Below are 576,716 nucleotides of genomic sequence, written 5' to 3' on the forward strand. Positions count from 1 at the left end.
TGTGAGGGATCGTTTCAAGAAGGAGTTCAATAAAGAGATGCGGGCCCCGAGTGGATCTGGAGGACGCAGGAGCAAGTACAAGTACGCAGAAGCCCTGTCGTTCCTCCGGGAAACAATGGTCACCAGAAGGTAAATATTACACACCACATGTGAAAAAAAATGTTATATGTAAAAATTTTTTTCAGCCAGGGCCATACCATGTCAGTATTTTAATTGTTTTTTTTTCTCTTCATTCCACAGCACGGTGAGCAGCACTCGGGAGCCGGCACGATTGGACCCTTCTGAGGCGATCCCTGAGGAGACCGGCACCGAGGGACACTTCGACCGCCCCGGTACATCTGCACCTTCCCAGCCTTCCCACACATTCGACCCATCTGTCCCATCCACCAGCACAGGAGCATCGTGGCCGCCTACATTACATGAAGCTGCTGGTGAGGAGATCGCTTTCCCTTTACCCCACCCTTCTGCCCCTGCCACCTCTAGTACACCTGCGGGTACTGGGCGGCAGCGGCAGAGGGGTCAGGAAAAGACTTATGCGCCAGAGTTCTTGCATCTGAATGCATCTTTCCAGAACTGTCTAAAAGTCTTGTCAGAGCAAATATCCGCAGGCTTTCAGCAGATCAACTCCAGCATTCTGGAGGTGAAGACACTTCTGCAAACCATGCATTCAGAAGCAAGATCTTCGCCAAACCACACCTTTTTCAGGTCTGTTGTGGAGCGCATGGAAACGCTCTCTCCTGCCCAGCAGATGCATGTAATGCATTCATGCCACGCTGCTCTCCAGCAAGTTACCTCCCAACCTCCTCCTCCTCCCACCACAGTAGTTCCTCCACCTGCACCCCCTCCAGCCACTTTCCATCCTCCCCCTCCTATTACATCTACACCCCCTCCAGCCACTTTCCATCCTCCCCCTCCTATTACATACCATCCACCTCCAGCCACTTTCCATCCTCCCCCTCCTATTACATACCATCCACCTCCCCAGCACCATCCACCTCCCCAGCACCATCCACCTCCCCAGCACCATCCACCTCCCCAGCACCAGCAACCTCCCCAGCACCAGCAACCTCACCAGTACCAGCAACCTCCACAGTACCTGCAAACTCCCCAGTACCAGCAACCTCCCCAGTACCAGACATCTCCCCACTTCCAGCAACCTGCCCCGTACCAGACATCTCCCCACTTCCAGCAACCTGCCCCGTACCAGACATCTCCCCACTTCCAGCAACCTGCCCCGTACCAAACTCCTTCCCCATACAACTTGCCATCAACATCATCTGCTCCTACAGTCCCTGCCCAACCCTCCACTCCACCACCCACCACCTCTTCTGCTTCCCACATGTCCACCCATTCTGTAGTTTTTTCCACACCTTCACCTCTAACTGTTCCTTCCCCACCACGATCCCAGTCCTCTCTCCACACTCCCAGTGTCGAAGTGTCCCGCAGCCCCTACAGCAGTATTTCCACCACACACTACACAGAATTATAATGTGTGTATTTAAATAAAAATGACCAGTTTTATGGTTTCAGTTTTATAGTTTCAAAGTTTTATTAAACAAGTTTATTAAAATTTTAAAAAAGTTTACTAAAAAAAACATTTTTCAATAAAAGTTAAATTATTTTACACTGGTTGTCTGTCATTTCTTTCTGCGGCGAAAAAGGTTAAATACAGGGTATTTAAAAGGTGAAATGGTATTCAAAACTAGGTATATAACTGTGGGTAAATTTTAGCTTTTTGCCACAGTTGTGTTCCTGGTTGTGTTTGAAGCAAAGTATTTCACCTAAAAAGTTGTGTTTATTGTTGGTGATTTCCTAACAATGTACACAACTTTTGTTAAAAGGTGAAATACTTTGCATAAAACACAACCAGGTACACACCTGTGGCCTAAAGCTAAAAATAGAGACCATGACAAGATAGCCAACTTTGGTTGGCAAAGGTATATACTGTTGGTACAGAAGGTACACAAGTTTGGTTAGGGCACAAATCTTTCACACTCTGTCATCCTGCCAGTGTACTCTGCCTTGAGGTGACATAAAGTATAGTGCAAAATTGTCCCTCATTACTGAAACCGTCACAGAACTTCTAGTGGTAATGTCATGGTAATCTTGCAAGGTGGTTTCTTCAGAGGTGTCCTCAATGGAAATGGGTTCCTTGCAGATAACAAAATTGTGGAGTACCACGCACGCTTTGATCACCTCGTCCACAGTTTCTGTCTTGAGGTTGATCGCAGTCAATAGGACCCGCCATTTGGCTGTCAGAATACCAAAGGTACATTCAACCATTCTTCTTGCTCTTGTGAGGCGGTAATTAAAAATGCGTTTTGGTCTTGTCAATCCTCTGCTAGAGTACGGTTTCAAAAGGTGTTCTGACAGCTGGAAGGCTTCATCCCCTACACAGACAAATGGCATAGGTGGACCAGATGTTTGCGGCAGCGGTCTAGGTGGTGGGAACTGGAAGGTGTTTCCATACAGTTTACGCCCCATGGCAGACAGTTTGAAAACTTGAGAGTCATTGGAGCGGCCATAGGCCCCAATATCAACCGCAATAAATTTGTATTCCGCGTCAGTGATGGCCATGAGGACAATTGAAAAATATTTCTTGTAATTGAAATATTCCGATCCCGATCCAGCTGGCTTTACAATGCGGATATGTTTCCCGTCCACAGCGCCCAAGCAGTTGGGAAACTGACATATCTGTTGAAACTTGTCAGCAATTTCAATCCACCTCTCTGTTGTGGGCTCTGGTAAAAACTCTTCAGCTAAGGAGTCCCACAGTGCACGGCATGTGTACTTCACAATTCCAGATATGGTGGAAATCCCGAGTCTGTACTGGAAATGCAGTGACGAAAGGGATTCTCCAGTTGCAAGAAATCTGTGGGGAATTAAAAAACAATAAATTAGTTTTAAATCACAGCATTACATACCAAAACTGACCTATAACACTTGGAGATACAAATTACCACCAACAAGACTGCAGTGAAAGTGTGCTCTGATGCGATCATATCCAATAAATGTGGCTTACCTTAAAGTCACCATCAGACGCTCTGCGGGTGAAACAGAGAAGCGGCAATAGGTGTCCGCTTTTCTTATGAGGTGTGCAATGCACTCCACCAAGTAATCAAAATTCTCCATTTTCATCCTAACATATCCAAAAAATTTATCCGGGTTTCGTCGAAGGTCCATGCATAGTGTAGAATAGACCCCACGCGTCATTCTCTTGGCTGTGATGGGGTGGATCCACAAACGTTGTCTACGATGCCTGATGCGCTGCTGTCTCGCTCTCTCCTTCTCCAGAACAATCACCATCAAACGATTCGCCTCCGCTGTAAAATCCGCCAAATTCTTCAAAATATTTCCAATCACAACATCCATCTTCGCCAGTAACTTGCTCTTCTCTCCAACCTGCACTTTCTCCTCTACAACCTGTCAAAGAAGGGCTGTAGGAACACGCTATATATAGTTTTCCAGTAGCCAATCCCGTTCGGAAGGCCACAAGGGTCAATTTTAAAAACCGGATCCGGCGTAATCCGTCGAAAAAACGGATAGAAAAACGGATGAACCGGATGAGACGGATCCGGTTTTGTCTGTCCAGAAAAAGACGGATCCGGCAGAAACATTTGCCGGATTCGGCGTTCCGGCACGACGCCGGATCGCGCCTGACGCAGAAAACCTGATGTGTGAAAGTAGCCTTGGGGTTCGGTAACGTCAGCTGATCCCCTGCTGTGTGTACGGCAAACTCTCCTGCTGCCTACAACTTCTGACTACCTCTGATTTAATATGTTCTCTGATTTGCCCTCTGTCTCCACTCTGTTTTGAGTATTTCCTCCGGCCTACAACACCGCCTCTTTCTGCACTCAAGTGCCGTCTGCACAATCCACACTTGTTCCTGTGGTACCTGGGTCCTGTAACATCTGCTCATCTCCAGAGTTGAGCACGGCAATGTCTCCTGCTTTGTCTACATTCCCACTACTTGTAGTGGAAATGTGGACAGAGCAGGAGACATTGCCTGACTCACCTCTAGGGAGAAGCTGCTGTTACAGAACCCCAGTAACACAGGAACAAGTGTGGGTTGTGCAGACGGCATTTCAGAGCAGCAACTGGCGTGGTTGGAAGCCAGCGGAAATACTCGAAACAGAGTGAAGACAGAGGCCTAATTGGAGTACGTTGACAGTTAGTAGTAGTCTAGAAACAATCGCAAACTGCCACCAAGTAGGCCTCGGCCTACTACCTGATTTTCCTTGGGCTCCGACACCGCCAGTTGGTGCTCAGAAGTGCTGTCCGCACAGACAAAACACTCGCTCATGTGTAAGTGGGGTTCGGTAACGTCAGCTGATCCCCTGCTGTGTGTATGGCAAAGTGTCCTGCTCCCTCCACAGTCAAACAACCTCAGATTTACACCTGGCTCCAAGTAGGCCTCGGCCTACTACCTCATTTTCCCTGGGCTCCGACAACGCCAGTTGGTGCTCGGAAGTGCTGTCCACACAGAAAAACACACTCGTTCATGTGAAAGTGGGGTTCGGTAACGTCAGCTGATCCCCTGCTGTGTGGCGGGCAAACTGCTGCTGCCTCCAAATTTTAGCTACTTCAGATTTAAACATTCTCTGATTTGGCCTCTGTCTCCACTCTGTCTCTAGCATTTCCCCTGACCTCCAACACCGCCAGTTCCTGCTCACAGTTGCCGTCCACGCATTCCACAAGTGTTCCTGTGTTACTGGGGTTCTGTTACGTCAGCATATCCCCCAATGTGTGTCTGCCACTGTCTCCTGCGCTGTCCACCTTCCCACTGCAAGCAGTGGGAATGTGGACAGAGCAGGAGACAGTGGCAGACACACATCAGGGGATCTGCTGACATTACAGAATCCCAGTAACACAGGAGCACGTGTGGATTGGGCAGACGGCTACTGTACGCATAAACTGGCGGTGTTGGTGGTCACGTGAAATCCTGGAAACAGAGTGGAGACAGATGCCTAATTGGAGCACGTTGACAGCCTGTTGTAGCCTACAAACAATCTAAAACTGCCACCAAGTAGGCCTCGGCCTGCACCCTGGTTCTCCCTGGGCTCCAACAACGCTAGTTGGTGCTCGGAAGTGCTGTCCACCAAAGGCGGATCTTAATAGGGGCGGATGGGGCGGTCGCCCCGGGCCCAAGGTTTTTTGGGGGCCCAGGGGCAGGGGCGGACTGGGCCGGGTGGCAGAGCGGCAAATGCCCCCCGGACCGCTCCCCCAGCACCTGTACAGGGCCGGCCGTGCCCTGTGCTGTGACGCCGCCGGCAGCAGACAGCCGCCCGCGTCACATTCTATGAGGGGCTGGGAGCTGTGCACGGCCGTCACCTTGACGGCTGCTCAGCTCCGGCTCCCTCCGGCTGTACTTCCGGGTCAGATGTCGGGCGTGCGCGATGACGTCATCGTGCACGCGCCGACATGTCCCGGAGGATGCTGAAAGCAGAGGCGCTGCTGGGGAGCGAGCCGGCTGTGAGGTAAGTATGGGGAACTTTTTTTATTTAGAAAATGAATTAAATGGGGGAGGGGGTGAGTGGGGGCTGTACACAATGAAGGGGGGGTGACTGGGGCCTGTATATGATGAATGGGGGTGACTGGGGCCTGTATATGATGAAGGGGGGGTGACTGGGGCCTGTTTATGATGAAGGGGGTGACTGGGGGCTGTATATGATGAAGGGGGGGTGACTGGGGCCTGTATATGATGAAGGGGGGTGACTGGGGCCTGTATATGATGAAGGGGGGGTGACTGGGGCCTGTATATGATGAAGGGGGGGTGACTGGGGGCTGTATATGATGACGGGGGGTGACTGGGGGCTGTATAGGATGAAGGGGGGTGACTGGGGGCTGTATATGATGAAGGAGGGTGACTGGGGGCTGTATATGATGAAGGGGGGGTGACTGGGGCCTGTATATGATGAAGGGGGGTGACTGGGGGCTGTATATGATGACGGGGGGTGACTGGGGGCTGTAAGGGGGGTGACTGGGGGCTGTATATGATGAAGGGGGGTGACTGGGGGCTGTATATGATGAAGGGGGGGTGACTGGGGGCTGTATATGATGAAGGGGGGGTGACTGGGGGCTGTATATGAACGGGGGGTGACTGGGGCCTGTATATGATGACGGGGGGTGACTGGGGGCTGTAAGGGGGGTGACTGGGGGCTGTATATGATGAAGGGGGGTGACTGGGGGCTGTATATGATGAAGGGGGGGTGACTGGGGGCTGTATATGATGAAGGGGGGTGACTGGGGGCTGTATATGATGAAGGGGGGTGACTGGGGTTGTACAGGATGAAGGGGGTGAGTGGGGGCTTCACAGGATGAAGAGGGGATAAGTGGGGGCTTCACATGATGAAGGGGGGTGAGTGGGGCTGCACATGATGAAGGGGGGGTGAGTGGGGCTGCATATGATGAAGGGGGGTGAGTGGGGCTGCACATGATGAAGTGGGGCTGCACATGATGAAGTGGGGGATAAGGGGGACTGCACATGATGAATTAAGGGGTAAGTGGGACTGCACATGATGAATTAAGGGGTAAGTGGGACTGCACATGATGAATTGGGGGTAAGAGGGACTGAACATGATGAATTGGGGGTAAGAGGGACTGAACATGATGAATTAAGGGGTAAGTGGGACTGCACATGATGAATTAAGGGGTAAGTGGGACTGCACATGATGAATTAAGGGGTAAGTGGGACTGCACATGATGAATTGGGGGTAAGGGGAACTGCACATGATGAATTAAGGGGTAAGTGGGACTGAACATGATGAATTGGGGGTATGAGGGACTGCACATGATGAATTGGGGGTAAGAGGGACTGCACATGATGAATTGGGGGTAAGGGGGACTGCACATGATGAATTGGGGGTAAGGGGGACTGCACATGATGAATTGGGGGTAAGGGGCACTGCACATGAAGTGGGGGTAAGGGGGACTGCACATGATGTGGGGGTAAAATTAACTGCACATGATGATGGGGAGTGGGGCTGCACATGAAGTTGGGGGGGAAGGGGACTGCACATGATGAAATGGAAGGGGGGATAAGGGGCTGCAAATGATGAAGCGGCACTGCAGATGAAGTTAGTGGGTGATAGGGGACTGCAATGGATGAAGTAAGGGGACTTCAAATTAAAGTGGGGACATTAAAGTGGATCCCCTATGGCCAGGATCACGTTGGGCGATTTTGTGCGTATTGGCCGTAGGACTACAGCTTATGTGCAACGTCTTTTTAGGCCATGTCCACACGTGGTGGAATGGTGGCGAGTTTTCCGTATGGACCCGCAGCAAACCAAGTGCTGCGGTCCGTACGGCTGTCAATTCCCGCACGGGGACCGCAGCGCTCAGGTGGGAAGGGGGGTACAGGGGCCCAGGTTTTATGAACAGCCCCGGGCCCATAGTCCACTTAATCCGCCTCTGCTGTCCACACAGAAAAAGACACTTGTTCATGTGAAAGTGGGGGTCAGTAATGTCAGCTGATCCCCTGCTGTGTGGAGGGCAAACTGCTGCCGCCTCCAAATTCAAACAACGTCTTATCTTAAACTGCCTCCAAGTAGGCCTCAGCCTACAAAATGACTATCCCTGGGCTCCAACATCGTCAGTTGTTGCTCGGAAGTGCCGTCCACACAGAAAAACACACTCGTTCATGTGAAAGTGGGGTTCGGTAACGTCGGCTGATCCCCTGCTGTGTGGAGGGCAAAGTGTCCTGCTCCCTCCAAAGTCAAAATACCTCAGCTTTACACCTGGCTCCTAGTAGGCCTCGGCCTGCACCATGATTGTCCCTGGGCTCCAACACCGCCAGTTGGTGCTCGGAAGTGCTGTCCACACAGAAAAACACACTCGTTCATGTGAAAGTGGGGTTCAGTAACGTCAGCTGATCCCCTGCTGTGTGGAGGGCAAACTGCTGCTGCCTCCAAATTGTAACTACTTCAGATTTAAACATTCTCTGATTTGGCCTCTGTCTCCACTCTGTCTCTAGTATTTCCCCTGACCTCCAACACCGCCAGTTCCTGCTCACAGTTGCCGTCCACGCATTCCACACTTGTTCCTGTGTTCCTGGTGTTCTGTAACGTGAGCTGATCCCCCAATGTGTGTCCGGCACTGTCTCCTGCGCTGTCCACCTTCCCACTGCAAGTGGTGGGAATCTGGACAGAGCAGGAGACATTGGCAGACAAACATCAGGGGATCTGCTGACATTACAGAACACCAGTAACACAGGAACACGTGTGGATTGGGCAGACGGCTACTGTACGCATAAACTGGCGGTGTTGGTAGTCACGTGAAATCCTGGAAACAGAGTGGAGACAGATGCCTAATTGGAGCACGTTGACAGTCTGTTGTAGCCTACAAACAATCTAAAACTACCACCAAGTAGGCCTCGGCCTGCACCCTGGTTCTCCCTGGGCTCCAACAACGCTAGTTGGTGCTCAGAAGTGCTGTCCACACAGAAAAACACACTCGTTCATGTGAAAGTGGGGGTCAGTAACGTCAGCTGATCCCCTGCTGTGTGGAGGGCAAAGTGTCCTGCTCCCTCCAAAGTCAAAATACCTCAGCTTTACACCTGGCTCCTAGTAGGCCTCGGCCTGCACCATGATTGTCCCTGGGTTCCAACAACGCTACTTGGTGCTCGGAAGTGCTGTCCACACAGAAAAACACACTCGTTCATGTGAAAGTGGGGGTCAGTAACGTCAGCTGATCCCCTGCTGTGTGGAGGGCAAACTGCTGCTGCCTCCAAATTGTAACTACTTCAGATTTAAACATTCTCTGATTTGGCCTCTGTCTCCACTCTGTCTCTAGTATTTCCCCAGACCTCCAACACCGCCAGTTCCTGCTCACAGTTGCCGTCCACGCATTCCACACTTGTTCCTGTGTTCCTGGTGTTCTGTAACGTGAGCTGATCCCCCAATGTGTGTCCGGCACTGTCTCCTGCGCTGTCCACCTTCCCACTGCAAGTGGTGGGAATCTGGACAGAGCAGGAGACATTGGCAGACAAACATCAGGGGATCTGCTGACATTACAGAACACCAGTAACACAGGAACACGTGTGGATTGGGCAGACGGCTACTGTACGCATAAACTGGCGGTGTTGGTAGTCACGTGAAATCCTGGAAACAGAGTGGAGACAGATGCCTAATTGGAGCACGTTGACAGTCTGTTGTAGCCTACAAACAATCTAAAACTACCACCAAGTAGGCCTCGGCCTGCACCCTGGTTCTCCCTGGGCTCCAACAACGCTAGTTGGTGCTCAGAAGTGCTGTCCACACAGAAAAACACACTCGTTCATGTGAAAGTGGGGGTCAGTAACGTCAGCTGATCCCCTGCTGTGTGGAGGGCAAAGTGTCCTGCTCCCTCCAAAGTCAAAATACCTCAGCTTTACACCTGGCTCCTAGTAGGCCTCGGCCTGCACCATGATTGTCCCTGGGTTCCAACAACGCTACTTGGTGCTCGGAAGTGCTGTCCACACAGAAAAACACACTCGTTCATGTGAAAGTGGGGGTCAGTAACGTCAGCTGATCCCCTGCTGTGTGGAGGGCAAAATGTCCTGCTCCCTCCAAAGTCAAAATACCTCAGCTTTACACCTGGCTCCTAGTAGGCCTCGGCCTGCACCATGATTGTCCCTGGGTTCCAACATCGCTAGTTGGTGCTCGGAAGTGCTGTCCACACAGAAAAACACACTCGTTCATGTGAAAGTGGGGTTCGGTAACGTCAGCTGATCCCCTGCTGTGTGGAGGGCAAACTGCTGCTGCCTCCAAATTGTAACTACTTCAGATTTAAACATTCTCTGATTTGGCCTCTGTCTCCACTCTGTCTCTAGTATTTCCCCTGACCTCCAACACCACCAGTTCCTGCTTACAGTTGCCGTCCACGCATTCCACACTTGTTCCTGTGTTCCTGGTGTTCTGTAACGTGAGCTGATCCCCCAATGTGTGTCCGACACTGTCTCCTGCGCTGTCCACCTTCCCACTGCAAGTGGTGGGAATGTGGACAGAGCAGGAGACATTGGCAGACAAACATCAGGGGATCTGCTGACATTACAGAACACCAGTAACACAGGAACATGTGTGGATTGGGCAGACGGCTACTGTACGCATAAACTGGCAGTGTTGGTAGTCACGTGAAATCCTGGAAACAGAGTGGAGACAGATGCCTAATTGGAGCACGTTGACAGTCTGTTGTAGCCTACAAACAATCTAAAACTACCACCAAGTAGGCCTCGGCCTGCACCCTGGCTCTCCCTGGGATCCAACAACGCTAGTTGGTGCTCAGAAGTGCTGTCCACACAGAAAAACACACTCGTCCATGTGAAAGTGGGGGTCAGTAACGTCAGCTGATCCCCTGCTGTGTGGAGGGCAAAGTGTCCTGCTCCCTCCAAAGTCAAAATACCTCAGCTTTACACCTGGCTCCTAGTAGGCCTCGGCCTGCACCATGATTGTCCCTGGGTTCCAACAACGCTACTTGGTGCTCGGAAGTGCTGTCCACACAGAAAAACACACTCGTCCATGTGAAAGTGGGGTTCAGTAACGTCAGCTGATCCCCTGCTGTGTGGAGGGCAAACTGCTGCTGCCTCCAAATTGTAACTACTTCAGATTTAAACATTCTCTGATTTGGCCTCTGTCTCCACTCTGTCTCTAGTATTTCCCCTGACCTCCAACACCACCAGTTCCTGCTTACAGTTGCCGTCCACGCATTCCACACTTGTTCCTGTGTTCCTGGTGTTCTGTAACGTGAGCTGATCCCCCAATGTGTGTCCGACACTGTCTCCTGCGCTGTCCACCTTCCCACTGCAAGTGGTGGGAATGTGGACAGAGCAGGAGACATTGGCAGACAAACATCAGGGGATCTGCTGACATTACAGAACACCAGTAACACAGGAACATGTGTGGATTGGGCAGACGGCTACTGTACGCATAAACTGGCAGTGTTGGTAGTCACGTGAAATCCTGGAAACAGAGTGGAGACAGATGCCTAATTGGAGCACGTTGACAGTCTGTTGTAGCCTACAAACAATCTAAAACTACCACCAAGTAGGCCTCGGCCTGCACCCTGGCTCTCCCTGGGCTCCAACAACGCTAGTTGGTGCTCAGAAGTGCTGTCCACACAGAAAAACACACTCGTCCATGTGAAAGTGGGGGTCAGTAACGTCAGCTGATCCCCTGCTGTGTGGAGGGCAAAGTGTCCTGCTCCCTCCAAAGTCAAAATACCTCAGCTTTACACCTGGCTCCTAGTAGGCCTCGGCCTGCACCATGATTGTCCCTGGGCTCCAACACCGCCAGTTGGTGCTCGGAAGTGCTGTCCACACAGAAAAACACACTCGTTCATGTGAAAGTGGGGTTCAGTAACGTCAGCTGATCCCCTGCTGTGTGGAGGGCAAACTGCTGCTGCCTCCAAATTGTAACTACTTCAGATTTAAGCATTCTCTGATTTGGCCTCTGTCTCCACTCTGTCTCTAGTATTTCCCCAGACCTCCAACACCGCCAGTTCCTGCTCACAGTTGCCGTCCACGCATTCCACACTTGTTCCTGTGTTCCTGGTGTTCTGTAACGTGAGCTGATCCCCCAATGTGTGTCCGACACTGTCTCCTGCGCTGTCCACCTTCCCACTGCAAGTGGTGGGAAAGTGGACAGAGCAGGAGACATTGGCAGACAAACATCAGGGGATCTGCTGACATTACAGAACACCAGTAACACAGGAACACGTGTGGATTGGGCAGACGGCTACTGTACGCATAAACTGGCGGTGTTGGTAGTCACGTGAAATCCTGGAAACAGAGTGGAGACAGATGCCTAATTGGAGCACGTTGACAGTCTGTTGTAGCCTACAAACAATCTAAAACTACCACCAAGTAGGCCTCGGCCTGCACCCTGGTTCTCCCTGGGCTCCAACAACGCTAGTTGGTGCTCAGAAGTGCTGTCCACACAGAAAAACACACTCGTTCATGTGAAAGTGGGGGTCAGTAACGTCAGCTGATCCCCTGCTGTGTGGAGGGCAAAGTGTCCTGCTCCCTCCAAAGTCAAAATACCTCAGCTTTACACCTGGCTCCTAGTAGGCCTCGGCCTGCACCATGATTGTCCCTGGGTTCCAACAACGCTACTTGGTGCTCGGAAGTGCTGTCCACACAGAAAAACACACTCGTTCATGTGAAAGTGGGGGTCAGTAACGTCAGCTGATCCCCTGCTGTGTGGAGGGCAAAATGTCCTGCTCCCTCCAAAGTCAAAATACCTCAGCTTTACACCTGGCTCCTAGTAGGCCTCGGCCTGCACCATGATTGTCCCTGGGTTCCAACATCGCTAGTTGGTGCTCGGAAGTGCTGTCCACACAGAAAAACACACTCGTTCATGTGAAAGTGGGGTTCGGTAACGTCAGCTGATCCCCTGCTGTGTGGAGGGCAAACTGCTGCTGCCTCCAAATTGTAACTACTTCAGATTTAAACATTCTCTGATTTGGCCTCTGTCTCCACTCTGTCTCTAGTATTTCCCCTGACCTCCAACACCACCAGTTCCTGCTTACAGTTGCCGTCCACGCATTCCACACTTGTTCCTGTGTTCCTGGTGTTCTGTAACGTGAGCTGATCCCCCAATGTGTGTCCGACACTGTCTCCTGCGCTGTCCACCTTCCCACTGCAAGTGGTGGGAATGTGGACAGAGCAGGAGACATTGGCAGACAAACATCAGGGGATCTGCTGACATTACAGAACACCAGTAACACAGGAACATGTGTGGATTGGGCAGACGGCTACTGTACGCATAAACTGGCAGTGTTGGTAGTCACGTGAAATCCTGGAAACAGAGTGGAGACAGATGCCTAATTGGAGCACGTTGACAGTCTGTTGTAGCCTACAAACAATCTAAAACTACCACCAAGTAGGCCTCGGCCTGCACCCTGGCTCTCCCTGGGCTCCAACAACGCTAGTTGGTGCTCAGAAGTGCTGTCCACACAGAAAAACACACTCGTCCATGTGAAAGTGGGGGTCAGTAACGTCAGCTGATCCCCTGCTGTGTGGAGGGCAAAGTGTCCTGCTCCCTCCAAAGTCAAAATACCTCAGCTTTACACCTGGCTCCTAGTAGGCCTCGGCCTGCACCATGATTGTCCCTGGGTTCCAACAACGCTACTTGGTGCTCGGAAGTGCTGTCCACACAGAAAAACACACTCGTCCATGTGAAAGTGGGGTTCAGTAACGTCAGCTGATCCCCTGCTGTGTGGAGGGCAAACTGCTGCTGCCTCCAAATTGTAACTACTTCAGATTTAAACATTCTCTGATTTGGCCTCTGTCTCCACTCTGTCTCTAGTATTTCCCCTGACCTCCAACACCACCAGTTCCTGCTTACAGTTGCCGTCCACGCATTCCACACTTGTTCCTGTGTTCCTGGTGTTCTGTAACGTGAGCTGATCCCCCAATGTGTGTCCGACACTGTCTCCTGCGCTGTCCACCTTCCCACTGCAAGTGGTGGGAATGTGGACAGAGCAGGAGACATTGGCAGACAAACATCAGGGGATCTGCTGACATTACAGAACACCAGTAACACAGGAACATGTGTGGATTGGGCAGACGGCTACTGTACGCATAAACTGGCAGTGTTGGTAGTCACGTGAAATCCTGGAAACAGAGTGGAGACAGATGCCTAATTGGAGCACGTTGACAGTCTGTTGTAGCCTACAAACAATCTAAAACTACCACCAAGTAGGCCTCGGCCTGCACCCTGGCTCTCCCTGGGCTCCAACAACGCTGGTTGGTGCTCAGAAGTGCTGTCCACACAGAAAAACACACTCGTCCATGTGAAAGTGGGGGTCAGTAACGTCAGCTGATCCCCTGCTGTGTGGAGGGCAAAGTGTCCTGCTCCCTCCAAAGTCAAAATACCTCAGCTTTACACCTGGCTCCTAGTAGGCCTCGGCCTGCACCATGATTGTCCCTGGGCTCCAACACCGCCAGTTGGTGCTCGGAAGTGCTGTCCACACAGAAAAACACACTCGTTCATGTGAAAGTGGGGTTCAGTAACGTCAGCTGATCCCCTGCTGTGTGGAGGGCAAACTGCTGCTGCCTCCAAATTGTAACTACTTCAGATTTAAGCATTCTCTGATTTGGCCTCTGTCTCCACTCTGTCTCTAGTATTTCCCCAGACCTCCAACACCGCCAGTTCCTGCTCACAGTTGCCGTCCACGCATTCCACACTTGTTCCTGTGTTCCTGGTGTTCTGTAACGTGAGCTGATCCCCCAATGTGTGTCCGACACTGTCTCCTGCGCTGTCCACCTTCCCACTGCAAGTGGTGGGAAAGTGGACAGAGCAGGAGACATTGGCAGACAAACATCAGGGGATCTGCTGACATTACAGAACACCAGTAACACAGGAACACGTGTGGATTGGGCAGACGGCTACTGTACGCATAAACTGGCGGTGTTGGTAGTCACGTGAAATCCTGGAAACAGAGTGGAGACAGATGCCTAATTGGAGCACGTTGACAGTCTGTTGTAGCCTACAAACAATCTAAAACTACCACCAAGTAGGCCTCAGCCTACACCATGATTGTCCCTGGGCTCCAACAACGCCAGTTGGTGCTCGGCAGTGTCTTTGGCACGGGGACTCCCTGTTGCCCAGCCTGGTTCCAGCACGCCTGCTGTTTCCGGGTAGTGTCAAGGTCACTATGCCACCAATCCGTTGTCCTGTCGTCTTGCGGCTGGGTTAGCCGACTCTACGGTGCCTGCAGTTTAGGTGACTCCTATGTGGGCTGCGGGAACTGGCACTGAAGGCTGGATCCGTAGTGCCAATGGGACATGGACCCCCTGTAGGACTGTGGGTTTCGGTAACTGCGGCCGGCTTGCGGCCTGGCTACTTTGCTTTCAATGGGTACCTTCTGCTACCCACCCGGGTTCCAGCACCGTCAGCTGGTTCTCGGCAGTGTCTTTGGCACAGGGACTCCCTGTTGCCCAGCCTGGTTCCAGCACGCCTGCTGTTTCCGGGTAGTGTCAAGGTCATTATGCCACCAATCCGTTGTCCTGTCGTCTTGCGGCCGGGTTAGCCAACTCTACGGTGCCTGCAGTTTAGGTGACTCCTATGTGGGCTGCGGGAACTGGCACTGAAGGCTGGATCCGTAGTGCCAATGGGACATGGACCCCTTGTAGGACTGTGGGTTTCGGTAACTGCGGCCGGCTTGCGGCCTGGCTACTTTGCTTTGAATGGGTACCTTCTGCTACCCACCCGGGTTCCAGCACTGTCTGCTGGTTCTCGCCAGAGCCTTTGGCCTAGGTGCCTCCATCTCGGTATCCGAGGTCCAGCACCGTCAGCTGGTCCTTGGTAGTGCTTTTTAGCACAGGTACCTTCTGCTTAGTAACCGTGGTCCAGCACCGTCAGTTGGTCCTCGGTAGTGCCATTGGCTCTTGTTCCTTCTGCTACCCATCCGGGTGCCAGCACTGTCTGCTGGTTCTCGCCACAGCCTTTGGCCTAGGTGCCTCCATCTCGGTATCCGAGGTCCAGCACCGTCAGCTGGTCCTTGGTAGTGCTTTTTAGCACAGGTACCTTCTGCTTAGTAACCGTGGTCCAGCACCGTCAGTTGGTCCTCGGTAGTGCCATTGGCTCTTGTTCCTTCTGCTACCCATCCGGGTGCCAGCACTGTCTGCTGGTTCTCGCCACAGCCTTTGGCCTAGGTGCCTCCATCTCGGTATCCGAGGTCCAGCACCGTCAGCTGGTCCTTGGTAGTGCTTTTTAGCACAGGTACCTTCTGCTTAGTAACCGTGGTCCAGCACCGTCAGTTGGTCCTCGGTAGTGCCATTGGCTCTTGTTCCTTCTGCTACCCATCCGGGTGCCAGCACTGTCTGCTGGTTCTCGCCACAGCCTTTAGCCTAGGTGCCTCCATCTCGGTATCCGAGGTCCAGCACCGTCAGCTGGTCCTTGGTAGTGCTTTTTAGCACAGGTACCTTCTGCTTAGTAACCGTGGTCCAGCACCGTCAGTTGGTCCTCGGCAGTGCCATTGGCTCTTGTTCCTTCTGCTACCCATCCGGGTGCCAGCACTGTCTGCTGGTTCTCGCCAGTTTCTCAGCCTTCTTGTACCTTCTGCTACATTTCCAAGATCAAGCTTTTTGAAATTGTCTTTGGTAATCCTTATTGATCTCCATGACGATGACCCTGATGATGACGACCCTGAAGACCACACCAAAGAAGACCAGAAATATGACCCTAAATAATAAGACCAAGAGGACAAAGAACATGAAGACAACCACCAAGATACAGAACAAAAGACAGAAGAACAAGAAGCAGAAGAAGCAAAAGCAGAAGAACAGAAAGCAGAAGAACATTAAGCATAAGACAAAAAATCAGCATAGAAGAAATCAAAATTATAAGCAGAAGAAGACTAAGCAGTAAATGGGGGTGAGTCCATTCCTCCTCGTGGTGCCCCTGGAAAATGCCTGCTGCTGCAGGCCAAACTGAACGCGGACAAATCCTGTTGTAAATCTTTAGTGACAGGCAGAACGTAAGGTGTAATCTTCTAACTTTTATAGATAAGTAATACAGGCATGCCTGTCACCATAAGAAAATGAAGAAAAAGAAGAATAGGAAGAAGATGAAGAAATAGCATATGAAAATTAATAATAGCTGAATAAGAAGAATATGAAGAATGGAAGAAAAAAAATTAATGGGAAGAAGATGAAGAAGAAGAAGATGAATAAGGTGAAGAAAAAGTTGATGAAAAAAATGCTACTGCTGCGGATCATGAAGGAGGAAGTGTGGGAGAAGTACAAAAGAAGGTGAAGAGCATGGAAGTTGTGAAACATACATATCTGACTAAATATAAAAAAGGTTAACATAGTCAATATCTTTTTAACTCCGAACGTCTTGAAAAAAAAAATTGGAATTAATGCTATGCCATGTGATTTGAATAAACCACTATGCTTTTAATGTCTCCTCCACCTCCCACAATACATTCTACATGATTCTTATTTGTTTTCAATTATGTAGAATTAGCCAACAAGGAAATAAAGGGCTTTTTTTAATTCCGATACCGGAAGTCCCATTGACTTGAATGGGACTTCCGGTATCGGAATCGGCGATACCCGATATTTTTTTCTTATCGGGCGATACCATCCGATACGATATTTTTGGGTATCGAACGGTATCGCTCAACACTAGTAATGAATCAACAATGATATGGAATAACTGCCACAAAAAGCAACAATATATAAACATATATGAAAAGATGCATCATATAGTAGGCATGATCTAAACATCAGAAACAATCACAAAAATAACTCTCAGAAGGTATAATGTCATAGAGTAGGTTTAAGATAAAGATATAATCTTTTGTAAATTCATACATGAACTCTATCCCTTTTCTTTGTTATCCTCTCCCTTTCCTCTTTTCCTCCTTCACAAAAAAAAAAATAATAATAATATACCTAATATTGTATATTATAGTCCATCTGGAACTCTAGTCTCTAATAAAAAGATCCACCTACTTTCTCTAGATAAGATTTTACTTTTAAAGTCACCACCCCTATGTGGTTTTGTAACCACCTCTATTCCCCTAAAGGAAAAACTTTTTAAATCTCCTTTATGCACATTGGCAAAGTGTTTAGAAACCGCAGAGGCTCCTGCCTCTGAAGGAGTAAAAGAGGAAAGGGAGAGGAAAAGAAAAGGGATAGAGTTCATGTATGAATTTACAAAAGATTATATCTTTATCTTAAACCTACTCTATGACATTATACCTTCTGAGAGTTATTTTTGTGATTGTTTCTGATGTTTAGATCATGCCTACTATATGATGCATCTTTTCATATATGTTTATATATTGTTGCTTTTTGTGGCAGTTATTCCATATTATTGTTGATTCATTACTAAATGTTTATATCATTTGTCTATGTATAAAACATGTTCAATATAGGTATTTTTCTGGCAACATTTTTGAACTGAGTTTCAACCATCTACTCAGATGTTTTTAATTGGTTTGTTTCACTGTCTTTAATTAAGGGTCATTTGAATATGTTCCACAAAGGAGGATATATTGCTAGTGTTGGAGCTCAGTTCAAATAGGACCGTGAGGAAGGCACATAGTGCTGAAACATGTAGTCCCTTGCTGGAATGCTACTAATTGATTGGAGTTCCTCTTACTTTTTATGACATAATGGATTAATAAAGAAGAAGTTTTTACAAATCTGGTGAACTTTCATCCTTTTGCTAGATTTTGCATATTTCTATTTGTTGGGGCATACTCCCTGCCTGGATCCTTGCAAAGCACAGGGTGAACACCGATTACTGCATCAAGAGGAACTCCTTTATGGTGAGCTGGCTATATGTTTTTCAGATTGTTTGAATATATATATATATATATATATATATTCATATACAGGAGATGCTATATGACTATAGAGCTAATGACAATATATTTACAGTGGGGAAAAAAAGTATTTAGTCAGCCACCAATTGTGCAAGTTTCTCCCACTTATAAAGATGAAAGAGGCCTGTAATTGACATCATAGGTAGACCACAACCAGGGCCGGCTCCAGGATTTTGAGGGCCCGGGTGAAAGTGTCTCAGTGGGCCCCCCTTTAACACATACCACGATTCATGTGGTGTGGTGCCGGCCAATAAAGGACTTGTCTCCCTGTGGATCACACAGACACGCATGTGATCCACACGGACATACGCTCTGTGGCAAAACACGTTCATGTGAAGGAGGCTATTGATTAGCACTGTACGTATGAAAGAAAGATAAGAAAGAATAGAGAGAGAAGGAAAGAACAGAGAGAGAAAGGAAGGAAGATTAGAGTGAAAGAAAGAACAGAGAGGGAGAGAGAGAAAGAAAGAAGGGGAAGAAATAATGAAAGAACAGAGAGAGAAAGAAAGAGAGGACAGAAAAAAAGAACAGAGAGAGACCTCGTACACACACGGCTCCGCGCCGTACACCTCGTACACACGCGGCTCCGCTCCGTACACCTCGTACACACGGCTCCGCTCCGTACACCTCGTACACACGCGGCTCAGCTCCGTACACCTCGTACACATGCGGCTCAGCTCCGTACACCTCGTACACACGCGGCTCAGCTCCGTACACCTCGTACACACGCGGCTCTGCTACATCCACCCTTGAAACGCCTCCTGACCCACACAGAAATTTCCCTCATCCAGCACCATGGCAACCACCAGCACAGCAGAGTCCTGCAGACATGGAGGCTTCTGATCATGTGACCCCTGACTCCTCCCCTCCTGTGACCTCATCACAGGTCCTGTGCCAGAAGAGAACATCCCAGTGATGACTCATTGCTGGCTGCGGTGGGTCTCTGGGAGGGCATGGATGGGGTCGGTGCATGGGGGGGCGTGGCGGCGGGTTACCCCAGACAGCGTGAGTGGGCCCCCCCATCTCGCCAGGGCTCCGGCATTTGCCCAGGTGCGCCGGGTGCTGACGCCAGCCCTGACCACAACTATGAGAGACAAAAAATGAGAAAACAAATCCAGAAAATCACCTTGTCTGATTTGGCAAGATTTATTTTGCAAATTATGGTATTTGGTCTCCTAAAAACATGCAAGATTTCTGGCTCTCACAGACCTGTATCTTCTTCTGTAAAGGCCCCGTCTCACATAGCGAGATCACTAAAGCGTGACAGATTTTGTGACGCCACAGCGACCTCGCCAGCGATCTCGCTACAACATGTGACACATAGCGGCGACCGGCCCCCCGCTGGATATCGCTGATCGTGTTCGCATGTCTTGGGCCATTTTTTGATCGCTGGCGTCCCGCTGGCCGGCATGCATCGCTGTGTGTGACCCATCGAGTGACCTCGTTGGTGACGCAGAACTCAGGGACGCAGGCTCCTCTGTCCTCCACTCATTACCTGTAACTGCCTTAGTGGTGAGTCGCTCTGGTCGTAGCCCGGGATCACGGATCACTTCCGGCTTTGTGTGTGAGTCTCGCTCTCGGTAATATGTGAGGATGTAAAACTTATTACTGCCTATTTCTGCAGAGAACTGGTGGGAAACATAAAGCGGCAGCGTCCATAAAACAAGGAAATTAACTCTGCTGTTTCTCTGCGCAAAGATGAAGGAATGAAGTACGGTAAATCAGATACATAGCGGAAAATGTGACTTCAAAGACCTTCACGTCGCCCCCCAGCGGCTCCCACCCTCCGCGTCCATCAGTACAGAGGAGAAAGGATGTGCGCACGGCAGCATCATGTCAGCAGCGCTCCTTCCTGGCCGGAGTCACCTAATTGCCAATTTGCTGTATTTTCGATACATTTATGTTTTCCCTTAGAAGCTTCAGTTGTGTAGAAAGTTTATAACTCTTTGCAGGATGACGTATTGTTGGGGGTGCAGATCCGAGGCCCAGGAGTCTGTGGTCATAAATCAGCTCTGAAAAAGACAGATAAAAGACTTACAACCTCTCCTGTCAATAAACTCATTGAGTAGCGAGCAATGAGCCGGGAAACAACGAGACAGTAAAAGACAAATCATGCAAAATCACGCCCAAAAAATTACAAAAATTATTTACAGCCCAAAATATATGCATTTCATTAAAAAAACAACAAAAAAACAACAAAGAGTTCCCCCGAGGCGTCCATTCTGGCCTCACAGCTTAAATGCAGCATTAGAAGCATCGTGTCCACCAGTGAGCGCTCCGCTACTTCTTTATTCATCTTTTTTATGAGTTATTGATTTACGTTGTTGCATAATCCTGATTGATAGCGATGTGACAGCTGGCACCCGCTCCGATCCGTCATCGTACACAGAAGTGTAGTAAGTGAAAAAAATATACTTCCCACATTTAGCAGCAGGAGCCGACCACGCTTCTTATTTTTATAGCTGAGATTATTCGCTTGCGCTGCCCTCGTACTCCACCATAAAGCAGCGGTCACCTACCATATCAGATGGGCAAAAATTGCATTAATTGTTCCCTGACATGGATGAATCTGATTGATGTGAGTGAAATGCACTTCTTCATATCATCACTATTAACCTGTATCTGTCATTTCAGGTGACTGTAAAGAATCCAACTGTCATATTCGGGACGAGCGAACCCAAACTGTAAAGTTCTGTACCGAACTCCGAACATGGACTTTTTTCCGGAAGTCTGTTTTACTGTTTGGGTTTGGTGCCAAATAAAGTTTGCTGATAGGCTGCATCGCGTCCAGAGATTCTCTCCTGAATCCTATGGATCATCGTTCCGAGAACGAGGCTCCATAGGTCACTCCCAGTCATGTCTCATGGGCGATTACCTTACTGACATCATCATTCATGAGACATGACCGCGAGTGACCTCTGAAGCCTCGTTCTCAGAATGACCCTCCATAGGTTGCAGGAGAGAATCGCTGGTCCTCGTGTGAACCACAATGGATTATGTCAGACCTGCTGGGATTATTTTTTAATAGTAAATGGGTAAACTATTACCCTGATTGCCACCACACCACTGCAATCGAGAAGAACTAAGGCTAAGCGCCAGATTTGAGTCATCTAATGGATGCGCCATTTCTGGGGTGGCTGAGGGTTGGGCTTATTAGGCTGGGAAGCTAGTTATTAAAAATAGGAGTGCCCCCACATAAGTTTTTTAGGGTTCCCCCCATTTTTAATTAACCAGTAAAGGCAAAGCAGACAGCTGAGGGCTGATATTAATGGGCAAGGAACGTCCATGGATATTGGTTCCTTCCGAGCCTAATAAGACCAGCTCACAGCTGTCTGCTTTACCTTGGCTGGTTATCAAAAATAGGGGTGACCCAACTTTTCTTTTTATTTATTAGCAAATACAATAAACTACACACTGCTCCACTCCTTCACTCGGACCTCCGCCTCCTTGTTCAAGATTATTATTATTACTTTTTTATTCCATGTTATTTTACGTAATTTTCCTATACTGTACACATTAGTTTGCAGGGCAACTGTCCTGCTCTTATCCCTATTATGCTTCCTTTTGAGCCCCCTAGCCCTTACTACAACCTTATTACAGCCATTTTCCAGCACCAAAGTTTGATTCCCAATTGGCTTCTATGGGGTTCGGAGTCAAATTCGGATACTCGAGCTGAATTTGGACTAAAGTTCAGCCAAACCCAAGGAACCCGAACTTCCACGGATCTGCACATCCCTAGTCATATGTGTACATGAGGAATAACACTATATTTGCACACTATGCGATTCGTATGCAGCCTTTATCTCTAATTTTCAGTTGTCTCTGAGCTGGTGGGGGAGACGAGCTGCTAGGATTTCTCCCATACACAGCGCACACATACATGAGGGATTCCTGCTCCCTTGTCTATACATAGCACATGTTCAGAAACAGCATCATGGAGAACATTAAACAACAGTATAGAGCAGTGTATATGTGAATACAGCTCTGTGTGAGATAAAACACTTTCTAGAAACAAGCCTCAACATGGATGATATTATACAGATGTATCGAGCAGTGTAGCCGTGAATCCAGCACGGCAGTGAGATAAACATTTACAGTTATCTACCTAAGAATGTGTTAAAGGTAGCTCCAGATCAGGCTTTCTGAGCGCGGGTCCCTGCAAATCTGCCCCCTTTGCCCTCCCGGTAGCTACTACTTGTACTCTTGATTTACGCACAGTTTGTGGACACGGAGGCAGTGACCTTTTAAATCTACAATGCAAAAATATAGGCTATTGTACCAAATATTATGATACCCCTGCACACTGCTGCTCCCCTACAAGCATGTAAAAGTCTCGCTCTAGGAATACATATTACTCCATTATCTCGCTCCATATTTAAAAGCAGAATAAATCACTCCGCTGACTTTTCTGTTTGACATCAGAGACCAGAGGTCATTTTAATATTTCCATAAGATGGCACTTTGATTTTCTGGGGTCATTGCGGGATCACGATTACTATGTTCCCTACGGAGAGATGTAGGCTGTAAGTCGTGATCGCGGGAATCTTATATTGTCTCCAAAAATGAAGTCGAGGGAGTTCACTAACAGGGTGTAAATGATCTGGAGGGCGGCTTATGGAGGAGATGGAGACTTGTCTGTTAGACTGGATTCACACATAGGTTTTTTTTTCTGAAAAATGTCATAATAAACTCACAAAAAAGGAAAGAAGGTCTCATCCTGTGTCACCAGGAATGAAAAGGTGACCGCTTTCTCTACTTGCTTGTCTGAGAGTTCTGAAAATTGCTGACCGCAAGAGATGGACGGATCAAGCAATATTCGGATTTGCCTGTTCGCGTGGATTTACCTGGGAAATTCGATGTGCAGATAAGTTATTCTGCAGAAAGTTAAAGGGTCTTATAATGGTCTGATATCTCTCAAGACCTTAGAGCATAATAAATGTAAAAAAATCCTTATGCTCACCTTACTGCTCACCTCTTCGACCCCACCGCTCCTCACCATCAGCCGTCTGGGCTTCGACACATCCTCTTATCAGTGCCATTGAGCAATTAAATTGCGCTTGCACAGAATAGGGTCCTGCATAAGAGCACAACAGCTAGAGATGAGCGAACGTGCTCGGCGATACTCGGATATACCTCCAGTATCAGGGTGCTCAAATGTACTCAGGACTTGGCGAGCTCAAATTTGAAGCTCGAATCCCCGCCCCGCATATTTGGCACCTGTAACGCAGCCAATAAGCATGGGAGCGCCTGCCAATCACTGTAATGCCGTAGAGATCTTGGTAGTGGCACTACTGTGATTGGCTGGCCTCGTAACCTCATCAGAGGTTATAAAAGAACAGATGTGGCCAGTCTCGGCACACTTACGCCATTACACAGCTCAAGGACAGTCGTTATTGTAGGGAGAGAGTATTTGTCTAGGCCTTTGTGTGCACAGTGTAATGAATCAGAGTCCTGTAGAGTTGATACTGGTGCTGATGTTGAACCATCATGCTAACAGTCTGTTCTTTGCTGTTTGTATCAGATGCATTCTGCATTTAGCCTAGGGACAGTTGCAGGAGCAGGGAGAGTGGCTGAATATAGTCTCTAGGCAGGGCTTAGGGCTTTGCAGTCCGTTGCTAAATATATATCTGCTGCACGTGACCACATTTTTTTGGGGTGTGTGAAAAAAATCGACTATGTTGTCATCTATAGAGTATTACGTGCTTTGTGGTACATTTCTGTGACATATAATGTAGTGGCTTTGCCCGCGCCCCTCCATCGTGTCCCCTTCTCCCTCCATGCCCCTTCACTGCCCCGGCCCTCGATGCAGTCCCTCAGTGTGGTCCTGACTCCTGTCAATTCCTGATGTGCACATCGCACTGTGGCTTGGCAGCATGCCTAGTGCATGTGTGCGCACGCTCCCCTGTTCTTATAGGGGCAGTGTGCGCACATAGTAAATGTCCCTAGCTTACAGCTGGGAGGAATTTAGTTAAAGTCTTCACCTTCATGGTGTCTTCCAGCCAATAGCTCAGAGACATCTTGTATAAAAGGCACCCTCTCCAATAGGGAGGTGCCTGAGCAACCCCTATAGTTTTGATAGGAGGTTAGTATGTGCAACTACAGTATATGTTGTCAGGTCCCCATCCCTAATCTGTTAAAGCTATTCCCTATTCCTGTGTCCCGTTAGTCCAGTATAGTCTGTCCGTGTTACTGTGACTACTGTGTTACTTAGGCAGTGTTTCTATCCTGAAACCGCATTTGCGGTACCTGTCTGCTAGCCTGGAGGCTGAATGCCCATGCCTGAACCCTAATCCTGAAACCACGTACATGGTACCTGTATGCCGTGGCTGCTTCAGCAGTACTTGAACTGTTTCCTGAAAGCAGTGAGTTTGAACCTGTCCCTGTGGCCATCCTGTCGGCATAATCCATACCTGTCCCTGTGGCTATCCAGAGACTGCACAGTGTGAACATTTCCCAAGTTCTCTTTCTGCCAGCACAGTCTGAAAAATTCCCAAGTGGCCATCGTCTCAGCACAGTCTGAACCTGTCCCAAGTGACTTCCTGTTGGCACAATGTGAACCTGTTCCAATGGCTGTCCTGCCTTGTCTAGGAATCTGTATTAACTGCTTAGACCTTTGGGGTCCAAAAAAGCGTTCAAATGTTTTTTCTGGAATGAATTTGTCATCCATAGAGTATTACGTTATACTAAACTAAAAAATGCTTTGATTGCTGCAGGTGACCAATTTTTTATTTTTTTTTAATTAAAAATAAACTTGGTTTCATGAGACCTAGCATTTAGAAAATGCGCAAGGTGTGCAGTAAGGGACAGGGAAGTGGAAGTGCTAATGATAGCGCATGCAGACGCCAAGGACATGGGGCAGGTGCGACTACGTCTGTTGCTGGAGCACAAGAAACATGCCCATCCATGACACAGAGATTACTGACCCACTTTGTAGTCAGGCACAGTACAGCACTTCTGAAGCCAGAGCAGTGCAAACATGTGGTAGGTCCGATAGTAGTTTATGCTTCCAGCATGATTGCCAGCACCACCCAGTCTTCCATACAGTCCAGTCTCACCAGCCAACAGTCTGGATCACTTAATCCTCACCATGATCCTCCTTTTTCCTCCAACCATGTTGAGTCCCAGGAGACTAATGATCCCACACTAAGACACCCTGAGAAGCTCTTTACAACATCACTTTATAATTGTGGCCTCTCACCATGCATGCTCCAAGAAGGGCATCATGACATTCTGTTTAATGACGCACAAAACTTAGAGCAGCCACAGCCACAAGAAGATGATGGTGGAGAATGGCAAATTTTGGCTAAGGAGGAAGATGATGATGAGACACATTTGCCTCTAAGTCTTGTTGTTATAAGTCACAAAGTCAGGAAGACAAAGGTGTGGGGGTGGAAGACGAGGTCGTGGATGACAAAGTCACTGATCTGACCTGGAAAGCTGGCATGCAGAGCAAGGTAAGCAACACTGAGGGAGAGAGATCGACAGCACTAAAACAGACAGGAAGAGGCAGTGTGGTGACCAGAGGGAGAAGGCGGGCAACTGTTCCGCAGCGCACTGACACTCCTGAATTTCTCTGTCAAAGATTTAGGTGTTCCCCAGTCTGGGACTTTTATAAAGAGAGTTCTGAAACAAAAACAAAATGGTCATTTGCAATCTGTGCCATGTCAAGATCAGCAGACGCCTGATCACTAAGAACCTAACCACTACCAGCATGATCAGGCACATGTCATTTAAGCACACAACTCGGTAGGCCAAACGCCTGGGTCCACGATTGGTGCTTTCGGGTGACACAACTGCATCTTCCCTTGTGCTAGGTGCTTCCCAATTCCCTGTCCATGACAGTGGCACAGATGCCTCTTGCCCTGCACCTGTTCTTGCATATTCTGAGACACCACCATCAGGCACTTCCCTATCCTTAGCAAAAAAATCCAACAGTGCTTATGGAGCTGGCACTTTAATCAATCATACAACCACAAATCTGAGGACATTAATCACCAGACTAAAAAGTGTTCCAGATGATATCAAATACAACTTTTATTTATATGAATAAAAAGATCATACTACAATATTAAAAGAATGTTTCACCATGAGAGGCACCAACCAATTTATAATAAATATAAAGTGCACCACTGCAAATCACAAATACACCTCCAGAGTATATACAAATCTTGACAACAATCTGCAGCAGCATATAAGATTCTAACACCTCCCCATATATAGAGTAAGTTCAATAAGATTTCAAATGAAGGGAGGGAAAAAAAATATTGGATCAAGCTATAACGCAAATAATATAATGTTGTATTACCTGAAGGCAACTGTGGCATCTCCCCACCCCAACGCGCGTTTTGCTGCTGGCTTCTTCCGGGGGCGTGGAACAAAGAAGAAAGTTCCCAGCTAGAGTTGAGCGAAACGGGTCGAAAAATTTCAAAAGTCGCCGACTTTTGGCAAAGTCGGGTTTCATGAAACAAAACCTGACCCTAGGATGGGGTCGGCCACGAGGTCGGCGACTTACGCGCCAAAGTCGAGTTTCAAAAGTTTGTTTTGCGCTCTTTTTCAGCCAATCAGGATCCACGGACACTGTGGGCAACGTGATGACATAGGCAGGGGTCACCACCATCTTTCAGAAGGGCATGCAAGTGATTGGCTTGCTTTGGTGGGCGTCACAGGGGTTATAAAAGGGCGTGCACGCCGACCGCCATCTTACTTCTGCCGATCTTAGCATAGGGAGAGGTTGCTGCTGCTGATTCTGTAGGGAGAGCGTTAGGCAGGGAAGAAGACAAAAAAACTGCTTCTGCTGCTAGCGATTTTGCCTGTGCAACACACCAGTCACTGTGTGTGCAGTGCAAGGGGAGGCTATATTGTGGTGGATCAGCGGTGTTGGTTGTTAGGCTGCCTTCTAAGGCTTCCTGACAGCTGCATTGCTGTTTACCCACTGCTCTGCAAACTGCTTTTTTAAAAGCAATCCCAATTTTTTTTTTTGTCCTGTTGAGGTAGTGAGCGTGCATTTTTTCACACCATACAGCGGTGTACGCTCCTCACACAGTACCGTGTAACGGCTGTTATCACAGCCACAGTGAAGCTATCTGTGTGTCACTCTGTGAGAATAAGTCGAGGACATGTTCCGTTCTTACAGACCTGCACCTACTAGTTTTGTCTAGCTTTCAAACAGTTAAATATATTTGCTGTTTGATCACATTCAAAACTATAGAGAGACAGCGTGTGTCAGTCCGTATACTTAAAAAACACGGAGCTTGACAATTTTACGTACACCGGACAGCCGTGTACGTGCACGCCCTCTCTCAGTACTGTGTAACGGCTGTTATCACGGCCACAGTGAAGCTATCTGTGTGTCACTGTGGAAGGATAAGTGGAGGACATGTTCCGTTCTTACAGACCTACACTCTAGGGAGATTCCTATTCTGCCCAATTCTACATACACCTTGTAGTTTGTGATACACTAGCCAATTTCTGCCTGTGACATAGCGCTGTGATATTCAGTGGGCCTCACACAATCCAAAAGTGTCCAGTGTCCACTAGTGTCTGTAGAAATTCAAAATCTCTGTGATCCTGTAGTCACTTTTTTCACACCTGTGCCATCGAGCCTGTGACATAGCGCTCTGATATTCAGTGGGCCTCACACAATCCATAAGTGTCCAGCGTCCACCAGTGTGTGCAGAAATTCAAAATCTCTGTGATCCTGTAGTCACTTTTTTCACACCTGTGCCATCGAGCCTGTGACATAGCGCTCTGATATTCAGTGGGCCTCACACAATCCAAAAGTGTCCAGTGTCCACTAGTGTGTGCAGAAATTCAAAATCTCCCTTATCCTGTAGTCACTTTTTTCACACCTGTGCCATCGAGCCTGTGACATAGCGCTCTGATATTCAGTGGGCCTCACACAATCCATAAGTGTCCAGTGTCCACAAGTGTGTGCAGAAATTCAAAATCTCCCCTGTCCTATAGACACCTTGTACCTTGTTTTACATTACTATATAGTTTGTTGGATTTTGTCTACATTTCTACAAAAAATGAGGAAGGCTGGTGGAAGAGGCCATGGAATTGGGCGGGGGTTGGCAGCTGGTAATGATGGTGTTGGTGGTGGATCTGATGGTAGTGGCAAGAGCAAAATAGGACCGAATGCAGGAGGTGCTGAGTCTGCGTCGTCTGGCTCCATAAGGCTTTGAAGGCTTAGTTTTCTAGGAGTTGGCAAACCGCTTTTAAAGCCAGAGCATCAGGAAAAAGTTTTGCCTTACATTGCTGACTCAGCCTCCAGCTCTATCGCCTCCTCTTCTGAAGTTGTAAAAAGTAAAAGCACTGAGTCGTCATTGGAGGCTCATGTTCATGAACCACACCTTTCCTTGTGTCCTTCACCCCAACCAAGATTGAAGGATGACGCAGGCCATACTACTGATTACTCCATGGAGCTGTTTTCACATACCATGCCTGGATTATCAAGTGAAATGGTGAATTACCCAGGCCAAGATGAATCTGACATGGAGTGCACTGATGCACAGCCACTGATAGATGATTCTGCTGGTACATTCACTCAGAGCACTACATTGTCCTCGCAGTGTACAGTGCCAGATTCTGACCCTGATGAGACTCAGGTGCCCCTTCCCGCACACTATACCACCATACACGGTGACACAGAGGAAAGTGCACATGACATTGAAGAGGAGGTGATGGATGACCCAGTTGTTGACCCAGATTGGCATCCATTGGGGGAAGAGGGTGCTGCTTCCAAAAGCTCAGATGAGGAGCATCCACAGCAGACATCGACATCGCAACAGCTGTTATCTGGCAGGCCCGAAGCACTCCAAAGACAGGTTCCAAAAATCAAAAGAGTTGCTGGACAGCTTGTTCAGAGGGTCAAAAGATCACAGCGTGCTAGGCCGCAAAATGTCTGCCAAAGTAGGAAGAGTGCAGTGTGGCACTTTTTTGAACAAAATCCTCATGATCAGGCCAAGGTTATCTGTAAGAAGTGCGCAGACCTTTAGCCGAGGGAAAAATCTGAAAAATTTGAATACCAGTTGCATGCTTAGACATTTAACCAGCATGCACTTGCAAGCGTGGACACAACACCAAACCTCAAGTGCCACATATTCAACTGATCACAAAGAAGGTAGTCAGCAATGCTACATTGTTTCCCCCACTGTAAGCCCACCGGTTAGCACAGCAGCAAATGTTGAGGTGTCGTTGCAAGGCCACAGCAGTCAGGGAATCCCACTGTTATATCAACGAAATACTGAATCTAGGCCATCAGAAAGAACACCAACTCCATCACCATCATCAACCCTCTCTCAGTCCGCCCTGCCCACCGCTACTTCCACCATATGCAGCTCTCAAGTCCAGCTCACCCTCCCAGACACTATGAGTAGGTCAAGAAAGTACTCAGTCTCTCATCCGCGTACACTGGGTTTGAACGCCCACATTGCCAAACTAATCTCGTTTGAGATGATGCCCTATCGGTTGGTGGAAAGCGCAGCTTTCCGCGAACTCATGGCCTATGCAGTACCACGCTATGACCTACTCAGTCGCCACTTCTTCTCTCGCAAAGCCATCCCAGCCCTCCACCATCATGTAAAAGACCGCATTGTCCATGCACTCAAGCAGTCAGTGAGCGGAAAGGTGCACCTCACAACTGATGCATGGTCCAGTCGGCATGGCCAGGGCCGTTACGTGTCCATCACTGCGCACTGGGTTAATGTGGTGGATGCAGGGTCCACAGGGGACAGCGGTGGTGGGACAGTGCTGCCTAGCCCACGGTATAGGAAACAGATGGCTGTAGGCGTTCGACCCTCCTCCTCCTCCTCCTCCTCCAGAAGCGAATGCTCGTCCACAGAGCGCAGTCGTACGAGCACTCCATCTGCAGCTGCCACTGTTGCACACGAGGTGCCCCCCTATCGAGCAGCTAGTGGAAAGCGTCAGCAGGCTGTGTTGCAGATGATGTGTTTGGGCGACAGACACACCGCCGAGGTGCTGGCCGAGTACTTGAAGCGACAAAATGAGTCATGGCTGGGCAGTGTACATCTTGAGGCAGGCAAGGTAGTTAGTGATAACGGCCGTAATTTTGTGGCAGCCATAGCCCTTTCAAAACTCAGCCACATACCTTGCTTGGCTCACACCTTGAACCTGGTGGTGCAGTGCTTCCTCAAAAATTATCCGGAGTTAACAGCCCTGCTCCAGAAGGTGCGAAGACTGTGCGCGCACATCCGCCTGTCGCCTGTACACTCCGTTCGTATGCAGAAGCTGCAGCAATTGCTCCACCTTCCCAACCACCGCCTCATTATCGACATTGCAACAAGGTGGAACTCCACCCTGCACATGGTGGAGCGGCTGTGCGAGCAGAGGCAGGCCATAATGCATTTGTGGGAGGATACACGGCCAGGCACTTTGAGATCAGACATGGAGTTGACAGGTGTGCAGTGGTCGAAGCTGAAAGACCTCTGTAAAGTCCTTCAGTGTTTTGAGGAATGCACACGGCTGGTAAGCGCAGACGACGCCATCCTAAGCATGAGCATCCCACTTATGCGTCTGCTCATGCAAACTTTGACGCACCTTAAGGAGCAGGCGTCTGCAGCCAATGTTGACGAGGAGGGAATCCTTGATGACATTCAGCCATTGTCTGCTCAGGGACCTCTCCTGGACGAGGTGGAGAAAGAAGAGGAGGAGGAGGATGATGATGGGGATGATTACTTAGGGGAGGAGGATGCATCTCGTGGGGCAAGTGAAAATGTTGGCGTGGCAAGGTCTGGTACAGGGTTTGTGCGTGACTGGAGGGATGTGGATTTGCCAGAAAGTGCTCCTCCACCCAGCACTCGCAGTGCATCATTGACACCGGGAACATTGGCCCACATGTCAGATTATGCCTTGCAGATCCTAAAAAGGGACCCCTGCATTGCCAAAATGATGAGCGATGACGACTACTGGTTGGCCAGCATCCTGGATCCACGCTATAAAGGCAAATTACAAAGCATCATGCCACAGGAGAACCTAATATTGGCTAATAAACAAGCAACTCTAGTAAATCGGTTACTTGAGGCATTCCCAGCACACAGCAGCGGTGATGGTTCTCACACGAGCCGTACGGGCCGGGGGCAGCTTGGCAGAGGTGTTCGTGGTGCACACAGCAGAAGTGGCGTTGGAGACAGGGGTTTCATGACAATGTTGTGGACTGATTTTTCAAGTACCGCTCACACAACTGGTAATACTGCATCGATGGAAAGTGACAGGAGACAGCAGTTGTCAACTATGGTTACAAACTACTTTTCCTGCCATATCGATGTTCTCCCACACAGGTCATTCCCCTTTGACTATTGGGCCACTAAACTGGACACCTGGCCTGAATTGGCCCAATATGCCTTACAGGAGCTCGCTTGCCCAGCTGCAAGTGTGCTATCGGAAAGAGTCTTCAGTGCAGCTGGATCAATCCTGACAGAAAAAAGGACCCGTCTGTCAACCCAAAATGTGGATGATCTAACCTTCATTAAAATGAACCATGCATGGGTTTCCAAGGATTTTGTCCCACCTTCCCCTGATGACACATAGGGTGACAGAAAAATGGCTTGCTTTGGTCCACCTCTTCCTGGGACTTGACCTATTTCGCCTTTTGCATCAGCTGAATGTCCAACATCAACATATGCCACTTTCTAAAACTCCCTAACTGTACTGCCTCCCCCCCAATGGCCGGGGTCACCACCTAGCGCACGACACCGTGCAAGTGCCGTTGCCCTGGACAGGTGGGTAGGCCGACTCTTGGGCGAGGGCACTGGCACAGGGTCCCTCATAGTGCAATCAAGTGTCTCTGACGGTGGTGGTGCACACCCGCCGTCAGACACACGGCCGTACTATGAGGGGCCCAGTGCCAGTACCGATGCCCACGAGTGGGCCCCCCTTGCTTGGGCAGGGCCCCAGCATTTGCAATCTTTACCTCTCCCTGCTCCTCCGCTGTGTAGTCTGGGCCGTCAAATCCATACTGTGCCTGACACCGTCTGAGCCTGCCTCCTGATGTATAGACATATATTTTGAATGTGTACGCTATCCATACATGTTATCCGGGGATACGGTACCCTTTCTCACCTTTGTGTAATCACGTGTAATCCATACTGGGCCTGAGAACGGCTGGCGAGCTGTTAAGCAAGCTACAGCACCTGTGGTTTGCACACGTAAGTTTTTCATTTTTTCAGGAATGACGGTTAGGCCTAATTCCGGAACTGCGGTTGACCTGCACTTACTGGGAAATCATCGTTCGCGGGTAATAATTGTAATCAGTGATCCCCATCACTAACGTTGTTCAGCGGGTTATCTGCACCTGTAAGCGACAAACGCTGGCCTTTTCAGTGTAGCGCACATGCAGCCACGGACATGTAAGGGCATGACATACCAGTTATTGGCCAATCTCATGTGCCAGAGCCTCACGTGTCCCTCTAGTAAGCCGGACTCGGACCGCGGAGCATGACGGAGTCTCGTTCATTAACGGAATTAAGCTTGCAATGTGTGCATCTGTTCTGTAGCTGGCATGGTTGAGGTTTCCCAGGTGGAGTCGAATTTAACCGTAGGCTCCACTCCTGGTGGTGCCCTTCTGGACATTCCTTTAAGGTTCAGCTTTGCAACCATACTGCCCACGTAAAACAAACACTTTGCCTTCATGAACGCTGTTTGGAGGGTCATGACTCGTGGGAATAACGCCGCCCAATCAGTTAACCTGCTAGAGAGATCCTTCGTTGCTCCCAAGCATGACATCACACTCCCTAGGAGGAAGGTAATGCCACTGTGGCGACCGTACTCCTGGGGGCGACACAAGTGCACTGATGCCCAGCCACTGCTCGATGAATCTGCTGGTACATTGACCCAGACCACTACATTCCCCTCGCACGCTACACGGCCTGAATCTGACCCTGATGAAACTCAGGTTACCCTTCCCATATACAGTTCCATCTTACACGGTGACAAAGAGGAAGCTGCAGATGAAAGTGCAGGTTCGGCCCACCCGCCATCAGACACACCACCGTACTATCAGGGGCCCTGTGCCAGTGCCGTCGCCAACGAGTGGGCCCCCCCTGCTTGCTCAGGATCACAGCACTTGCAAGGTTGAAATACTATGCAGTGAAATGGAAGATGGGGACGACGAGGAGTCCAGACTAGTACAGGGATTCCCTAGCGAGGAGACTTATTTGATTGTTTTCAATGTTGGGACAGCAATTTTTGGGGAGCACTATACTCTGGAGAATGATAGATGGGGCCCACCATACACTGGAACATTCCAAAGGTGGACATCAGACACTGGAGCAGCATTTACAGGGCCCATTATACACTAGAGCATTAGAAATGGGGCCCATTATGTTTGGAGCATTATTTGGGCCCATAAGACAGTGGAGCTTCATCCATGGGGACCAACATATAATGTAGCATTATGTGGAGCTCATCATATACTGTTTCAAACATTATATGGGACCAATGATTCTGTATGGAGAAATAGATGGGCCTCGTCATGAGATGTAAAAAGTGAAGTATTTTTCATTGTACTATACCGCTATTTCTCTGCCGTATCGGAGCATGATGAGTTGTGGTATGTGTTAAAGGGGCGCTCTTTCGCCCAGGGCACATGAAAACCTGGAGCCAGCCCTCCCCCCCCACAGTCTGTAGCCAAATAACCCCCATTTTTCAGTGCGTAACTTGTATTATGAAGTTAATTAAGGTTGACAAGCTTAAGTAAGAAGAATTGATGCTTTTGGCATTCAAATGGGCACTGTAGGTGTGTTTCCTGTCCTCCTCTCACTGCCGACTTTTATTCCCCATTGACTTACATTGGGTTTCGTGTTTCGGGACGACCCCGACTTTTCCCTATAATCGGACGATCTTGCTCGACCCGACTTTTGGAAAAGTCGGGTTTCACGAAACGAAACTCGACCATAAAAAACCAAAAGTCGCTCAACGCTATTCCCAGCCACTTACCCACAGGCCCAAATGCTAAATGGACACATTTCCAGGCTGATTGCTGTGGAAATGTTGCTGTTTAGGCTCATTGACATGGAAGGTTTCTGCCGACTCATTGCGGCTGCCATCCGTTGGTGCTCAGACCATCACCTGTGCCCTCACCAACGCGGTTACTGGGATTGGACACTTAATGACTGACACGTGGACAAGCGCTTGTGGACATGGACGCTACATTTCCTGCCCCCAGGGGAAAAATGCTTGAGTTACTCATTGACTTTCATTTTGCTCATTACCCGAGACGAGCACCCGAAGGCTTGTAAGGAGTAACACGTGCCCAAGCATTGTAGTGTTCGCCCATCACTAGTCCTCACATGACTGTACCGGGGGATGTTTGTGCTGCTGCTCTTTTCTAATATTTTTGTTGCCATGAATTGGCAAATTTGCCTTTTAATTGAACACAATAAGTTACAATGTACAGACAGCTGATACATTAGTGACCTTCTGTACTTTGCTCACCACGTTCCTGCCGTTTGTTTAGCGTTAGCGCTGCCATGGAAACAATCCAATATGCTAATTATCAGTGCTGTATATCTCATTTGTTCAAACCCAAACATTTAATTCACCAGGTAATTAAAACTATAATTTATCCATACTCCTTAATAATAATCTTTATTTTTATATAGCGCTAACATATTCCGCAGCGCTTTACAGTTTTTGCACACATTTTCATCACTGTCCCCGATGGGGCTCACAATCTAAATTCCCTATCAGTATGTCTTTAGAATGTGGGAGGAAACCGGAGTGCCCGGAGGAAACCCACGCAAACACGGGGAGAACATACAAACTCCTTGCAGATGTTGTCCTTGGTGGGATTCGAACCCAGGACTCCAGCGCTGCAAGGCTGCAGCGCTAACCACTGAGCCACCGTGCTGCCCATAGTCCTTCCATAGATGTGAGCAAAATGCTTGTGCTTCTGTCTTCTGGCCCCTATACACATGCATGCTCAGCATGGCCGAGCGTACCTGTGCTCTAATAAGAGAAAGGAGTTATATTACCAGACTTCTCTGTCCTACTCCAGATTTCTCTGCCCCGCCAGGTACCTCTGCTCCCTCCATACACCTCTTTTTCCTTCTGACCCCTCTGCCCTCCTCCAGAAACCTTTGTTCACTCTTGACAGCTCTGGTTTCTCCGGATTCTTTTGTTCTCTCCAGACTTTTCTGTTACCTATAGACTCCTCTGTACCTTCTGACATCTCTGTCTCATCAAGTTTTCTCTGTTCTCTATACACTTTCCTGTCCCCTCTAGACTCCTTTGTCCCCTCCAGACTCCACTGTCTCTTCCGACACCTCTGTCTCATCCAGATTCCTCTGTCCTCTATACACTCCCCTGTCCCCTCTAGACTCCTCTGTCCCCTCCAGATTCCTCTGTCCTCTATACACTACCCTGTCCCCTCTAGACTCCTCTGTCTCTTCTGACACCGCTGTGTCATTCAGAATCCTCTGTCCTCTATAGACTCCTCTGTCCCTTCCATACTCCTCGGTACCTTCCGACCTATGTCTCATCCAGATTCTTCTGTCCTCTATAGACACCTCTGTCCCTTTCAGACAACTATGTACCTTCTGACACCTGTCTCATCCAGATTCCTCTGTCCTCTATAGATTCCTCTGTCCCCTCTAGACTCCTCTTTACCTTATGACACCTCTGTCTCATCCAGATTCCTCTGTCCTCTATACACTCCTCTGTCCCCTCTAGACTCCTCTGTCCCCTTCAGACGCCTCTGTCTCTTTCGAAACCTCTGTCTCATCCAGATTCCTATGTCCTCTATAGACTCCTCTGTCCACTTCAGATTCCTAAGTCTCTTCCGACACTTCTATCTCATCCAGATACCTCTGTCCTCTATAGACTCCTCTGTCCCCTTCAGACTCCTCGGTACCTTCCGACAACTTTGTCTCATCCAGATTCCTCTGTCCTCTATAGACTCATCTTTTACCTTCAGACTCCTCTGTCTTTCTTGTGTGCAACATGCAGACAAGGTGGAAGTAGCCAACTAAACTATTTATTCCCTTAACACAGAAATTAAAGAGTTAATTTTGCAAACGTATAAGTTATTCAGATACAGGATATCAAGTAATACAATATTAACAATGATAACAAAAAAAACAGTTTCAGTACTGGATTCTCTTTCCTATGTACCTATCTTCCAGTGAGGATGACGCTCTAATGTCCCTGTTGTGATAACTCTCAAGGGCAGTACTCTCAATAGAGCCACCACTAGAATGTTTCTTGAGCATTTTTTAATTAAGTTATGGACACTAATGGGGGTCAATGGTATTTCCCGCTAGGCCACAAGTCCTCCTTACAAAGTCAAGTAATGCTCTAGGGGCCCTCCTCACATTGGTGGGTCCCTATCCTGTCTGCTGCACAACCCGAACCCTGTACCGTATGTCAGCATTGAAAGTGATTTCCCTGTTCCCTCCACCCCCTGATCACCACAGCAGACGTCCAGTCCCGAAAGAAGTTCCATACTTGGTTTTCGGTGCTTGAACTGTGGTGTTTGCCTCTCAGGCCTTGAGTTATGAGGGCTGGGTCTCGGAGCTTGACTGGCATAGTCTGGATCCGAGGCCTTGACTGGCGTTGTCTGGACCTCACTGGGTGGCTCACAATGTCCCGTCTTTCCTGCTTCCCACAAGCGTTCCACTGACTCGGTCTCGGCATGCCTCCACTCACACATCCCCATGGTTTCACTTGTTGGCACCAACTGACTTCTGGCCTTGTAACTCTGCCTACTTATATCGGATAACTGCGCCACAGTTATCACTTGACTCTGTGCTCCTGCTAGACTAATCCTTCCGGAAACCCTTCTACCATCCTTCGGTTCCGCTTGATTCAGTTTGAACAATAGGTGACAACCTCCGGTCACACAAATGCGACACTGGGAAACCACATCTTCCACTGTGTACCCCCTTACATTCTCAATAGCCAAAAGGACATCAGCAAAGACAGCAAAGGACATTGTGGAAGTGTTGACAGTACAAATACCACCTATGATGAATGATATTATTGAAAAGCGATCCAACAAACCACTCTTAAAGACGGCTCAACTGGAGACGAAGTGTGGAAAGACGTTGGGCCCGATTCATCATTTGCATTTTTTTTAAAGTCTTTGTTCTTTCTTGTCTTGTAATTGTTGATATTTTAGCACCAAATTATTCCAAATGGTGGAGATGGTTCATAAATTTTTTTAAAATCATTTTAATCATTTTTTTGAGCCGGTTTAGAGCAAAAAGTTGCACGTGCCATTAAAAAACTTCAGGCATACAAAAATGAATTTCCATTGAATTTAGAGAAGAATGTAGATCTATGAAGGTTCTGATAAGAGTCTAATGTGAGAGGATGAAAGGTTCCTTCTGAAATTGGCCGATTGGATAAATGCAGATTATTGGTGGCGATTCTCAGCAGGTAGTGAAATCAGATAGGTTGACTTTTCTGGGGCCAAGATCCACATTTGATGACCAAGGCCAGGAATTAATTATTCTAATGAAATGCTGGAAACGTGAAGGATAAATAACCCGTTTGGAAGAGAATTTACATTTCTCTTTAGCGTGCATGGATCGGGAGCTAGATTGGATTACAAATTATCTTCGGAAGGGTTGTTAATGAGAGTAATGGATGCTAAGATCAATGAGATTTCAGTCTCAGAGCGTGCTGCAATTCCTATGGATGGTGACATAGGGAGGACCAATGACCATTATCATGTTTGGAGATTTCCCAAGAGACTGAAACATGATCATGTTTTTTGTTGGGCTCACCAGGTCAGCTTGGACATAAGGACCCTAGGCGTTGGCACAGCTCGCTGTCAGGCGCGTGGTTCGATGACGACTTGGATGACTGGCAATGTGGGACACGTTGGAACCCAAGGAGGCAACAGGTCCGAAGAGGACACAGATGTAGGTAATGTGAACAGGCTCCAATAACAGTTCAGGATGTTAACAGCAGGTAGTGGGATAAAAGGCAGCAGGTGCAGACTTCAATCATAGTTCAGGTAGCTTACATCAAGGGATGATTTAACCTGTTGGAAGGAAGAAGACTTCACAGAAGTCTGACGAACAACAGGAACCAAGGACTTGGGTAAAGTCACAGTTCCATCACAAGTCTGAAGGACACTTCTGGTTTAATGCTCAGAACCTGGTATGGGTCAAAATGAGTCTTAAAAGGTCGAGAGAGATGATGTCGGCGATTTGCAAAACCTGATGTGGAGAGCAACACTGGGCAGCAGACCCAGGGGAAGGAAGCGGAGCCCAGGATACCATGAAAAGGGACCTAACTTATTTCATCTTACATTTTAGTTTTCTCTTCTTCTCTTCTCCCAAGAGTCATAACTTTTTTATCTTTCCATCTAGCGGACTTGTTATTTCAGGACACGTTGTAGTTTTGAATAACATTTATCTTTCCATATCATAAAATGAAAAATATGAAAAGAAAAACTTTTTCACATGACCGTGGGACACCAACCCGGAGTCTGCAGGAGACCCAAATGGTTGTCATTGCCAGATTGCCGACCACCAGGCGGCGCTCATAGCAGATGAGTATTTTAGCTACAAATTGCAGAGCTTCTGCCCTGCTCTGTGTAGCAGAGGCGAACAGATGATCACAGCTTCGAGTCTCCCAGTTAGTCTATTAAAGCAAGTGAAAACTGATAAAGAATGTTTTTAAAAACATTTAAAAAATTTAAAAATTTAAAAGTTCAAATCACCCCCCCATTCGCCTCTTTCAAAATAAAGTGCACATATTTGGTATTGCCGTGTACATAAAACAGAACCTAGACATGTTTGGTGTCTGTGAACTCGTAATGACCTGGAGAATCATAATGGCAGGTCAGTTTTAGCATTTAACGAGCATAGTAAAAAAAAAACAAAAAAAAACCTTATGAAACAATAGTGGAATTGCAGTTCTCGTCCCGCAAAAAACAAGCCCTCACATGGCCATATTGATGGAAAAATAAAATGTTATGGCTGTGGGAAGAAGGGGAGCGAAAAACAAAGACGCAAAAATGGAAAATCCTAAGGTGGTGACGGGTTTTATACAAGAACCTTTCAGCCACACACTATCATGGAATCAAGATATTTGTCTGCAACGCACGGACAGTAATGAAAAGAACAATGTTCACGGGGACGTATCCTCTACATATAACATCCGCCCCGTAGAGAATGTCACACAGACCATGTACTGATCGCAGACCCCTATTTTACCACTGTTCCCATCTAGTCTAAATGAATTCTACCTACATTTTCCAAAAATCCGCATTTGTAATTTGATTAGGCAAAATGGCACCAAGAGAATCCTTAGGCTATGTTCACACTTTGCGGTTTTTTTTTATGCTAATTAAAAGCTGCGTTTTACGGCATCAGCAAAAACTGCGAGATATCAGAAATCTCATGCACACACGTTGGATTTATTTTCCTGACTGATTTGGAAAACGACTGCGTTTTTGCAAATTGCAACATGCCATTTCTTCCGGCGTTTTAGCAGCGTTTTTTTTTTCACCCATAGAAAGAGTAAGTAAAAAAAAAAACAGCAAAAAATGCAGGAATCAAGTTTTTGGTGCAGAAAACTCAAGAACAATAGGCACTAAACTGTATGAACCTGAAAAATGCAGCAAAGATGAAGCCAAAAATGCAGGAAAACCTGTTTTTTTTAAGCAGCATCTTTACTGCCAAGAGAGCAGGTTTTGCATGATGAAAAAAACGCAGCAAAAACGCAACATGTGAACACAGCCTTATACTCACCTGACCACTCGCCTTTTCAGTCCCACCGCTCATCGCTGTCACCATCCAGTCTTCGTGGGGTCTTCTGATGGCTGAGGTCCTCAGGCCTTTCACACTGAGCTAGGACTTCTGATGAGGTCGGGATTGATTCTGCGCATGCGCGCGCAGATCACAGCACATCTTGCGTCATGAAGTCCTGAGTCCTTCAAGGGCGTGAAGGCAGAAACTGTGCTGTAAACACAAGTGTTCATAAGTGTAACCAGAAAAATAGTTCCTGCTTCCTGGTCGTCAATAATAATTGCCTTTTCTTTTGTACATGTGACCATTTTCCTATGAATCAGTATTTTAGTTGTCAGTTGTCTCTGCCATCTGCATATAATTTTATATGTGGTGTGGTGTAGTAACCACTATGTCCGCTAGGAGGCGCTGTGTGGATGTCCCAAGAGAACGGATGAGTGGCAGAATCCTGAAGGATAGTTATGTATCTCAAAGTGGGTGGCTTTGAGATGGAGACTTGTGTATGTGTGATCAGCAATATCATTGCTGAGGTGTTGTTTCAAAGTGTAAGGGAGAAGTCTTCAGGTAACTAGAGAGATGGGTGGGTTCTGGTTACCTACAAACCCACCCAGGGGTGTGTCTGAAAATGCCTGTATTAAAAGGCTATGTGAGTGTTTGAAGGACTTGTGATGAGGTCATAGTCACGTGACCCGCTGGGCATGGCTATAGACCATATAATGTGGCCAGGGTAGGTCACATGTGGTGAATACTGGGACCTGGTTGGTCCAATGTGGAAGGTCCTGCTGTGATGGAGCTTCCTGCCTGACATCACAGTGTGAAGTGGCTGTGAGCAATGGCGATGTGTGCCTGAGAGTTCCCTGGTGGGAATGAACGTCTGCAGCATGGTGAAGCAGCCATGAGGAAACCCGGACATGGGTGAGATAATTAGGAGGGCTGAAGTGCCTGTGTATGCTGGACATTGCTAACAGAGGGAAACTCTGTAATGGACGCTATGCTGGTAATGCTGTTAAGTGAACTTTCTGTTGCTGCTGTGGTTTATGAGGCGTGAATAAACCACAAGGACTGTTTTGATTTGATGAAAATCCTGTGTGCCGGATGTGATTTTTGTGGCTGCAAGCGAGTATCCCCTACTAGATGACAGCGCTACCTCATGGTGAGTAGAACCGTTCGACCATTACATCCGTCACAGCAGCTTCATGAACCGTACAGAGCAGCCTCTAGCGCTGCCGGAAATGATCGACTCCGTCTGAGGAAAAAAAAAAAATCACTATTCTCTCCTCTGACAGAATAAAGCGAAACTCCCAGCTGTCACTCGACAGCGTCTGTTCTCTACCCGTCCAGTTGTCTTCATTAGAGGAGCTTTCAATGTGCGGTCTCTTCATGGGTGGAGCCTCTGTGTCCTGTTCTCTTCATGGGTGGAGCCTCTGTGGCCTGTTCTCTTCATGGGTGGAGCCTCTGTGACCTGTTCTCTTCATGGGTGGAGTCTACCTGCCTTGTTTTCTTTATTGCGGGAGCCTCCATGACCCGTTATATTTTTGGTTGGAACCTCATACATTTATCTCTTCATGGGTGGAACCTTGATGTCATGTCCTCTCTAAATATGGAGCCTCCATTCCCTATTCTCTTCATGGATGGAGTCTACCTGTTGTGTTGTCTTTATTAGTGGGTGGAGTCTTTATGGGTGGAGTTTCCATGCGTTGTTCTCTTCATGGGTGGGGCTTCTACGCCCTTTCTCTTCATAGACAAAATTCGGTCCGAATGTAATCTGCTCCAAAAGATGTTAATTATGCTCTGATGTCTCTACAGACTCCAAAGCTTAATAAACATATATCCTGTAAGGGTTTAACCCCTTCACTACCAAGGGTGGTTTGCACGTTAACTCCCGGGCCAATTTTTACAATTCTGACCACTGTACCTTTATGAGGTCATAACTCTGGAACGCTTCCATGGATCCTGGTGATTCTGACATTGTTTTCTCGTGACATATTGTACTTCATGTTAGTGGTAAAATTGCATTCAAATAACTTGCGTTTATTTGTGAAAAAAATGGAAATTTGGCGAAAATTTTGAAAATTTCACAATTTTCCAACTTTGAATTTTTATGCCCTTAAATCACAGCGATACGGCACACAAAAAAACTTAATACATAACATTTCCCACATGTTTACTTTACATCAGCACAATTTTGGAACCAAAATTTTTTTTTGTCAGGAAGTTATAAGGGTTAAAAATTGACCAGCGATTTCTCATTTTTGCAACACCATTTTATTTTTAGGGACCACTTCACATTTGAAGCCACTTTGAGGGGTCTATATGATAGAAAATACCCAAAAGTGACACCATTCTAAAAACTGTACCCCTTAAGGTGCTTAAAACCACATTCAAGAAGTTTATTAACCCTTTAGGTGCGTCACAGGAATTTTTTGAATATTAAAAAAAAAATGAACATTTAACTTTTTTTCACAAAAAAAATACTTCAGGTTCAATTTTCTTTATTTTACCAAGGGTAACAGGAGAAATTGGACTGCAAAAGTTATTGTGCAATTTGTCCTGAGTACGCTGATACCTGATATGTGGGGGGGAACCACTGTTTCGGCGCATGGCAGACCTCATTAGGGAAGGAGCGCCGTTTGACTTTTTCAATGCAAAATTGGCTGGAATTCAGATCAGACGCCATGTCGCGTTTGGAGAGCCCCTGATGTACCTAAACAGTGGAAACCCCCCCAAGTGACCCCATTTTGGAAACTAGACCCCCCAAGGAACTTATCTAGATATGTGGTGAGAACTTTGAACCCACAAGGGCTTCACAGAAGTTTATAACGTACAGCGGTACAATTAAAAAATCATATTTTTTCCACAAAAATGATCTTTTCACCCCCAATTTTTATTTTTCCAAGGGTAACAGGACCCTAAAAGTTATTGTGCAATTTGTCCTGAGTACGCTGATAACCCATATGTGGGTGTAAATGACTATTTGGGCGCATAGCAGAGCTCGGAAGGGAAGCAGCGCCATTTGACGTTTTTGGCTAGAATTGAGATCGGACACCATGTCGCGATTGGAAAACCCCTGATGTACCAAAACAGTGGAAACCCCCCACAAATGACACCATTTTGGAATCTAGACCCCCAAGGGAACTTATCTAGATGTGTGGTGAGAACTTTGAACCCCCCAGTGCTTCACTGAAGTTTATAACGTCCGGGCGTGAAAATAAAAAAATCGTATTTTTTCCACAAACATCATCTTTTAGTCCCCATTTTTTTATTTTCCCAAGGGTAACAGGAGAAAATGAACCACAAAAGTTGTAGTCCAATTTGTCCTGAGTACGCTGACACCCCATATGTGGGAGAAAACTACTGTATGGGCACACGTCGGGGCTCGGAAGGGAAGTAGTGACGTTTTGGAATGCAGACTTTGATGGATTGGTCTGCGGGTGTCATGTGCGTTTGGAGAGCCCCTGATGTACCTAAACAGTGGAAACCCCCCACAAATGACACCATTTTGGAAACTAGACCCCCTAATGAACTTATCTAGATGTGTGGTGAGCACTTTGAACCCCCCAGTGCTTCACAGAAGTTTATAACGACCGGGCGTGAAAATAAAAATATCGTATTTTTTCAACAAACATCATCTTTTAGTCCCCATTTTTTTTATTTTCCCAAGGGTAACAGGAGAAATTGGACCCCAAAAGTTGTTGTCCAATTTGTCCTGAGTACGGTGATACCTCATATGTGGGAGAAAACTGCTGTATGGGCACACATCGGGGCTCGGAAGGGAAGTAGTGACATTTTGGAATGCAGACTTTGATGGATTGGTCTGCGGGTGTCATGTGCGATTGGAGAGCCCCTGATGTACCTAAACTATTGAAACTCCCCACAAGTGACCCCATTTTGGAAACTAGACCCCCCACGGAACTTATCTAGATGTGTGGAGAGCACTTTGAACCCCCAAGTGCTTCACAGAAGTTTATAATGCCTGGGCGTGAAAATAAAAAAAACATTTTTTTCCGCAAAATTATATTTTTTCCCCCAATTTTTTATTTTCCTAAGGGTAACAGGAGAAATTGGACCCCAAAAGTTGTTTTGTAATTTGTCCTGAGTAGGTTGATACCCTACATGTGGGGGTAAAACACTGTTTGGGCGCATGGCAGAGCTTGGAAGGGAAGGAGCACCATTTGACTTTTTCAACGCAGAATTGGCTGGAATTGAGATCAGACGCCATGTTGCCTTTGGAGAGCACCTGATGTGCCCAAACAGTGGAAACCCCCAATTCTAACTCCAACCCTAACCTCAACACACCCCTAACCCTAATCTGAGCCCTAGCCCTAACCCTAGCCCTAACCCTAGCCCTAACCCTAGCCCTAACCCTAGCCCTAACCCTAGCGGGAAAATGGAAATAAATACATTTTCTTTTAGTTTTATTATTTTTCCCTAACTAAGGGGGTGATAACGGGGGGGTTGATTTACTATTTATGGCGGTTTTTATTTTTGGCAGCTGTCGCACGCTAAAAGACGCTTTTTATTGTAAAAATAGTTTTTGCATCACCACATATTGTGAGCTATAATTTTTCCGTATTTTGACCCACTGAGTCATGAGGGGTCTTATTTTTTGCGGGACGAGTTGACGTTTTTATTGGTACCATTTTCGGGCACGTGACATTTTTTGATCGCTTTTTATTCCGATTTTTGGGACGCAGAATGAACAAAACCAGCGTTTCATGAATTTCTTTTGGGGGATGCGTTTACACTGTTCCGCGTGCGGTAAAATTGATAAAGCGGTTTTATTCTTCGGGTCAGTACGGTTACAGCGATACCTCATTTAGGTCGTTTTTTTATGTTTTGTCGGTTTTTTGCAATGAAAACTATTTTATATAAAAAATAATTATTTTGTATCGCTTTATTCTGCGAGCTATAACTTTTTTATTTTTTTGCGGATGATGCTGTATGGTGGCTCGTTTTTTGCGGGACAAGATGACGTTTTCAGCGGTACCATGGATATTTATATGCATCTTTTTGATCGCGCGTTATTGCACTTTTTGTTCGGTGGTATGATAATAAATCATTATTTTTTGCTTCGTTTTTTATTTTTATTTTTTAAGGGGTTCGCTAAAGGGGTTAATTAATGGGACAGTTTTATAGGGCAGGTCATTACGGACGCGGCAATACCAAATATGTGTACTTTTATTGTTTTTGTTTTTTTTTATTTTGAAAAAATGGATTTATTGGGGAATATTTTTTTTTTTTTTACTAATTTATTTAGCGATTTTTTTTTTTTTAATTATTTTTAACACTTTTTTTTTTTTTTACTTTATTACCTTGTCCCAGGTGGGACATCACTGTCCTGTGACAGATCGCTGATCTGTCACATCACAGATCACTGTGACAGATCAGCGATCTGTCACAGGTAGTGTTGAGCATTCCGATACCGCAAGTATCGGGTATCGGCCGATACTTGCTGTATCGGAATTCCGATACCGACTTCCGATATTTTTTCAATATCGGAATTCGGCATCGGAATCGGAAGTTCAAAGTTGATTGACAGACTGACGTCATCATGATGCGCGGTGTGTGCGCATCATGATGCGCCGTCATTTCGGGCCTTCCGGGGGTCTCTGCCGGCCTGCCGGGGGTCTCTGCCGGCCTGCCGGGGGGCTGTGCCGGCCTGCCGGGGGGCTGTGTGGACTGCCCGGGGTCTGTACCGGCCTGCCGGGGGGCTGTGCCGGCCTGCCGGTGGTCTGTGCACCCTGTGGGGGTCTGTACCGGCCTGCCGGGGGGCTGTGCCGGCCTGCCGGTGGTCTGTGCACCCTGTGGGGGTCTGTACCGGCCTGCCGGGGGGCTGTGCCGGCCTGCCGGTGGTCTGTGCACCCTGTGGGGGTCTGTACCGGCCTGCCGGGGGGCTGTGCCGGCCTGCCGGGGGGCTGTGCTGATGTCCGGGGGTCTGTGCAAGCATCGTCCGATGGGACTACAAGTCCCATCGGGCGATGCCTGCTACCATGACAGTGATTGACACATTAGCCAATGATGGGACAGTAGTAGTCCCATCATCCGGCTAATGTGTTAAATGTTAAAAAAAAAAAAAAAAAAAAATACTACATACATACTACATGCATGCTACATACATACTACATGCATGCTACATACATACTACATATATACTACATACATACTACATACATGCTACATACATACTACATGCATGCTACATGCATGCTACATACATACTACATACATACTACATGCTACATACATACTACATGCATGCTACATACATACTACATATATACTACATACATACTACATACATGCTACATACATACTACATGCATGCTACATGCATGCTACATGCATGCTACATACATACTACATGCTACATACATACTACATGCATGCTACATACATACTACATGCTACATACATACTACATATATACTACATACATACTACATATATACTACATACATACTACATACATGCTACATACATACTGCATGCTACATACATACTACATACGTGCTACATACATACTACATGCATGCTACATACTACATGCATGCTACATACATACTACATGCATGCTACATGCATGCTACATACATACTACATGCTACATACATACCACATACATACTACATACATACTACATACTACATATATACTACATGCATGCTACATACATACTACATGCTACATACATACCACATACATACTACATACATGCTACATACTACATACATACTACATGCATGCTACATACATACTACATGCATGCTACATACATACTACATGCATGCTACATACATACTACATGCATGCTACATACATACTACATGCCACATACATACCACATACATACTACATACATACTACATGCTACATACATACTACATATATACTACATGCATGCTACATACATACTACATGCTACATACATACCACATACATACTACATACATACAATACATTCATACAATAAATACATAGACATACAGTACATATAACATAGAGTAACATACTTACCAATACTTGTCACATTGTTCCCCGAAGCCATTGTCTTTTCCGGAATAAATATTAACATAACAAACCACAAAAATACTCACCCACGATCCAAAGCAGTCCACGAGTGTGTCCCACGACGATCTTGGGTAGAGAACGGCAGCATCAGATGATGCTGCCGTTCTCTACGGGCTGCAGGAATCCAATGACGGAAGGTAGGTATCCTTCCGCACTGTATTCCTCCGCCACTTAAAAAAAAAAAGTCCCTAGTCTCACTTTATGCCATTGCTGCGTGGGAAATTCCCACACAGCAATGGCATAAAGTGAGACTAGGGACTTTTTTTTTTTTTAAGTGGCGGAGGAATACAGTGCGGAAGGATACCTACCTTCCGTCATTGGATTCCTGCAGCCCGTAGAGAACGGCAGCAACAGCTGATGCTGCAGTTCTCTACCCAAGATCGTCGTGGGACACACTCGTGGACTGCTTCGGATCGTGGGTGAGTATTTTTGTGGTTTGTTATGTTAATATTTATTCCGGAAAAGACAATGGCTTCGGGGAACAATGTGACAAGTATTGGTAAGTATGTTACTCTATGTTATATGTACTGTATGTCTATGTATGTATTGTATGAATGTATTGTATGTATGTAGTATATATGTGGTATGTATGTAGCATGTAGTATGTATGTAGTATGTATGTAGCATGCATGTAGCATGTAGTATATATGTAGTATGTATGTGGTATGTATGTAGCATGTAGTATGTATGTAGCATGCATGTAGTATATATGTAGTATGTATGTAGCATGTAGTATGTAGCATGCATGTAGTATATATGTAGTATGTATGTAGCATGTAGTATGTATGTAGCATGCATGTAGTATGTATGTAGCATGCATGTAGCATGTAGTATGTATGTAGCATGCATGTAGTATGTATGTAGCATGCATGTAGTATGTATATGGTATGTATGTAGCATGTAGTATGTATGTAGCATGCATGTAGTATATATGTGTTATGTATGTGGTATGTATGTAGCATGCATGTAGCATGCATGTAGTATGTATGTAGTATGTATGTAGTATATATGTAGTATGTATGTAGCATGTAGTATGTATGTAGCATGCATGTAGTATATATGTAGTATGTATGTAGCATGTAGTATGTATGTAGCATGCATGTAGTATATATGTAGTATGTAGCATGTAGTATGTATGTAGCATGCATGTAGTATATATGTAGTATGTAGCATGTAGTATGTATGTAGCATGCATGTAGTATATATGTAGTATGTAGCATGTAGTATGTATGTAGCATGCATGTAGTATATATGTAGTATGTAGCATGTAGTATGTATGTTGCATGCATGTAGTATATATGTGTTATGTATGTAGCATGTAGCATGCATGTAGTATATATGTGTTATGTATGTAGCATGTAGCATGCATGTAGCATGCATGTAGTATGTATGTAGTATATATGTGGTATGTATGTAGCATGCAGTATGTATGTAGCATGTATGTAGCATGCATGTAGTATATATGTAGTATGTATGTTGCATGTAGTATTTATGTAGTATGAATGTAGCATGTATGTAGTATGTAGTATGAATGTAGCATGTATGTAGTATGCATGTTGTATGTATGTAGCATGTAATTTTTTTATTTTTTTTTACATTTAACACATTAGCCGGATGATGGGACTACTACTGTCCCATCATTGGCTAATGTGTCAATCACTGTCATGGTAGCAGGCATCGCCCGATGGGACTTGTTGTCCCATCGGACGATGCCTGCACAGACCCCCGGAGCCTGCACAGACCACCGGCAGGCCGGCACAGACCACCGGCAGGCCGGCACAGACCACCGGCAGGCCGGCACAGCCCCCCGGAGCCTGCACAGCCCCCCGGCAGGCCGGCACAGCCCCCCGGCAGGCCTGCACAGCCCCCCGGAGCCTGCACAGCCCCCCGGCAGGCCGGCACAGCCCCCCGGCAGGCCGGCACAGCCCCCCGGAGCCGGCACAGCCCCCCGGCAGGCCGGCACAGACCACCGGAGCCTGCACAGACCCCCTGGCAGGCCGGCACAGCCCCCCGAAAGGCCCGTACAGACCCCAGAGAGGCTGTACAAGGGCAGGAAAGGGTTTTTCTTATTCCGATACCGGAAGTCCCATAGACTTGAATGGGACTTCCGGTATCGGAATCGGCGATACCGATACTTTTTTTAAAGATCGGCCGATACCATCCGATACGATACTTTGAAGTATCGGACGGTATCGCTCAACTCTAGTCACAGGCACTGCTGCAGACTTCCTCATGCCTGCGCTTTGCAGGCAGTGAGGAAGTCAGCTCCCTGCAGGCCCCCGTCGCCATCTTGGATCCGGGGGCCTGTAGGGAAAGAGCCCCCCGCAGCGCTGCACATTGCACTGCCGTGGGGGGCTCAGGGAAGCACGGAGGGAGCCCCCTCCCTGCCGATGCTTCCCTTTAACCCCCGGTACACCGCAATCGCGTTTGATCGCGGTGTGCAAGGGGTTAACGTGTCGGGGGCGGTCCGTGACCGCCCCTGACACATTGTGTGGGGGTCAGCTATGATAATTAGCTGACATTCGGCCGCGATCAGCGGCGCTCACCACGTAGGCGCCGCTGATCGCGATGACGTAATATTCCGTCCATGGTAATTAGGTCCATGGTCACATGGACGGAATATTACGTCATTTGTAGGTAAGGGGTTAAATATTTTTGTAAAGATTCTACTCACCTGACCCTGCCCTGTCCTCTGCATGCTTCGAATCAATCATTTCCTTGAATCTTTCAGTGCATCAATGAAAATGTCGTCCCACGAGATCATTGGTGACCTGAAGCGTCTCTGATGTCAGATACATTATACTCCACGTTACCAGGTAAAGCCAAGTCAGAGATGGAAGGTCTGACCCAACGACCAGAGGGAAGATAAATCCGAATTGAATGGGGACCTGTGGTGGCAGGATTAGTGTGCGTTGGACCTAGGACAGGTAAGATTAATATTTTTTAAATCCTTCCTGGCTCTCAAAGTGGTAGAGCAAAATTAAATGTTCCTATATTTGTGCAAATAAAATCCCTAAAAATTGTCAATTTTTGCTAATCTAATTTTTCAGAAAATTTGCCACAAATTTGTTTTGGTTATGATTCACTCGATTTTACTCATCTCTAGCACAAAGCTGATTGAGAAAATCATAAAAAAGATTTGGAGATTTCCAGGAGATGTGGATCACCCCAACACGCCGACATATTCTCGTAACAATAATGGAGAAGCCTCTACTGGACATAAACATAAAGTGGTGGAAATAATTATTTGATCCCTTGCTGATTTTGTAAGTTTTCCCACTGACAAAGACATGAACTGTCTATAATTTATAAAAAGTGATTTTCTGGATTTTATTTTTGATATTCAATCTCTCCATGATAAAATTAACCTACCCTTAAAATGATAGACTGTTCATGTCTTTGTCAGTGGGCAACATTACAAAATCAGCAAGGGATCCAATACTTATTTCCTTCACTGTAATGTGCCCTCGAAGAGAAGTCCGTCAGTATGAGGAAGACCGATGGATATAAGCACGGAAATCATAACTGACGGACATTTCGGAGAAACAATATTTCTATGAATGTGAGTCGTCAGCACTTTCCAACCATCTATTGAAAGTTTCTTGTGGAGCTTTTCCTCAGGACAAACTGTTAAATTACTGCACTCCTTATTGAAAACGTAAGCGTCTTGCTATAGTTTATAACTTATTTCTGCCTGACTGTGTAGGGTCAAGCAGGTCCTCAGGATAAAACCAAAAACAAAACACAAAACAAATATCCTGGAATAAAAAAGTAAAAAAAATATATTGCAAAAATTGCATGAAGGTAGTAATAATAGTAATAATAAGGGTATTTAGTTAACATAAATTTGATCAAAATAATGTAGAAGCCATCCCGCCACGTCACGGCAACCCTTGTGGGACAGTCCTAACTCTTGTATTTAAAACCTTTCCACTTGTCAAGTGACGTAAATGTGAACAAGGACAGAGGGACTGAACCACCAGTAATAGTGTGGGCCAGACAGGATGGATTTTCCAACTCAGAAACAGGGCGGTCACACCCTTATATGCACAGAATGCACAATGAAACAAATGAGAAACTGGGTCTGAGCAGAAAAAGTAAATTAATGTGCATGCAAAATGTAATTGCATATGAACACATGACCTTTACACAGAGAAAACCAAAAACAAAACACAAAACAAATATCCTGGAATAAAAAAGTAAAAAAAATATATTGCAAAAATTGCATGAAGGTAGTAATAATAGTAATAATAAGGGTATTTAGTTAACATAAATTTGATCAAAATAATGTAGAAGCCATAATGGTTCAGTCCCTCTGTCCTTGTTCACATTTACGTCACTTGACAAGTGGAAAGGTTTTAAATACAAGAGTTAGGACTGTCCCACAAGGGTTGCCGTGACGTGGCGGGATGGCTTCTACATTATTTTGATCAAAATTATGTTAACTAAATACCCTTATTATTACTATTATTACTACCTTCATGCAATTTTTGCAATATATTTTTTTTACTTTTTTATTCCAGGATATTTGTTTTGTGTTTTGTTTTTGGTTTTCTCTGTGTAAAGGTCATGTGTTCATATGCAATTACATTTTGCATGCACATTAATTTACTTTTTCTGCTCAGACCCAGTTTCTAATAGGTCCTCAGGATGCAGCGACGAGACAGGGTATGACTTGTGTAATAAACTTTTATAAATTAGAGCCACTAGGGCTATGCTGAACAGGCAAAAAGTGGAACACAAATCTGTCCTCGCAGGGACTCAAACCAATAAACAATACTTTTCTAGTAACTGAGAGTAACCCCGGCTAGTCCGGGTGTCGAAGGCCGGAATACGGCCAAACTATGGTACTTATTGCTATGGTACAACTTATACTTCCTTGCGCCACTCGGGATCGCAGAGGCGGCCGCTTTGAGATCATTGATGCGGCTGCCTTGACGCCTCGATATTCCGGGAAGATTTGGGCTCAACAGGCCCTGAAGAAACGGTGCCGGTGGGGCGCACCAGGCCCTGAAGAAATGGTGCCGGTGGGGCGTAACAGGCCCTGAAGAAACGGTGCCGGTGTGGCGCAACAGGCCCTGAAGAAACGATGCTGGTGGGTGCAACAGGCCCTGAAGAAACGATGTCGGTGGGGCACAACAGGCGCTGAAGAAACGGTGCCGGTGGGGCGCAACAGGCCCTGAAGAAACGATGCCGGTGGGGCGCAACAGGCCCTAAAGAAACGATGCGGCTGGGGCGCAACAGGCCCTGAAGAAACGGTGCCGGTTGGGCGCAACAGGCCCTGAAGAAACGATGCGGCTGGGGCGCAACAGGCCCTGAAGAAATGATGCCGGTGGGGCGTAACAGACCCTGAAGAAACAATGCCGGTGGGGCGCAACAGGCCCTGAAGAAACGATGCCGGTGGGGCGTAACAGACCCTGAAGAAACAATGCCGGTGGGGCGCAACAGGCCCTGAAGAAACGATGCTGGTGGGTGCAACAGGCCCTGAAGAAACTATGTCGGTGGGGCGCAACAGGCTCTGAAGAAACGATGCTGGTGAGGCGCAATAGGCCCTGAAGAAATGGTGCCGGTGGGGCACAACAGACCCTGAAGAAACAATGCCGGTGGGGCGCAACAGGCCCTGAAGAAACGATGCTGGTGGGCGCAACAGGCCATGAAGAAACGATGTCGGTGGGGCGCAACAGGCCCTGAAGAAACGATGCTGGTGAGGCGCAATAGGCCCTGAAGAAATGGTGCCGGTGGGGCACAACAGGCCCTGAAGAAACGATGTCAGTGAGGTGCGGTCGTGACGCAGTTTCCTCAAAATCACCAGTGGCCGTCCTCCGCTAAGGGTCCCTCTGTAACCGGGACGTGGGCCTCTAACGTCGCCTATGGCGAGGTGGCGTCCCCTGAGGCCGGTGATGACGGGGTCGCCGCGGTGGGAGAAGGCCGGGGGGCAGTGTCCAGGCCTCTGTGGCCGTTTTATTTGTAGTCGCAGCCGCGACCTGCGGTAAAGGATCAGTCTCACAAGGGCGGGGGATGGCGGGCGTGGCTCTCTGAGACCGGGGGCGGGGAGCAGCCTCCGGTAAAAGTCTCATGTCTCACTCGTCGGTGAGTGCGCAGTATCCTACTCACAGGGCCCTGACGGTGTCCCCTCAAGTCACCCGGCATCCTGCCTCCTGTCACACTCTCTCCCAACTGCCACTTGAGCGCGCCCCCTCCTCCCTTGTTGTTCACCCCGCCCCCTGTTGCCCTGAAACTCCAGTCACGTCTCTCCCTTTACTGTCCTCCCAGTATTGTTCTCTCAGGAACTCTGATGGCGGTCACTGTCTGGGAGTCCTCCTCCCCACAACTGCTCTGTCTATTACTATAAATGGAGCCCTTGGAAAGGTTTGCATTTCTAGCAGCCAGTGGTGACTGTGCAGATGGAAGAGCCATGTGCACGGCGGAGCGCGGCCACACTACTGACTCCACGTGCCACCTCGCTAGTTTTCCCACTTTCCGCTTCTCCAGCTTGTCCATTTTCACTCTGCTGCCTACATTTCTCATGACTATTATCAATACCAGCACTAGGAATGATCTCTCTCTTTCTTTCTTTCTTTGTTTCTTTCTTTCCGGCCAGCGGATCCGTCAAAATAAGGATCCTGTGCCATCCGTTCACATCAGTTAGGAACGGATCCGCCTTTTTGGCGGATTTTAACTGAAACAAAAAACTGAAGTGTGAAAGAGGCCTAATCTGAGAAGAACATGATGTAGAGGCAGAGACCCTGATTCCAGTGATGTGTCACTTTCTCTGCTACAGATCTAGCAGTTCTCTGGATTCTGAGCTATGTATAACCCCGCCCACATTACTGATTGGCAGCTTTCTGCACTATGGACAGTGTACACAGAAAGCAGCCAATCAGTGGTGAGGGTGGGGTTGGACTACCTGGAGACATGTTTACTAGTCCTCTAGTGCAGTGGTCCCCAACCTTTTTTGCACCAGGGACCGGCTTGAACCAAGACCATTCTTCCATGGCCCGGCAGGGCGGGGATGGAGGTGTGACAGGGGCGGGGCTTTGGTTATAAGGGGGCGGGGCTATGGACGCGGTTGTAGTTTAGCAGTGCATATTTATCATTTAATTATAACATTTTTAATGTGACTCAACTCACCATAGGTTTTGAATGAGTGGGAGCACCTGGCTTGTTTCTCTGTTTCAGTGGGAGCACCGGCTACTTCTACTGATGACCGTCACTGCTAATGATGATTGGAACCTACAAGGAAATGGAGCATTGAGCACTTAAGAACAATTGTACTGGAGTACTGTACATGCTGATTATTTTCTAATCATCAGAAAATGTATGTGTGGTCCCCCCCGTCCAGCTCTGTTGTATGCATGGCTCCCCTGTCCCATCCTGTATACATGCTCTGCTCCCACTCTCCCATCCTGTATACATGGCTCCGCTCCCATCCTCCCATCCTGTATGCATGGCTCTGCTCCCTCTTCTATCCTGTATACATGGCTCCCCTGTGCCATCCTGTATGCATGGCTCCGCTCCCACTCTCCCTCCCTTGTATACATGGCTCCGCTCCCACTCTCCCTCCCTTGTATACATGGCTCCGCTCCCACTCTCCCTCCCTTGTATATATGGCTCTGCTCCCACTCTCCCTCCCTTGTATATATGGCTCTACTCCCACTCTCCCTCCCTTGTATATATGGCTCTGCTCCCACTCTCCCTCCCTTGTATATATGGCTCTGCTTCCACTCTCCCTCCCTTGTATATATGGCTCCGCTCCCACTCTCCCTCCCCTGTATATATGGCTCTGCTCCCACTCTCCCTCCCTTGTATATATGGCTCTGCTCCCACTCTCCCTCCCTTGTATATATGGCTCTACTCCCACTCTCCCTCCCTTGTATATATGGCTCCGCTCCCATTCTCCCTCCCTTGTATATATGGCTCCGCTCCCATTCTCCCTCCTGTGTATATGACTCTGGTCCCACCCTCCCTCCTGTGTATATGACTCTGCTCCCATTCTCCCTCCCTTGTATATATGGCTCTGCTTCCACTCTCCCGGCCTCCCTTGTATATATGGCTCTGCTCCCAGTCTCCCTCCCCTGTATATATGGCTCCGCTCCCACTCTCCCTCCCTTGTATACATGGCTCCGCTCCCACTCTCCCTCCCTTGTATATATGGCTCTGCTTCCACTCTCCCTCCCTTGTATATATGGCTCCGCTCCCACTCTCCCTCCCTTGTATATATGGCTCTGCTCCCAGTCTCCCTCCCCTGTATATATGGCTCTGCTCCCACTCTCCCTCCCTTGTATATATGGCTCTGCTTCCACTCTCCCGGCCTCCCTTGTATATATGGCTCTGCTCCCAGTCTCCCTCCCCTGTATATATGGCTCTGCTCCCACTCTCCCTCCCTTGTATATATGGCTCCGCTCCCACTCTCCCTCCCTTGTATATATGGCTCTGCTCCCACTCTCCCTCCCTTGTATATATGGCTCTGCTCCCACTCTCCCTCCCTTGTATATATGGCTCTGCTCCCACTCTCCCTCCCTTGTATATATGGCTCCGCTCCCATTCTCCCTCCCTTGTATATATGGCTCCGCTCCCATTCTCCCTCCTGTGTATATGACTCTGGTCCCACCCTCCCTCCTGTGTATATGACTCTGCTCCCATTCTCCCTCCCTTGTATATATGGCTCTGCTCCCAGTCTCCCTCCCCTGTATATATGGCTCTGCTCCCACTCTCCCTCCCTTGTATATATGGCTCCGCTCCCACTCTCCCTCCCTTGTATATATGGCTCTGCTCCCACTCTCCCTCCCTTGTATATATGGCTCCGCTCCCACTCTCCCTCCCTTGTATATATGGCTCTGCTCCCACTCTCCCTCCCCTGTATATATGGCTCTGCTCCCACTCTCCCTCCCTTGTATATATGGCTCTGCTCCCACTCTCCCTCCCTTGTATATATGGCTCCGCTCCCATTCTCCCTCCCTTGTATATATGGCTCCGCTCCCACTCTCCCTCCTGTGTATATGACTCTGCTCCCATTCTCCCTCCTGTGTATATGGCTCCGCTCCCATTCTCCCTCCCTTGTATATATGGCTCCGCTACCATTCTCCCTCCTGTGTATATGGCTCCGCTCCCATTCTCCCTCCTGTGTATATGGCTCTGCTCCCACTCTCTCTCCCTTGTATATATGGCTCCGCTCCCATTCTCCCTCCTGTGTATATGGCTCCGCTCCCACTCTCCCTCCTGTATATATGGCTCCGCTCCCATTCTCCCTCCCTTGTATATATGGCTCCGCTCCCACTCTCCCTCCTGTGTATATGACTCCGCTCCCACTCTCCCTCCCTTGTATATATGGCTCCGCTCCCACTCTCCCTCCTGTGTATATGACTCCGCTCCCATTCTCCCTCCCTTGTATATATGGCTCTGCTCCCATTCTCCCTCCTGTGTATATGACTCTGGTCCCACCCTCCCTCCTGTGTATATGACTCTGCTCCCATTCTCCCTCCCTTGTATATATGGCTCTGCTCCCAGTCTCCCTCCCCTGTATATATGGCTCTGCTCCCACTCTCCCTCCCTTGTATATATGGCTCCGCTCCCACTCTCCCTCCCTTGTATATATGGCTCTGCTCCCACTCTCCCTCCCTTGTATATATGGCTCCGCTCCCACTCTCCCTCCCTTGTATATATGGCTCTGCTCCCACTCTCCCTCCCCTGTATATATGGCTCTGCTCCCACTCTCCCTCCCTTGTATATATGGCTCTGCTCCCACTCTCCCTCCCTTGTATATATGGCTCCGCTCCCATTCTCCCTCCCTTGTATATATGGCTCCGCTCCCACTCTCCCTCCTGTGTATATGACTCTGCTCCCATTCTCCCTCCTGTGTATATGGCTCCGCTCCCATTCTCCCTCCCTTGTATATATGGCTCCGCTCCCATTCTCCCTCCTGTGTATATGGCTCCGCTCCCATTCTCCCTCCTGTGTATATGGCTCTGCTCCCACTCTCTCTCCCTTGTATATATGGCTCCGCTCCCATTCTCCCTCCTGTGTATATGGCTCCGCTCCCACTCTCCCTCCTGTATATATGGCTCCGCTCCCATTCTCCCTCCCTTGTATATATGGCTCCGCTCCCACTCTCCCTCCTGTGTATATGACTCCGCTCCCACTCTCCCTCCCTTGTATATATGGCTCCGCTCCCACTCTCCCTCCTGTGTATATGACTCCGCTCCCATTCTCCCTCCCTTGTATATATGGCTCCGCTCCCATTCTCCCTCCTGTGTATATGACTCCGCTCCCATTCTCCCTCCTGTGTATATGGCTCCGCTCCCACTCTCCCTCCCCTGTATATATGGCTCCGCTCCCACTCTCTCTCCCTTGTATATATGGCTCCGCTCCCATTCTCCCTCCTGTGTATATGGCTCCGCTCCCACTCTCCCTCCCCTGTGTATATGGCTCCGCTCCCACTCTCTCTCCCTTATATTTATGGCTCCCCCATCCTCCCCATCATACTTACCCTCACGTCGCTGAACTTCCTTCCCGTCGCTGCACGTCCCTGCATCTCGCGGCGCTTCAGCTTCTTCCTGTGCGGAGCGGTCACGTGATACCGCTCATTAAGGTCCATGAATATGGACGCCACGCCTATGGGGGATGAGTGGCGTCCATATTCATGACCTTAAATGAGTGGTAGCACGTGACCGCTCAGCGCTGGATGAAGCCGCCGCGGGATGAAGCCGCCGCGGGATGCAGGGTGAGTATCAGCTGCTGCACCGCCCCCCGGCTCCCCTTGTGTCCGCGGACCGGCAAGGGCACTGCAACGGCCCGGTGCTGGGCCGCGGACCGGCGGTTGGGGACCCCTGCTCTAGTGATAATCTCCTTTCTGCCTATGCACAGTATACTCAGAAAGCAGCCAATTAGTGATGTGGGCGTAGTTTTACACAGCGCAGCATTCAGAGAACTGCTAGACCTGCTATTTTTATACGTTTGTTATACTGTGTTTTAGTCTTTTGGTGGTGTGAACACTGTCCTACAGACTTGTTCATTGTGTGCATGGCCCATGTGTTTATATTCATGATGTGTGTTTCTGTGCTGCATATATAGTTCTGTAAATCTAGTGTCGCCATAATAGGGATCAGCAGTTTATGTCTGATGCCTGTGCCTTACATTAGGGCCTGTTCACACTGTCTTTCTTTACTGCTCCCGGTGTGTTCTGCCTGAATCCCCTATAGAGCCATACAGTCATGGCCAAAAGTTTTGAGAGTGACACAAATATTATATTTTCACATTATCTGCTGCCCTCTGGTTTTTATGTGTGTTTGTCAGATGTTTTTATCACATACAGAAATATAATTGCAATCATATTATGAGTAACAAAAGGTTATATTGACAGTTAGAATGAGTTAATGCAGCAAGTCAATATTTGCAGTGTTGACCCTTCTTCTTCAGGACCTCAGCAATTCTCCCTGGCATGCTCTCAATCAACTTCTGGATCAAATCCTGACTGATAGCAGTCCATTCTTGCAAAATCAATGCTTTTATTTTGTCTGAATTTGAAGGTTTTTGTTTGTCCACCCGTCTCTTGATGATTGACCACAAGTTCTCAATGGGATTAAGATCTGGGGAGTTTCCAGGCCATGGTCCCAAAATCTCTATGTTTTGTTCCCTGAGCCATTTAGTTATCACCTTTGCTTTATGGCAAGGTGCTCCATCATGTTGAAAAAGGCATTGTTGATCGCCAAACTGCTCTTGGACGGTTGGGAGAAGTTGCTCTCGGAGGACATTCTGGTACCATTCTTTATTCATGGCTGTGTTTTTAGGCAAGACTGAGAGAGAGCCCATTCCCTTGGCTGAGAAGCAACCCCACACATGAATGGTTTCAGGATGCTTGACAGTTGGCATGAGACAAGACTGGTGGTAGCGCTCACCTGGTCTTCTCCGAATAAGCCGTTTTCCAGATGTTCCAAACAATCGAAAAGGGGATTCATCAGAGAAAATGACTTTACCCCAGTCCTCAGCAGTCCACTCCCTGTACCTCTTGCAGAATATCAGTCTGTCCATGATGTTTTTACTGGAGAGAAGTGGCTTCTTTGCTGCCCTCCTTGAGACCAGGCCTTGCTCCAAGAGTCTCTGCCTCACAGTGCGTGCAGATGCACTCACACCTGCCTGCTGCCATTCCTGAGCAAGCTCTGCACTGCTGGTAGCCCGATCCCGCAGCTGAAACACTTTTAAGAAACGGTCCTGGCGCTTGCTGGTCTTTCTTGGGCGCCCTGGAGCCTTTTTGGCAACAAGGGAACCTCTCTCCTTGAAGTTCTTGATGATGCGATAGATTGTTAACTGAGGTGCAATCTTTCTAGCTGCAATACTCTTCACTGTTAGGCCATTTTTGTGCAGTGCAATGATGACTGCACGTGTTTCTTTAGAGATAACCATGGTTAACAGAAGAGAAACAATGATGCCAAGCACCAGCCTCCTTTTAAAGTGTCCAGTGGTGTCATTCTTACTTAATCATGACAGATTGATCTCCAGCCCTGTCCTCATCAACACCCACACCTGTGTTAATGGAGCAATCACTGAAACGATGTTAGCTGGTCCTTTTAAGGCAGGGCTGCAATGATGTTGAAATGTGTTTTGGGGGATAAAGTTCATTTTCTAGGCAAATATTGACTTTGCAAGTAATTGCTGTTAAGCTGATCACCCTTTATAACATTCTGGAGTATATGCAAATTGCCATTAGAAAAAATGAAGCAGTAGACTTTGTAAAAATTAATATTTGTGTCATTCTCAAAACTTTTGGCCATGACTGTAGATTGCAATGACAGAAATGGAGCTCACATCAATTCCACAGGTGATGTTTTTCTTTTCTGAACGTGTCCGTCTGTTCCAACAGTCACAGAAAAGTGGACACTTTTAGACGAAAAAACAGAAACAGACTCCGAGGGTCGGTGCACACGGTCAGTAATCGCTGCGGGTTGGATGCTGTGTACTTGTGCAGCGTCCAGATGTTACAGCATAGTGGATGGAATCTCAAGAAATCCCATGCCCACTATGCATCCACAGACACCCGCATCTCACCCGCAGAGACGGACATGCGGCGCGTCTTTCCAGAACGCAACATGTCTATTTATCTTGCGGAGACGTGATATAAATCTCACCGTCTATTGAACGCAGTGAATCCGCACCGTTCAGTGATCACGGAGGAGTCAACTTTGTTCAATATCCGGCAGCGGACATGTGCTGTGTCCAGCGCGCTGTCAATTCCTGATCGTGTGCACCCGGCCTAAGAAAATAAATCAGTCAATTTCAGAAAAAAATTAAATTCCTTTGACCTCTGCTGGTGTCAGTGCCGTCTGAGGCCCCGTGAGGGATTTCCATGAATCCTATTTTAGGGGGATTCAGGCAGAGCCCCCGGACGCACTGCGCAGTGTGAACAGGGCTTAATATCCTATTGTGTGGAATAGTGCCGTCTACTATACTATTCCGCACTGTCCCAGTGCAGCAGCCAGACAAGGACAGCGGCCAGAAGACACATTTTAAAAATAAATCTGTTGCTGCAGAAATGCTGAAAGTGACGGCATTTTTTTCCCTATTCAAATGAATGGGACACAAAAATGCAAGTGAAAAGGCTGCAAAAATGCAGAATATTTCCTGCCAATGTAGGGGGTGGACTGACCTATGGACCTGTCTGAGATGGAAAGAACATGTAAGGGTGTGTGCACACGCTGCGGATTCTGCTGCGGATTGATCCGCGCGGATTTAGCAAAATCCACAGGTCAAAAGACTTGCTGATTGCGGTTTATCACCTCTGCAATGGATGAGATGGTAAACCGCAACGGAATCCGCAGAAAGAATTGACATGTCCGCAGCAAATCTGCACCATCTGCAATGCGGTTTCCATTTCCCATAGGATATTCTGGTACTGTACACCACAGCAGAAACTGCTGTGGATCCGCAGGACCAAAACCGCTGCGGATCCGCAGCAGAATCCGCAGCGTGTGCGCAGACCCTAAAGGATGATGTGCACTATGCTTTATTGTATGTGTATGGTTAACAGCTGGGAATTAGTGCAGGATGACATAGTACTGGGTTTTGGCCACAAGATGGAGACAGAGAGCAGTGAGAAAAGGACTTAACAGCAGGCCTTAGGTTGGGAAACTGCATAGTCATGGTGGGCGGGGCTACGGGACTGAGTAGGGGATTTTCAGAAAGAGGAGATATAAGGAAGGAGAGTTCCAGGGGCAGGGCAGAGAGACACCCACAGGGAAGAAAGAAGTGAGAAGAGCACAGGAGAGGACAGAGAGAGAAGGAGCTCAGGAAGGACAGAGGAGAGCCAGAGACGGTTACTCGGAGAGGGGGATGGCCCTGAGGAGGCAGTCGCAGGAAGGGACGGCGGCGACTGATGGAAGGTTTGGGTACCGGACGGCTGGGACACCGAAGCGTGAGTAGGTGTATAGCGGGCAGCCACGGTGAAAGAACCCAGAGGGTCTTCGCCAATTGAAGCAGAAGGAAGGTGACAGGTACCCAGGAAAGGGAGCAGAAGCTGGTGTGTCTGCGTGTGTACAGTGTCTACAATGGTTTTCTGAGAATGTAAAAATAATTAGCATCAACTGCTAAATACCCCGCGGCTCCAGCACTGAAGCTCCGGCGGTCTCCGTCAGTCTTAGCACTGGGCTGCAGTGGTCTTGTGGCTCCGGGGGTCTCCGTCAGTGTCAGCACTGGGCTACAGGGTCTTGTGGCTCTGGGGGTCTCAGTCAGTCTTAGCACTGGGCTGCAGTGGTTTTGTGGCTCTGGGGCTCTCAGTCAGTCTTAGCACTGGGCTGCAGTGGTATTGTGGCTCGGGGGTCTCAGTCAGTCTTAGCACTGGGCTGCAGTGGTTTTGTGGCTCTGGGGCTCTCAGTCAGTCTTAGCACTGGGCTGCAGTGGTTTTGTGGCTCGGGGGTCTCAGTCAGTCTTAGCACTGGGCTGCAGTGGTTTTGTGGCTCTGGGGGTCTCAGTCAGTCTTTGCACTGGGCTGCAGTGGTATTGTGGCTCTGGGGTTCTCAGTCAGTCTTAGCACTGGGCTGCAGTGGTCTTGTGGCTCCGGGGGTCTCAGTCAGTCTTAGCACTGGGCTGCAGTGGTCTTGTGGCTCTGGGGGTCTCAGTCAGTCTTAGCACTGGGCTGCAGTGATATTGTGGCTCGAGGGTCGCAGTCAGTCTTAGCACTGGGCTGCAGTGGTCTTGTGGTTCTGGGGTTCTCAGTCAGTCTTAGCACTGGGCTGCAGTGGTTTTGTGGCTCGGGGTCTCAGTCAGTCTTAGCACTGGGCTGCAGTGGTTTTGTGGCTCTGGGGGTCTCAGTCAGTCTTAGCACTGGGCTGCAGTGGTTTTGTGGCTCTGGGGGTCTCAGTCAGTCTTTGCACTGGGCTGCAGTGGTATTGTGGCTCTGGGGTTCTCAGTCAGTCTTAGCACTGGGCTGCAGTGGTCTTGTGGCTCCGGGGTTCTCAGTCAGTCTTAGCACTGGGCTGCAGTGGTCTTGTGGCTCTGGGGGTCTCAGTCAGTCTTAGCACTGGGCTGCAGTGATATTGTGGCTCGAGGGTCGCAGTCAGTCTTAGCACTGGGCTGCAGTGGTTTTGTGGCTCGGGGTCTCAGTCAGTCTTAGCACTGGGCTGCAGTGGTTTTGTGGCTCTGGGGGTCTCAGTCAGTCTTAGCACTGGGCTGCAGTGGTTTTGTGGCTCGGGGGTCTCAGTCTTTGCACTGGGCTGCAGTGGTCTTGTGGCTCTGGGGCTCTCAGTCAGTCTTAGCACTGGGCTGCAGTGGTCTTGTGGCTCTGGGGTTCTCTGTCAGTCTTAGCACTGGGCTGCAGTGGTCTTGTGGCTCCGGGGGTCTCAGTCAGTCTTAGCACTGGGCTGCAGTGGTCTTGTGGCTCTGGGGCTCTCAGTCAGTCTTAGCACTGGGCTGCAGTGGTCTTGTGGCTCTGGGGCTCTCAGTCAGTCTTAGCACTGGGCTGCAGTGATATTGTGGCTCGGGGGTCGCAGTCAGTCTTAGCACTGGGCTGCAGTGGTCTTGTGGTTCTGGGGTTCTCAGTCAGTCTTAGCACTGGGCTGCAGTGGTCTTGTGGCTCTGGGGGTCTCAGTCAGTCTTGGCACTGGGCTGCAGTGGTCTTGTGGCTCTGGGATTCTCAGTCAGTCAGCACTGGGCTGCAGTGGTCTTGTGGCTACGGGGGTCTCAGTCAGTCTTAGCACTGGGCTGCAGTGGTCTTGTGGCTACGGGGGTCTCAGTCAGTCTTAGCACTGGGCTACAGGGGTCTTGTGGCTCTGGGGGTCTGTCAGTCTGAGCACTGGGCTGCAGTGGTCTTGTGGCTCTGGGGGTCTCAGTCAGTCTTAGCACTGGGCTGCAGTGGTTTTGTGGCTCCGGGGTTCTCAGTCAGTCTTAGCACTGGGCTGCAGTGGTCTTGTGGCTCTGGGGGTCTCAGTCAGTCTTAGCACTGGGCTGCAGTGGTCTTGTGGCTCCGGGGGTCTCAGTCAGTCTTAGCACTGGGCTGCAGTGGTCTTGTGGCTCTGGGGGTCTCAGTCAGTCTTAGCACTGGGCTGCAGTGGTCTTGTGGCTCCGGGGGTCTCAGTCAGTCTTAGCACTGGGCTGCAGTGGTCTTGTGGCTCCGGGGGTCTCAGTCAGTCTTAGCACTGGGCTGCAGTGGTATTGTGGCTCCGGGGGTCTCAGTCAGTCTTAGCACTGGGCTGCAGTGGTCTTGTGGCTCTGGGGGTCTCAGTCAGTCTTAGCACTGGGCTGCAGTGGTATTGTGGCTCGGGGGTCTCAGTCAGTCTTAACACTGGGCTGCAGTGGTCTTGTGGCTCCGGGGGTCTCAGTCAGTCTTAGCACTGGGCTGCAGTGGTATTGTGGCTCGGGGGTCTCAGTCAGTCTTAGCACTGGGCTGCAGTGGTCTTGTGGCTCCGGGGGTCTCAGTCAGTCTTAGCACTGGGCTGCAGTGGTATTGTGGCTCCGGGGGTCTCAGTCAGTCTTAGCACTGGGCTGCAGTGGTATTGTGGCTCGGGGGTCTCAGTCAGTCTTAGCACTGGGCTGCAGTGGTCTTGTGGCTCCGGGGGTCTCAGTCAGTCTTAGCACTGGGCTGCAGTGGTATTGTGGCTCGGGGGTCTCAGTCAGTCTTAGCACTGGGCTGCAGTGATATTGTGGCTCGGGGGTCTCAGTCAGTCTTAGCACTGGGCTGCAGTGGTCTTGTGGCTCCGGGGGTCTCAGTCAGTCTTAGCACTGGGCTGCAGTGGTATTGTGGCTCCGGGGGTCTCAGTCAGTCTTAGCACTGGGCTGCAGTGGTATTGTGGCTCGGGGGTCTCAGTCAGTCTTAGCACTGGGCTGCAGTGGTATTGTGGCTCCGGGGGTCTCAGTCAGTCTTAGCACTGGGCTGCAGTGGTATTGTGGCTCGGGGGTCTCAGTCAGTCTTAGCACTGGGCTGCAGTGGTCTTGTGGCTCCGGGGGTCTCAGTCAGTCTTAGCACTGGGCTGCAGTGGTATTGTGGCTCCGGGGGTCTCAGTCAGTCTTAGCACTGGGCTGCAGTGGTATTGTGGCTCGGGGGTCTCAGTCAGTCTTAGCACTGGGCTGCAGTGGTATTGTGGCTCCGGGGGTCTCAGTCAGTCTTAGCACTGGGCTGCAGTGGTATTGTGGCTCGGGGGTCTCAGTCAGTCTTAGCACTGGGCTGCAGTGGTATTGTGGCTCTGGGGGTCTCAGTCAGTCTTAGCACTGGGCTGCAGTGGTATTGTGGCTCGGGGGTCTCAGTCAGTCTTAGCACTGGGCTGCAGTGGTCTTGTGGCTCCGGGGGTCTCAGTCAGTCTTAGCACTGGGCTGCAGTGGTATTGTGGCTCCGGGGGTCTCAGTCAGTCTTAGCACTGGGCTGCAGTGGTATTGTGGCTCGGGGGTCTCAGTCAGTCTTAGCACTGGGCTGCAGTGGTATTGTGGCTCGGGGGTCTCAGTCAGTCTTAGCACTGGGCTGCAGTGGTATTGTGGCTCTGGGGGTCTCAGTCAGTCTTAGCACTGGGCTGCAGTGGTTTTGTGGCTCCGGGGTTCTCAGTCAGTCTTAGCACTGGGCTGCAGTGGTCTTGTGGCTCTGGGGGTCTCAGTCAGTCTTAGCACTGGGCTGCAGTGGTCTTGTGGCTCCGGGGGTCTCAGTCAGTCTTAGCACTGGGCTGCAGTGGTCTTGTGGCTCCGGGGGTCTCAGTCAGTCTTAGCACTGGGCTGCAGTGGTATTGTGGCTCCGGGGGTCTCAGTCAGTCTTAGCACTGGGCTGCAGTGGTATTGTGGCTCGGGGGTCTCAGTCAGTCTTAGCACTGGGCTGCAGTGGTATTGTGGCTCGGGGGTCTCAGTCAGTCTTAGCACTGGGCTGCAGTGGTATTGTGGCTCGGGGGTCTCAGTCAGTCTTAGCACTGGGCTGCAGTGGTATTGTGGCTCGGGGGTCTCAGTCAGTCTTAGCACTGGGCTACAGGGGTCTTGTGGCTTCACATTATATTATACGAGCAAAGTGACTAATAACCATCAGGGACCCTGAACCATCGCTCACGGAGCCAGAGGGGATTTAGCAGAGTAGTTTGTGAGACATATAGGACTTTTTTTATCGCTTTTTATTCTGCTGTTTGTGAGGTAGGATGTAGAAAAAGACGGCAATTCTGCTAATGATTTCTATTGTGTGACTGTACGGCCCCTTCACACGACCTGTCATATTTTTCACGGATGCCATGTGTCCCCTATTTAACCTACGGTGCTGCTCTCATGTCTGTGTTTTCCCAGCAGCACAGATGACAAAGGGCCAATACAAGTCTATGGGTCCGTGTTACCGTGCCGTCCGTGTGCCATACATGTGCCATACATGTGCCATACGTGTGCCGTACATGTGCCGTCCGTGTGCCATACGTGTGCCGTACATGTGCCGTCCATGTTTAACATTGAAATTATAAGAGAAGCTTTGTATTTTCATTTCTAGTATCCATACCAGAAAAACCCGGATGGCACATGGACGACACACTGAAAACACTGGTGGCATCGATATCGGTGTAACATGTACGTGGTTTATATGGACATGTGAAGGCGGCCTAACAGTGTTGTTGGTGGAATATTTCAGGATTGGGGGCCCCACTTTGAATTTTGTCTAGGGCCCCATTTTGACTAAACCGGCCCTGGCTACAGAGTAGAGTAACCGGTATGTACAGCGCGGGGTTTTACCAATTAATCAGTGACCTAATAAAATCTGATCAAAGTCAATCCACCCAAAATTAGTTTTGGGAGATTCGCTCATCTCTGAGATCCAAGTGCTATGTATATATCTATATCCACATTTACAGAAAGGAGTATAAATGCAAGACCTGACTACACAGGGTTTATTTGTTGTCTGTTACCATGGAGATACTATAGAATCGTAGAGTTGGAAGGGACCTCCTGGGCCATCTGGTCCAACCCCCTGCTCAAAGCAGGATTCGCTAACTCATAGGGCTTCATATCAAGTTGTACACAAAAAGCGTTAGGACAATAACAAAAGATGGTGGCAAAACTGAAAAAAAGAAAAATAAAATTCAATTGGGGCACAATATGTTCCCGTGGCCCACAGACAGTCATTTTAAGGGCAGCACAAGAGTGTACAGTCCATTCCTTATCATTTGTTTTGCAAAAAAAAATACAAATAACACGAGGTAACGATCTGTGAAAGTGCAGCAATATACGCCGGCAGCAACTGAAGAATATGAAGTGACCGAACGAAGCTCATCTCGGGGAATTAGGGATTCAGCCGTGTAATCCTTCGTCTGGACTCGGACATGGTAACGCCGCATCTAAATGTCATTTCCAATCTTTATTAAATGTCATGCAGCCGACTAAAGTTAGTTGGAATATGATGTATACTGTATCCCATCACTAAAATCTCCAATATCCAATATTTTATCATTATCGCCACATCCGCAAAAAGCCACAATTCAATGTGGCAAATGGGCGCATAATCGGTGCTCCATGGAATTTTTTTTTTTTTTCAGGGCTTGTGCATTTTGCTATTGATGATCTGCAGGCAAATCTATAACATTAAGGGTTTGTTTCAGATTTGGACAAAAGTCTAAAATAAATCCCAAAATATACAATTCCACTAAGAAGCTGAAGGGATCCGCCCAGTGGACTCTTCTTTTCAGGGTCCATGGTCTCATCACCTACCTTGTTCTGAAACTCTACAGGACATCAGAATTAGGGATATAGGTTTGAAGATTATCGAATCATTAAGGTATGGCTAATCAGAACATAACTATGGAACATCACGGGTGGGCTAGCATTACGTTTTGGTGCCAAACATTGGTATACATGTGCTACCGCAATGAAGTGGCGCAATGAAGAGTCGTAGAGTCAAGTCTATTATGGGAACTCTATTATGTGGCAAACGCCACTCAGGCTTTTGAGAAAGAAGAGGTGTTACCTATGTGACCCTGATTTGTCGCCTACCGGCTGCCCATGTGTGCTTTGCCGGAGCCTTTTCTTGTTGACTACTATAAGTTCACAGAGGAAGTGTGGGAGGAAACCAGAGTGTATGGAGGAAACCCACACAAACATGGGGAGAACATACAAACTTCTTGCAGATGTTGTCCTTGGTGGGATTGAGTGTAGGACCTCCATACTGAAGGGCTACAGTGCTAACAACCGAGCCACCGTGCTGCCCCATTATCTCTTGCAGGTTATCTTTATGCTAAAGATTGTTCTTAATGACCTTGACTGCATGTTTGGGGCCTTTGTCCGGCTGTAGAATAAATTTGGAGCCAATGAGACGCCTCTTGATGGGATTACATGATGGTTAAGTGACTGCTTGGATTACTCGCCATTGAGGACACCAGGAAACAGACAATGCTGAGGATCAGTGAGACCCAGCTACAATGGCCTGAGGTCATTCTTCACGAAAGAATTGTGGACAGAAGTGGTTCTTCACAAAAAAATTGCAGCCAAATTCCATAGCTTCTACATGGAAACAAAAGTTTGTGCAGAATAATGTCAGCTCGTGCTCTGGACTAAGGGGTCACAATGTGAAATATTTGGCTGTAACAGAAGGTAGTTAAGACCGCATACACATAAGTCTAATGTTGACTGAACCCACTGAAATGTGCAGAATCGGAGATGCATGTGGCATGTGCCGGTGTTTTGTATGACAGAAATGCTACACCAGTCACTGACTGGAGTTGCATTTCTGCCAATTTGTCTGGAGGCGCACCACGGCACTCAAGAAATGCACCAAATTCATTAAAGCGAATCCGTCAGTAAGCTTTGCTACGCAATCTGTGAACAGCATGAGGTAGAAACTGAGACACTGAATTCACTGATGTGTCACTTATCAGTCTGGGTGCTGTTGCTTACTTGTAATGAAGAGATAATCACTGCTGGACTACAGCAGCACGTGAGCCCTGGTCCAACCTCCTGTGATAAGCATCTCACTGTCAATCAACAATGTACACAGAGAGCCTGGTGTGGGCGGGGTTAGCTGTGGTGTGGATAGGGATAGCTGTGGTGTGGGCGCGGTTAGCTGTGGTGTGGGTGGGATTAGCTTTCTGAACTCTGCTTCATGCTGCATCTAAAAACTCTGATTGTATCACAACTACCGCACCCAATAAATTAAGTGATACATCTCTGGAATCAGAGTCACTTGCCCTATATTATTTTGCTCTCAGATGAGGTAGCAGAAACTTGTTGAGAGATTCTCTTTAAGTGGCGTGCACCTCTTAATTAATTCAGCCACTTGTACTGCAGTGTGAACGTGCTCTAAGCCAGGTTTGATGATTCGGCCGCACAGTCTTTCTCTTCAAGTCCTTGCAGAATTTAAACAGCTTTTTCTATGAAATACTGAATCATAGAATATATTCTTCGTCTCAGCATCTCGCTATTTGCAGTCGCTTTAACCCCGTCCCACAAAGAGAATCCATGAATTGCTAGAATCTATGAGAAGAGACTGGTCAGGCATGAAATAGTATTGTCACACCAGACAAGGGTCATCCGTCAGGATTACTCTATAATTCATGGGTGAGGACCGGCAGTCCGTCACCTTCCGGCGCGCTCCTATATACTAGCATGGCGCAGGGAAACACTTGAAAATGCATTGGTCCCATTTTGCCATAAATGCTCAGAATGATCCAAAATAACAATGGCTGGAAACATGATGGAACTTTGTAGTGATAGCGCCCCCTACTGCAGCTTTACCTTCCATTCTGTCAGTTCTCAACATAATTACCAACTTTGCTCACACAGTCCAACATAATGCATCATCCCCCATCCCAGTGGCCAAGGTCTATAGGGGTGCAAAATGCTACTCCATCCATTGGCACTGCCAAATGAACCTACTGGTGAACGCCGCTCAGGAAGTGCCCACTGCCTATGCAGAGCGCAGTAGTTGAGATCAGTTTGCCTTTCGGCTGCTGCTCTCTGCTCAGGTAGTGACCAGAATGATAAATCTATCAGTAAAATGAGTTAACTTTATGATCTCAGTTTTTGCCTATGCAGAGTGCAGCAACCAGTGACAAACTCATCCCAACCACGTCAGTCTTTTCATAAAATACAATACACGGTCATGGACAAAAGTGTTGTCACCCTTGAAATTTAAATATTTCTCCCAGAAAATTATTGCAATTAGCAATTACACACGTTTTGCATTGGAACAAAACAAGAAAAAAAGGCAAATTGGATATAATTTCACACAAAAAGCAAGTAACAGGTGTTCACATTATGAAAATCACACCTGAAACCAGAAAAAAAAGGAAAGAAGTTGACGCAATCTTTGCTTTATGTGTCTGTGTCTCACACTAAGCATGGAGAACAAAAAGAGGAGAAGAGATCGGTCTGAGGACTTGAGAAAATTTTTTTTTTGAACAATCTCAACAATCTTAAGGTTACAAGTCCATTTCTACAGATCTGTTATTCCTTTGCCCACGGTGAGCGACATAATCAAGAAGTTTACAACCCATGGCACTTTAGCGAATCTCCCTGGATGTGGACGGCAGAGAGAAATTGATGAAAGGTTGTAACACTGGACAGTCTGGGTGGTGGATAAGCCCCAAACAAGGTAAAAAAATATTCAAACTGTCCTGCAGGCTCAGGGTGCATCAGTGTCAAGTGTCAGCGTGAACTATCAGTTCACATATGAATGAGATTAAACGCTATCGCAGTAGACCCAGGAGGTCCACACTGCTGACACACAAACATAAGGGTGGGAGTTCATAATTAAGTGTTTATAAGGGGCAGCTGGTTGGGGCTCAACTCCTTTTGGAAGTGCATTGAGCAGCAGGGTGGTGTGCTGGTAAAGAAAAAAAAATCTTTTAAATCTTCTGCCTGAGTGAGTGTGAATGAGCTGAGTGTGACCTGAGCGTAAGTGCGAACTGTGGTGTGTGACTTGAGATTCAGTGACTTTGGATTCAGGGAGTTTCCAAGGGAGGTGTTACTGAATTGATGTTTTATTTTATTAATACTTTTTATTTATTTTTGCTTATGTTATTGTCTGGGGCAATCCCCATTAGGATGTGCTCCACTATTGCCAATGCCATCCAGTGCACGTCTTGCCGCATGTATGAAATTCTTGAACAGCCGGTCGAGGGTGCATACTGCTGTGCGAGATGTGAGCACGTTGTGCATTCGGAAGCCCAGATACTGGATCTAAATGTGCAGCTGGCAACACTGAGATCCATAGACAATATGGAAAGGAGTCTTCTGCTCACTTAGCAGACGCTCAATGGGATAGATGAGGGGGGGGATGCTAGGTTGGAGCTGCAGGACAATGAAGCAGCTAGCTGGGTGACAGTTAGAAGGCGGGGTAGAGGGAAGAGCACCAGGGAGGCTAGTCCTGATCTGGCACACCCCAATAAGTTTGCTAAGTTGGCAGATGAGGGGAGTGTTAGTGCAGGAGTAGCACTGCTGCAGCAAGGCATGTCCTCTGAAAGCCGGAGAAGTGTCTGCTCCAGTAAGGGGGAAATAGGAGAGCAGGGCAGGCCAGAAAGGTGCTGGTAGTGGGAGACTCAATTATTAGGGGAACAGATAGGGCAATCAGTCACAAAGACAGGGATCGTCGAACGGTGTGCTGCCTACCTGGCGCTTGAGTCCGACACATCGCTGATCGGGTTGACAGATTACTGGGAGGGACTGGAGAGGATCCAGCGGTCATGGTGCACATTGGCACAAATGACAAAGTTAGAGGTAGGTGGAAGGTCCTTAAAGATGATTTCAGGGAATTAGGCTGTAAACTTAAAGCAAGGACCTCCAAGGTGGTATTTTTGGAAATACTTCCTGTACCACGTGCCACGCCAGAGAGGCAACGGGAGATTAGGGAGGTTAATAAGTGGCTCAGGAATTGGTGTAGGAAGGAGGGGTTTGGGTTCCTGCAGAACTGGGCCGACTTCTCAGTTGGCTACAGGTTCTACGCTAGGGACGGGCTGCACCTCAATGGGGAGGGTGCAGCTGTGCTGGGGGAGAAAATGGCTAGAAGGTTGGAGGAGTGTTTAAACTAGGGACGGGGGGAGGGTATTCCTTTTATGGGAGGGTAAGACAGTGCATAGATAGAGACCTGGGCACAAATAATGACATTGGGGGTGGCATGGGGGTGGGGTTAGAACAGATAATTTAAGAAAGAATAGAGGTACAGAGAGATACATAAAGTGCATGTATACTAATGCCAGAAGTCTCGCCAACAAAATGGAGGAATTGGAGTTAATGTTGTTGGAACATAATTATGACATGGTGGGGATATCTGAGACATGGCCGGACGAGAGCCGTGACTGGGCAGTTAATTTACAGGGCTATAGTCTGTTCAGAAATTACCGTACAAATAAACGAGGGGGAGGCGTGTGTTTATATGTAAAATCATCCTTAAAACCCATCCTGCGTGTTAATATATATGAATCTAATAAGAATGTAGAGTCCCTGTGGGTAGAGATAAGGGGAGGGAGGAAAAATAATAAATTACTGATAGGGGTTTGTTATAAGTCTCCAAAAATAATGGAAGCAACAGAGAATATCCTCATCAAGGAAATAGATGAAGCAGCGACTCAAGGAGAAGTCATTATTATGGGGGACTTCAACTACCCTGAAATACATTGGGGAACCGAAACCTGCAGTTCAGCAAAGATGATAGGTGTCTGACAACTATGAGAGACAATTACCTTTCACCACTGGATCAGGACCCAACAAGAGGGTGGGCACTGCTAGACCTAATATTAACCAACAGGCCAGACTGCAGATCAGATGTAAGGGTTGAGGGTCACTTGGGTAATAGTGATCACAAAATAATAAGTTTTCATGTATCCTTTAATAAGATGTGTAGTAGAGGGCTTACAAGGACACTAAACTTCAGGAAAGCAAATTTCCAAGGATGAGAGATGATCTTGGTGCAATTAACTGGGACCATATCCTGAGACATAAAAATACACAAAGAAAATGGGAGACGTTTATTATCCTCCTGAATAGGACCTGTGCACAATATATACCATATGGGAATAAACATGCTAGAAATAGGAGGAAACCACTATGACTAAATAGAGCTGTAAGGGGCGCAATAAGAGATAAAAAATAAAGCATTTAGAGAATTAAAGCAAGTAGGTAGTGATGAGGCATTAACTAAATACAGAAGATTAAATAAATTCTGTAAAAAGCAAATCAAGACAGCAAAGACTGAGACAGAGAGACTCATTGCCAGAGAAAGTAAAAATAATCCCAAAATATTCTTTAACTACATAAATTGTAAGAAACTAAAAAATGATAGTGTTGTTCCCCTTAAAAATAGTCTGGGTGAAACTGTGGGTAAAATCCTGGAGGGTTTTCTAAGAGATACTATACTGGAGTATCTGGAGAAGAATAACCTCATGACCCAATATCAACATGGGTTTACAAGGGACTGTTCCTGTCAGACTAATCTGATAAGCTTTTATGAAGAGGTAAGTTCCAGACTGGACCAAGGGAATGCAGTGAACGTGGTGTACATGGACTTTTCAAAAGCTTTTAATACGGTGCCACACAAAAGTTGGATACATAAAATGAGAACAATGGGGATAGGGGAAAATATGTGTAGGTGGGTTAAGAGCTGGCTCAGGGATAGGAAACAAAGGGTGGTTATTAATGGAGCACACTCGGACTGGGTCACGGTTAGCAGTGGGGTACCACAGGGGTCAGTTTTGGGCCCGCTTCTTTTTAACATATTAATGACCTTGTAGGGGGCATAGAGAGTAGAATTTCAATATTTGCAGATGACACTAAACTCTGCAGGGTAATCAATACAGAGGAGGACAATTTTATATTACAGGAGGATTTATGTAAACTAGAAGCTTGGGCTGATAAATGGCAAATGAGCCTTATTGGGGATAAGTGTAAGGTCATGCACTTGGGTAGAACGAACAAGATGTATAATTATGTGCTTAATTGTAAAACACTGGGCAAAACAGTCACTGAAAAAGACCTGGGTGTATGGGTGGACGACAAACTCACATTTAGCGGCCAGTGTCAGGCAGCTGCTGCAAAGGCAAATAAAATAATGGGATACATTAAAAGAGGCCTAGATGCTCATGAGGAGAACATGATTTTACCTCTATATAAGTCACTAGTGCGACCACACTTAGAATACTGTGTACAGTTCTGGTCTCCAGTGTATAAGAAAGACATAGCTGAACTGGAGCGGGTGCAGAGAAGAGCGACCAAGGTTATTAGGGAACTGGGGGGTCTGCAATACCAAGACAGGATATTACACTTGGGGTTATTTAGTTTGGAGAATCGAAGGCTTAGGGGTGATCTTATTACAATGTATAAATATATGAGGGGACAATACAAAGACCTTTCTGATGATCTTTTTACTCTTAGACCTGTGATGGGGACAAGGGGGCATCCTCTACGTCTGGAGGAAAGAAGGTTTAAGCATACTCACAGACGCGGATTCTTTACTGTAAGAGCAGTGAGACTATGGAACTCTCTGCCATATGATGTTGTAATGAGTGATTCCCTACTAAAATTTAAGAAGGGACTGGATGCCTTTCTTGAAAAGTATAATATCATAGGGTATATACACTAGTTTCCTTGATATTGCCTTGATACAGGGAGCTAGTCTGATTGCTGTATGTGGAGTCAGAAAGGAATTTTTTTCCCCAATGTGAAGCTTACTGTTTGCCACATGGGTTTTTTTTTGCCTTCCTCTGGATCAACATGTTAGGATAGGATATGGGTTGAACTAGATGGACTTAAAGTCTTCCTTCAACCTTAATAACTATGTTACTATAAAAAAAAGCTAGACTGCAGTTTGCCAGAATGCCCATGAGTAAGCCAAAATCATTCTGGGAAAGCATCTTGATGAGACCAAGATAGAGCTTTTTGGTAAAGCACATCATTTTACTGCTTACTGAAAACAGAAGAGGCCTACAAAGAAAAGAACACAGTACCTACAGTCAAATATGATGGAGGGTCAAAAATGTTTTGGGGTTCTTTTGCTGCCTTTGGCACTGGGTGACTTGACTGTGTGCAGGGCATCATGAAATCTGAAGATTACCTATGTATTTTTGTGGCAGAATACTGTCCAGTGTCATAAAGCTGGGTTTGTGTTCTAGGTCATGGGTCTTCCAGCAGGACAATGACCCCAAACATACTTCAAGAAGCCCCCCAGAAATGGATGGAAACAAAGTGCTGGAGAGTTCTGAAGTGACCAATGAGTCCGGATCTAAATCCCATTGATCACCTGTGAGAGATCTTACTATTGCTGTCAGGAGAAGGTGCCTTCATATAGGAGAGACCTGGAACAGTTTACAAAAGAAGAGTAGTGCGAAATTCTAGGTGAGAGGAGTAAGAAGCTTGTGGATGGTTATAGGGAGCGAATGATTGCAGTTATTTATTCCAAAGGGCGTGCAACCAAATATTAAGTTGAGGGTGCCAACAATCTTGTCATGCCCGTTTTTGGAGTTTTGTGACAAATTATGTCCAATTTGACTTTTTTTTCTCTGTTTATTTTGTGTTGTTCCAATACACACACAGGAAATAAACCTGTGTAGAACAAAACAAGTAACTGCAATAATTCTCTGGGAGAAATACTTCATTTTCAGAAGCAATTTCAAGGGTGTCAATACTTTTGGCCATGACTGTATGTGCTGTAAGGTTCCATACAGGACTAGTGGAAGCATCTATGGGTTAGAAAGTGCAAAATAATTGCCTTACCCCGGGCAATGACAATCCGTCGTACGTCACAACATTGACATCAGTTACGTTTTTAGCATATCAGTATAACAGAAGCTGCTACAAGCATATAATACCTTAAAGGGGTTATCCAGGTTGGCACGAAATTCTGCAGCCACTCTATGTGACTACAGACGTGAATCTTCACAGCATGCATGTACTCCCCAACCAGCACCGGGAGTGGGCGGTCATGTGAATGCAAGTAAGCGATATGCATACGTCCTCACTTGTATTGTGTGTCGACTTGCACATCTAGTCAAAATATGGCCAGGAGTATGAATATTGCATAATTGTGGTCCCTTGACCGCGCACTCCCGACGTCAGCACTGGAGAATCCTGACAGTGTGCACCGTGCATAGAGTGACTGCAGACTTTTGTGTCAATACTGGACAAACTCTTTAAGCAGAGCACAGTAGGAAAGCGAGCTCGACCCACACGAGAATTGCTTCGTTTTGGGTTACAGGAAAGTTTGGAACAATTTTTTTTACAAACTTATTTAGCTGAGTCAGACTTTACATTTCGACACTTGTTTCGGTAAGCGAAAGTTTTATTTCTCTCTTCTGAAATGTTTCACCCCATCATTACCTTTTCAAGCAGAAGATAACACGGATGGTGGGAGAAACACAAAGCAACAGACAAACGGCGACTTTACAGTATAATGGGAAAACGAAAATGTGCGCTTTATTGAGCCGGCAAGTAATAATGCAGAGGCTGGAGGTAGAGTTATGAATTTTACAACATTTGCGGCAAAGCACAGGATTTCTTTTACTATTTTGTTTATTTCAATCTTCAACAATCAGAAAAATCTAAACTGTTCCGCGAATATTTCCTAGTATTTAATATTTCACGGTCAGACTAAATAGTGGAGCGCTGACATGTTTGTGCATTCAAGTGCAGCGAGAAATATAATTGTATATACAGCAGTAAGTGACCACAACAAAGGTGGAAACGTTATTAATGGGGTATGTGATACCATAAAACTGAAGACCTGTCCAATTAGATCAGCATTTCTTGGTGCTATCACTGAAAGCCACGGATCAGGTCATTTTTTTGTTTTTGTGCTTTTGTTTTTTCCTCCCTTTCTTCCAGGAGCCATAACTATTTTATGTTTTTTTGTCCATATAACTGTAAGTAGATTATTTTCCAAGGTCTGAAATGTTTTAGATCAACTATCATTTTTATTGATACCATTCCGAGGACCCATAGCATATTCTTATTGCTTTTTTTTCCCCAATGTTTGGGAGAGGTGATTTGACCCAAAAAATATAATATTGGCATTTTAAATTATTTTTCTTTATGCCGTTTACCACATGGGTGATAGATGCGATGATATCAAATTGGTTTATAATTTTATTTTTTAATGTGTTTATTTTTGGATGGGAAAAGGGAAGAGGGGGGGCAATTCAAATTTTTAGGTTTTTACATATATATATATATATACATATATATATATATATATATATATATATATATATATACACTGCTCAAAAAAAGAGAACACTAAAATAAAACATCCTAGATATCTCTGGATGAAATATTCCAGTTGCAAATTTTTATCCGTTGCATAGTGGAATGTGTTCAGAACAAAAAATCATAACAATTATCAATATAAATCAAAATGAATATCCCATGGAGGTCTGGATTTGGAATGATACTCAAAATCAAAGTGGGAAATCAAATTACAGGCTGATCCAACTTCAGTGGAAATGCCTCAAGACAAGGAAAAGATGCTCAATATTGTGTGTGGCCTCCACATGCCTGTATGACCTCCCTACCGTACAACGCCTGGTCATGCTCCTGATGAGGCGGCGGATGGTCTCCTGAGAGATCTCCTCCAAGACCAGGAGTAAAGCATACGCCAACTCCTGGACAGTCTGTGGTGCAACATGACGGTGGACGGAGCGAGACAAGATGTCCCAGATGTGCTCAATCGGATTCAGGTCTGGGGAATGGGCAGGCCAGTCAATAGCTTCAATGCCTTCATCTTGCAGGAACTGCTGACACACTTCAGCCGCATGAGGTCTGGCATTGTCCTGCATTAGGAGGAACCCAGGGCCAACCGCACCAGCATATGGTCTCACAAGGGGTCTGAGGATCTCATCTCGGTACCTAATGGCAGTCAGGCTACCTCTGGTGAGCACATGGAGGGCTGTGCGGCCCTCCAAAAAATGCCACCCCACACCATTACTGACCCACTGCCAAACTGGTCATGCTGAAGGATGTTGCAGGGAGCAGATCGCTCTCCACGGCATCTCCAGACTCTGTCACGTCTGTCTCATGTGCTCAGTGTGAACCTGCTTTCATCTGTGAAGAGCACAGGGCGCCAGTGGTGAATTTGCCAATCCTGGTGTTCTGTGGCAAATGCCAAGCGTCCTGCATGGTGTTGGGCTGTGAGCACAATCCCCATCTGTTGACGTTGGGCCCTCAGACCATCCTCATGGAGTCGGTTTCTAAACGTTTGTGCAGACACATGCACATTTGTGGCCTGCAGGAGGTCATTTTGCAGGGCTCTGGCAGTGCTCCTCTTGTTCCTCCTTGCACAAAGGCAGTGTTAGAGGTCCTGCTGCTGGGTTGTTGCCCTCCTACAGCCCCCTCCACGTCTCCTGGTGTACTAGCCTGTCTCCTGGTAGCGCCTCCAGCCTCTGGACACGAAACTGACAGACACAACACCTTGCCACAGCTCGCATTGATGTGCCATCCTGGATGAGCTGCACTACCTATGCCACTTTTGTGGGTTGTAGAGTCCGTCTCATGCTACCACAAGTGTGAAAGCACAACCAACATTCAAAAGTGACCAAAACATCAGCCAGAAAGCATTGGTACTGAGATGTGGTCTGTGGTCCCCACCTGCAGAACCACTCCTTTATTGAGGGTGTCTTGATAATTGCCAATAATTTCCATCTCTTGTCTGTTCCATTTGCACAACAACATGTGAAATTGATTGTCAATCAGTGTTGCTTCCTAAGTGGACAGTGTGATGTCACAGAAGTTTGATTTACTTGGAGTTATATTCTGCTGTTTAAGTGTTCCCTTTATTTTTTTGAGCAGTGTGTGTGTATATATATATATATATATATATATATATATACAGTGGGGCAAAAAAGTATTTAGTCAGTCAGCAATAGTGCAAGTTCCACCACTTAAAAAGATGAGAGGCGTCTGTAATTTATATCATAGGTAGACCTCAACTATGGGAGACAAACTGAGAAAAAAAAATCCAGAAAATCACATTGTCTGGTTTTTTTTCATTTTATTTGCATATTATGGTGGAAAATAAGTATTTGGTCAGAAACAAGCAATCAAGATTTCTGGCTCTCACAGACCTGTAACTTCTTCTTTAAGTGTCTCCTCTTTCCTCCACTCATTACCTGTAGTAATGGCACCTGTTTAAACTTGTTATCAGTATAAAAAGACACCTGTGCACACCCTCAAACAGTCTGACTCCAAACTCCACTATGGTGAAGACCAAAGAGCTGTCAAAGGACACCAGAAACAAAATTGTAGCCCTGCACCAGGCTGGGAAGACTGAATCTGCAATAGCCAACCAGCTTGGAGTGAAGAAATCAACTGTGGGAGCAATAATTAGAAAATGGAAGACATACAAGACCACTGATAATCTCCCTCGATCTGGTGCTCCACGCAAAATCCCACCCCGTGGGGTCAGAATGATCACAAGAACGGTGAGCAAAAATCCCAGAACCACGCGGGGGGACCTAGTGAATGAACTGCAGAGAGCTGGGACCAATGTAACAAGGCCTACCATAAGTAACACACTACGCCACCATGGACTCAGATCCTGCAGTGCCAGACGTGTCCCACTGCTTAAGCCTGTACATGTCCGGGCCCGTCTGAAGTGTGCTAGAGAGCATTTGGATGATCCAGAGGAGTTTTGGGAGAATGTCCTATGGTCTGATGAAACCAAACTGGAACTGTTTGGTAGAAACACAACTTGTCGTGTTTGGAGGAAAAAGAATACTGAGTTGCATCCATCAAACACCATACCTACTGTAAAGCATGGTGGTGAAAACATCATGCTTTGGGGCTGTTTCTCTGCAAAGGGGCCAGGACGACTGATCCGGGTACATGAAAGAATGAATGGGGCCATGTATCGTGAGATTTTGAGTGCAAACCTCCTTCCATCAGCAAGGGCATTGAAGATGAAACGTGGCTGGGTCTTTCAACATGACAATGATCCAAAGCACACCGCCAGGGCAACGAAGGAGTGGCTTCGTAAGAAGCATTTCAAGGTCCTGGAGTGGCCTAGCCAGTCTCCAGATCTCAACCCTATAGAAAACCTTTGGAGGGAGTTGAAAGTCCGTGTTGCCAAGCGAAAAGCCAAAAACATCACTGCTCTAGAGGAGATCTGCATGGAGGAATGGGCCAACATACCAACAACAGTGTGTGGCAACCTTGTGAAGACTTACAGAAAACGTTTGACCTCTGTCATTGCCAACAAAGGATATATCACAAAGTATTGAGATGAAATTTTGTTTCTGACCAAATACTTATTTTCCACCATAATATGCAAATAAAATGAAAAAAAAACAGACAATGTGATTTTCTGGATTTTTTTTTCTCAGTTTGTCTCCCATAGTTGAGGTCTACCTATGATGTAAATTACAGACGCCTCTCATCTTTTTAAGTGGTGGAACTTGCACTATTGCTGACTGACTAAATACTTTTTTGCCCCACTGTAAATATATATATATATATATATATATATATTATTTGCATACTTGAATCCTCAATTATTTGATCACCTTGTCCTATGTATTGCAATACTTCAGTAAAAGGGTTATATGATACTCATAGCTGCTTAGCAGCCATTTATATTTCGCTGTCAGGGTTGGACCCCAGATGAAGCTGTTGCGAAACACATGTCAAACATTGGAGCCGAGGATGAGCATTTCTTGTCATGTATTGGTTCTTAAGAAGGATCCGGGACACATTGGAATGGGAGTTGCAGGGGCTCAAAAAGTATCGTTTTTTTTTTAAATAAACCGGTCTAAAGTTCTGTTGTTCCATGAAAACTCTTTATGGCTCAAATTAACATAAGACTGCTCCACATATTCTCTTACGATAACCGCTGATACAATGTGACTAGTCACAGATGTGATGACCGTGACCTCATAAAATGGAAAAAGTAACGCTTTAATACAAACCGCGCTGTAAATATTATCCGAGTCACCTTATTGGGTCAGTTGTTTTATTGTCAGGGATTCCTGAGGTTTTGTTTTTTGCACTTCTACGCTGATCAAAAGATGTTGGCTGATTAGCTGTGGACTCTGAGGCAGTTCTGAGTCATCGCTCGTATTGGTGCGAGAGCTTCTCTTATTTCCTAAAGGCCAGAAACTAAAGCAATTGATGTTAGAAGAAGAGCGCCGGTGCCACGACGGCTTCACGAAAAGGAGAACAAAAACATATTACGGGTGCTTCGCACTTCACTGCTAAAAAACATCTTTTAGGGTTGGCGGTTAGAGGAGCGTTCCAGGAAAAACAAAGAGCACAACGTAAAGGAGGGCAACATGCAAGCTTTACCACTACCGTCAATTTATTTTACTTTTCTTATATTAAGCTATTCTCAGAGTAAAACATAAAATCTTCAAATTGCTCTTAGATCTTCATGTACTTACGGGACCTCTGCCGAGTCTTATCATTGCCATCTTCGACATGTTCCATGGGTCTTACCTGGTAAGGTGGATCCCCAATGTCCTTCTTCAGGTTTGGTGGAAATTGCACAGCACAGAGTAGAGATGTTGATGCGGCACGAAGAAGAGATGTTGATGTAGCGGGGTTGCCTATTTGGAGCAATGGAGTCAACGGAGACTGGTGTGGATGAGTAGAGTAGTGGTCCACTAGGAAGACAGAGACTCAGCACAGGGAGACTGATGAAGCAGATCAGCGGTAATGCCACAACAGAGTAGGCTTGACGATAATGTAGACGATGATGTAGAGAAGAGCATTTCATGGAGTGCCATGCAGAACAGGTCAACAATGTAGAAGAGACCAGCAATGTAGAAGAGCTGGGCATGCTCGGTCGGAACAACTGGAGGAGAAACGTAGTAGTTCAGTTGAAAGTCAGAAACACAATAGTGAGATTAATGAAACAGAGTCAAAATAATGGCAGAGTAGAGTGACAGTGATGAGGTAGAGCGGAGAATATCATGGAGCCTGAAGATGAATGGGGAAGAAACCAAGCAGAGCCCAGCAATGTAGCAAAGCTGGGCATGAAAAGAGGCTCAATGTAAAGTTAGAAAGAAGAGTTTAGCAATGTATAAAAAACAAAATGATGTAGCAGAGTAAAGCATATAGCAGAGCTGAATGGTGCAACAGAGACCAGCAATGTAGCAGTGCTTTGTGTGTCAGGTGGCAAGAAGATAAGCAGTAATAAAGTTATAAATAATGGTGCGAATGCCAATTACTTAAAAACTCAGGAGGCACGTAAGGACTTAGTGTGTGACCTCAGAGTTGTATGTTGGGTTACCATTAAAACTTGATGTTTTTAGGAACAGAGGAAGCCAGCTGAGGAAGAAGGCGAGCACAGAGTGGTCTTGTGTTTATATGTCCATCAGCAGCAGGAGGCTGAAGCGAGGAAGGGCGCTTTTTTTTGCTCAACTTTACTACATTTCATTGCTGAAAACCCCACAAAATTTTGCAAAAATAGCCCTATCCCCTTCTGTTGTCAGAGGCTGGAACCCTGTGTGGACGGCACTATGAAAGGGAGTCAACTATGATATGATCAGTCCACCACTGCTGCTGAGGAGTGAACCTCATATTGCTCTCAGTCATTTTTCTCGTATGCAATATCATCCGCGCCTTTGATCAGAGTTTCATCACTTTTTCCAGCTTCTCCTATCAAAACAGTCTGTGAAAAATGGATGGCACATGGATGGCATCTGAGCGCTAAAGAATTTGTCCATGGATTCCTAGACTTGGGTTGGCATGTTTGATCAGACACTTGGGTCGATATAATATGAATCTTCTAGCTTTTGTGTGGACGATCCTCGGTCCGAGGAAAAAACTGGACATGTGAACCGCCCCATAAATTATCATAAAACATGAATGCTATCCGTGAAAAATCCTCCATCATAGCACTCGTGAGAAAAGCTGAAGTGTGAAGGAGCCTTACTCAGGCTGAGCCTCTCTTCTTCCTAAGTTTTTATCCGTCTCACATTCACTCAAATTCTGTAATACCAAATTTGTGTAATTTTGGGGTAATAAAAAAGGGACTTTTCTTTATTTTTTGTCAGCAATGTTATTGACTATGAGATAGTTTCATTACTGTATTATGCCTCTAGGAGTCAAAGATGGCAGATCATCCAATTACCATACCAATCCATCAGTGCCCAGCGATTGTGTTGTGGGGGTGCTATATTGGTGACAGATGAAGCCCCTTCCTCTCATTCCTTAAATATCAGGGTCATGACTTGATTACTAGGATTTTGTGACTGTTTTAAGACAATCATGGAAATTTCAGGAACCTGAAACAAGGCATGAAAATTCTCGTGAGGACATCTTGGAGACTCCAAGAAAAAGATGAGACATCTTGCACTCTCAAAAGACATAGAAAGAGAAACCCCAAAGACCCCCCAAAACCTCCCAAATGGCAGTGCTTGATGTTAAGATGCCTCGATAACCCATTGCCCAAGCAGTAAATGGGGCACGGGTGGAAAGCAGAAGGGTGTATAGAATTTGGCACGGCTTTTCACCTCCCAAAAAGCCATCGATCAGCATTGGCACATACAGTATGTGGCATCACTTCAGCCATAATATTTTATCTGAAAGTAAAATAGTTTAGACAGGAGACTTGATCTGTCACACACAATTCTGGATGATTTCCATGAGATTGTGGCTTTGGTTCTACTTTGAATTTTCAGACATGAGGGTCACACAGGGATGTACACAAAAATCCCACTCATGGTGTCTGCGGAACGATGTGACAATGTAGAGCTCAGTGTGGATGTCCACAAGTATCCCCCCGTGGTATGAGTGGAACGCTGAGACACTGCAGAGCTCACTGTGGATGTCCACAAGAATCCCCCCCATGGTATCTGCCGAACGCTGTGACAATGCAGAGCTCAGTGTGGATGTCCACAAGAATCCCCCCGTGGTATGAGTGGAACGATGTGACAATGTAGAGCTCAGTGTGGATGACCACAAGAATCCCCCCGTGGTATGAGTGGAACGCTGAGACACTGCAGAGCTCACTGTGAATGTCCATAAGAATCCCCCCCTGTGGTATGAGTGGAACGCTGAGACACTGCAGAGCTCACTGTGGATGTCCACAAGAATCCCCCCGTGGTATGAGTGGAACGCTGAGACACTGCAGAGCTCACTGTGGATGTCCACAAGAATCCCCCCGTGGTATGAGTGGAACGCTGAGACACTGCAGAGCTCACTGTGGATGTCCACAAGAATCCACCCCGTGGTATGAGTGGAACGCTGAGACACTGCAGAGCTCACTGTGAATGTCCATAAGAATCCCCCCCATGGTATCTGCGGAACGCTGTGACAATGCAGAGCTCAGTGTGGATGTCCACAAGAATCCCCCCGTGGTATGAGTGGAACGCTGAGACACTGCAGAGCTCACTGTGGATGTCCACAAGAATCCCCCCGTGGTATGAGTGGAACGCTGAGACACTGCAGAGCTCACTGTGGATGTCCACAAGAATCCCCCCCATGGTATCTGCGGAACGCTGTGACAATGCAGAGCTCAGTGTGGATGTCCACAAGAATCCCCCCGTGGTATGAGTGGAACGCTGAGACACTGCAGAGCTCACTGTGGATGTCCACAAGAATCCCCCCGTGGTATGAGTGGAACGCTGAGACACTGCAGAGCTCACTGTGGATGTCCACAAGAATCCCCCCGTGGTATGAGTGGAACGCTGAGACACTGCAGAGCTCACTGTGGATGTCCACAAGAATCCACCCCGTGGTATGAGTGGAACGCTGAGACACTGCAGAGCTCACTGTGAATGTCCATAAGAATCCCCCCCATGGTATCTGCAGAACGCTGTGACAATGCAGAGCTCAGTGTGGATGTCCACAAGAATCCCCCCGTGGTATGAGTGGAACGCTGAGACACTGAAGAGCTCACTGTGGATGTCCACAAGAATCCCCCCGTGGTATGAGTGGAACGCTGAGACACTGCAGAGCTCACTGTGGATGTCCACAAGAATCCCCCCCGTGGTATGAGTGGAACGCTGAGACACTGCAGAGCTCACTGTGGATGTCCACAAGAATCCCCCCCATGGTATCTGCGGAACGCTGTGACAATGCAGAGCTCAGTGTGGATGTCCACAAGAATCCCCCCGTGGTATGAGTGGAACGATCTGACAAAGTAGAGCTCAGTGTGGATGTCCACAAGAATCCCCCCGTGGTATGAGTGGAACGCTGAGACACTGTAGAACTCACTGTGGATGTCCATAAGAATCCCCCCCATGGTATCTGCGGAACGCTGTGACAATGCAGAGCTCAGTGTGGATGTCCACAAGAATCCCCCCGTGGTATGAGTGGAACGATCTGACAAAGTAGAGCTCAGTGTGGATGTCCACAAGAATCCCCCCGTGGTATGAGTGGAACGCTGAGACACTGCAGAGCTCACTGTGGATGTCCACAAGAATCCCCCACATGGTATCTGCGGAACGCTGTGACAATGCAGAGCTCAGTGTGGATGTCCACAAGAATCCCCCCGTGGTATGAGTGGAACGCTGAGACACTGCAGAGCTCACTGTGAATGTCCACAAGAATCCCCCCCGTGGTATGAGTGGAACGCTGAGACACTGCAGAGCTCACTGTGGATGTCCACAAGAATCCCCCCGTGGTATGAGTGGAACGCTGAGACACTGCAGAGCTCACTGTGGATGTCCACAAGAATCCACCCCGTGGTATGAGTGGAACGCTGAGACACTGCAGAGCTCACTGTGAATGTCCATAAGAATCCCCCCCATGGTATCTGCGGAACGCTGTGACAATGCAGAGCTCAGTGTGGATGTCCACAAGAATCCCCCCGTGGTATGAGTGGAACGCTGAGACACTGCAGAGCTCACTGTGGATGTCCACAAGAATCCCCCCGTGGTATGAGTGGAACGCTGAGACACTGCAGAGCTCACTGTGGATGTCCACAAGAATCCCCCCCATGGTATCTGCGGAACGCTGTGACAATGCAGAGCTCAGTGTGGATGTCCACAAGAATCCCCCCGTGGTATGAGTGGAACGATCTGACAAAGTAGAGCTCAGTGTGGATGTCCACAAGAATCCCCCCGTGGTATGAGTGGAACGCTGAGACACTGTAGAACTCACTGTGGATGTCCATAAGAATCCCCCCCATGGTATCTGCGGAACGCTGTGACAATGCAGAGCTCAGTGTGGATGTCCACAAGAATCCCCCCGTGGTATGAGTGGAACGATCTGACAAAGTAGAGCTCAGTGTGGATGTCCACAAGAATCCCCCCATGGTATGAGTGGAACGCTGAGACACTGTAGAACTCACTGTGGATGTCCATAAGAATCCCACCCATGGTATGAGTGGAACGCTGTGACAATGCAGAGCTCAGTGTGGATGTCCACAAGAATCCCCCCCCCCGTGGTATGAGTGGAACGCTGAGACACTGCAGAGCACATTGTCTGACAGTCTGCCATAGCCATATAATTGCTTTGTAAGTTTGATATGTGCGTGTTCTGGGGTTCGCGCACATGACTAGAAAATGACAGGAAATGCTTAAGACAAACAAATAAAGGTAACGCAATGACATCGGCAGTTGCATTGTCTTCGGTTTTTCTGTAGCTTGTGGACACCTCAAGGACATTAAATGTCGGGGAGTTCAGCCTATAAATCTTAAGCTCCATCTATGTTTAGGCCAGACAGCGGCTATATGTCATTATATAACGCGATCCTCGGCATCTTAGCGATCAGGTCATCTTTAAAGAGAAAATATCATCAGAAAATGTCTCTGCAACAAAATCTGGGTTTTATTGAACAGATTTTTGATTAACATTTTTTTTTATTACTATTTACACCAAAAAAGAATATTGAGATATTCCAGGGGTCACTGTTCTGTCCTCACTGAATAAGGCAGACTTTATTTGCAGTTATACAGATCAGCTAAACCGCTATACCGGGGTCCAATAAGGAGACTGTAGGTTGAGTCTGTGATTTTATTGAACTTGATATATTGGCGCGGTGAAACTACAATACAAACATATATGCATTCAGTCAATACAGGGTACATCAGGGATTCATATAGACATAATACATTATAAATCAACATCTGCACTAATAGGTATCCAGGAGAGAACTAACTAACAGGGTATGAGACAGGAATTGGATACAGGAAACATAAATACATATCAGCGATGCTATCACAAGGGGAGAAGAAAAATGAGATGCTTCCTGAATGCAGGCTGAAGGAAAATGGTGGATGGGAGGGAAATGGAGGCTTAACTAACCATAATCCTTTGCAAAAGGATACCAGGATGCATTGCAACCTTACCAGAATGCACTGCAACGGAGGGAAAATAAGCAAAGTGAAAGTAAACTACACAATAGAATGTGGTTATGACACTGGTCACTAGATGGAGCCAAAAAACACTGTAAACATTAACAAGCAGACAGTCAAATATCATGAATTAAATGTCGGAGACAGAACAGTCACATTTATGCTAGAGAGGACATGCTGATATTGATTCCAGGTTCCTGCAGCTCACTTGTCAGCTTCGCTGTGTAGATTGGGCCAGTAAGTGCAGAGGCATCATCATTAGAGGGGAGGGTTATTACAGCACCATTATGCCACTGAGGGCTGGAGAGTTGTACTAAAAGGATTCCTACTTACCATGTCTTGGCTACGGCTCCTGAGCCTACTCTCTTCCTTTTCTTGGTGTCCCCTTTTTTGTAATTTCCAGTGTGTCAGTTGCACAGATTGTAGCTGTACAGTACGACACACCGGAGCGCCTTCTTGAGATCAGCATTATTTCTCTCTAGCGGTTGTGAGAGCAAACAGCAGGAACGTGGGATGCAGTGACAAGCAGGAGGCAGATCAAGGGTTAATGGGTATTTATTACAGGTGTTACTCCTCGCAGGGAGATAAAAAGGGGAAAGAGGGAGTTTGGCATTCAACACAGGAGTAAATATTCAACAAAAAGGTAAACTTAACAGTCTGATGTTTTCGGAGGGTGGAGGTTTGAAGATCCCACGGTGGCGCCGCAGACGACCCGTGAAGTCTCTTGCCCGGTCCTGGAGGAATGTGAGGCACTGTCTCCTGACAGCCGCGATGTGTCCTGACTCTCCGATACGTAGCTTAGCAGTCCCGGAACAAGGTGTCGGCAGAGTAGGAGCTTGCGGGGCCTCTTTGGATGCACAAAGTTCAGCGATGGAAGTCGGGAGTATCCTGTCCGACCCCGCATGGTCCCCCTGGTCAGGCCTGCAGCCCGCTCAGTATACAGTCGGCGGTGTGGTACAGGACTTCACTTTAGTCTGGGAGGTGAGCAAGCCCACAATCTTAGGCTGCTCGTGGTCCATCAGCGTCTGGGATGGCAGTAAGCAAAACAGCCCGGCCTTCTGATATCGTGCTGTGGAGAGTGAGCAAACCTTTCACTGCTGTGCACACTGCCTTCCCGCCAAAGACCCTGTTTTCCCGCACTTAGGGACCTTTATATCTGTCTCGCCCCCTGCAGTCAGGTGTCCAGTTCTGTCCTGGTCAGAAAGTCTCCCTCCTGGCAACAAGGGTGACAGCCCCAATAGTTCCGGCCCTGAAATGAGAGAAGCACTGCCAGATGTATTACTAGGGATGTTACTGACCCGGTCCATCTCCCTACAGTTGCCACACAGTATTACCTTTTAATTTATCTGACATCAAATAATTAAGTAGGATTTCTTATACAAGCCTTGCTCTAATTCCGGGGCTTATGATCCTGACCTAGGCTTTGCTTGACTTTTCCTTTGGTTATGATCCTGACCTAGGCTTTGTTTGACTTTTCCTTTGGTTATGATCCTGACCTAGGCTTTGCTTGACTTTTCGTTTGGTTATGATCCTGACCTAGGCTTTGTTTGACTTTTCCTTTGGTTATGATCCTGACCTAGGCTTTGCTTAACTTTTCGTTTGGTTATGATCCTGACCTAGGCTTTGTTTGACTTTTCCTTTGGTTATGATCCTGACCTAGGCTTTGTTTGACTTTTCCTTTGGTTATGATCCTGACCTAGGCTTTGTTTGACTTTTCCTTTGGTTATGATCCTGACCTAGGCTTTGCTTGACTTTTCCTTTGGTTATGATCCTGACCTAGGCTTTGCTTGACTTTTCCTTTGGTTATGATCCTGACCTAGGCTTTGCTTGACTTTTCCTTTGGTTATGATCCTGACCTAGGCTTTGCTTGACTTTTCCTTTGGTTATGATCCTGACCTAGGCTTTGCTTGACTTTTCCTTTGGTTATGATCCTGACCTAGGCTTTGCTTGACTTTTCCTTTGGTTATGATCCTGACCTAGGCTTTGTTTGACTTTTCCTTTTGTTATGATCCTGACCTAGGCTTTGCTTGACTTTTCCTTTAGATGTTGATTTGCCACTGTCTCTACATTTAATACATTATTCGTAGAAGATTGTAATTATGACTGCAGAACAGAATAAAACATTTTTTTTGGACTTAATAAAAGTTAATATCTCCGCAATGTAAAGGCAAAAATGAAAAAAAAAAAAAAAAAAAAATCGTTTTTTATGACGTCATGTGTCCATGATTTGGTGAAAGGTTCTCTTGGAATAAAACACGTAAACCAATAAAAAAGAATAAAGCAAAAGAGTAGTATAACAATTAAAATGTCAAAAAAATTACAATAATTAACTAGCATAAAAAACATTTTCTGGCGCAAATATCACATAAAACGAAAAAAAAAAAAAAGGATATATTTACTAATAAACAAATTAAAAAAATTTTCTCCAGTGGAAAAAATAAAATTGAAAATTATGCAGCAAATTATATGTGATCCCTAAAAACATGCCAAAAATAGTAGAAAACAAAAAAATTAAAAAATCCTTTAATTTCTCCCTCAGAGAGAGAAAATAAAAAATTGCGTCTGCCTAAAAATCGAGTTTAACCTCTTTCTGCCATCTGATGTACTATCCCGTCCATGGCACTCGGGCCCCTAAAAATCGCTAAATAAATTTTAAAAAAAATATATTCCTTAATAAATTCATTTTTTGGAAATAAAAAAAAACAATAAAAGTACACATATTTAGTACGCCGCGTCCATAACGACCCGCCCTATAAAACTGTCCCATTAGTTAACCCCTTTAGCGAACCCCTTAAAAAATAAAAATAAAAAACAAAGCAAAAAATAATGATTTATTATCATACCGCCGAACAAAAAGTGCAATAACGCGCGATCAAAAAGACGCATATAAATATCCATGGTACCACTGAAAATTGTTTTCATTGCATGAATGCGCCAAAACATAAAAAAAGACATAAATGAGGTATCGCTGTAACTGTACTGACCCGAAGAATAAAACCGCTTTATCAATTTTATCACACGCGGAACGGTGTAAGCGCACCGCCCAAAAGAAATTCATGAAACGCTGGTCTTTGTTCATTCTGTGTCGCAAAAATCATGCCAAACATAAAAACAGCCATAAATAGTAAATCAAACCCCCCGTTATCACCCCCTTAGTAAGGGAAAAATAATAAAATAAAAAAAATGTATTTATTTCCATTTTCCCATTAGGGTTATGGTTAGGGCTGAGATTAGGGTTAGGGGTGTGTTGGGGTTCGGGTTGGAGTTAGAATTGGGGGTTTCCACTGTTTGGGCACATCAGGGGCTCTCCAAATGCAACATGGCGTCTGATCTCAATTCCAGCCAATTCTGAGTTGAAAAAGTCAAATGGTGCTCCTTCCCTTCCGAGCTCTGCCATGCACCCAAACAGTGTTTTACCCCCACATATGAGGTATCAGCGTACTCAGGACAATTTGCAAAACAACTTTTGGGGACTAATTTCGCCTGTTACCCTTAGGAAAATAAAAAATTAGGGGCAAAAATATAATATTTGTGAAAAAAAATATGATTTTTTTTATTTTCACGCCCGGGCGTTATAAACTTCTGTGAGTCACTTGGGGGTTCAAAGTGCTCACCAGTTTAGGCACATCAGAGGCTCTCCAAATGCGACATGACACCCGCAGACCATTCCATCAAAGTCTGCATTACAAAACGTCACTACTTCCCTTCCGAGCCCCGACGTGTGCCCATACAGTAGTTTTCTCCCACATATGAGGTATCAGCATACTCAGGACAAATTGCACAACAACTTTTGGGGTATAATTTCTCCTGTTACCCTTGGGAAAATAAAAAATTGGGGACTAAAAGATCATGTTTGTGGAAAAAATATGATTTTTTTATTTTCACGCCCTGGCATTATAAACTTCTGTGAAGCCCTTGTGGGTTCAAAGTTCTCACCACACATCTAGATAAGTTTCTTGGGGTGGTCTAGTTTTCAAAATGGGGTCATTTGTGGGGGGTTTCCACTGTTTAGGTACATCAGGGGCTCTCCAAACGTGACATGGCATCTGATCTAAATTCCAGCCAATTTTGCATTGAAAAAGTCAAACGGCGCTCCTTCCCTTCTGAGCCCTGCCATGTTCCGAAACAGTGGTTCCCCCCCACATATCAGGTATCAGCATACTAAGGACAAATTGCAATTGTAAAGCACCTGAAGGGTTAATACACTTCTTGAATCTGGTTTTGAGCACCTTGAGGAGTGCAGTTTTTAGAATGGTGTCACTTTTGGGGATTTTCTATCATATAGACCCCTCAAAGTGGCTTCAAATGTGATGTGGTCCCTAAAAATAAAATGGTGTTGCAAAAATGAGAAATCTCTGGTCAACTTTTAACCCTTATAACTTCCTAAGAAAAAAAAATTTTGGTTCCCAAATTGTGCTGATGTAAAGTAAACATATGTGAAATGTTACTTATTAAGTTTTTTTGTGTGCCGTATCTCTGTGATTTAACCCCTTCCTGACATCCGACGTACTATCCCGTCCATGGGCCCCTGGCCCCTATGCCCATGGACGGGATAGTACGTCTACCGCGATCAGCAGCGCCCACGTGGTGAGCGCCGCTAATCGCCGCCGGGTGTCAGCTGATTATCACAGCTGACACCGGCACAATGTGTCAGGGGTGGTCACGGACCGCCCCCGACACGTTAACCCCTTGCACACCGCGATCAAACAATGTTCGCGGTGTACCGGGGGTTAAAGGGAAGCATCGGCAGGGAGGGGGCTCCCTCCGTGCTTCCCTGAGCCCCCCCACGGCAGCGCAATGTGCAGCGCTGCTGCGGGGGGCTCCTTTCCTGAAAAGCGCAGGCACGAGGAAGCCTTCTGCACTGCCTGTGACAGATTGCTGATCTGTCACAGTGATCTGTGATGTGACAGATCAGCGATCTGTCACAGGACAGTGATGTCCCACCTGGGACTATTTAATAAAGTTAAAAAAAAAATTAAAAAAAGTGTTAAAATAATTTTAAAAAAAAAATCGCCAAATAAATTAGAAAAAAAAAAAATTATTCCCCCAAATAAATCCATTTTTTGGGAATAAAAAAAAAAATAAAAGTACACATATTAGGTATCGCCACGTCCGTAACGACCCGCCCTATAAAACTGTCCCATTATTTAACCCCTTTAGCGAACCCCTTAAAAAATAAAAATAAAAAACGAAGCAAAAAATAATGATTTATTATCATACTGCCAAACAAAAAGTGTAATAACGTGCGATCAAAAAGACGCATATAAATATCCATGGTACCGCTGAAAACGTCATCTTGTCCCGCAAAAAATGAGCCACCACACAGCATCATCAGCGAAAAAATAAAAAAGTTATAGCTCGCAGAATAAAGCGATGCAAAAATAATTATTTTTTTTTATAAAATAGTTTTCATTGCATAAAACCGCCAAAACATAAAAAACGACCTAAATGAGGTATCGCTGTAACCGTACTGACCCGAAGAATAAAACCGCTTTATCAATTTTACCGCATGCGGAATGGTGTAAACGCACCCCCCCAAAAGAAATTCATGAAACGCTGGTTTTTGTTTATTCTGCCTCCCAAAAATCGGAATAAAAAGCAATCAAAAAACATCACGTGCCCGAAAATGGTACCAATAAAAACGTCAACTCGTCCCGCAAAAAATAAGACCTCATATCACTCGGTGGGTCAAAATACGGAAAAATTATAGCTCTCAATATGTGGTGATGCAAAAACTATTTTTACAATAAAAAGCGTCTTTTAGCGTGCGACAGCTGCCAAACATAAAAACCGCCATAAATAGTAAATCAAACCCCCCGATATCACCCCCTTAGTTAGGGAAAAATAATAAAATTAAAAAAATGTATTTATTTCCATTTTTCCATTACGGTTAGGGTTAGGGCTAGGGTTAGGGTTAGGGCTGAGATTAGGGTTAGGAGTGTGTTGGGGTTCGGGTTGGAGTTAGAATTGGGGGGTTTCCACTGTTTGGGCACATCAGGGGCTCTCCAAATGCAACATGGCGTCTGATCTCAATTCCAGCCAATTCTGAGTTGAAAAAGTCAAATGGTGCTCCTTCCCTTCCGAGCTCTGCCATGCGCCCAAACAGTGTTTTACCCCCACATGTAGGGTATCAGCCTACTCAGGACAAATTGCAAAACAATTTTTGGGGTCCAATTTCTCCTGTTACCCTTATGAAAATAAAAAATTGGGGGCAAAAATATCATTTTTGTGGAAAAAAATGATTTTTTTATTTTCACGTCCGAGCGTTATAAACTTCTGTGAAGCACTTGGGGGTTCAAAGTGCTCACCACACATCTAGATAAGTTCCGTGGGGGGTCTAATGTACAAAATGGGGTCACTTGTGGGGAGTTTCAATAGTTTAGGTACATCAGGGGCTCTCCAAATGCACATGACACCCTCAGACCATTCCATCAAAGTCTGCATTCCAAAACGTCACTACTTCCCTTCCGAGCCCCGACGTGTGTCCATACAGTAGTTTTCTCCCACATATGGGGTATCAGCGTACTCAGGACAAATTGGACAACAACTTTTGGGGTTCAATTTCTCCTGTTACCCTTGGGAAAATAAAAAAAATGGGGACTAATTGATCATGTTTGTGGAAAAAATACGATTTTTTTATTTTCATGCCCTGGCATTATAAATTTCTGTGAAGCCCTTGGGGGTTCAAAGTGCTCACCTCACATCTAGATAAGTTCCTTAGGGGGTCTAGTTTTCAAAATGGGGTCATTTGTGGGGGGTTTCCACTGTTTAGGTACATCAGGGGTTTTCCAATCGCGACATGGTGTCCGATCTCAATTCCAGCCAAAAACGTCAAATGGCGCTGCTTCCCTTCTGAGCTCTGCCATGCGCCCAAATAGTGGTTTACCCCCACATGTGGGGTATCAGCGTACTCAGGACAAATTGCACAATAACTTTTAGGGTCCTGTTACCCTTGGAAAAATAAGAATTGAGGGTGAAAAGATCATTTTTGTGGAAAAAATATGATTTTTTAATTGTACGGCTTTATGTTATAAACTTCTGTGAAGCCCTTGGGGGTTCAAAGTTCTCACCACACATCTAGATAAGTTCCTTAGGGGGTCTAGTTTCCAAAATGGTGTCATTTGTAGGGGGTTTCCACTGTTTAGGTACATCAGGGACTCTTCAAACGTGACATGGCGTCCGATCTGAATTCCAGCCAATTTTGCAGTGAAAAAGTCAAACGGCGCTCCTTCCATTCTGATCTCTGCCATGCGCCGAAACAGTCGTTCCCCCCCACATATCAGGTATCAGCGTACTCAGGACAAATTGCACAATAACTTTTGCAGTCCAATTTCTCCTGTTACCCTTGGTAGAATAAAAAAAATTGAACCTGAAATATTTTTTTTGTGAAAAAAAGTTAGATGTTCATTTTTTTTTAAATATTCAAAAAAATTCCTGTGACGCACCTAAAGGGTTAATAAACTTCTTGAATGTGGTTTTGAGCACCTTAAGGGGTGCAGTTTTTAGAATGGTGTCACTTTTGGGTATTTTCTATCATATAGACCCCTCAAAGTGGCTTCAAATGTGATGTGGTCCTAAAAATAAAATGGTGTTGTAAAAATGAGAAATCGCTGGTCAATTTTAACCCTTATGTGACGAATGGCCCACCGCCGTTCGTCCAAATACGGAGGCGACTAACGGGGGTCCCGCTGCCACCAAAACGCGACGGACAGCGGACCCTGTGTCACCACTATGTCACAGTCCCACCACTGACACGGGTGTATCAGCGGACGGAGGGACGAGACACACTGCCGGCACACGGCTATCACAGGCACAGTTGGGGCTTATCTTAGTTATCCCACCACTGGCACCATGTGACAAAAATATCCAGCAAGCTACTCTCGCTCTACAATTTGCCGCAGGGGGAGTTTAATTTGGATGCCCCGCCACTGCTATCAATCTTCCAAGTACTGCGGGGATTTATGTATATCCCACTTTCTCAGTTCCACTTTGGAACTCGCAGCTCTCCGGCGCCCCCCCTTACCCTCAGGTCAGTCAGGGAACTGCACCTAGGATAATTAGTCGCCGGACGGGCTGCCTGTTGTGAACCGGCAATTAGGCTTCTGCAGTAAGGGAATTATCAGCTGTGGCCACAGCCCCTCATTCAGCCATACAAGACCCTTCTAGACTGCCAGCAAGCCGCAATAGCCGTACACAACGTGCTGCCACCAGTCACGGTTACTTAATTCACAGTGTTAAATTAAGAGGGTCCGTGGCAAACCCCTTGAATTAGTAGCGATTATCTATCAAAGGCGTATAGTTCGATTCTTAGAGCATGGAGACAGGCTAAATATTAAATCATTTATTTTCCGAAAGAGGACAGTGATTACAGATAAAAGTTGCTATAAAATTGAGACATAAAATATGTACATTAGACAAGTATAAAACAAAGTGGATGAAAGGAGAAGGTACACTCACATTTAGTCAGTTGTTGTTAGGCATCCCATGTGGCTTTAAGGGGGGTGGAGGCGGAGCTGCACGTCTCCACTCATCTGGGTTCTGCTCAGCACAAGGATTGGAGCTCTTCTGTGCTGGTTTGCCCAGGGAATGCCTTATAGACTTTCCTATGTGACATCACGGAGAGGTGCATTCTGGGTTGATCCCACCTCTCTCATCCAAGTTATGTTTTGGCTACAAAACTTAGATTAGCTATAACTTTATGGGAGAAGCTGGTATGGACTCATCAGTGGTATCATGTTTCCCAGCGTAATGAGCCCATCAAGAAAACATCAAACATCTATGCGATATGACCGTCCATTTGGGGACAAATCATATCTCATGTTCTGGACAGGGTAGAACTTCGAAAGATACGCGGCATCGAAGCTGGGACCGCTCAGGTTACAAAAATATGATTTTCATATCTCTACTTGGTACGGTTTTTGCAGGGCAGGCTCTTAAAGGTTTACTTCTAACTCCTGATTTCAAACAAAGAGTTTATCTCCTGCACTTTTTCTCTTTCAGCTGAGAGAAGCCAAATGTTGTGACAGGAAGTTGGTTTATGGCACTTGGGGGAAGGGAAGCTGCTGCAGTGTGCAATGTAACTGAGACACTGGCAGACAGCTTCTCACAAAATGGAGGATTTGTAGCACATTCCAACAGAAAACATATCTTGCAGACATGGTACATCACACCTTATAACTTCCTAACAAAAAACAATTTTGGTTCCAAAATTGTGCTGATGTAAAGTAAACATGTGGGAAATGTTAGTTATCAAGTTTTTTGTGTGCCGTATCTCTGTGATTTAAGGGCATAAAAATTCAAAGTTGGAAAATTGCGAAATTTTCAAAATTTTCGCCAAATTTCCGTTTTACTCACAAATAAACACAAGTTATTTGAATGAAATTTTACCACTAGCATGAAGTACAATATGTCACGAGAAAACAATGTCAGAATCACCGGGATCCATGGAAGCGTTTCAGAGTTATGACCTCATAAAGGGACAGTGTTCAGAATTGTAAAAATTGGCCCGGTCATGAACGTGCAAACCACCCTTGGGGGTGAAGGGGTTAAAGAAGCCTAAAAGGCCGTGAGATTAAGAAGCGAATATTGGGATTGATCGATAGTTTTATTATCTGCGGTTTCCTTCCGATTTCTTCTTTTCCGTCTTTCTGGAAGACACGGACTAGTGATAGATGCAGTATGACTGGCGGCAGCGTGCGGCAGACGCTCCGGTGGGACGCGGTGAGATGTGTTTACAAGATTCGAGGCCTCGCCGCTTCGATGTTGGAGCTGAGGCTCTTGTTTTTCTCCATGTAACATGTGCGTCTTTCAGAGCGGCCACCGTGTTCTCCCAGAGACGACGCACTCCCCGGTGACTCGGTGTGTGCCACGTTACACGTCCCTGAGACGACCTCTGGGGGGCGCCACTAGTGATATTCCTGCACGCTCTGACTCTTCCTGGTAGCGTTTATCCTATCGTTCACCAGTCGTGCAATAATAAAGGCAGGAGGGAATCCACAAGCCCCACTATAGTAATTATTATACATACTGATCCAGTAAACGCCACCAGCAGAGGGACCTCCCGGCATTATAAGGGCGGTCCGAGATGGAATCCGGGATATTAGTTACAGTGCATTACACAGACGCGAGCATTAGCGAATTACTGATTGCCTAAATCCAGGGTGTTGCACTACATGTATTTTTATTTTACATTTTTTGATGTGTTTTTGCTTCATATTATCATCTTTATTAAAAAAGAAAAAAAATAGTAATCCTGCATTTTTAAACTCCTTTCAGGGAGAGTTTTCAGCAGTTTCCTTCATCAGAGGCAGGATTACAATGACTGGTGTCTAGTGTTGAGCATTCCGATACCGCAAGTATCGGGTATCGGCCGATACTTGCTGTATCGGAATTCCGATACCGACTTCCGATATTTTTTCAATATCGGAAGTCGGCATCGGAATCGGAAGTTCAAAGTTGATTGACAGCCTGACGTCATCATGATGCGCGGTGTGTGCGCATCATGATGCGCCGTCATTTCGGGCCTTCCGGGGGTCTCTGCCGGCCTGCCGGGGGGCTGTGCCGGCCTGCCGGGGGGCTGTGTGGACTGCCCGGGGTCTGTACCGGCCTGCCGGGGGGCTGTGCCGGCCTGCCGGTGGTCTGTGCACCCTGTGGGGGTCTGTACCGGCCTGCCGGGGGGCTGTGCCGGCCTGCCGGTGGTCTGTGCACCCTGTGGGGGTCTGTGCCGGCCTGCCGGGGGGCTGTGCCGGCCTGCCGGGGGGCTGTGCTGATGTCCGGGGGTCTGTGCAAGCATCGTCCGATGGGACTACAAGTCCCATCTGGCGATGCCTGCTACCATGACAGTGATTGACACATTAGCCAATGATGGGACAGTAGTAGTCCCATCATCCGGCTAATGTGTTAAATGTTAAAAAAAAAAAAAAAAATACTACATACATACTACATACATACTACATGTATGCTACATACATACTACATACATACCACATACATACCACATATATACCACATACATACTACATACATACTACATACATACTACATACATAACACATATATACTACATACATACTACATGCTACATACATACTACATACATACTACATGCTACATACATACTACATATATACTACATGCATGCTACATACATACATGCTACATACATACTACATATATACTACATACATACTACATGCATGCTACATACATACTACATGCTACATACATACCACATATATACTACATACATACTACATACAATACATTCATACAATACATACATAGACATACAGTACATATAACATAGAGTAACATACTTACCAATACTTGTCACATTGTTCCCCGAAGCCATTGTCTTTTACGGAATAAATATTAACATAACAAACCACAAAAATACTCACCCACGATCCGAAGCAGTCCACGAGTGTGTCCCACGACGATCTTGGGTAGAGAACTGCAGCATCAGCTGTTGCTGCCGTTCTCTACGGGCTGCAGGAATCCAATGACGGAAGGTAGGTATCCTTCCGCACTGTATTCCTCCGCCACTTAAAAAAAAAAAAAGTCCCTAGTCTCACTTTATGCCATTGCTGCGTGGGAATTTCCCACACAGCAATGGCATAAAGTGAGACTAGGGACTTTTTTTTTTTTAAGTGGCGGAGGAATACAGTGCGGAAGGATACCTACCTTCCGTCATTGGATTCCTGCAGCCCGTAGAGAACGGCAGCAACAGCTGATGCTGCAGTTCTCTACCCAAGATCGTCGTGGGACACACTCGTGGACTGCTTCGGATCGTGGGTGAGTATTTTTGTGGTTTGTTATGTTAATATTTATTCCGTAAAAGACAATGGCTTCGGGGAACAATGTGACAAGTATTGGTAAGTATGTTACTCTATGTTATATGTACTGTATGTCTATGTATGTATTGTATGAATGTATTGTATGTAGTATGTATGTAGTATATATGTGGTATGTATGTAGCATGTAGTATGTATGTAGTATGTATGTAGCATGCATGTAGTCTGTAGTATGAATGTAGCATGTATGTAGTATGCATGTTGTATGTATGTAGCATGTAATTTTTTTTTTTTTTTTTTACATTCAACACATTAGCCGGATGATGGGACTACTACTGTCCCATCATTGGCTAATGTGTCAATCACTGTCATGGTAGCAGGCATCGCCCGATGGGACTTGTAGTCCCATCGGACGATGCCTGCACAGACCCCCGAAGCCTGCACAGCCCCCCGGCAGGCCGGCACAGCCCCCCGGCAGGCCGGCACAGCCCACCGGAGCCTGCACAGACCCCCTGGCAGGCCGGCACAGCCCCCCAAAAGGCCCGTACAGACCCCAGAGAGGCTGTACAAGGGAAAAACAGGATTTTTCTTATTCCGATACCGGAAGTCCCATAGACTTGAATGGGACTTCCGGTATCGGAATCGGCGATACCGATACTTTTTTTTAAGATCGGCCGATCCATTCCGATCCGATACTTTGAAGTATCGGACGGTATCGCTCAACTCTACTGGTGTCTCCTTTATATACAGCAGATGACACAGGATCCACCAGTCACAATACGTGATGAATATAGAACACCAGAATATAGTTAACCACAATAGTCACAAATAAATTGACTCAAAAATGCCTTATACCAAAGAAAAGGAGAACCTGAGTCACCATAGATTAAAGATGGGCCAATTTTATTGATCCAAAATATATCTAATAAATATCAATGGCAAAAATATTTAAAAATTCTAAACATGTACGAAGAATAATGTGATCCACAAGAATGACCGAAAATAAGCAGCCAGACAAGCATATATCGGAAAATAGATAACAACCACTATCAATTATCTTATTATATAGCCTCATGGAGAAGTAATGAGATGGATCAAACCATTGACCCACATGAATTGTGAGGGATTGAGTGAATTCACCCAGGCTAAACCATGTATCTGTCACAGAATTGTATTTATCACGAATGTAGCTGTCATTGAACGATATGCGGTAGCAAGAAGTGTAAAAGATAAAGCGGTAATTACCCATAAGAACAGTCACGATCCCCAACGCGCGTTTCGCGAGCATAATGGTCGCTTCCTCAAGAGGGCGTGGGGCTATTCTTTTCTTTGGTACAGTCACAATACGTGATTTCACAGCTCACCTCCTCCTCAGGGGGATACCTTGAGAAAGCAATGGTCTAATAAGCGAAACGCGCGATAGGGTTCTTTGGATCCAGCCAAAGTGCTGTTCTTAGCCCCAAAATTTTTTTAGACTATTATGTCACATGCATCTTATTATCTACCTCATTGAACAAGTGCTTCTGTCTCCCTTTGGTGGGTGTTTGGCACCGGTGGTCCCATATTACCAACCTTGTGCACTTTTTAACATATACATTTTTTTGTACCTATCCTCTATAATGTATATTTAATAAAAATACCTTTCTTTAAACCGCAATACTCCTTTTTCTCCTTATTATGTAGTATATATGGAATTGGTTATTTCCCTGGTTTGGGGCATGTGTTGCACAATCTAGTGCAAACTCTATGAAACTACAATGTTACCTGGTGTTGTTCTCACACTTCTATATACAGTTGTGGCCAAAAGTATTGACACCCCTGCAATTCTGTCAGATAATACTCAGTTTCTTCCTGAAAATGATTGCAAACACAAATTCTTTGGTATTATTATCTTCATTTAATTTGTCTTAAATGAGAAAACACAAAAGAGAATGAAGCAAAAAGCAAAACATTGATCATTTCACACAAAACTCCAAAAATGGGCCAGACAAAAGTATTGGCACCCTCAGCCTAATACTTGCTTGCACAACCTTTAGCCAAACTAACTGCGACCAACCACCTCCGTAACCATCAATGAGTTTCTTACAATGCTCTGCTGGAATTTTAGACCATTCTTCTTTGGCAAACTGCTCCAGGTCCCTGATATTTGAAGGGTGCCTTCTCCAAACTGCCATTTTTAGATCTCTCCACAGGTGTTCTATGGGATTCAGGTCTGGACTCATTGCTGGCCACCTTAGAAGTCTCCAGTGCTTTCTCTCAAACCATTTTCTAGTGCTTTTTGAAGTGTGTTTTGGGTCATTGTCCTGCTGGAAGACCCATGACCTCTGAGGGAGACCCAGCTTTCTCACACTGGGCCCTACATTATGCTGCAAAATTTGTTGGTAATCTTCAGACTTCATAATGCCATGCACACGGTCAAGCAGTCCAGTGCCAGAGGCAGCAAAACAACCCCAAAACATCAGGGAACTTCCGCCATGTTTGACTGTAGGGACCGTGTTCTTTTCTTTGAATGCCTTTTTTTTTCTCCTGTAAACTCTATGTTGATGCCTTTGCCTAAAAAGCTCTACTTTTGTCTCATCTGACAGGAGAACATTCTTCCAAAACGTTTTAGGCTTTTTCAGGTAAGTTTTGGCAAACTCCAGCCTGGCTTTTTTATGTTTCGGGGTAAGAAGTGGGGTCTTCCTGGGTCTCCTACCATACAGTCCCTTTTCATTCAGACGCCGACGGATAGTACGGGTTGACACTGTTGTACCCTCGGACTGCAGGCAGCTTGAACTTGTTTGGATGTTAGTCGAGGTTCTTTATCCAACATCCGCACAATCTTGCGTTGAAATCTCTTGTCAATTTTTCTTTTCCGTCCACATCTAGGGAGGTTAGCCACAGTGCCATGGGCTTTAAACTTCTTGATGACACTGCGCACGGTAGACACAGGAACATTCAGGTCTTTGGAGATGGACTTGTAGCCTTGAGATTGCTCATGCTTCCTCACAATTTGGTTTCTCAAGTCCTCAGTCAGTTCTTTGGTCTTCTTTCTTTTCTCCATGCTCGATGTGGTACACACAAGGACACAGGACAGAGGTTGAGTCAACTTTAATCCATGTCAACTGGCTGCAAGTGTGATTTAGTTATTGCCAACACCTGTTAGGTGCCACAGGTAAGTTACAGGTGCTGTCAATTACACAAATTAGAGAAGCATCACATGATTTTTCGAACAGTGCCAATACTTTTGTCCATCCTCTTTTTTATGTTTTGTGTGGAATTATATCCAATTTGGCTTTAGGACAATTCTTTTTGTGTTTTTTCATTTAAGACAAATTAAATGAAGATAATAATACCAAAGAATTTGTGTTTGCAATCATTTTCAGGAAGAAACTGAGTATTATCTAACAGAATTGCAGGGGTGTCAATACTTTTGGCCACAACTGTACAGTAGATAACACAGGATCCACCATTCACAATAAATGTCACAGCTCACCTCCTCCCCCTACTGTCTAATGACTGATAACATCTATACATACAGTATATAACACAGATATGTTAAATCGATAAAAGATAAATCGGACATGTGATTGACCTCATAGTGTACCCTGGGTACGTGAAACGGATGTGTGATTGAGACCTAACAAGTAGGAAGTGACTGAAGCAGAGGAAATGGAAACTTTCAGAACACTGACCAGACTTACAGAGGAGCGCTACCGGCTGTGATTTACAAGCTGTGTTATATGACCTCTATCTGACCTCCATCTCATCTCCCAGCTTTTGTCTTACATATTTTAAGGCAGAAGCACTGCTGCTGCATCTCCCTCCTCACAATCATCAATTTAATTAATTTCACTCGTTACAAATTAGTGATTGTTTTTACATTTATCTCATTTTAATAAGAAAAGACGAATGTAACAGATGACATTGCTGGTCACAATTAGCGTGGCGTTCTAAGCGATCATTGATCTTCGCCAACTTCAGACCTCAAAGATGAATATTTTCTGATTTTACCTTTTCTTTTTCCGTCGTCTTATTCCGCAGTCTGGAACGTCGAGCTACTTTGGATTCCACAGAAGCCGCGGCGTTATCATCAGTAAGTCCGATAGTGGTGGTATTTCTTGTAAGTCGTAATTGAATCTGGTATGTTATACTCTCCAGGAATCGACATGTTACATTATTTGTTCTAGAAAACACATGGAAAATAATAGAAATCTGTGAATAACAAGGCGCCTACAAGACTGCACAAGATGAAGTTTCATGCCAGGTGATAGATGAACCCCATTTGCTTTAATATCTTGGCTTGCCTGACCTTTGAAGTGAGCATTTTGCGCACCAAGGTTAATGTGATGAGATCTGGAAAAAGAAGATGGAAAAAACTGCAGATGAAACTGCTGAAATGTAACTTCTCTACGTAGCACCCACTGACCCTGTGCACGGCATTCTCCACCACTCCTGGAGGACATCAGTGTACAAAGGATCGGACCATGACGCTGCTCCCCAGATCTTTAAAAAGTTTTGAACTTCTTCCAATAAGTGATAAATAAGTTTATGACCCTGGAACGAGGGTCCTGCGGCTCTGTCCATCTCCAATTGGCTTCATTTCGAAGAAGTCATACTGAAGAACAATGGATGAGTTCCTCAGCTCTTTTATTGCCTTGTGGGGTCACATCCATATGTTATATTTCCATAAGAGGTTGTTTGCATTAGTGGTAGACTCAAAATTGGGGAAGAGTCCAAATGTTATGTGGCACGGTGCTCCGATGTGTAAATAACCAAAAGCTCACATTTGTCTTAAAGGGTCAGCCAGACCCTTTAAAGTGCAATGTGATCCATTTAATAATCTTTTAGGACATGCAATTTGTAACTTCATTCATTTGTAGTCTGCACACTTCAACTTAAAACTCCAGCAGTCCTTAACTTCCTCCCTGCTGATCTTGCAACTACTACAGTCCTTTACTTCCTCCCTGCTGATCTTGCAACTACTGCAGTCCTTTACTTCCTCCCTGCTGATCTTGCAACTACTGCAGTCCTTTACTTCCTCCCTGCTGATCTTGCAACTACTGCCGTCCTTTACTTCATCCCTGCTGATCTTGCAACTACTGCAGTCCTTTACTTCCTCCCTACTGATCTTGCAACTACTACAGTCCTTTTCTTCCTCCCTGCTGATCTTGCAACTACTACAGTCCTTTACTTCCACCCTGATTGTCAGGAACACCGCACTGCACTTGCTCACTGAGCCAGTGCGGGTGTCCTGAGTACAAAGACAGTACTCAAAGATACCTGTGGAGCAGGGCAGCAGCAGTGACGATGCGTGCTTCAGAGTATCAGGACCTGAAGCACATGCCTGCTGGGGGCGTGGCCTAAGCTCCACAGATCTAGGAGCTGCAGGGAAACTCCTAGAAAGGTAACTACAGGACAATGTTACCAAGGGGCATAGACAGAGACAGAAACCAGACGAAGCCAGGGTCAAAGCACCAGATAGCAATACAGTACCACGGGGTTTAGACAGAAAGGATAGTCAGGACGTAGCAATAGGTCAGAAAACCAGAACGTGCAATAGATGATGCAACTACTGCAGTCCTTTACTTCCTCCCTGCTGATCTTACAACTACTGCAGTCCTTTACTTCATCCCTGCTGATCTTACAACTACTGCAGTCCTATACTTCTTCCCTGATGATTTTGCAATTGTAAGAGGGGATAAATAGAGATAATTGGACACATAAAAGAAATATTGTTAAATACCTTGAATATTTCATCTAAACAGAAAGTGACAAGGATTCTGTCTATAAACAGAACTTCCTAGTTAATAAGCTTTATCATTATCACTGATTTTTTAAATCAATATCTTTGCAATTTACTGCAATTTTAGATTTGGCCATAATAGTGAAATAATGGAAGGGAGAAGTGGTGCTATTTATTTGAGCTGAAGGATTTGACATGAGGATCAGGATCGGTGCACAGTTCAGCTACATCCGTAACATGGGAAATAATGATAACTGATTATTAGTAAATTAGAAAACAGGAGAGATCGAAATTGCAAATGGCCCCATTAGGAACAGAGCGGCTTTACTGAAATCTTTTACATTAGAATGTAAACACTTAATTCATTTAATTAGGAATAGGGAGAAACTTGAATTATTACAGTCCTTTACTTCCTCCTTGCTGCTTTATCAGCTGCAAAACCGAAAAGATGGAAATAAACACACTGAAAAAAAATTCCTAAGTTGTCACGCTGTGACGGTTTTCGGTAAGGAAGGGGAGCCTCAAACTATCCTTGGGACTGGGACCCTAACTATCACTGTCCTGGGGGTCCTCTTAAAGGTAGAGAGGCCTGAGTCTGCTACCCTACTACGCTCCTGATAATGTCCTAAGCTGTCGCCTCCCCCAGGAGGCCTGAGACAGATATGTTAGTGTATATACGCATAAGATAAACAGGGATAACAAAAAGCAACTTACATACAAAAACATTCACCATGGGTAGAGAGGAAGAAAGGGAAGGATAGGAAGGTACAAACCAAATGGCAATATGATAATGAAGAAAGCATACACCCAAAAACAGCAAACAACAATCTCCAGCAGCAACTCCGAACTCCAACTTCAGCACACCAACTCCAGCAAGCCAGGAAGTAAAACTTTCACAGGCAAGGAAGAGCAGATCTGGCCAGGTTTTATAGAGAGAGGAAAATACAAAGGTCTGCAGCAGCTGTGAGATGGAGCTGCATGTCTCTAACCAGCATACAAAGAGTCACTAACCTCTCAGCGCCAAAGGAAATGAAGTCCATTTAATATGAGGAACAAAACATTCAGGCTAAGGCCGGAGTCACACTACCGTAGGATACAGATGAGTGCTATGAGAAAAAACTTTGAATTGCACTCGGAACAGTGTTAATCTATGGGGCAGCTCACATCACCGTATTTTTTCTAAGGCATATTCGACATGCATGTAAAATCGCAGCATGCAGCGATTGTGCCCGTATATTGTCCGAGACTCGCTAATGTAAGCCTGTGGGTGCAAGAAAAACTTGGACGCCACACGGACCACCCGTGCAGCTTGCAACAAATAGGCACACATTTTCCTCATTTCAACCCATTGAGCCATTTAAATCAATGGGGAAAATCAGTGACAAATGTGAAAACATACACGTCATACAAATGTCATACAGATATATACTGTAAGTGCGAGAAAATCGCATCATCGCATTGCAAACGCATTACACACGGATGTCATACGGAGAACACTTATGTGACTCTCGGCAGGGAGACTCGGACTGATTTTCCATATGTTTAGTGTGATGCCGGGCTAAATGGAAGATCTACGATACACCGTACGTAAAGAACGTTTAACTCCAGATCTCCCAAGAGGACATGACACACTCTTGACATAAATAACCTGAATATATTACTTAAATCGGAATGTTTACAGAGAAAAATTACTAATTAATAAAGTGCTGTGATTACAGCAGCATCAGCAGTAATTTGAGAGAGCCACAGTATCTTTTTCAATGCAATAGTTCCATAGTTAATACGGGTAAAAAAAGAAAAAAATTTCCATCCATGTAAGAGTTTGGACACAGCAACATTCTAAAAGATGGTAGTAGTAGTTATAACAATGTGAAGTAGCTTAGGGTCATGATTCTGGGGTCTCTGGAATATACAGGTGTGTCTCACAAAATTAGAATATCATCAAAAAGTGAATTTATTTCAGTTCTTCAATACAAAAAGTGACTCTCCTATATTCTATAGAGTCATTACACTCAGAGTGATCTATTTCACGGGTTTATTTCTGTTAATGTTGATTATTATGGCTTACAGCCAATGAAAACCCAGAAGTCATTATCTCAGTAAATTAGAATAATTAACAATAAACCCCTGTAAAGGCTCCTAGGCATTTATAAAGGTCCCTTAGTCTGTTTCAATAGCTCCACAATCATGGGGAAGACAGCTGACCTGACAGATGTCCAGAAGGCAGTCACTGACACTCTCCACAATCATGGGGAAGACTGCTGACCTGACAGATGTCCAGAAGGCAGTCACTGACACACTCCACAATCATGGGGAAGACTGCTGACCTTACAGATGTCCAGAAGGCAGTCACTGACACACTCCACAAGGAGGGGAAGCCACAAAAGGTCATTGCTAAAGAAGCCGGTTGTTCACAGAGTGCTGTGTCCAAGAATATTAATGGAAAGTGGAGTGGAAGGAGAAAGTGTGGTAGAAAAAGGTGCACAAGCAACCGGGATAACCGCAGCCTGGAAAGGATTGTTAAGAAAAGGCCATTCAAAAATTTGGGGGAGATTCACACGGAGTGGACTGCTGCTGGAGTCATTGCTTCACACCACACACAGACGTATCCAGGACATGGGCTACAAGTGTCACATTCCTTGTGTCACCCACTCATCACCAATAGACAACGCCAGAAGCGTCTTACCTGGGCCAAGGAGAAAAAGAACCGGACTGTGGTCAGTGGTCCAAGGTGTTGTTTTCAGATGAAAGTAAATTTTGCATTTCATTTGGAAATCGCGGTCCCAGAGTCTGGAGGAAGAGTGGAGGGGCCACAATCCAAGCTGCTGGAGGTCTAGTGTGAAGTCTCCACAATCAGTGATGGTTTGGGGAGCCATGTCATCTGCTGGTGTAGGTCCACTGTGTTTTATCAAGACCAAAGTCAGCGCAGCCGTCTACCAGGACATTTTAGAGCACTTCATGTTTCCCTCTGCCGACAAGCTTTATGGAGATGAAAATGTCATTCTCCAGCAGGACTTAGCCCCTGTCCACACTGCCAAAAGTACCAATACCTGGTATACACACAACAGTATCACTGTGCTTGATTGGCAGCAAACTCTCCTGACCTTAACCCCAGAGAATCTATGGAGTATTGTCAGGAGGAAGATGAGAGACACCAGACCCAACAATGCAGACGAGCTGAAGGCAGCTATCAAAGCAACCTGGGCTTCCATAACCCCTCAGCAGTGCCACAGGCTGATCGCCTCCATGCCACGCCGCATTCCGGCAGTAATTGATGCAATAGGAGCCCTGACCATGTATTGAGTGCATTTACTGATCATACATTTCGGTAGGACAACATTCTGGATATTACAATCATTTTTCAAGCTGGTGTTATAAAGTATTCTAATTTCCTGAGATAATGACTTTTGGGTTTTCATTGGCTGTAAGCCATAATCATCAACATTAACAGAAATAAACACGTGAAATAGATCACTCTGTGTGTAATGACTCTATAGAATATAGGAGAGTCACTGTTTATATTGAAGAACTGAAATAAATTCACTTTTTCTTGATATTCTAATTTTGTGAGAAGCACCTGTAGCCTTATTATGCATTCCTTAAAGGTGCATAGTGGTAGAAAAACATGGCTGCTTTTTATCAGAAACTGCGCCGCACCTGGTCCACAGGATGTGTGTGATATTGCAGTTTATGTGGAAGCAATTGGGGTGGAGCCGCAATAACACACACGACCTGTGTACACACGTGGCGCTATGTTTGTGATAAATCAGCCGTGTTTTTCTAATCCCGTACGATCCCCTAATAGATGGCTGTTTGGTAAGTCTGTGCTTGAGTCACTTCTAGTTTTGTGTTATGAGCTCTTTTACGGTAAATGACGAGACCCTCGGAGAGCTCGCCGAGAGTCCCTTCAATAGCGGTAATTGTTTCTGACGGAGAATATAAAAAAAAAGAAAATGTGAAAACATTGATGACTCCATGGCTATAATGGGAAATGAGTTCCACCGTTACAGCTTCTCTGAAGAATAAAAAAAGGACATTGCCCAAAATAAAACAAAAAGCACAAATAGTAATTTGGATTTACATCACCTGGAGGGAGAGAAAGATGATTGAGGCCGGTATTCATGGCACTTGAAAGAAATTGCTTTTTAGCATATTCAGTGTTTTTGATAAGGGATAATTGCAAATGTTGCAGGTAACAGAGATTTAAATGTAAAGCGTAGAATTTCAAGCCTTTTCTGTTTATGCACTTTTCTTTCTCAAGCGCCAATATTAATCTTAACGACACCCTTAGTCCAATGTTTTCTTTTCTTCCATAAGTTGAAATGCTAGAAACTTTTTTAAGGAAAAAAAAAAAATATTGGCCCCCGTGGTTAGAACTAGCGCCCTACAGTGATGACTTCTTGGGTTTGAATCCCACCAAGGGCAAGAAATTCCGAGAGTTTTAAATGTGTTCTGGTTGCTTAAAATTAAGTGGTTTTGTATAAAAATTGCTCATACTGTGATTGCGTCTGTCATGAAGGAAATTAGATTGTGGATCGGAGACTATAAAAGCTGTTAGCGCGGGTGGTCAGGAGCGGAAACTCCGAGAGTGGACCCTCTGGACCGTGGCACCGAGGGACCCAGTGCGAGCTGCCAGGTGGAACCGACCCCTATACAGGGACCGTTAGGAGCAGGCCCAGGGGTTCGAGTACCACGGTAGCCGGTACCGAGAGGGGCGGCTCTGGATGGACCGGAGTAAGACTGAGACTGGAGTAGGACGGCAGGAGCACTGAAGACAGGACTGGAGTAGGTAACCAGGAACACGGGTAGCAGGACTGAGAAGCTGCTGCGAGGAGCAGCCGAGACAGGAACTGCAGGAGCAGAGTGTGCACGATGGAGCGAGGCCAGAGTGTCAGGAAACACAACGATCAGGCGCCTCCCTCAGGGGGAAGCGGCCTGATATGGCCCCGTCTGGTCAGCCATTGGTCCAAAGGTGCTTCCGGGTCAGGGCACAGCCGGAGCATAAGAAGCAGGTAGGAGGCGCGGCCGCGGCCTATGGCGCATGCGCATAGCATGCAGGGAAGGCATCGGTCGCGGGCCTGTCTCAGGTGACCGCCGCGGCCGTCGGGTGGAGAGAGGCTGCGGCATGGGAGCGGAGGGCGAATGCGGCGTGGGAGCGAGGCCGGGTGAGTATGGCGGAGCGGTGTAACAGTACCCCCTCCCCTAAGCCGCCCCCCCGGAGGTTAACAAGAAACCTCTTGAGGATACGGGGAGCATTAATATTCTCCCGAGGCTCCCAGGATCTCTCCTCAGGACCAAAGCCCCTCCAATCAACGAGAAAGTCCTACCTCTAACCCTTTTCACAGCGAGGATGTCCTGCACTTCAAAAATGTTGTCGGCACCCACCGGCTGAGGACCAAGATCAAGCGAGGAATGGAAACGTTTCAGCACCACAGGCTTCAGGAGAGAGACGTGAAAGGTGTTCGGGATCCGGAGCGAAGCAGGCAACCTCAATTTGTAGGCAACTTCGTTAATACGTCCCAGAATTTCAAACGGACCAATGTAGCGTGGACCCAACTTGTAGGAGGGCAGTTTTAGTCGGACGAATTTGGAGGAGAGCCAGACTTTGTCGCCAACACGATAGTTCTTCATCTGATCAGCGGATCTCTTGAGTGATGTGTTGGTCTCAGCCCAAATCTTAGAAAATTCCGAGGACAAGGCATTGGCCGCGGGTACCTCAGAGGCAGGGGTTATCGGAAGAGGAACACCAGGATGTCTGCCAAAAACAATGAAAAACGGAGACTTGGCCGAAGACTCACCAGCATGGTTGTTATAAGCGAACTCTGCCCAGGGGAGTAAGTTGACCCAATCATTCTGGTGGGCGTTAGAGAAGTGGCGTAAGTATCCCGTAAGCGTTTGGTTGGTATGCTCTACTTGTCCGTTGGACTGTGGATGGTAGGCCAAGGAGAAGTCGAGGGAAACATTCATGAGCTTACAAAGCGAACGCCAGAACTTGGAGGTAAACTGAACCCCTCGGTCAGACACAATGCATCGAGGTAGTCCATGAAGCCTGAAGACTTGATGAATGAAGATTTCGGCCAGCTCTGGCGCTGAGGGAAGACCGGGCAGAGGGATGAAGTGAGCCATCTTGGAAAAACGATCCACCACCACCAGGATGACTGTGCAGCCCACAGAGCAGGGTAGGTCGGTGATGAAATCCATGGCGATGTTCTCCCAAGGAACCGTAGGGACAGGCAACGGAAGCAACAGGCCGGACGGAGATCTCCGTGGCACCTTGTTTTTTGCACAGGATGGACAGGAAGCCACAAAGTCGAGTACATCTTGGCGAAGTGAGGGCCACCAGTAGTGACGTTTGATAAGGTCAAGGGTCTTCTTAGTTCCGGCATGGCCGGCCAGTTTGGAGGAGTGCCCCCATAGAAGAACCTTTTGCTTGAGATTCTCTGGCACAAGCGTCTTGCCAGGCGGAGGAGTAAGCCAGTTCACTGGAGCCACGGTGATGATCCTAGTGGGATCAATGATATGTGACGGTTCCTCCGTGGATTCGTGTGGTTGGAAGACCCTGGACAGGGCGTCGGCTTTGGAATTCTTGTTGCCGGGACGGAATCGGAGCTCGAAATCAAATCGGGCAAAAAATAAAGACCATCTGGCCTGGCGAGGGTTTAGTCTCTGGGCAGACTGGAGATAGGCCAGATTCTTGTGGTCCGAGAAGATGACAAAAGGATGGACAGCTCCTTCCAGGAGGTGGCGCCATTCCTCCAAGGCCAACTTGATGGCCAAAAGTTCCTGGTCACCGATCGAGTAGTTACACTCGGATGGAGAAAAGGCCTTCGAGAAGAAGCCACAAGGGTGCAGGCGACCGGAGGCGGTTCTCTGGGACAGCACCGCCCCGGCACCAGTCGAGGAAGCGTCCACCTCGAGTACAAAAGGTCGATCGCTCTCAGGGCGATGCAGGACCGGAGCCGTGGAGAAAGCCCGTTTTAGGGTCAGAAAGGCCTCCTCTGCCTCAGGAGACCAATCCTTGGAAGTAGACCCTTTACGGGTGAGCACAGAAATGGGTCTTGTGATCGCGCAGAAGTGGGAGACAAATTGCCGGTAATAGTTGGCGAACCCGAGGAATCGTTGTATCGCCTTCAATCCGACGGGGCGTGGCCATTTGAGGATGGCAGACAACTTCTCGGGATCCATCCTTAGACCAGCGTCGGAGATAATGTATCCCAGAAATGGCAGAGAGGTCTGTTCGAAGAGACATTTCTCGATCTTTGCATACAGACGGTTCTCCCGAAGACGCTGAAGCACCAGGCGGACACTCTTTCTGTGGGACGAGAGGTCCGGCGAGAAGACGAGGATGTCGTCTAAGTACACGACCACACAGGAGTACAAGAGATCCCGGAAGATCTCATTGACGAACTCTTGAAAGACTGCAGGAGCATTGCAAAGACCGAAGGGCATGACCAGGTACTCGTAATGGCCATCTCGAGTGTTGAAAGCGGTCTTCCACTCGTCACCTGCACGGATACGGACCAGATTGTAGGCTCCTCTGAGGTCCAGCTTGGTAAAGACCCGAGCCCCTCTGAGACGGTCAAACAGTTCTGGAATGAGTGGAAGAGGGTACCTGTTCTTGATGGTAATCTCATTCAAGCCCCTATAGTCAATGCATGGCCGTAGAGTCCCGTCCTTCTTTTTGACGAAGAAGAATCCGGCTCCCGCGGGCGAAGAGGATTTCCGTATAAAGCCTTTGGCGAGGTTCTCTCGGACGTACTCAGACATGGCGGTGGTCTCCGCGGGAGACAGAGGGTAGATTCTGCCCCTTGGGGGGGTTGAACCAGAAACAAGTTCAATTGGGCAGTCAAACGGCCGGTGTGGAGGGAGGACCTCCGCCTCCTTATCAAAAACATTGGCGTAGGAGCTGTAAGCTGGAGGAAGACCCGGGAGGTCTGGAGGTGACCGTGGCGCGGCCACCAGGCGGACTGGAGTCAGACAGCGAGCTTGGCACGGGTGCCCCCAGCGGAGTATCTCCCCAGAAGACCAGTCGAGAACAGGCTGATGAGTCCTTAACCATGGAAGACCGAGTAGAATGGCGTGAGAGAGCTTAGGTAAAACGTGAAAGGCTATCTTCTCTCGATGTAAGGCTCCGATTTGCAATTCCACCTCTTCAGTGACCAAGGTGACGGTCACCTGTAGCGGTTTGCCATCCACGGTGGCAATCTGAATTGGGTTAGATAGAGTGACTACAGGAATTTGGTATTTGTCTACCTCTTCCGGCCGAATGAAGTTACCCGCTGAGCCCGAATCCACGTAGGCCACCTCGGAACCACGCCTCCCTCCTGAAACCAAAAGCACAGAAATCGTAAGGGGTTGAGAGGAATCATCATCATCACCTAGGAAGGCCTCTCTTACCTGACCTAGGTGGAGTCGTTTCCCTGTCTCTTAGGACAGGTGCGGATATAGTGTGACGAATGACCGCAATAGAGGCACAGGCCTTGTGCCCGTCTCTCTCTCTGACGTAACTCGGCCAACCTGAGATGATCTATTTGCATGGGCTCACCCGAAGAGAGGGAAGAAGATCCGACTGAACGAGAGCTGGCCGACTGAGTGAAAGGAGAAATTGACCTGGAGGAGCGCCTGTCTCTCACTGACTCCCGAGCGCGCTCCAGGAAGCGCAGGTCAATGCGGGTAGCCAGCGAGATAAGGTCCTCTAAGGTGGACGGGGTATCTCGACCTGCGAGTTCATCCTTTATTTTACTAGAAAGACCGCGCCAGAATGCCCCCACCAAAGCTGCGTTATTCCAGCCGAGCTCGGAGGAAATAGTGCGAAAGCGAATAGCGTACTGTCCGACCGTGAGAGAGCCCTGGTGTAAGTTAAAGAGTGACTCAGTGAGAGAGGCTAACCGGCCCGGCTCATCGAAAACCTTACGAAACGTATCCAGGAAAACCGGGAGACTCGAAACGACCGGGTCGTCACATTCCCAGAGCGGGTTTACCCAAGAAAGAGCCTCTCCCTCCAGATGGGACATGATGAAGGCCACTTTGGCCCGGTCCGAGGGATATTGCTGCGGCAGCCATTCAAAGTGGAGACTACACTGATTTAAGAACCCCCTACAGAGCTTGGGATCCCCGGTGAAACGAGGCGGCTTGGCGAGGCGGGGCGTCAGAGAAGCAGTAGACGCAGGGGGAGGAGTCGGCACGGCAGCGGCAGCCTGGAGGGCCAACAAGCGACTATCAAAGGAGGCCATGTAGGACAAAATGTGGGTTTGAGTATCTTGCTGCTGACCCAGCTCCTGTTGGAGACTGGCCAGCTGAGTGGCATTTCCAGGATCGGCCACCTGTAAGGCCGACAAACGGGTGTCCATCGACTTCATGATTGACATAATGCGCCCCTGATTCTCCCGTAGGAATACCAACTCTTTCTGGGTAGCAGCCGTAGTACCGGCGGAGTCCATGGCCTGATCGTACTGTTAGCGCGGGTGGTCAGGAGCGGAAACTCCGAGAGTGGACCCTCTGGACCGTGGCACCGAGGGACCCCGGGCGAGCTGCCAGGTGGAACCGACCCCTATACAGGGACCGTTAGGAGCAGGCCCAGGGGTTCGAGTACCACGGTAGCCGGTACCGAGAGGGGCGGCTCTGGATGGACCGGAGTAAGACTGAGACTGGAGTAGGACGGCAGGAGCACTGAAGACAGGACTGGAGTAGGACGACAGGAACACTGAAGGCAGGACGGCAGGAACACAAGGCAGGACTGGAGTAGGACGGCAGGAACACTGAAGGCAGGACTGGAGTAGGACGGCAGGAACACAAGGCAGGACTGGAGTAGGTAACCAGGAACACGGGTAGCAGGACTGAGAAGCTGCTGCGAGGAGCAGCCGAGACAGGAACTGCAGGAGCAGAGTGTGCACGATGAAGCGAGGCCAGAGTGTCAGGAAACAACGATCAGGCGCCTCCCTCAGGGGGAAGCGGCCTGATATGGCCCCGTCTGGTCAGCCATTGGTCCAAAGGTGCTTCCGGGTCAGGGCACAGCCGGAGCATAAGAAGCAGGTAGGAGGCGCGGCCGCGGCCTATGGCGCATGCGCATAGCATGCAGGGAAGGCATCGGTCGCGGGCCTGTCTCAGGTGACCGCTGTGGCCGTCGGGTGGAGAGAGGCTGCGGCATGGGAGCGGAGGGCGACTGCGGCGTGGGAGCGGAGGCCGGGTGAGTATGGAGGAGCGGTGTAACAAAAGCAAAGGAAAGGAAGACCAGTCACCAGATGTTCACCTTCAGTTGCTTTATAGGTGGCAGCCACAAAAGCCTTACCTTGAAGAATTGTCAGTCCTCTTTATCTGAAGACACTCTAATTTATAGGTTTAATCTCAGTTTATCAACTTCTTTCTTAAGGATCAATTAGTCTTATAATCCTACAAAAAAAATATCCAGTTCTGACATTTCCTGTACCTGAAGCTTTCATTTAGGCTTTAATGAACAGACTGGGACAGAGTAAGCAGAGCCTTCTCATTACAATAGATGGAGCGACCACTAGAGGCTTCTCATTAGCGACAACTAATGATGACAACTCTAGTCTGATCAATTGGGGCGCGCACTAGTACAAAAGCTCGTTTCCATTCATACTCTTGAAATCACCCAACAAAATGAGAAAAAGGCTCATTAGTCAGGGGAGGGGGATAATTTTTGAAACCGCCTAAAAATAATTGCTCTTGTCAGCATATTGAGGTGATGTGCTGCAGATAATATTATGCTTTATGCGCTCAGGACAGTCGTACTAAGAATCGACCTGGGCGAATATAAGTGACGTCAGCGTGTTAAGTAGACCATTAATCGACCACGGTTTGGTCTACATGTAGACCTTTACAGCTCGTCTGAATGGACCCTTAAGATTGATCCTAGCCCCCTACGTTCAGTGACTCTCTTCTGGTCCATTTAGATAAACTATCAACAATTATGTGTTATCACTCTGCCCGATTGGAAGAAAAACTAGGAGAGTCGATTGCTGAGGAGGATCTGGGTGGTCTGGTACATCACACCCTAAATAGCCGCTCAGTGCCAGTCAGCTGCATCACAAGCCGGCAGAATATTTTCATATATTAATAAAAGCATGGAATCACTGAACAGAAAGACACTATTATTGCCGTCTCATTTTTGGGCAATAACATCTACGTTAAACAGTAAAGTCAGCAACCACACCTACAAAGGAAAGTGATTTGCCAAGAAAGGGGAATTAATAAACTTGACACTGACCGATGACCTCCTAGTCATGGCATAGCTGCCGGCTTCTTTTTGTTGCAGCTGTTGTACCATTGTGTGTTGCATCTTTTACCTGGAAATGAAGGAATCTTTTGAAACCCAAATTATTCAGCTTTCTTGAATTTTTTTAGTTGTTTTTCATCGCTAATCAGAAGTACTGCAAAGCCTCCAAGCTAAGAAAACATGTGTATAACAAATCCTAGGACTGTGATCAACACTTTTAAGAATCTTCTTTTCAAACACGACAACATAAATATGGGCATACGGATGGTGGCCGCGTGTCGCTGCACTGTGTCACACACTGTCTGCATTGCTTATTCAGTTTCTTAAAGTTTTCTTTTCTTATCTCTATTCCCGAGCTGTAGTGTCCTCTAACTATCTAGATTCACCAGTAAATGACTGCTACATTCCTTGCGTCGGCTTTTATACAGGCTACAGTTTCTCTTGATTGGTGTGCTATACCATGTGACAGCTGCAGGACTTTATGGAAAGTTTAGGAGGCATTCTGGCTAATGGAATTTTCTGCTTTGTGTAAAATGGCAGTGGACATTTTATTAGTGAATTGTTCGAATTCACCTGGTCCAATGAGTTTCCCAAAAATTTTACATAAATTTGATGAGCATCGATTTGCTCAACTTAACTGGAAACAAAACTTCTAAAATACAGGAAAACATGGTTTTGTGCACCTTGATCCCCCCACGAAAATTAAGGAGACAACTCCTTTAAGTAGTCTAATATCTTTTTCTTTAAAGGGACCCTGTCACATTGACATTGCAGTCTGATCCACAGGCAGTATGATATAGAGCAGTTTTATACTGGCGAGCGCCTTTCATAATGTGTATCGCGAGAAAACAGCTAATTTTTCCACCGGAACCCTTGTCTGGCCAAGAGATTGTCCTGCATTAGACATGTTGTACTGCATGGTGGTCCTCCATGTGTAAAGAGGGGGCCCAGGGTGGAGGATCACTCTTAAAGGCAATGTAGCTGGTTGTCACATTGTATCTGCCGGTATGGATGAGGCCACCACTGTTCCGATGGGTGAGCTCCTCCACCATTTCGGCTTTTCTAGCACATCCTTTGCTTCCGCTGTTCTTCGCGTTCTCCTTGTCGGGCTTCACAATTGTCTTGAGTTTTCTCTGACTTCTCCATCCTGTTCGGAGACCTGGCATGGGTAGCATTCATCCATGGCTGCCTCATTTACAGGCTTCTTTCTCCCTCCTCCGTAGACTTCGTTGATGCATGGAGTGATGCCACTTGTACGGCTCGGGATAAGTAATGGATGAGCGGATTAGTAATACGCGGAGCAGCCGGCTAGAAAATACATATATTGAATTCTTATCGTCATAATGCCTTTTATAAATGGAATTATTTATGAATCGTTTACTTTTGCAATTAAAGCCATTGCCGTAAAACGTCTTCGGGGTCCCGCGGCCTTCAGGCACGAAATGTCAGTTCTTCTTTATGAGAGTGGCATCAATCAAGGTTTACATTAAAGGGAATATGACATTAATATAAAGGGGTTGTCAAGGACTTTGATATTGATGGTCTATCCTTAGGACAGGTCATCAATATTAGATGGTGGGGGTTCAGCTCTCGACACCCCCGTGATTGCGACACACCAGCAAAAATGCACAGTGTACGGAGCAGGAAAGCGCTACAGCGCTATATATGGTGAAGTGGTCGTTCTTGGGTATTGCATTCAAGCAAATGTCTGAGCTGCAATACCCAATAACAACCACTAGTCGTTGTACAGAGCTGAGATATCCTGGTACCATATATTGTGCATATCTGGTCATAGCAGCAGATGTAAAGAGATGATCGGTGGGGTGCAAGGTGTTGGTCCCCCACTGATCTGGTAGAATAGCATCAAATTCCAAGTCATGAAAAAATCCTTTTAGTTTTTTTTTATTTTTCATATTACAAAAAAAGCAACTAAAATGCTCCAGCTTTTACATTAGCCTGACATTTCCTGTACCTTACTTTTAGGCTTTACAGAACAGACTGGGACAGAGTACTCAGAGTCATGTCATTACCAGTAAATGGAGCAACCAGTAGAGACTTCTCATTAAAGTTAAAACACTGGAGACGACACATGATGACGACACTATACACATAGTCAGGTGAGGTCCGGACGCTGCAACTTTTCATAGTGTGGTAGTTTAAGAAACTGCTAGTGATTTCTTCATCGCTGGATGGAGGAAAAAAAAAATGACCGGAAAGCAACAGTTAAAAAGACCACCCAATAATAGTGGAAGTACAATACACTCAAAAAAAAACAAGATGTTGAATAAGTGACCAGAAAGACACAAAGAAAGGCGCTTCAGGAAAAAAAAAAGTTGACATGATGTAGAACATGATGGACCTAGTCCGGCAGAGCCTGATCCGCTGCTCCGCGCTCTTCTGAAGGCCAATCGCGATTATGAGACTCGTGCTATTTCCATAATGAAATAATTTCTGGAGAGGAGACAATAGTCAGACTTGTGTGTCACCCATCGCTGATATCTCATCCTTATGTTACTGGTGGTATTTTTCTATGATAACGTCCCCTCCAAAAAAATGTAAAATCACGTACATATTCCTATTCCTCTATTCTCCGGAGTTTTCTTGTGGACTGAGTGCTCCGTTTCCTCAATAATTCAGTATTTACAAGTGTAGGATGTGTCAGGTTCAATATCCAAAATTTTCCTTAACAGTGACTTTAATGTACAGAGACTTTCTGTGTCTAATGTGTTCCATAAAACATGAGTTCCCGCTTCACGGAGGATGAGCCTGGCCTACGCTGACCATTAGCTCCAAGACCTCAGATAACTCCGCCGTGCTGAAAAATAACAAAACAAGATCAAACATCCATATATTTAAGATGCCTCAATGGTGGAGGTCCTCCAACACCGACACAGCCATCAGCTCTGATGGGCATAAGAACAAAGAGGCATCCACCTGATCGGCCTAAGTGTCCTTAGTGGTGGAGGTATGCTGGGCTATATTACATCACCATTGCTGAGTTTGAGCCTTTAGGTTGTCCATTCTCACCAGCCGCGGTCACAATACAACCCATGGTGGAGGTGGTGGACAGCGCAAGGACAATGTTGTCCATTTGGAGGGGTTAGAAATTGATGAACATTTGAGTTAATGGTGGAAGGTCCTCTGTTCAGGATCCTCATTTCTTGGCCACAGCGAAGAACGACCACAAGGAACATCTCACGCTCCGGAGAACCTTTCCTGTCCTGCAATACGCAGAAAACCCACTGATGAGAAGGGATACCATGAAATACTTAATTTCTTCTTTTTCTTTTCTGTTCACTCTTCTGCTGTCATTTCAGATATATGGAGGATAGGGATGAGTGAACCCGAATGGGAATGTTCAGGGTCCGAGCCAGACACCGAGTGTCCGTCACCGAACACCAACTTTAATATACATCTGGTTTCCTGTTCAGGTTTGCCAGTCTAATAATGCTTGTTGAAAGGCTGTAGAGCAGCCAATCAACATGCTATTAAACTGTGGGCACTTACTGAGCCATCACAGCCATCAGCCATGCCAAGTATTGGCATTGCTGTGATTGGCTGGCACAGCACGTGTCCTGGCCTGTATAAAACCTGGATCAGGAGTTCTGCAGCCATTATGCTCTCATTAGCATAGGGACAGGATGCAGCTGGAGTCAGGGACAGATTATGACTGTGCACTCTGCAAAAAAAAATGCTGAGTATACTCTGCAACTCCTATACGTGATATTTCTGTGCTAAAATCTGATGTGTGTACTCAGCATCCCTCACCTGTGGGAGTACTGTTCTTTAAGCTGCTGTGTGTATTCTGCACCCCTGCCTGTGGGAGTACTGTCCTTTAAGCTGCTGTGTGTATTCTGCACCCCTGCCTGTGGGAGTACTGTCCTTTAAGCAGCTGTGTGTACTCTGCCCCACCACCTGTTGGAGTACTGTCCTTTAAGCAGCTGTGCGTACTTTGCACCCCCCATCTGTAGGAGTACTGTCCTTTAAGCCACTGTGTGTACTCTGCCTCAACACCTGTGAAAGTACTGTGCTTTAAGCCGCTGTGTGTACTCTGCCCCACTACCTGTGGGAGTACAGTCCTTTAAGCCATTGTGGGTACTCTGCCCCACCACCTGTGCGAGTACAGTCCTTTAAGCCACTGTGTGTACTCTGCATGCCCACCTGTGGGAGTAATATCCTTTAAGTTGCTGTGTGTACTCTGCACCCCATGCCTGTGGGAGTACTATCCTTTAAGCAGCTGTTTATACTCTGCACCCCCCTCCTATGGGAGTACCATCCAATAAGCCACTGTGTGTACTCTGCACTCCCCACCTGTGGAAGTAACATCCTTTAAGTCGCTGTGTACTCTGCACCCCCTGCCTATGGGAGTACCATCCTATAAGCCACCATGTGCACTCGGCACCCCCCCGCCTGTGAGAATCATTGAGTGTCTCCACATCGTCCAATGGAAGTGTTCAGCTTTCCATACCCCAAATTCTTGATAGAAAGAGAAAATGAAATTACTCCCCCCAGCCACCCATGAGCCCTGGTCCTGAATGACAGCATATCCAAATTACTGGCCTATGAAATGCTGCCATTCCGGCTGGTGGAGATGTTCAGTTTTAGGCTGCTTTCACAAGTCGCAGTGTTTTCGCAGCGGTGGATTTTGCCGCAAAAATGCAAGAAAGCAGCATCCGTGGCGGAATCACATCGCGGAAAAATACGCAGCATGCTCATTATTTTGCGGAATCGCGGCAATTCCGCCCACATAGGAATGCATTGTTCTGCTTACTTTCCGCATGTGGCTGTGCCCACCATGCGAAAAGTAAGCAGAACGTTTGCGGATGGTACCCACGGTCCGGAGCAGAGGAGACTGTCCTCCAGGCTGTGGGTACCATATCCCTGTAAAAAATAGAATTAAAATAAAAAAATCGGGTTATATTCACCTTCCTTTATCCCGCGCAGCGTCCCCAGGCTTCAGCGATACACGCGGCAGGTCCCGTTCCCAATGATGCATTGTGATAATGAGCTTTTCTGACGTCGCGGTCTCGCGATACTGTAGCGGTCACCCGAGACCGCGACGTCATCAAAGGTCATTGCCGCAATGCATCACTGGGAACTGGACCTGCCGGAGCATCGCGGTGGCCTGGGTACACTGCGCGGGACATCGGAAGGTGAATATATCCCGATTTTTTATTTTTTTTTATTATTTTTAACATTATATCTTTTTACTGCTGATGCCGGATAGGCAGCCTCAATAGTAAAAAGTTGATCACACTAGTCAAGCACTATGCTTGACGAGTGTGACCAACCAGTCAATCAGTTCTCCAAGCGATGCCACAGATCGCTTGGAAAACGCTAGCATTCTGCAAGCTAAATACTCTTGCAAATCTCTAGTTTTTCCGCAGGAAAATCGCGGGAATTTAAAATGCAATTTTCCCGCGGAATGGAATTCCGGAATTCCCGCAGTAACTTCCGTGGGAGTTCTGCAGCGTGTGAACTTAGCCTTAAAGGATAGATGTTGGTGACTGTCCTGCAGTAGGTTATTCCCAGCCGTCACTACTTTTCCAGCCGTGCCATCCTTGCCCTGCACAAACATGTTGCCGACCATATCAATTGTGCACTGCGCAACGCCATCGGTGGCAAGGTCCAGATCACCGCCGATAGTTGGATCAGTGACGTTACATCTCCCTAACTGCCGACTGGATAAATGTAGTGGGACAGAAGCGGAAGGTGTTCTATCTCATGTCCTTCCGCTATTGACGATTGCTGATCATTTCTCTGTCCAGGTTGCCTCCTCCTCCGCTTCCTCCACCACCTCCTCATTTAGACAAAGGAAGACCTGCACCGTCACCTTGAGTACTGCCGGGAGGGAAATGACAGCAGGCTGTTCTTAAGCTCCTCTGTTTGGGGGGACAAATCCCACACCGTGCAGCACCTGTGGAGTGGATGAAACAGCAGACAGGTGAGTGGTTGGTGCAGGTGAACCTCAAGCCCGGCCTGGTGGTGTGTGATAACGGGGAAATCTGGTAACAGCTCTGGGCCTTGCTGGTTTGTCACACATCCCAACTCTGGTGCACCTGCTTAATATGGTGGTCCAGAGCTTCCTTAAAAATGACACAGATATATCTGATTTGCTGGTGAAAGCGCGGGCAGTGTGAGCGTTTTCAGCGTTCTCATCCTGCTGCTGCTCGCCTGTCTGCGTTGCAGCGTCACTTCTGCCTTCCTGCTTACCAGCTGACAGACGATGTATCAAGAAGGTGGGAATCCACCCTGCATATGCTGGAGACACTGTGCGGGCAATAGTGGAGTTTCAGCTGCAGCACCAATGGGTGAGTTGCTCTGTTGAACAACACCACATCACCACCAATGAGGGAAGGTCCATGCGGGACGTGTGTTTCGTGTTGCACTGTTTACATTACTCCAATATGGCCAGTGTTGTTGACGCGTTAGGGCTCATTCCCACTTGTGATGAAATCGGACAAATGCAATCATTGTGTGTTCATTTGCGTTTTTTTTCCAACTCGGATCGGATCAAGATCGCGCTGGAAAAAATTTGCAGCATGCTGCCATTGTAATCGGAAATCAGATCGCATCCCGCAATAGGTCAATGGTGTGAGAAAAAAAAATCACACAGCACTCAGACCATGCAAGTGCTGTCCGATTTTTACACTCTGGTCTCTTTGGAAAAGCCGGCAATTCATGTGCCGCTTACAGTAAAATCACACTGACAGGTTAGAATAGAACAGATATATACACATAGAATACATAGTTGTCAGTGACACACACACACAGTATATATATTGTTACAGGTCTCCACTATCTGTGGACGGGGAGCACGCACTTGGCTGGTTTTCAAGGAATATGCTGGGACACTCAGGGTTAAAAAACAAGTCCATTCATTTTATTAAAATACAGCATAAACCGAATCTCAGGTACTTGGTAATATGCAGAACCTCGTGCACCATCCTGCAACCGTTCGGTTTCATACAACCCACAGTCCGCACTGAGCCCGTTGTGCCTAACAGGGATTAGTGTCCATTAACTGTCTGTGATGACCGCACAGGTCCCCAGATACCTCTTATCTTCAGGGGCGTCCTCTCGGGAGGTATATCACAGGCCTTCTCACTCTGGCTCAGACTAGCCAGCACTGCCGCCCGTGCACAAACACACAGGCTTCATCTTGTGTGTTCAGACACACCCTTAGGTGGGGTATGTAGGTGACTGGACCCACCCATCTCTCCAAGTCATCTGGAAGCTTCCCAATGTATAGTAAAACCCTGAACAGTATATCTGCTGAGCAAAACAAGCTCAGGCTTCCATCACAGGGCCACCCATCTCTGTGATACATACAGCCCATTAACCGCATAACCAGTCGTCATATGAATATATATATATATATATATATATATATATATATACTAGATGGTGGCCCACATTGGGTATTCTAGAATATGTATGTAGTTTATTTATGAAGTTTTAATGATAAGGCAATAATGCACCCCCCAATCCTGATATGCATGGTACCCCTTCCTCCCTATCCTGGTATGCATGGTCCCCTCACCCCCCAATCCTGGTAAGCATGGTCCCCTCACCCCCCAATCCTGGTAAGCATGGTCCCCTCACCCTCCAATCCTGGAATACATGGTGCTCTCACCCCTCAATCCTGGTATGCATGGTCCTCTCACCCCTCTTTCCTGGTATGCATGGTCCCCTCACCCTCCTTCCCTGGTATGCATGGTCCCCTCATACCCCTTTGCTGGTATGCATGGTCCCCGTCACCCCCCTTTGCTGGTATGCATGGTCCCCCTCACCCCCCCTTTCATGGTATGCATGGTCCCCCTCACCCCCTTTGCTGGTATGTATGGTCCCCCTCACCCCCTTTCCTGGTATGTATGGTACCTCTTAACCCCCTTTCCTGGTATGCATGGTCCCCCTCCCCCCTTTCCTGGTATGCATGGTCCCCTCACCCCCCTTTCCTGGTATGCATGGTCCCCCTCACTCCCCTTTCCTGGTATGCATGGTCCCCTCACCCCCCTTTCCTGGTATGCATGGTCTCCGTTAAAATAAAAAAATTATATACTCATAGAACTGGTTGGGGTTCCAGACTAGTCTAGTCCTGGGAGGAGCTCAGGAAAGGAAGACTCAAGACAGAAGACCAGAAACAGTGGAAGAGCTCGATCAGGGGACTGACAGAGAAGAGACAGTCAGGGGGGGTGGCCCTGACTCGACGGACCGCAGGACAGACGAGGCCCCGGGGGTACCGATTGGACGACGACCTCGGGCAGGTGAAGCGCTGGCGGTAGATTGGTCTAGGACAGCCCCAGTGCAAGATCCGCGAGAGACGTTACTTCAACTGGAGCAAAGGTGCAGGTACCCGGGCCTGGAGATAGAGTGCTGTAAAGAAGCTGCGGTGCGTGGTTGTGGTCGTCAGGAGGACGACGAATAAAATCCGGAACTGCTACAAGTGGAATCTGTCTCCGTCTCGTCTTTGCCTCGTCTGGTAATGACTGACGTCGTGCTCTCGTGAGAGTGACGTCATCTCCGGTCTAAGGCGCAAAGCATTACTGGGACCGTGAGGCCATGCGCGTGGAAAGGAGATCGGAGGCCGTCGGAAGGTAAGTATAACCTTTTTTTATTTTACTTCTCTTTTTACAGATTAAGCCCTGCGCCTGATTGAGTGCTGCGCCCGACTGCGCCTGTCTCTGATTGGTCGCGTCGCAGGCGCAGCTTACCATTAAAAACAGCTGCGCCTGTCGCCTGGCGGCCGCGACCAGTCGGCGACGTGGGATTTCGGTTACAGATAGACAGACAGACAGACATGATAAGACAATTATATATATATATAGATATATATATACTGCTCAAAAAATATAGGGAACAGTTAAACATAGGATCCTATGTTTAACTGTTCTCTTTATTTTTTTGAGCTATATATATTGTGGCAGGGCTAAGGGTCGTGTAATTGATGGGAGATATGTGTCTCATAAATGGCTTATCTCCATAATGTAAGGCAGAAGTAAAGCATAACAGATATTGTTATTGTTTTTGTTTGAAGGACCTGTGGTGAGGTCACAGTCAGGTGACCAGTCAGCTGCTGGGAACGTGGGTGTGGCTACAGCCTTATAATGTGACCTGCTCCTGAACCAGGGAGCTGTATGTGGGGAGGACTACACCTCCCAGCATGTGCTGAGACTCGCGGTCTGAGTCTGCAACCACGAAGGTTTATGTTTTGTTTGCCTAAGCTAGAGGCTATTTTTGGTGATACGCTGTTTTATGGTTTATGACAGAAATAAACCTCATGAACTTTGGAAGAACCGGTCTCCTGATTGTCTCCCGCTGCACCTGAGCGAGTCACATCCCCACAATTGGTGGTACACGTGCGGGCAGCGGTCCCAGCAGAGACTTGAGACAGTTGCTGCATGTCCTGGGTGAAGTTTGCAGCGGGGCAACAAGCATTGCCTGGAATCATGGAGGACCTCATGAAACACCTGGTCCAGTCCCAGGCACTGCAGCAGGAAACCAACAAGCTGTTGTTACAGCAGATCCAGCAGAGCCAGCAGGAACAACGGCAGCAGATGCAGCTTCTGGCAACCGCCATCCAGGAGGGCAGGACGAGCGCCCCAACCCCAGGTCGGGCTGATGCCACCGACGTCGAGAAGGCGGTAAGACGCGCATTACAAAAAATGACCCCTGAGGATGATGTGGAGGCCTTCCTGGCGGTACAAGATGCCAGAGAGTATCCCAAATTAAAAGCGGAAATTCTCGCACGCTTGGGGGTAACAATGACTACCAGGGCACAGCGAGTTCATCGCTGGGCCTATCACCGGGACAAACCCCCGCGCTCCCAAATGTTTGACCTGTTGCACCTGGTCCAGAAATGGCTGCAGCCAGAGTCGGCTTCCCCTGCACAGATGGTAGAGCGAGTTGTGATGGATCGGTTTGTGCATTCTCTGCCGAGACCTCTACAGACTTGGGTTGCCCAGGGTGATCCCCAAAATGCTGATGAACTGGTTGGGCTGGTCGAGAGATACCAGGGGATGGAAGGTTCCTTGGGGAAGCAGCCCATTCCATATTGGGGGTCCCAGCAGGGGGTGGAGTCACAAAAAGGGGTGGTGCGTCCAAGGTCAAAAGGGGCGGGGGAGGCGGTGCCCAAGGTCCCCTCGGGTGTTATTTGCTGGAAGTGTCATGGGCCAGGAGATATAGCGGCCCGTTGTCCCCAGACCACCGAGCAGATGGACTGCAGCATGGGACGCCGTAGTTCATACTACGCATATCCAGCTTGCAGTGTGAACTCGCTACCTAACAAGGGGCCACAAGCGTGTCCAGTGAAGGTGAACGGTCGAGCAGTAATGGCGCTTCTAGACTCCGGGAGCTTGGTGACCCTTGTGAGGGCCAGTTTTCCTCTAAACATACTCCCGGGTAAAAAGATTGGTGTTCGGTGCATACATGGCGATGCAAAGGACTACCCTATGGCTAGGGTGAAGATTGAAACGGCGCATGGCACCGAGTCGCATGAAGTTGGTGTTGTTCGAGACTTGTTGCATCCCATAATTATTGGCCGGGATTTCTGTCTGCTTTGGGATCTGTGGGGGAGGGGTTCTGAGTGTGCTAGCAAGAGCAGGGAACCAATCCAACCCACTGAGGTATCGCCACCACCAGAGGCAGACGACTTTCCTTTATGTGTCCTTGTTGGGGATGAAGAGGAAGGGTCCCCTGTACCTGACATCCCGGAGTTAGGGGTGGCCAGGGAGAATTTTGGGACTGCCCAACATAGGGACCCCACACTAAGGGAAGCCTTTAACAATGTCACCGTCATTAATGGGGTTGCACAAGAGCCGGGAGCAGACACAAAGTTTCCCCATTTTATGTTGAGTGGGGAATTGTTGTACCGGGTCACGAAAATAAGGGAGGAGGTGGCAGAGCAGTTAATAGTACCAGGCCCCTATAGACGAAAAGTGTTGGACATGGCCCATTCACACTTCTTGGGGGGACACCTGGGGGTGGAAAAAACCCAGGAACGGATTGTACAGAGGTTCTATTGGCCTGGGTGTCACCGGGAAATAGTAAACTATTGCAGGTCCTGCCCGACATGTCAGTTAACTGCCCCCACATCTTATTTTCGGAACCCTCTTGTGCCACTGCCCATTATTGAGGTGCCATTTGAGAGAATTGCCATGGACTTGGTCGGTCCCTTAGTTAAATCAGCTCGGGGCCATCAGTATATATTAGTCATCCTGGACTATGCCACACGCTATCCTGAGGCCATTCCCCTGAGAAACTCCTCCGCGAAGAGTATAGCCCGTGAGCTGGTCCATGTGTTTTCCCGGACGGGTTTGCCGAAGGAGATCCTGACCGACCAGGGGACACCTTTTATGAGCAAGGTGATGAGAGAATTGTGCAGAGTCTTGCAAATTTCCCAGCTGAGGACTTCAGTGTACCATCCACAGTCAGATGGCCTTGTTGAGAGGTTTAACAAGACCCTGAAGAGCATGCTGAGAAAAGTCATAGAGGAAGATGGTAGAGACTGGGATTGTCTCTTACCGTATTTACTGTTTTCTATCCGTGAGGTTCCCCAGGCCTCCACGGGGTTCTCCCCCTTCGAGCTTCTGTACGGCCGGCATCCGCGAGGTCTCCTAGATATAGCCAAGGAAACCTGGGAAGCCGAAGTCACGCCCCACAGAAGCGTCATTGAGCATGTGGCACTGATGCAGCAGAGGGTTGCGAAGGTGATGCCCATTGTTAAAGAACATCTCCGCCAGGCACAAGAGGCTCAGGCCAGGGTCTACAACCGGTCAGCCAGAGTGAGGCAGTTCAATCCGGGAGACCGAGTTCTCGTGCTAATCCCGACGGTGGAAAGTAAGTTCTTGGCCAAGTGGCAAGGGCCATATGAGGTGGTGGAGAAACTGGGAGACGTAAACTACAAGATCCACCAACCCGGAAGACGGAAGCCATACCAGGTTTACCATGTTAACCTTATCAAGCCGTGGCAAGATAGAGAGCCAGCGGTAACTCCGTGCTTGCTGGGCAACCTAGAAGGGGAGGTTGGAGCCGTTACCATAGCGGAGACTCTATCGAAGGCCCAGAAGCAGCAGTGCCGGGAGTTACTCCAGAAAAACCGCGACCTGTTCTCAGAGTTGCCGGGGTGCACGAAGGTGGTGGAGCACGAAATTCTGACCGAGCCACATGTGCGGGTGAACGTGAAACCATATCGTATTCCTGAGGCCCGGCGAGAGGTAATCTCCAAGGAGGTGCAGCGTATGTTGAAGCTCGGGGTCATTGAGGAATCCAAGAGCGGCTGGTCGAGCCCGATTGTCCTGGTCCCAAAACCTGATGGTGAATGGAGGTTCTGCAACGATTACCGGAAGCTGAATGAGGTCTCCAAGTTCGACGCTTATCCCATGCCACGCGTTGATGAGCTCATCGAGAGACTTGGACCTGCCAGGTACATAACCACTTTGGATCTGACCAAGGGATATTGGCAGATCCCCATGGCACAGGAAGCCAAGGAGAAGACGGCATTCTCCACACCAGACGGGTGCTTCCAGTATGTCCGGATGCCGTTTGGCCTACAGGGAGCTCCAGCAACCTTCCAGAGGGCGATGGATAGAATCCTTGCACCTCATAAGCTATACGCTGCCGCATACCTGGATGATATCGTCATCTTTACCCCGAACTGGGAGACTCACCTGGAAAAGGTCCAAGCAGTGTTTGACGCTCTAAGAGAGGCGGGGTTTACAATAAACCCGAAGAAGTGTGCCTTGGGGAGAGAAGAAGCCAAGTACCTCGGATATGTAGTGGGGCGTGGCGAGATCAAACCCCAAATCAATAAAGTGGAGGCAATTCAAACATGGCCGAGACCTCTGTCAAAGAAGCAAGTTAAAGCCTTCCTGGGGATTGTGGGATATTACAGGAGGTTTATCCCAAACTTCGCCACAATGGCTGCACCTCTAACTGATCTGCTTAAAGGGACAAAGTCAGTGATGGTCAGCTGGTCCGAAGAAGCAGAGTCAGCCTTCCAAGAAATGAAGGGAGCTCTTTGTAAGCAGCCAGTTTTGGTGGCCCCAGACTTTAAACGTGAATTTGTCCTCCAGACGGATGCCTCAGATGTCGGGGTAGGAGCTGTCCTTTCCCAAGAGATACGTGGGGAGGAGCATCCTGTTCTCTACTTGAGTAGGAAGTTGACTTCTTGTGAGAGAAATTACTCAGTTGTAGAGAAGGAGTGTTTGGCCATAAAATGGGCAGTGGACACATTACGGTACTACCTGGTGGGACGGAAGTTTAGGTTACTATCCGACCATGCCCCACTCAGGTGGATGAGGGAAACCAAGGGCAAGAATGCTAGGGTCACCCGCTGGTTCTTAGCCCTACAAGACTTCAGTTTCCATGTAGAGCATAGGGCCGGGAAGCTACATGGGAATGCCGATGCCCTCTCCAGAATCCCTTGCCTGGTAGGTGAAAGTGCCAAGCCCCACGGCTTTAGGCAGAGGGGGGAGGTATGTGGCAGGGCTAAGGGTCGTGTAATTGATGGGAGATATGTGTCTCATAAATGGCTTATCTCCATAATGTAAGGCAGAAGTAAAGCATACCAGATATTGTTATTGTTTTTGTTTGAAGGACCTGTGGTGAGGTCACAGTCATGTGACCAGTCAGCTGCTGGGAACGTGGGTGTGGCTACAGCCTTATAATGTGACCTGCTCCTGAACCAGGTAGCTGTATGTGGGGAGGACTACACCTCCCAGCATGTGCTGAGACTCGCGGTCTGAGTCTGCAACCACGAAGGTTTATGTTTTGTTTGCCTAAGCTAGAGGCTATTTTTGGTGATACGCTGTTTTATGGTTTATGACAGAAATAAACCTCATGAACTTTGGAAGAACCGGTCTCCTGATTGTCTCCCGCTGCACCTGAGCGAGTCACATCCCCACAATATATATATATATATATATATATACACACACACAGTGGGTACGGAAAGTATTCAGACCCCTTTACATTTTTCACTCTTTGCTTCATTGCAGCCATTTGGTAAATTCAAAAAAGTTCATTTTTTTCTCAATAATGTGCACTCTGCACCCCATCTTGACTGAACCCCCCCCCCCCCCCAGAAATGCTGAAATTTTTGCAAGTTTATTAAAAAAGAAAAACTGAAGTCATGGTCATAAGTATTCAGACCCTTTGCTCAGTATTGAGTAGAAGAACCTTTTGAGCTAGTACAGCCATGAGTCTTCTTGAGAATGATGCAACAAGTTTTTCACCCCTGGATTTGGGGATCCTCTGCCATTCTTCCTTGCAGATCCTCTCCAGTTCCATCAGGTTGGATGGTGAACATTCGGGGACAGCCATTTCCAGGTCTCTCCAGAGATGTTCAGTTGGGTTTAGGTCAGGGCTCTGGCTGGGCCAGTCACGAATGGTCACAGAGTTGTTCTGAAGCCACTCCTTTGTTATTTTAGCTGTGTGCGTAGGGACATTGTCTTGTTGGAAGGAGAACCTTCAGCCAAGTCTGAGGTCCAGAGCACTCTGGAAGAGGTTTTCATCCAGGATATCTCTGTTCTTGGCAGCATTCATGGTTCCTTCAATTGCAACCAGTCGTCCTGTCCCTGCAGCTGAAAAGCACCCCGATAGCATGATGCTGCCACCACCATGTTTCACTGATGGGATTGTATTGGGCAGGTGATGAGCAGTGCCACTCTGCCATAAAGGCCCGACTGGTGGAGGGCTGCAGTGACAGTTGACTTTGTGGAACTTTCTCCCATCTCCCTACTGCACTTATGGAGCTCAGCCACAGTGATCTTGGGGTTCTTCTTTACCTCTCTCACCAAGGTTCTTCTCCCACGTTTGCTCAGTTTGGCTGGAAGGTCAGGTCTATGAAGACTTCTGGTGGTCCCAAACTTCTTCCATTTAAGGATTATGGAGGCCACTGTGCTCTTAGGAACCTTGAGTACTGCAGAAATTCTTTTGTAATCTTGGCCAGATCTGTGCCTTGCCACAATTCTGTCTCTGAGCTCCTTGGCCAGTTCATTTGACCTCATGATTCTCATTTGCTCTGACATGACTGTGAGCTGTGAGGTCCTATATAGACAGGTGTGCGCCATTACCAATCAAGTCCTATCAGTTTAATTACACACAGCTGGACTCCAATGAAGAAGTAGAACCATCTCAAGGAGGATCACAAGGAAATGGACAGCATGTGACGTAAATATGAGTGTCTGAGCAAAGGGTCTGAATACTTATGACCATGTGATATTTCAGTTTATCTTTTTTAATAAATTTGCAAACATTTCTACATTTCGTTTTTTTCAGTCAAGATGGGGTGCAGAGTGTACATTAATGAGAAAAAAATGAACTTTTTTGAATTTACCAAATGGCTGCAATGAAACAAAGAGTGAAAAATTTAATGGGGTATGAATACTCTCTGTACCCACTGTATATTACATAGATAGTTAAGTCAATAAGAAGCCCCCATTACTAACCCCATAGTCACATTGTGAGAAAACACAGACACCCAGAATAAATTGCTTTAATTGAAAGAATGACACAGACTCCTTTAATAATCTTAATTAAAACCATACTTACGACCTCGCCTAATTCCCCCGATGCCCTCGTCATCTGCAAAAAAGGTAAAAAATAAAAAACAACAATATTCCTCACCTTTCTGCAGAGATGATGATAATCCATTTGTACCATGATGGGGGTCTAACTCTGCTACATCTAGATGGCAGGCTCCTGCTGTGATTTTACACTACGCGCTTGCTGAATTGCCGGCTTTTCTTCTCTCTAGCTATGTATGTATTATATATACATATATATGTGTCACTGACATCTATATATTCTATGTGATTCTATAGATCTATATGTTTTGAAGAATCTTTCCGCTGAAAATGATATGTAAATGACATAGAGAATTGCTCATGTTAAAAATGGCACTGCAGTTGGATGTAAATCGGGTGCTAGGTGTGAAAAATCGGATTGTACTTGCATGACACTCGCATTACACTTGTCTGACTTTGCAGGAACAAAATCGGACCAACTTTAAAATCGCTAGTGTGACTCCAGCATTACTATACCACTTATACGCCTGCTGGAAAAATCGCTTCAGGTGATGATGGATGAGGTGGTGACATAGGAAGAAGAGCAGCAGAACCAATTCACACCATTATCAGGCCTGTCATCCACACATGGCTCGGAGAGTGGATTCCTGTACCAACAGTAGCCAGGTAGACAACTGTACAGGCAGGGACAGTTTGGGAGGATGATGATGATGAAGAGGAGGAGGTGTCGGGGAGAAGGAACAACCGTGTTCACAGCAAGGTGGCACTTAGATCAGCTCAGCTCACGGACATTACTGGATTATACCTCCCTTGACTCCTCCACCTATACCGCCACGTCCACCTCTTCCTCCGCTAGCACCTACGCCTCCTTGGTATAGATTGCTAGTTTTAATTTTGTAAATTCTAGGTTGTTTTAAGTCAGTTCCACACAACAACAACAAAAAATACAAAAAAGACAAACAACAGCGTTGGACTACTCCGCTTTTGAATCTTCATTTATTTTACTCACTTATAGAGCAGCATTAATTCCACAGCACTTTACAGACATTATCATCACTGTCTCCATTGGGGCTCACAATCTACATTCCCTATCAGTCTTTGGAATGTTGGAGGAAACCGGAAAACCTGGAGGAAACCCACGCAAACACAGGGAGAACATAAAAACTCCTTGCATATGTTGTCCTTGGTGGGATTTGAATCCAACATTGCAAAGCAGCAGTGCTAACCACGGAGCAAATTTTTTTTGCTCTGCCTCCTCATCCTATACCATCATGTCCTCCTCCTTCTCCACTGGGACCTGTTCCTTCTGGTTCAAGATTCTTAATTTGTATTCTGGCTCTGATTAGCGTAGGGACAAGACACAGCTGTAGTGAGGGACAGTATTAGGTTTTTCGTGTGCACAGTTTTCCAAAAACACTCTCTATGTGTACTCTACACCCGTGTCTGTGACAGTACGGTGCGTAACCAAAATTTTTTAAAATCTTGAGCTGAGTCGGTGCAAATGATTTGCGTCTAAACATATCATTCCTGTCTTATGCAGCCTTGTTTGTGATAGTACTGTGCCAAAAGTCACTGTGTGTACTCTGCAACTCTGCCTGTGATAGTACTGTGCCAAAAGATGCTGTGTGTACTCTGTAACCCTGCCTGTGATAGTACTGTGCCAAAAGACTATGTGTGTACTCTGCAGCCCTGCCTGTGATAGTACTGTGCCAAAAGACACTGTGTGTACTGTGCAACCCTGCCTGTGATTGTACTGTGCCAAAGACGCTGTGTGTACTCTGCAACCCTGCCTGTGATAGTACTGTGCCAAAAGATGCTGTGTGTACTCTGCAACCCTTCCTGTGATAGTACTGTGCCAAATGACGCTGTGTGTAGTCTGCAACCCTGTCTGATAGTAGTGTGCCAAAAGACGCTGTGTGTACTCTGCAACCCTGTCTGTGATAATACTGTGCCAAACGACACTGTGTGTAGTCTGCAACCCTGCCTGTGATAGTATTGTGCCAAAAGACACTGCCTGTGATAGTACTGTGCCAAAAGACGCTGTGTGTACTCTAAAACCCTGCCTGTGGGGGTACTGTGCCACATTGTCTGGGAGTGCAATTTTTAATGAGCTTATCTGGAAAATGTGAAACATTCTCTGTAGCTGAAATTTGTTATCAGCTTCCGTGAGTGAAATTTGTAAGCTGCTAATGTAGGGGTACTGTGGCCCAGGCACTGTGGGTAAATCTTTTAACTGGACTCTCAGTAGCCAACCTCAGTCTCTGTTACAGCACTGTTAACATTTCTCTAGTCACCTTCCACGACAGCCACCTTGGAGGTTGTCTCCCCACCCTAATAGGGGACAGGAAACACAAAGAGGTTAAATAACCCTCCCCTTCCTGCTACCTCAGTGTTTTTCCTGTCCCCTATCGGGGCATGAAGAGGTCACAAGGGGCTGCCGTGGCCAGCGAGCGGAGCCCTAGATACTTACCAGAAGCTGGGCAGCTGAGGTTGGGGAATTCTCCTCTCCTCCTCCATGTGCTGCTCCCGTCTCCACCACCGGTGTGACTCGGGACATGACCGCCCCTCCCGCGCCCTCCAGAGTAAAGCGGGGCGGTATGGTGCCTGCCGGGGTCCTGCACAGCTCCCCGGCATCCTTCCTCCTTCCAGCGCTGCATGGGGAAGCCGGCGCGCGCGCCAGAGGGGGCGGGCAGTAGACCGGAAATAGCGATGACACGCACTTCCGGTTTGCTGCCTCCGGCGTCCTGCAATGGGGAAACGCGTGCCGGCGCCCGGGGGACCCGGGAAATGGCTCCAACAGCGACGAGGGTCGATCAACGTCCTCCCCAGGGACAGAAAATGAGGGACGGCACCAGAGAACAAACGCCAGCAACACCCTTAAAAAGGGTGCAGCAGCTCCAGGTAAGCGCAGTGTGTCTGTGCTGTGTACGGACAAGGATGGTGAGAAGACCTAGCCAGACACCGCTGGGTCAAGCGATTCATGGTAGCAGCAGGCAGGATTCGCCCTTCACTCCCTAATCGGGTTCCCCCCTGGGATCTTAATTTAGTACTCAACAGCCTGACACAGGCCCCGTTTGAGCCCCTGTCAGAAATCTCATTAAAGAGTCTTACACTCAAAACAGTGTTTCTGGTGGCAATCAGATTGGCTAGACGGGTGGGGGAGCTACAGGCCCTATCAGTACAGGAACCTTACCTCCTACTCAATCCAGACAGTATAATACTATGTCTAGACCCCTCCTTTTTGCCCAAGGTGGGGTCAGACTTTCATAGAAGCCAGGATATCGTGTTGCCCTCATTTTGCCCAAATCCTTCTAATCCGAAGGAGGGAAGGTTTCATACCCTGGACGTTCGCAGGGTAGTTATCCACTACCTCGAGGCAAACAAGGTTTGGAGAATCGATCAGAACCTGTTCCTCCAGTATTCGGGAAGAAACAAAGGGAAGAAAGCGGCAAAGAACACGATAGCGGGCTGGATCAAGCAGTCCATCTCTCTGGCATATTCTGCAAGACATCTCTCTCCTCCTGAGTCGTTAACAGCTCACTCCACTCGATCAGTCGCTACGTCCTGGGCAGCGAGGGGAAATACGTATTCGGAGCAGATATGCAGAGCTGCCACCTGGTCCTATGTGCACACCTTTACTAGGCACTATAGACTGGATTTCAATAGGGATCTGACGTTCGGCAGACGCGTCTTACAAGCCGTAGTCCCTCCCTAGAAAAATTAACGTTGGCATGACTCCAAGGTGGCTGTCGTGGAAGGTGACTAGAGAAAGTAGAATTAGACTTACCGGTAATTCGGTTTCTAGGAACCTTCCACGACGGCACTAATTTCCCTCCCTATATAATATGTTTGCCTGATGATTCCTGCTCTACTGGTGGTAACTATTCATGCTAGTATGTTCAGAAAAAACACTGAGATAGCAGGAAGGGGAGGGTTATTTAACCTCTTTGTGTTTCCTGTCCCCTATTAGGGTGGGGAGACAACCTCCAAGGTGGCTGTCGTGGAAGGTTCCTAGAAACCGAATTACCGGTAAGTCTAATTCTACTTTTTACAGTCATGGCCAAAAGTATTGACACCCCATGCAATTCTGTCAGATAATATTCAGTTTCTTCCTGAAAATGATTGCAAACACAAATTTTTTGGTATTATTATCTTCATTTAATTTGTCTTAAATGAAAAAACACAAAAGAGAATGAAGCAAAAAGCAAAACATTGATCATTTCACACAAAACTCCAAAAATTGGCCGGACAAAAGTATTGGCACCCTCAGCCTAATACTTGGTTGCACAACCATTAGCCAAAATAACTGCGACCAACTGCTTCCGGTAACCATCAATGAGTTTCTTACAATGCTCTGCTGGAATTTTAGACCATTCTTCTTTGGCAAACTACTCCAGGTCCCTGATATTTGAAAGGTGCCTTCTCCAAACTGCCATTTTTAGATCTCTCCACAGGTGTTCTATGGGATTCAGGTCTGGACTCATTGCTGACCACCTGACAAGTCTCCAGTGCTTTCTCTCAAACCATTTTCTAGTGCTTTTTGAAGTGTGTTTTGGGTTATTGTCCTGCTGGAAGACCCATGACCTCTGAGGTAGACCCAGCTTTCTCACACTGGGCCCTATATTATGCTGCAAAATTTGTTGGTAGCCTTCTGACTTCATAATGCCAAGCACACAGTCAAGCAGTCCAGTGCCAGAGGCAGCAAAGCAACCCCAAAACATCAGGGAACCTCCACCATGTTTGACTGTAGGGACCGTGTACTTTTCGTTGAATGCCTCTCTTTTCTCCTGTAAACTCTATGTTGATGCTTTTGCCCTAAAAGCTCTACTTTTGTCTCATCTGACCAGAGAACATTTTTCCAAAATGTTTTAGGCTTTTTCAGGTAAGTTTTGGCAAACTCCAGCCTGGCTTTTTTATGTCTCGGGGTAAGAAGTGGGGTCTTCCTGGGTCTCCTACCATACAGTCCCTTTTCATTCAGATGCCGACGGATAGTACGGGTTGACACTGTTGTACCCTCGGACTGCAGGGCAGCTTGAACTTGTTTGGATGTTAGTGGAGGTTCTTTATCCAACATCCGCACAATCTTGCATTGAAATCTCTTGTCAATTTTTCTTTTCTGTCCACATCTAGGGAGGTTAGCCACAGTGCCATGGGCTTTAAACTTCTTGATGACACTGCGCACGGTAGACACAGGAACATTCAGGTCTTTGGAGATGGACTTGTAGCCTTGAGATTGCTCATGCTTCCTCACAATTTGGTTTCTCAAGTCCTCAGACAGTTCTTTGGTCTTCTTTCTTTTCTCCATGCTCAATGTGGTACACACAAGGACACAGGACAGAGGTTGAGTCAACTTTAATCCATGTCAACTGGCTGCAAGTGTGATTTAGTTATTGCCAACACCTGTTAGGTGCCACAGGTAAGTTACAGGTGCTGTTAATTACACAAATTAGAGAAGCATCACATGACTTTTCGAACAGTGCCAATACTTTTGTCCATCCTCTTTTTTATGTTTGGTGTGGAATTATATCCAATTTGGCTTTAGGACAATTCTTTTTGTGTTTTTTCATTTAAGACAAATTAAATGAAGATAATAATACCAAAGAATTTGTGTTTGCATTCATTTTCAGGAAGAAACTGAGTATTATCTGACAGAATTGCAGGGGTGTCAATACTTTTGGCCATGACTGTATGTTATTCATTTACTTCCTATTTTACCATGATGACAGAACCCTTTAAGTCCACCCTAACCCGGTGAACCCGAACATCCATGGGTTCTCTCATCACTAATGGAGAAGAAGAGAAGGGGAGGACACTCTAGATGATAAAAAAGGACCTGCATTTCCAGTATTGTTAGTCTCTCGTAACATGTCCCAGTTCCAGGGCCAGCCTCAACTATTTCCTTCCATGATGGCTGGTTCCCTCTGCTCCAATGCCTGTCATGTTTTCATGATTAGTATTCAGGTAATTCAGTGTCATCTTCACTACCATTCCACTTCACTCCATTTTTTAATCAGTGTTTTGTGTGTGCCACCTAACAAACCCAGCTCAGTCATTCTGCTGCACTTTACAACATCCAGTGCCAAATGTGTCCAAACATGCAGTAGTACCCAGCTCTGTTGTCCCACTGGGCTCTGCTGCATATTTCCTAAACGGAGTCCTCAAACAGACTTTACTGTTCAACTCGGCTCCGCTGTTCCATGGTGCCTTTCTGCATATCCAGCTCTGACATCCTACAAGCAAGGGGCCATCCAGCACACTCAGCTCTGCTGTTCCACGACTCTGGAGCCATACAGCCTTTTCATCTCTTCTGTTTCATGTCTCTAGAGCCATCCAGCCTTTTCTCCTCTGTTGTTCCACACCTCAGTCTCTTCAGCTCTGCTGTTCCATGCCTCTAGTCATCCAGCCTTTTCATCTCTGCTGTCCCACGGCTCTGGAGCTATGCAGCCTCTTCTGCTCTGCTTTTCATGCCTCTGTAGCCTCCAGCCTTTTCACCTCTGTTGTTCCATGCCCCAGGTGCCATCCAGCATCTTCACCTCTAGATCTATCAAGCCTCAATTTTCTCTGCTTGTCTATACCCCTAGAGCCATCGAGCTTCTTCATCTCTGCTGTTCCATGCCTCTGGAGCCATCCAGCCTCTTCACCTCTGCTGTTCCTCGTTCCCACTCCCGTCCATCCTATCCGACTCTCCAATTCCATGTTGCTTCAGGTGCCGTCCAGCATAACCAGCTCAGCTGTTCTACACTGCATCAATGTCTCCCATCCTTGCTGCTCCTCCAGACCTGCGGTTAGATAATCCTCCTCCACCAGGTGAGCCATCTCAGCTCTGTACACATGGTGTCGTGGTTCTGCATTACAGGATCTATCCAATATGAATGGGATCATAATGGATCCCGTTGACCTTCATTAGGACATGATACATAAAATACGTTTGGCACGGAATAGTGGTAAGAATTAATTAGTAGAAAATTAAAACATCCGCTCCCATGGTGGCCACCACCCCAGAGACTCTATCTTTGTTTTGCAGCCTTAGTATCAGACTCTCGAGTTTTTCCTTTGAAGGCAGCTTCCATAATAGCTGAATAGAATTAGGAAAAATGAACGCCTAATTACCACTCGAGGATCTGTTGGGGGCGAGCGCTAAAGGGCACTCGGCAATTGGGCTTGTTTTATAGTCTAGATTAAGCGGCGCTTGTCCTTTTTCATGCTGCGTCCTTGACGGAATTGTCTGCCGAGCGCAGAACTGAATATCACTCCCTGATTGAGTGTGCTGGGCCCACGGTCCGTCCAGAAGAGATTGCGGTAAAAAGACGCACTGCAAAAAGATTCATTAAAAGTAGATCTCCAGAATTTAATTTCCGTAATTGCTCTGGAATAATTAATGTCCCGGGTGCAGCGTATGCACTGTATTCATTGCTGCTTAGGCACAATATTTTACAGCTAATTAATTACATAATTTATGGTTTATCGTTGTTTATCAGCAGATTTTATGACTTTCCCTTACATAGACAGTGTAGGAATTTCAGGTTTTCAGTTTTATATAAAAACTTATTTACATGATGAGATGAGTTACATCCTGTATTATACCGCAGAGTTGCACTCACTATTCTGCTGGTGCAGTCACTGTGTACATACATTACATTACTGATCCTGAGTTACATCCTGTATTATACTCCAGAGCTGCACTCACTATTCTGCTGGTACAGTCACTGTGTACATACATTACATTACTGATCCTGAGTTACCTCCTGTATTATACCCCAGAGCTGCACTCACTATTCTGCTGGTGCAGTCACTGTGTACATACATTACATTACTGATCCTGAGTTACATCCTGTATTATACCCCAGAGCTGCACTCACTATTCTGCTGGTGCAGTCACTGTGTACATACATTACATTACTGATCCTGAGTTACATCCTGTATTATACTCCAGAGCTGCACTCACTATTCTGCTGGTGCAGTCACTGTGTACATACATTACATTACTGATCCTGAGTTACATCCTGTATTATACCCCAGAGCTGCACTCACTATTCTGCTGGTGCAGTCACTGTGTACATACATTACATTACTGATCCTGAGTTACATCCTGTATTATACTCCAGAGCTGCACTCACTATTCTGCTGGTGCAGTCACTGTGCACATACATTACATTACTGATCCTGAGTTACATCCTGTATTATACCCCAGAGCTGCACTCACTATTCTGCTGGTGCAGTCACTGTGTACATACATTACATTACTGATCCTGAGTTACCTCCTGTATTATACTCCAGAGCTGCACTCACTATTCTGCTGGTGCAGTCACTGTGTACATACATTACATTACTGATCCTGAGTTACATCCTGTATTATACCCCAGAGCTGCACTCACTATTCTGCTGGTGCAGTCACTGTGTACATACATTACATTACTGATCCTGAGTTACATCCTATATTATACTCCAGAGCTGCACTCACTATTCTGCTGGTGCAGTCACTGTGTAAATACATTACATTACTGATCCTGAGTTACATCCTGTATTATACCCCAGAGCTGCACTCACTATTCTGCTGGTGCAGTCACTGTGTACATACATTACATTACTGATCCTGAGTTACATCCTGTATTATACTCCAGAGCTGCACTCACTATTCTGCTGGTGCAGTCACTGTGCACATACATTACATTACTGATCCTGAGTTACAGCCTGTATTATACCCCAGAGCTGCACTCACTATTCTGCTGGTGCAGTCACTGTGTACATACATTACATTACTGATCCTGAGTTACCTCCTGTATTATACTCCAGAGCTGCACTCACTATTCTGCTGGTGCAGTCACTGTGTACATACATTACATTACTGATCCTGAGTTACATCCTGTATTATACCCCAGAGCTGCACTCACTATTCTGCTGGTGCAGTCACTGTGTACATACATTACATTACTGATCCTGAGTTACCTCCTGTATTATACTCCAGAGCTGCACTCACTATTCTGCTGGTGCAGTCACTGTGTACATACATTACATTACTGATCCTGAGTTACATCCTGTATTATACCCCAGAGCTGCACTCACTATTCTGCTGGTGCAGTCACTGTGTACATACATTACTGATCCTGAGTTACATCCTGTATTATACTCCAGAGCTGCACTCACTATTCTGCTGGTGCAGTCACTGTGCACATACATTACATTACTGATCCTGAGTTACAGCCTGTATTATACCCCAGAGCTGCACTCACTATTCTGCTGGTGCAGTCACTGTCTACATACATTACATTACTGATCCTGAGTTACATCCTGTATTACACCCCAGAGCTGCACTCACTATTCTGCTGGTGCAGTACTGTGTACATACATTACTGATCCTGAGTTACATCCTGTAGATCTTTTATTATAAAAATGAAAAACATAACAATAATAATAACAGAAACATAATAAGAATATCAGCCAGAAAATAATCCGCATACTGAACACTGGTCCGGCCGCTCATTCTCTCCTCTCAAACATATTATACATATATACAGAATAATAACTAATAATAACTTACACCTTCTGGTCCGGTCACCAAACAAACTAATAACAAACAATAAAATAAACAAAGGCCGACATAAATATATACATAAACGTTTTTGTTATAATTATATATATGAAATAACCAAACTATACAAATATATACAAGACTAAACTAATCACCCCACACTCAAGCCCACCATTCCCGACCCCCGCACTGACCTGAGAGCTGGTCCTGCGTCTCATGCCTCAGTCCATGTCCAACGTCCATAGGCCAGATCAGGCAGTGCCAGTGTTTCCCCAAACACCCCAGTGTCCCATAGTCCCACAAGATAAACCCACCTCCCCCCTTTTCCCACCAACCAGCTTAACAACTACACCCAAATCTATATCCCTATATACAATACATACAGAAACAAACACTACAACACCCACAAAGCACAAAGCCCAAGTTCGGCGCCTGCAGCCCTACATCACTATATACCAATCACAAAACAAAAATCTACAGTGTCAGCAGCAGCCCACCACCAGGAAAGGAGATGACCAGACTAGGGCACACTACAGGAGAATACCCACGGAGTAGCCCTCTCTTTCCAGAGGTTTGCAATATTGATCTTAATGAAGGTATCCACAAGGAATACCACAGGGTTGACCATACCCAACCCTCCTAGTCTCCTCGTACGGTAAGTAACCTCCCTCTTGACCAGGTTCAGTCTATTCCCCCATAACAGTTGGAAGAACAAACTGTAGACCCGAGTCCAGAGAGACTCCGGCAAGATGCACACTCTGCCCACATAAATCAGTAAAGGGAGCAGGTAAGTTTTGATCAGGTTTACCATTTCCCTGAGGGTCAAAGACCAACCCTTCCATTGGTTCACCTTCTGAGTAGTGATCTCCAGCCTGCTGTCCCAATTTTGTTTGGGGTAATCCCCCTGGCCAAATTCGATGCCAAGGACTTTTGCAGAGACTTTGGGTCCTGGAAGGGTGTCCAGGAGATCAAAACCAGGATCTCCTCCTCCCAGCCAGAGACTCTCACACTTATCCTGGTTGATCTTGGACCCGGATGCCTCCGAGTAGCGATCTACCTCTGACATCAGCCACCCTGCCTCCTCGTGAGAGGAAACAAAAACAGTGACATCATCGGCATATGCCAACCACCCTCAGAGTGGCTTCTGGTGCTGCCCGGTCCATTCTGATCCCGGCCAACGGTCCACGCTCCACCCTCCTAAGAATTGGGTCAATCGCGAACACGTACAGCAGCAGGCCCAAGGGATAACCCTTGCGAACACCAGATCCAACCTCAAAAGAGCTGCCAATCCAACCATTCACAAGCGGGAAACTCTGTGCCCCACCGTACAAGGTTTTAAGCCAATCAACAAACCCCCCGGCAGGCCATATCTCAGAAGGACAGACCAGAGGTACTCGTGATTAACCCGATCAAACGCTTTTGCCTGGTCCAGTGACAGCATGTACCCCTTCCAGTGACCAGCCCTACTTTGCTCCACCGCCTCCCGGACACCGAGCACAGCACTAAATGTGCTGCGACCTGGAACAGAGCAATTCTGGGCCTCCGAAAGGAGTCGGGGTGCAAATTTCACCAGCCGATTAAACAACACCTTTGCCAGAACCTTCCTGTTTGCATTGAGAAGCGATATGGGACGCCAATTCTCAATGCACGATGGGTCCTTACCCTTTGACAAGATGATCAGGGCAGACCTCCTCATTGACTCTGGCAGAGTGCCCGAGGAAAGGCACTCATTGAATACCTCAGTTAAGAGGGGAACCAAAGAGTCCTTAAAGGTCTTAAGAACTCAGATGTTTAGCCATCTGGACCGGGCGATTTTTTTTGGGCAAGCCCTTCAATAGCCAACTTAACTTCCTCTTCCCTGATCATCTCTGTCAAAACGTCAAGAGAAGGGTCTACCCCTGGTTCGGGAACGGCTTCAGCCAGAAAAGCCGACATCTCATCCGAATCAAGATCCCTCTTCCCCAAGTGGTGCGAGTAGAAGGATCTGACAACCTCCAGGATCCCTGATCTGGATCGCCTCAGAGACCCTGTAGTGTTGACCAGTCCTGTAAGCACTTTACTATTCACTGACATTTTGCAGTTTCTGTAAGGGTCGGGCGAGCGGTACTTCCCGTAATCCCTCTCAAAAACCAAAGATGCGTGTCTATCGTACTGACACCTCATGAGCAAAAATTTCACTCTGGAGATCTCCTCGCGGCTACCTCCAGTTGAGACAAGATGCTTGAGTTTCCTCCTCAGACCCTGATACAGGCGGTACCTGCTCAGACTCCTGAGGCTGGAGAGTTGGCGGAAGAATCTCGCAACCCTTTTTTTGAACATCTCCCACCACTCTGACTTACTACTACAAAGATTCAGTAAGGGTACCTGGCTCTGAAGAAAATCCTCAAAGGACTGTCTTGTCTGCTTCTTCCAAGAGAGACAAATTGAGCCTCCAAAAGCCTCTTCCCATCCGGAGAGTCTCTGCAACATTCAGAGAAAACAAAATGAAACAGTGGTCGGAGAACTCCACCTCAACAGCAGACACTGCTGAAGAGACAGCTTCCTCCTTCAAATAAAACCTATCTATTCTGGACCTACAGTTACCTCTATGATAGGTGAATCCCTCATGGCCTGGGGTGTGCCGAATGGGGTCATCCACCAAGCGAGCCTCACTAGCTATACTATTAAGGGTGCGCTATCATAAGTCAGCTTGTCTCTGGAACCTCCTCTATCTCGGCATCTCGTAACAGTATTGAAGTCCCCTCCAAAGACAACCTGCAAGGTAGGGCTTGATCCTCATAAAGAGACACTTTCGGTCCCACTTAGATTGGGGACCATAGAGGTTAATGAGCCTGAGCTCTTGTCCCTTCATAAGGACATCTAAGATCAGGCACCTTCCCATTTCTGACTCAATAATACATCGGCATTCCACCGGTGCGGTAAAAAGGACCGCCACTCCGCTATACGGCTCAGCCGCAAGAGACCAATAGAAGGGCCCGAGTCTCCACTCCCTCTTAGCTTTAAACACGTCTGCCATATTTGGCAGTCTGGTCTCTTGCAAAAAGAAAATTTCAGCTTCAGCCTGGCTGAGAAAATCAAAGGCCGCAAATCTGGCTGTATTTGACTTTATGCTGGTGACATTAATGGACACCAGCGTCAACGGAGAGGGTACCGCCATCATTGGTGATTGAGTTAGATGGCTTTCTTCTTCCCACTCCCCTTATCCTCTGGCTAAGAGGAGGAATCCTTCCCCCTCTTTAATGGCACAGAGGTGTCCATTCCCACGTGTTTTTCCTTTTTGTCGTCCTCGTCTCCAGACTGTGGGCCAGTCCCTCCCTCCAAGGACGTTACATTCCCAGAAGAAGGAGACTCGGCACCCCCTGTAAGCCCCCCGAAGCCAGAACCTCACCCTCAGCTTACTCCTCAGAGGAAGAGATGCTCTCAAGAGCTTGGAACCTGTTGGAAAGGCCAACCAGGGAAATCAGTTTTTCCTTCCTTAGGTACATTGGTCAGAGCAGGAGAAGATGTTTTATCTTCCTTCTTTCTGTTCTTTTTGGTGCCGAGCTTACGCTTGTTCTCTAGTCACTGCCTATTATCCTAATCCATACTTTCATAATGGGAGTATTCGGAGGCAGTGGCAGTTTCCTCCTTGTGGATCCTCCTGGCCTCCTCATCCAACTTATCATCCCTCGGGGCCTCAGCAGCAAGACTGCCATCCAGGACAGAGGCCAACTCAGTAGCCCGGGGCTCGGCCATCTCACTTTCCTGTCTACGTTTGTCTAGATGCCTCATCTGGGCAGGCGTCTTTTTATTGCTTTTCCTCCTTGGCCCCTCAGCTCCCTCACCCTTGCTAGTCCCTTCCCCAGCAGAATCAGCCTCATGGCTTTCTCCCACCGGGGTCACGACTGCATTAGTGAAGGAGCGAGGACAATGGCTGCATGGGTGACCTAAGTCACTACACAGGTGGCACCTAATCTCCACACAAGATGCAGCAAGATGGCCGATATCCCCACACAATGCACATTTCTGCACAGTGCAGTTTGCACTGAAGTGTGTGAGGTCGCTTCACCTGTGACAGAGCTTTGCTGGTCTTCATCATTGTCATCATCATCATCCACCTGGCTCTCAGGCTGCAGCCCCATCTGCCTTTGCTCTCGGCTATTAGCAATTTCTCTAAATCTGTGTTCATTGAGCAGTTTTTCTCTAAATGGTCCACTTTTTTCTCTAATAAAAGCTTTTCTCACCTCTAGCTCATTAATTTCATGTTTAAGTTAGGGATTTTGCATTAATAGGGGTCACTGAAATAGAATCTCTTTTATTAGACAAAATGTATCTGCTATGATTGTGTGACTCCCGGTGTGGTGGGCGCAGCCAGACTGTGTGATTCTCGGTGGTCACGCTTACTTTTGGGGCAGCGATCATTCTATCATTGGCAGCATTGAATTCTGCACTTCTTCCAGGGGCGTAGAGAAGATTCTCCAGGATCGGCGTCATCCGATGTCATCGTGTGATCTGCACAAGACGCAGCAATTATTCACATGGCAGGAAATTAAATTTCACACAGGAATAAATGTTTTGCTTAGTGGGATTGATCCATATGAAGCTTATCAATTATAGAAGCTCTGATCGTGCAAAATACATGAGATACGGCTGAGGGATCAACCAAGGTCAAAGGACGCACAAGAAAATGTATCTCAAAATCAAAATTGATTTCCTTTTCTTCTTTCTACCTTTGTGGCTATGTGTTTCTTTATGTAATTTTATTGTGAAACATTTTTTGTAAGGTAATAAATATATATTGATTTTTTTGAATGAAATAAAAATAATACAAACAATAAAAAAATAGTTATGAAAATGTGACCATTGATTATTGTCACATGAAGTCTCATGAATGTACATGTCTGTGATTATGTGAGAGACCAGAAGCTGTGACTCAGATATCATTTATTGAACCACTAGGAGGGGAATAAACCACCATCATAAGGTAGAATCCGAATTTTAATATATCACTTACAATAGATGATAAACGACTGCTGGACACCAACAAGCAAGGGCGAAAGGTGACCAGCAAAATGCAAAGTGACTGTGAATATTCAATAAACAGGTTAGTTAATACATTCACATGCAACAGGCTACGAGTAAATTAGCAGCAGATAACAAAAACTGTGGTGTGCAAATACAAAAAATGAATTAAAACAGGACAGGTGTCTGACCGAAATATAATCATAGAGCAAATTTATAACAAAAAATGAAAGGATGCAAAGGATGAATGAAAGGATGCAGAGAGCAGCTAGATGCAGTAAATAAATTAATCAATGTGTCAGTGACAGGGCAGAGACCACATAGTATTAGCAGCAAGGTAAGAAAGTGCAATGTGCTAGCAAGGTAAGACTGAATAAGGAGAGACAAAGACCCGCACCCACTTCCTGTAGAGAGACAATGACCCTCCACCACTTCCTATAGAGACAATGACCCTCTACCACTTCCTATAGAGACAATGACCCTCCATCACTTCCTATAGAGACAATGACCCTCCACCACTTCCTGTAGAGAGACAATGACCCTCCACCACTTCCTATAGAGACAATGACCCTCCAGCAATTCCTGTAGAGAGACAGTGACCCATCACCACTTCCTATATAGACAATGACCCTCCACCACTTCCTGTAGAGAGACAATGACTCGTCACCACTTTCTATAGAGACAATGACCCTCAACCACTTCCTATAGAGACAATAACCCTCCACCACTTCCTGTAGAGAGACGATGACCCTCCACCACTTCCTATAGAGACAATGACCCTCCACCACTTCCTATAGAAACAATGACCCTCCACCAGTTCCTATAGAGACAATGATCCTCCACCACTTCCTATAGAAACAATGACCCACCACCTCTTCCTATAGAGACAATGACCCTCCACCACTTCCTATAGAGACAATGACTGCCACCTCTTTCTGTAGAGAGACAATGAGCCTCCACCACTTCCTATAGACAATGACCCTCCATCACTTCCTGTAGAGAGACAATGACCCTCCACCACTTCCTGTAGAGAGACAATAACCCACCACCACTCTCTGTAGAGAGACAATGACCCGCCACTACTTCCTGTAGAGAGAGAGTGACCCTCCACCACTTCATGGAGAGTGACAATGACCCTCCACCACTTCCTGGAGAGAGACAATGACCCTCCACCACTTCCTGTAGAGAGACAATGATACTCCACCACTTCCTGTAGAGAGACAATGACCCGTCACCACCCTCCCTATATAGACAATGACCCTCCACCACTTCCTGTAGAGAGACGATGACCCTCCACCACTTCATGTAGAGAGACAATGACCCGTCACCACTTCCTATAGATACAATGACCCTCCACCACTTCTTATAGAGACAATGACCCTCCACCACTTCCTATAGAGACAATGACCCTCCATCACTTCCTGTGGAGAGACAATGACCCTCCACCACTTCCTGTAGAGAGACAATGACCCGTCACCACTTCCTATAGAGACAATGACCCTCCACCACTTCCTATAGAGACAATGAACCTCCACCTCTTCCTATAGAGAGACAATGACCCTCCACCACTTCCTATAGAGACAATGACTGCCACCTCTTCCTGTAGAGAGACAATGACCCTCCACCACTTCTTATAGAGAGACAATGACCCGCCACCACTTCCTGTAGAGACAATGACCCGCCACCACTTCCTGTAGAGAAACAGTGACCCTCCACCACTTCCTGTAGAGAGACAATGACCCTCCACCACTTCCTGGAGAGAGACAATGACCCTCCACCACTTCCTGTAGAGAGACGATGACCCTCCACCCCTTCCTGTAGAGAGACGATGACCCTCCACCACTTCCTATAGAGACAATGACCCTCCACCACTTCCTATAGAGACAATGACCCTCCACCACTTCCTATAGAGACAATGAACCTCCATCACTTCCTATAGAGACAATGAACCTCCACCACTTCCTATAGAGACAATGAACCTCCATCACTTCCTATAGAGACAATGACCCTCCACCACTTCCTATAGAGACAATGACCCTCCACCACTTCCTATAGAAACAATGACCCACCACCTCTTCCTATAGAGAGACAATGACCCTCCACCACTTCCTATAGAGAGAATGACTGCCACCTCTTCCTGTAGAGAGACAATGACCCTCCACCACTTATAGAGAGACAATGACCCACCACCACTTTCTGTAGAGAGACAATGACCCGCCACCACTTCCTGTAGAGAGACAGTGACCCTCCACCACTTCCTGTAGAGAGACAATGACCCTCCACAACTTCCTGGAGAGAGACAATGACCCTCCATCACTTCCTGTAGAGAGACAATGATACTCCACCACTTCCTGTAGAGAGACAGTGGCCCATCACCACTTCCTATATAGACAATGACCCTCCACCACTTCCTGTAGAGGGACGATGACACTCCACCACTTCCTGTAGAGAGACAATGACCCGTTACAAATTCCTATAGAGACAATGACCCTCAACCACTTCCTATAGAGACAATGACCCTCCACCACTTCCTATAGAGACAATGACCCTCCATCACTTCCTGTAGAGAGACAATGACCCTCCACCACTTGCTGTAGAGACAATGACCCTCCACCACTTGCTGTAGAGACAATGAACCTCCACCACTTCCAGTAGAGACAATGACCCTCCACCACTTCCTATAGAAACATTGACCCACCACCTCTTCCTATAGAGAGACAATGACCCTCCACCACTTCCTATAGAGAGAAAATGACCCTCCACCACTTCCTGTAGAGAGACAATGACCCTCCACCACTTCCTGTAGAGAGACAATGACCCGCCACCACTTTCTGTAGAGAGACAGTGACCTGCCACCACTTCCTATAGAGACAATGAACCTCCATCACTTCCTATAGAGACAATGACCCTCCACCAGTTCCTATAGAGACAATGACCCTCCACCACTTCCTATAGAAACAATGACCCACCACCTCTTCCTATAGAGAGACAATGACCCTCCACCACTTCCTATAGAGACAATGACCCTCCACCACTTCCTATAGAGACAATGACCCTCAACCACTTCCTATAAAGACAATAACCCTCCACCACTTCCTGTAGAGAAATGATGACCCTCCACCACTTCCTATAGAGACAATGACCCTCCACCACTTCCTATAGCGACAATGAACCTCCATCACTTCCTACAGAGACAATGACCCTCCACCAGTTCCTATAGAGAGACAATGACCCTCCACCACTTCCTATAGAGACAATGACTGCCACCTCTTCCTGTAGAGAGACAATGAGTCTCCACCACTTCCTATAGACAATGACCCTCCATCACTTCCTGTAGAGAGACAATGACCCTCCACCACTTCCTGTAGAGAGACAATAACCCACCACCACTCTCTGTAGAGAGACAATGACCCGCCACTACTTCCTGTAGAGAGAGAGTGACCCTCCACCACTTCATGGAGAGTGACAATGACCCTCCACCACTTCCTGGAGAGAGACAATGACCCTCCACCACTTCCTGTAGGGAGACAATGATACTCCACCACTTCCTGTAGAGAGACAATGACCCGTCACCACCCTCCCTATATAGACAATGACCCTCCACCACTTCATGTAGAGAGACAATGACCCGTCACCACTTTCTATAGATACAATGACCCTCCACCACTTCTTATAGAGACAATGACCCTCCACCACTTCCTATAGAGACAATGACCCTCCATCACTTCCTGTGGAGAGACAATGACCCTCCACCACTTCCTGTAGAGAGACAATGACCCGTCACCACTTCCTATAGAAACAATGACCCTCCACCACTTCCTATAGACAATGAACCTCCACCTCTTCCTATAGAGAGACAATGACCCTCCACCACTTCCTATAGAGACAATCACTGCCACCTCTTCCTGTAGAGAGACAATGACCCTCCACCACTTCTTATAGAGAGACAATGACCCACCACCACTTTCTGTAGAGAGACAATGACCCGCCACCACTTCCTGTAGAGAAGCAGTGACCCTCCACCACTTCCTGTAGAGAGACAATGACCCTCCACCACTTCCTGGAGAGAGACAATGACCCTCCACCACTTCCTGTAGAGAGACGATGACCCTCCACCCCTTCCTGTAGAGAGACGATGACCCTCCACCACTTCCTATAGAGACAATGACCCTCCACCACTTCCTATAGAGACAATGAACCTCCATCACTTCCTATAGAGACTATGACCCTCCACCACTTCCTATAGAGACAATGAACCTCCATCACTTCCTATAGAGACAATGACCCTCCACCACTTCCTATAGAGACAATGACCCTCCACCACTTCCTATAGAAACAATGACCCACCACCTCTTCCTATAGAGAGACAATGACCCTCCACCACTTCCTATAGAGAGAATGATTGCCACCTCTTCCTGTAGAGAGACAATGACCCTCCACCACTTCTTATAGAGAGACAATGACCCACCACCACTTTCTATAGAGAGACAATGACCCGCCACCACTTCCTGTAGAGAGACAGTGACCCTCCACCAATTCCTGTAGAGAGACAATGACCCTCCACTACTTCCTGGAGAGAGACAATGACCCTCCACCACTTCCTGTAGAGAGACAATGATACTCCACCACTTCCTGTAGAGAGACAGTGGCCCGTCACCACTTCCTATATAGACAATGACCCTCCACCACTTCCTGTAGAGGGACGATGACACTCCACCACTTCCTGTAGAGAGACAATGACCCGTTACAAATTCCTATAGAGACAATGACCCTCCACCACTTCCTATAGAGACAATGACCCTCCAACACTTCCTATAGAGACAATGACCCTCCATCACTTCCTGTAGAGAGACAATGACCCTCCACCACTTGCTGTAGAGAGACAATGACCCATCACCACTTCCTGGAGAGAGACAATGACCCTCCACTACTTCCTATAGAGACAATGAACCTCCACCACTTCCTGTAGAGACAATGACCCTCCACCACTTCCTATAGAAACATTGACCCACCACCTCTTCCTATAGAGAGACAATGACCCTCCACCACTTCCTATAGAGAGACAATGACCCTCCACCACTTCCTGTAGAGAGACAATGACCCTCCACCACTTCCTGTAGAGAGACAATGACCCGCCACCACTTTCTGTAGAGAGACAGTGACCTGCCACCACTTCCTGTAGAGAGACAGTGACCCTCCACCACTTCCTGTAGAGAGACAATGACCCGCCACCACTTCCTGTAGAGAGACAATGACCCTCCACCACTTCCTGTAGAGAGACAAGACCCTCCACCACTTCCTGTAGAGAGGCAATGACCCGTCACCACTTCCTATAGAGACAGTGACCCTCCACCACTTCCTGTAGAGAGACAAGGCCCTCCACCACTTCCTGTAGAGAGACAATGACCCGTCACCACTTTCTATAGAGACAATGACCCTCCACCACTTCCTGTAGAGAGACTATGATCCTCCACCACTTCCTGTAGAGAGACAATGACCCGTCACCACTTCCTAAAGAGACAATGACTCTTCACCACTTCCTATAGAGACAATGACCCTCCACCACTTCCTATAGAGACAATGACCCTCTATCACTTCCTGTAGAGAGACAATGACCCTCCACCACTTCCTGTAGAGAGACAATGACCCGTCACCACTTCCTATAGAGACAATGACCCTCCACCACTTCCTATAGAGACAATGGCCCTCCACCACTTCTTATAGAGACAATGACCCTTCACCACTTCCTGTAGAGAGACAATGACCCTCTACCACTTCCTGGAGAGAGACAATGACCCTCCACCACTTCCTGCAGAGAGACAATGACCTTCCACCTCTTCCTGTAGAGAAGCAATGACGCTCCATCACTTCCTGTAGAGAGACAATGACCCTCCACCACTTCCTGGAGAGAGACAATGACCCTCCCCCACTTCCTGTAGAGAGACAATGACCCTCCATCACTTCCTGTAGAGACAAAATGACCCTCCATCACTTCCTGTAGAGACACAATGACCCTCCATCACTTCCTGCAGAGAGACAATGACCTTCCACCTCTTCCTGTAGAGAAGCAATGGCGCTCCATCACTTCCTGTAGAGAGACAATGACCCTCCACCACTTCCTGGAGAGAGACAATGACCCTCCACCACTTCCTGTAGAGACACAATGACCCTCCATCACTTCCTGCAGAGAGACAATGGCCCTCCATCACTTCCTGCAGAGAGACAATGGCCCTCCATCACTTCCTGTAGAGAGACAATGACCCTCTACCACGTCCTGTCGAGAGACAATGACCCTCCATCACTTCCTGTAGAGACACAATCACCCTCCACCACTTCCTGTAGAGAGACAATGACCCTCCATCACTTCCTGTAGAGACACAATCACCCTCCACCACTTCCTGTAGAGACAGTGACCCGCCACCACTTCCTATAGAAACAATGACGCTGCATCACTTCCTGTAGAGAGACAATAACCCTCCACCTCTTGCTGGAGAGAGACAATGACCCTCCACCACTTCATGTAGAGAGACAATGACCCGTCACCACTTTCTATAGATACAATGACCCTCCACCACTTCTTATAGAGACAATGACCCTCCACCACTTCCTATAGAGACAATGACCCTCCATCACTTCCTGTGGAGAGACAATGACCCTCCACCACTTCCTGTAGAGAGACAATGACCCGTCACCACTTCCTATAGAGACAATGACCCTCCACCACTTCCTATAGACAATGAACCTCCACCTCTTCCTATAGAGAGACAATGACCCTCCACCACTTCCTATAGAGACAATCACTGCCACCTCTTCCTGTAGAGAGACAATGACCCTCCACCACTTCTTATAGAGAGACAATGACCCACCACCACTTTCTGTAGAGAGACAATGACCCGCCACCACTTCCTGTAGAGAAGCAGTGACCCTCCACCACTTCCTGTAGAGAGACAATGACCCTCCACCACTTCCTGGAGAGAGACAATGACCCTCCACCACTTCCTGTAGAGAGACGATGACCCTCCACCCCTTCCTGTAGAGAGACGATGACCCTCCACCACTTCCTATAGAGACAATGACCCTCCACCACTTCCTATAGAGACAATGAACCTCCATCACTTCCTATAGAGACTATGACCCTCCACCACTTCCTATAGAGACAATGAACCTCCATCACTTCCTATAGAGACAATGACCCTCCACCACTTCCTATAGAGACAATGACCCTCCACCACTTCCTATAGAAACAATGACCCACCAACTCTTCCTATAGAGAGACAATGACCCTCCACCACTTCCTATAGAGAGAATGACTGCCACCTCTTCCTGTAGAGAGACAATGACCCTCCACCACTTCTTATAGAGAGACAATGACCCACCACCACTTTCTATAGAGAGACAATGACCCGCCACCACTTCCTGTAGAGAGACAGTGACCCTCCACCAATTCCTGTAGAGAGACAATGACCCTCCACTACTTCCTGGAGAGAGACAATGACCCTCCACCACTTCCTGTAGAGAGACAATGATACTCCACCACTTCCTGTAGAGAGACAGTGGCCCGTCACCACTTCCTATATAGACAATGACCCTCCACCACTTCCTGTAGAGGGACGATGACACTCCACCACTTCCTGTAGAGAGACAATGACCCGTTACAAATTCCTATAGAGACAATGACCCTCCACCACTTCCTATAGAGACAATGACCCTCCAACACTTCCTATAGAGACAATGACCCTCCATCACTTCCTGTAGAGAGACAATGACCCTCCACCACTTGCTGTAGAGAGACAATGACCCATCACCACTTCCTGGAGAGAGACAATGACCCTCCACTACTTCCTATAGAGACAATGAACCTCCACCACTTCCTGTAGAGACAATGACCCTCCACCACTTCCTATAGAAACATTGACCCACCACCTCTTCCTATAGAGAGACAATGACCCTCCACCACTTCCTATAGAGAGACAATGACCCTCCACCACTTCCTGTAGAGAGACAATGACCCTCCACCACTTCCTGTAGAGAGACAATGACCCGCCACCACTTTCTGTAGAGAGACAGTAACCTGCCACCACTTCCTGTATAGAATCATAGAATCATAGAATCGTAGAGTTGGAAGGGACCTCCTGGGCCATCTGGTCCAACCCCCTGCTCAAAGCAGGATTCGCTAAATCATCCCAGTCAGATGTCTGTCCAGCCTCTGTTTGAAGACTTCCATTGAAGGAGAACTCACCACTTCTCGTGGCAGCCTGTTCCACTCATTGATCACTCTAACTGTCAAAAAGTTTTTTCTAATATCTAATCTGTGTCTCCTCCCATTCAGTTTCATCCCATTGCTTCTAGTCTTTCCTTGTGCAAATGAGAATAAAGTTGATCCTTCTACAATGTGACAGCCCTTTAGATATTTGTAGACAGCAATTAAGTCTCCTCTCAGTCTTCTCTTTTGCAAACTAAACATTCCCAAATCCTGCAACCTTTCCTCATAAGACAGGGTTTGCAGACCGGTCACCATTCTGGTCGCTCTTTTCTGAACTTGCTCCAGTTTGTTGATGTCTTTTTTAAAATGTGGTGCCCAAAACTGGACACAATATTCCAGATGAGGTCTGACCAAAGAGGAGTAGAGGGAAATAATGACTTCACGTGATCTAGACTGTATGCTTCTGTTAATACATCCTAGAACTGCATTTGCCTTTTTTGCTGCTGCATCACACTGTTGACTCATATTCAGTCTGTGATCTATTAGTATACCCAAGTCTTTTTCACATGTGCTGTCACTTAGCCCTATTCCTCCCATTCTATATATGCTTTTTTCATTTTTATTGCCCAGATGTAGTACTTTGCATTTCTCCCTGTTAAAAACCATTCTGTTAGTTACTGCCCACTTCTCCAGTTTATTTAAATCTTTTTGAATCCTCTCTCTCTCTTCTCTAGTATTAGCTATCCCTCCTAGCTTTGTGTCATCAGCAAATTTAATCAGTTTACCCTCAATTCCTTCATCTAAATCGTTGATAAAGATGTTGAACAATACAGGGCCCAGGACAGAGCCCTGTGGTACCCCACTTGAGACATTCTTCCAACTGGATGTGCAGCCATTTACGACCACTCTTTGGGTCCGATCACTAAGCCAGCTATGAATCCACCTAACAGTTGCCTTGTCCATTCCATACTTAGTCATTTTTTCAATAAGGATTGTATGAGAGACTTTGTCAAATGCTTTGCTGAAGTCAAGATATACTATATCTACAGCATTTCCTTGATCCACCCAATCAGTGATACCGTCATAGAAGGAAATTAAGTTAGTCTGACATGACTTATTAGTTACAAACCCATGCTGACTCTGTTTGATCACTTCATTCTTATCCAGGTATTGACTTACATGTTGTTTAATAATTTGTTCAAAGATCTTTCCTGGTATAGAAGTCAGACTCACCGGCCTATAGTTGCCTGGGTCCACCTTCTTCCCCTTTTTGAAGATAGGAACAACATTTGCTCTTCTCCAGTCTTCTGGCACTTCTCCTGTTCTCCAAGAATTTTCAAAGATTATGGAGAGTGGTTCAGAAATTTCTTCTGCTATCTCCTTCAGTACTCTGGGGTGTAATTCATCTGGACCTGGAGACTTGAATTCATTTAGGTTAGCTAAGTGTTTCCTCACTATCTTTCTGTTTATAGATATCCTGGATTCTTCTATTCCCTTAATAGGACAGTGAATAACAGTTGGTGTTACATTTCCTTTCTGAGAGAAAACAGATGCAAAATAGGAATTTAAAAGTTCAGCCTTCTCAACATCCTGTCTTACCATTTCATCATTTTCATCCTGTAAAAATCCTATAGCATCTTTGACTTTTCTTTTACTTTTGACATATCCCCAAAATCCTTTATTATTGCTTTTGACATCTCTTGCAAGGCTCAATTCATTTTCAGCTTTAGATAATCTGATTTGTGCCCTGCAGATTCTGAGAGACAGTGACCCTCCACCACTTCCTGTAGAGAGACAATGACCCGCCACCACTTCCTGTAGAGAGACAATGACCCTCCACCACTTCCTGTAGAGAGACAAGACCCTCCACCACTTCCTGTAGAGAGGCAATGACCCGTCACCACTTCCTATAGAGACTGACCCTCCACCACTTCCTGTAGAGAGACAAGGCCCTCCACCACTTCCTGTAGAGAGACAATGACCCGTCACCACTTTCTATAGAGACAATGACCCTCCACCACTTCCTGTAGAGAGACTATGATCCTCCACCACTTCCTGTAGAGAGACAATGACCCGTCACCACTTCCTAAAGAGACAATGACTCTTCACCACTTCCTATAGAGACAATGACCCTCCACCACTTCCTATAGAGACAATGACCCTCTATCACTTCCTGTAGAGAGACAATGACCCTCCACCACTTCCTGTAGAGAGACAATGACCCGTCACCACTTCCTATAGAGACAATGACCCTCCACCACTTCCTATAGAGACAATGGCCCTCCACCACTTCTTATAGAGACAATGACCCTTCACCACTTCCTGTAGAGAGACAATGACCCTCTACCACTTCCTGGAGAGAGACAATGACCCTCCACCACTTCCTGCAGAGAGACAATGACCTTCCACCTCTTCCTGTAGAGAAGCAATGACGCTCCATCACTTCCTGTAGAGAGACAATGACCCTCCACCACTTCCTGGAGAGAGACAATGACCCTCCCCCACTTCCTGTAGAGAGACAATGACCCTCCATCACTTCCTGTAGAGACAAAATGACCCTCCATCACTTCCTGTAGAGACACAATGACCCTCCATCACTTCCTGCAGAGAGACAATGACCTTCCACCTCTTCCTGTAGAGAAGCAATGACGCTCCATCACTTCCTGTAGAGAGACAATGACCCTCCACCACTTCCTGGAGAGAGACAATGACCCTCCACCACTTCCTGTAGAGACACAATGACCCTCCATCACTTCCTGCAGAGAGACAATGGCCCTCCATCACTTCCTGCAGAGAGACAATGGCCCTCCATCACTTCCTGTAGAGAGACAATGACCCTCTACCACGTCCTGTCGAGAGACAATGACCCTCCATCACTTCCTGTAGAGACACAATCACCCTCCACCACTTCCTGTAGAGAGACAATGACCCTCCATCACTTCCTGTAGAGACACAATCACCCTCCACCACTTCCTGTAGAGACAGTGACCCGCCACCACTTCCTATAGAAACAATGACGCTGCATCACTTCCTGTAGAGAGACAATAACCCTCCACCTCTTCCTGGAGAGAGACAATGACCCTCCACCACTTCCTGTAGAGAGACAATGACCCACCACCACTTCCTGTAGAGAGACAGTGACCCTCCACCACTTCCTGTAGAGAGACAATGACCCTCCACCACTTCCTGGAGAGAGACAATGACCCTCCACCACTTCCTGTAGAGAGACGATGACCCTCCACCCCTTCCTGTAGAGAGACGATGACCCTCCACCACTTCCTATAGAGACAATGACCCTCCACCACTTCCTATAGAGACAATGAACCTCCATCACTTCCTATAGAGACAATGACCCTCCACCACTTCCTGTAGAGAGACAATGACCCTCCATCACTTCCTTTAGAGACACAATCACCCTCCACCACTTCCTGTAGAGAGACAATGACCCTCCATCACTTCCTGCAGAGAGACAATGGTACTCCATCACTTCCTGTAGAGAGACAATGACCCTCCACCACTTCCTGTAGAGAGACAATGACCCTCCATCACTTCCTGTAGAGACACAATCACCCTCCACCACTTCCTGTAGAGAGACAATGACCCTCTATCACTTCCTGTAGAGACACAATCACCCTCCACCACTTCCTGTAGAGACAGTGACCCGCCACCACTTCCTATAGAAGCAATGACGCTCCATCACTTCCTGTAGAGAGACAATGACCCTCCACCTCTTCCTGGAGAGAGACAATGACCCTCCACCACTTCCTGTAGAGAGACAATGACCCTCCACCACTTCTTATAGAGAGACAATGACCCTCCACCACTTCCTGTAGAGAGACAATGACCCTCCACCACTTCCTGGAGAGAGACAATGACCCTCCACCACTTCCTGTAGAGAGACGATGACCCTCCACCCCTTCCTGTAGAGAGACGATGACCCTCCACCACTTCCTATAGAGACAATGACCCTCCACCACTTCCTATAGAGACAATGAACCTCCATCACTTCCTATAGAGACAATGACCCTCCACCACTTCCTATAGAGACAATGAACCTCCATCACTTCCTATAGAGACAATGACCCTCCACCACTTCCTATAGAGACAATGACCCTCCACCACTTCCTATAGAAACAATGACCCACCACCTCTTCCTATAGAGAGACAATGACCTTCCACCACTTCCTATAGAGAGAATGACTGCCACCTCTTCCTGTAGAGAGACAATGACCCTCCACCACTTCTTATAAAGAGACAATGACTCACCACCACTTTCTGTATAGAGACAGTGACCCTCCACCACTTCCTGTAGAGAGACAGTGATACTCCACCACTTCCTGTAGAGAGACAGTGGCCCATCACCACTTCCTATATAGACAATGACCCTCCACCACTTCCTGTAGAGGGACGATGACACTCCACCACTTCCTGTAGAGAGACAATGACCCGTTACAAATTCCTATAGAGACAATGACCCTCCACCACTTCCTATAGAGACAATGACCCTTCACCACTTCCTATAGAGACAATGACCCTCCATCACTTCCTGTAGAGAGACAATGACCCTCCACCACTTGCTGTCTAGAGACAATGACCCATCACCACTTCCTGGAGAGAGACAATGACCCTCCACTACTTCCTATAGAGACAATGAACCTCCACCACTTCCTGTAGAGACAATGACCCTCCACCACTTCCTATAGAAACATTGATCCACCACCTCTTCCTATAGAGAGACAATGACCCTCCACCACTTCCTATAGAGAGACAATAACCCTCCATCACTTCCTGTAGAGAGACAATGACCCTCCACCACTTCCTGTAGAGAGACAATGACCCTCCACCACTTCCTGTAGAGACAATGACCCTCCACCACTTCCTGTAGAGAGACAATGACCCGCCACCACTTTCTGTAGAGAGACAGTGACCTGCCACCACTTCCTGTAGAGAGACAGTGACCCTCCACCACTTCCTGTAGAGAGACAATGACCCGCCACAACTTCCTGTAGAGAGACAATGACCCTCCACCACTTCCTGTAGAGAGACAAGACCCTCCACCACTTCCTGTAGAGAGACAAGACCCTCCACCACTTCCTGTAGAGACAATGACCCGTCACCACTTCCTATAGAGACAGTGACCCTCCACCACTTCCTGTAGAGAGACAAGACCCTCCACCACTTCCTGTAGAGAGACAATGACCCGTCACCACTTTCTATAGAGACAATGACCCTCCACCACTTCCTGTAGAGAGACTATGATCCTCCACCACTTCCTGTAGAGAAACAATGACCCGTCACCACTTCCTAAAGAGACAATGACCCTTCACCACTTCCTATAGAGACAATGACCCTCCACCACTTCCTATAGAGACAATGACCCTCTATCACTTCCTGTAGAGAGACAATGACCCGTCACCACTTTCTATAGATACAATGACCCGTCACCACTTCCTATAGAGACAATGACCCTCCACCACTTCCTATAGAGACAATGACCCTCCACCACTTCTTATAGAGACAATGACCCTCCACCACTTCCTGTAGAGAGACAATGACCCTCTACAACTTCTTGGAGAGAGACAATGACCCTCCACCACTTCCTGCAGAGAGACAATGACCCTCCATCACTTCCTGTAGAGACACAATGACCCTCCATCACTTCCTGCAGAGAGACAATGACCTTCCACCTCTTCCTGTGGAGAAGCAATGACGCGCCATCACTTCCTGTAGAGAGACAATGACCCTCCACCACTTCCTGGAGAGAGACAATGACCCTCCACCACTTCCTGTAGAGAGACAATGACCCTCCATCACTTCCTGTAGAGACACAATGACCCTCCATCACTTCCTGCAGAGAGACAATGACCTTCCACCTCTTCCTGTAGAGAAGCAATGACGCTCCATCACTTCCTGTAGAGAGACAATGACCCTCCACCACTTCCTGTAGAGACACAATGACCCTCCATCACTTCCTGCAGAGAGACAATGGCCCTCCATCACTTCCTGCAGAGAGACAATGGCCCTCCATCACTTCCTGTAGAGACACAATGACGCTCCATCACTTCCTGTAGAGAGACAATGACCCTCCATCACTTCCTGTAGAGACACAATCACCCTCCACCACTTCCTGTAGAGAGACAATGACCCTCCACCACTTCCTGTAGAGAGACAATGACCCGCCACCACTTCCTATAGAAACAATGACCCTCCACCACTTCCTGTAGAGAGATAGAGACCAGCAATCACATCCTGTGGTAAATCAGCGACCCACCACCACTTCCTGGAAAGATATTTATTACTTTATGTAATACTATTTGTGATGGCAGCAGACAACAACAAGTAGGACACCCAAGTAGTCAGCACTTTGGAATGATTTTTGGGATTAATAAAACAATTTTAAAAAAGTGATCTGCAGGTTATGAAATTAAAGAAGACAATCTCCATCAGCTGTATGATCTCTATCCCACCTGTGCAGACAGCCACGATTATATTGCTATTCGATAGCACAAGTGGTATGGAGGAGCTGTGACAACGTGGAGAGGAGCAGCGGTTCTCACAATATGTAGAGAACGGGTCTCGATACAGGATGGATCTATTGTGGAGAAAGTAACAAGGTTGCACCGATAAACCAAGAGTGCACAAATGATGGGATTTGGTGTCAATCAATTAGAGGCAAATTAAACAGCAATATTGCAAAGAGAAAACATTTTGGAGGAGTTTAGTGCTACCGCGTCCTTCGCCCTGATCAGTCCTGGAATGTTCGGACATATTCCGCACGGCATGGAGAAAGAACATTGTTTTTCAATCTGTTCTAAATCTTTTACATTTCTGGGACTATACAATATATGACAACGCAGATCGCTCTGCACGGTTCACGGCGTGCCCTCCATAAAGCTTTCTAATCAATCCCATCTGATGCAACATCAATGCATCACTGGAGGACTTCCACCTAATGTGCATAGAATTATAGTCCCCTCCTCATGTTCCTTTTGTGGAGAAGTCAGTCGCTTTCTGAGCCTCACAATTCAGGAAGCTCATTTATTTTAGCAGCATGACTAGAAGCCGGTTCCTTGTCAATAATTCCCTCCGTGCTAATGAAGGCCCAGGTGTAGAGATGGAAGTGTCAACGTTGGGCGGTATATGACCCGCGGCTATGACCATGTTTTATCATAAGATTAATGACTGCTATTATCCTGCCTGCTTACCATACTCAAATGAAATACAACTGACAAGATTGTTAACAACCAGCAATAAAACTTATCCTGAAGGCAAATTATATTTTCGGTATGTTTAATGCACAATAAAATACCAGTGACCTTCTCACCTTCTATGGATATGAAAATAGCTGCAGTAATGCTGCCTGCATTGTAGAAGAAAATAAATACTTTACTTACCCTGGCCTTCACCCCTTAACCGCTGCATAGGTATCCGGACTTACACAGTGGCCCCTAGGTTGGACGCGGCCACAAAGTAGGCTGCTGGCCGGTAGTGTAGGCTGGCAGGAGTGGTCAGGTCAACAGGGCAGAACCAGGGGGACAGACAAGGTACAAAATCAGAAAAGAAAGAGTAGTCAGTAAATGAACAGAGGTTGGAACAAGAAACCTACAGATAAAACGAGAGCTGAGAAGCAGCAGCAGCAAACTAGAAGATCAAACTATACCTAGCAGCTATCAGTAGTATATAATATAGCTACTATAATACTGCCCCTATGTACAAGATTATAACTACTATAATACTGCCCCCTATGTACAAGAATATAACTACTATAATACTGCCTCCTATGTACAAGAATATAACTACTATAATACTGCTCTTATGTACAAGAATATAACTACTATAATACTGCCCCTATGTACAAGAATATAACTACTATAATACTGCTCCTATGTACAAGAATATAACTACTATAATACTGCCCCCTATGTACAAGAATATAACTACTATAATACTGCCCCTATGTACAAGAATATAACTACTATAATACTGCCCCTATGTACAAGAATATAACTACGATAATACTGCCCCTATGTACAAGAATATAACTACTATAATACTGCCCCCATGTACAAGAATATAACTACTATAATACTATCCCCTATGTACAAGAATATAACTACTATAATACTGCCCCTATGTACAAGAATATAACTACTATAATACTGCCCCCATGTACAAGAATATAAATACTATAATACTATCCTCTATGTACAAGAATATAACTACCATAATACTGCCCCTATGTACAAGAATATAACTACTATAATACTGCCCCTATGTACAAGTATATAACTACTATTATATTACCGCTATGTGCAATAATTAGGGATGAGCAAGCATGAAAATGCATGGAAAGCTCGTTACTTGAACCAAGCAATTTCTAATGCTCGGGTGCTCGCTTCAAGTAATGAGTGTAATTGGAGTCAAAGGGAAATCTAAGTATTTTTCCAGCAGACCCTACAAGAAGGTGTGAGGGCAGTGAAAATGTTGAAATGGATGGAAAAATTGCTGATTGGAAGGAGAACAGCATGTTGAAAAACCCTGAAAGCATCTCTGACTCCAAGATTGCTGCTGTGAACAAAATTTAATTTTATTTATTAACTTTTATTAAATTTGCATTTTTTTATTAAAAATTGTAAACGTCAGTGTAATTTATGAAGTGCGAAAACAACTATCAAAAATTAGGTTTGAAGACGGACTCAGATACACCCTGTATTAGACATAAAGGAGGGCCTCATATGCATTATGTTCAAATTGCCTTGTAGTGCTACTCTTAGACTCATAAAGGCTATGCTCTAAGTGCAAATCCTGACCAAGATTACAAGCAGGGTCATTCATACACCCTTGAAGGCAGAAACTGGAGTGCCTCATTAAAATTTTGTGAACAGAAAGTAGTTGTGGTACTGCTACACTTATAAAAGCTCTGCACACAGTTCAAAGCCAGAAAAAGATAAAAGGAAGGTAAACCAGTCATCTATAGACTTTTGAAGGCAACAACTGGCGGGCCTCATTCAAATATTTAATAAGTGCAGTTGATGGACTCCTACACTCATAAAGCCTTCGTACAAAGTGTAAAGCCAGGAAAACATTATAAGGAGGGTCATTAAGTCATCCATAGATCGTTGAAGGCACCATATGGAGTGGTCCATAAAAAAAATTAAAAAGTGTAGTCGTGGCACTTCTACAGTCATAAAGGCTTTGCACAAAGAACAAAGCTAGGAAACATTATAAGGGTAATCCAGTTATCCATAAAACCTTGAAGGCAACAACTGGTAGGCCTCATTCAAATATTTTCAAAGTTTAGTTGATATACTCCCACACTCATAAAGGCTTTGCACAAAGTGCAAAACTAGGAGAAAATTATGAGAAGGGTCATCCATACACCCTTGAAGGCAACATTTGGTGGGCCTCATTCAAATATTGAAGTTTAAAAACACGTTATGTGCTGCTGTCATCTGGTGGTGTGGAAAAGTCGTGCTAATCCAGGACTTGTTCGTTTTTGTCAGAGTGAGCTTGTTAACATTTTCTGTTCGCAGGAAAAAGCACCTGTCTTTTATGACCTCCACAGTGGCACTAAAAGCATGTTCAGACAAGATGGTAGAGACAGGGCAGCACACCTCCAAAGCATAGAGGGACAGCTGAAGGTCGCAGAGGAATTAAGGAGTATGCTGGCTTTGTCAGCCAGATATTGCTTCACCATCTTTATAGGCTTTTCACTCAGATCATCTGGGCCTGGACGCAGGGAAGGTGTCATGAAATTGGCCCAGACTTTAAACAGCGTAGCCCTGACTCTCATGTACCTGGTGTGTCTGATTCGCCTCTCCTCCTTTGTTAGGCTAGAAAGCTTGCCCCCTGCCCCTAGCGTTGTCTGATGGGAATTTTTTCAACATATTTTTTGCAAAGGACTTCTGGTATAGCACCATTTTAGTAGACCTCATTGTCTCAGGAAGTAGAGATGTAAGGTTCTCTTTGTAGTGTGAACAACCAGATTTTTTGGCCAAGATGAATTTAACACAATGGTCACAGGAAAGGCAGCAGTAGGTAAAGTCGGCCATATGTGCTAAGCTCCCTACAGCCAACACTTCCCTGTTTCCACCATGATGACTACTCTCTATCTCCTACTTGATCTCTTCCTCCTCATTCCACACCTCAGCCCATCCATGTATTAGAGCTGGGACGAAGTTTTTATTGGTACTACTCTCTGTTGCGCTAGTAAGCAGCTCTTGTTCCTCCTCAGCCTCAACCTCCTCATTGCTACCCAATCTGCACTGAGCAGATGAGATGAAACTGGGCTCAGTAGTATCTCCCTGTATCAGGTCTTCCTATATCTCCATCTGGACCGCATGCAAAGCTTCAGCTTTAATATGTGATCGATGACTATGTAAGTAGGCACAGAAGTGGGATTGTTGTGCTGATGATGGTGTGGCGCCCTGCGTCTTTATCACCGCAAAAGGGTTAAATATGTACGGTTCTGTATGTGTTTTGTGAGCAATGGGAGTTATGCTTTCTCTGCTAGACAACACACACACAATTTGCCTCACTCCCTCACTTGTCTGAAGCTTAGAGCTTTGCAGACATGCCCTAACTGGGAGGGGGAGGAGCAGAGTTGTTGTTCAGTGAACAAGAAGGAGGAAGGACACTCTTGGAAGACATGTGCTTGATGCAGGAGTACAGCTAAAGAAGCAGCAGGGAACCAGCCCCTAGACCATCCATGCTTTCAGAGCAGGGTGGTAAGCTGAGAGACTGCGTGGGATTAAACAACCAGCAGAAAAGTGTTTTCCCTCAGAAATACTACAACAACCTAGGATCAGTGAAGGATAGTGCAAGTGGGAACTTGAGCTGCGTCACAAAGGATTCAAGCTGCAAGTTGCTGAAGAAGAAATACAAAGTGAGTAGAGGCAATACTGGGAAGTTCCAAACTCTGGGAAGCCTTGGTCCCAGAAGGATTAGAATTGCAGGAAGCTTACACTGAGTCACAGCAGAGAGGGAAAGATAACTCCCATTCTCCTGAGCAGACTGTAACCTGGTGAGAGTTGTAATATTTCCTCTGAACTGCACCTGAACTACAGTAAATGATAAAGTGACTTTCCTTGTCTCCTGCCTTATTACTCCATGCCTTATACTTGCATCAAAATCTCTGGGGGACTGCCCTGGTTGGAGAGGGTTTAACATCTGCACTGCCATCACCATCTACTCCCCCAGGGATCATCTGCAGTGCCGGCTATACTACAGTCGAGCACTCCAACTGGCGTCACGAATCACTACATTAACTTTATCCCCATCCAATTCTACCCCCTTTTACATGACAGCCTGGGGCCACGGACTGGTTCACCGCCACTGTGATGTTTCCCATTGAAGATAACGGGCTCAGTACCGAGTATCTCACGGCCCCTGGGGCGTGTCAATGGCATCATTGCTGCTCACTATCTTTGTGGAGTTCTCAAAGTCTTGGAGAATCACACAAATGTCAGACATCCATGCCCACTCTTCAGTTGTTATGTGCGGAGGTTGACCAGAAAACCGTGTTGGAGTTAGTATTCCACATATGGCCTCTGCTGCTAGTAAAGCCTTGCCAGCATTTGTAGCTTAAGGGTGTGGACTTCCCGGTCCCTGCCCCTGAAGACAGTGTACTGATGCTGCTGTGTAAATATTGTAAAGGTAATGCCTATTGTGAGTAACATGCAGTCAGCTCAGGTGTAGGAAAAGTATGAGACAGTGTTTAGGACATAGAGAAGACTAGGGAGTGATAGGCATTTTAAGTGCAATATGCTTAGTGCATGCTGGCAGAAGATAGTGGCTGGAGTTAAGTAGGTAAAAGGTTAAATCAAAGATGGCTGGCGGTATCACGTTGCACTTCATAGGGTACCAAATTGAAGTGGCAGAGGAGGTAATGTGCCATTATACTATTTGGAGGGCTTTTGGGGACATGATACTATTTGAAGGGCAATGTGTGGGTTATTATACTATTTGTAGGGCAAGGTGGGAGACATGTTGCTGTTTGAAGGGCTATGTGGGGGCAATTGTACTATTTGGAGGGCTTTGGGGGACATGATACTGTTTGAAGGTCAATGTGTGGGCCATTATACTATTGTAGGGCTATGTGGGGGACATGATACTGTTTGAAGGGTTATGTGGGGGCAATTATACTATTTGGAGGGCTTTGGGGGACATGATACTGTTTGAAGGTCAATGTGTGGGCCATTATACTATTGTAGGGCTATGTGGGGGACATGATACTGTTTGAAGGTATTGACCTTCAATGTGTGGGCCATTAAACTATTGTAGGGCTATGTGGGGGACATGATACTGTTTGAAGGGCTATGTGGGGGCAATTGTACTATTTGGAGGGCTTTGGGGGACATGATACTGTTTGAAGGTATTGACCTTCAATGTGTGGGCCATTAAACTATTATAGGGCTATGTGGGGGACATGATACTGTTTGAAGGGCTATGTGGGGGCAATTGTACTATTTGGAGGGCTTTGGGGGACATGATACTGTTTGAAGGTTAATGAATGCGTGGGCCATTATACTATTGTAGGGCTATGTGGGGGACATGATACTGTTTGAAGGGCTATGTGGGGGCAATTATACTATTTGGAGGGCTTTGTGGGGGACATGATAATGTTTGAAGGGCTATGTGAGGGCCATTATACTGTTTGTAGGGCTATGTGTGGGCCAGTCTACTGTATACTGTTTGGGCCATTATATTGTTTGGACAGTCACCGTATTTTTCAGTCTATAAGACGCAATGGCTCATAAGACGCACCCCAAATTTTAGGAAGAAAAATAGGAAAAAAAGATGTTTTATACGATGGGGGTCCGTCTCATAGTAAGGATTTAAGGTATCTTACCTGGGGGTCAGCGGCGGTGGAGTGGGGTCACAGAAGGTATTGTCCCTTCCTCAGGAAGCCGGCGACAGCAGAAGTGGAGCAATGCTGTGGGTCCCGGGCGGGAGAAGTGAGTGTCCCCGCAGTGTCGGCAGTGAGGCAAAGCGGAGTGTGCTTCAGGAATCATAGAATCATAGAATCGTAGAGTTGGAAGGGACCTCCTGGGCCATCTGGTCCAACCCCCTGCTCAAAGCAGGATTCGCTAAATCATCCCAGTCAGATGTCTGTCCAGCCTCTGTTTGAAGACTTCCATTGAAGGAGAACTCACCACTTCTCGTGGCAGCCTGTTCCACTCATTGATCACTCTAACTGTCAAAAAGTTTTTTCTAATATCTAATCTGTGTCTCTTCCCATTCAGTTTCATCCCATTGCTTCTAGTCTTTCCTTGTGCAAATGAGAATAAAGTTGATCCTTCTACAATGTGACAGCCCTTTAGATATTTGTAGACAGCTATTAAGTCTCCTCTCAGTCTTCTCTTTTGCAAACTAAACATTCCCAAATCCTGCAACCTTTCCTCATAAGACAGGGTTTGCAGACCGGTCACCATTCTGGTCGCTCTTTTCTGAACTTGCTCCAGTTTGTTGATGTCTTTTTTAAAATGTGGTGCCCAAAACTGGACACAATATTCCAGATGAGGTCTGACCAAAGAGGAGTAGAGGGAAATAATGACTTCACGTGATCTAGACTGTATGCTTCTGTTAATACATCCTAGAATTGCATTTGCCTTTTTTGCTGCTGCATCACACTGTTGACTCATATTCAGTCTGTGATCTATTAGTATACCCAAGTCTTTTTCACATGTGCTGTCACTTAGCCCTATTCCTCCCATTCTATATATGCTTTTTTCATTTTTATTGCCCAGATGTAGTACTTTGCATTTCTCCCTGTTAAAAACCATTCTGTTAGTTGCTGCCCACTTCTCCAGTTTATTTAAATCTTTTTGAATCCTCTCTCTCTCTTCTCTAGTATTAGCTATCCCTACTAGCTTTGTGTCATCAGCAAATGTAATCAGTTTACCCTCAATTCCTTCATCTAAATCGTTGATAAAGATGTTGAACAATACAGGGCCCAGGACAGAGCCCTGTGGTACCCCACTTGAGACATTCTTCCAACTGGATGTGCAGCCATTTACGACCACTCTTTGGGTCCAATCACTAAGCCAGTTATGAATCCACCTACAGTTGCCTTGTCCATTCCATACTTAGTCATTTTTTCAATAAGGATTGTATGAGAGACTTTGTCAAATGCTTTGCTGAAGTCAAGATATACTATATCTACAGCATTTCCTTGATCCACCCAATCAGTGATACCGTCATAGAAGGAAATTAAGTTAGTCTGACATGACTTATTAGTTAGAAACCCATGCTGACTCTGTTTAATCACTTCATTCTTATCCAGGTATTGACATACATGTTGTTTAATAATTTGTTCAAAGATCTTTCCTGGTATAGAAGTCAGACTCACCGGCCTATAGTTGCCTGGGTCCACCTTCTTCCCCTTTTTGAAGATAGGAACAACATTTGCTCTTCTCCAGTCTTCTGACACTTCTCCTGTTCTCCAAGAATTTTCAAAGATTATGGAGAGGGGTTCAAAAATTTCTTCTGCTATCTCCTTCAGTACTCTGGGGTGTAATTCATCTGGACCTGGAGACTTGAATTCATTTAGGTTAGCTAAGTGTTTCCTCACTATCTTTCTGTTTATAGATATCCTGGATTCTTCTATTCCCTTAATAGGACAGTGAATAACAGTTGATGTTGCATTTCCTTTCTGAGAGAAAACAGATGCAAAATAGGAATTTAAAAGTTCAGCCTTCTCAACATCCTGTCTTACCATTTCATCATTTTCATCCTGTAAAAATCCTATAGCATCTTTGACTTTTCTTTTACTTTTGACATATCCCCAAAATCCTTTATTATTGCTTTTGACATCTCTTGCAAGCCTCAGTTCATTTTCAGCTTTAGCTAATCTGATTTGTGCCCTGCAGGTTCTGCAGACAGCATTATATTCTTCTTTAGATATGCCTCCATCTTTCCATTTTATAAACATTTTTTTCTTCCTTTTTAGCATGTGCTTAAGTTCTGTGTTCATCCATCCTGGTTTCCTTAAATGCTTCCTATTCTTCCCTCTTTTCGGAATTGTTAACAACTGTGCTTTGAGAATTTCATTTTTCAAGATTTCCCATCCTTCCTGGACATTTTTGTCTTTAAGGATATCCAGCCATTGGATCCCTCCAATTCTCTTTCTGAATCCCTTAAAATCTGCCTTTCTGAAATCTAACCTTGACGTCTGAGTCTTCACAGGTCTTCCACCTCTAGTTATCCAAAATTCTAAAATAGCATGGTCGCTACCTCCTAGGGTCCCAGCCACTTTTACCTCCTCAACCATTTCCTCCCTGTTTATAAGGATTAGATCCAAGGTAGCAGTTCCCCTTGTTTTCTCCCCTACCTTTTGGAAGATAAAGTTGTCAGCAAGAGAGGATAAGAATTTCCTTGACCTGTTAGTTTTGCCTGAGAGAGATTCCCAACAAATGTCTGGATAGTTGAAATCTCCCATGACAACTATGTCATATTTTTTGGAGAACTTGGCCATCTGATGCATAAAGAGTTCATCTATATCTTCGGCTTGCACAGGCGGCCTGTAGTAAATGCCTACAATGGTGTCCTTTCCATTGTTCTGTCCTTGTATTCTTACCCAAACAGTTTCCACAGAACTCCCAGTCTCTGAAGCTTCAATCTCTGTGCAGATATACGCGTTTCGAACATACAATGCGACACCCCCTCCTCGTTTATCAAGTCTGTTTCTTGCAAATAAGTTGTATCCTTCTAGTCTTGTATTCCAATCATGTGTATTGTCCCACCAAGTTTCAGTGATTCCAATTACATCATATTTCTTTTCCTGTGTTAGTAGTTCCAATTCTCCTTGTTTGTTGCCCATGCTTTGTGCATTAGTATAGAAACATTTTAGTTTGTGATTGGTTTCTCTTTCTCCAATATTTTTATTAATTAGATTCTTTCGTCTTTGTTCTTCCTTTCCACTTCTAATAGCAGAGTTCTCAATAGCATTTGTCAGGTGTATGGCTTTTTCTGGTCTTTTGCTTCCCTTCCCATGTTGTTCTAGTTTAAAGCTCTCCTTACAAGTGTAGCAAGGCGACTTCCAAATACATGCCAGATGGTCGCCAGATGCAGCGCTTGTGTAGATTGAGATCTCGGCCAGGCAAAGATCCCAGTCTTTCCCACGGCCTCAGGAAAAATAGCTGCCGGGAAAGCAATGCACTTCGCTCTGCCTCACTGCCAACACCACTTCTGCCAACACCACTTCTGCCACCACCAGCCTCCTATGGAAGGGACCCTGCCTGCTGTGATCCCGCTCCACCACCACCGCAAATACCCCCGAAAGATACATTCGGACAATAGTCTGAAAAATTCGGTATATAGGAGACATTATACTGTTTAGATGGATAGTGGGGATCATTTTTACTGTGTGAGGGCAATTATAACATGTGTAGGGTTGTCTAGGGGCCATCATACTGTGTGGATAATGTAAGGGCTGTTACACTGTATGGAGGGCCGTTATACTGTATAGAGAGCCATTATACTGTATGGAGGGCTGTGTTGGCGCCATCATGCTATGTTGGGAGTCAATTGTGGGGGTATCATAGTTTGTGGGAAGGGGAATAATGAAGAGTCAATCAAGGCTGCGGTTATCTCAGCTGCTTGTGCACCTTTTTCTACCACACTTTTTCCTTCCACTCCACTTTCCATTAATATTCTTGGATCCAGCACTCTGTGAGCAGCCGGCTTCTTTAGCAATGACCTGTTGTGGCTTCCCCTCCTTGTGGAGAGTGTTAGTGACTGCCTTCTGGACATCTGTCAGGTCAGCAGTCTTCCCCATGATTGTGGAGCTACTGAAACAGACTAAGGGACCTTTATAAACGGTTAGGAGCCTTTACTGGTGCTTACTGTTAATTATTCTAATTTACTGAGATAATGACTTTTGGGTTTTCATTGGCTGTAAGCCATAATCATCAACATTACCAGAAATAAACACGTGAAATAGATCACTCTGTGTGTAATGACTCTATAGAAGATAGGAGAGTCACTGTTTGTATTGAAGAACTAAAAGAAATTCACTTTTTGATGATATTCTAATTTTGTGAGAAGCACCTGAATTCTTTCTGGGGGTGTCATACTGTGTTTAGAGGAACGTTTGTTGGCATTATACTTTATCTTAATGCTTGGGAACACTAAGGGGCTTCAGTAGGAAGAAAATTATTTTGTAAAGGCTGTAAAGTTGTGAGATCTGTGACCCCGCTGAAGTTTTTTTTCGTGTGTGGGATATGTTGGGGGAGGGAGCAGCAAATTAGGACTTCCACTATGGGGCCCTGTTATTTCTGCATACACTCCTGGTGGGGACATAGTAGGGGCCATCATTCAGTGTAAGGGGAATACTGGGGGCCATCATACAGATTGTGGACACTGGGGGCTATCATACAGTGTGGAGTGTGGCGGAGGTTACTGGGGGCCGTCATTCAGTGTTGGGGGCCTACTGGGAGCTATTATTCAGTGTGAGGGAGGTTACTGGGGGGCAAACATACAGTGTGTGAGGCCACTGAGGGCTGTCAATAGTGTGAGGTGCTACTGGGGGCCTTCAAACATTGTGGGGGCCACTGAGGGCTGTCATACAGTGGTAAGGATGTACTATGGGGTCCGTCATGCTGTGCATAGGGAGTGGTAGGTCCCAACATGTGGGAGCGGTGGGAGGAGTCATGCTGTGTGTTGGGATCTTTGGGCCCAACACATATGGAGGGATTCAGGGGACATTACTAAATGTTATGCGGGCACTTAATGAACATAATTGCTATAGGGGCACTCGGTATTGTGATTGTCAAATGGGCACACTGGGGGCATTATTACTTTCTAGGAGGCAAAGTATGGACACTGTTTTTTAGGGCATTTGCACAGGGCATTCATATTTTCTAAGGTGTAATTTTACCATGTAGAGGTTACGAAGGAGGCATTATTACTGTATAAGAGGCACAGGGGTGGCATTATTATGTGGGGGACTAAGAAGTTCAGTAATAGGGACATATACGGCAGCAGCGGCTCAGTATTGGGGTATCAGAAGGATGAGGAGTTTATGCAGGTTGAGGATAGATGGTGATGGGCTGGAAATATGAGAAGTCTGATGTGTCTGTGTTGTAATCTCTGCAGATGAGTCCTGGCTGGAGAAGTCGTAATGTCGGTCTGGGCAAGACGGAAAAGTGAGCAAAAATAACGTCCTCTATAAGTCAGCATCTATAAATGTACTGTAATCTCCTACATGCTCTGCAGCACTGGTATCCAGGCTCAGACTGGTCCATAGGGCAACAGAGGAATCCCCCGGTGGGCCCCTGTGCAGATCTGGGCGCCCAAGCTTACTGTATGGGAAGTACTTGGCATAATTCACTTGATTGACTCTGTACAGAAAAAGCAGCATCTCATCATTCATTAACCAAACTACCCAGTTTATTATTATGTAGAGATAGAGGTAAATTTGTGAATGAGGGTAGTGTAATATTTGTATACAGGTGAAAAGTGGGCCCCTCGAGGTCAATGTTACTGGTGGGCCCTTGGCTCCCCAGTCTGACACTGCTGGTATCCACCACTGTATGGTCACTATATGGCGGTAATATCAGTGTTGGTCTTTGTACAGAAAGTTGTGTTCCGTAACAGTGCTGTCATCTGCTGAGGTTCCCCTGTACCTATGATTAGGCAGCGCCGCCACTCAGGAACCGAAAATGTTCATACAGAAATTTTCACTTTGCTAAATCTTTATCTTCTAGACATATTAAGTGACAGACGTATTTTATATCATCAAAAGATAACAGCCTATTAGCCATCGATAATTTACAAGTGCCCGTGTCTGCATCTGGAAATATTGTTCATTTCTGACCCCTATGGAGATGCCACTAGGTGAACGTTCAGCGAGCGCACACACGCAGGCCGGGAAGTTTTGTGGACACTCCGTCTTCTCCAGCCATGCACTGTTGGTGGCACAGGAGCAGTAATCATATCTTGTTCCAATTAGACAGAGCACTATTGAATTTACCGCGACATATCCATCACTCATATATACAGATTAAAATAGTTACCATATAAAAAAAGAACTAGACACATATTTTATGATAAAAGTTATACAGTGCAATTAACTACACATTTACCTGTATATAAAAAACATGTGTCATTCTAAAAAGCTAAAGCAGACCTGTGCAAATGTGTCTGCATGGGGCCCTTTGGCCGTCCCTGTGTGGCCCCTGGACAGGGACAACCAGAGGGGTGGAAACAGTGGCATTCAACGCCATACGGCCGTCTAACTGCATGACATCTCAACTTCACTGGTATCTCCATCCTCAGGACACAATACTGGTGAAAGCAATGATGGAGCGAACAGGCAGATACCAGCTCCCTCTTCCACCATTGATCCTGTAAGTGTAATTCTCGCTATGGGGGGCTAACCTGGGGGTCGTTAAGTGTAAGGGGGTGGCATTTCTATGGACAGTAGAGACAAACTGCCACTTTAAGAGACAGAACCCCCTTGGCTAGAGCAATTGGACATTCCGATCTCCCCTGCAATAAGACTGTTTAGGTTTCATCTGTCTGACTACAGAGGAGAGGGGCTGCTCTTCTGTGGGGAGAAGAGGAGATTTCTGGAGGAAGCAGACGGGCCTGCCGGAGCTGTGAGGAAAAGAGCGTTAAGCCTGAGACTGTGACTTTGTAAACTATTCTGGGGATTAAAAGGTGGCTTTCCTGCCTTGCTGCCAGAAGACAAGAAAGGAGCAGGCTTGGAATCTTCACACAAGGACAAGACCACGTTGCACAGAGCTTCCAGGGAGGACGTCGCATCATCTTGCAGAGAACTGCAGGGGGCCTGTGGCGCCCCCAGGAGTATGGTCGCCACACTGGCATTGCCTTCCTCCAGGGAGGGTGATGTCAGGCTTGGAAGCAATGAAGGGTCTCTCTAGCAGTTAACCATAACATGCAACACAGTTCCCACTACAGGCCAGCAGAGGGAGCTCTGAACCAGAATTGGGGGAGGAGTGCTCTCTGAGGGCCAGGAAGGGGAAATGAGTCAGTTCTGTGAGGAGGCCGAAGTGTGTAGACGTGGAGAGAGAAGCTGGGGGACTGAGCGGAGTTGAGAGCTCGTTCCCAGCTGGAGCGCATGATCTGGAGCCTGGTCTCCACGGTTGTATGGATACTAATGGTCCTGCAACAGAAACCAGAGGAATTGGAAGCTGTAAATGCTCTATTCCCACCTAAGACTTGGAGGCACAACAGCAACAGGTGAGTCAAGAAGAGATAGAAGGCTACAGCTGTCTGCCATACGAGGAAGATCTGAGAGGGAACAAGAAGGAGGAACTTCAGTGTAACACAGTACTGGATGTACCTCAAGTAAGCGCTAGGAAGGAGACTACACAACCTAGCTGCCTAGAGAGATTCCTGAGTTGCTTCTAGGCTAATCAGCTCCTGTGCCATCTGTAATCTGGACCCTGGACTGCACCTACTAAGTAAAGGTAAAGAAACTGCATTCCGCCGTGTCCTTGCCTTCTTTCTGTAACTTTTCCGGCACTGCTACATCTCTGTGCCAGACACTGCACCCTCTTCCACAACACTGATCTACTCTGCCCTGGGACTACAGCCCTGCCTGTGGAGGGCTACACCATCATTGCTGCACCACACCATCTGTCCCAGAGGATCTGTCTGCAGCGTCGGCTTAACATCTTCATTGCCGAATACCACAGGTGGCGTCACGAATCACTCATAAACTTTATTCCCATCTCTCAACTCCCTTTTACATGGGCGCCCAGGGCCACGGACCGGGTCACCGCTGCTGTGACACCTCCCCCTGAGAGACCGGCCAGGTACCGAGTACCCCACTGCCCTGGGAGGGCGACCCAGGCCCCCAGGAAGGAACTTAAACACCAACTTTACTGTGAGTGTTAACCCCGTGTGCACACATGTTTAGGGCTTATGATAGGCTGCAATAGACAGCGCATGGTAGCCGTGCGGCTGGAGTAGCCAGTCAGGCTATAGTTAGAGTAGCAGCATACTGTGCTTTATTTGCCTTTTGCAAAATACACTGATCTGTAATAGTTGGTGCTCCGTGTCATTTGTACGGCCCAGCTAAAGAATATCACTTTTGTAAATTGTTTTATGTCATTGCATACCCATTTATTCTTTCCTAACACTGCATTCCTTGCCTGTAAATAAATTAAGCCTTTGTTGCTTGCACCTCATCTTGTGTACCGTAGTCTCCCTGCATTGTGGTGGCCCCCGGCCACCGCTTCAAGTGGCGCTACGAGCAGGGTGACTATCACCAAGATGCAGGCAGAAGGTGGCAAGAATGCTAGTGTTAGTGGGGATGCTGTGGGCATTGGTGGAACCCCTGCAAGGACACTCCCTATGGGCACCATATTTAGTGTGCTTCCAAAATTTGATGGCAATAATATGCCCCTGTCTGATTGGGTGTCCCGGCTGCAAAGCACCCTGAAGATTTATAACTTCAGCACAGACCTTGAAGTGGGCATTGCTTTCATTGCCTTGGAGGGAGAGGCCTGTAAAAACGTCTTGTCTACAGCTGGAACTCACCCGTAGTACCCTGAAGGAGCTAGTGAAATTCATGGAAGAGATCTACGGCGAGACTGCTAGCACGGGACGCCTCCGCGCCAAATTTTTCACTAGACTGCAGCAGGAAGAAGAAGGGATCTCTCAGTATTCGACAGCACTGCAAGAAGTGTTGGCAGAAGTGCAAAGGAAAGAGATGGATGGGCTTGGTGGCATGGGCTCCACAGACCGGATACTCCGGGAACAATTCATTCTGGGACTGCATAGCACATCCTTGAGGAGAGCGCTGTCAGAATGGGTCTGTGTAGATCCGACTCATTCTGTCAAATCCTGGCAGAAGCAGTAGCCCGAAGCAAGGAAGACAGTTACGCGTCTGGTGTGATGCGTGTCCAGGGTTCAAATACGAGGAGACCCAAATTATCAGGAGGCACTGGTCCAGGTAGTGCTTGACTTGAAGCGGTCTCTTGTCAGTATGCAAGATAAATTAACCCGGATGGAGCAAAGAATGGGAGAACAACAGTCTGATTCGATGCACTCATATAACCATCCTTCGGCCCGACCTTTAAGGGGGCAGTGGATGCAAGCTCCCCCACGCCATGCATCAGAGGCATGAAGACAGGCTCTGGGTGCCCCTCGGCGAAGAAGAGGCATCCAATGCTGGGAGTGTGGAGGACAAGGGCACCTTGCCAGGGACTGACGGAATTATGCTCAAAGCCAGCAACAGCCGCCGTTAAATTATCAACCCCCGCAGTAACACGGCACTCTGTGGGGGACACAAGAAGAGAGGCAGCTCCTTATCATTAATGAACACTTGATTGCTGGGAGTCCCATCCTGTGTGCTGAATTTGAGGGCGTTCCAGTGGATTGCTTGATAGATACCGGTTCACAAGTGACAATAAAGCCAGAATCATATTTCAAACAGCATTTTCAGGCCCTGGCTAAGAGAAGGAGACATTGATCCTGTTGTTTGCTGCCAACCAACAGCCGATCCCGGTCACAGGGGTTGTGTGGATGAATAGTTGAATCTGCGGGCAAGAAGTAGGAAAGAAAGGGATCCTGCTAGTCCCTGAGCCCATCAAAGAAGATGTGCCTGTAGTACTGGGAATGAATATCCTACGAGAACTCGATCAGATAATGTTCACCAAACGGGGACCCAGTAACTGGAAGAAGGCTGCCACACACAAGCCTACTTCATAAGCCCTTCAGCGATTGATTCGCGTCTTTGGGACGCAGAAGAGTGTGACGTCTTATCAGGTGGTAGGGGTCATCAGGGCCCCTGGGAAGGAGTCTGTAATCCTGCCTCCTGAGCGAGAAAGTATATTACACCTTCCAGTGGGGACTCATCGCAACCTTGACGGGCTGGAGGTGATATAGTTCAGTCTGTGGTAGGTGGAGGAGCAGACCAAGAAGTCATGATAGCTCGTACGATAGCTGTGGTCCAGCGAGGACACGTCTCCATAAGAGCTTTGAACGTGGGCCCCGGGGAAGTCACCTTGCCACGGGGGGCAGATCTGTCCCGGGTGTACCTACACAAGGGCAAAGTGGTGAGTCAGAAAGAGATGTCTTTATTGCTGATCGAAGGTGCGGGGTGGACCCTGGCAGTCGCTGCGGGGCCCAAAGAGAAGCCATCCCCAGAGTGGAATGGGCGAATCATCCTTGACCAAATGGAAGTGGATGTGAAGGCTCTTGGCCCTGAGCGTGTGCGGGCGGTAGAAGCTATGCTGTGGGAAAATCAGGCCGCATTTGCCTGCGCAGAAGATTTTGGCTGCACTGAAGCGATCACACATGAGATACAGACTGGGGACGCTCGTCCAATTCGAGAGTGGCAAATCCCACCCAAGATGTACCAAGAAGTGAAGACAATACTGAGGCAGATACTGGATGCAGGAGTAGTACAGAGTAGTCAGAGCCCTTGGGCGGCACCGGTGGTGCTCGTCAAGAAGAAGGATGTGACCATCCGGTTCTGTGTAGATTACAGGAAACTCAATGCCTGCACTGTGCGAGACTCATATCCATTACCCCGCATCAAGGAATCCTTGACAGCATTAGGGAAAGCCAAGTACTTCTCCACCTTGGACATAGCGAGCGGATACTGGCAAGTGGCCGTGGCCGAGAAAGACAAGGCAAAAATTACCTTCATCCTCCCTATTGGATTGTATGAGTTTAACTGGATGCCTTTCGGCCTCTCCAATGCTCCAGGCACGTTTCAACAGCTGATGGAAAAGTGTTTGGGAGACTTAAACTTTGAGGCTCCCCTGATCTACCTGGATGACATCATTATGTTCTCTGCCTCGTCCGAAGACCATCTTGCCCGGCTTGGACAGGTACTCGGAAGATTGTGGGCTCATAACCTGAAGGTGAAGCCAAAGAAGTGCCACCTCTTCAAGAGAGAGATCGAGTACCTGGGCCACATAGTGTCACAAGACGGAGTTCTGCCTTCACCAGAAAAAGTGGCTGCTATCCAGAAGCGGCCAGTCCCTCGCACCGTGCGGGAACTCCAGGCCTTCCTTGGACTCGCTGGGTACTACCGACAGTTTGTCAAAGATTTTGCAAAGGTGGCAGGTCCTCTGAATGAACTGCTGAGAGGGACCGCTGGAGTGCCGAAGACCCAGTGCATCCCCTAGGACCAGAGGCGAGATGAGGTCTTCCAGGCTATAAAAAATGCTCTTACTTCTGCCCCGATTTTGGCCTACTCAGATTTCGATCAACCGTTCCTGTTGTACACAGACGGTAGCCTTCATGGACTTGGTGGAGTACTTTCCCAAATACAGGATGGACATGAGAGAGTCATTGGGTATGCCAGTAGGTCCCTGCGAGACAGTGAAAGAAACCCCCATAATTACAGCTCTTTACGGTTAGAGCTCCTGGCCCTCATGTGGACAATGACAGAGAAGTTTGCGGGCTTCCTGGCAGGGACCAAGATTCAAGTTCGAATGGACAATAATCCCCTGGCCCACCTTGAGAATGCCAAATTGGGGGCCTTAGAACAACGGTGGGTGGCTCACCTGGCCAAGTTTGACTTTACCATCCGTTATCGCTCTGCTACTGAAAATGCAAATGACGATGGCCTGTCACGAGTGACGGTGGAAACTCCAGTGGGGGATCTCGATGAACAACTCGAAGAGGAAGAAACCCCAGACTTCCGTAAGTTCAAGACCCCAGTGGTTGCAGTCCAGTCGAGTAGGGGGGCCTGCGCACTGCCCCGATCTCTGGGGAGAATCAATGAAGAGTGGGGAAATGTTCAAGATGAAGACAGAGGGCTGAGGCAGATGAAATGCTGGGTAGCGCAGAAGCAGAAGCCAGGCAAACAAGAGAGAGATAGTCTGGACGCTGAGATGAAGAGTGTCTTACACCAGTGGGATAGGCTGGAGGTGTGATAATCGGTGCTATATCACAAGAAGCAACAGCCGAAAGATACTGAAGGTGGCAGGTGGTCATCCCAGGAGGAATGGCCCAAGAAGTGGCTAAAGATGCCCACGAATTCAGAGCCCACTTCGGGTCCACAAAGACCTACCAGTGGTTACAGTAGCACGTGTACTGTGTACTGCCCCCGGTTGGAGTCCATGGTAGAAGAGGTTTGCCGGCAATGTCGGGTATGCGACCTCATTAAGAGTACTGAACAAAGGGCACCCATCCAGACCATACATACTAAGGAACCACTAGAAGTCTTTATGATTGACTATCTCCTCATGGGACACTCAGCCCGGGGGCCACAGTACTGTTTGGTGATGACCGACTATTTCTCAAAGTTCGCGGTAGTCTCCCCGACTAGAGATCGTACTGCCGTGTCGGCGGCACGGGCCATCTGTCAAAACTTCATCCGAGTGTATGGGTGCCCAAAGCGCATCCACTCTGACCAAGGTGCATGTTTCCAAGGCAAGGTGATGGAAGAACTGTATCATTTGTATGGCATTGAGCGGTCCTGGACCACCCCTTACCATCCTCAAGGCAACGGAGCATGTGAATGCTTCAACCGGACCTTACTTCAAATGCTGAGGATGTTGGAAGAGGATAAGAAAGCATGCTGGCTGGATTTCCTGCCAAAGTTGGTCTTGACCTACAACAATCGGTTCCATTCCACCACGGGTTACACCCCCTATCTGCTGCTGTTTGGAAGAGCTGGACGAGAGATCATTGAATTGAAGATGGAACAGCCAGAGGAGCTGATGGAGTGAAACGTCACTTCATGGGTGAAAGAGCATCGGAAACGACTGCAAACAATACGGTGGTTGGTGGGTCAGCAGCTACAGGAGAAAGAGCTTACGGGCCGTAAACCGATTCAAGAGATACCGCTCCAGCCCGGGGACCGAGTATTAGTCAGAGAGAAACGCCCCAAGGGTAAACTAAGCGAGAGATGGGAAGTATAGCCTTACAAAATCATCGGGCGAGTATATGCTGATGGTCCGGTCTACAAGGTGGAGGTTGAGAATGGGGCATTTGCCCCTAGAGTGCTCCACAGGAATATGCTACGGCCATGCCGGTACGAGGCCCATCCTGTACCAGTGCCGCTTGAGGGTGATGCTCCACCTCCTGAACCTGTCTTGCCTGCTGGTGAAATCAATGATGAATGGTGGATCGGCCCTGACACCGTGGGGGGCCCTCAGTCGGATAGAGATGGTAATCTCCTGGAGGTACCACTGCGGCCACGTGACGATGAGTCCAGACAAGAGCCTACTACAACTCCTGCAGCAAGTATTCCTCTGGAGGATAGCCAAGACATCCGGAGATCCCAGAGGTCTACTGCAGGGTTTCCACCAGCCCAATACATAGAACAGTGTTCTCTGTCTGTTTTTCTGCCTGTTTTGCCTCCACTATAGGTGCTATTCTGCATTGCAAGTTTCTTCCCATTGCAACCATGATGCTGTGATGGTCGAGGATGACCATCTTTAAGTAGGGAGGCATGTAAGGGGGTGGCATTTCTATGGACAGTAGAGACATACTGCCACTTTAAGAGACAGAACCCCCTTGGCTAGAGCAATTGGACATTCCGATCTCCCCTGCAATAAGGCTGTTTTGGTTTTATCTGCCTGACTACAGAGGGGAGGGGCTGCTCTTCTGTGTGGAGAAGAGATTTCTGCAGGAAGCCGACGGGCCTGCCTGAGCTGTGAGGAAAAAGAACATTTAGCCTGAGACTGTGACTTTGTAAACTATTCTGGTGATTAAATGGTGGCTTTCCTGCTTTGCTGCCAGAAGCCACGAAGAAAAGACAAGAAAGGAACAGGCTTGGAATCTTCACACCAGGACAAGACCTCGTTGCACAGAGCTTCCAGGGAGGACGTCGCATCATCTTGCAGAGAACTGCAGGGGGCCCACATGAAGGAACTTAGATACCAACTTTACCGTGAGTGTTAACCCCGTGTGTGCACATGTTTAGGGCTTAGGATAGGCTGCAATAGACAGAGCACGGTAGCCGTGCGGCTGGAGTAGCCAGTCAGGCTATAGTTAGAGTAGCAGCATACTGTGCTTTATTGCATTGTTTTGCCTTTTGCAAAATACACAGATCTGTAATAGTTGGTGCTCCGAGCCATTTGTATGGCCCAGCTAGAGAATATCACTTTTGTAAATTGTTTTATGTCATTGCATACCCCTGTTTACACTTTCCTAACACTGCATTCCTTGCCTGTAAATAAATTAACTCTTGGTTACTTGCACCTCATCTTGTGTACCATAGTCTCCCTGCATTGTGGTGGTCTCCTGGCCATCGCTTCATAAGTCAGAGCTCAGCAGGCGCGATCACATCACTACATTGCACCAGCTGTGTCTCAGTAGGTGGCGCATACCGGGGCAACAGGTAAATGGGGGTTAGGGCGCCATCACACATAGCGACTCACCAGCGATCCCGAGAGCGATATCAACTTGTCAGGATCGCTGGTGAGTCACTACATGATTGCTGGTGAGCTGTCAAACAGACAGCTTCACCAGCGATCAGCACCAGCGACGCCGAGCTGGTAACTAAGGTACACATCGGGTTTCTAAGCTGATCGCTGGTCTCCCGCCTGTCACACGCAGCAATGCGTGCTGGCCAGCGGGAGACCAGCGATCAAAAAAATGTCTATTCCAGGATGATCAGCGATACCGGCAGGGGGGCCGGTCGCTGGTCAGTGTCACACATAGCGATCTCGCTGGTGAGATCACTGTTGCGTCACAAAACTTGTCACTCAGCAGCGATCTCGCTAGTGAGATCGCTATGTGTGACGGGGGCTTTAGGTGCGGAATTTTATCTTTAATTTTTTTAGTACTGTCAGTACTTGTGGGAAAATGTGGGGACATCAAACTATGTGGGGGGCTGTGTGGGCATATTATACTGCATGGAGGGCTTGTGGTGTCATAATACTGGGTGAGAGGGCTGTGTTGGGGCATCATACTTCATGGGAGACTGTGTTGGGATATCATTCTGTGTGGGGACATCATAATGCATGGGGATCTGTGTGGGAACATCATTCTGTTTGGGGACATCATACTGCATGGAGACCATTATGGGGACATCATACCATGTTTGGATCTGTGTATATACATCACACTGTGTCGGAATATCATTGTCATGATTCTGGGTGGGATTTTTTCTCCCGTCCTGGTTTCATTGGGGTTAACTTTGTATGGCCTCTCTTTGGTTTGAGGAGGGCTATTTAGACCTGCTTCTTGCAAGGCTCTGAGTCAGTGATACTTCGTTACTCGGCTTGAGCAGGTGTTTCTCTGTTTGATATCGTTGTTCCTCTGTGTGTGTTTACCGGTGTATTACTCGGCTAGTCCCTGGTTCCGCTTCTGCCTTCTGATTCGGTATTACTCTGAACTCTCTGGTCCTGATCCTTGGCTTTGTCTCTGACCTCCCCCTGTCTTACCCTCTGGGTCCCGCATTCCTGTCTGGCTTCTGACCTCTGCTCGTCACCCACCATTCTTCTGTTTCGTCCTCCGGTTCTTACATGTCTCTCCGGTTTCTGACCTCGGCTCTCCTGACTACGTCACCGGCAGATCTTTAACAACCCTCTACAATCCGCTCGCGTGGGTTCGCTCCGCCCCCCGGCTGCTTCCTCGGCAGTCACGTTTCCCGCCAGGTCCTGCTCCAGTGTACATTGCACTTTGCGGTGTCCGTGCGCCTCCTGGCTGGACTACGTTCCTCATGCAGCACCCCCTTGGCCTTCCCTCTGGAGACACAGCTAGTGTGTCTTTACATTCATACTGCGAGGGGGACTGTGTGGGGACATCATACTCTGTTGAGGACTGGGGACATCATATTATGTGAGGGGCTGTGTGGACAAATCATAATGTGTGTGTGAAGTTAGTCACTACTCACAGACTAGCCATGAGGCAGAGTGGTTAAGAGGTCCAAGGTCAAAAGCCAGGAAGTGGCGTCAAAGGCATAAGACAAACGGGTAGTCGGGGCCAAGTCCAGGGTCTGGTAAATAAGTTAAGAGTGTGTCAAAGGCAGGAGGGGTTATTCAAATAGGTAGTCAAAATGCAAATCAAAGGTCTATCAACAAAATATCATAATATCTGAATACAGAGCACAAAGTAAACACCCCACAGAGCTGAAGCTACAATTGGCAATGACCTAACATTGCCAGCCAGTTAAATAGCTTGGCAATTATCCAGAAAGGAAAACACCTTGAGGAAACTCAAACACTACACTGACATCCCATAATGCCCCTGCTATTCATAGAGCAGCTGAGCTGTCACTCACAGCATTCCTAGGACAGAGCGAGTGGTAGAATCGTGACAGTAATTCCTCTTCTGGGGGGCCACAGGAACCCCAGGTTTTCCAGGAAACCGAAGATGGAAATCCATGACCAGACGATCAGCCTTCGCAGATCAAGCAGGAACCCAGGTTCTCTGCTTTGGTCCATATCTACTCCAATGATCAAGACATTGGAGGGAATTTTGGACCCTTCGAGAATCAACAATCATCTACACCTCATACTCTAACCCTCCACCAACTGAAACTGGAGGAGGCGGAGACGAGGGAGACAATACAGAATGGATACATTCTTCCAACAGGAACTTAAGGAAAAAATTTGGAATACGAAGTAAGGGAGAAAGTTTTAATCTAAAGGCAACAGGGTTACTTCCAGAATTTCATATGGGCCAATAAAATTAGGACCCAACTTCACCAATGGTACCTTCGACTTAATATTTTTTGATGATACCAAAACCTTGTCACCTACCCTGAAGATGGGTCCCTTCAAACATTTCCTATCGGCGTTTTGTTTTTGGCGAAGCTGAGCCACATCCATATTCTTTTGGACGTTCCTGCAGACATCCCCAAGTTTCTGTATGGCAATCTCTATTCCAAGACACCCAGAACTCATCCTACAAAATTCACCAAAATGAGGATAAAAACCATAATTACAAAAAAGAGGTGAGGTTCCAGTGGACTGATTGATTCGACTGTTAAAGACGGATTCGGCAAGAGATAAATATGAGGACCAGTTCTCCTGCTGAGCCGCAACGAAAAACCATAAAATTTGTTCCAATGATTGATTTATCCTTTCTGTTTGACCGTTGGTTTCAGGGTGATAGGCAGAGGAAAATGACAAATCAATCCCCAATATTCTACAAAATGCTATCCAGAATTTGGAGACAAATTGCACCCCCATATCAAATACAATGTTCAGAGGGATTCCATGCAGTCTCACCACTTGATTGATAAACAACCTGTGAAGTGTTTTAGCATTTGGTTGCCCTAATAAAGAAGAAAAATGGACCTGTTTACTCAATCGATCAACTACCACTCGAATAACAGTTTTCTTAGACAAAGGCATGAAGTGATGAAATCCATGGACAAATGAGTCCACGGTCTTTCTTGAATTGGTAATTGAGCCAATTCCCCATCCGGCCGGCTATGACAGACTTTAACGCATGCACAAACCTCACAGGTGGAAAGAAAATCTCCAATATCATTATATATTGATGGCCACCAAAAAAGCCTTACAATTACTTTTTGCATAGCTTTGACCACAGGGTGATTATACCTGACAGTAATATGAAACTCCTGCAAGAGACGCAATCTTAGGTACACCGGTACAAATAATTTGGTCCTAGGAGTAGTGGAAGGAGCCAGTGAATCTCCACTTCCTACGCCGTGGATAACATGGAAACCACAATGCTCTAAGAAAGAATGGAGGATGGAGGTTCAAGAGGAGAAACTGAGTCAAGGCTATGTGATAACGCACATGCCTGACATTCTTGGAACCTGGCCTGAACATGATAGAAAAATTTAATTTAGTGAAAAATAAGGCCCATTTGACCTGTCTTGGCAGCAACCATTCAGCTGATTCAATTTAAGCTAAATTTTTATGATCTATCACCACAGTGACTTGATGAACTGCCCCTCCAAAACATATCTCCATTCTTCAAACGCTAACTTGACAGCAAGATGCTTGTGATTCCCAATATCATAATTTCTCTCAGGAGACAAAAATTTCCTAGCAAAAAATGAAAATTGCTGCAAGTTGGTCAAAGGTTTGGAACCTTGACATAATACAGGTTGTGATGGTGTGATATGCTATGTGGATATCATTTTGTGTATATTTCTATTTCACTGATTTTCAAAGTGTTTTTCTTGTTGCCTTGTATGTCTGCAGCCTGACTTTTATCTATGTCTCTTGATGACCCCCTGTAGTGTCATAATCCTCCAGGCACCTTTGTCAGGCATGGGAGGCCTGAGAACCGCCCCAACCCGTCTGGCTACTCCTGGACATGGGGAGGGGGCTGGAAGGGACAGGAGGGGGGAAGTCAGTTCCTGTGTGGAGAGCATCGTGTGAACACAGCACGTCAGAGAGAAAGGGAAGCGGATGGACCCATTTTATCCTCTGGCTGGTGGATTTTTGGACTCTCATCTCTCTGGACATTTTATCCTGTTATTGAACTGCATACGTGTTCTGGACTATTGTATCCTCAGTGTGGTGGATTGTTTATGGACCTTCTAATTTTGCCTATAATAAAAGTCTTGGGATTGTTCACACTTCCCTCGCTCTGTTGATTGTGTGATACCGGAGAAGGACCCCGTGACGCAAACTCTACCATTTTATTTTATCCTTATGGCCAGTTAGTTCTTTGGTTTCCTGGAGGTCTAACCTCACCGCCGTTCTTAGGGATTCGGGAGGACTATCCAATAGGGAAACCCGTTAAAACTTATAGGGATATAGTTAGTATACTCTGGGTAAGAGACAGTTTGGGAATATCCCACATACTGGGAGGAGTTATAGTAAGCAAAAAGCAGAAGCACTTCCTGAGATGCAGTTGAGTCAGAGTCAGTGTTAATGCAAGGTTCAAGTTTACATACAAGCTGCGATAGGACCTTGCAGTATCAAGTTTCCAAACAACCGGAGGGCGCATCGAGAGTCTAGCATAGTTTCCTGGACTGTCCGGGGCCTATGGTCCAGAAACTGCATTGGATTCCATATATCATTGTCTTCTAAGAGGAAGAGGCTAGTCGGGAAATAGCAAGAGGAAACATAGGCGTGTCTCAAGAAAGGTGAGTTGCCGGACAGGGAGTTCCCAGTGCCAACAGAAGCTGTTGAGGAGGGGACAGCATCGGCCTTGAGCCTCCCTTTACATCTTCACAATGAATGGTCTCTGGAGATCAGATTGGATTAAAACAGGAGCAGACATGAAATACTCTTTCAATTTAAATTCCCAATTGCATCTGGTGACCAAAATTTAAGATCCGCCCTTTCGTGTGAGATCAGTAAGAGATTTAACGATCTGGGGAAAACCCCTTATAAATTTCCTATAGTAATTGGCGAATCCTAAAAAATGTTGATATGCTTTAAGGTCACGAAGTTGAACCCAATCAGTTATGGTCTGCACCTTCCCAGGATCCATCTTAAACCCTTCAGTTGGTAAAATGAATCTCAGAAATGATATTTCTTGAACAGAAAAAGTACATTTCTCCAATTTAGCAAATAAAGAATTCTCTCTCTAAGTTTTCGTAAAATGAAATGGACATGTTCATAGCGCGAATCCAGATCAGGCGAGAAAATGACAATATAATCAAGACATACCACAACAAACATTCCAACACAATCAGAAAAGATGGAATTTATAAAGTTTTGAAAAGCCACTGGCGCATTGGTTAACTCATAAGGACTGACGAGATTTTCAAATAGACCCTCAGATGTTAAAATCGCGGTTTTCCACTCATCATCCGTCCGGATACATATCAAATTATAAGCCCCTCTAAGGTCAATTTAGAAAACCATAAGCCATATATGTCAGGGATGAGTGGAAGTGGGTAGGTAGAACAGACAGCAGACAAAAACAGTCAGAGGAAAAGCCAGTTCAGATACCAGAAAGTCCATCAAGAGAGAAGTCAGACAAAATAGGGAGTCAGGAGGGAACAGAACCAATATGGATCTGGACAGAATAAAGTGTACCTGTCATTTCAGGGGACTGTTCAGAATTAGCTGTCTTGTGTGTACAACAGAAACATTATTATTATTATTATTATTTATGGCCATTATATGACTTTTATCCCACATATTTCATCTCTGCTGGCAATACATCAAATTTTCAGTTGTCTCTGAGCTAGTGGATGGAGACTAATTACCATGATGGCTCCGCACATACAAACATGAGGGATTCCTCCTCTCTTTTCTCTATGTACCGTAGCATGAAGGACACATTATATAGCAGTACTGTGCAGTGTAATTGTGAATCCTGCTCAGACATGAGAAAAAAAACACTTACTAGACAGCAGAACTGGTCCGTGTATATCAGTGCCTTTCTCTCTCTCTCTCATTGCCTTCAACAGGCAGCTGTAACCTGATTCCTCAGTGAGCAGGAGTCCATCTTGTCTGATTTTGTAGGGAACGTCAGTTGCCAATTTACCTATATCTCATTCATTAACTTTTCCACTTTTCTTGTCAGGTGATAAGAATAAAATTAGAAAATGAGAGAGGTAGAATTACCGAAGTCAGGCCAATGGAAATATTGCAATTCCTTTCTCCATGAATATCTCCTTGTTTGCGCTTTCTCTCTGCTCCCTCCAAGCTTCATATTTTTAGCACTATAATTGGATAAATGCTGATTACATGCTTAATTACTGCTCTTTTCTCCGCCTCTCATATGAAAATGTCAGCACCAATTATCCGAGGAGATTCAATTTTTCCACTGAATGTTCTTCTCCACATAAAAATCTCTTTGTTTCTAAACTAAATCCATTACTTAACCCAAAACGTCGCTTTGCATTTTGTCAATCATCCTGTCATTATTCCAATTTGTCTAAACAAAATCAAGCAACAAAAAAAATTTTGTTCAGAAAATCTCCTACTATTTTGTGCATACAGCTTCTGTGCAGATCTATGCGTCACCATGGTTACAGACTACACAAACTCTGTGTAGTCTGATCCTGGAATCATGCTGCCTTTGCTCTGGGGTCTTACAGGGTTTGTTCACAACTATCATTTATTGTAAAAAATAGGCCCAGCATGGTGGTGAAAAATATTGCCTACTGATTAGGGATGAGCCGACCTGTGGAAGTTCAGTTGAACTTTTGTCCCAAGTTTGGTTCGGGTACCAGAATTTGACCCCGGACCCGAACCCCATATAAGTCAATGGGGACCCAATCTTTGGTGCTTCAAAATTTTCATAGTAAGGGCTAGCGGGCTGAAAAAAGAAGCAAAATGTGGCTAGGAACAGAACAATTGACCTGCAAACAAATGTGGCTAGGAAAATTACTTAACATAAAATATAATAAAAAAAATTAAAAATATTCTTGAATCAGGAGGCAGAGGACCAAGTGGAGGAGTGAAGCAGTTCCTTGCGTGTGTACTTTACTACATCTGTTAATAAATAAAAAAATAAATGAAAAAAACAACATGTGGTCCCCTTACTTTTTTCCAGCCAAGGGAAAGCAGACAGCTGTGATCTGATTTTATTATGCTGAGAAGGGGCCAATATTCATTGACCTTCTCAGCATATTAATATCAGCCCCCAGCTGTCTGCTTTATCTTAGCTAGTTATAAAAATAGGGGGGGGCCTGATATTAATATTCTGGGAAGAGGCGTGGCTATTGGTCCCTTCCCAGCCTAATAAGACCAGCCCTCAGCTGCCCCAGAAATGATGAGTCCATCAGATGTGCCAAATCTGTCTCTTAGCCTGGTCTGTGATCATTTGCCCTGGCGCAATGTCAATCGGAGTAATGAGATTGTGGGGTTGATGTCAGCTGTGTAATGTTCGCTGACATCAAGCCCACGGGTTATTAATGGAGAGATGTCTATCAGACACCCCCATTATTAACCCAGTAAGTAAAAAGAGAAAAAAACACAGAAAAAATATCTGCTATGATGTCGCCCATGCACAACACATGCAGCCATGAGGGATTCCTTCTCTCCAGTAAGTATGCAGTCAATTGTGTGAAAGGTACAAACTCTTGGCCACTGTGGACATTTTCTGTAAGTTTTCCCTCTGCAGATACTATCTCTAATTTTCAGTTGTTTCTGAGCTGTTGGGAAAAGACTAGCTGCTATGATCTTTCCCATTCAGAGCAAACACAGACATGAGACATTCCTGCTCTTTTGTCTGTGTGTAGTCAATTGTGGGTTATGGGAAAGGGACAAATTGGTGACCACTATGGACATTTCCTGAAAGTTTTCTCTCTGCAAGCTCAATCTCCAATTTTAATTTTTCTTTCAGCTAGTGGGTTGAGAGACGAGGTGCTGTGACGTCTCCCATAGACAACCCATATAATAATGGGAAATTCCTGCTCTCCTGCCTTTATGCAGTCAAACATGACTTTCTTACAAATGACATACAGTGAAGAAAGAAGTATTTAGTCAGCCAACAAATGTGCAAGTTCTCCCACTTAAAAAGATGAGAGCGGCCTGTAATTGACATCATAGGTAGACCACAACTATGAGAGTCACAATGAGAAAACAAATCCAGAAAATCACCTTGTCTGATTTGGAAAGTTTTATTTTGCAAATTATGGTGGAAAATAAGTATTTGGTCATTAACAAAAGTTCATCTCAATATTTTGTTATATATCCTTAGTTGGCAGTGACACAGGTCAAATGTTTTCTGTAAGTCTTCACAAGGTTGGCACACACTGTTGGTGGTATGTTGGCCCATTCCTCCATGCAGATCTCCTCTAGAGCAGTGATGTTTTGGGCCTGTCGTTGGGCAACACGGACTTTCAAATCCCTTGTAAGCTTTTCTATAGGTTGAGATCTGGAGACTGGCTAGGCCACTCCAGGACCTTTATATGCTTCTTACGAAGCCACTCCTTCGTTGCTCTGGCGGTGTGCTAGGGATCATTATCATGCTGAAAGACCCATCCATGCTTCATCTTCAATGCCCTTGCTGATGGAAGGAGGTTTGCAATCAAAATTTTACGATACATGGCCCCATTCATTCTCTCATGTACACGGATCAGACATCCTGGTCCCTTTGTAGATAAATGTCCCAAAGCATGATGTTGCCAGTTTCCACCCCCATGCTTCACAGTAGGTATGGTGTTCTTTGGATGCAACTCAGCATTCTGTCTCCTCCAAACACGACAAGTTTTATTGCTCCAACAGTTGATTTCATCACACCAAGCTGCTTGCCTATTGCAGATTCAGTCTTCCCAGCCTGGTGCAGGGCTATAATTTTGCTTCTGGTGTCCTTCGACAGCTCTTTGGTCTTCTCCGTAGTGGAGATTGGAGTGTGACTGTTTGAGGTTTTGGACAGGTGTCTTTTATACTGATAACAAGTTCAAACTGGTGCCATTACTACAGGTAATGTGTGGAGGACAGAGGAGCCTCTTAAAGAATTTACAGGTCTGTGAGAGCCAGAAATCGTACATATTTTTAGGTGACCAAATACTTATTTTCCACCATAATTTGCAAAATAAAACTTTCCAAATCAGACAAGGTGATTTTCTGACACTATCATAGCCTGTATAAAAGCTGAGGCAGACAAGGCAGCAGCCGTTGTAAGGGGATTTAAGGGATGTTTCAAGTAAAGAGCTTGAAAGGGGTTTGATACATTCCTAGGAGACCTCAGAGTGTTAAACATCTTTTCAAGGCAATTGGAAACTTTGCACTATTTCAACTCATGGCGTATTGATTCACTGAGGATCAAATTTTGTGGAAAAATTTGTCAAAGCTGGAGTATAGAGAATTAAAATTTCAGAAAACTTTAATATCTATAATCACAACCATCAAATATCAAATCCCATATCTTGTATTACCGCCATCCCATATCTTGTATTACTGCCATCATATATCTTGTATTACCGCCGTCACATATCCTGTATTACTGCCATCACATATCTTGTATTACCGCCGCCCCATATCCTGTATTACCGCCATCACATATCTTGTATTACCTCCATCCCATATCCTGAATTACCGCCGTCCCATATATTGTATTACCTCCATCACATATCTTGTATTACCTCCATCCCATATCCTGTATTACTGCCATCACATATCTTGTATTACCTCCATCCCATATCCTGTATTACCGCCATCACATATCTTGTATTACCTCCATCCCATATCCTGAATTACCGCCGTCCCATATATTGTATTACCTCCATCACATATCCTGTATTACCTCCATCCCATATCCTGTATTACCGCCATCCCGTATCTTGTATTACCTCCATCACATATCTTGTATTACCGCCATCCCATATAATGTATTACCTCCATTACATATCTTGTATTACCGCCATCCCGTATCTTGTATTACCTCCATCACATATCTTGTATTACCGCCATCCCATATCTTGCACTACCTCCATCACATATCTTGTATTACCGCCATCCCATATCTTGCATTACCGCCATCTCATATCCTGTATTACCACCATCATATATCTTGTATTACCTCCATTACATATCTTGCATTACCGCCATCCCATATCCTGTATTACCGCCATCCCATATATTGTATTACCGCCATCCCGTATCTTGTATTACCTCCATCACATATCTTGTATTACCTCCATCCCATATCCTGTATTACCGCCATCACATATCTTGTATTACCTCCATCCCATATCCTGAATTACCGCCGTCCCATATATTGTATTACCTCCATCACATATCCTGTATTACCTCCATCCCATATCCTGTATTACCGCCATCCCGTATCTTGTATTACCTCCATCACATATCTTGTATTACCGCCATCCCATATAATGTATTACCTCCATCACATATCTTGTATTACCGCCATCCCGTATCTTGTATTACCTCCATCACATATCTTGTATTACCGCCATCCCATATCTTGCATTACCGCCATCTCATATCCTGTATTACCACCATCATATATCTTGTATTACCTCCATTACATATCTTGCATTACCGCCATCCCATATCCTGTATTACCGCCATCCCATATATTGTATTACTTCCATCCCATATCCTGTATTACCGCCATCCCAACATGTTTTATAACCTCCATCCATGCGTGTTAGCAGCCTTGATGCCACTGTTGATGACACTGTTGCTCAGCTTGGCGGCTATGGTCAGCACTGACACATCCCCGTTATCACTGATCTATCAGTTTGTGCTATTTCACGTTGACTCCAGATAGAACTTTTCATGCTTCGGCTTTGGATCAATCACATGGACACAGTTTGGTTTGCCTTTGAGCTGTGTACATAAAACTGTCGGATTTACCTTTTTTTTTTCAGAGGGCATTCTGCCCTCTGGATTTATCATTTTTAATCATTGCATCTAGACACCGGTATCTCCGATTATTATCATCTCATTATTATAATAGTCGTGAATATTCACCGCTGGCTGCACAATTAGACCTCTGCTTGCTGCAGATTCGGTGAAAGGTGAAGCAGAAATTTCATGAAGGCTGCAATTTCTTTTTTTTTTTTCCTCCATTTTTACCATTTCTGGACTTTGGCATTTACATGTCATTCAATGCTCTGCTGGACTCGCTGCAATCCAAGAGATTGCAGTAATCATTCACAGGTAGGTGAGTGCTGACCAACATAACCCATGACCTTTCCATCCTCTAAGTGATTAATACTATGTGCCTGGACAGCAAAACCGGCCAGCGGTGGGGGGGAATCAAACATCAGCATTTATTCCTGAGCACGGATCAGCGCCTCGCCACGCTGCTATATACAGTCATATGTAAAAGTTTGGGCACCCCTATTAATGTTAACCTTTTTTCTTTATAACAATTTTGGTTTTTGCAACAGTTATTTCAGTTTCATATATCTAATAACTGATGGACTCAGTTATATTTCTGGATTCAAATGAGGTTTATTGTACTAACAGAAAATGTGCAATCTGCATTTAAACAAAATTTGACCGGTGCAAAAGTATGGGCACCCTTATCATTTTCTTGATTTGAACACTCCTAACTACTTTTTACTGACTTCCTGAAGCACTAAATTGGTTTTGTAACCTCATTGAGCTTTGAACTTCATAGCCAGGTGTATCAAATCATGAGAAAAGGTATTTAAAGTGGCCACTTGCAAGTAGTTCTCCTATTTGATTCTCCTATAAAGAGTGGCATCATGGGCTCCTCAAAACAACTCTCAAATGATCTGAAAACAAAGATTATTCAACATAGCTTTTCAGGGGAAGGATACAAAAAGTTGTCTCAGTGATTTAACCTGTCAGTTTCCACTGTGAGGAACATAGTAAGGAAATGGAAGAACACAGGTACAGTTCTTGTTAAGCCCAGAAGTGGCAGGCCAAGAAAAATATCAGAAAGGCAGAGAAGAAGAATGGTGAGAACAGTCAAGGACAATCCACAGACCACCTCCAAAGACCTGCAGCATCATCTTGCTGCAGATGGTGTCACTGTGCATCGGTCAACAATACAGCGCATGCATAACGCCTTTTTGTATGACCAAACAACTCAATCTTTGTTTCATCAGTCCACAGGACCTTCTTCCAAAATGTAACTGACTTGTCCAAATGTGCTTTTGCATACCTCAGGCGACTCTGTTTGTGGCGTGCTTGCAGAAGCGGCTTCTTTCGCATCACTCTCCCATACAGCTTCTCCTTGTGCAAAGTGCGCTGTATTGTTGACCGATGCACAGTGACACCATCTGCAGCAAGATGATGCTGCCGGTCTTTGGAGGTGGTCTGTGGATTGTCCTTGACTGTTCTCACCATTCTTCTTCTCTGCCTTTCTGATATTTTTCTTGGCCTGCCACTTCTGGGCTTAACAAGAACTGTACCTGTGTTCTTCCATTTCCTAACTATGTTCCTCACAGTGGAAACTGACAGGTTAAATCTCTGAGACAACTTTTTGGATCCTTCCCCTGAAAAGCTATGTTGAATAATCTTTGTTTTCAGATCATTTGAGAGTTGTTTGAGGAGCCCATGATGCCACTCTTCATAGGAGAATCAAATAGGAGAACTACTTGCAAGTGGCCACTTTAAATACCTTTTCTCATGATTTGATACACCTGGCTATGAAGTTCAAAGCTTAATGAGGATACAAAACCAATTTAGTGCTTCAGGAAGTCAGTAAAAAGTAGTTAGGAGTGTTCAAATCAAGAAAATGATAAGGGTGCCCATACTTTTGCACCAGTCAAATTTTGTTTAAATGCAGATTGCACATTTTCTGTTAGTACAATAAACCTCATTTGAATCCAGAAATATAACTGAGTCCATCAGTTATTAGATATATGAAACTGAAATAGCTGTTGCAAAAACCAAAATTGTTATAAAGAAAAAAGGTTAACATTAATAGGGGTGCCCAAACTTTTACATATGACTGTACATCACATTCCATTGTGGATACAATCATGGCGCCTAACACTGATGATTGTCATTGTGCAGATGTCCGTAGTTAATTCTATACTGGTGGGGACCACAGTTATGGCTGCTCACAGGTTCGGCTGCACAGGGGGGTCATGACGGTGGGGGGCAGCAATTCTGATCTGAGCCAATGCTTACGCCGGTTTATGCAGACTCCTATCAATCACAGTACTCATCCTGTGCAGCTACTATGCTCATCATTTCTCCCTGGTACGGTCTCTCCTCATATCGAAAATTCATCATCAGATATTTAATTTTCTGTAGCAAGTCTTTACTCAGAAAGTGAACCCAAGACTGAAGGTAGAAACTCCAGCAGGGAACCACAGGTCGCATTTTTGTGTAAGGGAATTTTCCCTGCCTAGAGATCTAAACAGTGTTCGTTTTCTTCTTTACCCCCATGATGCATACGTACATACAGCTGTATCTCTAGGTCCCAGCACCTTAGGGGTCAGAGGTTAAAAAGAGCTGAGATTAAAAGCCAGAGATTCTTTTTTTTCCTATAAAGTTACTAAAAAAATGACAGTGGGAAAATCAATTACATGAATCTCATGTAAGAGGGACCTTCATGTTCTCTCTCTGTGGAGGACCCCACATTTCCATGCATTATACTATAAGTTCATTTAATACAATGGGAATCATGTAATGCTTCACATTGCCTTTAGGGGTGCAATGAAACACTTTCTTCGGATTACTCTTGCAGATTACTGATTATGATTGGACAGCACCTTTCAAAGAAAAAAGGATTAAAAAGGCAGAGAAACCCTTTACATGTGATCTCTTTTTTGCCACAAATATGTCCTTTTTTTACTTGGTGTAAATGCCACTTTTCTCCTGAATCCGGCGTTGTTTTTCTTTTGTTTCTGTGCCTCTCCGTTCCTGAGATATGGCCTCCTATTCCTTGTATATAAATCCAGTCTTCTTCAATTCTTTTCTGTAGGCGTCCTTTTTTGAGAACAGCGCCCACTTGGCCAACAAGACTAGAGTTATATACAAGGAAGAAGAGGCCATATCTCAGGAGTGGAGAGGCGCAGGAACATAAGAAAAACATCGCCGGATTCAGGAGAAGAGCGGCGTTTACACCAGGTAACAAAATTACATATTTATGGCAAGTTACAGATCCTTTTTAATACGAAACACTATATAGCAATATTAATAGAGTTGTGATGTATTTCTGGCTGGAAGAGTTTGTGGTAAATGCAGACCCGATGATCTATACTAATGGGATTTTCAGCTCCTTTTCTGTGAATTTTAACAGGAATGATCTCATTTTTCTCTTTTATTAGGCTGGCGGTTGTGTTTTACACCTAAAAGTTTCCGCCTGTATAATTAAGTTTTTGATTATTGTTCCTGCATCTGCATTGTTTCTTTTTTATGTCCAAAGACCGGTGGTTGGTATTACCATAACTTCCAAGTATCCCTGCAACATCGTAATCCCCGAATATCCCGGCGACACCGAGGTCAAAAGCTTCTCTCGATAATGCAGCTTATATTCTGCGGAGCATGGCCAATAAATCCGAGCGGCCACATTGTAGCTGTACTGTGGGCGAGTGTATCAGCTCCAAGGTTAATGGTCTTAGGTCACGTCTGTAAATCACAGGGAGCAGTGGGATTGGCTCTTGATAAAATAAAAACAAGTATTTTCAAAACCTGGATTATGCCGATTCCTCTTCAGCATTTGGAAGTTGCAATCTTAAAAGTCAATATTGACCCTTTAACGAGCCATGCAACATGAAGTAGGATATGAAGCCAAATCAGAAATTCCACTTGCAAACACGTGTCTCAGAGTGCTGCTCCTCATCAGTGCAAAGCAAGAGATCTGATTTGGCTGTATGAGAAGCCTCTGACTGTGATCTAAGGGGGGATTGTTTCTCCTAGCAGACAGTGCCAAACCAGAGTAAGGATTGAACATGGAAGTTGCTGTGGTTGGCGCGGCAAGTGATCGGATTGGCTTTACTAATTCTTTTGAAGCTGGAGGAAATTTACGACTGCAGAATCTGAAAGGGCGAAAATTCCCTTTCTCTTATTATCAGTGCCCTACAATTGCTGAAAATATCTTCCTCACAGGCAAAAATGGCTCGGAATACTACCAAAGTAATACGGATGTAATCTAAGGGTTACACATTTTAGTCATCAACCAAAGGGAAAAAAGCAAATCAAGTTCAATAACAGTCAATAACCCCCCGACCCCAAAAAATAAAAAAAATATAAACAATATTTTTTCTTAATTAGAAATTATTTTACTTCTTATTAAATAGTAAATGCAACATAAAATAAAATCTACAGCAAAACCAACCGAGCGCGATCCACACTCGTGCTTGGTCGGTTAAGCGCGAATGTGGATAGTGGACCAGACTTACCCCAGAGGGGCATGACTAAGGGACTATGTTAGTGTTCACTGGAGCCTCTAGTGGTGAGGTCAGGCTGGTGTGGCTGGCAGCTGCCAGGTACCACTCCAGGGAGGAGTCCGGCAGTAGCAGCTGACCCCCAAGGGGATAGGAAGCTGTAATGACAGATGCTGGCAGGAATGCTGGCAGTCACGGCAGGTGCAGGCGGGCAGTTGGGCATGGCTTATACACTGGCAGGCAGGCAGACTGGCACAGCTGATAGGCAGGCAGGCTGGCACGGATTATACATTGGCAGGCAGGCGGGCATGGCTGACACAGAGGCACAGGTAGGACCAAGTTCAGATTGGACGAACAGGAACAGCTTCAGGAAGGACTGGGTCACTGGCAGGTACGGCTGGAAAATAGGAATAGGTAGGACCCAGTTCAGACTGGACAGACAGTAAACCGCAGATGTGGACAATCATGGAGCGCAGGTTCCCACAGGAGAGACAGGACACGGTTCAAATGGAACAGATAGCGTTAGGTTAGCACAGAACAATTACAAAGATAAACACACACAGGATAGAACAGGACCAAGATCACACAGGTACCTACAATGAAGAAGCAAGTGTACACACTAATCACTAATGTTACACAGTGACAACAGGTTAAAACTGATTCAGACTCCACTGGATTAGGAAAGGTGCAAGTTCTAACATGAGGTTTAAAGAAAGGTCACAGAAGGTTTACGGAGATACTTAGAAACAAACAGGTTCAGTGATAAGTGCTAATACAGAAAAAGAACGAACACAGGTACATGTTCGGGGTACAGGTCTAGGCACACAGACCCAAGGACAGGCAAGATCAGATACTGGTACAGTCCTGGGCATACAGACCCAGGGAACAGGTTCAAGCAAGAGGAGAAAAAGTACAGTACATGGCAACTCAGTAGCGTCACACACTGAAGGAGAATGTTGCTCAGGCACCTCCCAACAGGTGGAGGTGCCTTAAGTACCAAGTGTCTCCCAGCAATAGGCAGGGGACACATTAGGAATGTGCACACTGTTTCTCTAAGAATCAAGAAGTGCACGTGCGGGTGCTTTAAGCATGCAGCCATTAAACATGTACAGCAAGCATGGGACCGGGAGGTCACTGCACACAGCAAGCAGAGGACAAGGAGCTCACTGCACAGCCAGGGGTGGCGAGTACTTTGGTGTCCCTGCATGGTGGGGGATGGTAAGCTATGCAGGCAATATATCTAATCTGCCCAAAGTTTGGAAACTTTTATACCTGTGAGATATTGAGCTTTATTATCAGGTCTACATCACTGATTCAATTTTTTTTCAATAAAGAAGAAAAAGAACCTGGCAAATAGTTTTGATTAAAAATCTTTGTCCGTTTAATGTATACAGCTCCTCTGCAGACATATGTGTCACTGTTGTTTCTGACAACAAACCATCTAGAAAAGGGGTGGGCAATTAATTTTCCCAAGGGGCCACATGACAGACCATGACTGTTATAGAGCGTTGATCCAATAGGCTGAACTGAATTCTGCTCAATATTAATATTGCTATATTAAAGGGTATATCAGGACTTTTCAAACAACAAAAAATGTATCTAAGCACGGTCAGGCAGGTAATTGCAGCTTACCTGCCTGTTGTGCATGGCTCCGTTCTTCCCCTACACAGAACAGTCACAGACGCTCCTGCCAGAGATTCAGAAGCCTCTGCTGACATCACATCTACAGAGCGGAGGCTTCTTTTCCGGTCGGCTTTGTAGACAGGACGGGACTTCCGAGGTCGTTCTGATTGGCAACCGGCTTCCAGCTGCCTAACTGGGGGACCTGACTGTCAATCAAACTGACCTCAGAAGTCCCAGCCCATCGGGACAGCAGAGGGAACTGAGTCCCCTGCAGCAGCGATCTGTGACTGCTCTGTGGACTGAGGGGAGAACTGCGCCGTCACAACAGGAAGGTAAGTTGCTATTACCTAACTGTTACTGGTTAGATACATTTTTTGTTGTTTTGAAAAGTTCTGGATACCCCCTTTAAGTATAATTATTTTATATTATTATTATTAATTGTGTCACTTAATGTTGAGCAGACTTAAGTATGCAGACATCCCCCTTTATTCAAAGTATGAGCCCGCACACAGCCCCCACATATATTATGTGAGCCCACCCACAGTCCTCTATATAACTTTAGAACTCACACATAGCCCCTGTATATACAATATGAGCCCTCACATATCCCCCTATATACAGTATGAGCACCACATAGCCTCCTATATACAGTATCAGCATCCTTATAGCCTCCTATATACAGTATGAGACCTACATTGCCTCCTTATATAAAGAATGAGCCCCACATAGCCTGCCATAGTTAATGTGATATCTACATAGCCTCCCATATACATCATGAGCCCCCAAATTGCCTCTCATATACAGCATAAACCCCACATAGCCTCCTATACACAGTATGATCCCGATATAGCAGCCTATATACAGTATGGACCCTCACATAGCTTCCTATATACAGTATGAATCCTGATAGACCCCATATACAACATTTTCCCCTCATAGCACCTATATACAATATAAGCCCCATATAGCCTCCCATGTATAGCATGAGTCCCCCCATAGCATCCTATATACAGTATGAACCCAACATTGTCCCCTATATACAGTATGAGCCCCACACAGCCTTCCATATACAGCATGAGGCCTACATAGCCTCCTATATACAGCATAAGTAACCACACTGCCTCAATCATACAGTATGAGTCCTACATAAGTAAATTGATCCGAATTTACTTCATAAGAAAATGGTAGCTCTTGGAGTCCCTCTCAACTTATGCTTGTGGATTTCCTGACAGCCAGGATACAGAGTGTAAAAGTTGGATCATTCACTTTGGACACCTTGGTCACAAACATCGGGGCACCTCAGGGGTGTGTTTTGTCCCCGTTACTGTTTTCTCTCTATACGAATGATTGCATCTCTTCAGCAGACTCAGTAAAAATCTTGAAATTTGCCGATGATATGACACTGATTGGTCTCATCAGGGGAAATGAAGACTTGTATCGGAGTGAGGTGAAAAGAATATGTGACTGGTGTAAAGCCAATAATCTTGTACTCAACACTAAAAAAACTGCTGAGATGGTTGTGGATTTTAGGAAAGATGAACATGAGATACTTCCAATCTACATCCATGACGAAGTGGTTCTTAGGGTCACAGAGACCAAATTCCTTGGTGTTATCATCTCTCATGATCTTTAGGCTAAGTGCACACGTACCGGAACTCTCGCGGAAATTACCGCGAGAATTCCGGAATTACAGTCCGCGGGAAAATCGCATTTTAAATTCCCGCAATTTTCCCGCGGAAAAACTAGCATTTTGCAAGCGTATTTAGCTTGCAGAATGCTAGCGTTTTCCAAGCGATTTGTAGCATCGCTGGGAGAACTGATTGACAGGTTGGTCACACTAGTCAAACACAGTGTTTGATGAGTGTGACCAACTTTTTACTACTGAGGCCGCCTATGCAGCATCAGTAGTAAAAGATAAAATGTAAAAAAAAATAAAAAATGGTGTTATTCTCACCCTCCGACGTCCCGCGCAGCTGTTCCCAGTAATCCTTTGCGAAAATGCCCGCGATGACGTCCGTTCTCGCGGAATCGCGATGTCTCGCGGTAATTCGCGAAGACGTCGCGCGAATGACCGCGAGACTTCACGATCCTTCGAGAACGGACACCATCGCGGGCATTTTCGCAAAGGACTACTGGGAACGAGAGCGTGGAGAGAAGCGGGAAGGCTGTGCGGGACGCCGGAGGGTGAGAATAACAATATTTTTTATTTTTAAATTCTATTTTTTACAGGGATATGGTACCCAAAGCCCGGAGGACAGTCTCCTCTCCTCCGGACTGTGGGTACCATCCGCCATTGTTCTGCTTACTTTCCGCATGGTGTGCACAGCCACATGCGGGAAGTAAGCAGAACAATGCATTCCTATGGGTGCGGGATCGCCGCAATTCCGCAAATTAATGAGCATGCTGCGGTTTTTACCACGAAGCGATTCCGCCGCGGTAAAAACCACAGCATTAGCACAGCATTGCGGAATCCCATAGGAATGCATGGGATGCTTATTTTTCGCGAAATCGCGCGGTTAAAACCGTCGCGGAAACGCGAAAAAAACGCCACGTGTGAACTCAGCCTAAATGGGGGAAAAACGTGGATGCTGTTATAAGAAAAGCACAACAGAGGATGTTCTTCCTGCGTCAGCTGAAAAGATATGGTTTGTCTAAGAATCTGCTGATCTTATTCTTTAATGCTGTCATCAGATCTGTGATTTGTTCCTCTCTGATAGTCTGGTATGGGGGAGCCACTGCGCATGACAAACTCCGCTTACAAAGGACTTTCAGAACAGCAGAGAGAATTATAGGTTCCCCCCTGCCTAAAATCCAGGATCTTTATGATAAGAGTATTCGATCCCACGCATTGAAAATTTCATCCGATCCCTCTCACCCGGGACACTCCTCATTCCAACTACTCCCTTCAGGACGTCGCTTCAGAGTCCCCAAATGCAGCACCAACCGCCATATGAACAGCTTCTATCCACTCTCTGTTCAACAATTAAATCGTCATGTGTAGACTATATACTGTATCTGTCTTGTTAGATGTTACTTGTTGTATCTGTTGTTATATATTTTGTTGCCTCTTTGCCGCAAAGAATTCCTTGTATATATGTAATATGTACTTGGCGATAATAAGATTGATTGTTTGATTGATTGACATAGCCTCCCATAGAGAACATGAGCTCCCACATAGCCCTCTATATGCTAGACTCCTATGCTTCACATAGCCTCCCATATACAGTATCAGCCCCCATATCTTCCTATATGCATTATGCACATAGCCTTCCATATACAGCGTGAGCCACACATAGCCTCCCAGAAACAGTATAAGCCCCCATAGTTTCCTATATGCAGTATGAGCCCCACATAGCATCCCATATACAACATGAGCAGCTCATAGGCCCTATATAGAGTAGGAGCTACCAATAGCCACCTATATACAGCATAAACCCCGTATTGTCCCCTATTTACAGTATGATCCTCACATAGTTTCCCATGTATAGCATGAGCACCACATAGCCACCCATGTGTATATAGCCTGAGCCCCTCAGCCTCTATATTCAATATGATCCCCACATAGCCTTGCATTTATAACATGAGCCCCACCTAGCTTTCCATATACAGCAAAAGCCCCACATAGCCTCCTATATACAGCATTAGCATCCACACAGCCTCAATCATATAGTATGATCACCACATAGCCTCCAATAGTGAACATGGGCTCCCTCATACCCTCCTATATAAATTATGAGCCTCACATAGCCTCCTACGTAAAGCATGATTCCCACACAGCCTCCTATATACAGCATGAGCCCCACATAGTCTCCTCTCCCATATACAGTATAAGCCCCCATAGCCTCCTAAATGCAGTATGAGCACCACATAGCCTCATATATACAGTACGAGCCCCACTCAGCCTCCCATATACAGCATGAGCCCCTCATAGCCTCCTATGTACAGTACTCATTGCCCTATATACAGTATGAGCCCCACATAGCCTCCTATATACAGCATTAGCATCCACACAGCCTCAATCATATAGTATGATCACCACATAGCCTCCCATAGTGAACATGAGCTCCCTCATAGCCTCCTATATAAATTATGAGCTTCACATAGCCTCCTACGTAAAGCATGATTCCCACACAGCCTCCTTTATACAGCATGAGCCCCACATAGTCTCCTCTCCCATATACAGTATAAGCCCCCATAGTCTCCTAAATGCAGTATGAGCACCACATAGCCTCATATATACAGTACGAGCCCCACTCAGCCTCCCATATACAGCATGAGCCCCTCATAGCCTCCTATATACAGTACTCATTGCCCTATATACAGTATGAGCCCCACATTGCCTACCATATACATTATAAGCCCAACATAGCCTCTCATATACATCATGAGTTCCACATAACCTCCTATATACAGCATGAGGCCCACATAGCCTCCTATAAGCAGCATAAGCAACCACACAGATTCAATCATACAGTATGAGCCCCACACAGCCTCCTATATACAGTATGAGCCCATAGAGCCTCCTATAGACAGCATGAGCCGCCACATAACCTCACTATATATAGTGTGAAACCTACATAGCCTCCTACCAACAGCATGAGGTCCATATAGTCTCCCATGTACATAAAAACATTGTATACACATGAAATAAAACCACCTTGCTGGGGCCCGTTTTAGACAAAGTGGGGAGCTGGGCAGTTTAATGTGGGGTCCCAAATGTTAACGTATTGCACCATTACATGGAAACATTTAGGTTGCATTTACATGCGCTGAGTTCTGGACGCTAAACGAGTGTGATCGACAATATTGAAGTCGTTCGATGCTTGTTCTCAAAACTCTTTACACCGGCTGAGAAACAATGATGAGGACAAAACAATCACTAGTAGATCAATCTGTCCACACAAAGTACCATGTTTTCAGCAGCACATCCGCAGTTTTCACAGGGCGATGTGCTGCTGAGAACTCAGAACAATAATATTTGTTCCAATATAAATAATTCACTCTATGTATAGGCAGCATTTTGCTTGTTTAATATAATATGCCTCATATTCCCCCACATAGTATAATGCACCCCATAGTCCTCCATATAGTATAATGTGCCCTATAATCCTCCATGTACTATAATGTACACCATAGTTTGCCGTATAATGTGCCCCATAGTTCTCCATATAGTATAATACACTCCTCATTGTCCTTCATATAGTATAATGTGAACCATAATTCTCCATATAGTATAATGTACACCATAGTCCGCCATATAGCATAATGTGCCCCATAGTCCTCCACATAGTATAATACACTCCTCATAGTCCTCTATATAGTATAATACACTCCCCAGTTCTCCATATAGTATAATTCACTCGCCATAGTCCTCCATATTCCGGTAGTATAATACCGTCCCTATAGTCCTCCATATAGTATAATACATTCCTCAGTCTTATATTTTGTATTAATACTCACATGTAAAGTGCCACGGAATAAATTGCACTATAATAATAAATAATAACAATAATACACTCCTCATAGACCTCCATACTACATAATGCACCCCCATCATCCTCAATGTAGTACAATACACTGCCCATAATATAATACATTCCATGGTTCTTCATATAGTATAATGCATTCCCCATAGTCCTTGATACAGTATAATGCAGGTCCCATATTGTACATATAGTATAAGTACGTTCTAGTATAATGCAGCCCCCATATAGTATAATGCACCTCAAAGTCCTTGATAGAGTATAATGCAATCCCCCTCAGAGTATAATGCAGCCCCCCTGAGTATAATGCAGCCAACCCATAAAGTATAATTGAGCCACTTCATATAGTGTAATGCAGCCCCCCCATAGTGCAAAATGCAGTCCCACAGAATTATGGCAACCACGTACTCACCGATATATATATATATATATATATATATATAATACTCACCTCTCCTCCTCGTTCGCCTGCTGCTCTGGTCTCTGCAGAGCATCTCAACAGCTCCACTGCTGACACAGCATTGTGCGCAATGAAGTAATGTCATCGTGCACCCGCACAGGGGAATGATGGGGGAGGGAGCATCATCTGACACTCTTTCCTCTATCCTTGCTTTCAACTGTATCGGCATCTAAGATGCCAATACAGTTGAATGCGGAGGGGGGCGAAGCTGATGCCGGGCCCCCTGCCTCACGGGCCCCATAGTATCATGCCACTGACTTGGGGCCCCTGATGAAGCGGGGGGGCCCTAGGCAGATGCCTAGTCTGCCTGCCCCTAATGCCAGCCCTGCACCTTGCTCCTGTTCCTCCAGTGCTCTGCCTCTGCTCTCTCAGATGCACTGACTCTCAGCAGCCGCACACTCCGGTCCCGAGTGCCGGTGGCAATGCTGGGTATTGAGACGAAAGACTCGCACAAGTTTCTCTATATATATTGTTGTATAAGCTCCTTCAGCCTCAAAAAAATAACAGACTACTTACATTTTACAGACAGGAAAAAAATGCCCTAGTTCTGGAATTTCTGGACGTTGGAAATCCTGCATACAGTATTGATTATTATTTCATATGCTGTACAACTTTCTTAAAAAGAGCTGTCCATAGAGCTGACGGGTTGTTGGTAAATGGGTTACACATTAAACTCTCAGCCACAATGTAAAATCCTCAATGAACCTTCATCAAAGAGGAGCGCGGAGATGTTTCCCCCTGAGATGCGCGTGTATTGATCCAATTAGCCGCATTCTTTGTTCACCTTTCTTTCCGAGTATTAACACGAAAATAAATTTCAATTATCAGAGAAGTGGAGCGATCCCTGGGAATATCAGTGATCCATGGAGGGAAGGCAGAGCCGTGTAATCCGTGGAACCCCAATTACAAAGCGCCCATGGGGATCTCATGTTGGGGACCCCATATGTCCTGAATCGGAGGGTGAGGAATGGAGGTGAGCATATACTCATACACACATATTTAGAGCCAATTTTAGCATCCAGCATCGCGCAGTGACTATATTGTAGGACGCATGATGCGCTCATACTACAAAACGGAGCTATAATAGGACTTCCATAATGGTTCATGAAGCTTTTATTCTAGCTCTTTGTATCCTATTTGATATAGAGACATACCTACAAATCCAGTCTGCAAACAGTAGATAAATACCCAAAAAACAAAAGGTATGAACTGGGATATAAACTGGTGTGCATGCGTGTAAGCGCACGTTCACACTGGCCACTGAACTGAAAACCATACTCACATCATTGCTCATTCCATTGAAGCCATCGTCTCCTGTAATATAACAAATGTAAAAAACAACCATATCCCTCCCCTCTCTGTTGTTCTGCCCCATGCGTAATCCATGTCTGGGACGGTGCCAAGATGACAATGGCTTCAATGGACTGGGCGATGACGTGAGTATGGTTTAGTTAGCACTGCAGCCTTGCAGCGCTGGGGTCCTGGGTTCAAATCCCACCAAGGACAACATCTGCAAGGAGTTTGTAGGTTCTCCCCGTGTTTGCGTGGGTTTCCTCTGGGTACTCCGGTTTCCTCCCACATTCCAAAGACATAATGATAGGAAATTTAGATTGTGAGGCAAAATGGGGATAATGATGTCTGTAAAGCGCTTCAGAATTAATATCGCTATATGAGCATAGTGTAATAAAATAAATCAGCTGTTTTATATCTCTGGTACCACAGCATTACCGTCTCATCTGTCCTGCTATACCAGTGCCCCCAGTCTGCTTTTTATGACCTGCTCATCTGGACCAGTGACTTTGTGAACACTTTTCTTCATCCTAATAAATTAATGTTGACGATTAGTCATGTAAGCTTATTAGCCAACCATTAATTGATCATCTAGCGAGCATGGGGGGCTCCAAATTCTACCCCGACAGTGTCAAGCGAGTGAAGGATCTAGGGCACTGAACTACAATGCCAGAGCCTTTTCTTTACTGACCTAGGTCCAAAGATGTCTGGGGTGACCATACTTTCCTCTCCCCATTGAGACGACTTGCAATCACGTGTATGAGTGACAGCTATCCAATGTATATAGTTAACTTTAATCTGTGACCATTCTACTTTTCCAATCAGTAGACAAGTCACTGTCCGCTCACAAGATCAACACACTCCTGACCTGCTGCTGTCATCATTCTCGATATCTGATTGGTTGTAGCATTTATTATCCCCGCCCACTTCAAAGCAGTATAAATGGAGACGATCAAAGGATCTCAGGACGAATTGTCCTTACGATGGATTATTACACTCCAGGCTGCAGTAATTGCGGTATAAAAATGTGTTGCTCCACAGACTCTCAATTAAATTACCTCCTAATATTCCTTGGATTTGATTCATGCTTTATATTAGAGGATCTCCTGTTTGCGCTGAGACGTCTCATGCTTTTACATCAAGGTAAAGCGGTTTTGCGTGAGAGCCAAGTTCATTTCCCCTAGAGAGATACATTATTTTTATTGGTGCCCACGATCGGCGGCGCTGTAATGCATCCGCGGGATTCTGTTTACAAGCAATCAGAAAGCTTTTACTGACATCCCGGAACGAGAGCCGCGCTCACAGAGAGACGCAGAATCTGCTGAAATCGGTCATCTGGGATATTTAGGCTCCAAGCCTTGCTGATTTCCGGAAATAAAACACAAGCGATATTTGATTAGCGTAAATTACAGAGAAGGAACCATGATCCTCGTATCCATTAATTACAGCTGATCAAATATCTATTATTTCATACGTTATGGGAATTCTCTTCATATAGGACGTAGGCAGAGAACAGAAGGAGCATGAGAGGCCCTCAAGGATATCACATCGCACGACAATGAGTGATATATGATATGTATTAATTGTAATGCCGCCATGAAGTTTGATTGATTTCACAGGTCTGGTTCACACAACATGTTTTTCAGGTAGGATGTGAACGCTCTGAAAACCACCGGAAAAAATTTTTGGTCATTTGTCCACAAGCACGTAATCTGAATACATCCTGCCACATTCCAACTAGACTTGTCCAACTTCTTTCAATTCACTTATATTGAGCGAGGTCATGCACGTCTGGTTGGCATGTGACCGCATGTGTGCAAATCGCAGCGACTGACTGCATACTTTAATACCAAGCCCTTTAAGGTTCACCTAGGGACGTGGGTTCTAAAAGCCGTAGATCAGGATGAGCACAATGGACAGGAGTTATTCCTGCAATGCAGAAGAGCTGAGCTGGAAATGAATTGTTTGATGGCATCTGGAGCCACGTTACATAGGAAAGTTGGATAGGCAAGAAACAGCAGAGATGAGTGCATGGATAACACTTTGGACATGGAACTATAGAGATTGTAGTGCCACGATGTTCACAATGTGCTGTAATGAGGCAGTGACCCAGGAAAAGTTCACACCAAACCTATTTAATGTCCAAACAACTCACAAAATGAACAGCAGACGGTATCCTCCAGATCGCAGCCGGGGCGTCACAACAGTCCAAATCCGATACCAGTTACTGGGAGCAACTGCCCCACTGTATTCACGCTACGGGGTGCCAGGCGTTTGCTGCTCTTGGCTCTGCGTTACCTCACACAAGCTGGATATTGCAGAGCCACCTGCTCTGCTACTTGCAAACACTGACACACCCAACCCTTTGCTGCAAGGTTTTTAAAATGGAATCTGGCCATGGGCCACTTGTAAGATCCAGCCTGGAGGGAGAGAACTGTCCCACTACCATCCTGTAGTTTGCTCCAAAAATAAAAGCCCGTGCCTGGTTTTCTTAAATCTGACTTGGGCAAATAGTTTGCCCAAGACCAAATTTACTTGTATTTTGCACTACAACCACAGCTATGTTGTGACTGCAATGCACTCCAGCAGTCTTAATACATGTCTATGTGCATCCTGGGGGACACATAGCGACCCATATAACACCTGTCACTGCCTCACAAAATGGATAGGTTGGACGGCTCCCAAGATGTGGAATGGCCCAACTGAGTGCTATATGACACCTTGGTCAAGAAGCAACAGAGCTGTAAATGCAGAACGGCACCTTGGAACACCGGCAGTAGCGTGTCATGAGCTCCTGCGATATCTTGATTTTCTTCGGTGTCCTGAGCTCCTGCAATATCCTGAGCTTCTTTGGTATCCTCAGCTTCTGCGATATCCTGAGCTTCTTCGGTGTCCTGAGCTACTGCAATATCCTGAGCTTCTTTGGTGTCCTGAGCTCCGGCGATATCTTGAGCTTCTTCGGTGTCCTGAGCTCCAGCGATATCCCGAGCGTCTTCAGTGTTCTGAGCTCCTGCGATATCCTGAGCTTCTTTGGTGTCCTGAGCTCCTGCGATATACTGAGCTTCTTTGGTGTCCTGAGCTCCTGCGATATCCTAAGCTTCTTTGGTGTCCTGAGCTCCTGCGATATCCTGAGCTCCTTCGGTGTCCTGAGCTCCTGCGATATCTTGAGCTTCTTTGGAGTCCTAAGCTCCTGCGATAACTTGAGCTTCTTCGGTGTCCTGATCTCTGGCAATATCTTGAACTTCTTTGGTGTCCTGAGCTCCGGAGATATCTTGATTTTCTTCTTCGGTGTCCTCAGCTCCTGCGATATCCTGAGCTTCTTTGGTGTCCTGAGCTCCTGCGATATCCTGAGCTCCTTCGGTGTCCTGAGCTCCGGCGATATCTTGAGCTTCTTCGGTGTCCTGAGCTCCTGCAATATCCTGAGCTTCTTTGGTGTTCTGAGAGCCTGCGATATCCTGAGCTTCTTTGGTGTTCTGAGAGCCTGCGATATCTTGAGCTTCTTCGGTGTCCTGAGCTCCTGCGATATCCTGAGCTTCTTCGGTGTCCTGATCTCCGGCGATATCTTGAGCTTCTTTGGTGTCCTAAGCTCCTGCGATAACCTGAGCTTCTTCGGTGTCCTGATCTCTGGCGATATCTTGAGCTTCTTTGGTGTCCTGAGCTCCAGCGATATCTTGATTTTCTTCTTCGGTGTCCTCAGCTCCTGCGATATCCTGAGCTTCTTTGGTATCCTGAGCTACTGAAATATCCTAAGCTTCTTTGGTGTCTTGAGCTTCTTCGGTGTCCTGAGCTCCTGCGATATCCTGAGCTTCTTCGGTGTCCTGAGCTCCTTTGGTGTCCTGAGCTCCAGGGATATCTTGATTTTCTTCTTCGGTGTCCTCAGCTCCTGCGATATCCTGAGCTTCTTGGTGTCCTAACTCCTGAATTCCTGTCTGTCTCTAAGTTTTTACCAGACAAAGATGTAAATATATATATTTATGTGCACAAATATAAAAATATACAAATAAAAACTCCTCAACAGTGAAATTGCAGCACAAAGAAGTAAAAGTTGTGGAGTTCTGGAAATCACAGGACAGAGATATTACTGATCTGCAAATGATGAAAAAATGAAACCCAAATGTTCGAAATGTCTGGATTTCTTCAGTCTGGAGTCTGAGCCACGTGTTCTTGCCCCTGAAGACAACAACCACGCCATGTGTACAAGGTCATGCGGTTTTACATGTAATAGTTATGTGTGTCCTATGTAATGTATTATGGTGATGTAAAGCATATAAGTTATGTAAAGTGCTAATGTGTAATTGGAACACACCCAGGGCAGGTGTGGGGGGATCACTCGGTATTGGTACTGTGTCTTAAAGGGGAAGTGTCGCGGTGGCAGTGACCTGGTCCATGGCCCTGGGTGTCCACGAAAAATAGGTGGAATGAAGCTGAAAAAAGTTTATACGTAGGTAGTTTGTGATGCCAGCTGAGGTATCTGGTCAGAAGGGGACCAGCGCTGCAGTGCAGATCCTCTGGGACAGATGGTGTGGTGCAGCAAAGATGTAATACCTCTCCACAGGTAGAGCTGTAGTCCCAGGGCAGTTATAGTAGGTGTTGAGGTAGATGGTGTAGTGTTAGGCACAGAGATGTAGCAGTGCTGAGTAGGTTGGCGCAGGAAGAAGGCAATAACACAGCTGAATGCAGTTCCATTACTTTACTCAGGTTTCTGGCACAGACAGGTGCCCGCTTCCGTGCCGTGCTCTCCAGGTCAGGGGCTCAGCCAACTCCCAGGCAGATGGAATACACCCTTCCAGCACTCCTTTTCGTGTGCCTTTTCTGAACGTCTCCTTTCTAGCGCTAATCTGAAGTACTTGTAGTTCTGAATTACACTCAAGTTCCTCCTTCTTGATGTTACTTATAGCTCCACTCGTATGACGGGCAGCTGTAGCCTACTTCAGGGACTACTTACAATCATGTCCCGGCTCACACACATTGCTGCTGTGTTTTCAAGTCTTAGGTGGGAATAAAGTGGTCACAACTTCTATTCCTCCGGTTTCTGCTGTAGGATCATTAGTATCACACACAGCCTCGGATACCAGCGCCCGGCTTTGGAGCATTAAACTTAGGAAAGGGCTCTGCTCTTGCCCCAATCCCCCGTCTCTCTCCTCCTCACGTTCTGTTCTTATCTGTCTTCCTTCTGAACAACTGATCCTTCTTTCTTCATCTTTCCTTGCCAGCAGTTCCAGCTGACAGGAGGCTGCTGCCTCTACGTCCTTTCCCTCCTTCCCCCAGTGGGGAAACTGTCTTCCTCCCCCTCTATGGGGATTCTGACAGCAGAGAGGTCCTCTCTGCTTTCCCCTGTGGGGAACTGACTCAACTCCCTGTCAGCTTTCCCCTCTGGTGAAATCTAAGCTCCACCCACCACCCAGCACCCTTCATGAACCAAAGCAGCTGCCATAAATGGTGCTCTGCTGTTCTAAGGTGTCTGTGCTGGATGTAGGTGCTGGAGTCTGGTCAGGTGTTACCATCTTACCCGGGGAGTGGGATACTATACCTCAGGAGGAGGTGCAGTACCTCTGTGGCGACTGAACCCTCAGGGGTGCCACATAATGTGACTAGTGTACAGTGCAGAGTAAACACAGGATTAGCTGTGAGGTACCATGAGTACTGTTTATATAGGAAGTGGCTTAGCAACAATATAGGACATAGGATAAGAACAATAAATTTAGTCTGTAGGATAGGAAATAGTTAATGATAGAACTAGTCCAGTAGGTGGGAACTAGTGCTGATAAAATGGCAACACTTCCAGATAGTGTGTGGTTAGAGAAGTGCAGTGTCAAGGTCAAGTTCAGGAGCAGTGGGCTGCTAGGGACAGCATGGGACAATCGCTCAAGGCAGTGGGAGGCCATTCTGAGATCCACGATGGACCTTCTTGTAACGTCTGAAGTCTAGGTCTTGGGCTAAGTACCATGGAGTGGGCCTGGTCATCTCAAGGTCGGTGGACATGGAATTACGGGGGGAGGCAGGTGGCTGGTCTCGGGTGCTCTGCTGAAGTGGATCGAGAATCCCTAAGACTGAAGGAGGCAGCAGGCTTGGGGCTAGTCCAGGACGAACGAGTGAAAGGACTGAAAACATACTGTACCAAGGAAAGAAGAAACAGGAATTGCTGTGCCCTATCCCACTTGTCACCACCTGATGAACTTGAACCGACTAGTAAAGGTTTGCCTGTTGTAAAGAACTTGGTGTCCCCTGAATTGTGTGTGTTGGCTCTTGAGAACGGAGTCTTGGAGTTAGCGGAGGCCTGGTGCTTACAAGTGACTGATGCACCTCACACCCTACAGCACACTGGGACTGAAATACCATTTGTAAAGTGCCAGAGCATAACTAGACAGCAGCTCGGTCATGACTACTGCACTGCAGCACTTTACATCAGGGCAGAAATCCCGGCACCTCCAACCTCAGCTGCTATGGCAGAGGTTATTAAGTCATATGAGAACGGTTCTGCAGCTGAGTGCACTTGGGCAAATCATCAAGATCCTCTGCTGGCAATCACCGATCAATGACATCCCAGATTTGCTCGATGGAGACAAGTCCAGAGATGATGCAGCCATGGGAGCACATTTAGGCCATACCGGCTGCTCATAAGAGCACCAGCAACATGCAACCTGGAGTTCTCATTGTGATGCTTTGGAGAGATGGCCTCACCTCTGCTTCCACCACCAATCAATGGAATGCTGAGCTGTTACTGCACCCGGGATGAAAACTGAGGGTCCAGCTAATGTACATTATGCCATCCCCACACCATAATTAAAGGAGTAGGACTGGGTTGACGTTCCCTCGTGAAGACCTCTTTATGTCATTGCCCACGTGGCCTCATCAGATTAGAAGAATGGTGGGTAGTGTTCCATTTTGTACTGCAAGTGAAATAGATGTTATATGCTGAAACTAAGTCATCACACAGCTTCTACACCAGAGCGTCACTGCAAAACACTAGGCTACGAGCTGGACATCTGGTTATAGGTGTCAACTGACCTCACGCCAACACTCTCCAAGGCTGTCATGGAGCAATGGCGGCAATGGAGACTGTAATGGAGCAATACAGACTGGCCTGGAGGTTTATTCTCTTCCTCAATGAGTCTCGGATACAATGATAGCTGAAGATTTGACTGGAGACCACACCATGAGGAGGTCTGCACAACAGACCATAAAAGTGTTCCAGAAGCTGTTTTTCGACACATCTCCATGCCGCATGTTCCTCATGCTACTGTGAGCAGCCTGCCTGGCTTGAATGTGCAGCTGTGACTGCTGCATCTACAGACTTGTACACATCTTGGATGTCATTGGTTGGTGATGACAAAGGAGCTGCCAGCAGCGGATCTTGATGATTTGCACAAGTGCACTCAGGGGCAGAACCTTCCTCAGATGACCATTAATAACCTCAGTGATGACAGCAGGATTTCTACACGTGGCTCAGACTCCAGACTGAAGAAATCCAGATGTTTTCAAAGTTTTGTTTCCACCACTGTATACATATATACTGTAGGTAGATATAAATAATGGACAGATTGCTTCCATATCTTACACTCACCTCACCTGCAGATACTATCCCAGCACCTCATGATGGCGACATGCATGGTCAGCAGATCAAATGTGAGTTACAATCACGGTTGGACCGCCATCGATCAGTAAGATATCACCTATTGTATGGAGATGGGATAATTTATTATTTTGGTAAAAACCCTTTAACATATTCAAATATAATATTTCCAAAAGCGCAGAATTCAGTTTTGTAGACATGTGATATTGGAGGAACGTGGTCCAATATTAAACCGACCTCATCTATAACCTGACATCTGAAGAGCCCATTGTTCATCCACTTGCGATAGCAATAACTGCCGAGACCGTGAGCTGCAAATGCTCAAACCCCATATTTATATCTCCCAGATACTAAAATGAGCAGGCATACTGTCTACTCCAACTAAAAACCGCGCTGTAAATATGCTCCATCCTGGCAGCTCCCAGATGGGACACGGCTGAGCGGAGCAATAAAGTATAAATGTCAGCACTGCACGAGCCAAAGGCGGAGAGAGGATGATATAATGTCCAACATCTCAATCTAACATAACTGTACAGAACCAAAGCATGAAAATATTACACCTCTATAGGGGTAGCATTATACTTGCTATATTCCTTGTACATAGGAGCAGTATTATATGAGTTATATTCTTGTACATAGGGGCAGTATTATAGTAGTTATATTCTTGTACATAGGAGCAGTATTATAGTAGTTATATTCTTGTATATAGGGGCAGTACTATAGTAGTTATATTCTTGTATATAGGGGCAGTACTATAGTAGTTATATTCTTGTACATAGGAGCAGTATTATAGTAGTTATATTCTTGTACATAGGGGGCAGTATTATAGTAGTTATATTCTTGTACATAGGAGCAGTATTATAGTAGTTATATTCTTGTACATAGGAGCAGTATTATAGTAGTTACATTCTTGTACATAGGAGCAGTATTATAGTAGTTATATTCTTGTACATAGGAGCAGTATTATAGTAGTTATATTCTTGTATATAGGGGGCAGTATTATAGTAGTTATATTCTTGTACATAGGGGACAGTATTATAGTAGTTATATTCTTGTACATAGGGGCAGTATTATAGTAGTTATATTCATGTACATAGGGGGCAGTATTATAGTAGTTATATTCTTGTACATGGGGGCAGTATTATAGTAGTTATATTCATGTACATAGGGGGCAGTATTATAGTAGTTATATTCTTGTACATAGGGGGCAGTATTATTGTAATTATATTCTTGTACATAGGGGCAGTATTATAGTAGTTATATTTTTGTACATTGGGGCAGTATTATAGTAGTTATATTCTTGTACATAGGGGGCAGTATTATAGTAGTTATATTCTTGTACATAGGGGCAGTATTATAGTAGTTATATTCTTGTACATAGGGGCAGTATTATAGTAGTTATATTCTTGTACATAGGAGCAGTATTATAGTGGTTATATTCTTGTACATAGGGGCAGTATTATAGTAGTTATATTCTTGTACATAGGAGCAGTATTATAGTAGTTATAATCTTGTACATAGGGGGCAGTATTATAGTAGCTATATTCTTGTACATAGGGGCAGTATTATAGTAGTTATATTCTTGTACAGTGGAGCAATATTATAGTAGTTATATTCTTGTGTATAGGGAGCAGTATTATAGTAGTTATATTCTTGTACATAGGTGCAGTAGTATAGTAGTTAAATTCTTGTTTATAGGGAGCAGTATTATAGTAGTTATATTCTTGCACATAGGGGCAGTATTATATTAGTTATATTCTTGTACATAGGGGACAGTATTATAGTAGTTATATTATTGTACATAGGGGAAGTATTATAGTAGTTATATTCTTGTACATAGGGGACAGTATTATAGTAGTTTTATTCTTGTACATAGGAGCAGTATTATAGTAGTTATATTCTTGTACATAGGGGACAGTATTATAGTAGTTTTATTCTTGTATATAGGAGCAGTATTATAGTAGTTTTATTCTTGTACATAGGAGCAATATTATAGTAGTTACATTCTTGTACATAGGGGCAGTATTATAGTAGTTATATTCTTGTGTATGGGGAAGGGTATTATAGTAGTTATATTCTTGTACATAGGTGCAGTATTAGTTATATTCTTGTACATAGGGGGCAGTATTATAGTAGTTATATTCTTGTACATAGGAGAAGTATTATAGTAGTTATATTCTTGTACATTGGAGCAGTATTATAGTAGCTATATTCTTGTACATAGGAGCAGTATTATAGTAGTTATATTCTTGTACATTGGAGCAGTATTACAGCAGTTATATTCTTGTGTATAGGGAGCAGTATTATAGTAAGTATATTCTTGTACATCGGGGCAGTATTATAGTAGTTATATCTTGTGCATAGGGGGCAGTAATATAGTAGTTATATTCTTGTGTATAGGGAGCGGTATTATAGTAGTTATATTCTTGTACATAGGTGCAGTATTATAGCAGTTATATTCTTGTGTATAGGGAGCTGTATTATAGTAGTTATATTCTTGTACATAGGGGGCAGTAATACAGTAGTTATATTCTTGTACATAGGAGCAGTATTATAGTGGTTATATTCTTGTACATAGGGGCAGTATTATAGTAGTTATATTCTTGTACATAGGAGCAGTATTATAGTAGTTATATTTGTTACGTGTTACGGAACCATTCAGCACCCAGAATATGTTGTGCAGTTATATGTATGTATAATAGGTTCCATGGGAGATGCATGTCCCTAATGCATCAGCCCACAGGCTGCGCCCAGCCACGCCCCCCCCACCTTTGTAATTCCCACAGTAAATATCGGCAGGCTCCAGCCACCGGCGGCTATTGTAATGTATGTCTGGCCTGCCGCTTTTCTATTGGCCTGCCCTCTGTATCTGTGTGATATATTCTGTGTCCTGTGAGTAATGTGTTGTCAGACTGAAAATACGTGGAGAAGCAGTGATCTTTTATATGCGCCCATGTAACCAAGGAATTCCAGCCAGCGTCCTTCATTCAGACTCCAGCCAAAGCAGAGTGGACCTCCGGAAACATGGGGTGGTACTGAAAGAGGTACCCGAGATAGGAAGACCCCGTTACACTGGTGGCAGCAGTGCAATATGATACCCCTTCTACAGGAGGAAAGGAATGAATGGAAAACAACTACCAGAAGTTAAAGAGGACTACATTAAAAAATATGGTGGAAGACCGAGGGTTGATCACCAGCAACAAAACAAAAGCGGATTTGATAGCAGCCATCATGGAACACGACAGTGCAGCGCCCCCCAATGTGAACGTGGAGGAGACTGAATTCCAGAGGGTGGTAAAGAACAGACTGGCGTTCTATGGCCTGAACCCTGCAGTAGAGATCATTCGAGAGGTGATGGCTGATGTGCGTACTGATCTGAAGGAAAAGATGGTCGAGAGGACCAGGATAGAGCTAGCCAAGATGGAGATGGCAGAGTGGACCAAAGTGGAGCTGCCAAGATGGCGATGGCAGAGCGGAGAGAGGTGAGTCAGCGAGCAGGGGGAGCTCTGGCCTTTGACCAGGTACCTTCAACAGTAAGCCACAAAAAGATCCAGTATAATGCCTTCCGACAGTTGGGGGAGGCAGAGGAAGACATTGATGGCTTTCTGCAGGACTTTGAGCGGCAGTGTGCCCTTCAGCAAGTAAAGCCAGAGGAATGGGTTCAGATTCTGGCCAGCAAGCTGACAGGCCGGGCAGCGTACGTCTATCGCATGGTACCTGATGAGGACTGTATGGACTATGAGCGGATCAAAGAAGTGATCTTGGCCCGGTATGCGCTGACACCAGAGGCATACCGCCAAAAGTTCCGTGGACTTATAAAACGCGTAACCGAGACCCACGCTGAATGGGCCTGTAAATTACGGCGGTCACTGCTACAGTGGGTACAAGGGAGCCAAGCAACCACTAAGGAGGACGTCCTCCAGCTCTTCTTGTTAAAACGATTCTTTAATGGACTAACCCCCGAGACACAGGAATGGCTTCGGGACAGGCGGCCAACGACTCTGGAGGAAGCCGCTCGTCTGGCCGATGAACATCATGATGCCAGGAGGCCTCAGTTGTCCGGATCAAAGATGGTTACTAGGGGCCCGCCAATGGACCTGGAGGGCCCCAAACCACCAAAGATTGTAGGGGGACCAGCTAGAAACCCGGCCTACCACAATCCTCCTGGGGAGCGATGCCACACCTGCCGTCAGCTGGGCCACCTGCAAAGATAATGTCCCAACCGGACTCAGCATACCCAGTGGCCAAAGGCGGGAACAGCTACCTTCAGCCGGGCTGCTGTACACTGCTACCAAGGCGAAGCTGACCCGGCATTGGGGGCTACGACTAACCAAGGGGTGGAAGAGATGGAGGAAGTGCTGCATGAAGTAGACCCCGTGCAGGCAGCCCGGGCAGATAATCGACAACAGCATTGACAGGTCGTGTTGGTTAATGGGAAACGTATGCAGGAACTAAGAGATTCTGGGGCAACTTTGACCCTTGTGAAGCCTCATCTCGTCCGGGACCAAGAGAAGATGGACCGGAGAAGTGGCAGTCCGTGTAGCAGGGGGAGCTATACATCGACTGCCCACTGCCAGGATTCACCTGAACTGGGGAGTCGGGGATGGCCTTGTTGAGGTCGGCTTGATGGAGGATTTGCCTGCAGACGTGTTGCTGGGAAATGACTTGGGGCCCATGTTGCCTGCATTCTCGGTTGCCCCTCTGGCTGAGACATATCCTGTGACCACCCGGAGACAAGCTCGAGCTGCGGAGGTGGAATCACACTCAGAGGAGGCCCAGGTAAGACATCCCAGCCCTACACATATTCCCATAGCCAGACACATTTCTTGGGCCACCCTAGATGAATTTAAGAGGGAGTTACTTGAGGATCCTTCATTGGAGGGATATCGTGGGAAGGCACAGGAGCGGAGAGGGGTACTGGAAGGGGAACAGTTTGTATGGAAGCAGGGACTCCTCTACCGGATCACAGAGCGGCACCACACAGGGACGAGCTCCACTATAAAACGACAGCTGGTAGTTTCCAAGAAGTATAGGGAGGAGTTACTGCGAATCTCTCATGACATACCCTTGGCCGGGCACTTCGGCGTCAGTCGCACCAGGCATCGTCTGACACAAAACTTCTTTTGGCCGGGGGTAACCTATGATGTTCGTCAGTACTGCCAGACATGTGACAGTTGCCAGCGCATTGGCAAGAGGGGGGATCGATGCAAGGCCAAATTACGCCCCCTCCTCATTGTGGAGGAACCATTTAGCCGAGTAGCGGTCGATCTGATAGGGCCGTTAGCCAAACCCAGTCCGTCAGGGAAAAGGTATATATTGACAGTGGTAGATTATGCCACACGGTATCCAGAGGCGGTTGCGTTACCTAACATACTGGCAGAGACGGTGGCGGCCGCCCTGCTCCAGGTTTTCTCATGGGTTGGATTTCCCCAGGAGATTATCTCGGACCAGGGTACCCAGTTTACAGCAGAGGCGACCAACCAACTGTGGAAGCTGTGCGGCGTAAAGTCCAATAGAAGCGCCCCGCACCACCCGCAAACCAATGGGTTGTGTGAACGCTTTAACGGGATATTAAAACAGCTCATTGGGACTTTTACAAGGACCTACAGGGACTGGGAGAAATTCTTGCCACACCTCCTGTTTGCCTATTGGGAGGTGCCCCAAGAATCCACGGGGTTCTCCCCGTTCGAGCTGGTATATGGGAGATGGGTAAGGGGACCCCTAGACTTAGTGCTAGAACACTGGGAAGGGGAGGGCCTCATAGAAGGGGTACCTATTGTACCCTATGTGCTGGAATTCCGGGACCGCCTACAGGAGCTGACTCAGGCTGTACGTGAGAACATGCAGGCGACCCAGCGGCGCCAGCGCATATGGTACAATCGGAGGGCCAGAGAGCGCACCTTGGAAATAGGACAGAAGGTCCTGGTGTTAGAGCCCACTAAGCAGAATAAGTTTCAAGCTGCATGGCAGGGGCCCTACCAGGTAGTGGGGAAAATAGCCGACACAACCTATAATGTCGCCGAATGTGACGACCCCAGGGTTATCCGCATTTTCTACGTGAATATGCTGAAGCCCTACCGGGAGCGCGCTGAAGAGGTAGTGGCCATCTGTGCACCTGAAGCAGAGGATTTAGCCGGACATCCCTTGCCGGATGTCTTAGGGGAAAGGACTCAGTCTAAAACATGGGACCAGGTACACTTGGGTGAAGACCTAGGCCCCCGGGAGAGACAGCAGGCGGAGGAGTTGTTGAGGCAGCGACAGAGGATGTTTTCGGGGAGACCAGGGTACACTCGCCTGGCACAACACAACGTTGAAACCCAGGATCAGACCCCCCTGCGACAAAACCACTTCCGCGTCCCTGAGTCTGTACGAGAGGGGATGCGAGAAGAAATACAAGAAATGTTGCGTTTAGGGGTCATTGAAGAGTCAGATAGTCCCTGGGCATCCCCCGTAGTGTTAGTGCCCAAGAAGGATGGGACTACACGGTTTTGTGTAGACTATCGTAAGCTCAATGAGAAAACAGTGATGGATGCATATCCTATGCCGCGTGTGGATGAGTTGTTAGACCGGCTGGCGGGGGGCAAAGTATTTGACCACCATCGATCTATGCAAAGGCTACTGGCAGATTCCCCTTAGTCCTGACGCTATTCCCAAGTCGGCATTTGTCACCCCGTTCGGCTTATTCCAGTTTCGAGTTATGCCATTCGGGATGAAAAATGCCCCGGCGACCTTCCAAAGGCTGGCTGACCGGCTTCTGGATGGTCTCCAGGACTATGCTTGTGCCTACCTGGACGACATCGCCATCTACAGTGCGACATGGGAAGAGCATCTAAATCACCTAGAGACAGTATTGGACAGGATCCACCAGGCCGGAATCACCCTGAACCCAAACAAGTGTCACGTGGGCAAAGCAGAGGTTCAGTATTTAGGGCATTAGGTGGGAAGTGGGAAACAGCGACCAGAACCAGCCAAGATTGAGGCCATAGCCAAATGGCCCACCCCACGCACTAAAACCCAGGTCATGGGGTTTCTAGGGACAGCGGGGTATTACAGGAAATTTGTTCCCAATTACAGCAGCGTAGCCAAGCCCCTCACTGATCTGACCCGTAAGAACCAACCCCGCCAGGTAATCTGGACCCCAGAGTGTGAGGAAGCCTTCCGCCAACTAAAGGACGCCCTCACCAATACCTCTGTATTGGCCGCACCCGATCCAACTAAACGTTTCCTGGTTCACACAGACGCTTCTATGTTTGGATTGGAGGCAGTGCTGAGCCAAGTTGGGCCAGACGGCAAAGAACACCCGGTAGCTTACCTGAGTCGGAAACTACTGCCCCATGAAGTAAGCTATGAGGCCATCGAGAAGGAGTGCCTGGCGGTAGTATGGGCACTCAAAAAGTTGCAGCCATATTTGTATGGATGACAGTTTTCCCTCCTAACGGACCATAATCCCCTAGTCTGGCTTAATCGGGTCTCCGGAGACAACGCCAGATTGCTGCAGTGGAGTTTAGCCCTACAACCTCAGGACTTCACCATCCACTACAGACCCGGCAAACAAAACGGTAACGCCGATGGACTAAGTCGACAAACCGAACTTGTACCAACCCCATAAACTTCGGTCATCCCCAAACCGATCCGTGAAGGATCAGACTGTGTATGCCGATCGCGTCGCTGAAAAGGGGGAGCCGTGTTACATGGTACGGAATCAATCAGCACCCAGAATATGTTGTGCAGTTATATGTATGTATAATAGGTTCCATGGGAGATGCATGTCCCTAATGCATCAGCCCACAGGCTGCGCCCAGCCGCCCTCCCCCACCTTTGTAATTCCCCAGTAAATATCGGCAGGCTCCGGCCACCTGCAGCTATTGTAATGTATGTCTGGCCTGCGGCTTTCCTATTGGCCTGCCCTCTGTATCTGTGTGATATATTCTGTGTCCTGTGAGTAAAGTGTTGTCAGACTGGAAATATGTGTAGAAGTAGTCATTTTTTTTATGCGTCCATGTAACCAAGGAATTCCAGCCAATGTCATTCATTCAGACTCCAGCCAAAGCAGATTGGACCTCTGGAAACACGGGGTGGTACTGAAAGAGGTACCCGAGATAGGAAGACCCCGTTACAATATTCTTGTACATAGGGGGCAGTATTATAGTAGCTATATTCTTGTACATAGGGGCAGTATTATAGTAGTTATATTCTTGTACATTGGAGCAGTATTATAGCAGTTATATTCTTGTGTATAGGGAGCAGTATTATAGAAGTTATATTCTTGTACATAGAAGTATTATAGTAGTTATATTATTGTACATAGGAGCAGTATTAAAGTAGTTATATTCTTGTACATGGGGGCAGTATTATAGTAGTTATATTCTTCTACATAGGAGCAGTATTATAGTAGTTATATTCTTGTACATAGGAGCAGTATTAAAGTAGTTATATTCTTCTACATAGGGGCAGTATTATAGCAGTTATATTCTTGTACATAGGGGCAGTATTATAGTAGATATATTCTTGCACATAGGAGCAGTATTATAGTAGTTATATTCTTGTACATAGGGAGCAGTATTATAGTAGTTATATTCTTGTACATAGGAGCAGTATTATAGTAGTTATATTCTTGTACATAGGGAGCAGTATTAAAGTAGTTATATTCTTGTACATGGGGGCAGTATTATAGTAGTTATATTCTTGTACATAGGGGCAGTATTATAGTAGTTATATTCTTGTACATAGGGGGCAGTATTATAGTAGTTATATTCTTGTGCATAGGAGCAGTATTATAGTAGTTATATTCTTGTACATAGGGGCAGTATTATAGTAGTTATATTCTTGTACATAGGGGGCAGTATTATAGTAGTTATATTCTTGTACATAGGGGCAATTTTTATTGTAAAAACCAAACAAATGCAAATAAATTTAACAACATTCCTTCAATAATACAAAACTAAATTCACTTGGATTGTACATACATTCATTACATATCCCGGTTATATATATCAAATTAACTTAGAGTCCATACTCCTAGTTTGAGGGAAAAAAAAACACTTTACAAACAGAGCTCATCATATTCCTACCCAGTGACTCATCCTTCTCTATCTTAACATTTCCTAATTTCTCCTAATGATTTTCCCTATCTGAGTTCAGACATTATCTGGTTCACAGCGTCACAGATCTGAGTTATTCTGCCCACCACCGGTCTCCATCTCAGACTCTACCCGAGTGCCCTCAGGTAAGGGCTTCCGCTTTGGCGGAGGACAATCCTCTACGTCCCTATCACACTCTGCGTCAATTCTTTTAAGGTCATCTTCAAAGTCACCGTCAGACTCAGACAGAACATCAAACCTGTTAGATACGACCATTACACCTGCAGAACTCTGGAATTTCTTCCCGGCTCCTTGGCCAGTGTCATACTCCTCAGGTTTACGGGAGGCCTTGTCCTTTTTCTTCCTTTTCTGATTATTGCTATACTCTTCAGACACAGATGGTAGCACTGAAGTAATGCCTTCCTGTGACCGCTGCCCCTGAGGTACAACCTCCATACTCCCCTGTTCTCTCTCTGAACCCTGCTGCTCTGGTGTTAGCTGAGTAGACCCCTGGTGGACCTCTGGTCTGGTCAGTATTTCCCCTGACAGTAAAGCTGCCTCCTCCAGAATCTCTGCCCCTGCCACCAAGTCCTCGTCAGGAAAGTCCTTACAGATATTGTGCCAGGCGTCTGGACAGTCCCTGTTAGGGTGACCGACCTCCCCACACAGGCTGCACTTCACCACAGTACAGGTATTTGCCAGGTGACCTGCCTTGCCACATTTAAAGCACTTACGAGGCTGCCCAGGATGGAAACACACACCCCTCTCCCTCCCAATAAAGAAGGAGTTGGGTAAATGGGCAGTGATGTTATTGCATTGGCGCAGTTTCACCAAAACCGGCCACCCTCCCGTCCAGATACCATCACTGTCTCTGCTTTTGGTGAGGTCAGAGACCAGGTCACAATGCCTCCGGAGCCACACCACAATGTCCTGCGCGGGAACAGACTCATTCCAGAAGATGACATTTACGGTGACAGTATCTGGCTTAGCGATAGGAATAAATCTGAACTTACTCCAGCCCTCTGTGTCCCTAAACTTGGGGAAACTAGACCGGATTCTGTCCAGGTCAGACATGAGCTTAAAGCTGACATCATAGCCCTGCCTGTCTAGAAGATTAATCACTGCCAGGATGCTGACTAGCGCCAAACCCCAACTGGTGGCACAAGAGCTCCCTGACAACAAACCTCCTGTCTGGCAGATCCTCCTTGGCACTTCTGTGCCGGAAACGCACGACGTTTCTCCGTTTAAATGCCTGGCCTGTATAATTGGTACCAGAGGTAAAGGACGGAGCACCACGACTCCAGGCATTACTGGGAGGAACGTGCGGGGTCACACTGGGTTGACTGATGGGGTGAGGGTCTGCATCAGGGGGGCTGCCACACCTTGTGTGCTCGGAATTAAAGGGGGGAAATCACAGACATTATCATGCACATTGTTATCATCAACATCAATGTCATTATCAGACTGTGCAGCGTCCACCAAAGATACGGTGCTCCCCCAAACCCCCGACCCCTCAGATACAGCGCGGTTATCCCCAGCATCAGAGCCCTGCTGGGCACCATCAGTAATGACCAGCACATGTACACTGCCCAACTGCTGTGCTTGGCATTCTGAGACTTGTAGTCCCTCTGCTGGAAAGTGCAGTCAATGCTGCTGCTTGGAATCTGCTGCAGGCTGCTGTGCTTGGCATTCTGAGACTTGTGGTACACCTGCTGGAATCTGCACAACATGCTGCTGCTTGGGGTCTGCAGCCTGCGGCTGCAGTATTTGACCCTTTTGGAAGCAGAAACTTGCAAGCTGCAGGACTGGCCGCACCGGCTTCTGGGGCCCACCTGGGACAATGTCTGAGCTGGAACCTGCAAAGTTCCTGGTTCCTATAAGTCTCTGCCAGGGGCCCCATCTTCTCTAAGACACAGTCCATATCCCTCACCACTTTTGCCAGCTGTATACCTAGTATGTTCAGAGTCTGATCACAAAAGGTGTGATCCCCACCAGGATTAGCAGCCTTTACCTTATAGCCCATGTCTATTTGTTTCTGCAGCAAGTCTTTGTGCTGCTGTAACTCACCGAGCCTCTTGACCAGTCCTGGAATCTCCTCTGAGACCTGAAGCTCAGGTGCAAATGGCGTCTCCTCCTGGGATCCTGCTTTCAGCAATGTCCCCGGATGCTTGAAACCAGACGTCTCCTTAATTTTCACCACCGCTGGTTTTGGGTCACCTGCCAGAGCCATGGGGTACTCGGAGCCGGGCCCCGTGGATTTCAATGGGCATTGTCACAGCGGCGGGGACCCGGTCCGTGGCCCTGGGCGTCCATGTAAAAGAAATAGTGTGGCTGATGATTAAAGTTTATAAGTGGATGATTCGTGACGCCACCTGTGGTGTTCGGCAATGAAGATGTTAAGCCGACGCTACAGACAGATCCTCTGGGACAGATGGTATGGCGCAGCAATGATGTTGTGGCCCTCCACAGGTAGGGCTGTAGTCCCAGGGCAGTGTAGATGAAGAGGTGGTGAGGAGAGGAGAACGGTGTAGTATTAAGCACAGAGATGTAGCAGTGCTGAGTGGGTTGGCACAGGAATAAGCGGAGGACACCAGGACATGTAGTTCCAAAGCTTTACTCACAGTCTGTTGAGCATACAGTTGCCTGCATCTGTGCTGTGTCCTCCAGGTCAGGGGCTCAGCCAACCTCCAGGCAAGATGAAGTACTCCGTTCCAACACTCCACCAACATATGCCTTCTCTGAACGTCTCCTTTCTAGCGCTTGTAATGAATTACTTGTGGTTGTGTGTTAAACCCAAGTTCCTCCTTTAAGATGTTCCTTTGAACTCTACTTATACGGCAGACAGCTGTAGCCTGCTTCGGGGACTCCTTACTACCTAGTCCCGGCTCATTTACGTTGCTGTTGTGCCCCCAAGTCTTGTGTGGGAATAAAGTGGTGACAACTTCTATTCCTCCGGTGTCTGCTGCAGGACCATTAATATCCATACAACCTCGGGGACCGGACCCCGGCCATGCGCTTAGAACTTGAGGAAGGGTTCCACTCTGACCCTAGTCCTTAGTTCTCTTCTTCTCCTCACGTTCTGTACAAATCTTTCTTGTTTATGGAGAATCAGGCTTTCTATATCTCTTTCCCGTGCCAGCAGCCTCAGGTCACTGAAGACTGCTGCAGCACCTCCCTCCATCCATCCCACTCAGGGGATCTCCTCTCACAGACAGACCTAGTCCTAATCATCTCCCGCTCTCTTGTGCAACTAAGCTCCACCCACCTCCCAGCACTCTTCGTGTTCCAAGCAGGGAGCCACCAAAGGTGCTTTGCTACACTACTATGTTGTGTGGGATGCAGGTGTTGGAGTGTGGTCAGGCGTCTCCACCTTACCTGGATGGTGGGGCACCACACCTCAGGATGAGGTGCAGCACCTTTGGAGCGACTGAACCCTCTGGGGTGCCACAAACCCCCCCGTTAAACACAGCAAATCCACAGGCTGCAAGTGAAACAAAGATGTTACAAATAAGGAACATACAACATTTTTTAAATGCTTAACAAACAGTTCTTAAAGTAAACTTCCCAATATGGGAGGCATTGACTCTTGAACGTTGCAGAACAATTTAACAGACTATCTATAACTTAGCATGTTACCTAATTTTAAGTGCTATTGAAAGTAACAGTTACTAAGAAGTTTACTGCCAATTCAAGTACCATCAACACATTTTTCCTTCTTTTTGTCTTTCACATTTTCCACATTTTACCGTCTCTGCTAGACCACGGGTGACAACCGCTGACTCCTGGTTCGTCACCGGAATTCAAACCTTTATTCAAAATTTTTATTCAGAGTTTCACATCTTTATCAGAACATCACTCTGAGGCTAAATTCTTTAGAAAACATTCATTCCTAATCAGATACCTAAACATTGCTACCAGCTAAATTCTGTAGAAAATCTGTTTTATTGCAATCAATATTTTTTTTTTTATTAAAGACTATCACTATAGCCTATTCTTATAAAAGAAATGCTTTCACTATAAAATACTAAACATTATTTATCAAGACATTAAGTGCAATCATTATTGAGTGGTATAAATGCTGGTCCAGCCAGGGTTTCTTGCAGTGTCTTTTTTGATTGGAGCAGTGCTCCAGGGTTGAGGTAGTTCTTATCTAAAGAAGACTTATGTAAAACCAAGAGAGGGCACCTTAAAAGGCACAACTATTTACAACAAAGTTTTTGGATCAGTCATTGTCCATGATCTCTCAGTTCAATAAAAACTGGTGCCAACTGGGAAAAACACAAACAAATGAGGGCACAACGGTGCCTATACACTCCTGGGTAACAGTTTAAATGACTCAGTTTGTTGCAGTCATTTTTGGATGCTTCCTTATTGGTGGTCTCCTCCTGGGGTAGTGGAAGCTGGTTTCTTTTGCTGCTTCCAGGGGAGATTGTTTGCTTTTCCACCTCCTGGTGGGTTAATGAATTGTTGGTATTCCTTCTCCCAAGGAGTTAGGTTGGTGGCTGCCTGTGTAGATGAGGTGGCAGCTGGTGGAACTGCTGCCTGTGGTACAGCAGGGGTGGCAACTTGTACCAGGGGATGTTGTACCTCAGCTTCAGGTGGTATCTCTGCTGCCTTGGCTTTTGGTCGGACCGCGGGTGAAACTTTTGCCTGTGGCCTCTTGTAGGGTGAAACGCGGGGATCATGAATCTCTGGAAGGGGGAACCCATGATGCATAGTAACACCCATCAGCTGCTCAGACTCCTCTGCTGAGATCAGAAGATGTCGAATGGGACGCGCCTGCTCCAGCCTTGCTCTTTTTAGCAGAGCCTTCTTCCACTTCCCCATCGCAGTCAGCTTAGTGCCTTGGAATTGAAAACACAGCTCTTCCATTTGTCCCATGCGGGGTACCGGCCCATTGCACGCGGTATATGGGAACTCAGGGGGCAACCCGGTTGCAGGGGCGGCAGTAATACCTGATGCTTCCCGGTGGTGTCTTGGCTCCGGTGCCGGTACTGGACAGCAGCCGGTGGCAGCGGTGGTTGCTGGAGCTGCCGGTCAGAGGCTGGAGGCGGTGGTGGAGCGGATGGCGTCTCCGGGTCCGCAGGGGCCTCCAGCGGGACCTGCGCGGCCGCGCTAGGTCCAGACAGGAGCACAGCTTCTTCCTCCTCAGCTCCCAGGCCCTCAAGTAACTCCTCCTGGCAGGCAGCGCTCAGCGATGGTTGCAGCGTGGAGGTGGTACTAGGCGCTGCCAATGGCATCGCAGCAGCCGCGGGTTCTGCAGCTGCTGCCTGAGGGAGAACCGGTGCAGCTGCGGTGGGTACCGGTGGTGAAGGTACTGTTGGTGTAGGCCCCTCCTGGGCGCGCTGCAAGTTCAGAGTCCACAAAGCCTCCTGCTTCAGCTGCAGATGGTGGATCAGCTGGGCAATTTCGTCCTCCAGCTGCTGGCGGTCCATTGTGGAAGCGGGGTCGTAGCTTTCAATAAGTGCGCCGAAGAAGATCAGCTCAGCCTCCTCGCGCTCTTCAGGCCTCCGTGCTTCTCCCAATATGGCGTCCTGGCATTCTCTCTCCTTCCTGGGCTCCTTTCCCGCCACAGGGCCACGCTCCTCCTTCTGGGGGCGGCGTCTTCTTCCTCTGCCTCCATACCAGGCCAGTATACGAACCCCTCTGGGGGTGGGCCATGTCGCTGTTGCATACTGTAGAAGTTCAGGCAGGGGAGGCCAAGGACAGTTTGTGATCTTTCCTTAGGGCCACCCATGTTGTCACGCCCTTCTTCACCACGCCGGCGGCCATTTTGAGAGTCCATTTTACAGTCTATCAACTTGGTTATTCTCAGCAATTTTAAGTCCAATAAATCTTCGGCACACAGGACCCGGTGGTACCGGGCTTCGTCATCCTGTTCATGACGCCAAAATGGGTCGCCTGCCAGGGCCGTGGGGTACTCGGAGCCGGGCCCGGGGGATTTCAGTGGGCGTTGTCACGGTGGCGGGGACCCGGTCCGTGGCCCTGGGCGTCCATGTAAAAGAAATAATGGGGCTGATGATTAAAGTTTATAAGTGGATGATTCGTGACGCCACCTGTGGTGTTCGGCAATGAAGATGTTAAGCCGACGCTGCAGACAGATCCTCTGGGACAGATGGTGTGGTGCAGCAATGACGTTGTGGCCCTCCACAGGCAGGGCTGTAGTCCCAGGGCAGTGTAGATGGAGAGGTGGTGAGGAGAGGAGAATGTTGTAGTGTTAAGCACAGAGATGTAGCAATGGTGAGTGGGTTGGCGCAGGAATAAGCAGAGGACACCAGGGCATGTAGTTCCAAAGCTTTACTCACAGTCTGTTGCGCATACAGGTGCCCGCATCCGTGCCGTGTCCTCCAGGTCAGGGGCTCAGTCCACCACCAGGCAAGATGGAGTACTCCGTTCCAACACTCCGCCAACATGTGCCTTCTCTGAACGTCTCCTTTCTAGCGCTTGTAATGAAGTACTTGTGGTTGTGTGTTAAACCCAAGTTCCTCCTTTAAGATGTTCCTTTGAACTCTACTTGTACGGCAGACAGCTGTAGCCTGCTTCGGGGACTCCTTGCTACCAAGTCCCGCCTCACTTACGTTGCTGTTGTGCCCCCAAGTCTTGTGTGGGAATAAAGTGGTGACAACTTCTATTCCTCCGGTGTCTGCTGCAGGACCATTAGTATCCATACAACCTCGGGGACCGGACCCCGGCCATGCGCTTAGAACTTGAGGAAGGGTTCCACTCCGACCGTAGTCCTTAGTTCTCTTCTTCTCCTGACGTTCCGGACAAATATTTCTTCCTTATGGACAATCAGGCTTTCTATATCTCTTTCCTGTGCCAGCAGCCTCAGGTCACTGAAGACTGCTGTAGCACCTCCCTCTATCCATCCCACTCAGGGGATCTCCTCTCACAGACTGACCTAGTCCTAATGCTCTCTTGTGCAACTAAGCTCCACCCACCTCCCAGCACTCTTCGTGTTCCAAGCAGGGAGCCACCAAAGGTGCTTTGCTACACTACTATGTTGTGTGGGTTGCAGGTGTTGGAGTGTGGTCAGGCGTCTCCACCTTACCTGAATGATGGGGTACCACACCTCAGGAGGAGGTGCAGTACCTCTGTGGTGACTGAACCCTCAGGGGCGCCACAGTTTCGTGGCTCCAGGCTCCACAGCACTTTTACTGCTGCCACCTGACTGCGACCTTGTGCACCCAGACATCAGGAGAGCTACAAACACACAACCGCACAGCTAGGAGGCAGTATTACAGTAGTTATATTCTTGTACATAGGGGCAGTATTATAGTAGTTATATTCTTGTACATAGGAGCAGTATTATAGTAGTTATATTCTTGTACATGGGGCAGTATTATAGTAGTTATATTCTTGTACATAGGAGCAATATTATAGTAGTTATATTCTTGTACATAGGGGCAGTATTATAGTAGTTATATTCTTGTATATAGGAGCAGTATTATAGTAGTTATATTCTTGTACATAGGGGCAGTATTATAGAAGTTATATTCTTGTACATAGGGGGGGAAGTATTATAGTAGTTATATTCTTGTACATAGGAGCAATATTATAGTAGTTATATTCTTGTACATAGGAGCAGTATTATAGTAGTTATATTCTTGTACATAGGAGTAGTATTATAGTAGTTATATTCTTGTACATAGGGAGCAGTATTATAGTAGTTATATTCTTGTACCTAGGAGTAAAATTATAGCAGTTATATTCTTGTACATAGGAGCAGTATTATAGTAGTTATATTCTTGTACATGGGGGCAGTATTATAGTAGCTATATTCTTGTACATAGAGGCAGCATTTTAGTAGTTATATTCTTGTACATAGGGAGCAGTATTATATTAGTTATATTCTTGTACATAGGAACAGTATTATTGTAGTAATATTCTTGTACATAGGGGGCAGTATTACAGTAGTTATATTCTTGTACATAGGAGCAGTATTATAGTAGTTATATTCTTGTACATAGGGAGCAGTATTATAGTAGTTGTATTCTTGTACATAGGAGTAGTATTATAGTAGTTATATTTTTGTACATAGGGAGCAGTATTATAGTAGTTATATTCTTGTACATAGGAGCAGTATTATAGTAGTCATATTCTTGGACATAGGGGCAGTATTATAGTATTTATACTCTTGTACATAGGGGGCAGTATTATAGTAGTTATATTCTTGTACATAGGGAGCAGTATTATAGTAGTTATATTCGTGTACATAGGGGCAATTTTTATTATAAAACCCAAACATAAATACAATTATAATAAAACAAAAATCATCCAGTATTACAAAACACAAACCACTTAGGTAATATATACACAGCACTAATAATCAGATCATATTCATCAATAAATTAAAGTGTCCACACCTGGGGATGGAAAAAGAAAGTTAGAGGGAAAAAAAAACAAAAACAAAAAAAAACAAAAAAACATTATCATATTTTCTAACTGAATTTTACGTTTCTCCATAATGTTGTGTTTCTTAGACTCCTTCCAACTTCTAGTGATTTTATCCACCGGAGTTCTGACATAACCTGATTGGCTGCAGCGGTGTGATCGAACGGCTCATTGTGCAGTGACACCCGGGTTCTCATGTGCCAGTGATAGTATTTGATGACACTGATTATAATGTACATTGTCTCTCTGTTGATGTTACTAACAGTGGAGGGGACACCATAGATTATGTCGGGATACTTTAGGGTCCGCAGTCTGGGGATTTTTAGATTATCTGACACTTCCTCCCAGATCTTCCTCCCTCCCCAGCAATCACATATAAAGTGCTCCATAGTTTCCTCCTGCTGACAACCAAGGGGACAATTCAGATCAGAGACACACAGATGTTTCAGGTTCCCTCTGACAAAGAGCCGACTATGCAGTGAAAGCCAAGTGACATCAAACAGTTTAGGAGGAAGCCGTTTCCCGTTTAGGAACCTAAGGCTTTCCTGCAGGGTGGTGGTGACACAATCTCTCAGGGCCAGTGGAGAGCAGAAGAAAGTCCTACATACACGAGCATACAGGTCTCTTCTCGTACTGCTCTCAATGTAAGACCTCTCCAGTCCCCACCTCCTAACACACTTCAGACCATAGTCCAGATACTGGGGGAGGTGGTCACCTGTCCATCTCCTCCTCTTGAGACTGCCGCCTCGCACCCAAGATTCTGCAAAAGGCAATATCCAGTACCTGATACTATTTACCCACAGGGAGCTACTGTTTGAGTCCATGTTCCCAAAATTCACCTTTAGAAACAAGGAGTCAAAGAAAACCCTTGGATTCAACATATCCAGCCCACCCTCTCTCCGCCGTAGGTATGTTATTCCCCTCTTTATCAGGTTCATCCTATTCCCCCACAAGAGCTGGAAGAACAGGCTGAAGAGCCTCGCTGAGAAAGATTCTGGTAAAGGGAAAATGACAGAGACATACAAGAAAACGGGGACCAGGTAAGTCTTCAACATTGTGACCCTTTCTCTATAGGTCAGCCTCCAGTTCTTCCATCGCTGAACCTTTGCATTTCCGGTTTCCAATTTCTCCTCCCAATTTAGCGTGGCATTATCATCCCTCCCAAATTTAACCCCTAGGATCTTAATATGGGTGGAGGCTTTGGAAAACTGCGGCAGATCAAAGCTGGGCTCAGTATCTAATGTCCACAGAGCTTGACTCTTTTCAAGGTTGACCAGAGACCCGGAGGCCTCTGAGTAGCTTCTGATGGACGCAGATAACATCTGCACCTCACGAGGATTGGAGATCACCAGCGTCACATCGTCCGCATAGGCAACAACATTCAGAGGCGGGCAGTGGGGGACCAGCACCCCCTGAAAATCGCACTCCTGCAGTGACCTCAGAAACGGGTCTAGGGCAAAAACATACAGGAGCGGACTCATTGGGCAACCCTGTCTCACCCCCGCCCCAACTCCAAAAGTGTCACCCTGCCAACCATTAATCAGAGGAAAGCTCACCGCCTCTCTGTACAACGTCTTCAACCAATCCACAAATTTTCCCGGAATACCGTACTTTGACAAAGTGGCCCACAGATAGTCATGATCAACCCTGTCAAAGGCTTTAGCCTGGTCCAGACTAACAACATATCTCCCACACAGCAGAGCTTTACATCTCTCAAACATCTCTCGTATCGAGATGACTGCTCCAGAGATGTTCCGCCCTTTTACTGTGCCAAACAGAGCCTGCCAACAGTGCCGGGGACAAACAGACTAATCTAGAAAATAGGATCTTTGCTAGAATCTTCCTGTCCACATTCAAGAGGGCAATCGGCCTCCAGTTCTTGATGTCGCTCGGCTCCTTACCTTTAGACAGCAGAATTAACGAGGACACTCTCATGGATGGAGGCATCAGGTGATTTTCTAGACAATTTCTATACACATCCACGAGAATTGGAGCCAGGAGGTCTCTGAATTTCTTTTAAAATTCTGCTGTTATACCATCTGGACCTGGTGCCTTCTTCAGATATAACTTATCAATAGCCTCCTTAACTTCTTCCACCGTTAATTCTGCTGTCAAAGGAGAAAAGTCCAGATCATTAGTATCAGGCGCTGGAGTTGCCTCCAAGAATTGAGCCATCTTATCTTTATCCAAAACTTTCCTCTGAAACAAGTCAGCATAGTAAGATCTCACCACCTCCAGGATACCCTCCCGTGAATCCTGCAATACACCCTGGGAGTCAATGAGACCCGTGACTATTTTTTTGGCCACCCTCTCCCTGCAATTCTCAAAGGGATCAGGGGCCCCTAAGGACCCATAATCCCGTTCAAGAACCAGGGAGGTATACCTGCTATACTGATACTGCTTTATCTCAGATTTCAGCCGGTCGATCTTCACTTTGTCATCCCCGCCCGCCGAATACAGTGACTCCAATTCTTTGCGCAGCTTTAGGTACTGGCTGTACTTATTCCTCCCTTTATTAACTGACAGTCTCTTTAAGAGGGATCTGATATCCTCCTTGACGTCCTCCCACCAGTCGGTCATGTTGTCATAGAAGTCAACCCTGTCTAGATGAAGCTGGATAAGGGAGTGAACACGGCTCTGGACATAGGCATCATCCAGGAGACTGGAATTAAGCTTCCACAACCCTCTACCAATGTCCGGACGGTTAGAGGAACCCAAAGAGAAGCACAAGGCGAGGTGATCAGAGTAAGGGACGACCTTCTCACTCAGGGCGCCGACAGCCTCAGTAGGACTGACAAAAGCAAAATCTATCCCACTGCTCCTGTTGGAACATGAATACGTGAATTTTGGCTGTCGCCCACCCTGTGTGAAAACGTCGGTCAGTCCTGCCTGCATTATAACGTTATGTAGGACCTTACCGTCCCTGGTCACTGCCCTGCCCGAGGAGCTGTCACCTGATGTCATTATGGCATTAAAGTCCCCCGCCATCACCACTGGAAGAGAAGTGAAGAGGTAAGGCTTGATGTCATTAAACAGCTGGATCCTGTCCGTCACTGTCTGTGGCCCATAGATGTTAATAAGCCGGAGTCGCCTCCCATGGACATTGACTTCCAGGACCAGACATCTTCCCATGACCACCTCCGTCATCCTATGCACAGTCACATCATTGGTGTTAAACAGGACAGCGACCCCGGCGTAAGGCTCCACAGCCAGTGACCAGAAAGAAGGACCGGACCGCCATTCCCTCTCAGCCTCTCTCATAAGCCCCAGAGACGTCAGTCGTGTCTCCTGCAGGAAGATGACATCTGTGTCCAGATATTTGAGATGTTCATACACCGTGTGTCTAGTTCTCCTCAGCTTAATGCTATTCACATTGCTCGAGGTCACTGTCAATGAGAACCCCGCCATCACAACACAATATAGAAAGAGCAGAGTAATAGCCATCATCATGAGTCAGAGATGTTCTGTCCACCACTGGTGTCCATGTCAGACTCTACCTGAGGGTCTACAGATAAGGGCTTCCGCTTTGGCGGGGGATGGTCCTCTATGTCCCTGTCACACTCAGCATCAACTTTCCTCAACTCTTCCTCATAATCGTCACCATTGGACTCAGATAAAACTCCATACTTGTTGGACACGACCATCACTCCTGCAGAATTCTGAACCTTCTTACTAGCACTCTGACCAGTGTCATATTCTGCCTCAGGTTTACGGGAGGATGTGTTCTTTTTCTTCCTTTTATTATTATTAATGCTCCAGTCATCAGATACAGACAGCGATGCTGAAGGGGGGGCTATCTGAGGCTGCTGGACCTGATGGACGACCTCCATGTTCCCCTCTGCACCCTGCTTCTCTGGTGCTGCCTGAGTGGACTCCTGGTGGGCATCTGAGCTGGTCAGCATCTCTCCGGACATTAAACACTCCTCCTCATGTGTCCCTGCCACCACATCCTCATCCTCCTGAGCCTCTGCCCCTGCCATCACTAACTCATCAGGGAAGACTCTGCAGATGTTGTGCCAGGCGTCTGGACAGTCCCTGTGAGGGTGGCCCATCCTACCACAGAGGTTGCACCTGACGTCCCGGCAGTCCACAGCGACATGGCCGATTGCCCCACACAGACTGCACTTCACCACAGTACAGGCGTTAGCCAGATGACCTTTCCCACCACATTTGAAGCACTTTCTGGGTTGCCCGGGATAATAACACCTTCCCTTCTCCCTCCCAATGAAGAAGGAGTTGGGTAAGTGGTCAGTGATGTTATCACATTGCCGCAATTTTACCAAGACCCGCCACCCCATTGTCCAGATACCATCCTCATCTCTGACCTTGGTGAGCCCAGAGACGAGGTCACAGTGTCTCCGGAACCACACCTCGATGTCCTGTGGAGGAACGGCCTCATTCCAGAAGGTGATGTTTACTGTGACAGTGTCTGGTCTGGAGATAGGAACCAACACAAACTTATTCCAGCCCTCAGCATCTCTGAACTTGGGGTAATTGGCCCAGAATCTATCCAGGTCAGACATGAGCTTGAAGCTGACCTCGTAGCCCTGCCTGTCCTGAAGATTAGACACTGCCAGTATCTCATTTGCCACAAACCCCATCTGGCCGCAGAGCAGCTCTCTCACCACATACCTGCGTTGTGGCAGATCCTCCTTGGCACCTATGTATTTAAACCGCACCACATTAATGAGCTTGAATGTCTGGCCGGTATACCTGGCGCTGGAAGTGAAGGATGGGGCGCCGCGGCTCCAGGCATTCCTGGGGGGCACCTGCTGGGTCACACTGGGCTGACTGACAGGGAGAGGGCCTGCAGCAGGGGGGGCTGTCACACCTTGTGGACTAGATGGCAAAGGGGGATAGTCACACATATCATGCACATTATCATAAGCAGCATCATTATCAGACAGTGCGACGTCCATTACAGAATGTGAAACCCCTCCAACCCCCGACCCCATGGGCACAGCATCCCCAGCCACAGTCTGTGCTTCAGCCTCAGCCTCAGCCTCATCAGCACAAACAGTCTCACATACACTGTCCTGCTCCTGTGTGGGGCATTCTGGGACCTGTGGTGCCTCTGCTGGAGTCTGCAGTGTGTGCTCCTGTTCACACTCGGCTGCCTCAGCAACACAAACAGTCTCACATACACTGTCCTGCTCCTGTGTTGGGCACTCTGGGACCTGTGGTGCCTCTGCTGCAGTCTGAAGTGTATGCTCCTGTTCACACTGAGCTGCCTGCTGCTGCAGTTGTTTACCCTCCTGGAAGCAGAAGTGGGCAGCCTGTAACACTGGCCGTGTCCGCTGCTGGGGGGTCCCGTCCTGAACATCAGGGGTCCTGGCCTCTACAGCACAGTCCTGCTTGTAGGAGGCGAACCGCTCCCGGTTCCTGTAGGTCTCTGCCAGGGGCCCCATAGGGGCAGTATTATAGTAGTTATATTCTTGTACATAGGAGGCAGTATTATTGTAGTTATATTCTTGTACATAGGGGGCAGTATTATAGTAGTTATATTCTTGTACATGGGAGCAGTATTATAGTATTTATATTCTTGTACATAGGAGCAGTATTATAGTAGTTATATTCTTGTACATAGGGGGCAGTATTATAGTAGTTATATTCTTGTACATGGGAGCAGTATTATAGTAGTTATATTCTTGTATATAGGAGCAGTATTATAGTAGTTATATTCTTGTACATAGGGGCAGTATTATAGTAGTTATATTCTTGTACATAGGGGCAGTATTATAGTAGTTATATTCTTGTACATAGGAGCAGTATTATAGCAGTTATATTCTTGTACATGGGAGCAGTATTATAGTAGTTATATTCTTGTATATAGGAGCAGTATTATAGTAGTTATATTCTTGTACATAGGGGCAGTATTATAGTAGTTATATTCTTGTACATAGGGGCAGTATTATAGTAGTTATATTCTTGTACATAGGGGGCAGTATTATAGTAGTTATATTCTTGTACATGGGAGCAGTATTATAGTATTTATATTCTTGTACATAGGAGCAGTATTATAGTAGTTATATTCTTGTACATAGGGGGCAGTATTATCGTAGTTATATTCTTGTACATAGGAGGCAGTATTATTGTAGTTATATTCTTGTACATAGGGGGCAGTATTATAGTAGTTATATTCTTGTACATAGGGGCAGTATTATAGTAGTTATATTCTTGGCCATAGGGGGCAGTATTATAGTAGTTATATTCTTGTACATAGGGGCAGTATTATAGTATTTATATTCTTGTACATAGGAGCAGTATTATAGTAGTTATATTCTTGTACATAGGGGGCAGTATTATAGTAGTTATATTCTTGTACATAGGGGTAGTATTATAGTAGTTATATTCTTGTACATAGGGGCAGTATTATAGTAGTTATATTCTTGTACATAGGGGCAGTATTATAGTAGTTATATTCTTGTACATAGGGGCAGTATTTTGGTAGTTATATTCTTGTGCATAGGGAGCAGTGTTATAGTAATTATATTCTTGTACATAGGGGGCAGTATTATAGTAGTTATATTCTTGTACATAGGGGCAGTATTATAGTAGTTATATTCTTGTACATAGGAGCAGTATTATAGTAGTTATATTCTTGTACATAGGGGCAGTATTATAGTAGTTATATTCTTGTACATAGGGGCAGTATTATAGTAGTTATATTCTTGTACATAGGGAGCAGTATTATAGTAGTTATATTCTTTTACATAGGAGCAGTATTATAGTAGTTATATTCTTGTACATAGGGAGCAGTATTATAGTAGTTATATTCTTGTATATAGGGAGCAGTATTATAGTAGTTATATTCTTGTACATAGGAGCAGTATTATAGCAGTTATATTCTTGTACATAGGGAGCAGTATTATAGTAGTTATATTCTTGTACATAGGGGGCAGTATTATAGTAGTTATATTCTTGTACATAGGGGGCAGTATTATAGTAGTTATATTCTTGTACATAGGGAGCAGTAGAATAGTAGTTATATTCTTGTATATAGGGGGCAGTATTATAGTAGTTATATCTTGTACATAGGGAGCAGTATTATAGTAGTTATATTCTTGTACATAGGGAGCAGTATTATAGTAGTTATATTCTTGTACATAGGGGCAGTATTATAGTAGTTATATATATAATTATTTCCTTTCAGTTGTGTACATTAGTTGCAGTCATACTTTGCTGCCAGCAGCTCCATAACAAACCACTGAGATTTATATTTTTGATTGATTCTTCTCTCTGCTGAATTTTATACAATTTGGAGTTTATCTATAGAAGCTGAATTTTGTCCCGGAGGAAACAATGGCCAGAGACGGACATTAGGGAAGGTTTTGGAGACTTGCCTGAAATGTTTTGTCTCAGGCACATTTCACAATAAGGATCCGGTGACAATGATATATTGTGGTGGGGTTATTGGATAAATTGTTTGTGCTTTATTTGCATTTATACATTTTGGTGAGATGTCTCTGCTTACAAAAATGCTTTTAACAGTTCTTTGCTCTACGGTAAAGCCAGACATATCAACAGATCCCGGCCCTATGGAGGCCGAAGGGTCAACTTTTTTATGTTTGATGTGTGATTTCTGAATTGTAGACATGGATGATACTGGGGATACTGGTAATATGCATTATAAATCCAGTGTGAACAGAGCCTTACATTGAATCTTACAGGATATTGGTCAGACGTACAGGTGGTCTTCTTTACATAATCACCAGGAAAGATCATCGCAAGTCGGTGATTGACAACAACTGGCTTATCTGAGTTTTCTCTGCACATATTGTTTTTTTCCAGCAAGCCAGCAGTGTCAGTCCCAGTGGGGTAGGCGGCCATGCAAAATGCAAAACCAGTGGGCAAAACATGGCACTAAACACCCAGCGCTATGTCTCTTTCCTCATGTGCACGCATTGCAGGACCTTAGGTATCTATGGTTATGACCAGGGTCGGACTGGGGTGTCTGGGGCCCACCAGGGGAATGGACTCTAGGGGCCCACCCTACAGCGATATGCAAATATCTGTCAGTCGTTATCCCCATTATAGTGGAGCTTCGGCTGTAAAACACAGGCGGCTCCTGCACATCTACTGTGCACTCCCATAACTGGGATGTATAATTACGATAGTTTACGTTAATGGGGTTCTTTAGTTAAAACAAGTTATCACCGATCCATAGGCTCCACAGGATAGGTGATCACTTAGGTCCGACCATTAGAAACTGCACCGATCAGAAGAATGAGGAGGTTTTATCATTGATAGGACACTTATCCCCATTTTAAAATGGAGCGGCAGGTGGGATGTCTGACCGCAGCTCCATTCATTCTCTTTGGGGCTTTCAGGAAAAAACAAGTGCAGTCACGGAGGGAATGAATGGATCAGTGATCAAGTTGTACATGCCGCTCCAGTCTAATGGGGATAAAAAGTTCCACATTTTGCTGAATGGGTGCAAGTAGTCAGACCCCCACCAATCAATACGTTATCACTTATCCTGTGGAGAGGTGATTACTTTTTTCACAGGAAAATGCTTGTAAGTGCATCTCTACCGCTGTGTGCCAAGTATTTAATTATTAGAGAGAACAAATGACCACCATACACAACACAATCCACTATACCAAGACCAATAATACCACATACAGGGAATAAATTCCACCACACCATGACCAGACCACATAGTGACCAAATATTACCAGCATAGAGAGCGACCAAATAATATCACATAAAAGGAGAAATACCACCACACCATAACTAGACTACATATACCACCACATGGTGACCGAATAATACCACATACAGAAAAGAAATACTGTCACACCATGACCAGACCACTTAGTGACCGAATAATACGACATACAAGGGACAAATACCGCCACACCATGATCAGACCATATAGTGACTCAATAATGTGTCATATTACCAGCATACAACGACCAAATAATACCACATACAAGGAGAAATACTGCTATGCGGACATCAGACCACAAATAGCCACCACATAATGACCAAATACTGCAATACTGATCATGAATACAACCCACAATACTAACACTGTTATTACCAGCAGTGACATTATACAAAGGTGCTCTGTATATAGTGTATAGTGTACAGGTAATACAGTGATCACCAGTGACATTATACACATGACCTCTGTATAGAGTGTATAGTGTACAGGTAATACAGTGATCACCAGTGACATTATATACAGGAGCTCTGTATATAGTGTATAGTGTATAGGTAATACAGTGATCACCAGTGACATTATACACAGGTGCTCTGTATATAGTGTCAGTGTACAGGTAATACAGTGATCACTTGTTAGGAGTCAGGTTCCTGCGACTGCTCTGCAGTAATCCAGACCCTTACATTCTGCGCTCTTGCTCTTTATCTACCGCAGAGGAGATTGCCTTGGAGCAAATCTCTCCAGGGGCTAAGTCCCTCTGTCCTCCTACTGAGCATGCTCATGAGACGGTTTCCCATTGGAGATCGGGATTCATGTGCTCAGGTCCTGCTCCAGATCTCATTGGTCCATCTCGGAGATCTGGAAGCTTCCGGAAGGTCCCGGCTGCTATAAAAAGCGCCCATGGCCGTTCCGCCATGCGCTAGTATAGACTATACTGCTATGTGTGAATGGTGACAGATGTATGATTCTGGTGACTGACTTATTATGAAACCCCTTCCCTCTGATATTACGCATGTGGTTAGGGAATTAGTTGAGTAGTCTGCGCCAGTCTGTGGCAAGCCTTAGGCCACTGTGCACACTGCACCTCTGCGCTAGTGTTCGACATAGCGCCTGCTTTGTAGCTGTGTCGTCCAGCAGCAGTGTCCTGCACCGCGCTGCAGTTGCAGCGCTTCTTGGTGTTCGCAGTAGCGACGACGCACACATGACGCACACATCATAGGTCTAAACGGACGCAGCCCCTCTGTCTTTAGTTCCTGCTTCTGTGACCTTATACCATGTGTGCATTTACCTGTAACTCTAACAGGCTCAGCCTTTTGTATGTTTTTGTTGCGGCACCTCTGTGTGTGAACAGAGCCCGCTCTGCACACTTCGGGTGAAGTTGAACCCGTGCACATTATATCGCCATATTGCTCATCTGCCATTACTCAGCAGCGGTTGTAACACCTACTGCACGGTGGACCCCGAGCGGTGAACGCACTTTATTATTTTTGTTTTGTGCGTTCCGCCGTTCCTAACATCACCAATGACATTATACACAGAACCTCTGCATATAGTGTATAGTGTACAGGTAATACAGTGATCACCAGTGACATTATACACAGGAGCTCTGTATATAGTATATAGTGTACAGGTAATACAGTGATCACCAATGACATTATACACAGAACCTCTGTATATAGTGTATAGATAATACAGGGATCACCAGTGACATTATACACAGGAGCTCTGAATAGTGTCAGTGTACAGGTAATACAGTGATCACCAGTGACATTATACACAGGACCTCTGTATATAGTGTCAGTGTACAGGCAATATAGTGATCACCAGTGACATTATACACAGGAGCTCTGTATAGTGTCAGTGTACAGGTAATACAGTGATTACCAGTGACATTTTTACAGGAGCTCTGTATATAGTTTCAGTATACAGCTAATACAGTGATCAACAGTGACATCATACACAGGAGGTCTGTATATAGTGTACAGGTAATACAGCGATCACCAGTGATATTATACAGAGGAGCTCTGTATATAGTGTCAGTGTAGAGATAATACAGTGATCAACAGTGACATCATACACAGGAGCTCTGTATATAGTGAACAGGTAATACAGCGATCACCAGTGATATTATACAGAGGACCTCTCTACACAGTATATAGTGTAAGTGTACAAGTAACACACTGACTCACCGGTGACGTCTGTTTTTCCCGAACTAGTACAAGGTCCTCAACTTGGAGATCTGTCCGCCGAAGAGGAGTTATTTCTGCATGTTGTAATTCCTGAAATCTGGTCTGCACCAGGTGATGCAAAGTCTGTAAATGATGACGATGATCTCGGACCCAAGTGGACACCCCAGTCCGTGGGTAGTCCTCCTCTGGATTCTTCTCCAGCTCGGTGATCTCTTTTCCTGAAAGACCAAATAGCAAGGTATACGGAGTATAACTGGTGGTTTGATGTATTCAGTTAGTGTACACCCACACTATCTCAGCTACGAACTTGGGTCATCGGGCCTTCCGGTCTTCTTCCAGTGTTCTCAGCATCTGAATTAGGGTGCTGTTGAACCATTCACAGCCCCCATTTCCCTGAGGATGATTCAGCGTTGTGCGAGACTTCTCGATCTGGTACAGTGTAACTCTATCATCACTTTACCTAGAAAACAGGCCCTCTATTCAGTGAATTCGCATTGGGCAGCTGTACACTTGAATGAAATTCTTACAAATGGCATGCGTGGCAAATTCAGCAGTCTGATCACATGTTGGGTTCACGATGGCGAACTTTGTAAATTGGTCCATCATCACCAGACAATGCTCGTATCCTTGATGAGCCAGCTCAATAGTCAGATAGTCTGTCATCAGCACCTCCAGAGGAGCAGAAATCACGATGATTTGTCTGTGACTGTGAGATCTCTGCTCTGGTGGTTTCGCCAATTCTCAACTTCTGCACAGCCTACAGGTCTCGTCCACTACGGCCTTCAGCTGAGGATGATAAACTAATCTTTATAACCACTGAAAGGTCTTCTCTTGGCTGAAGTTTGCTCCCCTTTCTTGCGCCTCTATGGCCACCTTGGATAACAGCGTCTCCTGAATTACCACTTGTCAGGTGACACCCAGTTCCCGTTGAAGTTGGACCTTCCGATACAGCAGTCCCTTTCTCATTTTGAGTCTTTCCCACTGTTGAAGAATCCGCAGAGTGTCCGGAGACAGGGCATCTCTCTCTCTCTGACTGGGAAGTTGCTTAGACATTACCCACTGTCTCAGTTGAGCAAGTTCCCCATCTTCCTGCTGTAACCGAACCCACTCATCACGGGATCATCCCAAGACACCCTCTCGGGCCCACATTTGCACCTGCTCCTGCGTAACTGCCACCATCCTGGCAGAATCTCGGAACTTGGGAATCTCCTCATCTTCTATTTCCTCATCTCGATTGTGCCCAGGTTTTCCATGTGTCACTCTGGATAAGTCCTCAACATGAGTATTCTCAGCTCCTCTCTAGTAGGCGATATTATATCGAAACTTTGCCATCCTAGCCACGCATTGTTGCTCCAGAGCTCCTAATTTTGCATTTTCCAGATGGGCCAAAGGGTTATTATCGGTGCGCACCAGTACTTCAGACCCAGATAAGTATTTCATGAACTTCTCCATCATAGACCATACTAACGCCAACAGCTCTAGCTTGAAAGAACTGTAATTGTCGGAATTTCGTATGGAATCATGAAGGGACCGACTCGCATAAGCGATCACCCTCTCTCTCCCCTACTGCATCTGCGACAACACAGCCCCAAGTCCATGCAAGCTTCTGTCGGTGTGGAGAATGAATAGTTGAGAGAAGTCCGCATAAGCCAACAAGGGTGCTTCAGTCAACGCCTTCTTCAGAGCTTGAAACGCCTTTTCCTGACGGTCTCCCCATTGGATAGTCCGGTTCTTGGCGCCCGATGGCACTCCCTTTAAAAGTTCTAACAGCGGATTCACTATGCGGGTAAAATTCTTCACGAAACGCCGATAATATCCGGTCAGCCCCAAGAACGCTCTGGCGTCTTTCACAGTCGTCGGGGTAGGCCAATCCTGCACCGCAGCAATTTTCTCTCGGGACGGTTTCACTCCTTCAGCAGAGACAACATGACCCAGATACTCAATTTGAGTGCGAAACAGATGACATTTCTGAGGCTTCACTTTTTAACCATGTCTTTGAAGGCGGCTCAACACCTGTTCCAGTCTTTGTAGATGGTCCTCAAATGAAGCGGCATATACGATGATGTCGTCTAAATAGATGAGCGTTGCTTCGTAGTTCAAGTCAACTAAACACCTCTCCATCAACAGTTGAAAAGTTCCAAGGGCATTGGCCAAACCGAATAGCATCCAGTTGAATTCATAGTCCCATGGGGAGTATGAAGGCTGTCTTTGCCCGATCCTGCTCAGCCATTGAAAAGATGAAAAGAATTTGGCGTTTCTTAGTGCAGACAAAGATTCTTCAATCCTGGGTGACGGATAGGAATCTTGCACGGTGCAGGCATTGAGTTAGCGATAGTGTACACAAAAACGTAGTGTACCAACCTACTTTCACACTAGCACAATAGAAGCGGCCCACGGACTTTGACTCTCCCTTATGACGCCTTTCTGCAGCATCTGAGTTAGCATACCTTTCATCTCTTGATATAGTTGCGTTGGAATTTGTCGGTATCACTCTCTTATGGGTGTGGTATTTCCAGTCGGAATCTCATGTTTGATTGCTGGAGTGCAGCCGAAATCATCCTCATGATGTGCGAACACATCCTGATATCGCCCCAGTAGAGCTTCTGCCTGCTGGATCTGTAGCGGAGTAAGATCTGCCAGCTCTGCCCGTATCTGTTCTAATATACGGAGCCCCTCTTGTATATGCTGGGGTTCCGGTGTCAGAGACGTATCTACTGCCATGGCACAAGGGTCTCTCTGTTTCACTGTCAATTAAACGGCCTCTTGTGATATCAGTTCTTCTGGCATGCCCAGAATCCGCGCCACTTGACTTCAGGGAGATAGCTTGATGTTACCTTCTCCCAAATTGACACAGCTTACTGGGACCGTCCCGTCGTGTAGAATGGCTAGCGTTCGCTTTCACAAGGAGCCCTGGGGGTAGTTGTTCCATAGTATGTGGCTCGATCTGTATCTCAACTCCTTCCAGAGGGGTACCAGCCCGTACGGGTAGGGTTAGCACGGTCTGTCCTGGTGGCAAAACAAGTCTAGCAGAGGTTGGTACAATTACCTTTACCAACAGCCCTGCGACACTGAAGGACTCCTGAGCTTGAGTCACGCGGATTAACTGTTGGAGTACTCTCCTTTGGGGAGTGTGCGGGCTCCACTGCTTCAGGGCAACATCTGAGGGCTTATTGATGAGGAGACTCCCGAATTCCTTCAGCACGTTCATCCCCAGGGTGACGGCATGTCCAATACCTGCTTCCCCAATGGTTAACACCACTCCCTTCTGACCCAGGTCTTTGCCACACATGGTTACTGCATCCAGACCACCCCTGCAACCAGGATGGGCAAGTGATTGGCAGCTGTCAATTTTATCACTGGGCCCAACTCAGGCTGCACTCCCTCTGGAAAGTGTCACTGGAAGTAGGTTTCAGGCATCATAGTCACTTGTGAACCAGTATCCACCAGACAACATACTGCTCGACCATCCATTTCGGCCCAGACAAGAGGTCAAGTTGAGACTAAATTTGTGGGACTTCCGATACTCCTTCGTGACTGTTCAGGCTCCGAGAGGTGTCCCCCAGGCTTGGAGCCCTCTAGTTTAATGGACGGCGTTGAAAGGGCCTTCTTCATTGTGTGCACTCCCAATCCAAATGTCCAGTTTCTCCACAATTATAACAGGTGAGGGGTCTCTCTCGACGGAACATCCATGTTTCACAGCGAGGTTCAGGGCCATCTCTGCCCCCTGACAAATTTGAGGTACCTACTGACTTCTTCTTTGTATCAGCCAACTCTCCTCGAATATCATGGATTTCCTTCTGCAATTCCTCCACCCATTGTGGTTCGGTGACCATATTCACAGATACCTCTCCGCTACGGACCTTCCCTACCGGGACTGTCACCCCTTGCTCTTGCTTGCATGTGCGTGCTTCGCTTCCTATCTCAGAAAGGTCATGCAGGGATTTACCCACAAGTGCTCCCGCAAAGCCTGTTTCATCAGCAAGTCTTGCAAGCCTGTTACTAATTGATCCTGCAACAATACATCAGTAGGCCTTACGCCTATGCCGTCTTTTCTAATGATAGCTGTATGGATCTCCTGAATTGCGTTCATTTACTGAGTCACTGTCTCCCCCTCCCTTTGCATACAGCTAAATAGACGCATCCGTAACTCCCCTACGTCCGTGGGGTCCCCATGGGTCTCCTCCAAGATTTGTAGCACCTTGTTAAAGGTGTCTCACTCTCTGCAGGGCCGAAGCATAACTGAATCTCTGGCATCTCCATCTAGAGCCATCATGGCCACCTCGGCTTTTAATGCAGGGGTCATAGGGTGCATCCTCATCATCCCCCTCATGCGCTCAGTCCAGCTCCATAGCATGGCATTACTCCCCGTAAACTTAGAGAGGTTGCTCAACATTGCCCTCAGGGAGATACTGGATCTAGGGCTGCCCCCAACTGCTTGATCTGCCACCTCCGTGCTGATAGACTGCATCCTGCAGCCTACGCCAAGTGTGAGATAGCAGGTACGTGGGATGCAGTGACAAGCAGGAGGCAGAGCAAGAGTTAATGGGTTTATTATAGGGGATACTCCATGCAGGGAGAGAATGGGTTACTAGGGAGTAAAATTGAGTAATATATCGGGGTAAGAACAATTGTTCATGAAACGGCTAAACTTATCAGTCTGCTGGTGTAATGCCGCTGTGTTTGTACTCTGTTTATTCTGCATTACTCTGCATCTCTGCTTTAACCCTTCGCTCTTTTCCCTCTAATGAGATGGAATGCTGTTGTCAGTTATCTGTGTGGATGCTGCTCAGTGCCCGGCTCCGCTGCGCAGCCGTACATGCGTGTGTGGTTCCTCTGCGCTGCATGACCACCCGTTTGTGCGGTCCCTGGCTGCCGCTGTGGAAAGCTATCCACGGGTTATAAGGTCCTCTGCACTCTGCATGACTTACCACGTGTGTTCAGGCTTGCAGCTCTGCCAGGTGTCCTTTGCACTGCTGATTTGTGTCTGGCTGTGCTTAGGGTGCGCGCGGCCACACCTCCCCTGCTTTTATGAGGAATGGGTGTGTGCTAGAATTGCTGCTCCAGCCAATCCCTGTGAGGCAGCCCCTATTATAAAGTTTCCCTGCCCTGTGGGGAGTCGCCAGAGCATCGCATTAAGTTCCTGAACCTAGTCATGTGAGTTTGTGTGTTCAGCTCCTGCTCTGATTGTGATCAGTTCTGTGAGAGCTGATGCTCTTTGTCCCTGTCTGAACTGTGTCTTGTTTCTACACCTGCTCTGGGGGCAGAATACCAAGATTGCCTTTCCTGGAGGCTGCATATCCAGTCCCGTTCCTGTTGTGTCTTGTTTCCTGAATCCTTAATCCTGGATCTGTTCCTATACCTGACCCTGTCTGAACTGTGTCCTCTGTGTTATGATCCTGAGGTCCTTTTGTGTCTTGAACCCTGTGTCCAGTGACTGTGACTCTTTGCTAACTGACTTACCGTGATCTAACCTTGGTTCATCTTGGAAGTAGGAGTTCGGTGGGTCCACTGATTTTCTGCTACTGTGTGCTCAGCTTGTTATTCGGTGCAATCCCTGGCCGGTTCCAGTCCAACCCGGCGGGGCTTGCACCAGACCACATGGGTTCCTTTTTAGGTCGCTGCCAGATATCCGGAGCCCGATGACCGTGGCCTCTCGTCCGGAGCCTGATGACCGCGGTCCGATGTCCGGTGTCTGATGACCACTTCCAAATGTGCTGTGCCTGATGTCCTCCGCCAGATGTCTGGATCCTATGCATCCCTGCCCGGTGTCCAGAGCCTGACGATCGCTGCCAGATATCCGGAGCCTGATCACTGTGGCCTCAAGTCCAGAGTCTGAAGTCTGCAGCCTGATGTCCGGATCCTGTTGATCGCTGCCAGGTGTCTGGAGTCTGATGCCAGTGTTCTGATGTTTTATCTGAGATCCGAGTCCTGATATCATGCCTGAGACCTGATGTCCAGATGTCCTGTCTGAGACCTGATGTCCAGATGTCCGCCTGGTGCCTTGATGACCTGCGTTCCGATGTTCTGCCTGTGTCCTGATGTCCAGCCCATGTTCCTGATGTCCAGCCCGTGTTAATGTCCAGTCCGTGTTCCTGATGTCCAGTCCGTGTTCCTGATATCCAGTCCGTGTTCCTGATGTCCAGTCCGTGTTCCTGATGTCCAGTCCGTGTTCCTGATGTCTAGTCTGTGTTCCTGATGTCCAGTCCGTGTTCCTGTTGTCCAGTCCGTGTTCCTGATGTATCCAGATGTCTGGTCCCTGGTCCTGGTGGTCCAGCCTGTGTTCCAGAGTCGCGGTGATGGCTCTGCCTGTATCTAACCAGCCAATGACCTGTGATGCCATGCCGGAGTTCCTGTCACGGTCCTACATGTGTCCCGAAGTTCCGCCAGTTCCCTGAGGTCCACCCTGTGATGATGTCTGTCCTGGGTCAGAGTCTGATGTTCTTCTGCTGAGCCTGTGCTATGCCTGAGGCCTGAGAGAGAGGCCATCCCGTTATGCCTGTGCCAAATGACCCTGGACTGCATCAACCCGTGTTGACCCCTGCCATCGTCTGACGTCTATCAGAGGTCGGTGTCTGATGTACTCCTGCTGAGCCTGTGCTACGCCTGAGGCCTGAGAGGCCGTCCTAGTATGCCCGTGCCAGATGACCCTGGACTACATCTACCCGTGATATCCTCATCCCTTTGTCTATCTTTCTGAGAGGTATACCTGTCCCTGTTGTGCGGAATCAGGAGCCTGGCATATTTATGTTTCGTTCTTGTACTGAGTCATTGTTTAAGTAAACTTTGTTTTCACACCTGAAGTTGTGCGGTGTCATATAGTTCTGCACATCACCATCTCTACCACATGCTCAGCTGCCACAAACCCTGATCGATACCCTTCCCTAGTCTGGGTAGGTCCAAGGTTACTCTATGTGGTCCAGTGGGTCCACATTCCGTCCCCTTCTGGGACGCTCCCCCCACGTCGTTGTTGTTGGTCGACGTGGAGGCGTCGGCTGGGCTACGTCCGTGGTCGCAGCCATAACAGCTGGTTTCCTGGCTGTGAAGGCTTGAAATCCCACAGTGGCGCCCACGCAAGTAATGCGTGACGTCTCTGGCATGGTCCTGAAGAAAGTTGAGAAACTGGCTCCTGACGAAGGCGGCGTGTCCTGGCTCTCCTAAGCGAGGTCCTGCATTCCCGGGTGATGTGGCACAGTCTGTGCAACTGCCAGAGCATGACTCAGTTCAGTGGTGGAGGCAGGGGTGAACCTATCCGGCTCTATATGATTCACCAGGTGAGTCTTAGGCCACACGCCTGCAGCAATCAGCGGAAGGGTGCAAGGCACCTTCATGGTGACAGGGGTGAGCGGGCACACAGCTACTTGTTGCTCACAGTCAATGTGCGCATAGGCCGGGGAACTACAGCGCGGGCCTGAGCTATCGCGTTGCTCCAAGGAGAGTGAACCAACCTTCTCCTACTGCGCATTCTGTCTTCTCGCCAAGTCTCCCGGGCACCATCCCTTTTATCCCTAGCACGCCCCCTACTGTCGAGTGCAAAGGTCTGTCCAGGTCAGAAAGCTTTCCCCCGGCAACAATGATGACAGCCCCAACAGTTCCGGAACTGGTGCAAGAAAGGTACCACCAGCCCGGTCCATCTTCCTATATCTGTGTACATACATACAGTAATTTCCAGATTTTAATGAATGCATGGTTCGTTCCCCAGACTAGCTGTGTGGTGATGTGATCTATGGCCGGCAGTGTGACTGTGGGATTCTGTGGGAGGGCCTGGCTGGTCACTTTTTGCCCACTATCAGTGATACGACCGTTACGTTTCCGGTCCTTCGCCCCGGTTGTACCCGGGTCCCTGTGAATGTAGATAAATGACACTTGCCGTTTTAACATAAGCGGCCTCCATAATTACCAGTGTAAGCAGGTTGCTCCCGCCGCAGCCTCTTGTCAGTAATGTGATTATCCGCATCCTCCGGAGATTTCTGAATAATGAGACTGAAGTTTTCCAACTTTGTGATTATTTATCATCACACTAATCCCGATGGCTGCAGCGACGCTCCGGTCTGAGCTCTCCATTGTATAGGAGATGTGTATTAGCGCCATCACTCTCTACCTCGCTGCCGCCCGTGCTGGTCTCCATTTGGGTCACTCTCCACTGTATCTTGTCTGTAAGAGACATCCTGATGTCTGCAGTCACCCAATATCCTGACTGGGAGACTAGTGTGAACTGTATATTCTCAACTTTACACTTTCTGCTTGTTTTCTTTTATCTGCTGTACAGTAGACTGTCTCTTTATGATGCAGAGTGAGGTTTTATCTCTTGTACGGTAATTGGCCTTTTAGGTTTTCATTATCTTATGTCACCAGAATAGTTTCTTTTGCCCTAGTATAGATTGTCTGCACAGGTCAGCTTTACCTGCAGTACAGTAGACTGCTTTTCACCGCTGCACATTCGTGTTTTATTTGCTATTCAGTAGATTGTTTCTAAAGGCGACAAGCTGTACAACAGACTACTTCCTTAGGCTCCATTGACTTGATTTTCTGCTGTATTGTAGACTGCCTCTCAGTGCTACTCAGTTGTGTTTTATCTGCTGCATAGTAGACTGCCTCTCCATGTTACTCAGCCTTGATCTTTCTGCTTTATATTGCTGTATTTCTTAGTCTTTCTCTGCTTCTTTGTTACACAAAGAACCGGCTTATTCTCCATGTTGTAAAGCCTTGTTTTAGCTGCTGTATAACAGACTTAGGCTGCGTCACATGTTGTGGTTTTTTCACGTTTTCGCGGCGGTTTTTAACGTGCGATTTTGCAGCAAAAACGCAAAAAAACCAGCATCCCATGCAATTCCGCAATGCTGTGCTAATGCTGCGGATTTTCCCGCAATGGAATCGCATCACGGAAAAATACGCAGCATGCTCATTAATTTTGCGGAATCGCGGCGAATCCGCCCACATAGGAATGCATTGTTCTGCTTACTTCCCGCATATGGCTGTGCCCACCTTGCGAAAAGTAAGCAGAACATTTGCGGATGGTACCCAGGGGGTGGAGGAGAGGAGACTGTCCCCCGGGCTGTGGGTACCATATCCCTGTAAAAAATAGAATAAAAAATAAAAAATCGGGTTATATTCACCTTTCGACGTCCCGCGCAGCGTTCCCGATCATCGCGATGCTCCCGTTCCCAGTAATGCCTTGCAGCAAGGACCTGTGATGACGTAGCGGTCGAGACTACTACTTCATCAAAGGTATCGCAAGGCATCGCTGGGAACGGGAATGATGTGCGGGATGTCGGAAGGTGAGAAAAACCCAATTTTATTTATATTATTATTTTTAACATTCTATCTTTTACTATTGATGCCGCATAGGCGGCCTCAATAGTAAAAAGTTGGTCACACTCGTCAAACACTGTATTTGACTAGTGTGACCAACCTGTCAATCAGTTCTCCAAGCGATGCTCCAGATTGCTTGGAAAGTGCTAGGATTCTGCAAGTTAATTATGCTTGTAAATCGCTAGTTTTTCCACGGGAAAATCGTGGGAATTTAATATGCGGTTTTCCCGTGGAATGGAATTCCCACGGTAACTTCCGCGGGAATTCCGTAACGTGTGCACATAGCCTTACTCTCTGTGTTACATAGTCTTGCTTTATCTGCCATACAACAGACGGTCTTTCTATGTTACACAGCCTTTTATCTGCTATATGACTGACTGCCTCTCAATGTTACACAGTTTTGTTTTATGTACTATACAACACACTTTTTTTCTCAATAATATTCATCCTTGTTTTATCTGCTGTATAACAGGCTGCCTCTCTGTTACAAAGCCTTGTTTTACCTGTTGTTTACAGTCTTTTAATATCTTCTGAACAACAAAGTTCTTCTCTGTGTTACACAGCCTTATTTTACCTGCTGTACGAGAGACTACCTTTCTGTTACACGCCTTGCTATAGCTACTCTATAACAGACTCTCTTTATTACACAGCCTTGTTTTAGCTACTGTATATAAGACTGCCTCTCTTTGTTACACAGCTGTTTTTTAGATACTGTATATCAGACTGCCTCTCTTTGTTACACAGCTGTTTTTTAGCTACTGTATATCAGACTGCCTCTCTTTGTTATACAGTAGCTAGAAAACAGCTGTGTAACAAAGAGAGGCAGTCTGATGTACAGTAGCTAGAAAACAGCTGTGTAACAAAGAGAGGCAGTCTGATATACAGTAGCTAGAAAACAGCTGTGTAACAAAGAGAGGCAGTCTGATATACAGTAGCTAGAAAACAGCTGTGTATCAGACTGCCTCTCTTTGTTACACAGCTGTTTTCTAGCTACTGTATATCAGACTGCCTCTCTTTGTTACACAGCTGTTTTCTAGCTACTGTATATCAGACTGCCTCTCTTTGTTACACAGCTGTTTTCTAGCTACTGTATATCAGACTGCCTCTCTTTGTTACACAGCTGTTTTTTTAGCTACTGTATATCAGACTGCCTCTCTGTTACACAGCTTTGCTTTACATGCTGTACAGCAGACTGCCTCTCTATCTTAAAAGTCAGTAGGAATATAGCACTCTGCATAGGTCGGGGCTCGGATAGCATCCTAAACCAAAATACAGAAAATAGAATGGTGTCTCTTTCTTACACAGCCTTGTCTTATCTGCTAGACAAGCACCTACCCATGTCACACAGTCTTGTCCTATTTATTTCACAATGTACTGTCCCTTCGTGTTTCAGAACACTGTATTGTAAAATGCATTTCATTTGCCCCAATATACTGTACAGTGTTTGATCAGAATTACAAGAGACTCCTTCTTAACCATATACAGGCTAGTAATGTCTGCTATACAGCAGACTGTCTCTAAATGTTTCTTATTCTTGTTTTATCAGCTGCATGCAAAAGAGCTCCTCCATGTTACATTACTTTTTTATTCTGTTCAAGACACTCATTTAATCAGCTGTACATTAGACTGCCTTCCTCTGCTGCACAGTTTTGCTTGAGCCCCAGCACAGTAAGCATTGGAAGATAACAAATAATGAGACGAAGGGGATAGTAGCAGAAATAAATCTACTACTGTATATGAAAATGCCATTTATATATTATGTCCTGTCTCAGAGACAGACACTGGGCATATAGGCTCAGATGTACCTAAAGGACATGATTGTCTCATACAAAATGGAAAAGGAGTGGGGGTATGTAAGTAGGCTGCCACGGAAGCCAACGTCAGGCAGCTGCTGCCAAGGCAAATAAAATCAGAGGATGCTGTTAAAAAATAAATGAATTTCATTTGCCCCAATATACTGCACAGTGTTTGATCAGCTTTACAAGAAACTCCTTCTTAACAATATACAGGCTTGTAATGTCTGCTATACAACAGACTGTCTCTAAATGTTTCTTATTCTTGTTTTATCAGCTGCATGCAAAAGAACTCCTCCATGTTACGTTACTGTTTTTTTTTTTCTTCTGTTCAAGACACTCATTTCATCAGCTGTACATTAGACTGCCTCTCTCTGCAGCACAGTTTTGATTGAGCCCCAGCACAGGAAGCATTGGAAGATAACAAATAATGAGACAAAGGGGAAAGTAGCAGAAATAAAACTACTACTTTATATGAAAAATCCATATACATATTATGTCCTGTCTCAGACACAGACACTGGGCATATAGGTTCAGATGTACCTAAAGCACATGATTGTCTCATACAAAATGGAAAAGGAGGGGGGTATGTAAGTAGGCTGTAACGGAAGCTGATCAGTCAGCTGATACTGAAGCAAATAAGATCAGAGGATGCTGTTAAAAATAAAATATCTATACAAATCAATAATCAGACTGTAGCATGGTTATTAGCATTGGTAAAGACATGCAGCTCTTTAGAGCCACAGTGGCAAACGTCTGCTATGCAAAAAATATATAATGAGCAGTATCTGTTTTTTTTTTTTTTTTGCAAAATGCCACTTCATGGTCAATGTTGTTTTTCTTTGCTATTAAAAAAAGGAAATCCTTGATTGCCATCTCAGGTTAATAGCAGCGGCCGGGCAGTAACGGCGCTGATCCGGAGTTTATATATCGTGAATGTACAATGTGACAACGGGCTGAATCCCGCACGGAGCATTAGATCATTCCCGTCACATCTTCTCTGACTCATTACATCCCATTAAGGAATTATTTTATATTTGCACACTAAGATTGTGCGGCTCCATTAATATCAAGCCTGTAACTAAAAAACGCTGCTCCAAGCAGATCCCTGACGTCTCCTGAATATGTACCCATGGCTAATGAGTCCTGGACGCGGCTCGGAAAGAAGAAATATGGCATTAGTGTAATAATGAATAGATGAGAGAGTAATAAAAGGTCAGGCAGATATAAAGAGGATTGTAATGTTATACTGATGACCCTCCACATTGCACCGGGGGGGCGGAAAGGCTGGAAAACATATCCAACTACTATGTAGTGTGTATTTTACTTTTTCACCATAGGGATGGTAGGACGTTACCGTGCTGCAATAGTGAACACTAGGAGCACAGAGCTTCAGACCCAGGGGGGACACGATATAACAGGGTCCCTCTGATGCATCTGCTGTATTACCTAAAAGGCTTAAAGGAATATTAAGTGTTAAATCAAATTAATGTTGTTTTGTATAATTAAAAGTTATGGAACTTCCTAACACTTATTATATCAATTTCTTCAAGTTTCAAGATCTTTGCTTGCTGTCATCCAATGACACACCCTAAGTAACTGTGTGAATGTGGCCATAAAGAAGCCTTATTTGTGTACGTTGACCCCATTCATGTTTGATAGATGTGATAGAATTGGATCCTCACCAGTATTTTGCACTGGTGCGAACTCTCTCGGTGTTCTCCCGCTATATGATGCTAATCTAATACCACCATAAGGTGCTGGGATAATGGTAACATATAATGCACATATCATATAATATATTGCCCAAATAATATCACTAAACAATGCATACATAATACCACCATATAGTGCTCAAATAATACCATCATATTGTGCCCAAATAATATCACTAAACAATGCATACATAATACCACCATATTGTGCTCAAATAATACCATCATATTGTGCCCAAATAATATCACTAAACAATGCATACATAATACCACCATATAGTGCTCAAATAATACCATCATATTGTGCCCAAATAATATCACTAAACAATGCATACATAATACCACCATATAGTGCTCAAATAATACCATCATATAGTGCCCAAATAATATCACTAAACAATGCATACATAATACCACCATATTGTGCTCAAATAATACCATCATATAGTGCCCAAATAATATCACTAAACAATGCATACATAATACCACCATATAGTGCTCAAATAATACCATCATATTGTGCCCAAATAATATCACTAAAAACAATGCATACATAATACCACCATATTGTGCTCAAATAATACCATCATATTGTGCCCAAATAATATCACTAAACAATGCATACATAATACCACCATATAGTGCTCAAATAATACCATCATATTGTGCCCAAATAATATCACTAAAAACAATGCATACATAATACCACCATATTGTGCTCAAATAATACCATCATATAGTGCCCAAATAATATCACTAAACAATGCATACATAATACCACCATATAGTGCTCAAATAATACCATCATATTGTGCCCAAATAATATCACTAAAAACAATGCATACATAATACCACCATATTGTGCTCAAATAATACCATCATATTGTGCCCAAATAATATCACTAAACAATGCATACATAATACCACCATATAGTGCTCAAATAATACCATCATATTGTGCCCAAATAATATCACTAAAAACAATGCATACATAATACCACCATATTGTGCTCAAATAATACCATCATATTGTGCCCAAATAATATCACTAAACAATGCATACATAATACCACCATATAGTGCTCAAATAATACCATCATATAGTGCCCAAATAATATCACTAAACAATGCATACATAATACCACCATATAGTGCTCAAATAATACCACCATATAGTGCTCAAATAATACCATCATATAGTGCCCAAATAATATCACTAAACAAGGCATAAATAATGCCACCTACAGTTTTCATATATTAACTCCATAGTAGATAAATAATACTACTAGAGAATGCATAATGCTAAAACAATACCATCTTGTAGGGTTAATATGATACCACCATATAGTGCTTGTATAATACCATCATAGATCTCTCAAAAATAACATTCTAAAAGGTTTGTGTAATATTCCCATACAGGGTATACATGATAGCTCCATCCAGTACTGACATAATACCACAACAATATTTTATTTAAATAATGCCACAAAAGAGTTCTCAAACAAAACCATGATATAGTATTCACACAATTAAAACATACTGTATTCACATAATACCTTCACACAGTGCTTAAATAATACCACCATATAGTGCTCAAATAATAGCACCATATAGTGCTCAAATACCACCATATATTGCTCAAATAACACCACCATGTAGTGCTCAAATAATAGCACCATGCAGTGCCCAAATAATACCACCATATAGTGCTCAAATAATACCACCATGTAGTGCCCAAATAATACCACCATATAGTGCCCAAATAATACCACCATATAGTGCCCAAATAATACCACCATATAGTGCCTGAAAAACCACCATATAGTGCTCAAATAATAGCACCATATATTGCTCAAATAATACCACCATATAGTGCCCAAATAATACCAGCATATAGTGCCCAAATAATACCACCATATAGTGCACAAATAATACTACCAATTAGTGCCCAAATAGTAGCACCATATATTGCTCAAATAATACCACCATGTAGTGCTCAAATAATACCACCATATATTGCTCAAATAATACCACCATGCAGTGCCCCAATAATACCACCATATAGTGCCCAAATAATACCACCATATAGTGCTCAAATAATACCACCATGTAGTGCTCAAATAATAGCACCATATAGTGCTCAAATACCACCATATATTGCTCAAATAATACCACCATGTAGTGCTCAAATAATAGCACCATGCAGTGCCCAAATAATACTACCATGTATTTCTCAAATAATACCACCATGTAGTGCTCGAATAATAGCACCATATGGCGCCCAAATAATACCACCATATGGTGCTCAAATAATACCACCATGTAGTGCTCAATTAATACCACCATATAGTGCTCAAATAATAGCACCATGTAGTGCCCAAATAATACCACCATATAGTGCCCAAATAATATCACCATATATTGCTCAAATAATAGCACCATATAGTGCTCAAATAATACCACCATATAGTGCTCAAATAATAGCACCATGTAGTGCCCAATAATACCACCATATAGTGCCCAAATAATACCACCATATAGTGCCTGAAAAACCACCATATATTGCTCAAATAATACCATCATACAGTGCCCAAATAATACCACCATATAGTGCCCAGATAATCTCACCATATATTACTCAAATAATACCACCATATAGTGCCCAAATAATACCAGCACACATTGTTATTTAATAAGTCTGCTATACAATTATTAGGACCTTGTTGGTCTCGAGCCCCTGGTACCAGGCTGTCTGAGTTGCTCCGTTTAGCTGATATTGCATTATATGGCCACGCGCTGCTCGCTCCATGGTACATAAGCAACAAGGGTTAAACCAATAATTGAGAAATATTCTTGACCCTGATTATAGGAGATGATACGTAGTCCGCACTGACGGCTCGCTGATGCTGCAGAGGTCGCGCCATTGTTTCTGGGTGAGGACATTGTTATTTTATGTATCATTAGAATATAACAGATGAATAGGAATAATTAATCACCAGGACAAAAATAAAACCGCAGGCGGCGACCTTCCTCAGCTCGTCATTCCTTCTGCTTCCCAGTGAATGTAGCGGAGTTCATAATGCAAAAAGAAGTATAATGAACCCTCCGATAATTATGTGCGCTCAGCGATGGGAGAATGTATATGGCGGTATTCATAAGAGACAATGCTGTGCGGAATATTACTGCACGTGATCCCGTCCTATCACTGTGACATGTAGCATTGTTATGGCCTATTTATACCGTACTGAGGGTAAAATTACGACCTTATGTCCCCGTCAAACAGCAAGAAAAACCAAGCTGGAACATCCACTTTTGGACAAAGTTTACTCACCCTGACTCCATTTTACAGGAGTTTTTGATAAATCAGATCAGTCTCAGCAACTTGGGACTGTTAGCAATAATGCTAGTTTGTGTGGATAGTGCCGCCGCGCAGCCTTATTCCTGCCTCCAATCAGTAACTAAACTATCGTGAGATGACTCTGCTCATCATGCCCCAGTCTAAACATTAAAGCTGACAAGTGAGCTGCAGAAAATAGGAAGTGGCAACCTATTGTGACCGCTTTTGCTGCAATTGTGATACCTGCAATATTCATGATTTATGAGTACCTCTCATTTCTGGTGTCTTCAGAATAATGTGTCCTGTGTGTATATGAGGAGTAACATGACTCCTGGCCAATTAATTACTTGTGTTATGCATTTTTTTCACCAGCTTTGCCCTCTGCATACTCTATGTCTGCTTTGCTGTGGTCTCTGACCTGGTTGTCTTGAGGATTTCATGTCCCAATGGAAGACCTGCAGGTAGATGGTCACATCAAGTAATGAATCGTAGGTCTTCTTTAGAGATGGTGTGATTTGTGCCCCATATTAAATGGATTTGGCTTCTTCTGGTGCTGAAGAGGTTAACGACCCATTGTGTGATGGTCAGAAACATGCAACTCCATTTCAGCTGCTTCTGATCTGGGCATTACCTCTTCTTATATAAACTGGTCAGACCTTCTTGTCCCTGTCAGTGAAAGATTTGTCTTCCTGTGCTGTGTGATTAAGCTAAGTGGTTGGAGTAGAGTTGTAGAAGTGTTCTGTGGTTTGCTGTAGTACGTGTGTGTTTATCTCCTGGTCCCTGTTCCCGTTTAGTATATTCCTCCCTGTCCCTATCCTCCACCCTATTGTTGGTTAGTGCTTTTTTATGTTTGTTGCTTTCTGTTATCCCTTTTTTCTTTGTGTCTTGTTTACCTTACATTTCTGTCTCATGCCTCATGGGGTGGGGGATGGGACAGATCAGGGTTTATTAAGAGCATAGTAAGGTCGGAGACTCGAGCCTCCTTACCTTCAAGAGTACTCCCGGGACAGGCATAGTTAGGGTCCCCCAGTTCTAGGGAGAGTTTTAGGCCCCCCTTCCTTACCAAAGACCATCACAGCATGACACTAGTAGGCTACGATTAGATTATATGATGTCTCCCATACACAGCACACACATATTTGAAAGATTTCTGCTCTCCTGTCTCCATATAGCACATTTTCAGAAGAAGCAACATTGCGGAGATTATACAATAATGAGCAGTGCAGCTGTGAATCAATATCTGGGGCTCAGATGAAACACCTGCTGGAAAGCAGTGGGGTGGATCAATGACATTATTTATTAGAACTAAGCAGTGTAACTGTAAAATCAGATCAAGAGTTATATAAACCACTGATTCAAAAGCAACAGCAAGAAGGATAATATTCACCATAACTCGGTAGTGTAACAATCATCTCTGAGGTGATAATAGCTTTGCTAGAAAGCATGCAGAACAATGACATTACACAGTAATACTGAGCAGTGTAGTTGTGAATCTAGCGCGGTGATCAGGTGAAGCAGAAGAAAGCAGCAGCAGGTAGGAATTTATTGAGCAGTACTGAGCACTGTAAATGTGAATTCACCTCTGGGGTGATATAATCACTTCGTAAAAGCAGCAGCATTACCGAGCAGTGTAGATGTGAATCCACATGTGAGATAACAAAAAAACAAACACTTGAAAGATGCAGCCTCGGTCTGTGTTTCTCTCTGTCTCATTCTCGTTCTACTCTTCCTTCCCTCTCCATTCTCCATAGATTTCAATAGGCAGCTGCTATCTGATCCCTCAGGAAACTATTTGTCCATCCTGATCAGATTTTTCAGAGCTGCTTGAATGTTGACTACAGGAGGCAGGGAAGGAGAAGAAGCGTCTCGGAAGTGGAGAAACAAGTGTATTCCCTTAGTAAGATATATTACTTTCATTTGTACTATTGCTTTAGGCAGGTTTTGTTGACAGAGCAGTAAACATTGGTTATACTTCTTGCACTTATTTAGTAGCCACATTACATGGGCTCAGGGTGGAACGATCCCTCAGGTCACTTGTAATTGCAGAATTTTGGGTTAATAAAATACCAGAACATCCTTCTACGTTGACAAATAATTTGCAAAGCTAAATGCTCTTTGGAACCATCTTGTATCTTCAGATTCCCCAGGACTCAGCAGTGTAAAATATTGGATCCCGGTTATCTAATGTATAGAAGCAGATTTCTGTCTTTACACAAAGTTTAATTCATAAACGTGATCAGTGTCTTCCTTATATGATCAGACTGTAAGTCTACAAACGATCACCAACGAAAACAGAATTGTGATTGATGCTTTGGAGAAACAAACAGATTGTAATTAAAGGGGTATTCCCATGTTCTAGATCCTATTCCAATATGTAGTAGGTGTAATAACAATAATATTAGTAAATACCTCCAAGTAGATATGTAGTATAGTTTTTCTGATTAGCTGTGTCTCTTTCCTCATGTGCAGGCATTGCAGGACCTTAGGTATCCATAGTTACGACCACTAGCAACTAGCTAACTGTCACTATATTGGTGGTCATAACCATGGATACCAGAGACAACATTGTAGACCTGCATAAGGCTGGGACCGGCTACAAGACAATAAGCAAGCAGCTTGGTGAGAAGGCAACAACTGTTGGCACAATTATTAGAAAATGGAAGAAACACAAGAGGACTGTCAATCTTCCTCGGTCTGGGACTCCAGGCAAGATCTCGCCTTGTAGGGTAAGGATGATTCTGGGAAAGGTCAGGAATCAGCCCAGAACTACACAGGACCAGATGAATGACCTGAAGAGAGCTGGGACCACAGTCTCCAACATTACCATTAGTAACACACTACATTGTCATGGATTAAAAGCCAGCAGGGCACGCAAGGTTCCCCTGCTCATGCCAGCACATGTCCAGGTCCATTTGAAGTTCACCAATGACAATCTATGTGATCCAGAGGTGGCATAGGAGAAGGTCATGTGGTCAGGTGAGCCCAAAATACAACTGTTTGGTATCAACTCCTCTTGCCATGTTTGGAGGAAGAAGAAGGATGAGTACAACCCTAAGAACACCATCCCAATCATGAAGCATAGTGGGGGAAACATCATACTTTGGGGGTGCTTTTCTGCAAAGGGGACAAGCCCAGTGCACCGTATTGAAGGGAGGATGGATGGGGTCATGTATTGCGAGATTTTGGCCAACAGCCTCCTTCCCTCAGTAAGAGCATTAAAGATGACCTGAAATACACAGCCAGGGCTACTAAGGAGAAGCTCCATAAGAAGCATTTCAAGGTCCACTCCTGGAGTGGCCTAGCCAGTCTCCAGACCCAACCCCAATAGAAAGTCTTTGGAAGGAGCCAGAACTGAATGTTGCCCTTCGACAGGTCCTAAACCTGTAAGATCTGGAGAAGATCAGTATGGAGGAGTGGGCCTTAATACCTGCAGCAGTGTGTTCAAACTTGGTCAAAGTACTACAGGAAACGTCTGACCTCTGTAATTGCAAACAAAGGTTTCTGGACCAAATATTAAGTTCTGATTTTATATTGTATCAAATACTTATTTCATGCAATAAAATGCAAATTAATTCTGTAAAAATCCTACAATGGGATTTTCTATTTTTTATTTTTAGATTCTGTCTCTCACAGGTGACGAGTACCTATGATAAAAATTGCAGATCTCTCCACTCTTTGTAGGTGGGAAAATTTGCAAAATTGGCTGTGTATCAAAACTTTTTTGTATATTCTTGTGCATGTCATGCTTCTGGATTCAAACCTTTGATTCTGTGGTCGGCGTCTCTTTCCGCTGAGACACAACTGTTTGTGTTGGTTGCAGTTGTTTTGTGTATAATTCATTTCCTCCTTAGGGAACTGCTACTCTAGCAATCCTAAGAGTTGCTAAGGACATTCTAGGTAATCTTCCGTCAACAGGGGGCGACACTGCGTTACCTTAGGGTTCCAACCCCTGCACTCAGGAAGGAACAGACTGTCAGAGAAGGTCTTTACCTAGTCTGAACAGGGACCTGTCAGGTTCAGGTATTTGTTTTCGTGGTTTGAACGTTACCCGTGTGAATGTGCTTTGGCATTCATAACATTATCACTAGTCATCATGAAAACTCTGACCACACAATTGCGGACTTTGTCTTTGGAAGTGGTAGACATCAAGCAGCAACAATGACATTTTCCACCACTCGGCAGGTTCTATTCCACCCTAATGAGTCATGTGAGCCTAAGATAAAATTACCGGACTGTTTCTATGGGCACCGAAGTAAGTTTTCCATCTTATTTGCTTCATGTAAACTGTATTTTCATCTCCGTCCTACCTCGTCTGGAGGAAGAGAGTCAATGCATGGGGATTGTTTTGATGTTTGTTCACAGAAACCCTCAGGCTTGAGCATTTTCTCTGCCTGAAGATTGTCCAGTGTTTCCTCTGATGCTCTGGGGCTCATTTATGACAACACAGATAAAATTACAGTTCCTAAATCAATGATCAATAGGTTGGTTCAGACAAATCTTAAAATGGAGGACTACCGCTCTTAGTTCAGATTCTGGGCAGTAGCAACCTCTTGGAATGACCCAGCTCTCTGCAGTCAATTCTGCCAGGGTCTCTCGTAAAATATGAGATATGATGGTTTGTAGTCCTTCTCCGTTGTCCCTGGTTGAAGCCATGTCCCTGGATTTGACATCTTAGGGATACGGGCACATTTGAGACTTTTTCCTGTGCTTACCCCCTCTATTCCTATTGAGGCAGGTGAACCCATGAAAATTGGGACCTGCAGAGAGTCCAAAGAGGGTATTGTACGTCAAACACTTTGTCACGAAATATAACAACCCAACGGGGATTCAGGTCAGCAGATGGCACAACAAATACTCAACGGGATGAAAATGGGGAGAGGAAGGCCCTACCTATAAGGAATGAGGGATGTGCACCCCTTGCTCCAATCTGAGCCTGTCCCTGCACTCCCCTAACGCCCTAAGCAGGTCCTTCCCCCTGCCGCCATCACAAACCTTGTCCCTCTCTGTCAGGGGGACAGTGACAAACACGAGAAGGACAAGGTAAAAACACCACACTTAGCTTCCTGACTCTGCTGCCAAGTTCCACAACGCGGATGACACAGAAACAGGACTCCAAACTCCAAAAGTAGCTGACACCCGAGAGCTGCAACTGCACGGCTGGTCTGCATAGAATAACTCTACTGTCAGCTGATGAATCAGGTGACCATTTAAAGGATGGTGGGAGTAGTCACCACCCACATCAGCTGACCTAGCAACTCTGCAGGTGCAGCATGCTGCCAGCAAGGAAAACTGACATTAACCCCCACTATTCCTGAAAGGAAAAAAATCTGCATTAAAAACTTAGTGGAACCAGAGCTGCCACGAATCCAAAAATGGATCGTGACACACCTTCTTTCTTCTGTTCATACTGCGGTCGAGCGAGTCGTGTAATGATTCAGTGTTTCGAACACAACAAATTTCTTAAAACTAAACAGGATATAAAAAAAATCATTAAGATATAAGGACACTGACTCTAATATTTTGAAGTTCTCTGTCTTATCTCTCATGCAGACTGCTGGTTGTTTTTATACAAATATCTTTGGTCACCATATCTGGAGTTACAGTTACCTTTTGCATTTGTTGACTCAGGTCCCATCTTAGATCTCTGACAGTGATTTTTCTGTGCGTGTGGGAACAGTGTCGACTCCTAGTCATCCTATTCAAGTATCAGCAATTGATCATTCTTCCCTCACCCAAAGTCATGTTGCTTCTAAGGTTGACAATATGTGCATAATAATGGGAGTGTTACACACAGAATCTACAGTATGTCTCTCATAGTCTTTACATCATTATTAGCTAAATTTGTGTTGGGTATGTCCTGGTTGGTGAAACACAATCCTTCCATCAATTGTAGTGATGGGCAGTCCGGCTCTTTTTTGGTGATCCAGCTCTTACGGCTCCGATCACCAAAAAGAGCTGGCTCTTTATGGATCCTAAATGGATCCCTATCGCATACTTGCTCAGGCGTCTGAAACTCCGCCCACCTACGGCATAAACCCCACCCAATTTGTAGGAACCAATTAAATTGTGGAGTGGGTGGAGTTTTGCTCGGGTGGGCAGAGTTACGTCCGGGATTTTTCGCCCAGTGAGAGCCATTCAGGGATTTTAGTGGCTCTCACTGGGGTGCCGGCTCTCATTGGTCACAGCAGGGAGCCGGCTCTTTGTGTCGGATCGTTTGCGAACGACACACCACTAATTAATTGGGATAGTCGCGAGGTTAAGTCTCGTGGGAATTTTTCTTTTTTCCAATTGTTTGTCTACTCCTAGATTTTATTCAGGATTTTGAGGATGTTTTTTTTTCTGAGACTGAATGTAAAGTTCTTCCCCTGCATAGGTCATATGATTGTGCTATCGAATTTATCCCAGGGACCAACTTACCTAAATCTTGTCTGTTTAATCTCTCTATTCCTGAGAGAGGTGGCTTGAATGAGTACATTCAAAAGAGTCTCTCCAAGGGACACATAACGCCTTCCACCTCACCAGTCATCATGGGATTTTTTTTAAGAAAAAATAGAAGTTTTGGATCCTTGTTTGGATTTTAGAAAGAATAATAAGATTACTGTACGTAACCCATACCTGTTACCTCTTATTTCTGATCTGTTTAATCAATTTGTGGTGGCCGAGTGGTTTTCTAAACTGGATCAGTGAGGGGCATATATCCTTATACATGTTCGCCAAGATGATGAATAGAAGACTGCCTTCAATAATCCTGAGGGTCACTTTGAGAATTTGGTGATGCTATTCGGTTTGACCTACTGTATTTCAGAACTTCTCAAATTATATTTTTTCCTCTTTGGTAGGGAGATTTGTGGTGATATACTTGGAATATATTTTGAGCTACTCAGGTTCTCGTGAGGAGCATGAGGATCATGTTCGACCGGTGCTTCAGGGTCTTCGTAACAATCAAGTGTTTGCCAAACTTGAGAAGTGTTAGTTTGAGGTGCAGCAGATTCAGTTTTTTGGGTTATCTGGTTTCGCCTGAAGGTTTTCAATGGATCCCGTTAAAGTACAGAACGTTCTTGATTGGGTGCAACGTGCTAATCTTAAAGCTTTACAGAGGTTATAGGGTTTTGCTAATTATTCTCGTAAGTTCATTAAAAACTCAGTCATAGTCAAAACTCTTATTGATATGACTAAGAAATGTGTTGACATTACCTCTTAGTCTTAAGAGGCTGTTGATGCTTTTGTTGTTCTTAAGTTTGCCTCTTCAAAAGATCTGGATCTCAGTCAACCCCATGTTGATTTGCCTTTTGTGGTTGAGGTAGATGCCTCTTCTGTAGGGATGAGTGCCGTTCTTTCACAGAAAAGAACAGTTATATACAGTCTTGTGCTTTTTTTCTCCTGGAAATTCTCACAAGCAGAGTCCAACTATGATATGGGCGATTGGGAACTCTTGGCTGTTGAGAGCTTTCGAGTAATGGATACATTGTGTGGAGGTGGCTAGACATAGAGTAACTGTCTTTTCTGAACACAAAAAAATGTACTGTATGCTGACTCTGCTAAGTGCTTGTATACTCAAGTTTTTTGTGACTTCCTCGCTCCACACTGATCTTGTTAACTAAGTGCATGACTCGGTGTTAGCTGGCCATCTGGAGACCTGTTTCCAGGTTATTTTGGTGGCAGAGTGCTAAAAAAGACATTGATGAATATGTCTGTAAGTGAAGGATTTGCTCCAGGTCTAAAGCCTCTCGCCAGGTCCTGGCAGGGTTTCTTTTGGTTTATGAGGTTCCATTTCAACCTTTCACCCTCTGTCTTTGGATTTTGTCACTGATTTGCCTTTTTCTGGTTGTAATACTGAGGTGTGGGTGGTGGTTGACCGTTTTACCAAGATGGTTCACTTAATTCCCTACAGCTAAACGTTCAGTTACCCATATATACTCGTGTATAAGCCGATCAGAGTATAAGCAGACCCCCCTAATTTTGCCACAAAAAAGTGGGAAAACTTATTGACTCGTGTATAAGCCTAGGGTGGAAAATGCAGCAGCTACTGGTAAATTTCAAAAATAAAAATAGATATCAATAAAAGTAAAATTAATTGAGACATCAGAAGGTTAAATGTTTTTGAATATCCATATTCTTGTACATAGGAGCAGTATTATAGTAGTTATATTCTTGTACATAGAAGCAGTATTATAGTAGTTATATTCTTGTACATAGGGGGCAGTATTATAGTAGTTATATTCTTGTACATAGGGGGCAGTATTATAGCAGTAATATTTTGTACATAGGGGCAGTATTATAGTAGTTATATTCTTGTACATAGGAGCAGTATTATAGTAATTATATTCTTGTACATAGAAGCAGTATTATAGTAGTTATATTCTTGTACATAGGGGCAGTATTATAGTAGTTATATTCTTGTACATAGGGGGCAGTATTATAGTAGTTATATTCTTGTACATAGGGGCAGTATTATAGTAGTTATATTCTTGTACATAGGGGGCAGTATTATAGTAGTTATATTCTTGTACATAGGAGCAGTATTATAGTAGTTATATTCTTGTACATAGAAGCAGTATTATAGTAGTTATATTCTTGTACATAGGGGCAGTATTATAGTAGTTATATTCTTGTACATAGGGGCAGTATTATAGTAGTTATATTCTTGTACATAGGAGCAGTATTATAGTAGTTATATTCTTGTACATAGAAGCAGTATTATAGTAGTTATATTCTTGTACATAGGGGCAGTATTATAGTAGTTATATTCATGTACATAGGGGCAGTATTATAGTAGTTATATTCTTGTACATAGGAGCAGTATTATAGTAGTTATATTCTTGTACATAGGAGCAGTATTATAGTAGTTATATTCTTGTACATAGGAGCAGTATTATAGTAGTTATATTCATGTACATAGGAGCAGTATTATAGTAGTTATATTCTTGTACATAGGGGGCAGTATTATAGTAGTTATATTCTTGTACATAGGAGCAGTATAATAGTAGTTATATTCTTGTACATAGGGAGCAGTATTATAGTAGTTATATTCTTGTACACAGGGTCAGTATTATAGTAGTTATATTCTTGTGCATAGAGGCAGTATTATAGTAGTTATATTCTTGTGCATAGAGGCAGTATTATAGTAGTTATATTCTTGGACATAGGGGCAGTATTATAGTAGTTATATTCTTGTAAATCGGGGGCAGTATTACAGTAGTTATATTCTTGTACATAGGAGCAGTATTATAGTAGTTATATTCTTGTACATAGGAGCAGTATTATAGTAGTTATATTCTTGTACATAGGGGGTAGTATTATAGTAGTTATATTCTTGTACATAGGGGCAGTATTATAGTAGTTATATTCTTGTACACAGAGGCAGTATTAAGGTAGTTATATTCTTGCACACAGAGGCAGTATTATGGTAGTTATATTCTTGTACATAGGGGCAGTATTATAATAGTTATATTCTTGTACATAGGGGCAGTATTATAATAGTTATATTCTTGTACATAGGGGGCAGAATTATAGTAGTTATAGTCTTGTACATAGGGGCAGTATTATAGTAATTATATTCTTGTACTTAGGGGGCAGTATTGTAGTAGTTATATTCTTGTATATAGGGGCAGTATTATAGTAGTTATACTCTTGTACATAGGAGCAGTATTATAGTAGTTATATTCTTGTACATAGGGGGCAGTATTATAGTAGTTATATTCCTGTACATAGGGGCAGTATTATAGTAGTTATATTCTTGTATATAGGGGCAGTATTATAGTAGTTATACTCTTGTACATAGGGAGCAGTATTATAGTAGCTATATTCTTGTACATAGGGGCAGTATTATAATAGTTATATTCTTGTACATGGGGGCAGTATTATAGTAGCTATATTTTTGTACATTGGGGCAGTATTATAGTAGTTATATTCTTGTACATAGGAGCCAGTATTATAGTCGTTATATTTTTGTACATAGGGACAGTATTATAGTAGTTATATTCTTGTATATAGGGGCAGTATTATAGTAGTTATACTATTGTACATAGGGAGCAGTATTATAGTTGTTATATTCTAGTACATAGGAGCAGTATTATAGTAGTTATATTCTTGTACATAGGGGCAGTATTATAGTAGTTATATTCTTGTACATAGGGGGCAGTATTATAGTAGTTATATTTTTGTACATAGGGGCAGTATTATAGTAGTTATATTCTTGTATATAGGGGCAGTATTATAGTAGTTATACTCTTGTACATAGGGAGCAGTATTATAGTAGTTATATTCTTGTACATAGGGGCAGTATTATAGTAGTTATATTCTTGTACATAGGGGGCAGTATTATAGTAGCTATATTTTTGTACATGGGGGCAGTATTATAGTAGTTATATTCTTGTACATGGGGGCAGTATTATAGTAGTTATATTCTTGTACATAGGGGCAGTATTATAGTAGTTATATTCTTGTACATAGGGGCAGTATTATAGTAGTTATATTCTTGTACATGGGGGCAGTATTATAGTAGTTATATTTTTGTACATAGGGGCAGTATTATAGTAGTTATATTCTTGTATATAGGGGCAGTATTATAGTATTTATATTCTTGTACATAGGAGCAGTATTATAATAGCTATATTCTTGTACATAGGGAGCAGTGTTATAGTTGTTATATTCTTATACATAGGGGGCAGTATTAGAGTAGTTATTTTCTTGTATGTAGGAACATTATTATAGTAGCTATATACTTGTACTTAATACAGCAGTATAGATTTATTTCTGTTATGTGGATCGATCGATTGGTAAACAACATAACATGACATTTTTGCTCTTTTCATAAGGTAATGTTTGATTTTCTCTAGTATTTACATATAAACAATTTTTGCACCCTATCTATTATCATCTATTTATCTATGTTTTACGACTCTGCTGTCGAGTCTATCGGGACCAGGGGCTCCTTTTCTGTCCCTAACGCTAAGGATGCCCTAGTTTGCCATGTTCCCCGGATTACTTCTGATGGTGAAGAGGCCGGGGCCACATACCTTTCCTTAGCTCCTGAACCTGCCCTCAGTCTGTACCCTTTCCCCACCCTGGGGAGATAGGAGTATTAGTGTACCATAATACACCAACCAGACTAACAAGGTAATACAAACTGGGTTAACGAAAAATACCAAACATACAAATATACTCACTCACACATAAAAGTGGAATGCATTGGGGAGTGGAGGATGGGGTTTAACCAAAATAGGAGAATAAAGCAAATTATCACACACTCAAAACCTAGTAAGTCACAGATAAATACAACAAATGCCTTTAACAATAATAACCACCACAGCCTCTAGCCATGTAGCATAAGCTATCTGACAATGAGTGCTAGCCAGGGCCCAGATTATGAGATGGGAGTAGCTAACAGGGAACAGCTGAGAGTCTTAATGCAAGAAAGCTTCCAGGAACTCTCAACTGAGCAGATTATTTCCTGAAGCTTTCTTTCTCCTCTCTGTCACTGTAAACCAGTGACACTTTCTATTATCTATCCATCTATCTATTTATTATAGTGGGTGTTCTGCTGGATATATGTCAGTATTAGCTATGGCACGTTGTGACTTTTGTGTTGCTTTTCTCCATTTTCTGCTCCTGTTTCCGGGCCTCTGTGATTCACATTGTGTCATACAATTCAATATAAGGGTCTTACAGGGGAATTTATGCTTCCATGTTTGTAGATTGATTTTATATCATCCATCTTGCTTTGCTCGGCTGTACAGTTCCAAGTAATTGGTGTCTCTAAGTTTGCAGGATTTCTAGACACCAATATAGAAGATGCTGAGTATGGAGAATCTTGGGCAGAAGTAATATCTCCCGGAGAAAACATGGAGCTTGGCTATATTTTTTCTGAAATTGCCGTGTTTCTTTTTTCTCCAATAAAGATTACTTTTGCCTGACCGGAGCTTCCACCAGCAATAACTGCGGATCGTCAGAAGCCTCACTCTCTGGTCAGGGCTGAATTGTGCCCGGCTCCTTCCGTCACGCGCAAAGGTCGTCTACGACTGTGCGTCGCTGCAAAACATCTGTATGAGTGATGACGGCACAATACACTGGTGGAAATGTGGGGCGAGGTGGTGCAGCGTTCTCACCATCTGGTGTCGAGGGCTGGACTCTACAAAACCACAAAAGCAACGTCCATGATGCCCTTTGATATTTTTGGAGAAGGTGTATGGAGTAAAAGTGAGACGCCAAATGATCTCATACTACATTATTATTTTTATCTATTACTGTACCACCAGGAAATTCAGAAACAAATAATCATTGCTCACATCAGTCCGAGTCCCCATTGGGACTCACAATATACTGTCCAAATTAACCCATCAATATTTTTTGGAGTACAGTAACATAAGGTCTGGTTAAAGCTCACATTCTTAAGGCCCTGGAGTCCCATGGGCACTAGGCTGGCCCAGCAGCACGGACCCTTTAAGGGCTTCCAGTCAATGATAATGTTGGCAGCGGTTTCCAAGTCAGTGTACGAGGTCCCGGACCTGAGAATGCTGCTCCTCGTGCTCTATATATTCAACTGCTCTTGAGGTAGGCACAGGAGGAGGTTTTCATGGAATAGTCCAGACAAGTTTATTTAACCTCATAAACCGCTCAGGATTGCAAAATAAAACACAGTCTTTTCTGGGACAAAGTGAAAACAAAGTGAAAAGAAATAGTCCATATGGTATTGCGGGTCTGCCCACTCAGGTCAGTGCCTTTAGCAACACACACTGAAGGTAAAAATGAACTGCAGGTAAATAGTCCATATAGCTCTGCGGGTCCACCCGCACACGTTAGTGTCTTTAACAACACAAACTGGAGGTCTCCACACCACCAGCCACAGACACTGAATGAGAGATTCGGCCTCTATTTTATCTGCCAAACCACACCCCTGGGGTTGGGATATGTGAGCGGTCATTCCCATCCATCTCTTATGACAACTCGTAAAACCTAGCCCTGGAATGGCCCGAAATAACTCTCCCAACACTATAGGAACTGGAGCATATTTCCGAGCTCACATCACGGCTGCTAACAGTCACGATGACACATATCTCCCCTCAAGGACTTGTCCAGTGGCCATCTTACATACCCTCCCCCTCTGCCCAAAGCCAGGGGCTTGGCACTTTCTGCCAATAATCAGTGGACTTTTGACAAAGCGTCAGCATTGCCATGCAGTTTCTCTGACCTATGCTCCACATGGAAGTTATAATCCTGAAGTGCTAGGAACTACCTGGTCACTCGGGCATTGTTCCCTTTTTTCATCCGCATCCACTTCAGTTCGGCATGGTCTGACACCAGTCTGAATTTCCTGCTCAAGAAGTAGTACCTCAGAGAAACCAACGCCCACTTGATGGCTAAACATTCCTTCTCCACTATGGAATAGTTTTTCTCGCAGGATAACAACTTACGGCTGAGATACATGACGGGGTGCTCTTCCCTGTTCACCTCTTGAGATAAGAGAGTGCCCAGCCCGACATCCAACACGTCCGTCTGGACCACAGTCTCCTTGGAAAAATCGGGTGCTACCAGCACCGGCTGCTTGCACAGGGTCAGCTTCAGTTGCTGGAAGGCTGTCCCAGCTTTTGAAGACCACTTAGCCATAGCTAATTTTGCCCCATTAAGGAGGTCTGTCAGAGCAACAGCTACCATGGCAAAGTTTGGGTTAAACCGTCGGTAATAGCCTACATTGCCCAGGAACGCTGTGACCTACTTCTTTCAGAGGGTTTGTGGCCAGCCCTGGATTGCCTCAATTTTATTCATCTGGACCTTTATTTCGCCCCTACCTAGAACATTGCCCAAGTATCTTGCTTCCTCCATTCCCAAGGCACACTTCTTCGGATTTATAAAAGACCCACCTTCCGAATAGCATCAAGTACCACCTGGACTTTGTTCAGATGGCTCCCACAGTCCTGGCTGAAGATTACAATGTCGTCCAGGTAGGCTGCCACCTACCTTTTATGGGGAATCAAGATCTTGTCCTTGGCTCTCTGGAATATAGCTGGAGTGCTTTGCAACCCAAATGGCATCCTTATGTAATGGAAGCACCCATCTGGCAGTCTTCTCCTTTGCATCTTGGGACATCGGGATTTCCCAAAACCTTTTTGTGAGGTCAAGGGTAGTAATGTACTGAGCCGACCCTAGGCTCTCAAGTAGTTCATCGACCCGGGGCATTGGGTAAGCATCGCACTTAGAGACTTCATTAAGCTTCCTACAGTCATTGCAATAACGCCATTCCCCATCTGGTTTCGGCACTAAAGCTATTGCACTGAACCAGCCACGCTTGGACTTCTAGATGACTCTCAGGCTTAGCATTCACTTTACCTCCTTCGAGATTACCTGTCGACGAGCCTCAGGAATCCAATATGGCTTCACGTTGACCTGGACATGATGCTCCATCAGGACCTCTGTTTCACAACCTTCAAACACCCCAGAAGTTCTGAGAACGGGTCTCTGTTCCACTGCAGCAACTCCAGGCACTGCTGCTTCTTTGAGCGGGAAAGGGTGTCTGCCAACTTGACATCCTCTGCACTGACATTGGACTTAGCCAGCAGACAAGGGGATTTCTCTGATTCCCTGTCCTGCCACAGTTTGATTAAGTTCACGTGGTACACCAGGTAGGGCTTCCACTTCCCCGGTTTTTGGATTTTGTAGTTGACCTCCCCAACCTTCTCCACTACCCCATAGGGACCCTGCCACCTGGCTAGGAATTTGGTCTCCACCGTAGGTACCAGCACCAGTACTCAATAGCCAGGGTTGAAGTGTCTCACCCTTGTTGACCTATTGTAGACCCTTGACTGTACCTCTTGTGCTTTGAGGTGTTCTCTCACGAGGGGCATCACCTTGGCAATCCTCTCTTGCATCTGGGCCACACGCTCGATCACACTCCGATAGGGTGTAGACTCCGCCTCCCATGTCTCTTTTGCTACGTCGAAGAGTCCACGGGGGTGTCGGCCATACAAGAGTTCAAAAGGGGGAACACAGTAAAGCGGGACTTCTCTGATGGAGAATAGAAGGTACGGTAGTAGATAGTCCCAGTCCCGGCTGTCCATCTCCACAACCTTCTTGCACATAGCCTTCAAGGTTTTATTGAACCTCTCTACCAAGCCAGCCATCTGTCTGTGGATGATAGACTGAGGTCCAGAGTTGTGTGATTTGCAGGGTTTTGTACAACTCCTTCATCACCTTTGACATAAACGGGGTCCCTTGGTCCAACAGGATTTCTTTAGGCAACTCCATTCTAGAGAAGACCTGGACAAACTCTCGGGAGATACACTTGGTGTAGGAGTTACGTAGTGGAATGGCCTCCAGGTATATCCAGGTATGGATGCCTGGTAGCATAGTCCAGTATCACCAGGATATACTGTTGCCCTCTGGCAGACTTGACCAGGGGTCCCACTAGATCCATGGCTATCCGATCAAACAGTACCTCAATAATGGGCAACGGCACCAAGGAGCAATGATAATGGGCCACTGGGGAAGTTAGCTGGCAGGTGGGACAGGACCTACAGAACTTCACAATATCATGGTGACAACCAGGCCAGAATAATCTTTGGTGGATCCGTTCCTGGGTTGTCTCTACGCCCAGTTGACCACCTAACACATGTGTATGGTTGGAACATGGCTAACACTCTGCATCTGTATGGCCCTGGCATCAGTATTTGCTCAATTATCTCCCCTCAGCTTGGTGATACGATATATCACCTCCCCATTTATAGCAAAATGTATCCAGTGTCAGCCCCCGGCTCTTGAGCTACTCCATTTAGTACCATTACATTATTAAATACCTTTTTAGAGTTAACTCCCTAAGTTGACCGGTTCCAAAGTTACCCCCGGACACCTCCAGCTCAGGGATACTGACCTCAGTGGATGCAGCCTCATCCTCATCGCCAACAAGCACACAAAATGGAAACCTGTCATCCGCAGCCTGAGACAAGGTTTCTTCAAGAGCAACCTGGCTGTTGTCCATGCAACTAGACGCCCTCCCTTTCAAACACCGCCAGGAACGCCTCGACATCATTACCTGGGGTCATCTTTCGCAATGCTCTTTTTATGTTCAAATATTCCTATTCCATCCCATCCTCCCAAAAAGAATAGATAAAATAAATGTAATAATAAGTGCATTGGTTTCAATGCATCATACAGACCTGCAGAATCAAGTTTCCCGGTCATTTTTACCCCACATTGAATGCCAAAACCAAGAGTAACAATAGCAGAATAAGCATTTTACCCCACTTAAAATATTTAGTTCTTTCCTTTTTCTACTTCATTTCATGGTAAAATGAATGGTGGTGTCATTAAAAACAAAACTCGTCCCTTTAAAAATGAGCCCACACACAGCTATGGGGGTCAAAAAATGTAACAAAGGGTAAAAAAAAAAAAAAAAAGTGAAAAAAAAATAAATTGGCCTTGACGAGAAGGGGTTAAATCTCCGCAGGTCATTTTGCCATCTTTGCAAATCCTTTGTCTAAAAGGGTTTTCCTTCCCTTCACATTCTATATAACCGGATAACCCTAAATGCCTAAGGGGGGATCCCATTATTTGGGTGCGAAGGACCTCCATGACTGATGCATGACCAGCGGTCACATCCAGAGACTGTAGGGAGAGGTGCGAACTACAGAAATGGCCAAACTGGGATCCCATTGATTGGACACCCGCCTATCAGACATTTATGGCATAGTCTTACCGTAAATGTCTACGGGTTGAGATCTTTTATAACTTATAGATATCTTGTTCTTGCTTTTTACTCCATTCTCAGTCATTACCTATGTGGCGCCCCTGAGGCTTCATTCGCCACAGAGGTACTACACCTTCTCCTAAGGTGTAGTGCCCCACCATCCAGGCAGGCTGGTAACTCCTTTCCGCATTCCAACACCTGCACCCCACACACAGGATAGTTCAGCAGAGACCCATCCATGCTTTATGCTGGAAAGGTCATAGGGTGCCTTTTCTGGTCCCTGGCTTCGTAACACAAGAGGTGCTGAGGAGGCGGGTGGAGTTAGATACAAAAGAGAGGGAAGGTGTAGGATTTCAAGTCAGTCTGACAGAAGGTCAGTCTGGGGTGAGTCCCAGAGAAGGAGGTCAGTCAGAAGAGGGTCTAAGAGAGAAGAGAGAAGATGGGTGTCTGAGGGACGTGCTGCAGCAGGTCCCAGTGATCTGGGCTGCTGGCACGAGAAAGACCAGAGAAAGAGACTGATGAGATTGATAACCTAACCTTCCATAAGAGAGAGAGAACAGATCGGAACGAAGGAGAATAGAAGGACGGTGGGAAGCTGGTTGAAGTAAGATAGAGAACCCTTCCAGTACAGAGAGCGCAAAGGCCAGGGCCCCGTCCCCGAGGTTGATTGGATCTTTATGTCCGGCAACAGACACCGGAGGAGTGGTGAGCCGCTAACGCCTTGCTCCCATCATAGACTTGGGACACAACAGCAACTGAATAGAGAGCCGGGACGCAGTGAGGAGTCCCCGAAGCAGGCTACAGCTGTCTGTCATACAAGTAAAGACTAGGAACACCTAGAGAGAGGCATTCCAGGGTAACTAAGTACTGGAGTGCTTCGCACCTAAAGGCGCATTGGAGGAGTCGTTCAGTAAGGTACATGTTGGCGGAGTGTGGAGGGGAGAATCCTATCCTGCCTGGAGGTTGGCTGGAGCCCTGACCTGGAGAACATGGTATGGAGGCAGGCAGTTGAGTGAACTGCAAACAATGAGTAAAGCTTTGGAACCGCATACTCTGGTGTCCAACAGTTATTCCCGCACCACACCTGGGTACCAGCATCAATACCATTCTGTGCCTCTCCTCATCCATTGCACCTACACTGCCCTGGGACTACAGCTCCACCTGTGGGGAGCTATACCATCTCTGCTGCACCACACCATCAGTCCCAGCGGATCTGCATGTAGCGTTGGCTCAACATCTTACTTGCCAAACACCACGGGTGGTGTCACAAACTACCTAATAAACTGTAACACCATTAACATCACCGCCATTGATATTGGGCACCCAGGGCCACGGACCGGGTCACCGCTGCTGTGACATTTTCCCGCCTCGACACCGGCCCGGTACCGAGTACCCCGCTGCCCTGGGTGTGCGAGGGCGACCCAATTTTGGCGTCACGAACAGGATGACGAGACCCGATGCCATCGGGTTCTGTGTGCCTTGGATTTACAACTTTTGAAAATGTGCAGAAGACCAAATTTAATAGACTGTAAAATGGACATCAGAAATGGCCGCTGGCGTGGAGAAGAAGGGCGTGAAGAGATGGGAGGTCCTAAGAAAAGACCGCGAAGAGTCTTGGGCCGTCTCTGCCTGAATTACTATGTGACCGATGCATGGCCCATCCCCCGAGGGGTTCGTATACTGGCTTGGTATGGAGGCGCTGGAAGAAGACGCCGCCCCCGGAAGGAGGGGCAGAGGAAGCCAGTGGCGAGCAGAAGGGCGGAGCAAGAGGAAGAACGCCAGAACGCCATGATGAAAGCAGATGAGAAGACAGAAGAACAAGGGGGGGAGAAGCCACTCACCTCTAGGCCGCCCCTGCGGAGGCTGCGACCGCTGATTCATCCTCAGCTGCGTCCGCCACCGCCTCACAACCGATACTGTCATTGGGTGAGCCCCGTTCGGAGGAGATACATGAGGGCTCTGGAACAGAATGGAGGACCAGGACCGCGTCTCCGCCTGGACCGGGCACGGAGGCACCGGCCTCCGCCGTCAACCCCAGCTGAGATCGGCTTGGTCCCGGCACGGATCCAACTGCAGCCTACTCCACCAGTCACTCCGGGAGTTGCGGCTGCTGCCATCTAGCACCAGGAACCGGCGCCGGAACCGCGGCTGGAAACACCAGGTATGATCGCTACCCCTGGTCTGACCCTGGTTTTGGGAGCAGAACCCACAGATAGGAACGGGCCCACTGACCTTCGCCGACGATCCCCGGCTGCAGTGCCTATGGGGGGGATGATCAAGTTGTTCCTGGCTGGCGGCCTCGGACTGCGGCACCATCTCCTGAACTTCCTATGGAACTGGAGGGACCCATATCCCCGCAGACTGTAGAAATCTCCATGGCCCTTTCCCTGGGCCCCACCAGTCCCTATCCCTCTCTATGGGAGAATGAGTATATGTGGCTAGCAAGTAGTCAACGGGACGAAGATATCACCTCTGAGAACAGTTCCAGTTCAGCTTCCAGAACCCCAGGAGGGGATCTCCAGTAGAAGAATTATAAATTTCCAAATCTCGTTACCCAGGAGGGTTTGTTGCACCAGTTGTGCCTTTGTCTTTTTGTTCATCATGTTGCCCAGTTTTTGATTGGCAGCGTTGTTTTTGAAATGGAACTGTGGAGATCATAGATGCTGATTGATCCAAAAATTTTTATTGTAAATAGTTGCACCTCTTTAGGTGCCCTTTCTTGGTTTTACACATAAAGACACTTTGCGAAGATAATGTTTTTGCATGGACACTTTTCGAAGAATGATGTCTACCTCAAGGGACACTGCAAGAAATCCTGGCTGGGAGCAGTGTTCAGCACTTTGCAAGAATCTTTGAATATTTTATGATAACGTATTTGATAATGTTGTGTCTTGTGAAAAGTAAATGTCTTTTATAGAATATTTGATACAGAGAATTAGAAAAGTTTTGAGATAGAATGTGAGAATTGAATAAAGACTGAAGAATTGAAAGTGACAGGTGACAGGCCAAGAAGGTCAGTCTGGGGTGAGTCCCAGAGAAGGTCAGTCAGAAGAGGGTCTGAGAGAGAAGAGAGAAGATGGGTGTCTGAGGGACGTGCTGCAGCAGGTCCCAGTGATCTGGGCTGCTGGCACGAGAAAGACCAGAGAAAGAGACTGATAAGATTGATAACCTAACCTTCCATAAGAGAGACAGAACAGATCGGAACGAAGGAGAATAGAAGGACGGTGGGAAGCTGGTTGAAGAAAGATAGAGAACCCTTCCAGTCCAGAGAGTGCAAAGGCCGGGGCCCGGTCCCCGAGGTTGATTGGATCTTTATGTCCAGCAACAGACACCGGAGTAGTGAGCCGCTAACGCCTTGCTCCCATCATAGACTTGGGACACAACAGCAACTGAATAGAGAGCCGGGACGCAGTGAGGAGTCCCCGAAGCAGGCTACAGCTGTCTGTCATACTAGTAAAGACTAGGAACACCTAGAGAGAGGCATTCCAGGGTAACTAAGTACTGGAGTGCTTCGCACCTAAAGGCGCATTGAAGGAGTCGTTCAGTAAGGTACATGTTGGCGGAGTGTGGAGGGGTGAATCCTATCCTGCCTGGAGGTTGGCTGGAGCCCTGACCTGGAGAACACGGTACGGAGGCAGGCAGTTGAGTGAACTGCAAACAGTGAGTAAAGCTTTGGAACCGTATACTCTGGTGTCCTACAGTTATTCCCGCACCACTACACCTGGGTACCAGCATCCATACCATTCTGCGCCTCTCCTCATCCATTGCACCTACACTGCCCTGGGACTACAGCTCCACCTGTGGGGAGCTATACCATCTCTGCTGCACCACACCATCAGTCCCAGTGGATCTGCATACAGCGTTGGCTCAACATCTTACTTGCCAAACACCACGGGTGGCGTCATGAACTACCTAATAAACTTTAACACCATTAACATCACCGCCATTGATATTGGGCGCCCAGGGCCACGGACCGGGTCTCCGCTGCTGTGACACTTTCCCGCCTCGACACCGGCCCGGTACCGAGTACCCCGCTGCCCTGGGTGTGCGAGGGCGACCCACCTACACTCTTCCTTCTGCTGCTTTCCTGTTAGCTCTCAGGATTTAGCTTCTCTCGTCTCCGCATTGTAAGAGCACAGAAGCACGGTCACAAAGGCCGACCGACGGAGACGGTCACCTCCGGGTGGTGTTTGGCTTCCTGAGCACGGCATTCCTTCTCCATTTACTTAGCAAATCTTTACACTGCTAAATTGAAAAGATATCAACAAGATTAAGCTGATTGAAAGGACGCCGCCATCCCGTCTGCCGGCAGCTCCGACTATTTTTCAATTTACAAATTGTATTATATCGGCTTATCCAGACGTAAGCTCCGAGCTGGTGTTCTCTTCTCCAAGCGTAAAAGTAAAATCGTTCGGTTGAATGTAGATCCGGATGCGTTGCGCTGGATACGATCGCGGTTTAGCTGTGTACAGAGACTTGTCAGGAAGGATTCAGAGTGATTGGCACACTGGGAAGATTGCAGCAATGAAGTAAAGTATTCTGCTACGGATGGGCGTTAGCATTCTCTGTTACACGGTTTTTCCTTAGACCAAAAAGTGGATGCAAAGTATCCCGAGCACACCACTCACAAAGAGAGAAATATCATAAATAAAAAATAAATTTTATTATGTAAATTCATATCATAGATAAATAGACAAATGGTAAAGTGCAAAAATATATCAGCATATAAGCATATATCCACCTAGACCCATAGTGGTCTGTAATGTGCAAAGTGCCATATAGAGGAAAAAATCCCCATTCTGGTAATCACATATAACATGAACACATACCCATTTTCTTGGACTCCAGGAATTCTGTGAACAGGCGATTAGATGGGTATGTGCTCATGTTATGTGTGATTACCAGCATGGGGATTTTTTCCTCTATATGGCACTTTGCACTTTACAGACCACTATGGGTCTAGGTGGATATATACTTATATGCTGATATATTTTTGCACTTTACCATTACCTGTATCCATTCCTTTATGCCTGTATTTGTGTGTATTTCACTTGGGTATACATTCCTTCCTCTTACTTGTATTTTGTTTGTCTATTTATCTATGATATGAATTTACTTAATAAAATTTATTTTTTATTTATGATATATCTCTTTGTGAGTGGTGTGCTCAGGATACTTTGTATCCACTTTTTGGTCTATGTATTTCACACGCCCTTGTACTTTGTGCATGCTGGGAAGTCCTTTATGGTGAAGGTTCCCCTACCGCATTAGTATGTTTTTGGACATTTTTGTGGTTGTAATGGTTTTTCCTTGTAGCACAAAAGTTACCATCTTTGATTAACTTAATAATTACAAGATCCTATGGCATTGGTCAGTCTCATAGTATCACTGCTCTTACCGTAAAGAACCCTTCTCAAATGTACCAGCTCTTCCTCGAGCCTTGTACCTGTCCCTTTTGACCCAATTCGTAATCTTTGGCTTTTCAGCAGCTGCCTGACACTGGCTGCTACAGTTCAGTTTAGTTTACGGCCCACTGATATCCTCAAGTTGTCTACCACTTCCATTTTCTCCCTGTGATTTTCCATCTTATAAGTAGCACTCCATGGTGTAAATAAAATGCTGTGGTCCTCAGAGCAAACTTTGGTCTTATCTCTGACTGTTTCTCTTATTCATTCTCGTCTCGACTATTGTAACTCTCTTCTAATCGGTCTCCCTCTTACCAAACTCTCCCCTCTCCAATCTGTCTTGAATGCTGCAGCCAGGATCATATTCCTCACCAATCGTTACACCGATGCCTCTACCTTGTGCCAGTCATTACACTGGCTACCCATCCACTCCAGAATTCAGTATAAACTTATTGCCCTCACCCACAAAGCCCTCCATGGCTCAGCACCACCCTACATCTCCTCCCTTGTTTCAGTATACCACCCTACCCGCGCCCTCCGTTCTGCTGATGACCTGAGGTTAGCATCCTCAATAATCAGAACCTCCCACTCCCGTCTCCAAGACTATACACGTGCTGCGCCAATTCTTTGGAATGCACTTCCCAGGTCAATACGATTAGTCCCCAATCCCCACAATTTTAAGTGTGCTCTGAAAACACATTTGTTCAGACTGGCCTACCGCCTCAACACATTAACCTAATCTATCCCTGTGTGGCACAGCCAAAAGTTTTTACCATAACCAGGTTCCCCGCATCATGTTCCCACATGCTTTATGCATCCATTAGCCCTCTGTGTCTGTACTGTTACACACTTAACATTATGGCTGGTTCATACAATCAGGGCAACTGTTACCACCCACCTTTCGTGTCTCCCCTTTCCTCATAGACTGTAAGCTTGCGAGCAGGGCCCTCATTCCTCTTGGTATTTGTTATAATCTATGTGATTATTGTTATGCTGTAATGTCTATTGTCTGTACAAGTCCCCTCTGAAATGTAAAGTGCTGCGGAATATGTCGGCGCTATAGAAATAAAATGTATTATTATCTCATGCTCGGATGGAAAGTCGCTAGGTTGTACAGTATATGCAATTTGGGCACTTTAGGACACGGGTTTACCAGAAAATGAGTGCTGGGTCGTGCCCCCATTATATCAACCGCTACAAATATTCTTGCGTCAGTCATAGTGCTCTGTAAGAGTTGCAGACACAGGTGCCCCCCATTATAACCACAGATGCCCCCACACTACTCATTTACCATCCTATGAAGCTCCAACTCCATGCGAACCATAAAACTTTCCATGATGGCCACAATCACCCTATATAGAGTTAGGATGCAATCTCAAGGCCACTCCTTGATCCTTGTTTTAATACTGAGTGTTTTGTCCTAATCCTTCTTCCACCATGTCAGTCTGATCCTCTGCAAGGCCAGTAGCCTCATCTACCCAAAATGCCTCTGTGATGTCACTTTCTGGCGTAAAATAGTCTGACTCATATGCCAGAATGCCACCTGAGTATTCAGGTAGTTGTCATCTTCGTTGCTACTCAGTTCTGCTATAACGTTGGGGTCACTCTGCTACTTTTGCTGGTCCACTTCTGCCTTGGATATTCCTATGTGTAATGTAAAATGTCTATAAAGTATGATGCTTCTAGAACCTTCGAGAAATCTCCCACTTCACTCTGGTGAGAAAATCCCTCTGTCATGTAGCTGCAACCTCCCTCTTCCCCCACAACACACACCAGTGTCTTCCTGCATGCAGCTCTGTGAAACCTGAAGCCTCAGTGTAGAATTCTTCTCCTCCCCCCTCCCTGCACAGCTAAAGTAAGTCCTTTGTTTTATGGGAAATGTGTCTGAAATAAACTATGGGTGATATTAAAGAGACTGTACCGCAAAAACCATACATCGTCGAGATATAATAATCATATCACTGTGTAGGCAATGAAGCCAGCTTTCTAAACCCCTAAGTTTCACGATTCTCGGACTTCCAGAAACTGAGATATGGATTGCTCCCAAATGGAGGGTCTTAATTATGGCATGCTTGGTGTCTTCGGATTCCATTCGGTAAATCACAAACAATGATGCCCTATTTGTGTTGGTACGGGCTTTTCTCGTTTAGATATAGTTATTCTAAGTTTTGTAGCCAAATCATAACTTGGAGAGAGGGAGGTTGGACCTCTCCAGACCGCCCATTTCGTGAGGTCACAGACCCTAGGCTATAGGTATTCCCTACCAAATTCCAGTCAGTTCAGCTGGAGTCCTCCTGCCAGAGAGACGTGCCGATGAGTGGGGACGTTTGGTTAAGCGCCCTTCCCCCAGCCACATGGTCTGTCTAATACCAACTACGCACATGTGAGTGTTACTTTCTGTTCTTTCATCCACTTTGTTTTATATTTGTATTTGTACATATGTAATGTCTCAATTTATTACAACTTTTGTATGTGTAATCACTGCCCGACTTTGGGGAATAATTCGTAAAATTATCAGTTTGACTCCATGCTCTAAGAAACAAACTATGCGCCTTTTTTAGATAATCGCTACTAATTTCAGGGGTTTGCCGCGGACCCTCTTAATTAACTCTTGATTAAGTAAAGCGTGGCTGGTGGCAGCGTGGTGTGCATGGCTGGCTAGGCTAGATGGCAGTACATGCGGGTCTTACATGCTGAATGAGGGGCTGCGGCCACAGTATTGATAATTTCCTTACTGCAGTAGTCTAGTGGCCTATGCACAACAAGCTGCCCGTCCGGCGACTAATTATCCTAGGTGCAGTTCCCTGACTGACCTGAGGGTAAGGGAGGCGCTGGAGAGCTGCGAGTTCCAAAGTGAAACTGAGAAAGTGGGATATACATAAATCCCCGCAGTTCTTGGAAGGTTGTTAGTGGTGGGGCATTCAAAATACCCCCCTGCGGTAAATTGTTAGAGCAAGATTAGCTTGCTGTATTTTTGTCACGTGGTGCAGTGGTGGGATAACTAAGATAAGCCCCCACTGTGCCTGTGACAGCCGTGTGCCGGCAGTGCGTCGCGTCCCTCCGTCCACTGATAAACCCATGTCGGTGGTGGGATCGTGACCTATTGGTGGCACAGGGTCCGCTGTCCGTCGCAATTTGGTGGCAGCGGTCCGCCCGTTCGTCACATATTGGTGGCAGCGGTGGGCTGTTCTTCACACTATGCAATTTAGTTCTGCTGCTCCTGTTCCTCATTGTGGAGTTATTGTAAATCCTCTCTGGAGGAATTCTGCTTTTGAACCTCCTGTGCTCCTCTAGTTCCCCATCACTGAGTCGAGTCTATTCAGCTCCTTTAAGTATTACAACTCTGCTATCACTGCTTCAACTTTGCTTCATCGTCTCTCATGGTTCCACTTCTGATACTTTGGCTGCCGTACTGTCTTATCGGCCTCCGTTAATCCAACTGGATCACTCTGCTGCATAAGGACTGATCATCCAGACCAGGTGCTTCCATGATCCACCTCTACAGGTGAGACATAATGGTCACAGATGCTATCACGAGGAAGCTAAAAGAGATTGTCCTTGGACACTTCCCTTTTTACAAATCTATCAGGTTTCAAGGATGGTGACGGTGCTGATTATGCCCCTGGTGTCAGGAGTGAACCACCATGGATCGAAAAGTGTTACTGGGTCGCCCTCACACCCAGGGCTGCGGGGTACTCGGTACTGGGCCGGTATCTCACAGAGAAGTGTCACAGCAGCGGTGACCCGGTCGGTGGCCAGGGGGGCCCATTGTAAATGTTCAGGGTGAATGTGTAAGTTGTGACGCCACCTGTGGTGTTCGGCAATGTAGATGTTAAGCCGACGCTGCAGAGAGTTCCTCTGGGACAGATGGTGTTGTGCAGCAGTCATGGTATGGCCCTCCACAGGCAGGGCTGTAGTCCCAGGGCAGAGTGGATGTAGCGACACTTAGATGGTGTAGTGTCGGGCGCAAGGGAGGTAGTAGTGCTGGGCAGGTTGACGCAGGAATAAGTGGAGGACACCAGGGCATGTAGTTCCAAAGCTTTACTCACAGTCTGTGGTAGCTCAAGAGCCCGCATCGGTGCCATGTCTTCCAGGTCAGGAGCCCAGCCAACCTCCAGGCAAGATGAAGCACACCTTTCCAACACTCCTCCAACTTATGTGCCTTTTCTGAACGTCTCTCTCTTAGAGCCTTTAAATGAAGTACTCTTAGTACTGAGTTACACTGGAGTTCCTCCTGTCCGATGTTCCTATGAACTCTACTTGTACGGCAGACAGCTGTAGCCTGCTTCGGGGACTCTCTGCTTCTAAGTCCCGGCTCACTCTCGTTGCTGTTGTGCCCCCAAGTCTTGTATGGGAATAAAGTGATGACAAACTTCTATTCCTCCGGTGTCTGTTGCGGGACCATAAGTATCCAAACAACCTTGGGGACCGTACCCCGGCCTTGCGCCTAGAACTTGAGAAGGGTTCTCCTCTAACCCTCAATCCTCTGTTCTCTTCCTCTCCTCACGTTCCGTACTAATCCTTTCCTTCTTATGGAGAGTCAGGCTTTCTTTCAGTGTTCCTTTCCTGTGCCAGCGGACCCAGGTCACTGAGGTTGGCCGCATCACTTTCCCTCCTTCATCCCTCTCAGGGGATCTCCTTACACAGGTCCGACCTCGTCAGACTCCTGTGACTAACTCCCTGTATCCTATCCTCTTTCCGCTCTTTAGTGCAAACTAAACTCCACCCACCTCCCAGCACGCTTCGTGTTCCAAGCAGGGAGCCACCAAAGGGTGCTTTGCTACACTACTGTGGGATGTAGGTGCTGGAGAGTGGTCAGGGGTCTCCACCTTACCTGAATGGTGGGGTACCACACTTCAGGAGGAGGTGCAGTACCTCTGTAGCGACTGAATCCTCAGGGGCGCCACATTACACACCTGGCCCAGATCCTGGCTGTGCTCCCCTCACTCCAGTCTGCTGAACTCTGTTATGCTCCTCATCGAGCTTTGCAAATCCCATGTGATCATCTGCCTGGGTTTATGTAAGGCCTGACAAGACACACACATGTTGTCTTGGCATGATGACTTTCTAGTTGCTCTGGAGTTCTGTATCCTACCTGTTACAGCTCTTCCAGTACCTCTGCTATGTGTTCCCTCTCTTCCAGGACCTCTGCTACCAGTTGCCGCTCTTCGAGGACCTCTGCTACCTGTCTGCGTCCTCCAGGACCTCTGCTATCTGTTTGCATCTTCCATAACCACTGCTACATTTTCCCGCTCTTCCACGACCTCTGTTACCTGTCTGCGTCCTCCAGGACATCTGCTATCTGTCTGCGGTCTCCTGTTCCTCTGCCACCTGTTTCCCTTGTGCCTCAGCTGCCTGCTTCACGAATGCCCATGGCCTGTGCCCCCACCAACACCTACCTTGGACTTTGAGGATCCATCACACCTAGTGAGTCTAACAGCGTGGATACATAATTTGCCTTTCCTCTGACAAAACTTCCGACTTCTCTATCCCTCTGTAGTGATGACTGTCAATGATACAAGAAAACAAACATTAGCAGCTGTATGGAACCAATATGTACCTCAGGAGGAATGGTCTTATTTTACCTTTCATAAGGCAGAGCCCCACTCCTGAGGACTCCGAGCTTCTGATATAGCGACAGTCACAACATCTAACCACACTTCCTGACATTACACAATATTTTACACTCTCGAATCGAGAGTCAAGATATTTATCACAGAAGCCGCTATCATTAAAAAGCCATTTTGGTGAAAGATAGAGCCAGTCTGGGGAATCCCTGCAGATACGGGCCAGTAGCTTCCAGACTGTTATACATTATCCCGCTCATCATACGCACCATGAATCTGTAACTCGGGCTCCTTGAAGTGTTACGAGACATCTGCTTCGTCAACAGCCTCATGCTACTTGATAAAATACCTGGAGGAGAAGGACTTGTTCTCTTACCATCACCAGACCATCCCCACACCACAGTCAGAAGAACCCGAACCGATCATTAGAAGGACCTAAGGGCAAAAAATGGTAAGTGCCAACAGAAAACAGGTATTAAAGGGGCTTTTCCAGAAGAAGACTTCTATAAGACTGAAGGGTGGTCTTCCAACTGCAGGAACCTCCATGAATCCTGAGAAAAGGTGTCTCAATCAAAGCAGAGAAACTTCAAATGCCTTTCCAAATGCTCTTTCTTGGAGGTTTTTCGAATAGATGTGTCCTACCTTTCATATTGGCTCGACATATCGCTAGATGACCATCGGGAGATGTTTATGATGTACGTGCCCATAGGTGACCACTCAGTGGTTGTGCTGTGGATTGCTACCTGTTGAGGCTTTTGCTATCATGTAGTGACAATGTTTTAAACATTTGTATTTTGGGGTCCCTGAATTTTGCAGAAAAGTATTTTGGACAGAACTGTAGATCCGAATAACTTCAAGGCAGGGTTCTCCCATACTACGCCAGTCTTTCCTCCTTGTGGCAACTATGTTGGAGTCTTGGCAATTATGGCAAGCAATGTGTTTGAAGACGTTGTCACCTTTATTCCTGACTACATTCAAAGCAGCGCTGAACCACAAGCAAAATCTGTACTAAGCTCCTGACCGACTGGGAGCCATTCATTACACTGGTGTCTTCTTATCGGACAGGATAGCCTTCAGGCCCCTCAGGGCCCAAGTGTAACTGCTATTTAGGGACTGTTATAACTTTAAAATTGAGTAAGAGGGGGACGTTGTTTTAGACAACTAAATCTGACCTCTGACTTTGGTTGTTTTGGTCACTTGACCTCTAGTTTTCTCTATAAGTTTTAGAAAAAGTTAAAAGTTTTTCCAGCATCTCTACGTGTATTGTATGTTAGAGATGTGCAATGAAAAATTATTCCTTGCATTGTGTACTGGTCCCAGAGATGTTCCTTGTATCACAGATGTTCCTTGTATTGTATACTGGTCCCAGAGATGTTTCTTGTATTGTATACTGGTCCCAGATATGTTCCTTGTATTGTATACTGGTCCCACAGATGCCTCTTGTATTGTATACTGGTCCCAGAGATGTTCCTTGTATTGTTTACTGGTCCCAGAGATGTTTCTTGTATTGTATACTGGTCCCACAGATGTTCCTTGTATTGTTTACTGGTCCCAGAGATGTTCCTTGTATTGCATACTGGCCCCAGAGATGTTTCTTGTATTGTTTACTGGTCCCACAGATGTTCCTTGTATTGTTTACTGGTCCCACAGATGTTCCTTGTATTGTATACTGGTCCCAGAGATGTTCCTTGTATTGCATACTGGCCCCAGAGATGTTTCTTGTATTGTTTACTGGTCCCACAGATGTTCCTTGTATTGTATACTGGTCCCAGAGATGTTCCTTGTATTGTTTACTGGTCCCACAGATGTTCCTTGTATTGTATACTGGTCCCAGAGATGTTACTTGTATTGTATACTGGTCCCAGAGATGTTCCTTGTATTGTATACTGGTCCCAGAGATGTTACTTGTATTGTATACTGGTCCCACAGATGTTCCTTGTATTGTATACTGGTCCCACAGATGTTCTTTGTATTGTTTACTGGTCCCAGAGATGTTACTTGTATTGTATACTCGTCTCAGAGATGTTCCTTGTATTGTATACTGGTCCCAGAGATGTTCCTTGTATTGTATACTGGTCCCAGACATGTTTCTTGTATTATATTCTGGTCCCAGAGATGTTTCTTGTATTGGCAATTTCTAGCATTGCATAGCCTTCATTTCTAAGAACAAGAATAGACTGTCGAGTTTCACATGAACGTTCTTTTTTTCTGGCCATTTTGAGAGTTTAATGGAACCAACAAATGTAATGCTCCAGATTCTCAACTAGCTCAAAGAAAGTCAGGTTTATAGATTTTCTAGTCAGCCAAACTGTTTTCAGCTGTGCTAACGTACTTGCACAAGGGTTTTCAAGGGTATTCTAACCATCCATTAGCCTTCTTACACAGCAAACACAAAGTACCATAAGAACACTGGAGTGATGGTTGCTGGAAATGGGCCTCTATACATCTATGAAGATATTGCATTACAAAGCAGATGTTTGCAGCTAGAAGTCATTTACTACATTAGCAATGTATAGAGTGTATTTCTGAATCATTTAATGTTAGCTTCATTGGAAAAAACTGTGCTTTTCTTTAAAAAATAAGGAAATTTCTAAGTAACCCTAAACTTTTGAACGGTAGTGTATATCTTCCCTTGGCAATGGCGGGTGTTTCATTATCTTATACTTACAGTACATTGTATACTGGCCCCAGAGATGTTCCTTGTATTGTATACTGGTCTCAGATGTTCCTTGTATTGTATACTGGTCCCAGAGATGTTTCTTGTATTGTATACTGGTCCAGAGATGTTTCTTGCATTGTATTGTATACTGGTCCCAGAGATGGCACTTGCATTATATACTGGTGACTGAGATGTTCCTTGCATTGTATACTGGTGACTGAGATGTTCCTTCTGGACTGTATACTGGTTCCAGAGATGTACCTTTCATGGTATACTGGTCCTAGAGATGTACTTTTCATGGTATACTGGTCCTAGAGATGTACCTTTCATGGTATACTGGTCCTAGAGATGTTCCTTTCATTGTATACTGGTCCTAGAGATGTTCCTTTCATTGTATACTGGTGTAACGGGGTCCTTCTCTGGTATCACACAATCAACAGAGCTAGCGAAGAGTGAACAATTCCAAGACCTTTATTCAGGCAAAAATACGAAAAGGTCCATATTCAGTCCACCACACAAAGGATAAGATAGTCCAGAATAAGAATGCAGTCCAGTAACAGGATAAAATGTCCAGGGAAACGAGATTCCAAAACTCTAGCAACAGAGGATAAAATGGGTCCTTCTATCTGAAATGCAGTCTTTACACGATCCTGTCCACACCGGAACTGACTTGTCCAGCTCCTGTTCTCTCTCCACCCCCTTCCTTGTCCAGGGAAAGTCAAACAAGTTGGGGCGGTTTCCAGGCCCCCCAGAGGAGAACAAAGGGCCTTAGGGATTAATGCACTACAGGGGGGTCATCAAGAGACAGATACAGTGAGGCTGTAGACTTACAATGTAATAAGAAAAACACTATGAAAATAACTGGAATTGTTAAAAATAGGAATATACAAAAAATGATATCCACATAACATATCACACCATCACAACCTCTCCCCCCCCCATAATAAGTGAGCACACCATGAGGTCTACACAGACCTCTGGCCTGCTCACTTTAGTCCACATTGCTCAGTTATTTATAGTTCCTTGTACAGTGGCAGGGGTAGGTCGGTCTGGGGAGCCTATGGTTCTTCTTGTCGAGACAGACCATCGGCGTTCTGGTGTTGGCTTCCCCGCTTGTATTGGATGGAGAAGCTGTAGGGTTGTAAGGACAAGCTCCACCGCAGCAATCTTCCATTGTCCCCTGATACGCGATTCAGCCATGTGAGGGGGTTGTGGTCTGTAACAATTGTAAAGTCTCTGCCATACAAGTAGGGCTGCAATTTTTTTAGCACCATATGATGGCAAGGCACTCCTTTTCAATAGGAAATGTCTAAGTAACCCTAAACTTTTGAACGGTAGTGTATATCTTCCCCTGGCAATGGGGGGTGTTTCACTATCTTATACTTACAGTACATTGTATACTGGCCCCAGAGATGTTCCTTGTATTGTGTACAGGTCCCAGAGATGTTCCTTGTATTGTATACTGGCCCCAGAGATGTTCCTTGTATTGTATACTGGCCCCAGAGATGTTCCTTGTATTGCACACTGGTCTCAGATGTTCCTTGTATTGTATACTGGTCCCAGAGATGTTTCTTGCATTGTATTGTATGCTGGTCCCAGAGATGGCACTTGCATTATATACTGGTGACTGAGATGTTCTTGCATTGTATACTGGTGACTGAGATGTTCCTTCTGGATTTTATACTGGTTCCAGAGATGTACCTTTCATGTTATACTGGTCCCAGAGATGTTCCTTTCATTGTATACTGGTCCTAGAGATGTTCCTTTCATTGTATACTGGTCCTAGAGATGTACCTTTCATTGTATACTGGTCCTAGAGATGTTCCTTTCATTGTATACTGGTCCTAGAGATGTTCCTTTCATTGTATACTGGTCCTAGAGATGTTCCTTTCATTGTATACTGGTCCTAGAGATGTTCCTTTCATTGTATACTGGTCCTAGAGATGTTCCTTTCATTGTATACTGGTCCTAGAGATGTTCCTTTCATTGTATACTGGTCCTAGAGATGTTCCTTTCATTGTATACTGGTCCTACAGATGTTCCTTTCATTGTATACTGGTCCCAGAGATGGCATTTGCATGATATACTGGTCTTAGAGATGTTCCTTTCATTGCATACTGGTCCTAGAGATGGCATTTGCATGATATAATGGTGACTGAGATGTTCCTTTCATTGTATACTGGTCCTAGAGATGTTCCTTTCATTGTATACTGGTCCTAGAGATGTTCCTTTCATTGTATACTGGTCCTAGAGATGTTCCTATCATTGTATACTGGTCCTAGAGATGTTCCTTTCATTGTATACTGGTCCTAGAGATGTTCCTTTCATTGTATACTGGTCCTAGAGATGTTCCTTTCATGGTATACTGGTCTTAGAGATGTTCCTATCATTGTATACTGGTCCTAGAGATGTTCCTTTCATTGTATACTGGTCCTAGAGATGTTCCTTTCATTGTATACTGGTCCTAGAGATGTTCCTTTCATTGTATACTGGTCCTAGAGATGTTCCTTTCATTGTATACTGGTCCTAGAGATGTTCCTTTCATTGTATACTGGTCCTAGAGATGTTCCTTTCATTGTATACTGGTCCTAGAGATGTTCCTTTCATGGTATACTGGTCTTAGAGATGTTCCTATCATTGTATACTGGTCCTAGAGATGTTCCTTTCATTGTATACTGGTCCTAGAGATGTTCCTTTCATGGTATACTGGTCCTAGAGATGTTCCTTTCATTGTATACTGGTCCTAGAGATGTTCCTTTCATTGTATACTGGTCCTAGAGATGTTCCTATCATTGTATACTGGTCCTAGAGATGTTCCTTTCATTGTATATTGGTCCTAGAGATGTTCCTTTCATTGTATACTGGTCCTAGAGATGTTCCTTTCATTGTATACTGGTCCCAGAGATGGCACTTGCATTCTATACTGGTGACTGAGATGTTTCCTGGATTGTATATTAAAGAGAATGAACATTTTTTTAATTCTTTGATTTATCGCTCTACTATATACCGTAAAACAAATGGAAAGTTACCATGCAGTCTTAAGTTAAAAAAGTGCCGTTTTGTGTGTACAGCTCCTATGGAGATCTATGCGTTTCCTTGATAACAGACGACAATCAATCTCTGTGTAGTCTCATCATGGATTGTGGAAAAGAGCTCCAGGAGGAGGAAGGTTGGCTCTCCAGTGTTGCCTGCTGCAGATGGCTTCTTTCACTCTTCCTGGCCAAGAGCTAACCTCTATGGATTTATAGACCGTGTACCGGGGTGGGCGCCCCAGGTTACTGACTGTGAACTAGGCCTTTGTAAGAGGGCCCTCCAGATGCATCACTGATACCGGCTCCATGGGCTTTACGCCCCACTGCTTACTGTAAACGTCTCCAAAACAACCTTCTCCCTTGCTGAAGTAACTGAATCAGGACTGTGTCCTCTGTTACTGGAGTGGTTTCCATCTCACCAGGTCACACGGCTGCCCAGGATGGCGCTGGATGAAGATCAACAAATCCTCTCTAACAGCTCTCACTCTCCTCTCCCAAGATGGCGGCGCACCCACTTCCTGTCAGGCACTTCCTCCTAAGTGAGCCCCATCTGGTGCTGTCAAAATGCCACTCAAACCAGCAGAACAGAGTTCATTTAACACGGCACCCGTCCCTGCCAACAGAGAAGCTGTTTTTACGTCTCCTAACTGAACTGGGTATCTACTGTATATATGTATATATGTCCGGTACACAAGTTCCAGCAAGAGTCATAGAGGCATTATGGGGGAAACAGTGGCCTCTTGTGGCCGGTGGTTAGTATTGCAGGAAACAATGTTCTCAATGTCCAAGCTGTACACTGTCTTATACATTGGTATGGAGACATAACAGATTGGTAATGGAAATGACGCGCCATATTTCCCATCATCTTACACATTTTTTCTGCAGGAGATTTTAAGTCTCCCTAAGCCAGACGTCTCTAGTGTATCCTAAGTCCTTCAGTCCTGTGTTACTCCACTCGTTCTGCTTGATGTTATGTCTCACCTGATGCAGAGGAACCTGGAAGCCCTTGGTCTGGATGAGCAGTTGGAATGCAGCATGGAGCATGCCCTGTGCACACCTCCCGAACAACTGGTCATTTGTAGAAACATCTATTAACTTAAAGGGGTTGAATACTTTTGCACTGCAGTGTATTCATCACCTTCGTCTATTAATGACGTCATTGGTCTTGAGGTCTGTGGCGCAGCATATAATGGACACCCCTGCTCTATGTATCACAATTGATGGCTGCAGCAATCGGACGCTCGGCTCTTCTCCGGGACGGACCCTGGTATAAGATCAGATTAATTTACGAGCCCGGATGTGTTCGCCGTCATACTCCGGGTTTATGACTGGAATGAACTAGTGAATTATTTCTCCTGTGGAAAGGTCGGACGTCGCCCCCATCACTTATTTCGAACGGCAGATATATATATATCCTCAATCAGTCATTGATTTTACCATAGGCAGTGATTGGCAGAGTAATTCTGCATCGCTCATTAATCTTCACACCCGTCATGGTAACATTGCATCTGGTGCTTTAATACGACCGACCGCGGCCTCTTAATGGAATTACAGTGTGGATCGGCTCTTAAAGGGGAATCACCCCACAAATTTAAAGAATTCATTCGAGTGAAAAAAAAAGTTTGTCGAGTGCATTCCTTTTTTATTCCGTGCATATGAGAAAAAAGCATGTCACGTCTTTAGCACATTTCTGTGTGTAGATCACGACAAAACCTTCAGTTTTTTGGCAGTTTTATAAGAATTTTTTGGGGTGAGGATTTTGCTCTAGAACAAATCCCCTATTGCTACATCCCATACTATAATTAAAGGAAGCATTAAAAAAATTAAAGAAAACCCCACTATTGCTATCCACGTTAAAAGGGTGAGTTCACACTGAGACTTTTTGCTGAGTTTTTGGAGCAGAATCTAAGCAGAAAGTCAAAATATTTGAGGAGTTCTGAACTTTTGCTTAGGAATTTGGAGAGTTTCTGCCCACTCAGTGTTTTTTTTGGAACAGATATAGAGCAAAAAGTCTCCAAATCTTCAAAGTTGTAAAATTCCTCAAAAACTCAGTTTGTACTCATCTTTAGGGCATGTTCACACTGAGTCATTTTTCAGTGGATTCTGCCCCACTTTTTAGGTCACCCTCAACTGGATAGATTTTGTGTTACCTAAAAAAAATACCATCCCATAGAGCTGGCTATCTGGTGCTGCGTTGGCGAGGTTTTTGTTGGTTCTGCAGTGATGTGTTTTTTGTGCAAAGAGATAGTAAGAAAAAGCTTTGATATATTTTACATGCAGTACCAGCCCTGACCACATGGTGAAGTATTGAGCGGAAACATCACAGAGCAGAATGACATTCTGCACAGTGCCACCGAGTGGTGGGAAGTTTAATTGCAATCATTTTTTTTTTTCTTTTCTGCAAATATGAAAAATAAATTGTTTCGTCTGATTCTAGGTTCTGGGTCGGGCAGGATACAAGTTCCAGAACTGGGCTCAGACCTACGGGTCCACCCCGGAGCTGTACTTCCAGCCTAGCAGCGTGGAGGAGGTGAAGGAGGTGAGTGAGGGGGCAATGGGGGTGACTTTATCCGGGGTTCTTGTAGGGTGACTAGAAATCCCAACATTCTGTGTCTGATAAAGGTCTGGATCATTATTGCCTTTGCACCTTTTTGCTTTGTTTTTGGAGATTTTCACCTGTTTTTCATTGGCACCGTACTATTCTTTTTTTCTTTATTTTCTCTCTTTAATTTTTCCTTTTTAAAGGGAACCTGTCACCGGAAGTTGGCGGCCTATGTAAATGGCCTTTGTCCGGTCCAATGGGCGGTGTTTCTTCTTCTTTCTCCACCCCATCTGTGGCCTCCATCCGCGATCTTTGCCTGTATTAGAGAAGTTCAACTCCATAGTTTGCGCATGCGCAAAGCAATCTTGCTTCGCGCATACGCAGTATGCTTTACCCAACTGCGGGCAAAGCCGAAAATCATTACTGCGCATGCGCCGGTACACTATGTCCCAGAAGTATTTTGCTGTGTTTCGGGACATAGTGTACTGGCGCATGCGCAGTAATGATTTTCGGCTTTGCCCGTAGTTGGGCAAAGTGTACTGCACGTGCGCGGCGCAAGATTGCTTTGTGAATGTGCAAACTATGGAGTTGAACTTCTCTAATACCGGCAAAGATCGCGTACGGGGGCCACAGATGGGGTGATAAAAAAAAAACACCTCCAAAAAGTAGTTAAAGAGAAATATTAAGAACATTTTTGCTTTTGTGCAAAACCACTTGGAAGAATTTGGAGCGAAATGACATCAACGAATACAAGTAGAGAATCTCTCCGAATCCGGCTTCAAAATCTCAAAACACTTTGATTTTCCGATCCGATTCTGCTCCAAAAACTCAGCAAAAAGATTCGGTGTGAACAAAGCCTTATGATGGCGACTAATCTGGGTTTCGTAAAGTTGTAGCTGGTCAAAAAAAGAAAAAAAAACGGATGACTTTGATTTTCTCCTTGTTTTGTCCCCACGACAACACTTCTTGTTTCATGAAAGTATACAGTAAGGAGAACTGAGGAATTAGTGATTTCCTTTTCTTTCTCCCCAGATCCTGGACCTGGCACGACAGAGGAGTAAGAGGGTGAAGGTGGTGGGCGGGGGGCACTCTCCCTCCGACATCGCCTGCACCGACGATTTCATGGTCCGAATGGATAAAATGAACAAAGTATTAAAGGTATAAACCCCCCTGTGTGCGGAAAGTCCCTGCACGAGCCGCGCTACGTAACAAACTCAGCTCTGCTACATCTGTAACAGCCCCGTGATCGACTGACAGCTCCAAAGAATGATGGCTGCCGGAGAGCTGCCGTACACCCCAGACACGACGTGTGCTACTAATGGGGAGAGAGGAGAAAGCCAGAAACAGAAAGATCAGATGGTTCACCAGTCACACCGATACTGGGGGAGCAGTGTAACTGATTACAGGGATCTATGGATGATGCAATGTTATGGGGGATATGTGGATGACGCACTGTTATGGGGATCTGTGGATGACGCACTGTTATGGGAGATCTGTGGATGACGCGCTGTTATGGGGGATCTGTGGATGACGCGCTGTTATGGGGGATCTGTGGATGACGCGCTGTTATGGGGGATCTGTGGATGATGCACTGTTAAGGGGATCTGTGGATGATGCACTGTTATGGGGGATATGTGGATGACGCACTGTTATGGGGGATCTGTGGATGACGCACTGTTAAGGGGATCTGTGGATGATGCACTGTTATGGGGGATATGTGGATGACGCACTGTTATGGGGGATATGTGGATGATGCGCTGTTATGGGGGATATGTGGATGACGCACTGTTATGGGGGATCTGTGGATGATGCACTGTTAAGGGGATCTGTGGATGATGCACTGTTATGGGGGATATGTGGATGACGCACTGTTATGGGGGATATGTGGATGACGCACTGTTAAGGGGATCTGTGGATGATGCACTGTTATGGGGGATATGTGGATGACGCACTGTTATGGGGGATATGTGGATGACGCACTGTTATGGGGGATCTGTGGATGACGCACTGTTATGGGGGATCTGTGGATGACGCACTGTTATGGGGGATGTGTAGATGATGCACTGTTATGGGGGATCTGCAGATGGCGCACTGCTATTGGATGTCTATGTCCATGTTATGGGGATCTGTGGCTGTCACTGTTGTCATGTGAGCAGTGTTCTGCAGCACTTCCTGCACTCCACCACTTTTTCCCACATTGGCACAAGAGATCTGTCACTTTTCTATAAATGCACACACAGCAGAGCACTGGATCACTTTTTCAGGGTGAGTGACGAATGACGGCTATAGTCGCCGCTGATCACCATCTGCTGATTATTCCCCATGTTTCAACCTTTATCTGCAAGTCAAAAACAAACAGAATAAAAATCGATTGATTGCTGTGATCGATGGCTGATGGAGCAGTCAATTTTTAATCCCAACAAGTGGAGGCGTCAAGAAATGTCTCTTTAAATGCGAACTTATATTTGCATCCTAACAACGTGCCTAACAAATATACAAACGGCACAATACTTTATTAACACAACCATGAATCCCGTTTTCTGGCAAATTACGGATTGCTACATGTGTACAGGATTAGGACAAATAACAGCACAGGTATACATCTCCAGAAGCTTCATCAGTACAGGTCAGGATACCAGAACCACCAACAGTACAGAAATACATTACCATATCCCTCATCAGTACATGAATGCAGAATCAAAATCAGTAGCAGCACAGGTATACATCACCAGAACCACCATCAGCACAGGAATACATCACCAGAACCACCATCAGTACAGGAATACATCACCAGAACCACCGTCAGTACAGGAATACATCACCAGAACCACCATCAGTACAGGAATACGTCACCAGAACCACCATCAGTACAGGAATACATCACCAGAACCACCATCAGTACAGGAATACATCACCAGAACCACCATCAGTACAGGAATACATCACCAGAACCACCATCAGTACAGGAATACATCACCAGAACCACCATCAGTACAGGAATACATCACCAGAACCACCATCAGTACAGGAATACATCACCAGAACCACCATCACTACATGAATACATCACCAGAACCACCATCAGTACAGGAATACATCACCAGAACCACCATCAGTACAGGAAGAGATCACCAGAACCAACAACAGTCCAGAAATACAACACACAAAAAACAACAGTACAGGAATACAGAACCAGAACCACCATCAGTATATGAATACATTGCCAGAACCTTCATCACTACAAAAATACATTACCACAACCACCATTTGGACAGGAATACATAATAATATAAATAATAATAATCTTTATTTATATAGCGCCAACATATTCCGCAGCGCTTTACAGTTTAACAGTTTCAAAACACAAGTCATAAGTAACAACGCTAACAATACAATAATTAAAGCAAAATAAGACGAAATAAGACAATAATACATAATCATAACTAACATCAATACTGAAATGCATCACCAGAACCCCCATCACTACATGAATGCAGCATCATACAACCACCATCAGCACATGAATACAGCACCAGAACTATTATCAGTACAGAACTACAGCAATCAATTGTAATGTCTGGTCAGCTCCATATACAATTGGATCACATGAACCTACAATTCTCTGTATGTCCTTAATAATAGTTAGGAGAAACTGAAAGTTATTGTTAACATAACTTATCGAGCTGCGGACCATACAGGAACCACAGAACCGATGAGATGAAAGCACTGTCACAAAGCAATGATTTCCCTCCAGTACCTTATAGATAACATTTTTTCCATCTGATCCTGACGACGTGATGACTTTTCATATCCACAGCTCATTTTTGCAGACTCAGATTTTCTCGGGTCTTCTGCAGCACATCCTGACACTGCGCCTTTAAAAAGAACTGTCATTTTAATGCTGCCGAATAAAAATATATCTGCCCTACACTGATCCCCTGAATAATTGTCCTTCACTGTGCTCCCTGCACAAAATATGACTCGCACACCGTCCCTCATATGGTGCCTGCCCTTCACACTGTCCTCGCCTTTACACATTGGTCCCTCTCTTCATGATGTCTCCTCACACTGTGTCCCTCGTTTACTGCCCAGACTATACTGTGTGTCCTCCTCACATCCACATCTACATACTATCCTCTCACACTGTCCCTTATGCTGCTCCCTCTCTACACTACCCCACCATACTACCCCATCTCTACATTGTGCCGTTTCTCCACGTTACCTCCACTCATTCTATCTCCTAACACATTTCTCTACCTATACTGACCGCTCACTCATTCCCCCATATTAACGTCTTAAATATTTCTCCCCTGCCCATATCGTCTCCCCACACGTCTACCTCTATTCATACTGTTTCCTCACACACTCCCTCTCTTCATATTGCCTTTTTACACATTTCCCCCATACTGTGTCCTCACACATTAGCTCCCTAGTCCATGCAGTCTCCTCACACATTTACTCTTCATATACTGTATCCTCACAATTTTCCTCCTCGGATTGTCTCTTCACACAGTCCCTCGCTCCCCATACTGTTTCTTTATCCCCCTTGCCATACTGTATGCTCATTCCCACCATTCCCACACTGTCTCCTCACACATACCTCCATTCGGCCCATATTGCCTTCTCACACAGTTCCCACCTCCCTGTACTGTATGCTCACACATTCCTCACAGTCCAACTGTCACCTTAAGCATTCCCCCTCCTCAAACTGTATCATTTCACATTTCACTTTCCCAATACTGTCTCCTCACACATTCTCCCTTCATTTACTGTATTCTCACACATTTTTTTCCCCTCCCCATTTAACTCTTCACACATTCCCTTACTCTCCATACTGTTTCCTTATCCTCCTTGGCATGCTATACACTCATACATTTCCCCCTCCCCACACTATCTCCTCACACATTCCATTCCCTGACCATATCTCTCTTCACATCTTCCCCCTTTCCATACTGTCTCCTCACACATCCCCTGAATAATTGTTGTTCACTGTGCTCCTGGCACAAAATATGAATCACACACTATCCCTCATATAGTGCATGCCCTCTACACTGTCCTCGCCTTTCCACATTGGTCCCTCTCCTCACACATTCCCACCCTTTCTATACTGTCTCTTCACACATTCCCATGCTCACCATACTGTCTCCTCATATATTCACCTCCCCCGCCTATACTGTACCTTGTCATACGTTGTGCTCACCCGCATGTGCCAGGCAGATGATCTGTCTGTGCCTCCTAACTATGCCACAAAGAGGGTGGGCAAGGAAAGACTAATTGTAAAGTGAGAGGCATAACTCTATATGTAGTAAGCTCATCATATAAAATGGAAAAAGATGCAATATCACTGCTGACCACAAGGGGCAACCCAGAGACATCACCAGCCCCATATAATTTGTGGGCTGGAGACTATATACCGGAGGAGTGCAATATGAAGACCACTATCTATAAAACTCAGAGGTCCCCATACCATATGTGCGTTGTCCTGTAGGTAACGGGGCCACTGTCATGGTAAAAGCAGCTTCTAAGTGTCCATTCGCCTAATGATGTCACTCTTACTGGTGGACTGAGGGGAAGCTCTATGTTGAGATATTGAAGAGCACAGGGTCCGTGTACAACATCTTCGGGGGGCCTTCTCCAGTCCACGACCCTCTTTTATCAGACACAGTTCTCTCTGGAGGACTCATTATGTTCACATATTACACAGCAGGCACATTGATTTAATTGAGAACTGTGTAATACTTCTAGTCTCCTCTGGGGGTGCTGTAGGGTAACAGAACACTTGTTGATGGACTTTTCCACAGATTACAGCTGATCGCTGGGGATCCCGGCGGTAGGAATTTCATAGATGGGAATTTTCATCGGTCAACCATTGGAATAAAAAGTGATTTCCTAAGCAGGGAACCATTTTAATTAGGCCTTCCTGCTTTATATTAGCTTTTAAGTTTAAACAGCTGGCTACAACTGTTTGAATAATAGCGCCACTGCCCAATACCACATAAGAAGGTACCGGATGCAGTATTTATATGGGGGGGGTTATGCCATACATGTGATGACTATACCCCTTTATTAGCACAAAAGAGATGCTGATGCTACAGCGCCACCTAGTGGCAGAGTAGTGAAGTGCAGGCCCCTTCTGCTCATTAGTAGAGTCCATGCGCGGTGTGGCGGGTGCGCTGCTCCTGTTCTTCGCAGCGACTGTCTGCAGTAATAGATTGTACGCAACGACCGTGAAGCGCGGTTGTCAGTGACGGAGCTTAGTGTCATTTCGTGTCTATCTGCTGATTATGTCCCGGGCGAGGAGGCGCAACTCGTCCTAACTACCTCCACTTGTTATAAGATACTCGCCGTTCCTCGTCTCTCCGATCTACCGCGCAGGGATTAATAAATCCGGCGGCTGGTTCCCCCGCCTCCTGATATGATTCACGAACAGAATTTCATTTTCACTTTTTTCTTCTATTATTTTTCCTTCTGTTTAAATAAATCATTTCTGGGGATAAGTCCGGCTCAGGAGACAAAGCCGCGCCGGCACAAAGGATCTCAGTGGCTGCATAGGAAATTCATTTCTGGCCGTCACAGCCCTAATTCCCTGTGATAGGGTCACACTTACAGCGCTATACATATATGCACACGATATATACATGGCGGAAAGTATGTGAACCCAGAGTCGACTGTTTCGAGAAAGGCAACAAATTCAGTTATAATTGGGGTCCTGGGAGACAGGAGACCCATTTCAGGTTAGTTTTGCCCCCATATGAACCTCTTAATACCAATCACTGGGAAGGAGAGAGGAACAGAGCAAGAGTGAGCCACAAACACCTGTACTGCTGCTTTCTACTACATTTTATTTCACCTCAGAGCTGGATTCACAGCCACATCTCATAGTACTGCTGTATAATTTCCTATATAGTAATGCTTTATAGTCACTGTCCACAGGGTTAGATTCACAGCTGCATTGCTCAGTACTGCTGTATAATATCCTCCAAGGTAATGCTCTCTAGTCACTGTCTCTAGTGCTAGATTCACAACTGCATTACTCAGTACTGCTGTATAATATCCGCCAAGGTAATGCTCTCTAGTCACTGTCCCCGGTGTTAGATTCACAGCTGCATTGCTCAGTACGGCTGTATAATATCCTCCAAGGTAATGCTCTCTAGTCACTATCCCTAGTGTTAGATTCACAGCTACATTACTCAGTACTGCTGTATAATATCCTCCAAGGTAATGCTTTTTAGTCACTGTCCCCGGTGTTAGTTTCACAGCTACATTGCTCAGTACGGCTGTATAATATCCTCCAAGGTAATGCTTTCTAGTCACTGTCCCCGGTGTTAGATTCACAGCTACATTGCTCAGTACTGCTGTATAATATCCTCCAAGGTAATGCTCTCTAGTCACTGTCCCCGATGTTAGATTCACAGCTACATTGCTCAGTACTGCTGTATAATATCCTCCAAGGTAATGCTTTTTAGTCACTGTCCCCGATGTTAGATTCAGAGCTACAGTGCTCAGTACTGCTGTATAATATGCTCCAAGGTAATGCTTTCTAGTCACTGTCCCCACTGTTAGATTCACAGCTGCATTGCTCAGTACTGCTGTATAATATCCTCCAAGGTAATGCTCTCTAGTCACTATCCCTAGTGTTAGATTCACAGCTACATTGCTCAGTACTGCTGTATAATATCCTCCAAGGTAATGCTTTCTAGTCACTGTTCCCAGTGTTAGATTCACAGCTGCATTGCTCAGTACAGCTGTATAATATCCTCCAAGGTAATGCTTTATAGTCACTGTCCCGACTCCCCAGTGTTAGATTCACGGCTAGGCACTGCTCAGTACTGCTTTATAATATCCTCCTTACTTATTGTTTTCCATCACTGTCACCAGTGTTAGAGTCACAGCTACACTGCATTGTACTGCTATATAATTTCCTCCTCCCTAAAGCTTTCAAGTCACCGTTCCTAGTGATAGATTCACATCTGCACTACTCAGTACTGCTGTATGATGTCTTCCATGCTGATGCTTACTAATGTTTTATATCATCCCCAGTACAATTCACAGCTACTTCTCAGTACTGCTGTATGATGTCCTCCATGCTGATGCTTTCTAGTTAGTGTTTTATTTCATGCCAGTACTGGATTCACAGCTACACATCTGCAGTATAATATCCTTCTTATATATACTTTCTGGGAAGTGTTTTTTCCTACCCCAGTACTTGATTTAAATCTATACTGTTCAGTACTGCTATATAATGTTCTCCAGTCTGATACTTTCGACTAAGTGTTTTATATCACCCCCAGTACTTAATTCACAGCTACACTGCTCCGTAATATTGTATAATTTCCTTTATTTGGTTGCTTTCTAGTAAATGTTTTATATCACCCAATTGTTGAACTTACAGCTACACTTCTCGATACTGCTGTATTTTGTCAGACATGATGCTGCTTTCTATTATGCGTTGTGTCTCACCCTAGAGCTAGATTCACATCTACATATCTCAGTACTGTGGTATAATGTCTTCCATGCTGCTGTTTTCTAGTAAATTCATTCCAGAGCTGGATTCATAGCTGCACTGCTCCGTACTGCCATATACCATATAATGTCCTCTATGCTGTTGTTCCTTCTGAACATCGCTGTGTGCTTTGCATGGGAGACATCATTGCTGTTAGTTTCCTCTCACTAGCTCAGAGACAACAGAAACTTAAAGCTAGAGCTTAGAGAAGGGAAATTCAATTCTATGATATTGACAACTGGGTCACAGCCAAATCTGGGGCCCATATATTATTTCTACCTGAAGCTACTACTCAGAAAAACTGTATAAATCCACGTACAGGGATCTTCTAGTGATGGCTCCAAGTATAAACAATAACATCAATAGCAACAAAAGAACTCTAAGCGGATTCTTGGCGGTGCACGGCAGAGCAGATCTCCTGCCCTGCAGCTCTGCAGGCCACATGCTGGCACACAGATTGCCTCCTGCTTCAGTGACACCGCTGGTTCCAGTGAATGGACGGACTGAGGCTGAATTCTCAAAAATATCCAACCCTTAAAGGGCCAGCGACGTCTTAATGCTATAAACACATGTGCCTCTATTAAAGGGGAAATACCATAGAAATTAAACAATAGTCCTATAGATTCCATAAATAATTACTTTTATTAATAGAGCTGACAATCGATGGTGCTGCCAGATGGAGGACGGATAGTGAAAACGTGTCAGAAGTGCTGCAGGGTAAAGGTGGCCGTGAGCGTTGGACATGACGAATTGGGGGAGTGTGTGTGATTGACAATGGCCCCCTGAGTTTGCACTTTTTGGGTAACTTTTGCATAACACTAAGAACTTTCCACAATGTTTGTAACTGGGGGCACTTAGGACCCAGAAAACGCCGTTTAGGAGTTGAGGCTATCATGTGACCCACTCAGGCTGTCATGTGACCCACTCAGGCTATCATGTGACCCACTCAGGCTATCATGTGACCCACTTATCTGTGACCACTGCAGGATTCTGATAGGGAGAACCTAGAAATGTCTTCAATTTGGTGTTCAAATTACAAGGAGAAGGAAGCGTTTTAGTTAATGTGAGTAAATTAGAAAGTTTCTTGTTGAGACCAGAAATTAACAAATTTACCCATTTTTTTTTATTAAGCAAACAATCCCTTTAAGCATTTTGTCTATCAGGCTCCCAGAGAGAGACAAGTGTTGTGAACACTTTTGACCTGACTTCTGAGTTTGGGCTCCCTCTGGTGGTTGCTGCAGGTAATGGAGCTGATTGGGTTGACAGAAGTCAATCACCTGAAGCGGATGATCGAAGGTCAGGTGTTACAGACTGGGAAGATTTAAGTGAGCAACCTTCCCTCAGTTGTTTCTGGTGATTTGGTTTTCTTCCTGTGCATTTTGAAGTCCGCTTGCCCCCTGCTTGGTCCTTCATCGTTCAGATAAGTTATTTGTTTGCTAGAATCTTTTTGCATTTGATCCAGTTTTTGCCTTTTTCTGCTTTCTGCTTTGCTGTGTGGGTTCAGCATTGTTCCCTGCTGGGACCTGTGCTGGACCCCGTTCCATATGCCACAGCATGTGTCAGTCTTTTCAGTATTTCTAATCCCCTGTTATATCAGTATCTTTTGTTTTGCTTCCAGTTCACACCAGAATTCTGATCTAGTGGGGGAGAGGTCGTGTGGCCTCAGACGTGTTGGATTTTTCTTAGGGTTTTTTGTGTGATTGCAGACAGTATCTTTCCTTTCCTGTCCTGTCTAGTCAGTTTGGGCCCCATCGTTTGCTCAGTCTATTTTCTGCCTGTGTTTGTTCCTCATCTTGTCTCACCAGCAATATATGTTCGGGGGCTATCTATTCCTTTGGGGTTCTACTCCGGGGCAGTTTAGCTTTCCCCTTTCTTGCTTTAGGCTTAGTTAATTCTTTGGCTGAGCCGAGGTGTCTACTGTAGGGCATCGTAGGTACGTCCCACGGCTACTGCTAGTTGTGTTGTTAGGTTTAGGGGTCTGTAATCCGTTAAGTTACCAACCTCTCTGGGTATCTGGTTGCTTCGCTTATTCCTCGGCTATCCTCCTCGGTGACCTAATCACAACAGACAAGCGCTCGGGGTATTCAGAGAGCTGGCTGACAACTAGTTTGAGAATTGAAATGGCAGCCACTACTGGTTGTCAGATCTGTTAGAAGGGACCACTCGCTGGGGAAATTCAGTCTTTTAGTTTTTAGATCAACTTTGTTACTTTAGATATTCTGCTTTATTGAACCCATGGGTAACATTGGCGCGGGTTCTTCGCTGCGGTGGGAGCAGCAGGGGGGCGGCGCAGTTTTTCTGCTCGCTGCCATTGTGTTTTATTAGTTGCCTTCCTGGCACTTTGGATGCAGGTGCAGCCTATTACTGCTCTCTGGAAGCCTTCGCTATTATCTTGGCACGCAAGCTATAAAACTTCAGCGGCCGCAGCGAGCGGAACATCAGGGGCTCGTGATTGGGCAGATGTCGCACTAGACAGGGGAATACGCTTCAGACGCCTTTAAAAAGAAGAATCACGTAAAGCCTGAACGAGCGGCCATCAAATCCAATGTGATACGCGATAGAGGGGGGGCTACAGAGAAAGGAGATTTTGCCCAGCAGCACAGAGTATTTCAGGAGAGGAGTGTGATGACCTTAGAGAAGGTCACTAACTGTTTGGTGATGTGCAGTCCACAGAAATTTGGTGATTTTATTTTTTTGTGATGATCTCGAATTAAGATGTCAGTCATCCCCTCATTCTCACCGTGACACCATCCCCTCTTCTTATTTCTCTCCTGTGTCTCTTTCTCCAGATTGACAAGGATAAGAAGCAAGTGACAGTGGAGGCTGGGATCCTCCTGAGCCAGGTGAATGAGGTGCTGAACAGGACCGGGATGGCCTTGTCTAAGTAAGTGCAGCAGGGGGCGCTATGGCTCCTACACTGCATATTGGGTATATTGTGCTAAGAGTCCTCATGGTCCTACAGATAAAGACTCCTGGCCCCCACACCTAGCCCTCCATATAGTATAATGGCCCCCACACATAGCCCTCCATATAGTAAGATGGCCCCCACACCTAGCCCTCCATATAGTATGATGGCCCCCACACATATCCCTTCTTATAGTATGATGGCCCCCACACATAGCCCTCCATATAGTATCATGGCCCCCACTCCTAGCCCTCCATATAGTATAATGGCCCCCACACCTAGCCCTCCATATAGTATCATGGCCCCCACACCTAGCCCTCCATATAGTATGATGGCCCCCACACTTAACCCTCCATATAGTATGATGGCCCACACTTAACCCTCCATATAGTATCATGGCCCCCACACCTAGCCCTCCATATAGTATAATGGCCCCCACACCTAGCCCTCCATATAGTAAGATGGCCCCCACACTTAACCCTCCATATAGTATGATGGCCCCACACATAGCCCTCCATATAGTATGATGGCCCCCACACATAGCCCTCCATATAGTAAGATGGCCCCCACACTTAACCCTCCATAGAGTATGATGGCCCCCACACCTAGCCCTCCATATAGTATGATGGCCCCCACACATAGCCCTCCATATAGTATCATGGCCCCCACACCTAGCCCTCCATATAGTATGATGGCCCACACTTAACCCTCCATATAGTATGATGGCCCCACACTTAACCCACCATACAGTATGATGGCCCCACATTTAACCCTCCATATAGTATGATGGCCCCCACACTTAACCCTCCATATAGTATGATGGCTCCCACATATAGCCCTCCATATAGTATCATGGCCCCCACACATAGCCCTCCATATAGTATGATGGCCCCCATACTTAACCCTCCATATAGTATGATGGCCCACACTTAGCCCTCCATATAGTATCATGGCCCCCACACCTAGCCCTCCATATAGTATGATGGCCCCCACACTTAACCCTCCATATAGTATGATGGCCCACACTTAACCCTCCATATAGTATCATGGCCCCCACACCTAGCCCTCCATATAGCATAATGGCCCCCACATCTAGCCCTCCATATAGTAAGATGGCCCCCACACTTAACCCTCCATATAGTATGATGGCCCTACAAATAGCCCTCCATATAGTATGATGGCCCCACACATAACCCTCCATATAGTATGATGGCCCCCACACATAGCCCTCCATATAGTATGATGGCCCCCACACATAGCCCTCCATATAGTATGATGGCCCCCACACATAGCCCTCCATATAGTATGATGGCCCCCACACATAGCGCTCCATATAGTATGATGGCCCCCACACATAGCCCTCCATATAGTATGATGGCCCCCACACCTAGCCCTCCATATAGTATGATGGCCCCCACACTTAACCCTCCATATAGTATGATGGCCCCCACACATAGCGCTCCATATAGTATGATGGCCCCCGCACATAGCCCTCCATATAGTATGATGGCCCCCGCACATAGCCCTCCATATAGTATGATGGCCCCCACACCTAGCCCTCCATATAGTATGATGGCCCCCACACTTAACCCTCCATATAGTATGATGGCCCCCACAAATAGCCCTCCATATAGTATGATGGCCCCCACACATAGCCCTCCATATAGTATGATGGCCCCACAAATAGCCCTCGATGTAGTATGATGACCCCACAAATAGCCCTCTATATAGTATGATGGCCCCACAAATAGCCCTCCATATAGTATGATGGCCCCACAAACAGCCCTCCATATAGTATGATGGTCCCCACACATAGCCCTCCATATAGTATGATGGCCCCACAAATAGCCCTCGATGTAGTATGATGACCCCACAAATAGCCCTCCATATAGTATGATGGCCCCACAAATAGCCCTCCATATAGTATGATGGCCCCCACACATAGCCCTCCATGTAGTATGATGACCCCACAAATAGCCCTCGATGTAATATGATGACCCCTCAAATAGCCCTCCATATAGTATGATGGCCCCCCAAATAGCCCTCCATATACTATGATGGCCCCACACAAAGCCCTCCATATAGTATGATGGCCCCACAAATAGCTCTCCATATAGTATGATGGCCCCCACACATAGCCCTCCATATAGTATGATGGCCCCACAAATAGCCCTCGATGTTGTATGAGGGCCCCCACACATAGCCCTCCATATAGTATGATGCCCCCACACATAGCCCTCAATGTAGTATGATGGCCCCCACACATAGCCCTCCATATAATATGATGGCCTCACATATAGTCCGCTGTGTTATCTGAGGTGTTACATAGGACTGTAGGTGACATCCAGTTCATTATTTGTACCCATAGTGTTACCACTGTGGTGTTACATAGGACTGCCAGTGACATCCCCTTATTACGTGTCACCGGCAACGGTGGCAGCTGCAGATGGTGCTGATATGCAGCGTGGAGGTGTCGGTATCTCGCTCTGTTTCCCGCTTTCTCAGGGATCTGTCTCTAGAACGTGTCACTGTCTCGTCGGCAGCTGTCACTCAGCGCTCGCTGTCACTTTCCCCGCGTTTTTGGCTCGGCTGTGATTGTCTCGTCTTTGCCTTCTTCCCAGTGATCGTCTGTCACTTCTTAGGAGCCGTTATTATATGATCTGTGTCACCGCTCACCTCTCCGCCGTTACACTACGTGGCGACATAATAGGGAAAGATCAAAGGAAATGATTAGCGGGAGACGGACGGCGGCGTGATTACAGCCGGACCTGGGACCATGTGCTGCATACACACCACTAGGAGGACACGGAAATGTCTGCACAGTGTGAACAGAACCATGCATGCCTCAATAGTGATAGCAGAGTACAGGTAGTATCCTCATTTACAGAACATGACCATACAGTGGACTGTCTCTCCATGCTGCACAGACAGCACAGGAATAATAATGCAGGGGAAAATGTGTGCACCAATGACAAAAAGAGGAGGAAAAGGAGCGAAATGGGCCACCAGGGATAGTAGATGTTGACTTCTCTTCCACACTAGACCACCAGGGATGGTAGATGCTAAGTCTTCATCTACCCTTGACCACCATGAGTAGTAGACGCTAACCTCACATCAACCTTTCACCACCAGGGAAAGTTGATGCACACTGGACCACCAGGGATGGTGGATGCTAGTTACTCATCCTCACTGGACCACTAGGGATGGTAGATGCTAGTTTCTCATCCACACTGGACCACTAGGGATGGTAGATGCTAGTTTCTCATCCACACTGGACCACCAGGGATGGTAGATGCTAGTTTCTCATCCACACTGGACCACCAGGGATGGTAGATGCTAGTTTATCTTCCACCTTTTAGCACCAGGAGTAGTATATGCTAACTTCTTATCCACCCTGGACCACCAGAGATAGTAGATGCTAAGTCTTCATCTATCCTTGACCACCAGGAGTAGTAGATGCTAACCTCACATCCAACTTTGACCACCAGGGAAAGTTCATGCTTTATTCTTTCTAAATGTCTTTCCAACCTGAGTCACCTGCTTCAGCGGATGTTAATGTCTCATTCACATTGTACCACCAGATATAATAGATGCTACATTCACCACCTGGGATAGCAGACGGTAACTTCTCATCCAGTCTAGACCAGCAGATATAAAATATGATAATCAGCACTGACCACCTGTGATAGGAGGACCTAACTCCTTACCCATCACCTGGGATTGTAGACGCCAACCTGTTATCCACCCTGAACACGAGTGATAGTGCAGGGTAACTTCTTATTTGCTGTGAACCACAAGTAACCAACGAGCACAGTAAATCCTGACTTCTTATTTACCCTGGACCACCAGGGATAGAAGATGACTTTTTATCCACCAGTGAGAGCATATGTTAGGCATTCTTCCGCACATACCGGCGCCTGGGAAGAAGCGCTACTGTTCACGCTGATCCCAGGCGCCAGATGCTGACGGCAGCTCTCATCATTGTCTCCTGCTCACACTGATCTCCGTTCTACCAGGAGACAATGATGGGAGTTGTAATAAATAATTAAATAAAAAAAACGTGTGTTCTCCCACGTAATTTTCATAACCAGCAGATGGAAAGCCCACAGCTGGGGGCTGATGTTAATAATCTGAGACAAAAGACAATCTCCTAAAAGGAGCCCAGGCTATTAATAACAGCTCACAGCTGTTTCCTTAGCCCTTACTGGTGACTTTACAGGGGGATCCCAGAAAATAAGATGTAGGGTTCCCCTATGAATTCAAACCAGCAAAGGCTAAACAGACAGCTGTGGGCTGATATTAATACCTGGGAAGGGGTTAGAGATATTGGCCTCCTCCCAAGCTAATATCATCAGCCCTGAGCCACAATAGATTAGCCAAATCTGGTGCTTAACCTCTGCTCTTCCCACATGCTCAGGTGCGGTGGCAAGTGGGGTCATAGTGTGGGGGGTTGATGTCAGCTTTGTATTGTCAACTGACATCAAGCCCAGGGGTTAGTAATGGAGTGGTGTCTATAAGACACCCCAATACTAACCCCATAGTCATATTGCATAAAAACACACACCCAGAATAAGGTCCTTTAATTGAACCAAAAATCCACACCATTTCAAAAAATTACTTGAAAATACAGGTATTCTCACCTTACGCCTACTCCATTGAAGCCCTTATCTCCTGTAAAAAAACAATGCAAGGTTGACACCAACCCCAACTCTACTACCCCACTTTCCACCACGCATGTGATATCTGTGTGCCATCCTTGTGTCCATGTGTCAGTGTATCCAAGTGTCTGTGTGTTACATCCATGTGACACGTACTGGCGCCTGGGAAGAAGCGGTACAGTTTACATTGATCTCAGGCGCCAGCTGCTGAAGGCAGCTCTCATCATTGTCGCCTGAGATCAGCGCATACCAGGAAACAATAATGAGAGCTGCCTTTAGCAGCCCGCGACTGAGATCATAGCGAGCTGTACCGGTTTCCCAGATGCCAGGATCTGGGATGTCCTTCCATGTGCCGCCTCTAACAACATAATGTTCCAGTAACCTGACTGCTGCAATCATGGGTCTTACTGCCCAGGACTACCAGTAATGTCAGATGTTAATTCTTTAACCCCCCAACACCACCAGGGATCGTATATTCTAAATTCTTAAAGGGTTTGTCCAAAAAAATATATAAATCCAGAAGCAAGGAATACAGGCTGCTCATGGGGTCTCTGGCAGAACAGAAAGTGATCTCCCATGGTTTAAGCTGAGGCCTGTGATAGGTTGCAATAATTGGATGACTGGAACTGGGATGTCCTTGACTGTGCCCTTGACAGCGCTCCGTTTCAGTCACCTGACTGCTGCAGACAATCATAGGCTTCAGCGCTCAGTTGACTGATGAAAAAACATTGTTTTACTATTTTTCTTAACCATCTCTTGCTTCTGTAAATTCTCTTCAACATCTTTTAACTACCCTAGACTACCAGGAACATATTCTGTAATTTTGCTATGGACCCTTTAATCACCATAAACAGTACATGCTAACTTCTCATCCACACTGGACCACTAGGGAAAGTTTAGTCTAACTCCCAATCCACCATGGACCACCAGGAATAGTAGATGCTAACTTCTTATCCACCCTGGACCACCAGGGACAGTAGATGCTAACTTACCAACCACCGTGGACCACCAGGTATTGTAAACTATAACATTTTATCCATTTAAGACCACCAGAGATGGTAGATGCTAACTTTTTATACATCGTGGATCACCAGGGATAGTAGATGGTAACTTCCTATTCATCCTTGACCACCAGAGATAGTGGATGCTATCTTTTTATCCATCCTGGACCACAGGGGTTAGCATATGCTAACTTCCCATCCCACCCTGGACCACCAGAGATAGTGGATGCTATCTTTTTATCTACCCTGGACCACAAGGGATAGTAGATGCTAACTTTCCATCCACCCTCGACTACCAGGGATAGTAAATGCTAACCTCCCTTCCACCGTGGACCACCAGGGATAGTAGATGCTAACTTTTAATCCATCCTGGTCCACAAAGGATAGTTGATGCTAACTTCCCATCCACCCTGGACCACCAGAGATAGTGGATGCTAACTTTTAACCCACCCTTGACCACAACGGATAGTAAATGCTAACATCCCCTTCACCCTGGACCACCAGGTATTGTAGATGCTAACTTCCCATCCCACCCTGGACCACCAGAGATAGTGGATGTTAACTTCCCATCCCACCCTGGACCACCAGGGATAGTGGATGTAACTCCCCATCCCACCCTGGACCACCAGGGATAGTGCTGAATGTTAAGCCTTAGGCCTCTTTCACACATCAGGTTTTCGCCGTCAGGCGCGATCCGGCGCTTTTGACAGAAACCGGATCCGGCGAAATGCAATGCCGGATCCGGTTTCCCCCCCATTGACTTGCATTTGCGCCGGATCGCGCCGGATGGCCATGCGTTTCATCCGGTTTTCGCCGGATCCGGCAATGTGTCGCGATCCGGCGTCTGGAAAAAACGGCTACTGTAACGTTTTTTGTCTCCGGCGAAAAAGCCGGACACGCCGGATCCGGCGCGTCCGGCTTTTTCACACAATGAAAGCTTATGAGCGCCGCAATGCGCCTGATCCGGCGAAAGCCGGATCCGGTGGCCGGATCCGGTTTTTTTGGTCTGAGCATGCTCAGTAGCTCTGCCCACTACAACCTGTCAAAGAAGGGCTGTAGGAACATGCTATATATAGTTTTCCAGTAGCCAATCCCGTTCGGAAGGCCACAAGGGTCAATTTTAAAAACCAGATCCGGCGTAATCAGTCGAAAAACGGATAGAAAAACGGATGAACCGGATGAGACGGATCCGGTTTTGTCTGTCAAGAACAAGACGGATCCGGCAGAAAACCGGATCCGGCACATCAGGTTTTACAAAACATTTGCCGGATCCGGCATTCCGGCACGACGCCGGATCGCGCCTGACGCCGAAAACCTGATGTGTGAAAGTAGCCTTAACCACTATGGTTTGCTTGGATATTTTGTGAATGTAAAGATTTATTAACCCCTTCATCACATCAATCCATCTTATATATAATATACAGTGGGGAAAAAAAGTATTTAGTCAGTCAGCAATAGTGCAAGTTCCACCACTTAAAAAGATGAGAGGCGTCTGTAATTTACATCATAGGTAGACCTCAACTATGGGAGACAAACTGAGAAAAAAAAAACAGAAAATCACATTGTCTGTTTTTTTTTCATTTTATTTGCATATTATGGTGGAAAATAAGTATTTGTTCAGAAACAAGCAATCAAGATTTCTGGCTCTCACAGACCTGTAACTTCTTCTTTATGAGTCTCCTCTTTCCTCCACTCATTACCTGTAGTAATGGCACCTGTTTAAACTTGTTATCAGTATAAAAAGACACCTGTGCACACCCTCAAACAGTCTGACTCCAAACTCCACTATGGTGAAGACCAAAGAGCTGTCAAAGGCCACCAGAAACAAAATTGTAGCCCTGCACCAGGCTGGGAAGACTGAATCTGCAATAGCCAACCAGCTTGGAGTGAAGAAATCAACTGTGGGAGCAATAATTAGAAAATGGAAGACATACAAGACCACTGATAATCTCCCTCGATCTGGTGCTCCACGCAAAATCCCACCCCGTGGGGTCAGAATGATCACAAGAACGGTGAGCAAAAATCCCAGAACCACGCGGGGGGACCAAGTGAATGAACTGCAGAGAGCTGGGACCAATGTAACAAGGCCTACCATAAGTAACACACTACGCCACCATGGACTCAGATCCTGCAGTGCCAGACGTGTCCCACTGCTTAAGCCTGTACATGTCCGGGCCGGTCTGAAGTTTGCTAGAGAGCATTTGGATGATCCAGAGGAGTTTTGGGAGAATGTCCTATGGTCTGATGAAACCAAACTGGAACTGTTTGGTAGAAACACAACTTGTCGTGTTTGGAGGAAAAAGAATACTGAGTTGCATCCATCAAACACCATACCTACTGTAAAGCATGGTGGTGGAAACATCATGCTTTGGGTCTGTTTCTCTGCAAAGGGGCCAGGACGACTGATCCGGGTACATGAAAGAATGAATGGGGCCATGTATCGTGAGATTTTGAGTGCAAACCTCCTTCCATCAGCAAGGGCATTGAAGATGAAACGTGGCTGGGTCTTTCAACATGACAATGATCCAAAGCACACCGCCAGGGCAACGAAGGAGTGGCTTCGTAAGAAGCATTTCAAGGTCCTGGAGTGGCCTAGCCAGTCTCCAGATCTCAACCCTATAGAAAACCTTTGGAGGGAGTTGAAAGTCCGTGTTGCCAAGCGAAAAGCCAAAAACATCACTGCTCTAGAGGAGATCTGCATGGAGGAATGGGCCAACATACCAACAACAGTGTGTGGCAACCTTGTGAAGACTTACAGAAAACGTTTGACCTCTGTCATTGCCAACAAAGGATATATCACAAAGTATTGAGATGAAATTTTGTTTCTGACCAAATACTTATTTTCCACCATAATATGCAAATAAAATGAAAAAAAAAAACAGACAATGTGATTTTCTGGATTTTTTTTTCTCAGTTTGTCTCCCATAGTTGAGGTCTACCTATGATGTAAATTACAGACGCCTCTCATCTTTTTAAGTGGTGGAACTTGCAATATTGCTGACTGACTAAATACTTTTTTTCCCCACTGTATATTCTCCCTCTCACATCCTCATTGGTAGGAATTTTATTCTTAACTCTTAAACGACCATAAATAACATATATTAACCATTTCCTCCCAGGCTGCTAATAATGGGATTTGTGTCCATGAACCCCCAGATATAATGTGCAGTTTGCCCTCTTACTCAGGCGTCCCATACAGTGGGGAAAAAAAGTATTTAGTCAGTCAGCAATAGTGCAAGTTCCACCACTTAAAAAGATGAGAGGCGTCTGTAATTTACATCATAGGTAGACCTCAACTATGGGAGACAAACTGAGAAAAAAAAATCCAGAAAATCACATTGTCTGTTTTTTTTTTCATTTTATTTGCATATTATGGTGGAAAATAAGTATTTGGTCAGAAACAAAATTTCATCTCAATACTTTGTGATATATCCTTTGTTGGCAATGACAGAGGTCAAACGTTTTCTGTAAGTCTTCACAAGGTTGCCACACACTGTTGTTGGTATGTTGGCCCATTCCTCCATGCAGATCTCCTCTAGAGCAGTGATGTTTTTGGCTTTTCGCTTGGCAACACGGACTTTCAACTCCCTCCAAAGGTTTTCTATAGGGTTGAGATATGGAGACTGGCAAGGCCACTCCAGGACCTTGAAATGCTTCTTACGAAGCCACTCCTTCGTTGCCCTGGCGGTGTGCTTTGGATCATTGTCATGTTGAAAGACCCAGCCACGTTTCATCTTCAATGCCCTTGCTGATGGAAGGAGGTTTGCACTCAAAATCTCACGATACATGGCCCCATTCATTCTTTCATGTACCCGGATCAGTCGTCCTGGCCCCTTTGCAGAGAAACAGCCCCAAAGCATGATGTTTCCACCACCATGCTTTACAGTAGGTATGGTGTTTGATGGATGCAACTCAGTATTCTTTTTCCTCCAAACACGACAAGTTGTGTTTCTACCAAACAGTTCCAGTTTGGTTTCATCAGACCATAGGACATTCACCCAAAACTCCTCTGGATCATCCAAATGCTCTCTAGCAAACTTCAGACGGGCCCGGACATGTACAGGCTTAAGCAGTGGGACACGTCTGGCACTGCAGGATCTGAGTCCATGGTGGCGTAGTGTGTTACTTATGGTAGGCCTTGTTACATTGGTCCCAGCTCTCTGCAGTTCATTCACTAGGTCCCCCCACGTGGTTCTGGGATTTTTGCTCACCGTTCTTGTGATCATTCTGACCCCACGGGGTGGGATTTTGCGTGGAGCACCAGATCAAGGGAGATTATCAGTGGTCTTGTATGTCTTCCATTTTCTAATTATTGCTCCCACAGTTGATTTCTTCACTCTAAGCTGGTTGGCTATTGCAGATTCAGTCTTCCCAGCCTGGTGCAGGGCTACAATTTTGTTTCTGGTGTCCTTTGACAGCTCTTTGGTCTTCACCATAGTGGAGTTTGGAGTCAGACTGTTTGAGGGTGTGCACAGGTGTCTTTTTATACTGATAACAAGTTTAAACAGGTGCCATTACTACAGGTAATGAGTGGAGGAAAGAGGAGACTCTTAAAGAAGAAGTTACAGGTCTGTGAGAGCCAGAAATCTTGATTGTTTGTTTCTGACCAAATACTTATTTTCCACCATAATATGCAAATAAAATGAAAAAAAACAAACAATGTGATTTTCTGGATTTTTTTATCTCAGTTTGTCTCCCATAGTTGAGGTCTACCTATGATGTAAATTACAGACGCCTCTCATCTTTTTAAGTGGTGGAACTTGCACTATTGCTGACTGACTAAATACTTTTTTTCCCCACTGTATGTGTTAGCTGTAGGTGGCCGAGCTGACCTTTCTGGTATAGATTTAACGTAAAAGCCGGACAGAATCTTTGTGACCATTTTCGGAGCACCGCTGACTGACGTGAGGGGGTGACGTAGTTTTGTCTCTTTTCGCTTTCTCGTCTCACGTATTCACCTATTTCCATGTCCCGCTGATTGTCTTCGCTTTCCTCTTTGCTTTTTCTTGTTTTATTACATTTTCTCTTTATTTTTCCTTTTCTGAAACATGAAAAGTTTCTGAAAGTTTCCGGCTGATAATGTCGATTCTTATTGAATGACAGAACTTTTCTGCTTCTCTCTTGTTACGGGAGATGAAAAGCTGGTGATGGCTGCCAAAAATATGTCACCGAGGCTGCGAGGGCCGGGAGCCAGAGCCGATCCTTCACCAAATCCATTGTGTTCCATACTGATATTAGATGTGATAGGTTTAGCAAACCATGACGTCTCTCTGCCAGAAACAGCGCCACACCCGTCCTCAGGACGTGCCTGGGATTGCAGCTCAGCTCCATTAAGGTAAAAGAAGCTGACCTGTAATACCACATGTAACCTGAGCACAGGTGTGGCGCTGTTTCTGGAGAAAAGCAGACAGTTTTTGTTATGCTGGACATTCCCCTCGAATTTTCATTTCGGCAATTTCTTTGAAATGGACAAAAGCAAAAGAACTAATGTGAAGTCAGATCTTGGGGGGAATCACGGCAGCAGGGGAGGAGTGCGCTGATACAGGAAAAGAAATATGATGTAATTGGAATCACTGAAACTTGGTGGGACAATACACATGATTGGAATACAAGACTAGAAGGATACAACTTATTTGCAAGAAACAGACTTGATAAACGAGGAGGGGGTGTCGCATTGTATGTTAGAAACGCGTATATCTGCACAGAGATTGAAGCTTCAGAGACTGGGAGTTCTGTGGAAACTGTTTGGGTAAGAATACAAGGACAGAACAATGGAAAGGACACCATTGTAGGCATTTACTACAGGCCGCCTGTGCAAGCTGAAGCTATGGATGAACTCTTTATGCATCAAATGGCCAAGTTCTCCAAAAAATATGACATAGTTGTCATGGGAGATTTCAACTATCCAGACATTTGTTGGGAATCTCTCTCAGGCAAAACTAACAGGTCAAGGAAATTCTTATCCTCTCTTGCTGACAACTTTATCTTCCAAAAGGTAGGGGAGAAAACAAGGGGAACTGCTACCTTGGATCTAATCCTTATAAACAGGGAGGAAATGGTTGAGGAGGTAAAAGTGGCTGGGACCCTAGGAGGTAGCGACCATGCTATTTTAGAATTTTGGATAACTAGAGGTGGAAGACCTGTGAAGACTCAGACGTCAAGGTTAGATTTCAGAAAGGCAGATTTTAAGGGATTCAGAAAGAGAATTGGAGGGATCCAATGGCTGGATATCCTTAAAGACAAAAATGTCCAGGAAGGATGGGAAATCTTGAAAAATGAAATTCTCAAAGCACAGTTGTTAACAATTCCGAAAAGAGGGAAGAATAGGAAGCATTTAAGGAAACCAGGATGGATGAACACAGAACTTAAGCACATGCTAAAAAGGAAGAAAAAAATGTTTATAAAATGGAAAGAGGGAGGCATATCTAAAGAAGAATATAATGCTGTCTGCAGAACCTGCAGGGCACAAATCAGATTAGCTAAAGCTGAAAATGAACTGAGGCTTGCAAGAGATGTCAAAAGCAATAATAAAGGATTTTGGGGATATGTCAAAAGTAAAAGAAAAGTCAAAGATGCTATAGGATTTTTACAGGATGAAAATGATGAAATGGTAAGACAGGATGTTGAGAAGGCTGAACTTTTAAATTCCTATTTTGCATCTGTTTTCTCTCAGAAAGGAAATGCAACATCAACTGCTATTCACTGTCCTATTAAGGGAATAGAAGAATCCAGGATATCTATAAACAGAAAGATAGTGAGGAAACACTTAGCTAACCTAAATGAATTCAAGTCTCCAGGTCCAGATGAATTACACCCCAGAGTACTGAAGGAGATAGCAGAAGAAATTTTTGAACCCCTCTCCATAATCTTTGAAAATTCTTGGAGAACAGGAGAAGTGCCAGAAGACTGGAGAAGAGCAAATGTTGTTCCTATCTTCAAAAAGGGGAAGAAGGTGGACCCAGGCAACTATAGGCCGGTGAGTCTGACTTCTATACCAGGAAAGATATTTGAACAAATTATTAAACAACATGTATGTCAATACCTGGATAAGAATGAAGTGATTAAACAGAGTCAGCATGGGTTTCTAACTAATAAGTCATGTCAGACTAACTTAATTTCCTTCTATGACGGTATCACTGATTGGGTGGATCAAGGAAATGCTGTAGATATAGTATATCTTGACTTCAGCAAAGCATTTGACAAAGTCTCTCATACAATCCTTATTGAAAAAATGACTAAGTATGGAATGGACAAGGCAACTGTTAGGTGGATTCATAACTGGCTTAGTGATCGGACCCAAAGAGTGGTCGTAAATGGCTGCACATCCAGTTGGAAGAATGTCTCAAGTGGGGTACCACAGGGCTCTGTTCTGGGCCCTGTATTGTTCAACATCTTTATCAACGATTTAGATGAAGGAATTGAGGGTAAACTGATTAAATTTGCTGATGACACAAAGCTAGGAGGGATAGCTAATACTACAGAAGAGAGAGAGAGGATTCAAAAAGATTTAAATAAACTGGAGAAGTGGGCAGCAACTAACAGAATGGTTTTTAACAGGGAGAAATGCAAAGTACTACATCTGGGCAATAAAAATGAAAAAAGCATATATAGAATGGGAGGAATAGGGCTAAGTGACAGCACATGTGATAAAGACTTGGGTATACTAATAGATCACAGACTGAATATGAGTCAACAGTGTGATGCAGCAGCAAAAAAGGCAAATGCAATTCTAGGATGTATTAACAGAAGCATACAGTCTAGATCACGTGAAGTCATTATTTCCCTCTACTCCTCTTTGGTCAGACCTCATCTGGAATATTGTGTCCAGTTTTGGGCACCACATTTTAAAAAAGACATCAACAAACTGGAGCAAGTTCAGAAAAGAGCGACCAGAATGGTGACCGGTCTGCAAACCCTGTCTTATGAGGAAAGGTTGCAGGATTTGGGAATGTTTAGTTTGCAAAAGAGAAGACTGAGAGGAGACTTAATAGCTGTCTACAAATATCTAAAGGGCTGTCACATTGTAGAAGGATCAACTTTATTCTCATTTGCACAAGGAAAGACTAGAAGCAATGGGATGAAACTGAATGGGAAGAGACACAGATTAGATATTAGAAAAAACTTTTTGACAGTAAGAGTGATCAATGAGTGGAACAGGCTGCCACGAGAAGTGGTGAGTTCTCCTTCAATGGAAGTCTTCAAACAGAGGCTGGACAGACATCTGACTGGGAAGATTTTATCGAATCCTGCTTTGAGCAGGGGGTTGGACCAGATGGCCCAGGAGGTCCCTTCCAACTCTACGATTCTATGATTCTATGATTCTATGATTCTATGATTTTGTGGAGGAATGTGAAAAGAACAGCAAGTGACCAGATGGAAATGGGGGCAAATTACAGATGTACAATTTTGCATGATGAAAGGAGCAGGATCCTCCAGCAGCACAAAGGATTTCAGATCTTGTGGGAAGAGTAGTGACTAGTAATACAAAGTAAAAAGAGCAATGTCCTACATCAGCACAGAGTATTTCAGGAGAGGAGTGCGCTGTTCATGTGGGGGGTCACAGACTAGATACATACAGAAGCAGCGTCCCCAGCAGCACAGAGTATTTCAGGAGAGGAGTGCGCTGATCATGTGGGGGGTCACAGACTAGTTACATACAGAAGCAGCATCTCCAGCAGCACAGAGTATTTCAGGAGAGGAGTGCGCTGATCATGTGGGGGGTAACAGACTAGTTACATACAGAAGCAGCATCCCCAGCAGCACAGAATATTTCAGGAGAGGAGTGCGCTGATCATGTGGGGGGTCACAGACTAGTTACATACAGAAGCAGCGTCCCCAGCAGCACAGAGTATTTCAGGAGAGGAGTGCGCTGATCATGTGGGAGGTCACAGACTAGTTACATACAGAAGCAGCGTCTCCAGCAGCACAGAGTATTTCAGGAGAGGAGTGTGCTGATCATGTGGGGAGTCACAGACTAGTTACATACAGAAGCAGCGTCCCCAGCAGCACAGAGTATTTCAGGAGAGGAGTGCGCTGATCATGTGGGGGGTCACAGACTAGTTACATACAGAAGCAGCGTCCCCAGCAGCACAGAGTATTTCAGGAGAGGAGTGCGCTGATCATGTGGGGGGTAAAAGACTAGTTACATACAGAAGCAGCATCCCCAGCAGCACAGAATATTTCAGGAGAGGAGTGCGCTGATCATGTGGGGGGTCACAGACTAGTTACATACAGAAGCAGCGTCCCCAGCAGCACAGAGTATTTCAGGAGAGGAGTGTGCTGATCATGTGGGAGGTCACAGACTAGTTACATACAGAAGCAGCGTCTCCAGCAGCACAGAGTATTTCAGGAGAGGAGTGCGCTGATCATGTGGGAGGTCACAGACTAGTTACATACAGAAGCAGCGTCTCCAGCAGCACAGAGTATTTCAGGAGAGGAGTGTGCTGATCATGTGGGAGGTCACAGACTAGTTACATACAGAAGCAGCGTCTCCAGCAGCACAGAGTATTTCAGGAGAGGAGTGCGCTGATCATGTGGGAGGTCACAGACTAGTTACATACAGAAGCAGCGTCCCCAGCAGCACAGAGTATTTCAGGAGAGGAGTGCGCTGATCATGTGGGGGGTCACAGACTAGTTACATACAGAAGCAGCATCCCCAGCAGCACAGAGTATTTCAGGAGAGGAGTGTGCTGATCATGTGGGGGGTCACAGACTAGTTACATACAGAAGCAGCGTCCCCAGCAGCACAGAGTATTTCAGGAGAGGAGTGCGCTGATCATGTGGGAGGTCACAGACTAGTTACATACAGAAGCAGCGTCTCCAGCAGCACAGAGTATTTCAGGAGAGGAGTGTGCTGATCATGTGGGGGGTCACAGACTAGTTACATACAGAAGCAGCGTCTCCAGCAGCACAGAATATTTCAGGAGAGGAGTGCGCTGATCATGTGGGGGGTAACAGACTAGTTACATACAGAAGCAGCATCCCCAGCAGCACAGAATATTTCAGGAGAGGACTGCGCTGATCATGTGGGGGGTCACAGACTAGTTACATACAGAAGCAGCGTCTCCAGCAGCACAGAGTATTTCAGGAGAGGAGTGTGCTGATCATGTGGGGGGTCACAGACTAGTTACATACAGAAGCAGCGTCTCCAGCAGCACAGAGTATTTCAGGAGAGGAGTGTGCTGATCATGTGGGAGGTCACAGACTAGTTACATACAGAAGCAGCGTCCACAGCAGCACAGAGTATTTCAGGAGAGGAGTGCGCTGATCATGTGGGAGGTCACAGACTAGTTACATACAGAAGCAGCGTCTCCAGCAGCACAGAGTATTTCAGGAGAGGAGTGCGCTGATCATGTGGGGGGTCACAGACTAGTTACATACAGAAGCAGCGTCTCCAGCAGCACAGAGTATTTCAGGAGAGGAGTGTGCTGATCATGTGGGAGGTCACAGACTAGTTACATACAGAAGCAGCGTCCACAGCAGCACAGAGTATTTCAGGAGAGGAGTGCGCTGATCATGTGGGGGGTCACAGACTAGTTACATACAGAAGCAGCGTCCCCAGCAGCACAGAGTATTTCAGGAGAGGAGTGTGCTGATCATGTGGGGGGTCACAGACTAGTTACATACAGAAGCAGCATCCCCAGCAGCACAGAGTATTTCAGGAGAGGAGTGTGCTGATCATGTAGGGGGTCACAGACTAGTTACATACAGAAGCAGCGTCTCCAGCAGCACAGAGTATTTCAGGAGAGGAGTGCGCTGATCATGTGGGAGGTCACAGACTAGTTACATACAGAAGTAGCGTCCCCAGCAGCACAGAGTATTTCAGGAGAGGAGTGTGCTGATCATGTGGGGGGTCACAGACTAGTTACATACAGAAGTAGCGTCCCCAGCAGCACAGAGTATTTCAGGAGAGGAGTGTGCTGATCATGTGGGAGGTCACAGACTAGTTACATACAGAAGTAGCGTCCCCAGCAGCACAGAGTATTTCAGGAGAGGAGTGTGCTGATCATGTGGGGGGTCACAGACTAGTTACATACAGAAGCAGCGTCCCCAGCAGCACAGAATATTTCAGGAGAGGAGTGCGCTGATCATGTGGGGGGTCACAGACTAGTTACATACAGAAGTAGCGTCCCCAGCAGCACAGAGTATTTCAGGAGAGGAGTGTGCTGATCATGTGGGGGGTCACAGACTAGTTACATACAGAAGCAGCGTCCCCAGCAGCACAGAGTATTTCAGGAGAGGAGTGTGCTGATCATGTGGGGGGTCACAGACTAGTTACATACAGAAGTAGCGTCCCCAGCAGCACAGAGTATTTCAGGAGAGGAGTGTGCTGATCATGTGGGGGGTCACAGACTAGTTACATACAGAAGCAGCGTCCCCAGCAGCACAGAATATTTCAGGAGAGGAGTGCGCTGATCATGTGGGGGGTCACAGACTAGTTACATACAGAAGCAGCATCCCCAGCAGCACAGAGTATTTCAGGAGAGGAGTGCGCTGATCATGTGGGAGGTCACAGACTAGTTACATACAGAAGCAGCGTCCCCAGCAGCACAGAATATTTCAGGAGAGGAGTGCGCTGATCATGTGGGGGGTCACAGACTAGTTACATACAGAAGCAGCGTCCCCAGCAGCACAGAGTATTTCAGGAGAGGAGTGCGCTGATCATGTGGGAGGTCACAGACTAGTTACATACAGAAGCAGCGTCTCCAGCAGCACAGAGTATTTCAGGAGAGGAGTGTGCTGATCATGTGGGGGGTCACAGACTAGTTACATACAGAAGCAGCGTCTCCAGCAGCACAGAGTATTTCAGGAGAGGAGTGTGCTGATCATGTGGGAGGTCACAGACTAGTTACATACAGAAGCAGCGTCCACAGCAGCACAGAGTATTTCAGGAGAGGAGTGCGCTGATCATGTGGGGGGTCACAGACTAGTTACATACAGAAGCAGCGTCCCCAGCAGCACAGAGTATTTCAGGAGAGGAGTGTGCTGATCATGTGGGGGGTCACAGACTAGTTACATACAGAAGCAGCATCCCCAGCAGCACAGAGTATTTCAGGAGAGGAGTGTGCTGATCATGTAGGGGGTCACAGACTAGTTACATACAGAAGCAGCGTCTCCAGCAGCACAGAGTATTTCAGGAGAGGAGTGCGCTGATCATGTGGGAGGTCACAGACTAGTTACATACAGAAGTAGCGTCCCCAGCAGCACAGAGTATTTCAGGAGAGGAGTGTGCTGATCATGTGGGGGGTCACAGACTAGTTACATACAGAAGTAGCGTCCCCAGCAGCACAGAGTATTTCAGGAGAGGAGTGTGCTGATCATGTGGGAGGTCACAGACTAGTTACATACAGAAGTAGCGTCCCCAGCAGCACAGAGTATTTCAGGAGAGGAGTGTGCTGATCATGTGGGGGGTCACAGACTAGTTACATACAGAAGCAGCGTCCCCAGCAGCACAGAATATTTCAGGAGAGGAGTGCGCTGATCATGTGGGGGGTCACAGACTAGTTACATACAGAAGTAGCGTCCCCAGCAGCACAGAGTATTTCAGGAGAGGAGTGTGCTGATCATGTGGGGGGTCACAGACTAGTTACATACAGAAGCAGCGTCCCCAGCAGCACAGAGTATTTCAGGAGAGGAGTGTGCTGATCATGTGGGGGGTCACAGACTAGTTACATACAGAAGTAGCGTCCCCAGCAGCACAGAGTATTTCAGGAGAGGAGTGTGCTGATCATGTGGGGGGTCACAGACTAGTTACATACAGAAGCAGCGTCCCCAGCAGCACAGAATATTTCAGGAGAGGAGTGCGCTGATCATGTGGGGGGTCACAGACTAGTTACATACAGAAGCAGCATCCCCAGCAGCACAGAGTATTTCAGGAGAGGAGTGCGCTGATCATGTGGGGGGTCACAGACTAGTTACATACAGAAGCAGCGTCCCCAGCAGCACAGAGTATTTCAGGAGAGGAGTGTGCTGATCATGTGGGGGGTCACAGACTAGTTACATACAGAAGCAGCGTCCCCAGCAGCACAGAGTATTTCAGGAGAGGAGTGCGCTGATCATGTGGGGGGGTCACAGACTAGTTACATACAGAAGCAGCGTCCCCAGCAGCACAGAGTATTTCAGGAGAGGAGTGAGCTGATCATGTGGGAGGTCACAGACTAGTTACATACAGAAGCAGCGTCCCCAGCAGCACAGAGTATTTCAGGAGAGGAGTGTGCTGATCATGTGGGGGGTCACAGACTAGTTACATACAGAAGCAGCGTCCCCAGCAGCACAGAGTATTTCAGGAGAGGAGTGAGCTGATCATGTGGGAGGTCACAGACTAGTTACATACAGAAGCAGCGTCCCCAGCAGCACAGAGTATTTCAGGAGAGGAGTGCGCTGATCATGTGGGGGGGTCACAGACTAGTTACATACAGAAGCAGCGTCCCCAGCAGCACAGAGTATTTCAGGAGAGGAGTGCGCTGATCATGTGGGGGGGTCACCCACTTGTTACATACAGAAGCAGCGTCACCAGCAGCACAGAGTATTTCAGGAGAGAAGTGCGCTGATCATGTGGGGGGGTCACAGACTAGTTACATAAAGAAGCAGCGTCTCCAATAGCACAGAGTATTTCAGGAGAGGAGTGCGCTGATCATGTGGGGGGGTCACCCACTAGTTACATACAGAAGCAGCGTCCCCAGCAGCACAGAGTATTTCAGGAGAGGAGTGTGCTGATCATGTGGGGGTGTCACAGACTAGTTACATACAGAAGCAGCGTCCCCAGCAGCACAGAGTATTTCAGGAGAGGAGTGTGCTGATCATGTGGGGGGGTCACCCACTAGTTACATACAGAAGCAGCGTCCCCAGCAGCACAGAGTATTTCAGGAGAGGAGTGTGCTGATCATGTGGGGGTGTCACAGACTAGTTACATACAGAAGCAGCGTCCCCAGCAGTACAGAGTATTTCAGGAGAGGAGTGCGCTGATCATGTGGGGGGGTCACCCACTAGTTACATACAGAAGCAGCGTCCCCAGCAGCACAGAGTATTTCAGGAGAGGAGTGTGCTGATCATGTGGGGGTGTCACAGACTAGTTACATACAGAAGCAGCGTCCCCAGCAGCACAGAGTATTTCAGGAGAGGAGTGCGCTGATCATGTGGGGGGGTCACAGACTAGTTACATAAAGAAGCAGCGTCCCCAGCAGCACAGAGTATTTCAGGAGAGGAGTGCGCTGATCATGTGGGGGGGTCACAGACTAGTTACATACAGAAGCAGCGTCTCCAATAGCACAGAGTATTTCAGGAGATGAGTGCGCTGATCATGTGGGGGGGTCACCCACTAGTTACATACAGAAGCAGCGTCCCCAGCAGCACAGAGTATTTCAGGAGAGGAGTGTGCTGATCATGTGGGGGTGTCACAGACTAGTTACATACAGAAGCAGCGTCCCCAGCAGCACAGAGTATTTCAGGAGAGGAGTGCGCTGATCATGTGGGGGGGTCACAGACTAGTTACATACAGAAGCAGCGTCTCCAATAGCACAGAGTATTTCAGGAGAGGAGTGCGCTGATCATGTGGGGGGGTCACCCACTAGTTACATACAGAAGCAGCGTCCCCAGCAGCACAGAGTATTTCAGGAGAGGAGTGCGCTGATCATGTGGGGGGGTCACAGACTAGTTACATACAGAAGCAGCGTCTCCAATAGCACAGAGTATTTCAGGAGAGGAGTGCGCTGATCATGTGGGGGGGTCACAGACTAGTTACATACAGAAGCAGCGTCTCCAATAGCACAGAGTATTTCAGGAGAGGAGTGCGCTGATCATGTGGGGGGGTCACCCACTAGTTACATACAGAAGCAGCGTCCCCAGCAGCACAGAGTATTTCAGGAGAGGAGTGAGCTGATCATGTGGGAGGTCACAGACTAGTTACATACAGAAGCAGCGTCCCCAGCAGCACAGAGTATTTCAGGAGAGGAGTGAGCTGATCATGTGGGGGGTCACAGACTAGTTACATACAGAAGCAGCGTCCCCAGCAGCACAGAGTATTTCAGGAGAGGAGTGCGCTGATCATGTGGGGGGTCACAGACTAGTTACATACAGAAGCAGCGTCTCCAGCAGCACAGAGTATTTCAGGAGAGGAGTGTGCTGATCATGTGGGGGTCACAGACTAGTTACATACAGAAGCAGCGTCCCCAGCAGCACAGAGTATTTCAGGAGAGGAGTGCGCTGATCATGTGGGGGGGTCACAGACTAGTTACATAAAGAAGCAGCGTCTCCAATAGCACAGAGTATTTCAGGAGAGGAGTGCGCTGATCATGTGGGGGGGTCACAGACTAGTTACATAAAGAAGCAGCGTCTCCAATAGCACAGAGTATTTCAGGAGAGGAGTGCGCTGATCATGTGGGGGGGTCACCCACTAGTTACATACAGAAGCAGCGTCACCAGCAGCACAGAGTATTTCAGGAGAGAAGTGCGCTGATCATGTGGGGGGGTCACAGACTAGTTACATAAAGAAGCAGCGTCTCCAATAGCACAGAGTATTTCAGGAGAGGAGTGCGCTGATCATGTGGGGGGGTCACCCACTAGTTACATACAGAAGCAGCGTCCCCAGCAGCACAGAGTATTTCAGGAGAGGAGTGCGCTGATCATGTGGGGGTGTCACAGACTAGTTACATACAGAAGCAGCGTCCCCAGCAGCACAGAGTATTTCAGGAGAGGAGTGCGCTGATCATGTGGGGGGGTCACAGACTAGTTACATACAGAAGCAGCGTCTCCAATAGCACAGAGTATTTCAGGAGAGGAGTGCGCTGATCATGTGGGGGGGTCACAGACTAGTTACATACAGAAGCAGCGTCTCCAATAGCACAGAGTATTTCAGGAGAGGAGTGCGCTGATCATGTGGGGGGGTCACCCACTAGTTACATACAGAAGCAGCGTCCCCAGCAGCACAGAGTATTTCAGGAGAGGAGTGAGCTGATCATGTGGGAGGTCACAGACTAGTTACATACAGAAGCAGCGTCCCCAGCAGCACAGAGTATTTCAGGAGAGGAGTGAGCTGATCATGTGGGGGGTCACAGACTAGTTACATACAGAAGCAGCGTCCCCAGCAGCACAGAGTATTTCAGGAGAGGAGTGCGCTGATCATGTGGGGGGGTCACAGACTAGTTACATACAGAAGCAGCGTCCCCAGCAGCACAGAGTATTTCAGGAGAGGAGTGCGCTGATCATGTGGGGGGGTCACCCACTTGTTACATACAGAAGCAGCGTCACCAGCAGCACAGAGTATTTCAGGAGAGAAGTGCGCTGATCATGTGGGGGGGTCACAGACTAGTTACATAAAGAAGCAGCGTCTCCAATAGCACAGAGTATTTCAGGAGAGGAGTGCGCTGATCATGTGGGGGGGTCACCCACTAGTTACATACAGAAGCAGCGTCCCCAGCAGCACAGAGTATTTCAGGAGAGGAGTGTGCTGATCATGTGGGGGTGTCACAGACTAGTTATATACAGAAGCAGCGTCCCCAGCAGCACAGAGTATTTCAGGAGAGGAGTGCGCTGATCATGTGGGGGGGTCACAGACTAGTTACATAAAGAAGCAGCGTCCCCAGCAGCACAGAGTATTTCAGGAGAGGAGTGCGCTGATCATGTGGGGGGGTCACAGACTAGTTACATACAGAAGCAGCGTCTCCAATAGCACAGAGTATTTCAGGAGAGGAGTGCGCTGATCATGTGGGGGGGTCACCCACTAGTTACATACAGAAGCAGCGTCCCCAGCAGCACAGAGTATTTCAGGAGAGGAGTGTGCTGATCATGTGGGGGTGTCACAGACTAGTTACATACAGAAGCAGCGTCCCCAGCAGCACAGAGTATTTCAGGAGAGAAGTGTGCTGATCATGTGGGGGGGTCACAGACTAGTTACATACAGAAGCAGCGTCTCCAGCAGCACAGAGTATTTCAGGAGAGGAGTGCGCTGATCATGTGGGGGGATCACAGACTAGTTACATACAGAAGCAGCGTCCCCAGCAGCACAGAGTATTTCAGGAGAGGAGTGTGCTGATCATGTGGGGGTCACAGACTAGTTACATACAGAAGCAGCGTCCCCAGCAGCACAGAGTATTTCAGGAGAGGAGTGTGCTGATCATGTGGGGGTCACAGACTAGTTACATACAGAAGCAGCGTCTCCAGCAGCAAAGAGTATTTCAGGAGAGGAGTGCGCTGATCATGTGGGGGTCACAGACTAGTTACATACAGAAGCAGCGTCTCCAGCAGCACAGAGTATTTCAGGAGAGGAGTGTGCTGATCATGTGGGGGTCACAGACTAGTTACATACAGAAGCAGCGTCTCCAGCAGCACAGAGTATTTCAGGAGAGGAGTGCGCTGATCATGTGGGGGTCACAGACTAGTTACATACAGAAGCAGCGTCTCCAGCAGCACAGAGTATTTCAGGAGAGGAGTGCGCTGATCATGTGGGGGTCACAGACTAGTTACATACATAAGCAGCATCTCCAGCAGCACAGAGTATTTCAGGAGAGGAGTGTGCAGATCATGTGGGAGGTCACAGACTAGTTACATACAGAAGCAGCATCTCCAGCAGCACAGAGTATTTCAGGAGAGGAGTGCGCTGATCATGTGGGGGGTCACAGACTAGTTAGATACAGAAGCAGCGTCTCCAGCAGCACAGAGTATTTCAGGAGAGGAGTGCGCTGATCATGTGGGGGGTCACAGACTAGTTACATACAGAAGCAGCATCTCCAGCAGCACAGAGTATTTCAGGAGAGGAGTGCGCTGATCATGTGGGGGGTCACAGACTAGTTAGATACAGAAGCAGCGTCTCCAGCAGCACAGAGTATTTCAGGAGAGGAGTGCGCTGATCATGTGGGGGGTCACAGACTAGTTACATACAGAAGCAGCATCTCCAGCAGCACAGAGTATTTCAGGAGAGGAGTGCGCTGATCATGTGGGAGGTCACAGACTAGTTACATACAGAAGCAGCGTCTCCAGCAGCACAGAGTATTTCAGGAGAGGAGTGTGCTGATCATGTGGGGGGTCACAGACTAGTTACATACAGAAGCAGCGTCCCCAGCAGCACAGAGTATTTCAGGAGAGGAGTGAGCTGATCATGTGGGGGGTCACAGACTAGTTACATACAGAAGCAGCGTCCCCAGCAGTACAGAGTATTTCAGGAGAGGAGTGAGCTGATCATGTGGGGGGTCACAGACTAGTTACATACAGAAGCAGCGTCCCCAGCAGCACAGAGTATTTCAGGAGAGGAGTGCGCTGATCATGTGGGAGGTCACAGACTAGTTACATACAGAAGCAGCGTCCCCAGCAGCACAGAGTATTTCAGGAGAGGAGTGCGCTGATCATGTGGGGGGTCACAGACTAGTTACATACAGAAGCAGCGTCTCCAGCAGTACAGAGTATTTCAGGAGAGGAGTGAGCTGATCATGTGGGGGGTCACAGACTAGTTATATACAGAAGCAGCGTCCCCAGCAGCACAGAGTATTTCAGGAGAGGAGTGCGCTGATCATGTGGGGGGTCACAGACTAGTTACATACAGAAGCAGCGTCTCCAGCAGCACAGAGTATTTCAGGAGAGGAGTGCGCTGATCATGTGGGGGGTCACAGACTATTTACATACAGAAGGAGCGTCTCCAGCAGCACAGAGTATTTCAGGAGAGGAGTGTGCTGACATTTGGGGGGTCACAGACTAGTTACATACAGAAGCAGCGCCCCCAGCAGCACAGAGTATTTCAGGAGAGGAGTGCGCTGATCATGTGGGAGGTCACAGACTAGTTACATACAGAAGCAGCGTCTCCAGCAGCACAGAGTATTTCAGGAGAGGAGTGCGCTGATCATGTGGGGGGGTCACAGACTAGTTACATACAGAAGCAGCATCTCCAGCAGCACAGAGTATTTCAGGAGAGGAGTGCGCTGATCATGTGGGGGGTCACAGACTAGTTACATACAGAAGCAGCATCTCCAGCAGCACAGAGTATTTCAGGAGAGGAGTGCGCTGATCATGTGGGGGGTCACAGACTAGTTACATACAGAATCAGCGTCCCCAGCAGCACAGAGTATTTCAGGAGAGGAGTGCGCTGATCATGTGGGAGGTCACAGACTAGTTACATACAGAAGCAGCATCTCCAGCAGCACAGAGTATTTCAGGAGAGGAGAGTGCTGACATTTGGGGGGTCACAGACTAGTTACATACAGAAGTAGCGTCCCCAGCAGCACAGAGTATTTCAGGAGAGGAGTGCGCTGATCATGTGGGGGGTCACAGACTAGTTACATACAGAAGGAGCGTCTCCAGCAGCACAGAGTATTTCAGGAGAGGAATGTGCTGATCATGTCGGAGGTCACAGACTAGTTACATACAGAAGGAGCGTCTCCAGCAGCACAGAGTATTTCAGGAGAGGAGTGCACTGATCATGTAGGGGGGTCACAGACTAGTTACATACAGAAGCAGCGTCCCCAGCAGCACAGAGTATTTCAGGAGAGGAGTGAGCTGATCATGTGGGGGGTCACAGACTAGTTACATACAGAAGGAGCGTCTCCAGCAGCACAGAGTATTTCAGGAGAGGAGTGTGCTGATCATGTGGGGGGTCACAGACTAGTTACATACAGAAGCAGCGTCCCCAGCAGCACAGAGTATTTCAGGAGAGGAGTGCGCTGATCATGTGGGGGGTCACAGACTAGTTACATACAGAAGGAGCGTCTCCAGCAGCACAGAGTATTTCAGGAGAGGAGTGCGCTGATCATGTGGGGGGGTCACAGACTAGTTACATACAGAAGCAGCGTCCCCAGCAGCACAGAGTATTTCAGGAGAGGAGTGCGCTGATCATGTGGGGGGTCACAGACTAGTTACACACAGAAGCAGCATCCCCAGCAGCACAGAGTATTTCAGGAGAGGAGTGCGCTGATCATGTGGGGGGTCACAGACTAGTTACACACAGAAGCAGTGTCCCCAGCAGCACAGAGTATTTCAGGAGAGGAGTGCGCTGATCATGTGGGAGGTCACATACTAGTTACATACAGAAGCATCGTCTCCAGCAGCACAGAGTATTTCAGGAGAGGAGTGCGCTGATCATGTCGGAGGTCACAGACTAGTTACATACAGAAGCAGCGTCTCCAGCAGCACAGAGTATTTCAGGAGAGGAGTGCGCTGATCATGTGGGGGGTCACAGACTAGTAACATACAGAAGGAGCGTCTCCAGCAGCACAGAGTATTTCAGGAGAGGAGTGCGCTGATCATGTGGGGGGTCACAGACTAGTAACATACAGAAGGAGCGTCTCCAGCAGCACAGAGTATTTCAGGAGAGGAGTGCGCTGATCATGTGGGGGGTCACAGACTAGTTACATCCAGAAGGAGCGTCTCCAGCAGCACAGAGTATTTCAGGAGAGGAGTGTGCTGATCATGTGAGGGGTCACAGACTAGTTACATACAGAACCAGCATCCCCAGCAGCACAGAGTATTTCAGGAGAGGAGTGCGCTGATCATGTAGGAGGTCACAGACTAGTTACATACAGAAGCAGCTTCCCCAGCAGCACAGAGTATTTCTGGAGAGGAGTGTGCTGATAATGTGGGAGGTCACAGACTAGTTACATACAGAAGCAGTGTACCCAGCAGCACAGAGTATTTCAGGAGAGGAGTGTGCTGATAATGTGGGAGGTCACAGACTAGTTACATACAGAACCAGCGTCCCCAGCAGCACAGAGTATTTCAGGAGAGGAGTGCGCTGATCATGTGGGAGGTCACAGACTAGTTACATACAGAAGCAGTGTACCCAGCAGCACAGAGTATTTCAAAAGAGGAGTGTGCTGATAATGTGGGAGGTCACAGACTAGTTACATACAGAACCAGCGTCCCCAGCAGCACAGAGTATTTCAGGAGAGGAGTGCGCTGATCATGTGGGGGGTCACCCACTAGTTACATACAGAAGCATCGTCACCAGCAGCACATAGTATTTCAGGAGAGGAGTGCGCTGATCATGTGGGGGGTCACCCACTAGTTACATACAGAAGCAGCGATCCCAGCAGCACAGAGTATTTCAGGAGAGGAGTGTGCTGATCATGAGGGGGGTCACAGACTAGTTGCATACAGAAGCAGCGTCCCCAGCAGTACAGAGTATTTCAGGAGAGGAGTGTGCTGATCGTGTGGGGGGTCACAGACTAGTTACATACAGAAGCAGCGTCTCCAGCAGCACAGAGTATTTCAGGAGAGGAGTGCGCTGATCATGTGGGAGGTCACAGACTAGTTACATACAGAAGCAGCGTCCCCAGCAGTACAGAGTATTTCAGGAGAGGAGTGCGCTGATCATGTGGGGGGTCACAGACTAGTTACATACAGAAGGAGCGTCTCCAGCAGCACAGAGTATTTCAGGAGAGGAATGTGCTGATCATGTCGGAGGTCACAGACTAGTTACATACAGAAGGAGCGTCTCCAGCAGCACAGAGTATTTCAGGAGAGGAGTGCACTGATCATGTGGGGGGGTCACAGACTAGTTACATACAGAAGCAGCGTCCCCAGCAGCACAGAGTATTTCAGGAGAGGAGTGAGCTGATCATGTGGGGGGTCACAGACTAGTTACATACAGAAGGAGCGTCTCCAGCAGCACAGAGTATTTCAGGAGAGGAGTGTGCTGATCATGTGGGGGGGTCACAGACTAGTTACATACAGAAGCAGCGTCCCCAGCAGCACAGAGTATTTCAGGAGAGGAGTGCGCTGATCATGTGGGGGGTCACAGACTAGTTACATACAGAAGGAGCGTCTCCAGCAGCACAGAGTATTTCAGGAGAGGAGTGCGCTGATCATGTGGGGGGGTCACAGACTAGTTACATACAGAAGCAGCGTCCCCAGCAGCACAGAGTATTTCAGGAGAGGAGTGCGCTGATCATGTGGGGGGTCACAGACTAGTTACACACAGAAGCAGCATCCCCAGCAGCACAGAGTATTTCAGGAGAGGAGTGCGCTGATCATGTGGGGGGTCACAGACTAGTTACACACAGAAGCAGTGTCCCCAGCAGCACAGAGTATTTCAGGAGAGGAGTGCGCTGATCATGTGGGAGGTCACATACTAGTTACATACAGAAGCATCGTCTCCAGCAGCACAGAGTATTTCAGGAGAGGAGTGCGCTGATCATGTCGGAGGTCACAGACTAGTTACATACAGAAGCAGCGTCTCCAGCAGCACAGAGTATTTCAGGAGAGGAGTGTGCTGATCATGTGGGGGTCACAGACTAGTAACATACAGAAGGAGCGTCTCCAGCAGCACAGAGTATTTCAGGAGAGGAGTGCGCTGATCATGTGGGGGGTCACAGACTAGTAACATACAGAAGGAGCGTCTCCAGCAGCACAGAGTATTTCAGGAGAGGAGTGCGCTGATCATGTGGGGGGTCACAGACTAGTTACATCCAGAAGGAGCGTCTCCAGCAGCACAGAGTATTTCAGGAGAGGAGTGTGCTGATCATGTGAGGGGTCACAGACTAGTTACATACAGAACCAGCATCCCCAGCAGCACAGAGTATTTCAGGAGAGGAGTGCGCTGATCATGTAGGAGGTCACAGACTAGTTACATACAGAAGCAGCGTCCCCAGCAGCACAGAGTATTTCTGGAGAGGAGTGTGCTGATAATGTGGGAGGTCACAGACTAGTTACATACAGAAGCAGTGTACCCAGCAGCACAGAGTATTTCAGGAGAGGAGTGTGCTGATAATGTGGGAGGTCACAGACTAGTTACATACAGAACCAGCGTCCCCAGCAGCACAGAGTATTTCAGGAGAGGAGTGCGCTGATCATGTGGGAGGTCACAGACTAGTTACATACAGAAGCAGTGTACCCAGCAGCACAGAGTATTTCAGGAGAGGAGTGCGCTGATCATGTGGGGGGTCACAGACTAGTTACATCCAGAAGGAGCGTCTCCAGCAGCACAGAGTATTTCAGGAGAGGAGTGTGCTGATCATGTGAGGGGTCACAGACTAGTTACATACAGAACCAGCATCCCCAGCAGCACAGAGTATTTCAGGAGAGGAGTGCGCTGATCATGTAGGAGGTCACAGACTAGTTACATACAGAAGCAGCGTCCCCAGCAGCACAGAGTATTTCTGGAGAGGAGTGTGCTGATAATGTGGGAGGTCACAGACTAGTTACATACAGAAGCAGTGTACCCAGCAGCACAGAGTATTTCAGGAGAGGAGTGTGCTGATAATGTGGGAGGTCACAGACTAGTTACATACAGAACCAGCGTCCCCAGCAGCACAGAGTATTTCAGGAGAGGAGTGCGCTGATCATGTGGGAGGTCACAGACTAGTTACATACAGAAGCAGTGTACCCAGCAGCACAGAGTATTTCAGGAGAGGAGTGTGCTGATAATGTGGGAGGTCACAGACTAGTTACATACAGAACCAGCGTCCCCAGCAGCACAGAGTATTTCAGGAGAGGAGTGCGCTGATCATGTGGGGGGTCACCCACTAGTTACATACAGAAGCAGCGTCACCAGCAGCACATAGTATTTCAGGAGAGGAGTGCGCTGATCATGTGGGGGGTCACCCACTAGTTACATACAGAAGCAGCGATCCCAGCAGCACAGAGTATTTCAGGAGAGGAGTGTGCTGATCATGAGGGGGGTCACAGACTAGTTGCATACAGAAGCAGCGTCCCCAGCAATACAGAGTATTTCAGGAGAGGAGTGTGCTGATCATGTGGGGGGTCACAGACTAGTTACATACAGAAGCAGCGTCTCCAGCAGCACAGAGTATTTCAGGAGAGGAGTGCGCTGATCATGTGGGAGGTCACAGACTAGTTACATACAGAAGCAGCGTCCCCAGCAGTACAGAGTATTTCAGGAGAGGAGTGCGCTGATCATGTGGGGGGTCACAGACTAGTTACATACAGAAGCAGCGTCTCCAGCAGCACAGAGTATTTCAGGAGAGGAGTGCGCTGATCATGTGGGGGGTCACAGACTAGTAACATACAGAAGGAGCGTCTCCAGCAGCACAGAGTATTTCAGGAGAGGAGTGCGCTGATCATGTGGGGGGTCACAGACTAGTTACATCCAGAAGGAGCGTCTCCAGCAGCACAGAGTATTTCAGGAGAGGAGTGTGCTGATCATGTGAGGGGTCACAGACTAGTTACATACAGAACCAGCATCCCCAGCAGCACAGAGTATTTCAGGAGAGGAGTGCGCTGATCATGTAGGAGGTCACAGACTAGTTACATACAGAAGCAGCGTCCCCAGCAGCACAGAGTATTTCTGGAGAGGAGTGTGCTGATAATGTGGGAGGTCACAGACTAGTTACATACAGAAGCAGTGTACCCAGCAGCACAGAGTATTTCAGGAGAGGAGTGTGCTGATAATGTGGGAGGTCACAGACTAGTTACATACAGAACCAGCGTCCCCAGCAGCACAGAGTATTTCAGGAGAGGAGTGTGCTGATCATGTGGGGGGTCACCCACTAGTTACATACAGAAGCAGCGTCACCAGCAGCACATAGTATTTCAGGAGAGGAGTGTGCTGATCATGTGGGGGGTCACCCACTAGTTACATACAGAAGCAGTGATCCCAGCAGCACAGAGTATTTCAGGAGAGGAGTGTGCTGATCAAGAGGGGGGTCACATACTAGTTGCATACAGAAGCAGCGTCCCCAGCAGTACAGAGTATTTCAGGAGAGGAGTGTGCTGATCATGTGGGGGGTCACAGACTAGTTACATACAGAAGCAGCGTCCCCAGCAGTACAGAGTATTTCAGGAGAGGAATGTGCTGATCATGTGGGGGGTCACAGACTAGTTACATACAGAAGCAGCGTCTCCAGCAGTACAGAGTATTTCAGGAGAGGAGTGCGCTGATCATGTGGGGGGTCACAGACTAGTTACATACAGAAGCAGCGTCCCCAGCAGCACAGAGTATTTCAGGAGAGGAGTGTGCTGATCATGTGGGGGGTCACAGACTAGTTACATACAGAAGCAGCGTCCCCAGCAGCACAGAGTATTTCAGGAGAGGAGTGCACTGATCATGAGGGGGGATCACAGACTAGTTACATACAGAAGCAGTGTCCCCAGCAGCACAGAGTATTTCAGGAGAGGAGTGCGCTGATCATGTGTGGGGTCACAGACTAGTTACATACAGAAGCAGCGTCCCCAGCAGCACAGAGTATTTCAGGAGAGGAGTGTGCTGATCATGAGGGGGGATCACAGACTAGTTACATACAGAAGCAGCGTCTCCAGCAGCACAGAGTATTTCAGGAGAGGAGTGTGCTGATCATGTGGGGGGTCACAGACTAGTTACATACAGAAGCAGTGTCCCCAGCAGCACAGAGTATTTCAGGAGAGGAGTGCGCTGATCATGTGTGGGGTCACAGACTAGTTACATACAGAAGCAGCGTCCCCAGCATCACAGAGTATTTCAGGAGAGGAGTGTGCTGACATTTGGGGGGTCACAGACTAGTTACATACAGAAGCAGCGTCCCCAGCAGCACAGAGTATTTCAGGAGAGGAGTGTGCTGATCATGTGGGGGGTCACAGACTAGTTACATACAGAAGCAGTGTCCCCAGCAGCACAGAGTATTTCAGGAGAGGAGTGTGCTAATCATGTGGGGGGTCACAGACTAGTTACATACAGAAGCAGCGTCCCCAGCAGCACAGAGTATTTCAGGAGAGGCGTGTGCTGACATTTGGGGGGTCACAGACTAGTTACATACAGAAGCAGCGTCCCCAGCAGCACAGAGTATTTCAGGAGAGGAGTGTGCTGATCATGTGGGGGATCACAGACTAGTTACATACAGAAGCAGTGTCCCCAGCAGCACAGAGTATTTCAGGAGAGGAGTGCGCTGATCATGTGTGGGGTCACAGACTAGTTACATACAGAAGCAGCGTCCCCAGCAGCACAGAGTATTTCAGGAGAGGAGTGTGCTGACATTTGGGGGGTCACAGACTAGTTACATACAGAAGCAGTGTCCCCAGCAGCACAGAGTATTTCAGGAGAGGAGTGTGCTAATCATGTGTGGGGTCACAGACTAGTTACATACAGAAGCACCGTCCCCAGCAGCACAGAGTATTTCAGGAGAGGAGTGCGCTGATCATGTGGGGGGTCACAGACTAGTTACATACAGAAGCAGCGTCTCCAGCAGCACAGAGTATTTCAGGAGAGGAGTGTGCTGATCATGTGGGGGGTCACAGACTAGTTACATACAGAAGCAGCGTCTCCAGCAGCACAGAGTATTTCAGGAGAGGAGTGCGCTGATCATGTGGGGGGTCACAGACTAGTTACATACAGAAGCAGCGTCTCCAGCAGCACAGAGTATTTCAGGAGAGGAGAGCGCTGATCATGTGGGAGGTCACAGACTAGTTACATACAGAAGCAGCGTCTCCAGCAGTACAGAGTATTTCAGGAGAGGAGTGTGCTGATCATGTGGGGGGTCACAGACTAGTTACATACAGAAGCAGCGTCCCCAGCAGCACAGAGTATTTCAGGAGAGGAGTGTGCTGATCATGTGGGGGGTCACAGACTAGTTACATACAGAAGCAGCGTCTCCAGCAGCACAGAGTATTTCAGGAGAGGAGTGTGCTGATCATGTGGGGGGGGGGGGTCACAGACTAGTTACATACAGAAGCAGCGTCCCCAGCAGCACAGAGTATTTCAGGAGAGGAGTGTGCTGATCATGTGGGAGGTCACAGACTAGTTACATACAGAAGCAGCGTCCCCAGCAGCACAGAGTATTTCAGGAGAGGAGTGTGCTGATCATGTGGGGGGTCACAGACTAGTTACATACAGAAGCAGCGTCTCCAGCAGCACAGAGTATTTCAGGAGAGGAGTGTGCTGATCATGTGGGGGGGGGTCACAGACTAGTTACATACAGAAGCAGCGTCCTCAGCAGCACAGAGTATTTCAGGAGAGGAGTGTGCTGATCATGTGGGAGGTCACAGACTAGTTACATACAGAAGCAGCGTCTCCAGCAGCACAGAGGATTTCAGGAGAGGAGTGCGCTGATCATGAGGGAGGTCACAGACTAGTTACATACAGAAGCAGTGTCCCCAGCAGCACAGAGTATTTCAGGAGAGGAGTGCGCTGATCATGTGGGGGGGATCACAGACTAGTTACATACAGAAGCAGTGTCCCCAGCAGCACAGAGTATTTCAGGAGAGGAGTGCGCTGATCATGTGGGGGGTCACAGACTAGTTACATACAGAAGCAGCGTCCCCAGCAGCACAGAGTATTTCAGGAGAGGAGTGTGCTGATCATGAGGGGGGATCACAGACTAGTTACATACAGAAGCAGTGTCCCCAGCAGCACAGAGTATTTCAGGAGAGGAGTGCGCTAATCATGTGGGGGGTCACAGACTAGTTACATACAGAAGCAGCGTCCCCAGCAGCACAGAGTATTTCAGGAGAGGAGTGCGCTGATCATGTGGGGGGTCACAGACTAGTTACATACAGAAGCAGCGTCTCCAGCAGCACAGAGTATTTCAGGAGAGGAGTGTGCTGATCATGTGGGGGGGGTCACAGACTAGTTACATACAGAAGCAGCGTCCCCAGCAGCACAGAGTATTTCAGGAGAGGAGTGTGCTGATCATGTGGGAGGTCACAGACTAGTTACATACAGAAGCAGCGTCTCCAGCAGCACAGAGGATTTCAGGAGAGGAGTGTGCTGATCATGTGGGGGGTCACAGACTAGTTACATGCAGAAGCAGCGTCCTCAGCAGCACAGAGTATTTCAGGAGAGGAGTGTGCTGATCATGTGGGAGGTCACAGACTAGTTACATACAGAAGCAGCGTCCCCAGCAGTACAGAGTATTTCAGGAGAGGAGTGTGCTGATCATGTGGGAGGTCACAGACTAGTTACATAGAGAAGCAGCGTCTCCAGCAGCACAGAGTATTTCAGGAGAGGAGTGCGCTGATCATGTGGGGGGTCACAGACTAGTTACATGCAGAATCAGCGTCCTCAGCAGCACAGAGTATTTCAGGAGAGGAGTGTGCTGATCATGTGGGAGGTCACAGACTAGTTACATACAGAAGCAGCGTCCCCAGCAGCACAGAGTATTTCAGGAGAGGAGTGTGCTGATCATGTGGGAGGTCACAGACTAGTTACATAGAGAAGCAGCGTCCCCAGCAGCACAGAGTATTTCAGGAGAGGAGTGTGCTGATCATGTGGGAGGTCACAGACTAGTTACATACAGAAGCAGCGTCCCCAGCAGCACAGAGTATTTCAGGAGAGGAGTGTGCTGATCATGTGGGAGGTCACAGACTAGTTACATAGAGAAGCAGCGTCTCCAGCAGCACAGAGTATTTCAGGAGAGGAGTGCGCTGATCATGTGGGGGGTCACAGACTAGTTACATACAGAAGCAGCATCCCCAGCAGCACAGAGTATTTCAGGAGAGGAGTGTGCTGATCATGTGGGAGGTCACAGACTAGTTACATAGAGAAGCAGCGTCTCCAGCAGCACAGAGTATTTCAGGAGAGGAGTGCGCTGATCATGTGGGAGGTCACAGACTAGTTACATACAGAAGCAACGTCCCCAGCAGCACAGAGTATTTCAGGAGACGAGTGTGCTGATCATGTGGGGGGTCACAGACTAGTTACATACAGAAGCAGCGTCTCCAGCAGTACAGAGTATTTCAGGAGAGGAGTGCACTGATCATGTGGGAGGTCACAGACTAGTTACATACAGAAGCAGCGTCTCCAGCAGCACAGAGTATTTCAGGAGAGGAGTGTGCTGATCATGTGGGGGGTCACAGACTAGTTACATACAGAAGCAGCGTCCTCAGCAGCACAGAGTATTTCAGGAGAGGAGTGTGCTGATCATGTGGGAGGTCACATGCTAGTTACATAGAGAAGCAGCGTCTCCAGCAGCACAGAGTATTTCAGGAGAGGAGTGCGCTGATCATGTGGGGGTCACAGACTAGTTACATACAGAAGCAGCGTCCCCAGCAGCACAGAGTATTTCAGGAGAGGAGTGTGCTGACTTTGCAGGGAGTATTTTGTTTTCTCCCCGGTCTATCGTTACCGTCATCCTTACCGGTGGAGAACGTCTCCATAGCTGGCGACATTACATGAGGACGTGATGTGCGGACACGGAACTGTGCGCCAATTACTGTCCGGTCCCAAGAGACGCGGCGCAGCTGCTTATACTCACGAGACATTAATTGGTGGCGCCGTGAAGGTCACTTCCAGCACCTGAGGATGAGATGTGACTTCTCGTGGGATTGGAGGTCACGCGGCGTGGCCGTCTGCAGGTGGATGAATATGGATGCGCTTTATGGTTTTCCGAGCCTCGGCTTTGCCATATGTCACTATTTGCATATCACTAATAAGTTTTGGGCCGGAACTGCAAAAACCACTTTGTAAAAATGTTATAAACTTTAGCTTCATCTTAGAATATCATTTATAACTTGAGATCACTCCTCCGGTGCTTTAGCTGTTGGAAGACTACAAGTCCCAGCATGCCCACACCGAAAGATGGGATCTGTCTTCTTCCAAATGCTAACGGGAATCCAGCATCAAATAAATACAGATATTAGACCGAGAGGCCACAAGGGTCGTGGAGTGATCGGGGTGATTGTGGGTTGTACATGTTTCATATTCCTTCTGTATATTCTTATGCAAAAACTTAAGGGAGAAATCCAGCTGACTATTGAGAAGAGTATTGAGAATTCTGCTGCTTTGTATGAAGTGTTTTATCTCACTTCAGACCTGGATTCATAGCCACACTGCTCAGTTCTTCTATATAGTGTTAGTCATGAGGATGATGCTTTCTAGTAAGTGTTTTATCTCAGAACACTCAGAACTGCTGTAGAATGTCCTACGTGCTGCAGCTTGCTAGTAAATCTTTATTTCATCATAGATCTGGATTCAGAGTTACAGTGTTCAGTACTTCTGTGTAATACCTCTATGTTGTAGAGTTGGATTGACTTCTGTGTGCTGTTCTAGAATATCTACTCTGCTGTAGATGATCATGATGCTTTCTAATAAGTGTTCTATCTCACTCCAATAGCTGGATTCAAGACAACACTGCTTAGAAGTGCTGTAGAATTTCTTACACGCTGCATCTTTCTAGTAAATCTTTATTTTAACTCAGGGATCAATGCACATCTACAGAGCTCAGTAATTTTGTACAATGTCCTTGATGCTGCTACTTTTAAGTAAATGTTGACAAGTTGGATTCACCACTCTATACTATTTTAGAATTTTCACTATCCTGTAATTTTCTTACCCCAAAGCTGGATTCAGAGTTACACTGTCCAGTACTGATAAATAATGTTGTCCTTGTTGATAATACTTTCTGGTAAGCCTCTTATCTCACACCAGTACTGGATTCATGGTAACACTGCTCAGAACTGCTGTAGAATGTCGTATATGCTTTAGCGTTCTAGTAAATCTTTATTTCAGACCAGGGCTGGATTCACAGTAACTGTGCATAATACTTCTGTATATTGTCCTCCATTCTGCTGCTTTTTAGTAATTGTTGTCTCACACCCAGAGTTGGATTCCCTGCTCTATACTGTCGTAGAATATCTACCATCCTCAATTTTCTCACCCCAGAGCTGGATTCACAGCTACACTCTTCACCGCTGATGTATGATGTTGCTGCTTCTGAACATGTACTACATAGAGACCGGGGAGCAGAAATCCCCAATGTCTGTGTGTGATGTGTGTGGGAAACATCCTAACATCTCCAGCCTCATTTATCCTCACTTTATTCCGCAGCATCGGGGCTGTATCTGAAGTTGCAGCAGGTGGAGTTATCGGAACGGGGACCCACAATACCGGCATCACTCACGGCATCCTGGCTACACAGGTAGGAGAAGAATAACTGCAGACAGGAGACTGCATTAGTAGATTTTGTGGCTGATTGCTCTGTGGAGTCACCGTGGATTTCATCCTTTGAAAATGACACTCCGCACCGAACATCTCCACCAAATCCGCCACTTCTTAACATTGGCCGAGGGGTTCTCCGAAGAAATACAGTATCCTGCTGCAGTCACTAGTGATAGAACCCAGCAGCATGTGTTTAATTTCCCTGCAGTGCCCCCGCAGGAAAAATGAAGCATTACACCGTTGTCATTTAAATCCATGGACGATCCATGTATTGTATGGATGTGTCGGGTCCTCCAGAGCTGGAGGATTGCTCTCTACCTGCTTTTCACTCCAGTAATGATGATAGCTCATTTTAAGATCTCTGCTTGCTGTCAGTTCTTTACACAGTAGAGGTGGAGATGTTCAGAGTCCTCCATGGCAGCGGGCAATAATAATTCAGAGTTTTGAATGGTGGTCTCTACTAACGTGGAATGGGTTTTGCATGCTGGATTCTGCGTTGTTCCTATAGCCGGCTGTTTCATGACCCTTCATTATATGCAGGTTGTGGCGCTGACCTTGATGACGTCTACGGGCGAGATCTTCGAATGCTCAGACTCAGCGAATGTCGAACTTTTCCAAGCAGCCAGACTTCACCTGGGGTCTCTGGGGGTCCTTCTCACCGTCACTCTGCAATGCAAGTCTGCCTTCCACCTGCAGGAGATCCAGCAATCCTCCACCCTGCAAGAGGTAACGATAATATCTTCCGGAAAGGAGGAATCCAGGGGTCAGTGAGCTGTGAGTGAGACCTCAGTGTCTGAGGGGTCCGAGGGGTCGCACAACACTGGCAACATGCAGATATGGCCATTGTATCTAATCCTGTGATATCATACTGTCTGCTGAGCCGTGTATCTAATCCTGTGATATCATACTGGCTGCTGGGCTGTGTATCTAATCTTATCATGTGTGATACAGTTTTATGAATGTATCTTTATTACTGAGTTAATCTCATTTATTCACTTGTACGGATTTGCTGTGAATTTAACAGACAGACCACTCTCCATTATTTGGCCCCTCGCCGTTATCCAGCCCCTCACCATTATCTGGCCCCTCTCCGTTATCCGGCCACTCTCCATTATTCCTCTGCTCTCCATTATCCGGTCACCTGCCATTATCCGGTCCCTCGCCATTTTCCAGCCACTCTCCATTATTCCTCCACTCTCCATTATTCGGCCCCTCGCCGCTATCCGGCCCCTCGCCATTATCCAGCCACCCGCCATTATCTGGCTGCCCGCCATTATCCATCCTCTCTCCATTATCCGGCACCTCGCCATTATTTAGACGCTCTCCATTATCCGGCCGCCCGTCACTATCGGGCCCCCCACCATTATCCGGCCGCTCTCCATTATCCGGCTGCTCACCATTGTCTGTCCGCTCGCCATTATTCATCCACTCTCCATTATTCGGCCCCTCACCGTTATCCAGCCGCCCACCATTATGTGTCCGCTCGCCATTATCCGGCCCCTCGCCATTATCCAGCCACCCGCCATTATCCATCCTCTCTCCATTATCCGGCACCTCGCCGTTATCCGATCGCTCTCCATTATACAGCCGCTCGCCATATTTCGGATGCTCTCCATTATCAGGCCCTCCGCCATTATCTGGCCCCTCTCCATTATCCGGCCGCTCTCCATTATCCGGCCACTCACCGCTATCCGGCCCCTCGCCATTGTCTGTCCGCTCGCCATTATTCATCCACTCTCCATTATTCGGCCCCTCACCGTTATCCAGCCGCCCGCCATTATGTGTCTGCTCGCCATTATTTGGCTGCTCGACATTGTTCTCTCTGTGTCATCCCATTGGCTGCGCACTAACCAGGAATATGAGAGCAGACATTTATTTTTTTCTCTTGTGAATTGATCAATATTTACTTTAAATAATTCATAAACAATATCCTGATCAATCATTTCTACTGAAGACTTCAAAGAAATTTCTGCAGATGCTCCTGATATGTCTGTAATGAAGCCCGCGGCCTGAATGATATTACAGAACGCTCATCGCTTATTTTTCCAGCTCTGATCAGATCATGATCGGACTGGAAATAAGTTGCAGCTTGTTGCAATTGTAATAGGAAATCAGACCACATCTCGCAATAAAAGTCAATGTGTGTGAAAGGCCATGTGAGTGCTGTCTGATTTTTACACACCGATATCCTTTGAAAGGCCGAGTACAGTAAAATCACAGCGGGACCCGACAGAATAGATAGAAGAATACATGTATACAATATGTACGATACATATAATGCAAAACATACAATACACACATATAAATATGTCAGTCACATATATAATTAGTGCTACTGTAGCTTACTGTACATGTAATTTATTACTAAATAAGCTATTTTATGTAAAAAATAGCATGGGCTCCCGCGTAATTTTCAATACCAGCAGAGGGAAAGTGGACAGCTGGAGACAGATGTTAATAGCCTAGGAAGGGGGTAATACCCATGGAGCTTCCCAGGCTATTAATATAAGCTAACAACTGTATACTTAGCTTTTCCTGGTTATTAAAATGGGGGAAAACCCCCAAAAAATGATGTATGGTCCCCCTATAATTATTAACCAGCAAAGGCTAGGCAGACAGTTGCAGGCTGATATTAATAGCCTAGAAAGTGGCCATGCATATTGGCCCCTCTAAGCTAAAAACATCAACTCTCAGCTGCTCCAGAAAAGGCACATCCATAAGATGTACCAATTCTGGCACTTAGCCTTGCTCTTCCCTCTTACCTTGATACGGTGGCAAGTGGGGTGATAGTTGGGGGTGTTGATGTCACCTTTGCATTGTCAGGTGATATCAAAACTTAGACATTAGTAATGGAGAGGCGTCTTTATGTCACCCCCATTACTATCCCCATTGTCATATTGTACAAAACCACCCAAAATAAAGTTATTTCATTGAAATAAAGGTACTGACACAATCTTAATTAAACCATACTCACATCATCTCCCATTCTAATTATGCCATTGTCCCCTGCAAAAGAATTAAAATAATTAACAACCATTGACAAAACAGAGGTCATTACCAACAGCTCCAGTCAACAGCAACAGTCTCAGATAAATTCACCAACTGCCTTCTCCTCTAAGGGTGTGTGCACACGCTGCGGATTCTGCTGCAGATTTGCAGCGGATTTGGCCTTGCGGATCAGCAGCAGTTTCTGCTGTGTTGTACAGTACCTTTATATTCAATGGAAAATGAAAAACGCAGTGCACATGCTGCAGATTTTTCTGCACAGATTAGCTGCAGTTTTAAATCCGCAGCATGTCACTTCTTTGTGCAGAGTCCGCAGCGGTTTGACACCTGCTCTGTTGTGAGTTCATTTTCCCCTTCACCATTGAGGTCTGATGAACTCCCTCTTCTGGTGAAGGAAGGTAGTGAGGCTGATTACCAAGCACCTGAGCTGGATGATGATGACTGGGTGACTGGAATTGCTGACTGGATATAAGGCAGACGACGCCCTTCTGCCTTGCTGGTGATTTCCCTGAGGGATTCTAGGAGACCAGTCTGATTCCTGCTCCTCAAAAGCTAAGTTTTCTGCTCTGCTTTTTGCATTTGTGTTTTGGTTTTGTTTTGCCTTGTTTTTCTGGATTTCTGCCATTCCCTGCTGGGGTGAGCTGAATTCCTTTTTTGCTCTGTCTTCAGAAAATACCTGAGCACTGATATAGTCTTTTTGAAGCCTAGCGTCTTCAGGGCTTTTTTCCCTATCAGTCTGTTGGCTCTTGTTTTGATAGGGTTTTGGCGGATTGCAGACAGCAGCTTTTCTATCCTGTCCTATTTAGTTAGCTTTGGCCCCATCATTTGCTCAGCCTATCTTTCTATCTGTGTGAGTGTTTTTTCATCTTGCTTCATCATTATATGTTGGGGGCTGCCTATTGCTTTGGGGTCTGCTCTGGGGCAGTTTAGATTTCCCTTTCTGTCTTTAGGTTATTTAGTTCTCCGGCTGTGATCGAGGGGTCTAGGGCACCGTAGGAACCCCCCACGGCTACTGCTAGTTGTTGTTGATAGGTTCAGGGGTCTGCAATCCGATAGCTGCCAACTTCTCTGGTTTTCTGGACTTAGCTAGTATTTCTGTTTTTGCCTCCTACGGTGACTCATTCATAACACTGCTCCATCACCATGTGTCAAAACGCAGGGGAAAACCGCAGGCTAATCCGCACTAAATCCGCAGGTCAAACGCATTTGACCTGAGGATTTAGCCAAATCTGCGTGGAAAAATCCGCAGCAAAATCCGCAACGTGTGCACACACCCTAATAACCAACAACAACCTCCAGCCATGCAGCATAAGCTATCTCTGACAATGAGGTCTAGCCAGGGCCCAGATTATATAGGAGATGGGAGTGGCTGACAGTGCACAGCTGAGAGACTTAACACACAGGAAAGCTTCCAGGAGCTCTCACCTGAGCCGATTAACCCATGCACTGCTAAAAGAAACCTGCACCGTTTAATGAAGGTGAAGTATTCTAATCAGTGCAGTAGTAGGAGAAATAAGGAGCTGCGGTATTCTGACTGCTCTGTGTTGCCGTAAACCCTTGACAAGTATATAGTAAGTACTGTAGAAACGGAAGGGGGTAAAGTGGAGTGTATGTGTCTCCCAGGTGCCTAGCCTCTGTGATGTGAAAACCCGGAGAGAAGGCAGTAGTACTCATGGTGCTGAGAGAGATTTATTTTTAAATGAGCCCGGACTTTGGGTCTGGGTTCTAGGAACAGCTAGGATAGCTGGGTGGGACTGGCTGTTACCATATTTCCAATCTAGGGCTTTGCAGCTGATAAAAAAGGTAGCTGAGCTTCTCCAAAATGTTCTGTGTGTGGGAGTGAGAAGTAGAAAGACCTGATGATGTGGTTCAGACTGTATTGTTTTATGAATTATTTTGGTTTCTTATACCTTTTGTGCCTGGGAAAGGCTATTTTGCTTTTTGAGCTGTAAACTGTTTATGGACATTTAGTGATCCGGTCACTGTTTGATACAAGACCCTTTTGCCTTTGTGAATGCTACCAGCTGCCAAAGAGAGAGCGGATCCCTGCAATACTACAATACTGCCCTCTATGTACAGAATAATATCAACTAAGAAAACGTCTCGCACAAACCATGAAGTCAAAATATTAATTTACTGGGAATTCACTAATGAGATAATTGCCTGAGGCTCCTCATGCTCATACGACCTAAGAAAGATTAATATAAGCTTTGTCATGGGATGTAATATGCCGCACTAATGTATGGATTCCACAGAATATTGCATTAGCTTCACTCCACTACATCTTCAGCACATCCTGATACTTCTCAGCTATGGCAGAAAAGGGCCGGTTATAGAACATTTAGGGTATGTGCAGACGCAGGTGACTCCATATGTACAGCTGGTATATCCTGGGTATCTCCTGCATATAATTATATATGCACAGCTGGTATAACCTGGGCATCTCATGTATATAATTATATATGTACAGATGGTATAACCTGGGCATCTCATGTATATAATTATATATGTACAGATGGTATAACCTGGGTATCTCCTGCATATAATTATATATGCACAGCTGGTATAACCTGGGCATCTCCTGTATATAATTATATATGTACAGATGGTATAACCTGGGTATCTCCTGCATATAATTATATATGCACAGCTGGTATAACCTGGGCATCTCCTGTATATAATTATATATGTACAGATGGTATAACCTGGGTATCTCCTGCATATAATTATATATGCACAGCTGGTATAACCTGGGCATCTCCTGTATATAATTATATATATTATATAAATATATATATTATATTAGCGTTCGAATCCCACCAAGGACAACATCTGCAAGGAGTTTGTATGTTCTCCCCGTGTTTTCGTGGGTTTCCTCCGGGCACTCCGGTTTCCTCCCACATTCTAAAGACATACTGATAGGGAATTTAGATTGTGAGCCCCATCGGGGACAGTGATGATAATATGTGCAAATTGTAAAGCGCTGCGGAATATGTTAGCGCTATATAAAGATTATTATTATTATTATTATTATTATTATTATTATATATGCACAGCTGGTATAACCTGGGTATCTCCTGTATATAATTATATATGCACAGCTGGTATAACCTGGGCATCTCCTGTATGTAATTATATATGTACAGCTGGTTTAACCTGGGTATCTCCTGTATATAATTATATATGTACAGCTGGTATAACCTGGGCATCTCCTGTATATAATTATATATGTACAGCTGGTATAACCTGGGCATCTCCTGTATATAATTATATATGTACAGCTGGTATAACCTGGGCATCTCCTGTATATAATTATATATTTACAGCTGGTATAACCTGGGCATCTCCTGTATATAATTATATATGTACAGCTGGAATAACCTTGGCATCTCCTGTATATAATTATATATGTACCGCTGGTATAACCTGGGCATCTCCTTTATATAATTATATATGTACAGCTGGTATAAGCTGGGTATCTCCTGTATATAATTATATGTGTACAGCTGGTATAAGCTGGGTATCTCCTGTATATAATTATATGTGTACAGCCGGTATAACCTGTGTATCTCCTGTATATAATTATATATGTACAGCCGGTATAACCTGTGTATCTCCTGTATATAATTATATATGTACAGCCGGTATAACCTGGGCATCTCCTGTATATAATTCTATATGTACAGCTGGTATAACCTGGGCATCTCCTGTATATAATTCTATATGTACAGCTGGTATAACCTGGGCATCTCCTGTATATAATTATATATGTACAGCTGGTATAACCTGGGCATCTCCTGTATATAATTATATATGTACAGCTGGTATAACCTGGGCATCTCCTGTATATAATTATATATGTACAGCTGGTATAACCTGGGCATCTCCTGTATATAATTATATATGTACAGCTGGTATAAGCTGGGTATCTCCTGTATATAATTATATGTGTACAGCCGGTAGAACCTGGGCATCTCCTGTATATAATTATATATGTACAGCCGGTATAACCTGTACATCTCCTGTATATAATTATATATGTACAGCTGGTATAACCTGGGCATCTCCTGTATATAATTATATATGTACAGCTGGTATAACCTGGGCATCTCCTGTATATAATTATATATGTACAGCTGGTGTAACCTGGGCATCTCCTGTATATAATTATATATGAACAGCCGGTATAACCTGGGAATCTATTTGCGCAATCATTTTTCAACTTAGCATTTTCCCATAGTTCCCTTGTATCGCCCCAGTGCCGCTCCTATACCACCCCTGTACTGCCCCTGTGATGCTCCTATACCGCCCTTCTATCACCCCTGTAGTACCCCTGTGCCGCCTCTGTACTGTCCTTTACCGCCTCTGTACTGCCCCTTTAGCGCCCGTGTAGCGCCCCTGTATCGCCTGTGTAGCGCCCCTGTACAGCCTTTATACCGCCCCTTTAGCGCCCATGTAGCGCCCCTGTATCGCCTCTGTACAGCTCCAGCTCCTCCCAATTTGTCAGGACTATGTTAGGCTGGCGGAACGCACCAAATAATAAAGTATTAATGAGGTGCATTCGCAGCCTGGGGTCCACCGTGCAGAGATGGTATACTGCTGCTAGGTAATGGCGGAGTTCTATCTGAACACCAGCGGAATAACCGCTGACCCGGTGTGTATAGGAGCGAACTCTGTTACTTCACAGAGCCGCTGTAAGTAAAGCCAGAGCCTATTAACCTCACTCGACTGGGGGAGCGCTGCTATACGGTCACAAGACCCTGCCCCAGAGACAAGGGAAAAGGTCCCTCTAGACCAGCAGAGCTCGGCGCCGCAATTGCGGTGAGAGCGAGACGCGTAAGTGTGCACGGCGCCTCACTGGCATGCGCCACTGATCGCCCAAGGTTGGCTAAACAGCGCACAACTTGCGCATGGCGCTGCACTGGCGGGTGCTGTCTTGGTGCGATACGGCAGTGCCTTGTACATGATGACACCACCGGATGCTAGTGTGTGACAGTGCTATGAGCACAGTGGCGGAGAGATAGCCACCCGTTGGCGCTGACTCAGATACCCTAACACATGCGTATCAAAGGAGGGGGGTAATGTAATGAGTCATTCACCAGATTCGTGCATCCATCCTCACACATGCCAATAACATAATGAGTCTATACTAGCGCATGGCCGAGCAGCCATGTAACTCTTTTATAGCGGCGTCCTTCCGGGACCTTCCTGATGGTCCAATCAGAGCTGGAGAAGGACCTGAGCATGTGACCTCCAATCTCCAATGAGAGATCGTCCCACGGGCATGCTCAGTGGATCGAGAGGAGGACTTAGTCCCTGGAGTAGCTCGCTGCGTTGCTATAGCTGGACCAGAGGTGGCAGCAGCAACTAAACCTACAGAGCTGGTCTGAGCAGAGCGCCGGGATCGATGAGTCTGCGGCCGGAGAGGAATGGGAGACCGCTGAAGGCAAGGCTCGGGATTCCTGCTGTGCAGTGACCGGAACTCTATGTCTAACAGACTAGACTCAAATGCTGTAAAATGCCAAAAGTTGCCAATCCTTATCCTAACCTCGTGTTACGCCAAACTTTTGTGAATTTTCAAACTTCTTACTCAGAATTCTGGTGTAAAGACTTTGATGACTTGCAGCCAATGTGTTTATTTTGCTTCCTGACATTTAATTATTTATCAGCATGAAATATGTTTCTACAATTAGCAGATTCCAGCCTCGCATAAAGGGGCAGCGCGCGCTTGTGGTATTTAAGATAAAACAATTTCAGGAAGATTATACCAAGAAGAGATCGGTGTAACAAAAAAAAAAGCTCCGAGCCGTTCCCAACGTCAGACGCCGCACATCCCTAATTAATCCCTGTAGGACGCCGCCGAACCTCCTCTCTGCATTAATACAACTGTTTGTACAGCTGGATCTTCCCACTCGTCTCCCCACTGCTCCCTTCTTCTCACTTTTAGGACAGTGAGGTGTCCTACATCCCATTTGAGTCTAAAACGCTCCATTAGTAATCCAGTCCGCCGTGTATGATTTAAAGGGGATTTAGCATTTATAATGATAATTGCTGGATGGAAACTAGAATAGAATTTGGAATGCAGCTTTGGATGTGACTGGAGCGTAAGAAGTAAAATTCAGTGTCTGTAAAGCAAATGTCTGAACTAAGTCAAAAGAGAAAAATCTCCTGTTTTTGGATCAGGTTTGGCTGTGAGCTCACCTCGGTGATTGGCAGGACCATATACTGCAGGGGCGCCCAGCCTGCCATGATGATAAAAGGCTTCCATGTATCCAGATAATTCCGGGCGTCTGAAGCCAAGAGCAGGTTAATCCCCGCTCTTCTCTCTGGATTTCCTTGCACATTATCTCTCACACTCTTTGTACTACTTTAAGTTTCAGAAGTTCCATCACCAGGGAAAATTACAGCCTGAGATGAAAAAATATATCCAGAGAGATGAACCCCGGGATCAAGGAGGATTCAGGTCTTACAGGGTTAAAAAAAAAGTGTTCTCAAGGTGTCGAGATTACATCACAGCCTTAAAGGGATGTTAGCACCGTAGGGTTTGGTGATGCATCGATAGGACTCATCAGGACCACTGACCCAGAGAGAGTAGATGTCAGCCGCTGCCGGAGAGGGGCCACGTATTGTCGGTCAGTGGCCAAGAACCCTATGGGATCATGGATCGTCCCAGATGCCAATGTTTCCCTACTATTTCTTTGGATGAAACACATTTTATTTTCCAATAATTGAAATTAGATACATTCTTACACAGACACATATAGCCTAAAGGATGCCCCCGGCCGAGTATCTGGAGGTTTTTCTTTTTCTAAGCTGGACATCTTGGGGATGAGGAAACGTAAAGAAGAATATGTTTGTAATACTTCATGCTTTGGTACTGGGGGTTCCTGGTGTTATTCAAGAACGTATTCTCTGGTCTTCAGAAGCGTATGGAGATGGGGCAAGTGTGGTCAATCTACCAAGGGGAAAGTATGATCGATGCACCAAGCACAAAAGAGCACAAAGTATGGTCAATGTACCAAGTACAAAAAGAGCACAAAGTATGGTCAATGTACCAAGCACAAAAAGTCCACAAAGTATGGTCAATGTACCAGGCACAAAAAGAGCACAAAGTATGGTCAATGTAACAAGCACAAAAAGTCCACAAAGTATGGTCAATGTACCAGGCACAAAAAGTCCACAAAGTATGGTCAATGTACCAGGCTCAAAAAGATCACAAAGTATGGTCAATGTACCAAGCACAAAAAGTCCACAAAGTATGGTCAATGTACCAAGCACAAAAAGATCACAAAGTATGGTCAATGTACCAACCACAAAAAGTCCACAAAGTATGGTCAATGTACCAAGCACAAAAAGAGCACAAAGTAAGGTCAATGTACCAGGCACAAAAAGTCCACAAAGTATGGTCAATGGTACCAGGCACAAAAAGTCCACAAAGTATGGTCAATGTACCAAGCACAAAAAGAGCACAAAGTATGGTCAATGTACCAGGCACAAAAAGTCCACAAAGTATGGTCAATGTACCAGGCACAAAAAGAGCACAAAGTATGGTCAATGTACCAGGCACAAAAAGTCCTCAAAATATGGTCAATGTACCAAGCACAAAAAGTCCACAAAGTATGGTTAATGAAGCAGGCACAAAATGTCCACAAAGTATGGTCAATGTACCAAGCACAAAAAGAGCACAAAGTAAGGTCAATGTACCAGGCACAAAATGTCCACAAAGTATGGTCAATGTACCAGGCACAAAAAGTCCACAAAGTATGGTCAATGGTACCAGGCACAAAAAGTCCACAAAGTATGGTCAATGTACCAAGCACAAAAAGAGCACAAAGTATGGTCAATGTACCAGGCACAAAAAGTCCACAAAGTATGGTCAATGTACCAGGCACAAAAAGAGCACAAAGTATGGTCAATGTACCAGGCACAAAAAGTCCTCAAAATATGGTCAATGTACCAAGCACAAAAAGTCCACAAAGTATGGTTAATGAAGCAGGCACAAAATGTCCACAAAGTATGGTCAATGTACCAAGCACAAAAAGAGCACAAAGTAAGGTCAATGTACCAGGCACAAAATGTCCACAAAGTATGGTCAATGTACCAGGCACAAAAAGAGCACAAAGTAAGGTCAATGTACCAGGCACAAAATGTCCACAAAGTATGGTCAATGTACCAGGCACAAAAAGAGCACAAAGTATGGTCAATGTACCAGGCACAAAAAGTCCACAAAGTATGGTCAATGTACCAGGCACAAAAAGAGCGCAAAGTATGGTCAATGTGCCAGGCACAAAAAGTCCACAAAGTATGATCATTATACTAGATGCAAAAAGTCCACAAACTATAGTCAATGTACCAAGCACAAAAAGTCCACAATATATGGTCAATGTACCAGGCACAAAAAGTCCTCAAAATATGGTCAATGTACCAAGCACAAAAAGTCCACAAAGTATGGTTAATGTACCAAGCACAAAAAGTCCACAAAGTATGGTCAATGTAACAAGCACAAAAAGTCCACAAAGTATGGTCAATGTAACAGGCACAAAAAGTCCTCAAAATATGGTCAATGTACCAAGCACTAAAAGTCCACAAAGTATGGTTAATGAAGCAGGCACAAAATGTCCACAAAGTATGGTCAATGTACCAGGCACAAAAAGAGCACAAAGTAAGGTCAATGTACCAGGCACAAAATGTCCACAAAGTATGGTCAATGTACCAAGCACAAAAAGTCCACAAAGTATGGTTAATGAACCGGGCACAAAATGTCCACAAAGTATTGTCATTGTACCAGGCACAAAAAGAGCACAAAGTAAGGTCAATGTACCAGGCACAAAATGTCCACACAGTATGGTCAATGTACCAGGCACAAAATGTCCACAAAGTATGGTCAATGTAACAAGCACGAAAAGTCCACAAAAGTATGGTCAATGTACCAGGCACAAAAAAATAAAAAGTGTTCCAGTTTCTGGTAAAATTTTCAGAGTAATCTTTATTCCATCAAAAAGCAATTAAAAATTTGATGGACAGGAACAGGAGCAAGAGAACCAACCCCATAAGTTCACAAAGTATGGTCAATGCACCAAACACAAAAATTCCACAAAGTATGGTCAATGTACCAGGCACAATAAATTGTATAAAATATATGGACAATGCACCAAACACAAAAATTCCACAAAGTATGGTCAATGTACCAAACACAAAAATTCCACAAAGTATGGTCAATGCACCAAACACAAAAAGTCTACAAAGTATGGTCAATGCACCAAACACAAAAATTCCACAAAGTATGGTCAATGTACCAAACACAAACATTCCACAAAGTATGGTTAATGAACCAGGCACAAAATGTCCACAAAGTATTGTCAATGTACCAGGCACAAAAAGAGCACAAAGTAAGGTCAATGTACCAGGCACAAAATGTCCACAAAGTATGGTCAATGTAACAAGCACAAAAAGTCCACAAAAGTATGGTCAATGTACCAGGCACAAAAAAATAAAAAATGTTCCAGCTTCTGGTAAAATTTTCGGAGTAATCTTTATTCCATCAAAAAGCAATTAAAAATATGATGGACAGGAACAGGAGCAAGCGAACCAACCCCATAAGTCCACAACGTATGGTCAATGCACCAAACACAAAAAGTCTACAAAGTATGGTCAATGCACCAAACACAAAAATTCCACAAAGTATGGTCAATGAACCAAACACAAAAAGTCTACAAAAGTCAAAAGTTCAAAGAATTGTCTAACGAGAGATATCACTGGTTTCCATTTAATCCGACATCCATTTTTCAGAGCATAAATCTTTCAGCCAACTGCAATGTATCAGAGTCAGTTGAAAAATATCAACCTCCTGGAAGTGACAGAGTTGAGTCCTTCTCCCAGAAAGTGATATCGGAGCTGCATACAGAGCCTTGTCTGTGTGTATCATGTTATCATACTGCCACAGAGCTGTCATTCACTATACCAAGCTGTAATGATCACGAGATGGCTCCGCTTATCACATTCATTTCTATACAGCAAAGCTGATGAGAGACAACACACAAGTGTCGCTCTATAGGTTTTGCTCTTGTGACCAGTGTGAAAATTTCCATTTTTCCAAGTTTGGTAGCCAAAAAAACATTCAAAATGTTCCGTTCTGCCCCATCCGCCTCTGTCAGCTCTGAGCCGCCATTCCCATGAATGATGAGCTTGTGTTGTACTGGTTTTTATACCTACAATGACTACTTAATAATCTGTGCCCAGTCACCTTCTAAAACTGTACTCCTGGATCAGTGCAGTTGTCATGCTCCTGGATTCAATCCCTTCAGCCTGTGCTTTGTGGTTGGCTTCTCTGTCTGCCAAGCCACAGCACATGCACCTTTTCTTCGGGTGTTTAGTTTCTGTTATCCTTGCTTCAGTTTTTATAAGGTAACAGGTGTTTTCATTTACTCATTTGACTGCCCTATCACCTTTCGGGTGCTGCTTTATATACTTCCCCCTGCTGGTATTTCCTGATGGTGATAGTCTCATTTGGATGTCCAGCCATAATGCTGTAGTTTATGGCGAGTCAGTGAAAGCCCTGCTAGGGTTTATCTCTCTTCTGTTTATGTTCTTTACCCTGCACGTACCTTCTGTTTCATTTTGGAAGTAGGTGGCATATTCTCTAACAGTACTTTTCTTAATCATTTATTTTGTATTTCATGGTTTGTTTTGCTCACTCTGGGATCTCTTTCTATTTCAGCACAATTTCCCTTCTGCAGGTAATTTTCAATCTGCCTGCCCTCCCCTCTTTAGCAGGAATGCGATGTGCTTGACGGCCTTTCAGGCTGCATAGGTTTAAGTTGCCACCATCTAGTCTGTGGTTAGCGCTACCTCATATCATGCAGGAACCTCTAGAGACTGTGGGGTCAGGATCTCTAATATGTTCAGGAACCGGTAGGATCAGTTGCACTTTTTAGTGTGTTACCTGTTTCCCCGACTGAGTAGTTACACTAAAAAATTTATCTTCAACCAACCAAAAAATATAACTTTTATTTCCACTACCTTTAATATTAATTCATTTCTGCGTGAGAATATTAAAAACTACAGCTTGCTCCACCCACATCAATAGAAACAAAATTATATTAGTATTACACACAGTTACATCCATAAATATTTGGAAACTGACACAAGTTTTGGCATTTTAATTCTTTACAAAAACATATTCCGAATCAAGTTCTATAACCAATCTGTGTTTAAAGTGCCAACTTGTCAGTTTTAATCTGAGGCTAGTCACATACTGATTGAAGATAGGTTTAAGGAATTACAGCTCTTTTATATGGAACTGCCTCTGTTAAAGGAAACAGAAGTAATTGGACAATTATCGCAAAAGCTTAATTAATCCATCATCAATTAAGCAGGTAAAAGGTCTGGAGCTGATTCCATGTATGGCATTTGCATTTGGAAGTTGTGACTGTGAACCCAAAACATGCGGTGAAAGGAGCTGTCAATGGAAGATAAACAGACAATCATTAGGTTGAAAAAAAAAGAGAAATCCATCAGAAATGTTAGGAGCGGCCAAATTGGTACATTCTGCAAAAAAAAGAGGACATTGGTGAGCTTTAGGACATTGGGAACTCAAAAAGGCTTGGATGTCCATAGAAGCAAACAGTGCTGAATCCTTTCCATGGTGAAGAAAGACCGCTCCATAACATCCACCAAAGTGAAGAGGAAGTCAATGTCTCAGTATCTAAATCAGTCTCAAAAATAGAAAGACCAGATTAGACTTTGCCAAAAATAAACATCTAAAAAAGTTGTCCAGTTCTCAAAAAGTAAAACTAATATCAACCTGTACCAGAATGATGGGAAGAAGAAAGTCTGGAGAAGGCGTGAAGCGGCTCCTGATCCTCGGCCCAGGACATCCTCTGTAACACATAGTGAAGGCGGTGTGATGGCGCGGGCATGCTTGGCTTCCAATGGCACCGAGGCACTAGTGGTTACTAATGATGTGACTGAAGACAAAAGAAGCCGGGTTAATTCTGTGTATACGGGGCAATACAGATTCAAACAAATGTTGATTTGTCCACCATAATTTGAGAAATAAATCTTACCAAAACAAGGTGATTTTCTGGATTTGTTTTCTCATTGTGACTCTCATAGTCGTGGTCTACCTATGATGTCAGTTACAGACCTCTTCCATCTTTTTAAGTGGTAGAACTTGAACAATTGGTGGCTGACTAAATACTTCCCCCCCCCCCCACTATATGTCTGCGGTAAAGCTGAGCCAATATTGATGAGAAAGCTGCAAGTAAAATATAATTAGCAAAGCTTGCCCCTCCCTATTGACACGTTTCACCGTTGCTGCAGGTTTATCAAGGGCTCTGACTCCTGATAAAGCCACAGCTGTTTCCTCTCATTATTTAAAATAAAAAATTTTAAAAAAATTAAAATTGAACATCCGGAATTGCTGTCATGGGGTCCTTCTCTGGTATCACACAATCAACAGAGCAAGCGAAGAGTGAACAATTCCAAGACCTTTATTCAGGCAAAAATACAAAAAGGTCCATATTCAGTCCACCACACAAAGGATAAGATAGTCCAGAATAAGAATGCAGTCCAGTATCAGGATAAAATGTCCAGGGAAACGAGATTTCAAAACTCTAGCACCAGAGGATAAAAATGGGTCCTTCTCTCTGAAATGCAGCCTTTTCACCATCTTGTCTCTACCGGAACTGACTTGTCCAGCTGCCGTTCTTCCCCCCACCCCCGTTCTTGTCCAGGGGTAGTCAAACAAGTTGCCTCCCAGAAGAGAACAAAGGGCCTTAGGGATTAATGCACTACAGGGGGTCATCAAGAGACAGATACAGTGAGGCTGTAGACTTACAATGTAATAAGAAAAACACTATGAAAATAACTGGAATTGTTAAAAATAGGAATATACAAAAAATGACATCCACATAACATATCACACCATCACAACCTCTCCCCCCCATAATAAGTGAGCACGCCATGAGGTCTACACAGACCTCTGGCCTGCTCACTTTAGTCCACATTGCTCAGTTATTTATAATTCCTTGTACAGTGGCAGGGGTAGGTCGGCCTGGGGAGCCTATGGTTCTTCTTGTCGAGACAGTCCATCGGCGTTCTGGTGTTGGCTTCCTCGCTTGTATTGGATGGAGAAGCTGTAGGGTTGTAAGGACAAGCTCCACTGCAGCAATCTTCCATTGTCCCCTGATACGCGATTCAGCCATGTGAGGGGGTTGTGGTCTGTAACAATTGTAAAGTCTCTGCCATACAAGTAGGGCTGCAATTTTTTTAGCGCCCATACGATGGCAAGGCACTCCTTTTCAATAGTAGCATAGGCAACTTCCCGATTCAGTAGTTTCCGACTGGCAAAAGCAACAGGATGTTCTTCTCCGGCGGCGTTCACTTGGCTAAGTACAGCCCCAATCCCAAAGGTGGATGCATCTGTCTGCACGAGGAACCTGCGTTTATAATCCGGAGCAGCCAAGACAGGAGCAGTGACGAGGGCAGTCTTTAACGCTGAAAAGACATCCTCGCATGCCGTCGTCCACGTCACAATCCTAGGCATGTTCTTGCGGGTCAGGTCAGTTAGGGGCTTGGCCAAGGTGCTGAAATTAGAAACAAATTTGCGATAGTAACCAGCAGTTCCTAAAAACGCAAGTACCTGCTTTTTAGTCTGGGGTCTACACCAGTTGCTAATGGCTTCCACCTTGGCAGGCTCAGGCCTTAGTGTCCCACCCCCTACTCTATGCCCGAGGTACTGCACCTCAGCCATCCCTATTTGGCACTTATCAGGGCGAATGGTCAGTCCTGCAGTAAGGATACAGTCCAGCACTATGCCCAAGTGTTTAAGATGTTCCTCCCAGGTTGTGCTAAAAATGGCGATGTCGTCTAAGTAGGCACAGGCAAAGTCCTGACATTGTTGTAACAGTCGATCCACCAGTCTCTGGAAAGTAGCTGGGGCAGTTTTCATCCCAAAGGGCATTCCCAGGAACTCATAAAGCCCAAATGGAGTAATGAAGGCTGAGCGCTCCCGAGCATCCTCCGTTAGGGGTATCTGCCAGTACCTCTTGCTCAAGTCTAACGTGGTCACAAATTGGGCACTGGCCAGACGATCCAATAGCTCATCAATCCTGGGCATAGGATAAGCATCACTCTTGGTGGCATCATTTAGTCATCTGTAATCAACGCAGAATTGTGTTGTACCATCCTTCTTGGGGACCAGGACGACAGGAGAGGCCCAAGAACTGTGAGATGGCTGAATAACTGCCAGTTGTTTCATCTCCTCCAGTTCGTTCTTTATCATACCTTGAACAGCCTCTGGAACCCGGTAGGCAGCCTGCTGGATGGGGCGTTGTCCGGGGGTTTCCACATGGTGACTGGTGAGAGTAGTCTTCCCCGGCTTTGAGGAGAAAGCAGCAGCCCTCGGCCTTAGTACGGCGACAATATCGTCCTTTCGTATATCCGATAAATGGGAGCCCAAGGGCACTTGTTCCAGTGATCTTCCCGCTTGGGCAACCTGGAGGAGATCTGGGAGATTCTCGTCGTCGGCGGTATCACTAGGGGGGTGGCAGACAGCTAGAATAGGCAGAGATCGGTCGTGGTAGTCTTTCAGCATGTTAATGTGGACGGTTTTCTGTCGTCGACCACTAGAGTCCAGGGCAATAACATAGTTAGTGTCATTAATTTTCTTGACAACCTGATAAGGCCCTTCCCACACTGCTTGAAGCTTGTTGGCAGGGGAAGCAGTAATCATGAGCACTTGCTGTCCTTCCATAAATTCCCGGTTCCTGGCATTACGGTCATACCAGGTTTTTTGTCTGGACTGGGCCATTCGCTGATGTTCTTTAGCGAAGGTAGCTAGCTGAGCGAGACGGTCTCTGAGCTCTAGAACATAGGGAACGATGGACATTCCGGTATCTGAGATGTCTCCCTCCAAATGTTTTCAGAAGAGTGAGAGGCCCACGGACCTTCCGGCTAAACAGTAGTTCAAAGGGAGAGAACCCTGTGGACTCTTGGGGAACCTCCCGATAGGCGAAGAGGAGATGTGGCAGGTACTTTTCCCAGTCTTGTTCAACGTCAACAAAAGCCCTCAGCATATTTTTTAGGGTTCCATTAAAGCGTTCACATAGTCCGTTGGTCTGCGGGTGGTATGGGGTGGTGCGAATGGCTCGAACACCACAGGTATGCCATAGGGACTGGACCAGATCTGACATGAACTGAGTGCCTTGATCTGACAATATTTCACTAGGAAACCCTACCCGGGTAAAGATGGTAACAAGGGCCTCGGCTACCTTTACTGCTGTAATACTGGACAGGGCCACAGCTTCAGGATACCTAGTGGCATAGTCCACCACGGTCAGGATATATTTTTTCCCCGACCTGCTGGGGTGGGCCAGAGGACCTATGATGTCGACGGCTACACGTTGAAATGGTTCCTCAATTATGGGCAGGGATTGCAGGGGTACCTTATGTCGAGCTCCTGGATGCCGCATTCGCTGGCACACATCACAGGTGCGGCAATAATGGGCTACCGACTGCGAGACTCCCGGCCAGTAAAAACTTTGGGGGAGTTTCTTTTCTGTCCTTTTTCTCCCTTGATGCCCAGCCAAGGGGATATCATGGGCCAGTTGAAGTAGCTGTGCCCTGTACTTCTGAGGGACAATGAGTTGCCTAGTCGTTGCGTCAGGGTTGCCCTGGTCACTGCCCTTTGTTACACGATAATACAGTCCGTTTTCTCAAGTGAAGCCATCCCCATTATCTCCCATGTGCCCAGTTTCTGCCTTTCGCCTAAGGGCTGCTAAGGTAGTGTCACCCTCTATTTCCTAAACTCCTCTCTGTCCCAAGACTCTCCCAATGTAGTAGCAGCGAAAGTATTGCTTACCGACTCTGATGCGGTTCGTGGTGGTTGCTCCCCGGTGGGGTCCGGATGACGTAGTGCTTGAAGGGCCTGTAGTCGGGTGACTGCTCCCACAAATTGGCACTGTAACTCCCCAATGTCGTTCCCAAGGAGGATATCTGCAGGAAGTCCTCCCATAACTCCAATCCAGCACAGTTTTTCTCCACAACCATAATCCAAACGCACAGAAGCTCGCTGTATATATTTGCGGGCACCGCCCGCCAGGACAATGGGAATTCCCGGACCCTGGTAAATTGCCTCGGACCACACGGGGGTCAGCGATAGTCAAGAATGTCCCCGTGTCTCTAAATCCTGACACTTTGTATCCATCAATAAAGACATCCTGCCGGTGGCGTTGCCGTTGCTCTGAGTAGGTAAAGGACAGAGGCCGGAGTCTGTACACTCCAGGAGGGGTATCTATGGTGCTGTGGTCAGTGGTCCACTCTGGTGGGGGTGGTGGTAGCTCTTCCTCAGGTGTGGTGGAATGTACAAGATGCACTGGACGAGGTGGGGCTGCGTGGGGCTCCCTCCGAATCTTGGAGGGACAGCCAGACTGCAAATGTCCAGGTTGCCCACACCCATAACACCTCCTCTCTGTGATACCCCCAGGTCGTGGTCGGAACTGTTAGGGCCTAGGATTGTGAGGCGTGATTGTCATCGGCTTGCGACTAGGTGGAAGGGCAGATATAATTGGAGGGGGACGGGGCGCGGGAGCAGGCCGTGGTTCATTGTCCAGAAGCCTCCTCCATTGCAGCCGGATAGTAAGGGCTTCATCGGCCAGGGCTGCAGCTCTAACCACAGTACACGGCGTTCGCTCCCGGACCCATTCCCGTACCTCTGCAGGGCACTTGGCAAGAAATTGTTCTATAAGGAACGCCTGTATAACATCTTCCACAGTAAAGGCGTTTTCTGCTTCCAGCCATCTCCGACATGCCTCGGACATCTTATGTGCATACATCCTAAACGATCCCCCCGTGGTGCATGGGAGGTTTCGGAACTTGGCCCTATATGAGTCTGGGGTGATAGCATGGTAATCCAGGATAGTCCGCCTTACAATGTTATAATCCCGATTCCGCAGTGCATCAATGGTTCGGTAAGTCTCCGCCATGCTTCCGTTCAGGAGCCCCACTAACAAACGCATCCAGCTAGAGTGGGGCACCTCCATCACAGCACACTGCTGCTCAAAGTCTTTGAAGAACCCCTCCACATCTCCAGAAGCCTCATCAAATGGCTTAAACTCTGTCCGGATGATCTGTACAGGCTCCCGGAATGTTGGGGTTACACTCCACATTGCGTTACTCCCTTTTCCAAGCTCCATTGCTTCTTGTCTCCGCTGTGCCCGGCGGGCAGCCTCCTCCTTGTACTCCTGAGAGATGCCGGGGCCCAGAACCGCCATCTCTTCTTCATACCACACCAACCACTGGCTTTTCTGGATGGGGATCCCTGTCTCCAGTGATCGTCCTTCAGACATCTGGGAGGAGGTGGCCGGGCTAGCGCCCACCAGTAGATCGATTAAGGCCTCTTTAGGCTGTGTGCACACGCTGCGGATTTTGCTGCGGTTCCGCAGCGGTTTTGGCCGCTGCGGACCCGCAGCAGTTTTTGCTGCGGTGTACAGTACAATGATTCCCTATGGGAATCAAAAACCGCAGTGCAGACGGTGCGGAATTTTCCGCGCGGATTATCTGCGGTTTTCAATCCGCAGAAAGAATTGACATGTCAATTCTTTCTGCGGATTCTCCTGCGGTTTGCCATCTCCTCCATTGAGGAGATGAAAAACCGCAGGGCAAAACCGCAGAGCAATCCGCAGGTAAAACCGCAGGTCTTTTGACCTGCGGTTTCACCTGCGGATTGTACAAAATCCGCGCGGATGAATCCGCACCTTTTCCGCAGCGTGTGCACACAGCCTAAGTCAGTCCCTGGTAGTTCAGGCCCAGGACTCTGACTCTCTCCTGTAAACTGCATACAGTCCAATTTCTGTACTCACTCTGTGGGTGGTTCTCCATTGGGTGACGCTCTGTTGATCCCACTGCTGCCACCAGTTGTCACGGGGTCCTTCTCTGGTATCACACAATCGACAGAGCAAGCGAAGAGTGAACAATTCCAAGCCCTTTATTCAGGCAAAAATACGAAAAGGTCCATATTCAGTCCACCACACAAAGGATAAGATAGTCCAGAATAAGAATGCAGTCCAGTATCAGGATAAAATGTCCAGGGAAACGAGATTCCAAAACTCTAGCATTCAGAGGATAAAAATGGGTCCTTCTCTCTGAAATGCAGCCTTTTCACCATCTTGTCTCTACCGGAACTGACTTGTCCAGCTGCCGTTCTTCCTCCCACCCCCGTTCTTGTCCAGGGGTAGTCAAACAAGTTGCCTCCCAGAAGAGAACAAAGGGCCTTAGGGATTAATGCACTACAGGGGGTCATCAAGAGACAGATACAGTGAGGCTGTAGACTTACAATGTAATAAGAAAAACACTATAAAAATAACTGGAATTGTTAAAAATAGGAATATACAAAAAATGACATCCACATAACATATCACACCATCACAATTGCGATCTATGAAAGTATAGAATCATTGAGCCCATTAGGTAAATATCATAAAGAAGAAAAAACTGCTGCCCCTCTGCCAAAAAAATGCAATAAAAAGCAATCAAAATGTCATTTTTTTTCCCGCAAGATAACACCATTAAAAATGTCAGCTTACCACAAAAAGAATTAAAAAAAAAAACAACTGGCTTTATTGATAGAAACATAAAGAAGTTTTGGGTGGCAGTAAATGCCGAGAGAAGGTAAAATTTTATTTCCCAATTATTTGAAGTCACAAAACAAATAATAAAAGAATGAGACAAGTTTGGTATCGACAGAATCACACTGATCTGCAGAATCGTGACATCAGGTCCATTTCACAGCAAAATGAAATTGGCAGCGACAGAAAAAGTAAACAGTTAAGAAAAGAAAAAAAAGGAAATACAAATATTGTGATTCAAACAACTCCGGAATGTTTGTTTTGTTCTTTTCCACTCGAAGGTTAAAAACAAACAAATAGATCAATATAATTGGCTTTCTGTGCCCGGCAATCATAGAAGTGGTAACAAATCTGATTTTTCTGCATCTAAACAATAAGCAATAAGGCAACAAGGAAGCAATATATAAAATGGCTGAGACATTTGTCAGAATCCTTGTAGATCATCGGGACATTATAAATCTCCGTGTATTACATCGCATTATATCGTCAGTCTCCATAGTGATGCGCTGCCCGCTGGGAACACAGATGCCGAGCAAATGTACAGTAACCTAAAGAAGAGACGTACAGATGCTCTATTCCTTAGCAGTATGGCTGAACATATAGGAAGCATTTACTGGCCGCCTGCAGCCTCTCCATACATTACCCATCCCCCATTACTGACATCCTGCATTATCAGAATTAAAGCTGATGGATACTGAATTATTAGCATAGATGTAATATCCACATTATATATTGTACATGACAGTATACGCCATTAAGATTTCTAATTAAAAAGCTTCAGTTACATAAGAGGAGCCGGCATGTAACGCAAGTATTCTAGTATTACAATATTCCATGTTTCTCATGTATTTTATATTGGCAAGAATATAACTGCTATAATACTGCCCCTATGTACAAGTATATAACTACTATAATACTGCTCCTATGTACAAGAATCTAACTACTATAATACAGCCCCCTATGTACATGAATATAACAACTATAATACTGCTCCTATGTACATGAATATAACAACTATAATACTGCCCCTATGTGCAAGAATATAACTACTATAATACTGCCCCTATGTACAAGTATATAACTACTATAATACTGCTCCTATGTACAAGAATCTAACTACTATAATACAGCCCCCTATGTACATGAATATAACAACTATAATACTGCCCCTATGTGCAAGAATATAACTACTATAATACTGCCCCTATGTGCAAGAATATAACTACTATAATACTACTCCTATGTACAAGAATATAACTACTATAATACTACCCCTTATGTACAAGGATCTAACTACTATAATACTGCTCCTATGTACAAGAATATAACTACTATAATACTACCCCTATGTACAAGAATATAACTACTATAATACTGCCCCCTGTGTACAAGAATATAACTACTATAATACTGCTCCTATGTACAAGAATATAACTACTATAATACTGCCCCTATGTACAACAATATAACTACAATAATACTGCCCCTATATACAAGAATATAACTGCTATATAATACTGCCACCTATGTACAAGAATATAACTACTATAATACTGCCCCTATGTACAAGAATATAACTACTATAATACTGCTCCTATGTACAGTAATATAACTACTATAATACTGCCTCTATGTACAAGAATATAACTACTATAATACTACTCCTATGTACAAGAATATAACTACTATAATACTACTATGTACAAGAATATAACTACTATAATAGTGCCCCCTATGTACAGGAATATAACTACTATAATACTGCCCCTATGTACAAGAATATAACTGCTATATAATACTGCCCCCTATGTACAAGATTATAACTACTATAATACTGCCTCTATGTACAAGAATATAACTACTATAATACTGTCCCCTATGTACAAGAATATAACTACTATAATACTGCCCTCTATGTACAAGAATATAACTACTATAATACTGCCCCTATGTACAACAATATAACTGCAATAATACTGCCCCTATATACAAGAATATAACTGCTATATAATACTGCCCCCTATGTACAAGAATATAACTACTATAATACTGCTCCTATGTACAGGAATATAACTACTATAATACTGCCCCTATGTACAAGAATATAACTATTATAATATTGCCCCTATGTACAAGAATATAACTACTATAATACTGCCCCCTATGTACAGGAATATAACTACTATAATACTGCCCCCTATGTACAAGAATATAACTACTATAATACTGCCCCCTATGTACAAGAATATAACTACTGTAATACTGTCCCCTATGTACAAGAATATAACTACTATAATACTGCCCCTATGTGCAAGAATATAGCTACTATAATACTGCCCCTATGTACAAGAATATAACTACTATAATACTGCTCCAATGTACAAGAATATAACTACTATAATACTGCTCCTATGTACAAGAATAAAACTACTATAATACTGCCCTCTATGTACAGGAATATAACTACTATAATACTGCCCCTATGTACAAGAATATAACTACTATAGTACTGCTCCTATGTACAGGAATATAACTACTATAATACTGCCCCTATGTACAAGAATATAACTATTATAATACTGCCCCTATGTACAAGAATATAACTACTATAACACTGCCCCCTATGTACAAGAATATAACTACTATAATACTGTCCCCTATGTACAAGAATATAACTACTATAATACTGTCCCCTATGTACAAGAATATAACTACTATAATACTACTCCTATGTACAAGAATATAACTACTATAATACTGCCCCCTATGTACAGGAATATAACTACTATAATACTGCCCCTATGTACAAGAATATAACTACTATAATACTGCCCCTATGTACAAGAATATAACTACTATAATACTGCACCTATGTACAGGAATATAACTATTATAATACTGCTCCTATGTACAGGAATATAACTACTGTAATACTGCCCCTATGTACAAGAATATAACTACTATAATACTGCCCCCTATGTACAAGAATATAACTACTATAATACTGCTCCTATGTACAGGAATATAACTACTATAATACTGCTCCTATGTACAAGAATATAACTACTATAATACTGCATCTATGTACAAGAATATAACTACTATAAAACTACTCCTATGTACAAGAATATAACTACTATACAACTACTCCTACGTAAAAGAATATAACTTCTATAATACTGCCCCTTATGGACAGGAATATAACTACTATAATACTGCCCCTATGTACAAGAATATAACTACTATAATACTGCCCCTATGTAAAAGAATATAACTACTATAATACTGATCCTATATACAAGAATATATCTACTATAATACTGCCCCCTATGTACAAGAATATAACTACTATAATACTACCCCCTATGGACAAGAATATAACTACTATAATAATGCTCCTATGTACAAGAATATAACTACTATAATACTGCTCCTATGTACAAGAATATAACTACTATAATACTGCCCCCTATGTACAAGAATATAACTACTATAATACTGCCCCCTATGTACAAGAATATATCTACTATAATACTGCCCCCTATGTACAAGAATATAACTACTATAATACTACCCCCTATGGACAAGAATATAACTACTATAATAATGCTCCTATGTACAAGAATATAACTACTATAATACTGCTCCTATGTACAAGAATATAACTACTATAATACTGCTCCTATGTACAAGAATATAACTACTATAATACAGCCCCCTATGTACACGAATATAACTACTATAATACTGCCCCCTATGTACAAGAATATAACTACTATAATACTGCCTCCGATGTACAAGAATATAACTACTATAATACTGCTCCTATGTACAAGACTATAACTACTATGATACTGCCCCCTATGTACAAGAATATAACTACTATAATACTGCCCCCTGTGTACAAGAATATAACTACTATAATACTGCTCCTATGTACAACAATATAACTACTATAATACTGCCCCCTATGTACAGGACTATAACTAAATAATAATAAATAATATTTATTTTTATATAGCGCTAACATATTCCGCAGCGCTTTACATTTTGCACACATCATCATCACTGTCCCCGATGGGGCTCACAATCTAAATTCCCTATTAGTATGTCTTTAGAATGTCGGGGGAAACCCACGCAAACACGGGGGAGAACATACAAACTCCTTGCAGATGTTGTCCTTGGTGGGATTCGAACAAGAATATATCTACTATAATACTGCCCCCTATGTACAAGAATATAACTACTATAATACTGCCCCCTACAGTTGTGGCCAAAAGTATTGACACCCCTGCAATTCTGTCAGATAATACTGTTTCTTCCTGAAAATGATTGCAAACACAAATTCTTTGGTATTATTATCTTCATTTAATTTGTCTTAAATGAAAAAACACAAAAGAGAATGAAGCAAAAAGCAAAACATTGATCATTTCGCACAAAACTCCAAAAATGGGCCAGACAAAAGTATTGGCACCCTCAGCCTAATACTTGGTTGCACAACCTTTAGCCAAAATAACTGCGACCACCCGCTTCCGGTAACCATCAATGAGTTTCTTACAATGCTCTACTGGAATTTTAGACCATTCTTCTTTGGCAAACTGCTCCAGGTCCCTGATATTTGAAGGGTGCCTTCTCCAAACTGCCATTTTTAGATCTCTCCACAGGTGTTCTATGGGATTCGGGTCTGGACTCATTGCTGGCCACCTTAGAAGTCTCCAGTGCTTTCTCTCAAACCATTTTCTAGCGCTTTTCGAAGTGTGTTTTGGGTCATTGTCCTGCTGGAAGACCCATGACCTCTGAGGGAGACCCAGCTTTCTCACACTGGGCCCTACATTATGTTGCAAAATTTGTTGGTAGTCTTCTGACTTCATAATGCCATGCACACGGTCAAGCAGTCCAGTGCCAGAGGCAGCAAAGCAACCCCAAAACATCAGGGAACCTCCGCCATGTTTGACTGTAGGGACCGTGTTCTTTTCTTTGAATGCCTCTTTTTTCCTCCTGTAATCTCTATGTTGATGCCTTTGCCCAAAAAGCTCTACTTTTGTCTCATCTGACCAGAGAACATTCTTCCAAAACGTTTTAGGCTTTTTCAGGTAAGTTTTGGCAAACTCCAGCCTGGCTTTTTTATGTCTCGGGGTAAGAAGTGGAGTCTTCCTGGGTCTCCTACCATACAGTCCCTTTTCATTCAGACGCCGACGGATAGTACGGGTTGACACTGTTGTACCCTCGGACTGCAGGCAGCTTGAACTTGTTTGGATGTTAGTCGAGGTTCTTTATCCAACATCCGCACAATCTTGCGTTGAAATCTCTTGTCAATTTTTCTTTTCCGTCCACATCTAGGGAGGTTAGCCACAGTGCCATGGGCTTTACACTTCTTGATGACACTGCGCACGGTAGACACAGGAACATTCAGGTCTTTGGAGATAGACTTGTAGCCTTGAGATTGCTCATGCTTCCTCACAATTTGGTTTCTCAAGTCCTCAGACAGTTCTTTGGTCTTCTTTCTTTTCTCCATGCTCAATGTGGTACACACAAGGACACAGGACAGAGGTTGAGTCAACTTTAATCCATGTCAACTGGCTGCAAGTGGGATTTAGTTATTGCCAACACCTGTTAGATGCCACAGGTAAGTTACAGGTGCTGTTAATTACACAAATTAGAGAAGCATCACATGATTTTTCAAACAGTGCCAATACTTTTGTCCACCCTCTTTTTTATGTTTGGTGTGGAATTATATCCAATTTGGCTTTCAGACAATTCTTTTTGTGTTTTTTCATTTAAGACAAATTAAATGAAGATAATAATAACAAAGAATTTGTGTTTGCAATCATTTTCAGGAAGAAACTATTATCTGACAGAATTGCAGGGGTGTCAATACTTTTGGCCACAACTGTATGTACAAGAATACTGTATAACTACTATAATACTGCTCCTATGTACAAGAATATAACTACTATAATACTGCTCCTATGTACAAGAATATAACTACTATAATACTGCTCCTATGTACAAGAACATAACTACTATAATACTGCTCCTATGTACAAGAATATAACTACTATAATACTGCCTCCTATGTACAAAAATATAACTACTATAATACTGCTCCTTTGTACAAGAATATAACTACTATAATACTGCCCCCTATGTACAAGAATATAACTACTATAATACTGCTCCTATGTACAACAATATAACTACTATAATACTGCCCGTATGTACAGGACTATAACTATTATAATACTGCCATATATACAAGAATATAACTACTATAATGCTGCTCCTATGTACAAGAATATAACTATTATAATACTGCCCCTATGTGCAAGAATATAACTACTATAATACTACCCCCTATGTACAAGAATATAACTACTATACTACTGCTCCTATGTACAAGAATATAACTACTATAATACTGCCCCTAGGTAAAAGAATATAACTACTATAATACTGCTCCTATGTATAAGAATATATCTACTATAATACTGCCCCCTATGTACAAGAATATAACTACTATAATACTACCCCCTATGGACAAGAATATAACTACTATAATAATGCTCCTATGTACAAGAATATAACTACTATAATACTGCTCCTATGTACAAGAATATAACTACTATAATACTGCTCCAATGTACAAGAATATAACTACTATAATACTGCCCCTATATACAAGAATATAACTACTATAATACTGCCCCTATGTACAAGAATATAACTACTATAATACTGCACCCTATGTACAAGAATATAACTACTATAATACTGCCCCCTATGTACACGAATATAACTACTATAATAAAGCTCCTATGTACAAGAATATAACTACTATAATACTGCTCCAATGTACAAGAATATAACTACTATAATACTGCTCCTATGTACAAGAATATAACTACTATAATACTGCCCCCTATGTACAAGAATATAACTACTATAATACTGCCCCCTATGTACACGAATATAACTACTATAATACTGCACCCTATGTACAAGAATATAGCTACTATAATACTGTCTCCTATGTACAAGAATATAACTACTATAATACTGTCTCCTATGTACAAGAATATAACTACTATAATACTGCTCCTATGTACAAGAATATAACTACTATGATACTGCCCCCTATGTACAAGAATATAACTACTATAATACTGCCCCCTATGTACAAGAATATAACTACTATAATACTGCACCCTATGTACAAGAATATAACTACTATAATACTGTCTCCTATGTACAAGAATATAACTACTATGATACTGCCCCCTATGTACAAGAATATAACTACTATAATACTGCCCCCTATGTACAAGAATATAACTACTATAATACTGCACCCTATGTACAAGAATATAACTACTATAATACTGTCTCCTATGTACAAGAATATAACTACTATAATACTGTCTCCTATGTACAAGAATATAACTACTATAATACTGCACCCTATGTACAAGAATATAACTACTATAATACTGTCTCCTATGTACAAGAATATAACTACTATAATACTGTCTCCTTTGTACAAGAATATAACTACTATAATACTGCTCCTATGTACAAGAATATAACTACTATGATACTGCCCCCTATGTACAAGAATATAACTACTATAATACTGCCCCCTATGTACAAGAATATAACTACTATAATACTGCCCCTATGTACAAGAATATAACTACTATAATACTGCCCCTAAGTACAAGAATATAACTACTATAATACTGCCCCTATATACAAGAATATAACTACTATAATACTGCCCCTATGTACAAGAATATAACTACTATAATACTGCCCCCTATGTACAAGAATATAACTACTATAATACTGCCCCCTATGTACAAGAATATAACTACTATAATACTGCCCCTATGTACAAGAATATAACTACTATAATACTGCCCCTAAGTACAAGAATATAACTAGTATAATACTGCTCCTATGTACAAGAATATAACTACTATAATACTGCCCCTATGTACAAGAATATAACTACTATAATACTGTACCTATGTACAAGAATATAACTACTATAATACTGCCCCCTATGTACAAGAATATAACTACTATAATACTGCCCCCTATGTACAAGAATATAACTACTATAGTACTGCCCCCTGTGTACAGGAATGTAACCAATGTATCTCTTCTGGCTGTAGACTTTGGACAATCTTGACAAACACTTAAACTCTTCGGAATATTTCCGCTTCTTCTGGTTTCCACACACGGAGAGCGTCAGCCTCTTTTATCAGGACCCTACAGACAAGGTATCAGTGTCCGTGTTGTGTATTCGCGCTGCTCTCTGATTCCCTGTCCTCCTCCTTCGCTGCTGTCCCTGTTCTCCTCTATCTGTGGATGTCGCTCAGTGATCACCATCTTCCGGGGGGTTATAATGCTGCGCTCTCTTTTCTGCTACATACCTTACAGGCTATACTCACTTCTCTTGTCCTATATCATCCTGTCCTGATTCTTATCATTTACTCAGTGTCTGTAATTCATCATTTCCTGCTGTGATGCATTTTGCACAATGTAGTGTTTCTATCTGAGTGCAGCTTTGGTTGTAACTAGAGCATAAGTCAAGTACAAAAACTGAAAATCATTAAAAGACAAGAAAAAGTATATGGAAGAGTTCTGTAATGATGCAGCACGGAGATATAATGTATTGTTGCCCAGTCTAATAATTTGTGATGTTGTTTCTCTGCAGCCTCCGTCCTCCAAGGCCAACTGGTTTTGGGATTGTTTTATGGGATATTACGTGTTGGAGTTCCTGCTCTGGATGAGGTAGGGCACAGCATGCGCTCGTGTGGCTATAGCGTGTTGTTCCGTTATCATGATTTTATGGATACTGGCAGTCGTCCTTATGTTCTGCCTATTATCAATATGTATATATACACTCCTTCTTGTCATAGAGAAAACTTAAAATCCAAGACTTATCTCCGAAGAGGGGACATATCAACCTCACATTGAACATATGGGATTAATTGTGGCTGGGGAAAGATAAATTAATTACAGGGGAAGCAGAGATAGAGCTAACACGTGAACCTCCGTTGATAGAGGGACCTTCTGCAGTGATCAGGTAATTACAGCACAGAAAGAAGACATCAAGCAAGTCTAAGATTTTTTCAATCAGAGGCCAGGAAATACACTTATTATACAAAGGCTTCCTCTGAGCAGAGAATATTTCTGAGATGTTTTAGAGCCAGTAGTCAGTGATGAATATTATCATAGAATCATAGAATCGTAGAGTTGGAAGGGACCTCCTGGGCCATCTGGTCCAACCCCCTGCTCAAAGCAGGATTCGCTAAATCATCCCAGTCAGATGTCTGTCCAGCCTCTGTTTGAAGACTTCCATTGAAGGAGAACTCACCACTTCTCGTGGCAGCCTGTTCCACTCTTTGATCACTCTAACTGTCAAAAAGTTTTTTCTAATATCTAATCTGTGTCTCCTCCCATTCAGTTTCATCCCATTGCTTCTAGTCTTTCCTTGTGCAAATGAGAATAAAGTTGATCCTTCTACAATGTGACAGCCCTTTAGATATTTGTAGACAGCAATTAAGTTAAAGTTTTAAAGTTTAAAGTTTTGCTTCAATCTGATTTTTATGGGAGATATATTTTAGGCATCATTTCGAAGGGATGAAAATAATGCATTCATTCACATCACCATAAGGCACGCTGAAACCCTCCAACTTAATAACGGTCTGATTGATGATGCTATCCAGGTCATATTTCTTATCTATGTAAAGATAATATTGTGATAAGAAATATGACGACTATACCGCCTGGAACTTCCAAGGGCAAAGATATCCTGTAATTTGGGGATCTCATGGAATTCTGGAAGAACTAGCACATCCTACAACCAGCCCCCACATGAGCACATGAAGGGGAGGTATGGGAGTGTAGCATTGAGCTAATAAAAATGAAAGTTTGTGTTTCTTACGTTGCTCATTCTGGAAGACATAGTTTGTTGTGAGAGTGTTCCATTTTCCCAATCTGGGTGCTTCCCTCCGCTAAGCTCTGAGCTATTTCCTTGACCAGGTTTATTACTCTTTCTTTCAATATACTTCTTTTTTTTTTTGTATAGTTGTATATATCGTGTTGTTTTGTTCCCATTTTATATTATCTTTGTATTTTTTTTTTTATTAACACTGCCTTTCTTTCTGGAATCAATATATAAGATGCAATACTCTTCCCTTTGCTCTGTAAACCGCACCCTAGAAGCCATTCTCTACTGTAACAGGTGTCCAATTGACCTGTATAAATGATTGGTGGTGGCAGATAATATGTGGCTCTTTTTTTGTGTTATTGCGGAGCTGGCAAGTGACCATACGGGAGTATATATATATATATATATTCCATGCGTTAGAATCGGAGCTGTGTATACCATATGCTCCCTGTAAGTTCCCCAATAACTGGCCTAGTAGTGGAAGCAGCCGCGGCCTCGTCCATCACACGTCAGTCAATTGCGTAATTGCCCTGACGATTGGAGGCAGTAGAGTTGCGTCACATGACAAATTGGTGGCTGCGGTTAGATCTGTGTGACCACTCTGGAGTCATTCTGCACAACTGGTGGCGGTGGGATGTGAGTGATCTCCCCAGTGTTATCCTTGACACTGACTCCTCAACAGTGAAATTGTAACACCAAGAAGAAAAAGTGGTGATAATGACAGGATGGACGTTACTGATCTGCAAATACAAATATTACAACACCTCTGAGTGTATTCATTCTGGAGTATGAGTCATGTGTAAAAATCTTGGCACTTCTAGCCACGACTGTTATCCATGACATTCCCAGTGTCCCCCATGCATATATCATTCATAGTGCTTCATTAACATGACATCCATAGTGCCCACTTACATATACCAGCCAGAGTACCCCAATAAAATGACATCCACAGTGCCCACTTACATATACCAGCCAGAGTACCCCAATAAAATGACATCCACAGTGCCCACTTACATATACCAGCCAGAGTACCCCAATAAAATGACATCCACAGTGCCCACCACATATACCAGCCAGAGTACCCCAATAAAATGACATCCACAGTGCCCACTTACATATACCAGCCAGAGTACCCCAATAAAATGACATCCACAGTGCCCACCACATATACCAGCCAGAGTACCCCAATAAAATGACATCCACAGTGCCCACCACGTATACCAGCCAGAGTACCCCAATAAAATGACATCCACAGTGCCCACCACATATACCAGCCAGAGTACCCCAATAAAATGACATCCACAGTGCCCACCACATATACCAGCCAGAGTACCCCAATAAAATGATATCCACAGTGCCCACCACATATACCAGCCAGAGTACCCCAATAAAATGACATCCACAGTGCCCACCACATATACCAGCCAGAGTATCCCAATAAAATGATATCCACAGTGCCCACTTACATATACCAGCCAGAGTACCCCAATAAAATGATATCCACAGTGCCCACCACATATACCAGCCAGAGTACCCCAATAAAATGACATCCACAGTGCCCACCACATATGCCAGCCAGAGTACCCCAATAAAATGATATCCACAGTGCCCACCACATATACGAGCCAGAGTACCCCAATAACTATGACATCCACAGTGCCCACTTACATATACCAGTCAGAGTACCCCAATAAAATGACATCCACAGTGCCCACCACATATGCCAGCCAGAGTACCCCAATAAAATGATATCCACAGTGCCCACTTACATATACCAGCCAGAGTACCCCAATAAAATGATATCCACAGTGCCCACCACATATACCAGCCAGAGTACCCCAATAAAATGACATCCACAGTGCCCACCACATATACCAGAGTACCCCAATAAAATGATATCCACAGTGCCCACCACATATACGAGCCAGAGTACCCCAATAACTATGACATCCACAGTGCCCACTTACATTTACCAGCCAGAGTACCCCAATAACTATGACATCCACAGTGCCCACTTACATATACCAGCCAGAGTACCCCAATAACTATGACATCCACAGTGCCCACCACATATACCAGCCAGAGTACCCCAATAACTATTACATCCACAGTGCCCACCACATATACCAGCCAGAGTACCCCAATAACTATGACATCCACTGTGCCCACCACATATGCCAGCCAGAGTACCCCAATAACTATGACATCCACAGTGCCCACCACATATACCAGCCAGAGTACCCCAATAAAATGATATCCACAGTGCTCCCATAATATACTGGCACAGTGCCCCAATAACTATGACATCCACAGTGATCCCTGGCTCTTCCAGCCTTTGCTGCTATCTGTGACATCCCCAGTCCTCCCCATCCATATTCCATTCACAGTACCATGTATAGCATGAAATCCACAGTGCTCCCTATACATACCAGCCACAGTGCCCCCTTTACATAGGCCAGCCATGGTACCCCAATAATCATGACAGCCCCAGTACCCGGATAAGTCGTCTTGCCCATAACACTTCCATTCTCGGTAGATCTGTACTACAGATTCTGCCGCCCCCCCGTGTTGACAAGCCAGTTGCAATTAACCTCTTCCTGGCTGCAGAGCCTATCTGTTTTTAACTCCTGAGGTGTAATGGAAGCGCAGGGAATATGGGACAGGCACTGTGAATACAGAAGACATTACTAACACCGAATATACCGCACCTTACCAGAAAGCATCATGGTCGTGCATTGGATTGTGCGACCATAGAGGGACATCGAGGGACCGGTATATCGGTGAGGGGCATTAACCCTTTACACAGAGCAGGTAGGTGAGGTGTCCTGACCATATATGAGCCCCGATAGACCGCCGCTCCCCCACATGAATCCTCTAATGACATGTCTGCGGGATCTCTGTGGTTATTACGGGATATAACGATCCCGCTGAATATTCAGATTTCGCCTTTTGATGATTTTTGAGCAGAAACATGAAATAACTTTCACCTTTTATCTCATCTTTGAACATAAAGTTTCCCCAGTGATCAGCGGATAATGGAGTCACTGTGATATGCCGTCTGTAATGATATGACGGTCCACCAAACCAGTGTCAGACTGAAGAACATTGGGCCCACCAGAGAATTTGATTCTGAGGGCCCACCTTTCTCCCCCACTGAAGAGCCCTATAGCATCTGCAAGGTTTGCACTATGAACTCTCCTGAAGTAGAAGCCAGGGCCCACCGGAGGATTCTCCAGGTCTCTGGTGGGCCAGTCCAACCCTGCACCAAACCCCCCCACCGAGACCCTGCTCCGGGTTACTGCGTTCACGTGGTTCAGCCATCAGGAGCATACAATCCCGCACACAGCCGTGCGAGCTCCGTAGTCGTCCAACATAGGATTGAGATACATATATGAAAGGCAGATGTGAGTTACATTGATAGATGTGAGATGGACGATGGCCGGTGGAGAGGGGCGGCTGATAAATCTCAGAGCTTCATCTGTGCGGTGGGTGACTTGATGGGCAGTGGATGGCGGATCAATCAAGACTTCACTCCACGGCTCCAGGACATATTTTTCTATGGTGACAAGGTCTGTGGATTCACACTGGACATGTGGTCTCATAGAATCCAAGAATCATAGAATCATAGAATGTGGGATTCTATGAGACCACGTGTGCAGCGTGACGCCACAGACCTCTTGTCACCATAGAAAAATATGTCCTGGAGCCGTGGAGTGAAGTCTTGATTGATCCGCCATCCAATGCCCATCAAGTCACATGCCGCACAGATGAAGCTCTGAGATTTATCTGCCGCCTGGCTCCACCATGGTCTCAGGAGATGTTGGATTCACTGCAGAATATTCCACATGACTCATCACCACCGGGAAGCTAGAAGACACAAGAACCTGCCACAAAGTGTCTCAAAGAAGGAAGCCATCAACAGAAGGACTGAAAGGGACATGCCATCTGGTCACATGTACGGATGAGTCATCAAATATAACGTTAAGATTCTTTACGCTGGAGGTCCAACCCTGATGGGAGCATGGACCTGACCAAGTGAGAACGCTCTCCTGCGCTCCATCACATGGATCCGATACTCTTCATACTTGTTTAATGACACCGGGCGTAGGATGAATGGTTCTAGAAAAAATTTTTAGGAAAAAATGGTGATATGACCGAGTTTTTGCTGGATTGTTACATTGGGGCTAAAATGATCGTAGCTCAATTTGATGACAAAGAGAAAGAGAGAAAAAGAGAAAAGGAGAGAAAGAAGGTAAGCGAGAGGAGTGAAGTAGAGAAGGAGAATGAAGAAGAGAGGAGGAGAGAGAAGGAGAATGAAGGAGACAGGAGGAGAATGAAGAAGAGAGGAGGAGAGAGAAGGAGTGAGGCGGAGAATGAAGAAGAGAGGAGGAGAGAGAAGGAGTGAGGAGGAGAATGAAGAAGAGAGGAGGAGAGAGAAGGAGAATGAAGGAGACAGGAGGAGAATGAAGAAGGGAGGAGGAGAGAGAGAAGGAGAATGAAGGAGACAGGAGGAGAATGAAGAAATGAAGAGGAGAATGAAGAAGAGAGGAGAGAAGGGCAATGAAGGACAGTGAAGCAGAGAAGGTGAAAGAAGTTAGGAGAGAAGGAAAGAGAGAGAAGGAGAATGAAGGAGACAAGAGGAGAATGAAGAAAAGAAGAAGAGGAGAATGAAGGAGAGAAGGAGAATGAAGGAGAGGCGAATGAAGGAGACTGAAGCAGAGAAGGAGAGAAGAAGAATAAAGGAGAAAGAAGTTAGGAGAGAAGGAAAGAGAGAGAAGGAGAATGAAGGAGACAAGAGGAGAATGAAGAAAAGAAGAAGAGGAGAATGAAGGAGAGAAGGAGAATGAAGGAGAGGCGAATGAAGGAGACTGAAGCAGAGAAGGAGAGAAGAAGAATAAAGGAGAAAGAAGTTAGGAGAGAATGAAGGAGAGAAGGAGAATGAAGAAAAAAGGAGAGAAGAGGAGAATTGTTAGGAGTCAGATTTCTGCCCTGTCTACGCAGAGATCTAGACCCTTACATCCTGCAGTCTCCTGCGCTCCGTACACTGCAGGAGAGATTGCAGAGGACATTGCTTTTCAGCAACTCTCTCCGGAGGTTGTCCTTCATCCCATCCTCTGAGCATGCTCGTGGGACAATCTCTCATTGGAGCTCAGGAGTCTGGTGCTCAGGTCCTGCTCCTGATTCCATTGGTCCAGCTCAGGGTTATGGAGACTTCCGGAAGGTCCCGTCTGCTATAAAAAGTGTGCATGGCCGTTCCGCCATGCGCTGGTATTTCATACTGCTGCTGTATGTATGGTGATGGATGCTTGGACTGGTGACTGACTTATTAAGAAACCCCTTCCCTCTGATAATACGTCTGTGTGAGTGTTTGGGTATCAGCCACTAGCAGCGCTAGCGCCAGCGCGCTTATGCTCCATCTACTTCAGCAGCTAGCGTCCTGCATCGCGCTTGCGACATAGCGGTGCTTTCTCTGCGGCTCAGTTCACGTCGCGGTGCGGTAGCAGTCCTGTCGGGCGTTCGCAGTGGCGACGCCACGCACCTTATTTCACGGTAGGTCTAGACGGAGTAGTCCTGTTGTTTAAGGCTACTCCTGTGACCCGGAATACCGTGTCTGTATCGCTGGCTGTCTGTGACCTTGAACAGACTCAGCGTTTTGTATGCTTTCTGCCCGCAGCTCTGTGAAATATAACAGAGCTTGCTACAGTGCACTAGGTGCAGTTAACCCTGTGCTCACTGCCGCCATAGTGCTCTGCCTCTTCTAGCAGCGGTTTTTCCATCCACCGCATGGTGGACACCGAGTGGTGAAGGCACTTTATTTATGTTTTTACTTGGTGCCTTCCGCCACTCCTAACAAGAATGATGTAGAGGAGGAGAATAAAGGAGAAGAGAATGAAGGAAGAGAAGAAAGGAGGAAGAGAGTAAGGGAAATAAGGAGGGCAAAAAGGAAGTAAACGAAGTAGAAGAAGGAGAGAAAAAAGAAAGATGGGAAGGAAGGATATGATATAATTTAGCAGATAGACGTGGGATACATTGTTGCGTTTCTTTTATGTAATTTTCATACACAAATGAAACATTCTCTAATCGATTCTTGCTGCTGAATTTCGTTCACAGTTTTACGTCCTTTCCTATAAATCCTTTTACCTTCCAATCCTCTGTTTCGGGACCATATTTCTTTCTAGAAGGTCTGTGCCTTGTGTTGGTTGTTACTCAGCGTCTCCAGTCATCCACCTCGTATTGTACAGTAAATGATGGCTCCATCCATAACCTCGGATCATTACTGTCACTCCTGCTCCCAGCGATGATGTAGGATACGGAGGAGCTCGTCGTATCTCCTACTTATAATGTCACCGTGATTCAGGGGCAGCGTTTTCTATTGTGCTGGATCAGTCATCACCAGAAGAATTATATCCACCGAGACTGATGGCGACAAAGTGCCGTGTCTGTGCTTAATGTGCTGAAATTAGTATCTGACTCCTCAAGTGATATTTATAGGGGCCTGACTGTAAGGTGTATTTATTCTGCCACCTGATTGCTTAGAAATTCAAGATTCCAGGCTGAAAATAATCTATCATCTATCCATTATCTATCATCTATCTATCTCTTATCTATCTATTATTTATCTATATATCTATGATCTATCTATCTATCATCTATTATCTATCTATTATCTATCTATTATCTAACTATTAGCTACTATCTATCTATCTATTATCCATCATCTATCTATTATCTATCTATCTATCATCTATCTGTCTATCTATTATATATATATACCGTATCTATTATCTATCTATTATATATTATCTTTTATCTATCTATTATCGATTGATCTATTTTCTATTTATCTATTATCTATTATCTTTTATCTATCTATTATCGATTGATCTATTATCTATTATATATCTATTATCTATCATCTATCTTTCTATTATCTGTCTATATATCCATATCTAGCTACCATAATTTGAGTATTGTGTCATGAGATGTCATGACTCAAGATGGACCCTTCTGCGATAGCGGAAAATATTGTAACAAGTAAAGAGGTTCCTTAAGAACACCTCCAAGTAGAACATTTTGATTTTCCCTGACTGGATGGAAGGAGGACAGGTCAGGATCCAGGACAGGTAAATTGACAATTTAAGGGAAGCAGCCTTGGTAAAGCAATCAGACCAAAGATGGAAAGTTGGTCAGACCACCGGATAGAACCATGACTTATTCTTGATGGACCAGAGACCATGGTGATGGAGCCTTAAGGAAGTTTCGAGACCAGAGTGTCATGAACGTGGTGTGGAACCACTGTGCCTCGGCCCACGAAGAGCCTGGAGTGGCGTGACTAAGCGTGCACCAGACTGTTCACTAGGGCCTCTGATGGTGAGGTTAGGCTTGGCTCTCAATGCACACCAGGTGCCACTGCAGGACAGACCAATGGACGCTCGGCAGCTGGACCCAGAAGGACAGACTGGATGGAGCAGTAGGCGGAGTTCATATCAGAGTGCAGCAGGCAAGATTTGCACCTAGAGTGCAGCAGGCAGGATTTGCACCTAGAGTGTAGCATGCAGGATTTGCATCAGAGTGCAGCGGGCAGGATTTGCACCAGAGTGCAGCAGGGACTAGTATGCAAGCTTACACAACATAGACTGCAAAGCAGGAAGGTTGCTCAGGCACCTCCCCAATGGGAAGGAAGCAATATATACATACTGCTCCACAGCCATTGGCTGGGGAGGAAATAGCAAGTGCACCCACTGGCCCTTTAAGGGAGAGCGCGTGCATGCTCTAAGGACATGGCTAGGGCCCCAGCTGGAAGCTAGGCTGGGAGCATGCGGAGCACGAGAAAGGGGAGAACCGACTGCAGTGCGGGTGAGTGATGTGACACGCTGGAGACCCTACCTGTCAGAGCAGGGATCCGGCATGGTGCTAACACAGCGATGGGAAGTTTCTCAAAAATGGAAAGTTAATCAAGCAACCAAAGAAAAGAGAGAACTGTGTCTAAGTCCTGATGGGGCAAACAGAGCTGAGACCGAGACCAGACATATGATGGAACTTTGAAGAACGTTTACTGGACAAAAATATAAAGTTGATGAAGCAACCTGATGTGTGATTGTGTGAGCAGGCTGCGGGATGCAGTGACGGACAGGAGACTGAGCAAGGGTTAACAATTTTAATTAACAATGGAATACTCCACGCAGGGAGGTAAACGGTTAACAGGGGAGTAAACAGTTCAAAATGTGAATATTGTGCAGGGTTAAATAACAGTAGAAAGGGTATTAGCAGTTCTTGTAGGGTAAACTTACCCTGTCAGTCGTTTCTCAGGACGTGGTGGATCACAGAGCAGATGATAGTGTAAAGGGGTTAAGTAAGATGTTCAATGTTGTAATTATTATCCATTGCTAAATGGTACTGCTACATGTTGTCACGTCTCCGTCAGATTTGGGGCCTGCTGTTCCGGTCGCAGCCACTAGGAGGCGCCGGGCCGCCACTTCGCCGTCAGACTCGGGGACGGCTGTTCCTGCCTCGGCCACTGGGAGGCGCCGTGGTTCTATTACATCGCCGTCAGACTCAGGGCCTATGGTCCCAGCTTTAGCCACTAGGAGGCGCCGGTCTGTCACATCACCGTTGGATTCGAGGCCTGCTGTTCCGGTCACGGCCACTAGGAGGCGCCAGACCGCCACTTCACTGTCAGACTCGGGGACGGCTGTTCCTGCCTCGGCCACTGGGAGGCGTCGTGGTCCGCCCGTGAGTTATGGTGGTGACAGAGAAGTGGCTCCTGCGCAGGCATCTGGTGGGCGCAGGCTCCGCCCCTCTGTCAGTCATCAGGGGGTTACTGCAACTCCATCTGGCCTGGTCCTGGGGGCGGCCCTAATGACATCACCAGTCCAGGAACCTGTGAGGGATGACCTGATCCCTCAAATACCTTGGGACTGGTCTTGCAAGCCGCCGGATATATTCTTGGTTCCCCTGTGTGTTACTTAGTGATTGATTTCTGTTTGACTCTGACCTCAGCCTGGATTTCTGACCCCTCTTTTGCCTGACGATTCTGTACTTCTGCTACTCTCCTGGTTTGTGACCTTGGCCTGGATATTCTGACTCTGCTACTTCCTAACGATTCTGTACCTCTGCCGCCCTCCTGGTTTTTGACTCTGACCTTGGCCTGAAATTGACTCTGCTATTGCCTGCCGTTTTTTACTTCACTTTGATGACCGTCCTGCTCTGGCCGCTGCTCCTATTCAGACAGTACCTCCTGGGCTCTGTTGTAAATCCAGATCCCTGTATAGGGGTAAAGGGTATCAGTGTTTCTCGGGGTGCTGTCTTACTGCAGCCCAGAACCGCAGACGGACGTTACATTATATCCGGCCATAAAATTAACTGCTTCTTGTGTATATACCCAACATATACAAAAGCAGTCTCCCTGAAATTTTTTTTTTCTTCTTCTGACTGAGCTGATTTTTAGCCTGAACACCTGTTGCAGTGCACAGCCTGGAAGATCTCTCTCATTTTCTTGGACAACTATGCGGCAGTCTGGAGTCTTCAGGGAGAGAGCTGCACCTCAGAGATCCATGCTCCTGGCACGTCGACCTCTGGGCAACTACTCTGGCTATGGTTGCCCAGGAGCTCAGGTATTGCCCGCAGATACGGCTAAAGTTTTATTACCCATTTCAGTTTCATGTGGTCAGAAATCGCTGTGTTTAAACGCGTATGTGGATAGTGGCTCTGAAGGAAATTTTATGGATTCCTTGACTGCTAGGAATCTGGGTGTAACTCTACTAAAACTTAATGCCCCTATTAAAACCACGGCTATTAATGGCACGTCCATTATTCAGGAGGGGGTTAAGTTTGTTACTGCCAAGGCTGCTATGTCTGTGGGAGCCTTACACACTGAGCTGGTGTCATTTTTTGTGATGGACAATTTATCCTCTGCAGTTATTCTGGGTATGCCATGGCTACGCCAGCACAATCCTGTCATCGACTGGCACTTGGGTGACGTTGTACGCTGGAGCCCACAGTGTCAGAAAAATTGCATATCCTTGGCAGTAAACCAAGTTAAGGTTAAAACCCCCCGCATACCGTTTGCTTTCAGAGATTTTGAGGATGTCTTTTCTATTGTAGAATCTGAAAAGCTACCCCCTCACAGAGAGTATGATTGCCCTATTGATCTGATTCCGGATGCCCGTCTCCCTAAGGGAAGAATATTTAATCTCTCTGGCCCAGAGCGTCAGGCCATGAATGACTATATTGCAGACAGCCTAAGAAAAGGGTTTATCAGACCGTCCATTTCTCCAGTTGTGGCCGGGTTCTTCTTTGTGGAGAAGAAAGATGGTGGTCTCAGACCCTGCATTGATTATCGGGAGTTGAATGCAATCACTATAAAAAACCAGTATCCGCTTCCACTCATCCCTGATCTTTTTAATCAGCTAACAGGAGCCCGTTGGTTTACTAAACTTGACCTCCGGGGGGCATATAATCTGGTCCGCATAAGAAAGGGAGATGAGTGGAAAACGGCCTTCAATACACCCCTTGGCCATTTTGAGTACCTGGTTATGCCGTTTGGACTCAGCAACGCACCTGCCGTATTTCAGCACTTTGTTAACGATATTTTTAGAGACATTTGTGGGGTGTATGTCGTGGTGTATTTAGATGACATTCTGATTTACTCTGCTGACCCTGTGACACACTCTCAACACGTCTGTTCTGTGCTACAAAGACTACGTGAACACTCCTTGTTTGCTAAACTGGAGAAATGTGTCTTTTTTGCTGAGGAGGTACAGTTTTTAGGATACATGGTTTCAGGTAAAGGCTTCCGCATGGATCCTGCCAAGGTCCAGCCTATTAAGGCTTGGGTGCAACCAAAATCGCTGAAAGCGCTGCAGCGATTTTTGGGGTTCGCTAATTATTACCGCAAGTTTATTAGAGGTTTCTCAGAGATTGCCAAGCCACTCACGGATCTGACCCGGAAAGGGGCGGACGTGGCCAACTGGAATCCTGAGGCAATTCAGGCGTTTTCTACGTTAAAAGAGAGTTTTGTGGCCAACCCAGTTTTGGTTCAGCCGGATCTGGACCGTCCATTTATTGTGGAGGTGGATGCCTCTGAAGTCGGAGTGGGAGCAGTGCTATCACAAGGCACTACATCCCTCACTCAGCTTCGTCCATGTGCGTTTTTTTCCCGCAAATTCTCTCCCACGGAGAAAAACTATGATATTGGGAATCGAGAACTATTGGCAATTAAATGGGCCTTCGAGGAATGGCGTCACTTCCTCGAGGGCGCCAAACACAAGATCACGGTAATTACCGATCATAAGAACCTGACATACCTAGAATCAGCAAAAAGGTTAAATCCTAGACAAGCAAGGTGGGCATTGTTTTTCTCTAGGTTTAATTTTATAATCACCTTCCGCCCTGGTACAAAAAATGTGAGGGCCGATGCCCTCTCTCGCAGTTTCTGCCCCTCACAAGCCGAGGACTGTGAACCAGTTCCGATATTGGCCACTGGGATTATTGTGTCCGCAGTGTCATTGGACCTTCTGGAGGAGATCCGTAAATCCCCAGAACAAGCCCCTGACACTATGCCACCCAACAAATTGTTCGTTCCGCCTGCATTTCGCCTACAAGTGCTTAGAGAATCACATGACTCTGTTTTGGCAGGCCATCCTGGTCTTAATAATACTGCCAGATTGATAACTAGGAATTTTTGGTGGCCGACGGTGGTTAAGGACTGCAAAGAATATGTCTTAGCATGTGAGGTCTGTGCCCGCGCCAAGTCCTCCCATACTCGCCCTGCCGGCTGGCTCCAGTCCTTGCCCACCCCCGAGAGTCCATGGACCCACATCTCCATGGACTTCATTACGGACCTTCCGTCCTCAGATGGAAAGACGTGTATTTGGGTGGTGGTGGACAGGTTCAGTAAACAATGTCATTTTGTCCCCCTGTCGGGGTTACCTAACTCGGAAACGTTGAGTAAACTGTTTATTGTACATGTGGTACGTTTACACGGTGCCCCGGTCAATATTGTGTCTGACAGGGGTACCCAATTCGTGTCAAAGTTCTGGAGGGCGTTCTGTAAACGCATTGGTATTGAGCTATCTTTTTCCTCGGCTTACCACTCTGAAACCAATGGGCAAACCGAACGTGTCAACCAGGCTCTGGAGCAATACCTTCGTTGCTACATCTCAGAACACCAGTCCGATTGGGCAGAACATCTGCCACTAGCCGAGTTTGCCCTAAACAATCAGTATCAGGACTCCATTAAGTCTACCCCCTTTTTCTGCAACCACGGGCTGCATCCGCGCTTTGGCTCATTCTCGGCCAGAATGTCGGAGCTTCCTGGGGTAGAGAAAAATATTCATCGTTTAAAAACCATTTGGTCTGAGGTAAACTCTAACTTGAAAGGGGCCCGGGTTAGACAGACCTCGGCAGCGAACAAACGGCGATCCAAAGGACCGCACCTGGAAGTTGGAGACAAGGTTTGGCTCTCCACCAAAAACATCAAGCTTAAAGTACCGTCTGCCAAACTGGGTCCCAGATTTATTGGTCCATACGAGATTATAGAGGTGATTAACCCGGTGGCCTTCCGTTTAAAACTCCCTCAGTCTTTCAAATTACCCAATGTCTTCCACAAGTCTCTCCTCAAGTTGTATCGCTCCCCAATTCACCCTGTCCCGTCCCCTCCTCTTCCCGTTTCGGTCGGAGGGTCCTTGGAGTATGAAGTCCAGGGTGTCCTTGACTCCCGCCTTGTAAGAGGGTCCGTACAGTATCTGGTACACTGGAGGGGCTATGGCCCGGAGGAGAGGTCCTGGGTCCCTGCGCGGGACATCCATGCAAAAGCACTAATTAGAAGGTTTCACCTCCTTCACCCTGACAAACCAGGTTTTGAGGGTCCGGAGGCCCCTCTTGGAAGGGGGGGTACTGTCACGTCTCCGTCAGATTTGGGGCCTGCTGTTCCGGTCGCAGCCACTAGGAGGCGCCGGGCCGCCACTTCGCCGTCAGACTCGGGGACGGCTGTTCCTGCCTCGGCCACTGGGAGGCGCCGTGGTTCTATTACATCGCCGTCAGACTCAGGGCCTATGGTCCAAGCTTTAGCCACTAGGAGGCGCCGGTCTGTCACATCACCGTTGGATTCGAGGCCTGCTGTTCTGGTCACGGCCACTAGGAGGCGCCAGACCGCCACTTCACTGTCAGACTCGGGGACGGCTGTTCCTGCCTCGGCCACTGGGAGGCGCCGTGGTCCGCCCGTGAGTTATGGTGGTGACAGAGAAGTGGCTCCTGCGCAGGCATCTGGTGGGCGCAGGCTCCGCCCCTCTGTCAGTCATCAGGGGGTTACTGCAACTCCATCTGGCCTGGTCCTGGGGGCGGCCCTAATGACATCACCAGTCCAGGAACCTGTGAGGGATGACCTGATCCCTCAAATACCTTGGGACTGGTCTTGCAAGCCGCCGGATATATTCTTGGTTCCCCTGTGTGTTACTTAGTGATTGATTTCTGTTTGACTCTGACCTCAGCCTGGATTTCTGACCCCTCTTTTGCCTGACGATTCTGTACTTCTGCTACTCTCCTGGTTTGTGACCTTGGCCTGGATATTCTGACTCTGCTACTTCCTAACGATTCTGTACCTCTGCTGCCCTCCTGGTTTCTGACTCTGACCTTGGCCTGAAATTGACTCTGCTATTGCCTGCCGTTTTTGTACTTCACTTTGACGACCGTCCTGCTCTGGCCGCTGCTCCTATTCAGACAGTACCTCCTGGGCTCTGTTGTAAATCCAGATCCCTGTATAGGGGTAAAGGGTATCAGTGTTTCTCGGGGTGTTGCCTGGCTGCAGCCCAGAACCGCAGACGGACGTTACACATGTTCACATGTATTACCACACATATGGAATGGTACAGCTACTCCTTTTTGGGTATTATCATTGTTTGTCTTTATGTTTTATTATTTTTGCTTTTATTGGCACATAGTTGTGATAATGTTTACTGCATCTCAAGGTTTGCCTTTTACAGAATAGGGAAAGTGTAGGGCTCCCTTTGGACATTAGAAGGGGCACTCTAGTATATAGAACTCTTAGTAGGATAGGGTTAAGTGTAGGAGGGGCTGCCGGGAGTTAAGGTTAGATGAGAAGGAAGTTAGTTGAGACGGGGCCAGGGTGCCCGAAGTGTCCACATGGGCTATAGGGCCAGGATGGCTCGGGAGCCATGCAACGTTAAGCAGCGACAGCCCATTGGACTTCAGTTTAATGGACCAAAGCAGTAGAGAAGATGTGGCAACTCGTATCCTGGCCAGGGTGGACGCTCTTTGGGTGGGAGTCGGGCAGAGTGAGAAACAGAAGAATGCTGTAGCTTCACAGGGAGCGGCACAGACGAGTCGGATGCTTTTCCAGAGGCAACGAAACCAGGTGGCGGATGATTTCAAGTCTGGGGTGAAACAGGCTGAAGGAAATGTCATCATGGTGAGGTTAGGCCAGGAAGAAGCTGGGAAGCAGTCTAAGATGATCCAGTGCCGTATAGAAGCATCAGCAAAGTAGGGAGAGCTGAGGAAGCAAGTAAAGAGGAATATGTTATCTACGATGTGCCAACTGTGGATATATTGTGTGAAGTTATCAGTAAAGAAGCTGTTCAAGTTACCATGGACTGTGTCTCAGTTACTGGGAGTCGCCTCGGAGAGGGGCCATCGCCGCTTGGGAAGTGCCCAGGGGAACCCGAACCTGGAGACGCAGGTACGCCAAACAGTGGATTGCAATTTTTTTTGTGAGGGAAGACCGGGACACTGATGCTTTAGTGTCTATAGCCACGACTATAGTCCTGGCCGACGCTTACAATGACGCCAACAATGGCTGGCACGGTGCTTGTTCGATGCGGTCATGAAGGCAACAAAGATCCGTCTTCTGGCGGCAGCGGTTGGTCTCCGGTACCTTCCGCTGAGCCCCTAGTCAATATACTGATGTGGCTGGGGTAGTGTGAGCCACCACACTGTCTGAACCCACTGTGGACCGGCAGATATACACTGGGGAATCGAGGCGCAGATGGCGGTCCTGCGCCCGGTCTCTCTTAGGCGGCACGCGTACAGTACTCACGGGCCCGGAACATTTGGCACCTCGCTTCATGGTGACCAACGGGAACACTGCACGCCTCTCCTCACAGTCTCTGTCAGCGGCGGCGGCGATGCTCAGGTGCAGGCCTGCTGTACCGATGCTTGAGGGCCAGAGCACTCACTTCTTCCTGCTGCACGCTGTCTGTTCCCGCCAAGTCTGCCTGTTTCCGCGCGCTCTGAGGCTGTAAAGGCTTAGCCACACCACCTGCTTCCGCATGCAAGGCTTGGTCCTGTCCCTTAAGCTTTCTCCCGGACAACCGTGCAGACAGCCCCGACAGTTCCGGAACCAGCATAGAACAGGTACCCATGGCACGGTCCTTCTTCTTACACTTGGCTTTGAGAAAATTTTGCAACCAAAAGATGATGGTATTGGGTCGCCCTCCCAGGGCTGTGGGGTACTCGGTACTGGGCCCGATGAGCTTCAATGGGAGATTTCACGGCAGCTGGGACCCGGCCCGTGGCCGTGGGTGCCCATTGTAAAAAGGGGGAAAGTTTATAAGTGATTCGTGACGCCACCTGTGGTGTTCGGCAATGAAGATGTAAGCCGACGCTGCAGACAGATCCTCTGGGACAGATGGTGTGGTGAAGCAATGATGTTATAACCCTCCACAGGCAGGGCTGTAGTCCCAGGGCAGAGTAGGTGAAGTGACACTTAGATGGTGTAGTGTCGGGCGCAAGGGATGTAGCCGTGCTGGCGTGTTGGCGCAGGAATAAGTGGAGGACACCAGGGCATGTAGTTCCAAAGCTTTACTCACAGTCTGTTGCAGGTACAGGTGCCCGCCTCGGTGCTGTGTCCTTCAGGTCAGGAGCTCAGCCAACTTCCAGGCAAGATGAAGTACTCCTTTCCAACACTCCGCCAACATATGTGCCTTTTCTGAACGTCTCCTCTTATAGCGCCTTTGAGTGAAGTACTCCTAGTACTGAGTTACACTGGAGTTCCTCCTGTCAGATGTTCTTATGAACTCTACTTGTACGGCAGACAGCTGTAGCCTGCTTCGGGGACTCCTTACTACCTAGTCCCGGCTCACTATCATTGCTGTTGTGCCCCCAAGTCTTGTGTGGGAATAAAGTGGTCACTACTTCTATTCCTCCGGTGTCTGCTGCAGGACCATTAGTATCCATACAACCTCGGGGACCGGGCCCCGGCCTTGCGCTTAGAACTTGGGGAGGGTTCTATCTTCCAACCCCGATCCTTAGTCCTCCTATTCTCCTTACGTTCCGTACTAATCCTTCTTTCCAATGGAGAATCAAGCTTCCTTTCTCTGTCTCTTTCCTGTGCCAGCAGACCGAGATCACTGTGGCCTGCTGCAGCACTTCCTTCTTCCATCCCTCTCCTGGGGATCTTCTCTTTCTCACTCTCTGTCCTTCTACATCCTCACTCACTGCCTGAATGAAAGACTGACCGACTGACTCAACTCTTCACGCTCTTTTATGCTAACTAAACTCCACCCACCTCCCAGCACGTTTCGTGTTCCAAGCAGGGAGCCGCCGAAGGTGCTTTGCTACACTACTTTGTGGTGTGGGGTGCAGGTGTTGGAGTGTGGTCAGGTGTCTCCACCTTACCTGGATAGTGGGGTACCACACCTCAGGAGGAGGTGCAGTACCTCTGTGGCGACTGAGCCCTCAGGGGCACCACAGTATAAAATCTTGATTTGGCAAATAAAAGCCTTTCAGAAGTTGAGAGTTGAAGATGCAACCTAAAGCATTTCAAAAGGTGACCATAAACGAGATAGAGCATGCAGCCGATGGCTACAGTATGTCTCCATATTCCCTGATTCACGTGAGGGGGTGGAGGGAGAGTTGCCCTGTCAGACACCTGTGATGGAAACTCATCTCCCAGGAGGATAAAAGGTCTTACCAAAGTGTGTTTGGGTGGCTTAAGCTTTGGTATGACTAATAGATCCCCAAACTAGCCTGTGATGAAGCTTTGAGTTTTGAGAGGAAAATATAAATATGATGATGCAGCATGACCCATGATTGATCCTGGAGATAATTTTTGGATGAAAATAATTAAGTTGATTAAGTAACCAGTCATAATCTTGCCTGGTCCTCGATAAAACATAGAGATCTGTCATGAAGCCAAAAGAAAGCTTTCCAGAACAAATATTCAAAGCTGTTTAAAGTTGTAAAGTTGATAGGGTAGAAACTTTCATAATACAAACAATCGGTGCGATGAAGCCTTTAGGAACTGCTCCGATCAAACATGGAAAGTTGATGATGCAACATGATCCACACCTCAACCTTAATGGGGAAAAGTGACCTATGATGGAGCTTCATGGAACTTTCTGGTTATTAAAGCGGTACCAACAATGAAGCCTTACCTGTTATGGAACCTTGAGGACATATCCAGCCTGAAAATGGAAAAGTTTAATAAATATGAAAAATGTATTGAACCACCAGATTACACAGTACCTAAACCTTGATGGGACAAACAAACCTACAAACTAATTTGTGATGGAGCATCAAGGAAGTTTCCTGACCAAATGGAATTTGTTTTAAAGAAATAAAGTTATTGGGGCAAGAAAACTAGTGATAAAACTATTAGAAAGTTCTGAGGCCAAAAATGTAAACTTTCCCTTACCTAAGCCTTGATGGAGAAAATCGACCTGTAAGAGCTTTGAGGACGTTTCCAGATCAAAACCAAAAAGTTGATGAGGCGTATAGATGGGACGTTGATGGAGCAGCTAGATGGAAAGTTGATGGAGCCTTAATGTTGAAAAATGGAAAGATGAGAATATGATGATGCAACCTGATCTGTACCATACCTCGATGGAGAAATATGACCCATGATAAAGCCTCAAGGAACTTGTTGGACAAAAGTCTAAAATTGTCTATGTAGCCTGACCTGTGAGGGAGCCTTTTGGAAGTTTTGAGATCAAAGATGGAAAGTTTATTAAGCAATCTCACGATACTGTACCTAAGATTTCATGTGACAATAAAGTCTGCTACCTTATTTGTGATGAAATTTGTGGCCAAAATATAGAAGATTGTTTAGATAGATAGAAAGTTAATAGGGCATGCACATTAGTGATGAAACTGTTAGGAAGTTCAGAGACGAAAAATGGAATTTTGGTGATGCAGCCAGATCCTTGCCTAAGCCTTGATGGGGCAAACTAATCGGTAAACTGCATCTGTGATGGAGCCTTCAGGAATTCTCCAGACCAAAACTAGAAAATAAGACCACAGATGGAAAGTTGATGAAGCTACATGACCTGGGATGGAGCCCTGATGCTACACTTGATAGAAGACATTTGCATTATAGTAATTCTCTGGGTGAAAAAAAAATTACTCTGGAGGCATATTGGGTCAGAATGTTCTTCACTCCGTCACTTACAGGTATCCTGTGCGGAAAGACTTGGCTTTGTATCTGGAATATCTGGGTTACTCATCTACCCGGTCTCCAGCTCTGGTCCATGTATCTTTTCCCTCCGGTGGCCGGCTTTCTCTGGTATCAGGCATGTTGGGGTACAATGGCAATTCAAACCTCTGATGTCACGTCCCCATGCCTTTTAAGACATGTTCAGGCGGATACATGCCCCCCCCTGGGTATTTAGGCACTAGCACGCTCTATCAGGTGCTTTCTCTGAGCTGAGCCACTTCACTGATCCAGCTCTGTCACCTCTGGGCCCTGATGCATTTATTACAAAGGTGGCCTCTGACATTCCAAGGTGCTACTCACACACTCAGCTCTGCTACATCAAGGTGCCTATCTGCCATTTCAGCTCTACAGTTCAAGTGCCTGTCTGCTATCGCAGCTCTACTGTTTCTAGGTGCTGTCTACACACTTCGCTCTGCTATATCAAGATGCCTGTCTTCTGACTCAGCTCTGCTATTCCGAGATGCGGTCCGCACACTCGGTTCTACTACTGTAAGGTAACTGTCACCCTATAGCACTCTCTCAAATCTGAAGGTGGTGACTATACTTTCGGCTCTGTTGCATCATGGACCTGTCTACATGGCTATGCTGCTGCTGGACACTGTCTTCACAGCTCTGCTATTCCAAGGTCCTGTCTACACATTCATCTCTGCTGTACCAAGGTGAATGCCTACATGCATTGCTCTGCAGCTGTAAGGTGCTGTCTGCAGTCTGCGGTCTGCTATTTCCAGCTCAGCTGATCCTCATGCCCTCCAGAATATCCAGATCTACTGATCATCGCTCCTCCATGTGCTCGGTAACTTGGCATCTTTAACACCTGTTCCCCCTGGCAGACGTCAGTGTTTTTGATCTCCGTGCCATCTCCCGCAGGTCACATCATCATTAGTAATATCCCATTTATATTAAATCCCTTTAAGACTTACGCTTTAGTTCTTTTCATGATAAACTTAGCCACTACATCATTTCACGCCTTATTTGTAGTGACGCGTTTCGGTCCTTGGCTACATAACATTTTATTACAACTGAAGATGGATTCGGAAATCCTGGTTGTCCTAAGTGACTCCGGACTGTTCGGACCACCTGAGGGGTGTAGTCGTTAGTTCCGTGCCCCGGTGGCGCTGACGCGTTTTGCCCCCCCGCTTCCACTGTTTGTACTGGGATAAGAGTTTTGGTTTCAAAGATGTCGAGAAGAAATAGGAGAAAGGAGGACGGAGCCGAAACCTCTGCAGACAGAGGAGCACCTCGGGCGCCGGGACATGAAAGGACCTCTCTGCCTTTAATCGACAGACTGAAGCCTTAATGACTGTTCAAAGGAAACTTTGTGAGATCCGTATTAATCGTAATGCGCAGCGAGTGCGGTGGCCGCGGTGGGGGAGGACTCGGACCTCGCGTGGCAGCTCTCAGCCCCTTGACTACCTCAGTAGACGCCATTACTTTACTTGCATTTATATTAGCACCGACGTGAGCATTTCTTCATATAATCGGATTCTAAAGGGCGCGCCGGACTCAACGCTCAATAGTGACTGCTAGGATGTCCTCTCTTCCATAAAGAGGTTCTTCAGCAGCTTAGTACAGAAAAGGTGGAAAAGGCGCAATTGTCATGTTAGTTTGTAAAGATTAGCTGTTAAAGAAGTTCTGCAGCAACTGCGGTGTGACATTTTGACATTGATGAGTAAGAAGCTCTTTACAGAGAGATCAAAGAACTTCAAGAAGTAAATATTTGTAATTATTGAAAAAAAACACTTATTTTCTATTGTTAAAGAGGTGCAGCAGCAGCTGAGAGGATGATGACTTTATCCCCAAGGAATAGGACGGCTCCAAAATGGATACAAAGAGACAGAGGCTTTACTCAGCCAATAGCTGGAAGCAAAGTGAGAGACCGTGAGCCGTGTATCTAATCCTGTGTGATACTGTCTGCTGAGCCGTGTATCTAATCCTCTCCTGTGTGATACTGACTGCTGAGCTGTGTATCCAATCCTCTCCTGTGTGATACTGACTGCTGAGCCATGTACCTAATCCTCTCCTGTGTGATACTGACTGCTGAGCCGTGTATCTAATCCTCTCCTGTGTGATACTGACTGCTGAGCCGTGTATCTAATCCTCTCCTGTGTGATACTGACTGCTGAGCCGTGTATCTAATCCTCTCCTGTGTGATACTGACTGCTGAGCCGTGTATCTAATCCTCTCCTGTGTGATACTGACTGCTGAGCTGTGTATCTAATCCCATCCTGTGTGATACTGACTGCTGAGCCATGTATCTAATCCTCTCCTGTGTGATACTGTCTGCTGAGCTGTGTATCTAATCCTCTGCTGTGTGATACTGACTGCTGAGCCGTGTATCTAATCCTCTCTTGTGTGATACTGACTGCTGAGCTGTGTATCTAATCCTATCCTGTGTGATACTGACTGCTGAGCTGTGTATCTAATCCTATCCTATGTGATACTGACTGCTGAGCTGTGTATCTAATCCTATCCTGTGTGATACTGACTGCTGAGCCGTGTATCTAATCCTCTCCTGTGTAATACTGACTGCTGAGCTGTGTATCTAATCCTCTCCTGTGTGATACTGACTGCTCAGCTGTGTATCTAATCCTCTCCTGTGTGATACTGACTGCTGAGCTGTGTATCTAATCCTCTCCTGTGTGATACTGACTGCTGAGCTGTGTATCTAATCCTCTCCTGTGTGATACTGACTGCTGAGCTGTGTATCTAGTCCTATCCTGTGTGATACTGACTGCTGAGCCGTGTATCTAATCCTCTCCTGTGTGATACTGACTGCTGAGCCGTGTATCTATTCCTGTCCTGTGTGATACTGACTGCTGAGCCGTGTATCTAATCCTATCCTGTGTGATACTGACTGCTGAGCCGTGTATCTAATCCTATCCTGTGTGATACTGACTGCTGAGCCGTGTATCTAATCCTATCTTGTGTGATACTGACTGCTGAGCCGTGTATCTAATCCTATCCTGTGTGATACTGACTGCTGAGCCGTGTATCTAATCCCATCCTGTGTGATACTGTCTGCTGAGCCATGTATCTAATCCTATCCTGTGTGATACTGACTGCTGAGCTGTGTATCTAATCCCATCTTGTGTGATACTGTCTGCTGAGCCGTGTATCTAATCCTATCCTGTGTGATACTGACTGCTGAGCTGTGTATCTAATCCTATCCTGTGTGATACTGACTGCTGAGCCGTGTATCTATTCCCATCCTGTGTGTTACTGTCTGCTGAGCCGTGTATCTAATCCTATCCTGTGTGATACTGACTGCTGAGCCGTGTATCTAATCCTCTCCTGTGTGATACTGACTGCTGAGCCGTGTATCTAATCCTATCCTGTGTGATACTGACTGCTGAGCTGTGTATCTAATCCTCTCCTGTGTGATACTGTCTGCTGAGCTGTGTATCTAATCCTCTCCTGTGTGATACTGAGTGCTGAGCCGTGTATCTAATCCTGTCCTGTGTGATACTGACTGCTGAGCCGTGTATGTAATCCTATCCTGTGTGATACTGACTGCTGAGCTGTGTTTCTAATCCCATCCTGTGTGATACTGTCTGCTGAGCCGTGTATCTAATCCTCTCCCGTGTGATACTAACTCCTGAGCTGTGTATCTAATCCTTTCCTGTGTGATACTGACTGCTGAGCCGTGTATCTTAGAAACGCATATATCTGCACAGAGATTGAAGCTTCAGAGACTGGGAGTTCTGTGGAAACTGTTTGGGTAAGAATACAAGGACAGAACAATGGAAAGGACACCATTGTAGGCATTTACTACAGGCCGCCTGTGCAAGCTGAAGATATGGATGAACTCTTTATGCATCAAATGGCCAAGTTCTCCAAAAAATATGACATAGTTGTCATGGGAGATTTCAACTATCCAGACATTTGTTGGGAATCTCTCTCAGGCAAAACTAACAGGTCAAGGAAATTCTTATCCTCTCTTGCTGACAACTTTATCTTCCAAAAGGTAGGGGAGAAAACAAGGGGAACTGCTACCTTGGATCTAATCCTTATAAACAGGGAGGAAATGGTTGAGGAGGTAAAAGTGGCTGGAACCCTAGGAGGTAGCGACCATGCTATTTTAGAATTTTGGATAACTAGAGGCGGAAGACCTGTGAAGACTCAGACGTCAAGGTTAGATTTCAGAAAGGCAGATTTTAAGGGATTCAGAAAGATAATTGGAGGGATCCAATGGCTGGATATCCTTAAAGACAAAAATGTCCAGGAAGGATGGGAAATCTTGAAAAATGAAATTCTCAAAGCACAGTTGTTAACAATTCCGAAAAGAGGGAAGAATAGGAAGCATTTAAGGAAACCAGGATGGGTGAACACAGAACTTAAGCACATGCTAAAAAGGAAGAAAAAAATGTTTATAAAATGGAAAGAGGGAGGCATATCTAAAGAAGAATATAATGCTGTCTGCAGAATCTGCAGGGCACAAATCAGATTAGCTAAAGCTGAAAATGAATTGAGGCTTGCAAGAGATGTCAAAAGCAATAATAAAGGATTTTGGGGATATGTCAAAAGTAAAAGAAAAGTCAAAGATGCTATAGGATTTTTACAGGATGAAAATGATGAAATGGTAAGACAGGATGTTGAGAAGGCTGAACTTTTAAATTCCTATTTTGCATCTGTTTTCTCTCAGAAAGGAAATGTAACACCAACTGTTATTCACTGTCCTATTAAGGGAATAGAAGAATCCAGGATATCTATAAACAGAAAGATAGTGAGGAAACACTTAGCTAACCTAAATGAATTCAAGTCTCCAGGTCCAGATGAATTACACCCCAGAGTACTGAAGGAGATAGCAGAAGAAATTTCTGAACCACTCTCCATAATCTTTGAAAATTCTTGGAGAACAGGAGAAGTGCCAGAAGACTGGAGAAGAGCAAATGTTGTTCCTATCTTCAAAAAGGGGAAGAAGGTGGACCCAGGCAACTATAGGCCGGTGAGTCTGACTTCTATACCAGGAAAGATCTTTGAACAAATTATTAAACAACATGTAAGTCAATGCCTGGATAAGAATGAAGTGATCAAACAGAGTCAGCATGGGTTTGTAACTAATAAGTCATGTCAGACTAACTTAATTTCCTTCTATGACGGTATCACTGATTGGGTGGATCAAGGAAATGCTGTAGATATAGTATATCTTGACTTCAGCAAAGCATTTGACAAAGTCTCTCATACAATCCTTATTGAAAAAATGACTAAGTATGGAATGGACAAGGCAACTGTTAGGTGGATTCATAGCTGGCTTAGTGATCGGACCCAAAGAGTGGTCGTAAATGGCTGCACATCCAGTTGGAAGAATGTCTCAAGTGGGGTACCACAGGGCTCTGTCCTGGGCCCTGTATTGTTCAACATCTTTATCAACGATTTAGATGAAGGAATTGAGGGTAAACTGATTAAATTTGCTGATGACACAAAGCTAGGAGGGATAGCTAATACTAGAGAAGAGAGAGAGAGGATTCAAAAAGATTTAAATAAACTGGAGAAGTGGGCAGTAACTAACAGAATGGTTTTTAACAGGGAGAAATGCAAAGTACTACATCTGGGCAATAAAAATGAAAAAAGCATATATAGAATGGGAGGAATAGGGCTAAGTGACAGCACATGTGAAAAAGACTTGGGTATACTAATAGATCACAGACTGAATATGAGTCAACAGTGTGATGCAGCAGCAAAAAAGGCAAATGCAGTTCTAGGATGTATTAACAGAAACATACAGTCTAGATCACGTGAAGTCATTATTTCCCTCTACTCCTCTTTGGTCAGACCTCATCTGGAATATTGTGTCCAGTTTTGGGCACCACATTTTAAAAAAGACATCAACAAACTGGAGCAAGTTCAGAAAAGAGCGACCAGAATGGTGACCGGTCTGCAAACCCTGTCTTATGAGGAAAGGTTGCAGGATTTGGGAATGTTTAGTTTGCAAAAGAGAAGACTGAGAGGAGACTTAATTGCTGTCTACAAATATCTAAAGGGCTGTCACATTGTAGAAGGATCAACTTTATTCTCATTTGCACAAGGAAAGACTAGAAGTAATGGGATGAAACTGAATGGGAGGAGACACAGATTAGATATTAGAAAAAACTTTCTGACAGTTAGAGTGATCAATGAGTGGAACAGGCTGCCACGAGAAGTGGTGAGTTCTCCTTCAATGGAAGTCTTCAAACAGAGGCTGGACAGACATCTGACTGGGATGATTTAGCGAATCCTGCTTTGAGCAGGGGGTTGGACCAGATGGCCCAGGAGGTCCCTTCCAACTCTACGATTCTATGATTCTATGATTCTATCTATTTCTATCCTGTGTGATACTGACTGCTGAGCCGTGTATCTAATCCTTTCCTGTGTGATACTGACTGCTGAGCGTGTATCTAATCCTCTCCTGTGTGATACTGACTGCTGAGCTGTGTATCCAATCCTCTCCTGTGTGATACTGACTGCTGAGCCGTGTACCTAATCCTCTCCTGTGTGATACTGACTGCTGAGCCTTGTATCTAATCCTCTCCTGTGTGATACTGTCTGCTGAGCCGTGTATCTAATCCTCTCCTGTGTGATACTGACTGCTGAGCCGTGTATCTAATCCTCTCCTGTGTGATACTGACTGCTGAGCCGTGTATCTAATCATCTCCTGTGTGATACTGACTGCTGAGCCGTGTATCTAATCCTCTCCTGTGTGATACTGACTGCTGAGCCGTGTATCTAATCCTATCCTGTGTGATACTGTCTGCTGAGTCGTGTATCTAAACCTATCCTGTGTGATACTGTCTGCTGAGCCGTGTATCTAATCCTATCCTGTGATACTGACTGCTGAGCCGTGTATCTAATCCTTTCCTGTGTGATACTGACTGCTGAGCGTGTATCTAATCCTCTCCTGTGTGATACTGACTGCTGAGCTGTGTATCCAATCCTCTCCTGTGTGATACTGACTGCTGAGCCATGTACCTAATCCTCTCCTGTGTGATACTGACTGCTGAGCCGTGAATCTAATCCTATCCTGTGTGATACTGTCTACTGAGCCGTGCATCTAATCCTATCCTGTGTGATACTGACTGCTGAGCCATGTATCTAATCCCCTCCTCTGTGATACTGTCTGCTGAGCTGTGTATCTAATCCTCTCCTGTGTGATACTGACTGCTGAGCCGTGTATCTAATCCCCTCCTGTGTGATACTGACTGCTGAGTCATGTATCTAATCCTATCCTGTGTGATACTGACTGCTGAGCCGTGTATCTAATCCTATCCTGTGTGATACTGACTGCTGAGCCGTGGATCTAATCCTATCCTGTGTGATACTGACTGCTGAGCCGTGTATCTAATCTTATCCTGTGTGATACTGCCTGCTGAGCCGTGTATCTAATCCCATCCTGTGTGATACTGTCTGCTGAGCCGTGTATCTAATCCTATCCTGTGTGATACTGACTGCTGAGCTGTGTATCTAATCCCATCCTGTGTGATACTGTCTGCTGAGCCGTGTATCTAATCCTATCCTGTGTGATACTGACTGCTGAGCCGTGTATCTAATCCTCTGCTGTGTGATACTGACTTCTGAGCCGTGTATCTAATCCTCTCTTGTGTGATACTGACTGCTGAGCTGTGTATCTAATCCTATCCTGTGTGATACTGACTGCTGAGCTGTGTATCTAATCCTATCCTGTGTGATACTGACTGCTGAGCCGTGTATCTAATCCTCTCCTGTGTGATACTGACTGCTGAGCTGTGTATCTAATCCTATCCTGTGTGATACTGACTGCTGAGCCGTGTATCTAATCCTCTCCTGTGTGATACTGACTGCTGAGCTGTCTATCTAATCCTCTCCTGTGTGATACTGACTGCTCAGCTGTGTATCTAATCCTCTCCTGTGTGATACTGACTGCTGAGCCGTGTATCTAATCCTCTCCTGTGTGATACTGACTGCTGAGCCGTGTATCTATTCCTGTCCTGTGTGATACTGACTGCTGAGCCGTGTATCTAATCCTATCCTGTGTGATACTGACTGCTGAGCCGTGTATCTAATCCTATCCTGTGTGATACTGACTGCTGAGCCGTGTATCTAATCCTCTCCTGTGTGATACTGTCTGCTGAGCCGTGTATCTAATCCTCTCCTGTGTGATACTGACTGCTGAGCCGTGTATCTAATCCTCTCCTGTGTGATACTGACTGCTGAGCCGTGTATCTAATCATCTCCTGTGTGATACTGACTGCTGAGCCGTGTATCTAATCCTCTCCTGTGTGATACTGACTGCTGAGCCGTGTATCTAATCCTATCCTGTGTGATACTGTCTGCTGAGTCGTGTATCTAAACCTATCCTGTGTGATACTGTCTGCTGAGCCGTGTATCTAATCCTATCCTGTGATACTGACTGCTGAGCCGTGTATCTAATCCTTTCCTGTGTGATACTGACTGCTGAGCGTGTATCTAATCCTCTCCTGTGTGATACTGACTGCTGAGCTGTGTATCCAATCCTCTCCTGTGTGATACTGACTGCTGAGCCGTGTACCTAATCCTCTCCTGTGTGATACTGACTGCTGAGCCGTGAATCTAATCCTATCCTGTGTGATACTGTCTACTGAGCCGTGCATCTAATCCTATCCTGTGTGATACTGACTGCTGAGCCATGTATCTAATCCCCTCCTCTGTGATACTGTCTGCTGAGCTGTGTATCTAATCCTCTCCTGTGTGATACTGACTGCTGAGCCGTGTATCTAATCCCCTCCTGTGTGATACTGACTGCTGAGTCATGTATCTAATCCTATCCTGTGTGATACTGACTGCTGAGCCGTGTATCTAATCCTATCCTGTGTGATACTGACTGCTGAGCCGTGGATCTAATCCTATCCTGTGTGATACTGACTGCTGAGCCGTGTATCTAATCTTATCCTGTGTGATACTGCCTGCTGAGCCGTGTATCTAATCCCATCCTGTGTGATACTGTCTGCTGAGCCGTGTATCTAATCCTATCCTGTGTGATACTGACTGCTGAGCTGTGTATCTAATCCCATCCTGTGTGATACTGTCTGCTGAGCCGTGTATCTAATCCTATCCTGTGTGATACTGACTGCTGAGCCGTGTATCTAATCCTCTGCTGTGTGATACTGACTTCTGAGCCGTGTATCTAATCCTCTCTTGTGTGATACTGACTGCTGAGCTGTGTATCTAATCCTATCCTGTGTGATACTGACTGCTGAGCTGTGTATCTAATCCTATCCTGTGTGATACTGACTGCTGAGCCGTGTATCTAATCCTCTCCTGTGTGATACTGACTGCTGAGCTGTGTATCTAATCCTATCCTGTGTGATACTGACTGCTGAGCCGTGTATCTAATCCTCTCCTGTGTGATACTGACTGCTGAGCTGTCTATCTAATCCTCTCCTGTGTGATACTGACTGCTCAGCTGTGTAACTAATCCTCTCCTGTGTGATACTGACTGCTGAGCTGTGTATCTAATCCTCTCCTGTGTGTTACTGACTGCTGAGCTGTGTATCTAATCCTCTCCTGTGTGATACTGACTGCTGAGCTGTGTATCTAATCCTCTCCTGTGTGATACTGACTGCTGAGCCGTGTATCTAATCCTCTCCTGTGTGATACTGACTGCTGAGCCGTGTATCTATTCCTGTCCTGTGTGATACTGACTGCTGAGCCGTGTATCTAATCCTCTCCCGTGTGATACTGACTCCTGAGCTGTGTATCTAATCCTTTCCTGTGTGATACTGACTGCTGAGCCATGTATCTATTTCTATCCTGTGTGATACTGACTGCTGAGCCGTGTATCTTCCTCTCCTGTGTGATACTGACTGCTGAGCCGTGTATCTAATCCTATCCTGTGTGATACTGACTGCTGAGCCATGTATCTAATCCCCTCCTCTGTGATACTGTCTGCTGAGCTGTGTATCTAATCCTCTCCTGTGTGATACTGACTGCTGAGCCGTGTATCTAATCCCCTCCTGTGTGATACTGACTGCTGAGTCATGTATCTAATCCTCTCCTGTGTGATACTGTCTGCTGAGCTGTGTATCTAATCCTCTGCTGTGTGATACTGACTGCTGAGCCGTGTATCTAATCCTCTCTTGTGTGATACTGACTGCTGAGCTGTGTATCTAGTCCTATCCTGTGTGATACTGACTGCTGAGCTGTGTATCTAATCCCATCCTGTGTGATACTGACTGCTGAGCTGTGTATCTAATCCCATCCTGTGTGATACTGACTGCTGAGCCATGTATCTAATCCTCTCCTGTGTGATACTGTCTGCTGAGCTGTGTATCTAATCCTCTGCTGTGTGATACTGACTGCTGAGCCGTGTATCTAATCCTCTCTTGTGTGATACTGACTGCTGAGCTGTGTATCTAATCCTATCCTGTGTGATACTGACTGCTGAGCTGTGTATCTAATCCTATCCTGTGTGATACTGACTGCTGAGCCGTGTATCTAATTCTATCCTGTGTGATACTGACTGCTGAGCTGTGTATCTAATCCTCTCCTGTGTGATACTGACTGCTGAGCTGTGTATCTAATCCTCTCCTGTGTGATACTGACTGCTCAGCTGTGTATCTAATCCTCTCCTGTGTGATACTGACTGCTGAGCTGTGTATCTAATCCTCTCCTGTGTGATACTGACTGCTGAGCTGTGTATCTAATCCTCTCCTGTGTGATACTGACTGCTGAGCCGTGTATCTAATCCTATCCTGTGTGATACTGACTGCTGAGCCGTGTATCTAATCCTATCCTGTGTGATACTGACTGCTGAGCCGTGGATCTAATCCTATCCTGTGTGATACTGACTGCTGAGCCGTGTATCTAATCTTATCCTGTGTGATACTGCCTGCTGAGCCGTGTATCTAATCCCATCCTGTGTGATACTGTCTGCTGAGCCGTGTATCTAATCCTATCCTGTGTGATACTGACTGCTGAGCTGTGTATCTAATCCCATCCTGTGTGATACTGTCTGCTGAGCCGTGTATCTAATCCTATCCTGTGTGATACTGACTGCTGAGCCGTGTATCTAATCCTCTGCTGTGTGATACTGACTTCTGAGCCGTGTATCTAATCCTCTCTTGTGTGATACTGACTGCTGAGCTGTGTATCTAATCCTATCCTGTGTGATACTGACTGCTGAGCTGTGTATCTAATCCTATCCTGTGTGATACTGACTGCTGAGCCGTGTATCTAATCCTCTCCTGTGTGATACTGACTGCTGAGCTGTGTATCTAATCCTATCCTATGTGATACTGACTGCTGAGCCGTGTATCTAATCCTCTCCTGTGTGATACTGACTGCTGAGCTGTCTATCTAATCCTCTCCTGTGTGATACTGACTGCTCAGCTGTGTAACTAATCCTCTCCTGTGTGATACTGACTGCTGAGCTGTGTATCTAATCCTCTCCTGTGTGTTACTGACTGCTGAGCTGTGTATCTAATCCTCTCCTGTGTGATACTGACTGCTGAGCTGTGTATCTAATCCTCTCCTGTGTGATACTGACTGCTGAGCCGTGTATCTAATCCTCTCCTGTGTGATACTGACTGCTGAGCCGTGTATCTATTCCTGTCCTGTGTGATACTGACTGCTGAGCCGTGTATCTAATCCTATCCTGTGTGATACTGACTGCTGAGCCGTGTATCTAATCCTATCCTGTGTGATACTGACTGCTGAGCCGTGTATCTAATCCTATCCTGTGTGATACTGACTGCTGAGCCGTGTATCTAATCCTATCCTGTGTGATACTGACTGCTGAGCCGTGTATCTAATCCTATCCTGTGTGATACTGACTGCTGAGCCGTGTATCTAATCTTATCCTGTGTGATACTGACTGCTGAGCCGTGTAGTTAATCCTCTCCTGTGTGATACTGACTGCTGAGCCGTGTATCTAATCCCATCCTGTGTGATACTGTCTGCTGATCTGTGTATCTAATCATATCCTGTGTGATACTGACTGCTGAGCTGTGTATCTAATCCCATCCTGTGTGATACTGTCTGCTGAGCCGTGTATCTAATCCTATCCTGTGTGATACTGACTGCTGAGCTGTGTATCTATTCCTATCCTGTGTGATACTGACTGCTGAGCCGTGTGTCTAATCCCATCCTGTGTGATACTGTCTGCTGAGCCGTGTATCTATTCCCATCCTGTGTGATACTGTCTGCTGAGCCGTGTATCTAATCATATCCTGTGTGATACTGACTGCTGAGCCGTGTATCTAATCCTCTCCTGTGTGATACTGACTGCTGAGCCGTGTATCTAATCCTATCCTGTGTGATACTGACTGCTGAGCTGTGTATCTAATCCTCTCCTGTGTGATACTGTCTGCTGAGCTGTGTATCTAATCCTCTCCTGTGTGATACTGACTGCTGAGCCGTGTATCTAATTCTGTCCTGTGTGATACTAACTGCTGAGCCGTGTATCTAGTCCTATCCTGTGTGATACTGACTGCTGAGCTGTGTATCTAATCCCATCCTGTGTGATACTGTCTGCTGAGCCGTGTATCTAATCCTCTCCCGTGTGATACTGACTCCTGAGCTGTGTATCTAATCCTTTCCTGTGTGATACTGACTGCTGAGCCATGTATCTATTTCTATCCTGTGTGATACTGACTGCTGAGCCGTGTATCTAATACTCTCCTGTGTGATACTGTCTGCTGAGCCGTGTATCTAATCCTATCCTATGTGATACGGTCTGCTGAGCCGTGTATCTAATCCTCTCCTGTGTGATACTGACTTCTGAGCCGTGTAACTAATCCTCTCCTGTGTGATACTGACTGCTGAGCCGTGTATCTAATCCTCTGCTGTGTGATGCTGTCTGCTGAGCAGTGTATCTAATCCTATCCTGTGTGATACTGACTGCTGAGCCTTGTATCTAATCCTCTCCTGTGTGGTACTGACTGCTGAGCCGTGTATCTAATCCTATCCTGTGTGATACTGACTGCTGAGCCGTGTATCTAATCCTATCCTGTGTGATACTGACTGCTGAGCCGTGTATCTAATCCTATCCTGTGTGATGCTGTCTGCTGAGCCGTGTATCTAATCCTCTCCTGTGTGATACTGACTGCTGAGCCGTGTATCTAATCCTCTCCTGTGTGATACTGACTGCTGAGCCGTGTATCTAATCCTCTCCTGTGTGATACTGACTGCTGAGCCGTGTATCTAATCCTCTCCTGTGTGATACTGACTGCTGAGCCGTGTATCTAATCCTCTCCTGTGTGATACTGACTGCTGAGCCGTGTATCTAATCCTATCCTGTGTGATGCTGTCTGCTGAGCCGTGTATCTAATCCTCTCCTGTGTGATACTGACTGCTGAGCCGTGTATCTAATCCTCTCCTGTGTGATACTGACTGTTGAGCCGTGTATCTAATCCTCTCCTGTGTGATACTGACTGCTGAGCCGTGTATCTAATCCTCTCCTGTGTGATACTGACTGCTGAGCCGTGTATCTAATCCTCTCCTGTGTGATACTGACTGCTGAGCCGTGTATCTAAGCCTGTCACACTTCCCTCCATCTACAACTCTGTGGTTTGGAGTTTTCTCTGTAAATGGTAATTGTCCTCTTGTGAATGGAAGCAGTGATTTCCCCCTAGTGGTGGAGAATTAAAACTGCACCACCGGTTTTGGAACTTCAGTAATAATCAGATATGATTTCTTTTGCATCAAGATTTACAGCGAGAGCAGATGACGAAATCTGCAGAACTATCACAAGGGGAACTCAGGATTGGTCTGTGATAGAGAGTCCTAAAATACAGACAAAGGAAGATGAATAAAAGAGGGTTCCCAATGTGTTATATCCACAGATATTAGAACAGCAGAATAGTGAGTGCAGCTCTGGAGTATAACGCCGGGATCACACTTGCGATTTAAACGGCCGAGTCTCGCATGGTAATACACGTCGCTGCCGCCGGGACTCAGGAGCGGGGCGTGCGGCCGCATAGCAATACATGGAGCTGCACGCCCCGCTCCTGAGTCCCGGCGGCAGCGCCGTGTATTACCATGCGAGACTCGGCCATTTAAATCGCAAGTGTAATACCGGGCTAATACAGGATGTAACACAGGATCAGTAATGTAATGTATGTACACAGTGACTGCACCAGCAGAATAGTGAGTGCAGCTCTGGGGTATAATACAGCATGTAACTCAGGATCAGTAATGTAATGTATGTACACAGTGACTGCACCAGCAGAATAGTGAGTGCAGCTCTGGGGTATAATACAGGATGTAACTCAGGATCAGTAATGTAATGTATGTACACAGTGACTGCACCAGCAGAATAGTGAGTGCAGCTCTGGAGTATAATACAGGATGTAACTCAGGATCAGTAATGTAATGTATGTACACAGTGACTGCACCAGCAGAATAGAGAGTGCAGCTCTGGAGTATAATACAGGATGTAACTCAGGATCAGTAATGTAATGTATGTACACAGTGACTGCACCAGCAGAATAGTGAGTGCAGCTCTGGAGTATAATACAGGGTGTAACTCAGGATCAGTAATGTAATGTATGTACACAGTGACTGCACCAGCAGAATAGTGAGTGCAGCTCTGGAGTAGAATAGAGGATGTAACTCAGGATCAGTAATGTAATGTATGTACACAGTGACTGCACCAGCAGAATAGTGAGTGCAGCTCTGGAGTATAATACAGGATGTAACTTAGGATCAGTAATGTAATGTATGTACACAGTGACTGTACCAGCAGAATAGTGAGTGCAGCTCTGGAGTATAACACAGGATGTAACTCAGGATCAGTAATGTATATACACAGTGACTGCACCAGCAGAATAGTGAGCATGTCATGTAGGGGTTAAATGGGGATTCCTATCTCCAAGATCCTATCCCAATATGTAGCAGGTGTAATGATAATAATATTAGATAATACTTCCAATTAGTAATGTAGTATAGTTTTTCTGATTCGCTATGTCTTATTCCTCATGTGCAGGACCTTAGGTATGGGCGGTGTTCCTGATGTGTGCCGCCTCCCCATCCTTGGCCGCCGTCCGCAGTTTTTTGAGGAATAGGAGTAGGTCTCCGCCAATTGTTGCGCGTGCGCTAAGCATTCTTGGCTAGCACACGCGCAGTACACTTTGCCCAACTGCGGGCAAAGCCGAAAAGCCTGACTGCGCATGAGCCAGTTAACTAAGCCCCGGAAGTATTTTGCTGTGTTCCGGGGCTTAGTTAACCAGCGCATGCGCAGTCAGGCTTTTCGGCTTTGCCCGCAGTTGGGCAAAGCGTACTGCGCGTGCGCTAGCCAAGAATGCTTAGCGCACGCGCAACAATTGTCGGAGACCTTCTCCTATTCCTCAAAAAAACTGCAGACGGCGGCCAAAGATGCGGAGGTGGCACACATCAGGAACACCGCCCATCGGACCAGACCGACCTCGTTTTCATCGCCCGCCAAAACCAGGTGACAGATCCCCTTTAATGATGATCTGTTTCTCTCCCATTGCGAGCTCCTTTGTATGTATGTTGTGGGTTCACAGCAACAGCTTCAAAATGCAAATGCCACACCTGGAATCAGCTCTAGACATTTTACAGCTGACAGTCGGCACTTATTGCCCAGACTGATTATGGAACTTGATGTAGAATATGTTTGGGTAAACAGCTAATATTCCTAAACCTGTGTGTTTGTCCAAATCTTTCTGTACCTCACTGTATGTACCAGCTGAATAGTGAGGACAGCTCTGCAGTATTAGGCAGTATGTATTGCCTGTAGATTATATCTGTGTAAGAATTGTAAACTTGACGTACTCAGAAAATTACATGGCTGCAAGGGAATTTAAAGGGAAAAAAAACACAAATCTTTTGTTCTAATTACACACACTGTATATGGACTTGGGGGGAGAGGGAACTTTACCCTATTTTTACATAATGTCCTAGAATCATTGGACTTTGGGAACTTTATTACCTGCTCCTATAGTAGATCTGGTTGTTTACTTTTCACACACATTTATTATTAATTTAATGCTGCCATCTAGTGTTCAGTCACTGCAATGTCACTGAAGTCATTAGGGATTAGGGTACTGTAGCTGCTGATTAAGAGGAGCGTCTATCATCCAAGAACTGCTGCCTTCAGCTATGAAGAGGAGCAGCTGTCATATTAACCCTGCTGGTTATCGAGAAAAGCGGCTATCATATTAGAGCCACTGTCCCCCTGGTAATCGAGGAGAACGACTGTCATATTAGAGCCACTGTCCCCCTGGTTTTCAAGAACAACGACTGTCATATTAGAGCTGCTGTCCCCCTGGTTATCAAGAAGAACGACTGTCATATTAGAGCCACTGCCCTCCTGGTTATTGAGGAGAATGACAGTCATATTAGAGCCACTGCCCTCCTGGTTATCGAGGAGAGTGACTGTCATATTAGAGCCACTGCCCTCCTGGTTATCAAGGAGAACGACTGTCATATTAGAGCTGCTGTCCTCCTGGTTATCAAGGAGAACGACTGTCATTTTAGAGCCACTGCCCTCCTAGTTATCAAGGACAACGACGGTCATATTAGAGCCACTGTCCTCCTGGTTATCAAGAAGAACGACTGTCATATTAGAGCTGCTGTCCTCCTGGTTATCAAGAAGAACGACTGTCATATTAGAGCCACTGCCCTCCTGGTTATCAAGGAGAACGACTGTCATTTTAGAGCCACTGCCCTCCTAGTTATCAAGAAGAACGACTGTCATATTAGAGCCACTGTCCTCCTGGTTATCAAGAAGAACGACTGTCATATTAGAGCCACTGTCCTCCTGGTTATCAAGAAGAACGACAGTCATATTAGAGCCACTGCCCTCCTGGTTATCAAGAAGAATGACTGTCATATTAGAGCCACGGCCCTCCTGGTTATCAAGGAGAACGACTGTCATTTTAGAGCCACTGCCCTCCTAGTTATCAAGGAGAATGACTGTTATATTAGAGCTGCTGTCCTCCTGCTTATCAAGGAGAACGACTGTCACATTAGAGCTGCTGTCCTTCTGGTTATCGAGGAGAACGACTGTCATATTAGAGTCATTGCCCTCCTGGTTATCAAGAAGAACGACTGTCATATTAGAGCCACTGCCCTCCTGGTTATCAAGGAGAACAACTGTCATATAAGAGTCACTGTCTTCCTGGTTATCGAGGAGAACGACTGTCATATTAGAGCCACTGTCCTCCTGGTTATCAAGGAGAACGACTGTCATATTAGAGCCACTGTCCTCCTGGTTATCAAGGAGAACAACTGTCATATTAGACCCAATGGCCTCCTGGTTATCAAGGAGAACGACTGTCATATTAGAGCCACTGTCCTCCTGGTTATCAAGAAGAACGACTGTCATATTAGAGCCACTGCCCTCCTGGTTATCAAGGAGAACGACTGTCATTTTAGAGCCACTGCCCTCCTAGTTATCAAGGAGAACAACTGTCATATTAGAGCCACTGTCCTTCTGGTTATCGAGGAGAACAACTGTCATATTAGACCCAATGGCCTCCTGGTTATCAAGGAGAACGACTGTCATATTAGAGCCACTGTCCTCCTGGTTATCAAGAAGAACGACTGTCATATTAGAGCCACTGCCCTCCTGGTTATCAAGGAGAACGACTGTCATATTAGAGCCACTGTCCTTCTGGTTATCGAGGAGAACAACTGTCATATTAGACCCAATGGCCTCCTGGTTATCAAGGAGAACGACTGTCATATTAGAGCCACTGTCCTCCTAGTTATCAAGGAGAATGACTGTCATATTAGAGCTGCTGTCCTCCTGCTTACCAAGGAGAACGACTGTCACATTAGAGCTGCTGTCCTTCTGGTTATCAAGGAGAATGACTGTCATATTAGAGCCACTGCCCTCCTGGTTATCAAGGAGAACGACTGTCATTTTAGAGCCACTGCCCTCCTAGTTATCAAGGAGAATGACTGTCATATTAGAGCTGCTGTCCTCCTGCTTACCAAGGAGAACGACTGTCACATTAGAGCTGCTGTCCTTCTGGTTATCGAGGAGAACGACTGTCATATTAGAGTCACTGCCCTCCTGGTTATCGAGGAAAGTGACTGTCATATTAGAGCCGCTGTCCTCCTGCTTACCAAGGAGAACGACTGTCATATTAGAGCCACTGTCCTCCTGGTTATCAAGAAAAACGACTGTCATTTTAGAGCCACTGCCCTCCTGGTTATCAAGGAGAACGACTGTCATTTTAGAGCCACTGCCCTCCTAGTTATCAAGGAGAATGACTGTCATATTAGAGCTGCTGTCCTCCTGGTTATCAAGGAGAATGACTGTTATATTAGAGCTGCTGTCCTCCTGCTTACCAAGGAGAACGACTGTCACATTAGAGCTGCTGTCCTTCTGGTTATCGAGGAGAACGACTGTCATATTAGAGTCACTGCCCTCCTGGTTATCGAGGAAAGTGACTGTCATATTAGAGCCGCTGTCCTCCTGCTTATCGAGGAGAACGACTGTCATATTAGAGCCACTGTCCTCCTGGTTATCAAGAAGAACGACTGTCATATTAGAGTCACTGTCCTCCTGGTTATCGAGGAGAACGACTGTCATATTAGAGTCACTGTCCTCCTGGTTATCGAGGAGAACGACTGTCATATTACAGCTGCTGTCCTCCTGGTTATCGAGAACGACTGTCATTTTAGAGCCACTGCCCTCCTAGTTGTCAAGGAGAATGACTGTCATATTAGAGCCACTGTCCTCCTGGTTATCAAGAAGAACGACTATCATATTAGAGCTGCTGTCCTCCTGGTTATCAAGGAGAACGACTGTCATAATAGAGCTGCTGTCTTCCTGGTTATCGAGAAGAACGACTTTCATATTAGAGCTGCAGTCCTCATGGTTATCGAGGAGAACGACTGTCATATTAGAGCTGCTGTCCTCATGGTTATGGAGGAGAACCACTGTCATATTAGAGTCACTGTCCTCCTGGTTATCGAGGAGAACGACTGTCATATTAGAGCCGCTGTCCTCCTGGTTATCAAGAAGAACGACTGTCATATTAGAGCTGCTGTCCTCCTGGTTATCAAGGAGAACGACTGTCATATTAGAGCCGCTGTCCTCCTGGTCATCAAGGAGAACGACTGTCATATTAGAGCTGCTGTCCTCATGGTTATGGAGGAGAACCACTGTCATATTAGAGTCACTGTCCTCCTGGTTATCGAGGAGAACGACTGTCCTATTAGAGTCACTGTCCTCCTGGTTATCAAGAAGAACGACTGTCATATTAGAGCTGCTGTCCTCCTGGTTATCAAGGAGAACGACTGTCATATTAGAGCTGCTGTCCTCCTGGTTATCGAGGAGAACGACTGTCATATTAGAGCTGCTGTCCTCATGGTTATCGAGGTGAATGACTGTCATATTAGAGCTGCTGTCCTCATGGTTATCGAGGTGAATGACTGTCATATTAGAGTCACTGCCCTCCTGGTTATCCAGGAGAACGACTGTCATATTAGAGTCACTGTCCTCCTGGTTATCAAGGAGAGTGACTGTCATTTTAGAGCCACTGCCCTCCTAGTTATCAAGGAGAACGACTGTCATATTAGAGCCACTGTCCTCCTGGTTATCAAGAAGAATGACTGTCATATTAGAGCTGCTGTCCTCCTGGTTATCGAGGAGAATGACTGTCATTTTAGAGCTGCTGTCCCCCTGGTTATCAAGGAGAACGACTGTCATATTAGAGCCACTCTCCTCCTGGTTTTCAAGAAGAACGACTGTCATATTAGAGCTGCTGTCCTCATGGTTATCGAGGAGAACGACTGTCAGATTAGAGTCACTGTCCTCCTGGTTATCGAGGAGAACGACTGTCATATTACAGCTGCTGTCCTCCTGGTTATCGAGGAGAACGACTGTCATATTAGAGCTGCTGTCCTCCTGGTTATTGAGGAGAACGACTTTCACATTAGAGTCACTGCCCTCCTGGTTATCGAGGAGAACGACTGTCATATTAGAGTCATTGTCCTCCTGGTTATCAAGAAGAACGACTGTCATATTAGAGCTGCTGTCCTCCTGGTTATCAAGGAGAACGACTGTCATATTAGAGCCACTGCCCACCTGGTTATCGAGGAGAACGACTGTCATTTTAGAGCCACTGCCCTCTTGGATATCGAGGAGAACGACTGTCATTTTAAAGCCACTGTCCTCCTGGTTATCAAGAAGAACGAGTGTCATATTAGAGCCACTTTCCTCCTGGTTATCAAGAAGAACGAGTGTCATATTAGAGCCACTGCCCTCCTGGTTATCAAGGAGAACAACTGTCATATAAGAGTCACTGTCTTCCTGGTTATCAAGAAGAACGACTATTATATTAGAGCCACTGTCCTCCTGGTTATCAAGGAGAACGACTGTCATTTTAGAGCCACTGTTCTCCTGGTTAACGAGGAGAACAACTGTCATATTAGAGCCACTGTCTTCCTGTTTATCAAGGAGAACAACTGTCATATTAGAGCCACTGTCCTCCTGGTTATCAAGAAGAACGACTGTTATATTGGAGCTGCTGTCCTCCTGGTTAACGAGGAGAACAACTGTCATATTAGAGCCACTGTCCTACTGGTTATCAAGAAGAACGACTGTCATATTAGAGCTGCTGTCCTCCTGGTTATCAAGGAGAACGACTGTCATATTAGAGCCGCTGTCCTCCTGGTCATCAAGGAGAACGACTGTCATATTAGAGCTGCTGTCCTCATGGTTATGGAGGAGAACCACTGTCATATTAGAGTCACTGTCCTCCTGGTTATCGAGGAGAACGACTGTCCTATTAGAGTCACTGTCCTCCTGGTTATCAAGAAGAACGACTGTCATATTAGAGCTGCTGTCCTCCTGGTTATCAAGGAGAACGACTGTCATATTAGAGCTGCTGTCCTCCTGGTTATCGAGGAGAACGACTGTCATATTAGAGCTGCTGTCCTCATGGTTATCGAGGTGAATGACTGTCATATTAGAGTCGTAGCCCTCCTGGTTATCAAGGAGAACGACTGTCATATTAGAGCCGCTGTCCTCCTGGTTATCGAGGAGAACGACTGTCATATTAGAGTTATTGTCCTCCTGGTTATCGAGGAGAGTGACTGTCATATTAGAGTCACTGTCCTCCTGGTTATCCAGGAGAACGACTGTCATATTAGAGTCACTGCCCTCCTGGTTATCCAGGAGAACGACTGTCATATTAGAGTCACTGTCCTCCTGGTTATCAAGGAGAGTGACTGTCATTTTAAAGCCACTGCACTCCTAGTTATCAAGGAGAACGACTGTCATATTAGAGCCACTGTACTCCTGGTTATCAAGAAGAATGACTGTCATATTAGAGCTGCTGTCCTCCTGGTTATCGAGGAGAATGACTGTCATTTTAGAGCTGCTGTCCCCCTGGTTATCAAGGAGAACGACTGTCATATTAGAGCCACTCTCCTCCTGGTTATCAAGAAGAACGACTGTCATATTAGAGCTGCTGTCCTCATGGTTATCGAGGAGAACGACTGTCAGATTAGAGTCACTGTCCTCCTGGTTATCGAGGAGAACGACTGTCATATTACAGCTGCTGTCCTTCTGGTTATCGAGGAGAACGACTGTCATATTAGAGCTGCTGTCCTCCTGGTTATTGAGGAGAACGACTGTCACATTAGATTCACTGCCCTCCTGGTTTTCGAGGAGAACGACTGTCATATTAGAGTCATTGTCCTCCTGGTTATCAAGAAGAACGACTGTCATATTAGAGCTGCTGTCCTCCTGGTTATCAAGGAGAACGACTGTCATATTAGAGCCACTGCCCACCTGGTTATCGAGGAGAACGACTGTCATTTTAGAGCCACTGCCCTCTTGGATATCGAGGAGAACGACTGTCATTTTAAAGCCACTGTCCTCCTGGTTATCAAGAAGAACGAGTGTCATATTAGAGCCACTTTCCTCCTGGTTATCAAGAAGAACGAGTGTCATATTAGAGCCACTGCCCTCCTGGTTATCAAGGAGAACAACTGTCATATAAGAGTCACTGTCTTCCTGGTTATCAAGAAGAACGACTGTTATATTAGAGCCACTGTCCTCCTGGTTAACGAGGAGAACAACTGTCATATTAGAGCCACTGTCTTCCTGTTTATCAAGGAGAACAACTGTCATATTAGAGCCACTGTCCTCCTGGTTATCATGAAGAACGACTGTTATATTGGAGCTGCTGTCCTCCTGGTTAACGAGGAGAACAACTGTCATATTAGAGCCACTGTCCTCCTGGTTATCAAGAAGAACGACTGTCATATTAGAGCTGCTGTCCTCCTGGTTATCAAGGAGAACGACTGTCATATTAGAGCCGCTGTCCTCCTGGTCATCAAGGAGAACGACTGTCATATTAGAGCTGCTGTCCTCATGGTTATGGAGGAGAACCACTGTCATATTAGAGTCACTGTCCTCCTGGTTATCGAGGAGAACGACTGTCCTATTAGAGTCACTGTCCTCCTGGTTATCAAGAAGAACGACTGTCATATTAGAGCTGCTGTCCTCCTGGTTATCAAGGAGAACGACTGTCATATTAGAGCTGCTGTCCTCCTGGTTATCGAGGAGAACGACTGTCATATTAGAGCTGCTGTCCTCATGGTTATCGAGGTGAATGACTGTCATATTAGAGTCGTAGCCCTCCTGGTTATCAAGGAGAACGACTGTCATATTAGAGCCGCTGTCCTCCTGGTTATCGAGGAGAACGACTGTCATATTAGAGTCATTGTCCTCCTGGTTATCGAGGAGAGTGACTGTCATATTAGAGTCACTGTCCTCCTGGTTATCCAGGAGAACGACTGTCATATTAGAGTCACTGCCCTCCTGATTATCCAGGAGAACGACTGTCATATTAGAGTCACTGTCCTCCTGGTTATCAAGGAGAGTGACTGTCATTTTAGAGCCACTGCCCTCCTAGTTATCAAGGAGAACGACTGTCATATTAGAGCCACTGTCCTCCTGGTTATCAAGAAGAATGACTGTCATATTAGAGCTGCTGTCCTCCTGGTTATCGAGGAGAATGACTGTCATTTTAGAGCCACTCTCCTCCTGGTTATCAAGAAGAACGACTGTCATATTAGAGCTGCTGTCCTCATGGTTATCGAGGAGAACGACTGTCAGATTAGAGTCACTGTCCTCCTGGTTATCGAGGAGAACGACTGTCATATTACAGCTGCTGTCCTCCTGGTTATCGAGGAGAACAACTGTCATATTAGAGCTGCTGTCCTCCTGGTTATTGAGGAGAACGACTGTCACATTAGAGTCACTGCCCTCCTGGTTATCGAGGAGAACGACTGTCATATTAGAGTCATTGTCCTCCTGGTTATCAAGAAGAACGACTGTCATATTAGAGCTGCTGTCCTCCTGGTTATCAAGGAGAACGACTGTCATATTAGAGCCACTGCCCACCTGGTTATCGAGGAGAACGACTGTCATTTTAGAGCCACTGCCCTCTTGGATACCGAGGAGAACGACTGTCATTCTAAAGCCACTGTCCTCCTGGTTATCAAGAAGAACGAGTGTCATATTAGAGCCACTTTCCTCCTGGTTATCAAGAAGAACGAGTGTCATATTAGAGCCACTGCCCTCCTGGTAATCAAGGAGAACAACTGTCATATAAGAGTCACTGTCTTCCTGGTTATCAAGAAGAACGACTGTTATATTAGAGCCACTGTCCTCCTGGTTATCAAGGAGAACGACTGTCATTTTAGAGCCACTGTCCTCCTGGTTAACGAGGAGAACAACTGTCATATTAGAGCCACTGTCTTCCTGTTTATCAAGAAGAACGACTGTTATATTGGAGCTGCTGTCCTCCTGGTTAACGAGGAGAACAACTGTCATATTAGAGCCACTGTCCTCCTGGTTATCAAGAAGAACGACTGTCATATTAGAGCTGCTGTCCTCCTGGTTATTGAGGAGAACAACTGTCATATTAGAGCCACTGTCCTCCTGGTTATCGAAGAGAACGACTGTCATATTAGAGCCACTGTCCTCCTGGTTATCAAGGAGAACGACTGTCATTTTAGAGCCACTGTCCTTCTGGTTATCGAGGAGAACAACTGTCATATTAGACCCACTGTCCTCCTGGTAATCAAGGAGAACGACTGTCATATTAGAGCCACTGTCCTCCTGGTTTTCAAGAAGAACGACTGTCATATTAGAGCCACTGTCCTCCTGGTTATTGAGAAGAACGACTGTCATTTTAGAGCCACTGCCCTCCTAGGTATCAAGGAGAACGACTGTCTTATTAGAGTCACTGTCCTCCTGGTTATCAAGAAGAACGAGTGTCATATTAGAGTCACTGTCCTCCTGGTTATCGAGGAGAACGACTGTCATATTAGAGCCGCTGTCCTCCTGGTTATCCAGGAGAACGACTGTCATATTAGAGTCACTGCCCTCCTGGTTATCCAGGAGAACGACTGTCATATTAGAGTCACTGTCCTCCTGGTTATCAAGGATAGTGACTGTCATTTTAGAGCCACTGCCCTCCTAGTTATCAAGGAGAACGACTGTCATATTAGAGCCACTGTCCTCCTGGTTATCAAGAAGAATGACTGTCATATTAGAGCTGCTGTCCTCCTGGTTATCGAGGAGAATGACTGTCATTTTAGAGCCACTCTCCTCCTGGTTATCAAGAAGAACGACTGTCATATTAGAGCTGCTGTCCTCATGGTTATCGAGGAGAACGACTGTCAGATTAGAGTCACTGTCCTCCTGGTTATCGAGGAGAACGACTGTCATATTACAGCTGCTGTCCTCCTGGTTATCGAGGAGAACGACTGTCATATTAGAGCTGCTGTCCTCCTGGTTATTGAGGAGAACGACTGTCACATTAGAGTCACTGCCCTCCTGGTTATCGAGGAGAACGACTGTCATATTAGAGTCATTGTCCTCCTGGTTATCAAGAAGAACGACTGTCATATTAGAGCTGCTGTCCTCCTGGTTATCAAGGAGAACGACTGTCATATTAGAGCCACTGCCCACCTGGTTATCGAGGAGAACGACTGTCATTTTAGAGCCACTGCCCTCTTGGATACCGAGGAGAACGACTGTCATTCTAAAGCCACTGTCCTCCTGGTTATCAAGAAGAACGAGTGTCATATTAGAGCCACTTTCCTCCTGGTTATCAAGAAGAACGAGTGTCATATTAGAGCCACTGCCCTGGTAAACAAGGAGAACAACTGTCATATAAGAGTCACTGTCTTCCTGGTTATCAAGAAGAACGACTGTTATATTAGAGCCACTGTCCTCCTGGTTATCAAGGAGAACGACTGTCATTTTAGAGCCACTGTCCTCCTGGTTAACGAGGAGAACAACTGTCATATTAGAGCCACTGTCTTCCTGTTTATCAAGGAGAACAACTGTCATATTAGAGCCACTGTCCTCCTGGTTATCAAGAAGAACGACTGTTATATTGGAGCTGCTGTCCTCCTGGTTAACGAGGAGAACAACTGTCATATTAGAGCCACTGTCCTCCTGGTTATCAAGAAGAACGACTGTCATATTAGAGCTGCTGTCCTCCTGGTTATTGAGGAGAACAACTGTCATATTAGAGCCACTGTCCTCCTGGTTATCGAGGAGAACGACTGTCATATTAGAGCCACTGTCCTCCTGGTTATCAAGGAGAACGACTGTCATTTTAGAGCCACTGTCCTTCTGGTTATCGAGGAGAACAACTGTCATATTAGACCCACTGTCCTCCTGGTAATCAAGGAGAACGACTGTCATATTAGAGCCACTGTCCTCCTGGTTTTCAAGAAGAACGACTGTCATATTAGAGCCACTGTCCTCCTGGTTATTGAGAAGAACGACTGTCATTTTAGAGCCACTGCCCTCCTAGGTATCAAGGAGAACGACTGTCTTATTAGAGCCACTGTCATCCTGGTTATCAAGAAGAACGAGTGTCATATTAGAGTCACTGCCCTCCTGGTTATCGAGGAGAGTGACTGTCATATTAGAGCCACTGTCCTCCTGGTTATCGAGTAGAACGACTGTCATATTAGAGCTGCTGTCCTCCTGGTTATCGAGGAGAATGACTGTCATATTAGAGCTGCTGTCCTGGTTATCGAGGAGAGTGACTGTCATATTAGAGTCACTGCCCTCCTGGTTATTTAGGAGAACGACTGTCATATTAGAGCCACAGATGAACAGTAATTACCATCCAGCTTATCTATGGTGCATGAATATTTTAAGCAGTGTCCAATCCTGGACATTTATAAAATATATGTCTGGCAAATGTGGGCCCCTCTCCCAGAACCCACACATGTTTTGAGAATTGGGCCTGCCTGCCTCCAGGAATGAAGAGAGATGACTATGCACCCACAAATAATGTGGGAACTTTCATGGGAGGTAATGGCGAGTACTGCTCAGGGGCAGAAACCTGTCCGTTCCTCCTGTAGGTGCACGAGATTAGCGCAGGTCCTTAAGTGACACATCTCAGAACTCCCATGGAAGTGAATGGAGAGAGCCGCACAGGCACAGACTCCTCTGCTTCCATCAGTGCATAATGGGGCCCTTTGAGATAAATATAATACAGATGCATATATGGAAATACCCCAATAAGATGCATATTCGGTGTTCTCCTTGGGTTTTTAATGAAGGTCAATTGATCGATCATGATGATGGCCGTCGTGCTGGAGAAAAAGCAGTAAGGGAGCGGTTATCTGAGCTGGAGTTGCCCTTTAAATCATGATTGATGCCAGTCGGTAACACGCGGGCAATCAAGCGGACCTGTTACTTCACTGATAGATCTGTGCCGCTGGAGAGGACCATGACTCGTCCGGTCCCCATGACACATGTCGCTGTCATTAGCGCGGGGTCTTGGAATCTCTCAGACATTTACATGTTTTTTTGGCCTGGGGTCGGTAACATCTGTTTCACCAGATGGCCGCTAAATCTGACGGTCGCCCCGTGGGGAAAGACTAGTGGAAATGTCATGTTCCATTTCATAATACTTCAACTGTTCTGATGAGAACATATGAAAAGAGTGGAACGGTCTGGAGCCCGACGATCACAATGGGAGACACGAGGCATTGTGAGATACAGTGCAGTGAGGATGAGGGTCGTCCGTAATGGAGAGTGTGCTCCTCTGGTGAGGGACAGCACATGCCAGGGCAAGGTTACATAAAATGCTGGGGAACAACGCAAAGTTGGGGAAGACCACAGAGGCGCATTCACATGAGAGATGGGGGCCAATTTGGTACAATTCTGACTTCTTGCATGATTTATAGTGAAACAGTAAAGACTTTTAGACTTTCGGTGTCTGGATGTCGGCTTCTCCTGTTGTTTCTCATCAGGGGTGGCATAATGGGGTATTTCGCTTTTGTAAAAATGTTTCCTATTATGTTGCTCAGTGCCTATGTAAGCAGGTTGTGGGATGCAGTAACGGACTGGAGGCAGAGCAAGAGTGAACGGTATTTGTTTACTGAACAGGGGCATACTCCACGCAGGGATGAAAGGAGTTAACAGGGGTATAACAAATAGTAGGGTGACAAGTAAAGGGTGATGACGGTTATAGAATGGTTAGAGCAACAGTTCTTAAGGGTACACCTCGTACACACACGGCTCCACTCCGTACACCTCATACACATCTCTGCTCCGTACACCACGTACACACGCAGCTCTGCTCCATACACACACGGCTCCGCTCCGTGCACCTTGTACACACGCGGCTCCGCTCCATACACACACGGCTCCGCTCCGTGCACCTTGTACACACGCGGCTCCGCTCCATACACACACGGCTCCGCTCCGTACACCTCGTACACACGCGGCTCTGCTCCATACACACACGGCTCCACTCCGTGCACCTTGTACACACGCAGCTCTGCTCTATACACACACGGCTCCGCTTCTTACACATCTCCACTCCGTACACATGCATCTCTGCTCCGTACACTTCGTACACACACGGCTCCACTCCGTACACCTCATACACATCTCTGCTCCGTACACCTCGTACACACGCGGCTCTGCTCCATACACACACACGGCTCCGCTACGTGCACCTTGTACACACGCGGCTCCGCTCCATACACACGCGGCTCCGCTCCATGCACCTTGTACACACGTGGCTCCGCTCCATGCACACACTGCTCCGCTCCGTACACCTCGTACACACGCGGCTCTGCTCCATACACACGCGGCTCCGCTCCGTGCACCTTGTACACACGCAGCTCCGCTCCATACACACACGGCTCCGCTCCGTGCACCTTGTACACACGAGGCTCCGCTCCATACACACACGGCTCTGCTCCGTACACCTCGTACACACGCAGCTCTGCTCCATACACACACGGCTCCGCTCCGTGCACATTGTAAACACGCGGCTCCGCTCCATACACACACGGCTCCGCTTCTTACACATCTCCACTCCGTACACATGCATCTCTGCTCCGTACACCTCGTACACACACGGCTCCACTCCGTACACCTCATACACATCTCTGCTCCGTACACCTCGTACACACGCGGCTCTGCTCCATACACACGGCTCCGCTCCGTGCACCTTGTACACACGCGGCTCCGCTCCATACACACACAGCTCCGCTTCTTACACATCTCCACTCCGTACACTTCGTACACATGCATCTCTGCGCCGTACACCTCGTACACATGCGGCTCTGCTCCGTACACCTCGTAGACACAGGGCTCCGCTCCATACACAATGCACACACCCGGCTCCGCTCCTCATACACACACGGCTCTGCTACATCCACCCTGTAAACCCCTCCGGACCCCATACAGAAACTTCTCTCATCCAGCACCATGACAACCAGCACAGCAGAGTCCTGCACACACTGAGGCCCCTGATCATGTGACCCCTGACTCCTCCCCTCCTGTGACCTCATCACAGGTCCTGTGCCACAGAAGAGAACAAAGCCTAGCGATGTCATTGCAGGTTGTAAGGGGCTGCGGTGTTTCTCTCTGGGAGGGTGAGGGTGGAGTAGGTGCATGGGGGAGCGTGCTGCTTATCTCCCTGCAGTGCGGGAAAAATAGAGTCCCGGACGGGACAGTGGGTGGGCGGGGCAAAAACGGGATTGTCCCGCGGAATCCGGGACAGTTGGGAGCTATGTAATACTGCCCGTATTTATGCCTCTATATGTGACGTTTTTTCTGTTGTTTTCTCATGTCTTCTGTGAGACGCTTCTTTTGTTTATTCTTTGATCATCTTTCTCTCTTGTTCTCTGTTTTCAGCACTTTTATTCCGCGACTGCTCCCGGGGATCAATCGATTTTTCTTCTGGCTGCTTTTTGCGGGTCGGAGCGATCGTGTGGACATCAGCTACAAAGTATTCAACTTTGACTGTCTGTTTAAGCAGTACGTGCAGGACTGGGCCATTCCAATGTGAGTATAGGGGACAGCATATTCTGTCTACCGTTAATAACATTATATAAACTACTTTCTCTGCTTCAATAAATTGTAATTTTAATAATTTTTATTTAAATTATTTTTACAATCTTCGATATTGAAACGCTTGGTGAGAAGTTTTGTGCTTCTTGAAGCTTTCTTAGTACTGCCCTGGGTCTTACATAGGCCCCATTGTTGCGTTGAGTTAATCACTTTCCAAACACATTATCGCGGATGTGTCAAAATAGCAGTCTGAATTTTACATACACGGGCAGGAATTGGACAATGGAGGTACTCCAGAGCATTCTAAGAAGAAAAAAAGAAAACACATGAATCTGTTAGCAGGTATTTACTATATAATCTGATGTAGGGACAGAGACCCTGATTCCAGTGATATGTCAGTTTACTGGGTGCAGCAGTTGTGATGCAATCACTGTTTTCTGAGCTGTGTAAAACCCCGCCCACACCTCTGATTGGTAGCTTTCTTTGTATAAACCCACCAACCTTTCTGTGTATACTGTATCAGTGCTGAGGGTGTGGTTGGACCTTAAGTCAGAGTCATCTACTGCTGTAGTAATAATCTCCTTCTGATAAAACACTATTCAAACAGCAAAACAGAGCCCAGTAAGTGACACATCACTGTAATCAGGGTCTCAGCCCCTACATGATGCTGCTCTCAGATAACACAACAAATTCTAGTGATAGATTTGCTTTACTTTATTAACTGGTGAAATTATACTTTATACTTTATGGATGACTATGGGCTGTATAGTATATTATATGGAGGCCTATGGAGAGTGCATTATACTATAAAAAGGATTATGGACTGTTTATTACACTATATGGGGGAGTATGAGGAGTGCATTATACTTCTGCTATGGAGCCCCATGACTTCTGTGTTCGCCCCAGTTTATTTTTTTCCTATACATTAAAGAACAGCGGCAGAACTGGGGACATAAACCAAGAATGGGGATATATATATACCAAGATGGGGGACGTATATACCAGAATCGGGGACATATATATATACCAGGATGAGACACAGGATGGGGGACATACATACCAGGATGGATGATATATATACCAGGATGGGGGACATATATACCACGATGGTGGCATATATATATATATATATATATATATATATATACCATGATAGGACCCAGGATTAGGGACATATATACCAGGATGAGCGACAACATGCAGGGCGTACATATAAAATTTATTCAGGATGGGAATCTGGCAATGGGGCCCATCAGACTCTAGTTATGCCACTGTCTATCATTAATTCACTGGACAACCCCTTTAAAGGGATGTGTTACAGAAACATTTTAATGACATAATTTAACCTCTTCCCCTCTTCCATTGCAATAGTATGTCACAGTGATGGTGCGGGCTCAGGAGCTGAGTTTATTCCGTCACTTAATACACTGTAATACAGCAAACGCTCTGCTCCAACAGCCAAGATCACACATAATGCTGATCCGAGCCTTAACCCCCTTAGATGCTATGGACAAAACAGAGGCATCTAAGGTGTTTATTAGAGGATCCATCAACCCCTTGGCTCTCCACACTGCAACTGCAGGGTGTCCTAACAAAAGCCCCGGGGCCTGCCATTTGCATGCACAACTTATTGACAATCATGAATGCAGATATGTGTTCACATCAGTTGTCGCCTCCCCTCCCCCACTACATTGGAGGACGTTTTATGTTACTTCAGTAATGAGAATAATTTTTTTTCTTAGAGAAAAGACTAAAGAGGCCTTACTGCAGCTGAAGTCCTGGCTGGAGAGGAATCCGCAGGTGGTGGCGCATTTCCCGGTGGAGGTTCGCTTTGCCAAGGGAGATGACATTCTGCTGAGTCCATGCTACCAACGAGACAGCTGCTACATGAACATCATAATGTACAGGTGAGACAGGTGTCTGCATGACAACCTGGCTTCTCCAGTTCCTAAGTGGAAACTTCTCAGCTATAAATTGCCCAAAAGGTATATAAGAGACTTGGATCTCAAGTGCCAAAAGCTGCCATTAAACTAATCAAACTCAATTAGAATTTCCCAAAATTCATAGATTTGGATGAATGCAAATTTTTGGAGAATAACTTTGTGCCAATCTGGCAAAATGGAGCTGGAAAAAGATGAATAAAGATGAATGAATAAAAAAAAAAGGTTCACCTAGCCCCGACCCTGAGTTCTCCAGCCGAGCAGCTTCTATCTACTTCGTTTGGTCTTTAGGCTTCATCTACTGTCTACTAATAATTCTTCTCCTTAGGCCGTACGGGAAAGAGGTTCCACATCAGGATTACTGGTCAGAATATGAGCAGATTATGAAGCGAGTTGGAGGGCGACCTCACTGGGCAAAGGTACGGCCGATACATAAGAAAAAGATACTCCTGAGCCATCCAAATGTTCTGAAAATCCTTCCTAATGTTTTTGGATTCTCATTTCTGACCAATTTTTATATGTCTCCATGTTTAAATTCAGTAGACCTTGTAGGACTCCCATGTCTCTAGAATGACCCGCACCATTTTCATTTATTTCCAGGCCCATACTTGCGCTCGTAAGGATTTCGAGAAGATGTATCCAGCATTTGACAAATTTAAAAACATCAGAGAGAAGCTGGACCCGACAGGAATGTTCCTCAATACTTATCTCGAGAAAGTCTTCTACTGAGGAGGATGCAGTGGTCAAAAAAAAAAATCTTCTTGTAAATTCCTTTCTATCCACAGAAGGTTTTGCTAAATTTTCATTATACTCAGATATTTCTGGACTTGGTGGAAAGTTCCTCCCAGCTGTGCTCAATGAGGTCCATCCCAGCACCACGTTGCTCCATTTCCAGACTCGCCTTACATTATATTCACCTGGTGCCATTCCATCATGGTGAAGAAAGAAGCCCAGAGCCATCTGTGACTGTCCAATCACTCCATGCATTTGGCGCGTTTTAAATTTTTCCTTTAAACCCTGTTCATAATTCATAAATGGTTGACCAGTTCAATTTTTCTCTTATGCAAATATTTTTTGGGTTCCTTCATCCTTTCATGAAGAATGATCCAATTTAACATTAAAAACTGTAACAAAAGATCTACAAATAGTCTGTCTGTTTTATTGGCCTAATAGTTCTGACCGTTGGCCACTGCTCCAGATGGACCCAGGCTTGGCAGTTTAACTGGACCCTGTGTATTTTAACTATGGGCCGCATGTTCAGAATCAGTGATCATAGGGCCTACTCTTCCTTCACGTAACTGAAATTGTAGATGACCCAGTGTAGTCCTGTCCATAGTCAGCCACTCCAGCCACTGACTCCCTGCCTCAACATATACAGTATAAGAAGCTTATTGAGGACCAGTACCACTAACTATTCTCCCAGCTCATTGCTCTGTTCTTTTTCTGTTACTTAGTACTCAGCACCATTTTGCTCTTGAGCTATCTCCAGTCTTGCTATGAGGACTTGATGGTGGCCCTGTGATATCCAAAAGAATCAACACATAGTAGGGTGAGGAATAGGAGATGGTTGATTGGTCTCACACTCTAAGGCAAAAATAAATGATGCCACCACAACAAGAAACATGCAAAGTTAGGAAGTGTGAAATGTGATCTGACTCTCAGGAAGCCGCAGGCGATATCTATCTCTAAACTCAAAGACTGGACCCAGTTGGGCAGACAAGAACAAAAACGGTCACAAGGGAAGATCAGTCCCTGATATTTCCTGTAAACTTACTCCATTTCACAGGTGTGGAAGTTCTCCGGAAACATACTTTATGTCACCACTTATTACACTACTTTGTTTTTGGTATTGAAGAGATTAAAGTATATATATACTGTATACTGTGTATGTATGTATATATATATTGTGGTGCAGTGACCACTATGTCCGCTAGGGGGAGCTGTGTGGGTGTCCTAGGACGGGCCTACAGGCATATCCATTGTGGTAATGGGTATAGGATGATAAAGGATCGTTATGTATCTCAAAGTGGGTGGCCTTGAGATGAAGGCTTGCTTATGTGCTGATCAACAGAGCTGATCTGTCGTTCCAATGTGTCAGGGAGAAGCCTTCAGATGATTGGTGAGACGGGCGGCATCATTCATCTACAAATCCACCCAGGGGTGTGTTTAAGAGTGGCATAATAAAGTATATGTGTATGAATGCTTGAAGGACCTGTGATGAGGTCATAGCCATGTGACCCGGTGGGCGTGGCTATGGACCATATAAGGTAACCAGAGTAGGTCACATGAGAGAGAGCGCATGGATCTGATTGAGCCATGTGGAAGGTCCCGGCAGGCCTAGGTGGGGGAAGGTGTGCTACCTTCCTGAAGACCACGTGCTGAGGCTGCTGACCTGGTGAGGCCTGTGGATATGGGCTGTATGTGAGGACGGATAAGCCTCCTGTGTTTTGCTGAGGCTCCAGGACTGAGCCTGAAATCATGGACACTTATGCCTGCTTTCACCTGAGCTAAAGGCTATTCCTTGTGTTATGTGCTGCTTTATGGGTTATGAAGCAATAAACCCTGTGAACTTTTAAAAGGAACGTGCCTCCTGGTTGTCTTCCGTCGCACCTAAGCGAGTAGAATCCCTACAATTGGTGACAGACTGCGAGCAGCGGTTCCAAGAAGCACATGTTGCCTTACTGGCGGCTCTGAGCCAGGAGAGCAGACGGTCTGGAAAATCGTGAGTAATACTATCCGAGGTCAAAGAAAGTGACTGTATTGATATTTGTGGCATACCTCTGAGGAGAAGAGGTGGGTCACCCTCACACCCAGGGCAGCGGGGTACTCGGTATCGGGCCGGTGTCAGGGGATGTGTCACAGCAGCAGTGACCCGGTCCGTGGCCCTGGGCGCCCAATATCAATGGCGGTGATGTTAATGGCGTTAAAGTTTATTTGAATAGTTCGTGACGCCACCCATGGTGTTTGGCAAGGGAGATGGTAGGCCAACGCTGCATGCAGATCCGCTGGGACTGATGGTGTGGTGCAGCAAAGATGGTATAGCTCCCCACAGGTGGAGCTGTAGTCCCAGGGCAGTGTAGGTGCAATGGATGAGGAGAGGCGCAGAATGGTATAGATGCTGGTACCCAGATGTAGCGGTGTGAAGGTGTTAATGGCGAATAAATGGAAGACACCAGGGCTTGCAGTTTCAAAGCTTTACTCACAGTTCGTGGTATCCACTGGTGCCTGCCTCCGTACCTTGTCCTCCAGGGAAGAGACTCAATCAACCTCCCGGGCAAGTCAGGGTTCTCCTCTCCAACACTCCGCCAACATGTGCCTTTCCTGAACGACTCCTCTATTGCGCCTTTTAGTGTGAAGAACTCCAGTACCGTAGTTCTCTGGAATTCCTCCTGTCAGATGTTCCTAGAACCTTACTTGTATGACAGACAGCTGTAGCCTCTATCGGGGACTTCCTTCTCAGAAGTCCTGGCTCTCTATCCAGTTGCTGTTGTGTCCCAAGTCTTTGATGGGAGTAGTGCATTTAGAGCCAACTACTCCACCAGTGTCTGCTGCAGAACCATAAGTGTCCATACAACCTCGAGGACCGGGCCCCGGCCTTGCACTGAGAACCTATAGGCAGGGTTCCTCTTCCAACCCACAACTCCTCTCTGTTCTCCTACTCCTTCGTTCCGCGCTGTTCCTTCTCTCTCTTATGGAAGCTTAGGTTGCAGGTCTACGTCTTTTTCATTCTCTTCTCTTTCCCGTGCCAGCTGGCTCAGATCACTGAGGCAGCTGCAGAACTCTTTCTAAACTAAACTCAAACTGAACACAAACTGAGCTGAACACAAAACTAACTTCAGAACTGAACTTCTCTAGGACCTTCTGTCAGACTGACTTACACGTCTTCACTTTCCCGCTCTTTTATACTAACTCCACCCCCTCCCAGCACATCTCGTGTTATGAAGCAGGGTTCCATGAAGGGTGCTCTGCTATCCCCAGCCTGAAGCTGCTAGGCGGACCAACTGAACTATCCTGTGTGTGGGATGCAGGTGTTGGAGTGTGGAAAGGAGTTCCCAACTTACCTAGTTGGTGGGGCACTACACCTTAGGAGAAGGTGCAGTACCTCTGTGGCGACTGCGCCTCAGGGGCGCTACATACCCTCCCCCGTTAAACACAGCACATCCGCAAGCTGCAAGATAACAAAGTAGACAGCAAAGAAACATACAAAAATTTTGTAATGCATAACAACTTTTTTTATACTAATCTTCCTAGTATAGTAGGTACTCATCTTGAACGTTACAAACAATTCTAAAATTTTTAATTCTAAGTGCAATTCTCAATTCAAAGTGCTCTTCTCTGCAACACATTTTCTCTAATTTTTTTTCTCTAGTACACATTTATTTTTCTACTTTCACTGTCTCTTCTAGACGCAAGACACTGACCGCAAGTACCTGGTCCGTCACCTGTCTACTTTCAATTCTTTATTCACATCTCTCATCTCTAGATCAGACATTCCAAATTCTTCTATAAAAGCCATTTCTCAGTTACTAATACTCTTAGGCTACTTTCACACATCAGGTTTTCGGCGTCAGGCGCGATCCGGCGTCGTGCCGGAACGCCGGATCCGGCAAATGTTTAGTAAAACCGGATGTGACGGATCCGGTTTTCTGCCGGATCTGTCTTGTTCTTGACAGACAAAACCGGATCCGTCTCATCCGGTTCATCCGTTTTTCTATCCGTTTTTCGACGGATTACGCCGGATCCGGTTTTTAAAATTGACCCTTGTGGCCTTCCGAACGGGATTGGCTACTGGAAAACTATATATAGCGTGTTCCTACAGCCCTTCTTTGACAGGTTGTCGAGGAGAAAGTGCAGGTTGGAGAGAAGAGCAAGTTACTGGCGAAGATGGATGTTGTGATTGGAAATATTTTGAAGAATTTGGCGGATTTTATAGCGGAGGCGAATCGTTTGAGGGTGATTGTTCTGGAGAAGGAGAGAGCGAGACAGCAGCGCATCAGGCATCGTAGACGACGTTTGTGGATCCACCCCATCACAGCCAAGAGAATGACGCGTGGGGTCTATTCTACACTCTGCATGGCCCTTCGACGAAACCCGGATAAATTTTTTGGATATGTTCGGATGAAAATGGAGAATTTTGATTACTTGGTGGAGCGCATTGCACACCTCATAAGAAAAGCAGACACCTATTGCCGCTTCTCTGTTTCACCCGCAGAGCGTCTGATGGTGACTTTAAGGTAAGCCACATTTATTGGATGTGATCGCATCAGAGCACACTTTCACTGCAATCTTGTTGGTGGTAGTTTGTATCTCCAAGTGTTATAGCTGAGTTTTGGTATGTAATGCTGTGATTTAAAACTAATTTATTGTTTTTTAATTCCCCACAGATTTCTTGCAACTGGAGAATCCCTTTCGTCACTGCATTTCCAGTACAGACTCGGGATTTCCACCATATCAGGAATAGTGAAGTACACATGCCGTGCACTGTGGGACTCCTTAGCTGAAGAGTTTTTACCAGAGCCCACAACAGAGAGGTGGATTGAAATTGCTGACAAGTTTCAACAGATATGTCAGTTTCCCAACTGCTTGGGCGCTGTGGACGGGAAACATATCCGCATTGTAAAGCCAGCCGGATCGGGATCGGAATATTTCAATTACAAGAAATATTTTTCAATTGTCCTCATGGCCATCGCTGACGCGGAATACAAATTTATTGCTGTGGATATTGGGGCCTATGGCCGCTCCAATGACTCTCAAGTTTTCAAACTGTCTGCCATGGGGCATAAACTGTATGGAAACACCTTCCAGTTCCCACCCCCTAGACCGCTGCCGCAAACATCTGGTCCACCTATGCCATTTGTCTGTGTAGGGGATGAAGCCTTCCAGCTGTCAGAACACCTTTTGAAACCGTACTCTAGCAGAGGATTGACAAGACCAAAACGCATTTTTAATTACCGCCTCACAAGAGCAAGAAGAATGGTTGAATGTACCTTTGGTATTCTGACAGCCAAATGGCGGGTCCTATTGTCTGCGATCAACCTCAAGACAGAAACTGTGGACGAGGTGATCAAAGCTTGCGTGGTACTCCACAATTTTGTTATCTGCAAGGAACCCATTTCCATTGAGGACACCTCTGAAGAAACCACCTTGCAAGATTACCATGACATTACCACTAGAAGTTCTGTGTCGGTTTCAGTAATGAGGGACAATTTTACACTATACTTTATGTCACCTCAAGGCAGAGTACACTGGCAGGATGACAGAGTGTGAAAGATTTGTGCCCAACCAAACTTGTGTACCTTCTGTACCAACAGTATATACCTTTGCCAACCAAAGTTGGCTATCTTGTCATGGTCTTACTATTTTTAGCTTTAGGCCACAGGTGTGTACCTGGTTGTGTTTTATGCAAAGTATTTCACCTTTTAACAAAAGTTGTGTACATTGTTAGGAAATCACCAACAATAAACACAACTTTTTAGGTGAAATACTTTGCTTCAAACACAACCAGGAACACAACTGTGGCAAAAAGCTAAAATTTACCCACAGTTATATACCTGGTTTTGAATACCTTTTTACCTTTTAAATACCCTTTATTTAAACTTTTTTTTAAACATATTTCGCCGCAGAAAGAAATGACAGACAACCAGTGTAAACAATAATTTAACTTTTATTTAAAATATTTTTTTGTTTGTAAACTGTTTTTAAAGTTAAAAAAACTTTTTTAATAAAGGTTTGAAAAAAAACTGGGCATTTTTATTACAAAACACATCATAAATCTGTGTAGTGTGGGGTGGAAATACTGCTGGAGGGGCTGCGGGACACTTCGACACTGGGAGTGTGGAGAGAGGATTGGGATCGTGGTGGGGAAGGAACAGTTAGAGGTGATGGTGTGGAAAAAGCTACAGAATGGGTGGACATGTGGGAGGCAGAAGAGGTGGTGGGCGGTGGAGTGGAGGGTTGGGCAGGGACTGTAGGAGCAGATGATGTTGATGGAAAGTTGTATGGGGAAGGAGTTTGGTACGGGGAAGGAGTTTGGTACGGGGAAGGAGTTTGGTATGGGGCAGGTTGCTGGAAGTGGGGAGATGTCTGGTACTGGGGAGGTTGCTGGTACTGGGGAGGTTGCTGGTACTGGGGAGGTTGCTGGTATGTAATAGGAGGGGGAGGATGGAAAGTGGCTGGAGGGGGTGCAGATGTAATAGGAGGGGGAGGATGGAAAGTGGCTGGAGGGGGTGCAGATGTAATAGGAGGGGGAGGATGGAAAGTGGCTGGAGGGGGTGCAGATGTAATAGGAGGGGGAGGATGGAAAGTGGCTGGAGGGGGTGCAGGTGGAGGAACTACAGTGGTGGGAGGTGGAGGTTGGGAGGTAACCTGCTGTAGAGCACCGTGGCACGAATGCATTACATGCATCTGCTGGGTAGGAGATAGTGTTGCCATGCGCTCCACAACAGACCTGAAAAAGGTGTGGTTTGGCGAAGATCTTGCTTCTGAATGCATGGTTTGCAGAAGTGTCTTCACCTCCAGAATGCTGGAGTTGATCTGCTGAAAGCCTGCGGAGATTTGCTCTGACAAGACTTTTAGACAGTTCTGGAAAGATGCATTCAGATGCAAGAACTCTGGCGCATAACTCTTTTCCTGACCCCTCTGCCGCTGCCGCCCAGTACCCGCAGGTGTACTAGAGGTGGCAGGGGCAGAAGGGTGGGGTAAAGGGAAAGCGATCTCCTCACCAGCAGCTTCATGTAATGTAGGCGGCCACGATGCTCCTGTGCTGGTGGATGGGACAGATGGGTCGAATGTGTGGGAAGGCTGGGAAGGTGCAGATGTACCGGGGCGGTCGAAGTGTCCCTCGGTGCCGGTCTCCTCAGGGATTGCCTCAGAAGGGTCCAATCGTGCAGGCTCCCGAGTGCTGCTCACCGTGCTGTGGAATAAAGAGAAAAAAAAACAATTAAAATACTGACATGGTATGGCCCTGGCTGAAAAAAAAAAGTTACATCTAAACATTTTTTTGTCACATGTGGTGTGTAATATTTACCTTCTGGTGAGCATTGTCTCCCGGAGGAACGACAGGGCTCGTGCGTACTTGTACTTGCGCCTGCGTCCTCCAGATCCACTCGGGGCCCGCATCTTTTTATTGAACTCCTTCTTGAAACGATCCCTCACAGACCGCCACCGCTTCACAATTCTCTCCCCTGAAACGAGAAAGGACAAAGTGGTTAGTATACAACATCAGTGTTTCCCAAACTCCAGTCCTCATGGTCCCCAGGGGTCATGTTTTCAGGATTTCCAAAGTAAATAGAAATCCTGAACACATGATCCGTGGGGACCACGAGGACTGGAGTTCGGGAAACACTGGTTTAAATCAAGCAACCGGTACTGTATATACTTACGCTCTTTAATCTGGGCCCGAACATCGAGGTCCTCCCAGCGGTCCACAAGGAGCGAACAGATTTCCTCCCAGAGTCGTCGGGTAACGATCAGGTCAGCGTGGCGGCGGTCAGCCATATTCCAGAGCGGCTCCCTTTCTCTGACGAGATCGATGAGGCGGTCCACATCAATCCCTCCATCCTCACCGTCAGAGTCGGGAGCACGCTGTGAAGGCTGTTAAAGAAAAAGACAAAAATAACATAATTAGCCTCCACAAAAGAAATGAAATAAAAAGTGCAAAAAAAACAAAGGAAAAATATTTATACTTACACGCTGGTGACCGCCGCGTTGCTGTCGCCGACGACCCTGGGAGGCACTGCGAGGACCTCTTGGCCGAGCACCAGATTGGGAAGACTAGAGAAGAAAACAAAAAATGTTATGTCTTTGGATGTAGGCATTTGTTTGCTGTGTGTGGTCTGCAGAACATTGTTTTCTATGTGTTGTGTGTAGTGTGATGTTGTGTTTCTGCGTTTGATGCAAAAAACTTACCAATTGTGAGCCCACTCCAAGTGTCTGTCCACCCCTTCCTTCTTCTTCTGGGAGCTCCTCTTCATCTTGTGATTCCTGTTTTGAAATAAAAGGCAATGAATACACATATATTACAGAGATGATGGATTTTGGAAATAAAAACTTTTTCATACAATGAAAGCCTATGAGCGCCGCAATGCGCCTGATCCGGCGACAGCCGGATCCGGCGGCCGGATCCGGTTTCTTTGGTCTGAGCATGCTCAGTAGCTCTGCCCACAAGACATATATAAAAGCAAGACAGTGTGACCCTCAGCCACACCCAACATGCCACCCAAGACAAGAACCAGGAGCAGGAGAAGGCAGCAGACATCTGCAGCAGCAGCACCATCAGCACCACCCCAAAAGGAGCAGCATGCTGAACAACGGGAGGGGAGTCCAGCAGCAGATGAGAGATGGTAATTATCAAATCCCCCATTCCTCCAAACTAGGGCTATGGAATATCAAGATATTCATTGGCCCTTTGTTTCTCTTTATTCAACAGCCGCCCAATAGATGCAGCAGCAGCAGCAGCAGCAATGGCAGCAGCAGAAACACCACCCACAGCCATGGAGTCTGGCCGTGAGGAAGACAGCACATCTTCTTCTGGGAGCCCTCCCTCGCATCGTCAGCGTTTGACGGTAAGTTTTTATTTCCAAAATCCATCATCTCTGTAATATATGTCTATTCATTGCCTTTTATTTCAAAACAGGAATCACAAGATGAAGAGGAGCTCCCAGAAGAAGAAGGAAGGGGTGGACAGACACTTGGAGTGGGCTCACAATTAGTAAGTTTTTTGCATCAAACGCAGAATCACACTACACACAACACATAGAAAACAATGTTCTGCAGACCACACACAGCAAACAAATGCCTACATCCAAAGACATAACATTTTTTGTTTTCTTCTCTAGTCTTCCCAATCTGGTGCTCGGCCAAGAGGTCCTCGCAGTGCCTCCCAGGGTCGTCGGCGACAGCAACGCGGCGGTCACCAGCGTGTAAGTATAAATATTTTTCCTTTGTTTTTTTTGCACTTTTTATTTCATTTCTTTTGTGGAGGCTAATTATGTTATTTTTGTCTTTTTCTTTAACAGCCTTCACAGCGTGCTCCCGACTCTGACGGTGAGGATGGAGGGATTGATGTGGACCGCCTCATCGATCTCGTCAGAGAAAGGGAGCCGCTCTGGAATATGGCTGACCGCCGCCACGCTGACCTGATCGTTACCCGACGACTCTGGGAGGAAATCTGTTCGCTCCTTGTGGACCGCTGGGAGGACCTCGATGTTCGGGCCCAGATTAAAGAGCGTAAGTACATACAGTACCGGTTGCTTGATGTAAACCAGTGTTTCCCGAACTCCAGTCCTCGTGGTCCCCACGGATCATGTGTTCAGGATTTCTATTTACTTTGGAAATCCTGAAAACATGACCCCTGGGGACCATGAGGACTGGAGTTTGGGAAACACTGATGTTGTATACTAACCACTTTGTCCTTTCTCGTTTCAGGGGAGAGAATTGTGAAGCGGTGGCGGTCTGTGAGGGATCGTTTCAAGAAGGAGTTCAATAAAAAGATGCGGGCCCCGAGTGGATCTGGAGGACGCAGGCGCAAGTACAAGTACGCACGAGCCCTGTCGTTCCTCCGGGAGACAATGCTCACCAGAAGGTAAATATTACACACCACATGTGACAAAAAAATGTTTAGATGTAACTTTTTTTTTTCAGCCAGGGCCATACCATGTCAGTATTTTAATTGTTTTTTTTTCTCTTTATTCCACAGCACGGTGAGCAGCACTCGGGAGCCTGCACGATTGGACCCTTCTGAGGCAATCCCTGAGGAGACCGGCACCGAGGGACACTTCGACCGCCCCGGTACATCTGCACCTTCCCAGCCTTCCCACACATTCGACCCATCTGTCCCATCCACCAGCACAGGAGCATCGTGGCCGCCTACATTACATGAAGCTGCTGGTGAGGAGATCGCTTTCCCTTTACCCCACCCTTCTGCCCCTGCCACCTCTAGTACACCTGCGGGTACTGGGCGGCAGCGGCAGAGGGGTCAGGAAAAGAGTTATGCGCCAGAGTTCTTGCATCTGAATGCATCTTTCCAGAACTGTCTAAAAGTCTTGTCAGAGCAAATCTCCGCAGGCTTTCAGCAGATCAACTCCAGCATTCTGGAGGTGAAGACACTTCTGCAAACCATGCATTCAGAAGCAAGATCTTCGCCAAACCACACCTTTTTCAGGTCTGTTGTGGAGCGCATGGCAACACTATCTCCTACCCAGCAGATGCATGTAATGCATTCGTGCCACGGTGCTCTACAGCAGGTTACCTCCCAACCTCCACCTCCCACCACTGTAGTTCCTCCACCTGCACCCCCTCCAGCCACTTTCCATCCTCCCCCTCCTATTACATCTGCACCCCCTCCAGCCACTTTCCATCCTCCCCCTCCTATTACATCTGCACCCCCTCCAGCCACTTTCCATCCTCCCCCTCCTATTACATCTGCACCCCCTCCAGCCACTTTCCATCCTCCCCCTCCTATTACATACCAGCAACCTCCCCAGTACCAGCAACCTCCCCAGTACCAGACATCTCCCCACTTCCAGCAACCTGCCCCGTACCAAACTCCTTCCCCGTACCAAACTCCTTCCCCGTACCAAACTCCTTCCCCATACAACTTTCCATCAACATCATCTGCTCCTACAGTCCCTGCCCAACCCTCCACTCCACCGCCCACCACCTCTTCTGCCTCCCACATGTCCACCCATTCTGTAGCTTTTTCCACACCATCACCTCTAACTGTTCCTTCCCCACCACGATCCCAATCCTCTCTCCACACTCCCAGTGTCGAAGTGTCCTGCAGCCCCTCCAGCAGTATTTCCACCCCACACTACACAGATTTATGATGTGTTTTGTAATAAAAATGCCCAGTTTTTTTTCAAACCTTTATTAAAAAAGTTTTTTTAACTTTAAAAACAGTTTACAAACAAAAAAATATTTTAAATAAAAGTTAAATTATTGTTTACACTGGTTGTCTGTCATTTCTTTCTGCGGCGAAATATGTTTAAAAAAAAGGTTAAATACAGGGTATTTAAAAGGTAAAAAGGTATTCAAAACCAGGTATATAACTGTGGGTAAATTTTAGCTTTTTGCCACAGTTGTGTTCCTGGTTGTGTTTGAAGCAAAGTATTTCACCTAAAAAGTTGTGTTTATTGTTGGTGATTTCCTAACAATGTACACAACTTTTCTTAAAAGGTGAAATACTTTGCATAAAACACAACCAGGTACACACCTGTGGCCTAAAGCTAAAAATAGAGACCATGACAAGATAGCCAACTTTGGTTGGCAAAGGTATATACTGTTGGTACAGAAGGTACACAAGTTTGGTTAGGGCACAAATCTTTCACACTCTGTCATCCTGCCAGTGTACTCTGCCTTGAGGTGACATAAAGTATAGTTTAAAATTGTCCCTCATTACTGAAACCGTCACAGAACTTCTAGTGGTAATGTCATGGTAATCTTGCAAGGTGGTTTCTTCAGAGGTGTCCTCAATGGAAATGGGTTCCTTGCAGATAACAAAATTGTGGAGTACCACGCAAGCTTTGATCACCTCGTCAACAGTTTCTGTCTTGAGGTTGATCGCAGTCAATAGGACCCGCCATTTGGCTGTCAGAATACCAAAGGTACATTCAACCATTCTTCTTGCTCTTGTGAGGCGGTAATTAAAAATGCGTTTTGGTCTTGTCAATCCTCTGCTAGAGTACGGTTTCAAAAGGTGTTCTGACAGCTGGAAGGCTTCATCCCCTACACAGACAAATGGCATAGGTGGACCAGATGTTTGCGGCAGCGGTCTAGGGGGTGGGAACTGGAAGGTGTTTCCATACAGTTTATGCCCCATGGCAGACAGTTTGAAAACTTGAGAGTCATTGGAGCGGCCATAGGCCCCAATATCCACAGCAATAAATTTGTATTCCGCGTCAGCGATGGCCATGAGGACAATTGAAAAATATTTCTTGTAATTGAAATATTCCGATCCCGATCCGGCTGGCTTTACAATGCGGATATGTTTCCCGTCCACAGCGCCCAAGCAGTTGGGAAACTGACATATCTGCTGAAACTTGTCAGCAATTTCAATCCACCTCTCTGTTGTGGGCTCTGGTAAAAACTCTTCAGCTAAGGAGTCCCACAGTGCACGGCATGTGTGCTTCACTATTCCAGATATGGTGGAAATCCCGAGTCTGTACTGGAAATGCAGTGACGAAAGGGATTCTCCAGTTGCAAGAAATCTGTGGGGAATTAAAAAACAATCAATTAGTTTAAAATCACAGCATTACATACCAAAACTCAGCTATAACACTTGGAGATACAAACTACCACCAACAAGATTGCAGTGAAAGTGTGCTCTGATGCGATCACATCCAATAAATGTGGCTTACCTTAAAGTCACCATCAGATGCTCTGCGGGTGAAACAGAGAAGCGGCAATAGGTGTCTGCTTTTCTTAGGTGTGCAATGCGCTCCACCAAGTAATCAAAATTCTCCATTTTCATCCGAACATATCCAAAAAATTTATCCGGGTTTCGTCGAAGGGCCATGCAGAGTGTAGAATAGACCCCACGCGTCATTCTCTTGGCTGTGATGGGGTGGATCCACAAACGTCGTCTACGATGCCTGATGCGCTGCTGTCTCGCTCTCTCCTTCTCCAGAACAATCACCCTCAAACGATTCGCCTCCGCTATAAAATCCGCCAAATTCTTCAAAATATTTCCAATCACAACATCCATCTTCGCCAGTAACTTGCTCTTCTCTCCAACCTGCACTTTCTCCTCGACAACCTGTCAAAGAAGGGCTGTAGGAACACTCTATATATAGTTTTCCAGTAGCCAATCCCGTTCGGAAGGCCACAAGGGTCAATTTTAAAAACCGGATCCGGCGTAATCCGTCGAAAGACGGATAGAAAAACGGATGAACCGGATGAGACGGATCCGGTTTTGTCTGTCAAGAACAAGACGGATCCGGCAGAAAACCGGATCCGTCACATCCGGTTTTACTAAACATTTGCCGGATCCGGCGTTCCGGCACGACGCCGGATCGCGCCTGACGCCGAAAACCTGATGTGTGAAAGTAGCCTTAGAAAACACATTATCAAATACTTCACAGTAAAACATTCAACAATTATTCTTGTAAGGTGCTGGACACCGCTCCCAGCCGGGATCTCTTGCAGCATCTTTTGAGGTAGACATCATCTTCGAAAAGTGTCCATGCAGAAATATTATATTCGCAAAGTGTCTCTATATGTAAAACCAAGAAAGGGCACCTAAAGAGGTGCAAACTATTTACAAGTAAGAGTTTTGGATCATACAGCATTCATGATCTCCTCAGTTCCAAATGTAGAAAAACGCTGCCAATCAAAAGCAGGGCAACAAAAGTGCTACCGGAAAAACATGATAGCAAAACAATGCACAACTGGTGCAACCAAACCCTCCTGGGTAACGAGATTTGAAATTGTTTACTTTAATTGTGGTCCCCTCCTGGGGTTCTGGAACTGTTCTCGGAGGTGGTATTATCGTCCTGCTGACTACTCGCTAGCCACATATACTCTGCTTCCCAGAGGGAGAGATGGGGACTGGTTGGGGTAATCGAAAGGGCCATAGAAACGTCCACCGCTATTGGCGATTCACCCGGCGCCATCACTAAGTCTTCTGGGTCTGACTCCTCCGTGTCCATTGGGACTTCAGTCAACGGCACTGCAGTCGGGGATCATCGGCTGAGGTCAACTGGGCCATTCCTATCCCTGGGTTCCGCTCCCAAAGCTAGGGTCAACCCCGGGACAGTGATCATACCTGGCGTTTCCAGTCGCGGTCCCGGTTCCGGTTCCTGGTGGTAGATGGCAGCAGCCGCAACTCCCGGGGTGACTGGCGGGATAGGCCGCAGTTGGATCCATGCCGGGGCCAGGCCGGTCTCAGCCGGGGTTGTCGGCGGAGGCCGGTGCCACCGCGCCCGGTCCAGGCGGAGACATGGCCCCGGTCCTCCATTCTGTTCCAGAGCCCTCATGTATCTCCTCCGGACGGGGCTCACCCAATGACAGAATCTGTTGTGAGGCGGTGGCGGACGCAGCTGGGGATGACTCCGCAGACTCCGCGGGGGCGGCCTAGAGGTGAGTGGCCTCTCCTCCCCCTGTTCTTCTGTCTTCTCTGCTCGTTTCATCATGGCGTTCTTCCTGCCTCGGCCCCTTTCCCGCTACTGGCTTCTTCTGCCCCTCCTTCCGGGGGCGGCTTCTTTTTCCAGCGCCTCCATACCAAGCTAGTATACGAACCCCTCGGAGGGTTGGGCCATGTATCTGTCATATAGTAATTCAGGCAGGGAAGGCCCAATACTCTTCGCAGTCTTTTCTTAGGACCTCCCATCTCTTCACGCCCTTCTTCTCCGCGCCAGCGGCCATTTCTAATGTCCATTTTACAGTCTATTAAATTAGGTCTTCTGCACATTCTTAAAAGCACAAAGTCTCACAAATTTCAGGCGCACAGAACCCGATGGTATCGGGTCTCGTCATCCTGTTCGTGATGCCAAAATTGGGTCACCCTCACACCCAGGGCAGCGGGGTACTCGGTCCCGGGCCGGTGTCAGGGGGATGTGTCACAGCAGCAGTGACCCGGTCCGTGGCCCTGGGCACCCAATATCAATGGCGGTGATGTTAATGGTGTTAAAGTTTATTTGAATAAACACCTCCCAGCACATCTTGTGTTACGAAGCAGGGTTCCACGAAGGGTGCTCTGCTACCCCCAGCCTGAAGCTGCTAGGCGGACCTACTGAACTATCCTGTGTGTGGGATGCAGGTGTTGGAGTGTGGAAAGGAGTTCCCAACTTACCTAGTTGGTGGGGCACTACACCTTAGGAGAAGGTGCAGTACCTCTGTGTCGACTGAGCCTCAGGGGAGCCACAAGAGGCATTCAGGAACCTGCGCGGCCAGCAGGTGACGGTCATGAAAACCGTGTTGTACTGACCGGGGTCAGTGAGAAAGAGACTGGTGATTGCTATAGGGTGCCTCTGTGGAGAAGAGGTATCTGAGGACCTGTGGAGCCAACACAGGTAACAGACAGGAGTCTGTGTTGTACTGACCGGGGTCAGTGATAAAGACTGTGTACATAGAGGGTTCAGTGAGCAAGGTCCTGGAGGGTCAGTGTTGGGAGGTTCTGGGAGAAGAATCAGATCCCTGGAGCACGTGGTATGACCTTGGACCTGGTGAGGCGTGAGTTGGGCAGTCTCAGGTGGAGACAGATGTCCTGAATAGCACTCGCTGAGCCCCTGGACCTGGTGAGGCCGGTGTGTTGGGAAACCCTAGTAGGAGGGTCGGCTCCCTGAATGGCACCCGGTGCGCCCTGTGTGTTGGACGGTCTCAGGAGGAGACGGTACGTCCTGAAGAGCACCCAGACAGGACACGTGAGTTTTTGTGTGGTGTGTTTTTTTTTCTCTTTTTCCTCTTTTCCTCTGCAAAACCTGAAGGTGATTGCTGTGGCTCAGAGGGGTCACGAAGGTTTTTTTGCAAGGCAGCTTGCTGTGGCTCAGTGGGGTCACGAAGGGGACAAGCGGCTTCCGGTAACTCGGCGGGGTTGCGAAGAGGCAACCAGCTGCTGTGTGTGAACAGCAACCGGTGGTGCCGGTGATTTGTGATAGCAGGAGCTGTGGCAGCGCCAGAAGGAACTGGTGTGGTGTCGTGCTTAAAGGGCCAGTACCAGCCCAAAAAGACATAAACTGTACTGTGTGAACTGTGGCATAAGAAGTTCTGCAGAACGGTCAGGGGGAAATCTCGAAAGGGGGCAGTGGCCCAAATCGGGGTGGTAGCTCAAAAGGGGGTGGAGTCCCAAAAGGGGGCAGTGACCCAAAATTGAGGTGGTAGCCCAAAAGGGGTGGAGTCCCAAAAGGGGGCAGTGACCCAAATTGGGTTGGTAACCCAAAAAGGGGTGGCGTCCCAGGAGGGGGTGGCGACCCAAATTGGGGTGGTTCAGGAAATGGCAGCACTGGTTGCCTCAGTGGGTATGTCTGGGGAACCGCAGTGTGTGTGTATGAGTTTTGAGGAGTGTGGAATGTCTTTTCCTGATAACGATGGGCCACAGGTGTGTTCTGTGATGCTGCACCGGGAAGGAGTCCCTGGTAGGCTGGACTCAAAGAGTCAGGTGACTCTGACAGGAACTCCTCTCGTTTTATCTCTGACCGAGAAAAACGTCAGGGTTCGCTGCGACCATAGGGTCATTGTGAATTATACGGTGGTCAGAGTTATGATTGAGATGACAAAGGGGAAGTGTCAGGGTGGTAGTATGTCACCAAACTTAGTGCATACCTTTGAGAGGGGTCGAGACTTTGTCGTGTTTGATGACGTATGGTCGGACGATGAAGACGTTTCGACTGTGGGGTCAGCGGACACTGAGACGGTGACACCTCCTGACATGGACAGGTCAGAGGTAGAATTGATCGGAAGAAGTACATGTGTCGCCCTCCCAGGGCTGTGGGGTACTCAGTACCGGGCTCAGGGGGATGTGTCACAGCAGCGTTGACCCGGTCTGTGGCCCTGGGCACCCAAGTAATGGGGGAATGTAGTTAATGGAATGGAATAGTTTGTGACGCCACCTGTGGTGCTCGGCAAGGGAGGTGTTAAGCCGACGCTGCATGCAGATCCGCTGGGACTGATGGTAGGGTGCAGCAAGGGTGTAAAAGCTCCCCACAGGTGAAGCTATAGTCCCAGGGCAGTGTAGAGGTGGATGGCACGGTGATGTAGCAGTGCTGTAAGGTTAGGAAGCAGACAAGACACAGCGGGGTGCAATTTCTGTACCTTTACTTGATAACTGCAGTCCAGGGTCCTGATTACAGATGGTAACGGAGCAGGCTAGCCTGGAAGCAACTCAGGGATTCTCTCTCAGCAGACGGGCTGTGCAGTCTCCTTCCTAGCGCTTGTTTGAATGAAGTACTCCAGTACTAAGTTACTCTGAAGTTCCTCCTGTCAGATGTTCCAAAGAACCTTACTTGCATGGCAGACAGCTGTAGCCTCTCTCGGGGACTCCTCATTTGAGTCCTGGCTCTCTATCCAAGCTTCTGTTGTGCCTCAAGTCTTAGACGGGAGTAGGGAATTTACAGCCTCCTACCCCTCTGGTATCTGCTGTAGGACCGTTAGTATCCATACAGCCGTGGAGACCAGGCTCCAGTTCTTGCGCTCTCAAGCTGAGGGAGCTCTCCTTGCTAGCTTAACCTCCAGCTTCTCTCTACATGTCTGCACACTTCACCCTCCGCAGACTAACTACCTCCCCTTCCTCCTGGCCCTCAGAGGGCACTCCTCCCCTTAATCCTGGTTCAGAGTTCCCCCTGCTGGCCTGGAGTGGAACTGTGTTGCATGTATGGATTGACTGCGAGAAAGACCCATCATTGCCTCCAAGCCTGGCATTACCCTCCCCTGGAGGAAGGCAAAGCCACTGTGGCGACCATACTCCTGGGGGCGCCACATACATCTGCCCAACTTACGGACCTGATGTCTCGTGATATGACGGATGGTGGACTGGGAGATGAGACTAACGGGACTGACCCAGTGGTACCCTTTGAAAATCTAATTAAAGAGGTAGTGGTGCGACACGTGCTGGCCAAAAGAGAGCAGGACTACACAATAGAGATGCTTAAAGAGACTGTAAAAGAACATGTCCAACAAGAAAGGGTCCTAAGGCAAGCAGCTGAGCACAGAGTGGATGAGCTGGAGAAGGAAGTCTCTGAGCTCAGAGGTCACCTGTCAGCATATCAAACTATGGAAAAAGCTATAGTGAAGGATATGGAGGTCCTCAGAGAGCCCCAAGAGAAGCATCAACAGGAGATTCTCCGGAGCGAGGATGAGCGTCGCTACCTGGCAGAGGAGCGGGATAAAGTTCTCCAAGAACTCAGAGGAGTAGTAAAAGGTCTTCTGCGGGAGAAGAGCTGGGACGAAGATGTACAGGGGCCGGGCACAAGTGATAACAAGGCAGAACTGCCAAAGCCCATCTTGGAAAAGGGTCCTGAAGACTGTAAATCTCAGGAAGATGGTGAGCCAAGAGCTGCACAAGACAGTCACCCGGTCATGGCAGATATCTTGAGGGAAGTGTCCGTGGTAAACCCAAAGCCGTCTGTCCAGGATGAGAGCAAGTCCACGACCTTCAAGTGCGTGATGGAGGTACCCGAAGACGTGCGAGAAGCATGTGCCAGCGAGGGTGTGCATGAGACCTTTAAAAAGGCAGTAAAGGCCTATAGTGTGAACTGGGCACCAGAGACAGATCAGTTGGTGATACTGGAAGAAACGTAAGACACAGAGAGAAGGGTGGCTGTCCTGAAGGAGATGCACCTACAATGTCTCCGCGCGAAACAGATGCTTGTGGTGAGTAATAGGAAAGCCGCTCGACGTCGGGAGCTTGCGAGGGAGGCTCAAAGTCGGCTGGGCTTTGTGGGAGACATAATTCCGTTACCCAGAAATCTGGTGGGGAAAGTCGTTGGCAGACTTGGAAAGGTGATGCAGGAGATGGTGCATGGATCCGGGGTGAAGAGAGTGAGGATCCCACCTGCTGGTGAAATCCAAGTCGCTGTTGAAGATGACATGGTTCCTTTCATTGTGGTTGGTTCAGTGGAAAGCATTGGGAACCTCCGCATGCTCCTGGAATATCGGGTAGCGTACCTGAAGGAGATAGAGCAGCTAAGACAGGACCGAATGCAAATGAATAAGCAGATACAGATTGTCAGGTGGCATCCACCTCCAACCTAAGGTGTAAGGGCCCGAAGGGATCCTCCAAAAATTGAAAGGACAGGTAGTCGAAGACTAGAACGTCGAGAGTCCGCAAGAGGCAGTTCTAATCTTAGTAGCATAGACACGAGACCCGGTGGTGGACGTAGTGACAGAGGGTCAGACTCAGACCAGCCAGTTAGCTTAACTGGACGTGGGAGTCATGACCAAACGAACCGGGAGAGCCAGCCACTGAGAGAAAGGTCGAGTTACAGAGCGCACTGCAGACAGGTGGAGACTAAAGAGTGTCTGGTCACTCTGAGGGACATTGATGGGAAGGCCAAAGCCCAAGGCCGAGATACTGACTGCTGGGGGCAGGGGGAGGCCTAACGTAAATATGATGCAGTATGACTACCGAAACAGACAGAGATGGTCCTCTTGACTTGTAGGGCAAGGTAACATGGGTGCCCGGTCTCGAGATCCATGGGTGATGTCATGTGTTCAACCCCACAAGTTTGAACAGAGGGGAGAGGTATGTGGTGCAGTGACCACTATGTCCGCTAGTGGGAGCTGTGTGGGTGTCCCAGGACGGGCCTACAGGCATATCCATTGTGGTAATGGGTATAGGATGATGAAGGATCATTATGTATCTCAAGGTGGGTGGCCTTGAGATGAAGGCTTGCTTATGTGCTGATCAGCAGAGCTGATCTGTCATTCCAATGTGTCAGGGAGAAGCCTTCACATGATTGATGAGACAGGCGGGATCAATCATCTACAAATCCACCCAGGGGTGTGTTTAAGAGTGGCATAATAAAGTATATGTGTATGAATGCTTGAAGGACCTGTGATGAGGTCATAGCCATGTGACCCGGTGGGCGTGGCTACGGACCATACAAGGTAACCAGAGTAGGTCACATGAGAGAGAGCGCATGGATCTGATTGAGCCATGTGGAAGTTCCCGGCAGGCCTAGGTGGAGGAAGGTGTGCTACCTTCCTGAAGACCACATGGTGAGGCTGCTGACCCGATGAGGCCTATGGATATGGGTTGTATGTGAGGACGGATAAGCCTCCTGTGCTTTGCTGAGGCTCCAGGACTGAGCCTGAAATCATGGACACTTATGCTTGCTTTCACCTGAGCTAAAGGCTATTCCATGTGTTATGTGCAGCCGTATGGGTTATGAAGCAATAAACCCTGTGAACTTTTAGAAGGAACGTGCTCCTGGTTGTCTCCCGTCGCACCTAAGCGAGTAGAATCCCTACTATATATGTGAGGACCGTGAGGAAGGCACATAGTGCTGAAACATGTAGTCCCTTGCTGGAATGCTACTAATTGATTGGAGTTCCTTATACTTTTTATGATATAACGGATTAATAAAGAAGAAGTTTTTACAAATCTGGTGAACTTTCATCCTTTTGCTGGATCCCCATTTCCTCATATTTCTATATATATATATATTTTTTTTTTTACATTTAAGATTTTTGTTGTTCATGTCGCAATTTTTATTATGAATAAAAAAATAAAAATCTTGCAGTTTTCCTACCGGCTACTGAGGAATGTTTTAGACTCCCATGCTAATAAGCTGTGCACTTCTTACCAGGACGCGTTCTTCTACAATGTCTTTTGCATGATTTTTGGTCAGGACTGGCATTAGGGGAGTGACTGTGCACTTGCCCAGAGCTCACTAGCCAGAAAGGCGTTCCCTGCTGTGAGTGTAGTGGGCAGGGGCATAACTATTGCGGTCACAAAGGTCGTGACCGAGACCGGGCCCTTGCAGGTGAGGTATTTTTGTTGTTAATCACATGATGAAGACTGATCCTACAATTCAATGTGACTGGTAATGGACAGCAGTCATCACATCTGAGATTACACTGTTGTACAGTAAGATGAGAGCTTTTACCTTAGAATGCAATTGTAACTTGATCTCATCACTTCACTGGTTTTGTGTTGTGTTGGCCACATATCCCTGGGTATGGTCCCATGTGTGATGACACAGCATTGTATTTTAATTAACCAAATGTCTATTTTCAGCAAGTCAGGAAGAATAGACTGTTATCTATATGTTGACTTTTGAATTTATGTGTTTTTCTGGTTGGTCAAGAAAACAGACTTTTGTTCATATACAGTAAGCCTGTAATATTGACTTGTAAGTTGGCAATTTGTTGTAACATATTGTGCTGTTATCCTGGATGACTGGGTCAATGAATAATGATGTTTGCTGATATTTTGATTACACATTGTCCAGGCCAGCCAGTTTCCTGAGTTGCAAAATAGAGTAGAAAAAACAATGTAAATAGATTACATAATCAAGCAATGCGAGTTGGTCTTATCACCATTCTTCCTGTTTACATGTGAATACTAGATGAAGGAGAGTTGTTAACTATAAAAAGAGGTTATATGCCTCTCTAACATGAGACAAAGATTCAGACAAGACATCCAGACATCCAAACACCCAAAGAACCAGAGACTCTCCACAGGACAGCAGCCAAGACATCATGGCTCCATCATAAGAGACACAGATTTGTCATTCTGTAGGATACCAGCTTAGGGGACCACATCCCCAGCTGGAAGAATACAGATCTGCTCCATTCACCATTGCTGAACCTTTGATGCGTTTGTGGTAGTCAGGATTTGGATCCACTGATCATCTGAGCCTCATGGATATGTTTGGAGAAAGCCAGGATTGGGACAGACTGGTCACTTGGCTCCATGGAAATGTTTGGAGAAGCCAGATTGTGACCCTCCAGATTGTGACCTTCCTAAGCTTGTTGATACCTCCTCTCTGATGCCATGGGTTGTGTATTTGGCCATGGAAGCTATGAAATCACAGCTGCTTTTATCTCGGCGAGTCAGAAGAAGGGTGAGACTCTGTAATGTGCACCATCTTGGGTATTTTGCTGGGACTGTTCTACTTGTTATCTGCCTGTTTTGTGGTTCAATAAAGTATTGCTACACTGTTTTACCCTCACACTGTGATGACTGAGTAGTTTTACGCACCAGTGGGATGATCCCTGGTCCTTCCAGTTTTGGTTAGAGTACTAGGGTGCCCACTGACTCCAGTGTCATCACACTATGTCCCTGGTGCTGGCCCAATGTCCTTGGTCCTTGCCCTGAATCGTGCAGCATCCACAGAAGAAGAAAAAAAAGAATTTTCTTACCTGCCTATGTGGCGCCTCTGAGGGTTCAGTCGCCACAGAGATACTGCACCTTCTCCTGAGGTGTAGCATCCCACTCTCCAGGTAAGATGGTAACACCTGACCAGCCTCCAACACCTGCACCCCACACCACATAGTAGTGTAGCAAAGCACCTTTGGTGGCTCCCTGCTTGGAACACAAAGAGTGCTGGGAGGTGGGTGGAGCTTAGACTGCACAGGCGAGCTGGAGAATATTAGGACTAGGTCAGTCTGTGAGAGAAGATCCCCTGAGAGGGATGGAGTGAAGGAGGTGCTGCAGCAGACTCCTGTGACCTGGAGCTGCTGGCATGGGAAAGAGAAATAGAAAGCCTGATTTTCCAGAAGGAAGAAAGATTAGTGCGGAACGTAAGGAGAAGAAGAGAACTAAGGACTAGGGTTGGAGTGGAGCCCTTGCTCAAGTTCTAAGCACATGGCCGGGGTCCGGTCCCCGAGGTTGTATGGATACTAATGGTCCTGTAGCAGACACAGGAGGAATAGAAGTTGTCACCACTTTATTTCCACTTAAGACTTGGGGGCACAACAGCAACGTGAGTGAGCCGGGACATGATAGCAAGGAGTCCCCGAAGCAGGCTACAGCTGTCTGCCGTACAAGTAGAGTTCTAAGGAAGATCTGAAAGGAGGAACTTCAGTGTAACTCAGTACTGTGAGTACCTCAAATAAGTGCTAGTGTGGAGACGTTCAGAACAGGCACACGAAAGGGAGAGTTGGAACTTTAATTTCATCTGTCTGGGAGTGGGCTAATCCCCTGATCTTGAGACCGCATCATTGAAGCGGGCACCTGTCTGTGCCAAGAACGTGAGTAAAAGAACTGGAACTGCACTCAGCTGTCTTATTGCCTTTTTCCTGCGCCAACCCACTCAGCATTGCTACATCTCTGTGCCTAACACTGCACCATCTATTTCTCCTCACTATCTCCTCATTTTGCCTACCTCATCTACTCTGCCCTGGGACTACAGCCCTACCTGTGGAGGGCTATAACATCATTGCTGCACCACACCATCTGTCCCAGAGAAGCAACCCTGCAGCGCTGGTCAAACTGACCAGAAACCACAGGTGGCATCACGAATCATCTCAATGACTTTATCCCCATCACTCTTTCCCCTTTTACATGGACGCCCAGGGCCACGGACCGGGTCACCGCTACTGTGACACTTCCCTCTGAGATACCGGCCCGGTACCGAGTACCCAACGGCCCTGGCGGGCGACCCATCTTTGGCGTCATGAACAGAATGATGAAGCCCGGTACCACCGGGTCCTGTGTGCTGAAGATTTATTGGACTTAAACATTGCTGAAAATGTGCAAAACAACCAAAATGATAGACTGTAAAATGCACTCTCAAAATGACCGCTGGCGCTGTGAAGAAGGACGTGACAACATGGGTGGCCCTAAGAAAAGAGTGCAAACTGTCTTGGGCCTCCCCTGCCTGAACTTCTATACAACAGCGACATTTCCCACCCCAAGAGGGGTTCGTATACTGGCCTGGTGTGGCGGAAGAGGGAGAAGACGCCAAAACCGGAAGGAGAAGCGAATCCCAGTGGCGGGAAAGGAGCCCAGGAAGGAGAGAGAACGCCTGGACACCATCTTGGAGGAAGCACAGAGGCCTGAAGAGCGCGAGGAGGCTGAGCTTGTCTTCCCAGGCGCACCAGCCGAAGGCTCCAATCCTGCTTCCACGATGGACCGCCAGCAGCTGGAGGTAGAAATAGCCCAGCTGACCCACAGTCTGCGGCTGAAACAAGAGGCTCTGTGGACCATGAACCTGCAGTGCGCCCAGGAGGGGCTCACGCCAGCGGTACTTCCACCACCGTTACCCATCACCGCTGCACCAGCCTCACTACCGGCAGCAGCTGTGGAACCCGCGGCCGCTGCGATGCCATCGGCAGCGCCTGTCACCACCTCCGTGCTGCAACCGCCGCTGACCGCTGCCTGCCAGGAGGAGTTACCCGAGGGCCTGGGAGCTGAAGAGGAGATGGCGACTGCGCTCCTGCCTGGACCCAGCGTGGCCGCGCAGGTCCCACCAGAGGCCTCAGCAGACCCAGAGTCTGCATCCGCTCCACCACAGTCGTCGCCCACGGACCAGGCAGCTTCAGTAACCACTGCTGCCACCGGCCGCCATCCAGTGCCTGTGCCGGAGACGGAACACCGCCCGGAGGTGCCAGGTATGACCGCCGCCCCTGCAATCGGGTTGCCCCCTGAGTTTCCTTTTACTGCGGCAAACAGGCCTGTATTCCGCATGGGGCAAATGGAAGAGCTGTGTTCTCAATTCCAAGGCACTAAGCTGACTGCGATGGGGAAGTGGAAGAAGGCTCTGCTGAAAAGAGCAAGGCTGGAGCAGGCGCGTCCCATTCGGCATCTTCTGATCTCGGCAGAGGAGCCTGAGCAGCTGATGGGTGTTACCATGCATCATGGATTTCCCCTGCCAGAGATTCATAATTCCCGCGTTTCAACATACAAGCAGCCCCAGGCAGCAGTTCCACCAGCTGTCAGAGCAAAAACCAAGGCAGCAGAGATACCACTTGAAGCTTCTGAGCTACCACCACAGGCAGCCATCCCCAAAGTCCAACAGAAGGAGTACCTGCAGTTTGTGAATCCATCAGCAGGACGTGGACATCCTGAAAGTCTTCCCTGGAAGCAAAAGAAATCTGCTTCTACCACCCCAGGAGGAGAACATCACTAATAATACATTAAAATCATGACTGTTACCCAGGAGGGTATTGGCACGTTTGCCCTTGTTATTGTTCTTCAGTTTTGCTTCAGTTGGCATCAGTGTTATTGAAACAAAAACTGTGGAGATCATGGACAATGACTGATCCAAAAACTTTCTTGTAGCTAGTTTGCACCTCTTAAGGTACTCTCTCTTGGTTTTACATGAACCTTCTTCAAATAAGAACTACCTCAGACTTGGAGTTCTGCTCCAACCCCAAGGACACTGCAAGAAATCCCAGCTGGGAGCGATGTCCAGCACTTTCAAGAATTATTGTTGTCTTACTGTGAAGAATTTTATAATGTGCCTTAAAAATATTGATAGCAGTAGAGTATAGTTATGGTATTAGAACAGATTTTCTACAGAATTTTATAGTGGTCTTTAATAAAAATGTTGGTAGTAAGGTTTAGGTATCTGATTAGGAGTGAATGTTTTATGCAGAATTTAGTCTCATAGTAATGTTTTAATAAAATGTGTGAAACTCTGAATAAAAATGTTGAATTCCGGTGACGAACCAAGAGTTAGCTGTTGTCACCTATGGGTCTAGAAGAAACAAAAGAATGTGAAAATGTGAATGACAAAAGAAAAATGTGTTGAAGTGAAAATGGTAATACTTGAACTGGTAGTGAACTTCTTAGTAACGGTTACTTCCAATAGCACTTTAAATTAGGTAGTATGTTAACTTGTTCTGCAGCGTTCAAGAATCAGTGCCTCCCATATTGGGAAGTTTAGTTTAAAAATTGTTTACTTGTTAAAATGCATTTTAAAAATTTTGTATGTTCCTTTTGTAACATCATACTACTCATTTGTTTACAGCCCGCGGACGTGCTGTGGTTAACGGAGGGAGTATGTGGCGCCCCTGAGGGTTCAGTCGCCACAGAGGTACTGCATCTCCTCCTGAGGTGTAGTATCCCACTCTCCAGGTAAGATGGTAACACCTGACCAGCCTCCAACACCTGCATCCCACACAACATAGTAGTGTAGCAAAGCACCTTTGGTGGCTCCCTGCTTGAAACACGAAGAGTGCTGGGAGGTGGGTGGAGCTTAGACTGCACAAGAGAGCTGGAGAATATTAGGACTAGGTCAGTCTGTGAGAGAAGATCCCCTGAGAGGGATGGAGTGAAGGAGGTGCTGCAGCAGACTCCTGTGACCTGGAGCTGCTGGCACGGGAAAGAGAAATAGAAAGCCTGATTCTCCAGAAGGAAGAAAAATTAGTGCGGAACGTAAGGAGAAGAAGAGTACTAAGGACTAGGGTCGGAGTGGAGCCCTTGCTCAAGTTCTAAGCGCATGGCCGGGGTCCGGTCCCCGAGGTTGTATGGATACTAATGGTCCTGCAGCAGACACCGGAGAAATAGAAGTTGTCACCACTTTATCCCCACTTAAGACTTGGGGGCACAACAGCAACGTGAGTGAGCCGGGACTGGGTAGTAAGAAGTCCCCGAAGCAGGTTACAGCTGTCTGCTGTACAAGTTCTAAGGAAGATCTGAAAGGAGGAACTTCAGTGTACCTCAGTACTGTGAGTACCTCAAATAAGCTCTAGTGTGGAGACATTCAGAATAGGCACACGAAAGGGAGAGCTGGAAAGGTTAATTCCATCTGCCTGGGAGTGGGCTGAGTCCCTGATCTGGAGACCGCAGCATTGAAGCGGGCACCTGTCTGTGCCAAGAACGTAAGTAAAAGAACTGGAACTGCACTCAGCTGTCTCATTGCCTTTTTCCTGCGCCAACCCACTCAGCACTGCTACATCTCTGTGCCTAACACTGCACCATCTACTTCTCACTATCTCCTCATTTTGCAAACCTCATCTACTCTGCCCTGGGAATACAGCCCTACCTGTGGAGGGCTACAACATCATTGCTGCACCATACCATCTGTCCCAGAGAAGCAACCCTGCAGCGCTGGTCAAACTGACCAGAAACCACAGGTGGCGTCACAAATCATCTCAATGACTTTATCCCCATCACTCTACCCCCTTTTACATGGACGCTCAGGGCCACGGACCGGGTCACCGCTACTGTGACACTTCCCTCTGAGATCACTTTAATGTACTGCCTGCGACGGGCGCACTGACTTCAGCCACCGACCTCTGATAGGTTGGTGGGCATGTTTACTATTGTGGTGCAGACTTTCAGCACTGCAATACATTTCAACTGAATATGCGGCCTCGGTCGCACATCCAGTTGAAACCACCGGAGAATTGTCCGGTGTCCCAGCGCTGCAGTCTGTGCTTAGGAGCTCTGCAGCTCCTTCAGGGTTACCTTTGGTGCCGGTGCTGCCTCTCTGATTAATGCCCTCCTTGCCTGGGCTGAAAGTTTTGATGGGTGACCTTCTCTTGGCAGATTTGTTGTGGTACCATGTTCTTTCTATTTGATGATAATAGATTTGATGGTGCTCCAGGGACCGTCAGAGATGGGGATATTTTTTTTTATAACCCCAACCTGACTTGTCAACAACTTTGTCCCTGACTTGTTTGGAGGTGGGCCACTGACACACAGTGGAATGACCCTGCCCTTAGGAGTCATTTTGTGCAAGGTCTGTCCCCTAAGTTGCAGGATACTCTGGTGCAGTACGCCACCCCCAGGTCGTTGGAGGCCGCCATCTCCCTTGCCATTCGGGTGGATAGACGCCTCAGGGATAGACATACACCATATGTGCCCCCTATAGTACTTGTTAGGGAGGAGGACACATCAGAACTGACGGGTGAACCCATGCAAGTGGGAGGAGCTAGTCCCCAAACAGTGTCGCCTGCGGTTCGTCGTGGTGTGGGTGCATGTTTTCACTGTGGGTCATTTTATCGGGCTCTGCCCTACTCGCGCCAAAACGTCTGTGCCACCTAAGAAGCCGCGCCCCCCCTGTTCGTGCGGAGGGAGGCGACCAGGGAGTGTATATTTCCTCCATTTTTTCCCCTCGGTGTACCCTGTCTGCGGAAGTGGTGCTTGGTGGGGAAACTGAGGGTCTATCTGTGCTTGTGGACAGTGGAGCAGGAGTTAATCTGGTGGATTCTCACTTTGTCCAGACCCGTGGCCTGAGGTGTAGGACATTAGCCAAACCCTTAAGCGTCCATGGCCATTGACTCTGTCCCACTTAGCTGGGGGAGGTTGACCTAAGTAGTGGATAATATACATCTGCGTATAGGGACTCATCATGAAAAGTCCATGTCATGCTATGTCTTGGAGGGAATGCCAACACCCATCGTTTAAGGCCTCCCTTGGTTGAAAAAATACAACCCGGTGATAGATTGGTGGTCCAGGGAAGTAGTCAGCTGGGGTCAGTCGTGTGAGGACTGCTGCCCGGGGGCTACTGTCTCTGCCGTCTTTCTACAACCGTCCCATTCTTCTCCAGTGGGGGCAGCAGAGGTGCTGGCAGGGAGGAGGGGCAAGTCTCAACCCTCACCATTTGCCAACCCTGAGAGGCGGAGTCCTCGTAGGTGGAGAGGTCGGAGGAGGGTGGTGGTTCCCTCTCTGAATTGTGGGGGTGTGAGTGTTGTGACACAGGGGGACGCCTCTGTTGTCAGTTCCTTAAAGAGCTCACCATCTTGTGGAAAATGTGTGCATGGCAATAAACGTTCAGGTCCGGACCTGTGTGTGAGAGTGTATGTATGGGTGTCCACCAAAAAGATCCAGCGGAAATGTGCTGCTGGGGTCTGGAGTTCTCGGGTGATCGGGCCATATCGGGTGTCGGTCATCCTCGGCCCGGGGACTTACCAGCTGGAGTTACCCCAGTAATGCCTGTACACAACTCATTCCCCAGGTTGGTGCTCTGGAGATTTGTGGCGCCTCCGGAGCATACGTTGTCACCTCCATCAGCCCACGTTTGCCATGACCCTGAGAGTCAAGTGGCTGCTGAGGTGAACTCTGGTGGATCTAGGCGTCTTCACCGTAGGTGGTATGCTGGTGAGGTGCAGTGTTGAGGGTCCAGAGGCCCCTCATTGAAGGAGGGGTACTGTCACGATCCATTTTTGGATCTGTGTCAGATTCTGGATTCTCTTATATAAGCTTTTTTCCTTTCAGGCCATCGGGGGTTAATATTAGTTTTTGCCCCCGGTGGCCGCTGGTGTTATTACATGTTTTGTGAGTCTGTTATTGCTGGTGGTGACCACTCCCTCCTTCCTATATAACGTCACCAGGTACACCAGCTGACTGTTGGTAATACAGGTACTTTGGAAGCCAACCGTTCTGAAGAGAGGAGCTATCTTGAGCAGTGGTGTTTGAAATTTATCTGGAGCAGTGGTTATTCTGCTGGAAGCTGTGTTTGGGTGTCTTACTCTGTGGTCCGGTGCATGACAGCAGAGAAAACTAAGTGTTGTTTGTTTTTCGCTGTCTGTTGTTTTCCTTGGTGTTTTATTAGTAAAGCCAAGGTATCCTGTTCAACAACAGGTTGAAAGAACCTGTATAGGGAATGTCAGGAGAGTTCAGGGCACTTCCTTAGGAGAGTGCAGGAGGTGTCCATTTCCCCGGTCCTTATTGCAGGGCCCCCCATTGTAATTGTGTCCCCGATGTCCCCTTGTTTGTCTTTGTTGTTTTTGTGACTGACCGATCGTCCGGTCGCATCACGCAGGGCCAGTCACTTTGTGACAATTTGGAGATCACCTTGGTCTTCATGGTGTTGTTTGGAGATCTCCTTGGTCTTCATGGTGTTGTTTGGAGATCCTTGGTCTTCATGGTGTTGTTTGGAGATCTCCTTGGTCTTCATGGTGTTGTTTGGAGATCTCCTTGGTCTTCATGGTGTTGTTTGGAGATCTCCTTGGACTTAGCAGACAGACAGAAGAGGGAGCAAGCATGCTGGGTAATGACTCAGCACCAATAGCAGCACATAATTATTCCAAGATGTGAGGAGAGGAGTGAGGGGCAGACTGCTGTGTTGATCTCCCCCAGCACCATGCCACAAGGTCTCATTGCCTTGAGTGGGGGATTGGTGTTTGAAGCTGGTCATATTCACACTTCTGTATGAGTGGTGTCATTTAGCACACTCCTTAGCTATGCACTGCTTGGCTAGTCATCTTCCATAATGGCACACTCAATTCAATTCAATTCAATTCAAAGAAGCTTTATTGGCAGGACCAAATAAACATTAGTTTTGCCAAAGCATGTGTCCAGTAGGGAATAGGGAGTAGGGACTGTGGGGATAATGGGTGGGGACTGTAGGAACGATGGATGGGGTACAGGATGGGTTAAGGAAGTCCATGGCATATCATGGTTGTCTATCTCGCAGCCTATGGAATGCGCTCACATATTGCGCTGCTATCTCCACCTCGCTTTCTTCTTCCCCCAGCAGGATATATGTTTTCTCTTCCTCCTTCATGGTGCTGAAATCTGGGAAGAGATTGGATAGTCTCCTGAGGAGAGTGTTCCTCACTGCTAAGTATTTGGTGCAGTGTAGCAGGAAGTGGGTCTCATCCTCCAGGGCCTCCACAGTGTAGGCACAGTCTGTCTTCCCTGGGCTTGTAGCTCTGTTTGTGTTGGCCGATTTCGATGGCCAGATTGTGGGCACTGAGTCTATACCGGCTCAGGATCTGTCGGTCTCTGGGGTCCGAGAGTTTCTCAAGAAATGGAGCCAGTCTGTAGTCTCTTTGTAGACTGGTACATGGTCAGTTTCTGAGAGCTGCTGATCTCGTTCTTCCAGTCACTTACATACCTCTCCTGCCCCTCATCTACCATCTTCCTGATTCTGGCTTTTGTCAGGTTCCTGTGGTTGAAGGTTCGGTCAGGTTGGGCTTGGGTGAGCTGTTCCAGGGGTCCTGGTTTGTGTAGACCACCTATATGTAGCATGGCTTTATGGTGATGGGAGCATGGGTTGCTACTCTATAGGTGAGCCTGGAAGGACAGCGCCCTCTTCAGGACCGCTAGGTGCAATGGGAATCTGCCCAGTTCAGCCGGCAGGCACTGTCAGTGGTGCTCCGATGGACCTGGAGAAGGTGTTTACAGAATTCCAGGTGGAATATTTCTGTTGGACTGGAATCCCACTTTGACCAGTCTGGGTATGTGTGAGGGCCCCAGACTTCACTGCTGTACAGGAGAATTGGGGTGATTACGGCATCAAAGATTTTTAGTCAGACCTTCACTGGCGGCTTCAGATGGTAGAGTCTCCTTCGGATGGCATAGAAGGTTTTGCAGGCCTTGTCCTTCAGGGTCTCTATGGCTTGTTTAAAGCCCCCTAACTGGTGAATTTCCAGGCCCAAGTAGGTATATTTGTCCATTTCTATAAGAACACAGTTGTTTAGCACAAATGGAAGGTGCTGGTTCGATCTTGGCTTTCTTTTCTGGAACACCATGATGTTGGTTTTCTTTGCGTTGATCGGTAGTGCCCACGTGGAGCTGAATTTCTCCAAGATTTTCAGGTTTTCTTGGAGACCTTTCTCAGTTGTTGACAGCTGCAGTAGGTCATCTGCATACAGCAAAAATTTCACCTGGGAGTCATGGAGTGCGAGACCTGGTGCTGTGGAAGATTCCAGAGCGGTGGCCAGCTCATTGATGTAAATGTTGAAGCATGTTGGACTTAGGGTGCAGCCCTGTCCGACTCCACGGCTCTGCTGGAATTCAGCCGTTCTTCTACCATTCACACTCACGCTGCAGAGGTTCTCAGTGTAGGAGCTTTTGATGACATCATAGGTCTTCCGCCTATTCCGCTCTCCAGCAGTTTCAGTAACAGGCCTGGGTGCCACACTGAGTCAAAAGCCTTTCTAAAGTCCCCACAAAACAAGCATGCATCTTCCCGTGGTTTGTGTTGTAGACGTGGCTCTGAATGAGGCTGTGCAGGATGTATATGTGGTCGGTAGTGCGGTGATTTGGCATGAACCCTGCTTGGCTCGTACTGAGGACGTTGTGCTCGGTGAGGAAACTAAGGATCCTTTTGTTCAGGATACTGTTGAACAGTTTCCCCAGGTTGCTGCTGACACATATTCCTCTGTAGTTGGCAGGGTCGTACCTGTCCCCACTCTTGTGAATGGGTGAGATGAGGCCTTGATTCCAGGTATGAGGGAAGTAGCCAGCACTCAGGACATTATTGAACAGTTTAACCATAGCTGCCTGTATTTCTGGTGGGCTGTACTTCAGCATTTCTGGTAGGATTCCATCCGGGCCACCGGCTTTTCTACACCTTATGGAAGAGATTCTCTCTGTAACTTCTTGTAGTGTGATTGGTGTATCCAGTGGGTTTTGGAAATGTTTGATTTTTTCCTCCATTGCTTTTAGTTTTTCTGTTATGTTTTTCTGTTCTTGGTTTAGTTCTTCCTTCGGGATGTCTTTGTAGAGGCCTCTGAAGTACTGATGCCAGATATTGCCATTTTGGATATGGATGTTATTTTTCTGTTCTTTTGTGCCCTTGTGGTTCCATAGTTCCCAGAAGGAGTTGTCTTGGAGGGCGTCTTGGAGTTGGTTAAGTTTGGTGGAGATGTAACTCTGCTTCTTCCTCTTGAGAATGGTTTTGTATTGCCTTTGTATGGTGTCGTAGGCATCCCTCAGACCCGGATGGTTGGAGTCTCTGTGTTTCTTGTTTGAGGCTGCTCTCAGGGTCTTAGATATGGCTTTACATTCTCTGTCAAACAAACCATTGGTCTGTTTTCCTTTTGGCCTTTTATAGATGACTTTTTTAAGGTCGGACGTTTCGGCCATGATGTAGAATATATCATTGAGGTCTTTCGTAGCTTGGTTCACTCCTTCTGGGTTAGGCTGGTACTCGTAGTTGTAGAAGTGGTGGAGCATCTCCTGTATTCTGGGTCTGCTGGGAGCCTCTTGATATTTTATTGCTGACGTCTTGGACCATTTATAGGATGGGGTAACTCTGCTGAGGCTTTTGTGCCGATGGTTTCTTCGTAGATTTAATGTATAGGAGAAGTTGGCTGTGATCTCACAGGTGCATTTGTGGGGTGACTATGAAGCCGACGATATTTACCATGTCCATATCTGTAATAGCGTAGTCTACTACACTCCTTCCTACATGGGAGTTTAATGTATATCTTCCTAGGGAGTCTCCCTTGGTACGGCCATTAAGAATATGAAGTCCTAAACTTCTACATAGGTTCAGGATCTTTTTGCCACTTTTGTTGACTGTACTGTCATAGCTGTTTCTCTCCATGTGTACTAAGTCATGACCGTCATTCTCTGCTCCAAATATGTAGATGTCTCCATCCGTGGTCAGAAAGTCTTTTTCTCTCAGTTCGTGCATTGAGGTCTCCAAAGATGAGAGCTTTGCCCAGGCCCTAATGGGCAGCTTCTCCTTGTAAGATCTCAAAGCTCTCTGGATTGAAGTAGGGTGACTCTGGTGGTGGTGTAGGGTCTAGCAGATTCCCAGGATGCAATGCCGAGACACGAGACAGGGTATGACTTGTATAATAACTTTTATGAATTGGAGCCACTAGGGCTATGCTGAACAGGCGAAAAAGGATAACAAACAATCTGTCCTCGCAGGGGCTCAACAAAACAAACAATAATTTTCTATAGTACACTTATCCTTCCTTGTGTCACTCGGGATCGCAGAAGTGACTGCTTAGGGGTCGCTGAAGCGGCTTGACGCCTCGATATTCCAGGAAGAATTGGGCTCGACTGGCCCTGAAGAAACGGTGCCATTGGGGCGCAACAGGCCCTGAAGAAACGGTGCCGGTGGGGCGCAATAGGCCCTGAAGAAGCGGTGCCGATGGGGCGCAACAGGCCCTGAAGAAACGATGCCGGTGGGGCGCAACAGGCCCTGAAGAAATGGTGCTGTTGGGGCATAACAGGCCCTGAAGAAACGGTGCTGTTGGGGCGTAACAGGCCCTGAAGAAATTATGCTGGTGGGGCGCAACAGGCCCTGAGGAAGCGATGCTGGTGGGGCGCAACAGGCCCTGAAGAAACGGGGTAAGGCTTTCCGGAAATCTCCTCCGGCTCCCAACTCACAGCGTAAACATGGCGCAGTTTGTAATACTAACAGTTGGCCAGCCCCTGCTCAGAGTCCCTCAGTAAATGGGACGGGAGCCTCTATAGCTGTCTATGACGAGGAGACGTCCCCTGAGGCCGGTGATGACAGGGCCGCAGCTGTGGGGGTAGACAGGGGGGGCAGTGTCCTTACCGCTGTAGCGGTTTGAAATCCAGATGCAGCGGCCGCTTGAGGTCGCGGACCCGTCACAGCAGGGCGGAAAACAGCGGGTGTGGCTGTGTGTGACCGTGTGCGGGGAGCGGCCTCCAGTGACAGTCTCTCACGTCTAAATTGTCGGTCAACGCATAGCTTTTTCCTCACAGACACACCGCCCATTACCTCAGCTCTCTCTATGTCACACACCTTCCTGTCTCCTGTCAGGCTCTCCGCCAACTGCCACTTCAGCGCGCCCCCTGCTCCTTTTACCCTTGCCCCGCCCCCTGTTTCCCTGACAACTTCAGTCAAGTCTCTCCCTTTACTGTTCTCCCAGTATCGTTCCCTCAGGGACCCTGATGGCGGTCCCCTGGGTACCTGCTAGGTCACTGCATGGGAGTGCTCCTCCCCACACTCTCCCACCCTGTAAGCTCACCAGTCCTCGGGCGAGGGCCTTAATCTATTGAGATCGGTCTGTAGGGGTTTCAATGTTTGTTGCCATATGAATTGATCGTGCTCATATCGTTCAGGGGGTTTGCCGGCTGTTGACCGGTCGGAGCATCTAAGTTCAACTGGGGTAGAGTCGTCTGGGGTGGTGGACATCGGTGGGCTGATTGGTGCAGGTGGGCTAATCATGTCAGATGATTCATTACTGAGTGGAGGGCCTCTGTGTCCTGGGAGACAATCTTCGTCGTCGTCCGGGTCCCAACATACGGAAGACGGCACGGATGTCGACGGGGTAGGCTCCGGTTGCTTCGGGTCGGAGGAAGTACATGGGCGTAACATATTACGATGCACAATACGAGTGGGCAATGTTTCATCCTTCTCAGGCCGTATCTCCTACACCGGTCCGTCTGGATGGATACGGCGTAAGACCCGATAAGGACTTTCTTCCCAACGCGGCTCCAGTTTGTTCTGGGGGTGTTGATCTAGTACAAGCACCCGGTCACCGCTTTGGAGGTGGGGAGGTGGGGTTGCATTCTTCCCTGCGTGCTCCCAGTCTCGGAGCTTGGTGTGTACAATTCGGTGAAGAGTTTGCAGCCGGTGATGATGATTTCGGACCCAAGACGACACTCCAGTCCAGGGCTGAGGCTCTTCAGGGTCTAACTCCACCTCCGTGATCCCTTTACCTTCTCGTCCGAACAACAGGGAATAGGGGGTATAGCCAGTCACTCGATGTACCCTATTGTTATAGACCCAAACTAATTCAGAAACATATTCGGGCCAACGGGCCTTCTTGTCACTCTCCAGAGTGCGCAACATCTGAATCAATGTCCGATTAAATCGTTCACAAGCCCCATTCCCTCGCGGGTGATACGGTGTGGTCTGGGATTTGTCAATTCCATAGAGGTGATGTAGTTCTTCCATGACTTTTCCCAAAAAACATGCTCCCTGATCAGAATGTATTCATTGAGGACAGCCGTATACTTGTATAAAGTTTCTACAAATTGTGGAGGCAGCTGACACTGCGGTCTGATCCCGAGTGGGGGTGACCACAGCGAACTTGGTGAAATGATCCATCATGACGAGGCAGTGTTCGTATCCCTGGAATGTGGGACCAATGGTCAGGTAATCCACCTTCAGGAGCTCAAGGGGTGCTGAAGTCACAATTGTCTGTGTTGCGGCTCGCTGAGCGGGCGGTTTGGCCAATTCAAATAAGCTGCACGTCTGGCAAACTTCGTCCACAACAGCTGGCAAGCGTGGGTGATAAGCTTTCTGTTGCAACCATTGCAAAGTCTTTTTAACTCCAAAGTGGGCCCCTTTTTCATGAGCCTCTCAAGCCAGTTCGTGTAGTTGAGCTCCAGGCGTAACCACCTGCCAAACCGTCATTGAGGTTGTTTGCGATGTTACTTTACGGTACAGTAATCTCTTTCGGATAACCAACCTCTCCCATTGTCGCAGCATAAGCAACAGGTCGAGTCAAATTTAGCCGTTGAGAGTCAGTGGGTAATTGCCCAGCGGCGACCCATGTCCTGAGAAGGCCAACCTCTTCGTCTTCTTGTTGCTGTTGTATCCACTTATCCCGGGATTGTTCCAATATGCCCCTTGGGGTCACAGAGGAAGATATTTTTTTATTGTCAGTGGTAGGCACGGCAGCAGTGAGAGCGAACGGTATTTCCTCTCCTTCTAATTCTTCGTCTCGATTCTGTCCTGGAGTTGTATGTCGAATCCTGGAGAGGGCGTCTGCATGGACATTCTCGGCCCCTCTTTTGTAGATAATCTTATAATTGTACTTCGCCATCCGGGCCACCCATCGCTGTTCCAGAGCCCCCAATTTGGCGTTTTCCAAATGAGCCAGCGGGTTGTTGTCAGTTGGACTACCACCTCGGAGCCCGCTAGGTACTCTGCGAATCTCTCCGTCATAGCCCACACCACTGCGAGGAGCTCGAGCTTAAAGGAGCTATAATTGTCAGGGTTACGCTCGGAGTCATAGAGTGAGCGACTTCCATATGCGATCACCCTCTCCTGGCCATCCTGAACCTGTGACATCACAGCCTCCAGCCCGTAAAGACTCCCGTCAGTGTGCAAGATGAACGGTTGAGAGAAATCCGCGTAAGCCAACACTGGGGCATCCGAGAGCGCAGCCTTGAGGTCTCGGAAGGTCTCTTCCTGAGGGTGTTGCCACTGGATTTTTCGCCCATTGGCCCCAGCGGGAGCCCCCTTCAGCAGGTCGTGCAGGGCTCGAGCTTGACATGCAAAATTCTTTACAAAGCGACGGTAATATCCGGCTAACCCCAGAAAAGCCCGCACATCTTTCACCGTCTCGGGGGTAGGCCATTCCTGGATAGCAGCCACCTTCTCCCGAGATGGCCTCACACCCTATGCCAAAACGACATGACCCAGATACTCAATCTGAGAGTGAAATAGGTGGCATTTCTGAGGCTTCACCTTCAACCCGTACTTTTGCAACCGGCTGAGTACCTGTCCCAACCGCTTCAGGTGGTCCTCAAAGGTGGCGGCATAGACGATGATGTCGTCCAGATAGATCAACGTAGCCTCAAAATTGAGATCCCCCAGACACCGCTCCATCAATCGCTGAAAGGTCCCAGGGGCGTTGGCCAGCCCGAACAGCATCCGATTAAACTCAAACAGTCCCATGGGCAATATGAACGCCGTCTTGGCTCTATCTTCTTCTGACATGGGCACCTGCCATTACCCACTGGCCAAGTCCAGGGTTGAAAAATATGTAGCTTTTCCCAAGGCTGACAGGGATTCTTCTTTGTGGGACAGTGGATATGAGTCTTTAATAGTGCAAGCATTCAGTTTACGATAAGCCACACAGAATCGTAGTGTACCATCTTTCTTCCGGACCAACACGATTAGGGCTGCCCAGGGGCTTTGACTTTCTCGTATCACCCCTTTTCGCAGCATTTGGGCCAGCAAAGTTTTCACCTCTTGATAGAGTTGTGGCGGAATCTGTCGATATCGCTCCCGGATAGGGGCAGCTCCTGCTGTGGGGATTTCATGAGTGATGGTGGTGGTACACTCAAAATCGTCCTCATGACTAGCAAATACTTCATGGTACTGTCCCAGCAATGCTTTTATCTGTGAGAGTTGGGCTGCAGTTAATCCAGAAAGCTCAGCCCGCATCTGTTCCAAAATATTTCGGCCCTTCTCTTGTGCCGAAACTTCGTGGGCCTGTAAGGTTCGCATTGTTACTTCCCAAGGATCCTCGGGGTGTACTCGTAAGGCCTCTTTCACACTTCAGTTTTTTGCATCAGTCAAAATCCGTCAAAAGGACGGATGGCGGATCCGTTTTAGTACTGATGACAACGGATGGCACCCGTCTGTTTTTTTGACGAATCCGACAAATGAAGAATTTTAAAGGAATCGCAGCCTGGAAAAGGAGAGAGAGAGAGAGAGAGAGATTTTTTGTCCGGCACCCAGAAAGAATTTCGGGTTAAATGTGTGTCTGGAGGATCCGCCACAGTAAAAAACGTTGCGAGCTCCGTTTTGAAATATTTGAGGATGGTGAAGAACAGGAACTTTTGGCGGATCCGCAAAAAAAACGGATGCAACGGACGGCAATCCGTCACAATCCGCCAATAATGGAAGTCAATGGGGAAAAAAACGGATCCTCAAAAGAAAATTGCGGATCCGTTTTTTTAAAAACCTGGCGGATTGTGACTGATTGTAAATTGTAAAAAAACTGAAGTGTGAAAGAGGCCTAATTGAACCGCAGGAGCTGGCAGCACTTCTAAAGGCCTTACTAGTTTGGCCAGCACAGTCCGTGCTTTCAGAACGGTGTCTTGGTCTTCAAGGTTAACGCAGCGCACCAAGACGGCTCCTTTTTGCATGGTAGCCAGGGAACGGGCCACCAGTATGCCAGGAGGTAAGCGCTCCGAGTGACACGGCTCCACCTGCACCTCCACGCCCTCCAAGGGTATCGGGGCTCGAATGGGCAGAGCCACCACAGTCTTTCCAGGAGGTAACACAAGCAGGGGAGTCGCTGGCATGATGACCTTTCCCAGAGCCTCGCCTTCCTTGCGGTCCTGATGTACCCATGCTCCCCGCACGAGCTGCTGGAATACCTGTCCCTGGGCTGTGCGAGAACCCCACTGCTTCAGAATCCTCTGTGTAGGGTAATTGAGCAGTAGGTTGCCGAACTCTCGTAGAACATTCATGCCTAGGGTGACGGGGTGTTGCTTATCAGCTTCTCCTTGAGTCAGTACCACCCCTCTGCGACCAAGGGATTTACCGCACAGCGTCACTTCCACCCACACCACCCCGGCAGTTGGTTGGCAGCTACTAGTCTGATCACGGGCCCCCACTGAGGCCTTGCTGCTCCGGGAAGTTCTGTTGAAAATACGTTGCGGGCATAGTGGTTACTTGTGACCCCGTGTCCACCAGGCACCGGACGGCCCGGCCCTCCACTTCTGCCCAAACCACCGGGCATTTTGCCACCAAATCTTCGGGACTTCCACCACCCCTAGTTGTGGTTTTCGGCTCCGAGCGGCGTCCCCCCAGCCCGGAGCCCTTTAGTTTAATGGCGGCCGGGGTGGGTATCTCCCACGCCGCGGACACTCTCGGGCAAAGTGGCCTGGTTCTCCACACTCAAAACACTGGACCTGTGTGGGTTGACCACCCCGCGGGGAGCATGATCCCCAGAAGCTGGGGTTAAAGCTAGGTCGTCCAGTCCCGGTCTCGGTTCTTCTCTTTACTTCGGCCAACTCGCCCTTAATACTTTTCAGCTCTTGCTTCATCTCTTCCACCCACTGAGGCTCCTTGACTACATTCGCAGAGGCCTCCTCACCTCGGACTTTGCCCACGGCGACCGCCATCCCCTGCTCCTGCTCTCGAGCATGTGCCTGACTCCCCACTTCTGAAAAATCTATTCGGGGATTCATTCTGATCTGTTCCCGCAGTGCCTGTTTGACTAATGGATCCCGCAAACCAGTCACCAGTAGGTCACGTAGGGTAATGTCAACAGGTCCTGCCCCTACCCCGTCCTTTCTTTCTATAGCCGTATGCAATTCCTGGAGGACATTCATATACTCTGTGATTGTCTCCCCCTCTACCTGCATCCGACTAAACAAACAGGTTCTTAACTCTCCCACATTAGTAGGGTCCCCATGGGTCTGTTCTACTATCTGTAACACTTTTTCAAAAGTGTTGCGGTGCCCCGGAGGTTTCAACATCACTGACCTCCGCACCTCCCCGTCCAGTGCCATGAGTGCCACCTCGGCCTCCAGATCAGGGGTCATTGGGTGCATCCGGAAGAGCCTTCGCATCCGCTCTGTCCAGCTCCATAACATCGTATTGGAGCCAGAAAATCTAGGGAGGTTGTTCAGCATGGCCCCCAATGATATGCTGGTACGGGGACCCTCATCATTTGTAGAGTTTACAGCTCTACCCTGATCTGGGGCACCACTGTTTGTGCTCGGAGACTGCATCCTGTCGACTACGCCAAGTGTAGGCTCTAGCAGATTCTCAGGATGCAATACCGAGACACGAGACAGGGTATGACTTGTATAATAACTTTTATAAATTGGAGCCACTAGGGCTATGCTGAACAGGCGAAAAAGAATAACAAACAATCTGCCCTCGCAGGGGCTCAGCAAAACAAACAATAATTTTCTATAGTACACTTATCCTTCCTTGTGTCACTCGGGATCGCAGAAGTGAGTGCTTAGGGGTCGCTGAAGCGGCTTGACGCCTCGATATTCCGGGAAGAATTGGGCTCGACAGGCCCTGAAGAAATGGTGCCGTTGGGGCGCAACAGGCCGTGAAGAAACAGTGCCGGTGGGGCGCAATAGACCCTGAAGAAGCGGTGCCGATGGGGCGCAACAGGCCCTGAAGAAACGGGGTAAGGCTTTCCGGAAATCTCCTGCGGCTCCCGACTCACAGCGTAAACATGGCACAGTTTGTAATACTGACAGTTGGCCGGCCCCTGCTCAGAGTCCCTCAGTAAATGGGACGGGAGCCTCTATGGCCGTCTATGATGAGGAGATGTCCCCTGAGGCCGGTGATGACAGGGCCGCAGCTGTGAGGGTAGACAGGGGGGTAGTGTCCTCACCGCTGTAGCGGTTTGAAGTCCAGATGCAGCGGCCGCTTGAGGTCGTAGACCCGTCACAGCAGGGTGGAAAACAGCGGGTGTGGCTGTGTGTGACCGTGTGCGGGGAGCGGCCTCTGGTGACAGTCTCTCACATCTAAATTGTCGGTCAGCGCGTAGCTTTTTCCTCACAGACACACCGCCCGTTACCTCAGCTCCCTCTATGTCACACACCTTCCTGTCTCCTGTCAGGCTCTCCGCCAACTGCCACTTCAGCTCGCCCCCTGCTCCTGTTAAGCTTGCTCCGCCCCCTGTTTCCCTGACAACTTCAGTCAAGTCTCTCCCTTTACTGTTCTCCCAGTTCGTTCCCTCAGGAACCCTGATGGCGGTCCCCTGGGTACCTGCCCGGTCATTGCATGGGAGTCCTCCACCCCACAGTGGTATATAGGTGGCACAGACATAGACATCAGACTGAGCGGTGAGGATGGAGCTGCTGATTCAGGTATTTCCCATTTCAGTCCATTATGAGGGCTGTGTCAGGACTTTGTGATGTTGTGGTGGGAGATGTGGCTGCTGATGAGGGTCTGTGCTGGAGATTATGCTGGTAGCAGGTTCTCTTCTCTCTTCTATGAGTCTTATTTCTGGCTCACTTTGATTAGAATCGGCTTCCTCCATATTGGGGTTATTTGGCATCTCAGCCTTCTGACCAGTGGAGGTCATGTCCTCTGCACTCCTCATTTCCATGGCCCCTCCTGGCTCAGATGTCCAGGTGTTGGTGGTTTCAGCTTTTCTACCTCCTGTCTCAGCCTGGCATTTTCTTTCTGCAGTTCACACATTGCTGCTCTTATTTCCTGCAGGGCAGACCTGTATTCACATTTCAGTTTGTTTATCTCGTTAACTATGTGGTCATTAGCATTTCTATCACCAGTGTTTCTCAGATAGTCTTCCTTAAATTGTACAAAGTCTCTTTCTAGCTGAGAAACACAGTCTCTGAGGGCCTGGGGTGAGGGGTGTGAAGCATTGGGGGCAGTGGTGTCTCCGGAGCTCTCTCTCACACACTCTCTCCTTCCCCTGCTGTGGTGGTGTTAGATGTTGGAGATCACTGACACCTGTGCTGGAGAGGTGTTACTCTCAGTGCACAGATGTCAGCAGGAGAAGGAGGGAGTGTCCCACTATGGATGCAAAGTAGCAGAACCCTGCATAGCTGTGATAGGGTAGGAAGTGGAGGAGCCTTGCTTTTCTTGCCAGTTCTGGCCCTGCAGCGGGGCCCGCTGGGTTATTCACCAATTTCCCAGTGGGCCAGTCCAAGCCTCATTTACAAGTCAGTTTTTCTCACGTGTAAGAAAGACATACTGATTATTTTGATCAGAGTGTGTTCCAACCATCATGAAATTTTCACATACGTTGAGGGAAAAAAATAAGTTTCTCCTAGTTCTTCTATGTGACAGTCCACAAAAATCAGACCACACTCGGGTGTCAGCGCGATCCAACTTTTTCACGAACCCATAGACTTGCATTACCGGTTTTAATTCGACTCTTGGACCAATATCTGATATATGTCAGCGACTTTTGCAAACCTTTCAGTCTACAAAAAAATAGAGACGTGCAGATGGCCCCATGGACTAACACGAGTGCGACCACTCTCCATGAAAACTATGTATAGCACTTGTACAAGAAAATCAGATGTGTGAATTAGGCCTAAATGTTATATATACATAGAGTTTTCTTTATAACCACATTACAGAAAACCTTCCCTTCTTCATGATACCCCTGATATAATATATATCGTAACAAACATTAGTTATAACAGTTCAAACTGAAACATGTTATATACTCAAGGGTGTGAACAACACAGAAATATTAAATAGCAAAAAATAACAAAACCTATCCACTTACCCATGAATGCTCAAGTTTGCAAGTCCTACATTACATATCCTAAGGCCTGTTTCACATTTCCGTTTTTTGACGTCAGTCCAATTCCGCCAGAGTTCGAAAAAACGGATCCGTTTCCGTTTTGGCACAAATGGTTGCCACCGGATCCGTTTTTTTGATGGATCCGCTTTAGCAGCTAGTGCCTGAAATTTAAAGTAATACGAGTCTGGAAAAAAGGAGAGAGAGAGTGAGTATTTTTCGCTGCCAGAACGGGATTTGGGGTTAAATATCTTTCAAGGAAATTCTTCCAGGCATGCTCAGTGTACAAAAAGCGGATCCGTTGGTGGATTCAGTCAATTAACGATTGCCAACGGATCCGACGCCCATTGGTGTCCATTATAACACATGACGGATAGCGGCGGATCCGTTGCTATCCGCTGTTTTAACACACACAAAAAACGTTTCATTGTCCGTCCACTAAAGAAGCGGATGCCAAAATTATGACGGATCCGTCAAAAAACGGATGCAACGGATGACCATCCGTCAAAATCTGCCGCTAATGCAAGTCAATGGGAAAAAAAAATGGATCCGCCCCAAAAAAATGGCTGATCCGTTTTTTTTGCAAAACGGCGGATTTTGACTGACATCAAAAAACGGAAATGTGAAACAGGCCTAAGTTCCTAACCAAACAAAACAAAAATCTTCTAGTGGTTAAAATCAGCCCACCACCAGGAAAGATGACCAGACTAGGGCACACTAAAAGAAAAGACCCTCCAGAGGAGCAAGGCCTTACGTGTGCCCAGTTTCTCATACTCTAGAGAGCACATCTTCACCAGGTCACGAAGTATGGTCCTAAACACATCGTCCACTGGGAGGATTTTCCGTTGCATTGATGCTAAGCACCATGCGTTCCACGTGTGATACCTAACCACTGCGCTAACTAGAAATAATGTGCAGCGGTCCCGGCCACCAAAGTCTCTGAATGCTCCATAGGCCCATTCTGCATAGGAGAGACTGACCACCCGAGACCAGCCAATGGAGGCGCCCACCCTGCTGCATACCTCTCTGTTAAAGGGACAACGAAGCAGGAAGTGGTCCATGTGGGTCGCCCTCCCAGGGCTGTGGGGTACTCGGTACTGGGCCTGTCTCTCAAAGGGGAATGTCACAGCAGCAGTGACCCAGTCTGTGGCCCTGGGCGCCCATGTAAAAGGGGTTAAGTGATGGAATAAAGTTTATGAGTGAATGATTTGTGACGCCACCTGTGGTGTTCAGCAATGAAGATGTTAAGCCGATGCTGCAGACAGATCCCCTGGGACAGATGGTGTGGTGCAGCTATGATGTTGTGGCCCTCCACAGGTAGGGCTGTAGTCCCAGGGCAGTGAGGATAGGTGTTGAGGAAGAGGGTGTAGTGTCTGGCAAAGAGATGTAGCAGTGCTGACGGGGTTGCAGGAAGAAGGCAAGGACACAACAGGATGCAGTTTCTTTACCTTTACTTTGCTTGGCAAATGCAGTCCAGGGTCCAGATTACAGATGGCACAGGAGCTGGCTAGCCAGGAAGCAACCTAGGAATCTCTCTAGGCAGATGGGGTGTGTAGTCTCCATACTCCTGGGGGCGCCACATTCCCCCCTAGTGCAATTCAGTACTCCCAGACTGAAGAGAAAACATGTAAACATATAAACAATTATAAATATAACAAGATTCCCCAAAAGTGAAAAATACAAAAACACAAAAAAAAAGAAAAACCCAAAGCTCAAAAATAGTCCTGATGATGATCAGTCCAAGCGTCAATGTCCATCGTGCAATTCCTGAGTAAGTTGGTGAACTATTTACAAGTAGAGTTTTGACCACACATAGTCCTGTGGTCCAGCTGTCCATTGAAACAAAATAAAATATCCAAAAAGTCTTACAGAGTCTCTATAGGCACAAAACTTGAAACGTTGCATATTTACAGATTAACATTTACATAACTTATCTATATGCGGAACCTTAAGGGTGGTATACCTTGGGTACTACGGACAGACCTACGTAGCACTGGTGTTGTTGGAGACCTTACTGGATGCCTTGTGCTAACTACTGGTGTAGTGTGTGTTGTACTGGCTACACTACTGGTGGTTCTGCATAGCACAGGGATACTAGATTTCCTAGGACCACTTCTACTCACTGTGGGCATGACAGATTCACCACTGGCTGGGTGAAAATTCTCTTGTTCCACTGCTGGTGTAGCATCCGCTGTTTGTACTTGCTGGTTTTCAGGGTGTTCTTGAGTCACTTCTTCTTGCACTACCAGTTGGGGAGAGGTCAAAACTGGCACCAGTATGGCTTGATTCACTCTAGTCCAATTTTCAGGGAATTCTCCGAGTATAGTGCTGACCTTTTCTTCTTCTTCTTCTTCTTCTATGGGCTGAAGGTTGTTTTGCTCTTCCATTCTGTCCTTTAGTTGGTCAGGGCAAAATTTCAGATGATCCCTCGATACTGCTGATGAGGTTTCTCCTCCATCCTTACTGATAAGGCACACTTTGGTGTTGTCGAAATTTGATGGTAAGACGGTGTAGGGTTCAGCTTCCCATTGGTCATCCAATTTATGCATCCTTCTTTTCCTCTTTAGGACTTGTTCTCCTGGTGACAAGGGAACTGCAGGTGCATGTTGATTGTAGTTCTTCTCTTGTTTTTGTCTCGCCTGAGCTAGACTCTTTTCTACACACTCTTGTATTCTACGGTACTGTTGCTGCCGCTCCGTATCCCAGTCAGCATCTGGTGATGTTACCTCTGGTGTAAGGACACCCATATCCAAATCAATAGGCAACTTGCCAGGCCTCGCTCTCATTAGGTAGGCTGGAGTGAAATTGGTGGAATTCACAGGAATGTGATTGTAGAGGTCTACCAGATCTGGCAACTTCTCTGGCCACAGATTCCTCTCTTCCAAAGGCAAGGTCTTCAGTAGATCGATCACCACTTGATTCATCTTTTCACACATGCCATTGGTCTGTGGATGGTACGGTGTTGTCCTGATCTTCTTGCAACTGTACAAGTTACAGAATTCCTCGAACACTTCCGCCTCAATAGCTGGACCTTGATCTGTGAGCAGTCGCTCGGGATATCCGTGTGGTCGACAAAAGTGCTGTTGGAATGCTCTGGCTGCTGTCCTGGCTGTTTGATCCTTGACAGGCACGACTACCAGGAATCTCGAGTAGTGGTCAACGATGGTAAGAGCATAAACGTATCCTGAACGGCTTGGGACCAGCTTCACATGGTCCAGGGCGACCAACTCGAGTGGCTGTTTGGTTATTATTGGCTGCAAAAGGAGCTCGCTGGCTGTTACGGTCCTTCCTGCGCAGGTTGCATTGTCCACACTCCTGATACCAATTTTCAATGGCCTTCTTCATACCAGTCCAGTAGAATCTTTCCCGGAGCAAGGCCTCCAGCTTCTTCCATCCGAAGTGTCCAGCTCCATTGTGATAGGCTTCTAAGACCATTGATGCCTCCCTCTTTGGGACTACCACCTGCCAGACCAACTCATGAGTGCGGGCATTGATACTCCTCCGGCACAGCTTTCCTTCATAGATGAACAGCCGGCCTCTCTCCTTCCACAACTGCTGGGTTTCTTCAGGAGCATCTGGATCTAGGCGTGAGTCAGCTTGTGTCAGTAGCTCCTTTACCAGGCGGACTGCGGGGTCGCTATCCTGCGTTTCTGCCCAGTCATGATGAGGCAATGGATTTAGGGTGGCCTCTTTCACGATAGACCGTCTGTTTCTCACTCCTTGGGCACGTTGGGCCGCAATTGGCCGATGGAAGGCAGGTAATTCTATTTCTTCGAGTGCCTCAGGGTCTTCTTCTGCATCTGGCAGATTAGGCATTCTGGACAGCGCATCAGCATTGGCATTCTTGTGCACCGCTCGGTACTTGATGGTAAATTCATAGTTAGACAGCCGGGCCATCCATCGCTGCTCCAGTGCACCTAGTTTTGCAGTTTCCAAGTGAGTCAATGGGATGTTGTCCGTGAAGATGGTAATCTTGGCTGAAGCTAGGTAATGCTTGAATCATTCAGTCACAGCCCAGACTATGGCGAGGAACTCCAGTTTGAAGGAACTGTAGTTGTCAGGGTTCCTTTCAGTGGGACGAAGCTTCCTGCTGGCGTAGGAGATCACTCTTTCTTTGCCATTCTGTACCTGTGACAGTACTGCTCCCAGTCCCACGTTGCTGGCATTAGTATACAAAACAAATGGTTGGTCATAATCTGGGTAGGCCAGAACTTCATCTCCTGTGAGATCCATTTTCAGTCGAGTGAAGGACCTCTCCAGTTCCTCATTCCATTCAAATGTAGGACTCTTCTTTCTGGCTTTCTTGGGTTGGCCCACCAGAAGATTTTGCATAGGTGTGGCTATCTCAGTGAAGCCTTTGATGAACCTTTGGTAATAGCCTACCAACCCGAGGAATTGACGTACCTCATGGAGGTTGCTGGGCTTCTGCCAGTCCCGGATGACAGTGACTTTGTCAGGATCTGGTGCCACACCTTCTGCACTCAGTACATGACCGAGGTACTGAACCTTGGGCTTCGGGAGGTGGCATTTGGAAGGCTTCACCTTCAGGCCAAAGTTGGACAAGGCTTCAAACACCTCAGCCAGGTGCTTCAGATGGTCTTCATAAGTCTTGGAGAAAACAATGACATCATCAAGGTACAACAGGACTGTCTCGAAGTTCTTGTGTCCAAGACAGCACTCCATTAGCCGTTGAAATGTCCCTGGGGTGGTGCAGAGCCCGAACGGCATGTGGTTGAACTCGCAGAGACCCATTGGTGTGGTAAACGCTGTTTTCTCCTTGTCTGCCTCTGCCACGGGAACCTGCCAATACCCACTAGTGAGATCTAAGGTGGAAAAATAGTTAGCAGTTTTAAGTGCAGCTAATGACTCTTGAATTCTGGGTAATGGGTAGGCATCTTTCTCTGTAATGCAGTTAATTTTTCGGTAATCAACACACATTCTCATGGTACCATCTTACTTTTTCACAAAGACTATGGAAGCTGCCCAGGGGCTACAACTGTCTCTGATTACCCCAACTTCCTTCATTTCCACGCAACATACTTTTGGCACATTGATATTGTGTTGGGGGTATAGGCCGGTACCTTTCTTTAATGGGTGGATGATCTCCCGTGGGGATATGGTGTTGAACCCCTTTTGCCTTCCCAAAGTCTAGAGGGTGTTTACTGAATACCCGCTCATACTCCTGAGTCACCCGGTAAACCCCACTCTTTTGGTATGAAGGGGTGGAGTCAGTTCCCACATGCAGCTGCTGACACCACTCCTCCAGATGCTTTACAGAGCCATTGTCCTCCACCTGGTCGGATGAGACCAAGGGCTCTGCTGCCTGCATTGAATTATTATTGACAGTGAGCAGCTTAGCATCTGTGGCATACCGAGGTATTGTGGCCTCCTCCCCACAATTCAAGAGGCGTACAGGTACTCTCCATTTGCAGACATCAACTACTCCTCTGGCTGTCAGGACAGTGGGCCTGCTATCAGAGTACACTGGCTCTACCAATGCTTGGTAATCTTTTCCTCTGAGGCCTATGGCTGCCTGACACCAAATTAACATTTCACATCTGGGGGGTATCGCAATGGGGAAAGGATCACTCACTCTGACGCTGTCAATTTCTCCGCCAGACAGTTCTACCTGCTGTCTTTGCATCAGGGTTCGGATCTCCTTTTGCAGGACTCGTTCACTGGAACCAGCAGTCTCAGTCACCTGTTGCAACAAAACAATAACCTCGGCAAGACAATTTTCAATCACAATAGTACCTAAGGTCATCATTGGGTTACATTCTCGTCGATCAATGTCTACAACTATCAGACCTTGAGATTTTAAATCTCCTCGCCCCACTTTAATAGTAATCTCTTTACATCCTACTTGCGGCAAGGACTGACCATTGCTGGCAACTACTTTCAGTTCATCACTTGGGCCGCGAGTAAGATCAGAATCAGCCCAATACCGCTTGTAAAGGATATATGGCATAGTTGTCACCTGAGAGCCAGTGTCCAGCAAAGCGTTCATGGGGATGCCGTCAATCACCACTGGGAGGATCGGTCTCCCTCCAACATACTTGTTTCGCCAGTTTCTTGGGCCTTGTAGTCCTACTCCTGGGGGTTGGCCCTCTGCCCCAGGGGTTGCTTGTTTAAATAACAGAACCTTGCAATGTGGCCTGCCTTGTGGCAGTGACGACAGATGGGACGTCCGTCCAGGTCGTAGCGATCGTTGTCTCTCCCTCGGCGTGGCGGGATCCTCTTCTTCCGTAGCCATGGGACATCCTCTGGACTGGAGGCCAGCTGTATCTTCTCCTTTGAGGACACCTGCAGGGACTGCACAGTTTTGACAAGTGCAGCCATATTTTTGGTCAGCTCCTGGACCTGATGACGCAGTTTGGCAGATGGGTCTTTGTCCAGAGTCAGCATCCACAGGGCTGAGAGGGAAAGATGCTGCTTCTTGATGGTATGTGATCGCTGGGCGCCTAGGGGGCGCTGGACAGCTGACATTTGGTTCATGCAGCACCCGAATAGCCCTGTCTTTGAAGTCGGCAAAGTCTAGATCAGGGTTTTGTTGGGCTATGATGCGCAGCTGTGCTCTGTGGGTACTGGATAGGAGTCCCTCAATAAACTGCTCCTTTAACAGTCTGTCTCCATCTTTCATATTGTCTGGGTCAATCTGCTTTATGGCTCGCAGCGCCACCTATAGGTTAAGCGCATAGTCCCGTATACCATCCTGCACTCTCTGCTTACACCCAAAGAACCTCATCTTTATTTCAGCTGCAGGGTGGGTGTCAAAGGTGCTTTTTAGCTTAGCCAGAATCTTTTTAACAGTCTCTTTATCAGTGTCCTGCCAGGCTTTTACTTCCCTCTGTGCTGCACCAGTTAGCTGTCCAATAAGGATGTTCACTTTTTGGTTTTCAGACAGAGGATCCACCTCAAACAAACTACACAGTCTCTCTTTGAATTCACTCAGGGCATGTGACTCCCCTGAGTACTGCAGTAGCCAGGCTGCTCCCGGTATATAGGGCATGGACAGCGGCATTATGGGGACTGCTGCGGTGGGCACTGATTCTTGTGGCGCTGTGGAGGCAGCGCTGGCTGCTGGATGCAGCGGCGCTATGAGGGCCGCAGCTGCACTGGGCCCTGCAGCTTGTGGCACTGTAGGGTTTGCAGTGGCGTCCGCCGCTGCGTCTGTTCTTGCTTCAGACATTGGCCAGGCCCTGGGTTTCGCTGGCTTACCAGTTATCGCTCGACCGGCTGGACGATCGGGGGACGCCAGGACTGCAGGCCTCCGCTTCTCATTTCTCGTGCTCTGGCCTCTTCCCGCGCAGCGCTTCACTTTTTCGCGCTTTTTGGCTGGCTCCTCCCACGACTGCCCGCCCCTTTGGCTTCCCGCATGCACCAAGCGGCGGGGTAATGGCGGCAACTGCACAAATAGTCTATGGCACACAACACAGTCTCTGACACACAGGAAATTTCTTGATTAAAACATTCCTATCTGTCATTGATACCAACTTGAGCCTATATTAAAGCTATTCTCTATTAATACTGTCATAAGGCACATTATAAAATACTTCACATCAAAACTTCAATAATTCTTGTAAGTGCTGGACAACCCTGCCAGCCGGGATCTCTTGCAGTGTCCTTTTGGTAGGAGCCATGCTCCACGATGAGGTAGTCCTTATTTATAAAAGACCTATGTAAAACCAAGAGAGGGCACCTAAAGAGGTGCAAACTTTTTACAACAAAGTTCTGGATCATTCAGTGTCCATGATCTCCACAGTTCCAATAGGAAAAACGTTGCCAATAATACTGGGCAACAAAACTGGAAACAACATGATGCAAAAAAAAACAAAAATAACTTTAAAGCACAACGGTGCAAATACCCTCCTGGGTAACAAAGTTAGTTATTTGGGGAATGTTCTTTAGTAGTGGTCTCCTCCTGGGGTTCTGGAAGCTGGTTGCTTGGGCTGCTTCCAGGGGAGAACTTCTGGAAATCCTTGTCCTGTTTACGGTTTACAATAAGACGAGGTGGTGGCAGCTGGTGCCATTGCTGCCCGAGGTACAGCTGGGGTAACTACCTGTACCATGGGGTGGTTGACAGGGGTGGATGTAGCCTGCCTGGTGTTGGTAGGTGTGATCACTATAGTGGGTGGCACTCCTGCTGGGGGAATATACGCGTGTTCCTTCTTATAGGCCGCAATGAAGTCTTCAGGAATGCGGCGCACGTTCAGCGCGTACCTTCCACGCAGTCCCTCATGCCGGGTAAAGGTTACATATTCCCCCGGTTGCAGGTCTCTAGCAGGGTGTCCCTTCCTCAGGTGCGACTCCACATCTCGCCTGGTGAAGAACAGGTCACTGATCCTCTTAGGGTCTGCAATGAACCCAAACCCCCTCTCATGGTTCACATTGAAGACCTGTCCCCATCCCGGGGACCAAAGTGACCAACACAGACCTTTTCCTTCCGGTCCAGATCTGGGCCTACACAGCCATCCTTCTCTGTTCCCTTTCTCTTTGTTCCGCTGCCAGCTGGCGGAGGGTCTGCTGGCAATAGGGCTCCTCTTCCTCCTCCACCTCTTGGGGCCGACTTCCACCCACCGTGGACAGGGGCACTACCGCTAGTGGTGCAGTTGTTTCCCCCCAGGGTTCAGAGTCCCGGTCCCAGACGAGGTCCAGCACCACTTGCCCGGATGCTGCAGCAGCTACACACCCGGAGGCCTTCCCAGGGGCAGGGGCAGTGGACGTACCTGGGTCCTCCTGGTGGTGCTGCGGCTCCGGTGCAGGCCTGAGACGGTGGGCAGCTGCAGGGGTATCCACAGGGGTAGCCGGTCTGGATGCCGGCGGTGGTGGAGCAGATGGCGGCTCTGGGCGTGCAGGGGTCTCCGGTGGGACCTGCGCGGCCGCGTCAGGTCCAGGCGGGAGCGCAGCTTCTTCCGCTTCAGCTCCTGGGCCTTCGGACAACTCCTCCGGACAGGCCTCATACAGCGGAGGTGACAGCGGGGAGGTGGTGATAGACGCTGCCGGTGGTATTGCAGCAGCCTCAGGCTCCACAGGGTTTGCCTGGGGGAGATCCGGTGCAGCAATGGCGGGTACCGGTGACTGGGGTACCGTGGGTGTAGGCCCCTCCAGGGCGGGCTGCCACTTTTTCCTCCAGAGCGCCTCCTGCTTCAGCTGCAGTTCATGAGTCAGCCGGGCAATCTCATCCTCCAGCTGTTGACAGTCTTCATGGGAAGCCAGATCGGAGCCTTCGGCCATTGCGCCTGGGAGATTCAACTTAACCTCCCTTTGCTCTTCAGGCCTCCTCTCTCCTTCCATCATGGCGTTCCCTCCTTTCTCTTCCTGTCTGGCCTCTTTTCCCGCCACTGGCTCCCGCCCCTCCTTCTGGGGGCGGCGTCTTCTTCCTACTCCTCCATACCATGCCAGTATATGAACCCCATGGGGGGTGGGCCATGTTGCTGTCGCATAGAAGTTCAGACAGGGGAGGCCCAGGACAGTTCGCGCTCTTTTCTTGGGACCACCCATATTATCACGCCCCTCTTCTCCACGCTGGCGGCCATTTTTAGCATTCATTTTACAGTCTATCAAATTGGGTCTTTTGCACATTTCCACAAACTTTTAAGTCCAATAAATCGTAGGCACACAGAACACGGTAGCACCGGGCTTCGTCATCCTGTTCGTGACGCCAAGTTGGGTCGCCCTCCCAGGGCTGTGGGGTATTCGGTACCGGGCCCGATGAGCTTCAATGGGAGATGTCACGGCAGCTGGGACCCGGCCCATGGCCCTGGGCACCCATCGTAAAAGGGGGTTGCTGCAGTGTGCTTATGGTGATGAAAGTTTTTAAGTGATTCGTGACGCCACCTGTGGTGTTCGGCAATAGAGATGTAAGCCGATGCTGCAGACAGATCCTCTGGGACAGATGGGGTGGTGCAGCAATGATGTGATAGCCCTCCACAGGCAGGGCTGTAGTCCCAGGGCAGAGTAGGTGAAGTGACACGTAGATGGTATAGTGTCAGGCGCAAGGGATGTAGCAGTGCTGGGCAGGTTGGCGCAGGAATAAGTGGAGGACACCAGGGCATGTAGTTCCAAAGCTTTACTCACAGTCTGTTGCAGGTACAGGTGCCTGCATCCGTGCCGTGTCCTCCGGGTCAGGAGCTCAGCCAACTTCCAGGCAAGATGAAGTATTCCCTTCCAACACTCCGCCAACATATGTGCCTTTTCTGAACGTCTCCTCTTATAGCGCCTTTGAATGAAGTACTCCTAGTACTGAGTTACACTGGAGTTCCTCCTGTCAGATGTTCCTATGAACTCTACTTGTACGGCAGACAGCTGTAGCCCGCTTCGGGGACGCCTTGCTATTAAGTCCTGGCTCACTATTATAATAATAATAATTTTTATTTATATAGCGCCAACATATTCCGCAGCACTTTACAATTAAGCGGGGACATGTACAGACAATAAATTCAATACAAGTTAAGACAATTCAAACAATGACATTAGGAGTGAGGTCCCTGCTCGCAAGCTTACAATCTACAAGGAAATGGGGGGACACAGTAGGTGAGAAATGCTTGTTAATTCAGGTCTGGCAATTATAATAGGGATTTTCATATAAAGCTGCATGATCCGGTCATCAGCCCGTGTGTTTAAGCGCAATAGACAAGTATCAAGTGCAGTTATCATGTGCATGAAGGGTGTGGAGACAGATGAATAGTAGGGTGCAGATTCAGAATAATATTTGGAAGGAGGGAACAGGGCAAAGTTAGCTTGCTGAGTAGTTGATGTGATAGGCTTCTTTGAAGAGATGGGTTTTCAAAGCGCGCTTGAATAGGTCAGGGCTAGGTATCAGTCTGATCGTCTGGGGAAGTGCATTCCAGAGAGCTGGAGCAGCACGAGAGAAGTCTTGGAGACGGAGGTGCGAGGTTCGGATTACGGGGGATGTTAGTCTTAGGTCATTTGTAGAACGGAGGGCACGTGTAGGGCGATAGACAGAGATGAGAGAGGAGATATAAGGCGGTGCAGAACAGTGGAGAGCTTTGTGGGTGAGAGAGATGAGTTTATACTGGACCCTGTAGCGAATAGGTAGCCAGTGTAATGACTGGCACAAGATGGAGGCATCGGTGAAGCGGCTGGACAGAAATATGACCCTGGCTGCCGCATTCAAGATGGATTGGAGAGGAGAAAGTTTGGTAAGAGGGAGACCGATCAGAAGAGAGTTGCAGTAGTCCAGACGAGAATGAATAAGAGCGACAGTAAGAGTCTTAGCAGTTTCAAAGGTGAGAAAAGGTCGGATTCTGGAGATGTTTTTAAGATGCAGGTGACAAGAGCGACTGAGTGATCGGATGTACGGAGTAAAGGAAAGTTCAGTGTCGAATATGACCCCAAGACAGCGGGCATGCTGCTTGGGAGTTATGGTTGAACCCTCCAGGGTTATTTCGATGTTAGGTAGAGTGAGGTTAGTAGAGGGGAGAAACACAAGAAGTTCAGTTTTAGAGAGATTTAGTTTCAGATAGAGGGAGGACATGATGCTAGAGACAGCAGACAGACAATCCTTGGTATTTTGAATTAGGGTAGGGGTGATGTCAGGGGAAGAAGTGTATAATTGGGTGTCATCAGCATAGAGATGATACTGGAACCCAAATCTGCTGATTGTTTGTCCAATAGGGGCAGTGTATAAAGAGAAGAGGAGGGGGCCTAGGACTGAGCCCTGCGGGACCCCGATAGTAAGGGGACGAGAAGAGGAAGAGGAGCCGGAAAAAGATACAGTGAAGGAGCGGTCAGAGAGGTAGGAGGAGAACCAGGAGAGGGCTGTGTCCTTGAGGCCTATAGAGCGGAGCATAGTGAGGAGGAGCTGGTGATCCACAGTGTCAAATGCGGCAGAGAGATCCAGGAGAATCAGCAGGGAGCAATGACCTTTCGATTTAGCTGTTATTAGATCATTAGAGACTTTAGTGAGGGCAGTTTCAGTAGAGTGTAAAGAGCGGAAACCAGATTGTAAGGGGTCGAGAAGAGAGTTATCCGAGAGATAGCGGATTAGACGGGAGTGGACCAGGCGTTCCAGGAGTTTAGAGATGAAGGGAAGGTTAGAGACAGGTCTGTAGTTAGCAGTGCAGTTCTGGTCCAGGGATGGCTTTTTAAGTAAAGGGGTTATGATGGCATGTTTAAATGAGGAGGGAAATATACCTGAAGAAAGAGAGAGGTTAAATATTTTAGTCAGGTGAGTGGTGACCACTGGTGAGAGAGACTGCAGGAGCTGTGAAGGAATAGGGTCACTGTTGCAGGTTGTAGGCCGAGCAGAAGCGAGGAGCTTGGAAACTTCTTCTTCTGAAACAGGCTCAAAGATGTCTAGTGAGCTTGAGGTGCGGCAGGGAAGGGGATCCAGGCACTGAGGAGATAGGGCTGAGATATCCTGATGGATGTGGTTGATTTTTTCTAGGAAATAAGTGGCCAGATCCTCACCGCTGAGGTTGGTGATGGGGGCCTGTACTTTAGGTTTCAGGAGGGAGTTTAAGGTTTCAAAAAGTCGTCTTGGGTTGTTGGATAGTGAGGTGATGAGGGTGGTGAAGTAGGATTGTTTGGCCAGATGAAGGGCAGAGTTATAGGTTTTGAGCATGAACTTATAGTGGATGAAGTCTTCTGCTAAGAGAGATTTTCTCCACTGCCGCTCTGCACACCTCGAGCAGCGCTGAAGAGAGCGTGTTTGTGTTGTGTGCCAGGGCTGCTTTTGTCTGTGTCGGGTCTTTCTGCGTATAGAAGGTGCTGCTTCATCTAGGGCATTCTTCAGTGTATTATTGAAGTGTGACAATGCTATGTCTGGACAGGAGAGGGTGGAGATGGGGGCTAAAGATGTGTGGAGATTGTCCCTAAGCTGTTGGGTATTAATGGTACGTGTATTCCGATAAGTGTGGTAAGTGGGGGTGTCCCGGGTGAGGAGACAATTCTTAACAGAAAAGGAAAGAAGGTTGTGGTCCGAGAGCGGGAGAGGTGAATTAGTAAAGTTGTGCAGCGAGCCGGGACAGGAGAAAACCAGGTCCAGAGTATTCCCGTCCTCATGTGTAGGAGAATTAGTAAACTGTGAGAGGCCGAATGAAGAAGTTAGAGAAAGAAGATGAGAGGCAGACTGGGAGAGCGGATCATTGATGGGGATGTTAAAGTCTCCCATGATGAGGGTGGGGATGTCACAGGACAGAAAGTGAGTAAGCCAGGTGGTGAAGTGGTCTAGAAACTGGCGGGAGGAGCCTGGAGGGCGATAAACGACCGCCACTCGTAAGGAGAAGGGCTTAAAGAGTCTGACGGCGTGGACTTCAAAGGAAGGAAATGTAAGTGATGGAACCGGGGGGATGACCTGGAAAGCACAATGTGATGAAAGGAGCAAACCAACACCTCCACCCTGTCTGTTCTCAGGTCTGGGGGTATGTGAAAATTTCAGCCCACCAAACGAGAGAGCGGCAGCAGCGGTGGTGTCTGAATGCTGGATCCAGGTTTCTGTAATAGCCAGAAGGTTAAGGGAATTAGAGAGAAAAAGATCGTGAATGTAAGTCAGTTTGTTACACACAGACCGTGCATTCCAGAGAGCACATTGGAAAGTGAGAGGAGAAGGCATGCACTGAATGTTAATAAGATTAGCAGGGTTTCTATATGCAGCTGGAGGAGAGTAATGTATGCTGGTGGAGGGAGGCCCAGGGTTGGGGGAGATGTCACCTGCAACTATTAAAAGGAGAAAAAACAGAAAAAGCAGGTGGTGGGATGATTTGTATGAACGTTTTGAGTGCTGCATGGAGGTTTTGGATGGTTTGGTGTGGGTAAGAAATGTCAATAGAGCCTCAGAGTTAAACATGGGAGAGGGGAAAAGGGAGGGGTGGATATGCAGAGAGTGCACAGAATGTGTAAAAGGGCAGGCGAGTTGTTAAAAAGCAGAAGTGAAGACAAATAAGCAGCAGGTTAATATGATCAATGCATATTTAGTACAACTGACCAAGAAGCAAGCGTGCATGAAAAACTTATGCACCTTACCTGTCTCCTGCCCAACTGCATTGTCTAACTGCAAAACACTTTATCCTGTTGCACTTAATCTGTTGCACGCGTAAGCCCGCACGCGTGCTATCCCAGCCAGAGCTAAATATATATGAAATGAAATGTCTGCTAGCTTCAGCCACCAAAAGGCCACAATCAGTAATTAACCAATTAGCACAAGGCCAGAGCAGGCATTACTATGCAGGGTAAATAACTAACGCTGGACAAGGCCATCAAACTGAGAAAGGGGAAAAAAAAAAAAAAACACACCTTTCTACACTTCAAAGCAGAAATCAAATAGATAAAAAATAAAGACCCACCACAGGAGTGATGGAATGAAATACCATAAAAATATCTGGCACTATATGATGCAGTTCACACTTGTCAGACAGCACACATGGATGATGGAATGAAATACCATAAAAATATCTGGCACTATATGATGCAGTTCACACTTGTCAGACAGCACACATGGATGATGGAATGAAATACCATAAAAATATCTGGCACTATATGATGCAGTTCACACTTGTCAGACAGCACACATGGATGATGGAATGAAATACCTGTGTGAAGAAGAGAAGAGAGGAACATCAGCTTCAATGCATTGTCTAACTGCAAAACACTTTATCCTGTTGCACTATTATGTTGCTGTTGTGCCCCCAAGTCTTGTGTGGGAATAAAGTGGTCACTACTTCTATTCCTCCGGTGTCTGCTGCAGGACCATTAGTATCCATACAACATCGAGGACCGGGCCCCGGCCTTGCGCTGTGAACTTGGGAAGGGTTCTCTCTTCCAACCCTGTTCCTTAGTTCCTCTATTCTCCTTACGTTCCGTGCTAATCCTTCTTCCCAATGGAGAATCAAGCTGCAGCACTTCCTTCCTCCATCCCTCTCCCGGGGATTTTCTCTGTCTCACACTCTGTCCTTTTACATCCTCACTCACTGACTGGATGAATGACTGACTGACTCAACTCTTCCCACTCTTTTATGTGAACTAAACTCCACCCACCTCCCAGCACGTTCCATGTTCCAAGCAGGGAGCCACCAAGGGGTGCTATGCTACACTCCAAGCAGGGAGCCACCGAAGGTGCTTTGCTGCACTACTTTGTGGTGTGGGGTGCAGGTGTTGGAGTGTGGTCAGGTGTCTCCACCTTACCTGGATAGTGGGGTGCCACACCTCAGGAGGAGGTGCAGTACCTCTGTGGCGACCGAACCCTCAGGGGCGCCACACCCTCCTCACACAAACTCCTAAATCTCCCTTCCTGGCCCCCAGAGAGTAGCTCTTCCCCCAGTTTTGGTTCAGAGCTCCCTCTGCTGACCTGGAATGGAACTGTGTTGTGTGTTGTGGTTAACTGCCAGAGAGATCCTTTATTGCTTCCAAGCATGACATCACACTCCCTAGGAGGAAGGCAATGCCACTGTGGCAGCCATACTCCTGGGGGTGCCACACATGCTTTCCAGCACGGTAACACAATACTCTCAAGGACTGTTTCTTTCCTCAGAGCTCCTACACTTCAGCTGGTCCCTAACACACAGTTTCCCATTGAAGCCACACCAACTCCTAAAATTTCTGGGAGTTCCGGATAAAATTCAAACGATGTAAACCCATCCTATGATGCCAACTTGGGCAATCCCTGAGCGCCAGATGCTTCTGAAAATGGATCAATAGAACCCTTTTGTCAAGGAGCTTCCTTAACAGAGTCTCGATCTCCCACATTGCCAGACACCACCGGCGAATTACCTTCAGAACCAGGATAGTATGTCGGAAGATGTCCGTGTGGTTTGCGAAGATCCTTCATTTTCCCTCCTGCCTTGAAGAGAAGCTGAAACCATCCCCTACAGGAGAATACCCACGGAGGAGCCTTCTCTTTCTAGAGGTTTGCAATATTGGTCTTAATGAAGGTATCCACAAGGAATACCACAGGGTTGACCATACCCAATCCTCATAGTCGCTTCGTGCAGTAAGTAACCTCCCTCTTGACCAGGTTCAGTCTATTCCACCTTAATAGTTGGAAAAACAAACTGTAGACCCGAGTCCAAAGAGGTTCGGGCAGAATGCACACACTGCCCAAGTGAATTACCAAAGGTAACAGTTAGGCTTTGATCAGATTTACCCTCAGAAACAAAGACCAACCTTTCCATGGGTTCACCTTCTGAGTGGCAAACTCTTGTCCGCTGTCCCAGTTTTGACTTAGTTAATAACCCTGGCCAAATTCAATGCTGAGAATTTTTGCAGGTATATAGGTGGAAGACTGTCCGGGAGATCAAAGTCAGGATCTTCTCCTCCTAGCCAAAAACTCTCAGCTGATTCCGGTTGATCTTGGACCCAGATGCCTCCACGATCAATTTTGTCACATCAGTCACACTGCCTCCCCATCAATGGTAACAAAAACGGTGACATCATCACCATATGCCACCACCCCCAGTGTGGCTTATGGCATTGCCCAGTGCATCCAGGCTCCAGCCAACAGTCCATGCTCCACCCTGCTGAGGAATGAACCAATCAAAAACATGAACAGCAGCAGGCTCAAGTTACAACTCTGACAAACTCCAGACCCAACCTCAAAAGTGTAGCCAATCCAACCGGTAACCAGTGCAAAACTCTGTGCCCCAGCAGTACAAGGTCTTAAGCTAGTAAATTAACCCCTCTATTAGGCTATACCTCAAAAGGACTAAAGAAAGGTACTTGTGGTCAGCTCAACCAAAAGCTTTAGCGTGGGCTAAGGTTAGCAAGGACTCCTTCCAGTGGTGAGCCCTACCCTTCTCCACTGCCTCCCGGACACAGTGTGCAGCACTAAATGTTCTGTGGCCATGAACAAAAAAAATCTGAACCCCCCAAAAAGAGCTGGGGTGCAAACTTCACAAATCGATTAAACAATATCTTTGACAGAACCTTCCCATCCTTTTTAAGAAGTTCTTTGGGACACCATATCTGAATGCAAGATGGGTCCTTAGCTTTGTCAGAATTAAAACACCTCAGTGACTTTGGCAGAGTATCCAAGTAAAGACACACATTGAATACATCAGTCAAGAGTGTAACCAAGGCATCCTTAAAGTTCTTATTGAATTCTGATATTAAGCCATCTGGACCTGGTAATTTTTTGAGCCAAAGTCCTGTAATTGCCACACTAACTTCTTCTTTATTCAAAACATCAGAAGAAAGGTCATCCCCCATCTCAGGGACATTTTTTAGCCAGAAAAGCTGACATCCTATCCAGATCTCTCTTCCCCAAGAGGTGTGAGTAGAAGGATCCCTGATCTGGTTCTTTTCAGGGACCTCATAATGTCAACCAGTCCTGTGACACCTTTACTATTCATTGACATCTTGTGCAGTTCCTGTAAGGGTCGGGGAATGGTACTTCCCATAATCCATCTCAAAAACCAAAGATGTGTATCTATTATACTGACATCTATTATGCAAAGATTTCACTCTGAAGATCCCATCGCGGCTACCTCCAATCGAGAGACAGTGTGGGTCCTTGAAAAGTTGTCTTGAGTTTCCTTCTCACACCCTGATATAAGCGGTACCTGTCCAGACTCCTGAGGCTCAAGAGCTGGTGGAAGAATCTCTTTTCTTGAACATCTCCCACCAGTCTGACTTACTACTACAAAGATCCAGTAAGGGTACCTGGCTCTGAAGAAAATTCTCAAAGGACTGTCTTATCTCTGCTTCTTCCAAGAAAGACAAATTCAGTCTCCAAAAGCCTCTTCACATCGGGAGGGTCTTTGTAACATTCAGATGAAACAAAATTAAACAGTTGTCGGAGAACTCCACCTCAACAACAGATACTGCTGAAGAGACGGCTTCCTCCTTTAAATACCTACAGCTACCTCTATGATAGGTGAACCCCTCGTGGCCTGGGCTGTGCTGAGTGTGGACATCCCCCAGGCGAGCCTCACTAGCTATACTATTAAGGGCGACGCTATCATAAGTCAGCTCGTCTCTGGAACCTCCTCTATCTCGGGGCCTCGTGACAGTGCTGACGTCTGTAGGGGAGTGGGTTCAGGAAAGAGGACCGACTATGTTTCCGGGCCGGAACTAAGAGGGCTGTCACCTGTGTTCTTGGGAGGTACGATTACAGGCCAGGACCGACCTTTGACCAGGCAAAAAAGGGGGCGGTCGACTATAAGACAGGCGGTGCGGGTAAACAAGAGACACTGGGTGGCAAGAGAAACGAGACATAGGTGGGAGGAGCCGAGGAGACCTCTCCCCTTGGACGTGTCAGCACTTTGGAGAGAAGGGAGACCGCACCCGACCTGACCGTGGACAATGCCCTGACTACGTGCCTGGAGCGGAAATCTCTTCCCGAGCTGCTGCAGAACGTGGGCCACAGTGCACCCTCAGGCCCAGCGCCCCCCGTGCAGTGAGCGGCGCTTCTCCGTGGGCAGTCCGCCCGCCGCCGTCAACCCCGTCACCAGGACCCTCGGCTGCCTCTGCTCTGCTCCACACCGCGGTTACGGCACCCTCTGTTCCGCTCCCCACTGCGGAAGGCCCGGCATCAGGAGAGCTACGCGGGCCCATGTACACCCCGCGGTACTGGAGCGCAAGGACTTCCAGACTCTCCAGCAATGCTTCCTTGGCTGGACACGTCGACTGAGGCGCCGCCAGGACATCCCTTGTACACCAACTCTGCAGGACGTCAGAGACCGATAAGTGACTCCCCGTTGTTCGTTCCACCGTTTAGCCCCAAGGGTCCTTAGCTGCCCAGACCGTGACTGCATAACGGTCACCCCCCACCCCGTATTATTCCGTGTGAGATTGTGTATTTGTGTTTTACTTCCCTGCGTGGAAAACTTGTTGTCAGTTTTAAACCTATATCTATATATATATAAAACTTGAGTTTAACCCTTGTTCTGCCTCCTGCTTGTCACTGCATCCTGCATACCTGCTAGTTACCACACGTACCCTCCATAGATGACCTGCCGAATTTTAAAAAGGTAGGGCTTGATCCTCATAAAGAGACACTTCCGGTCCCACTTAGATTGGGGGCCATAGATGTTAATGAGCTTGAGCTCTTGTTCCCTTCATGAGGACATCTAAGATCAGGCACCTCCCCATTTCTAACTCAATAACCCATTGGCATTCTACCGATTCGATAAAGAGGACCACCGTGAAAAGAAAAAACAGAAAGAAATACAATATTAATGTGCACACCTCATGTAGAGTCAACCAAAAATTGGGTCCCCTCAAGCTCTTCACTCCTTCGACGGTTCCCAAGATGCTGCAACTTTGAGGGCAACTTATTTTGCTCTTCTTCCTCAGTCCCTCAAACTCTTTACCATTGCCATCAATAACCTCAGTCGAAGAAACCTCTTGGCTCACTCCCATCGCTCTCACAACAGCATTGGCAAAAATGCAAGAGCAGTGACTGAATGGGTGCCCTGGTCACCACATGGGTGACACCTAATCTCTCCACAGTGAGATGTATTATTACTCACATAAACCTTACTTTTGCACACGTCAGTTGGCGCTGAAATGTGTGGGTTCACCACATCTGTGGCAGAGCTTCCATCCCTGCTAAAAGTCCCAGAAATGCTGATGAAGGAATGTGGGTGACAGAACTGCCCAAACGTTTCAACATTATCATGAAATTCCATGCTCTCAACCTGATAGTAAACTCATCCTGTTTTTTTTTGGGACCTTCATCACTGATTCATAGTGACTTAGCTATGTAAGTGTGTCCATACATAAAAGTGGCTTGCATTAAAGTTCAAAGCGCTGACTTTTTTCACCTCATTCTGACAAGACACTGTTTGTACTGGGAAGTATCGATAGCGAGACTGCTCATTTACAAACTCATAGTTAGATCAAAAGAGGCTAGGCCCTCTGGAGAACAAAACGGATGTTGAAGATTGGGGAGTAATAGTGATGTATCAGGGTGTATATGTCAGGTGTCCTGAAATCCATATTTAGAAGGCACTCAACCACTTCCCATGCAGTGAAGACATTTCTACAAGCAGCCCCTAAGATGGCCGATAGAAAGGACCATACAGCTTTCCACCTCTTCCATCTTGGAAGGCTTCCAGGCCTTTCCGATCTATCCGGATCCACCACTCGTCCATCTACAGTGATTGACAGACCCACCATGGCGCTGCACAGATGGTAGCATCGGAGATGCATTGGGCGCATCCAATGTTGTATTACTTCTACACACACGGGGGAACAGCCAACAGCACCAGAGCCCTGGGTTTGGGCGCCCTTCTATCTGTTCAGCCCTGTGACCAAGCTGGACATGTCACTTTACAGCCAAACTAATGAGATTAATGGGAGCCACATTCTGGGGTAACTGTTCAGCCAACCCAGAGTGCAAAGGGTGGGGAACAAAGACCTCTCTCACCTCCTCCATTGTTTTCCTCAGCTCCCACTTTTTCCTCCCTCCATTAACATCCTCAATCAAGTCATCTCCAAAACAGAGGTCCCCCAGCTTCATCAGAGACTTGAGCTGGTGGATCTGAGCCATAAATTCCCCATCAGGACTATCGCTCTCCTCAGCATCATGTTCATTGGAAGAAGATGGCAGCAAAATGTGCTATGGAGGGAGACTCCCAGATGCTGGTTTCTCTGCTGGTTTTCCACCCTCTTCTTTCTCCACAACCCTTGGTTCATATGCCATCTCAGAGAACTTTGAAGTTTGAGCAGTTTTTATCTGAATGGCCCACTACACCCCCCAAAAGGCTGGCCCTCCACTCCTCAAGAGTCCTGATCTCATTCCTCAGTCTCTGTACCTAGACTCTGAGCTTCGGCTTCTACTTCTTGGTGGTGGCTGACTCCATCTTTATCAGGGCACCAAGCAGTTCCTCCCAAAGCCACTATAAGGTCTTTCCGCCATCTTCAAAGTCACTCAGTTTTCCTATGACCCTGCAGCCAAACATGGCGATTATCTCCATGGGACCCCTGCTCATGGCAGGGTTTACCTACATGATATTTTTGATTTCAAGCCTCGGAACCTCCATCACTAATTCTAGCTTCTATCTTCTAGGTCTTTCGGCTTTCAGGGCTCTCTGCTCTGCCTTCACTGTGACCCGTATGAGATTTTCGTGTCCCTGGGGCAGATAGTGCAGTCATGGTTTTCTGCTGGCTTTCCCTGCTCTCCAGTAGCCTAGACCAGAGAGCACAACCCTGGGATCCCATCCAGGTGGAAGACAAGAGCTATTTCCCTCCCTCAGCAAGATCAAAAGGCAGACACCCCCACCAGAGCATCGCAGCTATAATAGAAACGTGTCAGGACACACAGAGCATCGCAGCTATGATAGAAAGGGGTCTGGACACGCAGAGCATCGCAGCTATAATAGAAAGGAGTCAGGATGCACAGAGCATCACAGCTACGATAGAAAGGGGTCAAAACACGAAGAGCATCGCAGCTATGTTAGAAAGGAGTCAGGACGCACAGAGCATCGCAGCTATGATAGAAAGGAGTCAGGACGCACAGAGCATCGCAGCTATGATATAAAGGGGTCAGGACACGTAGAGCATCGCAGCTATGATATAAAGGAGTCAGGACAAGCAGAGCATCACAGCTATGATAGAAATGTGTCTGGACACAGAACATCACAGCTATGATAGAAAGGAGTCAGGACAAGCAGAGCATTGCAGCTATGATAGAAAGGAGTCAGGACAAGCAAAGTATTGCAGCTATGATAGAAAGGTCGAGAAGGTTACAGGACGTACAGAAACTTCTGCTAACGTCTCATAGGCAAATAACACCGGGTCTTTCAGTGGTCTGATGGAGACCAAGAAATGAAGTGAGCTTTACCTTCTCTTCAGACCTGACTTTAATCTAAACTTTCCCTGCTGTAATAGAAAAGTCCCACTAGAGGGCAGTGTCCTCCTGGCCAGATGGGACAGATCTCCATGAACTTTGCTCTGAAGTTGAACATATGATTTCTGGATCTGCACATTTTAAGGACTCATCAATACAAGCCTTTTTTTTTTGTTTAAGGGGGAGGTTTCATTGTGCGATCTGTCAAACAAGAAATAAACTCCCTTTTTTTCACCCTTCTGCAAAACAAGGTGACCGCAAAACTCAACTTCTTACAAATTCCAGCAGTCAGAAAGTTTGTCAGAAGAGTAGCAGAGGAGATTAGGGTAAAGGCATCTGCTGAGGATCACCAGCCCCCCGGACTGCAGCCTGGGACCCCATATAAGACTATACAGGGAGCAGCGACCTGGGATCACATCTGCAGGTGAGCAATGCATGCGGTGGACCTGCAGTGGATGATGGGGATCTATGGCATGCGGTGGACCTGGAGTGGATGATGGGGATCTATGGCATGCGGTGGACCTGTCATGGTGCTGCAGCGGAGCGAGCGCTGTAATACGACCTGTCATCATGTGAGCAGGTGCCGGCTGCGCTCCATACAGCTGCGGGACGATCTCGCCTCCGCTACCCAGAAGCTAATAAGGCTCCTCCAGATTATATCAATCTTAATCATCGATACATAAATATTCTGTAACTTTCTACTGGATATTAGACTTGTATTTGTTATAATCATTTTCAAGACTTCTGCTCACTGTCAGAGAATGAAAACATTCTCATTACCAGGATCTACCAGATAATCCTCACAGCTGGGGGTTTGTTACAATATCTCAATCTGGAGTGGATAAGAACCAAGATGTGACAGGATAATTACACTGACACTTGGGGTACAGGATAATGACACTGACACTCGGGGTACAGGATAATGACACTGACACTCGGGGTACAGGATAATGACGCTGACACTGGGGGTACAGGATAATGACACTGACACTTGGGGTACAGGATAATGACACTGACACTCGGGGTACAGGATAATGACACTGACACTCGGGGTACAGGATAATGACACTGACACTCGGGGTACAGGATAATGACATTGACACTCGGGGTACAGGATAATGACACTGACACTTGGGGTACAGGATAATGACACTGACACTGGGGGTACAGGATAATGACACTGACACTCGGGGTACAGGATAATGACACTGACACTTGGGGTACAGGATAATGACACTGACACTCGGGGTACAGGATAATGACGCTGACACTCGGGGTACAGGATAATGACACTGACACTTGGGGTACAGGATAATGACACTGACACTCGGGGTACAGGATAATGACACTGACACTCGGGGTACAGGATAATGACATTGACACTCGGGGTACAGGATAATGACACTGACACTTGGGGTACAGGATAATGACACTGACACTGGGGGTACAGGATAATGACACTGACACTTGGGGTACAGGATAATGACACTGACACTCGGGGTACAGGATAATGACACTGACACTCGGGGTACAGGATAATGACGCTGACACTCGGGGTACAGGATAATGACACTGACACTTGGGGTACAGGATAATGACACTGACACTCGGGGTACAGGATAATGACACTGACACTTGGGGTACAGGATAATGACACTGACACTCGGGGTACAGGATAATTACACTGACACTTGGGGTACAGGATAATGACACTGACACTCGGGGTACAGGATAATGACACTGACACTCGGGGTACAGGATAATGACGCTGACACTGGGGGTACAGGATAATGACACTGACACTTGGGGTACAGGATAATGACACTGACACTCGGGGTACAGGATAATGACACTGACACTCGGGGTACAGGATAATGACACTGACACTCGGGGTACAGGATAATGACATTGACACTCGGGGTACAGGATAATGACACTGACACTTGGGGTACAGGATAATGACACTGACACTGGGGGTACAGGATAATGACACTGACACTCGGGGTACAGGATAATGACACTGACACTTGGGGTACAGGATAATGACACTGACACTTGGGGTACAGGATAATGACACTGACACTCGGGGTACAGGATAATGACACTGACACTCGGGGTACAGGATAATGACGCTGACACTCGGGGTACAGGATAATGACACTGACACTTGGGGTACAGGATAATGACACTGACACTCGGGGTACAGGATAATGACACTGACACTTGGGGTACAGGATAATGACACTGACACTCGGGGTACAGGATAATGACACTGACACTTGGGGTACAGGATAATGACACTGACACTCGGGGTAAAGGATAATGACACTGACACTCGGGGTACAGGATAATGACACTGACACTCGGGGTACAGGATAATGACACTGACACTCGGGGTACAGGATAATGACACTGACACTTGGGGTACAGGATAATGACACTGACACTCGGGGTACAGGATAATGACACTGACACTCGGGGTACAGGATAATGACACTGACACTCGGGGTACAGGATAATGACACTGACACTCGGGGTACAGGATAATGACACTGACACTCGGGGTTCAGGATAACGACACTGACACTCGGGGTACAGGATAATGACACTGACACTCAGGGTACAGGATAATGACACTGACACTCGGGGTACAGGATAATGACGCTGACACTGGGGGTACAGGATAATGACGCTGACACTTGGGGTACAGGATAATGACACTGACACTGGGGTACAGGATAATGACACTGACACTTGGGGTACAGGATAATGACACTGACACTCGGGGTACAGGATAATGATGCTGACACTCGGGGTACAGGATAATGACACTGACACTCGGGGTACAGGATAATGAAAGTGACACACGGGGTACAGGATAATGACACTGACACTCGGGGTACAGGATAATGACACTGACACTCGAGATACAGGATAATGACTCTGACACTTGGGGTACAGGATACTAACACTGACACTCGGGGTACAGGATAATGACACTGACACTGGGGGTACAGGATAATGACACTGATACTCGGGGCCCTGGATAATGACAATGACACTTGGGGTACAGGATGATGACACTAACATTTGGGGTACAGGATAATGACAGTGACTCTTGGGGTACAGGATAATGACACTGACACTCGGTACAGGATAATGACACTGACACTCGGGGTACAGGATAATGACACTGAGACTTGGGGTACAGGATAATGACAATGACACTTGGGGTACAGGATGATGACACTAACATTTGGGGTACAGGATAATGACAGTGACACTCGGGGTACAGGATAATGACACTAACACTCGGGGTACAGGATAATGACACGAAACTGGGGTACAGGATAACGACGCTGACACTTGGGGTACAGGATAATGACACTGACACTCGGAGTACAGGATAATGACACTGACACTCGGGGTACAGGATAATGACACTGACACTCGGGGTACAGGATAGTGACACTGACACTCGGGGTACAGGATAATGACACTGACACTGGGGGTACAGGATTACGACGCTGACACTCGGGGTACAGGATAATGACACTGACACTGGGGTACAGGATAATGACACTGACACTTGGGGTACAGGATAATGACACTGACACTCGGGGTACAGGATAATGAAAGTGACACTCGGGGTACAGGATAATGACACTGACACTTGGGGTACAGGATAATGACTCTGACACTTGGGGTACAGGATACTAACACTGACACTCGGGGTACAGGATAATGACACTGACACTGGGGGTACAGGATAATGACACTGATACTCGGGGCCATGGATAATGACAGTGACTCTTAGGGTACAGGATAATGACACTGACACTCGGTACAGGATAATGACACTGACACTCGGGGTACAGGATAATGACACTGACGCTCAGTGTTTAGGATAATGACACTGAGACTTGGGGTACAGGATAATGACAATGACACTTGGGGTACAGGATGATGACACTAACATTTGGGGTACAGGATAAAGACAGTGACACTCGGGGTACAGGATAATGACACTAACACTCGGGGTACAGGATAATGACACGAAACTGGGGTACAGGATAACGACACTGACACTTGGGGTACAGGATAATGACACTGACACTCGGGGTACAGGATAATGACGCTGACACTGGGGGTACAGGATAATGACACTGACACTTGGGGTACAGGATAATGACACTGACACTCGGGGTACAGGATAATGACACTGACACTCGGGGTACAGGATAATGACACTGACACTCGGGGTACAGGATAATGACACTGACACTCGGGGTACAGGATAATGACACTGACACTTGGGGTACAGGATAATGACACTGACACTGGGGGTACAGGATAATGACACTGACACTCGGGGTACAGGATAATGACACTGACACTTGGGGTACAGGATAATGACACTGACACTTGGGGTACAGGATAATGACACTGACACTCGGGGTACAGGATAATGACACTGACACTCGGGGTACAGGATAATGACGCTGACACTCGGGGTACAGGATAATGACACTGACACTTGGGGTACAGGATAATGACACTGACACTCGGGGTACAGGATAATGACACTGACACTTGGGGTACAGGATAATGACACTGACACTCGGGGTACAGGATAATGACACTGACACTTGGGGTACAGGATAATGACACTGACACTCGGGGTACAGGATAATGACACTGACACTCGGGGTACAGGATAATGACACTGACACTCGGGGTACAGGATAATGACACTGACACTCGGGGTACAGGATAATGACACTGACACTTGGGGTACAGGATAATGACACTGACACTCGGGGTACAGGATAATGACATTGACACTCGGGGTACAGGATAATGACACTGACACTCGGGGTACAGGATAATGACACTGACACTTGGGGTACAGGATACTGACACTCGGGGTACAGGATAATGACACTGACACTCGGGGTACAGGATAATGACACTGACACTCGGGGTTCAGGATAACGACACTGACACTCGGGGTACAGGATAATGACACTGACACTCAGGGTACAGGATAATGACACTGACACTCGGGGTACAGGATAATGACGCTGACACTGGGGGTACAGGATAATGACGCTGACACTTGGGGTACAGGATAATGACACTGACACTGGGGTACAGGATAATGACACTGACACTTGGGGTACAGGATAATGACACTGACACTCGGGGTACAGGATAATGATGCTGACACTCGGGGTACAGGATAATGACACTGACACTCGGGGTACAGGATAATGACACTGACACTTGGGGAACAGGATAATGACACTGACACTTGGGGTACAGGATTATGACACTGACACTTGGGGTACAGGATAATGACACTGACACTTGGGGTCCTGGATAATGACACTGACACTTGGGGTATAGGATATTGACTCTGACACTCGGGGTACAGGATAATGACACTGACACTTGGGGTACAGGATAATGACAGTGACACTTGGGGTACAGGATAATGACACTGACACTCGGGGTACAGGATAATGACACTGACACTTGGGGTATAGGATATTGACTCTGACACTCAGGGTACAGGATAATGACACTGACACTTGGGGTACAGGATAATGACAGTGACACTCGGGGTACAGGATAATGACACTGACACTCGGGGTACAGGATAATGACACTGACACTCGAGATACAGGATAATGACTCTGACACTTGGGGTACAGGATACTAACACTGACACTCGGGGTACAGGATAATGACACTGACACTGGGGGTACAGGATAATGACACTGATACTCGGGGCCCTGGATAATGACAGTGACTCTTGGGGTACAGGATAATGACACTGACACTCGGGGTACAGGATAATGACACTGAGACTTGGGGTACAGGATAATGACAATGACACTTGGGGTACAGGATGATGACACTAACATTTGGGGTACAGGATAATGACAGTGACACTCGGGGTACAGGATAATGACACTAACACTCGGGGTACAGGATAATGACACGAAACTGGGGTACAGGATAACGACGCTGACACTTGGGGTACAGGATAATGACACTGACACTCGGAGTACAGGATAATGACACTGACACTCGGGGTACAGGATAATGACACTGACACTCGGGGTACAGGATAGTGACACTGACACTCGGGGTACAGGATAATGACACTGACACTGGGGGTACAGGATTACGACGCTGACACTCGGGGTACAGGATAATGACACTGACACTGGGGTACAGGATAATGACACTGACACTTGGGGTACAGGATAATGACACTGACACTCGGGGTACAGGATAATGACACTGACACTCGGGGTACAGGATAATGAAAGTGACACTCGGGGTACAGGATAATGACACTGACACTTGGGGTACAGGATAATGACTCTGACACTTGGGGTACAGGATACTAACACTGACACTCGGGGTACAGGATAATGACACTGACACTGGGGGTACAGGATAATGACACTGATACTCGGGGCCATGGATAATGACAGTGACTCTTGGGGTACAGGATAATGACACTGACACTCGGTACAGGATAATGACACTGACACTCGGGGTACAGGATAATGACACTGACACTCAGTGTACAGGATAATGACACTGAGACTTGGGGTACAGGATAATGACAATGACACTTGGGGTACAGGATGATGACACTAACATTTGGGGTACAGGATAAAGACAGTGACACTCGGGGTACAGGATAATGACACTAACACTCGGGGTACAGGATAATGACACGAAACTGGGGTACAGGATAACGACGCTGACACTTGGGGTACAGGATAATGACACTGACACTCGGGGTACAGGATAATGACACTGACACTCGGGGTACAGGATAATGACACTGACACTCGGGGTACAGGATAGTGACACTGACACTCGGGGTACAGGATAATGACACTGACACTGGGGGTACAGGATTACAACGCTGACACTCGGGGTACAGGATAATGACACTGACAGTCGGGGTACAGGATAATGACACTGATACTCGGGGTACAGGATAATGAAACTGACACTCGGGGTACAGGATCATGACAATGACACTTAGGGTGCAGGATAATGACACTGACACTGGGGGTACAGGATTACGACGCTGATACTTGGGGTACAGGATAATGACACTGACACTCGGGGTACAGGATCATGACAGTGACACTCGGGGTACAGGATAATGAAACTGACACTTAGGGTACAGGATAATGACACTGACACTTAGGGTACAGGATAATGACACTGACACTGGGGGTACAGGATTACGACGCTGACACTTGGGGTACAGGATAATGACACTGACACTTGGGGTACAGGATAATGACACTGACACTGGGGGTACAGGATAATGACACTGATACTCGGGGTCCTGGATAATGACAGTGACTCTTGGGGTACAGGATGATGACACTGACACTCGGGGTAAAGGACAATGATATTGACACTTGGGGTACAGGATAATGACACTGACACTCAAGATTCAGGATAATGACACTGACACTTGGGGTACAGGATAATGACGCTGACACTCGAGATACAGTATTATGACACTGACACTCGGGGTACAGGATAATGACACTGACACTCGGGGTACAGGATAATGACACTGAGACTTGGGGTACAGGATAATGACAATGACACTTGGGGTACAGGATGATGACACTAACATTTGGGGTACAGGATAATGACACTGACACTGGGGGTACAGGATAATGACACGAAACTGGGGTACAGGATAACGACGCTGACACTTGAGGTACAGGATAATGACACTGACACTCGGGGTACAGGATAATGACACTGACACTTGGGGTATAGGATAATGACACTGACATTCGGGGTACAGGATAGTGACACTGACACTCGGGGTACAGGATAATGAAACTGACACTCTGGGTACAGGATAATGACACTGACACTTGGGGTACAGGATAATGACACTGACACTCGAGGTACAGGATAATGACACTGACACTCGGGGTACAGGATAATGACACTGACACTTGGGGTACAGGATAATGACGCTGACACTTGGGGTACAGGATAATGACACTGACACTCAAGATACAGGATAATGACACTGACACTTGGGGAACAGGATAATGACACTGACACTTGGGGTACAGGATTTTGACACTGACACTTGGGGTACAGGATACTGACACTGACACTTGGGGTCCTGGATAATGACACTGACACTTGGGGTATAGGATATTGACTCTGACACTCAGGGTACAGGATAATGACACTGACACTTGGGGTACAGGATAATGACTCTGACACTCAGGGTACAGGATAATGACAGTGACACTTGGGGTACAGGATAATGACACTGACACTCGGGGCACAGGATGATGACACCGACAGTCGGGGTACAGGATAATGACACTGATACTTGGGGTACAGGATAATGACACTGACACTTGGGGTACAGGATATTGACACTGACACTTGGGTTACAGGATAATGACACTGACACTTGGGGTACAGGATAATGACACTGACAGTCAGGGTACAGGATAATGGCACTGACACTCGGGGTACAGGATAATGACAGTGACACTTGGGGTACAGGATAATGACACTAACACTTGGGGTACAGGATAATGACACTAACACTTGGGGTACAGGATAATGACGCTGACACTTGGGTTACAGGATAATGACACTGACACTTGGGGTACAGGATAATGACACTAACACTTGGGGTACAGGATAATGACACTGACACTCGGGGTACAGGATAATGACACTAACACTTGGGGTACAGGATAATGACGCTGACACTTGGGTTACAGGATAATGACACTGACACTCGGGGTTCAGGATAACGACACTGACACTCAGGGTACAGGATAATGACACTGACACTCGGGTTACAGGATGATGACACTGACACTTGGGATTAAGGATAATAACACTGACACTTGGGGTACAGGATAATGACACTGACACTTGGGGTACAGGATAATGACACTGTCACTTGGGGTACAGGATAATGACACTGACAGTCGGGGTACAGGATAATGACACTGACACTCGGGGTACAGGATAATGACAGTGACACTTGGCGTACAGGATAATGACACTGACACTCGGGGTACAGGATAATGACACTGACACTCGGGGTACAGGATAATGACAGTGACACTTGGCGTACAGGATAATGACACTGACACTCGGGGTACAGCATAATGACACTGACACTTGGGGTATAGGATAATGACACTGACACTCGGGGTACAGGATAGTGACACTGACACTCGGGGTACAGGATAATGAAACTGACACTCTGGGTACAGGATAATGACACTGACACTTGGGGTACAGGATAATGACACTGACACTCGGGGTACAGGATAATGACGCTGACACTTGGGGTACAGGATAATGACACTGACACTTGGGGTACAGGATTATGACACTGACACTTGGGGTACAGGATAATGACACTGACACTTGGGGTATAGGATATTGACTCTGACACTCGGGGTACAGGATAATGACAGTGACACTTGGCGTACAGGATAATGACACTGACACTTGGGGTACAGGATAATGACACTGACACTTGGGGTACAGGATAATGACAGTGACACTTGGGGTACAGGATAATGACACTGACACTCGGGGTACAGGATAATGACAGTGACACTTGGCGTACAGGATAATGACACTGACAGTCGGGGTACAGGATAATGACACTGACACTCGGGGTACAGGATAATGACAGTGACACTTGGCGTACAGGATAATGACACTGACACTCGGGGTACAGGATAATGACACTGACACTTGGGGTATAGGATAATGACACTGACACTCGGGGTACAGGATAGTGACACTGACACTCGGGGTACAGGATAATGACACTGACACTTGGGGTACAGGATAATGACACTGACACTCGGGGTACAGGATAATGACGCTGACACTTGGGGTACAGGATAATGACACTGACACTCGGGGTACAGGATAATGACACTGACACTTGGGGTACAGGATAATGACACTGACACTCGGGGTACAGGATAATGACACTGACACTCGGGGTACAGGATAATGACACTGACACTTGGGGTACAGGATAATGACGCTGACACTTGGGGTACAAGATAATGACACTGACACTCGAGATACAGGATAATGACACTGACACTTGGGGAACAGGATAATGACACTGACACTTGGGGTACAGGATTATGACACTGACACTTGGGGTACAGGATAATGACACTGACACTTGGGGTATAGGATATTGACTCTGACACTCGGGGTACAGGATAATGACACTGACACTTGGGGTACAGGATAATGACAGTGACACTTGGGGTACAGGATAATGACACTGACACTCGGGGCACAGGATGATGACACCGACAGTCAGGGTACAGGATAATGACACTGATACTTGGGGTACAGGATAATGACGCTGACACTTGGGGTACAGGATAATGACACTGACACTCGAGATACAGGATAATGACACTGACACTTGGGGAACAGGATAATGACACTGACACTTGGGGTACAGGATAATGGCACTGACACTTGGGGTACAGGATAATGACGCTGACACTTGGGGTACAGGATAATGACACTGACACTCGAGATACAGGATAATGACACTGACACTTGGGGAACAGGATAATGACACTGACACTTGGGGTACAGGATTATGACACTGACACTTGGGGTACAGGATAATGACACTGACACTTGGGGTCCTGGATAATGACACTGACACTTGGGGTATAGGATATTGACTCTGACACTCGGGGTACAGGATAATGACACTGACACTTGGGGTACAGGATAATGACAGTGACACTTGGGGTACAGGATAATGACACTGACACTTGGGGTATAGGACAATGACACTGACACTCGGGGTACAGGATAGTGACACTGACACTCGGGGTACAGGATAATGAAACTGACACTCTGGGTACAGGATAATGACACTGACACTTGGGGTACAGGATAATGACACTGACACTCGGGGTACAGGATAATGACGCTGACACTTGGGGTACAGGATAATGACACTGACACTCGGGGTACAGGATAATGACACTGACACTTGGGGTACAGGATAATGACACTGACACTCGGGGTACAGGATAATGACACTGACACTCGGGGTACAGGATAATGACAGTGACACTTGGGGTACAGTATAATGACACTGACACTTGGGGTACAGGATAATGACACTGACAGTCGGGGTACAGGATAATGGCACTGACACTCGGGGTACAGGATAATGACAGTGACACTTGGGGTACAGGATAATGTCACTGACACTTGGGTTACAGGATAATGACACTGACACTCGGGGTACAGGATAATGACACTGACACTTGGGGTACAGGATAATGACACTGACACTTGGGGTACAGGATAATGACACTGACAGTCGGGGTACAGGATAATGACACTGACACTTGGGGTACAGGATAATGACAGTGACACTTGGGGTACAGGATAATGACACTGACACTCGGGGTACAGGATAATGACACTGACACTTGGGGTATAGGATAATGACACTGACACTTGGGGTACAGGATAATGACACTGACACTCGAGATACAGGATAATGACACTGACACTTGGGGTACAGGATAATGACACTGACAGTCGGGGTACAGGATAATGACACTGACACTCGGGGTACAGGATAATGACAGTGACACTTGGGGTACAGGATAATGACACTGACGCTCGGGGTACAGGATAATGACACTGACACTTGGGGTATAGGACAATGACACTGACACTCGGGGTACAGGATAGTGACACTGACACTCGGGGTACAGGATAATGAAACTGACACTCTGGGTACAGGATAATGACACTGACACTTGGGGTACAGGATAATGACACTGACACTCGGGGTACAGGATAATGACGCTGACACTTGGGGTACAGGATAATGACACTGACACTCGGGGTACAGGATAATGACACTGACACTTGGGGTACAGGATAATGACACTGACACTCGGGGTACAGGATAATGACACTGACACTCGGGGTACAGGATAATGACAGTGACACTTGGGGTACAGTATAATGACACTGACACTCGGGGTACAGGATAATGAAACTGACACTCTGGGTACAGGATAATGACTCTGACACTTGGGGTACAGGATAATGACACTGACACTCGGGGTACAGGATAATGACACTGACACTCGGGGTACAGGATAATGACACTGACACTCGGGGTACAGGATAATGAAACTGACACTCTGGGTACAGGATAATGACACTGACACTTGGGGTACAGGATAATGACACTGACACTCGGGGTACAGGATAATGACGCTGACACTCGGGGTACAGGATAATGACACTGACACTTGGGGTACAGGATAATGACAGTGACACTCGGGGTACAGGATAATGACACTGACACTTGGGGTATAGGACAATGACACTGACACTCGGGGTACAGGATAGTGACACTGACACTCGGGGTACAGGATAATGAAACTGACACTCTGGGTACAGGATAATGACACTGACACTTGGGGTACAGGATAATGACACTGACACTCGGGGTACAGGATAATGACGCTGACACTTGGGGTACAGGATAATGACACTGACACTCGGGGTACAGGATAATGACACTGACACTTGGGGTACAGGATAATGACACTGACACTCGGGGTACAGGATAATGACACTGACACTCGGGGTACAGGATAATGACAGTGACACTTGGGGTACAGTATAATGACACTGACACTTGGGGTACAGGATAATGACACTGACAGTCGGGGTACAGGATAATGGCACTGACACTCGGGGTACAGGATAATGACAGTGACACTTGGGGTACAGGATAATGTCACTGACACTTGGGTTACAGGATAATGACACTGACACTCGGGGTACAGGATAATGACACTGACACTTGGGGTACAGGATAATGACACTGACACTTGGGGTACAGGATAATGACACTGACAGTCGGGGTACAGGATAATGACACTGACACTTGGGGTACAGGATAATGACAGTGACACTTGGGGTACAGGATAATGACACTGACACTCGGGGTACAGGATAATGACACTGACACTTGGGGTATAGGATAATGACACTGACACTTGGGGTACAGGATAATGACACTGACACTCGAGATACAGGATAATGACACTGACACTTGGGGTACAGGATAATGACACTGACAGTCGGGGTACAGGATAATGACACTGACACTCGGGGTACAGGATAATGACAGTGACACTTGGGGTACAGGATAATGACACTGACACTCGGGGTACAGGATAATGACACTGACACTTGGGGTATAGGACAATGACACTGACACTCGGGGTACAGGATAGTGACACTGACACTCGGGGTACAGGATAATGAAACTGACACTCTGGGTACAGGATAATGACACTGACACTTGGGGTACAGGATAATGACACTGACACTCGGGGTACAGGATAATGACGCTGACACTTGGGGTACAGGATAATGACACTGACACTCGGGGTACAGGATAATGACACTGACACTTGGGGTACAGGATAATGACACTGACACTCGGGGTACAGGATAATGACACTGACACTCGGGGTACAGGATAATGACAGTGACACTTGGGGTACAGTATAATGACACTGACACTCGGGGTACAGGATAATGAAACTGACACTCTGGGTACAGGATAATGACTCTGACACTTGGGGTACAGGATAATGACACTGACACTCGGGGTACAGGATAATGACACTGACACTCGGGGTACAGGATAATGACACTGACACTCGGGGTACAGGATAATGAAACTGACACTCTGGGTACAGGATAATGACACTGACACTTGGGGTACAGGATAATGACACTGACACTCGGGGTACAGGATAATGACGCTGACACTTGGGGTACAGGATAATGACACTGACACTCGAGATACAGGATAATGACACTGACACTTGGGGTCCTGGATAATGACACTGACACTCGGGGTACAGGATATTGACTCTGACACTCGGGGTACAGGATAATGACACTGACACTTGGGGTACAGGATAATGACACTGACACTTGGGGTACAGGATATTGACACTGACACTTGGGTTACAGGATAATGACACTGACACTTGGGGTACAGGATAATGACACTGACACTTGGGGTACAGGATAATGACACTGACAGTCGGGGTACAGGATAATGACACTGACACTCGGGGTACAGGATAATGATGCTGACACTTGGGGTACAGGATAATGACACTGACACTTGGGGTACAGGATAATGACACTGACACTTGGGGTACAGGATAATGACACTGACACTCGGGGTACAGGATAATGACAGTGACACTTGGGGTACAGGATAATGACACTGACACTCGGGGTACAGGATAATGACACTGACACTCGGGGTACAGGATAATGACAGTGACACTTGGGGTACAGGATAATGTCACTGACACTCGGGTTACAGGATAATGACACTGACACTCGGGGTACAGGATAATGACACTAACACTCGGGGTTCAGGATAACGACACTGACACTCAGGGTACAGGATAATGAAACTGACACTTGGGGTATAGGATAATGACACTGACACTCGGGGTAAAGGATGATGACACTGACACTCGGGGTACAGGATTATGACACTGACACTTGGGGAACAGGATAATGACACTGACACTTGGGGTACAGGATAATGACACTGACACTCGGGGTACAGGATAATGACAGTGACACTTGGGGTACAGGATAATGACACTGACACTCGGGGTAAAGGATGATGACACTGACACTTGGGGTACAGGATAATGACACTGACACTTGGGGTACAGGATAATGACACTGACACTTGGGGTACAGGATAATGACACTGACACTCGGGGTACAGGATAATGACAGTGACACTTGGGGTACAGGATAATGACACTGACACTCGGGGTACAGGATAATGACACTGACACTCGGGGTACAGGATAATGACAGTGACACTTGGGGTACAGGATAATGTCACTGACACTCGGGTTACAGGATAATGACACTGACACTCGGGGTACAGGATAATGACACTAACACTTGGGGTACAGGATAATGACACTGACACTGGGGGTACAGGATAATGACGCTGACACTTGGGTTACAGGATAATGACACTGACACTCGGGGTTCAGGATAACGACACTGACACTCAGGGTACAGGATAATGACACTGACACTCGGGGTACAGGATGATGACACTGACACTCGAGGTACAGGATAATGACACTGACACTTGGAGTACAGGATAATGACGCTGACACTTGGGGTACAGGATAATGACACTGACACTTGGGGTATAGGATAATGACACTGACACTTGGGGTATAGGATAATGACAGTGACACTTGGGGTATAGGATAATGACACTGACACTCGGGGTAAAGGATGATGACACTGACACTTGGGGTACAGGATAATGACACTGACACTTGGGGTACAGGATAATGACACTGACACTTGGGGTACAGGATAATGACACTGACACTCGGGGTACAGGATAATGACAGTGACACTTGGGGTACAGGATAATGACACTGACACTCGGGGTACAGGATAATGACACTGACACTCGGGGTACAGGATAATGACAGTGACACTTGGGGTACAGGATAATGTCACTGACACTCGGGTTACAGGATAATGACACTGACACTCGGGGTACAGGATAATGACACTAACACTTGGGGTACAGGATAATGACACTGACACTGGGGGTACAGGATAATGACGCTGACACTTGGGTTACAGGATAATGACACTGACACTCGGGGTTCAGGATAACGACACTGACACTCAGGGTACAGGATAATGACACTGACACTCGGGGTACAGGATGATGACACTGACACTCGAGGTACAGGATAATGACACTGACACTTGGAGTACAGGATAATGACGCTGACACTTGGGGTACAGGATAATGACACTGACACTTGGGGTATAGGATAATGACACTGACACTCGGGGTACAGGATGATGACACTGACACTCGGGGTACAGGATAATGACACTGACACTTGGGATTAAGGATAATGACACTGACTCTTGGGGTACAGGATAATGACACTGACACTTGGGGTACAGGATAATGACACTGACACTTGGGGTACAGGATAACGATGCTGACACTTGGGGTACAGGATAATCACACTAACACTTGGGGTACAGGATAATGACACTGACACTTGGGGTACAGGATAATGACACTGACACTCGGGGTACAGGATAATGACACTGACACTTGGGGTATAGGATAATGACACTGACACTCGGGGTACAGGATGATGACACTGACACTCGGGGTACAGGATAATGACACTGACACTTGGGATTAAGGATAATGACACTGACACTTGGGGTACAGGATAATGACACTGACACTTGGGGTACAGGATAATGACTCTGACACTTGGGGTACAGGATAACGATGCTGACACTTGGGGTACAGGATAATCACACTAACACTTGGGGTACAGGATAATGACACTGACACTTGGGGTACAGGATAATGACACTGACACTCGGGGTACAGGATAATGACACTGATACTCGGGGTACAGGATCATGACACTGACACTCGGGGTACAGGATAATGACACTGACACTCGGGGTACAGGATAATGACACTGACACTTGGGGTACAGGATAATGACACAGACACTTGGGGTACAGGATAATAATGCTGACACTTGGGGTACAGGATAATGACACTGACACTCAGGGTACAGGATAATGACACTGACACTTGGGGTACAGGATAATGACACTGACACTTGGGGTATAGGATAATGACACTGACACTTGGGGTACAGGATAATGATGCTGACACTCGGGGTACAGGATAATGACACTGACACTTGGGGTACAGGATAATGATGCTGACACTTGGGGTACAGGATAATGACACTGACACTCGGGGTACAGGATAATGACACTGACACTTGGGGTCCTGGATAATGACACTGACACTCGGGGTACAGGATAATGACACTGACACTTGGGGTACAGGATAATGACAATGACACTCGGGGTACAGGATAATGATGCTGACAGTCGGGTACAATATAATGACACTGACACTTGGGGTACAGGATAATGACACTGACACTTGGGATTAAGGATAATGACACTGACACTTGGGGTACAGGATAATGACACTGACACTTGGGTTACAGGATAATGACACTGACACTTAGGGTACAGGATAACGATGCTGACACTTGGGGTACAGGATAATGACACTAACACTTGGGGTACAGGATAATGACACTGACACTTGGGTTACAGGATAATGACACTGACACTTAGGGTACAGGATAACGATGCTGACACTTGGGGTACAGGATAATGACACTAACACTTGGGGTACAGGATAATTACACTGACCCTTGGGGTACAGGATAATGACACTGACACTCGGGGTACAGGATAATGACACTGATACTCGGGGTACAGGCTGATGACACTGACACTCGGGGTACAGGATAATGACACTGACACTCGGGGTACAGGATAATGACACTGACACTCGGGGTACAGGATAATGACACTGACACTTGGAGTACAGGATAATGATGCTGACACTTGGGGTACAGGATAATGACACTGACACTCGGGGTACAGGATAATGACACTGACACTTGGGGTACAGGATAATGACACTGACACTCGGGGTACAGGATAATGACACTGACACTAGGGGGTACAGGATAATGACACTGACACTTGGGGTATAGGATAATGACACTGACACTTGGGGTACAGGATAATGACACTGACACTTGGGGTACAGGATAATGATGCTGACACTCGGGGTACAGGATAATGACACTGACACTTGGGGTACAGGATAATGATGCTGACACTTGGGGTACAGGATAATGACACTGACACTTGGGGTACAGGATAATGACACTGACACTCGGGGTACAGGATAATGACACTGACAGTTGGGTACAAAATAATGACACTGACACTTGGGGTACAGGATAATGATGCTGACACTTGGAGTACAGGATAATGATGCTGACACTTGGGGTACAGGATAATGACACTGACACTCGGGGTACAGGATAATGACACTGACACTTGGGGTACAGGATAATGACACTGACACTCGGGGTACAGGATAATGACACTGACACTAGGGGGTACAGGATAATGACACTGACACTTGGGGTATAGGATAATGACACTGACACTTGGGGTACAGGATAATGACACTGACACTTGGGGTACAGGATAATGATGCTGACACTCGGGGTACAGGATAATGACACTGACTCTTGGGGTATAGGATAATGACACTGACACTTGGGGTACAGGATAATGACACTGACACTTGGGGTACAGGATAATGACACTGACACTCGGGGTACAGGATAATGACACTGACAGTTGGGTACAAAATAATGACACTGACACTTGGGGTACAGGATAATGACACTGACACTTGGGGTACAGGATAATGATGCTGACACTTGGGGTATAGGATAATGACACTGACACTTGGGGTCCTGGATAATGACACTGACACTCGGGGTACAGGATAATGACACTGACACTTGGGGTACAGGATAATGACACTGACACTTGGGGTACAGGATGATGACACTGACACTTGGGGTACAGGATAATGACACTGACAGTTGGGTACAAAATAATGACACTGACACTTGGGGTACAGGATAATGACACTGACACTCGGGGTACAGGATAATGACACTGACACTTGGGGTACAGGAAAATGACACTGACACTTGGTGTACAGGATAATGACACTGACAGTTGGGTACAAAATAATGACACTGACACTTGGGGTACAGGATAATGACACTGACACTCGGGGTACAGGTAATGACACTGACACTCGGGGTACAGGATAATGATGCTGACAGTCGGGTACAATATAATGGCACTGACACTCAGGGTACAGGATAATGACGCTGACACTCGGGGTGCAGGATAATGACACTGACACTCGGGGTACAGGATAATGACACTGACACTCGGGGTACAGGATAATGACGCTGACACTTGGGGTACAGGATAATGACACTGACACTCGGGGTACAGGATAATGATGCTGACAGTCGGGTACAATATAATGACACTGACACTTGGGGTACAGGATAATGACACTGACACTTGGGGTACAGGATAATGACACTGACACTCGGGGTACAGGATAATGATGCTGACAGTCGGGTACAATATAATGACACTGACACTCAGGGTACAGGATAATGACGCTGACACTCGGGGTGCAGGATAATGACACTGACACTCGGGGTACAGGATAATGACACTGACACTCGGGGTACAGGATAGTGACACTGACACTCGGGGTACAGGATAATGACACTGACACTGGGGGTACAGGATTACAACGCTGACACTCGGGGTACAGGATAATGACACTGACAGTCGGGGTACAGGATAATGACACTGATACTCGGGGTACAGGATAATGAAACTGACACTCGGGGTACAGGATCATGACAATGACACTTAGGGTGCAGGATAATGACACTGACACTGGGGGTACAGGATTACGACGCTGATACTTGGGGTACAGGATAATGACACTGACACTCGGGGTACAGGATCATGACAGTGACACTCGGGGTACAGGATAATGAAACTGACACTTAGGGTACAGGATAATGACACTGACACTTAGGGTACAGGATAATGACACTGACACTGGGGGTACAGGATTACGACGCTGACACTTGGGGTACAGGATAATGACACTGACACTTGGGGTACAGGATAATGACACTGACACTGGGGGTACAGGATAATGACACTGATACTCGGGGTCCTGGATAATGACAGTGACTCTTGGGGTACAGGATGATGACACTGACACTCGGGGTAAAGGACAATGATATTGACACTTGGGGTACAGGATAATGACACTGACACTCAAGATTCAGGATAATGACACTGACACTTGGGGTACAGGATAATGACGCTGACACTCGAGATACAGTATTATGACACTGACACTCGGGGTACAGGATAATGACACTGACACTCGGGGTACAGGATAATGACACTGAGACTTGGGGTACAGGATAATGACAATGACACTTGGGGTACAGGATGATGACACTAACATTTGGGGTACAGGATAATGACACTGACACTGGGGGTACAGGATAATGACACGAAACTGGGGTACAGGATAACGACGCTGACACTTGAGGTACAGGATAATGACACTGACACTCGGGGTACAGGATAATGACACTGACACTTGGGGTATAGGATAATGACTCTGACACTCGGGGTACAGGATAGTGACACTGACACTCGGGGTACAGGATAATGAAACTGACACTCTGGGTACAGGATAATGACACTGACACTTGGGGTACAGGATAATGACACTGACACTCGAGGTACAGGATAATGACACTGACACTCGGGGTACAGGATAATGACACTGACACTTGGGGTACAGGATAATGACGCTGACACTTGGGGTACAGGATAATGACACTGACACTCAAGATACAGGATAATGACACTGACACTTGGGGAACAGGATAATGACACTGACACTTGGGGTACAGGATTTTGACACTGACACTTGGGGTACAGGATACTGACACTGACACTTGGGGTCCTGGATAATGACACTGACACTTGGGGTATAGGATATTGACTCTGACACTCAGGGTACAGGATAATGACACTGACACTTGGGGTACAGGATAATGACTCTGACACTCAGGGTACAGGATAATGACAGTGACACTTGGGGTACAGGATAATGACACTGACACTCGGGGCACAGGATGATGACACCGACAGTCGGGGTACAGGATAATGACACTGATACTTGGGGTACAGGATAATGACACTGACACTTGGGGTACAGGATATTGACACTGACACTTGGGTTACAGGATAATGACACTGACACTTGGGGTACAGGATAATGACACTGACAGTCAGGGTACAGGATAATGGCACTGACACTCGGGGTACAGGATAATGACAGTGACACTTGGGGTACAGGATAATGACACTAACACTTGGGGTACAGGATAATGACACTAACACTTGGGGTACAGGATAATGACGCTGACACTTGGGTTACAGGATAATGACACTGACACTTGGGGTACAGGATAATGACACTAACACTTGGGGTACAGGATAATGACACTGACACTCGGGGTACAGGATAATGACACTAACACTTGGGGTACAGGATAATGACGCTGACACTTGGGTTACAGGATAATGACACTGACACTCGGGGTTCAGGATAACGACACTGACACTCAGGGTACAGGATAATGACACTGACACTCGGGTTACAGGATGATGACACTGACACTTGGGATTAAGGATAATAACACTGACACTTGGGGTACAGGATAATGACACTGACACTTGGGGTACAGGATAATGACACTGTCACTTGGGGTACAGGATAATGACACTGACAGTCGGGGTACAGGATAATGACACTGACACTCGGGGTACAGGATAATGACAGTGACACTTGGCGTACAGGATAATGACACTGACACTCGGGGTACAGGATAATGACACTGACACTCGGGGTACAGGATAATGACAGTGACACTTGGCGTACAGGATAATGACACTGACACTCGGGGTACAGCATAATGACACTGACACTTGGGGTATAGGATAATGACACTGACACTCGGGGTACAGGATAGTGACACTGACACTCGGGGTACAGGATAATGAAACTGACACTCTGGGTACAGGATAATGACACTGACACTTGGGGTACAGGATAATGACACTGACACTCGGGGTACAGGATAATGACACTGACACTTGGGGTACAGGATTATGACACTGACACTTGGGGTACAGGATAATGACACTGACACTTGGGGTATAGGATATTGACTGACACTCGGGGTACAGGATAATGACACTGACACTTGGGGTACAGGATAATGACAGTGACACTTGGGGTACAGGATAATGACACTGACACTCGGGGTACAGGATAATGACAGTGACACTTGGCGTACAGGATAATGACACTGACAGTCGGGGTACAGGATAATGACACTGACACTCGGGGTACAGGATAATGACAGTGACACTTGGCGTACAGGATAATGACACTGACACTCGGGGTACAGGATAATGACACTGACACTTGGGGTATAGGATAATGACACTGACACTCGGGGTACAGGATAGTGACACTGACACTCGGGGTACAGGATAATGACACTGACACTTGGGGTACAGGATAATGACACTGACACTCGGGGTACAGGATAATGACGCTGACACTTGGGGTACAGGATAATGACACTGACACTCGGGGTACAGGATAATGACACTGACACTTGGGGTACAGGATAATGACACTGACACTCGGGGTACAGGATAATGACACTGACACTCGGGGTACAGGATAATGACACTGACACTTGGGGTACAGGATAATGACGCTGACACTTGGGGTACAAGATAATGACACTGACACTCGAGATACAGGATAATGACACTGACACTTGGGGAACAGGATAATGACACTGACACTTGGGGTACAGGATTATGACACTGACACTTGGGGTACAGGATAATGACACTGACACTTGGGGTATAGGATATTGACTCTGACACTCGGGGTACAGGATAATGACACTGACACTTGGGGTACAGGATAATGACAGTGACACTTGGGGTACAGGATAATGACACTGACACTCGGGGCACAGGATGATGACACCGACAGTCAGGGTACAGGATAATGACACTGATACTTGGGGTACAGGATAATGACGCTGACACTTGGGGTACAGGATAATGACACTGACACTCGAGATACAGGATAATGACACTGACACTTGGGGAACAGGATAATGACACTGACACTTGGGGTACAGGATAATGGCACTGACACTTGGGGTACAGGATAATGACGCTGACACTTGGGGTACAGGATAATGACACTGACACTCGAGATACAGGATAATGACACTGACACTTGGGGAACAGGATAATGACACTGACACTTGGGGTACAGGATTATGACACTGACACTTGGGGTACAGGATAATGACACTGACACTTGGGGTCCTGGATAATGACACTGACACTTGGGGTATAGGATATTGACTCTGACACTCGGGGTACAGGATAATGACACTGACACTTGGGGTACAGGATAATGACAGTGACACTTGGGGTACAGGATAATGACACTGACACTCGGGGTACAGGATAATGACACTGACACTTGGGGTATAGGACAATGACACTGACACTCGGGGTACAGGATAGTGACACTGACACTCGGGGTACAGGATAATGAAACTGACACTCTGGGTACAGGATAATGACACTGACACTTGGGGTACAGGATAATGACACTGACACTCGGGGTACAGGATAATGACGCTGACACTTGGGGCACAGGATAATGACACTGACACTCGGGGTACAGGATAATGACACTGACACTTGGGGTACAGGATAATGACACTGACACTCGGGGTACAGGATAATGACACTGACACTCGGGGTACAGGATAATGACAGTGACACTTGGGGTACAGTATAATGACACTGACACTTGGGGTACAGGATAATGACACTGACAGTCGGGGTACAGGATAATGGCACTGACACTAGGGGTACAGGATAATGACAGTGACACTTGGGGTACAGGATAATGTCACTGACACTTGGGTTACAGGATAATGACACTGACACTCGGGGTACAGGATAATGACACTGACACTTGGGGTACAGGATAATGACACTGACACTTGGGGTACAGGATAATGACACTGACAGTCGGGGTACAGGATAATGACACTGACACTTGGGGTACAGGATAATGACAGTGACACTTGGGGTACAGGATAATGACACTGACACTCGGGGTACAGGATAATGACACTGACACTTGGGGTATAGGATAATGACACTGACACTTGGGGTACAGGATAATGACACTGACACTCGAGATACAGGATAATGACACTGACACTTGGGGTACAGGATAATGACACTGACAGTCGGGGTACAGGATAATGACACTGACACTCGGGGTACAGGATAATGACAGTGACACTTGGGGTACAGGATAATGACACTGACACTCGGGGTACAGGATAATGACACTGACACTTGGGGTATAGGACAATGACACTGACACTCGGGGTACAGGATAGTGACACTGACACTCGGGGTACAGGATAATGAAACTGACACTCTGGGTACAGGATAATGACACTGACACTTGGGGTACAGGATAATGACACTGACACTCGGGGTACAGGATAATGACGCTGACACTTGGGGTACAGGATAATGACACTGACACTCGGGGTACAGGATAATGACACTGACACTTGGGGTACAGGATAATGACACTGACACTCGGGGTACAGGATAATGACACTGACACTCGGGGTACAGGATAATGACAGTGACACTTGGGGTACAGTATAATGACACTGACACTCGGGGTACAGGATAATGAAACTGACACTCTGGGTACAGGATAATGACTCTGACACTTGGGGTACAGGATAATGACACTGACACTCGGGGTACAGGATAATGACACTGACACTCGGGGTACAGGATAATGACACTGACACTCGGGGTACAGGATAATGAAACTGACACTCTGGGTACAGGATAATGACACTGACACTTGGGGTACAGGATAATGACACTGACACTCGGGGTACAGGATAATGACGCTGACACTTGGGGTACAGGATAATGACACTGACACTCGAGATACAGGATAATGACACTGACACTTGGGGTCCTGGATAATGACACTGACACTCGGGGTACAGGATATTGACTCTGACACTCGGGGTACAGGATAATGACACTGACACTTGGGGTACAGGATAATGACACTGACACTTGGGGTACAGGATATTGACACTGACACTTGGGTTACAGGATAATGACACTGACACTTGGGGTACAGGATAATGACACTGACACTTGGGGTACAGGATAATGACACTGACAGTCGGGGTACAGGATAATGACACTGACACTCGGGGTACAGGATAATGATGCTGACACTTGGGGTACAGGATAATGACACTGACACTTGGGGTACAGGATAATGACACTGACACTTGGGGTACAGGATAATGACACTGACACTCGGGGTACAGGATAATGACAGTGACACTTGGGGTACAGGATAATGACACTGACACTCGGGGTACAGGATAATGACACTGACACTCGGGGTACAGGATAATGACAGTGACACTTGGGGTACAGGATAATGTCACTGACACTCGGGTTACAGGATAATGACACTGACACTCGGGGTACAGGATAATGACACTAACACTCGGGGTTCAGGATAACGACACTGACACTCAGGGTACAGGATAATGAAACTGACACTTGGGGTAAAGGATGGTGACACTGACACTCGGGGTAAAGGATGATGACACTGACACTCGGGGTACAGGATTATGACACTGACACTTGGGGAACAGGATAATGACACTGACACTTGGGGTACAGGATAATGACACTGACACTCGGGGTACAGGATAATGACAGTGACACTTGGGGTACAGGATAATGACACTGACACTCGGGGTAAAGGATGATGACACTGACACTTGGGGTACAGGATAATGACACTGACACTTGGGGTACAGGATAATGACACTGACACTTGGGGTACAGGATAATGACACTGACACTCGGGGTACAGGATAATGACAGTGACACTTGGGGTACAGGATAATGACACTGACACTCGGGGTACAGGATAATGACACTGACACTCGGGGTACAGGATAATGACAGTGACACTTGGGGTACAGGATAATGTCACTGACACTCGGGTTACAGGATAATGACACTGACACTCGGGGTACAGGATAATGACACTAACACTTGGGGTACAGGATAATGACACTGACACTGGGGGTACAGGATAATGACGCTGACACTTGGGTTACAGGATAATGACACTGACACTCGGGGTTCAGGATAACGACACTGACACTCAGGGTACAGGATAATGACACTGACACTCGGGGTACAGGATGATGACACTGACACTCGAGGTACAGGATAATGACACTGACACTTGGAGTACAGTATAATGACGCTGACACTTGGGGTACAGGATAATGACACTGACACTTGGGGTATAGGATAATGACACTGACACTTGGGGTATAGGATAATGACAGTGACACTTGGGGTATAGGATAATGACACTGACACTCGGGGTAAAGGATGATGACACTGACACTTGGGGTACAGGATAATGACACTGACACTTGGGGTACAGGATAATGACACTGACACTTGGGGTACAGGATAATGACACTGACACTCGGGGTACAGGATAATGACAGTGACACTTGGGGTACAGGATAATGACACTGACACTCGGGGTACAGGATAATGACACTGACACTCGGGGTACAGGATAATGACAGTGACACTTGGGGTACAGGATAATGTCACTGACACTCGGGTTACAGGATAATGACACTGACACTCGGGGTACAGGATAATGACACTAACACTTGGGGTACAGGATAATGACACTGACACTGGGGGTACAGGATAATGACGCTGACACTTGGGTTACAGGATAATGACACTGACACTCGGGGTTCAGGATAACGACACTGACACTCAGGGTACAGGATAATGACACTGACACTCGGGGTACAGGATGATGACACTGACACTCGAGGTACAGGATAATGACACTGACACTTGGAGTACAGGATAATGACGCTGACACTTGGGGTACAGGATAATGACACTGACACTTGGGGTATAGGATAATGACACTGACACTCGGGGTACAGGATGATGACACTGACACTCGGGGTACAGGATAATGACACTGACACTTGGGATTAAGGATAATGACACTGACTCTTGGGGTACAGGATAATGACACTGACACTTGGGGTACAGGATAATGACACTGACACTTGGGGTACAGGATAACGATGCTGACACTTGGGGTACAGGATAATCACACTAACACTTGGGGTACAGGATAATGACACTGACACTTGGGGTACAGGATAATGACACTGACACTCGGGGTACAGGATAATGACACTGACACTTGGGGTATATTATAATGACACTGACACTCGGGGTACAGGATGATGACACTGACACTCGGGGTACAGGATAATGACACTGACACTTGGGATTAAGGATAATGGCACTGACACTTGGGGTACAGGATAATGACACTGACACTTGGGGTACAGGATAATGACTCTGACACTTGGGGTACAGGATAACGATGCTGACACTTGGGGTACAGGATAATCACACTAACACTTGGGGTACAGGATAATGACACTGACACTTGGGGTACAGGATAATGACACTGACACTCGGGGTACAGGATAATGACACTGATACTCGGGGTACAGGATCATGACACTGACACTCGGGGTACAGGATAATGACACTGACACTCGGGGTACAGGATAATGACACTGACACTTGGGGTACAGGATAATGACACAGACACTTGGGGTACAGGATAATAATGCTGACACTTGGGGTACAGGATAATGACACTGACACTCAGGGTACAGGATAATGACACTGACACTTGGGGTACAGGATAATGACACTGACACTTGGGGTATAGGATAATGACACTGACACTTGGGGTACAGGATAATGATGCTGACACTCGGGGTACAGGATAATGACACTGACACTTGGGGTACAGGATAATGATGCTGACACTTGGGGTACAGGATAATGACACTGACACTCGGGGTACAGGATAATGACACTGACACTTGGGGTCCTGGATAATGACACTGACACTCGGGGTACAGGATAATGACACTGACACTTGGGGTACAGGATAATGACAATGACACTCGGGGTACAGGATAATGATGCTGACAGTCGGGTACAATATAATGACACTGACACTTGGGGTACAGGATAATGACACTGACACTTGGGATTAAGGATAATGACACTGACACTTGGGGTACAGGATAATGACACTGACACTTGGGTTACAGGATAATGACACTGACACTTAGGGTACAGGATAACGATGCTGACACTTGGGGTACAGGATAATGACACTAACACTTGGGGTACAGGATAATGACACTGACACTTGGGTTACAGGATAATGACACTGACACTTAGGGTACAGGATAACGATGCTGACACTTGGGGTACAGGATAATGACACTAACACTTGGGGTACAGGATAATTACACTGACCCTTGGGGTACAGGATAATGACACTGACACTCGGGGTACAGGATAATGACACTGATACTCGGGGTACAGGCTGATGACACTGACACTCGGGGTACAGGATAATGACACTGACACTCGGGGTACAGGATAATGACACTGACACTCGGGGTACAGGATAATGACACTGACACTTGGAGTACAGGATAATGATGCTGACACTTGGGGTACAGGATAATGACACTGACACTCGGGGTACAGGATAATGACACTGACACTTGGGGTACAGGATAATGACACTGACACTCGGGGTACAGGATAATGACACTGACACTAGGGGGTACAGGATAATGACACTGACACTTGGGGTATAGGATAATGACACTGACACTTGGGGTACAGGATAATGACACTGACACTTGGGGTACAGGATAATGATGCTGACACTCGGGGTACAGGATAATGACACTGACACTTGGGGTACAGGATAATGATGCTGACACTTGGGGTACAGGATAATGACACTGACACTTGGGGTACAGGATAATGACACTGACACTCGGGGTACAGGATAATGACACTGACAGTTGGGTACAAAATAATGACACTGACACTTGGGGTACAGGATAATGATGCTGACACTTGGAGTACAGGATAATGATGCTGACACTTGGGGTACAGGATAATGACACTGACACTCGGGGTACAGGATAATGACACTGACACTTGGGGTACAGGATAATGACACTGACACTCGGGGTACAGGATAATGACACTGACACTAGGGGGTACAGGATAATGACACTGACACTTGGGGTATAGGATAATGACACTGACACTTGGGGTACAGGATAATGACACTGACACTTGGGGTACAGGATAATGATGCTGACACTCGGGGTACAGGATAATGACACTGACACTTGGGGTATAGGATAATGACACTGACACTTGGCGTACAGGATAATGACACTGACACTTGGGGTACAGGATAATGACACTGACACTCGGGGTACAGGATAATGACACTGACAGTTGGGTACAAAATAATGACACTGACACTTGGGGTACAGGATAATGACACTGACACTTGGGGTACAGGATAATGATGCTGACACTTGGGGTATAGGATAATGACACTGACACTTGGGGTCCTGGATAATGACACTGACACTCGGGGTACAGGATAATGACACTGACACTTGGGGTACAGGATAATGACACTGACACTTGGGGTACAGGATGATGACACTGACACTTGGGGTACAGGATAATGACACTGACAGTTGGGTACAAAATAATGACACTGACACTTGGGGTACAGGATAATGACACTGACACTCGGGGTACAGGATAATGACACTGACACTTGGGGTACAGGAAAATGACACTGACACTTGGTGTACAGGATAATGACACTGACAGTTGGGTACAAAATAATGACACTGACACTTGGGGTACAGGATAATGACACTGACACTCGGGGTACAGGTAATGACACTGACACTCGGGGTACAGGATAATGATGCTGACAGTCGGGTACAATATAATGGCACTGACACTCAGGGTACAGGATAATGACGCTGACACTCGGGGTGCAGGATAATGACACTGACACTCGGGGTACAGGATAATGACACTGACACTCGGGGTACAGGATAATGACAGTGACACTTGGGGTACAGGATAATGTCACTGACACTCGGGTTACAGGATAATGACACTGACACTCGGGGTACAGGATAATGACACTAACACTTGGGGTACAGGATAATGACACTGACACTGGGGGTACAGGATAATGACGCTGACACTTGGGTTACAGGATAATGACACTGACACTCGGGGTTCAGGATAACGACACTGACACTCAGGGTACAGGATAATGACACTGACACTCGGGGTACAGGATGATGACACTGACACTCGAGGTACAGGATAATGACACTGACACTTGGAGTACAGGATAATGACGCTGACACTTGGGGTACAGGATAATGACACTGACACTTGGGGTATAGGATAATGACACTGACACTCGGGGTACAGGATGATGACACTGACACTCGGGGTACAGGATAATGACACTGACACTTGGGATTAAGGATAATGACACTGACTCTTGGGGTACAGGATAATGACACTGACACTTGGGGTACAGGATAATGACACTGACACTTGGGGTACAGGATAACGATGCTGACACTTGGGGTACAGGATAATCACACTAACACTTGGGGTACAGGATAATGACACTGACACTTGGGGTACAGGATAATGACACTGACACTCGGGGTACAGGATAATGACACTGACACTTGGGGTATATTATAATGACACTGACACTCGGGGTACAGGATGATGACACTGACACTCGGGGTACAGGATAATGACACTGACACTTGGGATTAAGGATAATGACACTGACACTTGGGGTACAGGATAATGACACTGACACTTGGGGTACAGGATAATGACTCTGACACTTGGGGTACAGGATAACGATGCTGACACTTGGGGTACAGGATAATCACACTAACACTTGGGGTACAGGATAATGACACTGACACTTGGGGTACAGGATAATGACACTGACACTCGGGGTACAGGATAATGACACTGATACTCGGGGTACAGGATCATGACACTGACACTCGGGGTACAGGATAATGACACTGACACTCGGGGTACAGGATAATGACACTGACACTTGGGGTACAGGATAATGACACAGACACTTGGGGTACAGGATAATAATGCTGACACTTGGGGTACAGGATAATGACACTGACACTCAGGGTACAGGATAATGACACTGACACTTGGGGTACAGGATAATGACACTGACACTTGGGGTATAGGATAATGACACTGACACTTGGGGTACAGGATAATGATGCTGACACTCGGGGTACAGGATAATGACACTGACACTTGGGGTACAGGATAATGATGCTGACACTTGGGGTACAGGATAATGACACTGACACTCGGGGTACAGGATAATGACACTGACACTTGGGGTCCTGGATAATGACACTGACACTCGGGGTACAGGATAATGACACTGACACTTGGGGTACAGGATAATGACAATGACACTCGGGGTACAGGATAATGATGCTGACAGTCGGGTACAATATAATGACACTGACACTTGGGGTACAGGATAATGACACTGACACTTGGGATTAAGGATAATGACACTGACACTTGGGGTACAGGATAATGACACTGACACTTGGGTTACAGGATAATGACACTGACACTTAGGGTACAGGATAACGATGCTGACACTTGGGGTACAGGATAATGACACTAACACTTGGGGTACAGGATAATGACACTGACACTTGGGTTACAGGATAATGACACTGACACTTAGGGTACAGGATAACGATGCTGACACTTGGGGTACAGGATAATGACACTAACACTTGGGGTACAGGATAATTACACTGACCCTTGGGGTACAGGATAATGACACTGACACTCGGGGTACAGGATAATGACACTGATACTCGGGGTACAGGCTGATGACACTGACACTCGGGGTACAGGATAATGACACTGACACTCGGGGTACAGGATAATGACACTGACACTTGGAGTACAGGATAATGATGCTGACACTTGGGGTACAGGATAATGACACTGACACTCGGGGTACAGGATAATGACACTGACACTTGGGGTACAGGATAATGACACTGACACTCGGGGTACAGGATAATGACACTGACACTAGGGGGTACAGGATAATGACACTGACACTTGGGGTATAGGATAATGACACTGACACTTGGGGTACAGGATAATGACACTGACACTTGGGGTACAGGATAATGATGCTGACACTCGGGGTACAGGATAATGACACTGACACTTGGGGTACAGGATAATGATGCTGACACTTGGGGTACAGGATAATGACACTGACACTTGGGGTACAGGATAATGACACTGACACTCGGGGTACAGGATAATGACACTGACAGTTGGGTACAAAATAATGACACTGACACTTGGGGTACAGGATAATGATGCTGACACTTGGAGTACAGGATAATGATGCTGACACTTGGGGTACAGGATAATGACACTGACACTCGGGGTACAGGATAATGACACTGACACTTGGGGTACAGGATAATGACACTGACACTCGGGGTACAGGATAATGACACTGACACTAGGGGGTACAGGATAATGACACTGACACTTGGGGTATAGGATAATGACACTGACACTTGGGGTACAGGATAATGACACTGACACTTGGGGTACAGGATAATGATGCTGACACTCGGGGTACAGGATAATGACACTGACACTTGGGGTATAGGATAATGACACTGACACTTGGGGTACAGGATAATGACACTGACACTTGGGGTACAGGATAATGACACTGACACTCGGGGTACAGGATAATGACACTGACAGTTGGGTACAAAATAATGACACTGACACTTGGGGTACAGGATAATGACACTGACACTTGGGGTACAGGATAATGATGCTGACACTTGGGGTATAGGATAATGACACTGACACTTGGGGTCCTGGATAATGACACTGACACTCGGGGTACAGGATAATGACACTGACACTTGGGGTACAGGATAATGACACTGACACTTGGGGTACAGGATGATGACACTGACACTTGGGGTACAGGATAATGACACTGACAGTTGGGTACAAAATAATGACACTGACACTTGGGGTACAGGATAATGACACTGACACTCGGGGTACAGGATAATGACACTGACACTTGGGGTACAGGAAAATGACACTGACACTTGGTGTACAGGATAATGACACTGACAGTTGGGTACAAAATAATGACACTGACACTTGGGGTACAGGATAATGACACTGACACTCGGGGTACAGGTAATGACACTGACACTCGGGGTACAGGATAATGATGCTGACAGTCGGGTACAATATAATGGCACTGACACTCAGGGTACAGGATAATGACGCTGACACTCGGGGTGCAGGATAATGACACTGACACTCGGGGTACAGGATAATGACACTGACACTCGGGGTACAGGATAATGACGCTGACACTTGGGGTACAGGATAATGACACTGACACTCGGGGTACAGGATAATGATGCTGACAGTCGGGTACAATATAATGACACTGACACTTGGGGTACAGGATAATGACACTGACACTTGGGGTACAGGATAATGACACTGACACTCGGGGTACAGGATAATGACACTGACACTCGGGGTACAGTATAATGATGCTGACAGTCGGGTACAATATAATGACACTGACTCTTGGGGTACAGGATAATGACACTGACACTTGGTGTACAGGATAATGACACTGACACTTGGGGTACAGGATAATGATGCTGACACTTGGGGTATAGGATAATGACACTGACACTTGGGGTACAGGATAATGACACTGACACTTGGGGTACAGGATAATGATGCTGACACTTGGGGTATAGGATAATGACACTGACACTTGGGGTCCTGGATAATGACACTGACACTCGGGGTACAGGATAATGACACTGACACTTGGGGTACAGGATAATGACACTGACACTTGGGGTACAGGATGATGACACTGACACTTGGGGTACAGGATAATGACACTGACAGTTGGGTACAAAATAATGACACTGACACTTGGGGTACAGGATAATGACACTGACACTCGGGGTACAGGATAATGACACTGACACTTGGGGTACAGGAAAATGACACTGACACTTGGTGTACAGGATAATGACACTGACAGTTGGGTACAAAATAATGACACTGACACTTGGGGTACAGGATAATGACACTGACACTCGGGGTACAGGTAATGACACTGACACTCGGGGTACAGGATAATGATGCTGACAGTCGGGTACAATATAATGGCACTGACACTCAGGGTACAGGATAATGACGCTGACACTCGGGGTGCAGGATAATGACACTGACACTCGGGGTACAGGATAATGACACTGACACTCGGGGTACAGGATAATGACGCTGACACTTGGGGTACAGGATAATGACACTGACACTCGGGGTACAGGATAATGATGCTGACAGTCGGGTACAATATAATGACACTGACACTTGGGGTACAGGATAATGACACTGACACTTGGGGTACAGGATAATGACACTGACACTCGGGGTACAGGATAATGATGCTGACAGTCGGGTACAATATAATGACACTGACACTCAGGGTACAGGATAATGACGCTGACACTCGGGGTGCAGGATAATGACACTGACACTCGGGGTACAGGATAATGACACTGACACTCGGGGTACAGTATAATGATGCTGACAGTCGGGTACAATATAATGACACTGACTCTTGGGGTACAGGATAATGACACTGACACTTGGTGTACAGGATAATGACACTGACACTTGGGGTACAGGATAATGACACTGACACTGGGGGTCCTGAATAATGACACTGACACTTGGGGTACAGGATAATGACACTGACACTAGGGGTGCAGGATAATGACACTGACACTGGGGGTACAGGATAATGACACTGACACTGGGGGTACAGGATAATGACACTGACACTCGGGGTACAGTATAATGACACTGACAGTCGGGGTACAATATAATGACACTGACACTCGGGGCACAGTATAATGACGCTGACACTTGGGGTACAGGGTACAGGATAATGACACTGACACTCGGGGTACAGGATAATGACACTGACACTCGGGGTACAGGATAATGACACTGACAGTCAGGGTACAATATAATGACACTGACACTCGGGGCACAGGATAATGACGCTGACACTCGGGGTACAGGATAATGACACTGACACTCGGGGTACAGGATAATGACACTGACACTTGGGGTACAGGATAATGACACTGACACTCGGGGTATAGGATAATGACACTGACACTCGGGGTACAGGATAATGACACTGACACTTGGGGTACAGGATAATGACACTGACACTTGGGGTACAGGATAATGACACTGACACTCGGGGTACAGGATAATGACACTGACACTTGGGGTACAGGATAATGACACTGACACTCGGGGTACATGATAATGACACTGACACTCGGGGTACATGATAATGACACTGACACTTGGGGTTCGGGATAATGACACTGACACTGGGGGTACAGGATAATGACACTGACACTCGGGACACAGGATAATGACACTGACACTGGGGGTACAGGATAATGACACTGACACTTGGGGTACAGGATAATGATACTGACACTTGGGGTACAGGATAATGACTCTCGGGGTACAGGATAATGACGCTGACACTCGGGGTACAGGATAATGACACTGACACTTGGGGTACAGGACAATGATGTTCTATAGACAGGTAGATAACTATTATTAGGGTATAATATATAAAGCTCTGGGGGCTCTCACTGGTGGGGTTGCTCGTACACAGATGCACTGTCCCTTTCGGACACTCCCTTTAAATTGATTCTAGGTCGGTGTTACTAACACTATGGAGATCCTGTTCCTGATTTGGTAGACGATTACATGTCAACTGCATCTGAGTTGTAGACGTTGTAGACCCCTCACATTAGTTGGGGTCACCATCGATCTCTCTGTGACGGCCCCGTCCCCGGGGTCAGCCGCTCTTTCTCCTCCATATTGATTTTCATTAATTTCCTCATCACTTTATCCATCAGTTCAGCTGCGATAACATGATAATGGCCGCTTCCTTGTCTGGGAGCTTCTCAGCTGGAATATCTCACAGATTCATATTTTTCACGGTGTCCGAGGAATTCCCTGGAATTTCACTCTCGTTTCCTTTTATTTTGGCTTATTCATCACATACTTACAGTGACTTGTGAAACTATTCATCCCCTTCGGCTTTTTACCCACTTTTTGTTCCAGTGAGATAATCTAGGCATAAAATATATTTATGGGATCAAAGAACTAAAAATTGACATGTGCATATGTATTCACCCCTTTTGCGATGAAACCCGTAAAATTTTCTAGTGCAAGCAATTTTGATCATGACTCCCATGCTTAGTGGCAGGACGCCCCCCTGTGTGAGATCTAAGTGTCACATGTCTGTCAATATATACAATTTACCTTTTCTGAAAGGCCACAGAGGCCAGAGGCTGCAACACCATTAACAAGAGGCTTCGTTAACCAAACAGCACCATGAACACCAAGGAGATCTCCAAACAACACCATCAATACCAAGGAGATCTCCAAACACCACCATGAAGACCAAGGAGATCTCCAAACAATACCATGAATACCAAGGAGATCTCCAAACAACACCATGAAGACCAATGAGATATCCAAACAACACCATGAAGACCAAGGAGATCTCCAATCAACACCATGAAGACCATGGAGATCTCTAATCAACACCATGAAGACGAAGGAGATCTCCAAACAACTTCATGAAGACCAAGGAGATCGTCAAACAACACCATGAAGACCAAGGAGATCTCCAGACAACACCATGAAGACCAAGGAGAGTTCCAAATCAGTCAATGACAAAGGTACCACAGCAAACCTGCCAATACAGGGTGCCCACCAAAATGGCAGGCACGGCACTGACTAAGGAACATGCCTCTGACTGCGAAACCCCCATAGATTTAGCTAGAGGGTCAGATTACGGTGCCAGAATTCCCCCCTCCCACTATTCCCTCCAGGTGATGTTCTATGGGTACCTCCGAATGTCCAATGGGGAAGGAGGAAGGGGCAGTCAGCCACACCCACAGGGGTTAAATCCAGGTACCAGGGGTCAGTGCTTCCTCTTTCTCCTGGCTGACCTCTGGTAGCGACTGAGCCAGTTGCGGAACGTAATTTGCCCCTCCCCGTGTGGTGTAATTTAATTAATAAACTCTGACCGACCTGTTCAACCCATCCCTGGCCTGTTTTCGTTTTTTTGGAGGGTCTAGCGGGAGGGAGAAATGCACCGCCTACGCCAAAACGGGTCTTCACAGTCCTCTCAGACTGGGCAAGGAGTGCAGTAATCAGAGAGGCAGTACATCAACCAAATATAACCCCGAAGAATCTGCAGAGTTCTCAAGCAGAGACTGGAGTGTATGTCCATATGACCACAATAAGCCGTACACTCCACAGAGGTGGCCATGATGGGAGAGTGGGCAGAAAAAACCTGTACTTACAAACAAAAACTGTAAGGCTCATTTTGAATTTGTCAAAAGACAAGTGGTAGACTCCCCAAATGTATGGAGGAAGGTGCTGTGGTAAGGAGACCAAAATTAAACTTTTTGGCCACCAACGTAAATGCTATGTATAATGCCAATCCAATACAGCTCATCACACCAAGAACACCATCCCCACAGTGAAACATGGTGGTGACAGCATCATGCTGTTGGAATGTTCTTCAGTAGCCGGGACAGTGAAAATGGTCTGAGTTGAGATGAAGGTGGATGGTGTGAAATACAGGGATATTCTTGAGCAAAACCTGTTTTAGTCTGTCAGTGATTTGAGACTGGGACGGAGGTTCACCTTCCAACAAGACAATGACCCAAATCATAATACTAAAGCAACACTCGAGTGGTGTAAGGCGAAACCTGTAAGTATTCTGGAGAGGCCGAGTCACAGCCCAGACCTTAATCCAATGGACAATCTGTTGTCAGACGTGAAGATCGCTGCTCACCAGAGGAAACAAGTAATGTGAAAGAGTTGGAGCAGTTTTCCCTTAAGTAATGGGAAAGATGTGGAACACTCATGGAGACTTATCCAAGTCGACGTGCAGCTGTAACTAACAAGTTAGTACTATAATATAACTACTATAATACTGCCCCTATGTACAAGAATATAACTGCTAAAATACTGCCCCTATGTACAAAAATATAACTACTATATTACTGCTCCTATGTACAAGAATATAACTACTATAATACTGCCCCTATGTGCAAGAATATAACTACTATAATACTGCTCCTATGTACAAGAATATAACTACTATAATACTGCCCCTATGTACAAGAATATAACTACTATAATACTGCTCTTATGTACAAGAATATAACTACTATAATACTGACCCCTATGTACAAGAATATAACTACTATAATACTGCTCCTATGTACAAGAATATAACTACTATAATACTGCCCCTATATACAAGAATATAACTACTATAATACTGCCCCTATGTGCAAGAATATAACTACTATAATACTGCTCCTATGTAGAAGAATATAACTACTATAATACTGCCCCTATGTACAAGAATATAACTACTATAATACTGCTCTTATGTACAAGAATATAACTACTATAATACTGCCCCTATGTACAAGAATATAACTACTATAATACTGCTCTTTGGAAAAGAATATAACTACTATAATACTGCCCCCCTATGTACAAGAATATAACTACTATAATACTGCCCCTATGTACAAGAATATAACTACTATAATACTGCTCTTTTGTACAAGAATATAACTACTATAATTCTGCTTCTATGTACAAGAATATATCTACAATACTGCCCCCTATGTACAAGAATATAACTACTATAATACTGCTCCTATATACAAGAATATATCTACAATACTGCCCCTATGTACAGGAATATAACTATAATACTGGCCCTATGTACAAGAATATAACTACTATAATACTGCCTCCTAGCTGTGAGGTTGTGTGTCAGTGGTTCTCCTGATGTCTGGAGCAAGCCCGGGGAGGGGCCACCCTGGGCGGGGAAGCTCCCCTGGCAAGGCCCAGGCTTCCCGGCCTACACTGGGACTAGTCTCCCAGGCTTCAGCTAATGGGAATGTTAATCCCAAAGCCGCTGTGAGTCCAGTGAATGCAGCGAGTCAAAGCTGCAGCAGTTCGGTGAAGGAGGAAAAGGCTTTGACTAAAGTTTTGGGAGGAAAACCTTCTCCAGTTCCAGCAAAGAAGCAAGAAGGAAATGTGTCTGTGACTGATGGAAACCAGCAGAATGTGAAGTCTTGTAGCTCCCCAGTCAGTAAGCAGCTCCTGCCAGGTGCACAGGTGAGATCGGCCCCAGCTGTGCAGATCACCTCTCCTGCTCCCAGGCAGAGACAGACGTCTTTGGAAAGGCAGACAATGCAGGAGAACCTACAGCAACATGGCAGTATGGCGCGGTCAGGACGCACACGGTCACAGTCAGGTGGCAGCGATAAACCTGCTGCGGAGCCTGCATCCAGCCAAGGGGCCACAAAACCATCCGTGGTGGACCCGCACAAGACTGTCTTCAAAACCCCTGTACCCGTGGTCAAGACTAAACCTGTGGGGCCGGCGCGTGCACCCGAGCTGCAGCTAGCGGATGAGATACCGGGACTTGTCCGAAAACTGGGTGAGTTACATCAGCAAAAAAAAAAAGCGCTGCAAATGGAAGTAGACTTCATCTATAGTCTAAAGACCACTAATCCTGCCAGTAATGAGGCCTATGACCTGAGACTGAACACACTGGGTGTACAGCTGGCGAGTGTTGTGCAGGACACTGAGTCTGTGCTGGAGAGCATGGGGCCCCTGGCAGAGACCTACAGGAACCGGGAGCGGTTCGCCTCCTATAAGCAGGACTGTGCTGTAGAGGCCAGGACCCCTGATGTGCAGGACGGGACCCCCCAGCAGCGGACACGGCCAGTGTTACAGGCTGCCCGCTTCTGCTTCCAGGAGGGAAAACAGCTGCAGCAGCCGGCAGCTCGGTGTGAACAGGAGCATACACTTCAGACTGCAGCAGAGGCACCACAGGTCCCAGAATGCCCCACACAGGAGCAGGACAGTATACGTGAGACTTTTTGTGTTGATGAGGCTGAGGCAGCCGAGTGTGAACAGGAGCACACACTGCAGACTCCAGCAGAGGCACCACAGGTCCCAGAATGCCCCACACAGGAGCAGGACAGTGTATGTGAGACTGTTTGTGCTGATGAGGCCGAGGCTGAGGCTGAAGCACAGACTGTGGCTGGGGATGCTGTGCCCATGGGGTCGGGGGTTGGAGGGGTTTCACACTCTGTATTGGACATCGCACTGTCTGATAATGATGCTGCTCATGATAATGTGCATATGTGTGACTATCCCCCTTTGCCATCTAGTCCACAAGGTGTGACAGCCCCCCCTGCTGGAGGCCCTCTCCCTGTCAGTCAGCCCAGTGTGACCCAGCAGGTGCCCCCCAGGAATGCCTGGAGCCGCGGCGCCCCATCCTTCACTTCCAGCGCCAGGTATACCGGCCAGACATTCAAGCGCATTAATGTGGTGCGGTTTAAATACATAGGTGCCAAGGAGGATCTGCCACAACGCAGGTATGTGGTGAGAGAGCTGCTCTGCGGCCAGATGGGGTTTGTGGCAAATGAGATCCTGGCAGTGTCTAATCTTCAGGACAGGCAGGGCTACGAGGTCAGCTTCAAGCTCATGTCTGACCTGGATAGATTCTGGGCCAATTACCCCAAGTTCAGAGATGCTGAGGGCTGGAATAAGTTTGTGTTGGTTCCTATCTCCAGGCCGGACACTGTCACAGTGAATATCACGTTCTGGAATGAGGCCGTTCCTCCACAGGACATCGAGGTGTGGCTCCGGAGACACTGTGACCTCGTCTCTGGACTCACCAAGGTCAGAGATGAGGATGGTATCTGGACAATGGGGTGGCGGGTCTTGGTAAAATTACGGCAACGTGATAACATCACTGACCACTTACCCAACTCCTTCTTCATTGGGAGGGAGAAGGGAAGGTGTTATTATCCCGGGCAACCCAGAAAGTGCTTCAAGTGTGGTGGGAAAGGTCATCTGGCTAACGCCTGTACTGTGGTGAAGTGCAGTCTGTGTGGGGCAATCGGCCATGTCGCTGCAGACTGCCGGGATGTCAGGTGCAACCTCTGTGGTAGGATGGGCCACCCTCACAGGGACTGTCCAGACGCCTGGCACAACATCTGCAGAGTCTTCCCTGATGAGTTAGCCCTCGTCAGGCGCAATATAGATTCTCCTCAGTTCATGCGCAATGTGCCTGACAAGCTCAGGTCAGAAAACCACCTATAGTAGCTACATATTTCAATTTCAGGACTATAGAAGTAGTCAGTGACCTTCATAGGAATGTATTAAAAGAGATTACACCAAATCAGATGCAAAAAAAAACATTTATTAACCATAAACTTATTAAAACTAAAAGTACCACTTTTCGGTAGTACCGCCAAATAGGCTCCAGTTATCTTTACTTAACTATTGCTTAAATATAAAATTATGGAAAAAAACTTAAAGGATATTGCACTTAGATGTTACTTAATTATTTTCTACTCATCTTCAGTGGTTTCAATTGCAGCAGAAGCAGCACAGGTACACTTAGGCTACTTTCACACATCAGGTTTTCGGCGTCAGGCGCGATCCGGCGTCGTGCCGGAATGCCGGATCCGGCAAATGTTTTGTAAAACCTGAAGTGCCGGATCCGGTTTTCTGCCGGATCCGTCTTGTTCTTGACAGACAAAACCGGATCTGTCTCATCCGGTTCATCCGTTTTTCTATCCGTTTTTCTATCCGTTTTTCGACGGATTATGCCGGATCTGGTTTTTAAAATTGACCCTTGTGGCCTTCCGAACGGGATTGGCTACTGGAAAACTAGATATAGCATGTTCCTACAGCCCTTCTTTGACAGGTTGTAGAGAAGAAAGTGCAGGTTGGAGAGAAGAGCAAGTTACTGGCGAAGATGGATGTTGTCATTGGAAATATTACCACTAGAAGTTCTGTGACGGTTTCAGTAATGAGGGACAATTTTGCACTATACTTTATGTCACCTCAAGGCAGAGTACACTGGGATGACAGAGTGTGAGAGATTTGTGCCCTAAACTTGTGTACCTTCTGGACCAACAGTATATACCTTTGCCAACCAAAGTTGGCTATCTTGTCATGGTCTTACTATTTTTAGCTTTAGGCCACAGGTGTGTACCTGGTTGTGTTTTATGCAAAGTATTTCACCTTTTAACAAAAGTTGTGTACATTGGTAGGAAATCACCAACAATAAACACAACTTTTTAGGTGAAATACTTTGCTTCAAACACAACCAGGAACACAACTGTGGCAAAAAGCTAAAATTTACCCACAGTTATATACCTGGTTTTGAATACCTTTTTACCTTTGAAATACCCTGTATTTAACCTTTTTTTAAAACATAGTTCGCCGCAGAAAGAAATGACAGAAAACCATTGTGAAACGATAATTTAACTTTTATTTAAATTTTTTTTTTTTTGTAAAATGTTTTTAAAGTGCAAAAAACTTTTTTAATAAAGGTTTTAAACCCAATGGGCATTTTTATTACAAAAAACACACATTACAATTCTGTGTACTGTGGGGTGGAAATACTGCTGGAGGGGCTGCGGGACACTTCGACACTGGGTGTGTGGAGAGAGGACTGGGATCGTGGTGGGGAAGGAACAGTTAGAGGTGAAGGTGTGGAAAAAGCTACAGAATGGGTGGACATGTGGGAGGCAGAAGAGGTGGTGGGCGGTGGAGTGGAGGGTTGGGCAGGGACTGTAGGAGCAGATGATGTTGATGGAAAGTTGTATGGGGAAGGAGTTTGGTACGGGGAAGGAGTTTGGTACGGGGAAGGAGTTTGGTACGGGGCAGGTTGCTGGAAGTGGGGAGATGACTGGTACTGGGGAGGTTGCTGGTACTGGGGAGGTTGCTGGTATGTAGTAGGAGGGGGAGGATGGAAAGTGGCTGGAGGGGGTGCAGATGTAATAGGAGGGGGAGGATGGAAAGTGGCTGGAGGGGGTGCAGGTGGAGGAACTACAGTGGTGGGAGGTGGAGGTTGGGAGGTAACCTGCTGTAGAGCACCGTGGCACGAATGCATTACATGCATCTGCTGGGTAGGAGATAGTGTTGCCATGCGCTCCACAACAGACCTGAAAAAGGTGTGGTTTGGCGAAGATCTTGCTTCTGAATGCATGGTTTGCAGAAGTGTCTTCACCTCCAGAATGCTGGAGTTGATCTGCTGAAAGCCTGCGGAGATTTGCTCTGACAAGACTTTGAGACAGTTCTGGAAAGATGCATTCTGATGCAATAACTCTTGCGCATAACTCTTTTCCTGACCCCTCTGCCGCTGCCGCCCAGTACCCGCAGGTGTACTAGAGGCGGCAGGGGCAGAAGGGTGGGGTAAAGGGAAAGCGATCTCCTCACCAGCAGCTTCATGTAATGTAGGCGGCCACGATGCTCCTGTGCTGGTGGATGGGACAGATGGGTCGAATGTGTGGGAAGGCTGGGAAGGTGCAGATGTACCGGGGCGGTCGAAGTGTCCCTCGGTGCCGGTCTCCTCAGGGATCGCCTCAGAAGGGTCCAATCGTGCAGGCTCCCGAGTGCTGCTCACCGTGCTGTGGAATAAAGAGAAAAAAAAACAATTAAAATACTGACATGGTATGGCCCTGGCTGAAAAAAAAAAGTTACATCTAACATTTTTTTTCACATGTGGTGTGTAATATTTACCTTCTGGTGAGCATTGTTTCCCGGAGGAACGACAGGGCTTGTGCGTACTTGTACTTGCTCCTGCGTCCTCCAGATCCACTCGGGGCCCGCATCTCTTTATTGAACTCCTTCTTGAAACGATCCCTCACAGACCGCCACCGATTCACAATTCTGTTCCCTGAAACGAGAAAGGAGTGGTTAGTATACAACATCAGTGTTTCACAAACTCCAGTCCTCATGGTCCCCAGGGGTCATGTTTTCATGATTTCCATAGTAAATAGAAATCCTGAACACATGATCCGTGGGGACCACGAGGACTGGAGTTCGGGAAACACTGGTTTACATCAAGCAACCGTTACTGTATGTACTTACGCTCTTTAATCTGGGCCCGAGCTTCGAGGTCCTCCCAGCGGCCCACAAGGAGAGAACAGATTTCCTCCCAGAGTCGTCGGGTAATGATCAGGTCAGCGTGGCGGCGGTCAGCCATATTCCAGAGCGGCTCCCTTTCTCTGACGAGATCGATGAGGTGGTCCACATCAATCCCTCCATCCTCACCGTCAGAGTCGGGAGCACGCTGTGAAGGCTGTTAAAGAAAAAGACAAAAATAACATAATTAGCCTCCACAAAAGAAATGAAATAAAAAGTGCAAAAAAACAAAGCAAAAATATTTATACTTACACGCTGGTGACTGCTGCGTTGCTGTCGCCGACGACCCTGGGAGGCACTGCGAGGACCTCTTGGCCGAGCACCAGATTGGGAAGACTAGAGAAGAAAACAAAAAATGTTATGTCTTTGGATGTAGGCATTTGTGTGCTGTGTGTGGTCTGCAGAACATTGTTTTCTATGTGTTGTGTGTAGTGTGATGTTGTGTTTCTGAGTTTGATGCAAAAAACTTACCAATTGTGAGCCCACTCCAAGTGTCTGTCCACCCCTTCCTTCTTCTTCTGGGAGCTCCTCTTCATCTTGTGATTCCTGTTTTGAAATAAAAGGCAATGAATAGACATATATTACAGAGATGATGGATTTTGGAAATAAAAACTTACCGTCAAACGCTGACGATGCGAGGGAGGGCTCCCAGAAGAAGATGTGCTGTCCTGTTGATGGCCAGACTCCATGGCTGTGGGTATTGCTGCTGCCAGTGATGCCATTTCTGCTGCTGCTGCTGCTGCTGCATCTCTTTGGCGGCTGTTGAATAAAGAGAAACAAAGGGCCAATGAATATCTTGATATTCCATGGCCCTAGTTTGGAGGAATGGTGGATTTGATAATTACCGTCTCTCATCTGCTTCTGGACTCCCCTCCCGTTCAGCATGCTGCTCCATTTGGGGTGGTGCTGATGGTGCTGCTGCTGCAGATGTCTGCTGCCTTCTCCTGCTCCTGGTTCTTGGCTTGGGTGGCATGTTGGGTGTGGCTGAGGGTCCCATTGTCTTGCTTTTATATATCTCCTGTGGGCAGAGCTACTGAGCATGCTCAGACCAAAAAAACCGGATCCGGCCACCGGATCCGGCTTTCGCCGGATCCGGCGCATTGCGGCGCTCATAGGCTTTCATTGTGTGAAAAAGCCGGACGCGCCGGATCCGGCGGGTACGGCTTTTTCGCCGGAGACAAAAAACGTTACAGTAGACATTTTTTCCAGACGCCGGATCGCGACACATTGCGACACATTGCCGGATCCGGCGAAAACCGGATGAAACGCATGGCCATCCGGCGCAAATGCAAGTCAATGGGGGGGAAACTGGATCCGGCATTGCATTTTGCCGGATCTGGTTTCTGTCAAAAGCGCCGGATCGCGCCTGACAGCGAAAACCTGATGTGTGAAAGAGGCCTTAGAAAAGCAAGGCTGGCAGACGAAAGTTGCATGGGAAAGGCAGATTGATTCTTTACATATTTTGCAGTCATATTTAGAAAGCCTTCTGAAACCAGATACAAATGAGCAGGTAGTACAACTGCGTCTTTTAGAAGGTGGTAGAGTCGGTGTTTGTTCTGGAACGTCCTTGGGACGTCCTTTGTATTTTTATCTTTGCCCAAATAATAAGCTAGATCTGTGTCTGTTTCCTCTGTATCAGTGTCATCACCATCCTGCTCTGTTCCAGAATCAGTGTTACATTCTGCTACCTCATCTTCAGATGAAATGTCACTAGATTCCTCTAAATCCTCAGTTACTGCTGGTTCTTCCTCATCATCTTCTAACAAAAAAATCTTCATTTCTTCTAAATGAAGGGGTTTAGATGAATCATACTGTTTTCTGGCCATTGCAGCAGAAAATCTGAAGCAAGAGAGAAAGAGTATGTGTTAGGGCGCAATGTGCCTTAGAAGCCACCCTCCTTTTGTCTAAGAAAACAGTACTTATGTACACTAACTTAGCATTAATCCTTAATAAAACAAGCTAAATACACAATCGTGATGAATAAAAAAAGAAAATACTAACCTTTCAATTTGTGTTGAAATCAGGCGCAATGTGCCTGAGAAGCCAAAGTGTTGATATCTGCTCACTAGAAGGTCTGCTGAGTCACTGTGATATCAGGTTTCACAGAGCCTGTAGAGTCAGGAGATAACTAGGAGGGGTGGGGTTTTCTGATAAGTGGGCAAGGAGAGAGAAGTGAAACTAATTACTGTGTGCCTGTCAGATCTATTGCGCCTGACGGAGGGTTAGTGATGGCAGGGGCAGAGGCTCAGGAGGATGAGGATGTGGTGGCAGGGACACATGAGGAGGAGTGTTTAATGTCAGGAGAGATGCTGACCAGCTCAGATGCCCACCAGGAGTCCACTCAGGCAGCACCAGAGAAGCAGGGTGCAGAGGGGAACATGGAGGTCGTCCATCAGGTCCAGCAGCCTCAGATACCTCCCCCTTCAGCATCGCTGTCTGTATCTGATGACTGGAGCATTAATAATAATAAAAGGAAGAAAAAGAACACATCCTCCCGTAAACCTGAGGCAGAATATGACACTGGTCAGATTGCTAGTAAGAAGGTTCAGAATTCTGCAGGAGTGATGGTCGTGTCCAACAAGTATGGCGTTTTATCTGACTCCAATGGTGACGATTATGAGGAAGAGTTGAGGAAAGTTGATGCTGAGTGTGACAGGGACATAGAGGACCATCCCCCGCCAAAGCGGAAGCCCTTATCTGTGGACCCTCAGGTAGAGTCTGACATGGACACCAGTGGTGGACAGAACATCTCTGACTCATGATGATGGCTATTACTCTGCTCTTTCTATATTGTGTTGTGACGGCGGGGTTCTCATTGACAGTGACCTCAAGCAATGTGAATAGCATTAAGCTGAGGAGAACTAGACACGCGGTGTATGAACATCTCAAATATCTGGACACAGATGTCATCTTCCTGCAGGAGACACGACTGACATCTCTGGGGCTTATGAGAGAGGCTGAGAGGGAATGGCGGTCCAGTCCTTCTTTCTGGTCACTGGCTGTGGAGCCTTACGCCGGGGTCGCTGTCCTGTTTAACACCAATGATGTGACTGTGCATAGGATGACGGAGGTGGTCATGGGAAGATGTCTGGTCCTAGAAGTCACTATCCATGGGAGGCGACTCCGGCTTATTAACATCTATGGGCCACAGACAGTGACTGACAGGATCCAGCTGTTTAATGACGTCAAGCCTTACCTCTTCACTTCTCTTCCAGTGGTGATGGCGGGGGACTTTAATGCCATAATGACATCAGGTGACAACTCCTCAAGCAGGGCAGTGACCAGGGACGGTAAGGTCCTACATAGCGTCATAATGCAGGCAGGACTGACTGACGTTTTCACACAGGGTGGGCGACAGCCAAAATTCACATATTCATGTTCCAACAGGAGCAGTAGAATAGATTTTGCTTTTGTCAGTCCTACTGAGGCTGTCGGCGCCCTGAGTGAGAAGGTCGTCCCTTACTGTGATCACCTTGCCTTGTGCTTCTCTTTGGGTTCCTGTAACCGTCCGGACATTGTTGTAGAGGGTTGTGGAAGCTCAATTCCAGTCTCCTGGATGATGCCTATGTTCAGAGCCGTGTTCACTCCCTTATCCAGCTTCATCTAGATAGGGTTGACTTCTATGACAACATGACCGACTGGTGGGAGGACGTCAAGGAGGATATCAGATCCCTCTTAAAGAGACTCAGTTAATAAAGGGAGCAATAAATACAGCCAGTACCTAAAGCTGCGCAAAGAATTGGAGTCACTGTATTCGGCGGGCGGGGATGACAAAGTGAAGATCGACCGGCTGAAATCTGAGATAAAGCAGTATCAGTATAGCAGGTATCCCTCCCTGGTTCTTGAATGGGATTATGGGTCCTTAGGGGCCCCTGATCCCTTTGAGAATTGCAGGGAGAGGGTGGCCAAAAAAATGGTCACGGGTCTCACCGACTCCCAGGGTGTATTGCAGGATTCACGGGAGGGTATCCTGGAGGTGGTGAGATCTTACTATGCTGACTTGTTTCAGAGGAAAGTTTTGGATAAAGATAAGATGATTCAATTCTTGGAGGCAACTCCAGTGCCTGATACTAATGATCTGGACTTTTCTCCTTTGACAGCAGAATTAACGGTGGAGGAAGTTAAGGAGGCTATTGATAAGTTATATCTGAAGAAGGCACCAGGTCCAGATGGTATAACGGCAGAATTTTATAAGAAATTCAGAGACCTCCTGGCTCCAATTCTCATGGATGTGTATAGAAATTGTCTAGAAAATCACCTGATGCCTCCATCCATGAGAGTGTCCTCGTTAATTCTGCTGTCTAAAGGTAAAGAGCCGAGCGACATCAAGAACTGGAGGCCGATTGCCCTCTTGAATGTGGACAGGAAGATTCTAGCAAAGATATTATTTTCTAGATTAGTCTGTTTGTCCCCGGCACTGTTGGCAGGCTCTCAGTTTGGCACAGTAAAAGGGCGGAACATCTCTGGAGCAATCATCTCGATACGAGAGATGTTTGAGAGATGTAAAGCTCTGCTGTGTGGGAGATATGTTGTTAGTCTGGACCAGGCTAAAGCCTTTGACAGGGTTGATCATGACTAGCTGTGGGCCACTTTGTCAAAGTACGGTATTCCGGGACAATTTGTGGATTGGCTGAAGACGTTGTACAGAGAGGCGGTGAGCTTTCTTCTGATTAATGGTTGGCAGGGTGACACTTTTGGAGTTGGGGCGGGGGTGAGACAGGGCTGCCCAATGAGTCCGCTCCTGTATGTTTTTGCCCTAGACCCGTTTCTGATGTCACTGCAGGAGTGCGATTTTCAGGGGGAGCCGGTCCCCCACTGCCCGCCTTTGAATGTTGTTGCCTATGCGGACGATGTGACGCTGGTGATCTCCAATCCTCGTGAGGTGCAGATGTTATCTGCGTCCATCAGAAGCTACTCAGAGGCCTCCGGGTCTCTTGTCAACCTTGAAAAGAGTCAAGCTCTGTGGACTTTAGATACTGAGCCCAGCTTTGATCTGCCGCAGTTTTCCAAAGCCTCCACCCATATTAAGATCCTAGGGGTTAAATTTGGGAGGGATGATAATGCTACGCTAAATTGGGAGGAGAAATTGGAAACCGGAAATGCAAAGGTTCAGCGATGGAAGAACTGGAGGCTGACCTACAGAGAAAGGGTCACAATGTTGAAGACGTACCTGGTCCCCGTTTTCTTGTATGTCTCTGTCGCTTTCCCTTTGCCAGAATCTTTCTCAGCGAGGCTCTTCAGCCTGTTCTTCCAGCTCTTGTGGTGGAATAGGTTGAACCTAATAAAGAGGGGAATAATGTACCTACGGCGGAGAGAGGGTGGGCTGGATATGTTGAATCCAAGGGTTTTCTTTGACTCCTTGTTTCTAAAGGCGAATTTTGGGAACATGGACTCAAACAGTAGCTCCCTGTGGGTAAATAGTATCAGGTACTGGATATTGCCTTTTGCAGAATCTTGGGTGCGAGGCGGCAGTCTCAATAGGAGGACAGGTGGACAGGTGAATAAGATGGACAGGTGACCACCTCCCCCAGTATCTGGACTATGGTCTGAAGTGTGTTAGGAGGTGGGGACTGGAGAAGTCCTACATTGAGAGCAATACCAGAAGAGACCTGTATTCTCGTGTATGTAGGACTTTCTTCTACTCTCCACTGGCCCTGAGAGATTGTGTCACTACCACCCTGCAGGAAAGCCTTAGGTTCCTTAACGGGAAACGGCTACCTCCTAAACTGTTTGATGTCTCTTGGCTTTCACTGCATAGTCGGCTCTTTCAAATATATAAAAGAAAAAAAGGCGAAAAAAAGTCCAATACAAAGGATTTATACAAAAATGCAAAGATAACTTTATTGACATAGATCCAAGGTATAGGAAACGGTGAGATAAGAGTCAATAATGACCATAAAAAGCACATGGGCAAAAAATGGGGCACGTGCAGGTTTATGACCACAGGGATAATAGTGATTACAACAATAAACAGTACAAAATTAGAAAATCATACATCATCCCTTAGTAATACAAACAGCCAGTCATGATATATATTGAGGCCCATAGGTATCATTACCCCCTGTGGTGGAACTTACCACCACACATACTCTACACTGAACATGTAAGTATAAAAAAAGGAGAATTTTAACTGCATAATATTACCTCAGACTGGACGATGGTGAAGGCCCTACCTGGTTGTACCCCCCCCAACGCACGTTTCGGCCAAATGGCCTTTATCAAGGGGTGAATAACATAGGAAGTGATGAGTATTTAAAATATGGAGCCACCAATGAAATTGTGAAAACTACACACCTGACCTGATAAACCAATGAAATGGTATATTAGATCGCCCTCCCAGGAAATGACATGTGTTATCATAGGAGTGGAACTTGACTGGCTCTTCATGCACAAAGGAATGAATCCAATACTCATAATCACTAATGTTTCATATTATTAAAAATAAAAAAGTAAGAAAAAGTGCCCCCATGGATTGTATAATCAATGGCGCTGCCTAACCGCTACTATACACCTCAAATAAGACTGCATCCTCAGGCAAAACCTTCAAAGGTCCGCCCCTAGTAGCACAAACATAACAATAACAATGTCACCATGGGTGGGGCGAGACGCGCCATGGGGCAAATGGAATGAGGGATCTTCATCTGAAGTTCCCGCCCACTGACACTAGAGCCATATGACGCTATTGGGGGCGGAACTTTTTGTAGCCTCAGTATGCGGCGCCGGCCATGTGATGTTATGAGGGGCGGTATTGTTGTTATGTTTGTGCTACTAGGGGCGGACCTTTGAAGGTTTTGCCTGAGGATGCAGTCTTATTTGAGGTGTATAGTAGCGGTTAGGCAGCGCCATTGATTATACAATCCATGGGGGCACTTTTTCTTACTTTTTTATTTTTAATAATATGAAACATTAGTGATTATGAGTATTGGATTCATTCCTTTGTGCATGAAGAGCCAGTCAAGTTCCACTCCTATGATAACACATGTCATTTCCTGGGAGGGCGATCTAATATACCATTTCATTGGTTTATCAGGTCAGGTGTGTAGTTTTCACAATTTCATTGGTGGCTCCATATTTTAAATACTCATCACTTCCTATGTTATTCACCCCTTGATAAAGGCCATTTGGCCGAAACGTGCGTTGGGGGGGGTACAACCAGGTAGGACCTTCACCATCGTCCAGTCTGAGGTAATATTATGCAGTTAAAATTCTCTTTTTGTATACTTACATTTTCAGTGTAGAGTATGTGTGGTGGTAAGTTCCACCACAGGGGGTAATGATACCTATGGGCCTCAATATATATCATGACTGGCTGTTTGTATTACTAAGGGATGATGTATGATTTTCTATTTTTGTACTGATTATTGTTGTAATCACTATTATCCCTGTGGTCATATACCTGCATGTGCCCCATTTTTTGCCCATGTGCTTTTTATGGTCATTATTGACTCTTATCTCACCGTTTCCTATACCTTGGATCTATGTCAATAAAGTTATCTTTGCATTTTTGTATAAATCCTTTGTATTGGACTTTTTTTCGCCTTTTTTTCTTTTATATATTTGATATATTTTTGCGATAGTCCTATTATGTCCAATTATGTACCCATCTTCTATGGTAATTCATAGTTATGTAACTGTTTAAATCTATGTAAATGGGGTTATTTTCCATGAAACTATTATACTATAGTCGGCTCTTTGTCAGAGGGAACCTGAAACATCTGTGTGTCTCTGATCGGAATTGTCCCCTTGGTTGTCAGCAGGAGGAGACTATGGAGCACTTTATATGTGATTGCTGGGGAGGGAGGAAGATCTGGGAGGAAGTGTCAGCTAATCTAAAAATCCCCAGACTGCGGACCCTAAAGTATCCTGACATAATCTATGGTGTCCCCTCCACTGTTAGTGACATCAACAGAGAGACGATGTACATTATAATCAGTGTCATCAAATACTATCACTGGCACATGAGAACCCGGGTGTCACTGCACAATGAGCTGTTCGATCACACCGCTGCCGCCAATCAGGTTATGTCAGAACTCCGGTGGATAAAATCACTGGAAGTTGGAAGGAGTTCAGGAAACATAACGTTATGGAGAAACGTAAAATTCAATAATACTGCTTCTGTGTACAAGAATATAACTACTATAATACTGCCCCCTATGTACAAGAATATAACTACTATAATACTGCTCCCTATGTACAAGAATATAACTACTATAATACTGCTCCTATGTACAAGAATATAACTACTATAATACTGCCCCCTATGTACAAGAATATAACTACTATAATACTGCTCCCTATTTACAAGAATATAACTACTGTAATACTGCCCCTATGTACAAGAATATAACTACCATAATACTGCCCCTATGTACAAGAATATAACTACTATAATACTGCCCCATATGTACAAGAATATAACTACTATAATACTGCTCCTATGTACAAGAATATAACTACTATAATACTGCCCCTATGTACAAGAATATAACTACTATAATACTGCTCCCTATTTACAAGAATATAACTACTGTAATACTGCCCCTATGTACAAGAATATAACTACTATAATACTGCTTCCTATGTACAAGAATATAACTACTATAATATTGCCCCTATATACAAGAATATAACTTCTATAATATTGCCCCTATTAACAAGAATATAACTACTATAATACTGCTCCCTATTTACAAGAATATAACTACTGTAATACTGCCCCTATGTACAAGAATATAACTACTATAATATTGCCCCTATGTACAAGAATATAACTACTATAATACTGCTCCCTATTTACAAGAATATAACTACTATAATATTGCCCCTATGTACAAGAATATAACTACTATAATACTGCTCCCTATTTACAAGAATATAACTACTGTAATACTGCCCCTATGTACAAGAATATAACTACCATAATACTGCCCCTATGTACAAGAATATAACTACTATAATACTGCCCCATATGTACAAGAATATAACTACTATAATACTGCTCCTATGTACAAGAATATAACTACTATAATACTGCCCCCTATGTACAAGAATATAACTACTATAATACTGCTCCCTATTTACAAGAATATAACTACTGTAATACTGCCCCTATGTACAAGAATATAACTACTATAATACTGCTCCCTATGTACAAGAATATAACTACTATAATACTGCCCCTATATACAAGAATATAACTTCTATAATATTGCCCCTATGAACAAGAATATAACTACTATAATACTGCTCATTATTTACAAGAATATAACTACTGTAATACTGCCCCTATGTACAAGAATATAACTACTATAATATTGCCCCTATGTACAAGAATATAACTACTATAATACTGCTCCCTATTTACAAGAATATAACTACTATAATATTGCCCCTATGTACAAGAATATAACTACTATAATACTGCTCCCTATTTACAAGAATATAACTACTGTAATACTGCCCCTATGTACAAGAATATAACTACCATAATACTGCCCCTATGTACAAGAATACAACTACTATAATACTGCCCCATATGTACAAGAATATAACTACTATAATACTGCTCCTATGTACAAGAATATAACTACTATAATACTGCCCCCTATGTACAAGAATATAACTACTATAATACTGCTCCCTATTTACAAGAATATAACTACTGTAATACTGCCCCTATGTACAAGAATATAACTACTATAATACTGCTCCCTATGTACAAGAATATAACTACTATAATACTGCCCCTATATACAAGAATATAACTTCTATAATATTGCCCCTATGAACAAGAATATAACTACTATAATACTGCTCCCTATTTACAAGAATATAACTACTGTAATACTGCCCCTATGTACAAGAATATAACTACTATAATATTGCCCCTATGTACAAGAATATAACTACTATAATACTGCTCCCTATTTACAAGAATATAACTACTATAATATTGCCCCTATGTACAAGAATATAACTACTATAATACTGCTCCCTATTTACAAGAATATAACTACTGTAATACTGCCCCTATGTACAAGAATATAACTACTATAATATTGCCCCTATGTACAAGAATATAACTACTATAATATTGCCCCTATGTACAAGAATATAACTACTATAATACTGCCCCTATACACAAGAATATAACTACTATAATGCTGCCCCTATGTACAGGAATATAACTACTATAATACTGCCCCTATGTATAAGAATATAACTTCTATAATACTGCCCCTATGTACAAGAATATAACTACTATAATGCTGCCCCTATGTACAGGAATATAACTACTATAATACTGCCCCTATGTATAAGAATATAACTTCTATAATACTGCCCCTATGTACAGGAATATAACTACTATAATACTGCCCCTATGTACAAGAATATAACTACTATAATACTGCCCCTATGTATAAGAATATAACTTCTATAATACTGCCCCTATGTACAAGAATATAACTACTATAATACTGCTCCCTATTTACAAGAATATAACTACTATAATATTGCCCCTATGTATAAGAATATAACTACTATAATACTGCCCCTATGTACAAGAATATAACTTCTATAATACTGCTCCTATGTACAAGAATATTACTACTATAATACTGCCCCTATGTACAAGAATATAACTACTATAATATTGCCCCTATGTACAAGAATATAGCTACTATAATACTGCCCCTATACACAAGAATATAACTACTATAATGCTGCTCCTATGTACAGGAATATAACTACTATAATACTGCCCCTATGTATAAGAATATAACTTCTATAATACTGCTCCCTATGTACAAGAATATAACTACTATAATACTGCCCCTATATACAAGAATATAACTTCTATAATACTGCCCCTATGTACAAGAATATAACTACTATAATACTGCTCCCTATTTACAAGAATATAACTACTATAATATTGCCCCTATGTATAAGAATATAACTACTATAATACTGCCCCTATGTACAAGAATATAACTTCTATAATACTGCTCCTATGTACAAGAATATTACTACTATAATACTGCCCCTATGTACAGGAATATAACTACTATAATACTGCCCCCATGTACAAGAATATAACTTCTATAATACTGCTCCTATGTACAAGAATATAACTACTATAATACTGCCCCTATGTACAGGAATATAACTACTATAATACTGCCCCCATGTACAAGAATATAACTTCTATAACACTGCCCCTATGTACAAGAATATAACTTCTATAATACTGCCCCTATGTACAAGAATATAACTTCTATAATACTGCCCCTATGTAAAAGAATATAACTTCTATAATACTGCCCCTATGTACAAGAATATAACTTCTATAATACTGCTCCTTCATTGAAATCAATAGTTATTTTTTCACCCCAAACATCAACAAAACTTTCCTTTGTCAGCTTGTCCTAATTGTGGGTATTTGACGCTTATTTATATAATCTCCCTGTATTTATTATTTGTTGTAACATTTTTGGAATGTGGAGATTACTTTTTTCATTACAATTTAACCCATCCCTATCATGAACCTTTTCATGTTCTTCCATCACCCTATTGAGATATGTTCTGCTCTCCATTGATTAAATAAAAAAAATACCTTGGATTTCCATAGTTGCTGTTTTTCTTTTTAAATGTTGCAGTTATTTTACCTATTACAAAAATAATGCTCCAAACTTCAGAATTTTCAATATTTTTAACACAATTTTCTAAATTTTGACAAAACAATAGTATCGTTGGGTTTATTTCTGGCGCAAATCACAGGTTTCTAACCTAATTGTGGCATACTGTAAGAAGAAATTACAGCTTGTGACTTTCCTGTGGTTTGTGAATGTGTATAAGAATAGTTTAGAATAATTACGCTACGTACCTGTCAGCTCATCTCTCTAAAGCTTTGTCGTCAAATTGTAGTGAAACTTTTTTATTTCCTCATTTTTCATTAAATCGTTTCAAAAGTTTTCAAAAATGATTACAAAATCCATAATGTAACAAAGGGCTCATACTCATATGCGAGACACTCGGACCAGTCTCGCACATCAATACCGTCACTCGGATTGGAATGTTCAGATGCATGTATTTCTATGCAGCTGAACTCTCCGATCCGAGTTCCGGAGGCAGTGCCAGGTATTGACGAGACTCGTCCGAGTTTCTCGCGTGTGAGTATGAGCCCAAAGACATGAGAAGAGCCTAGTACTGATCAAATTCTTATCTTCCATCACACTGACTCACGAGTGGACTTGAAGATGTCTTCAGATGGTGGTTGAGCTCTTGGTCCTAACGTTCTTCAGTCTATAACCTTAACCTGGGTCATCTCGACAGTTTGGACCTTGGGCTGAAGTGAGAACTAATCAGAACTTAATTTAGAGCCATCGATTTCTACTTTTCCCTCAACACATGGAGAGAAGGAGGCAAATAAAAAATATTTTGGAAACTCCAGAGGATTACAGATCAAGCGATGCAAAAGTGGCACAGCTTGAATGTTACCCTATCGTAATTCTGACCTATAGAAGTCAACGCTTGGACATAGGCAGTAGTTTTATGGAAGAAGATTCAGCATGGCCCATAAAGACATCATAAATTTCCATGGAAGTCTACTATTTTCAAGTTTTGCCGGTGTAGTCTTTTTTGACCAATCCGTTGATGTATTTTTAACATTGGCCAATTACCCAAATGTTTCTTTCTCCTAAAGCATGTCATGTAGTCCATTGTCTATTCCTCTGGTGGTCTTTCGATGTGAGGTTATCGTACAGGATCATCATGCAGGTATGTCTAATCTAGGTCCATCTTCTATTTTAGGTAGCGTTAATGAGCCGCCATGGACAATAAGGCCATGTACCTACATACATTTGATGAAAAAGAAAATGGCTCAATATTCGAGGAATCGTTCGATGGGAAAAATTTGTCCAAGATGAATCTATGTGAAGGATGTAAGTACTGACCATTTTTGATCCAGTAATGACCACCTAAACCAAATAAAGACCTCCAAGGGGAATTTTACAGAAGTCCATTTCACTTGTAGGTGTGGTTCTGTTAATGGCTCTAAATAAAGGTTCTTGTTAGGGAAGCACAGCATTTTTTTCTTAATTTTCATATAATTAATATATTCCATGTTATTCTACATTATATATATCCACTTACATAATTTCAGATGCTCATTATCTAAGTCCGATGGCCAGCCAGGCCTCACTTCTCAAAATCGGGAGTCAGGGTTAATAAGATAACGTGACTCTATAGAGAGTTAATTTGACAAGTTCACCAATTTTGTAATGTAGCATTGGTGGGTCACGTAAGGGATGTAGGACAGAGTTTGATCCAAACTTGTAAAGGTGGGAGTGATTGGGAGGTATAAAGGTGCGCCTTGTTGATGGTCTTTCATCAGGAACGAGCAATGGCTCCATGAGTTCAAGGCTCCATACATCACCATGGGAAATAATTTTTCCATTTCTACTGTGCTGTCTGGTAATGGAATTGATTATTCTACATGTGGTTATTGTAGAAAAGGAAGCGCAAAATGTGTTGCCGAACAGAAAATCAACTTATTGCTGGCAATATTTCCACCACCACTAGGTGGGGCTTATGGAAGTGCTTTATGTGCAGCATTATTTATTGTCAACAGCTCACCATGTGGTCAGGAGTGGTACTGCACATAAATAATAATTATTTTTTTTATTTAAGCAGTTATCATATCTTGTAGACTTATCAAGACCCATAAATAATCTTTTCTGCAACGCCTGAGGTTGGCCCCATTCCATCTTATTTTGTGTGACCTGATAGGTACAGATGTCCATAAGTTATTAATAACATTTCTACTAGTTGCGTCATGTGGCTGATATGAGGGACTGGGCCCCCTGGTGCAGAGCTATCTTTCTAGGGCTGTCATTATGTTGATGTGGATCTGGTTAAAGTTATGCAATAATTCACATAAAGGAGGCCATGTACTCGACTCCGGGCTACAAAATAAAGTGTGAAAATTAGCGCTGGGGCCAAAAATAAGAAATCTTCAGCCCTTAGACACCTAGAGAAGAGCTGCGTCCTCTGGATGCACACGGGCCTGGCCGACCGGCACCGCTGGTATGAGGGAATGTATCCCAGCGCCCACATCGGCCATTCAGGAACAGGGCGAGCTGGTCTGGTGTAAACATGAGTGAAGCCAGCAGCGTCTGACACGGCGTCTATTTATACCCTGCGTCTCACCGGTGACCTCATTCCACAGTTATTTATATTATTTGCAGGCCTCCAAATTAATACTCAATGTTCGAGCCCGAGCAGAGACACTTGATCCATCAACTATACCATTTACTAAAGCCCTTCCCCTTTAAAACCCCCCACAAAAAAAATGTAATTTGTGGATTCTGTTCTGCGCAATGATAATCATGTACATGTCCAAGGTTGGGCCTCGGAGACCCCCCATCTACCATTTGTCCATCTTAACTAGCGCTATTGTGGCTTCCTTGGTTATTAACGTTAGTGATGGAAATACAGGAACGGTTGAGACCTCCCAAAACCTCCAATGTAGTGATGAGGTTCGTGGAAATTCTGCCCCTTTTTGGCCCAAAATACTGCAAATTTTCCAGGACTGTCTCATTTTTTTTTTAAATCCAGTCTCGGTAAGTTTGCAGTATTTTGGGCCAAAAGGTGTCAAAAATTTGCAGTTGGCACATATCGTTTTCTTGTGTGTGCATGTTGGTTAAAGCTGGAGAATTCCTTTAACATTCCTTCCCGTGTGCGATGCAACATCCACCCCCCCCACACACACCTAAAGCATGATACTCCCACAGTGACTCCCTCCATCTTCCAAATGCACAATATGGTGACCCCCACAGGGCCTCCAACAATGTACGCTGCCATTGTACATCTGACTGGGTCCTATTATTCTCACAGTGTAGTTTTCTCTGATATACAGAAGGCTTCCTATTGGCCACACAGACTTGTTTAGGCCCCTCCCACTAGGAACATGCATTTAGAAAAAAATGCTTCTAGAATCTTATAGTTTCAGGATAAAACAACCACAATAAATAAGAACCGGTGCTGAAATGGACTCAGGTGGAGGCTTCTAGAAAACATGTGGGCCAATGGGGTCAAGGAAAGGTTAACTTGAAGTCTTAGTTCCTTGTTACTCACCTCTCCTGTATCCAGGATTGGGCGTTGCTTCCTCTTCCGCGCTATTCTTTAGGGTGCACACCTCTGACGTTATGCCCCTTAGCTTTAGCATACCAAACCAAGTGAGAAACCTTGTTTTACTCATCCCTGCTATATTGCTGATGTCTGCTACATCGCTGTACAGTGAGTCTCCTAACTTACTCACCTCTGCTACCTCACTGGTCTCTGCTATAATAATGTCTCAGTTAAGGTCCGCATCTAATCAACTCTTCCATGTTGCTGAGCTCTATTATAACGCATTAATGAGGCTCCTAACTTACTCACCTCTGCTACCTCACTGGTCTCTGCTATAATAATGTCTCAGTTAATGTCCGCATCTAATCAACTCTTCTACGTTGCTGAGCTCTATTATAACACATTAATGAGTCTCCTAACTTACTCACCTCTGCTACCTCACTGGTCTCTGCTATAATAATGTCTCAGTTAATGTCCGCATCTAATCAACTCTTCCATGTTGCTGAGCTCTATTATAACACATTAATGAGGCTCCTAACTTACCTCTGCTACCTCACTGGTCTCTGCTATAATAATGTCTCAGTTAATGTCCGCATCTAATCAACTCTTCTACGTTGCTGAGCTCTATTATAACACATTAATGAGTCTCCTATCTTACTCAACTCTGCTACCTCACTGGTCTATGCTATAATGTCACCATGAATGTCCTCATCTAATCAAATCTTCTACATTGCTGGGTTCTATTATAACACCTCAATGAGTCTCATAACCTACTCAGCTCTGCAACATTGCTCTTCCACATAGCCACAGTGCGTCTCGTGAAATACAGAATTCTGCTACAATGCTGGGCTCTGCTATACCACTGTTCCACATTGTGATATACTCTGCTATGCCACTATTTTGACTCCGCCTCATTAGTCTTCTTGCGCTGAGACTCTGGTTTCCAAATGGACAACTATTCAACTCCTCCAATTGCCGACCAGTCTCTACATGTTCTGTTTTTCCAACCGGAGGTCCCCCACCGCATCAAAGTCATTTGTCCGTGCTGCATTACAGATGCTCATCCAAATCAAGGCCTTTGAGGATCCATATCAGCATATGATGTCTTCTTTTGTACCCTGGGGCCCCTTAATGCGCCGGGGCCTTGCAGCGATATCTCCTTCCCCACCCTTTGTAGTTGAGGTCCATGCCTTACACCGGCAGCGTACACATCACACGCAGTGACTCAGGCCGGGTGTTCTATTTCTGACATTGCAGGCGGCGTAAGTGGAAACAGACGGTGGATCAGGATCCGTAGCTTCGCTGGGTATGAGCAGAGACATAATTTAATAGCGTCATTTATTTTACATTAGCTCCTCTGACATAACCGCGCTCCTCGCGTTCACGAGAAAATACAGCGAGGAAAAAAAGCGCCACTTGATAGATGTTCTGCCGTATTCAGGTTGGCAGAAGGTTTTCATGCAAATCAAATTTATTTTTTGGCATTGGCTCGGAGCAGTTACATATGTCAGCGGAGCTGAGCACTGTATTTAGCAGGGAGTCGTCCAAGATAGTGTGTGCAGCCCCGGTACGGGGAAAGTTCTGTGACTGTTGTATTAGGGCTCAGCCCGGGACTGGACCTCTTCTAATTTTTTTATTTTTTACCAACATCTAAAGCTATTGCCAAAAGGACAAAATCAACCAAAAAAGGGTCAAGTGGGATCACGTGGGGTGAATTTTTAAAAAGCAATAAAATGTAGAAAAATACTATGAATTTGTTATTGCTGCAACTGAACAGCAGCAAAACGTGAGCAATGATGGCAAAATTACATTTTTTTCACCATTTAACCCCAAATTGTAATGTTTTATCAGTTCATTATATGGTAAAGTGAATGGTGTCATTCAGAACTTCTACTCATTTCACAAATGACAACAAGCACTTATTCGGCGATGCAGATAAAAGTTATTGATTTTGGAAGAACAGAGGAAAAAATTAAAGCACAAAAATGAAACTTGGCTGCTGTGAAAAGGAGTTAAATATCATTCCTGTTAACTCGCCCCTGAGAAGTGTAATTTAACCCAAAGGGGTTAAATATCATTCCTGTTGACTCGCCACTGAGGATTGTAATTCCACCCCAAAGGAGTTAAATATTATTCCTATTAGCTAACCCCTAAGGATTGTAATTCCACCCCAAAGGAGTTAAATATCATTCCTGTTAACTCACCCCTGAGAAGTGAAATTCCACCCCAAAGGGGTTAAATATCATTCCTATTCACTCGCCCCTGATGATTGTAATTCCACCCCAAAGGAGTTCAATATAATTCCTGTTAACTCACCCCTGAGAAGTGAAATTCCACCCCAAAGGGGTTAAATATCATTCCTATTGACTCGCCCCTGAGGATTGTAATTCCACCCCAAGGGGTCAAGTATTATTCCTATTAACTATCCCCTAAGGATTGTAATTCCACCCCAAAGGAGATAAATATAATTCCTATTGACTTGCCCCTGAGGATTTTAATTCCACCCCAATGGAGTTAAATATCATTCCTGTTAACTCACCCCTGAGAAGTGAAATTCCACCCCAAAGGGGTTAAATATCATTCCTATTGACTCGCCCCTGAGGAGTGTAATTCCATCCCAAAAGGGTGAAATATCATTCCTATTGACTCGCCCCTGAGAATTGTAATTCCACCCCAAAGGGGTTAAATTAAATATCATTCCTATTGACTCACCCCTGAGGAGTGTAATACCATCCTAATTACCCGAGACCATCAAGGTTAAAGTTCAGCCTTGGTGGAATGGATGGAAATTTCAGTGTGAGTAGATAAATCTAAAGATGAAGGTTTACAGTCACTGAAGGGCATAAGAGATTTCGATATTTCAAGTGCAGGACGTTTGTGGCCCATATTATGGGCACATTGTGCAGCACCCTGTACATTCCCACGTTACTCCCGGCCTCTCGTAGATTTCTCTTCCTTATATTTGGCTCTGATGATTGAGATTACATTTCTGTAAATTCCACAGATCTGTCCATTGTCGCAGAAATCGTGTTTTCTTGGTTCTGATTTTCTGGTTTGGACCTGACATTTTGCAGAACTTGAGGTGTTTCTTTCATCTCTATCTTGGTGGTTTCTCCTTCTGTAGGTTTAACACTTCATCTCCTGATTATAACCAGGTGGGAGCAGCTGGACCACCAAGAAATATTTGGCACCTGGTGCAGTAGTTGTTGTGGTTTCTTAAGTTCCTGATAATAAGTGGGAAAGTTATCAGTAAACTGCAGAAACTGCTCTTACTAAAGTATCTAATGATATACTAACAGCTAAATCTAATAGTCATTGCTCTCTGTTGATTCTCCTGGATCTTTTTGCAGCTTCTGACACTGCAGATCTCCAGCTGCTCCTCATTATGCTCCACTCTATCGGTCTAGTGAATTGCACTCTCTCTTTGTTCTCCTCCTACCTCTCTGACCGCTCCTTCACTATATCTTTTTCTTGATCTTCTTCTCTTCCTCTTCTCCATACTGTCAGCTTTCCTCAGGATACATCGATAGGTCCCCTCCTCTTACTGTCAAGGTTCATCAGGGTTAAGTCCAAGGTCCCCTTCTCTTCCTCTTACTGTTGAGGTTCCTCAGGACTCAGTCCTAGGTCCCCTCCTCCTACTGTCGATGTTTCTCAGGGTTCAGTCCTGGTCTCTGAACAATCCATGTTTGCTAATTTGTATCAACCCCCATAGTTTACTAGACTACAGACCTTGGAAGACAAATATGCAGGTTAACTGAACAATAGAACAATTGGAGATTGCCTCCAACCACATACCCCCAATCCTGTGGAAGAATGACCTGAAAAAGATCTGTGAAATGTAAAAAGGGCTTGCCTTTGTTTCCAGAGACTCTACAGGATATCAGCCAAGGAACCATGGCTCCAACTGTTGGAGTACAGATATGGTCCAATGGCCTATCACTGAACCAATAAATATGTTTGGAGAACTTAGGTTGGGACAATCAGGTCACCTGGCCACATACAGTACCTCACTGTACTCAGTCAGCTTCCTAAGCTTGCCGCTACCTCCTCTTTGTGGGTGCCTGCCAAAAGCAGGGTGCTACTGGTTAGGGTACTTGGTTTGGATGCCCCGAATTTGCAGATGTTCTAATCCGTGGTGAGACAGCATCATTATCACAGTGTGTTACCCTCCCCCTGTGTTGTCTGAGTAGTATTTTGCCCACAGAAAAAGGATAGCGGGCATTTAATGAGATGATCCCTAGCCCGTGCGGTCTTTCTAAAGACAGCCAGCCCAGCGGATGTGAGCACTCACTGACTCTCGTGTTTCCACAGTCCCCTCTTCTTCCCCTTACTGTTAAGGCACCTCAGAGTTCAGCCTTAGGTCCCCTCCTTCTATTTTCAAGGTTCCACAGGTTTCAGTCCTAGGTTTCATCCTCTTCTCCTTACTGTTGGGGTTCCTCAGGGCTTAGTCCTAGGTTCCCTCATCTTACTGTCAAGGTTCCTCAGGGTTCAGTCCTAGCTCCCCTCCTCATATTGTCAAATTTCCTGAGGGTTCTGTCCTAGGTCCCTTACTCTTCCCCTTACTTTTGGGGTTCCTCACACATCAGTCATAGGTCCCCTCCTCTTACTGTCGAGGTTTCCTGGGTTTAATCGCAGACTTTCCCTTACTGTTGTGATTCCTCATGGTTCAGTCCAAGGTCCCCTTCTCCTACTGTTGAGGTTACTCAGGCTTCATTCCTATGTCCCCTCCTCTTCCCCTTACTTTTGGAGTTTTTCAGGGCTCAATCCTAGGTCACCACTGTGACGGTGTGTGCGACAGAGCAGGAAGGGACAACAGGCCGAAGATCAATCCAATGGAATTTATTGAGACACGGAGTATAGAACATAAAATATCAATAGGGGTTTCCGGGGTTGCCAGGGGAAAAAAACAAAATAATCCTGGGATGACTTCAATGGATCCAACAGATGAGGGACATAACACCATTCCACGTGGCAGCTTTTAACTCTCCACACACGGGCACTAGGATCTCGCTTCAGCATAAGGTCCTAGCCCCTGGCTCATCAACACCCATCTGCCTGGGCCTAACATGTGTCTATTGTTCTATGTCCACCTACTTTTGACTATGTGGCTAACTTAAGAAGTTTCCAAAGGCTATAAGCTTGTATTGAATAAGTCCTATCCTATGCTGAGGAGAGCAAAGACAGACTCCCCCACTGGTTGTTGACTCAGGCCTGATTACATTCCAGTCCAGGATCACAGACCGGGGGAGGTACACGCTGTTACAACCACCTTCTATTGTCAAGGTTCCTAAGGGTTCAGTCTTATGTTCCCTCCTTTTCCGCTTACTGTTGGGGTTCCACAGGGCTCAGGCTGGGTTCACCACCTCCTACTCTCGAGGTTCCTCATGGTTCAATCCTAGGTCTCCTCCTCTTACTATCAATTTCCTCAGGGCTCAGTCGTAGGCCTCCTCATTATCTCTCTATACACTGACCCTATTTCACAAATCATCAGTAGATTATGTTTCCAGTACCATCGCTATGCTGATGACATTCAATTATACACCTCTATTCCTGACATCACCCCAACATTACTATAAAATACCCATTGTCATCTGTCCACTGTCTGTAACATCATGTCCTCTCCCTGTCTGAAACTGAATCTGTCCAAAATTGAACTTCTGGGCCCCGATTCCTCAAGACCAGTCATGTTCCCACCAGTCTTGGTGATGGGGCATGCTGGAGTCGAAGTGCCTGATATATTAAGAAGCGCACGACTGTTAATGAATCCGGGGCGTCTGACAAATGGTGTTTGTGTCACAAATCTTACTCCAGTCAAAGACCTGCCTACAAGGGCAGAAGCCTTCTGAAATACACTGTTCTGCAGGACAACCTCCTGATTCCAAAATGTTTCTTCTTGTCTGTGACCTCTCTAGAGATGAGGACCTTTCTCTTCTGAAGTATTCTGTGCTGCTGTCACAAAGATGTTATCACTATGTACCACCATAGCTATGTGTAATGCTGGGACCACCGTTAATTTGGAGAAGGAAGGGAACAAAATATTATCTACTCATGGCCACCAGGTCTGTTGCCCACCCCACAATAAAGGAGTCTCAGTGAAAGAATAAGGGGTCCAAGTAATCATCCTCCATGATTAATAAGTGATGGCATATGCAGGTGATATGCGAGAAGCCCCTTTAGCTCTGCCCTGGTCCAGTCCATACTGGGATCCTTGTACATTTGCCCTGAGATTGGGAATTACTGTATAATGAAATATTCCAATCATCATCCCTCAGTCTCGTTAGGGAAATAAGAGGCCAACAGGAAACATAAAGAACATTCCTCGCTAATCTTCCTGGGAACGCGGGGATTTCACTCCCAAAACACAGATTAGCTGAAGAAAAATCCAGAAATTAAAAATCCATCGTTCTCTCCCCAAATACCACAAACCACTAGCAGGACGCCAGACAGCTGACTGCGAGAAGACGAAAACCAGGAGCACAGGCATCGCCATATGCAAATGACCGCAGATACAAAGTAACAGTGTACTCACAGGGATGTATGCAAATGAGACAGAAGATACAATGTAAGAATGTACAGGAAAGTATGCAAATGAGGTAACAGAAGATACAATATAATTTAACAGTTTCAAACACAAGAGTCAAAAGTAACAGCTTTTGCAACAATAGAATGATTAAAGCAAAATAAGACAGCCCTGCTCGAGAGGATTGGCGCAGCGCGGGAGAAGTCTTGGAGTCGGGAGTGGGAGGTACAAATTAGTGCAGAGGTTAGTCGAAAGTCATTTGCAGAGCGCAGCAGTCGGTTAGGCCGATAGACAGAAATGAGGGAGGAGATGTAATGGGGTGCCGCACCGTGGAGAGCTTTGTGGGTGAGAACAAGTACTTTGAATTGGATCCTATAATGAATGGGCAGCCAGTGTAAGGACTGGCGAAGAGCGGACGTGTCCGAGTACCGATTAGCTAGATGGATGACCCTGGCTGCTGCATTAAGTATGGACTGGAGAGGGGAAAGTCGAGTAACGGAGAGGCCAATTAATAGAGTGTTGCAGTAGTCCAGGCGGGAGTGGATTAAGGCAACAGTGAGGGTTTTTGTTGTTTCCATGATGAGAAAAGGGCAGATTCTAGAGATGTTCTTTAGGTGTAAGCGGCAAGAGCGGGCAAGAGATTGTATATGGGATGTGAAGGAGGGATTGGTGTCAAATATAACACCCAGACAGCGCGCCTGCTGCCGGGGTGTCATTATGGTTATGCCCACGGAGAGGGAAATGTCAGATTTAGGGAGGTTAGTAGATGGCTGGAGCAGAAGAAGTTCAGTTTTTGAGAGGTTAAGTTTCAGATAGAGAGCGGACATGATGTTGGAGACTGTGGACAGACAGTCAGTGGCGTTCTGTAGTACAGCGGGGGTAAGGTCGGGGGATGACTTGTATAGTTGTGTGTCATCAGCATAAAGATGCTACTGAAAGCCAAATCTGCTGATGGTCTGTCCAATTAGGGCCGTGTAGAGAGAGAAGAGAAGGGGGCCAAGGACTGAGCCCTGACGTACCCCGACAGCAAGAGGAGATGACGTGGAGGCAGCGAACAGAACACTGATAGAGCGGTCAGAGAGATAGGAAGAGAACCAGGAGAGAGCGATGTCCTTAATGCCTAGTGACTGGAGCCTAGAGAGAGATAGAGGCTTGTGCTTTCGGCCTGAAGAGTGAGTGAAAGTTATCAAAAAGTTTCTTGGGGTTGTTGGCTAGTGAAGAGATCAGTGTGGTGAAGTAGGTCTGTTTTGCAAGGTGAAGGGCGGAATTATAGGTTCTTACCATGAATTTGAAGTGGATGAAGTCTTCTGGTGTGTGGGTTTTCCTCCATAAGCGTTCAGCACTCCTTGAGCATCGCTGGAGAAGTCGAGTTTGCGATGTGAGCCAGGGCTGTTTTACTCTGTGCTTGGAGGTTTTGCAGGTGAGGGGAGCTACTTGATCAAGGGTGCTTCTTAAGGCCCCGTCACACACAGCGAGATCGCTAGCGAGATCTTTGATTTTGTGACGACACAGCGATCTCGCCAGCGACATCGCTGTGTGTGACACACATCAGCCACCGGCCCCCCGCCGGGTATCGCTGATCGTGCTTGATCGTCCAGGGCCATTTTTTGATCTTTAGTCTCCCACTGGCCAGCGCGCATCGCTGCGTGTGGCAGCGGGAGACCAATGATCAGTGAGCTCCCAGCGCTGTAAGCAGACGCTAGGAGCTGGTATCTAAGGTAAATATCGGGCAACTAAGCGGCGCGCATCACTTAGTTACCCGATATTTACCTTAGATACCAGCGTCTTCATTGGTCCTGATTGCTGGTGAGTCTGCCTGTTTGACAGGTCACCAGCGATCATGTAGCGAACCACCAGGTCATATCGTTGTCGGGGTCGCTGGTGCATCTTTAAGTGTGACGGGGCCTTAAGAGTGTCCTTGTAGTGATGTACAGCCAGATCAGGACAGAAAAAAGAGGAGATTGGGGACAGTGATGAGTGTAGGGAGTCTGAAATTGAATGAGGGTTAATGGCTTGTAGATGTCTGAATGTGTGGTAGGTAGGAGTATGCTGGGGTGGGCGAGGACTTGTGATTGTGAAGGAGAGAATGTTGTGGTCAGAGAGGGGAAACGGTGAGTTATCTAGGTAGGAGACTGAACAGAGCCGGACAAAGATCAGGTCAAGGGTGTTACCGTCTTTGTGTGTCTCGAAGGTTGAGAGCTGTGAGAGGCCGAGAGAAGTGGTTAGTGATAGAAGCTGGGATGCAGATGTGGAAGTGGGGCTGTTAATGGGGATGTTGAAGTCTCCCAGGATAAGAGTTGGGAGTTCAGAGAACATGAAGTGCGGGAGCCAGGCTGAGAAGTGGTCAAGGAATTGGGTGGGTGAGCCTGGGGGCCGGTATATCAGTGCTACTCTGAGGGAGAGGGGATGGAAGAGCCTAATGGTGTGGACCTCAAAAGAAGGGAATGAGAGTGATGGAACTGGGGGGATGACCTGGAAAGTGCATTGTGGGGACAGGAGTATGCCGACACCACCACCAAGTCTGTTTGTGGGTCTCGGGGAATGAGAGAATTGTAAGCCACCATGTGAGATGGCAGCAGGGGATACAGTGTCAGAATCCTGAATTCAGGTTTCAGTGAGGGCCAATAGATTAAGAAAGTTCAGAAAGTAGTTGAGCTGGAAAGGAAGCTTGTTACATACAGACCGTGGATTTCAGAGGGCACAATTAAAAGTGCAAGTAATATTAATTAGATTACTATGGTTTCGATATGAGGTAGGGTAGGGGTTGAGGGATGGTGGACCAGGGTTGGAGGAGATGTCCCCTGAAATCAGTAGGAGAAGGAAGACGAAGAGCAAGTAGTTTTTGGAATTGTAAGAAGTTATTTTGTGCGATGTGTTTGGGCAAGATGGGCTGAGGTTTTTCAGGAAGGTGAAAAGTGCATGGGAGCTGTACATGAGAGAGGGAAGTATAGAGGGGCAGATGTGTAAGAGTGGTGATGGAGGGGGGATGGGGCGGTAAATGTGGCAGGCAAGGGAACACAGAAGGATAGAAATAAAGCACATGGATAGAAGGGAGTACAAAGTTTGATTTACCTGACTCCTGCCCAGACTAACTGCCATGGAATAACTGCTTCTTCTGGATGCTAATGGGATGCTTTGCTGAGGGGGATGCATGTACAATGTAACAATGTACAGAAGTGTATGCAAATGAGATAACAGAAGATACAATGTAACACTGCACAGGGGTGTATGCAAATGAGACAGGAGAAGATACAATGTAGAAATACACAGGAGCATATGCAAATGAGAGAGCAGACAATACAATGTAACATTACATGATGATCCTGCCATCTTGTGTCACTGTCTGTCTTGTCCGCCCACCCTGCCTGGGGCTTATTGGGGGATTTCTTGCTAGTGGAAACATTTCTATTCAGCCGTGCGAAGGCACCTGATCCTGGGCAAGGTCCTACTGGGGAAACTTGCACCATTGAAAACGTGAAAAATCCTCTTTTAAAAAAAAAACAAAACTGAGAATGATGGTAAATGTTATGGAAGCAATGTCTTATTTTTAAAAAGTGTGACAAAACTAATTATTTTTGTCACTTTGGTAATAAAATCCTTAAGGGCTTATTTTCTTGCCCACCACACCCCAAAGAAAGCCCCAAGGAAGAATTAAAAACATTTCTAAAAGAAGGTGAAACAGCAGAGGTAAACTCATACACTATGGTTTGTGAATAATCACTGAAAAGCTCCATGAGCCCCAACTAGACCCAGGGCGGAGGACGAACTTCTAGAAGTTGCTCTTCTTCCACCATGCCTTGTTGTATCAAGCATTTTTCCAATATTTTTCATCATCACAATTTTCCATACAGACACATTTTATACCCTCTTCAAAGAGCCTCAGTTTTTGACGGGAGTCATCACCTGATGGTGGTGGATCTCAAAGTAACACAAGCTCCAGTTTCTATACTGCATATTATCAGTCGCCTTGTGTTGCTCGTATAAATAATGCAACATATGTGTTGGGGAATTCCATCACGTTGCAATGTAGCATCACCAACCCCATGCTGCAATGTACTCTGTTGCTGCAAATCCCGGTGGCCATTCTTCAGCACATAAGATTGGCTAACGTGTCGGCATGCTCTCCTGGAAATGCTTTGGAGAGAATGTGGGTGAAATGTGTGGAGGTATCACTAGCAATCAATAAGTGCATGTTGTCATCTGTTTTTGTCATGCATCGAAAACATTGACTCCATAGACAATAAAAGACACGTAAAGTCTCAGGTTGTAACCGTTGCTGTTGATGGTGGAGTGCACCTCGCGGCACAAAGTCAATTCCAAGGAGCATAAAACAGTTTGTGCCACGTGAGTGTACAAAGACGAGATGACTTTCTTCAAGATATAATGGCGGCTATGTATCTTCCATCAATGCTGAGCTCACACCTGTCATTCTGTGACGGTCTTCGGTAAGGAAGGAGGGCTTCAAGCTGTCCCAGGAACTGGTACCTTAACTATCCTTGACCTAGGGGTCCTCTTGAAGGTATGGACGCCCGAGTCTCTGACCTTACTGTGCTCCTGTTAAACTCTGATCTGTCTGCTCCCTCTTCCCATGAGGTATGGGACAGAAATGTAATGCAAACAAGACACAAAGACAAAACAAGGATAACAGAAAACAACAAACATACAGTCACCAAAGGTAGAGAGGAATACAGGGAGGGATAGGAATGTACCAACCAAATGGGAATAGGACAGTAAGGAAAGCATACATCCCAAAACTCCACACAACAATCTCCAGCAGCAACAACAATCACCAATTCAGCACAACATCTCCATGGAGCTAGGAAGCGAAGCTTTCACTGGCAAGGAAGAGAAGGTCTAACCAGGTTTAAAGGGAGAGGTAATGACCAGATCAGAAGCAGCTGAAAATGGATCAGCAAATTTCTGACCAGCATAGAAAGGGTTGTTAACCTCTTCACAGAGGTGTATCTAGGTTTTCTGGCACCCAGGGCAAGAATTCAGTTTGGCGCCCCCTCTCCAAGCACGTATGCGCTTTCCACACAGGCCGGGGTCACACTTGTGAGAAATTCGCACGTGTCTCACATCTCAATACCCGGCACTGCCGCTGGCACTCAGGACCGGAGTGTGCGACTGCATGAATTTCTATGCAGCTGAGCACTCCATTCCCAAGTGCCGGCTGCAGTACCGGGTATTGAGACGCAAGACGCGTGCAAGTTTCTCGCAAGTGTGACACCGGCCTTAGTCACGTGCCGACGAGCTGCTCGTTCTAATTCAATGTTGAGTTGAAAACTGAGAGAAGTAGAAGAGAAGCTTATTGTTATGCAGCAATGGCTGGATGAAAGATGCAAGAGTCTGTCTGGATCCCAGAAACTCTCTCAGCTTTTATGCACACACTGATAATAAGGAATCAGGTCACAGGTGAGGATGTTACCTTTAGTAGCCATTCACACCCATTTGTGTCAACTTCTGTGCATGTTATCAGGCCAAAATCACCAGGGTATGTAAACTTTTGATCAGGGTCATTTGGATGTTTTGGGCTGTCATTATGATTTAAAAAGAGAAAACACCGTAGTTTTCCAAAAAATGGCTTCAACAAACCACTAACCATGAGTGGAGAAAAAGTTTTGGTGTTATCATTCATATTGTCAAAAAAAAGGCCAAGAAAGCAAAAATTCTGCCGGTATATGTAAACTTTTGAGCGCAACTGTAGGTGGCTGCAGGCTTCTGAATTCTCACAGTGCATGCACTGCACACTTTTAGGATTCTCCCTTGCACAAGTATGTGATTTGTATACTTCTGGCCACATTCCGACTAGACGTGCCCAGCCTCGCTCTATTCTTTCTCATGGAGTGAGGCCACACATGACAAGTTAACACGTGACGGCGTGTATGCAAATCGTCAGCACCAGAGAATCATGACAGCGTGCAATGTGAGAATTCAGAAGTCTGCGGTCACACAGAATGACTGCAGATTCATCAGAAACTTGGACAACCCCTCTAATATTCCTAACATAAATACAAAATAAGAGAATTAGTATCACAGAAAACATTTACTTCCAGGTACCTGATAGATGACGTTGTCTCTGGAGTCGTCTCTTTCTTTTCTTCTTCATCTTGTCCAGACTCCATGAGTTTTCTCATCCACAGCTGTCTCTGCAGACTTCCATCTTCTCCGATCTCCTGCAGCACATCCCCACATGACCCCCTTTAAAGATAGAAGTGTCATTATAATGCTCCCAAATAGAAATATCTTCCCTACGCTGAGCCCCTCACTATATTCCCTGCACAGAATATGACCCCACACTGTCCCTCTTATGGTACATGCCTTCCACACTGTCCACCCCTTTCCATAGTGGGCCACCTCTTCACAAAGTTCTCTCACACCGAGACACCCCCTAGAGGGCCCCCTTATCACACTCACCCTCCTTGGTATACTGTCGCCTCCTCACTGTTCCCTCATGCTACACCCCCACACTACTCAAACTCTATTCTGTGCCCACTCGCACTTTTTTACCACCATACTGTCTCCTCGCATGTTTCATCCTCCCTCCTCATACAGTTACCTTCTCACTTTCCATACTGCCTCCTCACACATCCCTCCAACATTCCATATTGTGTCCGCACCTATCCCATCACCCTCACTCTCCATACTGTGTCCTCATCCTCATACATTTTCCCCTCACCCCTCATACTGTGTCCATACCCATACCAACACCCACCATACGGTGTCTGCACCCATCCCCCCATACATACCCTACATCCACACCTTCCTCCTCATAATGTGTCTTCAAATTTCTCCTGCTCCCCATATTGTGTCTGCACCTGTCCCTTCCTTGATCCCCAAATTTGTGTCCTCAAATCATCCCCGATATGCAAAATATCACCAGCCCCGTTATACTAAATACTCCATCACAGTAAATCTCCTTCTGCCCTTTACAGTAAATTTTCCCCACACAGTAATTACCCCACACACTTTACACACAGAGTAAATACCCGCCTCCTCACACAGTAAATACCCCCTCACACACACAGTAAATACCCAACACACAGTAAATACCCCCCTCATACACAAAGTAAATACTCCCCTCAAGCACACACAGTAAATACCCACACACACAGTAAATACCCCTCACACACAGTAAGTGCTCCCTCATACACGCAGTAAATGCCCACTCACATATAGTAAATACCCCCATACAAAGTAAATACTCCCCTCACACACACACAGTAAATACCCCTCACACACAGTAAATGCCCCCTCATACACGCAGTAAATGCCCCCTCTCACTTAGTAAATACCCCCACACAAAGTAAATACCCCATCACACACACAGTAAATACCCCCACACAGTAAATACCCCTTACGCACAGTAAATACCCCCTCACACACATAGTAAATACCCCCACACACAGTAAATACTCCCCTCACACACAGTAAATACCCCTCACACACAGTAAATGCTCCCTCATACATGCAGTAAATGCCCCCTCACACACAGTAAATACCCCATCTCACACACAGTAATTTCCCCCAACAAACACAGTAAATACCCCCTAACGCACATAGTAAATACCCCCTCACACACACAGTAAATACCCCCTCACACACAGTAAATGTCCCCTCACACACAGTAAATACACCCCCACATACAGTAAATACCCCCTCACACACATTAAATACCCCCTCACACACACAGTAAATACCCCCTCACACACACACAGTAAATACCCCACACACAGTAAATACCCCGACAAACACAGTAAATACCCCCCACATACACAGTAAATACTCCCCACATACACAGTAAATACTCCCCTCACACACACAGTAAATACCCCGACAAACACAGTAAATACCCCCTCACATACAGTAAATACCCCCACACACAGTAAATACCCACACACACAGTAAATACCCCCTCGCATACAGTAATTACCCCCTCACGCACAATAAATACCTCCTCACATACAGTAAATACCCCCACCCAAACACAGTAAATACCCCCCACATACACAGTAAATACTCCCCTCACACACACAGTAAATACCCCCTCACACACACAGTAAATACCCCGACAAACACAGTAAATACCCCCTCACATACAGTAAATACCCACACACACAGTAAATACCCCCTCGCATACAGTAATTACCCCCTCACACACAATAAATACCTCCTCATATACAGTAAATACCCCCACACACAGTAAATACCCTGACAAACACAGTAAATGCCCACACACACAGTAAATACCCCCTCACACACACAGTAAATACCTCCACACACACAGTAAATACCCCCACACAAACACAATAAATACCCCCCTCAAACACTTGGTAAATACCCCCTCACACAAAGTAAATACTCCCCTCACACACAGTAAATACCACCTCACACACAGTAAATACCCCCCCACACACAGTAAATGCCCCCCTCACACAGAGTAAATATCCCCAAACACAGTAAATACCCCGACAAACACAGTAAATACCACCCCACACACAGTAAATGCCCCCTACACAGTAATTACCCCTTCACACACAGTAAATATCCCCTCACACACAGTAAATACTCCCCTCACACATACAGTAAATACCCCCCACACACAGTAAATACCCCCTCACACACAGTAAGTACCCCCTCACACATACAGTAAATACCCCCCACACACAGTAAATACCCCCTCACACACAGTAAGTACCCCCTCACACATACAGTAAATACCCCCTCACACACAGTAAATACCCCCTCACACACAGTAAATACCCCCTCACACACAGTAAATGCCCCCTCACACACAGTAAATACCCCTCTCACACACAGTAAATACCCCTCTCACACACAGTAAATACCCCCTCACACACATTAAATACCCTGACAAACACAGTAAATACCCACACACACAGTAAATACCCTGACAAACAAAGTAAATACCCACACACAGTAAATACCCCCCCACATAGTAAGTACCCCCACACAGACACAATAAATACCCCCCTCAAACACAAGGTAAATACCCCCTCACACACACAGTAAATACCTCACACACAGTAAATACCGCCTCACACACAGTAAATACCCCCACACACAGTAAATGCACCCTCACACACAGTAAATACCCCCTCACACACAGTAAATACACCCCCACACACAGTAAATACACCCCCACACACAGTAAATACCCCCCCACACACAGTAAATACACCCTCACACACAGTAAATACCCCCTCACACACAGTAAATACCTCACACACAGTAAATACCCCCTCACACATAGTAAATACCCCCACACACAGTAAATACACCCTCACACACAGTAAATACCCCCACACACAGTAAATACACCCCCACACACAGTAAATACCCACACACAGTAAATACCCCCTCACACAAAGTAAATACCCCCACACAAACACAATAAATACCCCCCTCAAACACTCGGTAAATACGCCCTCACACACACAGTAAATACCCCCCTCACACACAGTAAATACCCTGACAAACAAAGTAAATACCCACACACAGTAAATACCCCACCACACAGTAAGTACCCCCACACAGACACAATAAATACCCCCCTCAAACACAAGGTAAATACCCCCTCACACACACAGTAAATACCTCACACACAGTAAATACCGCCTCACACACAGTAAATACCCACACACACAGTAAATACACCCTGACACACAGTAAATACCCCCTCACACACAGTAAATACCCCCACACACAGTAAATACACCCCCACACACAGTAAATACCCCCACACACAGTAAATACACCCTCACACACAGTAAATACCCCCACACACAGTAAATACACCCCTCACACAAAGTAAATACCCCCACACAAACACAATGAATACCCCCCTCAAACATTCGGTAAATACGCCCTCACACACACAGTAAATACCTCACACACAGTAAATACCCCCTCACACACAGTAAATACCCCCTCACACACAATAAATACCCGCTCACACACAGTAAATACCCCCTCATACACAGTAAATACCCACACACACACAGTAAATACCCCCACACAAAATATAACCATGCACAGTAAATGCACCACCCACACCCATTAAATACCCCCCCACACACAAACTAAATACCCCCCTCACACAGTACATACACATACACAGTAAATGCACCCCCCAGGGAATGAAATACCCCTCCAAGCAGTAACTACCCCCCATATCTTCGATGTCTTCAGCTAATATGGAGCACTTATCATCAATCCACGCCTCCGCAGCACCAGCGAGTGACGTCAACAGCATGATCACATGACATGATCACACTGCTGGCGTTACCCTGACCCGGCGGTCAGAGCTTCATACGACGCGAGTACTATTGAACACTGGGAGCCGCCACGCTGCAGTTTCTTTGTGCCATCTGTCAGCTTGATAGCCGGCTCAGAGGCCTGCTGACCCGCAGTCCAGGGGGCGGCAGAATGCAGTCGCCGGGGGAGACACTGTGGACCACCACATTAGGTGGCCCAGCTGCGCCCCCCTACTGGATATTCCCCGGCTGCCCATCCCCCCTATATACACCTCTGCCTCTTCAGCACCAAAGGAAACCAAATCCAATTATTATGGGACACAAACACCCAGGCTACACGGAAGATCTGCGATTCACAATACGTAGCGATCTTCTAACCCCAAATCTCCCAAGAGGAAGCAACACAACACCATCACCACGTGGTTTGGTAGAGATTGTGGCGAACTTGTAAATGTGGAAGTTTAGTTTTCACTCAAATGCACAACTGGACGCAAGTTTCATGGGAAGACATATGGTTAACTGACTACGTAATGGACGGAGATGAAGAACAGTACGGAAAGCAGTAGGTGAAGATGACGATGATGATGAGGCAGGTAACAAAGACAAGGCCCTACGTGCGGGTTCAGAGTCGTTACCAAAAAGACAATCATGAGGTGAAGGAGGACAGATTGATCCTTGCTCATCCTGCTGCTCAGATTGCTTTCCCCACATGGGTTGGTGATGCCGTTTCATGGGCTGATGGAGGGACGTAGTTTCTAGTCGATGTGTGCCAGGATGGACCCGGCTTATTTTCCAGCAGCACAACCTGCACTATGCAATAGGATGGTCCTCCGGCAACCTGATAAAGAATTCTCAAACCAAAGATGCCCGCACGTAGGTCTCGTTACCACCACAGCTTTCAGAAATTGCTTAGCCCTCTCCACCAACAGCGGTTGTGGCCTCACCTGCTCCAGATCTGACTGATCAAATGGCTGTTAGGAAAAGGCGACTTCAACTATAAGAGACCGGGAGCAGTTTGCTAAAGAAGATTCATCCAAACTTCCGGCTGAGAGGAGAAAGAGGCTTCTTGATGGTTATAGGAAGGGATTGATTGTAGTTGTTTATTCCAAATAGTGTGCAACCAAATATTAAGTTGAGGGTGCCAACAATTTTATCCGGCCCATTTTTGAGGTTTTGTAGGAAATTATGTTCAATTTGCCTTGTTTTCTATGTTTTTTTCTATGTTTATTTTGTATTGTTCCAGTACACAAAAAGGAAATAAACATATGTAACTGCAATAATTCTCTAGGACTAATACTTTATTTTCTGGAACAACTTGAAGGGTGCCAACACTTTCACCATCCATGACTCTCTATTATCTATTATCTATCTATCTATCATCTATCTTTAATCTACAGTTGCTTCTCACAAAATTAGAATATCATCAAAAAGTGAATTTATTTCAGTTCTTCAATGCAAAAAGTGACTCTCCTATCGAGTCATTACACACAGAGTGATCTATTTCACGGGTTTATTTCTGGTAATGTTGATGATTATGGCTTACAGCCAATGAAAACCCAAAAGTCATTATCTCAGTAAATTAGAATAATTAACAAAAAACACCTGCAAAGGCTTCCTAAGTGTTTATAAAGGTCCCGTAGTCTGTCTCAGTAGCTCCACAATCATGGGGAAGACTGCTGACCTGACAGATGTCCAGAAGGCAGACACTGACACACTCCACAATCATGGGGAAGACTGCTGACCTGACAGATGTCCAGAAGGCAGACACTGACACACTCCACAAGTAAAGTAAATTTTGCATTTCATTTGGAAATCAAGGTCCCAGAGTCTGGAGGAAGAGTGGAGAGGCCACAATCCAAGCTGCTGGAGGTCAAGTGTGAAGTCTCCACAATCAGTGATGGTTTGGGAGCCATGTCATCTGCTGGTGTAGGTCCACTGTGTTTTATCAAGACCAAAGTCAGCGCAACCGTCTACCAGGACATTTTAGAGCTCTTCATGCTTCCCTCTGCCGACAAACTTTATGGAGATGGAAATGTCATTCTCCATGTTCTGCCCTCTTAATAGGGCAAAGAATGTTTCATTATGTGCTGAGTTGATTATAGCACCATCTAGTGGTAGTGGTGGCTGAATTTATAGCAGTGTCTTCAATAGCATTATAAAGCCTGTGACTTTAACAGAAGCAATGCTTTGTGGGAACGAAGCAGTGTATTCTGGGAAGAAGAAGGGCCATTTTGCTTCTGTGGATCTCATGTGGATCTCATGTTATTTTGTCCTCCTGTGTAACCTTTGTTTTTCCTGCAACTTCTCTACTTGAGTCACTACCCGGCTAAAGCATATCTGGTGAGAGTTAGTGTTTTCTTGCAATGCAGTGATTCAGAGAGGTGTTATTTACTGTCTAGCATACAAGAGATGTCATTAACCCTTTAGTTGCCAGTTCTCAGTAAATGTAATCATAAACTAATATATTACTATGTAATGTTTGCATCTCAATGTACACTTCTGCGATTGTGTTAACTGTGATCATCTGCCCAATACCTATGCATGTTATTTGTATTCATTGTAGTTTTACCACGCATGTTCTATACTCTTCACAAATAAACAAGTTAGACTACAGAATCATAGAATTATAGAATCGTAGAGTTGGAAGGGACCTCCTGGGCCATCTGGTCCAACCCCCTGCTCAAAGCAGGATTCGCTAAATCATCCCAGTCAGATGTCTGTCCAGCCTCTGTTTGAAGACTTCCATTGAAGGAGAACTCACCACTTCTCATGGCAGCTTGTTCCACTCATTGATCACTCTAACTGTCAAAAAGTTTTTTCTAATATCTAATCTGTGTCTCCTCCCATTCAGTTTCATCCCATTGCTTCTAGTCTTTCCTTGTGCAAATGAGAATAAAGTTGATCCTTCTACAATGTGACAGCCCTTTAGATATTTGTAGACAGCTATTAAGTCTCCTCTCAGTCTTCTCTTTTGCAAACTAAACAATCCCAAATCCTGCAACCTTTCCTCATAAGACAGGGTTTGCAGTCCGGTAACCATTCTGGTTGCTCTTTTCTGAACTTGCTCCAGTTTGTTGATGTCTTTTTTAAAATGTGGTGCCCAAAACTGGACACAATATTCCAGATGAGGTCTGACCAAAGAGGAGTAGAGGGAAAAAATGACTTCACGTGATCTAGACTGTATGCTTCTGTTAATACATCCTAGAATTGCATTTGCCTTTTTGCTGCTGCATCACTCTGTTGACTCATATTCAGTCTGTGATCTATTAGTATACCCAAGTCTTTTTCACATGTGCTGTTGATTAGGCCTATTCCTCCCATTCTGTATATTCTTATCTTGGAAGACAGAGCTGTGGTTTATGCTGTATGCTGGATTGCGCATCGTATCAGCGTGCATGATGGCAGAGTAGTAAAACAGATTGGCAGATGCCTGCGATAGTGAATTCAGGCTGTAAGGGACCGCTATCACCCAGACTGCTCCGTATACGGGTACTACAGCAGCCGTCATACGGCCGCAGGAGACAAGTCCAGGGCTCAGTAAAGGACCGCCGGTTGCACGCGGTGATTGCATAGACTGTACGGGACCGCTAACACCCACATTGCTCCGCATACGGGTATCACAGCAGCCGCCATACAGCCGCAGAACGCTACCGCAGCCCGCCAAGAGGTGCTACATCTTCCCCACCATGCGGAAGCTGCCATATATAGACTGGTTCCCGCCAATATACTAAGCAGTACTCAGCTAAATGTACAATGTCTCAGAAAAGAACATCCTCACTCAAAACAAGGTCACGAGCAAGCTCCAGCAGGTCGTCCTTAGCAGAGTTAGCTGCTGTCGCTTGCGCCGAGGCCGAGGCAGCCGATGCGAGATCCTCCTTCGCCGAACGAGAGATGCATCTAAAGCTGAGACAGGCAGATCAAGATGCAGAAACCACCCGTTTGCAAGCAGTGAGAGAGACAGAAGCCTTACGTCTGCAGGCAGAGTGAGAGGCAGAAGCTGCATGCCTGCAAGCCAAAACTGCACGTTTGCAGGCGGAGAGAGAAGCGGAAACTGCACGTTTGCAAGCAGAGCTAGATAGACTTGCGGCAGACAAAGAGACAGCAGCCGCAATAGCTAAAGCAGAGTATTTGGAAGCTATGAAAGATCCTGATTATGAAAGACGCACCAACATTCTCGGACCAGATCTAGAGCAGCAAGATTCAGCGCAACGCGTCGCAGAGTACGTCCGTCAACATTCCAGCGTAGATGACAGCCCTGGCGCATCATGTTGATCAGCCCATGCCGATTACCAGCGATCCAAACCTGAGCTTCACTACCATAGGCGAGGAGATGTCCAGCACAGAGAGGTCGACTACAGCTGCCGTTCCACTGAAAAGAAGGTACAGTTCCCATCCCACCTTAAAGAGACACCTTTTTCACCAACAAGGTACTGCACAGACTATGCGGAGTCACAAGCGTCTAACAGGTATGGTGATGCACCACACACTAGACATGACTATCACACACCGGCTCGTGCCAGCACTGACGGAGCCATCAAGGACCTTGCAAAGTTCCTTGCCCGTCAAGAACTGGTTACAAAAGGACTTGTAAAGCTCACTGACAAACCCGAGAACTATCGGTCATGGCGAGCCTGGTTCCGGAATGCCATTCATGGTCTAGACCTTTCTTGTGGTGAGGAGTTAGATCTCCTGGTAAAGTGGCTCGGAAGTGAGTCAGTCGAGCATGCCAAAAAACTGAGAGACATTAATGTAAAGCATCCTCGCACAGCCCTACATAAGGTGTGGGAAAGACTCGATGAATGCTATGGGGCAGTAGAAGTCATAGAGAATGCTTTATATAAAAGAATTGAGGATTTTCCTAAGATAGGACCTAAAGGTTATCTAAAGCTTAGAGAACTGAGAGATTTGTTGAATGAGTTGCAGGTTGCTCATCAGGAAGGAGACTTGCCCGGATTGGCATTCTTAGATACCGCTAGGGGTGTCAATCTGATAGTACAGAAACTTCCTTACATCCTACAAGAAAAGTGGATTACATGTGGTTCAGAGTTTAAACACAATCATAATGTATCATTTTCTCCTTTCACTGTATTTGTTGATCTTGTCACCAAACAATCGAGGATTAGAAACGACCCTAGTTTTGATTTTAGTCTGTCGTGTTCCACTGCCGCTGGTGTCAAACCCGGTAAGACACCCGTGGCAGTCCACAAAACTAACTTTGATTCCACAGGCCCTCCTCACAAGGTGAATAAAACCCCTCCAGACGAGAGCAAACCTCAGGATGTCAGTAAATATTGTCCCCTACACAAGAAACCACATCCTTTACTAAAATGCAGAGCCATCAGGGAGAAGTCTTTAGAAGAGCGCAAAGATTTCCTCAAGGAGAACAACATCTGCTTCAAATGTTGTGCCGCAACCTCTCACTTCGCCAGGAACTGTGAAGCTAGCGTGAAATGTGCAGAAAGCAGCACGGATCACAATACAGCCATGCACCCTGGATCACCTCCACGAGTGTTGTCGCAAGCAGAGGAGCATGATGGAAAGCAGAAGGACACTGATGAAGACACCCCAGATGTCAGCTCTAAATGTACTGAGATCTGTAGAGGACTCACAGGAGGAAGGTCCTGTTCAAAAATCTGCCTTGTCCGAGTTTATCCTGCAGGCCGCAAGGACAAAGCCTTCAAGATTTATGCAATCCTGGATGACCAAAGTAACAGGTCTCTAGCCAGGTCCATCTTCTTTGACAACTTCAGCATTGTAGGCCCTGGTTCTCCCTACACCCTGAGAACATGTTCAGGTACCGTTGAGACGGCGGGGAGAAAAGCAACCAGATACAAAGTGGAGTCCATAGATGGCCAGACCTGCCTATCACTACCGACTATCCTGGAGTGCAACCAGTTTCTTGACAACAGGTCAGAAATATCTTCACGGGAGGTGGCGACATATCACCCCCATCTAAAGCGTATAGCCCACCTGATACCTGAGATGGATCCAGGAACCCCAATAGCTCTACTTCTGGGAAGAGATATACTACAAGTCCACAAGGCTAGAGAATGTATAAATGGCTCCAGGAATGCTCTGTAAGCACAGAGGCGCGACCTTGGATGGGTCATCATAGGGGATGTCTGCCTAGGAGGAGCACACAAGCCGGCCTTAGCCGACAGCATGCTTACCAATACTCTTGAAAATGGACGTCCGTCTCTCTTCCAGCCATGTAAGAGTAGCTTCCTGGTAAAAGAGTTGCCACACAATGCTCCTCTACCTTGTCCATTAGCTGATCCTTCCAGTGAAGACCACTCGTGACGGCGACCAAGATCACATAGGGTGCACAGTTTTCCACAGAACAAAAGAGGACAACAAGGTAGCAATGTCCATAGAAGACAGACTGGTTTTGGACATCATGGATCGAGAGATGGTAAAAGATGAGTCAAAGAGTTGCATGGCCCCTCTATCATTTAAACCCCAGAGGCAACGCTTACCCACCAGTCAGAAGTCTTGTAAGGGTTGGCACCATTGCAAACACGCATTTACCGCTCCGAACCTGGAAAATGCCCAAAACACGATAATTCGTACCATACAAGGTGAGTGCTACGCCAAAGAAATAGACAACCTCAACAAAGGTCAACCCATTTCTAGAGACAGCGTCTTGAAAAGGCTTGATCCAATAATTGACCAAAACGAGCTGATACGAATTGGAGGTCGTCTTCAGGAAGCCAAGGTGGAATTCGTGGAAAAACACCCTGTAATAATTCCTGGCCATCATCATGTGACTACTCTGCTCGTACAGCACCATCATGTTTTGGTGAAACATCAGGGTCGATTGTTTACAGAAGGGAAACTACGAACTGCTGGACTATGGATAGTTGGAGCAAAGAGATGCGTGAGTAAACTCATCTTCAACTGTGTGACTTGTCGCAAACTTCGCGGCGTGACTCAAAGCCCATAGATGGCCAATCTCCCATCAGAGAGACTTAGTATGGATCCTCCCTTTACCAACGTTGGACTGGATGTATTCGAGCCGTGGTCTGTGGTTGCACGGCATACTAGTAGAGTCCAAGCCAACGCAAAACGCTGGGCAGTTATGTTTGCCTTCATGTCCATCAGAGCTGTCCACATCGAAGTGATTGAATCCATGGACACATCAAGTTTCATAAATGCACTCCGACGCTTCATTGCCATCAGAGGCACCGTGAAACACATTCGCTCTGACAGAGGCACAAATTTCGTAGGAGCAGTGAAAGAACTCCAAATTCCTTCCAACCTAGACATTACCAGTGTGGAAAGATACCTGAGTGGACAGGGATGTACCTGGACCTTCAATTTACCACACTCTTCTCACATGGGAGGTGCTTGGGAGAGGATGATAGGAATAGCATGCAGAATCTTAGACTCTATCTTCTTGCAAGAAGGTAGCACAAGATTCACACATGAAGGCTTGACTACATTCTTGGCAGAAGTTTCGGCCATCATAAATGCCAGACCATTGACTGCACTCTCCAGCGATGCTGAAGATCCAACTATTCTCACTCCCGCCATGTTGCTCACTCAGAAAACCTACACTCCTAGCGCTCCACTGGGAGAATTCAGCAACAAGGACCTCTACAGATGTCAATGGAGACAAGTTCAAAGTCTCTCCAATACTTTCTGGGACAGATGGAGAAAGCAATACCTCTCCACCTTACAGCCTAGGAAGAAGTGGCAGATCGACAAGTCGAACATCAATCCCGGTGATATTGTGCTCATGAAGGACAGTCAGTCACATCGAAATGAGTTGCCTCTGGGCCTCATCACCAAGGTGTTTCCAAGCAAAGATGAGAAGGTGCACAAGGTCGAGGTCAAAGTGTGGAAGGCTGGGGAGAGTAAACTATTCCACAGACCAGTTGCGGAGCTAATTCTATTGCTTTCGCCTAAAGAGCCTGTAAGTGGCATTAGTTAATGCCAAGCGGGGAGTATTCTGCCCTCTTAATAGGGCAAAGAATGTTTCATTATGTGCTGGGTTGATTATAGCACCATCTAGTGGTGGCTGAATTTATAGCAGTGTCTTCAATAGCATTATAAAGCCTGTGACTTTAACAGAAGCAATGCACGTGGGATTGAAGCATTGCTTTGTGGGAACGAAGTAGTGTATTCTGGGAAGAAGAAGGGCCATTTTGCTTCTGTGGATCTCATAGGATGCACATGTTATTTTGTCCTCCTGTGCAACCTTTGTTTTTCCTGCAACTTCTCTACTTGAGTCACTACCCGGCTAAAGCATATCTGGTGAGAGTCAGTATTTTCTTGCAATGCAGTGATTCAGAGAGGTGTTATTTACTGTCTAGCAGCCAAGAGATGTCATTAACCCTTTAGTTGCCAGTTCTCAGTAAATGTAATCATAAACTAATGTATTCCTATGTAATGTTTGCATCTCAATGTACACTTCTGTGATTGTGTTAGCTGTGATCATCTGCCCAATACTTATGCATGTTATTTGTATTCCTTGTAGTTTTACAGCGCATGTTCTATACTCTTCACAAATAAACAAGTTAGACTACAGAGAATAGTCTGCTTATTTTGGAAGACAGAGCTGTGGTTTATACTGTATGCTGGATTGCACATCGTGTCAGCGTGCCTGAAGGCAGAATACTCAAGCAGGACTTGTCCCCCGTCCACACTGCCAAAAGTACCAATACCTGGTGTAAAAACAACAGTATCACTGTGCTTGATTGGCAGCAAACTCACCTGACCTTAACCCCATAGAGAATCTATGGAGTATTGTCAAGAGGAAGATGAGAGACACCAGACCCAACAATGCAAGCGAGCTGAAGGCTGCTATCAAAGCCACCTGGGCTTCCATAACCCCTCAGCAATGCCACAGGCTGATCGCCTCCATGCCACGCCGCATTGATGCAGTAATTGATGCAAAAGGAGCCCCGATCAAGTATTGACTGCATTTACTGAACATACATTTCAGTAGGACAACATTCCAGATTTTACTATCATTTTTCAAGCTGGTGTTATAAAGTATTCTAATTTACTGAGATAATGGCTTTTGGGCTTTCATTTGGCCATAATCATCAACATTAACAGAAATAAACACGTGAAATAGATCACTCTGTGTGTAATGACTCTATAGAAGATAGGAGAGTCACTTTTTGTTTTGAAGAACTGAAATAAATTAATTTTGATGATATTCTAATTTTGTGAGAAGCACCTGTATTATCTATCTATTATCTATTTATTTTATCTATGATCTATCTGTTACCTATTTATTATTTATTGATCTATTAGCTATCTATCTCTTATCTATCTCCAGTTTCTGATATTTCTCTCTCTCATACATAGGACCTCAGCCAGCATGTTCTGTATGAATTCAGATTGGACTCTGTCGTAGTCGTATCATCCCTACATTCCCCTCTCTAAAACCGCAGAAATTGGACAAAGATGAAGCTGAAGACAAATAGTCGTCACCTTTGAGCCAACCATTTTGATTCCAGACGCCCCTTTTTATGAAGGTTTGGACGAACATTTCATCTTTTCACCTTCTTACAGGCTCGGTCTCCGCTCTTTTCACACTCGAGGTCTTACATGTCTGGCGGAGAAATATCTTCCTGTAAATGTTCCTTCCTACGAGGGATTACGGGGGTAGAAAGAATGAAATCAGCTTCTTCCTTTCCTACGTCGTGTCTTTGGCTCCGCCAAATATTCTCTCTTCTTCTCTACCATATTCTTGTTTTTGTGGTTTGGCCATGAAAATTTTTGAAAAATAGTAGAAAGTTTCTGGAATGGGGAAGACAGTAGAAATATATATTTTTTTAGTTTTCAGTTTCGTGTCCAATCTTCGTATATCCTTGTGTCCCAGAATAAACTTTAAAGGTGTTTTCAGCAGCACGTGACTCTCACGAGATCTCGCTTTATGTCGGGGGTCTATCTGGTTCCGATTATTTATTATTATTTCTTCATTGCTCAGGTAATTTCTTTGCAGGGAAACAGATGGACCCGTCCTTCCATAATAGGGGTAACGGTAATATGTTACTGACATTAGCACTTATTTCAGGTCCTCGGAGAACAAAAGAGGACTTGGCTTGACTTGCCGTATCCCGCCCACTCCAAGGCTCAATCTGCAGCTGTACAAGCAAAAAAATACAAGATAGCTAGTCAGATCTGTATAAGTTAAGTCCTCGCTGTAACCATGGGGGAAAAAATATTTTTCAGCTCGTGAATATTACAGATTCTCAGCTTCACTGCACTGATACGACGAGTGCCAAGAAGTCCATTCTCTCGAATTTGGAGGCATCTGGAGGAAGGTGCCCGGGACGGTGTTTACTATTGACTTTGACCTCGATATTAGATCTTCGGAGATCGTATAGTTCACGTTTCTTTCATTTCATGTTAAGTGTCAGAGTAAAAGAATAATGGTTTATGTTTTATAAAAATAATGTTTATTTTGGGCGCCTACATTTTTCCGGTGAGGTTATTATTCTTATTATTTCAGGGGGGAGATCATTTATTTTACATTTAGCTTTTAAGACAAAACAATGCGCTACAATATGCTGCTAGGATCTGAAAATTTACGGCATGAGATCATTATGAAAATTAAAGTAATAGCTTTTTAGGATATGTAATGTAACCGCCATGTAAGAGGTCGGTGATGAAAGGGGTCCCGTCTATTGTTTCATCCAAGCTATTGTATCCGCTGGGTGGGGGAGATGGGGATCAGGTAATCTGATAAAGCAAGTTATTAAAGGTGAACTTTAGCTATAGAGGATCCAGATATGCAGCACCATATGGGGCCCAGATATGTGTCCAGTATGTCATTTTATACTGTGTCACAATAAATAGTCTTATACTCTGCCAGATAGTTTCATACTTAGTCCAGATACAGTGGGGAAAAAAAGTATTTAGTCAGTCAGCAATAGTGCAAGTTCCACCACTTAAAAAGATGAGAGGCGTCTGTAATTTACATCATAGGTAGACCTCAACTATGGGAGACAAACTGAGAAAAAAAAATCCAGAAAATCACATTGTCTGTTTTTTTTCATTTTATTTGCATATTATGGTGGAAAATAAGTATTTGGTCAGAAACAAGCAATCGAGATTTCTGGCTCTTACAGACCTGTAACTTCTTCTTTAAGAGTCTCCTCTTTCCTCCACTCATTACCTGTAGTAATGGCACCTGTTTAAACTTGTTATCAGTATAAAAAGACACCTGTGCACACCCTCAAACAGTCTGACTCCAAACTCCACTATGGTGAAGACCAAAGAGCTGTCAAAGGACACCAGAAACAAAATTGTAGCCCTGCACCAGGCTGGGAAGACTGAATCTGCAATAGCCAACCAGCTTGGAGTGAAGAAATCAACTGTGGGAGCAATAATTAGAAAATGGAAGACATACAAGACCACTGATAATCTCCCTCGATCTGGTGCTCCACGCAAAATCCCACCCCGTGGGGTCAGAATGATCACAAGAACGGTGAGCAAAAATCCCAGAACCACGCGGGGGGACCTAGTGAATGAACTGCAGAGAGCTGGGACCAATGTAACAAGGCCTACCATAAGTAACACACTACGCCACCATGGACTCAGATCCTGCAGTGCCAGACATGTCCCACTGCTTAAGCCTGTACATGTCCGGGCCCGTCTGAAGTTTGCTAGAGAGCAGTTGGATGATCCAGAAGAGTTTTGGGAGAATGTCCTATGGTCTGATGAAACCAAACTGGAACTGTTTGGTAGAAACACAACTTGTCGTGTTTGGAGGAAAAAGAATACTGAGTTGCATCCATCAAACACCATACCTACTGTAAAGCATGGTGGTGGAAACATCATGCTTTGGGGCTGTTTCTCTGCAAAGGGGCCAGGACGACTGATCCGGGTACATGAAAGAATGAATGGGGCCATGTATCGTGAGATTTTAAGTGCAAACCTCCTTCCATCAGCAAGGCCAATTGAAGATTGGCTGGGTCTTTCAACATGACAATGATCCAAAGCACACCGCCAGGGCAACGAAGGAGTGGCTTCGTAAGAAGCATTTCAAGGTCCTGGAGTGGCCTAGCCAGTCTCCAGATCTCAACCCTATAGAAAACCTTTGGAGGGAGTTGAAAGTCCGTGTTGCCAAGCGAAAAGCCAAAAACATCACTGCTCTAGAGGAGATCTGCATGGAGGAATGGGCCAACATACCAACAACAGTGTGTGGCAACCTTGTGAAGACTTACAGAAAACGTTTGACCTCTGTCATTGCCAACAAAGGATATATCACAAAGTATTGAGATGAAATTTTGTTTCTGACCAAATACTTATTTTCCACCATAATATGCAAATAAAATGAAAAAAAAAACAGACAATGTGATTTTCTGGATTTTTTTTTCTCAGTTTGTCTCCCATAGTTGAGGTCTACCTATGATGTAAATTACAGACGCCTCTCATCTTTTTAAGTGGTGGAACTTGCACTATTGCTGTCTGACTAAATACTTTTTTTCCCCACTGTACATAGTTTTAGTCAGGTCTCAGATAGTTTTATACAGTGTCCAGATAAATAGTTTTAGAATGTGTCCAGAGAAACAGTTCTATTCAATTTTCAGATAGTTCTATGCAGTGTCCTTATGCCTAGGTTTCTATTCTGCCCAGATAGTTTTATACTCTGCCCAGATAAATAGTTTTACACTTAGTCCAGATACATATTTTTATTAAGTTCTCAGATAGTTTTATACAGTGTCCAGATAAATAGTTTTATTCAGTTTTCAGATAGTTTTATGCAGTGTCCTTATGCATAGTTTTATACTCTTCCCAGATAAATAGTTCTATACATTGTCCAGATAAATGGTTTTATTCAGTTCTCAAATAATTTTATACAGTGATGAGATAAATAGTTTTATGCACTGACCAGAAAATCGTTTTCAATTCTCAGATAGTTTTATTCAGTGTCCAGATAAATAGTTTCGTCCAGTGTCCAGATAAATTGTTTTATGCATTTTCCAGATGAAAAGTACAGTGTCCAAATAGTTTTATAATAGTTTTATTCAGTTCTCAGTTTTATATAGCGTCCAGAAAAATAGTTTTATTTACTGACCAGATAAATACAGTAGTTTTATACAGTGTCCAGATTAATAGTTTTATTCCGTTTTCAGTTCTTAGATAGTTTTATACAGTGACGAGATAGTTTTACACAGTGCCCAGATAAATAGTTTCATGCAAGGTCCAGTTCAATAGTGTATAATCTTTCCAGATAAGCAGTTCTATTGAGTTTCAAGATATATTTATACTGAGTCCAAATAAAAAGTTTCATACTGTATCCACATAGTTTTATGAGGCTCATATACTGAGTCCACATAAAGTTTTTATGAAGTGTTCAGATAAATGGTTTCATTCTGTGTTCAGGTAAATAACTAAATACTATTATTAGATTAATGTTGGCCAAATAGTATGTCCAGATAGTTTTATGTAAGGTCCAGATAAATTCTTTCAAATTCCAGACAATTTTAGAGACAAATGTGAATAGTCCATCCAATACTGATAAAAACTTCTTGGCTATTTTATTTTAGCAGCATGTACAGCAGGTGAAATAAGTATTGAACACATCACAAATTTTCCAAGTAAATCTATTTTTAAAGGTTCTGTGCACTTGAAATTCTCACCGAATGTCGGTAACAACTTATCCAATCCACACAGGCAAAGAAATCATCATAGATGCCCATTAATTATGTTTCATAATGAGAAAACCGCAATTCTAA

At 46.2% G+C, this 576,716-nt stretch overlaps 2 protein-coding genes across 2 annotated transcripts in view; both read left to right on the forward strand.

Moving 5' to 3' along the window:
• The first annotated feature begins 96,421 nt into the window (after window positions 1-96,421).
• LOC141074309 (L-gulonolactone oxidase-like) lies at window positions 96,422-423,349 on the forward strand. Its single transcript, XM_073561938.1, has 15 exons — window positions 96,422-96,463; window positions 96,555-96,682; window positions 102,559-102,610; window positions 194,955-195,056; window positions 293,008-293,109; window positions 294,145-294,270; window positions 304,405-304,499; window positions 340,850-340,940; window positions 341,501-341,686; window positions 370,767-370,874; window positions 371,312-371,388; window positions 420,109-420,258; window positions 422,007-422,171; window positions 422,533-422,623; window positions 422,805-423,349. The coding sequence occupies exons 1-15, from the start codon at window positions 96,422-96,424 to the stop codon at window positions 422,931-422,933; spliced, it is 1,644 nt and encodes a 547-aa protein (XP_073418039.1). The 3' UTR covers window positions 422,934-423,349.
• Window positions 423,350-487,152: 63,803 nt separating this feature from the next.
• SCARA5 (scavenger receptor class A member 5) overlaps window positions 487,153-576,716 on the forward strand; it is a 410,475-nt gene continuing 320,911 nt past the window's right edge. The window contains exons 1-2 of the mRNA XM_073561962.1: window positions 487,153-487,357; window positions 543,901-544,031. Coding sequence (XP_073418063.1) covers window positions 543,920-544,031 — 112 coding nt within the window. The 5' untranslated portion in view covers window positions 487,153-487,357; window positions 543,901-543,919. The remainder of the gene's footprint in view (window positions 487,358-543,900; window positions 544,032-576,716) is intronic.

Source organism: Dendrobates tinctorius, unplaced genomic scaffold (genome assembly GCF_039654945.1).
Source record: "Dendrobates tinctorius isolate UK_male_01 unplaced genomic scaffold, ASM3965494v1 ptg000332l, whole genome shotgun sequence".
Taxonomy (NCBI): Eukaryota; Metazoa; Chordata; class Amphibia; order Anura; family Dendrobatidae; genus Dendrobates; species Dendrobates tinctorius.

Excerpts from the sequence above, each read along its gene's own strand:
- LOC141074309 (XM_073561938.1), top strand. The coding sequence starts at position 96,422 with ATGACTGGCGGCAGCGTGCGGCAGACGCTCCGGTGGGACGCG. Across the intron at positions 96,464-96,554 it reads AGACGCTCCGGTGGGACGCG|AGCGGCCACCGTGTTCTCCC; the intron begins GTGAGATGTGTT and ends TGCGTCTTTCAG. Across the intron at positions 422,172-422,532 it reads ATGAACATCATAATGTACAG|GCCGTACGGGAAAGAGGTTC; the intron begins GTGAGACAGGTG and ends TCTTCTCCTTAG.